This window comes from Microcaecilia unicolor, chromosome 10 (assembly GCF_901765095.1).
Source record: "Microcaecilia unicolor chromosome 10, aMicUni1.1, whole genome shotgun sequence".
NCBI lineage: Eukaryota > Metazoa > Chordata > Amphibia > Gymnophiona > Siphonopidae > Microcaecilia > Microcaecilia unicolor.
The window spans coordinates 218012251-218560307 of NC_044040.1; the positions used below are offsets into that span (position 1 = coordinate 218012251).

The 548057-nt window shown below is 43.8% G+C and overlaps 8 protein-coding genes across 19 annotated transcripts; 3 read left to right on the forward strand and 5 right to left on the reverse strand.

The window, feature by feature from the left end:
• Nucleotides 1-10670: 10670 nt before the first annotated feature.
• Nucleotides 10671-199321, reverse strand: PSMD1 (proteasome 26S subunit, non-ATPase 1). The gene is made up of 25 exons (XM_030215782.1): nt 199116-199321; nt 192740-192783; nt 190462-190535; nt 190195-190364; nt 185920-186125; nt 182009-182152; nt 181606-181838; nt 180774-180834; nt 179838-179966; nt 175692-175780; nt 174120-174198; nt 173767-173940; nt 170845-170956; nt 167757-167953; nt 167296-167391; nt 161876-161940; nt 78341-78455; nt 63906-64022; nt 31042-31144; nt 26342-26511; nt 19581-19673; nt 17479-17571; nt 16805-16951; nt 12938-13122; nt 10671-10863 (listed from the first exon to the last, which is right to left on the reverse strand). The coding sequence occupies exons 1-24, from the start codon at nt 199129-199131 to the stop codon at nt 12976-12978; spliced, it is 2874 nt and encodes a 957-aa protein (XP_030071642.1). The 5' UTR covers nt 199132-199321; the 3' UTR covers nt 10671-10863; nt 12938-12975.
• HTR2B (5-hydroxytryptamine receptor 2B) lies at nt 98385-131429 on the forward strand. Its single transcript, XM_030215783.1, has 4 exons — nt 98385-98783; nt 99688-100338; nt 121509-121709; nt 130271-131429. The coding sequence occupies exons 2-4, from the start codon at nt 100035-100037 to the stop codon at nt 131161-131163; spliced, it is 1398 nt and encodes a 465-aa protein (XP_030071643.1). The 5' UTR covers nt 98385-98783; nt 99688-100034; the 3' UTR covers nt 131164-131429.
• Nucleotides 199322-207354: 8033 nt separating the features above from the next.
• C10H2orf72 (chromosome 10 C2orf72 homolog) lies at nt 207355-234881 on the reverse strand. 4 transcript variants are annotated; one of them, XM_030215878.1, is made up of 3 exons: nt 234243-234881; nt 210591-210701; nt 207355-207894 (listed from the first exon to the last, which is right to left on the reverse strand). In XM_030215878.1, exons 1-3 carry the CDS (start codon nt 234865-234867, stop codon nt 207737-207739), a joined length of 894 nt encoding a protein of 297 aa, XP_030071738.1. In that variant the 5' UTR covers nt 234868-234881; the 3' UTR covers nt 207355-207736. The 4 variants fall into 4 exon arrangements, with proteins under 4 accessions (XP_030071738.1, XP_030071737.1, XP_030071736.1 ...); XM_030215877.1 differs by having other exon boundaries at nt 210591-210704; XM_030215876.1 differs by having other exon boundaries at nt 210591-210707.
• An 8028-nt stretch (nt 234882-242909) lies between these two features.
• RPL35A (ribosomal protein L35a) lies at nt 242910-250176 on the reverse strand. The gene is made up of 5 exons (XM_030215880.1): nt 250106-250176; nt 244938-244979; nt 244497-244649; nt 243602-243746; nt 242910-242971 (listed from the first exon to the last, which is right to left on the reverse strand). The coding sequence occupies exons 2-5, from the start codon at nt 244946-244948 to the stop codon at nt 242948-242950; spliced, it is 333 nt and encodes a 110-aa protein (XP_030071740.1). The 5' UTR covers nt 244949-244979; nt 250106-250176; the 3' UTR covers nt 242910-242947.
• Nucleotides 250177-250373: 197 nt separating this feature from the next.
• IQCG (IQ motif containing G) lies at nt 250374-273304 on the forward strand. Of its 4 annotated transcripts, none has more exons than XM_030215871.1 (10): nt 250374-250485; nt 253714-253871; nt 260687-260934; nt 262658-262786; nt 265216-265297; nt 268858-269019; nt 269950-270024; nt 270510-270641; nt 270832-270933; nt 273132-273304. In XM_030215871.1, exons 1-10 carry the CDS (start codon nt 250404-250406, stop codon nt 273249-273251), a joined length of 1290 nt encoding a protein of 429 aa, XP_030071731.1. In that variant the 5' UTR covers nt 250374-250403; the 3' UTR covers nt 273252-273304. The 4 variants fall into 4 exon arrangements, with proteins under 4 accessions (XP_030071731.1, XP_030071732.1, XP_030071733.1 ...); XM_030215872.1 differs by having other exon boundaries at nt 250456-250493; XM_030215873.1 differs by having other exon boundaries at nt 250461-250481.
• LRCH3 (leucine rich repeats and calponin homology domain containing 3) lies at nt 262674-411502 on the reverse strand. Of its 6 annotated transcripts, XM_030215870.1 has the most exons (22): nt 411256-411502; nt 385563-385707; nt 381797-381923; nt 374300-374405; nt 370778-370914; nt 370595-370704; nt 368969-369062; nt 366366-366486; nt 363138-363277; nt 361712-361788; nt 360429-360515; nt 352888-352939; nt 347594-347743; nt 344876-344923; nt 340744-340797; nt 331545-331625; nt 318518-318566; nt 316024-316134; nt 310557-310636; nt 300433-300570; nt 297168-297245; nt 290489-292956 (listed from the first exon to the last, which is right to left on the reverse strand). In XM_030215870.1, exons 1-22 carry the CDS (start codon nt 411500-411502, stop codon nt 292837-292839), a joined length of 2352 nt encoding a protein of 783 aa, XP_030071730.1. In that variant the 3' UTR covers nt 290489-292836. The 6 variants fall into 6 exon arrangements, with proteins under 6 accessions (XP_030071727.1, XP_030071730.1, XP_030071725.1 ...); XM_030215867.1 differs by lacking the exons at nt 290489-292956; nt 331545-331625 and adding an exon at nt 262674-262734; XM_030215865.1 differs by lacking the exon at nt 331545-331625.
• A 30526-nt stretch (nt 411503-442028) lies between these two features.
• FYTTD1 (forty-two-three domain containing 1) lies at nt 442029-502929 on the reverse strand. Its single transcript, XM_030216300.1, has 9 exons — nt 502759-502929; nt 486372-486503; nt 470882-471027; nt 469184-469290; nt 460987-461083; nt 459838-459902; nt 459081-459155; nt 447503-447626; nt 442029-444536 (listed from the first exon to the last, which is right to left on the reverse strand). The coding sequence occupies exons 1-9, from the start codon at nt 502832-502834 to the stop codon at nt 444441-444443; spliced, it is 918 nt and encodes a 305-aa protein (XP_030072160.1). The 5' UTR covers nt 502835-502929; the 3' UTR covers nt 442029-444440.
• A 13516-nt stretch (nt 502930-516445) lies between these two features.
• LOC115478693 (cytochrome P450 2J5-like) lies at nt 516446-545938 on the forward strand. Its single transcript, XM_030216214.1, has 9 exons — nt 516446-517101; nt 522444-522606; nt 522927-523076; nt 524859-525019; nt 527825-527998; nt 535444-535585; nt 539116-539303; nt 545321-545462; nt 545544-545938. The coding sequence occupies exons 1-9, from the start codon at nt 516931-516933 to the stop codon at nt 545720-545722; spliced, it is 1470 nt and encodes a 489-aa protein (XP_030072074.1). The 5' UTR covers nt 516446-516930; the 3' UTR covers nt 545723-545938.
• Nucleotides 545939-548057: the final 2119 nt, after the last annotated feature.

Below are 548057 nucleotides of genomic sequence, written 5' to 3' on the forward strand. Positions count from 1 at the left end.
GTAGTAGTAGTGAACTAGATTAGGAACTGGTTGACAGACAGACGCCAGAGGGCGGTGGTTAATGGAATTCGCTCGGATGAGGGAAAGGTGAGTAGTGGAGTGCCTCAGGGATCGGTGCTGGGGCCGATTCTGTTCAATATATTTGTGAGTGACATTGCCGAAGGGTTAGAAGGTAAAGTTTGCCTTTTTGCAGATGATACTAAGATTTGTAACAGAGTGGACACCCGGGAGGGAGTGGAAAACATGAAAAAGGATCTGCAGAAGCTAGAAGAATGGTCTAAGGTTTAGCAATTAAAATTCAATGCGAAGAAATGCAAAGTGATGCACTTAGGGAGTAGAAATCCACGGGAGACGTATGTGTTAGGCGGTGAGAGTCTGATATGTATGGACAAGGAGAGGGATCTTGGGGTGATAGTATCTGAGGATCTGTAGGCGACAAAACAATGTGACAAGGCGGTGACCGTAGCTAGAAGGTTGCTAGGCTCTATAGAGAGGTGTGACCAGCAGAAGAAAGGAGGTGTTGATGCCCCTGTATAAGTCATTGGTGAGGCCCCACCTGGAGTACTGTGTTCAGTTTTGGAGGCTGTATCTTGCTAAGGATATAAAAACAATTGAAGCGCTGCAAAGAAAAGCTACAAGAATGGTATGGGATTTGCGTTACAAGACGTATGAGGAGAGACTTGCTGACCTGAACATGTATACCCTGGAGGAAAGGAGAAACAGGGGTGATATGATACAGACGTTCAAATATTTGAAAGGTATTAATCCGCAAACGAACCCTTTCCATAGATGGGAAGGCGGTAGAACTAGAGGACATGAAATGAGATTGAAGGGGGGCAGACGCAAGAAAAATGTCAGGAAGTATTTTTTCATGGAGAAGAGTGGTGGATAGTTGGAATGCCCTCCCGCAGGAGGTGGTGATTAAAATGGTAACGGAATTCAAAAATGCGTGGGATAAACATAAATGAATCCTGTTCAGAAGGAAAGCATCCGCAGAAGCTTAATGGAGATTGGGTGGCAGAGGCGGGGCTAGTGCTGGGCAGACTTGTACGGTCTGTGCCCTGAAAATGACAGATCAGGTATACACAAAGTAGCACATGAGTTTATCTTGTTGGGCAGACTGGATGGACTGTGCAGGTCTTTCTCTACCGTCATCTACTATGTTACTATGCATCAAACAGTTTGTAAAATGCAGTTCGCACAACCATAAGTATATAAGTATTGCCATACTGGGACAGACCAAAGATCCATCAAGTCCAGCATCCTGTTTCCAACAGTGGCCAATCCAGGTTACAAGTACCTGGCAAGATCCCAAAAAAGTACAAAACATTTTATACTGCTTATCCCAGAAATAGTGGATTTTCCCCAAGTCCAATTTAATAATGGTCTATGGACTTTTGCTTTAGGAAGCTGTCCAAATCTTTTTAAAACTCTGCTAAGCTAACTGCCTTTACCACATTCTCTGGCAACGAATTCCAGAGTTTAATTATACGTTGAGTGAAGTCAAATTTTCTCTGATTCGTTTTAAATTTGCTACTTTGTAGCTTCATCGCATGCCCCCTAGTCCTACTATTTTTTTGAAAGCATAGACGCTTCACGTCTACCCATTCAACTACACTCATTATTTTATAGACCTCTTTTCATATCTCCCCTCAGTAGCCTTTTTTCCAAGCTGAAGAGCCCTAGCCACTTTAGCCTTTCCTCATAGGGAAGTCGTTCCATCCCCTTTATCATTTTCGTAGCCCTTCTCTGCACCTTTTCTAATTCCAATATATCTTTTTTGAGATGCGGGGACCAGAATTGAACACAATATTTGAGGTGCGGTCGCACCATGGAGCGATACAAAGGCATTATAACGTCCTCATTTTTATTTTCTATTCCTTTCCTTATAATACCTAACATTCTATTTGCTTTCTTAGCTGCCGCAGCACACTCAGCAGAAGGTTTCAACGTATCATCAACGATGACACCTAGCTCCCTTTCTTGGTCGGTGACTCCTAACGTGGAACCTTGCATGACATAACTGTAATTAGGGTTCCTCCTCTGAGTGTTTAGCTGAAACTGGGTGTCCAGCTGAAGACCCAAATCCTGAACCAATTACAGCAGAGGAAGAACCAGGCAAATTGTACTCCTTCTAAAGCTTGGGGGCCATTTCTACCCATTACTTTAAAAAATCCTAGGGTGTGGGCCCTAGGGTCTGAAAGTGAATTGGTGATTATGTGTGTGTGTGTGTAGGGAGGGGGTTTGGGGGGGTGCTAAGCTGAAGAGTCAACTAAGATGTCTAATACCCTTGCACCAAGGTAACCATTCATATTCCAGCCTTGATCCCCCTCACTTCTTTTCATGATGTAGGAAAGATGGTTAAACATGTTAACTATTTCCACTGCTCCTTTCCTGTCTATCCCCCAGCCCAACTCACACATGCCAATCGCATCTAGAAACTGCAGACGTTTTTGCAGAAATCCCTTCAGCTCACAGCTGCCAAAAGTTGTATTTTTTTAAAGTAATTTTTGTTACCCTACACCACCAAAGGACTAGACATAAAAAAAAAGAAACCCACAGAGGAAGCACAGCTGCCAAAGAGAGGAAGGCACACGCTTCAGCAAAGACCCAGCAAGGAGGGGGGGAGGGGGGAGAGAGAGTCTGTGTGGAAATCTGGTCACCATCTGGTGGGAGCAGGCTGATTCTGAACCATGGAGCGGCACTGTGTCCTTGGGCAAAACATGCACTTCAAGGTAGGAAACTCTGTATCGCAAGCACCACCCAAAGAACACAGGATTCACATGGTACCAGAAGATTCGAGGGTGGCCAGCTTAACAACGATTTTTAAAAGAGGTTCCAGAGGTGATCTGGGAAATTATAGACCGGTGAGCCCAACGTTGGTGCCAGGCAAAATGGTAGACACTATTATAAAGACCAAAATTGCAGAGCATATTCAAAAGCATGGATTAATGAGACCAAGCCAACATGGATTTAGTGAAGGGAAATCTTGCCTCACTAATCTATTTTATTTCTTTGAAGGGGTGAACAAACATGGATAAAGGTGAGCCAGTCAATATTGTGTATCTGAATTTTCAAAAGGCATCTGACAAAGTACCTCGTGAAAGACTCCAGAGGAAACTGGTGAGTCATGGGATAGAAGGTAGTGTACTATTGTAGATTATAAACTGATTGAAAGAAAACAGAGAGTAGGTTTAAATGGTCAGTATTCTCAATGGAGAAGGGTAGATAGTGAGGTTCCTCAGGAGTCTGTGCTGGGACCACTGTTTAACATATTTATGTTTGAATCATGTTTATTAATGGCAATGCAACCCAAAAAATGTACAAAACTTGATAGATGCAATTTGCCAAAGTATAACAGACTGTTTTCCCCCTAGAACTTCCCATCCCCCCCCCCCCCCAAATGCTCTGCGTGTCAAACTACCACTATGAGGGGACCATCTGTTATTAGATGTTTAAGATGGTGCTTTGTGGGGTCAATGTCTTCCAAAACACCTCCAATGTACCCTGAAAATGTCAACTAGCGGCATGCTCAAAGTCTCGAATTTGCATACGATCCATACACAGTTGTGTAATCATTATAGTTCTCCAATGCTGCAGAGATGGGCCCTGTGTCCAGCCAGTATGTAAGAATAGTTCTTAATGCACACAAAACTGCTGTGCATGCAAAACTAATAAGTCCTGTAGGATAAGTAGATCCTTGTAGTGGGACTCAAAATAATATTAATAAGGGAGTTCTTGGAAGCCTACAGCTCCAAAGTTGACGGATATACTGCAAAAGACGAGTCCAAAATTTCTTTACCACCGGGCATAGCCAGAACATGTGCCCCAGCGTCACACCCCCGGCTTGGCACTTGGGACATAGCCCATCTAAAGTCATACGTGTGCAATAGGCCCTTTGAGGAAATACATATAAACAAAGTGCAAATCTGTAAAAAGTTTCCTGATGGGAGATATTGATGCTATATTTTCCGATGCCCAGAACAAAGGCCTGTAACTGTTACAATGTGATTCCTGTAGATCTAGAGTCCATAGCTGAGTATAGTCTAACTCTTCTGTTGTATCTTACAGGAACTTATGGTGAAAGGTTAAAGGAACTTTCAATTGTGCACCCAGTGAGTGCCTCAGCCAGCGGCTCTTGCATGTCCTCTGTAAGATCAGTCCAATTTAAAGACAGCACATGACACAGCTGGAAATATGCAAAATAGATCTTTGATGGGATAGAAATTTCCCATTGGAGTTCCAAAAAGGACTTCATTGCTCCCTCCTCTGTAAGGACTTGTAATAAGTATCTTATTCCGTGTTGTTCCCAGGATGTAAAAACACCAGGGCCTGTGCCCAGTGGAACTGGTGTAAAGGCAAGATTATCCCTTATAGAGAGAAAAGGAGTAGCTGCCACTGAGAATCTGTGTCTACGGCACAGCCAATGCCAACTTGTTTGCTGACCTTTAACACAGGATAATCTCTCAACATCCCAGGAGGCAGGAAATCGTTGGTATGAAGCACAGTGCTAAAGTGAATATTAGACACAATCTGGGTTTCAAGGGCCGTGACAGAAAACGTGGAGGTGTTACGAAACCAGTCATTAATATGACGCATGCCACTGGCCACATTCAGGTGTCTGAGACTACGTAATCCCATACCTCCCAAGGATCTTGGCTTCTGTGGCACCCCTATCGGTAATCAAGGCCTTTTGCCTCACCATAGAAATTTTTGTACAGCTCAATTCAATATACCTTCATCTTTTTTGGTAAGATATACAAGCAACATCTGAAACATATATAGCCATTTGGGTGCATATTGAAAAGATGTATCCTTCCCCATAATGATACAGGAAGAGTTCCCCAAGTTTGCAGTTTCCCCAGTGTGTCCTCTATTTTAGGACATATGTTCAATGCATATAAAGATGATAAATTAACAGGGATATTGACTCCTAGGTTAACTCAGGGGCCCAGGTAAATGGAAAGTCACCCTTCAACTCCATCTCTATCGAGGGCAAAAGGGGAAGTGCCACCAATTTTTGCAAGTTCAGTGTAAATCCCCAAGTCTGCGCCAAAGTCAGCTATGACTTCCAACAAGGAGCGCACTGATTCTGCTGGTTGGGTGTTAATACTACCATGAGATCGTCTGCATATGCTAAAGTTTATTTTTTGGCCGAAAAGGGAAGCTCCCATTATTGTCTTAGACCCATAACACGAATTAGAGGTTCTAGGGCCAAGACAAATAATAAGGGTGACGGTGCATCCGTGACGCATACCCCTAAAAATAGGAAAAGGGGGAGTGTGCCCTCCATTCACCATAAGTCTCACCATTGGCTCATGATATAGCGCATAGACTGCCCACCTTATCAAAGGCTTTTTCCGCGTCTATAGTAAGAGCCAGAGCTGGAAGTCCCTTATTCCGACAGTAACACAACACTAACAGTGATGTCCTGACATTGACAACTGAGTGACAATCTTTTACGAACGCCACCTGGGCCTCTCCTACCAAATGAGGTGTCCCCAACCACAAGAATTTTAAGTTGCCTCATCCAACCCTGTCCCACTTTACCCTCCTCAAATAGTTGAGTCACCAACTGCTTGTAGCTAAACTGTTTAATTTTCATAGTATTTTCCCCAAATTTTTTCAGGATCAACAAGGTCTTCTTGTGCATAGTTTAGAAAATCACTGTGATAAGGTCAAAGAAAAGGGTTCCCTCTGACAACTCTCCCATGTAGATCATTGTTATGTAAACAACGGATGCCAACAGCTATTACAGTGGGAGCTAAACCTTTCAGCAGGCTGTCTGCAGTACTCTGTGGGTTCTGTTTTGCGCAGATCTGAACATTTTCAGCCAACACTAGCAGAGATTTTTCTTGGTCTTCCAACTGTGCTTTGACTTCAGCAGTTCCATGTAATTTCCATTTCATAACAACATTTCTGAAAGTTGGAAACTTGTACATTTTGTTGTTAACCTTTCCCTGCATTGTAACAGTGAATTATCTTAATTTTCAAATACTCAAGACAGCTGCTTAGAGAAGCCCCTGACTGTTTAAAGTAGACAATTATCACAAGCTGAGGTTAGAAGGGTTGGGGGCATTCCTTCAACTATGGAATTGTCTTCAAACAAGCAGCCACTAAAACATTTGGATCTATTAAGTTCAAAGGAAAAAATAGTAGTAAGAATTAACTGGAAAGGTCTCCAGACTGAACATGGCAAGTGCAAAAAAAATTTTTTTTTTAATTTTCAATGTGTTAAAATAAGCATATGTGGGACAAGTTCACAAATCCCTCATTAGAATCTCCCTTTTCCTTTGTAAATTGAAATGAACTATTCTGCCTGGCAATGGCCATATTTGATTTGGTAAGAACAGTGTCTCTTACTGAGGTTACTGTATACATTAATTTCCACTGATCATCCTGTACAGCAACTCATCATGGCTCAATTTGCTTGCTCCTGTGGTGCTCAAAAATAAGTCTGATGCTATGGGGGAGAAGGCAAGATACACATAAGATATTTCCAATCTGTTAATGACCTGCCAGTGGGAAACGCCTCATGAATGGGACATTGTTCAGTTCTTGCTGGGGCACTAAATCAGCGCTCTTTGTCTTCCTATGAATTAATCATTGTCCTTCCCGGAGTCAGAAGCAGACGGCTGAATATTTCTTATCATCGCAATTAATTGAAAAGAGAACTCCATCAAAGACTCTCCCCAAGGGTTATCAAAGTCCTTCAAACAAGTAGCTGATTAGTCATGGATGTGAGCTTATGAGGCAGACAGGAGAAGAACTCCACCAAGCCTGCAGCAGGGAGGTCTCTAAACATTTTGTGTATCCAGGAAATTCCAAAGGTAACCACTGTCCAAGAGTCAAGTAGTGCAAAGGGCTTAAGGGTCAAGACAACTTTAATAAGCTCCGCAAAATGTGCAATTAACCTCCTACACAATGGGATGCTGTAACAGTGGAAAGAATCAATGTGCATCTGGAGAGAGAGGAGTGAGGTGTCTTTTTTTAGAATATAATTAGCTCAGATGCAAGAACTGTCTGAAAATGTGCCCAAGGCTGATCTGTGCATTACCTGCATCAAACACCGGATATCCAATGTAGCCTCCAGTAGTATTTTCAGTCTTATTCACCATCCCTTTCCTAATAATTCCTGGCATCATGTTTGTTTTTCAGCGTATTATCTACAATGACACCGAGATCTTTTTCTTGAGTGCTGAACCCCAAGTTGGACTCTAGCATCAGGTAACTATGATTTGGATTATTCTTTCCAATGTGCATCACCTTGCATTTGTCCACATTAAATTTCACCTTCCATTTGGATGCCCAGTCTTCCAATTTCCTAAGGTCTCCCTGTAATATTTCACAGTCTGCACATGTTTTAACAACCTTGAATATTTTTGTATCATCTGCAAATTTAATCACCTCGCTCGTCATTCTGATTTCCATATCATTTATTTTTTTTAATTTTTATTGCATTTGTATCCCACATTTTCCCACCTATTTGCGGGCTCAGTGTGGCTTACAATACACATTGTAAATAATGGAAATACGATTTGTTACAATTCAGTTATGGATTACATTGTGAGAATTTAAGCGAAGGCAGAGTCAAGTTATCGTTAGGGAATAGGACAAGGAATGGAACAATGGAAAGAGACATTTATAAATATGTTAAATAGCACTGGTCCCAATACAGATCCCTGCGGCACTCCACTTTTCACCCTCCTCCATTGAGAGAAATTACCATTTAACCCTACCCTCTGTTTTCTGTCCAATAACCAATTCCTAATCCACATCAGAATAGATCAATTTATCAGACTGTGATATGAAGTAGGCTAGTTTACCTTCTGATAAGTTTATTACTCAAAAAATGTGATGGAGGTATGTGATGCACATTGATAGGACTAAGTGATGTTAACAGTGTGTGGGTGTACTGCAGGGACACAAGAAAGAAAACTTCCATGCAAATTCTGTGCAGAAGACATGAGCGAAAAGCAGGCAGAAAAACACAGGCATTACTTTCAAAATTCTGCAGGTCTGTAGGTATAAATCCTTCATAGTAAGAAACCAGGGACAGAGAATGACTGTGAGGTCCTTCCAAGCTGCTCAGTTTTCTTCCAGGTACAATGCCTCCAGATTATTTCCTTATGTCTTCACAATTATTAAACCTTCATTTGAAGATTTTCTACAAGTAAATGCTGGACTGAATAAAAATGCAAGTTGCTTGGTCTTTGAAACACAGGGAACTGCTGCCCCACAGACTAGGAGTCCATCATGGAGAATAACCAGGTTCCAACATGCTATAATAATCAATCACACTGCAGCTCATGCACAGAGCACCACAGGCAACTGCTGGATAAAAGGTTTAACTCAGGTAGGCTGTAGAAAGGTTGATGTTCATAACTCACTGAAGACTGAAAATCTTTTACAAACCTTGTCCTTTGGACATATGTCCTCCTCATCTACTGAAGGAAGTTCCTTTGGAAATATGAGACTTGCTTACTGGGTTTGTAAATCTCTTTATAAGATGGTCATTATCCAGATAACCTAGCTAACATCATTTTGACTCCATTACCGAAATCTTTAGGTACATATTCGACAGTTGTTGAAAATTAATCGACCAGTGGCCAGTATTCTTTGGATGGCCGACCTGATGGAAATTTTGGTAAATGAACAACTACAATCCTTTCTAGAATCCTTTAACGCCTTACATTATACTCAACATGATTTCAGATCTAGACATAGTACTGAAACATTAGGTTCTCACTCAGTGGCGTTCCTAGGGGGGGCGGTGGGTGCGGTCCGCCCTGGGTGCCGCGCACGCCTGTCCTCCGTTGTTCCGTGCTTCTTCTCTGCCCCGGAAAAGGTTACTTCCTGTTCCGGGACAGAGAAGAAGCATCGAACAACAGAGGACAGGCGCGTGCGGCACCCCCCCCCCCCCCCGGTGGCGTGCACCCAGGGGGCGGGGCACATTGGCGATCCGCCCGGGTGCCAGCCCCCCTAGGAACGCCACTGTTCTCACTTCAAAAGTGAAATCTATTCTGAGAGGAACAGATCATTTTGCTCCAGTTTGATATTTCTGCAGCGTTTGTTGCAATCAATCACTCTTTGCTGTTGTTAAGACTTGAGGTCCCTTTCACTAAACTGCGCTAGTGATTCCTGGCCCGGCAATGCCAACAAAACCTATTCACTTTGAATGGGCTTTGTCGGCCCTGCAGCGCAGGAATTGCTAACATAGTTTGGTAAAAAGAGGCCCTTAGTGAAGTTTAGTAGGAAAGGATTCTAAATGTCATCTTGATGGAACCAGGGTTGTGGAGTGCCACAGGGGTCACCACTCTCACTACCTATCTTAGCACTTTGGGCAAATTATTTTCAGAGTTAAGTGTTACAGTTTTGTCTTAAGCAGATGATATTTTTCTGCGGAGTCCAGCTTTATGAAGATACTTTAAATTCTTTAAAATATATTTTGCTTTTAGATAAAACACTTTTTAAAATCAAACAAACTAAAAACAAATATTTTATGGTTTGGGGACTTTGAAAATATTCCGAAAAAAAGAGCTTGTACTATTTTCTAGTGGGAATTTAAAAATAGAGGAGCATTCTAGACTCTAATTTGTCCTTTGAGAGACAAACTAATGCATTAAGAAAAAAAATCTTTTTTTTAGACTAAGATAGCTTCGAGCTATATGATGTTCACGAAATTCACAAAGCTTTAGACTTATAACTAGACTATTGCATTTCATTATATTGCAACATAAAAAGTTGCAGTTGTTACAAAGTACCACTGCCAGATTAATATTTAGTAAATGCAACTTTGAGAGCACTGTTCTGCTTCTGATAGACCTTACACTGGATACCTGGCTTGTTCAGTTTTTAAATCAATTTATGGCCAAAATTCAGGTGGAATTGTCTCCTTACAGATGTAATTCTTGTTTTCTGTGAACTTTACAAATAGGATACCCTTCACTTCGAAATGTCTGATTAAAGTCTGATCATGATCATTCGTTCCCATTTCAAGGTGTAAGAATCTGGAATAGTAAGATAAATTCCATCCTATGTGTTTGAAAACTAATGTGATTGTTTATGAATTTGCTATTGATTATACATCCCTCCAGTGGCGTAGCCACAGGTGGGCCTGGTTAGGGCTCAGGCCCATCCAACAGTAGCACATGGTAATGAAAATGCTGCTCTCCACAATACTGGCACCTTCGCATGCTCAGTTTTCAGCACATGCCTGCTGCAGACTGCCAAGGTGGAGACTGGAGAGAAGCATTTTCCCACCAGCTAAGATATGTTTTTGATGTGAGGGTGGGGGAGAGAACATTTGGTGCCCATCCACTTCTTGCCTAGGCCTACCCAAAATCTGCTGTCTGGCTACGCCCCTGCATCCCTCAGATGTTGAGGTTCTTTTCCGAGTGGTAACCACTACAAATCCTATTTGAATGTGGACGGTACACAAAACAAGACAGAACAGAATAATATAACCCATATTTCCTGGCACAAGAAGGAATATGCCATTGACTTGGACTCTTTTGATTCACTGTCCCTTTAAAGCAGATATTATTTAGATAGTAAGCTCTCTAAAAACAGGAACTGTACTATATATGCATTTGCTGTAAAGCTCCCTAGCTGATCACACTAGTGAAATAAGAAAGGAAAGGAAGATCCCTTCACAGAACACAAACAAACAGGTTCATTCTGCAACCGCTTGGTTCATAGATTTATTTGAAAAGGGAATAATAAAAGATTACACCAGCTACAGTAACGTTGCTCTTGAAGAGACACAGGAAGAGTCTTCTCCACTGCAGACCGCAGGTGGAGCCATAGCACACGTTCTACAGCAGGACAAAATGGCAAATTCCATGTACAGGACATATGCACCTGAGTAAACAAAATAAACAAACAAACAGCACTTTTCATTCAATGCCAATCCCAAACATTTCTACAGCAAAACATGGTGTTAATTCTTCCACACCTCCATTCCTGCCAAAAAAAAAAAAAGGCTATCACAGTGTTTCCCAAGTCAGTCCTGGAAAAAGTAAAAGGGAAAAGGGAGCACAGGAGTCTGAGACAGAACAAATATAAAGGGAAAAGCAGAGAGGGAATGATGTGTAAGAGACTTGTGTATAACAGTGATTCCAGGCTTCTTGCAGTTGGGTTATAAGGATATCTGCAGTAAAATATGCATAAAACAAATCTGCACACAGTGGAGACAGTGCATGTAGATAACCTCTTGTACTTCCATTGTGAATATCCTGAAAACCAGACCAGGTTTGGAAAGCACTGCTCTAGAAAGAAGGGTAAGAAGAAAGTGAGCGTGCAAGACTGTGCTGTAGAACAAAACAGGGACAGAGAAAAGTGTGTATTTGAGATTGTTCTAAAAAATGTATACAAAAGGATGGGCAAATCTGCATTATATAGGTCATAAATATGTTCAGAACAATAATACGCAGTTGAAAGATGAGTTTAGAATAAAGGTGTGCTTTCATGTCACTGTTAGAACAAAAAGAGCAGAGCAAATAGGAGAAGCAGAACAAAATTTGTTTTACTGTTTTGGGATCGTGCCAGGTACTTGGACCTGGATTGGCCACTGTTGGAACAGAATACTGGGCTTGATGGACCTTTGGTCTGGGCCAGTATGGCAATGCTTCTGTTCTCTTACGAATACCCTCTTGCCAGTCAGGTTTTCATTTTCAGGATATCCACAATGAATATGCATGAATTTGATTTGCATACACACTGCCTCCATTGTATGCAAATCTCTTTCATGCATATTCATTGCAGATAGCATGGGGGTAATTCCAGGACCGGCTTGGGAAACGCCAGGCTATCAGAACCCAAGTTTCAAGTGGAAGTCAAAGGACAGCACTTGTTCTCATACTGCTCCGCTCCACAACTGCCAGTTCCTGTGTGATGTCCATGGCTCAGGATGTAAACCACCTCCTTTAGAATGTGTCACATTTCCTCTAGTACTAGAGTTGTACCAAATAACATATTTTACTATTTGGATGAATATGAATAATGAAAAATATTATTTGGTTGAATACGAACAATGGGCATTGAGCTTTAACATAACAAACAATAAAAGAGACAACATGAAATCAAAGATCAAGTGTTTATTTCAGTAGGATTTACCACAGTACAGCCCCAGATTAGTCGTATTCAAATTTAAATCACTATTGGGCCGAATATGAATAATGTATCCAGGGCCAAATCGAACCAAATACAAATGTTCGGTACGGTCCTATCTAGTCCTGCTCTGCAGTGTCAGCGCCTCTAGCTGTGTAGCATCTCCCCTAATACAACCATGCAGTGTCAACGTCTCCCCTAGTACTGCTCTGAAATACAAGCACTAGAAGGAAAGAATATACTCTTCCACCAGTCACCATGATCTTGTTTGTTAAAGGTGCTGTTTGAATTATGTACCCATGTATTTTTTCACGGAGAGAGTGGTGGATGCTTGGAATGCCCTCCCGCGGGAGGTGGTGGAAATGAAAACGGTAACAGAATTCAAGCGCGCTTGGGATAAACATAAAGGAATCCTGTTCAGAAGGAATGGATCCTAAGGAGCTTAGCCGAGATTGGGTGGCAGAGCCGGTGGCGGGAGGCGTGGATAGTGCTGGGCAGACTTATACGGTCTGTGCCAGAGCCGGTGGCAGGAGGCGGGGATAGTGCTGGGCAGACTTATATGGTCTGTGCCAGAACCGGTGGTGGGAGGCGGGGCTGGTGGTTGGGAGGCGGGGACAGTGCTGGGCAGACTTATACGGTCTGTGCCCTGAAGAGGACAGATACAAATCAAGGTAGGGTATACACAAAAAGTAGCACATATGAGTTTATCTTGTTGGGCAGACTGGATGGACCATGCAGGTCTTTTTCTGCCGTCATCTACTATGTTACTATGCTTACAATGTTTTGTGCAGTTCTCGTATGAACAAAATGTTTGTAGGATGCTTACCCGAGGTGGTGCTCCAGGACCGTATGAATCTCTGTATTCTAATCATCCATGTACTCAAAGGGCTCTGGGGGTTCTGGTTCTTGCTCTTCTTCCTCAATCTTTGGCCCATGTGCAGCCACTGGTTCCACCAACTGCTCCTCTTCCTCGCTTGTGTCCTTCAGAATGATGACACCCCCGATGGAGAGCTGTAAATGAGGGAAGGAATTCAGCAAGTGTTTTCATTACAGAAACCTCTAAATGCTCTGATATCTGGAGGTACCATTAGGTGCTCCAAGATTCTCCTTGCACATCAAGTAAGGTGCAGATTACTCCGATATACTATTGAGTGACTATACTTAGATTTTAGCAATGCCTTTGACACGGTTCTGCATAGGTGACTCTGCGAAAAGGGGATATTAGCAGTGGTGGTCCAGCCCTTTAATGTTTTTGTGAGCTCGAGTCATTACATGTCAAGATATAGTGGCATAAGAGAAAATATGGTGGTTAGCATAGTTAGGTTTAAAAAAAATGTTTAAACAAATTCCTTGAAGAAAAGTCCATAAATCCTTAAAGTAGACCTGGAGAAAGCCAGAGCTTATCCTGGTGGGTAAGCAGCACGGAACCTTGTTACTTTTTGGAATCCGGCCTGATGGACCTTTGGTCTGACCCAGTATGGCGATTCTTACTTTCTTACGATTGCCTTGCTTGTCCACCAGCTCCCAGAACTCAAGCCACCCTAGGACAGGTCCACTCTCTGAAACAGCCCTGCACATGCTTCTCTTCATCCCTCCGCCCCCATCTGAAGCTGCAGTTTCATCTTGTCTAACTACTACTGAAGGCTTTTTTTCCTACTTTATAATCAAGTCTCTCTTATATTTTATGAAAGGTTCTTAATCTTATTTTTCAGCAAATAGTTTGTGATTAAATTAAACTCATTTTGAAAAATGCTCCTGGGATGATCAGCTTTAAACCCCCGTATGCACATCTAAGTCCGCTTTTATTTTACTACCAACAATTGAATTTGAAATCAATTACATGTTTGTAAGAGAGAAATTTGTTTGAAAGATTTCTGTCTCTCTCTATCTCTCCCTCACAAACTATTGCTCCATTCACCGATGGTTGTACAGTTCACGGAGACACACGCAAGTGGTTTTGGTGGCATATGCACATGCCAGGGAGTGGACTTGGTGGAGGTATTCATCAGGTCGTAAGCAGTGTTCATGTGTGCTATGACTGGATGTGGGAGGTCAGGGTGATGGCAGCATTTTCACATTCCTGGGGAGGGAAATGGATGGTGGCAGCATTTACACATTCCTGGGAGAGGGGATGGTGGCATCGTTTGCACGTTTTTGGGAGAAGGGAGGGTAACTACAGTGGCAGAATTTGCACATTCCTGGGGGATTCTGATAGCATTTTTGCAGTCCTGGGGGGGAGGGGGAGACAGAAGGTACCTGCAGCCAGCACTGGCACATTCTGTGTGTGTGTGTGGGGGGTGGGGATGACAGCACCTCTACATTCATTTGGGGGAACAGTGGCAGCATGTGTGTGTGTCATGGGTAAATGTGATAGAGCTAACATCATTCCTACATTCTTTGGCTGGGTGGGTGTGATGGTGGTGATACCACTCAATCAGCAGTGGATGTGGGGGTGGTGTTCTTTATGCGGTGCAAACGGCTATAGTGACGATGTGAACTTGCACTGCAGGTGGATGCAGTGGTGTGCACTGTGATAGCAGAGGCTGTCCCAGCACACCTCCTTCGAACAGTGCTCTTCAGTCTTTGTGGTGTCCCTTGACCTTTCCTCTGTATTTGATTTAGTAAACTATTCTCTTCTTCTGCAAAGTCTGGGCATTGCTAGGTCCGTCCTTGTCTGGTTTGTCCTATTTTACAGATCATATATTCCAAGTCAAATTTCCCCCAGGGCTCCATCCTTACTCCAACTCTATTCAATATTTTTATTTTTTGTTATATTTGTACCCCGCGCTTTCCCACTCATGGCAGGCTCAATGCAGCTTACATGGGGCAATGGAGGGTTAAGTGACTTGCCCAGAGTCACAAGGAGCTGCCTGTGCCTGAAGTGGGAATCAAACTCAGTTCCTCAGTTCCCCAGGACCAGAGTCCACCACCCTAACCACTAGGCCACTCCTCCACTGTTGCTACTATTTGAGATTCTACATGGAATGTTGCTATTCCACTAGCAACATTCCATGTAGAAGTCGGCCCTTGCAGATCACCAATGTGGCCGCGCAGGCTTCTGCTTCTGTGAGTCTGACATCCTGCACATACGTGCAGGATGTCAGACTCACAGAAACAGAAGCCTGCGCATCCTTCTACATGGAATGTTGCTAGTGGAATAGCAACATTCCATGTAGAATCTCCAATAGTAGCAACATTCCATGTAGAATCTCCAATAGTAGCAACATTCCATCTAGAATCTCCAATAGTAGCAACATTCCATGTAGAATCTCTAATAGTAGCAACATTCCATGTAGAATCTCCAATAGTAGCAACATTCCATGTAGAATCTCCAATAGTATCTATTTTATTTTTGTTACATTTGTACCCCGCGCTTTCCCACTCATGGCAGGCTCAATGCGGCTTACATGGGGCAATGGAGGGTTAAGTGACTTGCCCAGAGTCACAAGGAGCTGCCTGTGCCTGAAGTGGGAATCCAACTCAGTTCCCCAGGACCAAAGTCCACTAGGCCACTCCTCCACTCCTTCATGGCACCTCTTCTGACAATCATCCAGTCTCAGGGCTACGTCCCTATTGCTATGCAGATTCTTCATGCTTTGCCACCCTCTTCCATTTAGCCTCTGAACTGTCTCCACTTAGTCTCATTCTGGCTTATGGCTAACCAACTATTTCTCAATGTCTATTACTTTCTTAACCCACCTTCACCCATTAGTTCTAGACCCATTCTCAGAGTGATCCAATCAAGATCTTGGAGGGGTTACTTTTGACAGTAAGCTGACATTTAGTTTTCATGGTAACTTGGTTATTAAATCATTCTTTTCTCTTCCCCTTATACTAAGGCCGGCAACTGGATCCAGATTCGCAGGACAGGGTTGATCTAATCCTGGGTTTACCCTGTTGCATGCAGGGACTTTTAATTCTGATTTCCCCGTTGCATTTCCTAAGAAAAACAAGGCAAGTCCCAGCATGCACTCTGTAAAGCCAAGACTGGATCAACCCTGTCCTGCGAATCTGGATCCAGTTGGCAGCCTTACCTTATACGTTCCCTGGTTCTACCTCTTGCTGTTACTTGTTTGGATTATTGCAATGTTCTTTATGCTGGTCTGCCTCTTTCAGCTTTAAACCGCTTACAGCTCTCATTTAATCCACAGCTATAAACTCATTCATAAATCCCATCGTTTCGATCAAGTCTCACCACTATAAGAAACACTGGCCTGCCCATTACTTAAATGTCACCTAACCTCTACTCCAACCACATCTCCAACTTATTAATTCCTTACACACCCTCACTTTCCCTCTGATCTTCATGACAGACATTGCTCCACCGAAACTCCACAAGTGACACAGTCTTATACTACACAAGCCCTCAGCTCTGGACCTCACTCCCACTGGACTCAGACTTGAGACATCTTATCCCAAGTTTAAACACTCTGTCAAACCTGGTTATTCAAGCAAACCTTTGGACTTCACACCTCTAGCCTTCTTTTCAATGCCCTCCAGGCCTTCTAACCCTATCTGAAACTCTCTTTCTTCCACCCTTATTCTCCTGCTACCTCTCCTAAGTTGTTTCATTTTGTAAACCGCCCAATGGCGTAGTTTATGACTGGCAATGTATTAAACCTTGGAAAATTAATACAAGGAGCTGCATAACCGCAAATTAATCCAATGGCTTAAAGAGGACAGATATGCTCACGGTTTTGAAGGGGCGGTAGCGACAGCTCTCTGGCATGCTCAGTACTTTCAGCTGGGCAGGCATGACACGTGCTGGATTCTCTAGCAGCTGGAAGTTAGGCTCAGGCTCTTTCTTCTTTTCCTTTTCATCCTTTTTCTCTGTCTCATCCTAAGAAAAAGGGGGGAGAGAGAGAAACAGAGAAGTAAAACAGGCCATTTATTGGGGGGGAACATGGCAGCAAACAGGGACAGAATTTAAATTGTGAGTCCACTAAGGACAGATAAAGTACCTGCATATAACGTGCATAGCGCTCCATACCTCTAGTAGCGCTATAAAAACGATTAGTAGTAGAATGAAAATGACAGCAGACGTGCCATTCTGCATGGCCCATCTGTAATAATGTGCTCTGTACTTTCAGCTGTCCTCTGCTCTTTACTCACACTGGGATAATTTTATAAAGCATGTTTAACGTGAAAAATAACTGCTATAAAACTGTGTGGGATATACATACACCAAAAGACTTCCTACTTTTCTGCAATCTCTGTGCAGATGTTCCTGGGGATGTGCGTTGGGCAGAGATGCAAAGTATGCATACATGACATGCTGACAATTACACAATCTTCAGAGCTACTGGGGATCAATTGGTTTTTTTTTTTAAATCCTCCCCCCTCCTTCCTAGGGCCATTTCTACTCACCACTTCCATTTTCTCCTCCTCTTTCTTCTCTTTCTCCTTTTCCTTCTCCTTCTTCTTAGCTTTGGCAGTAATGGACAGCACAGCTGTGGAAACCTAACATTACCAGACACTACCATTAACTCCTGCCTGGAAAAGCTTTCCAAAAACAAACAAAATATATCATTCCAACTTTAGACTGACAGGTGTAAAATCTATTTCATTATGTTTGAGGTGAAGACACATTTGTCTTGGCTAGACGGTAAGTGTTATGGTACAGGGAACTCTCTTCTGTGTCTGAACAGCACAGTGTATGCCTGGGAGCATTTTAGAAATGATAGTACTAAAACATTTTCCAACAACAGAATCTTTCACAAATGTTTCCAAACAAGTCATGTAACTCTGAAGAGACTGTGCTGCTCTCTGGACAAGGAGGAAATGTAGAAGATTTCTCAGTTCCTGTCTGATAACGACAGGAGTGTGAACAGTCTATCCATGGAAGGGATATTACCTCTCCCTGCCTCCAAATAATGGTTCCCATTTCCTGCTTCAACAGTCATAAACAAAGCACCAATCCTGCAATCTGCCCCTGATCTGATTGTCTGCTGTAATCAAATCCTGTTCCTATTAAATCTTAAGTGGCTGATTAGCGTGACATAACAAGGGCTCCCAGGCTGACCTCGGACACACCGAAAGCAGTCAGGAAGAAAGCTCCATGAGGCCCACACTGGCACCAGCTCACTGACCAGGTGCCACTAACCAGCAGGGCAGTATGGAAGAAATCACGAAAAGCTCTCTAAGAACTGAGTACAGTGCTCAGTGATGGTCTCTCACTTACAGGAGCTGTTCCAGGCACTCTCTGGAGTAGCAAAGACCCAAAAGATGCGATATTACATGTGGGTCTCAGATACTCCTGGTAGCAGTGAAAATGACAAAATCATTTCTAGAACAAAACCAGAAAGCTTTGCCATATGTAGCACACACCGACTCTGTATGCAATCCTAAGCTTCCCTGGAGAATGCAGAGCTGCGACAGCAATGTCACATGGCATCTGAGCAAAAATAGTCAACCTTACCCCCCCCCCCCCCCTTGCCATTAATTAGTGTGGTAGATGTGTGTGCTTCAAAAACCCTCAGAATGGGGACAAGATAGGTATGGAAGGGGTCAAGTCAAAGTGAAATTTAACACATCACACCCACCATCACCTTTAAAATGGCTAGAAAAAGACACAAGGAAAGGTTCAAAGGGCTTTTCTATACACAAAATTCCCCAGACAGTTTAACCACCCGTTAAAACTTTCTGTAAAATTATTCAATTGATTCTCATACTTGAGTGTGAAGTCTGGAGTCTAGCCTGGGTGAAAGAAATCTGGATATCAATCCTGCATCTCAAGTTCTGCCCACATACATTCTCTACATCCCCCCACAATGGAATTAAGATGCAACTTCAGCTAGCATGTTATAGGAATCCATGGCCTGCACATGTATGTCTTGGGCAGGTGGCTGTGTATATAAGGAGGGTGAGGAGTATGACCTTATGATGTAGCCACTTCTTCACCACTACCATCCACACTCCCCACCAAGCTGCTGCCTTCCCTCATTTCCCTCTTAATTCCTCTCCCCATCCCCAATTCTCCTACTCAGTTTTCTCCCAGCACATTCACCCCATGCTCTCTTTTCCATGCATTTGAAAAGTGATGTATCAAGTGAATAAACTGAATTAAATTCTCCCTGCCTCCTAGGTCCACTGGCAGCCAACAGTGACAGAAGCTAAGGGCTCCACTGCCTACAAAGCCATGGTACCTTTTGGGTATTTATTGGTAGGGCTTGGGCATTTCTGCCAGCATTTTTCTCCCCCCCCCCCCCCCCCCCCCTTGGCACTTCCTTCCTGCTTAGTAAGGCCCTGTTCCCTGCTGGCTCTTCATTTTCTCCCATGCAAGGTGCATTCCTGGTCTCACAAAGACCCAGACAACTTCCCAGCTTACATTACCCAAAGGCCATCCCTGATGGCACCCCTTACTCCATACTACGGACAAAGAAGCACTGACATGGCCGTGACATCCCTCATCCTATGTTGTCCCCAGAGCTCTGCTCCACACAGTACCCATTCATTACACCGATACATACCTTTTCCTTTTCCTTCTCCTTGGGGACTTCGAGGGGTGCCGGGTATGCAAAGGTGGAGGGCTTGCAGTTGGACCTGTATTGCACTTTTGGCATCTGCAAAGGAAAATGTATAAAACAGACAATTGTGGTGTGTTCCAAAGCAGGACCCCTTTATTCCTGGCAGTTCAGAATTTTAGTATGTCTGTTGTGCTCTGTCAGTATAATATTGCTAAACATCCAAGATCCTTCCACTCAACATGGACATTGTGAAGGACACACTGAGTGATGCCAGCCTGCATCTTCTTGTTTCAAAGTTCTTTATCTGCTAGCTTTCTCATCTGCAGAGAAGCATGGAGCAGCTGAGGCTAGCCTGGTATTTCCACACGAAGTGCACCTTACAGGGTGTCAGAAGGATGCTGGAAAGAACAAACATGATACAATGAAAGAACAAAACTCATCTGGTGCGTAAACCCAAGATGAAGATTTAGAAAAATCAACTGAAAAAAGTGGGTTTTACTTTTGGCACAGAAACCAGTAAGGGATCTCTGGAATGTTGGGGGTATGAGCAGGGAAAGCACATGACAAGACATGAAAAGTGTGAGATTTTAAAAATGAGGGAGCTTCGTTAGACATAGTGAAGAGACAGTGGTGAGGTTAGACTGTGAAGGCACATGGGAGGAGGGATCATTTTATGGCATGACAGTTGAGTAGTCTAGCAAGTTTGAATAAACCATAACCAATAGACCATAATTGAACCAATGCAATCTCTAACAACTGTTAAATGTAAGTCACATTGAACCGAAACTCGGTTTTCGATAATTGTGGGATACAACAAGAACAGCAGCTATTTTATAAACAGAGAGTGATGACAGATAAAGACCATATGCGCACAGATGGAGGAAATGTTTCCAACGTCCGGGTGGGTGCCCACCTAGGCAATAGTGATTACACAATATGGTTTGATGTAAGAGCGAAAGCGGCGCACAGACGCACAAAACTCAAAGTACTGGATTTCAGATGTGCTGATTTTGGTAAAATGGGGGAATACCTGAAGGAGGAGCTGACAGCAGGGATAGGAACTGGAGAAGTGGAAGCGCAGTGGTCCAAGCTGAAAGGTGCTAGAAATATGGCAACTGATTTTTACGCAAGGAAAGTAAACAAAAACGAGAAACAGGAAGTCTATATGGTTCTCCAAATAGGCTGAAAAATTAAGGGCAAAAGAAGCTGCGTTCAAGAAATACAGAATGCAACAAGAGGATCATAGAAAAGATTACCAAATTAAACTCAAAGAAACAAAGAGGAAAATACGGCTAGCAAAGCACATGTGGAAGAAAAAATGGCTAAAGATGTAAAGAAAGGTGACAAAACCTTTTTCAGATATATTGGGGAAAGGAGAAAAGCTAGGAATGGAACTGGAAGACTGAAAGATGCTGAGAATAGTTATGTGGAAAGTGATGAGGATAAAGTGAACATGCTAAATAAATACTTCTCTTCAGTGTTCACAGAAGAAAATCCTGTAGAAGGACCATGGTTGGCTGCTGAGGGTATATCTGGGAATGGAGTGGATACTGCACCGTCACAGAAGAAAGCGTTTATATTATAAACAACTTAAAAATCTAAAAGTGGACAAAGCTATGGGGCTGGACGGGATACATCCCAGGAGCTCACAGAAATCTTGACAGGACCTCTTAAGGATTTATTTAATAGATTTAATAGATCTTTAGAGATGGGAGAGGTTCTGCAGGATTGGAGACGAGTTGGTGTGGTCCCTCTTCACAAAAGCGAGGACAGGGAAGAAGTGGGAAACTACAGGCTTGGGAAAATAATGGAGTCGCTGCTGAAGGAAAAGACAGTTAACTTTCTAGAATCCAAAGGGTTACAGGATCTGAGGCAACATGGCTTTACCAAAGGAAAATCCTGCCAAACGAGTCTGATTGATTTCTTTGACTTGGTGACCAAAGAACTGGATGAAGGACGTGCACTAGATGTAATCTGCTTGGATTTCAGCAAAGCCTTTGATACGATTCCTCACAGGGCTGAACTTAGAATCCAAAGTGGTGAATTGGACTGAAAACTAGTTGACCAACAGGAAGCAGAGGGTGGTGGTAAATGGAATCCACTCGGAGGAAAAGAAGATGAATAGTGGAGTGCTTCAGGGGTCGGTGCCGGGGCAGATTCTATTTAATATATTTGTGAGAGACATTGCTGAAGGGCAAGAAGGAAAAGTTTGCCTTTTTGCAGATGACACAAAGATAGCCAAAAGAGTGGATACCCTGGAGGGAGTAGAAACCATGAGAAGAAAATCAGAAGAATGGTCAAAGGTCTGGCAGTTAAAATTGAACACCCAAGAAGTGCAGAGTGATTCACTTGGGGTGCAGAAATCCAAAGGAGATGTACCAGATAGGAGGAGGAGAGAGACTGATAAGAACAACTCAGGAGAAGGGCCTTGGGGTGATGGTGTCTGAGGATCTCAAGGTGACAAAACCATGCGACAAGGCGTTGGTCACGGCCAGAAGGATACTACGCTGCATAGAGAGCAGTATAACCAGCAGACAAAAGGAGACTGATGCCCCTGTACAAGTCATTGGTGAGGCCCCATTTGGAGTACTGTATTCAGTTTTGGAGGCCGTATTTTGCTAAGGATGTAAAAAGAAGTGGTTCAGAGGAAAGCAAGACGTACGACGAGACGCCTGAGGACTTGAACATGTATACCCTGGAGGAAAGGAGAGACCGGGGAGATACGCTACAGACATTCAAATATTTGAAAGGTATTAATTTACAAACAAACCTTCGGGAAGGTGGGAGAACTAGAGGACATGAACTGAGGTTTTAGGGGGGCCTACTCACTAATAGTATCAGGAAGTACTTCTTCATGGAGAGGGTGGAAGATACCTGGAATAACCTCCCACGGAGATGTATAGAATTCTTATAGAAGGCATAGAACCAAACAAACTTAGCGGTGATTAGATGTCAACACTAGTAATTGGGAAGCAAAGCCAGTGCTGGGCAAACTTATACGGTCTGTGCCCTGATCGTAGTTGGACAGATTCAGCTTCAGTAACTGGAGAACAAAGCCAGTTCTGGGCAGACTTCTACAGTCTGTGTCATGAAAATGGCAAGGTCAAATCAAGATCAAGTACGCATATGTAGTATCGCATCTTACCTTATACTATTAGTTTATCTTGTTGGGCAGACTGAATGGACCACAGAGGTCTCTATCTGCCATTATCTACTATGTGGTCTATCCAGTCTGCCCATCTTTGCCACCTGCTATCCCTTCCTCACCCTTAGAAATCCTATGTACTTGTCCCAAGCTTTCTTAAATTCAGATAGTTTGTCCCCACTTGGGGCAACAGAGGGTTAAATAAGTTGCCCACAGTCACAAGAAGTTGCAGTGGGAAATCGAGCCTGGTTCCCCAGGTTCTCAGGCCACTGCACTAACCATTAGGCTACTCGGGGAAGACAACCATGGTATCATTACCACCACCTCCATCCTGTATTATCTGCCATGTTAGATCAGTTAATGCACATTAATGATATCTTTTCTTGAGACTGAGCGATGATTTATTCAGCTACTATCGACCATTATCTTCCTGCTGAACTAAAAAGATAAATTTGAATGTATATCCATCTACACATGACCCTTTCTGTTTGTCTCATCTTTCCTTGGTATCAATGAGCCCTTTACTTTGTAGAAATGTGACATTTTCCCGTTGCATATACACAGTGCACTTCTAATCCTCATCTCACTCCTGGAATAGGGATGATGCCCACTGGGCGTCACTGGATAGTCTGTTTTGGACCAACATAAAATACATCTGAAGGCAAAAGGTCCCAATTTAGTTTAATATAATGCTTGATATACTGCCTTAAAAATATATCTCAGCAAATTATAATTAATAACTAAAACAGTAGGTAGAAAAAGGAGAAAAGAAATGAACAAGTTGTCCAGGGCAAAGTCAAGACCCCACAGGCCAGGGAAAAATAATACATCTTTAGGCCCACTTTAAAACAAGGTAAGGACTTTTCAACGAACAAATATTTATGGAGAGAATTCGACTGCAGTGGCGCCAAGACATAAAAAGTGGAAGTGTGTATAGACTCATGAGGAGCCTTTGAACGGGATGGAACAGATTTAAACTTGATTCTATATGGAGTCAGTGAGCTTTCTGAAGAAATGGAGATACATGATCAGTAAACTTAAGATTAAACAGTGGGTGTATGGCTATATTTATACACTTTGAAATTTCCCAAGATCATAATTTAGTAGACTGTTATAAAGGATGTTACAGTAGTCCAGATATGATGAAATAAAAGTATGAACCAATAGAGGGAAAAAACTACAAAAATAAAAGGAAAAACTGAAATACGTGCCACAAGGAGAAGAGCATGACATCTCAACTCTGTGAAAAACGAAGACTGAGGGACCCAAGTTTGAGTGTCGCGCGGTGGGACACTGCTAGAAATATCTACAACTCGCTAATCAGCATCCACACCGGGTTCCATCGGATGACATCACCCACGTGTGAGAATACAATGGTCTGCTTGTCCTCGGAGAATACATTTTCCCTTCTGATACCACAACTATAAAAGCATGTATATCCCATGTTTGAAATACAGGACTGAACTCCAGAAATACTGAATAATACATATGCTACCTGTCTATAGAGGCTCCCATTTTAACCTCTGAAGAGTCATTCTGGCTTCTGATATGTCACAGCCTCTCCTGTAAAACCATTTTTCTCTCTGCCTTGCTCCTGTCTACTAAGCACTTCTGCCTGCCTATTATTACTCATCCTGGTCCTTCCCTGTTAACTATGCAAGTCTTGGCTTTCCATGATCCTGCCACTTACAACTGCACATCTGATTTCTCATGCTCCTGCCTGTTACTCACTGCCGCATGTCAAGCTTTCCTAGCTCCTGTGTATTACTTGCTTGTACGTGACCTGCTTTGCTTGCTCCTGCTCTTCCTATAACTTACCGCGTCGTCCTCTTTTCCTACCTTTCCTACTCCTGCTCTGCCTGTTGCTTCTGCACATCCTGCTTTCCCTGCTCCTGCCTCTTATTTGCTGCTGTACATCCAAGCTTTATAATGTAATGTAATATGACTTTTGTACTCCAGCAACTCCCAATGTAAACAGTTCAAAATGGATAACTAAAACATATTTTTTGAATAAGTTTTTAGATTTTTCTGAAAGGAATAATAAGAAGTGGAAGGTCTTAGAACTAGACGTAAAGATAACCACAATTGAACAACAGCCTGATAACAAATCGAGCTCTCTAGAAGATTTTTATAACGAATTTGAGAAAATGATGGAAAAAAAAAAATCAAAAGATACAGCCCTCTGGCTCTTGAGAGTGAGGTTAGAAGGAAAATAAAACAAACCAAGAGAATATTCAAGGGTAGAACCATCAAACAATTTAAATTAGGGCTGCACTGAATATTCGTATTCAATTCGATTTGGCCCAGAATACATTACTCGTATTCGGGTAAATAGTGATTTAAATTAGAGTAAGAATAATCCAGGGCTCTACTGGGTTAAATCCTACTGAAATAAACACTTGATCACTGATTTCACGTTGCTTCTTTTATTATTTGTTATATTAAAGCGCAATGTCTATTATTCGTATTCGGTATTCCATGTTCAGCCGAATAATGTTTTTCATTATTTGCATTCGTCTAAATAGTGAAATATGCTATTCAGTACAGCTCTAATTTAAATACTATGCTGCTCTCCATGCTTTGTTATACTATGTTATGGAACGCTAAATTCCAATTCAAATTCCAAGCAGGGTACAATAAGAATAACCCTGTAGTCCAGGGGGAAAACACCACATTTGCACATACATAATAACCTAAGGGCTAAATTGGTACACATGTATTAGTACTCATTCGTAAAGTATGCAATGGTAAGCTATTCCAGATTTTTACACCTTGATATAAGAAAGAAGATTCCAAACACAATTTTCTATGCATTTTCCTAACAGATGGATAATTACGTTTTAAATATCATTATTTCCTAGCTGTACAGAAAGTTCTAGATAATTAACCAATCGTTTTGCGCTATCTCCGTAAAGCGACATATTAAATAAGCTATCTTATATTTTATTTGTGAGTTTACCCTAAGCCAATGCAAATTATGCAATAATGGAGTAGCCTTCTGATATTCACCCAGTCCAAATATTAATCCCTCTGCTGCACTTTGTAAAAATTGCAATTTATTAATTAATTTACATGAGACACCACTATATAAGGAATTACAATAGTCTAAATATGCCACGTTTCTGAAACTGTTGCCTCTTCACACCCTGTTTCTGCTCTTTGGACATATTACATGCTGCAACTGAGAATGTCTCTTGAGCAAGAGAGAATAATTTAATTTAAAGGGAAGCACATGACAAAGGTCAGCATATTTTTGTTATACAGCAGGTTCCAGCTGCATGGAGACAATGCTGGAGTTCTGGGGTGAAAATGGATGCTGTAAAGGTAATTGATGATTTACCAGCATGGAAGCGTATTTAAAACGCAGGACAGCCCTGTATATCATTATTCAGTCCTTTTACTGTATCCCATGAGTGCAGAGTCTGAGGACTCCTCATCCACTACACACTGGCTCTTTCCAGTCCTTCCTGGCAGATGTGCTGAACCCATTGATGCCTGCTGTTTGCACTCTCAGACACTCCTGAGCACCAGGGACAGGAAAAGCCAATTATTCCTCAGTCTTCTTGGAGCTGCCTCTAAGCCTCCCTTATTGCTTCCTCCTTGCCCCAGTAGAACATACCTTCAGATCCTGATTGAGGCCAATGACGCAGGTGGGAGTGAAAGCTAGTGATAGGAAGTGTGAGAGGGGGAACCAGAACCAAAACTGGGTGAAGACCAGAACCCCCACCACCGAGGGCATGTGAGTGTGTCCGGTCCTCGACTGCAATGAGATTGTCACGTTGTGACCACCTGTGAAGGGAAGAGATAAAGATTACAGCTATACAGAGAAAGCTTGGTTTCATAAGAAGTTTTGGTTTATATTACAAAGTATTGCAGAAGTGAAGCTGGTTATCTTTAAGCAGATGTTCAGGCAACTCATGTGGTTGTATTGTTATTTATTCTACAGTGCTTTGATATGTTGTTTTTTTTCCACATGATTTAGTACTCTATATGTTTTTAAATTTAATTAAGCCAGACCACTGAATTTGTAGGCCAAAGAATTAACCAGATAAGTGAGATGATAGGATAGCTACAATGCTTTGTTTAAAAAAAAAAAATCTTCGCACCCCTGTACATTTTTCATATTCTCCTGTTCAATAAAATACAATTCAAAATGTGTCAAAACAGGAATTTGTTTTACTGATCTACATGAGAGGGAAACAGAAGAGCAAACCTCGACCCTCTTCCCTGGCCGTCTCTGCTCCATGTTTGGTTCACTGATCTATATAACGTATCCTAAATCAGAGCTTCCCTGATTGTGGATCGGAACCCCAAATGGGGTCACAAAACTTAAGTTTGGGGTCACGATCTAGGTGGGCTCTCTACAGGTGCATTATTCTGCACCTAACACAGCAACATAGTAGGTGACGGCAGAAAAAGACCTGTACGGTCCATCCAGTCTGCCCAACAAGATAAACTCATATGTGCTACTTTATATGTATACCTGACCTTGATTTGTATCTACCATTTTCAGGGAACAGACCATAGAAGTCTGCCCAGTACTAGGCCCCGCCTCCCAACCACCAGCGCTGCCACCCAATCTCCGCTAAGCTTCTGAAGATCCATTCCTTCATGTTTATCCCACGCATTTTTTTTAATTCCGTTACCATTTTCATCTCCACCACCTCCCATGGGAGGGCATTCCAAACATCCACCACTCTCTCCGTGAAAAAATATTTGCAAGGAAAAAAAAAAAACTGAACCACCAGTACACTCTAGGCCTCAGTTGCGGGAAAGCTTCCCAATGAATCCGTGTGGCCCAAGCCACATCTAGGAACAGTTGAACCTTATGTCCATAAAGTAGCATTTTTGTTCTTAAAATAAGGGTTCTAGGTCAGTTCCCACCTGGATAATTCCAACCCACCAATTGCCCTATAGACAATTGACACCCAATTTCCCCCCTAACCAACCCCCCCGCCCTTCATTGATAACATTTATGTCATATATACTTTTTACACAGTGTAAAACCATAAAAAAGTGATCTATTTAACTAGTGGAGGAGTGGCCTAGTGGTTAGGGTGGTGGACTTTGGTCCTGGGGAACTGAGTTCGATTCCCAGCACAGGCAGCTCTTTGTGACTCTGGGCAAGTTACTTAACACCCTCCATTGCCTGCCGCATTGAGCCTGCCATGAGTGGGAAAGCGCGGGGTACAAATGTAATAAAATAAATAAATAAAATAAATTGAAAACACATATCCAAATCCTTTATTAAACAAATGAAAAAGTAGTCAAACAACACAAATAAAAATAACCTCCCTCCACTTTACCCCCAGTACCATCACCCTCTCAGATAACTAGACAAAAGACAAAAAAATCCAACAGTAGCATTATGCCACACTAACCCCCCCCCCCCCCCCCGCAACCAAAAATAAAATAACTGTTAGATGTTGCCTCTCTGCCCACAACCTATTATAAATGAGTACCTACACACATTTCAACATTAACACAGTTTCTCCTATTACTTTCTTAAACCTGGAGGTGCCAATTCCCACCTGGTGAATTCACACCCACTAATATTCCCCTAAGCATGTTCCAATATCTCCCCTCCCGGGAATACACCACTGGATATACCTTTTCAATTGCGATGAAGCCCTCGGGCCTCAAATGCCAGTGGAAGCCATACTCAAAGACCGCCCGATCCAAGCCCAGCACTGCACAATGAAAAGCCTGCAGGAGGGAAACTAGAAAACAAACTAAAAACCAGCCACGGAAGTGCCAGTAAGATGCTAAAGCACTGCAGAACCAAAGACTACCGGGGGTGGGGGGGTGGGGGGGAATTGCACAGGTGAGAATTGACACCTTTGGATGGGAAATTGTCAGAGGGAAATTAGCCTAGATGGGAATTATCATGAGAGCAACTGTCCAGGTGGCTAATCGCCTGATACCCCTTAATCCCAAATGCTGAAATATGAGTAATAGGAACTTGAGTTGCCATAGTCTTAATCTGTTTAGACAAGTCCTCTGAAGTTCCCCAAATTTCTCAGCGGTCTCTGGAAAAATCACACAATTGGGGAACAGAAGTTTTAAGCATGCTCTCTGTCCTGGTCACTGCTTGCCAAATACCTTGTATGGAAATCTCTCCAGAGGAGTCCAGCATCTTCCAAAGGAGATAAAACCACACATCTTGGAACTGGTAATACTGAAGGCAGAGAGCATGACATGGAAGAGTGTCCCAACTCTCCTCGAATATCAACAGAAGTCGAGGAGTAAGCTTCTCTCTCCACTAAAGGAAAACAGGTTGATGGTACAGGAGGTGGCGGAGTCTGCCACTGGAGAATACATTACTCATGCAAACCTAGAGTCAGTTCCTTAAGAAGAATAAAGTGTTTATCCTGTGGGCTACTCTTTGAATTGGAAGGCACTGAAATTGATTTCCCTTTATTCTTCCTCTTCCCCATCTTAAATAAGGAAACCGGTAAAGTCCTCGTATTTTTAATGTTCCCCTCGAGCTCCTGTGGTGCTCTGACGGGGCTCTAAAGGGGCCAAAATTGCCCCATTGGGCAAGTGTCTGATATACTTTTAAAGGGACAAACCAACCACTGCTAGATGACATCACTGGGGGATCCTGAGATGTTCCAGCAACCTGCAGTCCTCCTGCTCTTCTGAGGTTACAAGACCCTTTTTGGCACCAAGAACACTCATTCCTGCACTTTCCCTCCAGTTCATTGGTCCCCTGGGTACTTTTAAAGGGATAAACTGCTCGTTGCTAGATAATGTCAGTGACATGGTTCTGAGATGTTCCAAGCAATCTAGACTCCTCCTGCTCTTCTGGGGTTACAGAACACTTTTCAGCACCAGGTATACTTAAATCCAGCATTTCACCTCCCAACATATTTTACACATTCAACGTAAAAGAATAATTATAAAATATTCACAAAGTAATTAAGAATAAGAAACCAAAACATCTTGATTGCACAAGTCTTTTTAGAGAACAAAATGTTAAAAAATGTACATAGGTGTGAAGACTTTTGCAAGATATTTATATGGTCCGATTTGACTGCATAAAGTTAACCGGATTGCTCTGAATATTGACACTATTCAGTTAACTTTTGGATATGCCCCCAGAACACCTCCAGGCATACCTCAATATAATCACATAACATCTGATTAGCAGCCAAAATTTTCATATGGAATGACTTAAGCAGTTATCTCTAAATTTAACTGCATAAATCATTTTTAGTACCACCTCAACGTTTCTAGAGCAGGAGTGCCCAAACTCATCTCCAAAGACTACAATCCACTCAAGTTTTCAGGATTACCATAATGAATACGCATAAGATCATTCTGCATTCAAAGGCAAAGGCAATAAAAAAGATTTAACCCCACCTCCCCAGGGCGGCACGGAGTAGGCGCAGGCAAATGTAGGCTGTGGGAGGTGAGGTAAGTGGGGCAAGCATGGCTTGTGGCACCCTCCTGCCATGCTTACCTCGTTTGCCAGAGCCAGCTCGCCAAGCAGAACAACCGGCTTGCAAGATCTTAAAAAATTTAACAACCGGCTCTTGCGAGCCGGCTCCAGCACACCACCGGGCAGACGTCAAGTAATTGACTCTAACATGCCAAGCCACAAAGAAGAAAACTTACTTTAATAAATAACAAATGACTTAGGAAAAAATACTGCAATCAGATGACTGAGCCAATGAAGTAAGCTGTAGTGCCGTGTACGTGGAAGTGACTGCACATTAGACCCTGCTTCCTTTTTTTTTTTTTGAGAAAAGATGCTTTATTGGGTGCATATCTGAAAGCACTGGGAATCTGTACGAGCGTCATCTAAGAAACAATTACATGTTTGAAAAGTACCCCAGGAACCTGGAGCCCCACCACACCCCAAGGTTTCAGAAAATGGCGCCTTCATTTTCCTTATTCAGAAAGTGTAGTAGTACACAGTAACTGAGCCACAGCTGGTGGGACCCATCTCAGTAATTCTGGCAAAGAACCAGGAACCGAGTCCATACAGTAACATCGGGATCCCTGTTGTTGTCGCATGCAAATGATTGGTCCCCCTGGGTTTTGTATAACTAAGTTCTTTTCTTCGACGTGGTGGCAGGGGAGGGGGGAGGACCCTGCTTCCGTCTAATGTAAAGGTAGAAATCCTTATTTCTACAGTTATGCAGGGTGGTTCTGACAATCAGACTCTTTGACCTGTTACTGGAAAAGGTGTGAGCTAAAAATCCACATCCCTTGGGCATGCAGCAACTCCTGAACCCTTCCTCTCTGTAGGGTCCATATCCCAATGCTGAGAAGAAAAAAGCAGCCCTCTCCCTGTAAAAAGCGTGTCATTACCTGCATCCAGAATGCCTTGGGCCAGGATAGCGCCAAATTTGGCCATAACATCATCGTGTTTATCAGTAATGACTTTTGAATACAGCTGTCGGAATTGGCTGACCTGTTGGAAAGGAAGGGAAGAGGTTAAAGCTTTAAATTATCAACATAATTTGTGCAGCAGAAACCAAAACACACGTAAAGCAGAGGCACATACTGGACATTCCCTACTCTTGGGAGCTCACAATCTAGTTTATGGTTTATTAGGTACTAGTTGTGATCAACAGACAAAACACAGCTAAAACAAATGAGAGTGAGCTAGGGCAGCAAAGCAGATGGTAAAATGCAAGAATTTAATTGAGGAAAATAGCCAAACAAGAGCCTGGGTTCTGTATAATGTTAATAATCAGCCTAGGCAGAAAGCATCAACCCTGAATCCATTTCTGTCTCCTGGTTGGCTGTATATCTGCCATGCCACCTCCACAGCACCTACTAAAATTCCCTGACTCTTCCTGGAAACAGCAAGGGTTCATCTGCCATCCAGTCCCCTGCTCTGCTGAGAGGAAGGAACTAATTTTCCTGACACAGGCAGAACAAGAGGTCTTGATTAAGTCCAGGCAATCAAGAAACTAGGTTTACTAAACCTAAAGACACATTAACATAACAACTTTATTACTCAGCACTGTATAACATAGGGGAAATTTTCAAGAGTGTTTTACCAACGCAAGTCATCTTTAAAAAATGTTCACCCGATATGCAGATAAACTTATGTGCAAATGACCTGTTTACCCGAACTAAGCAGCCACATTCCTAGGGGAGGAGGTGGGAAGGAATTAGAATTTATGAATACACTTTTAAAAATATGTGCACATGAAGTTAATCCAGAGTACGTGTACATATTCCTGTTCAGAAGGAATGGATCCTAAGGAGCTTAGCCGAGATTGGGTGGCAGAGCCGGTGGTGGGAGGCGGGGATAGTGCTGGGCAGACTTATATGGTCTGTGCCAGAGCCAGTGGTAGGAGGCCGGACTGGTGGTTGGGAGGCGGGGATAGTACTAGGCAGACTTATATGGTCTGTGCCAGAACTGGTGGTGGGAAGCGGGGGGCTGGTGGTTGGGGAGGCGGGGATAGTGCTGGGCAGACTTACACAGTCTGTGCCCTGAAAAGGACAGGTACAAATCAAGGTAAGATATACACAAAAAGTAGCACATATGAGTTTATCTTGTTGGGCAGACTGGATGGATCATGCAGGTCTTTTTCTGTCGTCATCTACTATGCTACCATATGTTACTATATAGGCACATATTAAAGGTGAAAATAAACGTACTGTACTTTTAAAAATTCAGCGAGACTTATAGTTTTTACACGTGTACAGTTTGAAAATTACCACTATAGGTAAATGATTCATGAACAGGGCCTCAGTGACAGAGAATGGACCACCAATAAGTACAGAACATCGGAAGCAGATACTGCCTTTCAAAGCTCAGTAGTTTTAAAAGATCTAATCATAGCAAGATAGCTCTGCACAGTTAAGACTTTAAATTTTTAATTCTAGAGGGGCAGAATCACAACAAACACTCACTGAATAATCCTAGTAAAGGAATTTCACACAGCACCTCCAAAATGCTCTTTGTACTGGGGTCTGTACTGCTGAGACACACCAGACCTGGAAGTTTGTATTTTAAATTCCTTCACAGGCCACACAAGTCTGAACCACGACTGCTGCTTATCTACTGAAAGGTTATAGGGCCAAAGGCAGCAAACTAGAAAGAGAGAAGGCAGGGTTTGCATAAAATATATTTGACAAGAAAGCCAAAACTACACTGAAATCTAGACAGTTGCTGTTGTGGGGGAGTGATAAACCACAGGATGGAAAGCAGGTTGAAAGTGCCCAAATCCTCTAAGTTAACCTCCCCTGTGCTGTGGGCACTGTGTGAGAATTATCCCAGCAGTACATAAGAACATAAGGGTTAATATTCTGGGACAGACCGAAGGTCCATCAAGCCCAGTACCCTGTTTCCACCAGTGTCCAATCCAGGTCACAAGTACCTGGCAGGATCCCAAAAGAGAAAAAAAAATTATGCTGCTTATCATAGAAATAAGCAGTGGATTTTCCCAAGTCCATCTTAATAATGGCTTATAGACTTTTCTTTTAGGAAATTATCCAAACCTTTTTAAAACCCTGCTAAGCTAACTGCTTTTACCATGTTGTTCGCTGGCAACAAATGCCAGAGTTTAATTAAATGTTGAGTGAAGTAATATGTTCTCCAAATTTGTTTTACCTCTTAGAAGCTTGATTGCGTGCCCCCTAGTCCTAGTATTTTTGGAAAGAGTAAATACTCCACTCAGTATTTTATAGACCTCTATCATATCTCCCCTCAGCTGTCTCTTCTACAAGAGCCCTAGCCTCTTGAACCTTTCCTCATAGGGAAGTTGTCCCACCCCCTTTATCATTTTCATCGCCATTTTCTGTACCTTTTCTAATTCTGATATATCTTTTTTGAGATGTAGTGACCAGAATTGCACACAGTATTCAAGGTGCAGTCACAACATGGAATGATACAAGGGCATTATAATATTCTCAGTTTTGTTTTCTATTCTTTTCTTAATAATACCTAACATTCTATTTGCTTTCTTAGCCACCACTACACACTGAGAAGAGGGTTTCAACCTATACGATGACATCTAGATCCTTTTCTCGGCCCCAGCTCCTAATGTGGAACCTTGCACAATGTAGCTATATTTTAGGTTCTTCTTTCCCACATGCATCACTTCGCACTTTAATCATCAGATTTATTGAAAATTTTGTGTTGTATTTATCACTGTTAATATCATATACACAGAGAATACTTTTTGCCACCAAATACTAGTTTAGACGTTCATATTGTCTACTTACTGTTGAATATTACAATTTAATGGAATATGTTTTGATTTGTTTTACATAGACTCCTGACGCAGGCCTGACCGGCCGAAACACAGCTGTGTCGAGTCCTATTCTCCCTATTTTTTATGGTTAATAAATATTTTTAAGTTTTTACATTTTAAGTGTCGTCTATTATTTTATATATTCAATTTTCATTTTTGTTAGTCATCTTCGCTGTTTTGTCGATTGTTATCTTGCGAAGATTGGTTTCTTCTGTTTTCTTTTGCATCACTTTGCACTTGCTCACATTAAACGTCATCTGCCATTTGGATGCCCAGTCTCCTAGTCTTGTAAGGTCCTCTTGTAATTATTCACAATCCTCTTTGAATTTAACAAGTTTCTTAATCCACAACAGAACACTACCTCCTATTCCATGACTCTCCAGTTTCCTCTGGAGTCTTTCATGAGGTACTTTTGAAAATCCAGTATCATACAATATTGACCGGCACACCTTTTTCCACATGTTTACTCACCCCTTCAAAGAAATGTAGTAGATTAGTGATGATTTGGATGCCAGATGATCACGCATTATATCACCATATCCCATTTGGGTTCCATTACCAACTGCTGGAAGAATTCTTCCTGTAGAGAACTCAGGATCTACCTACTTCCAGACACTGCCACAACAGGTATGTCCCAATCAATATGTCTTGAACAGTTAGTGAAAGAGAGACAGAACATAAAGCTGAGATGTTCGCTCCTGTTTTTGGAAATACCGGTGCTGTTATTTTGTTTAGTGTATGGACATATATTTATATTTTTTTGACAACTTTTTTCAGTCAACGGCTATCATGTTATTTTGTAGATACAGATTCCTAGTGAACATTTTTACAATTTTTGCTTGATAAAAAATATAGGCTGTTAATGATATTACTCTTTATTTTTTATTTTTGCCTTTTGTATAAATGCCGATTGCATATTCACGTATTGTGATGATATATGGAAATATATGAATAAAGAAATAATAAAAAAAATATATAAAATATATGTTTGATATAAAAAAACAAATTAAATTAACGGAAACAAAAATTACGAGTATGAACCCATTAGTGCCCAACATTCCCATACGGGATTTTCTTATGGGAACATTGGGCACTAAAGGGTTAATGATGTATAGAGCTTTTAAGTGAGCCAAATCTTCGGCTAAACTCACGTTTTTTTAGTTTGTTGTCTGGATAAGACATTCTGATATGATCATACAGTTCCCTGGGCAACTGATTGATATATATAATTTTTTTTTTTATTTTTATTTTTTTTCTGTATTGTGGGATTTTGTGACTTTTGGCACAATGAAATCACCTATTAGTATTTCCTGTTTCATAGCTAAAGTATATTGCCAATGACTTCAACTAAACCTCTGTCCACTTCTGACTGAGATTGAGAACTGTACATCACACCAATGTAAACATTTGTTCCATTTTGTCTTTCCAGATTAACTCACAGTTCCTCCTCCTTTTCCCTTATTATCTTTAACATAAAAACGCAAATCTTCCTTGCTTTCTTCTTACCCTGATCTTCCTTAAGAGAAAATAACTTGATATAACTATACAACATAGGCATTTCTATACCGCAATAGCCAAAAGCATTTAGTTCAGTGCAGATTTACAAAAGTGTACTAACCAGCCATTTCTGGGAATTACAAATATTAATGTGAATAGTTAACAATTATCAGAAAAGATACGTTTTTAGCTCATGGCGAAAAAGCACATAATTTGCTTCAGAACAAAAGAAGGCAATGTGTGTCAAAACTTTACAGCCTGATAGGAAAATGTAGATGAAAATGGCACTTGTATATTATATATTTCATGTTTCAACTTTTATTGATGATCATTTATTGATGATCCCATAGCTTATACATAGCCTTGAAATGTAACAATTAACAAATCAATGAACACAACATTCTTTCGCGAATTTAACAATAACTTGTGTCACCAATATTTTGTTTTTGTTCCTTTTTCTCCCCTCATTCCCACAAACTGCAGTCTCTGTACCCTAAGTGTTTGAGTTACCCATCTATTAAAAATATAAAATACAAATAAACTAGTATTTTAATAGATGGGTAACTCAAACACCACGTCTCTGTGACTACAACTAAATCCAAATCAGCCTCTTCCAGCCTCTAGATCCAGAATCTTATTTCTATGGGCATTAGTACACACAGATTTCCAGATGCCGCCCATTTGAAACTTCAGATTTTCTCCTAAAATATAGGAATGAGGTGGGCACAAATCTTTTTACATCAATTTTGATAACAGTGCTCTTATTTGCTTCTTTTGAAGTCAGAAGTACAAGGCAAATGTGATTACCTTTGAGTTACCGATTTCCTTGAAATGTTTCCTTTTGTGTATTATTGCAAAAACTGAGGGGGCAAGGTTCACAGGAAAGAAATGGCAAAGACTTTTAGAGCAGAAGCAGGCTTCTACTATTAAAATATGCTTTCAACACTTAACACTATATGAAAGATCACTAGCTCTGCCTCCAACTCGCAGCCTCAGATTCTTTTGTGTGGATTATGAATAATCCAACATGACAGCTTTTGAAAGAACAGAAACATTGTCAGCCACGTGATTATGATCTGGAATTCATACAGTAATCAAATGAGGAGGGGGAAGCAGAGCCTGGGTGAGGCAGGCAGAGAACAGCAGAACTGCTAATGTTCACACTGGCGCCTACAGTCTGCCATCGCATTACAGTGGTACACCAGGAAGGTCGAGAGCTTCCCCAGAAAGAAAGGAAGTTATTGATGGTCCATGGTCCATACAGGGCCCAGGAACCTCTGCTATTTCAAAAAAAAAGATAATAATCAGAGACACTTTTGGATGTGTAGTTGCCAACTGGCACTCAAAATTCTTCAGTTACACAAAGCTAGGGATTGGAGTCTTTCACCTCTGCTGTAAATAACCAGAATTGCCATCAAGTTCCTCTTAAGGGCTAGACTGGTCATCTTTCCCACTGTATGTTAAATGGCAGCATTTCCAGCATCAAATACCAAAGCCAGAGCTCAAGTGGAGAAGCAGATGGGAGGAGGGCCGGCAGCAGGATGTATCTGACACAATTCTAATTCAAGCAGATTCTCCCTAATGTTTTCACTCTGTCTGGGTCCAAGAACAAGGGGGCACTTGACTAGATTATTGGGTAGCAAGTTTAAGAGGAAGAAAAGGGAGGGAGGGCTTCTTCACACAGCACTGTTACTTCATACAATTCATTGCTGCAGGAAATTATGGAGATATTAGACAATTTCATGTAAGGCGGTGCGATGACAGGTTATATAACATAATCACCAAGGATGTTACCCTGGGTTCAGGGCATCCTATTCCATGATCATTAAAAATTGGAAGGGAAGTCACAGAGATGCACTACTATATTCTAAAAGATGTTCTCAGACACATCAGATAACAGTCTTTCTGTGGGTCTGCTCCCACTATCTGTCCCTCCCTGAAAGGTCGGTCATTAGATAGCACTCAGTTGCTAATTACAGGCCCATCTAACTTTTCAAAGTTGACCAAATGTGCTGTTTATTCTCCACTGCTCCAAGATGCAGTCCCCCAAAGTACTGTACCCCCGTCAGGTGGATTTTAGGCCAGGTATTGCATCCCCATTGAACGATATACACTCAGCAATGCTGTCTTCCTGGTCTCCTTAGACCAAACAGTGACATTTGATCTAGTCTGTTTTATAGGGACAAATGGCTTGCTTCCTATGTCTTGAACCAGATTTCAATAGTCTCCTTGCCATTCTCTAATTCCACAACTCAGATACTGACCTGTGGGTTTCCTCGGGGCTCATTTCTGAAGTCCTCATACTATTTTGATCCAGACATCCACTGTGACTGCATATTTTTATACAGATAATATTCCGTTACTCTCCATTCAAGACCCATATAGCCTGGGTGTCTGTGTTCTTCAATCCTGCCTGAATTTATTCAACAGGTGGCTGCAGTCCCATCATCTACTTCTCAATCCTTCTAGAACTGTTGCATCCTGGATCATACATTGACAGCTGTATCCTACTGTTATTTCTACGCTTTGTGGTTTTCCCTTAACCTTGGTTGACTCCTTTAGGTGCCTTGGTGTCACTCTTGACATTAAACTCTTTCTTGTCTCATATCTTGAGTAATATTGAAAACATAGTAACATAGTAGATGACGGCAGAAAAAGACCTGCATGGTCCATCCAGTCTGCCCAAGACAAACTCATATGTGTATACCTTACCTTGAATTTGTACCTGTCCTTTTCAGGGCACAGACCATATAAGTCTGCCCAGCAGTATTTCCCGCCTCCCAACCACCAGTCCTGCCTCCCATCACCGGCTCTGGTACAGACCGTATAAGTCTGCCCTCCCCTATCCTTGCTTCCCAACCACCACCCCCTCTTCCCCGCCCCCACAAGTAACTATTTACTTGTGACTTTAATTTCTTTATTTATATCATGTTACATAAAAAAAATCAACTTTTACCTTAATTCTTTATGGTTCTCATGCATTCCATCCATTCATTACTCTCACACCTGATCCTCACTCTAATTACATTCAACCTCTCTTTTTCTATGACATCCACTTTACCCTAGGGGACAGTTCGATACAAAACTTCCAATTTTCCTATTACACAGAGTTTCTTGTACTGTCCACTTCTTTGTTGAGGCCGTGTCGGGTCATCCTATATAATAAAAAGCACCTCCAACATTCTGAAGCTGACTCCGTGGCACTGTAGGGTTCATAAGTCTGTAGTTCAGCGTTTCATTGGTTCTCACTGTCAACGAAGAACCAATCAGACAGAACAGAACTTGGAGGAGGGAAGTGGAGTGGACTGAATCTCTAACAAACAATCATATACAGGGAGGTACGAACATCAGTGGAGGCAAGAAGGGAAGACAAACATTTAATCACTTTGTCACTCACACACATCACACACACACACACACACTCTCAATCAATCAATCACTCTGTGTATCTCTCTCTTACACTGTCTGTAAAACACACTGTCACTCTCAGTCTCTCACATGGGCAACTGTATGTTGCATTCTCACGAGTAATGAGCTCTTCTGATGTGATTGTTAAACTGATTGATGGCCTGAACAAGGAAACCTTTTACCACATTGTAACACAATTTACACAAAAAATATTGTATATAAAGAAATCTTACACATGTAAACAACAATTATATTCAGAATACAACCGTGGAAACATTAATGGCAGGAACTCATTACACTGCTAGTGCCCGTTTCATTGCATTAAGAAACGGGCTTTTTTAACTAGTTTATCAATAAAATACTCCTGTTGTCTCAGTCTTGAAGGCCCAGTGTTGCTCTTTTTTGTTTGTGTACTTTCTATGTATACTGGTTACCCTCTCTGTTTGGCTTGCAGCAAGCTTATGGCAACATTCTGGGTAGTCAAGGTCCTCTAGTAGCGATATTAGTTGAGGTGATGGTAGAGACAGGTTTGATGGGTGCCAGGAGAGACTGGGGAACCAGGGTTAAGGAAGAGAAGGAGTCAGACTCCCAAGATAGGACCTTCTGGAGGCAGAAACTTCTGGAGGCAGAAACTTCATCATCTCTGTCTAGTAATGAGGGTTCCGGGGAGCACAAGTTGGGGATAATATAAGAAGGAAGGTGGCAACAATGAAGGTTCCTTGGCCATGAATCCAGATAGTGGCTGAGGGATGAGATTTTTGGATGCGGTGGTCTTAGAATCCCCTGGTTGGTGAGCCGGGGTGCCTTCATTAGTGTTGTATGTGCTGTGTTATAAACAGATTGGATAAGTTCAAAAGTAAAAATGGGTCGAGGGTGTGGTGGCAGAAGTAAAAATGGTTTGATATAGCAGTGGCTGTATGGAAAGCATAAACAGATGCTTCACATCTACCCGTTCAACTCCACTTATTATTTTATAGACCTCTATCATATCTCCCCTCAGCCACCTTTTCTCCAAGCTGAAGAGCCCTAGCCGCTTTAGCCTTTCCTCATAGGGAAGTCGTCCCATCCCCTTTATCATTTTTGTTGCCCTTCTCTGCACCTTTTCTAATTCCACTATATCTTTTTTGAGATGCGGCGACCAGAATTGAACACAATATTCGAGGTGCAGTCGCACCATGGACTGATATTATTTCCTAATAATATCTAACATTTTATTTGCTTTCTTAGCCGCAGCAGCAGCACACTGAGCAGAAGGTTTCAATGTATCATCAACGACGACACCTAGATCCCTTTCTTGGTCTGTGACTCCTAACATGGAACCTTGCATGACATAGCTATAATTCAGGTTCCTCTTTCCCACATGCATCACTTTACACTTGCTCACATTAAACATCATCTGCCATTTAGACGCCCAGTCTCCCAGTCTCGTGAGGTCCTCTTGTAATTTTTCACAATCCTCCCACGATTTAACGACTTTGAATAACTTTGTGTCATCAGCAAATTTAATTACCTCACTAATTACTCCTATCTCTAGGTCATTTATAAATATGTTAAAAAGCAGCTCAGACCCCTGGGGAACCCCACTAACTACCCTTCTCCATTGAGATGAAGGTGCCAAGATGGGTCCTCTTACTGGTGATGCTATTTCTGGTACTTGGTTTGGGGGGGGGGGCGGAATTTGCTGCTTCTGGTGGAGCAATCCAGGGAGGGAGACAGGCTGTAGGTCCATTTTTTGTTCTTAGGCTTATGCTGTAGCTGTTTCCGTGCCAGTGGGAGTTCCTGGATCTCTGTCAATGCTTGGTGTGGCGAGGAGAGCTTTGATAGTGGTGCTTCAGCTTCTTTTCAGCACTGTGTATATATGTGTGTGTGGGCATTTTTTTTCACATGCAGCATCTGTTGCTTGAGAGGTTTTTCCAGCATGAATGATGCTATAGGAGGTTCCCTGATGCCATGTTGACTGGCGTTGTAAGGTGCAAGGTGAGGTCTCTGGTGCCATGACAACTGTCCAATGTGGTACTATGAAGACCAGAGCAGAGAGATGCCAAAGGTGAAGCCAGAAATATACAGGTCTAAGCTTTGCTGGGTTCAGTTGAGGGTGCCTGCCAATATCGGGGGAGATACTGAGGTAGTGGTATGGGCAGAGGGTATAAGACTGGTGCCAGGGCCCATGGAAAACCCAGGTAGAAAAGGCAGAATTAGGCCAAGGATGGAGGGCGAGGAGATCCTGGAGCAAGGATTAAGGCCTTATAAGTTACATCTCTATGAAGGTACTCCTGGATTGGCCGCTGTCATGGACAAGATGCTGGGCTCGATGGACCCTTGGTCTTTTCCCAGTATGGCATTACTTATGTACTTATGATTGTCATACTTGGGGGGGTGGGGGGTGGAAGAGGGGGACATCCTGGTGCAGTGGGAGCAGGTCTCAACCTGGTGGGAGGGCCCTAGGCAGCAGACATAAGAATCCATGCTGTTCATTTTTTTGTTGCAGTGAGAGTAATTTTTGAATCCTGGTTTGCCAGTGATAGTGGGTCCATGTTGAGGGAGTTAAGAGAAAGAGTAAAAATGAGGAGAGCCGAGAGAATCTGTTCATCCGGCAAGCCAGATGGAAAGAGACTGGGGCAGAAATGGATAAGCACTGTGATATGGTATGGTTAGCACATGCTTAGAAGGGTGCCCCCTTTTCAAGCCTGAGCTGTAGGACAGCTTATTCAGTCCATGGTGCTATCTGAAGACACCACACCAGTGTGTGGCTGACTCATCCTGCTTCTCCATGGAGAACCTGTGGCTGCTGGTGTTCTTTTTGCACAAAAAATGCATTTAGTCCTCGGCATTTCTCTCAGGTTTCTGGGAAGGCTCTTGTGCAATTAGCTGGGTCTTTTCCAGATGAAGAGGAAAGTTTATGCTGCGAATCACTAACCCTACTCAGCATGCCAATGAGTTCATCACACCTCAGAGTAAAACAGGCCAACACTCCATGCCACAGAGTGTAAAATCAGGCAGTTTTAAAGTAAATACAATTAAAATTCAGGTTATGATTACAAAAAACAGCTAGCAGATGCTGTATGCAGCTGGATTATTCAGCTAATTTCAAAAGGAACCAAATCAATTTTGGCATATTTTCTGTTAAGCTCATGGATAAAATGCTCTCAACAGAACAAAGAAGTGACAGTTGCCAAATTTCATAGGCCAATCTGAATAGTGTCAGGGATAAAGGGAAGATACAGCCCAGACAAACATATTAAGGACAGAAACTAATTCCAGTGTAGTCAACAGTTTGCTCCCAACAGAAAAAGATAAGATAGGAGGCAATTTATATGGAACCCAAAAGGCAAATACAGAACAAATATGGCTAAAAACTGCAGCGATCTCACCACCTTCTCTAAGGAAAGTTCTTGTCGAACAAGTTTCATATTACACAGTAAATTCTTCGACAAACAGCAAAAATGAAGAGCTCTGAACTTAATATGACTCCATTATCAAGTGACAGCTAAGTTTATAACATATCCATATCTCAAGGTCAAGAACACTCCATAGAGAAGTGCAAAGATTTGGATGAAGATAGGTCCTATCAATACTTTTATGAGGCTGAGTCTTCATGATGCTGGGCCTGCAAAGATTAAGCTGTCAGAATAAACCAAACTTGTTAAAAATAGCAACTGTCTGAAGTTTTCACATCTTCATCATTACTCCACAGAAAAAGCTCTTTAGCACCGTCCTCATCAGCTTCTACTCATAAGGAAAACTGTGACCACACTGTAAATGAAATAACTTTTTAAGTCGCAGTCTGTTAAAATTCAAAACTAGCTGAATTTTGGTAGACTGTATCTTCATGTTCTTTGTTGCTGGCAGAAGCAAAGTGATGCAGCAAATATGGGTTTTAAAGTTACTAAGCGTCTACGAATTTGAGCAGAGAAAATCCCACACCAAGCCCCGTATCTCATTTCGTTTTCCTGTTCATTTAATAGTCATGTGTAGACTGCATTCCCAGGAACAGATACTAGGCCTACCCAAAGCAGTGAACATATTATTACTGAAATACAGAATAAAAACAAAAACACCTCCCTGCTCTAGGAAAAAATCCCAAGCTTTTAACCTTGACCACTATAAAGTCTAGAAGCTTGACCAAAGGTCCATCAAGCCCAGCATCCTGTTTCCAACAGTGGCCAATCCAGGTCACAAATACCCGGCAAAATCCCCAAAAAGTACAAAACATTTTATACTGCTTATCCCAGAAATAGTGGAATTTCCCCGTCCATTTAATAATGGTCTATGGACTTTTCCTTTAGGAAGCCATCCAAACCTTTTTTAAACTCCGCTAAGTTAACCGCCTTTACCACATTCTCTGACAACGAATTCCAGAGTTTAACTACATGTTGAGTGAAGAAAAATGTTCTCCAATTAGTTTTAAATTTACTACATTGTAGCTTCATCGCATGCCCCCTAGTCTTAGTATTTTTGGAAAGCGTAAACAGATGCTTCACATCTACCCGTTCAACTCCACTCGTTATTTTACAGACCTCTTTCATATCTCCTCTTAGCCGTCTTTTCTCCAAGCTGAAGAGTCCTAGCCGCTTTAGCCTTTCTTCATAGGGAAGTCGTCCCATCCCCTTTATCATTTTCGTCACACTTCTCTGCGCCTTTTCTAATTCCACTATATCTTTTTTGAGATGCGGCAACCAGAATTGAACACAATATTCGAGGTGCGGTCGCACCATGGATTGATACAAAGGTATTATAACATCCTCATTTTTGTTTTCCATTCCTTTCCTAATAATACCTAACATTCTATTTGATTTCTTAGCCGCAGCAGCACACTGAGCAGAAGGTTTCAATGTATCATCAACGACGACACCTAGATCCCTTTCTTGGTCTGTGACTCCTAACGTGGAATTCGGGAGTGGCCTAGTGGTTAGGGTGGTGGACTTTGGTCCTGGGGAACTGAGGAACTGAGTTTGATTCCCGGCACAGGCAGCTCCTTGTGACTCTGGGCAAGTCACTTAACCCTCCATTGCCTGCCGCATTGAGCCTGCCATGAGTGGGAAAGCGCGGGGTACAAATGTAACAAAAATAAAACCTTGCATGACATAGCTATAATTCAGGTTCCTCTTTCCCACATGCATCACTCTGCACTTGTTCACACTAACTTGTTCACATTAAACGTCATCTGCTATTTAGACGCCCAGTCTTGTAAGGTCCTCTTGTAATTTTTCACAATCCTCCCGCGATTTAACGACTTTGAATATCGTTTATTTACTAGACCGTCACTTATTACTTGTTCTCCTCTTCTCTCTCTTTCCCTTCCATCTCTCTTCACTTCTCCTATCCCTTTCCCTTATTATATATTTAATTTAGTATTAGACATTGTCTTCAAATATGTCTCGAAAAAAATTAGTTTTTAAGATTTTGCGGAAATGGGCATAGGAGTTTTCAAGCCTAAGTTCTTTAGGAAGGCAGTTCCAGAGGGTAGGGGCTAAGAAGAAGAATGCAGATGTTCGCGTTGATTCCCATCTGGCTTTAGATGGGGATGGAATTCCATCCCAGTCTGTTGTCTGTCAATGACCGCAGTGTCCATGCTGGTGTATAGGGAATAATAAGATTAGATAAATACGATGGACAGTGAATAAAATGCCTTATGTGCCAATGTCTGACCTGATAGACTTACCACCCAGGAATGCTAAAAAATCATCCCGCACATTCCTCAATCTTCACTTCCACAACTGCAGAGGTCTAAAATACAAACTAATGCATGCGTCAACCTTTTCCTACTTGAGCACACAATTCTGGAACGCGCTGCCGCGCAACTTGAAGACAATCCATGAACTAACCAACTTCCGCAAACTACTGAAGACCCATCTCTTTGACAAGGCGTACCACAAAGATCAACAAATGTGAACCATTACACAAATATCCAGAACTGCTTAAAGAAATTCGACTCACGAAATTAGTTCGTTACTCTACTATCCTGCTTAACTATTATCAGTTACCCAAGATCTTTTAGCAATACTAAATGTATATTGCTCGTTATTCTACTACCTTGCCTTACTATTATCATGTTACCCTTATGCAACACTAAATGTATATTTTCTTTAGATTATCTATTACTATTATCATGTTACCCAAGATCCTTAAGCAATACTAAATGTATATTTTCTTATAGATTTCCACTATTCATAATGTAATGTAAGCCACATTGAGCCTGCAAAGAGGTGGGAAAATGTGGGGTACAAATGCAATAAAATAAATAAACAAATAAATAAATAAAAATAAATGTAACTTTGTGTCATCAGCAAATTTAATGACCTCACTAGTTACACCCATCTCTAGGTCATTTATAAATATGTTAAAAAGCAGCGGTCCCAGCACAGACCCCTAGGGAACCCCACTAACTACCCTTTTCCATTGAGAATACTGACCATTTAACCCTACTCTCTGTTTTCTATCTTTTAACCAGTTTTTAATCCACAATAGAACACTACCTCCTATCCCATGACTCTCCAATTTACTCTGGAGTCTTTCATGAGGTACTTTGTCAAACGCTTTCTGAAAATCCAGATACACAATATCAACCTGCTCACCTTTATCCACATGTTTGTTCACCCCTTCAAAGAAACATAGTAGATTGGTGAGGCAAGATTTCCCTTCACTAAATCCATGCTTATATATTTAAGGCAAATAACTCCAAAGACTGCATATAGAATATGTACCATGCCAATCTCAAACCCTGAGGCAACATGATTAGTATCTGTAGGTCCATCTTTCTTCCTGTGCACAGTATTTACTCCTGGAGATCAAATGATGAAAGAAAACATCTTTAGAAAGACACAATAAATTTGGTGTAAACGTAGCGTTTCTTGCACTATATTACATTAGGCTTATATACCACTTTATCCAAATGGCTCCAAGCGATTTACAAAAAAAAAAAAAAATAAATGCCAAAGACAATTTTCCCACAGCAGACCCTTGGAAAATTACAAATATAGTTTTTTATTTATTTACTGCAGTTCTTTCAAAGTGGCTTATATGGAACTAAGAAATACAATTTTGGTCATTGTTCTTTGAACCTTTTCTAATTCCGCTATATCTTTTTTGAGATACGGCGACCAGAATTGAACACAATACTCAAGGTGCGGATGCACCATTGAGCGATACAAAGGCATTATAGTATTTTTGGCCTTATTCACCATCCCTTTCCTAATAATTCCTAGCATCCTGTTTGCTTTTTTGACCGCCGCCGCACCCTAAGCAGAAGATTTCAGTGTATTATCTACGATACCCAGATCTTTTTCTTGAGCGTTGACCCCCAAGGTGGACCCTAGCATCAGGTAACTATGATTCAGATTATTCTTTCCAATGTGCATCACCTTTCATTTGTCGGCCCAGTTTTCCAATTTCCTAAGGTCTTCCTGCAATACTTCACAGTCCGCATATTTTTTTTAACAATCTTGAATAGTTTTGTATCATCTGCAAATTTGATCACCTCACTCGTTGTTCCGATTTCCATATAATTTATAAATATGTTAAACAGTACCGGTCCCAGTATAGATCCCTGCGGCACTCCACTGTTCACCCTCCTCCATTGAGAGAAATGACCATTTAACCCTACCCTCTGTTTTCTGTCCAATAACCAATTCCTAATCTACACCAGAACCTTGCCTCTTATCCCATGACTCTTTAATTTTCTCAGGAGTCTCTCATGAGGAACTTTATCAAAAGCTTTCTGAAAATCTAGATACACTACATCAAAGAGCTCACGTTTATTCACACCTTCAAAGAAATTAAGCAAATTGGTGAGGCAAACCACGTTTGTCTATTGTTCTGTAATTATTTTTCTTTATAATAATTTCCACTATCTTGCCCGGCACCTTACCGGTCTATAATTTCCCGGATCACCCCTAGAACCTTTTTTAAAAAAATCGGTGTCACATTGGCCACCCTCCAATCTTCAGCAGATCAATAATTGTGTGTATGAGTTGCTTCTTCCATTAAAGGCTTGGGAGAAAAGCCAAGTTTTCACCTGCTTCCTGAAGTAGAGATAAATTGCATTGGGCAATGCCTTTCAGGGGCTGCATTCCAGAGGTGGGGGCTACTTCACAAAAGACTCACTGGCTGGTACCATATTATGTGATTTCCTTTGAAGGTGTGGTTAGGGATACTCCTTGGAAGGCTCTTAGAGATCTCAGAGGTGAATAGAGGGAGATCCTGTTCTTCAAGAACTCTGGCCCATTTCTATGAAGGGCCTTGAAGATCAGAAAGAGTTTTAAATTTAGCCTTGTATTGCACTGGTAGCCAATGAAGGTTTTATAGAAATGATGTGATGTGATCCCATCACTTAACAACCTTCTATCAATGCTGCTGCAGCATTCTGAATCAACAGGAGCTGGTGCAAACCCTTTGTAGTCAGACCAGTGTAGAGTGCATTACAGTAATATAATCTTGAAGTTATGGCACGAACCGCTGTGACAAGTCTTGCCTTCTCAATGTAAGGAAAGAGGCAGTGTAGGTGTTGCAAATGATAGAACCAGCTCCTGAAGGTTGCTTGGATTTGGGGGATCTGTGTAAGTAAAATGCTTTAAATCTCCTTCAGATGTATACTTGATAACTAGCCATATCTAGAAATGATTTGATTAGCTGTTATTTCTTTTGGTAATTACAAGGCATTTGTTCTATTAATGTGTTTCACATCCCGTTCCACTTTCTGGGACCTAGCTGAAACCAAGGCTTTACCCCAGATTTCTTAGTCAACAAATTAATAGCAACAAAATCACAAAGCTCTGCTGTTAAGATTTTCTCTGCAGTTAAAGACTTGAAGGGTTGAGTTAAGTTAAAGATGTGAAGGGGGAAGAGATAGGAGAAGAAAGGCAGAGCACTAGCTGCTCACTCTCTTACTGCAATATCAACACCATAATAGACAGAAGACGGAGGGATTATGATGGTGACACATCCAGACATGAGCGAGCGTCCTCTCAGCAGTAACATAGCTTTTAAAGACCAATCAGCCCATTCAATCTGTCCAATTATTCCAGTTTGCACTGCTAAGGTTAATTCGAACACAATTACTTACGGGATTATTGCTCCTCGTTCAGGCCAGTTGTTTGGTTGTAATTAGCCAGATACTATGGTGAATGGTTAGGAGATAAGTCCTTTCATTAAATAAACATTTACAAATTTCAGAACAAACAACACACTTAACACAAATACGGGCAAGAGAACAACTAATACCTGACCCAAACTGCTGCTCAACAGGTGTAACCACCAAAAATCATTCATTAGGTATTAGGAAAAGCTTGTGTAAAAAGAATTTTGTAAAGCCTTAAAAACCTAATAAGCTCAGCCTGCATCTTAACTGGTTGGGTAAGGTGTTCATCTATCTTCCATCTTGAGCAGAAAAGTATATAAAATCCCCCATTTAATTCATACCCAGTATGTTCTCCCAAGCCTATTCACTAGCTACCCATACCACCATGATTGTTGTCTTAACATCTGTATAGCCTGCCAAAAGCATGCCTTTCTGGAAGAACTTCCATATATTACTGAACTTGAGACTGCCAGACTGCCCTAGCTGCAAATTTATTCTAGTATAAAGACTTGATTTTAAAGGACAACATTAGCCCTTTATCTCCAATTTAGCTAACAAAAAAACACATCTTTAAAATTTCTGTTTGATCTGGGAAATGGTGGTAGGGACAAAGCAGGATAGCATCAAACCAGCCCAACCAGTCATGTCCTGGGAAGAACAAACTATTTCTCTGTTCTTAGATCCCAGGAGGAACTGTAGCAGCATATTTCCATGCACTGTATAATGACCATCAATCTCAAAGTCAGCAGCACAACCAAATGTCATTTGCAAGAGCTCTTGGAGGAAAATAAATGTAATTTTGCTACAATAATCTCTAACTTCCAACTAATCAGAAATAATTTACCAGTCTGATAGAGCTTGCCTAACTCATTTAATCAGTAGCACTGGAAAATATGTCTTCCTGCTACAAAACCAGCCATGCTACGCTTAGTCATAACAGAATTAGCTTCAGCTGTTAAAGGGGACATTGCCATAAAAAGGACTACCTCAGACAGTCCTTCCAGGTTTCCAAAAAATCCAGTTTCGCTTCAAACTACAGTATTGCCACTTTGGTATTAACCTCACAGAGGTGGCCACATGGTTGAAAATACCCATATTCCCAGCTCAGCAGTGTGTCACAATTTTGAAATCCTGCTGATTGCAAATCAAACACTACAAAGAGTTGACTAACAAGTTAAAGACATAACATTCACTTATTCACTTTCGGTTTCTTGGCCTCTCTACAAATCACAGTGGGTGGGTGGGGGGGGGGGGGGGGGGAAGTTTGGTTTGTGCAGTCTACATCAGGTACAAATCTCACTCCTAAAACAGGGTTTGACAGATTCATGATTTCTACTCTGTGGCATCTTGTGACTGTATTCACGACTCCTTTACTTTTCTACTTTCTTCACCCATGATGAGCTGATTTCCAGTTCCAACCTTGGTCACCACAATTACACAGATAAAGTAAACTATAATTAATATGAACTTCTTTCATTTCTTTTGAGACATTGGCCCCCTTTTACTAAGAAACTAGAGCATGTTAATGACCAAAATTAATGAACAGTAACGCAAAGCATCTGTGTTAAATGTTGAGGGTGTGCCAAGCATCATCCCATGCTCAAAGACATACACTTAGTATGCGCTCACTCCAGGAAACTATTGACCAGTGTATATAACAGAGGCCATGGCAAGGTGCAAACCACCTATATTTCTAGGTTTTATTTTAATATAGCTATTTTGCATTTCTTAAGCTGGGTGCAGATTTGGACTTGCAAAGACAGCTAGAAATGTATTTTTTTTCTGGTAACTACCCTTTTTGAGGCTGTAGAAATTTGTGGTTTGACATTTGGCCTATGCTAACTTGTGATAAATTGCTGGTCAGCAACTAAGAGACAGAGACTCCTATGGCTAAGGACACCAGATAAACAATCAAAAGGAGAAGTAAGTGGGTGAGGGTGAAATTGTAGCTTCAGCAAGAGGGTTGGGGGGGGGGGGGGGCGACTAGAATGGTGATTATGCATAAGAAAGACATAGGTCAAACCATTATCTAATGAAAACTTATGCTTATATGACAGGCCTTAAACTGTCCGTGCAATGAGGGAATTATAGAAATTGGAAGATGGCAGAAAGTGCTGGAACAGGATTCACCATAAAAGCAAACAGAATATTCTGGAAAGATGCATATTTATTAAGTAAGAGGGGTAATTAAGATAACGAAGAAAGAAAGAAAATGTATATAAGAGGAAATAGAACTGAAGATGAGGAGCCTCAGTCTACACTAGTAGGAGGACATATTGACAGCTCTCAGGAAAAGCTCTATTTGCTACATATTATTTTATTTATTTATTTATTTATTAATTATTAGGATTTATTTACTACTTTTTTGAAGGAATTCACTCAAGGCGGTGTACAGTTAGAATATTATACTCTATTGGGATTTTTATTTTCTTTAATATCTGAATAATTGCTTATTGGCTTCTTTGAATAAAGCGAATGCTACATACCTGTAGAAGGTATTCTCCGAGGACAGCAGGCTGATTGTTCTCACTGATGGGTGACGTCCTCGGCAGCCCCTCCAATCGGAATCTTCCTAGCAAAGTCCTTTGCTAGCTCTCGATGCGCGGCCGTCTTCCCGCCCGAAACCGGCTCGAGCCGGCCAGTCCAGTATGTAGCAAGACAATACAGTTCAAGGGAAGACACAACTCCAAAGGGGAGGCGGGCGGGTTTGTGAGAACAATCAGCCTGCTGTCCTCGGAGAATACCTTCTACAGGTATGTAGCATTCGCTTTCTCCAAGGACAAGCAGGCTGCTTGTTCTCACTGATGGGGTATCCCTAGCCCCCAGGCTCACTCAAAACAACAACCATGGTCAATTGGACCTCGCAACGGCGAGGACATAACTGAGATTGACCTAAAAAATTTACCAACTAACTGAGTGCAGCCTGGAACAGAACAAACAGGGCCCTCGGGGGGTGGAGTTGGATCCTAAAGCCCAAACAGGTTCTGAAGAACTGACTGCCCGAACTGACTGTCGCGTCGGGTATCCTGCTGTAGGCAGTAATGAGATGTGAATGTGTGGACAGATGACCACGTCGCAGCTTTGCAAATTTCTTCAATGGAGGCTGACTTCAAGTGGGCTACCGACGCAGCCATGGCTCTAACATTATGAGCTGTGACATGACCCTCAAGAGCCAGCCCCGCCTGGGCGTAAGTGAAGGAAATGCAATCTGCTAGCCAATTGGATATGGTGCGTTTCCCTACAGCCACTCCCCTCCTATTGGGATCAAAAGAAACAAACAATTGGGCGGACTGTCTGTGGGGCTGTGTCCGCTCCAGATAGAAGGCCAATGCTCTCTTGCAGTCCAATGTGTGCAGCTGACGTTCAGCAGGGCAGGAATGAGGACGGGGAAAGAATGTTGGCAAGACAATTGACTGGTTCAGATGAAACTCCGACACGACCTTTGGCAAGAACTTAGGGTGAGTGCGGAGGACTACTCTGTTATGATGAAATTTGGTGTAAGGGGCCTGGGCTACCAGGGCCTGAAGCTCACTGACCCTACGAGCTGAAGTAACTGCCACCAAGAAAATGACCTTCCAGGTCAAGTACTTCAGATGGCAGGAATTCAGTGGCTCAAAAGGAGGTTTCATCAGCTGGGTGAGAACGACATTGAGATCCCATGACACTGTAGGAGGCTTGACAGGGGGCTTTGACAAAAGCAAACCTCTCATGAAGCGAACAACTAAAGGCTGTCCGAGATCGGCTTACCTTCCACATGGTAATGGTATGCACTGATTGCGCTAAGGTGAACTCTTACAGAGTTGGTCTTGAGACCAGACTCAGACAAGTGCAGAAGGTATTCAAGCAGGGTCTGTGTAGGACAAGAGCGAGGAGCTAGGGCCTTGCTGTCACACCAGACGGCAAACCTCCTCCACAGAAAGAAGTAACTCCTCTTGGTGGAATCTTTCCTGGAAGCAAGCAAGACGCGGGAGACACCCTCTGACAGACCCAAAGAGGTAAAGTCTACGCTCTCAACATCCAGGCCGTGAGAGCCAGGGACCGGAGGCTGGGATGCAGAAGAGCCCCTTCGTTCTGCGTGATGAGGGTCGGAAAACACTCCAATCTCCACGGTTCTTCGGAGGATAACTCCAGAAGAAGAGGGAACCAGATCTGACGCGGCCAAAAAGGAGCAATCAGAATCATGGTGCCTCGGTCTTGTTTGAGTTTCAACAAAGTCTTCCCCACCAGAGGAATGGGAGGATAAGCATACAGCAGGCCTTCCCCCCAATCCAGGAGGAAGGCATCCGATGCCAGTCTGCCGGGGGCCTGAAGCCTGGAACAGAACTGAGGGACTTTGTGGTTCACTCGAGATGCGAAGAGATCCACCAAGGGGGTGCCCCACGCTTGGAAGATCTGGCGCACCACTATGGAGTTGAGCGACCACTCGTGAGGTTGCATAATCCTGCTCAATCTGTCGGCCAGACTGTTGTTTACGCCTGCCAGATATGTGGCTTGGAGCACCATGCCGAGACGGCGAGCCCAGAGCCACATGCTGACGGCTTCCTGACACAGGGGGCGAGATCCGGTGCCCCCCTGCTTGTTGACATAGTACATGGCAACCTGGTTGTCTGTCTGAATTTGGATAATTTGATGGGACAGCCGATCTCTGAAAGCCTTCAGAGCGTTCCAGATCGCTCGCAACTCCAGGAGATTGATCTGTAGACCGCGTTCCTGGAGGGACCAGCGTCCTTGGGTGTGAAGCCCATCGACATGAGCTCCCCATCCCAGGAGAGACGCATCCGTTGTCAGCACTTTTTGTGGCTGAGGAATTTGGAAAGGACGTCCCAGAGTCAAATTGGACCAGATTGTCCACCAATACAGGGATTCGAGAAAACTCGTGGACAGGTGGATCACGTCTTCTAGACCCCCAGCAGCCTGAGACCACTGGGAGGCTAGGGTCCATTGAGCAGATCTCATGTGAAGACGGGCCATGGGAGTCACATGGACTGTGGAGGCAATGTGGCCCAGCAATCTCAACATCTGCCGAGCTGTGATCTGCTGGGACGCTCGCACCCGCGAGACGAGGGACAACAAGTTGTTGGCCCTCGCCTCTGGGAGATAGGCGCGAGCCGTCCGAGAATCCAGCAGAGCTCCTATGAATTCGAGCTTCTGCACTGGGAGAAGATGGGACTTTGGATAATTTATCACAAACCCCAGTAGCTCCAGGAGGCGAATAGTCATCTGCATGGACTGCAGGGCTCCTGCCTCGGATGTGTTCTTCACTAGCCAATCGTCGAGATATGGGAACACATGCACCCCCAGCCTGCGAAGTGCCGCTGCTACTACAGCTAGGCACTTTGTGAACACCCTGGGCGCAGAGGCGAGCCCAAAGGGTAGCACACAGTACTGGAAGTGGCGTGTGCCCAACTGAAATCGCAGATACTGTCTGTGAGCTGGCAGTATCGGGATGTGTGTGTAGGCATCCTTCAAGTCCAGAGAGCATAGCCAATCGTTTTGCTGAATCATGGGGAGAAGGGTGCCCAGGGAAAGCATCCTGAACTTTTCTTTTACGAGATATTTGTTCAGGGCCCTTAGGTCTAGGATGGGACGCATCCCCCCTGTTTTCTTTTCCACAAGGAAGTACCTGGAATAGAATCCCAGCCCTTCTTGCCCGGATGGCACGGGCTCGACCGCATTGGCGCTGAGAAGGGCGGAGAGTTCCTCTGCAAGTACCTGCTTGTGCTGGAAGCTGTAAGACTGAGCTCCCGGTGGACAATTTGGAGGTTTGGAGGCCAAATTGAGGGTGTATCCTTGCCGGACTATTTGCAGAACCCACTGATCGGAGGTTATGAGAGGCCACCTTTGGTGAAAAGCTTTCAACCTCCCTCCGACTGGCAGGTCGCCCGACACTGACACTTGGATGTCGGCTATGCTCTGCTGGAGCCAGTCAAAAGCTCGCCCCTTGCTTTTGCTGGGGAGCCGCGGGGCCTTGCTGAGGCGCACGCTGCTGACGAGAGCGAGCGCGCTGGGGCTTAGCTTGGGCCGCAGGCTGTCGGGAAGGAGGATTGTACCTACGCTTACCAGAAGTATAGGGAACAGTCTTCCTTCCCCCGAAAAATCGTCTACCTGTAGAGGTAGAAGCTGAAGGCTGCCGGCGGGAGAACTTGTCGAATGCGGTGTCCCGCTGGTGGAGAGACTCTACCACCTGCTCGACTTTTTCTCCAAAAATGTTGTCCGCACGGCAAGGCGAGTCCGCAATCCGCTGCTGGATTCTATTCTCCAGGTCGGCGGCACGCAGCCATGAGAGTCTGCGCATCACCACACCTTGAGCAGCGGCCCTGGACGCAACATCAAAAGTGTCATAAACTCCTCTGGCCAGGAATTTTCTGCACGCCTTCAGCTGCCTGACCACCTCCTGAAAAGGCTTGGCTTGCTCAGGGGGAAGAGCATCAACCAAGCCCGCCAACTGTCACACATTATTCCGCATGTGTATGCTCGTGTAGAGCTGGTAAGACTGAATTTTGGCCACGAGCATAGAGGAATGGTAGGCCTTCCTCCCAAAGGAGTCTAAGGTTCTAGAGTCTTTGCCCGGGGGCGCCGAAGCATGCTCCCTAGAACTCTTAGCCTTCTTTAGGGCCAGATCCACAACTCCAGAGTCGTGAGGCAACTGAGTGCGCATCAGCTCTGGGTCCCCATGGATCCGGTACTGGGACTCGATCTTCTTGGGGATGTGGGGATTAGTTAAAGGCTTGGTCCAGTTCGCCAGCAATGTCTTTTTGAGGACATGGTGCAGGGGAACAGTGGACGCTTCCTTAGGTGGAGAAGGATAGTCCAGGAGCTCAAACATTTCAGCCCTGGGCTCGTCCTCCACAACCACCGGGAAGGGGATGGCCGTAGACATCTCCCGGACAAAGGAAGCAAAAGACAGACTCTCGGGAGGAGAAAGCTGTCTTTCAGGAGAGGGAGTGGGATCAGAAGGAAGACCCTCAGACTCCTCGTCAGAGAAATATCTGGGGTCTTCTTCTTCCTCCCACGAGGCCTCACCCTCGGTGTCAGACACAAGTTCACGGACCTGCGTCTGCAACCATGCCCGGCTCGACTCCGTGGAGCCACGTCCATGATGGGGGCGTCGAGAGGTAGACTCCCTCGCCCGCATCGGCGAAGCTCCCTCCGCCGACGTAGTCGGGGAGCCCTCCTGGGAGGTGGCCGCAGGAGGCGCAAGCACCGCCGGTACCGGAGGGGTAGGGCGCAACAGCTCTCCCAGAATCTCTGGGAGAACGGCCCGGAGGCTCTCGTTCAGAGCGGCTGCAGAGAAAGGCATGGAGGTCGATGCAGGCGTCGACGTCAGAACCTGTTCCGGGCGTGGAGGCTGTTCCGGGCTGTCCAGAGTGGAGCGCATCGACACCTCCTGAACAGAGGGTGAGCGGTCCTCTCGGTGCCGATGCCTGCTGGGTGCCGACTCCCTCGGCGACCCAGAGCTCTCGGTGCCGACGCGGGGAGGGGACCGGTGTCGATGCTTCTTCAACTTCTTCCGAAGCATGTCACCGGAGCTCCCCGGCACCGACGAGGAGGACGTAGAATCCAGCCGTCGCTTCCTCGGGGCCGAGGCCGAAGGAGGTCGGTCTCGGGGGGGCTGTACCGCAGGAGCCCTCAGGGTAGGAGGAGACCCACCCGAGGGCTCACCGCCACCAGCAGGGGAATGGACAGCCCTCACCTGCACTCCACTCGATGCACCACCGTCCGACGACATCAGGAGACGAGGTCCCGGTACCACCGACGTCGATGCAGCTATCCGATGTCTCGGCGCCGATGCAGAGGGCCGATGCCTCGATGCACTCGATGCACTGGCAGCCAAGGAAGAAGGTCTGGACGCTGATGACGCCGATGCACACGATGACCCCGGTGCCGATGCCGACGAAGAGCCCGAGAACAAAACGTTCCACTGGGCCAATCTCGCTACTTGAGTCCGCCTTTGTAAGAGGGAACACAGACTACAGTTCTGGGGACGGTGCTCGGCCCCCAGACACTGAAGACACGAAGAGTGCCTATCAGTGAGCGAGATTACCCGGGCGCACTGGGTGCACTTCTTGAAGCCGCTGGAAGGCTTCGATGTCATGGGCGGAAAAATCACGCCGGCGAAGTCAAAATCCGAAATGACGAATTTGGAGCACCAAAACTTTAAGGGAGAAAAATCTCGACCGAGGCCGAAAAGAGGCCTACCCCGACAACGAAAGAAAACTTACCGGGGCAAAAACTGGAAATACGGGAAGGGGCAAACGAAACCCAAGGGGGTTTCCGGAGCACTTTCCGAACGAAAAGAACTTTTCCGAAGAAAAAACACGTCGATTAGATAACGGACGCGCGAGGTCGACTCTCCGGGGCTCAACACGGCAAAAAACACAGCCGTACCGAGTGCGGACGAAAGAAGACTGGCCGGCTCGAGCCGGTTTCGGGCGGGAAGACGGCCGCGCATGCGCGGTGCGCGCGGGCGCGCGAGAGCTAGCAAAGGACTTTGCTAGGAAGATTCCGATTGGAGGGGCTGCCGAGGACATCACCCATCAGTGAGAACAAGCAGCCTGCTTGTCCTCGGAGAAACATTTATTAAGTCTAATACTTACTTAGTAGCCAGAGTTTTTCTTGCCTAGGGTTCTGCCTTGGGGAGAAAAGATTTACTCGAGGGTCCACCTTCCAGAAGACCTCTAGAAGGCTACCCCTGTCTCTGAGGCAAGAGCAGGAGTGCACCAGCTGATTGAAACTGCAGAAAGATTTTCCACACAATGCATAATTATGCTGTGGAATCTGTTGCCAGAAGATGTGGTCAAGGCAACCAACACACAGTATTTCAGAAAAGGACAGGACAAGATCGTGCAGGAAAAGTCCATAAAAACAATTATTAGCCAGGAAGGCTTGGGACAGCCACTGTCAATCCCTGAAAATCTGCCAGGTAGTTGTGACCTAGATTGGCCACTGTTGGGAGATTTGACCGGAACTCAGTCTAAGAAAGGCTTTTCTTACTTTCTTAAGTGCATTGCAGATACAGTAGATGCATTAACTGCTGCACATTGTCTTTGTGCTAATGGTTCACATTCAGAACCATCTGCACATTCAATGTAAGGCAGTCCTCGCCCATTCCCCTTGTCAGTTAACGCAGGAATTAGATCATACAATACCAAATCATAGAGTGCATCAGCAGTGAATGTGGAAATTAGCAAGCAAAGGAAAAGGGGCTCACTGCCTAAGACAGTGTTTTTCATTACAAGGCCCAGAAGCCAGTGGCAGCCACCACCAACTAAGTATGGCCCCTGACACTTTTCCCAGTACACAATCGTCCTCCACATTTTTCTCAGACTTGGCGTCGGCATACCATCATAACAGTTAACTGTACCACACATAGTAACATTTTTCTCAGACTTGGCGTCAGCATACCATCATAACAGTTAACTGTACCACACATAGTAACATAGTAGATGACGGCAGAAAAAGACCTGCACAGTCAATCCAGTCTGCCCAACAAGACAAATATATGCGTAAACCTTACCTTGATTTGTACCTGCCTTATTCAGGGCACAGACCGTACAAGTCTGCCCAGCAGTACTTCCCGTCTCCCAACCACCAGTCCCGCCTCCCATCGCTGGCTCTGGCACAGACCGTATAAGTCTGGCCTCCACTATCCTCGCCTCCCAACCACCAACCCCTCTTCCCCCACCTGCTCCACCACCCAATTTCAGCTAAAGGATCCATTCCTACTGCACAGGATTCCTTTATGCATAGGAATGGATGGCGGAGCAGGTGGGGGAAGAGGGGTTGGTGGTTGGGAGGCGAGGATAGTGGAGGGCAGACTTACACTGCTCTTAGCACTAAAAGCTGCCCAAAAAACACCATGCAGTTCAAACCTACTGCAATTTATTTGATGCTGGAAATAAACAGAATCCGTGTTCAAAAGGTTACACCACAAACAAGCCTCCAGAGAAAGTCCTTGGGGGGGAGGGGGTTAAAAAAACTGTAGGGTTGGAGAAGAGCCAGCTCGAAGGGATGGGAGTGGTCACAGAATGTCTGCTGTTTTGTCCAGGGATAGTCTTGCCTCTCACACTGAAGCTGTTTCGACAAACCAGCTCCCTCTTTAAAAATAGCAAAGATCTCTGGTATAATATAAAGTTGCCAGTAGCCTGGCTAGCAGGATATGCAGACTCAGACCAAGACTTCACAGAGCCCAGAATTCTGGTTCTGACACTGGCCAATCTGGACATCTGTTTCAATGCACGAAGTTACGATGGATGCGAGCAGTGCTGGGCAGGTAGTCAGGCACTGCCTCGGGTATGAGAGTGAAAATGAATGGTTCAAGATATAGAAAGGTTTTTAGCTGAAGTAGCAAATGGAAAAATAGCGTTAAAACACGAGAGAGGTGATGTTAAGGAAGCTTCCTCTTATTCAAGGTACAAACCATCTCAGAAACATTAGGGAATAAGATATTGAGGAGGAACCAGGGAACTGTTTTGCTTATGGAAAGAAGAATCTGCATTTTTGTCTCTTCTTCACTAAACTATGCCTACAAGAAGTTCCATCCAGAACTCAAAGACCCAACTTCTAGGAGGTGTACCTATACATATCCATGCAACATTACAAACAAGGTTCAAACACCATTAATGGTTGCATTTATCATACAATGTAAATTACTAAACAACTGTTAAATATTTATCAAACAATTGAAATCTTTATTAAATATCTTAAATATAATCAAATTTTACAACACACAATGTCATAAATGTACCACATTCATACACTCGCATTCACCCAACATATAATATACATAAAATATACTACATAAAACAATCCAGCACTATCCTCACTGTATGAATCAGCCTCTCCTATACCGTGTTATACACACTAACTCTCAACTCAATGTCCAGTAAGATGGTATCTATTCATCCGTGTATTCAGTAGTAAACCTTCCCATAGTCTTTAAGTCCATGCAGACTCACGATAAATCACCAATCTTTAATGATGAGCACTCACACGGTGCTGTCATAGTTCAATCAATGAGATGGCTGTAAACTTTTATGATAGTCGAACTCAAACCCAGGATCACGTTCTCAGGACTTTGCCTGACATGTTTGTTCAACTTTAATCAACTGTTCAACATGCCTCAGAAGAACCCGACACAATCATGTTTCGCTAAATAAATCGTCTTCAAGGGTCTTTCAATCAGCTACAGCAAGCAGCCGGTGGAAACGTCAAAAAGACGCCCACACATGCGCACTTATCAATAAATCACTCCTGTTGTCTCAGTCTTGAAGGCCCAGTGTTGCTTTTTTTTTTTTTTTGTCTGTATACTTTCTATGTATGCTGTTTACCCTCTCTGTTCGGTCTGTACAATAGACTAATGAAAATCTAAAAAAGTGGCTAGGGGCATTTATGTTGTACAAAGAAAAAAGAAAATTAAGGTGAACCAAAAAACAAACAAACAACCTTATAAAAATAGAACTTTTCTATGTCTTCTTTTTTTTTTTACTTTTATTACCTAAATATATGCAAATGTATGCTCTCTTATGGTTCCCAGTTAGAATTAAAAGTACATAAGTATTGCCACACTGGGACAGACCAAAGGTCCATCAAGCCCAGCAACCTGTTTCCAACAGTGGCCAATCTAGGTCACAAATACCTGGCAAAATCCCCAAAAAGTTCAATACATTTTATGCTGCTTATCCCCAAGTCAATTTAATAATGGTCTATGGACTTTTCCTTTAGGAAGCCGTCTAGACCTTTTTTAAACCCTGCTAAGCTAACTGCCTTTATCACATTCTCTGGCATATGTGGTAAAGGCACATATGAGTTTATCTTGTTGGGCAGACTGGATGGACCATGCAGGTCTTTTTCTGCCGTCATCTACTATGTTACTATGAATTCCAGAGTTTAATTACACGTTGAGTGAACAAGCATTTTCTCTGATTCGTATTAAATTTACTACTTTGTAGCTTCATTGCATGCCCCCTATTCCTATTATTATTTTAAAGAGTAAACGAACTATTCACGTCTACCCGTTCCACTCCACTCATTATTTTATAGACCTCTAGCATATCTCCCCCTCTGCAGTCTCTTCTCGAAGCTGAAGAGCCCTAGCCGATTCAGCCTTTCCTCATAGGGAAGTCATCCCATCCCCTTTAGCATTTTCATCGCCCTTCTCTGTACCTTTTCTAATTCCACTGTATCTTTTTTGAGATGCAGTGACCAGAACACAGTATTCGAGGTACAGTCGCACCATGAACTGATACAAAGGCATTATAACGTCCTCACTTTTGTTTTCCATTCCTTTCCTAATAATACCTAACATTCTATTTGCTTTCTTAGCCGCCGCCGCACAGTGAGCAGAGGGTTTCAACTTATCATCAACGACGCCAAGATCCCTTTCTTGGTCGGTAACTCCTAACGTGGAACCTTGCATTACATAGCTACAGTTTGGGTTCCTCTTTCCCACATGCATCACTTTGCACTTGTTCACATTAAAAGTCATCTGCCATTTAGACGCCCAGTCCCCCAGTCTCGTGAGGTCCTCTTGTAAGTTTTCACAATCCTCTCGCGATTTAACAACTTTAAATAACTTTGTGTTGTCAGCAAATTTAATTACCTCACTAGTTACTCCCATCTCTAGGTCATTTATAAATATGTTAAAAAGCAGCGGTCCTAGCACGGAGCCCCGGGGAACCCCACTAACTACCCTTCTCCACTGACCATTTAACCCTACTCTCTGTTTTCTATCATTTAACCAGTTTTTAATCCACAATAGAACACTACCTCCTATCCCATGACTCTCCAATTTCTTCTGGAGTCTTGAGGTACTTTGTCCAACGCCTTTTGAAAATCCAGATACACAATATCAACTGGCTCGCCTTTATCCACATGTTTGTTCACCCCTTCAAAGAAATGTAATGGATTGGTGAGGCAAGATTTCCCTTCACTAAATCCATGTTGGCTTTCTCTCATTAATCTATGCTTTTGAATATACTCTGTAATGTTGTTGTTTATAATGCAATATCTTTCTGAATATGCAACATGTTGAATTTAAGTGTCTACACCTTTATAATCAGTTACTTCATTGACCAAGGAAAGCGCCAACACCCAGTGTAAGAACAAAATCTTAAGTATTTTGTTTGATTAAACAAAAGAGATGCTCAGGCTCAAAATGGACGATCAAAACAGCTGTCATTAATTTCATATCCACAGGAGAGTTCTCATCAGTGTATTAGTAACTATTGTGCGGACGCGTTAAAGATCTACATTGGCATCTTAAGCAAAAGACTTGAAGAGTCTAAAATGGCTCTTTACAATGTTTCCCAGCCCAAGTAGAAACCTAGACTGTGAAATTTATATAGTATACCTGAATGCACATTCCCCATCCCACAGAAATCTCATCAGCCACAAGGGCATGAACCACACATCCAGACTGACTTATCCATGGAGTTCTGACCCAACATGGCACATGTCACACCCTAGGGGTCAGATATTGAGCAACAACTAAAAGATTATTTTTGTGTTGCTAAATGAGAGACACATTAAATTCACAACACAATGTTCAACTGAGAAGATAAACTTTTTTGATGTAGATGTCTGTCAACAAGGCTCCACATTTAAAACTAAGATTTATTCTAAACCCACAGACCGTAACACACCACTACAATTACTCATCCTTCACTGTTAAAATGTAATTTACCTTTTCTCAGTTTTTAAGATTTTGACAAATTTGATCTGATTTAGAGGACTTCAAATCTCAATCAAAAACATTATGGAACAAATTGCTCAACAGAGATCAACCTAAACAAGAATTGAAGCAGACTTATTCAATCAGCGACAACATCTATTACAAAAGAAGAGAACGTCTTCCGTGGATCAGGATGTATGCCAAACTTATGTAACAAAATTTACCAATGGTTCTACAGAAATAGCATGGATTAGAAATCACTGGCCAGTGATACAAACACACAGTTTCTTCAACAGTCATAATTTATGAACAGCCTATTCTAACGGACAAAATTTAAGGAAATTATTGAGTTTTCCATGTGTCTGCTGTCTCACCTATCACCCACTACAAATGTGGCTATTCTAAAACTTGTCAGGTGACAGTCGAGGTCAAATTTAATAATCCTGAAGATGGTCGAACCTACAAAGTAAAACATTACACGGACTACAGTAGTACCTATATTAGTATATATATTGCATTGTCCATGTCCAAAACTTTATGTAGGAAAAGCTACTAGAGCTTTGAAGATGAACATAAATGGACATCGTTCGTGTCATGCTCATAAAACACAAGCAGCGCCTATGGTGACACATTGGATAACTTTTAACCACACATTTGAAGAACTACAATGTTTAGTCACTGATCTAGTGAAGGAAAACATAAAAGTAGGAAAGAGGGGTAATAAAATTGATTCAACTGAAACAGAAGCAGATTTTCAGACTGCAGAGTTTGGAACCTCAAGGATTAAATGTCTCAATTATGTGGAAAGCCTTTTTTTTTTTTGTTTAAATCAACCATGATTCAGAGATTTTGTAAATAACTATGATTCAGACAGCAGTTCTTTAAACAATCTTTCGATGACTGGCCAGCATTGGATGACTTCTTTTTTGGGGGACTGGTTAATCTTTGGTGGCATCTTATTTAAATATAGACGCCATTTTGAAAAAAATAAATGCTGGCTGGAAGTGTTGTTTGCTCCTGCATCGGGTGGTAAGCCATAATTTCAATAGCCTAAAGAACAGAGAATTTGTCCAGTACTCATTTTCTATTTTGTTTTTTTGCAGCATAAACACTCTATGGTTTTGGATAACGCTGATCTAGCAGCTCCTGAAGAAGCCAAAGTGGGTGAAACGGTTCAGAGTGAAAAGAAGCCGGTTCAAAAGTTAAGTTGTGTATTATTTGCAACTACTTTTTAAATAGCAAAGCTGCAGGAAAAAATATAGGAAAAAACAATGGAAAAAAAATAAGAGTAACAAATTTGAAGGACTCTAGTAAAAATGAGGAAAAAGCATGAAATAAGAAAAAATGAGGAATAAATAATAGGAAGGAGGAGGTTTTTGGACTAGTGATTTTAATTAAAGTTTGGAAAAACATTTTGCACAAAATAAGCATCCTTTCCCTCTTTGAAATTAAAATTAAAAGCAAAGTGATTACTAGTATATTTGTGGTGATGCCCTAGGGGTGTATATTCATAAGGTGCATTCGGTTACCTTTAAATTTACAATTTTCAACAATTTTTATTAATAATCCAGCATGTTAGACATAACCCACCAACTCAATACAGAACATGCCACCTCAAACAAGGTAATGTAATTCGTTTTCAAATATTTAACATTTTTTCCACCTTCCCACCTCCCGTGTGGGGTAGTCATGCCCTTTACATTGAACAATTATATACATGTAAGCCAATCAAATTTGGTAGATAGCTTCAAAAGTATTTTAACACTAATATTTTTATCTACACGTGATCCCACTCTATCAATTAGAATCTCCCCCTTCCTCTACGGCAATACTCTTCCCATCAAGTCCCCAGGTAGTCTGGTTTCTTATGACCCCCCCAAGACAATCAATGGGAAGGCAACGCACACCGGGTTACCTTTAAATTTAAAGTGGAAGCAAATTGCTTTTGAGTGTGTGAATACCTATAAAATTATACATGCACAATTGATTTTCATGCTTAAAGTTCATGCACATACAGTGCATGTGCAAAGAACAAAGGTGAAACAAAATGCCACCAAACTGAGAAAAATTAGTTTAAAATCTGGCACAACTCAAACTTTTTTGGGGGTTGTGAACACCTCTACTGTGCCCTACCAGTCATGCCATTTGCAATGTTTCCATTTCATCTGATCTCCCTTTTAATACTATTCCATGTTCCTATGAGGAATAGATTTCCAGGCAGAACCTCAGACCTTCAATAAATCAACTGTTTTCTCTTGGGGCAAGAGATCTCATGGCTTACGTGGCTCAACCTCTATCAATAACTTACCTTTGGACATGTAATCTCTGTCTGCTGGATCATGATCAGGGCTGAGGAGATTAGAGCTCCCTGACGCACATAATTCACTGGATCATTTGTCATTGGTTCCAACAAGTTAATAGCTTCCTAGAAAAAAAACAAGCAAGCATTAACTTCATTAGCTGCTGGGCAGCTTAATATTAGGTCATTAGATGACTACATTCTGACCGTGATCACAGCTCCTTGTCGACTGCACTGACAGTGAAAGGGAGAAGCAGGAGGAAGATGCAACTGCGTATGCCCAACCTTGCATAGCTAGTACAATCCATCAAGTCAAGGGATTAAACTATCAATATGTAACCGCTTATTTGAATCTAGTCTCCAAGACCGATGCCAGTATATATCCAACTTAGAGCTGTGGTCTATGTTTTGGGCAATGTTATAATGTTTGTGCTATAAGAGGCCTCTCTTCTGCCCCCACTGTGGACACTGAACAGTCAGAGATACAATATCACTGGGCTGCAGTTTAATCATTTACTTTGAAGGCTAATGGTGATTCTTCAGGGTGTGGCATAAGTATTCCATTTTCCTCAAATGGAAAAGAGCAGCAATTTTTATATGACCTGCTTAAACTATTTACAGTTGGCTACATACAGACTTCACTGCTTCCAGTAAAATCCATAATGTTCTGTTCTGCCCTCCCCCCCCCCCCAAAAAAAACAAAAAAACATCCCAGACACTTTACATACACTCTTATGTACATTTAAATCCTTAGTATCACTTCCAAACATGACCCAAAAGTGCATTACACCAGACTGTCAAACGGTTGAATTATCTTTTAATCTATTTATTCTCTGCCCTCTTGTTCTACCAAGTCCCTCCATCCTAAATTGCTTCTTGCATACATTTGTGTGGGGCCCTCACAAGCATATGATGCTATTACTTTGTGTTTCTGCATAATCCGAGGGATATATGTTGCTTTCCTCTGAAATCCTGTCACCTTGCTCATAACGAAGTTCATATGAGGCCTTCACAAATCCCCCTCCCCCCCCCCCCCCCCCCCCCACTGCTAATCACCCTATGCAGGCACATGAGGACCTCAAAGCTTTGCTCTTACCATGTGTGTTTGGTTTTCATTCTCTCTGTGTCTTACTATTTATACAAAATGCCTGATTAAACTTTCTTCAGTGTGACAGAAAGCTTAACTTCATTTCTGGCCTCGGTGCCGAAACATTCTCAGAGCCTTCCAAGTGCCCAACTAACTCCCCGGCAGACGGCTTTCAATATAAACAGAGGCTTCAAGGTTTTATTTAAGAAATAAAAATAATTAAAATATGGAACTTCAGCTAGCCAGCTTCAATTAGCTATATCCTAGAGATTGTTTGGAAATAAAACAGACCATTTCAAAATGATGAAGAGAAAATTTCCATTAAATGACCATGTCAGATACAGTGTCTTACAGAACTTTCATTTTGCAGTGCCACAAGAGATTTACATAATAATCTGGAAGAAAGAAATCAGTTTCTAATTGAAGTAACCTTACAAAATGTGACTTTTTATGAACGATTTAGCTCCACCTTATTTGAAAGATCTTGCACGGTTTTGCTCTCCAGTTTGCACCCTTTATAATCCCCAAGAGAGTCAGTTATTTATTCCAGATCTTTCTGGCATTTAAAGTTTATGGTCCTAAACTCCAGAATGCAGTTGCACAGGATATCATTAAAATCATCTAGACTACCTGAACACTGCAGCGTAGCCAATCTTTAAAATGTTCCAGGGTGATCTGGGAAACTATGCCATCAGTGAATTAGTACAGTACAAGCAATAACGCCACATCACATACATAATGGCAACATGAAGAATACACACCCTATCAACGAACAAAATTAAACATAGTCAGTCATAGTTTAAAGTCAGAGTCAACACGGATTTAACCAAGGGAAGTCTTGCCTGACCAAGCTGCTACATTTTTTTAAGGTAAATAAACATGTCGAGAAAGGTGATCCAGTTGATGTGGAGGGGCATAATCGAACGACAACGTCTATCTCCATGGGCGTTTATCTCCGAGAATGGGTCCATGAAGGGGCGGACCGAACCGTAGTTTCGGAAAAAATAGACGTCCATGTTTTATTCGACAATTTGTGAGCTGGGCGTTTTTGTTTTTCAGTGATAATGGAAAATGAAAGCGCCCAGCTCAAAAACAAATAAATCCAAGGCATTTGTTCGTGGGAGGGGCCAGGATTCGTAGTGCACTGGTCCCCCTCACATGCCAGGACACCAACCGGGCACCCTAGGGGGCACTTTTACAAAAAAAAAAAAAGGTAAAACAGCTCCCAGGTGCATAGCACCCTTCCCTTGTGTGTTGAGCCCCCCAAATCCCCCTCAAAACCCACTGCCCACAAGTCTACACCATTACTATAGCCCTAAGGGGTGAAGGGGGGCACCTACATGTGGGTACAGTGGGTTTGGGGGGGTTGGACGACAAAGCATTAAGCAGCACAATTGTAACAGGTGGGGGGGATGGGCCTGGGTCTACCTGCCTGACGTCCACTGCACCCCCTAATAACTGCTCCAGTGACCTGCATACTGCTGCCAGGGAGGTGGGTATGACATTTGAGGGTGAACATAAAAAGTTGTGAAACGGCATATGTTTGTGGTGGGAGGGGGTTTGTGACCACTGGGGGAGTCAGGGGAGGTCATCCCCGACTCCCTCCAGTGGTCATCTTGTCATTTAGGGCACTTTTTGGGGCCCTATTCATGGAAAAACAGGGTCCAGGAAAAGTGCCCTAAATTCTCGCTAAAAACGCATATTTTTTTTCCATTATCGGCGAAAGGCGCCTATCTCTGATCGGCCGATAACCACGCCCCAGTTCCGCCTTCACCACGCCTTTGACACGCCCCCATCAACTTTGTCCGCATCCGCGACGGAGTGCAGTTGAAAACGTCCAAATTCGACTTTCGATTATACCGCTTTATTCGTTTTTGTGAGATAAACGTCTATCTCCCGATTTGGGTCGCAATATAGGCGTTTTTCTTTTTCAATTATAAGCTGGATAGTGTCAAACACATTCTGAAATCCAGATACAAAGTCCCTCATGAGAGTCATGGGATAGGAGCAGTGAAAGTGGTTAAGGAAAACAGAGAAGTGCTGAATCATTCATTTTCTCACTGAAGAAAACTGAATAGTGACATACCCCAGGAATCTGTACTGGGACTGGTATGTTTTAACACATTTATAAATGGAAATGGGAAAAAGTTGAAAGGTAACCAAATTTGCAGATGACAAAATTATTCAAAGCAGTTAAATCACATGTGGATTTAGAGAAACTGCAGAACCACTTTGCAAGACACAGCATCCAGGTAGCTGATGAAATCTAATGTGGACAAGTAAGTACTGCACAAAGGAAAGAATAAATCAAACTTTATACAGTCCTGACTCCAAATTAGGAGCCACCAACCACAAAAAAGGATCTTGGTGTAATCATGGACATTACGTTGAAATTCTTGGCTCAGTGTGCATTGGCGGCAGCCACAAAACAAAAAAGAATGTTTGGAATTACAAGAATTACATAACATCAGGAAATGCTAGGAAGGTAAAGTTCCTAGATGAAATAAATGACTGCTTCGTGGAGCTGCTGGTTCAGGAACTGACAACAGGGGAAGCTGTTTAGATTTGGTCCTTAGTGGAATGCAGGACTTGGTGTGTGAGGTAATGCTGTTGGGGCTGCTTGACAATAGTGATCATAACATATCTGAGTTCACAACTGAAGTGAAGACACTAAGGAAATCTACTACGTCAGCAGTTCATTTCTGAAAGGGCAGCTTTGACAAAATGAGGAGAATGGTAAAAAATGCTGGGTTATTGAACAACTACAGCCCTCCATACGCAGAGGAGATTTTAGATGCTTTTTGCTTCGTACAGAGCAGAAGTGGATATTTTTACTGTATTCCTATGAACCTGCAAGTGTGGAGTGGAAGAAGTTTTACTGATTTGTTAAATGATCACCTGTGAAATGGTTATTGATTGGTGAAAAAAAAAAATCAGGTGATTTTTTTTTTTTTTTTCAAATTCCTTATAACACCACATCACTTGTCAGGAGGCCATTTTGAATTACGTTTTTGGCAGCATTATGAGTTTGTGAAGAGTATTTTTGTTAAACTGTCTTTCTGGCTAAGCTATACAACACTTCATTAAGGATTTTTTTTGGTTTTTGGATTTGCAGTGATTTCCCTGGTGTAGCAAGAGTGAAACAGGGCTTCTGTTGGGAATCTACTGCTATTTATTGACAGTGTGTTTTGGAGCAACGCCAGGGTTTTGAGAAATCTTGGATACCTGGAAGGAGAAGAAACTGTCGACTGAGGTGACTATTTCAAGCATCCCCAGAAGTGCTTCTTTAACAAGTATTTTTGTGTTTAAACTATGAGAAACTGTTTGAAATTTTTGAAAAACTGTTTCTTTTTCAAAAAAGGACATTGAAAATGAAAATGAAATGAAAAATTAAATAAGGCAAGTTGGGAATTGTTTTGGGACATAGGGATGCTACTGGAGTTTTTCTAACCACTGATGTGTTCCTTGAGCAAGCATTCGTATCAATTTGGAGCTTCTTTTTCAAGGTTAACCAAAGTCTCTTCCCCAATACTCTCCCATTTCCAGTCTGTTGTTTTCTTGGTATTTCTGAATATGTTTTGGTAGTTGTAATTTAGAACATTCAACTGGAGAGATGCCAGTGCCAGAAATGGTATTTAATGCTGATGAGTCAGAGAAACTAAAACAAATCTCTGTAAATCTCTGTAAATCTGGAAGATGTAATGGGGCAATCTGACAAATTGAAGAGTAGCAAATTGCCTGGACCGGATGGTATACATCCCAGAGTACTGATAGAATTGAAAAATGAACATATAGAGCTATTGTTAGTAATATGCAATTTATCTTTAAAATCAGGCATGGTATGAGAAGACTGGAGGGTGGCCAATGTAACACCAATTTTTAAAAAGAGTTCCAGAGGTGATCCGGGAAATTATAGATTGTGAGCCTGATGTTGGTGCTGGGCAAAATGGTAGAGACTAAAGAACAAAATTACAGAGCATATACATAAGCATGGATTAATGAGACAAAGCCAACGTGGATTTAGTGAAGGGAAATCTTGCCATCTACTACATTTCTTTGAAGGGGTGAATAAACATGTAGATAATGGTGAGCCGGTCGATACTGTGTATCTGGATTTTCAAAAGGCATTTGACAAAGTAGCTCATGAAAAACTCCAGAGAAAATTGGAGAGACATAGGATAGGAGGTAGTATTCTATTGTGGATTAAAAACTGGTTAAAAGATAGACAACAGAGAGTAGGGTTAAATGGTCAGTATTCTCATTGGAGAAGGGTAGATAGTGGGGCTCTCCAGGGGTTTGTGCTAGGACCGCTACTTTTTTTTTTTTTTTTTCTTTTTCCAATAATTTTTATTGATAAACGACAGAATAAACATTACTTCCTTAATTCAAAGTGGACATTTGAATATTTCCTTTTTGATATACAATTCTTATATTTCTCTCACTTTAAACATTCTCTTTTGTCCATCATCTATAAATCTGTAAATAAACATTGACAAACTTTAATTTTAATTTTAATTTTCCATTTCTCCCCCCCCCCCACCCCCACCCCCCCCCCACCCTCCCATCAAGCGCCTATTACTAACTCACTTGGGTCATTGCTCTGATATGTGTCCAAAGTTCATCTTGCCTGTTATAAATTCCCAAACGTTTATCAGTTAATTTCTCCATCTCCTCAATTAGGGAAAGTTTTAGAATCCAGTCCTGCTCTGTTGGTGCCACTTGCTGTTTCCACAGCCGAGCAATAACACTCTTTGCAGCTGTCAAGCTCATCCTCTTCAGACGTCTTTGCCATTTGACTCCTCGTCTGTTCCCCAGGCCCAGCAGGCACCATTGAGGCTCACACAAAAAGTTCTTGCCTGTATGGGCAGTTATCTTTGCAGTTATAGATTGCCAATACATTTGTAATTTCCCGCAGGACCACCAGATATGCAAAAAAGTTCCCACATCCGTTAAACATCTCCAACAATACTGGGAAGCCCCTGGAAACATCATATGTAGTCTATATGGGGTAAAATACCATCTCGAGAGTACCTTGAAGGCATTTTCTTTCAATAACACACATGTTGATGCCTTGTTGACCTCCAGGATAATGGCCTTCCATTCATGAACTGTCAATTCCTTTTCCAAATCTCTTTCCCATCTAGTCATATACAAACATTTTTCAAAACTCCCTCCCCTTATAAATTTATACAACCGGGATATGACTCCCTTCATTGTTCCCAGTGAGCCCCACATATTTTCTAGTACTTCATAGTCCTCCGGATCATTTCTTAACCATCCTTGTGTGTAAATGTAATGTTGGACCTGTAAGTAGAAGAATCTGTCCCTATCCAAAACCCCATAGTCTTCCTTGAGTTCTGTGAACAATCTCATTTTCCCATCCTCCAATACATCTCGAAACCTCAATATGCCCCTCTCAGCCCACCTCTTTGCTACCGGATTTCCCCACCCCACTCTAAAAGTGGGTTCCCCCCGAATATAAGCGTATGTAGATGTTTTCCTAGTTTTCCAGAAGCGTGTCCTAAGGGAACCCCATAGTGTCAACAAGTGCCCAACAAACGGATTGGTAGTAAGCCTGCCAATAGTAGGGTAGGCTGAAGATGCCCATATTACTGACTGCAGATTATGTTGCTGCACCATCTCCTGGTCCATGTGTGCCACCACTGACCATTTCTCCTGACCCCACATGGATATAAGTTTCAATTGTGCTGCCCAGTAATACCATTCAAGGTTTGGAACCCCTCTCCCACCTAACTCTGTCGCTCGCCAGAGCAGCTTCCTACTAAGCCTGGGAGCCTTGCCCCCCCAAACAAACTTCACTATAGCTTGCTGTAGGGATCTCAGCTCCTTTCCAGGGATTGCTACCGGTAATGTTTGAAACAAAAACAAAAGTCTGGGCAATACATTCATCCTAACCGATGCTATCCTTCCCCACCATGACAGCCACTTTCCCGTCCAGCCCTCCATGTCTTTACGTATTTGCCGGAATAACGGTATATAATTTAGCTGATATATCTGAGAAATCTGAGCAGGTATTTGGACTCCTAAATATTTAATATTATCCCTCCTTAATTTAAAAGGAAAGTTTCGAGAAATCTCCTCCATCCTAGGTTGTGCTATAGACACCCCAATCATTTCAGACTTATCATGGTTTATCTTAAAGCCCGAAAGCCTACCAAACTCCTCCAGCTCTGCCATCAATATGGGAAGATGCAGTCCCGGGTTGTTTACAAAAAATAATACATCATCAGCAAATAATGCCAATTTATGTTCAAAGCCACCTATCATTATTCCTGGAATGTCAACCGATTCACGCACCCTCTGAGCTAAGGGCTCAATCGAGAGAGCGAACAGCAACGGTGACAGCGGACACCCCTGTCTGGTACCCCGTTCAATCTGGAAAACAGATGTATATCCCCCATTTACTTTAATTCTTGCCACAGGTTTCTCGTATAATCGTTTTATCCATCCTATCAACCCCTGGCCAAACCCCAGATGTTCCAGAACTTCCCATAAATAAGGCCAGTCCACCCTGTCAAACGCTTTATCGGCGTCCGTACTCAAAAGGGCCACTGGAATCCCCCTCTGTTGGGCTGCCCACATAACATGTAAGGTGCGTCTAATATTATCCGCCACCTGCCGCCCCATGACAAACCCAGATTGATCAGTATGAATCAGAGAAGGCAGGACCTTTCCTAACCTATCAGCTACTACTTTAGATAAGATCTTAACATCTAGATTTATTAACGAGATGGGGCGATAGGAGGCACACACCGCCGGATCTTTTCCTGGTTTCAAAAGCAAGGATATCCCCGCTTCATGCATACTCCCCGGCAATGATTGGCCAGCCAAGCATGCATTCCCAACCCTCAGCAACAAGGGCCCCACCTCCCCCACAAATGTCTTATAAAACCTAGCAGAATACCCATCCAGGCCGGGCGCCTTTCCTCCTTGGAGACCCTTAATCACCCTTTGGATCTCTTCAAGACGAAATGGGGCCTCTAAATGTTTACGTTCCAAACTTGATAACCTTGGGAGATGCAGCTTTCCTAAACCCCTCCTGATTTCTTCCCCCCCTACCCCCCTCTCACTGCTGTATAACTTCTGATAGAATTTTTCAAACTGATCCCTTATTTCTCCATCTCTATAGTACATCTTATCGCCCGCCCCTTTTATTTTTGTTATTGTGTGGCTCCTTTGTCTATGCCTCAAAAGATGAGCCAACATCCGTCCAGATTTATTTCCGAATTCATAAAACTTCTGTTGGAGTTTCGTATGCAAAAACTCCACGTGTTCTACCTGCAATTTCTCTAGTCCTGCTCTACACTGTCTTAATTCTTCCAGGACTATCCCAGAACGTCCCTCCTGGTGACAACATTCTAATTTCGCTAATCGTGCCCGTAGGTCCAACTCCCTCTTTTCCCGTTGCCTCTTTTTCCGTGCTCCCCATTTAATGAAGTGACCCCTCACCACAGCCTTTAGGGCATCCCACAATGTGCCATCCAAAACCTCGCCAGTGTCATTCACCAACATATAATTCTGAATGACCTGGCGAATGTCATCCCGCACCCTACTATCCCCAAGAATCAATTCATTTAATCTCCAAAAGAGTTGGCGCCTTTCCTCTGTCAAACCCTTGAGCTCAAGCTCTACGGGGGCATGGTCAGAAGTAGAGATGGACCCTATATGTGAATCAACCACCTGATCCCACAACTGGCGGCTACACCATACCATATCAATTCTTGTGTAAGTATTCTGAGAATGAGAAAAGAAGGTATAGGACCGCTGGCTTGGGTGTCTCAGCCTCCATACATCCACTAAATCTAAATCAGAGACAAGTGATTTTAACTGTGTACAGTGTGCTGAGGACTTATCAATCAGCCCCTTTGAATGATCCATTGATGTCATGCTGGTATTAAAGTCCCCACCCAGGATCATCCCCCCTTTCTGGAACTGGAAGAGCTCCTTACCTATCCGAGTAAAAAATTCTCCTTGTCCCGAGTTGGGGGCATATATATTTACTATGGTCACCTCCTTACCATACAGCTGACCCCTAATCGCCAGGCACCTTCCCAAAGTATCCCTATATACTTCTTCTATAACTAGTGGGATGTGTCTACGGATGTAAATCACTAATCCTCCCACCTTGCCCCCTCTAGCATCACAGTGTGAGATACAGTCACTATACCCCCTATGTTTAAGTAGGTGTACATCCCTCTTTTGAATGTGTGTTTCCTGCAATAATATAATATCCCATTTAAGTTTCTGCAATTCCCTATGTATCAAATTTCTCTTCTGTGGAGAGTTCATACCATTAACATTCCATGACCCAATGTGTAGACCCTTGATCCCCTTCCCTCCCCCCCCTCTCCCCCCCTGCTGGGCTGAGCCAGTAGCCGCCAGCCAATAGTAATGAGGAAATCACTCCCCGCCGGAGCTCATCACCCTCTTCCCCACAACAACATTTCCCAGACCCCTCCCCCCATATTTCACAAATTGTTTAACTCCCAGAACCTGTTCAAACAATAAATAGACATCCTATAACAACTCCAGTACAATCCCCACAACTGCAGACCCTATTTTCTTTAACAATACCCCATGAAACCCATGAGGTAGCTGAAATCCTGTATATCTCTTGCGTCCATTCAGGGTACTTTAATCTCTGTTGATAGCTGTGAAGTATCCTCTCTTCGTGGGCGCACTCTGTGCCAAGATGACTCTTTTTTTATCTTTGCTGACATACTTGATCTCCCCTCCGAAGCTGCCGGAGGCAGGTTTGTATATCCCAGCTCTGTGAGAACCTTCCAAGCCTCTCCCAGCGTAACCACTCGTCTGGTGATACCTTCCGCTGTAAACTGGAGGCCAAATGGGAAGATACATCTATATCTGAAATTAGACTGCTGGAGATATGTAGTCAAGTCTTTAAATTCTCTACGCCTCTGAAGAGTTCCCAGCGCTAAGTCTTGAAACACCAAAATTTTGTTATTATCCCAGAGTAACTCACCCTGGGATCTGGCTTTCTTCCATATCTTGTCTTTGATAGTATAGTCTTTGAAGCATACAACAATGTCCCTAGGTTGCTGGTCTCTCCTGGGCCCCAGACTTCGATGTACCCGATCAAATCTTATTTCAGATTCCTCCATATTGGTCAGCCCCTCATTATTTATGTCCAATATTCTGGCACAAATTTCACGAATCACCTGTGCACAGTCTTTGTTCTGGTCTGTTTCTGGGACCCCTTTAAATCTCAAATTATTCCTTCTGGAGCGATTTTCCAGATCCTCCACCTCTAATTGCAATTTTGCTTTTTCAGCTTGCACGATCGTGAGAGCAGTGCGCAGGTCCTCCATTTCTCCCTCCACGTGCTCCAGCCCTTCTTCCACCTGCTCCACCCTTCCTCCAATCTCTCTCACCTCTTTTTGGATGTCTGTGACCGCCTCCCGGATAGTTTTCCGGACCGCCGACATTTCAGCCTTTAAGGCTTTAAACCACCTCGCTACCTCCTGTTTAGTCAGCTCGGTATCACTTTCCAGATGATCCGCTGGGTCCTCCGTTTCGGAGCCAGAATCCGCGGCGGCCATTTTGTTTTTAACTTTCTGCTGGGAGCGGCTCGTGTTCGCCGCCTCGTTTTTCTGTGTCGCGGCGAACTTGAATTTTTCCAGCCGTTTTCGTGTCGCCATTACTTCTCTGTATCTTTCGCCTCAAAACCGCCGATCTCGGGGGTTAGGGAACCAGGAAATAGCGCAAGTTTCTTCGCTGCCCCGACGGAGCTCTGGATTCAGGCTTCCATCCCCGACGGTGACGTCACTTCCTCTCTCAGGACCGCTACTTTTTAACATATTTATAAATGATCTAGACATGGGTGTAACTACGTCTAGCTCCATCCCTAGCCGCCTTCAAATCCGGGCTAAAGGCCTACCTGTTTGATGCTGCTTTTGACTCCTAACTTGTCACTTGCTCGTAACCTTTATCTTGTCTTCCTCTCTTCAATAGTCCCTTTCCCTATGTGTCCTTCTGTTTGTCCTACCCTTATCCTTATTGGTCCTGTCTGTCTGTCCTGATTTAGATTGTAAGCTCTTTTGAGCAGGGACTGTCTTTTCTTCATGTTCAATTGTAAAGCGCTGCATACGACTGGTAGCGCTATAGAAATGATTTATAGTAGTAGTAGTAACTAGTGAGGTAATTAAATTTGCTGGAGAAACACAGTTATTCAAAGTTGTTAAACTACAAGAGGATTGTGAAAAATTGCAAGAGGACCCAACGGCAGATGACGTTTCACGTTAAGTGCAAAGTGATGCATGTGGGAAAGGGGAACCCAAATTATAACTACATGATGCAAGGTTCCACATTAGGAGTCACCCCCCAGGAAAAGGATCTAGATGTCATCGTTGTTGATATGTTGAAACTGTCTACTCAGTGTGCAGGCGCAGCTAAGAAATAGGAAAGGAATGGAAAACAAAAATGAGAATCTTATAATGCTTCTGAATCGCTCCATGGTGCGATCACACATCAAATAGTGTGTGTAATTCTGGTCACCGCATCTCAAAAAAAATATAGCGAAATTAGAAAAGGTACAAAGGTGACGAAAATGATAAAAGGGCTGGGATGACTTCCCTAGGAGGAAAGGCTAAAGCATCTAGGGCTCTTCAGCTTGGAGAAGAGAAAGCAGAGGGGAGATGTGATAGAGGTCTATAAAATACTGAGCAGACTGGAACAGGAAGATGTGAATCGCTTGTTTACTCTTTCCAATAATACTAAGAATAGGGGGCATATAATGAAGCTACTAAGTAGTAAATTTAAAACAAACCAGAGAAAATATTTCTTCACTCAAAGTGTAATTAAACGCTGGAATTCGTTGCCAGAGAAAAAGCTGTTAGCTTAGCAGGGCTTAAAAAAGGTTTGGCTAATTTCCTAAAATAAAAGTTCATAAGCCATTATTAAGATGGATTTGGGGAAAACCCGCTGCTTATTTCTAGGATAAGCAGCATAAAATTTGTTTTAATGTTCTGGGATCTTGCCAGGTACTTGTGACTTGGATTGGCCACTGTTGGAAACAGGATACTGGGCTTGATGGACCTTTGGCCTGTCCCAATATGGCAACCGTTATGTTACGTACCTCCACACTTAGATGGGGAGCCCATGTATTGAACATCAAATCACAAGGGAGATGGATGCGCCAAGAGCAGGCTTTGCACATCAATGAGCAATTTTTTCTGCCCTTTGCACCTTCAAACCTTGGCTCAAGTACAAAACTGCCCTCGTACCTATAAACAATCAAGTTGTCTTGTTTTATGTCAGCAAACAAGGAGGTTGGATCCCTGTGCCTCTGCCTGAAACCTGGCCACCATGATCCCCACCTCAATAATGGTAACCTACCTGTTGAAGGATCACAACATTGTGTACTCTCAGTTGAAAGCTCAATCCCCATGAATAGATTCTCAATTCTTTGGTTGCTTCTACCATCTTCCAGTGTTGGGGTCAGCCAGACATGGACCTATTTCACTGAAGGAAAATGCAAAATGTCCAGACCCTTGCACTCTCCTCCATGACATGTTTCAGCTATCCTGGAGCTGAAGTTCGTGCTATGCTTTTCCTCCATTTCCATTAATTGCCCAAGTTCTCCCGAAGATTGGTGCAAGTCATCTTCAATGCCACTTGCTGGCACACCATAGATTTGGTTCTCATGCCTCCTCTCTCTTCCGATCGATAAACCAATTCTTTTGGTGCACCAACCTGCCCTGCTAACTCAGCATCAAAGGAAGTTCCTGCACCCCAGCCTACAGAGTCTCTCGACAGCATGGACTTTCATAAGCTGGATTCCTGCTCTTTACGAAGTTCAGAACACACTCCTTTTATGCAAGAAAGACTTCTATTCTGAGATCCTATCAATGTAAATAGACTCATTTGTCACACTGGGCGCCCTCCTGCCACCTCAACCCTACAATCTGCCTAGTGCCATATGTCCTTTCACACCTTCTCTACCTATCAGATTTTGTACTGAAAATGTCATCAGTGCAGTTCCACCTCTCAGGTATTGTAGCCTACCATGACCCACTGGATGGCGGAGCCCTATTCACGCACCTCTGGGCCTCCCCCCCCCCCAGTCTCCTGCTTCATGAGGGCCTTACTGAATGTTAGACCCTCCACTCAAGATCCACTGCAGGTGTGGGATATTAACACTGTTTGGCTTGGCTAATGAGCACAATATTTGAGTCCGTGGACCAGTCTTCCCTCAAACACCTTACCTGGAAAACGTTTCCTCCTCGCTATCACCTTTGCCAGAAAAGGTTGTGAACTCCATCTTAGTTAGATAACTAAGATCGAGTTCACAGCCTGCCCTACACCTAGTTCTTCCCAAATCAGGTGAGCTTATGATCTTCTTTTCTCCAAAGTTGTTTCTAAGTTCCATCTCAACCAATCTATCACACTCCCAATCTTTTTACCACCACCTCATACATCATCAGTAAAGAAAACCCTACACACATTGGATTGCAAATGGCCCTCCTCCGCTACCTGCAAGAGACTGTGACTTTATGGCAGACTTCACAGCTTCTAGTCATGTTCAAACCCAAACAACCCAGGTTTACCTGCAGTGAAGTACATAAATCTGCCTGGATGTCAGACTGTACTGCATTCTGCTATCAGCAAGCTGAGACGTCCCTGCAAAACAAGGTGGGTGTCCACCATCTCAGAGCCACAGCAACCTTAAACATACTTCCCTGTTATAGCAACCTGGTCCTTCCTCACACCTTCAACCACTACAACTTAGACTACAACTCATCTACTAATACTGCATTTGGTCAAGCTGTTATCATTAACAGTGTCCATCCACCCTAGAACCATCATTCTCCCGAGCTGCACAAACGCAATCCACAACAGTCACCCTCAGCTTAGTGCATTTCCACTGCAGAGAAAGCAGAGTTGCTTACTTATAACAGGAGCTCTACATAGACACAGAAACATAGAAAACGATGGCAGATAAAGACCCTACAGTCTATCAAGTCCAGTCAGCATTTATTTAAACCACGGCCTCTATCCGGGTACTCAGCAACCTGCCAGGAGTTATCCAGGTATCACCGCTAGCTACCTGATTAACTCAGGACAGCTGTGCCCAGTTAATTCCTGGTTCTGCCCTGACTCCGCCCCCAGACTGTCCTGGATTTTAGCAGAAGTATTCAGTAGCTGAATACCCTGTGTGGACCTAGTCAGTGCTAACTACCCAGGTAGGAGCTCTTTCTACCTACTTAACTAGCACTGGATATTAATCCCTCAGTTATTTCTCACCTTACTCCCTTTGTCACTAGAGGAATTTGCCCACCTGTACTGCCATGGCTGCATACATCATTTCCATTCTCACCTTATTCCCTGTGCCAGCACAGCAGATCCCAAGGGCCATAGCAGCTCCGTAGCGCACATGAGGGTTGTAGCTCTCCGAGAGCAGGGAAACTACACTCGGACACTGTTCTGGGGTCCTGCAAAGGAGAAAAACAATGTTCTTGTTACACTAAATTCTATTTTGTCACTGTTCTCAACAATGCTGTGTTACTTGAACTTCTAGCATTTCTGAATCCCTTTCTCCAATTCACTCATTTGTCAACTGATGGTCCATTTCTTGGCCCAGAAATTCAACAGATCAAGTGGTTTAACAAAACAGGGTAAATCCGTCTCTTGAAAATCAGCAGTGAATTACATTTTAATTTATTTATATGTCACATTTATAAAATAAAACAACCTAACAAAAACACGACGATACAAATCATCAACACAGCATAAAATACATAAAACATATAATAGACCACATTGCATCAAATATCCACATGAAACAACCATGTAACTCAACCTTATCCAACTTCTTAGAGCAATAGAGAGAGGGGGCTCTCATTCTCAGATATAACACACAGTGGGCCTGATTTTCGAAAGAGATCGCCGGCCATCTTCTGACACAAATCAGGAGATGGCCGGTGATCTCCTGAAGTCGGCCAAATCGGTATAATCGAAAGCCAATTTTGGCCGGCTTCAACTGCGTTCCGTCGCGGGGCCGGCGAAAGTTCAAGGGGGCGTCGGCATGATAGCGGGGACGGGACGGGGGCGTGCGTTGAGATGGCTGGATTCGCCCAATAATGGAAAAAAGAAAGTCGGCCTTCACGAGAATTTGGTCTGCTTTATTTGGACCCTTTTTTTCAGGTCCAAGTCCCAAAAAAGTGCCCAAACTGACCAGATGACCACCGGAGGGAATCGGGGATCACCTCCCCTGACTCCCCCAGTGGTCACTAACCCCCTCCCTCCCTCAAAAAAACAACTTTAAAAACTTTTTTTTGCCAGCCTCAAATGTCATACCCAGCTCCCTGACAGCAGTATGCAGGTCCTGGAGCAGTTTTTGGTGGGTGCAGTGCACTTCAGGCAGGTGGACCCAGGCCCCCCCCCCCCCCCACCTGTTACACTTGTGGTGGTAAATGGGAGCCCTCCAACCCCCTCCCCCAAACCCACTGTACCCACATGTAGGTACCCCCCCTTCACCCATAAGGGCTATGGTAATGGTGTAGAGTTGTAGGAAGTGGGTTTGGGGGGGGCTCAGCACCCAAGGTAAGGGAGCTATGCACCTGGGAGCTATTTTAATTTTTTTTTTTAATTTTTAGAAGTGCCCCCTAGGGTGCCCGGTTGGTGTCCTGGCATGTGAAGGGGAACAGTGCACTACGAATCCTGGCCCCTCCCATGACCAACTGCCTTGGATTTGGTCAGGTTTGAGATTGCTGGCTTCGGTTTTCATTATGGGCAAAAACCGAGGCCGACCATCTCAAACTCGGTCATCTCTGACATTTGGGCGGCCCCAACCGTATTATCAAAAAAAAAGATGGCCGGCCATCTTTTTTGAAAATACGGTTGGCTCTACCCCTTCGCGGTGCCGTACTTGGAGATGGCTGGCGCTGTTCGATTGTGTCACATTCACATCAACAATCTTGTAATTCCTCCACAATCTGAATGCTACGAAGAACTATTGGGTTTATACATATTTGTGAGCAACATTGCTGAAGGGTTAGAAGGAAAAGTTTGCCTTTTTGCTGATGACACCATGATTTGTAACAGAGTGGACTCCCTGGAGGGAGTGGACAACATGAGAAGAGATCTACAAAAATTGGAAGAATGGTTGAATGCTTGGCAGTTAAATTTAATGCGAAGAACTGCAAAGTGATGCACTTGGTATATAGAAATCCGGAAGATCAGTATGTGCTAGGGGTGAGAGACTTCACACACAGATCAGGAGAGAAACTTTGGAAGGGATAATGTCTCAGGATCTCAAGGTGGAGAAACAATGTGACAAGGTGGTGGCTGTTGCCCAAGAATGAAAGGCTGCATAGAGATGCATAACCAGCAGAAGAAAGGCGGTGTTGATGCCCCTCTACAAGTCACTGGTGAGGGCTCCACATGGAGTAATGTGTCCAGTTTTAGGAGGCTGTATCTCTTCAAGGACATAAAGACTTAAAGTGGTTCAGAGGAAGGTGACGTTTGTTCAACAAGACTTATGAGAAGAGACTGGAGGACTTGAATATGTATACACTAGAGAAAAGCAGAGAGGGAGAGAGGTGATATGATACAGACTTAAGTACTTGAAAGGTATTAATACAGAAAAAGAAAACCTCTTCCAGAAACATAGGGGTGGTGGAACTAGAGGACATGAATGGAGTTTGCAGGGAGGCAGGCTTAGGAGTAACACCAGGAAACACTCTTTCACACAGAGGTTAGTGGACGCCTGGAACGCCATTCCAAGACAGGTGGTAGAGTCAAAAATAGTAACTAAAAAAAATGAATGGGGTAGACAAAGGGAATGCCTAAATAGAAAGAGAATGGAAATGCAACATGGCTATTGAGGTGATCTTGGATATGAGTAGTGGAGAAGATTAGCCAGATCCAGCATGGGGGAACTGAGGCCAATACCGGACAGACTTCTATGGTCTGTGTCCCGCAATTGGCGAAACTTTGGCAACTACATCACGTGCTGCAAGTGAGGACACTGTGCAGCTCAGGGGGAAGGGACTGGTACATAAATAAAACATATTATGCAACAAATAAAATACATGAGAAGCATATTTAAATAAACAAGCTTTACAAAAATTTTCAAAAACAAGCAGATCCAAATAGCAACAAACCTTTTAGCAGATAGAAAAAAAATGAACACTTCCAAGCTGACATCTTTTAAGTCGTCTTTCTCATTTACAGACAACGTGTCTGATAGCAGAAGTTTCATCACTACTGACCAATATATAAGGCAATCTTTTATCAATTTGACATTTCTCTTTATAAGATTCACAAACTTTTCCCAGTGAATATTCAGTTTGTGGATTATCCCCCCTCCCCAACAACCCCAAAAAGCAGCCCCCCTCCAAGATCCCCATAAGGACAGCGACCCCTTCTGAAGGCCCACCTGTTCAGCTTAAGTGACTTGGTGGTCCAAGGGGAGGGGTGTAGATCAGGACAGAGTAAACCTGAACAGCTCCTGCCTATGCTGGTTCTGGGTTCCAACTCAGTGTACAGGTGGGTGGGTGGGTGGGTGAGGTGCTCTTTGGGCGGTGTTGGGGAGGGCAGGTAAGCTCTTGAGGGAGGGGAGATGAAAAAACTGATCAGGTCTCTGCGTGGAAGTTGTCTGGATGGCAGCTAAAATTCAGTGCCGCTGCCTGGATAGCTAACGGGCAACGACAGGACTGCTTTTTTCACCCAGACTCTGTCCCTGGACTGCCTCAGCTCTACCCAGATACTGCTGATACCTTTTTGATGCTGCTTTTAACTCTTAACCCTTATTCACTTGTTCAGAACCCTTGTTTTATCATCCTCACTTTAATATTCCCTTATCTCTTGTTTGTCCTGTTTGTCTGTCCTAATTAGATTGTAAGCTCTGTCGAGCAGGGACTGTCTTCATGTTCAAGTGTACAGCGCTGCGTACGTCTAGTATTGCTTTAGAAATGATAAGTAGTAGTAGTAGTAGTATACCAGCAGTGCTACCCGGTTAAGTGTCGCCAAATATGAGCAGATACCTAGGCAAAAATAACTTCCCAGTTAAATTGCTCTGAATATCTCCCCCCCCCCCCCTTCATTTACAATGACAAGCAAGTAGCAGGCGAGTGCATCACACTTCTATCTGTTCTTTACAGACAGGAGGCATATTACAGTTGATTACAGATTTCTAATGCTTTTTAATGTTTATCTTTACGGACACAGTCCTGCCAGAGGCCCAAGTTGACTGCACAATTCACAACCACCTAAGCACAGCAACATGATCCACTCTCCCCAACAGGAGCGCATACTCCTTGGAAGAAGAGATGAATGGAAAGCAATTTACATCCATGAAATATAATTAAAAGCATAAGATGGATAGCCAGACACTTTCAGGAAAAACTAATCAGGGCTAAGAGTGCACAGATAATAAAAAGGAGACCTAGGCAGCTCTCACATTTCAGTTTACCTAAAGCCATATACAGCCTAGAAGGCTCCAGGGGCCACAGTTATTACCTCAAAAATGCCCTTTTTCCATGGGAGATTGAGTGGTCTCGAGCTAGACACACACACATACAGAGCAGAGCACCACTGAGAAAGGAACAACAGTGGGGGTTTTTAGTAGCACTCTTTTTTTCTACAATGACGTAATCAGCCCTGTGACATCAATGCAACAGCAGAACAGAGCAAAGGGATTTGTTATTGCTTTTTTTACATTTCTAATAGAATTTTACTTTCACAGTATTGGCAGCGAAGGTGTGAGGCGAAAAGTAGTAAAATGTATTTGGAGAAAAGAAAAATCAGCCAGCTAGATCATGTAAAATGAGTTTATCTTGTTGGGCAGACTGGATGGACCGCTCAGGTCTTTATCTGCCGTCATTTACTATGTTACATGCTAAACATAGTAACATAGTAGATGACGGCAGAAAAAGACTACTACTACTACTATTTAGCATTTCTATAGCGCTACAAGGCGTACGCAGCGCTGCACGGTCCATCCAGTCTGCCCAACAAGACAAACTCATATGTGCTAGTTTTTGTGTATATCTTACCTTGATTTGTAACTGTCATTTTTAGGGCACAGCCCGTACAAGTCTGCCCAGCACTATCCCCGCCTCCCAACCACCGGCTCTGGCACAGACCGTATAAGTCTGCCCAGCACTATCCCCGCCTCCCAACCACCGGCTCTGGCACAGACCGTATAAGTCTGCCCAGCACTACCCCCGCCTCCCAACCACCAGCCCCACCTCCCACCACCGGCTCTGGCACAGACCGTATAAGTCTGCCCAGCACTATCCCCGTCTCCCACCACCGGCTTTGGCACAGACCGTATAAGTCTGCCCAGCACTATCCCCGCCTCCCAACCACTGGCTCTGGCACAGACCGTATAAGTCTGCCCAGCACTATCCCCGCCTCCCAACCACCAGCCCCACCTCCCACCACCGGCTCTGGCACAGACCGTATAAGTCTGCCCAGCACTATCCCCGTCTCCCACCACCGGCTTTGGCACAGACCATATAAGTCTGGCCAGCACTATCCCCGCCTCCCAACCACCAGCCCCGCCTCCCACCACCAGCTCTGGCACAGACCGTATGTCTGCCCAGCACTATCCCCGCCTCCCAACCACCGGCTCTGGCACAGACCGTATAAGTCTGCCCAGCACTACCCCCGCCTCCCAACCACCGGCTCTGGCACAGACCGTATAAGTCTGCCCAGCACTACCCCCGCCTCCCAACCACCAGCCCCACCTCCCACCACCGGCTCTGGCACAGACCGTATAAGTCTGCCCAGCACTATCCCCGTCTCCCACCACCGGCTTTGGCACAGACCGTATAAGTCTGCCCAGCACTATCCCCGCCTCCCAACCACTGGCTCTGGCACAGACTGTATAAGTCTGCCCAGCACTATCCCCGCCTCCCAACCACCGGCTCTGGCACAGACCATATAAGTCTGCCCAGCACTACCCCCGCCTCCCAACCACCAGCCCCACCTCCCACCACCAGCTCTGGCACAGACCGTATAAGTCTGCCCAGCACTATCCCCGTCTCCCACCACCGGCTTTGGCAGAGACCATATAAGTCTGGCCAGCACTATCCCCGCCTCCCAACCACCAGCCCCGCCTCCCACCAAGCTCTGCCACACAATCCCGGCTAAGCTCCTGAGGATCCATTTCTTCTGAACAGGATTCCTTTATGTTTATCCCACACGTTTGAATTCCGTTACCGTTTTCCTCTCCACCACCTCCCGCGGGAGGGCATTCCAAGCATCCACCACTCTCTCCGTGAAAAAATACTTCCTGACATTTTTTTTGAGTCTGCCCCCCTTCAATCTCATTTCATGCCCTCTAGTTCTGCCGCCTTCCCATCTCCGGAAAAGGTTCGTTTGCGGATTAATACCTTTCAAATATTTGAACGTCTGTATCATATCACCCCTGTTTCTCCTTTCCTCCAGGGTATACATGTTCAGGTCAGCAAGTCTCTCCTCATACAGGAATCCAATTTCTTACTATACCCATAATTTGGAAACTAGAAGATGCTCATTCTCAATAGCTGCCCCACTTGATTGGAATAAATTGCCCAGGCAACATAGAGGGGCATAATCGAACGGGGCCGGCCATCTATATGGGCGGCCATCTCTAAGGCCGGCCCCGCAAAGCGGCATACCCGACCGTATTATCGAAACAAGATGGCTGGCCATCTTTTGTTTCAATATCTTGGTTGGGGCCGGCCAAATCTCAACATTTGGGCCGGCATTAAAGATGGCCAGTGTTAGAGATGGCCGCCATTGGTTTCCCGCCGATAATGGAAACTAATGGCGGCCATCTCAAACCCGGCCAAATCCAAGCCATTTGGTCGTGGGAGAAGCCAGCATTTATAGTGCAGTGGTCCCCCTCGCATGCCAGGACACCAACCAGGCACCCTAGGGGGCACTGCAGTGGACTTCACAAATTGCTCCCAGGTGCACAGCTCCCTTACCGTGTGCTGAGCCCCCCAAACCCACTCCCTACAACTGTACAACACTACTATAGCCCTTATGGGTGAAAGGGGGCACCTACATGTGTGTACAGTGGGTTTCGGGTGGGTTTTGGAGGGCTCACATTTATCACCACAAGTGTAACAGGTGGGGGGGGATGGTCCTTGGTCCGCCTGCCTGGTCCGCCTGCCTGAAGTCCACTGCAGTACCCACTAAAAACTGCTCCAGGGACCTGCATAGTGCTGTGATGGAGCTGGGTATGACATTTGAGGCTTGCATAGAGGCTGGCACAAAAATGTTTATAATTTTTTTTCCATTATCGGCCGAAGCCGGCCATCTCGTAACCACCCCCCCATCCCGCCTTCAGTACACTGCCGAAACGTGCCCTTGAACTTTCGCCGGCTCTGCGATGGAAAGCAGTTGAAGCCGGCCAAAATCGGCTTTCGATTATACTGATTTGGCCGGGTTTATGAGATGGCCGGCCTTCTCGTTCGAAAATAAGCAGGTTGGTTGTCCAATCTGCTTGCAGCGCACACATGCCAGAAATAGATTATTTCTATTGCTGGGCCTACTATTTGGGATTCTCCGCCAGTAGATATCAGATTACAACCCGATTCATTCAAGTTTTCATAAAACATATGTCTTTTTCTTTACAAATGCATTCTAAGGAAAGACTATTCATCTTATGCTAAAGGCCACATTTGATAATTAGCGTCTATACTATGTAACACAGTGTTTAGTCCACTTCTCCTACCCACCCCTTCTCTAATTTCCACTGCTCTGAATCATCTAAATTTGTTTCTTGAAACAAGCTATATGATCCTTATGTTTCTACAACGCCTGCAAAATCTTATTTTTATGTGCGAGATTATGGCCAAGACATTCCAAGAAATACACTGAAAGTAAGAGATATTCACTGCAGTTTCAGACATGCTTAACCAACTTGCAACATTTGCTATTATTAAGACAGTCAAGATGCCCAGCCTCCATCTTGGCTAACACAATTAGCACCTGAACAGGACACCAAAACAGAGACGTTGCTGATGTACTCAAAAACCCTATCACTGTCATAATACAAACCATAAAGGCATAACATTCAATCCTTCCCACATACACATCTTGCCACAAAGATGTTAGCCCCACCCTCCACTTAAGCACAGAAATCCTAAGGTGCTGCATTTTGCCCTTATTTGTCAGCCTGACCCCTAGTGATAATACTGCAAAAACCTACCACTGGGGTCAGAGTGGCCATTATGAACGAAGAGCCTGATCAGGCAGGGGTCTATGAGAATTACTCCTGTCCAGCACTAAACCACAAGGGTTATCAGCAGTAAGCATGGGGGGGGGGGGGTATTTAAAGGAAGTCTATCGGAAGAAGCATGGTTTGCTAATGGCAGGGATTTCAGGACACACATGGGAGGGCATGCTAATCAGAGGAGTGAGAAAATAATCCAGGGGAGATATGCTTGAGAACCTGCACCAGGGATTGGGTGCCAAGCTAAGACCGTGCACTTAACACAGTTACTGACTGTGCAGTCTGGGTCTATTCAATCTCCACTCATACTTTGTCCAGATCCCACTACACAATGCACTAAACAGTTTTACCGAGCTGGCTATTTTAGCATGCAGTAACTAATGGTAAGTGTGAACTAAAACACAAGCTAACTGCTTTGTGCACTTAAGTAAAGAGGCCCCTAAGTGGACAAAGCCATGGGGACAGATGAAATATATCCCAGGATATTGAGGGAGCTCAGAGAGGTTGACTCTTGGAGACTGGAGAAGTTTCATAGGACTGGAGAGGGCAGATGTTGTTCCACTTGTCAAGAAGAAGTTTGAAAATACAGGCTGGTAAGTCTTACTTGGCAGATATAAAATTAATGGAGATGCTGCTAAAGGAAAGTTAATGAATTTTATAGAACCCAGTGGCTTACAAGATCCAAGGTAACAAGGTTTTATCAATGAAAGAACATGCCAAACAAATTTGATTGACTGATCTACAAAATATTAGAAGAATGAGCTTTAATGTCAAGGGTGCAGAAATCCAAAGGACTTCTAAAATTATCGGGGATATTTCATACAATGAGCACATAAAAACTGCAATACTGGGTCAAACCAAAGGTGTATCAAGACCAGTACCTTGTTTCCAACACCAATAATCTAGGTCAAAAGTACCTGACAGGATCCCAAAAATCACGCTAATCCCTAGGGCAGTGTTTATCAATCATTTAGTTGTGTGACCCCATGATTGCAGCAAATAAAACTGTGACCCCCTCTCCCCCAAGTGATGCAGACTGAAGCTGCACATATGCAGAGACCAACCACGTTAGTGACCCCCAATGTGGATTTTGTGACCCACTTAGGTTTCAAACCACAGTTTGAGAAGCTCTGCCCTAAAGACAAAGAAGATTTCCTCGTCCACCTTAACAGTTAAGGGACTTTTCCTCCAGGAACCTTTCTGAACCTTTTCTAAACTCAGCTATACTAAAAGGTTTGAATTCCAGAGCTTAGCTAGAAGTGGATTAACCAAAGGATCTCATGTGCAGGACATGCCATCCATGGAGCCATCACAAAAAGTATACGAAAAGCAACCAGCAAACAGACCATCAAGAAACTCCAAACGGCACAGAATACCGCAGCCAGACTCATATTTGGAAAAACAAAATATGAAAGTGCAAAACCCCTAAGAAAGAACCTACACTAACGTACCACGTTCAAGATATGCACGATTGTTCACAAAATCATTCATGGAGATGCCCCGACCTACATGCTAGATCTCGTTGACCTTTCACCCAGAAATGCTAACAGATCTGCCCACACCTTTCTCAATCTTTACTTCCCCAGCTGTAAAAGGGTTAAATACAAACAAACACATACGTCCAGCTTCTCCTACAAGTGTACGAAGATGTGGAATGCACTATCAACTCACGTGAAAACGATTAATGAACTAAATAACTTCCGCAGAGCCCTGAAAACCTCTCTCTTCGACAAAGCCTATTGCGAGAACCCATAATGACTAGAACACAACCCTTACAACCCTCACACTCCTTTATCCAGAATGTCTCATTATATAACTGCATACCCAGATCTTCTGTCTTCTTTTATACTTTGTAACACCAATTGTATTTCCTCCCTGTTATGGCAATGCCATAACAGATCTTTGTAAGCCACACTGAGCCTGCAAACAGGTGGGAAAATGTGGGATACAAGTACAATAAATAATAAGATCCATCCCAGGAACACAAGCTGGAGCTTTATGCTGGATATTATTGTCAGGTAAAAGCACTATATAAAGAAAAGAGACTGTATTTGTGGTCTAAGGAAGCATGACATTTATTTTGATGATTATTTGTATATTTTATTTGACATATTATTGCTGTATTTCATAAACAAGTTTATGCTTGTTTAAATATTGAAATAAATAAAATAAAATTAAAAAAATAAATAAAAGAAAAGAGACACAGATTGCCCTTCAGAACTTATGGATAAAAACAACACTCAGGTCCTCTTATTTAAAAAAAAAAAGGTCACAACTCCTAATTTAAGCTCCTGAAACTGTACCCTATTTTCGGCTGAAATTTTAACTAAATTTAGAATCCTAAAGGTATGCTCACAAATTAAGGCCTGCTGTTCATTTACATACATTTGACAGCCTAATTTAGGTGCCTTGTGCTGAAAATCAGTGCTAAGCTCCTATCTGCTCTATTGCCACACACATTTTAGGCTTCAAAATGTAGGTTAAAAGAAATTTTAAGCATAAATGTAGCCTCCCAACCTAATAATCTTTCAAAGAGGAAATCTTAGAGCCTAACTCACAAAGAATCCCTTTTACTAAGCTGCATTAGGCACTAACACAGCTTAAAATTGTGTCCTGCAGTAACTGCCAAATGTGTGCACACTAAAAAGATTTTTGAGGTGGGGGGGGGGGGCAGAGAGTGAGCATTCAGGTGCTACACACATCTACGTTAGCGCAGGAATACCGCATGAGCCCTCAATGTTTACAAAATGGGTGGTGGTAAGTGATCATAATGTAATTTGCAAAAATGGCCACATGGCCATTAATACAAAGAGTTTACGCTCCTAACTCTGGAATCATTGTACTAAGCTGCAATAAAAAGTCGCCTTAGCGCAGGGGAAAGACCTGCATAAGAGCGAATTAAGGTCATTTTTCACTGCAGCTTAATAAAAAGACCCCAAAGTTAGGAGCATAGACCATTAAAAAATTTGCCTCTCAGGTTCTATAGTATTGAAGTCTTGTAGTCAAGCTTCAGTTTTACAAAACAAAAAATTAATAGTTTTGCCCCTAAATTAATGATAATAACCTTTTCAGAACAGACGAAGAACACAGATCACCACGGAAAAAACTTCCCAATGCTGTCAGCCTGTGAAACAAGAAATTCCTATTTATCTCATCCTGCTACTACTGCCTTGCCAAAACATGTGTAAAAAAAGACATTAGACCTCGGCAGGCACACTCCTAGCAAAACAGTTAGAATAAACCAAGAGGGGAAGAGACACATAAATGTCAGCAGGGCTGAGACATTCGGCTGATGAGTGTTAAAGAACGCCAGCCAATACTTAGCTGAAGTGCACCAGTCCTCCAACAGGGCTCAAACCTGAGCCACAGGAATGCAAATCCTTCACATGTGGTTATCCAATTCTTTCACAGAGAGTCAACAAGTCAATGTGAGGGGGTTTCTGAGCCTGGGAACAAGTGACCTACAAAACTTGTGTGTTTCTAATTTGTAGAAGGACATTTTTCTCCAAACTGCTTCACTCTTCATTTAGGAGGACAATGAAATTATATCTAGGACTCCGTCAGAGATTCAAGGTCAGGGAATAGACACAACGATGACGTCAATATGCAAGTGTCAGACAGTTGGGCTATGATGTAGATTTGATACGTATCTGAAGGGCAACTTAACCTATAAAGGTTTTTTCTAACCACACAGTAAAAAAACTTCATACTTACGCAGAGACTTGCTGTCCACACTTTTCAATGTTTCAGAGTCAGAAAAATACTCAACTGTTAAAGTGGCAAAGAAACAGGTCCAGCTTAACCTATGGACCAGGTGAGGCTCTGGTCCAGGGCGCGAAGCTCATGACATCACCAGCCCATAGGTTAAGCTTAGCTTTTACTAGGGCTGCACGTCAATCGCAGTTAACGCTGCAATTAATGTGTTATTAATAGCGATTTAAAAATTTAATCATGATTCATAATTTGCCTTCTGCCTGCCTGCCTCCCTCCCCACACATAGTCCAGCATCTGCCCCCCCCCCCCCCCCCTCAGACCACAGTTCTCTCTTCCCTCCCCTTCCCAACCGGTTTTACCTTATTACATTTTCAGTAAAATCTTCGGCCCTGCAGGGAACACCAATTGCTTTTATATTGAGAAAAAAATGGAAAGTTAAGCAAATTTAAAGAGAAATTGCAAAAGAAGGGGGCAGACACTGGAAAGAAAGGGGAGAGAGAGAGGGAAGACGCTGGATGGAGACAGAGAGAGAGAGAGAGAGAGAGAGAGAGAGAGGGAAGACGCTGGATGGAGAGGGGAGAGAGAGAGGGAAGATGCTGGATGGAGAGGGGAGAGAGAGAGAGAGGGAAGACGCTGGATGGAGAGGGGAGACGCTGGATGGAGAGGGGAGAGAGAGAGAGGGAAGACGCTGGATGGAGAGGGGAGACAGAGAGAGAGAGAGAGAGAGGGAAGACGCTGGATGGAGAGGGGAGACAGAAGGAAGACGCTGGATGGAAAGGGGAGAGAAGGGGCAGACGCTGGACTGAAAGGTGAAAGAGAGAGGAGGCAGATGCTGGATGGAAAGGGGGACAGAGAGGGGGGAAGCAGAGAAAAAGGGCGCATGCTGGACGGAAGAGGGGAGAGAGAAGGCAGATGCAGGATGGGGGAGAAAAAGAGGGTACATGCAGGATGGAAAGGGGGAGAAAAAGCAAAGATACTTACCTATAAGCAGGTGTTCTCAGAGGACAGCAGGCCGCTTATTCTCAGATGTGGGTGATGTCTTTTGACAGAGCCCCAATTTGGATGCTGAATCACTAAAAATAAAGAAAAGTCTAGCAGCATCCCACTGTGCATGCACTGGTGCCTTCCCGCCCGACGCTAGAGCATGGGTCCCTCAATCAGGTGAAAATCATAAAAAGTACAACAAAAAACAACTCCTAGGGGAGGTGGAAGGGTATGTGAGAATAAGTGGACTGCTGTCTTCGGAGAATACCAGCTACAGGTAAGTATCTTTGCCTTCTCCGCGGCCAAGCAGGCCGCATTATTCCCATATGTGGGAATCCCTAGCTACCAGGATCACTGAAAACAAGAAAGCTAGGATAATAAGAGTCTTGAAACATCAAGACTAAAGCTTCAATCAACCTGAAACTATATACATACTAGCTATAGGTGCAGCATGGAACAGAACAAAACAGGGCCTAGGAGGGTGGAGTTGGATTCTGGCAACCGAACAAATTCTACAGAACTGCCTGTCCGATCCGACTGTTGTATTGAGTGTCCTGATCCAAACAGTAGTGTGATGTGAATGTGTGGACTGAAGACCATATTGCAGCCTTGCAAATCTCCTATATGGAGGCTGATCTCCGATGGGCTACCGTCGTAGCCATGGCTCTGACATTGTGAGCCGTGACATGAGCCTCAAGAGTCAGCCCAGCCTAGGCATAAGCAAAAGAGATGCAGTCTGCTAGCCAATTTGAAAGTGTGTATTTGCTGATGGCCACCCCCAACCTGTTGGACGTCAAAAGAAACGAAAAGCTGGGTGGACTGCCTAAGGGTTTTAATCTGCTCCAGACAGAAGGCTCGCTTGTAGTCTGAAGCATGTAGTACCAGGATGGGCATGAGGTCCGGGAAAAAATGTTGGAAGAACAATTAGCTGGTTAAGATAAAACTCTGACATGACCTTAGGAAGGAATTTGGGGTGCGTGTGGAGGACTACTACTCTGTTGTGAAAGGACGCCTGCTGCAAAGTTTCTTTCCCTACCTTCACCTGAAAACAAAAACCACACCAGTCAATAGCCCCAAAACATAAAACCGCAGATTCACATCTATCCATTCAACTCGACTCAGTATTTTGCAGACCTATATCTTATCTCCCCTTAGCCGTCTCTTCTCCAAGCTGAAGAGCCCTAGTCACTTTAGCCTATCCATAGAGAAGACGTCCCAACCCCGCTATCATTTTCATCGCTCTTCTCTGTAACTTTTTTAATTCTGCTATATCTTTTTTGAGATGCACTGACCAGAATTGCAAGATGCAGTCACACCATGGATCGATACAAAAGCATTAAAACATTCTCATTTTTGTTTTCCATTCCTTTCCTAATAACTCCTAACATTCTATTTGCTTTTCCTGGGTGATGACTCCTAATGTGGAACCTTGCATCATGTAGCTATAGTTTGGGCTCCTCTTTCCCATATGCATCACTTTGCAATTGTTCACATTAAACGTCATCATTTGGATGCTCTCAGTCTCCCAGCCTTGTCACAATCCTCTTGCGATTTAACAACTATCAGCAAATTTAATTCTCTCACTAGTTATTCCCATCTCTAGGTCATTTATAAATATGTTAGAAAGCAGCGGACCCAATCCAGACCCCTGTGGAACCTCACTATCTACCCTTCTCCATTGAGAATACTGACCATTTAACCCTACCATCTATTTTCTATCATAACCAGTTTTTAATCAATAGGACATTCCCTCCTGTCCCATGACTTTCTGATTTCCTCAGGAGTCTTTCATAAGGTACTTTGTGGTTAACAAGCAATTATTCAATTTCTTTTTTATTTAATAGTTTACATTTCACTCAGAATGGTTTTAGACCTATGCATAGCACTGAGACATTACCTCTTCCTTTGATTTCTGAAGTTAGAAACAGCTTAGGGAAAGAGAAACAGATTATACTTTTATAATTTGATATATCGGCAGCTTTTGACACCATAGATCATTCTTTGATGGTGTTCAGGCTTAGTAAACTGGGAATGTCAGTGGCAGTAACTAAATGGTTTGAAGAATTCCTAAGGAAACAAAAATATTGTATATAAAAGAAAAAGTGTCATCCTTCTGGCAACTGGGTTGCGGAGTGTCTCAGGGTTCGCCATTTTCACCACTATTTAATGTGTATCTTAGTCCTTTGGGAAAAATGTTATCAAATATATGTATTTATATTTTATTCTAATACAGATGATATCTTTCTATGTCCTGAGTCAGACTCATTCAAAGATACATTGCAAAGGCTAAAATATAATATCTCCTTGGTAAATGCTTGGACACGGTAACATTTTCTAAAGCTAAATCAATCAAAAATCTAAATATTTATGGTTTGGAAACTATGATATAATTCCAGAAAAGGAACTAATATTAGCATCAGCGGAATCATTGAAAACTAAAAAAGAATCAAACGTTCTGGGAATCTTGTTATATTCCAAGTTGATATTTGAAGTTCAGATTAACAGTTGGATAAAAAAAAAGTTCTTTATTAAGTTACGTCAACTCAGAGCCATTCGATCCTCCTCGAGTTCACAAAGTTTTTAGAGTCGCAACCCAGCCAATACTTCTCCTGCAATTGTTGTTGTAATTCTTTATAGAGAATGGTGTCCTTTAAGCTGCAGAGAAAGCGTCCGTTTTTTTTCAGAATACAGCAGCTAGGTTGATTTTTAAATCATGTAAATTTAATAAGAGTTTCTCCCCTTCTGGAAAATCTTCATTGGCTTCCAATTAACTGACGCTGAGAGTTTAAAATTGCTTGTTTGATTTTTAAATCTCTCCATGGTTTAAATTCTTAGGGATCAGTTTGAACTCTCAATTTACCTGATAACTGGTTTTCTTCTTGAGCTTCACAGAAACTAAAATTGAATTTTCCTACTTTTAAAAATGTTCATTATAAAACGCATATTGAGCACCCCTGCCCATACCAAGGGGCAAAGATATGGAACAACCTTCTGATTCAAATTGGACAATTTCCTTATCATTTTTGTAAAGCTTTAAATACGTATTTTTATTTGGTTTAACCACATATATGATTTTATTAATAGAATTTTAAAGTTGTACTTTCCTCTGTTGTCTGAGGATGCTCTTGCTGTGATCCGCTTTGATTCATAATGAGTATAAGACTTTATATTATAGTATAGAACTTCTTTAATACTAATTTGCTTTGTAACATGACTGAGTTGCTTGTGTATATTGGTTCAATTGCAATAAATATAAAATAAGATACAAAATTCTTGGGCTACCCTCACGTGGTCATCTTTTCCTCAGAACAAGATATGATCAGAGCACAGAGAAAGATGGAACTTATCGTGGTTATGTTTCCTGCTGTAGTTATGGCAACTCAACTTTGCAAAAAAGAACTTCTAGATTTGAAAGCCGTCACTCTAGAAGTGGGGGCATCTTTCTCAGATTTCCTTGTAGATGATTACTACTTATAAGAATGTCAAATACATCTTTTTTTTTATTCTATTCAGCTTTACAAGTTTCTTCTGAATAAAGTAGTTTCAATTGATGGTGAGGTCTGATTTTGTTAGGGCCTGAGGTGTATTATTTGTCTTGATTTTCCTGAGATTTAAATTCTTTGTATTTTCCCCCACTTTTCGCTCCCTAAATTGCAAAAAAAAAAAAAAAAAAAAAAGAGAGAAAAAAATGAAAAGAAAACTGGATGGCTTAGGAATCCTTAACCTGGTTTTGTATTATAAAGCTGTCTGGGCTAAAGGTGTTATTAGGGTTTAGTTAGCCATATTAGACTATCTTACCTTACGTGGTTGCCTCCTAGGTTTAAGGCCTGGCAGAGGATTTGGGATTCCATACATTAAATGTCAGAGTTTCAGCTTTCTAGGCATACTCCTGTAATTGATAACTCCCTCTTTAAACCTGCTGCTGTTTACTAAGGTATGCTAACATATTTAGCGTGCGCTAAAAGTTAGAAACACCCATATATCCTTATGGGTGTCTCTAGCGCAAGTGTGTGCTAAAATCGCTAGCGTAGCTTAGTAAACAGAGCCCTATAAGGGTCATGCTCCTAAAATTTACACTCCTACATTTAGGAGCAGAATTTACGAGCAGAATTTATGTTCCTATATACATTTAGGAGCATAACTTTTACAGAATAAGGCCCTAAAGGCCTAATTTTAGCCATTCATAAATATCTTAAAGGTCTAGGAAAATCACATCAGGGTAGGTGGGAAGAAGAGTTGGGTGTACACTGAAGGTCAGGACTGGGCCAGAATGCAGGCAGCCCAAGCGAAGAGAATAATGACAAAATTATGTATCAGTAGCATCTTACTTACTCCAGCTTCACTTAACCAATGGCTCTCTGAAGTGGTGGCCTCTTGCTGGAGAATGTGTGAAGAGTGGGGAGGAGCATAATGGGTCCTATCTAATGATCATGACCAAAAGGCAAAAGCATACAGGAGAACTATAGAATTCAAAATTCAAGTTTGGACTGGATGGCCAGTTCCTTGAAATCCTGGTTGGCACCTGGCTAGACCTTACCTCAGACACTCTTTAAATGCAGGCCAAGCTAGTGTTGGCAAGTGCCTGCAAAAATGTGGGTATCCTTTCATATCATTAAGTGGCTGGTGAAGCTGTGGTACTCGTTATGATATAGAACAGAAGTTTGCAGAATGTAATAAAGCCATTCATAAACCGGGGGAAATTTGGAGCTTTTTGACTTACTTATGCTCCATTGATACGGATATGGACTCGTCTGATTTTAGCTTTTACTTTGTATTATATTTTACTGCCCCCCCCCCCCCCCCCCACCTGCTAAGGGTTTTGTCGTCTTTTTTTTTTTCTTTTTGGTTGGAAAATTGGAAAAAGCAGTAGTATAGTAAGGGAGGTTTGCTAGCTTCTTAGTTGCATGATTTGGATTAGCTGCTGGGGACAACTGTATGCAGCAAGATTTTATTTGCAACACCCATGTCAAACACTGCTCACTTGCCTGTACCTTTATCCCCGCCTCTTTAATTCCCCCTGCCTCTTAGTTGTTCTGTCTGTTACCTGTCTTATTAGATTGTAAGCTCTTTTGAGCAGGGACTGTCTTTATGTGTATGGTGTACAGCGCTACGTATGCTTGGTAGCGCTATATAAGTGTTAAGTAGTAGTAGTAACTTGTTTTGCTATGCTGTATTGATGCACTTGATTCAATAAAAGACTTACAAAAAATAAAAGCATTACCACAAAGAACTGAGGCACACATAGAGACAGGCAAGAACATGCAGATAACCACCATGTACTGGGAAAGCACTGGGATCATGACCATAAGAGAATTGTGGAAAATGAAGAGGTTATGATCACCTGAGACATTCCGATCATGACTGATAAAAAGCTGGATGCCATAAAAATGGATTTAGTAGTAAAAGAGAAAAACACCAGAACGGCATTGATTATAGAGGTGTCAGTCCCAAGCAATTACCTGGTGAATCGCGTGGAGAGAGGAAAGATGCTCAAGTACCAAGAAATGAAGTCCAAAACTAAGAAAATGTGACAAAGATACAGAAATATTTCCCAGCTTTTTGGGTGCCACAGCCTTGATTAAAAAGATCTTCCAAGCGAAGCTGGATACATTGCCTGTACATATTACATCTTATGAACGCAAGTACACAATGCATTCTTCTACCATGTATGTACGCACTTGATTGCAAAATCATGTGCATATCTAAAGTCCGGAAATGGCAATAGCCATAACGGCAAATGTAAGCCACATTGAGCCTGCAAATAGGTGGGAAAATGTGGGATACAAATGCTACAAAATAAATAAATAAATAAATGAACGCCAGAAAGAAGTTCTTTGGCACAATGCAAGTATTATGGCGAGCGATAGCAGTAAATTTGAGAGTCTGAGATCTCACTCCACATATCCTGGCTATGCGCAAAACTAACCCATTTGGAGAAATTGCATCCCAATAAAAAAATCCAGAAACTACTGAAAAGTATGAAGAGATACTAAGACGCTTTTGCCTTGTGTTCTGTGGATGATGTACGGAGAGGTAGCAAGCTAACCAGGGCAAGAAAAACACAAAACAAACAAACATGGATTCTCACAGTGGTCTGGAAGCAATTTACAAGCTGAGGTGGTGGTGCTCACGTACCTGAAATTAGAGGGCATCACAGTTGCTATTATGTTTATATTCTTGATTACCTCTTACCTACCGTACTAAGCACTGCACAGCAAACACAAGAAATAAAGCCAACATTAAACATCACGACAGAAATAAGACAACATAATAAAATGTGAACAGTATCAACCTCAAAACACTGATCACAGAGAGAGGATGGTTAAGCAACCAGCTTGTTTCTGAAGAGCTGTAAATTAATTTCTAATCTAAGCTCTATGGGCAAGGAGCTCCAAACCTAAGGGCAGGTCATTTGAAAGACCGAGCTCAAACTGCAGCTCGCCTGGAACATGTACTTGTACTGGGCTCTAGAGATGTGCCCTGCCACGCTTCAGCTGAACTGGAGAAAACAAGCAGGACAAAAAATGGCAGATGCAAATAAATGTCCCAACAGTGTTTTAGCAATGTACCTTCCTCAGCACAATAATTTGCTGTCCTAAGAGGAGAACGCACAGGGTTGGCCAAGCACCTTAGCTGCCCAAGTATAAGACTGTGCCATGTAACAAAGAAACCAAGCTACGAAAAGCAGCTCGCAGTTTCTTCACTTTACGCCTGCAAGCTCACGTTTCCTTCTGGCCACATTATATACACAAACAAGTTACTCCATTTATACTCAAAGAATCAGCCAGCTAACCTACAGAGAAACTTGAAACTCCTTTTTGTTTAACTGACCTAGTCATTTTATTTATTGCTACAAAGAGGACAGACCTGGATTTTAGCCATGTTATAGGGCTGAATCTAACACAGCAACAAACAGATGTTCTGCAAAGAACCCATAGCCCTCACTCACTTCTACAAGGAGGGTAAAGGATCTGAACGTCCTGGACATCATTCTGGTTTTGAAAAATGTATGGATTCTTAGCTTACCTTTCCAAATGACACTCAAGGTGGCTTGCAGTATTTCTGTAAAAATTCAGGTACAGTAATCCATTTCCCAGAGGGCTTAGAGCAAAGTGGACATTTGTGATTTTGGGTAATCTACTTTACCTTCCACATTCTCAAGGAGCGCCAGTGGGGAGGGGAGGGAGTGTGACAAAAAAAAATCAAAGTTTAACTTAAAGGGAGAAAGCTACTACTTTTCCAAAGAATGGCATACAAATTCACAAGGCGGAGTAAAGTTCTACTCTAGATCTATATAACAGAACCAGGGATGCTTGGGAGGGAGTGTGCGACAGGGAGGCTGTAATGGAAGTCTTTAGCAGCAAAGGATACCAAAGGAAATAACCTTGCTGGCTTTCCTCCAGCTCTAAGACACCCATTTGTTTCTTTGTGCTAGATGCACTGGAATGAGTCAGTGTGTGAGGAAGGGGAACAGTCCTGCAGCTCAGCGCACAGCGATCACACTGCAAGGACTGAAAACTCATCCAGTCACACAGGGACAACAGTGACGGACTGCTTACAGAGAAAAAGACCATTATAAAAAGCTGGCAATTAAACCTTCTAAAACTAGAAATAAAAAATTAACAGAAGGGGGAAAAAAACAGAAGAAAAATGTACTATGAAAGTTAAGGAAGCCTAGATCTGTAGACATCCAACTACAGGACAGCATGGAAGAAAATACTAAAAGCAGTTGGTTTATAAACACGTTGCTGCTTGAAGCCTGAATCATGATGGAAGAGAGACTCAAAATCAGAGTAAAACTTCTCCCAAGGCTAAGTAAGTCCAATTTCCTTCGCCTTCAAACAGAAAACTCCTGGACTTGGGCGGAATCTGCAGACATATAACCAAGGTAAGGTATTTTGTTATAAAGCTGATCCCCACACTCAGGGGAATAAGAGCTTGGGGGATGGGGATGGGACTTTCCTTTCTGTGATTTCAATCAAAGTGGATTAGATATTATATTCAGGTACTTATTTTGTGCCTGAGGTAATGGAGGGATAAGTGACTTGCCCGAGTCACAAGGATCTGCAGTGAGAACTGGACCCATTGCACTAAACATTAGGCTACTCTTCCCCCATACTTGTACAGCTTTATATAGATACTGACTATACTACCTCCCAACAAGGCTAGGGAAGCAAACACTTTTTCATGAAGCATCTACTTTTCTAAAGCATTTCATCAGCTTATGCAGCCGCTCATCCTGGTACCATATGAATCCCGGAGTTTCCTGGGGCAGCTCCCAGCTGCAGGGCCAACAGACATTAAATTTAAAGACAAAATCACTCATTTGCTATCAGACAAAGCACACAAGGGAGAAAATGAAATTTATGAGGCAAGTCCCTCCAAACTTGCGATTAGCACGCTCCTTACGGAACTGGTCTCAAGACATGCATTCCCCGATTGGTCCCTCTTAAAGATGTCCAGGCTCAGTGGGATTTGTTGGCTGCTTTACAGATGCTTTATCTTAATCTGTCCTGTTTTTTTATATAGTTCCTATTAATCATATAACACAATGGCAAATCCTCTGAAAATGTCCTTTAGAGCTTTCATAAACCTAGAAGTACAACTCCCAAGGAAATTTGAATGCCAAATACTAGCCCAGATTAGGTATACTGATACAAAAACACCACTGTTTTACGTGTTTATAGGGGAGGGGGAGAAAATGAGTGTAGGAGGTGTTCCTACACTGAAAAGTAGACCTTCACTTTCTTAAATCAAAAAATGTGATGCAATAAGCATATTTCCATTTGTAGAGAGAAGCTGTTGGCACACAGATCCACTATCAGAGAGAACAAGATACCATACCGTGAACTTCCAAAGCTGTCGGATTCTATCAGCAAATCCCTCCGATACCCAAGCCTCCTCCTCAGAGAATGACCAAGGGACTCCTGCAGCCACAGTGCTTTCGTGGGTAAGCACTATATTGAGCCAGAGAGTCACAAAATAATAGCAAGGATACATGTGGATATGGAAAAGTTTGGCAGGGAACTAGCACTTCACCACAGCCGATGATTTGTTTATCTACTGACCATGCTATTGGGCAGTGTTTGGAATTACACAGCAACCAAGAGAAGTGAAGAGAACCTACATCAAACATACTATGTCTCAGCACAGCAATTTGTCAGAATCTGTCATGCACAGCACCACAATGCCAAGTCACTTGCCCGAAGCTAATGTGTCTCCAGGTGCAGATGAGCCCAACGCAGCTGAGAAAAAATGGGCAGCACTGCTGATTCTGATGGTGATAATCCCCACCATTGGAGGCAACATCCTGGTTATCCTGGCAGTATCCCTGGAGAAAAAGCTACAGAACGCTACCAACTACTTCTTGATGTCACTGGCAGTGGCTGACCTTCTGGTGGGACTTTTCGTGATGCCCATTGCACTCCTCACCGTCCTCTTCAGTAAGTAATAGCCTGCACCTGACTTTACTCTTATAGAGTTTGACGCTTCCAATTCATTGTCATTACTCATAGCATTTTCCTGTTTCTGTGAAAAAGAGTTCACTTTAACATAACTGCTTTCAAAAATCTTCCTGGGTTATAGGAGGCCTGAACGATCACAACCCAAAAGAGAACCATGACATTTGATTGTAGAATGGCTGTTGCCGGAGTGAACGTATAATGGATGTTGCCCAAGTGAACAACAGTCCCTTGTACCCCAGAAACAATGATAGCAACCCCTTGTAAACACTAGCCACATACTCTTATTATGTACGACTGTTGTATGACTTTCAGCATGGACACACAAATGATGATAGGCTGTTCTCTGTTTACACATGGCCCACCCAATCACATTAGAATATTTGGATCTTTTGAAAGCTTAAGAATTTAACACATACTTTTGCTCTGGAGAACAATTCAATAGAAGGCCACAGAAAGGGCTGGCCTATTCACTAGGGGGACTAGCCATCAGCCTAGGATGGCGGAATTCAGGGATGGCAGAACAGCACTGGCATAGTTGGCAAGACAGCAGCAGAGAAATAAACTACTGTCAGCTTAGCCACAGGCCTTTGAGTGCCTGTGCACGTTCAAGGCCTACTGCTCCAGACCCCTCCAACGGGAAGCCTATGTTAGATGGAGCGGGACCAGTAGGCCAGGAGCATGCATGTAATGCTGAAAAGCCTGCCACTGTGCTGATTTTCCTTTGAGGGCAGACTTGTCGTCTGGCAGAGAATGGAGGTAGGCAGCAGCAGAAGCTGTGGCATGGAAAAGGAAGAGGGGAGATGTACTGGATACTTTTGGGGGGGAGGGGATGTGCTGGATAACTGTTGGGGAGGGTAAAAAAAAGGGGGGAGATGCTGAACTACCCGGGAGGGGGGGATGCAGGGGTGTGGCTGAAGGTTCGCCTAGGGTGTCCGATACCCTTGGGTCAGCCGTGTCCACAGTACGCACTTTTTTAAAGCAGTGTATCACCAAAGCACTACAGCTGAAACCTCACTCTTCCCTGATGGCCAGTGCAGATTTCATTCAAACATGTATGTTCACAATGAAAAGTATTTTCTCCTACATATCTGCTGTCACCTTGTACCCATTATATATTTATCTGGAACACAGATTCACCAATACATGCAATAATGGCCAAATTTCTCTGCCCAGCAGCTGTGTCCTTATCAAAAGTAGATCTAGATAACCTCGAGTAAATCTTTGAGTAGTTTTTAGTTCTTATCACCGGTACCGTAGTAAAGAGGTCAGGAGAAAAAAACTGAGATGTTTTACAGGAGTCACAACTTCCAATATTTTTTTTTTTGTTACATTTGTACCCCACACTTTCCCACTCATGGCAGGCTCAATGCGGCTTACATGGGGCAATGGAGGGTTAAGTGACTTGCCCAGAGTCACAAGGAGCTGCCTGTGCCTGAAGTGGGAATCGAACTCAGTTCCTCAGGACCAAAGTCCACCACCCTAACCACTAGGCCACTCCTCCACTGTTGCTACTATTTGAGATTCTACATGGAATGTTGCTATTCCAACATTCCATGTAGAAGTCGGCCCTTGCAGATCACCAATGTGGCCGCGCAGGCTTCTGCTTCTGTGAGTCTGACGTCCTGCACGTAAACAGAAGCCTGCACAGCCTTCTACATGGAATGTTGCTAGTGGAATAGCAACATTCCATGTAGAATCTCCAATAGTAGCAACAGTCCATGTAGAATCTCCAATAGTATCTATTTTATTTTTGTTACATTTGTACCCTGCGCTTTCCCACTCATGGCAGGCTCAATGCGGCTTACATGGGGCAATGGAGGGCTAAGTGACTTGCCCAGAATCACAAGGAGCTGCCTGTGCCGGGAATCGAACTCAGTTCCTCAGGACCAAAGTCCACCACCCTAACCACTAGGCCACTCCTCCATACCTCGCATGTCCCTTCATCAGAAGATAAAATCTGATCAACTGTGCCATATTATTCAGAAGTATAAGAAGTGCCCCCCCAGACCTGCCCAACCCTTCTTCACAGCTCCTCCATCATGTACCACTGTTACGGATCTTCCATGGCTCTTTGTGTCTATGACTCTCAGAATCTCGAGAATATTCTGTTATTAGCAACTAGCCCACAGCTCCTGGTCCAGCCCACTAGACAAGTTTCTGTTAGTCTGGTCTTTAGTCTTCCAGTCAAGCTGCCCAGACTAACAGAAGAAAATACTTTCCTTTGAAAACAGTTCAGAAATCTGCATTTTGGCAGCAAATGTGTTATACTTATTACCAGCCTAGGAACGTGTTGGAATTTTTTAAATGAAGTAAAACTTTATAAAAACAAATAAAGACTGCAGAAGAAGATTAACATCAAAACCACATCATACAGTGACCTGCCCATGTAACCTGGGATGGAAAGCACTTAATATAAAAGTGAAAAGTGTGAGAGGAAGGGGTTTCCAGGTGCCTCTGTGCTCTACAGTAGAGGGGAGACCTACAGCAGACATCTGACAACCTCGAGAATCTCATTTTATCCAACAGTACTGCAGAGACTACCTAGCAGCCCCTTGATATTATTCCAACAACCAAAGGATTATGTAATTGAAGAGAAGCTGTAGTAACCAAGGATAAAGTATTTCAGGAATCTTTATTGACCACCAATAGTAATATCTTACACATTGAGCAAGAATGTAAAAGAAGGAAACTGTACAAACAAGATAAGAACACAGTAATGGCTGCTCATACTAAATTAATTTACAAGCCAATACATTCCCTTTTGTTGCTTCTCAATAGAAACTCATCCTTCATCCCCTCAGTGTCCATCTCAGGACAGATCTCCTGTCTCCTTCCAGCTTAACTTTTAACAAATGAATTTCAAGATGCTCTGGATAAAAATGCAGCTTTCTGAGCAGAATTTTATTTATCTCCAAATAGCAAACCTCCCAACTCTCAGAAAAAAAAAAAAGCACATTACAGAAATGTTCCCGGCAGCTGAGGAGTGAAAAGGAAAGAGATGCTACTAAAACGGGGAATTTTACAGCAAAGTTGATATTGTGGGCCAAGGAAAGGAGCTCTACAGAGCTGCCAGTCACATGAGGCACCTGAGAGCAGTGCAGGAGATCAGTAACAGGGACAATGTCTATCACCTGAGATCTCTGCACGGGCGCAACCAAAGCAGCTCCTAGTCACGCCTACACTGTGACAGACTTCACACATATCAACTCCTAGTACACCAGTACTAACAGTGGTGGAGAATATGAAAGCACTCTGGTGGCACATTAACCAAGGGGAAACTAGGCGAAGCTATCCATCAGGACTCCGAAACGACAAGAACCACAGACACCTACAGAAACTCTCTCGTCACATTTTGTACATTTTTCCTTATTATCTCTGTATAAGTAGTACTTAAATGCTATTGGCCATATATTTTTGGTTGTAAGAGGAGGTTTATAAAATAATGTAAAAAGAGTTAAAAACAAAATCTGCTCTCTATGTCCTTGAGATATGTGAAAGTAATGTTATGAACAAGCAGGTACCTATTTTAGAAAGGCACCTTTCTAAAATACTAGGGATAGGCATAAATGTTACTGCATAAGTACACATGGACTTTAAAAAGAATGCATATAAATTGCAACTGAACGTACTCCAAAAATACTAGGACTAGGGGGCATGCGATAAAACTACAGTGTAGTAAATTTAAAACAAATCGGAGAAAAGTTTTCTTCACCCAACACGTAATTAAACTCGAATTCGTTGCCGGAGAACGTGGTGAAGGCGGTTAGCTTAGCAGAGTTTAAAAAGGGATTAGACGGTTTCTTAAAGAACAAGTCCATAAACCACTACTAAATGGACTTGGGAAAAATCCACAATTCCAGGAATAACATGTATAGAATGTTTGTACGTTTGGGAAGCTTGCCAGGTGCCCTTGGCCTGGATTGGCCCCTGTCGTGGACAGGATGCTGGGCTCGATGGACCCTTGGTCTTTTCCCAGTGTGGCATTACTTATGTACTTATGTACAATCTGTCATTCCTCTCTACAGGGTCCTATTACTAAACCATGTAGGTATGTCATCCTATCTCTAAGACTAAGGAGGCTAGGGCTTTTCAGATTGGGGAAGAGATGGCTGAGGGGAGACATGATAGAGGTATATAAAATAATGAGTGGAGTGGAACAGGTGGATATGAAGTGTCTGTTCATGCTTTCCAAAAATACTAGGACTAGGGGGCATGCGATGAAACTACAGTGTAGTAAATTTAAAACAAATCAGAGAAAAGTTTTCTTCACCCAACGCATAATTAAACTCTGGAATTTGTTGCCGGAGAACGTGGTGAAGGCGGTTAGCTTAGCAGAGTTTAAAAAGGGGTTAGACGGTTTCCTAAAGGACAAGTCCATAAACCACTACTAAATGGACTTGGGAAAAATCCACAATTCCAGGAATAACATGTATAGAATGTTTGTACGTTTGGGAAGCTTACCAGGTGCCCTTGGCCTGGATTGGCCGCTGTCGTGGACAGGATGCTGGGCTCGATGGACCCTTGGTCTTTTCCTAGTGTGTCATTACTTATGTACTTAAGTATGTGCCTTCCTGGCACAGTGTGTACTTTTACAACACACTTGCATCATGCATATACCTACAAAAGTTCAACGCACTTTAACAAAAGAAAACTAGAGTACCCAGGAAATGTTATGTGATATTAGATGTTGTTAATTAAGATTTATTCAATACAAATTATTTTTCATCATAAACCACTTTAATTTTAGGTGATATATGAAATTTTAATGAACATCAATTTCTAAAATGTAATATGATTTTAAGGATTTTTGGACCAACTTATGAGACAATTATTGAACTGCTATTAGTAACAGTAGCTGCCTGATATGAGAAAGACAAAATTAATCCTCTTATATTGTACCCCTTTGGGATTCAGAAAGTGACTATCTAGAGATCAACCGTTTCTACCTGGAAGAATTATTAAATTATGCATATACTGAGGCGCAAGAAAAGTCCTCTTCTGATCTTACATCCTGGCATTTATTGAACCACATTTCGAACAGCTAAAATTCAAAACTCATGCCTCATGTACATTTGTGAGCAAGTACACAGATTCTGAAATTATTCAGCCTCCCACATCTCTCGTCCCCTAACCTCTTACCCTATACAAAAAAAAATTCAGCTTTTATTTATTTATTGCACTTGTATCCCACATTTTTCCACCTATTTGCAGGCTCAATGTGGCTTACAGAGTTTGGTTATGACATAATCATTCCATGATATCAGATACAATTAGTAATGTACAAAGATTAGGTGAGGGAAGAGAGAAGGAAGCTGTTAGGCAGGATATAAGGTGGACTGTAATAATTGGGTGAGTTGGTGAGGTAGTTTTGTAAGGCTATGGGTTCTCTTTGTAGGCCTTGTTGAATAGATGTGTCTTCAGAGATTTGCGGAAGTTAGTTATTTCGTCGATAGCTTTCAGGGCTGTAGGTAATGCATTCCACAATTGCGTGCTCATGTAAGAGAAGGTGGTGGCGTGTATCAGCTTATATTTTAATCCTTTACAGCTGGGGAAGTGCAGATTGAGAAATTTGCGGGATGATCTTATGGCATTTCTGGGAGGCAAGTCCACAAGGTTTAGCATGTAGATTGGGGCAAACAGCTTACCTAATGTAAATGAGGAGGACTGCAATTCAGTACCGTCCACGAGTGCCCAAGGGAAGCCCTGGACAAGTCTTTACTATCCTGATATTTCCAAGCACTTGGACATGCTGGAGATGAACCATAGAAACTGTGCCTGCAACCTGTCTTCTGTACATGTGTTTGTTAGACTAGGAGAGTACTGGCACTTTTACGTAAGAATACGCTGTAGTAAAAGGGTTTAGAAGACGCCGGCTCCCAACCCTCTTCTTTTTGGGACTTTAACTCTAGCGGGTTATAAATAACGTTTTATTATTATTAATATCACAGCACCCACCACAGCCTTACGCCGCTACTTCTGTCAGAACAGAAGCTCTTCAGATTTCCTACTAATGCCAAAAAAAAATGAGCTGAAAATTGGCTTCACTGCTTAGATAAGTCTCCTAAATGTTTTCCTCTCACAATCAGGCTAGAGTGTAAAGCCGTGAAGTCCCGAGTCCCTGCTAACTTCTCGGATCGCTTCTCGCTGGCACATTTCACTCTTGGCACACATTTTTAAACTCAAACCTTCAATACTTCCCTTTCTTGAGCTGGAAGAAGGATTAGGACAGCCAACAACCCTCCCTGTTCCTCACCTCCTGAGGTAAATCACAAAGATTGATTTTACTGTCAGACTTTTCTGCTGAATCAAAATAGTGGAAACAAAGCTGGAGAAAAGGAAAATAAAAATTCTGCTAATAAAAGTATTCATTGCATAGGAACTGTGGCAATGTTAACAGATTCCTACAACATTTGATATAAAAAGAGAATGAACTACACTAAACAAGACAACATTGAGGATTTAAAAGGACAAGAGAACAGGGACTGTTGATTACTATCCCCAAAACAATGAAACTAGAGACCCAAGTTCCAAGTCCCTGTGGCCAAAACTCTTCTAGGAAATATCCTGGCAGAGTGAACACAGGCTCACTATACAATATTATTCATTCAGAGGTCACGTTTGCCTGAGATGATGCTGAATTCGAACTCATCCCCATTACGAACTTTATAGCTCACCTCCATACATCGGAACACAGGAGCGATCTTTTCAGAATGTCAGGGGATAGAATCCCCCCAGGACGACAGGGAAGACAGTTGGGGTTAGAGAAGGGAGCAGAATGTGACCACGCCTTATGGGTCCCAGATCAAAGCTAACCTGGAATTGCATTTCTACTCTTGTGTGAGCAGTATTACTGGAAGCATAGTCAAAAGAAGGGAGAGAACCCGGCAGTGCTCTGTGTTGGTAAAGTGGTGGGTTTTTGAACAGCAGCAGCTCCGAGAAGCCCTCAGCAAAGTAAGACCCAGCCCCCTTCCTCACCCGACATAGCCTTTTAATTAAACTACAAGAACATACACAGTTTGTGTTCAGTCTAAAGGCATCCAAAAGAATCGCCTCCGTGAACCCAGATTAACTGTTAAAACAGTGATTTGTGAACAGAGGATCAGCAGCTCTCAAAGAAAAAATGCATTTGATCACATCATAACACCATCACATGATTTGGCACCAGTGGCATAGCTAAGATTGAATGGGCCCTGGGCAGAAAAATTGAGGTGGGCCCCATATAACACCATCGCTCCCCTAAGTGGTGGGGAAGGGGGGGGGGGAAGAGACGCACATTTCCCAAATCTGACATTACAGTTAATAGATTAAGAAGATACTTTTTTTTTCTACTTTTGTTGTCTGTTTTTTCTATTTTTTTCTTAACTCTCTTCATGTCCACCATCCATCTTTCCTGTGTATCCCTATCAATCCTATCTAGCATCTCTCTTCTGTGTCCCTGTCCCTCTCCTCATGTTCAGCATCTCTCCTGTGTCCCTATCCCCCTCCCCTTGTATCCCGTATTTCCCCTCTGTGTCCCTGTCCCTATGCTTCCTCCGCAGCCAGAATCTCTTCTGTGTCCCTGCTTCTCTTCTTTTCCTTTCCTCCTGCAAACCTCACCCTCTGTGGTATGGCATCTCTCTCTACCTCCCTCCTTTGGTCATTGGTCCAGCATCTCTACCCCTCTCTCGCTTCCCTTCCCTCCTCTCCCCCCCCCCCCCCCCGTCCAGTATATACCCCCACACTTCAGCCCCAGGTCTCACAACATAAGTACATAAGTGTTGCCATACTGGGACAGACTGAAGGCCCATCAAGCCCAGAATCCTGTTTCCAACAGTGGCCAATCCAGGTTACAAGTACCTGAAAGTAAAATACATTTTATGTTGCTTATCCTAGAAATAAGCACTGGATTTTCCCCAAGTCCATCTTAATAATGGCTTATGGACTTTTTTTTTTTTTTTTAGAAAGATATCCAAACCCTTTTTAAACAATGCTAAGCTAACTGCTTTTACCACATTCTCTGGTAATTAATTATACTTTGAGTGAAGAAATATTTCCTCCAATTTGTTTTAAATTTACTAATTTGTAGCTTCATTGCATACCCTCTAGTCCTAATATTTTTGGAAAGAGTAAACAAGTGATTTATATCTACCCGTTCCACTCCACTCATTAATTTATAGACCTCTATCATATCTCCCCTCAGCCGTCTTTTCTCAAAGCTGAACAGCCCTAGGCACTTCAGCCTATCCTCATAGGGAAGACGTCCCATCCCCTTTATCATTTTTGTCACCCTTCTCTGTACCTTTTCTAATTCCACTATATCTTTTTTGAGATAGAGACCAGAATTGCACACAGTATTCGAGGTGCAGTCGTATCATGGAAAGGCATTATAACATATTCGTTGTTATTTTCCATCCCTTTCCTAATCATACCTATCATTCTATTTGTTTTCTTAGCTGTTCCGCACACTGAGCAGAGGGGTTCAACGTATCATCAATGATGATGCCTAGATCCTTTCCTGGTCGGTGACTCCTAATGTGGAACCTAGCATTACATAACTAAAGTTCGGGTTCCTCTTTCCCACATGCTCACATTAAACACCATCTGCCAATTGGATGGCCAGTCGCTCAGTCTCATAAGGTCCTCTTGTAATTTTTCACAATACTCTTGCAATTTAACAACTTTGAATAACTTTGTGGTGTCAGCAAATTTACACTAGTTACTCCTTTCTCTACATCATTTATAAATATATTAAAAAGCAGTGGTCCCAGCACAGACGCCTGGAGAACACCACTATCTACCCTTCTCCATTGAGAATACTGACCATTTAACCCTACTCTCTGTTTTCTATCTTTTAACCAGATTTTAATCCACAATAGAATACTACCCTCCTATTCCATGACTCTCCAATTTCCTCTGGAGTCTTTCATGAGGTACTCTCACTCTTCCAACTGTATCCCCCCCCCCCCCCCCCCCCCCCGCTATGCATTCTCTCTATCTCTGCTCCCCTAGCATCTCTCCTGCCCTCCATTCCCTCCCCCCCTCCAGTCTCTCTGGCTTCTCCCCAGTGATGCGGTGGGTGGCTGGCAGTGGCAGCCCTGAAAGCTGGTTACTTCAGGCAGGTAGGGCCTTTCCTCTGCCACATCCTGCCCACAAGTTGCATCAGAGAAGTAGTATGCAGCAGAGGAAAAGCCCCACCACCGGACAGAGGCAGCCGGGTTTCAGGACTGCCTCTGCTGACCACCTACTGAGCACCAAGGAGAAGCCAGAAAGAAAGTGGCAGGATGAAGCAATGCTGGGCTGGTTGTAGGGGAGGAGAGGAAGGTAGGGATGCTGGACCTACGGATGGGAGCAGCTTCAGGTGGCCTCTACCATTGGGAGGCCTTGGGTATTTTGCCAGGCTCGCTCAAATAGTAGCTATGCCTCTGATACTCACCAGCAAAGAATGGCACTCAGGATTCACCAGGAGGGTTGCTTGTGGGTACGGCAGGGCAGGATTGAGGAAGAGCTCCATGTGGGTTTCTCGGTCCTCGGTGCAGCAGGGCAGAGCTCTGTGTGGGAATTTGAATCCTGGGTGTGGCGGGGCAGAGCCCCATGTGGATTTCTTGGTCCTGGGTGCGGCAGGGCAGAGCTCCGTGTTGGGGATCTCGGTCCTGGGTGTGGCGGGGCAGGAGTGAGGTAGAGGTTTGTGTGGGGATCTCAGTACTGGGTGCAGCAGGGCAGGAGTGAGCTGCACAGGCAAAGCTGGATGCAAGGATTCTAAAAACTGAACTACAATATTAAACTCAGACTTACCCAACTAATCATTCTCAATACCTTCTGATTTTCAACAATCTTCTTCCAATTTTGTTTGTATGATTACTAATGAAACTGTTGGTTTCTGCTGCTCTGACTACTCACCCAGGAACCTGACTTACTCACAGTTCTCTAACTAAAGATTAACGGTTGTTTCTATCTGATGTAATAAAAAAAGCAACGTAACATGGAGCCCATCCAGACACTGTAAAGATGACAGTTCAAATTCAACTACGTGCCATCTTGCAGAAAGCTACTGTGTTGTCTCCTCATAACACAGACTCAGCTGCTACACTTCCTTGTCTGGTAAAGCACCTTATATAACACAACAGAAGATAATGACATATCAAGACCATTTGTCTCACCCAGTCTGGCAAGTTGCCCTTACCTCAGCTAGAGTGGTATAGGCATCTCTCAGCTGTCTCACGAATGTCACTACCTGCAGGAGATTGCCCATAATCCCTAAATGCAGCCCCTGCTAGTTCTCTTCAATTACATCAAAGAGGGTTGCCACTCTTTCATGCTGGTTGATCCTACCTCCTTTTCTTGGAATCATGGTGCACCATTATCACTGCTTTGACGTTGCACTTTTCAGGCCCTCTACTGTACCAATTCCTCCCATGTTTTACTCACTACCACTGACCTATGTGCCTGTCTTGAATATACTATCATGACAGAAAGTCCAAGAGATGGCACCTCTGGTAATGGCTATTCCAGGCATCGGAACTGCCAAGTCACCCAGTCCCAGAAGGGAGACTATCTGGCCAGTCCTGATTTTGAACGGACATCCAAATTGGTGCAGTATTTGTTGCTCCCTAGTCTACCAATTCAGATCAATGATGCAGATCCTATAATGCTTCAGGATAGGGGTGTCCGAAATCCAGAACTGGCTTTAAATCTTCTTCCAGGATTAAGGTAATTTGGCAGCTTTGAGGCACCCACCATCCTCAATGAAGTATTTTCTCTGCCTCTCCTTTCCACTTCATATCATGAATCCTTGTGCTTCACGTTCCCTTTTTTTAATATAGAAAATGCCTCCCTCTGAAGTACTCTAATTATCTGAATATTTCTTCATATCCTTTCTTTCCATTCTTTTTTCCACTGAGTACCCCGAGTTTTGTTAGCCTTTGCCTGTGTAGGGTTTGCATTTCAGGTCTTGTATCATTTTTGTACCTCTTTCATCCTCTCAACATCCTTAGGAAAGTTCAGCTCCAGAGTAATAACCTGTATAAGAGAATACTGCCTCCCTTTTTCTACTGGCGTCACCGCTCCTTATACACACATATACTGGCTAGATTTTAAGCCCCAAGGAGTAGGCTGGGTTGTGTCTGTTCAGTGTTGTGTAAAATGGTAATACTTGCTACTCTGACTAGCAACCTTCAGATCACCTGAGATGATTATTCTTGGGTCTCTTTCTTGTTCTTCAAACTCAGGTGTCTCCACGCCACAGCCCACGGAGCTTTGTTTCCCAGCATGCCATACTTTTCCTGACTCAGGCTCAAGGAGGTTTATTCCATGTGCAACAGTACTAGAAGCGAACAGCTGTTGGGGTTGCAGGCTCCATTCCCCTCAGCACCTGTCCCCTAACTGATAAGGGTCAAAAACATTTTTGTACTGAAGCACAGCTTCCAAACTGGGGATTGTTCTTTTCAGGTCCCCTTTCATTCTTCTCCCTAAACCCACCTGGCTGACTATGCACCCTGTTACAGATTTGCCAGTCATTGGCAAGCAAACAAATTATTCCATCACCTTCTTTTGCAATGTCTCTAACAAAGCTTTAGAAAAGAAGCCACTCCAGCATTGAACTTTGACATATGCCCTGGTGCTCATTTTACCAGTCTCCACTCACCACCGCTCTTTGCTTAACCACTTGTCCACCCAGCAATTTTCTGCCCTACTCCATATTGACTATTTTCATTAACAAGTTTTATATGTACAACAGTATCAGAAGGGAACAGGCTATATTCAGTGCTCTCCCATCTACTACTTCATCACCACAATAAAAAGCTCAGTGAAGCTTGACAAGATGGCGTCTTTGATATACTTATTTTTAAAACTGAAGACAAACATCTCCTGAAAAACATGCAAGAATGCAGAAATAAGCCAAACAGACACAGAAATGAACAAAGCCATTGCAGTGCAGAACTCCTTCAGCTTTAATCTGGTTCACCAAAAATCCAAATATGAACTAACACTACTCAAACCCAATCTCCCTGCTGCTTCCTCAACAACTTTCATGTAGGCATCTTCCCTGGAGCTACATAAAAGCATAGTCATGTAGGCAGAGAAAGAAGCACAACTCTTTTCCATAATGGTAACATTAAGTAGCTCCGAAGACCATCATTAAACATTTTTATTCAATTATTTCTACACAAGGAACACAATGCGTGTGAGAGATGTTCTCATCCTCCTTAGAGGTCATACTATCAAGGCAATACGTGGATGTGAAACAATCACATCTCTGAAATAGACCTGGAACATTTACTCATTCAAGCATGAAAGATGCAGGTACTCTCAGGCAATTAAAGGAGCATACTGTTTATTTGTGATAGAGATGAGTGGTCCTATCACTGCTCCGAAACCAGCAAAAGTGGACCATTAAATTCCTGCAGACTTTTCACAAATAATGTGCAGATGATTGAAGGCAACTTCATTAATAGAATTCATGTATATTTTGTAGAATAGAATGAGACTGAGCTCCTTTATCCTGGAACTGAACTCAACAAAACAGAGCTTCAAAATAAGTAAATCACATTATTCGTAACAAGAGTTCTAAACACTACCACAGTTCTGAAGATCACCTTTATTGGATTACAGCAAATTTACATAAGAAAAGAAACCACATTTCTGCAAATGTTGCATTCCCACTATTTCAAGAGTTCCTTTTAGGCTCTGTGATCTGAATTCCCTGGATTAAGGGCAGGGATTAGCCCATCAATCCTGAATTGCTAGTTTATGCTTTTCTCTGCTCAGTGCTCAATCAAATGGAGAGGTTCCAAGAGCTTGGGTAACCATACTATAAACTATAACCTGGGGAAGGCAGAGGCTGTGTTCACATCGGGTTCCTACAATTCAGGTTAAATAATACAGTAACTGTTTATTTACTGCTAAAATGTTTATATACTTCTGCTCAGTCTATGTTGGGGTACCAGTCCCGAGTTTTATTTTGAGTTTTCTTTCCTTCACTTAGTTAATTTCATTGTTTTGATTGGATAAAAGCAACCTCTCTCTTTGCTTATGATCTGAACTGGATCTACAACAAAAAAGCCTCCAGTGTTCTGCATCAATTGATCATCAAAAGACGTCAGGATCAGAAACAGCAAAATGATGAAACCATAATTACAATCTGTGAGTTGAAATTCATATCTTTAACTTGTATTATCTCTAAATTTCTGATATCCTGCTGAATTTCCCTCTGCATGAAAACTTCTAAATAATTTCACAGGAGTGAAATATAGTCATTTATGTCTCTAGTGAGCAGAAGTGCCTTGTTAGATATTTAACATTGGACTTTAAAAACTATTTTACATTGTTTCAAGATTTAAAAGCATAAAATATGGATAGAATAACAATTCTACAGGGCTGACTTACTATATATCTTCTAGAGAATCTCAACTTCCTAGGTAGCAGATACTTTATTGCTACCAAAGACAAACTGGCTTTTGTTATACTGAATAGCTAGAGAGCTCTGTAATCTTACCTACTTTAAACAAGAATGAGTTTGGCCTAGTAAACCAAAGATCTTCATACCTCCCAACAATCCAGGGAAGAAGAATCCCCCACCCTCTTAGAAGACACAAACGTAAGAGGCAAAACACTTATCTAGCTATACCTCCAAGAATCAAGTAACCCCTAAAACTACAACCACAACTAACAGACCAGTACTTGGAAACTTGAGCCTAAATGCCAGATTAGACAACAAAATATTTCCTATGGTCTATGATGTCATCAGTCAATACCACCTAGACATCTTGAGAATAAGCAAGAGAAGTACCATTGCCTGAACTATGCCCCAGAGGATTAACTATCCTGAACCAACCAAGACAAGGGAGGCAAGGTGGAGGGGGTAGCAGTTCTGATGAAAGACTGTGCAGTCTTCATCCCCCACCTGTCTGACTTAGAATGCCTCCCAATCCAGCCAGGAGATAAGGAACCAATCTGGCTGCTTGTGGTCTACAAAGCACCTCGCAACACATCATCTGTGCAAGAACTGCCGAATCTAGCAACATAACTATGAGCTACCTATTACTGATCATAGGAGACTAACGAAACTCCAGACACCACCACTGCTGCCTTACTTGATACGATGGCAGCTCTAGGATTCACAGGTGATCAAATCTTCAACCCATGAAAAGGGCCATATGCTAGACTTAGTATTCTGCAAAGGGATCAACATCTTTGAACACAAGGCTGGTGGCATTGAGATAACACCCCTATCATGGGCTGATTATTTTTAAATCACATTTTCTATTAAGGTCTACATAAAACAGATAGGCCCCACCAAAGTTTGTAATTCTTTTCTATCTTTACATTTTACAAATAAGGTGGGAAAATGTGGGATACAAATGTAACAAATAAAAAATAAATAAATACATTTTTAATGATTGTAAACTGCTCAAATGATAAAAACTTAAGACACGGTATATCAAGATGATAGTGTCAGTACAGGTTGATATCTGGAAAGCACACAAGTGATGGTATTAGAAAAAATAGCCCCTGTAAAGAAGGTCCTATGTGCTAGGGTATCAACTCAAAAGAAAATGGTGAATATCTCACCCAGATGAAGACAGGCTCAAACGTAAGAAACAAATGGAAATGTACCAACAGGCCTTAACAACAACCAAAAAAAACAGTATTTCTCTCAACACACTGAGCAAGCTGCAAATTCAACCAAGCATCTAATGTAATAAAAACAGTAAACAGCCTTCCCAGTCACAATTAACCAGCAATGATTTTACCACATACTTTGTCAACAAAATTAAAGGTCTCCATCAGGACCTACAGACAGTCACATCAAAGCTCCCACGAGCTAATGAGAACATTTCTTCTTCCCCACCATGCACAGCCATCTGGTACTCATTCAACCAGGTCACAGAGGAAGCTCTTGAAAAAGTCCTGAAAGGTCTATGACCTACAACCTGCCCTCTTGACCCCCTACTCTGCAAAGACAGTACAAGCAGCATAGGCCTCACTGAAGGGGCAACTAAAATTATTAATTCCTCTTGTGTAAGGGCAGCTGTCAACACCACTAAAAAGCTGTGGTATGTCCCCTACTGAAAAGAGCTCACTTGATCAGGATAAGCTCAAAAACTACCGACCAGTCTCGAACATTCCTTTCCTGGCAAAACCTTTTACAGAAAATATAAATGTATTTATTTTAGATCGTTTAAACCCTGCTTTTTGCCACGTAAAGCAGCCCCAGAGCGGCTACATTCAACTGAACGACTGGCTAACAAAGTAATTGACTAGACCCATGTCAATCTGGCTTCAGACCTGGGTATAAAACAGAGACAATTCTAGTCTCCCTTCTTGATGTTCTGCACAGAAACTATGACTAGGGATCCTGCCTCGATACTAGTATTGCTGGATTTTTCAGCAGCCTTCAATACTGTGGATCATAATATCATGCTTACAAGGCTGGCAGAAACAGGTATCAGTGACACAGTATTTACCTGGTTCAAATCCTATCTGTAAGATGGACAACAATCAGTTCTGTTCAGCAACAGTACATCATTACCTTGGGCACTGAACTGTGGAGTGCCACAGGGATCCACACTGTCTCCCATTTTATTTAATATGTACCTCAAGCCTCTGGCTGAGCTGCTTCAGTCAATGGACACAAAATTCTACATCTATGCAGATGATGTACAACAACAACTATTCATACCCATTGAACCAGATCTACACACACCTCTGAGTAAACTCACTGCCTGTCTAACCGCAACTTAGGAATAGGCAAACAGCAAACTCTGCCTGAACCCAAGCAAAACAGAGTTTCTTTGGGAACTTAACACAAGCAGACAAATACCTGACTTCAAAATACCTTTTGGGAAGTATGAACTCCCCCTAAAATGAAAGGTCAGGAATCTTGGATACTGCTACATCACTCACTCTGATCCCACAAATTCAAACAACCTCCATCACCTGCGGCAGCTACGAAATCTCTCTCTCTATATACATATATATATTGAAAAGATGAGTTTGACCACAGTGGTCCATGCCATAACATCACAACTAGACTACTGCAATGCCCTGTACACTGGTCAAACCAAAAAGAGTCTGAATCAGCTCCAACTAATTCAGACTGCTGCAGCATGACTGACAGAAGGCTGCAAGAGCATTACATCAGTAAACTGGCTACCAGTACCTTACAGGGCTTTAAACTCTGTTTGATTTTCACAGTCCTCAAACAAAATGGGCCAGAGGACTTAAAGAATACGTTAGCCCTTTCATACCTCTAAGGTCCTCTCAAGGAGCATCACTATCTGTACTCTCACCAAAAGAAAAAATATACAATGCGATACCCGCCAGTAAACCTTCTCAGTAGTTCCCACTCTATGGAATTTACTCCCAGAGGGGCTATGTCTAACTCGAGATTACTTCTACTTCAGGAAGCAGATGAAAGCCTGGCTCTTCTCCCAAGCCTTTGATATATAGGGTGACCGACTATACACCCATTCTGCACCTGGACAAGTTTGCTACACACACTATCTTAGACCAGTTCCTTATATCTTGCTTAACTGTACACAAAGAACTTGCCTTGAGTTTAGCTATCCATCTATTTATCCCAAATGACTTGACCCCACCTATATATCTGCACTTTGCACTTCGGCTACATAGTAACCGTATTTTAGAAAAGCATTAGCATCATATTTATGTTATTTGAATGTTCTAATGTGTGCTTATTAGGTGTTTCATTAGTATTATGCCGGCATGATATTATATCTCTTATTTGAATTTCAGTGGTGTTAAATGTGTATATTTTCGATACTGTTTCATGGTAGTAAACGTTCGGGTTTACTGCAACCTAACACCTCCCCACCAATTGACCTTTTCTTCTTGAACCTCCTTATAACATCCTCCCCAAAGTTTAGACTTCAATTGTAAACTGCTGCAAATCCTAATCGGAACAACTGTCAGTATATAAGAATTAGATTAGTCCTTTTATTAGGTTTCAATTTGCTGTTTTCAAATTTACCTCATGTATTTATGTTTATAATTGGTCATTTTACTATTGTTATGCTGTTAACAAAATTGTAAGTTTTATGTTCAACTGTACCTGATGTACACCACCTTGGGTGAATCTCATCATAAAGGCAGTTATAAAATTCCAATAAATAAAATAAACCAAGTGATTCCCCAACAGGAAAGTATTAAAGGCTGAAGCATACTCTTCAGTGATGTTTTGAAATTTCATTTGCCAGAATGAAACCTCCTAACATCAGATTTTAGTTAAGAGCTGAACTCTACTGATGAAACGAGCATTATCAAACCGACAGAAACGGATAAATTCTAAGAAACAGATGTGTCCCTAATGAGAAATGCAACACCCTCTTCATAAAAACTGGAATGTTGCACACTTTCTATCAGGTCTTGTGTTCTGGCCAAGAAGAGGGCTCTGTTCTTCAAGCACCAACAGCATGGAATCATACTGGACTCGTCAATCACTCGAATTGTGCCCCCAGGGCCAGCGTTGTTTAAAACTACTCTTATTCCAGAGAATGATTTAATTTAGCACAGCCGTGAAAGTCAGTCTGGACAAGAAAGAAGAGTTGTGCTGCTCCATAACTTGGCACAGACTGAAATAATAAACTCTCTCTACTTCTCTGACATGCATAAAGTATACAGCTACATACATCCAGTTTGACTGAAGTAGTCCCAAAAGTAAAAAGTTAGTTCAATAAAGAGGTTTCACCTACAGCTTATCTGCTAACCTTCAGTTCTACTCGTCCAGGAGAAACTGAAGTCAGCAGCCCGAGAGGAGCCAGGGTCTTCAACTGATTATGTGCATTAACAGCCTAGGATGAGAAGAGCGTGGAAGGGCAGGAAAAGCTTAAAATAAAGTGCCTCCAAATGGCAATTGTGGGAAAAGGGACTGGCTCCCTCCAAAAATGAATGATCCATTCTCCATCATGGAGACATCAATAAAGACAGCTGAAATATACTGCCAGGTATTACGATACCAACATTTCTCAATAAACCAGCTTCTCCTGTTTATCTTGCATTTCATTACATGGACAAAACCTTTCTGAAAGCTCATTCAGGCTCCCGATAGGGAGAAGACACGTGAGAAAGTTCATTTAGGAGAATCATCCTCCCTCATTTGTTTGTGGTCCACAAATATGTGGCAAATTACTTGGAACCACCTAACTCCTCCCTCCACTGAATAGGAGGTCTCTGACTTCACCTTGAAGTCTCTCCAGCACTACCTTGGAAGGTAAAACATGACCAGTCCATTTCCAAACCAGCAGTACATGCTTTCTAATTCAACATCTACTTCTACTGCTTGTGCTAGAAAAACTCCTCAACATCGTGCTGCTAGTTCACAGCTACTCTTACTAAACAAAGGGAAAAAAAACAACACAAAACAAAGAAACCCTCAAGCAAAATGTATAAAGAGAGGCCTTAGGCATTCTCTGTTATATCACACATTACTCTAGAAAGTAAGGACCATGCAGGCACTAGCACAGCCAAAACAGACTAGAATCCAGAGGCAGGCACACTTGGCAATGCTGTCTTTTCACATTAATACTCTCCCCATGTTATCTTGGCAAAATTGTGGCCCATTTTTTGTGCCTTAAAAGTGTCAGTCTATGCAGTTTTTATAGTCTCATGATGTTCCCTGGAACTGGATAAAAGCACTTTCATGGCTCAAATGTCACTATTTAATGAAGCTTTTTTGCAGACTCAGTAGATATGAAGGTTTAAGAAAACCTCACAAAAAGGTACTGCACGAGAAACTCCAAGGCCGTTGCAAAAGTCTGCATACCTTATTAGTGCAAGGCTTATTGCAACTTCACTGCTTACCTTTATGGTCTTAAACAATATTCAGCAGTTACCTCACTCTTCCCACATATGGCCATAAAGTAACGGCCCCAAAGGAAAAAAAAAATAGCAGTCTGTTTCTGCAGGCAGAAGGAAATGGAAGGCGAACTACGAGAACTAAAAATGAGTCACTGAATGCAATGTGTGATCATCAGGGTATTATCCAGATACACATTTCCAATGAAATTCCAGACCCAAGAAAAGAATATTACAAGAACAAATTTTTCCTTCCTTTTCATCCACCAGACCAGTCAAGAAGGAAACGGGATGTACCAAAGCACCCCTTACCCTGCAGGATCCAGTGAGCCCTGCTCCAAAAACATCATATTGCCTAGCAAGGACATCCTACCAATAATATTTAGCAAAAGAGTGCAAGAAAGACCATATCAAAGCCTTACAGATGTCTACTGGAAGAGACTACCTAAAATTCTGCCTATGATTCAGCCAAACTCCTAGTCAAATACATCCTAATCGCTTCAGGAGGTACTTCCTTATGCCATTGCACTATGGTTGATTTCATCATTGCTTCACCTTTCCTTGGCCCCTCCAAACACCACAATCAATCAATCTATTTGATAAAAGAAAATCATTGGTAATTTCCACACAACAGATGAAGGCCCTGCACATATCCAGCATGGTAAGGACCAAAACCCTGTCTCCATAATCATCTCTCTGGAAGAAGGGCAGCAAGATAACATGATTTAAGTGAAAAACGAAAACTACCTTCAAGAGAAAGGAAGGAACTGTCTGAAGTGTAACACCCGCCTTTGAAAATTGTAAGAAAGACTCTCGATAGAACACTGCTTGCAGCTCTGGTATCTATCTTGCCAAAAATATAGCTACCAGAACCAACACCTTCAAAGATAAATCTTTTAGTGCTACCTCCCATAGCGGTTCCAAGGGCAGAGCACTTACAGTCTGAAGGCCTAGATTCAAATTCTATTCCAGAACAGCGAAACACAGTGGAAGATAAAAATGCACTACTCTTTTTAGGAAACAAACCAGATCAGAATGTGCAGGTAAGGAGGCTCCTTCCAGTCAACCTTGAAAACAGGCTAGAGCTGCAACCTGGACCTTCAAGGAGCCACGAGACCTCTTTCTGAGACATAGCAGCAGGAAAGCCAAAATGTGAACCACAGAAGAATGAAATGGAGCAAGACCTCTCTCACGGCACCAGGCCTCAAAAACTCTCCAAATTCTTTCATAAGCTACAGAGCTCATCTTTTTAGGCAACAGAGTTGTAAATGACCTCTTCCGAGTCTCAGGCTATTCCTTTCAAAGGTCATGCCATAGGACAGAAGCGAGACAGGTCATCCATCAGAATCTAACCTTGGGTGAAAGTCCACTGCCTATATACCAGAAAAGCTTTTGTAGGTCTTTGGGGGCCTTCAAGGATGGGACCTCCAAGCAAACCTACCTCTTGCATCAGACCCTCTAATGCTGACAGTTACTTTTACTGAAACAGGTGTACTAGAGATGTTCATACGAGTTCTAAGCAGATTTCTCTGAATTTTCATGTCTTTGTGTGCATATTGTCTAAATCTGACTAGAATATTCACATCAGTGTATTCCTTTAATCACTACCACAAGCAGGAATTTTTTTTAGCATGTAAGTTAAATGTCTTGGATCTTTCAAAATGTATTGCTAAATAAAAATAACTAAAATGTCCATCTTATTAGTGTACTAATCCTTTCCAGTTTACCACTGCATATTGTAGGCATATCTTAAACTGAATGATCTTCATGTTACCAAACACCAATAGCTTGTTAAGATGATCAATTTATTTATGAAAGTTTGGAAAGGTTTCATTATAGTTCACACTGTTGACTTATTAAGTATTTGGAGGATCCTTGCCAGGGAATATATAGGCCAGCGAAAGTGGCCAAATTAGACCCCTAACAGAAAGACCAATTGTGGTGTTCTAACTTAATTGAAAAATGGCATTTTGAAATGAAGAAAACTGACACCTTATTTAATCCTAGTCACACAATAGCAAGATTGCAAATCCCCAACCAACATCTACCCCTCATTAGTTATTTGCAATACAGAGACAAAAAAACTGTAATTCAGAATGATTTGCTTGGTTGACTCTCTTAGAACAGCTATGTGAGATCCCACAGCGTTCCCAACAACTTAATCAAATTTAAAAACCTGTAAGCGATGGCCTGTCCAATCTCTGTCGTAAAGATAGCAAATCCATTTTCCCTCTTGAAAGTGTTATAATTTAACATGTTCTAGAGAGTTATGAATTTCAAAAGTAGGGAAGAGAAGGAGCTGGGATGGGTATAGAAGAACCCCTGTGAATAACTTCCCACTTTGTTTTCTCTTTCAGATAGCGAGTGGCCTCTTCCCAATTGTCTCTGCTCTATCTGGTTATTTCTCGACATACTCTTTTCTACAGCTTCCATCATGCACCTTTGTGCAATTTCCTTGGATCGCTATGTTGCCATAAAGAAACCAATCCAAGCCAGCCAATTCAACTCCAGAGCCAAAACCATAGTCAAAATTGCTGTAGTATGGCTCATCTCAATAGGTAAGTTAAATTACCAGTGCTAAAGAAACCAATGAATCCTAAAACATCTCATCATTCTATAATTCTAAATAACACGATGAATGGACAGCAAACCACAAAGTAAAACATGTCTGCCAAAGAGAGGATAACCTTCCCAACTTTTTTCCCCTCCATCTTCAATTTGCACGTGCTTGCTCTCAGGAGATTTGGTTTGCATTGTAGTTGAAGTGTGCAAACACTTAACGATTAGTTGTTTCTCAATTCAAATGCTTGTTATTCTTATAGTGATTTAGTGTATTCCGACTACATACAATTGTTCCTGCCCTTAGATAAAAAACTGGGCAATGGAAAGAGAGGCTAAACTTATGTTGACTCCAGGCTAATGAGGAATGGGTGCTACTAAACATGGAGATTTGAGGATTTTACCTAAGACAGAGCAAATGATACCTTGGGTTAATTTTGTAGAAACACTGGATGCGATACTAGGGTTTGGGATTTAGGTTGGAAGCATATTATGGCTGTAATTAGAGGGACATTTTCTACATTAAAATCCATCAATTAATTGATGTCATTTTTGGAGGCTTCCCAAAAGAAAAAAAGCAGATAAAAAAAAAGACAAAAAGTAGAATAAGAGAGTAACAGAAGAAGTGGTTTATTACAAGGTTACCCGATGTGGCCACGTTTCGCCCTCAGGCTGCGTCAGGGGTACAAAAAACTAATAGGGGTAAAAAGCAAAGTGAACCCCTAAAAGTAGTCATACAACCACCTTACATAAGTGCTTCCCAAGCTTACTCAGCAGACTTCGCAATGCTATGCTGACTGACCAGAAAGCTGCACCTCAGTTACTATTAGGAGGTATTAGACAGGAAAATGCTCATGCTCTATTACAGTAATTACACTGGCTTCCAGTGGGGGAAAGATGTTTAATTCTAACTAATGACACAAAATTTCAAGGCGTTACACACTCACAGGCCAATTTATTTGAACGACAGATTGGTGTCTTATGCCCCTCATTGATCTTTGAAATCAAAGCAAGGAAACTTGCTTTTTGTTCCTAAGCTACTTAAAATTAAAAAGGCTTCCAGTGTTATGAGTCCAGTGAAGTGGAATGGGTTGCCTCTTGCAATGAGGAGAGTAATTTACTGTCCTTTTGTAAGAGTTTGATTATGCCTGCTCTTCCCAGTGAACTGCTGATCTCTTGTTTATTTTATAGTTTTTGATGATGTATTTATTGATTTAGCTTATTTGTACTATATTTGTTTACATTGTGTTGGGATTGGAGGGAGGTTGCTGAGATTTTTAGTCTTTTTATTCTTGGTTTTCTAATTATGTTGTTTACGACTTTGTAACTCATTTTGAATGAATCCATTCAGTAAGATGGTATAAAAAAAACCTGTTAAATGAATAAATGAGATTTATTTACATACAAATTTATATGCAGAAATCTGTCCTATCCTTCAAAGCGCTGCAAAATCTATATTTGTAATTTTAGAAGGCCTACATATAAGATCTTACATAGGTTGGCATTTGTGTATATGAGTAAATTTGGGGTAGAGGTGGAACGGAGGTTATTTGTTGGCCTGCTGTCCTAACTTGACTAGATTGTTACATGGGTACCAGCAGTGAACATCAGTGATGCTAGATAACTTCTGGTGGCCACTCAGTTCTGAATATCTCAGTATCAAAAAGCATTGGCCACCGCAAGCTAAATATTACCCCTAAAATTTCAAAGGCACTGAAATACGAATTTATTTCACTGATCTATTCGAAATAATCTATACTTGCAATGTGAAATAATTAAAGAAACACTCAAATAATAATTATGAGTAAGAAACCTAAAGTCTTTATTGCATACATCTTCATATCCTTCAACCCCAATTAGAACCAAACATTTCTTTAACAATGCCCAAAATTCAGCCCACTTGAATCCAACAGTAGATGAACTGATCTGAATGCTTCTGAAGAAGAATCGAGCCATTTCAGTTGTATGATGTCAATTTGAAGCAAAGGTCTAATTATGCTGAACACAAAGCTTGTCAAAAGAACACTGGGGTAAATATATAGATTACGGGAAGGCTAAGACATGTTCAACTATTTGACTAACTCTTGTGGCGCTCTTGAGTATATCATCCTAGTGCATTAACAGATTGGTACCAAGACACTGTGTTATGATTCTGTTGGTATTTCTGCAAGTCAGACAGGGGAATGCTTGGGACCACTCCTGATTGGTCCATCAGGGGCTGGGCTGATGTCAGTCTGATCTACTTAAGCTCACCTGGAGGACGTAATGGGGCAGTTCAGCAAACTGAAGAGTAGCAAATCTCCTGGACCGGATGGTATTCATCCTAGAGTACTGATAGAACTGAAAAATGAGCTTGCGGAGCTACTGATAGTGATATGCAACTTATCCTTAAAATCGAGCGTGGTACCGGAAGATTGGAGGGTGGCCAATGTAACACCGATTTTTTAAAAAGGCTCCAGGGGAGATCCGGGAAATTATAGACCGGTGAGTCTGACGTCGGTGCCGGGGAAAATGGTAGAGGCTATTATTAAAAACAAAATTACAGAGCACATCCGAGGACATGGATTACTGAGACCGAGTCAGCACGGCTTTTGTGTGGGGAAATCTTGCCTGACCAATTTACTTCAATTCTTTGAAGGAGTAAACAAACATGTGGACAAAGGGGAGCCAATTGATATTGTGTATCTGGATTTTTAAAAGGCGTTTGACAAGGTACCTCATGAAAGGCTACGGAGGAAATTGGAGGGTCATGGGATAGGAGGAAATGTCCTATTGTGGATTAAAAACTGGTTAAAGGATAGGAAACAGAGAGTGGGGTTAAATGGGCAGTATTCATAATGGAGAAGAGTTGTTAGTGGGGTTCCTCAGGGGTCTGTGCTAGGACCGCTGCTTTTTAATATATTTATAAATGATTTCGAGATGGGAGTAACTAGCGAGGTAATTAAATTTGCTGATGACACAAAGTTATTCAAAGTTGTTAAATCGCGACAGGATTGTGAAAAATTACAAGAGGACCTTACGAGACTGGGAGGCCAAATGGCAGATGACGTTTAATGTGAGCAAGTGCAAGGTGATGCATGTGGGAAAAAAGAACCCGAATTATAGCTACGTCATGCAAGGTTCCACGTTAGGAGTTACGGACCAAGAAAGGGATCTGGGTGTCGTCGTCGATAATACACTGAAATCTTCTGCTCAGTGTGCTGCTGCGGCTAAGAAAGCGAATAGAATGTTGGGTATTATTAGGAAAGGTATGGAAAACAGGTGCGAGGATGTTATAATGCCGTTGTATCGCTCCATGGTGCGACCACACCTTGAGTATTGTGTTCAATTCTGGTCGCCGCATCTCAAGAAAGATATAGTAGAATTGGAAAAGGTGCAGAGAAGGGCGACTAAAATGATAACGGGGATGGGACGACTTCCCTATGAAGAAAGACTAAGGAGGCTAGGGCTATTCAGCTTGGAGAAGAGACGGCTGAGGGGAGACATGATAGAGGTATAAAAAATAATGAGTGGAGTGGAACAGGTGGATGTGAAGCGTCTGTTCACGCTTTCCAAAAATACTAGGACTAGGGGGCATGTGATGAAACTACAGTGTAGTAAATTTAAAACAAATCTGAAAAAACATTTCTTCACCCAACGTATAATTAAACTCTGGAATTTGTTGCCGGAGAAAGTGGTGAAGGCGGTTAGCTTAGCAGAGTTTAAAAAGGGGTTGGACGGTTTCGTAAAGGACAAGTCCATAAACCGCTACTAAATGGACTTGGGAAAAATCCACAATTCCAGGAATAACATGTATAGAATGTTTGTACGTTTGGGAAGCTTGCCAGGTGCCCTTGGCCTGGATTGGCCGCTGTCGTGGACAGGATGCTGGGCTCGATGGACCCTTGGTCTTTTCCCAGTATGGCATTACTTATGTACCCCTCCCGTCAACCCCTGCTTTGGCGTTTTCTCCGATGCCGCTGAAGCTCTGTCTGTGCTTGTGTGTTCTTCTATGCTGGCTTGCAGTTTTCTATTGCTCTGTCTCTGCTTGCATGTGTCTGATTACCTTTATCACTACACCTGGGTTTCTCTCTTTGGCTCTGGTGCCTGTGTGGTGAGTCCCTCCTCGTTCTGTTCCAGTCTGTTTGTTTTGCTTCTGCTTGGCAGGTCCTACCCTTTGTTTCTCTCAGTGGGAGTTGTTTGTTTGTTTTTTCATTGTACTCCCAATTACCAGTTGTCTACAGTGTTCCTTGCCTCTAGTTACTGTCTGTATGCTGACTGTGGTTTAACCCTTTTTCTGCAGAGCTTCTCTGCTTCTGGCAGTTCTGTTTACTGCAGTTCCCAGCGTGACTCGTTCAGTCCTTTCTTTGTTGTATTACCTCCTGTATTACAGAGCCCTGTCCCTTTCTGTGCTGGTGTGTGTGTTAGGCTCTGCACTCCGTTTTGTATACTTTTCCCTTCCCTGTTTGCTAAGGGTCTCTGCCTACAGTACCTTACGACAATCCCTCACTTTGTGTGTGGTGGGCTATGGCTTGACGGGTTTCTATGTATGCTTCCCTTCCTCCTTGATTACCAGCACCGAAGGGTTTGCTGGTGCTCCAGTCCCCGTGGGAGATCCCTCATTTAATCTCTTTCTCCCCTCCCTAAGTATGACTCAGTTCCAGTTAGGCTGTGAGGCCTGCCTGATTGCCCATCTTCCATTTTCTGTGGTTCAAGTTGGTTGCTGCGTGTGTGTGTGTACAGGGCTTGGTAGCTGGGGTAGTGTAGTGCCTGCTCGGCCCGCCCTCGGCCTTGGCCTAACCCCTACACTAGGCCTCGGCCAGGGACCAAGGGCTCACAACCAGACTAACACACTGCCTCAATCAAGCCATTTCTCCAAGGTCAGGGGTTAAGGAAGCTGCTGAGAAAACTCACTAAGAGACCTAAGATTACTTTAGAATAACAGTTTTCTGGCTGACACTAGAGAAAATATTGACTGTTCAATAATTTAAAGATTACTCCACAAATATAGTCTGTATGGGAGGAAGATGAGGAAGAAGCCACTGCTGAAGAAAGGCCATGTAATGCACCATGTAGAGTTTAAAAAGAAACAAGGAAATGTTTCATACATGTGGGAGAAGGTTCTGTTTGAGATCTAAGTGTATCTTTCTTGGTCTAAAAGTCCTAAGTATAGCATAACACAAACACAGTACATCACCCTGCTAACACCATGCCCACCTTAAAGTATGGTGGTGGTGGAGGTGGCACTGTGTTGTGGGGCTGCATTTCTGCAGCAGGGACACAGATACTTCTGAAGATCAAGGTTCAAATGGACAGAGTAAAATACAAGCAGATCCTGGAAGAAACCTGGGACTAGGAAGCATATTTACCCTTCGGGAAGACAATGATCTTAAGCATAAAGCAAAACCAACAGAGTGACTCAGCAAAAAGAAAATCAATGTTCTCAAGTGGCTCAGTCTAAAGCCCAGACCTAAATTCAAGAGAAAACCTTTGGTAAGACCTGAAGATTGAAGTCCAGTCAACATGAAATAGACTGAACTATTCTACAACGTTGGTAGGCATTTGTCCTAGACCACTCATGGCTCTTATCGTTACAGAAAGCACTTCCACCAAATATAAAGTCAAGAGATGCAAAGACTTATGTGATCAAGACAGTTTAGTTTCTTATCCTTCATTAACTTTCTGGATATTTCTACAACTGTTCTTTCACAATGAAAGTGTAGGTCTGTGAAATAAACTATTTCAATGTATTTTAAATTAATGAGTAAGAGCAAAATGTGGAAAAAAGCAGGTGTGAAGACTTTCACAAAGCACCAAACATAAATATACATGAAACAAAGTTCAAAAATTTAAAACTCCAATTATACAATTTACAGGATTGTTCAAGAAGTATCCTGGGATTATTTATTATCAATATCTCTGTGGGACCTAAGCATCTGAAAATTAGGGGGGGGGGGGGGAGGCAAATGAAGAAGGCTGAAAGTCCACCTAGAGTGCCCAATACTCGTGCCAACCCTGCTTTCAAGGCCACAGCATGCCTACGTTAACAAACATTTTTGGGCACATCAACCTCCACAGTGCAAGCAATGCAGACATGGTGAGGACTCATGGAAAAGTTGGGGTAAGAGACTGAACGGAGGGAATGGGAGATTTTGCATGAAGTGTGTATGCTGCACAAAGTGGGGTCTGGCTGGTTGTGCCATGTATTTTTGTCCATCAATTCTCAGTCTTGCACATTTAAGAGCCACTGCTAGTATCGTTTATTGATTGAGATGAATAATTTAAAATGTATCTGAAAATACTTCAACCAAGAAAACTTTAGGCTGTTAGTACAAGCTTTAGTTCTGGCAAAACTTGATTATTGTAACATCATAGACCTTGGCTGTACAAAACATTTACTGAGAAAACTTAGAACTACTGAAAATACAGCAATTCATCTTACATGTGGTTTAGGCAAATTTGATAGAGTGCCTTGCTATATGAAGTTCTACCGATTTCCGGTGGACGCACAAATTCTTTCTAAAATGTATTTTGTTTTTAAGATCTTGAAGGGCTTAGTTCAACTTTATATGTGTTTGATGATCAATGATCTGACCTCCAAATGCGATACTTGGAATAGTTTAAGACTGTCTTTTCCATATTATAAAAGATCTTATCACAATTTGATTATTGCAATGTGTTATATTAAGGCTGCACTATACTAGTAAGAAAAAGATTGTACTCAGTTTAAAATGTAGCTGCAAAATTGATCTTCTCCAAGTCTAAATTTGAGAAAGTTACCCCACTGTATATTACACACGGCATTGGCTTCCAGTGGATTTTCAAACTTTGCACAATGAATGGAAGTTTATCAGAATATTTAAATCAAATTTAGGAATAGGAGACTAGCTGGCAATTTGTTGGATGCCATTTCCTTCCCCAAAAGGTATCAAATTCAGGTCATTACATGCATTGACTTTACCTTATCTATCCGCAAAATGTTGAAATGATTTACCAGTTCAGATGATCATGACTCATTATGGAGCATTCCACAAACTGTAGAAATCATATTTAATTTGAAAGAGATGTTTTACAAAATGTACAATAATTAATGATTGCCAGTACTTAGTTTATCAGATGATATTTAAGCTTCTTCTCTTTTTGTTGTAAATTTCACTACGTACTTCTTTTCTTGATTTAAGTTGCATTGAACTCTATGGGAATATCGTTGACTAATAAGAAATAAAGTAAAGTAAGAGGAATTTTACAGCCTTATTCTCTTATCAGGGCACAAAAATTTAGAATTTTGCCAATTTCTGTAATTTCTTTATGTGCGGTTCCGTAAATCTCTTAAAGCAGGTTTACTTAGAAAATATGTGCTTTCAAGATAGACTAATTATAGTCCCTTTTACTATCAGCTTTTATTAAGGTTTTGTAGTTTAATCTACTCAGACACTAGAGATTAGGCTAACTGGAATTTGTTTAGAATTTAGTTTAATCAGTATTAAATATCTCTGACTGTATTTCTCAATAAGTTCCCAATTTTTTGAACTGGTTATATTCTTAAATGTAATCTACTCTGAACCTATCTTAAGGTGTTCAGGGGAATATAACTCTATGGTAATGTAATACAAATTCTGAGAACAGAGCATTAGGCAGTTACTAACTTTCCTATGGCAAACCGATTCAGAAACACTGGTTTATATTATTACAAAACTTGGTGGGGGCGGGGGAGACATTGGAGCAGCATTAAATATTGTAACCTGTATGATAATCTATCCAGGATAGTAGAAAATCAAGGAGGTAGACAACAAAAACAGACAGACAAAAACTAATACCCTACAAGCAGCAGAATTTCTACAGCTGAAACACATCCTTAGCAGAAAACTGGGCAGACTGGATGGAACTGTAGGTCTTTAACTGTGTTACCAATTGTCAGTGCATATTTTCTAGCGAAAAAGGTGCCGGTACTCAAATGCCAGGCCACTCTTCAGGGGGTGGGGTGATCACTAAGGGACCCACCCCACAATAGCCAGGCCCCCTGCAACCAGTCACAGAATCTATGACAAGGCAGAATTGGTGTGTAGAGCTTGAGCACTTTCATTAAAACTTGGAGACCATGGGTCAATTTTAGCAGACAATGGAAAAGGTGCCGGTACTCAGTACCCCCAAGTACCCCTGCAAAAAAAGCCCTGCCAATTGTACATTACTGGGGGTGGGGGGAGGTTCTACCGGGAGCACCAGTAGTCCGACTAGGACTCAGAAGTCATAAAGGTCATCCCCTTCACTTTCACAGAACAAAAGCAGTTTCCATTTGAGCAGTTGCTGCAGTCTTTCCTCTCACAAAAGGAACAGATAACTGGGCAGGAACGCGAGCTGATATGAAGGACAAGAAATGCTACGATGTAATCCTTGGTTTGAATCAGGCGGTCTCAATGACGCTTTTTGAGCTGTAGCTCCCACAGACCCTAACTGCTAGAGTATGTTTCAAAACTATGGGAGTGCAATATTTTTAGTTAAATGATTAATGCAGGTCTTCACCTGTTGCAAGCTCTACTTATAAATATAGTGACTGATCTTTCTTTGCTCTACTCTTTCCTAGGTATTGCCATTCCAATCCCTATCCAAGGCATCAGGGATGAATCTAACATATTTGAGAACAACAATAAGACATGCATAGTGAGGCCTGAGAGGTTTAAAGACTTCATCACATATGGATCTTTGACTGCCTTTTTCATCCCCTTTGGGATCATGGTTGTAATTTATTTCTTAACCATTCAGGCGCTGCGCAAGAAGGCCTATCTCATCAAGAACAAACCACCTCAACGTCTGAACTGGTCCACTGTGTCCACTGTTTTCCAGCGAGATATGACACCCTGTTCATCACCGGAGAAAGTGGCCATGCTGGATGGTTCCAGGAAGGAAAAAATCCTGGTCAGCTCACAAGAGGAGACGCCAATCCGCAGACTGTCTACTTTTGGGAAGAAGTCCATGCAAACAATCACTAATGAACAAAGGGCCTCCAAGGTCTTGGGGATTGTTTTTTTCCTTTTTGTACTAATGTGGTGCCCATTCTTCATCACCAATGTAACCTCTGTACTGTGCGAGTCTTGTGACAAGAAAGTGATCCAGATGCTTATGGAGATATTTGTTTGGGTGGGTTATGTTTCTTCTGGGGTGAACCCTTTGGTCTACACTCTTTTCAATAAGACCTTCCGGGAAGCATTCAGCCGGTACATCACCTGCAACTATCGGACCATAAAACCAGTGAAGGCTTTCTGCAGGTGCTCCAGTAAGATTTCCTTCAGGAACTCCATGGCAGAAAATTCTAAACTGATTATGAAACATGGAATGAGGAATGGGATTAGCCCGGTTATGTACCAGAGTCCTCTAAGGCTCCGTAACTCACAAATCCAGTCATCTGTAATTTTACTAGACACGTTACTGCTCACAGAAAATGAGGTTGATAAAACAGAACAGGTCAGCTATGTATAAACAATGGAAAGTTGGATTTACAAAAATGAATAACATTCATGATGCACAGAAGATTTATGTGACACATGGCAATATACGTTCTTTAATTATTTATATATATATATATATATAGAAAAAGAAATGTTACAGAGTTTATATTCATCTCTTCAGTGCTCTGATAGAATCTTCCAGGTCCCTAAAATAAAATAATGTGCCTAATCCAAATGGGTTTTTTGGTTTGTTTTTTTTGCAGCTGTAAATAATACATTTGAACATACCGTACTTTTGAAACAGAAGGGGCTCCAATAAAAGAACCTAAGGCAATTGTCATCTGGTTTTCTCCATTTTTGACCAAAACATAGCAAAACCCAGCAAGATTATCTTCTAGTCAGTCTGGTGAAAGCTAGGAAATAAACTTTCACATCCAATGGAGGGGGGAAGGTAATTTTAGCACATACGTGGTAAAACAAGTACATGAAATGTCTTTTATAAATTAAGTTGGGTGCTAAAAGTATATGCACTTGAAAACACACAGACCTTTACTGTAGGTACTGCTGGGGGCTTGGTCTGGACATGTTCATTATGCAATTCGCTAATCTGAATGAGTAACTGAATACTCTAGCAGCAGACACCAATGCTGCTCTCAGGTACATGACAGCAGATAAAGAACAGCATTATCCAGCAAGTCTGCCTGGAAAGGCTGCTCCGTGTAGGTTACTCTGCCCCTTTGCCCTTACGTTTGTACCTGCTGATCCGTGCAGGTTGCCCTCCCCCTTTGCTGTTAGGGTTGTACCTGCTGTTCCATGCAAGTCGACCCCCCCACCCCAAAGCGCTCTCTGTTATGTTTTACTTTTGAGTGAAAATGATCTGTACTTTTATTCCATCCTCTTCTCATATAGGAATCTTCTGTGTAAATCCCTCACCTCTTTAAATACGGACAATCCCACTTTCAATCCCACCACTTCAAGTGAAAGAGCATTCTAGGCAACTACCACCCTCTCCATTAAACTCTTTCCCGATGTTTTTCAGTTTTAATTCTACATCTCTACATTGCTGGAAAAGACTTTCTGTTCATTTATATCTTTCAAATACTTCAATCTCTGCATCATCTCTTCCCTATCCCTCCTCTCCTCTATAGTATACATATTCACGCCTTCGTCTCTTCTCACACTTCTTCACGCAGAGACTCCATACCACTTTGGTCGCTTTCCACTAAACTGATTCAAGTCTCTTTATGTCCTTAGAAAGATATAGCCTTCAAAACTGAACACAGTACTCCAAATGCGGTCTCAATAACTTGTACAGGAGCATTATCACCTTCATTCTGCTGGCTATGCCCCTCTCCATGCAACCTAGCATCCTTCTGGCCTTGGCAAGTGCCTTATCACATTGTTCCGTAGAGAGAACGACCACAAGATGTAGAGGAACAGTCTATCCCTATGACCATAACACACAGAAAAAAGAGTTGGGCGGGTTGGCTCTTCCAAAGGAAACAAGGGAGATGTCACGTCTGTGCTCACCTCGCCCTCTGGTGGCCAGAACCGGTGGCTGCTATGAACTGCCATAGACTGTCTTGCCGTTCCTACCTGGTCCAGACTTTAGCCCACTCCAGTCTGGATCTTCCAGGCTGCCAGATTTGTCTGTCTTCTTTGGCCCTGCACAGCACTCGTAGCTGCCTGGTGATTGCTGCAGCTGAAGCCTCAGCTGCTGCAGGGCTTATTAGCCATTCTGAAATCTCTCTGCTTGCCTTTGCATTGCGTCTAAGGCCCTGGTATGTTGGTGCTTGTTGCACTTCTGCTAGTCCAGTTGTTTACCTGAGATTCTTGCCTGTTTCTAGTTAGTCTGTGTTTAGTTTAGTTTAGGTTTTACTTGCTTTCCTTGCCTGGTTTCTTGTTTGTAATTCTGTGTTTAGTTTCTGTTTGTCTGTGTTCTGGCTTTGGGGCTGCTTGCAGCTCTTAGTTCTGTGTCTTGTTAGTCAGTGTTTGTTCCCTATTTAGTAGCTGTTCTGCAGCTTTCTGTTCTGCCCTTTAGCTTTCCCTTCCTTGCCCAGTCTCCTGCGTTGCTGCCCATGTTCCTCCCTTTCCCCTCTGACCCTCAGTCCCTGTGCTGCCTTGCTGTTATCCAGTCCTGCCCTGTCCAGCAAGTCCTGCCGGCCACCTGAAGCCCAGAGCTCAACTCTTGGTGAAAAGTGGCCAAGTGCAGGTGAAGCCTAACTGCTTGCCTGAGACTTGCCCTGTTTCTAGCGTGGGGTGGTTTTGCCTGCAACTGCCGCTCCTCGGCAGTGGCCCAAGGGCTCACAACCTAGTTTCCAGTTTTGAGAACGTGACAGGAGACTGGATAAATTTTATGCGTGATCTCTTATTGAAAATACACCACCAAAAGACTCGAAACAGCGGCTGTGTTTCAGCGCATGGGCGCCTGCCTCAGAAGTCTGAAAGTACGATGCATGCAAATATAAACTGTACAATCCAATCTTGCACGCACAGAAACAGACGATGCTGCAAAACAACACTATGCTCAGACTCAGATGCCAATCTTCCCTGCCTGCCAGTTTAGGGAAGGGGAAAGAGATCAGCTGCGAGTCTGAGCTTCTGCACCACTCGGGCACAAGAAGCGCACGATTTATTATCTCTATACAATTGCGACAAACAATTTATCAAATGGATGACCCTATTTGATATAACAGATTCCTGATGGAGGCCTAGCCGCCGAAACACAGCTGTCGAGTCTTGATCATCTTTTAATAAAAACTGATTTATTAACTGGAATGTTATCCACTCATTCCTGAGTCATCTTCGATGTTTTGCTGCAAACAGACTCAGATGCTGACAATATCAGGATCAGGTGCTGAAATATACAGACGTACCTCAAGCCCGGGGCCAAGGCACAGAGGAGTAGCCTAGTGGTTAGTGCAGTGGACTTTGATCCTGGGGAATGTATTGGGCAATCAAGCCATTGTGACATCACTGATGAGGTTGGCTCTTATTGGTGGAATGAGTGGAGGAGTAGCCTAGTGGTTAGTGCAGTGGACTTTGATCCTGGGGAATGTATTGGGCAATCAAGCCATTGTGACATCACTGATGAGGTTGGCTCTTATTGGTGGAATGAGTGGAGGAGTAGCCTAGTGGTTAGTGCAGTGGACTTTGATCCTGGGGAATGTATTGGGCAATCAAGCCATTGTGACATCACTGATGAGGTTGGCTCTTATTGGTGGAATGAGTGGAGGAGTAGCCTAGTGGTTAGTGCAGTGGACTTTGATCCTAGGGATCTGAGTTCGATTCCCACTGCAGCTTCTTGTGACTCTGGGCAAGTCACTTAACCCTCCATTGCCCCTGGTACAAAATAAGTACCTGAATATATGTAAATCGCTTTGAATGTAGTTGCAAAAACCTCAGAAAGGCAGTATATCAAGTCCCATTTCCCTTTCCCCCTTTCCCTTATGACATCACAATATCAGAAGTGAGCCAAGCCATTGTGACATCACTGATGAGGTTGGTTCTTATTGGTGGAATGAGTGGAGGAGTAGCCTAGTGGTTAGTGCAGTGGACTTTGATCCTGGGGAACTGTATTGGGCAATCAATCCATTGTGACATCACTGATGAGGTTGGCTCTTATTGGTGGAATGAGTGGAGGAGTAGCCTAGTGGTTAGTGCAGTGGACTTTGATCCTGGGGATCTGAGTTCGATTCCCACTGCAGCTTCTTGTGACTCTGGGCAAGTCACTTAACCCTCCATTGCCCCTGGTACAAAATAAGTACCTGAATATATGTAAATCGCTTTGAATGTAGTTGCAAAAACCTCAGAAAGGCAGTATATCAAGTCCCATTTCCCTTTCCCCCTTTCCCTTATGACATCACAATATCAGAAGTGAGCCAAGCCATTGTGACATCACTGATGAGGTTGGTTCTTATTGGTGGAATGAGTGGAGGAGTAGCCTAGTGGTTAGTGCAGTGGACTTTGATCCTGGGGAACTGTATTGGGCAATCAATCCATTGTGACATCACTGATGAGGTTGGCTCTTATTGGTGGAATGAGTGGAGGAGTAGCCTAGTGGTTAGTGCAGTGGACTTTGATCCTGGGGATCTGAGTTCGATTCCCACTGCAGCTTCTTGTGACTCTGGGCAAGTCACTTAACCCTCCATTGCCCCTGGTACAAAATAAGTACCTGAATATATGTAAATCGCTTTGAATGTAGTTGCAAAAATCTCAGAAAGGCGGTATACCAAGTCCCATTTCACTTTCCCTCCTGGCAGACGAGAATAGCAGGGGAGGAACCTGGCCATATGTTTACACCCTAGGGTACACAGTGGCCCCTGCAGACCACAACCCTTAGAAATTTAAAAAAAAAAAAATAAAGATAAAGGGAGAGAACTGGCGAAAAATGAAACTCTGGGGGGGGGGGGGTGTTCTTTGGTCCTGAGAAAATTTAAGAGAACTAAAGGCCAAAAGTCACACCGCAGGGAATCACCCTTCTACCAGACTGACTGCACAAGCTACTCGACCACCATCTGCTGGAGAATGAGAACAAATTGGCTGGCTATGAGGTGGTACAAGGCTATTATACACGTTTCAGAAACTGTGTTCTATGTTTCCATCTGCTGGTAGGCGAGTATAACGTATAACCAATGCGTCAGCAGCTGGACCAGTCTGGAGGGCTGACAAGAAATATGTAATTTATCTTTAAAATCTAGCATGGCATCATAAGATTGGAGGGTGGCCAATGTAACCCCAATTTTTTAAAAAAGGTTCCAGAGGTTATCTGGGAAGTTATAGACCAGTGAGCCTGAAGTTGGTGCTGGGCAAAATGGTAGCGACTATTATAAAGAAAAAAAATTACAGATCATATACATAAGCATGGATTAATGAGACAAAGCCAACATGGATTTAGTCAAGGGAAATCTTGCCTCACCAATCTACATTTCTATGAAGGGGTGAATAAACATCTGGATAAAGGTAAGCCGGTTGATACTGTGTGTCTGCATTTTTAAAAGGCATTTGACAAAGTATCTTATGAAAGACACCTGAGGAGAGAAGAGGCAATGTCCTATTGTGCATTAAAAACCGGTTAAAGAAAGAAAACAGTGAGTAGGATTAAATGGTCAGTATTCACTATTGAGAGGGTTTCCCAGGGGCCTATGCTGGGAGCTCTGCATTTTAACATATTTATAAATGATCTAGAGATGGGAATAACTAGTGAGATAATTACAGTCGCTGATAACACAGTTGTTCAAAGTTGTTAAATTACAAGTGGATTGTGAAAAATTGCAAGAGAACCTTACGAGACTGGGAGACCGAGCATCCAAATGATGATGTTTAATGTGAACAAGTGCAAAGTGATGCATGTGGGAAAGAAGAACTCAAACTATGGCTACATGATGCAAGGTTCCATATTAGGAGTCATCACCAAGGGAAAGCAAATAGAATGTAAGGAATTATTAAAAAAGGAATGGAAAACAAAGAATGTTATAATGCCTTTGTATTGCTCCATGGTGCGACAGCACCTCAAATACTGTGTGTGATTCTGCTCACCACATCTCAAAAAAGATATAGCAGAATTAGAAAAGAGAAGGGCGACAAAAATGATAAAGGGATGGGACGACTTTCTTACGAGGAAAGGCTAAAGCAGCTAGGGCTCTTCAGCTTGGAGAAGAGATGGCTGAGGGAAGATATAAGAGGTCTATAAAATACTGAGTGGATTGTTAGTTTACTTTTCCCAAAAATACTAGGACTAGGGGGCACACAATGAAGTTACTAAGCAGCACATTTAAAACAAACCAGAGAAAATATTTCTTCACTCAACGTGTAATTAAACTCTGGCATTGCCAGAGAATGTGGTAAAAGCAGTTAGCCTAGCGGGGTTTAAAAAAGGTCTGGCTAATTCCTAAAAGAACTTGGGAAAATCCACTACTTACTTCTAGGATAAGCAGCATCAAATCTATTATACTGCTTTGGGATCTAGTCAAGTACTTGTGACCTGGAAACAAGATACTGGGCTTGATGGACCTTCAGTCTGTCCCAGTATGGCAATGCAGGAGTCTTCAGAATTTGCTCTTCAGGCAAGCTGTGCAAAGGGAAGTAGAACAGTGCTAGCAATACCGATTTCTGATGGTGATAAGCACAAGACTGCCCCCTCGTTCCTTTTTCTCATGCCTACCCCCCCCCCCCCAAAAAAAAAAAAAAAGAAATACACAAACACCAGTATCCTGCTTCCAGCAGTGGCCAATCCAGGTCACAAGTACCTAGGAGAAACCCAATTGGTAGCACCATTCCATGCTACCAATCCCAGGGCAAGCAGTGGCTTCTCCTATGTCCACATCAATAACAGACTATGGACTTTTCCTCCAGGAACTTGCCCAAACCTTTTTTAAACCCAGATATGCTGTCATTACAACATTCTTCAGCAACAAGTTACAGAGCTTAACTTATGAGTGTAAACATATTTCCTCATACTTGTTTTAAAAGAATTCCCATGCAATTTCATTGAGTGTTCCCTGGTCTTTGTACTTTTTGAATGAGTGAAAAAAATCAATTCACCTGCACCCGCTCCAACCACTTAGGATTTTGTAGACCTCAATCATATCCCCCCTCAGCGGTCTCTTTTCCAAGCTGAAGAGCCTTAACCTCTTTAGTCTTTCCTCATACGAGAGGAATTCCATCCCCTTTATCATTTTGGTCACTTTTCTTTGAATCTTTTCTAATTCCGCTATATCTTTTTTGAGATACGGCGACCAAAATTGAACACAATACTCAAGGTGAGGTCGCACCATGGAGGGATAGAGAGGCATTATAATACTTTTGGTCTTATTTTGCATCCCTCTCCTAATAGTTCCTAGCATCCTGTTTGCTTTTTTGCCCACCGTCACAAAATGGCCAGCAGATTTCTGCATATTCTCTACAATGACAACTAGGTCTTTTTCTCGAGTACTAGATCCTAAAGTGGACCCTAGCATCAGGTAACTATGATTTGGATTATTCTTCCCAATGTGCATCACTTTGCATTTGTCTACATTAAATTTCATCTGCCATTTGGATGCCCAGTCTTTCAGTTTCCTAAGGTCTTCCTGCAATTTTTCACAACCTGCATGCATTTTGACTACTTTGAATAGTTTTGTGTCCTCTGCAAATTTAATTCACCTCATTCGTCATTCCGATTTCCAGATCATTTATAAATATGTTAAATAGCATCGGTTCCAGTACAGAACCCTGCGGCACTCCACTATTCACCCTCCACCATTGAGAAAAATGGCAATTTAATGCTACCCTCTGTTTTTCTGTCCAATAACTACTACTACTTATCATTTCTAAAGCGCTACTAGACATACAATTCTTAATCCACTGCCTCCTATCCCATGACTCTTTAATTTTCATAGGAGTCTCTCATGAGGAACTTTCTGAAAATCTAGATACACTACATCAACCGGTTCATCTTTACTGACGTGCTTATTCACACCTTCAAAGAAATGAAGCAAATTGGTGATGCAAGACCTCCCTTGGCTGAATCCATGCTGACTCCAATTAAACCATGATTGTCTACGTGTTCTGTAATTTTATTCTTTATAATAGTTTCCAGTGCCAGACAAAATAGTGAAGTCAGGCTTATTGGTCTGTAATTTCCCGAACCACCCCTGGAACCCTTTTTAAAAATCAGTGTCACATTGGCCACCCTCCAGTCTTCAGGTACTATGGACGATTTTAACAACAGGTTACAGATCACTAGCAGATCAGAAATTTCAAGTTCGAGATATTTCAATACTCTGGCATGTATATCATCCAGTCCAGGCGATTTATCACTCCTTAACTTGTCAATTTGGCTCAATACACCTTCCAAGTTCACTGAGATTTCTTTCAGTTCCTCCACATCTTCAATCCCTAAAAACCATTTCTGGTATAGGTAGATCTCTTACATCTTCTTGCGTAAAGACAGAAGCAAAGAATTCATTCAATCTGTCCGCTATGGCCTTTGTCCTCTCCGAGTGCTCCATTTTCTCCTTCCTGATATAACGGTACCAAAGATTCACTCGCAGGCTTCCTGCTTCTGAAATACCTGAAAAAAGTGCGATTATGAGTTTGTCTCTGCAGCAAGTTTTTCTTCATATTCTCTTCTAGTCTTCTTTATCAATGCTTTGCATCTGGCTTGAAAGTGCTAATGCTGCTTCTTATTTTCTTCATTCGGATCCTTTTTCCATTTTTTGAAGAATATTTATTTTGGCTCTAATAGCCTCTTTCACCTCGCCTTTTAACCATAGTGGCTGTCGTTTGTTCTTTTTCCCACCTTTTGTTAATATGTGGAATATCTAGTCTGGGCTTCCACAATGGTATTTTTAAACAACGTCCATGCCTTATTTAAAGTCCTAGCTTTTGTGGCTGATCCTTTCAGCTTCTTTCTAACCATTTTCCTCATTTTGTCATAATCGCCCTTTCGAAAACTAAAAGCTGCTACAGTAGATTTCCTTAGTAAAACTTCACTCCAAATATCACCCCAAATTTGATCATGTTATGATCACTGTTTTCCAACGGATCCAACACCGTTACTTCTCGTACTATGCCCCGCATTCCACTAAGGATTAGATCCAAAATAGCTCCCCCTCTCGTTGGTTCCTGGACCAGTTGCCCTAAACAGCAGTCATTTATTATATCTAGAAATTTTTCCTCCTTAGTACTCCCTGATGTAACCTTTATCTAGTCAATATTAGGATAATTGAAATCACCCATTATGTTGCCCAATTTGCCAGCTTTCCTAATTTCTGTGAACATTTGTCCCTCTGTCTATTCGTTTTGCCCTAGCAGACAGTAGTACAGCCCTATCAGTATACTCCTCTTCACACCTGGAATTTCTATCCATAAAGATTGCATGCTGCTATCTGTTTCATGTTGAACATTTAATTTGTTTGACTCAATTCCCTCTTTAACATAAAGAAGAACCTCCCCTCCAATTTGATCCACTATTGCAATAGAATTTGTACCATTGATTGTCCTCCTTCCACCAGGTCTCTCAAATGCCTATTATATCTACTTCTTCATTTAGTGCTATATATTCTCATCTTATTTTTAAAGCCTTCTAGCATTGTATATAGACACTTCAAAATGTCTTTTTTTTTTCCTTGCAACTACAGGCTGCTTTGAAGTTAATGCGGATAATCTGCATCCTTTACTCTGTTCTCCCACTGAACACTCCTGGCTTTCTTTCACCATTATTGAAACCTCTCTATAGGGATTCCCTAAAGATCCTGTTTCAATAGTAGCCTTTAAGGATACTCCACACCAAACCATGTGCTCCTGGGCAACTGTCAACTCCCCCCCCCCCCCCCCAATTTTAGTTTAAAAGCTGCTCTATCTACTTCTTAAATGTTAGCGCCAGCAGCCTGGTTCCATCCTGATTAAGGTGGAGCACCATCCTTTCGGAACATGTTCCTCCTTCCTCAGAATGTTGCCCAGTTCCTAACAAATCTAAATCCCTCATCCTTGCACCATCATCTCAACCAAGCATTAAGACTTTGGAGCTCTGCCCGTCCTATGTGTGGAACAGGGAACATTTCTGAAAATGCAACCCTGGAGGATCTGGATTTCAGTTTTCTACCTAAGAGCCTAAATTAGGCTTCCTGAATCTCTCGCTCACATTTTCCTATGTCATTGGTACCCACAAGTACCAAGACAGCCAGCAACTCCACACCACTACCTAAAATTTAGGCGACGCTGAGGTCCTCCACCTTCACAACAGGCAGGCAAGTGTCCAGGAGATCCTCACTTCCACCAGCCACCAGTTATCTATATGCCTAATAATTGAATCACCAACAACAGCAGCCATCCTAACCCTTCCCTCCTGGGCAGATGCTCCTGGAGACAAATTGAAAATCAAACATATAAACGGCGAGTGACCGACTCACTCGCAAATGCGCAGTAGAGACTTCCCTCTCTGTCCAGCCCCCGCGTCAATACGTGATGAGGGCGGGACAGAGAGGGAAACTGCGCCGCCAAGATTGATACCGCTCCCCCCCCCCCACCCGCCCACCCGAGGTCGCCGCTACCGTTACCCCCCCCCCACACACACACACACACCCGGCCCGAGCCCTCTCTCCGCTACTAAACTTACACATCCATTTGCCGGAACGCAGCACGCACATCAGCTGAGCTGCCGTCGGCCTTCCTTCCCTGCCTGTGTCCCGCCCTCGCTGACGTTACGTCACAGGAGGGCGGGACACAGGCAGAGAAGAAAGGGCCGACGGCAGCTCAGCTGATATGCGTGCTGCGTTCCGGCGAATGGATGCGTAAGTTTAGTAGCGGAGAGAGAGAGGGCCCCGGCCGGGTGGAGGGATGGCGGCGACTCCGGGGGGGGGGGGGGGAACGGTAGCGGTGGCGACCTCACGGGGAGGGAGGGAGTGGGAAGGAAGAAAAACCCCAATACCAGCCCGTTTTTACGGGCTCAACGGCTAGTAATGTTATAAGAGGGTGTGTGCTTTAAACAATAGAGTATGCACCCTTTGATGATATTTTAATAACTATCAAAGATGTAGCCACATATGCATGTAAAGCATGCACAGGGTGAAGTCTGGACAATGTGAGCAGAGCATGCAAGTATACACGTAGATTCTAAAATATAATTTATGTGCATACTTGACAAATATTGGTTTAAATGTCTGCACCTTCCACTTATGCTTGTATTTTATAAAGATGCCAGGAGCCTACTTGTCTTTATACATTAGTCTTCCCATAGGCTCCTTATAAGGTGTTTTCACCAGGGTAATTTTATAACAAATACCCTAGGATTGGAGGTCAAGAGGGTGCCTATTTTTAGCTTATGTATCTTTAACTGTCCCAAAAAAAACAAAATGCAAAAAGTGCCACTAAAATATAGACTGCTCCACTCAAAATGCACCTCTGAACAGGTCTATACTCAGGTTGCAAAAAAAAGAAAAGAAAAAACCATGAATTCTTGTCACTGAACATACTTTGACATGTACATAAAAATGCGTTTATACAAATTACCCCATTAGATTCTAGGAATGACATTTAAAAATCAGACCGTCATGAAGGAAGGAGCTCATCCCTCAGTCCAACTGAGCTGGAGGCCCAAACAATACGAAATTGCCGAGTCAAAAAGAAAAACGCAAAGGGAATATTTCTGATTTTGTTTTGTTCTAACAGATGACAGAAATATTTTGAAACATCCAGCAATATTACATTGCTGCTTTCTGAGAATGCTTTCTACATTTTCCCCTCCCCATGACAGCAGGAGAATGTATGTCTGCCCACTCTTTGGGTAAACATTTATATTACAGTGTTACCACGAAACAAACAGGCTCCAGTTTACTAGCTGCCCTATCACAGCTGGCGTTTCCTGTAAACCAGTAAAGACTATTCTGTGCATGGCACCGAGGCTATGCAGAAGAGGGATGGAGCAGTCACACCCAGCATTATCCTGTCAGGTATAGGTATGCAGGAAGGTGTGATAGCTGAGAACTCACTGGTCACTCCAGAATGAAGTGTCTGGTGTACAGAACATACAGGAAACAGAGATTCAGGTCTGAGTGCTGCTGAAGGTGATGGGTGTTCTTGTTATACCACTGAAAAGGAAAAAAAATCCAACTAGCCAATTTGTACTACAGCTCAGGAGTTTCAAAAGGATGCAGATTCAGCTAATATTATGACATATACATGTGTGTGTTCTGTTCTCTGTAACATTCATTTAAAAACCTCATCTACAGCAGGAGTGGAAGGGAGGAGAGAAACAGAATATAGCCAGGAATTGGGGCAGCTGTGATAGGTCTGACCAAGTAGTACCACTAGAGGCCAGGAATCAGCAGACAGCAGCTGTGACTATTGCTTAAAAAAAAAAAAAAATCCCCAACTTCCGAATGGACAAGGATTATTAACTAGCTTCCATAGTGTACAACACTTTCCCCGTAGTTTTAAACTGAAACTTTCTCTAGGAGGTAGAAACTTAACATCCAAGAGTATTAAAAAGGATAGTAGCAAGGCTCAAATTGTCCTGAAAGAAAGTTATTTTCTATTCTTTGCCTGCTGGAGAGGTAGCACTGCTACTGACCTGAATTAGGTGTTTTAAGGTGTGAGGAAATAAAATATTTGCAAAGGTTACTACGGCTAATCTGTTACTAGGTTAGCTTCAAAAGGTTTGTTTGAAGCAGTCTCCTTAGAATCCAAACTACATAGAGAGGAAAGGTCCCGCTTAACTTTCTTTCTGAGAAGTTCTGAGAGAAGAGGACATTTCTCTGGTTAAGTGACATTATTTTGCTCTGTGCTTGGTAACTTAAAGACTGGGTTTAAAAGAGGAATTGTAGGTTATTGATAAACACAGTTAGAATTTTTTTTTTTTTAAAGCTAACTTTATTCGCTAGTCTCCATACCCTTTCCCCCATAGTTTTAAAACTTGAATTTTCTGCCACATTAACAGATAGATTCTAGAAGGCAAAGCAGGGCCTAGTTCAGTCCTCATTCCACGCACACACCCCTAGCTCAAGTCTTCATTTATAGTCATTACATTTAATTCGTTTCTGAGAAGCAAACACTAAATAAATTACATATTACACCGTATAATCTTAAGGCTCCTTATATTAATCTGATATCCCTAAATACTTTAAGAAGTTTTAATTAAACTCCATAATACTAAGATGCAGACAGTAGTCCAGCAACAAGAGAAGTGCTATCCAGTCTTTTGCACTGAGTGTAGAGAAGTCTCACCTCCAGTCTGGCAGCCCTTGTGCTGCCTTGGAGGTCTTCTAAATGGAGAGCATCATCCTGGTGCAGCTGAAAGCTAGCCAGGACCAACCCACCAGGGGATGCACTATCCTCTCGCACCGAGGATGTCTCTCCAGGAGCTTATGCCCAGGAGGAAAGGGTTAGGATGGCTTTTGTAGTTGGAGATTCAATTATTAGGCATGTAGATAGCTAGATAGCTAGTGGACGTGAAGGTCACCTGGAGGCTTATTTTCAAAGCACTTAGCCTCCCAAAGTTCCATAGAAACCTATGGAACTTAGCCTCCCAAAGTGCTTTGAAAATAAGCCTCATTGTCACTTGCCTGCCTGGTGCAAAGGTGGCGAACCTCATGCATCACCTAGATAGGATTTTAAATAGTGCTGGGGAGGAGCCTGCTGGCACTGATATCTCTCCCAAATCTTCCTCAGTCGAAGACCGAAGCAAAGAATTATCTTAGACAATCAGATCTTTTTCCTATGTGATTATATTAATATGTTTGGTTATTATTCCTCCAAATTAAATCTTGGACCCTAATAATGGGGACTTGAGTAACTGATATGCTTTTCTCATTTTCCTTTAACAAAATATGAATATTGTATTACTTTTCTGTACAAGTTTGATTATGCTTGGTTGAAGATGTAAAATCTTATAAATTAAAAAGAAATGGAAGTTACACTTACTACGGAAAGGATATTCTCTACAAGTTTATGTTCAGACTCTTGTGGAAAGCTTCCAGCTCAATCTCACATCCACGGGTCAGGTGCTCCTAGGGATACTACAAAGGCGGCATTTACAGCAGGGCCAATCAAGCCACTAGGCAGACTAGGTGCCCACCCAAGATGGAAGAATTTGAAGACCTCGGTGGTGCTGTTCTGGTGAGAATGATAGCTTTTCCCCTATTGGACCTGCAACTGTCTCCCCCTCCCCCGGCGCTGGCCTTGAGCTTAAAGAGAGTGCTGCACTGGCTAAGCACAGGCCTGGCTCAAGCACTGGTTTCTCCTGCCCACCTCCCAGACAGACTTCCTGCTGAAGGGAGCAGGACATGACAACCCTTCAGCACTAGCCTATACTTATGGGGTCTGAAGAAGTAGGTGGTGAGGGAGGTGAAATGCTAAACATAGAGTTGGGGTAGAGAAGTAAAGGGGAAGTGGAGATGCTGGCCAGGAGGGGAGCTGAGAAGTAGAGAAGGGAAGGGGAGATGTTGGTCACAGAGAGAGGGAAGTAGAGGGGAAGAGGAGGCGCTGGCTACCTAGGGAGCCATAGGAAGGGAAAAGGAGATGTTAAACTTAGGGGATGGGGTGGGGGGTTAATAGGGACTTGAGCCATATCTGGGGGCAGCGGCGCACGGCTGAATGTTTAGCATGTACAATATGCTTGGCCCAGCCCTGGTTTATAGTTACCTGAGGGGGGGGGGGGGGGGGGGAGGGACTAAAAAATAAATAAATAAATAAAAATCACAGGGAGTTGTGATCATTGCTGAAGAATGACACCTAGTGGCAAAATTCAGGGCCCATGATTGCAGGGTTCTGGAGGAAGCCCTGGTGAATGGACCCTTCCTGAGGCCTTTCGCTGCAAAAACTGGAGCCATGTGAATTAAGGGGGGGATTTAAAATAAGGGAAAAATCCCCTTGTAGATGCAAAGCAAGGCTCATGGTACAAGACCGCCAGCCCCAGTCCAGCTGAGTTAGGAGTTCAAGGAACTGTAGGAAACATACTAGTAGGTCAAAACAATAGTTAAACACATTTGTGGTGTTGAATTTTTTCTCTCAGTGTAGATAACAAATGGTATGATATGATATATATATTTTACACAGAATGATTTACAAAGCTATGATCTCAAATCCTTCTATTAACATTAAAAGGTCGGCCTTTTTTGGATGAAAATGCCCTCTTAGCGTACTTGGCACACATGAATGTTTAAGATGCATGTTTTTCTTTTTTTCACTTAGGGCTTAGATATCGCTTTGTCATTCTTAGATTTTGAGAGAGTTGATAAAGTGGAATCTTTGCAGCAGTGACCTTTAGAGAGCTTGTGTTCTTCAGAAAAGGTCAACTCCACTATAGAAGAATGAGAAGACTGCAAATGTGTCACCAGTCCTCTGTTACTGCACAGGGAAAATGGAACAGAAAGCTTATGCTCTCTCTCTCTCCCATACAAACATTACCAGACACTGGAAAAATTGCAATCCATGTCAGTACAGCAGCACAGAAATTATTTCCAACTGAGCTTAGTGTTAGATCTTTGCTATATGAGAGCGGAAGGACAAAAGAACTTCAAAACTGCACTGGCTCCCAATCAAAGAACATGCCGCTTTTAAAATCTGCAACCTGGTTCATAAAATTATCTACGGCAAAGCCCTGGGATACATGACAGACCTCATAGACCTGCCAGCCAGAAACACAACAAGATCAGCATGAACATACCTAAATCTTCATTACGCAAACAGCAAAGGACTCAAATACAAATCAACATATGCATCCAGCTTTTCCTATTTAAGCGCACAACTATGGAACGCACTTCCAAAAATAGTACAAACAATGTCTGACCACCTAAAATTCCGGAAAGAACTAAAACCACACCTGTTCAGAAAGGCATATCCCACCGTCCCAACATAAAAGCCTGAGTACCTGCAATACAACAAAACCAAAGATCGGAATGGACACACCCCAACTTCCCTCTTCCTTCCTAAATTCCCCATTATACCTACCTTACATGAACCTTATTCTACCACAATAACACCTTGTATTTGTACGCCACTACGGTACTATGTAAGCCACATTGAGTCTGCAAATAGGTGGGAAAATGTGGGATACAAATGTAACAAATAAATAAACCTAACAGGATGTGAAAGATATAGAGCAGTCCTGGGTAGGACGTGCTTTACACCAGGATGTGTGAACCCTATAGAAACTAAATTCTAAATTCCACAGCTTTTCTGATTTTGCCATCCCCACCTCCTCCTGTCATTAGCCCAAAGACAGGATGGAAGAAAGGAAGGAGATATGACAGAGACATTTAAATACTTATGTAGCATACTCTTTCAATTGAAAGAAAGCTCTGGAAAGGCAGGACGTAGGCGAAAGGGGACAGACTCAGAAGTAACCTAAGGAAATACTTTTTCATGGAAACAGCAGTGAATTTGTGGAACAGCCTCCCGGTGGAAGTGGTGGAGATAAAAATCTTATCTGAATTCAAGAGACCTTGGGACAGGTACATAGGATCTCTAAGGAAGTGACAGAATAGATGGCATGGCTGGGCAGACTAGATGGGCCATATGTAGAATTACCAGATGGTGAAAAGTTTTCCTGCCCAACCTGTACCCAAAAGCAGCTCAAAAATCAAAAATAGCTATGTAAAGAGTTTGGGGGGGGGGGGGGGGACGTTTGTAGTTACTTGCTTTTATATGCTAGCTCTGCCTCCTCCTCCATAATCCAATCCATGTTGTCACTCACTGCTCTGCTCACCGTCAGAGTTGCCAGATGTATGGAAATTCCCCAAAAGTTGCTCAAAATAGTCCAACACCCAAAACAGCTATCTAAGGAGCAGGGGAGAGGGGTGTCGGGGTCCCCCTTGGAGCTGCCCGAGCTCACCAACAAACAACATGAGGTGAGGAGCGGGGAACAACTGGAACAGCAACCCCCCCCCCAAAAAAAAAAAGCTACCACCTTGCAGGGGTAGGGGGAACCGGTACAACAAAATAAACGCAAAAAAGCAACCCGTGACTGTAGAAAACTGCCCGCGAGTTTAAAAGAGCTGCCGAATTTCACGTGAAAACCGCAGAGTTGGCAACGCTGCTTGTTTCCTCACTCTCCAGTGGTACTGAGAACTGCGGGTTACAACTTTTTGGATGGCTGCGCACCCATGCCGTATGGTACCGGCTCTGTCCCTAGTGCTCACCCTATTGGTCAAACTTGGAATCGGAATGAGGCACTAGAAACAGAGTCAGTATCAACCGGCTTGAGCACGGCCGCCAACAGTCACAACCCACGACTGTTGAAAAGTGTCCATATGGTCTTTATCTGCCTATATTTCTCTACGTTTTGATGGTGAGGACACATCTGGCTGTGCTGAGACAGAGACTGCGGGAATTTTGCACTGCTGAAAGCATCATTTCCACCACAGGCATTTCACATATAGTTTCCTTGAATAAGGGACACAATGCTGAAAACAGATCCACCACGTTTAACTAAAGAATGAAATACATTCATCAAAAAAGCAATTCATAGGATTTGGCATGTCCTTAACACTCGACAAAATCATTCACACAAAAGTTTGAAGTCCAAATGTGTGCTGAGAGAGGGGCTTGAAAAGGAGGCTCCAGGATCCCAATCATGGAGCAGGGATAGATGCCTGCCTGCAGCACCCAGGGTGGAGGTGCTGAAGGAAGACAAGCAACAGACATGTTCTCCCAAACAATTCCAGTCACTTTGGCTTCTTTTAAATTCTATATGTTTAAAGGTCAAAGAAACAGCATCCCAAGCTGGAAATGTGTCTTATGTGACACATTCCCAGTGTTTCTGCCCTGTCCACTATATCAGAGCCAATCGGTGAGGCAATGTATAGGGTGCAATTTTAATGCCCCCATCAGTTGCACTGCCCGCATATAGACAACTACATCCTTGCTCAAAGAGCTTAAGTTATGAAAATCAGCTCAGGAAGAGACATGCTTACCTACCATTAAGTTAACTCTGGCTTCCCTGAAGGTGCAGGTGGTGGCTTTGGCCTGTTTCCACAACATGGTCCAGGGTAAATCCTTGGCCTCTTTGCTGGGTGTGGTGCATTTTCTTAGAGAAGCGAAACTTACGCAACTGCCTCCACGACCTTTTGTTCTTCTGTGGGACCTGACCCTTGTACTGGTGACCTCCCCTTTTGTAACACTGGCAGCTTCTACACTTAAGGATTGGACGCTAAAGAGTTTTCTTTAAGTCATGATATTCTCAGTGCATAGGATCTTTGCAGAGTGGTGGCATGGTCATCCTTGCATTCAACTGATGTGCAGGCAACATGGGATGCAGCCTTTGGAGCAGAAGTGTTGACATCCGGTGCAAGGGGGTCTCACCCTTAGGGTTATTGCATTGGTACTTCTCAAGCATCTTGACTGGTCTGGAGGGCTCCTAAGGAAGGATAACTTAGATCTTGCCTGCTAATTTTCTTTCCTTTAAGATCCTCCAGACTGGTCAAGAGCCCACCCTGAGATTAGAACGCAGCAGAGATGCGGACTTGAACATGCCAGTGGTAGAGTTGCTGGGATTTGTTTGGTATGGTGCTAGTGTCTTGGGGGGGGGGGGGGGGGGGGGGGGGTTTGCAGAAGAATGAAGTAACTTGTCAATTGTTTTGGACTTAAGCTCTTTCAGTCAATTCTGGTAGTTGTTCAGGAAACAATGCCAAATTTAAAAAAAATCTGATGGTGCAGTGGAACGGTATAGAGAGATATCAGGAAGCGGCAAATGGAAGGGTGTTTGGGCCTACTTTCATCTGCTTTTTCACCGTGAAGCTCTCAGCCAGGCAAAATACAGACTGGCTGGGAACTGCACAGTGTTCTTATACAATTCTGAACACAGGTACAAATCAAAGTAGGGTATACACAAAAATTAGCACATATGAGTTATCTTGTTGGGCAGACTGGATGGACCGTGCAGGTCTTTTTCTGCCGTCATCTACTATGTTACTATGTTAATTCTCAGAGTCGGTGTTCTCGGTCTCCATCTGCTGCCAGACATGCACAACCCAAGCAACCTGACCAGTCTGGAAGGCTTAAAAGGAAAGAAAATTAGCAACGTTTTGCTGCCAGCTCATACATGGGCAAATATTTTTCACTGGTTAAACAATCTGTAGTAGTGTCATATCTGTGGGGAGATAATGCTTGCAATAGACACAGGCCACAGATTTCTGGTGTCATCTGCCTCTATCAGATATCTGGGTAATTTTCTTTGGCTCCTTTGGATCTCCAGCTTAGTCAGAACAAGGGCTGTGACCTGGTGCAAAGTTTTTTCATTCACAGCTACCTGGGAATATTCTACCCTTATTCACACCCCCTCCCAAATGCCCAGCCATCGGGAGCCTAGGTCTGGTCACCAGGTGTCGCTGCTGATAAAAGGCTGAGATTCCCCTCTACCTTCCTCCATCTGAGAAGACCTGACCTGAAAGTCTGGCCACCAGGTGTCACTGCTGAGCAATGACAGGTTCCCCTCACTTTCAGATTATGCCTCCACCTAAGGGTCTGGCTCCCAGGTATCACAGATGAGCAATGGCTGTGATTCCCCTCCACCTTCAGAAGACCTGACCTGAAGTTAAACCTATCTCCTGTACATGGCAGCAGGCAGCACTGCCACTTAGCAACTGGGCCATCCCTGCCCAGCTTTCTTCTTCTCCTTCTGACATGCCTGCCTGAGACAACAGCAGGGAAGCTGGGAAGATTCACTGCTCTATTTCTTCTTCCTTAGCTAATAGAAGATGACAAAACTGCTAGGAGCTTTGACTTAATTTTAATCCAACATTTATATACTACTTAACCACAAGCTCAAAGCGGATCACATTATCAAAAAAAAAATAATAAAAATACACAGCTCCATCGTACGTCATAAATTCCACCACTAGAGTTCACTTTAAGCTATGGTGGGAAATCTTAATCTAAGCTTGATTTTAAGATTAGTAAAATATGAAGATTAAGAAACAAATGGGGCTAAGGGAAAAATCATGCATACAGCTGAACTGGATATAACTTTTGGTGTGTAAGAGATAGTAAGCCTCTCTCCACAAAAAGGCCTCCCTGTTCATCAAAAGAAGGGAAACTTTGGGCAACGTGAGAAACACAGGACTCAAAAGGCACAAGAGCTTCAGCAGGATGACATGTGCCTTAAAATACTTTTTGTAATTTTTTTTTTGTGTGTCTATTTCAACTGCAGTGCATCCCTGGGGGGTCATAAGTCAAAGGCCACTGAAACCACAGAAAGAGAAAAACTCCAAAACCACCATGGAACTAAAAAAAAAACCTCTTTTGAATGCTCAGTCAACTAAATCCCAAGCAGAAGCAATTATAAAGTGTATGAGTGGATTCTCTAGACTAACATTCTTCACTGGAGAATGGTAAAAATTGTCCAAAGGTGGTGCTGTATGAAAATTTCCAAACCATACAGGTCCCTTTAGACAGCAGCCCAGCACGTAAAAGCAGCCCAGATGTATTTTGTGGGTGTCTGAGGTCAGAAAGCAAACTGAGCACTGAACCTGCCTGGAAGAATCTCAGCAACTATGTAAGGAGCGTGTGGAATTTTCCTACTATATACACAGACACGCTTGGGTCAATTTATCAACAGCAAAAGGGAGCCCAAGGTCTGGGACCAGCACACACATCTACAGCAACACCTGCTGGTGACTCCTTGAAATAAGCACACGGTTCCACTTAAAAGCATCACATTTCGCCAGGTCACATGAGCAGGCACAGAAAAATACTGTGAAAAGATCGACCACAGACAATACAAATGCAAAGTCACACACAGAATATGTATGTCACGGTGTCTCTGGAAGCTGTTTTTTGGCACAATTTCTTGCCTGCCTAACACAGTGCATCCTTTTTCATTCATAACATTTTTTTTTTAATCTGCCAGTTAATCTTTATCGGTTTTCATTAACTGGTTATCACAACCGGTTTGCTATTTTAATCAGCTTTCAATACAGATTTTAGACGGCTTCTATTACATATTTATTCATGATCCCTTCTCTCTCAGCTCTGGTCCCGCCCTCATTTCCTGTTTCTGCAATGGCGGGACCAGAGCTCAGAGAGAAGGGAAGGCTGAAGCGCCGAGCCTGCTTGCCTTTCACTGCTCCCGCCAGGACCCTGAGGTAAGATAACTTTTAAATTCTGGGCGGCACGCAGGAAGGCGAGGGTGAAGGACTGTTGAGGGCGGGCTGGATGGGAACTTCCGGCAGGTCAAATAATGGGGGTGCTCGAGCACTCACAGCACCCACGGAGTCAGCGCCTAGGTGATACATTGTTTTATACAATCCGCTTTAACTTATATTCACTGTATTTATGTTTTATATACTTTTTATGTATGGTTTGACATTCTATTTTATTTTCTGTACACAGTGTTTTTTGTGACCCCTGAGGCAAGTGGCTGTGTCCACTGAAAAATGGACCCGTGTCAAAAACCAGAGGCCCCAGGCTTTTTTAAGCACTTCAGTTTCTTTGCATATTCCCTTACACTTCCTCAAAATCCTTAACCAAAATTGTTAAACCTGCTGTACAGAGAGATGGGTCAAGCAGTGAAAGAACCATCTAATATAATAAAACGCACCGTGAACGTTCTGAAGACAACGTTCTGTGAAGCCGGAAGCTTGAAGCCGGAAGCCTAAGTTCTCTCAGGACAACGTTCTGTGAAGCCGGAAGCTTGAAGCCGGAAGTCTGAAGCCTTGAAGCCTGAAGCCTGAAGCCTTGAAGCCATCTGACGTCACTCCCAGGCTGAGGCTGAAGGGTTCGGGGATTCGTGGTGTGAAGCCTTCAAGCCAGCCAGCCGTCTCTGCCCCGCCCTCGCGACAAAACAAACAAATCCGGAAGCGAAACGTCAGGGAAGGAGGCGGCACTCCCGACGTCTAGCCTTCCCTTCGCTGTGTTCCGCCTTCAAAACAAGGCGGAACACAGCGAAGGGAAAGCTAGACGTCGGGAGCGCCGCCTCCTTCCCTGACGCTTCGCTGCACGAACCGCCACGGAGGTAAAGTTAAAAAGAATTAAAAAAAAAAAAAAGGGATGCATGGATGCGAAGGGGTGGGGGGGCATGGATGCGAGGCATGGATGCGAAGGAGGGGGCATGGATGCGAGGGGGGGGCATGGATGCGAAGGGGTGGGGGGGCATGGATGCGAAGGGGGGGGAAAGAAGAGGGCGGGCCAGGCTGGGACATGGGAGAGAGCGTAGCATGGATGCGAGGGGGGGGGGGGGTCATGGAAGGGCGAGAGGGGACTTGCTGGAAAAGGATGAATGGAGGCGGCAGGGGACAGAGGAGCATGGATTACAGAGCAGGCCTCAGGCAGAGAGGGGAAATGCTGGATAGGGATGAATGGAGGGGGCAGGTGACAGATGAGCATGGATGGGCATGGATTGGAAGGGCAGGACTCAGGGAGAGGGGAATTGCTGGATAGGGATGAATGGAGGGGACAGATGGGCATGGATGGATATGGATTGCAGGGCAGGCCTCAGGCAGAGAGGGGAAATGCTGGATAGGGAAAATGGAGGGGCCAGGTGACAGATGAGCATGGATGGGCATGGATTGGAAGGGCAGGACTCAGGGAGAGGGGAATTGCTGGATAGGGATGAATGGAGGGGACAGATGGGCATGGATGGATATGGATTACAGAGCAGGCCTCAGGCAGAGAGGGGAAATGCTGGATAGGGAAAAATGGAGGGGCCAGGTGACAGAGGAGCATGGATGGGCATGGATTGGAAGGGCAGGACTCAGGGAGAGGGGAATTGCTGGATAGGGATGAATGGAGGGGACAGATGGGCATGGATGGATATGGATTGCAGGGCAGGCCTCAGGCAGAGAGGGGAAATGCTGGATAGGGAAAAATGGAGGGGCCAGGTGACAGAGGAGCATGGATGGGCATGGATTGGAAGGGCAGGACTCAGGGAGAGGGGAATTGCTGGATAGGGATGAATGGAGGGGACAGATGGGCATGGATGGATATGGATTGCAGGGCAGGCCTCAGGCAGAGAGGGGAAATGCTGGATAGGGAAAAATGGAGGGGCCAGGTGACAGATGAGCATGGATGGGCATGGATTGGAAGGGCAGGACTCAGGGAGAGGGGAATTGCTGGATAGGGATGAATGGAGGGGACAGATGGGCATGGATGGATATGGATTACAGAGCAGGCCTCAGGCAGAGAGGGGAAATGCTGGATAGGGAAAAATGGAGGGGCCAGGTGACAGAGGAGCATGGATGGGCATGGATTGGAAGGGCAGGACTCAGGGAGAGGGGAATTGCTGCATAGGGATGAATGGAGGGGACAGATGGGCATGGATGGATATGGATTGCAGGGCAGGCCTCAAGCAGAGAGGGGAAATGCTGGATAGGGATGAATGGAGGGGGCAGGTGACAGACAAATATGGATGGCCATGGATTGGGAGAGCAGGGCTCACGGACAGAGGGGAATTGCTGGAAAAGGATGAATGGAGGGGGCAGGGGACAGATGGCCATGGATTGGGAGGGCACGGCTCACACTCTCTCTCTCATATACAATGTCTTTCTCACTCTCACACACTCTGTCTCACACTGTATCACATTCACTCTCTATGTGCCACACAGTCACTCACACACTCGCTTGGTCTCATACACTCACTCAAACAGAGAATCTGTGTCTCACACACACTCTCTCTCTCTCCCACACACACACACTCTCACTCACACTGTGTCTCACATACACACTTGCACACACTCTCATTCTCACACACACACTCTCTCACAAACACACTCACACCCAGACTCACGCTCTCTCTCACACAATCACACTTTCACTCCGACTCTCAAACAGTCACTCTCACATACACTCTCCCAAACATACACACTCCGAGGAAAACCTTGCTAGCGCCCGTTTCATTTGTGTCAGAAAGGTGAAATTAGGCCTTACCTGCTAATTTTCTTTCCTCTAGACCCTCCAGACCGGTCAAGACGCTTGGGTTATGCATGCCTACCAGCAGAGGGAGACTGAGAACACTAACTTCAAACTGAGTACATATAACCTGTGCTAGCCCTCTATCTCCAGTATACACTTAGCAAAGCAGAGAAACAAATCCCTGGAACAGTAACTCTGAAACTAATAAAACCCCTGTACCTGGAAAACTAACAGTTAAACTCCAACAGTGTGCTTAAACAGATGAAACGCCCAGACGTCCCACTCTGCAGAATATTAGAGTCAAAGAAAGTTCTCCGACCATACTGAATATAACATGAACAGACATAGCAGAACACGGCTCAAAATACTTCTGATAATTGACACGGCTGAAAAATACTTCTGATAAGAGACAGGGCGGGCTCTTGACCGGTCTGGAGGGTCTAGAGGAAAGAAAATTAGCAGGTAAGGCCTAATTTCACCTTCCTCAGCAACCCTCCAGACCGGTCAAGACGCTTGGGAAGTACCAAAGCAGTAGACACATTAAGGGTGGGACCCACGAAAAGCAGAAGACAACACAGCCGCTCCAAACCGAGCATCCTCTTTTGCCTGCACATCAATCCTATAATGCTTTACAAAAGAATGAATGGACGACCACGCCGCCGCCTTACAAATGTCCTGCGGAGGAATAAAACTACTTTCCGCCCAAGAAGCGGCTACCCCCCGAGTAGAGTGTGCCTTCAGTACCGAGGGGACTGCCCGACGCTTCAACAAATACGCCGAGGCAATAGTCTCCTTCAACCATCTAGCCAGAGTAGCCTTGGAAGCCGCTTCCCCCTTTCTGGGACCTCCAAACAAAATGAACAAACGATCCGACGCTCGGAAGTCCTGCGTTCTGCTCAAATATGCCCGCAAGATGCGTCGAACATCCAACTTAGCCAGACGACGTTGAGAGAGATCACCAGACCTATCCCCCAACACTGGTAACGAGATCACCTGATTTACATGAAAGGAGGATACCACCTTAGGAACAAACGAAGGAACTGTCCGCAAAGTCACTTTCTCCTTAGCCAAGGAGAGAAAAGGCTCTCTACAAGACAAAGCCTGTAGCTCCGAAATTCTACGCGCCGACGTAATGGCCACCAGAAACACTGTCTTTAAAGTAAGGTCTTTACACGAGATGGAAGCCAACGGTTCAAACGGAGGGCCTACCAGAGCCTCCAAAACCAAATTCAAATCCCAAGGCGGAACCGTCGGCCGACGAGGCGGACGAAGCAACTTGACAGCTTTCAAGAACCGGCCCACGTCCGGCGAAGCCGCCAAGGAAAACCCCTGAATCTTTCCCCGGAAACAAGACAACGCTGAAACCTGTACTTTCAGGGAGGAGAGCGAGAGCCCCCTGTCAAGACCGTCCTGCAGGAACTCCAAAACTTCCGCGACCGAAACACGTAGAGGAACATAATCCCGCTCTTGACACCAGTTCTCAAAAATGCGCCACACCCGCACATAAGCCAAAGAAGTAGACCTCTTACGAGAGCGCAACATGGTATCAATTACCCTGGCCGAAAAACCTTTCTTCCTTAATCTGAGCCTCTCAAGAGCCAGGCCGTAAGCGAGAATGGAGCAGGGTCGGCCATCTCGATCGGCCCCTGAACCAATCTCACCCTGGGCCCCAACGGAATCGGAGCCTGCACTAATAACCGAACCAGGTCTCCGTACCACGGACGTCGAGGCCAATTGGGCGCAATCAGAACCACTAGACCTGCATGGCGCCCGATCCGCTGCACCACGCGGCCCACCAGCGGCCACGGCGGAAATACATAGAGCAACTGTTGAGTCGGCCACGGGAGCACTAACGCGTCGATGCCCTCGGCCCGAGGATCCCTTCGACGACTGAAGAAGCGAGCGACCTGAGCATTGTCGGCCGATGCCATGAGATCCAGCACCGGCCGACCCCATTCCAACACCAGACGATTGAACACTGAGGGATGGAGGGACCACTCCCCGGGGTCTAACGTGTGCCTGCTTAGAAAATCCGCGCTCACGTTGTCCACCCCTGCCACGTGTCCCGCCGAGAGACCCTGAAGATGAGCTTCTGCCCACAACATTAACTCCGCTGCCTCCACAGCTAACGCTTGGCTCTTCGTTCCCCCCTGCCGATTTACATATGCGACGGCCGTGGCATTGTCGGAAAGAACCCTGACTGCCTTGCCTTCTAACAGGCTGTGAAAGGACCGAAGAGCCAACCGAATTGCTCGAGTCTCCAGGCGATTGATGGACCAAGATGCTTCCTCCAACGTCCAACGTCCCTGGGCTACCTGACCCAGGCAATGCGCTCCCCAGCCCGAGAGACTCGCATCCGTGGTCAGCACCGTCCAATTGGGAGCGTCCAGCGACATGCCCTTCGCTAGATTCGGCGAGTGGAGCCACCAGCGAAGGCTGCGACGGGCAACCCCCGACAGAGGGAAACTCTCCTCCAGGTCCTGAGACTGAGGGGACCAACGAGACAACAAGGCTCTCTGTAAGTCTCTCATATGGGCCCTGGCCCAAGGAACCACCTCTATTGTTGCTGCCATCAGCCCCAACACCTGAAGATACGCCCGAGCCGAAGGCGCCCTCTGCGCTCGGAGTAGACGGATCTGTCCCTGCAGCTTGGAAATGCGAGGAGCTGTCAAAAACACCCGGCCCTTCTTCGTGTCGAAGTGAACTCCCAGATACTCCAGGGACTGGGAAGGCACCAGGTGACACTTTGCCAGATTGACCACCCAACCGAGCGACTGCAAGAAGGTCACCACACGGCCGGTGGCCTCCTCGCTCTCTGACCTTGATTTGGCCCGAATCAACCAGTCGTCCAGATACGGATGAACCAAAATGCCCTGCAAGCGCAGCGCCGCCGCCACCACCACCATCACCTTGGAGAAGGTGCGAGGCGCAGTCGCCAGACCGAAAGGAAGCGCACAAAACTGAAAATGTCTCCCTAAGACCACAAAGCGAAGAAAACGCTGGTGCGCCTCTAGAATGGGAATGTGTAAGTAAGCCTCTGTCAGGTCTAGAGACGTCAGAAACTCTCCTTCTTGCACCGCTACAATAACTGAGCGCAATGTCTCCATCCGAAAGGAGGGAACCTTTAGAGCAGCATTGACCTTCTTGAGGTCTAAAATGGGCCGGAAGGCACCCTCTTCTTTCTTGGGCACCACGAAGTAAATGGAGTAACAGCCCGTACCTCTTTCTAAACTGGGGACAGGTACCACCGCCCCTAAACCGATTAGACGCGACAGAGTGGTCCGTACTGCTCTTGCCTTGTATCTTGAATGACAGGGAGACACGAGAAAGAAATCGGAGAAGGGACTGTCGAATTCTAGGGCGTACCCGTCTCGCACTATCTGTAGGACCCACTGGTCTGACGTAATCTGGACCCACCTCTGGTAAAACAAGCGCAAGCGAGCCCCCACGCGAACCAGAGGCTGGGTCCCCAAACCATCATTGAGACACACGGGACGTACCGGACGCTCCCGAAGCGAAGCCTCGCCCCCCGCGACGGCCACCTCGAAAGGGCTGGGTTCTCTGGAAAAACCGACCCCTAGTCCCCCCAGAAGACCTACCGGGCCGATAACGTCTAGCCTCCTGAAAACGCCCCCGCCCTGCTGGCCCCTTAGACACCTTGGGACGAAGCTCAGGAAGCCGAGGGGCCTTAGCATCACCAAGACCCCTCACCAACTTATCCAATTCCTCCCCGAAGAGCAGAGAGCCCCTAAAAGGGAGGGAACAAAGTTTAGTCTTGGAGGCGGCATCGGCCACCCAGCCCCGCAACCACAGGGCCCGCCTAGCTGCCACCGCAAAGGTCATGTTCTTAGCAGAGGCCCTCAACAAATCGTACAGCGCATCCGCCAAGAACGACGACCCCATCTCCAACTTGGCCAGCTCTTGAACAAGAGAAGCCCTATCAGCCTGCGGGCTATCCAGGAGCCTCTCCGCCCAGCGAAAACAGGCCCGAGCCACCAGACCTCCACAAACAGACGCTTGTAGCGCCAAGGCAGACAGATCAAAACTCCGCTTTAGAAAGGTCTCCAATTTCCTATCCTGAGGGTCCCGCAACGCGGCCCCCCCATCCACTGGAATAGCCGTAGCCTTAGTCACTGCCGTCACCACGGCATCCACCGTCGGGGGCCTGAGAGACTCTCTGTCCTCCTGAGGAATAGGATAGAGCTTGGTCATAGCCCGAGCCACCTTACACTGAGCCTCCGGCGAATGCCACTCCTGCGTGATCATGTCTCTCAAGTCCGCATTCATAGGGAAAGAACGAGAGACCCGCCTGATCCCTTTAACCAAAGGATCCACCTGCTTCCCATCCCCAATGGGAGCCGCCGCAGGATCAAACCTTAAAGTGGCGGACACCTGCTCAATGAGGTCAGATAATTCATCCCTGTGAAAACTCCTAACCACAGAGGGGTCTTCCCCAGGCAAAGACAGGTCCCCATCCTGCCCTGCAACCGACCCCTCCTCCTCTTCCAGTGGGCTAAAATCACCCTCAGAATCCGGAGGGGAAAAGACCTCTACATCTTCAGAGCACTCCACTCGAGGTCTTTTAGCGGTAGCCCCCCCCAATCTTGGACTAAGGGACTCCGCACCCGATGGGCCCGCCTTCCAAGCCTGAAACAGACTCCACACAAACTCTGGAGGGAACCCCATGCTGCCCGAGGCCTCCCCCCCAGCGGTACTCGAAATCGGGAGAGGCTGCGGCCCCACGACCGCCTCAGCGCTCAAAAGGCCCGAATCCAAGATGGCGGCGGTTCCCGCCAAAATCGGGACCACCGCTGAAGCGCCCACCTGAGCCGGCCCACTCTCCTGCGATCCCGCAGAAGGAACTTCCGCAGCTAGCACCGGTGGCGCGAGTGATGGGGCCTTGGGCTCCCCACAAAACCGGCAGGGACCGCCAGCCGCGTCAACCCCCCGACGCGCGCACAGCCGGCAACGAATTAACTTCCCTGACATACTCGCGCCTAAACAAAAAACAGCTGATTGCAACTGGCGAAGTTAAAAGAAAGAAAAGCCAACACTCACGGCGCTTGCTTATTGACTCAGCTCTCCCAGACCGGCTGAACAACTCCGGAGACACCGGAGTGCAGCTCCTGCAGTTCTCCACACGAGGAGTTTTTTTTTTTTTTTTTTTCAATATACTTTATTTGAGCCCTGCTGCTAAGATCTGAAAGGCACTCAAGGCTGCAGGATTAACACTGCAGCCGAGGCACAACGCTGGCCAAAACGGGAGAGCCAGTCGGGGGAGGGACCCGGCCACCCGGGTGTGACACCCCAGAGGGGACAATGGTAGGCCCCACCGGACCTACCAACCCCTTGCACACTATAGCGTTCCAGGCACAGGGATTACTGTACACCAACTTATCCCTAGAAAATCAGGAAAATTAAACTAGTCTCACAAAATCCTACCAGACCGGACAAGCTGCACAGGCTGCATGTCTACCCTCTGCTGAGACTGAGAAAATACTGGAGATAGAGGGCTAGCACAGGTTATATGTACTCAGTTTGAAGTTAGTGTTCTCAGTCTCCCTCTGCTGGTAGGCATGCATAACCCAAGCGTCTTGACCGGTCTGGAGGGTTGCTGAGGAACGGGCCTTTTTTACTAGTTTGCAATAAGATCCTGCCTCAAACATGGGGATTTTGCAAAAAGTAGGGTTAAGTAGGTCCTGACCTCAAAATCAGGGGAAAACAGCAGAATCGCTTTATCAAGTGTGTTACCATCTGCTTATGATCTTATCTATCGTCAGGGGTAAAGTTTGTGGCAAATCCTGGTTTTTAACTTACATCCCAAATCAGTATGTTATTTGCAGTGTTACAGGCCCCATCAGTCTGAGGTTGTGAAAAATCCACGTCAGGCCTAATATCTCACTCCAGGAACTAGGTTACCTGGCAGCTCCGCAGTAACTCTCAGATCCCCTCCTGCATGACCTCATCTGTGGCTACGACACTGGCCCCAGCCACAACGTGACATCAAGCCTGTTATGCCCTTCTGAACCCTGGTGCCTGGTAGGCACTATATCACCCTGCCTCTGCCTTCAAATCTCCAACTTCCACTTCTGGGCTCCTCCATTACCCTTTTGTGGCATCTTATTCTGTAATTCTTGGGATAATGAAAGAGTCTTTGAGCAGGACAGCTGGGATTTGTGATGTTCGCCAGATTGCTGTGCAGCAGCAGCTTCACACCCTTGTGAATTCTGTGCAAGAGAAAGCGGCCCCTCTAATTCTAGCTAATTTGTCCTCAAGTCAATAAACCTCCACTTTCAGAAAATGAAATGAAGTCGATATTTAAAGGCTCTTATCTGGTTAGCAGGTGCTGGAACCTGCATAAGTGCTGGCCTGTGGAATATTCAGCGGTACTGACCAGATAGTGGTGCTGAACATTTCCTGATCTCCTCAACACTGTTTTGATACTGCCAAGGTAGTGTGGGGGCAGCGCTTGGAAGGAGCTGAAGGTTATCCAGTTAGTGAGATTATTCAGTCCGCTAACCGGAAAACTATCCCAATAAAGTTAGGACAGCAAAAAGGTTGGCCTAACTTTATCCGGTTAGCTCTCTCTTCTGATTATGGGTTGCTGAAAAATGAAAGCCCCCATTCCCTCCGCACACTCACAGTACTGCTGCCCCAGAGCCTTCCTGGCATTTCCACTTAATATATCAAAGATTAATACCATATATTGGCAAGGAACTTGCTGAATACCACCAATGCAAGTTTCTCTTGGTAACTAAGTCCAAAATTACCTTTATCTCAACCTATAGTTTTAAAAAAAAGAGGAAAAAAACACTTCAGAAGCTCAGACTACCGTCAAAGACAAACTTTCTGCTGAGCACGCTTCCTCAGTCTCAAAAAAAAAAAAACCTTCCAATAATTACTTTATTTTCATGTTCATATTTTTTCAAAATTTAAATTACATCAATATTTCCAAGCTGAAGGTTGTCACTGGTTCACTCAACGGGGCACCACTGTTTCACATAAAGCTTCCTCAGGAGGGAATGTGTCCTCTCTATGCAGCTTTCTCTCCTAGATTAGTTACCAACAGAAACTTGCATTGGTGGCACTTAATATACCAGTAAGACAGAACAGCATACCTTTATCATGAGACCACAGTACTAAAATGCAACTTCTTTCTATAGCAATCATTCTTCTTTCCAACCTCATTATAGGCCTCAAAGGTCTTCACATTAGCCACTGGCACTGGGAGATTTGGCCTGATTTTGAGTATTGACTAAGCCCACCCTCAGAGACCACAGCGAGTCAGAGCTGCAATCTGCTAGGAAACAATAACCCATCTCCAGGAGCACAAAGTCATTCAGACCATGACTGGCAAATAAGTGTGCGCTGCTGGATCCACCAGGTGCTAAAAATGTATTCTGCATGCCCTATGCTACCTGAATAAAATGAAGCCCAGCGACTCCACGGCAGCTCGCCTGACATCATCGTTGACATCACTCACCTAAAAGAAAGAAAGACAAGAGTAACCATAAGACAGTCTGAGACATCCAGGGAAACTTCCCAGCCATAAACTGCACGAGCCTTATGCTACCTTTCTCCTAGCGTCTGTCCACTTACTCTGCCATATCATGAAAGAACAGCGACAGTAGCATAGCAGGTGATGCAAAAACCAAGCAATCACAGTCAACAGCTCAACTAGAAAGTTTATCCCGAGAGCTGTGCGCACTTTAACTTCACCTCTCCCATAATGGTTCACAAAGTCTCTTTCAGCAAGTCACTGCATAGCCGCACCATGCACTACACGCAGGCTGCCATGATTCTGACGTCTTTTGCAGCAAAACAGCCGCACCTGCTTGACAGAGTAATGCACCAGGTTTTCCTGCAGGAAAGGTGTAGCCTTGCAAAGCTCATTCCAGGGAAGGGGCACCTTCTCCCCCCCCCCCCCCCCCCCCCTCCTCCTACATGCCTATGGCTTGCTGTGCCTGGCTCAGGTTACAAGAACAGTCTGTTCCTAACATACAGTAAAAACCACAGGGATGCAAAGCATTCCAATGCCTGACATCATTAGTGTAAAAGGTGCATAAGATTGGCAGATTAGAGCAAAGTTTGGGAGACCAGCAACAGAGAACACCTCATGGCCAGGAACAGATGGGTTGAGAAGTTCAGACAAGTACAGAAGAAGAAAGGTCAATGAAAGTAGCACACATAATCAGCAGAGGGATCCAGGAAACCAACATGAGCAATTAAATAAAAGTCTTGCTGTTATATTACACAGTCATCTGCTACAATCAGTCCTAAGCAGGGCCTACACTGCCTCCTTCTGACTGACTGGTTATTCCCACAGTACATGTTTCTTCTTCTTCTTCTTCTTAGCTCCTGCATAGTCAACTCAGCTGAGGAAAATCAAACTGCATTCTTTCTTTTTAACACACCCATGAATAAGAACCCTGTCTCCTACTGTCTGACCGAGGGGGGGGGGGGAGGAGGAACCTCTTATTCCTTCAGCGTCACTTTCCAAGCTGACCTCACACATCTCTACCATTTGCATGAATTCCTGAAGCAAATCATGTCTACAGGGAAACGGTTCCCTTCTTAGGTACCAAAGCTAGGGTGGGATGGTGGGGGGCTTAAAACTGTAGTAAAATTAGAAACATAACTTGCAAAACCACATGGATATCCAGAATAAAATAAAAAAGAAATCACCCCATCTACTCCTATATATGTTAGCAAGGATAGGGCAGGAGAGAGCTGAAGCAGGGACAGTGATGCTGTCAGCTGAGATAACAGCGTCTAACAGGGAGCAGAGGGGAACTCAGGACGGATTCCATGACTGTCCTGAATACACACTGTAAGCATTACTTCCTACCAGGGAACAGCGGGGGACTGATTATGACTGTCCAGAATATACAGTGTGAGTATTCCTTCTTAATAGGAAGCAGAAAGGGACTAAGGACAGTTACTATGACTGTCCTGAATATACAGGATTACTTCCTAGCAGGGAGCAGAGGGTGACTCAGGATGGATGTATGACTGTCTTGAATACACAGTGTAAGCACTGCATCCTATCCACACTATTTTATAATGGATTTTTGTTACCCTTTGGTTTGCTGGAAGACTAAAGATTTGCTGTGATAGAATACCACTGAAGCCAAAGGAGGTTATGTCCAGAGGCACTGGGACCACTTTACCTGGTCTGTAACCCAACAAACTCCAAGCTTCCTCACTCCCCTTATCAGCCTTACATGCTCTGGCTACAGAGGGCTCTCAGGGCACATAAGAACATAAGCGTTGCTATACTGGGACAGACTGAAGGCCCATCAAGCCCAGTATCCTGTTTCCAAATGTGGCCAATCCAGGTCACGAGTACCTGACAAGATCCCAAAACAGAATACATTTTAAGCTGCTTATCCTAGAAATAAGCAATGGATTTTCCCAAGTCCATCTTAATAATGGCTTATGCACTTTTCTTTTAGGAAGATATCCAAACATTTTTTAAACCACACTAAGCTAACTGCTTTTACCACATTCTCTAGCAACGAATTCCAGAGTTTAATTACACTGAGTGAAGAAATATTTTCTCCGATTTATTTTAAATTTACTACTTTATAGCATCATTGCATGCCCCCTAGTCCTAGTATTTTTGAAAAGAGTATACAAGCAATTCACGCCTACCCATACCACTCCATTCATTATTTTATATACCTCTATCATACCTCCCCTCCAAGCTGAAGAGCCCTAGGCGCTTCAGCCTTTCCTCATTGGGAAGTCGTCCTATCCCCTTTATAATTTTTGTTACCCTTCTCTGTACCTTTTCAGTTTCCACTATATCTTTGTTTGAGATATGGTGACCAGAATTGAACACAATATTTGAGGTGTGGTCATACCATGAAGTAATACAAAGGCATTATGACATCCTCATTTTTGTTTTCCATTTCTTTCCAAATAATACCTAACATTCTATTTGCTTTCTTTGCCGCCGCTGCACACTGAGCAGAGGGTTTCAATGTGCTCTCGACGATGACACCTAGATTCTTTCCCTGGTCGGTGACTCTTAATATGGAACCTTGCATCACGTAGCTATAGTTCAGGTTCCTCTTTCCCACATGCATCACTTTGCACTTGCTCACATGAAACGTCATCTACCATTTGGATGCCCAGTCTCCCAGTCTCATAAGGTCCTCTTGAAATTTTTCACAATTCTTTTGCGATTTAACAACTTTGACTAACTTTGTGTTGTCGGCAAATTTAACTGCCTCACTAGTTACTCATATATCTAGATCATTTATGAATATAGTAAAAAGCATCAGTCCCAGCAAAGACCCCTATGGAACCCCCACTATCTACCCTTTTCCATTGATAATACTGACCATTTAACCCTACTCTCTGTTTTCTATCTTTTAACCAATTTTTAATCCACAATAAAACACTACCTCCTATCCAATGACTTTCCAATTTCTCTGGAGTCTATCATGAGGTACTTTGTCAAATGCCTTTTGAAAATCCAGATACATATTATCGACCGGCTCACCTTCATCCATATGATTGTTCACCCCTTCAAGGAAATGTAGTAGATTGGCGAGGCAAGATTTCTCTTCACTAAATCCATGTTGGCTTTATCTCATTAATCCACGCTTACGTATATGCTCTGTAGATTTGTTCTTTATAATAGCATCTACCATTTTGCCGACGTCAGGCTCACCAGTCTGTAATTTCCTGGATCACCTCTGGAACCCTTTTTTTTTTTTTTAATCTGCATTACATTGACCACCTTCCAATCTTCAAGTACCATACATGAGTTTAAAGATAAATTACGTATTACTAACAATAGTTCTGCAAGTTCATTTTTCAATTCAATCAATACTCAGATGTATACCATCCGGTCCAGGCGATTTGTTACTCTTCAATTTATCAAATAGTCCTATTATATCTTCCAGGTTCACAGAGATTTGATTCAGTCTCTGACTCGTTAGTACTGAATACCATTTCTGGCACCGGTATCTCTCCCACAGCTTCCTCTGTGAAGACCAAATCAAATAATTAAATCTCTCTGCTATGGCCTTGTCTTCCCTAAGCCCCCTTTACCCCTCGCTCATCCAGCAGTCCAACTGATTCCCTTGCCGGCTTCTTGCTTTTAATATACCTAAAAGATTTTACTATGTGTTTTTTAGCCTCCAACGCAATCTTCTTTTCAAAGTCTCTCTTTGCCTTCCTTATCAGCACTTTGCATTTGACTTGTCATTCCTTAAGCTGTTTCCTATTATTTTCAGTTGGATCCTTCTTCCATATTCTGAAGGATTTTCTTTTAGCTCCAATAGCTTCCTTCACCTCACTTTGTAACCATGGCAGCTGTAGTTTGGTCTTCCTGCCTCCTTTTTTAATACATGGAATATATTTGGCTTGGGCTTCCAGGATGGTATTTTTGAACAACATCCACACATGATGTACATTTTTGACCTTTGCAGCGGCTCTAAGTTTTTATTTCACCGTTCTTATTTTATCATAATCTCCTGTTTGAAAGTTAAATGCTAACATATTGGATTTCCTGTGTGTACTTACTCCAGAGCTTATATCAAATCTGATCATATTATGATCACCATTATCAAATGGCCTCAACACAATTACCTCCGGCACCAGATCATGTGCTTAAACAAGGACTAAGTCTAGAATTGTTCCTCCTTTTTGGCTCCAGTACCAGCTGCTCCATAAAGCAGTCCTTGATTTCATCAAGCAATTTTACCTCTCTAGCATGCCCTGATGTTGCATTTACCCAATTGTGGGGTGACTGAAATCACCCATTATTATTATATTCCCCAGTTTCTTTGCCTCCCTAATTTCTGATAACATCTATCTGTTCATCCTGGCCAGGTGGACAATAGTACACTCCTATCATTATCCTTTTCCCCTTTACATATGAAATTTCAATACATAGGGATTCCAAGATGTGTTTCGTGTTCTGCAGAAATTTTAGTCTATTCGATTCAAGGCCCTCCTTAACATATAATGCTACCCCCTCCACCAATTCGATCTACCCTATCACTGCAATATAATTTGTATCCTAGTATGACAGTGTCCCACTGGTTATCCTCCTTCGCCAGTCTCTGAGATGCCCGTTATATTTCTTTTTTCATTTAGTGCAACATATTCTAGCTCTCCCATCTTATTTCTTAGGCTTCTGGCATTCCCATATACACATTTCAAACTATGTTTGTTGTTCCTATTTACATCTTGCTCAGCAGTTGACAAAGATAATGTGCAATCTGTCTTCTTTTATTTTTGTCTACTATGGTCTCTATTGCCACCTCCTATCGGGATGCCCTATCTCCCCTTTTTTGGGAATATTTTTGAAAGATACCATGTTCCGAACCATGAACTTCTGAGCGACTGTCGGCCTTCCCCCAGTTTCTAGTTTAAAAGCTGCTCTATCTCCTTTTTAAATGCCGATGCCAGCAGCCTGCTCCCACCCTGGTTAAGGTGGAGCCCATCCTTTCGGAATTAGCTCCCCCTTCCCCAGAATGTTTTGCCCAGTTCCTTACAAATCTAGAACCCTCCTCCCTGCACCATCGCCTCATCTACAGATTGAGACTTCGGAGCTCTGCCTGTCTTTTGGGCCCTGACCATGGAACAGGGCGCACTTCTGGACTTCAGCTTTCTACCTAGGAGCCTAAATTTGGTTTCCAGAACCTCTTCCCCACATTTTCCTATGTCAGTGCTATCTACATATACCAAGACAGCCGGTTCCTCTCCTGCACTATCTAAAACCCTATCTAGGTGAGGCATGAGGTTTTCCACCTTCGCACATGGCAATCCTCACAGGTTAGCAGCAATTTCTAATCCCAGAAGCATCCATAATACTCACAGCCACATGCAGAAGACGGCGGATTGCCTTGTTGTTGCCTGATCCACAGTAAGCCATTGCTACGGTGTACATTCCTGATCGGCGCAGGATGGGGTCCTGGATGAGAAACAGTTAACAGCTCTTCAATTCTAAATTAAGGTCTAGAAGCATCATTTCTCTCTTGTACATAAAATACATACAAGAAACAGTCCCTGCACCATAAAGCTTACAAATCTACAGGCTAACCCCCCCCCCCCCCCCCAAGCTCAGACGCCTAGAACACTTTGCCTAAAAACGTAATGAACATTTAAAGCAGATATAGATGGGATGATGGCAGCTGCTCTGTGCTATGAAACAAGACACTTGGATCCTAGACTGGCTCAGTCTTGCGGTTGCAGAGAAAGAACAGTTGTACCTCTCACAGCCACAGGACAGCACTGCATTAGTAGGAACATGGGAGCGACAGATGCAAATCCACTGACCTTGTCCCTGCAGAGAGACTCTATAAGTGCGTCTGCCTCCTCCATCCTGCCGTACATCACCAGAGCAATGCCAACAGCAAGACCCCGCAAGATCTTCTCGTGTTGCGTCTCCTGCGCGTACCCCACCATGTCCTCAATGGCTTGGGCATTCTTCGATCCCAACATGACCAGACCAAGAGCCAGACCAGCTGCCTCTCCTGCATGACAGAAAGCAAACTTCTGTTTAAATGGAAAACAACAGTGCAGTGGTACAGTTAATTTCCTGAACCCAGCTCTACAGGACTTACATTCAAGTACAAGAAGTATTTCCCTACTCTGGAAGGTTTGAGTTTGCAACAGAGGGAAGGGAAAGGGGAAGCAATTTCGGATTTAGCTCACGGTGAGTGGCATTCAGGTACACTATGAGGCTCATTTTCAAAGCACTTAGCCTCCCAAAGTGCTTTGAAAATATGCCTATATGTATTCTACCTGTATCACTGGGACAAGGTCATAAGGAGCATCAGCGAGAGTAGTGGGATTTGAACCCTAGCTTCCTGGTTCTCAGACTGCTGCTCTAAGTATGCTTCTTACTCAACGAAGATTTCCAGAGGGGGAGCATACGCGGAGGTTCGAGCTGAGTTGATGCTGTGACTGCTGCTCATGGAGTCGTTCCCTAATGAGGACACAAAAGGGCAAAGCATGTACCTTTCCCACACAGGAGGGTGCTGGTGACCTCCCCGGACAGTGGACCCTCAATCAATTTGCGGTTCCCAAGATGGCGGTCGATGCTGAAGGAGCAAACTATGTTGGAGCCTTAGTGCGTGCTAATGGGGATGATTTTTCCTTCAGCCATGAAGCGCATAGTACTCCTCAGATACCCAGAAGTGCCGGGTCTGCAGCTTTCAGCATTCTGTTATGATTTTGGGTTATCAAATTTTTATATTTCCTGATTTTTCCAGACCTACACAAGTTAGGCGCAAGGCTTTTGTAGCCTTCAGGGCCCATGTGCTGGCTTTGGGGGCTTCTTTTTTCTTAGTGCTGGGGAGGAGCTGTCTTGGTACATGTAGGTACCAATGGTATAGGAAAATGTGGGAGGGAGGTTCTGGAAGCCAAAAGTTTCCCTGTAAATATTGTATTAACTTTAAAGATTCTAATTATGTTTTCTTTGACCCTAAACATTTAAAGAGGTTTTTTTTTGGAAAGCAAAAAGGCTTCTTCAGACTGCCTCGTCCCAGTGAAATACTGTTTAGGAAATTTCTCCTCCTATTTATTTTGGTCTCCCTTGTGAAATTTCCTTAAATTATTATTCCTATAGTCTTCTCCTGTTTTCTTCATGCAGGGGTTGGTTCTCTCTCTCTCCTCCCCCCTCCCTACGACAATATTGCAATTGTTTTAGACCCCCTGGTTTCTTTTTTTTTCTATTTTTCCTGACTGTGCAATATTGTCTTTCTTGATCAAGTTCTGCTTGACCTATTGTATTTGAAGACTTATAAATAAATACTAACAAAAAAACAAACAAAAAAAGATTTCCAGAAGCTGAATCGGAGGGGGCATTATGGTTAGGCTCCATGACATGTACCCCACAAACAAACTGTTTCAAATAAGGGAGAAGAACTACATAAGAACAGCCATACTGGGTCAGACCAATGGTGCATCTAGCCCAGTATCCTGCTTCCAGCAGTGGCCAACCCAGGTCACAATTACCTGGCAGAAACCCAATAGCTAGCAATATTCCATGCTACCAATCCCAGAGCAAGCAGTGACTTCCTTCATGTCCATTCTCAAGAAGACTATGGACTTTTCCTCCAGGAACTTGTCCAAACCTTCTTTTAAACCCAGATACGCTAACCGCCATTAACACATCTTCCTGCAACAAGTTCTAAAGCTTAACTATTCTTTGAATGAAAAAATATTTCCTCCTAGTATTTCCATGCAATTTCATTGAGTGTCCCCTAGTCTTTGTACTTTTTGAACAAGTGAAAAATCAATTCTCCTTCACCCGTTCCACAACACTCAGGATTTTGCCTTTCCTCATATGGAAGAAGTTCCATTCCCTCTATCATTTTGGTCGCTCTTATTTGAACATTTTCTAATTCCGCTATATCTTTTTTGAGATACGGCAACCAGAATTGAACACAATACTCAAGGTGAGGTTGCACCATACAGCGATACAGAGGTATTATGATATTTTTGGTCTTATTTTGCATCCTTCTCCTAGTAATTTCTAGCATCGTTTGCTTTTTTGGCCACCACCACGCACTGGGTAGAAGATTTCAAAGTATTGTCTACAATGACACTAGGTCTTCTTGAGTGCTAGCTCCTAAAGTGGACCCTAGCATCAGCCCAGCTCAACGAACAGCAGAGGAACAGAGCCTCACATTTTTTTTTTTAATGGTAAAACATGGCATTCATAAAACTAAGACTAGTAGCCAGAGCCCTCCTGCTCCACTAAGCTTCCTGTTCATTTGAAAGCAGAGCTAGGAGCATGGTACCTTCAACTTTCATTCACAGCTACCAACTAGTTTGGCTGTGGCCTTTTATAGGGTAATTCTGAAGCCATTTCAGAGGATAAATCTGTGCTTCAGTGAAGGCAGTGGGTTTTATAAAGTTGCCCACCCTCTGTGTGGGGAAGGGTGTGCATCTGATACCGTTCCACATTTGCTTTTACCTGCTTAAGGGTAAGGCTTGGGGGGGGGAGGGGGTTTGAAATCACACTCACACAATTCCCACTAATTAACATCCTGCATTAATTTTCTAAGTGACAGAATGCAGGAATATTTCACCAGTGCAGGCAGTAATAAAAGTTCCTCCTTATCTTACTATAGCCATCTGACTTCATTCACCGCGGAATTACCTAGTATTTAATCTCACTGCTCTTTCCCAGTCAGGGGTACTTGGGCTTGAGTTTGGACTCATCCCCTGTCATCTAGCCTAAATTGCTTTGCTCATTTTACCTCTGAAAAGCTGTCATGAATTCCAGGTACCAGAACTGAGCTATTGGTACAAGGTACCAATCTCAATTGCTCTCTCCCCTCCCCACCCCAAATCATCCTGGAGTAGCTCCTGTTTGGATGAAAGTGTTAGTTATGATGAGAAAATCATTGCTTGCCTGTGACAGCATCATCCTGGTACAGGTTGGTTTTCAGCAGGTCATACACGTCTTGACGGGCAGTGCCCATTGCCGCCAGACCCAGACCCAGGCAGCCCCCATGACGCACAATCTGCAGAGGGACAGAAAAGATACAGTGCCATACTTGAGAACTGGTCCTACTCGAGGGCAAGTGTTGCTGACATTTTTATTCCCAAGTTCAAATATCAGATGAATCAGCTCCACTCTGGGAGAGCCGAATGCAGTGCTTCTGCTATGATGATTAGGGATGTGCATTTTTGTTCCATTTTATTTCCTAACGCAGGCCTTGACACATTTTCTGTGAATTTAGGAGTCTGCAGAAAAAAAAAAACAGAGGCACCCCCTCCCCAACGGCCATTCTCTCCACTGAAGTGAGGAGTGGGGGAGGAGATTTCTGAGGCTTCTGCACCTGCTTTAATGCAGGCTTTGACAATTTGTTTTTGGATTTACAAAGCAGGAACCAGTGGCTGAGACTTTTCCCAACCCCCACCGCCAGTGTCTCCACTGAAAAGAGGAGCAGGAGGTAATTTCTTCTGACATCTACTGCAGCTCCTTTAGGGATAGATTTACTACGACTCTTATCCCATTCCTTGCTCAACAGAAAGGAGAAATGAGACCTTACCTGCTAATTTGCTTTCCTTAAATCCCTCCGGACCGGCCTGCTGGAAGGCGTGCACAACCCATCAGTCCAATCCTGGGCCGGTCCGGAGGGATGCTAAGGAAAGAGAACTTAGTAAATCAGGCCCTTAATGTATCCATAAACACCACTGGCAAAAATACAAAGCCAACAGCATCCTCCTCACCCATTCTTGAGTTTCCTCTATTTCTACTACTTTCTCTTTTAGCTTATTCTTCCCTTAAAACTGTCTACCTCTCAGCCCTTAACCTTCACCCCAGCTAGCCAGTCAATGTCCCTCCCTCACAGTCAAGCAGGCCTGCCCGAGTCTCCCACCTTCAGTTTGCAAGACCATCACCCACCTTCCCCAGCCTTCATCTTGTCAGTCTCTCCCCTCCTAGTCCCCATTACCAACAGCTGCTCCCATAAAGAGGACCTTCCTGCTCTGTGAATCTCATTATTCTATGTACGTCTGAGCCATGAGGTGCAGAAACACTTGAGCTGGTCTTGTGAGACTTGAGACCAGGATTAAATTCAATGCTGCAACATTAACATATAAGGTTCAGCACAGTAGTCTTCCTGCTCATCTCTCCTCTGTGGTGATTCCCTACACCCCCCCCCCCCTTCGTACTTTACATTCATTGCATGACAAGTTGGTTCTCCCTCACCCCTCTCAAGCCTGACTAGAGTCGACAAGATCGAGTGCCTTTTGTTTCACCTGCATTATGGAATTCGTTACCACAACATCTTTGCCTTGATACTTCATATTCTTCATTTAAAACACTCTAAAGCCATACTTTTTTCAGCAGGCCTATAGCACATGACTAGGTTTATTTTTGCAATGGGGAATGGGGGGTTGTAAAATGTTTGTTACGAATGTTTTATCTTGGTTTGAATTCTAGCTAATTTGTCTGTGGTAGGTCTTTCCTATCTACTTATTGGTGTTCCTTTCTGATTTCCTGTTTTATTATTATTTTATGTAAACCGCTTTAATTTGCACAAAAACAGTATATTAAATTTTAATAAACAATCACACTAAGACATTACATGACACTATGAGTTTTTGCTTCTGTGGAAAGTTTCTCTTCATATTCTTTTTTAGCTTTTTTTATCATCAGTGCTTTACATCTAACTGGTCAGTGTTTATGTTGCTTATTTGTTTCATTTGGAGCCTTGCTCTTTTAGCTCTAATAGCTAAATGTCACCTTTTAGCCATGCTGGCTGTCGTTCATTCCACCTTTATTAATACGTGGAATACATCTGATCTGGGCTTCCAAGATGGTATTTTTAAACAATGTCCATTACCTGATTTAAAGTCCTAACCTTTGCAGCTGACCCTTTTTGCTTTTTTAAACATTTTTCTTTTCAGTTTATCATAGTCACCCTTTTGAAAATTAAACACTGCTACAGTAGATTTCCTTATTGACTTCCACATATTAGCTCAAATTTCATACTAATCCCTGCATTCCACTAAGGACTAGATGTAAAATAGCTCCATCTTGTCGGCTCCTAGAATTTTACTTCCCTCTCTGATGTGACATTTATCCAATCAATAATGTGGCAATTGAAATCACCCATTATTATACTGTTGCCCAATTTGCAAGCTTTCCTAATTTTTGTAAACATTTCTTCATCTGTCTGTTCATTCTATCCTTGTGGACAGCAGTACAACCCTACCAGAATACTCCTTCCCTTCACACATGGAATTTCAATCCCATAAGGATTCCACACTGCTGTTTGACTCAATCATATAACCCAACACCCCCTCTCCAACTTGATTCACTCTATCATTGCAATATAATTTGTACGCTGATAACACAGTGTCCCATTGATTGTCCTCCTTCCACTAGGTTTCAGAAATTTCAATTCATATTTTCTGTTCATATTTGAGGTATGCTATAACTGTCCTTGGCCTCTAGAGGGCACTGGAGTACACGGCATTAGGGATGTGCATTCATTTCCCATGTCATTTTTAATCCAAAGTTTTGAGGCTTTTTTCCTGTTCAATTAATAGTGTTCACTGTCTATTCTATTTGAACAAAAGGGCTCATTATCGCAAAACAGTGCACCCTTTTGCTTAAATAGTGCATACTACCGCAAAAGAGTGTGTACTGACAACACTGCTCTGAAACGGAACAAATATTAGAAAATGAAAAATCTAAAACAGAAGAGAACAAAATGAAAACGTTTGCCCTGCACACCCCTACTCAGCACTAGATAGAGAGAAAAGTAGAGAGCAAGAGCCTCCTGGGGAAAGAAGTTGCAAAGGAGGTCTTAGTGCTTACATCATTGCTGGCATTCTTTAACTGGTTAAGCAGGTAGTCGATGATGTCTCCACCATGATTGGCATGAATGAGGCCTAAAGCGTACAGCCCTCCTCCCTCCTGGTAGGCTGAGCCAGGAGACGTATCCTTGGGCAGGTATGTGGCCATCAGCTGTAGTGCTTCCTTCTCGTGGCCCTGAAAGTTCATTGAGAGACAGTGTTCAGGTACCAACAGAAATTACAGCTGATGCTTCCCAGTCTCATGCTGCTGTTATAGACAGCAAATTCTCAGCAATCAAATCCCCGATTCTCTAAAGCTTCAGAGACGTGCTTCTTTCTTCTCCGTTACCTACAAGGCTGAAAGAATTACTCTACCTTGTGTATGACACCTAGGCTGGCTGTGGCTGTAAACTTGGCCCAGTTAGTGGCTCTTGCCAGCCATTCCAAATTATCTCTGCAAGAAAAAAAGAATCCGTGACAGTATCAAGTAGAACGACACACATCATTGTGCTACCAAGTCACCATAACAATTCCTAGAGCAGCACAGCACTAACTGCTGCCAGACAGCAGTACTGAAGCATCACAGACTCAACGTTTCCAAGGCAGCTTCTCATTTATCCATGCTACAGGCAGTTCATCCTTGGAGCTCAGAATCTTCTCACCCACCCCCATCCTCACTCTGTGCAACCCAGAGGTTCAACAGCAAAGACACCAAATGATCCTGTAATACCACACTTAACTAGTTCAAGGCTCTAAAAAGCTGAATTTGTAACAGGCTGTTTCGGGCTGAATTACTGCATTATCCTCAGTGCAAAATACCCTACTAAATACATATAGAAGTGTCTAAGCCAGTCCCTGTAGCTAAATCAGCGTTTTACCTACAGAACGGACTGTTCACCCTGTGCTTTGCTCCCCACCTGCAGGCACTGAAGTTATCCTCAGGGGAGGGGGGCATCAGGGATTAAAATCTGTACAAGCGGATACTTTTTCCTTAGACAATTATCAAACTAGAAATATGTGCATACTTTCACTTTGAAAGTTGGTACAGGGTCCACAAGTGGAAAGTACCCACAGACTATACAAAAAGCACCCCCCTTCTTGAACAGATTTCTCCACTTGTGTTCTGGGTGGGGTAAGTCAGATAGCCAGTGCCTTACAAGAATGAACAAACATCAAAACCAGGCCTGTTACTCCATGATGCACTTACCAGTTTCAGCATCCTCCTGTTTATTCTACTCTGCCTGACTAAGCTAGTTGAATTTTACCTAGAAAAGAATGAAGAGTTCCTTTTCCTATTGCTCACATATTGGGATGAGGGCAGAGCTTGCCCAGAACTTGATGTGTTATTTTTCAGGTTGTGTGTCAGCGAGTGAAGGCTCCATACAAGAAACAACTTGCTTTGGTACAAACAATTCCCTTTTAAATGGTGTGCACAAGAAAGAATCCTTGTTTTTTGGGGTCCATTTGGTGTAAAACATGTGCATGGCTGCTTTTATTCTCATACTTTAGACTAATTCTCAACAGGAACCCTCCCTTCTCTGAAAATACTTGTAACATATATGCACTAAGAATGGCCACAGACTTTGCATCAGCTCTTTCTATAAGCTGATTTCCACTGGAAGACAGTGTGCTAATTTTGACTGTTTCATTCTCCCAAACTTACATGCCTTGGAAACATTTCTTTTTAACCTGGCTCAGTGAAAGCCCACATGTACTTTTACCACACTGAGGGCTGGGAATGATCAGAGAGTTATTTTACCCTCTGTAAAAAGCTTTTGAAAACTGCTCTGTATTGCAAATCATCTCAAAACATTTTTGGGATGATTTGCAAATGCATTTTTTGAGCCGCCAGTAATGTTATCAAGTTAAACACATATACAATAAGAGCTCTCCATTCTCCCCCCAAAAACACATACTCTAAGGAGGTCAAAGCAGAGCTCCACTTACCGAAGGAACTGGTCACTGGTTGTTCCACAGTGCATAAACGAGTTTGCTATGACTGTTGCCGTGTGACACACTGAATTCCGAACAGCATCCTGGAAAGAAATGAAACGTATGTCTGTGAAAAGGAAACACACCCGTACAGGAGACAGAAGAAATAAGGAGTAGCCATACTGGGACAATCTAGCCCAACAGTGGCCAAGCCAGGTCACAAGTACCTGGTAGAAACCCAAATCGGGGCAACATTCCACGCTACCTTCCCCGTGTCTGTCCCAGGTACAATACTTAGATTGAGCACCCTCTAGGGACAGAGAAAGTACTTGCATATAATATATGTAAACCGCTTTGGTTGTACCCAAATGTATATCAAATTCATGACCCTTTACCCTTTAAACTCAATTGTTTGACTAGACCTAAATTGGCACTGAATTATTCACAATTTGTGGCCTTTAAATTCTTTAAAAGTTGCCAAAAATTGTACGTGCAATTTAATTGAACGAGCCAATTACTGCAAATTGGCTTAACGAGCAATTGCCACTGATTTAATTTAAATTTACATGCGTAAATTTAGGTGTGGGACCCAGGCAAGTAATAAAAAAAAAAAAAGGGGACAGAAATGGGAGTCATGGGCAGAGCGAGGGCGCTCCTAACATTTACACACATTGCTATAGAATAAGGGGGATACATGCCTAATTTTCACATCATTTTAGTTGGTGCAAATGGCTGCACCTAGAGGCATAAGCGCTATTCTAGAAACTGCGCCCAACTTATAGAATAGTGCTTTTATCAGGCACCACACATAGAATCTAGCCCCCCACTGCATTAGTGAGGTATAGAATAGGGGCAAAAAGATGGCACCTAAATACTACAGCGCACAACTGCAAAGGGGACATATATGAGCAGGGTATAAGTGGGTCAGGGCTACGATGATTACTTTAGTGCACACTGGCAGTTACATGCACAACTTCCACATTTAGGTGCCAGCAGCTACGCCTGTTCTACCCCAGGAGTTAAGTGGTCACATCTACATTTAGTATTCTAACAGATCTGGTGTGCGATTACAAAATACTGGCTTGGTGCTCACTTTTTAACTGCCCCCATTTTACAATGTCAACAGAATACACATTAAAATACCTTAGACAGAACAGGGTGTAAGCGGAGATGTCACTTTTAATTCTAACTCCTGTTACTCTGACACCACAGTGCTTCATGTACCATTCAAGCACTAAACAGGTGAAAGTGAGCAGTTCCAATGAACCAAGGCAAAAAAGGAATAAGAGAATCCAAGAATTTTATTCAAAATCAGCCGATCCAAAAGAGACCCGTGTTTCAGCCAAGATTTCTTCCTCAGGGGTCGTAATAGTTCAGTTGAACAAATATCAGAGTCAATGAAAGGAAAAAACATGGGAGCAATGGAGCGATATGTGCTGTGTGGCTTGCCACACAGTCAACTCTCCTCCGAGAGCCAAGCCATGCAGCCAATTAGCGCCAAAGGCCACTTTCACCCATTTTCCGCTTGCTTGACTTTTTGTGAACCCTGCGAGGACCTCCCCCCACCCATCATTTGGATTACTTTATGTACCATAAACATTTCTTGCCAAATTTTGATGCATGCAATGCTCTGGAAGATCGGTGGCATCTGCGTATACTGATTTGCACAAAAATGTTCAATACAATATAAACCCTGTATAATGCATCCCCATATAACGTGGGATCACATATAATTAAAAAAAAAAAAAGTCAAATTGTGTGTTTAGCATATTATACTGTAGATCCATAGCGAATTAATTTAAAATGCAAACACAGACACCCCTCCCCCAAATCTGCTTTACATTGGGCCTACAGTGTATTTACATTTCTGTTCAATTTACAAACAAATTTGAACTATTAGGGAAGAAAACAAATAACTACAGCCTTCTGACTATGCTGTGCACCTCTGCCTCAGACACCCCAACAAATGTCCTTTCTTCATTTGAGCAGGTCACTCTGAAAGACGGCTGTACTAATAGCCAGCTTGTCTGGACTTTTATTTACATCTATATGAACTGCAAGACAAATCATGATGCGTCTACAGAACACTGAAAATATTTAAATGGCATTTCTTACTGGCAATTTTATAAAGGGAACCTTTTACATACAAATGTCTCTGCTAAGTTTCTTTCAAGGAGAATTAGTTTGAAAAACAATCTGAAGGGTCCCTTGGTGTGTAAATAGTTTAATAAATGATAAGTTTATGAGCTGAAACACCTAATTACCATTTGTTGTAAAACTGTGGCTAAAAATGAAGGAAAATCTGGGACTTGCTAAACAGAAGATATATACATACTACTACTTATCATTTCTGTAGCACTACTAAATGTATGCAGCACTGTACACTGGACATAAAGAAACAGTCCTGCTCAACTGAGCTTACAATCTAACTAGGACAGACAAACAAGGCAAATAAGAGATAAAGGAATTACTAAGGTGGGAAAGATAAAACATGGGTACTAGTACATAAGTACATAAGTACATAAGTAGTGCCATACTGGGAAAGACCAAAGGTCCATCTAGCCCAGCATCCTGTCACCGACAGTGGCCAATCCAGGTCAAGGGCACCTGGCACGCTCCCCAAACGTAAAAACATTCCAGACAAGTTATACCTAAAAATGCGGAATTTTTCCAAGTCCATTTAATAGCGGTCTATGGACTTGTCCTATAGGAATCTATCTAACCCCTTTTTAAACTCCGTCAAGCTAACCGCCCGTACCACGTTCTCCGGCAACGAATTCCAGATTAGGAGTTAAAAGCAGAATTAAAAAGGTGGGCTTTTAGCCTAGATTTGAAGACGGCCAGAGATGCAGCTTGACATACCGGCTAAGGGAGTCTATTCTAGGCGTATGGTGCAGCAAGATAAAAGGAACGGAGTTTGGAGTTAACGGTGGAGAAGAAGGGTGCAGATAAGAGAGATTTACCCAGTGAACAGAGTTCCCGGGGAGGAGTGTAGGGAGAAATAAGAGTGTAGAGGTACTGAGGAGCTGCAGAGTGAATGCACTTATAGGTCAATAAGAGGAGTTTGAACTGTATGCGGAAACGGACAGGGAGCCAATGAAGTGACTTGAGGAGAGGGCTAATATGAGCGTAGCGACAGTGGCAGAATATAAGTCGTGCAGCAGAATTTGAACAGATTGACGAGGAGAGAGATGGCTAAGTGGGAGACCTGTGAGAAGCAAGCTGAAATAGTCTAGTGAGAGGTTTGGATAAGGGTGTGCATAAGGATTCTGGTAGTGTGCTCAGAAAGGAAAAGGATGAATTTTGGTAATAAAGAGAAAGAAACGACAGGTTTTAGCAGTCTGTTGAATATGTGCAGAGAAAGAGAGAGAGAGAGAAGTCGAAGATGACCCAAAGTTACAAGCTGATGAGATGGGGAGGATGAGAGTGTTATCCACAAAGATAAAGAATGCAGGAAGAGGAGAGGTTGGTTTAGGGGGAAAAGATAAGAAGCTCAGTCTTGGTCATGTTTAGTTTCAGATGGTGGTGAGACATCCAGGCAGCAATGTCAGACAGGAAGGCTGATACTTTGGCTTGGATTCCTGCTGACATTTCTGATGTGGAGAGGTAGATCTGGGGGTCATCAGCATAAAGGTGATACTGAAAACCATGGGATGGATATACAAGATATAGAGGATTAAGTGACTTGCCCAAGATCACAAGGAGCAGCAGTGGTATTTGAACCAGGCACCTCTGGACGTCAAGACAAGTGCTCTAACCACTAGGCCACTCCTCCACTCTAGAGTTAGTGCACAGAGGTAGTGGGGGTAAGTGGACCGGTGCCTGTACGATAACAGCAGCAGCAGCCCGGTTTATTTCTACTCACAATACATGAAGCTGACTGAACAGAAAAAAACTTTTGCGCACTTTTAGCAGCTGAGAAAGTAGAAGATACAGAGAGTGTTCTTGAAGGCTTCCTTTACACTGAATTAACAAGGGATGTGGGTCATGTATGTACTCTGAGCCTGTCACTCACTACTGCCCAATAATAAAAGCTTCTACCAGAAGTCAGTATCCTGCTAAAAGCCATCCAGTGAGGTGTGGCAAAGCCGAGGCTAGGACTCGCCTGACTGAGGACCACTACAATCCCCAAGCTGGGACCCAGAGGGAAGTGGCACCCACCTTTGTGTTCTTCAGAATCATCAGGTCCGTGTTGTTATTTCGTATCAAAAACTGCAGATGCAACTCAATAGCCATTTCACCACTTAAAATTTTAATCATTTTTGAAATCTGGTCTTTTGGTTCCTGAGTCTGCAAAAAAAAAAAAAAAAAAAAAAAAAAAAGAGGCACTCAGACGGGCACTCCGGCGGGAGACTGGTCCCTGAAATAAATCCCACCTCCCAAAGCTACCGCCAGTCGTACTGCACTTTGAAACATTATGTAAGATTGTTAGTTGGGTTGGGGTTTTTTAAAATATTTTTTATTCAAAGATTTTCTTATACATCAGAGATATTAATCCTAACAACTCTTTAAAGTGTAGGTGTTAAGTAATTTAACAATAGGAACATATAAAATTTTATTACTGTGTTAAGTTAAATAAGCACATAAACATGTAACATGGTAAGAGCTGGGTGAACGATCTATGGGCTCTGAGGGGAAAGGAGACAGCAGTAACAGTACCAGGCAGTTGGTGCTACCCACTCGCAGAGCCAACATATGAACGTGTGACAGATAAACAAAAATGTGGGTCCCTGAATGTCTTTTACCACGTTCCAAGGCTAACCCCTTCCAACCACATTCCAAGCAGAATACTCTCCTCTAGCTCTCATGGTCTGTCCATAGCTGGCTGGGCTGAGATCACCAGATCTACTATACTTGACTGTAACTCGCCTTGAGCTACCAGTGAAAAGGGGTGATCTAACACTGAATAGGTAGATGGTGGCTCTAGCCCTCAAAGCTGGCGGATGCATGAGTCAGATGCCTAAGACAGCACTCCGAGCTGATTGGGAAGGGGGGGGGGGGGCAAGGATTGAACACTTGTGGCTGCCAGAGATGCCCACGTGTGAAGAGACAACCGGGGGGGGGGGGGGGGGGGGGGGAACCCCCAACTATACTCACTGCATCTGTAGATTTCCCAGCAGATGGGCTTCCCGACTTTTCTTCAGCTTCCACCGTTTCACTACACCAGAACAAAAACAAAGTGTAGATAATACACTGCATACACCCACTGACGTCCCTCCTCTGCAAGCACCGACAGGGACCCCAGGTCCTTGGGAGCAAGAGGGAGGTCTTTTCTTTACACCAGCAGTTTCTCTCGCTCCTCTACACTCCGTTTGCTTGGAACAAGAGCTGAGCTCTGGCAACAACAGTCTTCATTACCAACCACCCAGGGACTCTCTGTTTTATTTTATATCCCCAACCCATCTCAACATATTGCAGTTATGGTCCTGGGTCCTTCCAGAACCCTGCAATCGTGGGTCCTGAATACAGAAACTTAAGCGCCACTCTTAAGCAGTAACCATGACTTCCTGTCCCTAATCCATACAGTGGGGGTGACAGGGTGCTCTGAACACTACCTCTGTAGCTTCCCCATTCCTGAGCAATATGGAGAGAAAAGTCAGAAATGGAGATCAGATCACGGTATGGGGCCAGCAGTATGTCAGGTGTTGCTTTGGATTTACAAACAGTAATCTTTTCCCGTTCCACAGATTTCAAGTTTTAAAAGTCAGAGGCTGTAGACAAAACAAGTCATTCTCCCTCTTCTAAAGTTTCACACAACCAATTCTCCCTTTCACTGCTATACCTCCCCTCACCACAACACTTCATATGCTCAATCCCTACTTAGACTGGCTTTACAAGGTTATCTGTAAGAGGCACTGAAAGGTTTATCTATGGCGATGGCCTCCTTTCCAAGAGACTAAACCATTTCAGTTAGATGAATTCTGCTCACCTGTCTCTATCCACTCCAGAGACAGGGACAGTGCCAGTGTTGGTGGAACCAGGCACAGAGGCAATGGGTGTGCCCACAGTGCGTAGGTTTTGGATGACGGCGGATAGGAACTGCTGGCTTGCACTTTCATATAAGTCAAAGCAGATCTGATATGCCGTGAGGAGGCTGTCTTCCTTAACCAACTTCTCCAGAATGTCACTCACTGCCTGGGGGTCATCCAGGAAAATCAGGCACTGGGAAAAGGAGAAGAGACAGAAAAACTTGAATAGAAGGAAAAAGTATGCCACAGATGTATCTGAACTCTCACAGAAATATGTGGAACAAAGCTGCATTTCTGAGCTAGCTGCACTCGATGCAGGGATGGAATGATCAAACGAGCAGCGGCAACCATGCTGTGGCCTACCTGGCAGACATTGATGAAGTCCGGTTTCTCCAAGTTCATGTAGATTTTTACCAGCACTCTCAGCACATTGTTACGGAACTGCTTGTTTTGCATCAGAGACATGCAGACCTTCAGGCTATATGCCAGCATTCCCGGGACATCATTCTGCAACACAAACACAAACAACTCCAGCACGTTCCAACCAAGAGTTACTGCCAAAAAAAAAAAAAAAACACAAACAGCCCTCACCTTGATTACTGTACAAAGTGATACAGTAACATGCCGCCTGCAATAGCACAACCAAAGGAAAAATTAGGCCTTGCCTTTTAATTTTCTTTCCTTTAGACCTACCAGAACCTGTGGTTTGTGCTGAAACAACAGATTGAGACAAAGACTTGTGAGCTTGCCCTATAAGGCCACCGTGTAGCCTTCTATTTTCAGTATTTTGAATGACAAATTGTTCTTCCTTTTTCTTGAGTCCTAAGAACAATACCAGCCGTTTCAAACCTATTTATAACAACCAGCAGAAACAGGACTCTTTAGTAAACACAAAACAGAAACAAGACATAGAGAAGTGCAAAACCCCTGCAGCACTCAAGACCGCCTCTGGTAGGACTTAAGAAAATTAACAGGTAAGACCTAATTTCTCCTTCTTTGTCACCTTTACCAGACCAATCCAGAACCTATAGAATGTAGCAAAGCACTAGTAGCACTATAAAAATGATTAGTTATAGTGGTAGTAAAGCAGTCCTTAAAGTGGATGGGAGTCTGAAATCCCTGCCAGAGTATCTCGAGCCATAGCGGACTATTGTCAAACCTGTGATGCGTGCAAAAGAGTGGGTAAGGCCCAAGACCACCCCCGAGCTCCCCTGAAACCTTTTGAGAGAATAGCTGTGGATACTGTGGGGCCTCTATAGCTGTCCCTAGGCGAACTGGGAAAAAGATATATATTGACAGTGGTGGACTTTGCTACCAGATATCCTGAAGCAGTAACCTTCTCCTCCATAGAATCAGAGAAAATTGCCACTGCCCTGCTAGAAGTATTTTCCCGGGTAGGATACCTGCAAGAAATACCTTCACTGGCTCCCTATCCATTTTCGCATCCTGTTCAAACTTCTTCTACTAACCTATAAATGTATTCACTCTGCTGCTCCCCAGTATCTCTCCACATTCGTCCTTCCCTACACCGCACCTGGAGTATTGTGTTCAGTACTGGTCTCCGTATCTCAAAAAAGATATAGTAGAATTGGAAAAGGTACAGCGAAGGGCGACGAAAATGATAGTGGGGATGGGACGACTTTCCTATGAAGAGAGGCTGAGAAGGCTAGGGCTTTTCAGCTTGGAGAAGAGACGGCTGAGGGGAGATATGATAGAAGTGTATAAAATAATGAGTGGAATGGATCGGGTGGATGTGAAGCGACTGTTCACGCTATCCAAAAATACTAGGACTAGAGGGCATGAGTTGAAGCTACAGTGTGGTAAATTTAAAACGAATCGGAGAAAATTTTTCTTCACCCAACGTGTAATTAGACTCTGGAATTCATTGCCGGAGAACGTGGTACGGGCGGTTAGCTTGACGGAGTTTAAAAAGGGGTTAGATAGATTCCTAAAGGACAAGTCCATAGACCGCTATTAAATGGACTAGAAAAATTCCTCATTTTTAGGTATAACTTGTCTGGAATGTTTTTACGTTTGGGGAGCGTGCCAGGTGCCCTTGACCTGGATTGGCCACTGTCGGTGACAGGATGCTGGGCTAGATGGACCTTTGGTCTATCCCAGTATGGCACTACTTATGTACTTATGTACTTATGTACACCCCTTCCCGTGCACTCCGCTCCATGGATAAATCCTTCTTATCTGTTCCCTTCTCCACTACTGCCAACTCCAGACTTCGCGCCTTCTGTCTCGCTGCACCCTACGCCTGGAATAAACTTCCTGAGCCCCTACGTCTTGCCCCATCCTTGGCCACCTTTAAATCTAGACTGAAAGCCCACCTCTTTAACATTGCTTTTGACTCGTAACCACTTGTAACCACTCACCTCCACCTACCCTCCTCTCCTCCTTCCTGTACACATTAATTGATTTGATTTGCTTACTTTATTTATTTTTTGTCTATTAGATTGTAAGCTCATTGAACAGGGACTGTCTTTCTTCTATGTTTGTGCAGCGCTGCGTATGCCTTGTAGCGCTATAGAAATGCTAAATAGTAGTAGTAGTAGCAAATACCCTCAGACCAAGGGATACAGTTCATGTCTGAGCTGATCCAGAATCTGATGGCACACTGTGGAGTAGAATCTGTACGTACCACATCATATCACCCTGAAACTAATGGGTTGGTGGAGAGATTTAATGGTACATTAAAGCACATATTGAAGACTTTCGTAGAAACAGGAGACTGAGAAAAATACTTATCCTACCTACTGTTTGCTTACAGAGAAATGCCTCAGGGTTCTCCCCATTTGAATTGCTTTAGTTTTGTACTGGTTTAAGTTTCTAGTTTGCACTAATTTCTATTTTGTCAAGCAAACTTCTAATAAAAATATTTGAACTTTAAAAAAAAACACAAACAAACCTCTGCTCCTTGAACCCTGTGTGCACTCTTTAACAGAAAGGCTTTATGTATCAGCAATATAGACTCAGTAAAAATGGCATCCCCGCTCCCCGAGATTCCCCAGTCAAAAGGAGCTATCAAAGGATTTGCAAAAGCCTCTGAAGCTTCCAAAATCCTTCTCTGGGAGTCCATACCCAAAGCCTGGTAGCCAGACTCCTGACGCTGAAGCCACTTCTCAGGAAAAGTGCACCAAAATGGCTACCCATCCATGGATTCTGCCTGAGAGCCATAGGGCTGTACTACCGGAGATAAAAGATCATCATCTTGCCCATCACATGGCTCCCCCTACCCCCACCATGCCCAGCAGCAGTAGAGGGCCTCTGTGACAAGAGGCAAACTCTCCAGCAGTGCCTCAGCTCGCCCCCACATCAAGGAAGTTTAACACACTTCACCAGGGCCGCCATTCTTCTGTGTCAGAGTTTCTTCAGGCGCCAGACCACTCCAGCAATTGAGCCTGCTAAAAATGACTGTCTCCTCGATAGCACAGGTTGGCTGTCTACCCAAACTCCCATGGGGCTGGCCAGTTTAGAGATGACCCCTTCCACCCCTTCAAAACCTGCCATCTGAATGGAATGGCTGACTTGGGTATCATCACACATAGTATGAGTTAGTACAGCAAACAAATACAAGATTCATCTCCTGCTTGTTTTATTATTCTTCTTTCCTTTTTTTTGGGGACAAAAATTAAGAATTCAATAATAAAAGGACATAACTCAGACTTCTCTGAGATATCCCTTCTGCACCATTAAAAACAAACAAAAAAAAAAGACTCTCTAATGTGGAGCTGAAGTATCCCCCTGCTCAACAACTGCATCCCAGTTCTCCAAATGGCCCAGGAGATGGTGCACATAACCAGTCTAGAAGTTGCACAGTATGTGTCACCATATGCTGGAGACAGAGAAATACTTAAGATCTAAGGCTGCGCCCTTACAGGGCAGAACTCACAAGTCTTTGTTCTCTGACTCCATCTGCTGGTTGACAAGCACAAACCACAGGATCTGGACTGGTCCACTAAGGACACCAAGAAATATAGCATTAGTGTCTCCAGATTACCAGTCTCAAACACACACAACACACACATTCATCACTTCCCAGTGTGACAGAGTTGCAGGGCTTTGAGAAGATACCTCAGGCATAAAAAGCATTCCCCTTTTATCTAGACCTAGGACACATCTGTATTTACAATCTGAACAGGCTATGAAAACTCAAACCATAGTGGTTTATCTAGAAAAAGAGGAAACCAAAACCTGAAATGTAAAACCACATTAAGAGGCACTGACTGGTCCACTGCAGAACCGCCCTTGCCATCTTTGACACTTACTGATTCCAAGATTGTTTTCTCAAAGACATCAAGCCGGCGAGTCTCCAGCGCGATGCCAATGGCCTGTTTGTACTTATGGTCATCCAAGCAGCGCTGAAACATCTTGTCCACAATGCCTTCCAGCCGCTGGTCCACAGCTTTGCGCTCACCCTCAGGAAGATCGGCATTCTCCACACACTGCTTTGTGTAGTGATCAATGCACTTTGCTAAAATAAAATGACATTAAGACAGCCTTAGCACAAGAAAAACTTTCCCATAACTGGAAGGTCAGGTAGGACTGTAAGTAGCTTCATCTTTCAGCTGCATGTAGACCCAGCAAGAATGGTGAACTATGTTTACTTATCCAGATCATACGCTGCCAACTGTGCAACTGAACCATTTCGCATCTGGTAGAATACACAGACAAAGGACAGACACTGTGGGAGTGCCTATAAAGAAGGTACCTACATTTAGGTGCCAGGTATGCACATATGTTAAATATGCACCTATACACTGTTCTATAAATCTGCAAATATCATCGATAGTTTGACAGTTGGTGTACACATCAGTGGAGTCTGGGAAGAGTGCAAAGTTATGCACGCCATCGTTGAAACTTAACCATACACACTTATGCCAGCTCCACGGCTAGTGTAAGTGCCTGCACCTAAGTTATATCTGCATCTAACTTGTTACACTAGTATTTTATAAAAGGAAGTACCTACTTACCATTAGGTGTCCAGTGGGGGGGGGGGGGGGGGGGGGGATTCTAGAACTAGGCACCTGGCAGGTGCCTACTTCCTTTTACGGAATACTAGCATAACCATGAAAAGGAAACATTTGGTTTTACTTGCTAATTTTCTTTCCTTTAGTCTCATCAGACCAGTTTAAAACCTGTGGGATATGCCTATCTACCAGTGGATAGAGACAGAGAAAAACAAAAACTGCTGTATGGGGAACAAGATGGCTGCCGCTGCATAGAGCTGTTTCAGCAGCGTTTCAACTTACCTGGGCAAAGAGATTTTCTTTCTTTAAAATGCCGCATACTAAGAGAAAAGGGGTGGTAAAGAGGGATCCCTTACCCTCTGCGACCTCAACACCAACCCAGATAAGTTTGGATCGTTTTTTGTCATCATTCTCCCAAGTTCCAAGGGAAGGCAATACCGTAGTGGAATATACCGGGGAAGCGGTTTTTCCACCGGCTGACGAAACCTCCCTCTCTCCACCATCACAGTTGCTCCCTCCGTGTCCAGCGGCATTAGCAGCCCTTGGGGCGACCCCGTTCACCACCGGAAGTGTGGTGGGAGAATCGCCAGTTGAGGGACTTGAGCTGCAATATTCGCCACTGAGCCCTAAGAGGAACATCTCGGGAGAAAAACCGGAGGTAAATTTAAATCAGATTTGGACTATGCTGAGTGGAATGAACGAAACCCTGTTAAAAACGTCTGGGGAAGTTCATGTTATGAATGGAAAAATTGAGGAGTTGAAATCCTCGATAGAGCAAGTTAAAATAGAAACTTCAACAAAGATAATGAAAATTCAAAAGGATGTGGATTTATTACATGAATTTAAGAATGCAGCAGTAAAAGACAGCGGTGATATCCGTCGTAGAATAGAACAGATTGAGAACCATAATCGAAGATTGAATCTACGATTGCTTAATTTCCCAAGACTCCCAGGAAACTCCCCTTCTGATCTTTTTAGAAGATACCTAAATGAAATCTTAAAATTTCCCCTTGAAAATTTACCGCCAGTAAACAAAATTTACTACATTGGGAATCCTATGGAGAAGATTGGGGGAAAACTGAATTTGCCACAAACAAAATCTAGATATATCTGCTCTATTAGAACAATCTTTAGAAAATTGCACAGAAAGAATGACCCTCATTGTTTCTCTAGTATTTGAGCAAGATTTGAATGCGATAATGAGAAATTACTTCAAAAATTCCACTACTCTTTTTGGTGGAGAAAGGATATGGATATACCCGGACGTTACAAAGCAAACCCAGCAAAAAAGGAAACTTTTTCTGGCAATGAAAGAAAGGACATTGGAGATAGGGGGTTCCTTTTTTCTTGCCTATCCTTGTAAATGTAATGTAAAATTGGGTTTAAATAAGTATGTTTTCTATTCACCAGACCAGTTAAAATCTTTTTTGGATCTAAAGCAACTTAAATAACATCAGAATAAGTAAATATGTTTGGGAGTATGCAGCGAATATTTCCCTGAATATTCTTTTTGTTAATTTAAAGACTTCCCTATTCTTTTGTTCCTCCAACCCCTGTATTGTGGTCTGAGGAAGCCTATTGTTCATTTTCCTTTTGTTTTATATTAATTATCCTCATAAATTCAAGGCTGTATTTCATAAACAAGTTTATTCTTGTAAATATATTGAAATTATAAATAAATAAATAAATAAATAAATAAAAATAAATAAATAAAAAAAACTGCTGTATACTTTACCCAATAAGGGTACCGTGCAGCCTTTTCTGAGTGACAAAAGCAATGGACCAATGTATTTGATATGCTGCCTATACACTGGAAATCAAAGCAGTTTACAAGTACTCATGTCAACGTATTGTCGTTAAACAATTTTGAAAAGTTAAACCTTTGGAGAAAATTAAACAGAGGAAAAAGTGTAATAACCAATACAAAAAGAGCAAGATTACAGTAAATTAGAGCCATCTAATAACTAGTGATATACTAGGGAGGGCCACTAGACTGGTCTGGAGGGACTATAAGAACAGAAAATTAGCGGGTAAGACTTAATTTCTCCTTCCTTACATAATAGCCATACTGATCGGACCAATAGTCCATCTAGCCTAGTATCCTGCTTCCAGCACTAGCCAAGCAAGGTCACAAGTGCCTGGCAGAAACCCAAACAGCAGCATTACATGCAATATTCCAAACCCATGGCAAGAACTGGCTTCCCCATGTCTCTCTCAATAGCGATCTATGGACTTTTCCTCCAGGACAAATAAGAGATAAGGGAATAACAAAGGTAGGAATGATAAAATACGGGGTACTTAACAAGTGAGTAAGGGTTAGGAGTTAAAAGCAGCATCAAAAAGGTGGGTACTTATCCAATATTTGAAGACAACCAGCGATGGAGCTTGACGTACTGGCTCAGGGATTCTATTCCAGACATATGGTGCAGCACGATAAATGGAACGGAGTCGAGTTGGCAGTGGAGGAGAAGGGTACAGATAAGAGAGATTTACCCAGTGAACGGAGTTCCCGGGGAGAAGCATAGGGAGAGATAAGAGTGGAGTGGTACTGAGGAGTTGCAGAGTGAATGCACTTGTAAGTCAATAAGAGGAGTTTGAACTGTATGCAGAAACGGATAGGGAGCCAGTGAAGTGACTTGAGGAGAGGGCTAATATGAGTATAACGACACTGGTGGAATATTAGTCGTGCAGCAGAATTTTGAACAGATTGAAGAGGAGAGAGATGGCTGAGTGGGAGACCTGTGAGAAGCAAGTTGCAATAGTCTAAGCGAGAGGTGATAAGAGTGTGGATGAGGGTTCTGGTAGTGTGCTCAGAATGGAAAGGGCGAATTTTGGTGATATTATACAGAAAGAAACAACAGGTTTTAGCAGTCTGCTGAATATGTGCAGAGAAGGAGAGAGAGGAGTCAAAGATGACCTCAAGGTTACGAGCTGATCAGACAGGGAGGATGAGAGTGTTATCCACAGAAATAGAGAATTTGGGGGGGGGGGGGGGAAGAGGAGAGGTTGGTTTAGGGGGAAAGATGAGGTTTTGATCATTTTAACGTCTTAATCATGATTGCCATAACACCACCCCTCCTATAACAATCCTGTAAAAAAAAATCATACTTGAATATTATATTTTAAAATATTAAATAACTTGTGTATCAGGAATTTGCGTAAGTTATTCCACATGCATTATTATATAGACAATAAAAGGAATATCTGATGGTGCTTTTAGTTACTGTAGCATCAGGGGTCTATCACTGACTATAGCAGCTCTTTGCTGCCTCTCAGAAGTGGCCACCACAGGCAACGACCAAGATAGCCTAATGGTTAAGCTGGACCTAACTAGGGCAAGGTCTGGACTTATATACCTATTTTATAAAATACATACAAATTAAACCAATACATCTGTGAATACCAAGCAGCAGGTGTAAATATGTGCTAATACTTTGGGGGGGGGGGTAATTTTCAAAGGGAAAATCTGCATACACATTCCCTTTTAAAACTGGAATGAACAATTCCTGATACACAAGTTAGGCAGCCTTTTAATACCAACTGTTCATCAACCAATGGTGCATATCACAGTACCTATAATAGTCTCCACGTATTCAGAATTATCATTAACATTGAAGAGGTCACCAGCCCCCAGAGCATAGTTCAGGGACTCCTCAAAGGCTCCAAGGTGATAAAATACTTTGGATGCCACCAGCGCAGCAAACTGACGACTTCTGAAACCTTCATCCTCGTACAGCACTTCACTGCAAAGGAGAGAGAGAGAGAGAGAGAACACCAGTTCAGCTTATTAGAGTGAATATTTCAACGGAGCCAAATCTAGGAAGCCAAATACACACTTACATTTTATCCACAGACTCAGAAATTTCTGCCCAGAAGTCATTCACAACAGAATTCAGCTTGTGAAGAGCAAATTCCTATAGAAGATGGAAAGGACATTTAGCCATGAGGAAAGTATAAAACAGAAGCATTGGATCTAAAACAGATAACGTAAGCTGAAATTCTGAAGAAAGCTTGTCAAAGATCAAAAACAATACATTGGTTTTCTGAGGACGTTAAATACAAGAAGTTATGAAAGACAACTAAGAGGTACTGGGGAGGACAGGAATATAAGAGAAACTAAACAATTTACTCCTTTGGTTCAAGAAACCATTCTTTGTAAACAATGGCTAAGTGAATTAAATCGTTATGAATCTGAAAGAGATGCTAAAACTAACTGCTAAAATGAACAGCAGCAAATTTCTCGGACAGGATGGCATTCAACCCAGCGTTCTACAGGATCTGAACGTGAAACTGTAAACTAGGTACTGGTAATCTGTAGTTTATCATTAAAATTTGCCACTGTACCCAAGAACAGGAGAATAGACAAAATAATGCCAGTTTCTAAAAAGGGCCCCCAAAAGCCAGCAAGTCTAATGACACCAACATGGTGGAAACAGGATGACTGTGCATCATTTTCATAGGGAACGTCAACATGGATTTAGCAAGGGGAAGGTATGTCTTACATAGCACTGAAAATTATACTAGATTAGTAACATGCAGATAAGGGCAAACTGGATTTAAAGTTTTTGAAAAAAATCCCTCACGAGAGACTCTCTCAGGAAATCAAACGGTCATGGATAAAAAGCTTCTCAACTTTTTTCAGCCCATTAAAACAATATGACACACCAACCTCTCCAGGACATGAAGTGAACTCATAAGGCTAAAGGAAGAAGGAGATGCTGTGTACAGCACAAAGTGGGGCCTGTCTGTGCCCTCCATACTGCTCATTAATTCCTACACCCCAGGGCTCATGTTGTAACTAAGAAGAGGTGGTATTCACAACTGCATGTGTGCACAGAGAGGAACAGTGCTGGTCTCCTGCTTCTCTGAGGTGACGAGAGCACAGCCCAGATGCTGGTTCAGATCTGAGCATCAGAAGGTCTTGAACCCAGAGTAATGTGACAGTAGGTTGTTTAAGAGGCCAAGGCCTGACCACTCTTCCCCGTAACACTTGCTTTTTCTGTGCTTGTGCTGCTTGCTTTACCCTCTTCCCATGGCAAAGGGGAGCAGAAGCAAGACTGGGGAAATGGGAAGAGCTAAGAAGGGATATGTGAGCTGACGAGGACAGACAAGGGGAGAGAGAAAATAAGAATGGGGAGGTGATAAACAGGTTGAGAAAAATCAAAGTTTTCATGCAAGTGTTTAAAAATGGTTCACTCTTAACTACTACATTAATTGTGGATGTTCCTAACAGCAAGGATACAGGAACAGTGGTTAGGTCACTCTTTTACATCTATGTGAACTCTTTCTTCCTTATGCTCCCCAGCTTTCCACTTCTCCTCCCTTACCCATATACTTCACTTCTCCAGTTTCAGAAGATTCTGAATATCCTTAACTGTAGGGATAGTGGAACAGTGGTCAGGTCACTCTTTCACTTCTGTTGCTGTTATTCGACATCTGAACTCCGCTTCTCCCTCATTCTCTCCTCCTCACTTACCCCCTACACCTTTCCGATCTTCGCAATTCCCATTCCATTACCCTTCACCTCACACCAGCCTTCAAAATGAAGCCTCACGTTATTTGCTGCCCCTCCTCCTGTCCTGCCCCTTTGCGAGACAGATAAAAGCAAGTGGGCTGCTAACAGTGCATGTACTTCGCCCTGCAAAGAGGGGGCCAATTACTGTCGTTTTTACCCATGTAACTACTTAGCTAATTGAGAAGGGTGGGGGGAGGGTGGACTTGCAATTTTCAGCCATTATACATTTAAATTAGGCCTTCCAAATATTAGGCCTAAACTAAAGGGACAAACATGGCGGTCGCTGCACTGCTGACTATATGTATTAATGAATGCTGTGGCTGATGGTCAAATTAGTATGGTGTGCTTGGCGTATGAGGGGGATTTTCAGCAGTTGCAGTGCTTGTGTTAGGACGTTCCTAGTGGTTGGGAGGCGGGGCTAGTGCTGGACAGACTTCTACGGTCTGTGCCCTAAAAATGGCAGATACAAATCACGGTCAGGTATACACAAAAAGTATCACATATGAGTTTATCTTTTTGGGCAGACTGGATGGACCGTGCAGGTCTTTCTCTGCCGTCATCTACTATGTTACTATGCCCATATTAAGATTACGATTAACCTACCTTCAGTTGTGGCTCCTCTTCATCCAGAAGGGAAATAATTCCAGCTACAGAATCAAAGAAACGCATTCAGTGCCCCTCACAGCAACATTTCATTTTATTTCTAAACTTATAAACTACAATAACAATCAGCTCAACATAGCATTCAGAAATAAAACACATAGCCAGTAAGCAAAGCAAACGTACATAAAATATCCGATAATGTTAATAAGCAGAAGCCAGATGGTGGGGGAAGAGGGTTGACACCAGACATTCTAAACTTGTTAAAAAAAAACCTCAAAAGAGGAGTGAAGTGAATTAAAACCCAATACAAATAAGCAAAAACTTCACTAATTATGTACACAGTATCTTAAACCAACATATGCAGTTAATTTGACTAAACAACACTGTACTTAAAAAGCCAAAAAACAAGAGCTCTTACAAAGGGGGGAAGGAGAAGGAAGAGGACCAATTCGGGGTTAAATAGTTCTATAACCTTCTCCCCCCCCCCCCCCCCCCCCCCCGTGCGAGTCCCAATACCCCCGACTCCTGATGAGATATGTCCAGCCTCAGCATCTGGGTCGCTTTGGGGACATTGTGTCAGCACAGCCTCCCAAACAGTGGCCCAATGCTGCCCAATGCTTTCCACAGTGGAAGCATCTGCCACCATTTCCCAAAGTGAAACCAGCACTCACCCCGCTGACAGCCAGCAAAGAACTCCTCATCTGTTCCAGTTACTGCTAAAGACAGAAAGGCTTAACAAGCATTCTAGCTGCCAAACTCTCAGACCCCTTACAGCTTTGCTTAAAGCTGTCCTGTGACCAAATTAGTAAGTGCTGTTGTTTTATTTTTAAGAGAAACAGCCCAACCCCCTCCTTTTTTTTTTTTTACTGAGAGGAAGGGAGCAGAGATCAGACAGCAGAAATCTGTGCTGGGGCACGAGGTGGGGAAGGGACCTGGCACCACCAGGTGTACCCCCTAAAGCCAGCACCACCCATTCTGGCACCCCCAAGCTCAACAGAACCAGGTACATAAGTACATAAGTAGTGCCATACTGGGAAAGACCAAAGGTCCATCTAGCCCAGCATCCTGTCACCGACAGTGGCCAATCCAGGTCAAGGGCACCTGGCATGCTCCCCAAACGTAAAAACATTCCAGACAAGTTATACCTAAAAATGCGGAATTTTTCCAAGTCCATTTAATAGCGGTCTATGGACTTGTCCTTTAGGAATCTATCTAACCCCTTTTTAAACTCCGTCAAGCTAACCGCCCGTACCACGTTCTCCGGCAACGAATTCCAGAGTCTAATTACACGTTGGGTGAAGAAAAATTTTCTCCGATTCGTTTTAAATTTACCACACTGTAGCTTCAACTCATGCCCTCTAGTCCTAGTATTTTTGGATAGCGTGAACAGTCGCTTCACATCCACCCGATCCATTCCACTCATTATTTTATACACTTCTATCATATCTCCCCTCAGCCGTCTCTTCTCCAAGCTAAAAAGCCCTAGCCTTCTCAGCCTCTCTTCATAGGAAAGTCGTCCCATCCCCACTATCATTTTCGTCGCCCTTCGCTGTACCTTTTCCAATTCTACTATATCTTTTTTGAGATACGGAGACCAGTACTGAACACAATACTCCAGGTGCGGTCGCACCATGGAGCGATACAACGGCATTATAACATCCGCACACCTGGACTCCATACCCTTCCTAATAACACCCAACATTCTATTCGCTTTCCTAGCCGCAGCAGCACACTGAGCAGAAGGTTTCAGCGTATCATCGACGACGACACCCAGATCCCTTTCTTGATCCGTAACTCCTAACGCGGAACCTTGCAAGACGTAGCTATAATTCGGGTTCCTCTTACCCACATGCATCACTTTGCACTTGTCAACATTGAACTTCATCTGCCACTTGCACGCCCAATCTCCCAGTCTCGCAAGGTCCTCCTGTAATCGTTCACATTCCTCCTGCGACTTGACGACCCTGAATAATTTTGTGTCATCGGCGAATTTAATTACCTCACTAGTTATTCCCATCTCTAGGTCATTTATAAATACATTAAAAAGCAACGGACCCAGCACAGACCCCTGCGGGACCCCACTAACTACCCTCCTCCACTGAGAATACTGGCCACGCAATCCTACTCTCTGCTTCCTATCCAGAACCATATGAGCTGCCAAAGATGTATCCAGGAGCTTGTGGAGAACCGTCCACCGCGTGCTGAACTCTGTCTTACAGGACGGTATTGCTCCTGGATCTTTAGTATAACTATCTCCACCTGCTGGTAGATGGTCACAACCCACAAGTATCTGGATTCACCTGCCGCTGACAAAAAAGAATCACTGTTATCAAAACATTGTATTCCAGTCTAGAACATGCAGAGACTGGAATAAGAATGTTTTGTAACAGTAGCTCACAGAGGCAACACTGGAGGATTTTAAGCCTCCATTAGGTGAAGAAAGTGAAAAATATAAAGAGATAAGCACATTATTATTATTGGACTAAGAAACAAACTCTTTCATAACTATGCATGGACAGTGTGCTATGATGAAAACACCACTTGCCTCTATGAGTTTGTAAACACATTGAGCGCAACGATTTGTTTCTAAACACATATTTACACAAAAACTATGTTCAGTATTGTTTTAATTCCCCCCCTCTTGGACCTCTTTCTGACTCCAGATCACACGGGGGGCTAAAGATACCTATGTCACATAACAGGTTCTGTATGATTTCTCCAACCTCCATTGCCACCCAATCACAAGGAGGTCTGCTCTGGGTTTGCATTAGGGGCTGTAATCGAATTCTGATTCCCATAACTACTGCTTTCTGTGTTCCTGGATCTAGGTATACTCTGGGCCATTTATGTTCCCAGATAATGCCTAATAAAAATCTGTCTAAGTTTCTCCAGAGACTGAGTGTATGTGATGTGCCTTGTAAGCTAAATGTAAGGTAAAGAGAAGATAGAATAAAGACAGAGATAGGTTTAAATAGATAGATACATTTTATTTCTTACCCAAAGACAAGTCTTCAAGTTGGTACAAATACAGACATCAGACTTTAATCAGGTACATTCAGCAGACAGATTCTGGGTACAACCGGACAGAGCCCTGCCGTCTGACAGAAGCGTTGGGGAGGATTCCAAAGCTATGGCAAATTGTCCCCTCTTTTATACACAAACCTCTCCATAGAAGTCAATGGTGAGATACCTAGCTCTCAATTTCTGAGATGATACTTTCCCACGCAGTCTTATCAGCATGTTTTGGGAAGCGTTGAGATAACAGTTCCACATCTCTCTGTGTCGCAATACTTTTCACACCATCTTAAGAACTCTGTATAACCTCTGTAGCCTTCTATACAAAACTAATAGACTCCATTTTGTTCATCTGATTTAAAGTGACAGTTGTACCAGTTTGTGTTAGGACTCATTGTTCAGACCTGCTTTTTACAGATTCTGAAATATTAAATCATGTACCTGTTATTTGGCCTAGTCAGTACTTCTTCAGTTATTTTAGCTGTTAAAGGTATGTAAATTGACCCATCACTATTCCAGTGGATGGATCCCAAGCGGGGACGCATATTAACTTACAGGAAAAGCAAGTCCTTGCGCAGCCAGTCATAGATTTTTAAACCTAGCTGGTATTTTTACAGCCTGAGTCCTAAAATCTGGCCTTCCCACCCTTCCGGTGGATCCAGTGAGGGTCTCTTGCTGTACTATAATTATACAGTATATATGTCTTCTCTCTTTTTTTAATTAACTTAATTTGCTTAACCTTTCTAGTATTTACAAATTATTACAAAGGTTAAAGAGTTTAGGGCTCTTCAGCTTGGAGAAGAGACAGGTGAGAGCAAATATGATAGAGGTCTATAAAATACTGAGTGGAACGGAACAGGTAAACATACTTTTTGAAAGAGTAAATAACCAATGTGCAAAGACTAGAGGAGTAAGAATTGACGTTACTAGGTAACTCAATGCATAACTAAGCTCTGGAATTCACTGTTGGGGGATGTGGTAAAAGATCTTAGGGGGTTGTTTACTAAAGCCTAGCTTATCTGCAGCAGGGCCCATAGGAATAAAATGGGCCCTACTACAGATAACTTGAGCTAAGCTTTATTTATTTTAGATTTTGCTCACACCTTTTTCAGTAGTAGCTCAAGGTGAGTTACATTCAGGTACTCTGGATATTTCTCTGGCCCAGGAGGACTCACAATCTAAGTTTGTACCTGAGGCAATGGAGGGTTAAGTGATGCCCATGATCACAAGGAGCAGCAGTGGGATTTGAACTGGCCACCTCTGGATTGCAAGACCGATGCTCTAACCACTAGGCCACTCCTTCACTAAACAGTGGGGTTAGTGCAACTGGGGTTAAGAGAGAGTTTGGACAAGTTCTTGGAGAAAAGGTCCATAAGGAGAAATTAGGTCTTACCTGCTATTTTACTTTCCTTTAGCCGCTCCTCCAGACCATGCCCTTTGAGTGGGTATATGTCCTCCTATCAGCAAATGGGGGATAGTGAGACAAACTGTGAAGTGAATATACTTGGTTTTCTGGAGCCCTCTATCCCTCGGTATTTCTATTGACCAAGCAACCGAAAAGAACAAAGGTACAAGGGGACAATAGATCCCCCTAAATAGCCCCATGGGGAACCGGAACAACCAGGAACTACCTGAACGTCCTGTGGCACAAAACTCACTGCCAAGTTAGTCTGGTTGGCTTATGCCTCTCTTGGATCATCCTCTGTTTTTTTTGGTGGGGGGGTTGAGCCGAGACCCCTAGAAGCTAGATGGCTTCCACCTCCTGCTATATTTCCAGCGGTGAAATCCCATACCATGACACACCACAAAACAGTCAACACAAAGTAAGGAGGGAACAGGCATGGTCTACAGCGACTAAAGGAAAGTAAATTAGCAGGTAAGACCTCCTTCCTCAGCATTAGCTCCAGACCATGCCCTATGAGTGAGAAGTACCAGAGCAATACTTGCATGAGGGCGGGACACAGCCAATCCTTGCTTCAGAACCACCGCCCAAAAAGCAGTCTCTCCCCGAGCTTGGGAATTAAAACACTAGTGCTTGACGAAAGAATGCAGGGACAACCAGGTTAACTGCCCTGCAAATGTCTGCAACTGGAATCAATGTGTGCTCTGCCCACGAGGGCACCTGCGCCCAGGTAGAATGCACTCTTGCCCCTGAGAAAATAGGCAGAGATCGCCACCTTCAAGGCGGCCTCCCCCTGTGGTGACCCGCAAAGAGAAGGAAAAAACGATCAGTCCCTCTAAACTCTACCATCCTGTGCAAATAAAAGCGAAAAGCCCGACGAATGATTACCCGATAGACATTATCACCAGCCTCCTGCCGTGAAAACACCTGAACAGAGATGGTCTAGCTAACATGAAATGGCAAGACCACCTTCGGTAAGAAGGACAGAATGCAGAACAACAGGCTCCTTGAGAAACAGGAGAAAAGGCTCTCCCGGCATGACACAGCCTGAAGTTCCGAGACTCTCCGCGCCGATGTAATGGCAACCAAAAAGGCCACCTTGAGGGAAAGATCCTTCAGGGTCGCCATCTGCAAAGGCTCAGAGAGAGCACTAATGCGGCCAGCATCAAATTCAGGTTCCAAGGTGGCACAATACACTTCACCACAGGACGCAAACATTACATTACACATTAAACGACGAACTCCCTGCAAAAAGCAGGAACAACCCTGGATTGGCCCCCAAAAGACCACAAGGGCCACCAAGTGGACCTTCAACAACAAGAGGGCCAACCCTTTCTGCAAATCATCCTGGAGGAACTGCAAGATTTCCACAACAGAGGACCACCGAGGTACCGAACTATGAGCCAAACACCAGATTTTTTTTTTTTTTTAACAAAAACAAGCATCTCAATCTGTACCTTTTTTTTTTTTTTTTTTTTTATCTCAAACAAGCTAAAAAAATTTAAAAAACAATCCAGAGTCCACAGCACATGCCTACTGTCTACTGAGGAGACTGAAATACTGAGAGATACAGGGCTCCACACCACCAAGTGTATCCACTTCACAGTTTATCTCAGTCTCCCTGTCTGCTGGTAGGGCGGTAGTAGGGCATGGTCTGGAGCGGACACTATTATTATTTACAATAGTTATTAAAGTAGACTTGGAGAAAGCAATTACTTTTGATCCGTGGGGGTAAGTAGCACATGATACATCTACCTTGTAAGATCCCTGTTGGAAACAGGATGCTGGATAAACTAAGATTCCAAATTTTTATGCCTGTGTGCAGAAAACCACCTTGGGTGAATCTGTTCATAAAGGTGGTTAATAAGTCCCAATAAATAAGTAAAATAAAATGGGAGGTCCCGGCCCTGACTCAGCTAATCCCGCAGCGCTCCCAGCTTCCACCTCTGTCTTCCTCACCTGCTGAGGTAATCATAGCGGGGTCTGTCCGTCGCTCTTTCTTTATTTATTTGTCTGTCTGTCTGTCAGGAAAACCCCCGCCGCTTCTTCTGTTCGCGGTTGTCGCCTCTACAGCGGCAGCTCCGCGATTCTTCCCTCTGTGCCGGTGCCGCTCAACTCTACCTCACGAACAGGCTGCGTTCCGAGCCTCGCTCTGAGTCACGCACGCCAACCTCTACCCAATCACAAGACAGGACGACGGCCGAACGCAAGAAGCCAAGACCCGGCCAATCACAGAACGGAAGACGATGGCTTTGCGTTTCAAGCCTCGCTCTAGGATCAAAGGCGGCAAAGGCTCGTTTTGCTCAGGGGCTGCTGAGAGAGAGCGAGGCTTGAAACGCAGTGACTCAGAAATTTCCCTGCGTTTATCCGGAAGCGGAAGTAAGGAAAGAGGAGGAGGAGGCTGGCTGCCTGCCTGCCTGCCTGCCTGCCACACGACACACACCACATGTACTTGTTTCTTCCTCGGCGATGGGTAATGTGGGCTGCAGCGCTAGGAAAAGGCAGCCGTCCGTCACTCTTTATCTGAACCCTGAGGCAAGCGTTCATTTACCAGAACATTTACTCTATCTGGTTTTATTGTTTCAATAAACAGCTTCTGGCCTACTGCGCTTTTTCTTGTGACATACCTCTGTGCTGATTTCTCCCGCGATCCTGTTGTTTTACCCTGTTTTGTTTCATAGGAATTAACAAATAGTGCAAATTATTACCAATGAACCAACATGCTTTAAAGGCCTGTAATTTGCAGCTCATAGCTTGATACTACATCTAGAACTGTAATTTGCTTTCCTACTGCATCTAGAACTATAATTTGCTCTCTTAAATCTTAAAGCAATAATATTCTGATGTGATAACCGAAGCCTCTAATGCACTAAATACACAAATTAATTCACAAACTAACACTGATATGAACTCCAGTAAAATACTCCTATCTACTGCCTCACCCTAATCCAACATGCACTCATAATCCCTAGTACAGACAACATTAATCCCACAATTCACAAACTACTCACACAACCCATACACAACATGCTTATCCAAAAAACCACGAAAAACCTACTATCCACGGGCACCATCAATAGAAAAGAAAAAAAGAACAAGCCTACATATCAACAAGATAGACAGCTGATAGAAATTACCACTACCCCGAACCCAAACGAACACCACCAACTAATTCAAATAGGCTACATTAATGCCAGATCAGCAGTTAATAAAACCACAACAATAACTGACTGGATCACTGCTGACCATCTTGATTTATTACTTATTAACGAAACTTGGATATGACTCCAAAGATCCAATAATCCTAGAGCTCTGTCCTCCAGGATACAAAATTACCCACTGGACAAGAGAAGGAAAAAGAGGAGGAGGCATAGCAATAATCTATAAATCTCAACTCACAGTCACAACAACAGCAACATCTATGCTTCCCCAACTTGAAATAGCCTCAGTCAGAATTAACCACCCCAACTTACGTGATCACCTAAACCTAATCCTATTTTACAGACCCCCGAGCAACTGGCAAGATTCACAAACACACTTTATGGATTTCATATCGAATACTTGCGTTTCTAGCCAGGACCTTCTCATAGCAGGAGACATCAATCTTCACCTTGAAGATACCAACTCATGCAATGTACGTGAGTACAAGGACTTCCTCCAATTATGGGAGCTTCACTGGCCAAATATGCAACCCACCCATAACAAAGAACACACACTAGATGATATCACCTACAAATTTTCATTGGAACTTAACCTCACACTTATAGATACAAAATGGACAGCTACGCCATGGTCCGATCACTACAAAGCAAACCTTTCCCTCCGTTGGAGAACAAAAAAGGCACAACAGAAACCAGAGCAAAAAACCTATACTACGAGAGGCAAAATAGACCCACTAACATTCTGGCAACAATTCTACACCGACGAATGGACAACACCTACAGACTCGCCCCAATTTCTCCAAGAATGGGACAACAGATGCAGAACAGTACTAGACAACATAGCTCCACTTCAAACCAGAACCTCACATAGAAAAAAACTCAATACCATGGTTTAATGAAAAATTGAAAGAACCAAAAATACAGGTCAGAAGATTAGAAAGAGCATGGAGCAAGAAAAAAGATGAACACACACTCAAAGACTGGAAACAGCTACAAACAAAATACAAATACACCATCAGACAAACGAAAAGAAGGTACTACAAAACCATAATAGGACCAAACTACAAGGATACACACAAACTCTTCTCACTCGTAAACAAACTCCTAAATACTACACAGGTTACTTCTAATAATACAGACATCCCATCCGCAACCAATCTTGCGAACTACTTCAATGAAAAAATTATAAAGCTCCGACGCATGATACCTACCAATATCACCGAATACACAAGCATCCTTGAATGTCTAGACCCAAAACCTGGGGAATGCCCAGCAGATCGAACATGGACCAACTTTGACACGATATCGTTGGATGAAATCTCACAATGGCTTGGAAAATACGCTAAGTCACAATGCAAACTAGACATTTGCCCTACTAGCCTAATAAGATCCGCCCCCAAACAATTCAGAAAATACCTCATGAAGCATATAAACTACAGGCTTCAAAATGGTCTCTTTCCCACGAATAAAGGAAATATCCTACTCACTCCACTACCAAAAGATGCTAAAAAAAGTACAGTGGACCTAACCAATTATCGCCCAGTAGCATCTATTCCGCTCATAACCAAACTCATGGAGGGAACAGTGACGAAACAACTCAATGAATAACTAAACAAACACTCAATCCTGCATGAGTCTCAATCTGGATTTCGGTCAAATCACAGCACCGAAACTACTAGTGTCCACGATGAACTCATTCAAACAAGCAATAGCAACTGGCCACAACATACTCCTCCTACAATTCGACATGTCCAGCGCCTTTGATATGGTTAATCATGGTATACTATTACACATACTAGAATACTTCGGAGTAGGAAGTACAGTTCTCAAATGGCTCAAAGGATTCCTGACCACAAGATCATACCAAATAACAACGAACGCGGACATATCTCCCCCATGGATACCTGAATGCTGAGTTCCCCAAGGATCCCCCCTCTCACCAACTCTCTTCAACCTAATGATGATACCTTTAGCCAGACTTCTAGCCAATCAGAATCTCAACCCCTACATATACGCAGACGATGTCACGATCTACATCCCGTTCAAACATGATCTAAACGAAATCACCAACGAAATCAACCAAAGCCTCCAAATCATGCACTCCTGGGCAGATACATTCCAGCTAAAACTCAACGCAGAAAAAACACAATGTCTTGTACTCACTTCTCAACACAACACAAACAATTACTCCACCATAACTACACCATACTGTTCTCTCCCTGTCTCACAAAATCTGAAAATTCTTGGAGTTACCATTGATCGAAACCTCACACTCAATACCCACATGAAGAATACAACGAAAAAGATGTTCTACTCCATGTGGAAATTCAAAAGAGTAAAACCTTTCTTCCCGAGATACATCTTCCATTCCCTGGTACAGTCAATGGTAATAAGTCATCTGGACTACTGCAACATACTGTATGCAGGCTGCAAAGAACAAACTATCAAAAAACTCCAAACAGCCCAGAATACCGCAGCCAGACTCATATTTGGAAAAGCTAAATATGAAAGTGCAAAACCCCTAAGAGAGAAACCTCACTGGCTCCCACTCAAGGAACGCATTGCGTTCAAGATGTGCACGATTGTACACAAGATCATTCACGCAGGCGCTCCAATCTACATGCTAAACCTCGTGGACCTGCTTCCCAGAAACGCCATAAGATCAGCCCGCAAATTTCGTAATCTGCACTTCCCCAGCTGTAAAGGACTAAAATACAAGCTGACACACGCCACCTTCTCTTATGTGAGCACGCAGTTGTGGAATGCACTACCTACAGCCCTGAAAACCATTGACGAAATAACTAACTTTCACAAATCTCTGAAGACACATCTCTTCAACAAGGCCTACAAAGAGAACCCATAACTTTACAAACTACCTCTCCAACCCACCCAGTTATTAAAGTCCACCTTCTATGTTATCCTGCCCTACACCTTCCTTCTCGCTTCCCTTACCTAATCTTTGCACATTACTAATTGTATCTAATATCCTGGTATGACTATGTCATAACAAAACTCTGTAAGCCACATTGAGCCTGCAAATAGGTGGGAAAATGTGGGATACAAATGCAATAAATAAAAATGCACATCCCTGCTCTGAATAGCTAAACTGTAAACAGGAGGAAGATCTTCATGACAATTCCTCCACAAGCTAAACACCTTTCTCCCTTTTTCCCAGTCTCTTCCAAATTAGGATTTGTTCAGGTCCAAAGGGTAATCCTTGTATTTGCTCAGCACAGCCTGATAGGGATGCCCACTATTGATTGATGGCTGTTTCCGGGCAATAGTCCAAGGCCACCCCTTCTTTTCACTGTTTGGCTTTCACAACCAGCAGAAGATGAAAAGAATGATATGAAAGGGGTGGAGAATGTATGTCTGTCTGTCTAGAGGCAAAGTAACTCTCTAAAAATTGGTATGAGGGGAAACAGGTAAAAACGATAAGGTTGAAAATGAACCAAATCAGACTGGGGGTTCCAGAGAAATATGTTGCCCCAAAAATTACCCAATGCATTTCTGTGGGACAAAGAGTTCCAGCCTCTGCTTCTGAGTGATTTGCTCCTGGTCCAGTTGAGCTTTGTGATGGCTTGAGTCTGCAAAGTCATATCTGGAGATCTTCAGATCCCTGTCACCTGTGGAGCTCTCCTTTTCCAGCCCAACAACCTTAAATAAGATAAAGGAGAAAAAAAGAGGTTTGCTGGAGAGTGATTCTCTGTTCCGATCTCTCTAGCAAACCTTTTTCTGTCTCCTTTATTTTCTTTCTTAAGTTTGCTGTGCTGGGAAAAGATGAGCCTTTCTCATCTGTGGTGAGACTGTGAGCTTGGAGGGAGCAGCCGACAGTGGTAAGTCTGACTAAAGCTTGACTCGGAACTGCTTGGAGGGCTGCAAGTTCTACAGATTACTTGCATGGCCCATGAAATACTGAGATATTTTCCTCCACCTTTTTTGTCTTTACTATAGTGAGCAAGTTTACACACCTGTGGTTTGGGGTTGATTAATAGGTTTGTTTAGTCTACAGGTTTTCCCCTGTATGTTTTTTTATATGTATATATACACATACATTCACACCTTTATTTCTACTTGAAGAATCAGACAGTTTTCATTTTGGTTGCTATGTATATTGCCAAGTAACATCTGTTGCCTTGGACAGATGTAGATTAAGCCATTACAATGTTGCACATATTTTGTGCTCAGAACTCATGGGCTGATGATCAGAAGCAAATGCAGGCGCGAGAGGCTGTCAGCGCCATATTAACGCCCACATTTCCTCCTGCCCTATCATGGGCTCTGGCTGCAAGTAGCATGCAAATGTATGCTAAACAGGGCATTTACTATTCCTCCCCAATGCTCAGCGGGCAGTGTGCCAAACATTGGCGCTGCTTCAATGGCAAACCCTACGCCAGCTTGGAGGTGGCATTAGGGTTTGCCAAGCATTGGAGAGTAATGGGGAGCCCTATCCAGCCTGCATTTGCATGCTTGGAGGTGTGGTGGCCCTCCAGCCCCCTAACCCTCCTGAACAAGTAAAGGTTCCCTGGTAGTCCAGCGGCCTTCTTTCCCACCCCCCCTCCTACACACCCCTGGACACAGAAGGGGGGGGGGGGCTGGAGGTCTTGTGAACCTCTAGCTGCCCTAACATCCCTGACACACACACAAAAAAAACTCCCTGGTGGCCCAGTGGGCAACCCTTCCCTCCATACACCCCCCTCCTGCCCTGGTAGTCTAGGATCCCCCAAACTCCCCCCCCCCCCCCAAAGGGGTAGAGCTGGAAACTAATAAAGGGTGAACAAGAGCTAAAGCTCCTTAGGATGATTCAGAGATTCCTACACCTTTTTGTAATAACAATTTTGCTCATTCAACTTGATCAAAGAGGAATCTTTTGCTTAGTGGAGGAGTAGCCTAGTGGTTAGTGCAGTGGACTTTGGTCCTGGGGAACTGGGTTCAATTCCCACTGTAGCTCCTTGTGACTCTGGGCGAGTCACTTAACCCTCCATTGCCCCAGGTACAAATAAGTACCTGTGTATACTATGTAAACCGCTTTGAATGTAGTTGCAAAAACCATTCCCTTTCCCTATATCCCCACTACTCCACACTCTCTCTCCAATTGGCAAAGCTCACACCTAAGTGTCCTCAGAGCAGAAGAAAACCACGTAAAAAAAACTTTTTCATGAGGAAGCTTTTGACGGTAGAAGTGAAGGTCCTGTAGGTGATGGTGGAGGGTCAGAGCACCCCCAATATTGAGCAAACTCTTTCGTGTGTGTCCAGGGAGGGGCAATTTCCATTGTGTTTAGTACTCCCAATCATTTAGAAAAGTTGGCTCCCATGACAGAAGAGAAATGAACCCCCCACCAAAAAAAATGCCACAATGGATTTCTGTGGAAGAAGCAGTTCCAGCAGCTACGGATAAACATACACCAGAGCTTCTCAAACTGTGCTTTGCCACTGTGAATCCCCAGTTTGAGGTCATGACCTGGGTGGACACTGAAAGGGACATGATTAGTCCATGTTGCCTGGGGTTTGGTCTCTTTTGGCGGGGTACCCAAGCCTGATGGTGTAAGCTAGACAGCTGGGACAGCTGCGCTTACGGTTGAGATCCCTTGCTGCACGGCGGGGAGCTCTGTTTACGATTGGTCAGTCTTGCTGTGACGGCGGACTGGGTTGGCTACTAAGCCGCAAGCTGATTGGCTTGGGTATACCTGGGGGTTTCTGTTTATAAAGTTGTTTGGATTTAAAATAAAGCTGCGGCCAAGTTGTGCCATGTTTAGAAATTACCATGTGTCTCGAGTTATTATTATACAATGTAACGAATACCCTAGGCCCGAGGGGTCTCGGTTGCCTATGTTAAAGACAGACGGGCACAGCCACAAACAAACACACACCACCACCTCCAACTCCTTCCCCCCCTCCCCCCAACACACAAACACATGCTTTTACTTGCAGATGGGTTAGAAAGAGTGGAAAGAATTAAATGAACCATGCTCAGCATGCTTTTCCTGCTTGTTTTTTTAAATATAAAAACTCAATAGACTGTCCATCTGGGCCATGTCTCTTCTCCTAGCCAGGGGATTATTATACCAGTTATTATTATACAATGTAACGAATACCCTAGGCCCGAGGGGTCTCGGTTGCCTATGTTAAAGACAGACGGGCACAGCCACAAACAAACACACACCACCACCTCCAACTCCTTCCCCCCCTCCCCCCAACACACAAACACATGCTTTTACTTGCAGATGGGTTAGAAAGAGTGGAAAGAATTAAATGAACCATGCTCAGCATGCTTTTCCTGCTTGTTTTTTTAAATATAAAAACTCAATAGACTGTCCATCTGGGCCATGTCTCTTCTCCTAGCCAGGGGATAACAGTGAGGTGGCCTGAAGAATCCATTGGAAGTGGGGATCCTGAGTCTTTTACAGCAGGAATCTGTGGCTACAAAGACAAGATCTCCCTAACTAGTCTTACATTATCCCAGCCCAATACAGTAAACCCCCCCCCCTCCCAAACCTCAAGGTATGTTACCACCAGCAGTATAAAGTGCAGCATCCCACCTTGACCAATCTCAGGGTATGTTAGCCTCAGAAATATAAACTGCATCAGCCCCTCCCCCCCCCCCCCAGGCTCAGGGTTCTACTATCACCATCAATAGAAACTACAACTGCCCCCATCCTCAAGGGGCAGCAGCACCCCCTCCCAGCCTCAGGGTTATGCTATCTTCAGCAACAGAAAGTACAACCCCCCCCCCATCAGAGTTATACTATCTCCAGTAATATAAAGCGTAGAACCCCCCCCCCCCGCCTCAATGTGCACCATTCCCTTCAATAAAGAAGTAAATACGTCCAAATAATTCCCAGCAGTATAAAGTGCACCCCCCCCACTGCAGCAGCCCCTCCCTATCCTCAGGATTGAGCAATATATACAGTATAGTCGCCCTCCCATTTCAGGGTTTATTTCCAACCCCCCCCCCCCCCCCCCAATCTTAGGGTTTGTTACCCCTGGTAGTACTCAGTACAGTCTCCAGAGAAATTCAATCACTCTGAGGACCAGGATAGTGGAAAACAAAGTTTAAAATATTTATTATTTTTTTAAATTAAATAGATCAGCAAAAATATTATTTGAACATTTAATACAGTCCCTTATTTTTAACATTAAAGAAAGCTATAAAATATATATTTACATTTCAAGATGTTATCTTTCAAAGAATATGTAGGTGCAGGTTAGAACCCTTCATGTTAAGATACAGTAGTCACAGGATACGGTTTGGTTCAGAGTTAGCAGTGAGTCTGCTGTGGGACGACACACACAGCAAGAAACCCTTCTGTATATGTGGAGCTCAGGCAGTAGGAAGTGGGCTGGATCTGAGATCACAGGCTTCCGGGAGCTGGAGAAAGGACTCTGGCATCTCCGCAATTTGTCCTGCTGTTCATCTCCTCAGAGAGGCTCTTTTGGCTTCTCAGTGTCAAGCTCTCCTCCTTGAACCACTTCCTGACCTGCTGCGCTGGTGTTGCTCTTTCCACAGGCCCCACTGAGTGGTTCACGGAGGACAGGGCAGGTCAGAGCGATGCCCTCCTGAAGGTTTTCTGTGCTCCCTGTAAAACAGAAGAATCATGTGAATGGAAGAGAACCTGAACAAAGAATCCAGGGAGCAGACTCATTTCCTAGAGAACTTAGTAATGACATACATTTTGAGCAAAGACCCTGTTCACTCAAGGTTTACTCCAGTTTTGATTGTAAGGGGAAAATGTGTTAAAGCATTACATTAGATATATTAAATGGTATGAATCCTCACTGTGCACCTGCCAGACACCCAGGTTCCAATGTTTCAGGTCTAACAGCATTTTAGAAACAATTAGGACAAAAATGAAGCTATTTCTCCACATTGCATTCCATGTTTTGTACCTATGAGAGCAGTCTGCCCATGTTGAGTAGATAATGCACATGAATTCCCCACGTACACCTCAACACCCTGATATCGGAACCCTTTACCCGCCTCTGTCCTTCATCTCTGTCCCGAGCAGACTGAAAACCGGTCACAGTGCTGACCTCCACCACTTCTGCTGTCTTCAATGTTGCTTTTTGCAAAACCAATCCTTAAGCCAGTGTCAAAGCCCCCTTCTTTTTCTTTGTAATAATCTCTCCTGCCTCCCCAAGCTGTCTGGTGGAGATGTTAACTTGGCTGCCTCAGCATTTCTGATAATCCAGTACTGTTGTAGCTCTGCTGTTTAGGGCTTTATTTCAATGCTTGATTTCCACTTTGTTGCTCCTCATTATCCTCTGTGTTTAATAGAAACATGACGGCCAAATGGCCCATCCAGTCTGCCCTTCCTCAGTAACCACTAACTCCTCCCTTCCTAAGGGAACCTATGTGCCTGTCCCATGCTGTTTTTAAATTCTGACACAGTCTTTGTCTTCAGGACCTCCACTGTGAGGCCATTCCACGCATCCACCACCCTAATCCTTGCTGTTTTGGTTTTTGGGGGGCTTTTTTCATTTCCATTACCCCTTTGTCTTCATCACCTCCTCCAGCAAGGCATTCAAGGCATCCACCACCCTCCCTGTCCATTAAAAAATACTTCCTGAAGTTGTTCCTTCATCTTGTTAACTTGACTTTTCGTCCTTTAGATTGTAAGCTCGTTTGAGCAGGGACTGTCCTTCTTTGTTAAACTGTACAGTGCTGCGTAACCCTAGTAGCGCTCTAGAAATGTTAAGTAGTAGTAGTAGTTATCAGCCCTTAGTTCTGAAGTTTATTTTCCTTGGACACAGATCTGTTTCTGCATGATTAATACCATTCTGGTACTTACTGTATGTCTCTGCCGTATCCCTCCTTTTCCTCCCCTCTTTTTGTGCAGATCATGTAACAGGTTAACTGCTTTTCTCTGGACCTTTGCAAGATGCAGCCTCCAGAACTGAACGTAAGCTGTACAGAGGCTGCATCTCTTCCTTTTTTTTTCTGCTAATTTTGTCAGCATCCCTTTGCCTCTAGCCACTGCTTTACTACGTTAAATCAGAAATCAATACCCGAGGTCTCTCTCCTGCTCGGTACATTATCAGCTTTGCACTCTCCACCGTGTACTGCAACCTCAGATTTCTGCATGTTTTATTATTACAAGCTGTCCTGGATTAAAGCTGACAAGAGATAGTACTTGTAGTTTGGTTTCATCTCCTTTATGCAACGTATACAGTGATGGCCAGAGACAACACTGTTCTCCTTTACTCAACGCACACAGCAACATGGGTCACAGAGAATAGGCCAGGTATATGGCCAACAGCCTCACTAGTGTTGATGAGTTTAAAGTTCAGTGGTGGAGTGTGGTTGGTGGGGGGAAGGAGGGGAGAGTGGCCAGGTGTCAGATTAAAGATGGAATCTTATTGGTAAAGCCCAAAGAGGAAGTTAATAAATGCTGAGCACCATCGGCTGAATATCAACCCCCTTAATTTTTATGGTTTGATGACTAACTGTACACCATCTTGAATGAGCTTATTCCATGGAAAGGGTATACAACCATTACTAAATAAATAAGTGCCAAGAAGAAAAAAAGCTGCCCATCTAGTACTCTGGTCCAAGTGTCCAGAAGAAAGGGGTACAGAGAAGATACTCAAGAATCTGGAGTCACAGCTACAAGATAAGTCTTTGAGGAGTCAGCACTGGTCCAAAGGTAAGCGAAGGTGTCCTAGAAGAGCCTACAAATTAGGATAAAGAAGCCCTATTCTATTTGCCACTTTGTAATGTTGAAAACTGAAACTGAAGACAGTTACACTAGCAACTCTTTCTATTTGGAGACATTTCCCTAGTGAAAACTTCTTTTGAAAGACCAGATATTATGTGCAGTGTCACCTTCCAACTAAGTCCTGATTAACACCCTGGGCCCTGAAGGTAAATCATTCCCCCTGTCAAGATCCATGCAAGGGTTTGAAGGTGACCAGTAGTGGAACTTGGACCTGGTACTAAGTGGTGCCCCCTAGGGGTAGGAGGAGCACTACATACAGAAACTGGAAATTAAATTGAACGGCTAGTAATGAACCTTGGACTGGAGGAGTGGCCTAGTGGTTAGGGTGGTGGACTTTGGCCCTGGGCAACTGTGGAACTGAGTTTGATTCTCACTTCAGGCACAGGCAGCTCCTTGTGACTCTGGGCAAGTCACTTAACCCTCCATTGCCCCAGGCACAAATAAGTACCTGTATATGTAAACTGCATTGAGCCTGCCATGAGTGGGAAAGTGCGGGGTACAAATGTAACAAAAAAAAAAAAAAAAAAAAACCACCATGAGGACTACTTTTCCATTACCTTTACTAACATGGTTGGCAGCTTTGACTTGGTGGTTTTTCCTTCTCTTTCTCTGTCTCCAAGGAAAGCACTGAAGGATTGTAGGTGTTCTTGCGTCGTCTTCTTCTTCTTCTGCTCCTCAGCACCAGAAACAAAAATAGAACAGTTTCAGTAACATGGAAACCCAGAAAGCACTCTTGGGGACAGTCATAGTGCTGACATTGGTCAAGCCATGTCTCCTAGCCACAGGACTCTGTTTAAGAAGGTGCTAATGGACCCTTGACTGGGGAGATCATACCACATACACATAACAGAAATGGAATCCAGATTAGATGCCCAGATCTCATCTCTTCACTACATCAGTCTCCCTCATGGGAGTCTCTACAGGTGCCATTAGGAAAACAGTGCTGATAAACTGTTACCAAGTACAGAGCCCATGAAAAGTCCTGCACCACACCCTGCTCCAGGCCAACAAGGGTCTTACTCATCCAACACTTAAAGACCCAACAGCATGTTAGCATTGTACCTGGCACAACCACATCACCACCCCCCCCCCCCCCCCCCACACACCTCATTCTCTACTCCCATGACACAATTGCATCAGCCCTTGTGGGACCTTGGCATAACCACCTCAGTCATCCCTCTCTCTTCCCTGCCCGATTCCCTCCACCTGGCAGGAATCAGCGAATAGCAGCTTTCCTCTGCAGGAGGGGTCACAGATTTCATGAGACTACAGGACCCCGCGTGGCTCCAATTGCAGAGAGAGGCAGCAGCTGCAGGTGAAAAGTACTACTCACCAATAAATCCTACTAACTGGAGGACAATGGATTTGTGCAGGTGGATGAAGGCACTAACTCACCCCTACTCTTCTTTCTGCAGGAAACTGACTTCCCAGAGTACAAGTTTGACAGGGCCCCAGGTAGGTGCATAGTTTGCCTATGTCTTAATCCTGCCCTGCCAATGGTAGATGACAACCATAGAACCCATCCAGTCTTCTGATTTTTATGCATGATATAATGTCTTAAACCCCAGTTAACCTTCCGCCTTCCTCTCACTTCCATGCAAGGTAGGATTCACTGGACTTCTCCTGGGCTTTCTCAGATTCTGTGCCTGTTGCTGCCTTTAACACCTCCCCAGGAGTCCATCCCATTTTATTTATTTGTTACATTTGTACCCCACATTTTCCCACCTGTTTGCACCTTTCCTGTGAATAAAGTTTAACTGATCTAAGTTGTCCTATAGCAGTCACACACCCACACACACACTCTCCCGTAAAGCCCTTCAGGAGGATCCTTCTTCTGCCCCTTCAGTCCCAGGTGGCCTCACTGTCCTAGTAAGTTTCTCTCTATGGCAGTGGTGTTCACTGATGGTCCTTGAGGGCCACTGACAGGCTGTGTTTCAGGATATCCCTAATGAATGTGTAGGAGATGGATTTGCTTACAATGGGAGTTGTATGAATTCTAATATATTGCAGTTCTTGAAAACTTGACTAATTTGTGGCCCTCAAGGACTGGAATACCATTGGTCTATGGCAGGTCTTCCCAAACCTGCTCTGATCCTACCGCCAGATGGGTTCTCAGGATATCCACAATGAGTATGCATCAGATACATTTGCATATAAGGAACAAAGAAAAGCTATGCTAAGTCAGCTCAAGCTCCATCGAGTCCAACATCCTGTCTTTAACAGTGGCCAGTTCGATTCACAAGAACCCAGCAGACCCCAAAAGGAAGATCTATCTGATTTCCAGGGATGAACAATGACTGTCCTATGTCTACCTGGCTACTCAGTTTTTGTGGGCAACTTCCAGGAACTTGTCCGTATTAAGTATGCGCGGATCATATCACATTCAAAGCATGTTATGGGGGAGGGGTAGAATCATAAAGTTGATATTAGTTAATAAATGATTCTAGTTAGACGTGGAGGAGAGTAAGACATTCTTAGGGATGAAAGTAGTGTCACAACTGTCATGGAGTCCAGAGTAGTGAGCCCTTGGGCCACTGCCAGTGACCGGCAGCAGCAGGTGAACCACCCAAACAGGAAGCGAGGCTGAACACAGACAGGCTGGTACAATCAGGACCGGAACTACTACTACTACTAAACATTTCTAAAGCGCTACTAGGGTTACGCAGCGCTGTACAATTTAACATAGAGGGACTGTCCCTGCTCAAAGAGCTTACAATCTGGAACAACCGGATTCTGGAACGGGCTTGGCTGGAACAGGATTCAGAATTCTCAAACAGGCTTGGCTGGAATGGAAGCTGAAAGCAGACAGGGTTGGAACAAACAGTGGAGGAACTGAAGCTGAAGACAAACAGGGCAGACACAAGCAGGATTAGAACTGAAGCTGAAGTCTTGCAGGGCTGGCACAAGCAGGGTTGGATTAGAAGTTGAAGACTGGCAAGACAAGAACTATCAGGGCTGGAACTGCAACAAACACACACAGACGAAAACTCATCTGAAGACCTCTGTTGTAAAGGCAAGCCTGAAAGTTCCCAGGTGCTTAATAAAGGCAATTACAGATGAGATCACAAGTAAGGGTGAGGCTCGGCAGCAAAAACACCAGAGCACGACTTGGTTGCAAGAGCACCAAAGCGAGGCTTGGCAGCAGGAGCCCCAAAGCAAGTCTGGAATGCTGGAACATCAGAATAAGACTGGAATGAACTCTGGTATATGTTTGGGAAACAGGAAGAAGAAGTCCACAGCAGCCATAGGGCCTGGTCACCGGGAGGCGAGATGAGTGTAGGCATGGGATACAGTCACAACCGTGGCAGTACCTCCCCCTCAAGGCTCCCCTGGTCCCCACGTGAGGTCTGGGCTTCCAGGGATATCTTCGGTGGAACCTGCTGGTGAGTTTAGGTGTATGAACAGGAACCACAGAACTGGAAGTTGATAGCAAGTCTATAGGTTGAAGACAAGGCTGGATCTTGTCAACAGAGTTGGATCTTGCAAACAGCGCTAGAGTAGTACTACAAGCCATGGACTGCCGTGGGCTGTCCTTGAGACCATAAGCTACCTTGATAACAGGAATGTCCTGAACCCTATAACCCGGGTCCTATTCTTCAAGCATGGTATGAGATAACAAGTCTTGAGGAGTCTTCTTATAACCTCCGTTGGAGGGAATCTTAGTCTTGGATGTAGTGAAGGTTTCAACCTGGAGCTGACTGGTCTGGGGAGAAACACAAGCGGTGGCCAGAACAACCGCCGAGGCATCAGAGTCCTAGGACTGTGAGTCACTAATATCAGTCCAAGCGTCAGAGTGTAGGTATTGCTGTTTGCCGACCATACTGTAAGCATTGGGGATGAGACAAAGTTTTCTGCAAGAATCGCTCCAGTCCGTGATCTCACCTCTTCCCCAATCTAGGGTCGGATGGTGTCTCTGTAGCCAAGGTAGACCCAGTACAATGGGTTGCACTGCTGTCTGGAGGACATATAGGGCGATGTCTTCCTTGTGGTCGCCAATACACAAGCGCACTGGAACCGTTTGTGTGCCTACATATCCTTGAATGCGGCCATAGACTGAAAAGAGCGGAATGGTCTTAGGTAACTCTTGTGTCTGAATGTTAAATTGATGGACCAGGGATTCATCTATGAAGTTTCCACCAGCCCCGGAATCCAGAAAAACTTCAGTATGCTCCTTTCTTTGACCTAGATCAAACACTGCTGGAATTAGAAATTGAGTACGAAGAAAAACAGAAGATAAGCCTACTATGATGCCTGTGGTCAGACCCTGATCCAAGGACCCAGGTTTATTTGGGCACCTGCCTGTATAGTGTCCAGTATCACCGCAATACAGACAAAGGTTGAGGGTCCGACACCTCTGTTGCTCTTGCATCGAGAGTGGAGTATCACCCAATTGCATGGGCTCTACAGGTTAGAGGCCTCCCTAGGACTAAGATCCTGTGACACATACCAATAACTCAGTGTCTTAATGCCTATCTTTTCTGAGGAGCGCCGTTGTCGGCTACGCTCCTGAAATCGAATATCTATCATATTGCAGAGCCCAATCAGGTCGTCTAATCTGGTTGGAAGCTCATGTCCGGCCAACTCATCCTTAATTTGGGGTGCCAAACCCCGCCACAGGGTCGTGACCAGACTCTCGTTGTTCCAAGTCAATTCAGAAGGCAGAGTGCGGATCCTAATAGCATAGTCGCCCAGAGTCTGCGTTCCCTGCTTTAATCTCAGGAGCGCAGAAGTTGCAGATGTAACCTTCCCAGGTTCTTCAAAGACTTATTTAAACTGTTCCAGGAAACTATGGAGATCTTGAAGCACCGGGTCATCCCTTCCCCAGAGAGGAGAGGCCCATGCTACAGCTTGACCGGACAGCAGAGAAATAATATAAGCTACCAGGGTTCTATTGGAGGGAAAGTCTTGGGACTGAAGCTCAAAAATTATTTTACACTGGTTGAGAAAACCTCTGTAGTCTTTGGGATTACCGTCATATCTCGGTGGTGCCTTAAGACGGATACCTGACATTACAGGAGCTATTGCCAGTACTGGGAACGAGCTCAGAGGAACCTAAGCTTGAGAAGCTGCTGATTTCAGGTAGCAGTCCTGGAATGCCTCCAGAAATTGCAAAATCTGCATGGGGGATCCTGTACAGCTTGCTACCAGCACATCTTCTAAGAAGACATCTTCTATTGCAGGAGGGACTGTGGAAGACAGGAGAGCTAGACTGAATCCTGAGATTGTTGATGACTTCTTATTCATCCACAGATTAAAAAATTATAACAGTGCTTCACAGGGCATATTTCTCCCCTCTAGGGCATATAGAACGGGTTGTATTTTGTACCGTGGACATTTTAACAGAGTGGATTAGGATTCCTTGGGGTAGTAGAAGTCAGATGTTGTTGGGGTTGGAAGGGTAGAGGGTGGTGGTGGTGGTGGAAGGGTTTATTATATCTGCTCATTGTTATTGTTTTCTAGTTGTAATTTAAACACAACAGTTGCACAGCATATTGTTCCTTTTTATATTTTAATAAAAAGATTTAAATATAAAATCATAATTGTTCAATACTTCTGCAGATGAGCCCAGGCGGTTGGAATGGGGCAAGGACGGAGACAGGGCCTGTGGGGACGGGGATGGAGACAGACGGGGATGGGGAGGGGACAAATGTTATCCCCGTGTCATTCTCTAGCTGAAAGCAATGGTATTGTGGTATGTTCCAAGATTGCATCATATAACTGCCTATATGAGGCTGCCAAGATGGCAAGTTGCCGACTGCTCGGTTCATGATGCCAGTATTTAATCATGAAGTGGAACATGTGCAGAGTGCCAGATTCAACTCTGGCCACCGTTCTTGGGCAGACTGGATGGATTGTGCAGGTCTTTATCTGCCGATATTTACTAGGTTACTATGAATCCCACTGTTAATCACATTGACCACATCCCCAGGAACAGATTCCACAGATTAATTACGAGCTGAATAGAAAAAAAAATTACTACAATTTGTTTTCAGTCTGGGAGCCAGATACAAATCCTCCTGCTGTTCCTTGTGATCTTTGGAAAATCACTTAACCCTCCATTGCCTCAGCTGCAAAATTAGATTGTGAGCCTGCCGGGGACAGAGAAATACCTGCAGAGAAACTGAATGAATTCTTTGCTTTGGTCTTTTAAGGAAGAAGATGTAAGAGATTTGCCTGTACTGGAAATGGTTTTCAAGGGTGATGATATGGAGGAACTGAAAGAAATCTCAGTGAACCTGGAAGATGTACTGAGCCAAAATGGCAAATTAAAGAGTAGTAAATCACCTGGTCTGGATGGCATACATCCAAGAGTACTCAAGGAACTCAAGTATGAAATTGCTGATCTGTTAGTAATATGTAGTCTGTCGTTAAAATCGCACATAGTATCTGAAGATTGGAAGGTGGCCAATGTGACGTGGATTTTTACAAAGGGTTCCAGGGGTGATCCGGGAAATTACAGACTAGTAAGTCCCTGACATCAGTGCTGGACAAAATAGTGGAAACTATTATAAAGAATAACATTACGGAACACATAGAAAAACATGGTTTAATGGGACAGTCAGCATGGGTTCAGCAGAGGGAAGTCTTGCCTCACCAATTTGCTTCATTTCATTGAAGGCATGAATAAACACGCGGATAAAGGTGAGCCGGTTGATGTAGTGTATCTAGATTTTCAGAAAGCTTTTGATAAAGTTCCTCATGACAGACTCCTGAGAAAATTAAAGAGTCATGGGATAGGAGGCAATGTTCTGGTGTGGATTAGTAATTGGTTAACGGACAGAAAGCAGAGGGTAGGGTTAAATAGACATTTCTCTCAATGGAGGAGGGTGAACAGTGGAGTGCTGCAGGGATCAGTACTGGGACCGGTGCTATTTAACATATTTATAAATGATATGGAAATCAGAACAACAAGTGAGGTGATTAAATTTGCAGATGACAGAAAACTATTAAAAGTTGTTAAAACACATGCAGACTATGAAATATTGCAGGAAGACTGGGCATCCAAATGGAAGGTGAAATTTAATGTGGATAAATGCAAGGTGATGAACATTGGAAAGAATAATCTAAATCATAGTTGCCTGATGCTAGGGTCCACTTTGGGGATCAGCAACCAAGAAAACGATCTAGGTGTCATTGTAGTTAATACGCTGAAATCTTCTGCTCAATGTGCAGCAGTGGCCAAAAAAGCAAACAGGATGCTAGGAATTATTAGGAAAGGGATGGTGAATAAGACCGAAAATATTGTAATGCCTCTGTATTGCTCCATGGTGCGACTTCACCTTGACTATTGTGTTCAGTTCTGGTCATCATATCTCAAAAAAGATATAGTGGAATCAGTGGCATACCTAGGGTATTTGACACACAGGGCTGATCATTTTTTAACACCCCCCCCCCCCCCCCCCTCTCCAAAATCCAGTACTAGGCATACCGAGAATACAAAACACTCAGGACCTACAGAGCAATTCTATCATAGCATATAAGCAGTCATTTCTATGCATCACACAAGGGTGTACCTAGGAAAAGGAAGAATCTTAAATATTGTAGTGAGCACTAGTACATCAATTCACCTATTGTAAAAATAAACCAGCCAGAATAGTACAGATCGTCGATCCTGCACAGTCAATGCCAACAGAAAGCTGTCTTTTTCACAAACACAGATACACTGTAATCCACTATAGAATAAGTAACCACAAACTAAAAATAGAAATATTTAGGCAAAAATTAAACTGAACCCCCAAGAAGCCAGATTCTGCATACAATGGAACACCACAGAAACAGAAAATGTCCCCTAGTACTGTGCAAAATATAAAGACAGCAGATGTAAATTTGAAAAAACTAACAAATACCAATCACCACTTTACAAATTAACAAATAGAAATAAAACAAATATAGAAAATAAGATAATACCATTTTATTGGACTAATACGTTTAGCTTTCTGTTACAATATCCTGCCCTGACCCGAGGAAGGGGGTTTTGGTCTCTGAACGTTAGTCAAAATGTATTAAAATTAGTCCAATAAAAAGATTACCTTATTTTCAATTTCTATTTATAAACATTTATTAGCACAGCTACAATACCACTTTATTCTAAAGCAAACAAAAACAAAATAAAAGTATTTATTTACCGTTTGTCTCCTCTTGTTTCTGCTTTCCTCATTTTCTCTTCACTCTTTCCCTTCCATCCAGCATCTCTCTCTCCCTGCCTCTTCCATCCACTGTCTGCCCTCTCTCCCTTCCATCCACCATCTGCCCGTTTGCCCTCTCTCTCTCTCTCTCCCTTCCAACCACTGTCTACTCTCTCTCTCTCCCTTCCATCCAGGGTTTGCCCCCCCCCCCCCCATTTCGCTCTCTCTGTCTCATTCTCTCTCTGCTCCTATCCACCATTTGCCATTTCTCTCCCTTCCATCCAGGATTTACCCTCTCTTTCTGCCCCTTCCATCCACCATCCATCCAGGGTCTGCCCTCCCTCTCTCTCCCATCCAGGATCTGTCCTTTCTCTCTGCCCCCTCCTTTCAGACCCCAGTTCCAGCCACAGCCCACTTCTCCCATCTGCCCTCCTTTTCAGCCCCCAATTCCAGCCCCTTTATCCCACCAGACCCAGCCCTTTTCTCCCACCAGTCATGTTTCAGCCCCAGACACTTTCTCCCCATCCCCTTTTCAGCCCCCCCCCCCCGGTAACCAGTTTCAGCCCCTGCCCACTTTTCAGCCCCCAGTCCCAGTCCCCTTATCCCTACTTTGTCAGCCCCCAGTTCCAGTCCCTTTCATCCACCTGCCCTGCATTACAGCCCCCCTTTTCAGACCCTGCCTCATTTTCCCATCTGCCCCCTTTTCAGCCCCCAGTTCCAGCCCCCTTCTCCCATCTGAGTCCTCCCTTTTCAGCCCCCCCCCCCAAGTTATAGCCCTACCCCCTATTTTTGCTGTTAGGTTGAGCTGCCGCCCCCAGTCCCCACCTGCCCACCCTCAGCTTCCTTGACAGCCCCCTTCTCATTTCTGCCACCCGGCACCCTGCATTTTTTTAAATCTTTGAATTGGCAGCTCAGCACCAGCGCGCAGTGTCCGTGAAAGAAGGTCACCTCGGGTCTTTCCTCACTGTGTCTCGCCCTCCTCTGATATAACGTCCCATTTCCGCAAGAGCCAGACACAGTGAGGGAAGGCCTGAGGCAACCTGCTTCTTTCAAAGACACTGTGTTGCCGATTCAAAGATTAGATTTTAAAAGTTCAGGTTGCCAGATGACAGAAACAAGGAGGGGGCTGTTGAGGGAGCTGAGGATGGGCAGGTGGAGACTAGGGACTGCGGAAGAGAGGCAACAGCAGTAGCCTGAATAGAGGGACTGGAGCAGTGGGAGTGGAGCAACCCCTTTTTATTTGCACCTGGGGTGGACCGCCCCCACCGCCCGCCCTTGGTACGCCATTGAGTGGAATTTGAAAAGGTTAAAAGAAGAGTCACCAAAATGATAAAGGGGATGGAACTCTTCCCATATGAGGAAAGACTAAAGAGGTTAGGGTCTTCAGCCTGGAAAAGAGACGGAAGAAGTCTACAAAATCCTGAGTGTTGTAGAAGTAAATCTAACTTTTTACTTGTTCCAAAAGTACAGACTAAGGAACACTTGAGGAAGTTACATGGAAATACTTTTAAAACAACTAGGAGGAAATATCTTTTCACTCAACATAGACCATGTTTCGCTTTGCATCTGTATCAAGGCAGACCCACTGCTTAGAACGGCACCAGCTTCTCCGGGACAAATGCAGATTGAGAAATGCTGGTGCCGTTCTAAGCAGGGGGTCTGCCTTGATACAGATGCAAAGCATGGTCTATGTCAGACAGAAACTCCCAGCTGATTGAGATAATACCTCTAAGATAGCATCTTTATTGATGTTTTAACATTTATTAGTGCTACTGATTTCACATAATATATAATACTAGTAAAAAAGGCCCGTTTCTGACACAAATGAAACGGGCGCTAGCAAGGTTTTCCTTGGAGTGTGTATGTTTGGGAGAGTGTATGTGAGAGTGAGTGTTTGAGAGTCAGAGTGAAAGTGTGATTGCTCTGCAATCCATATCCATCCATGCCCATCTGTCCCCTCCATTCATCCCTATCCAGCAATTCCCCTCTCCCTGAGTCCTGCCCTTCCAATCCATGCCCATCCATGCTCATCTGTCACCTGCCCCCTCCATTCATCCATTTCCAGTAATTTCCCTCTCTCCCTGAGTCCTGCCCTCCCAATCCATGCCCATCCATGCTCCTCTGTCCCCTGCCCCCTCCATTCATCCATTTCCAGTAATTCCCCTCTCTCCCTGTGCCCTGCCCTCCTAATCCATACCCATCCATGCTCCTCTGTCCCCTGCCGCCTCCATTCATCCTTTTCCAGCAAGTCCCCTCTCGCCCTTCCATGACCCCCCCCCTCGCATCCATGCTACTCTCTCTCCCATGTCCCAGCCTGGCCCGCCCTCTTCTCCCCCCCCCTCTTCGCATCCATGCCCCCCCCTTCGCATCCATGCCCCCCCACCCCTTCGCATCCATGCATCCCTTTTTTTTTTTTTTTTTTTTATTCTTTTTAACTTTACCTCCGTGGCGGTTCGTGCAGCGAAGCGTCAGGGAAGGAGGCGGCGCTCCCGACGTCTAGCTTTCCCTTCGCTGTGTTCCGCCTTGTTTTGAAGGCGGAACACAGCGAAGGGAAGGCTAGACGTCGGGAGCGCCGCCTCCTTCCCTGACGCTTCGCTTCCGGATTTGTTTGTTTAGACGCGAGGGCGGGGCAGAGACGGCTGGATGGCTTCACACCACGAACACCACGAACGCCACGAACTCCACGAACTCCACAAACCCTACAGCCAGGGACTCAGGGAGTGACGTCAGATGGCTTCAGAACATTGTCCTCATTAGAACGTTCACGGTGCGTTTTATTATATTAGATAAAGGGTCTTTACAAAATACATTTTCTAAAAATTACAAAAAATTGTTGCACCATGTACTGATGAGGAGGTGGGTGCTTAAGTCTTGCTGGTATCTAATATAATAAAACGCACCGTGAACGTTCTAATGAGGACAACGTTCTGAAGCCATCTGACGTCACTCCCTGAGTCCCTGGCTGTAGGGTTCGTGGAGTTCGTGGTGTTCGTGGTGTGAAGCCATCCAGCCGTCTCTGCCCCGCCCTCGCGTCTAAACAAACAAATCCGGAAGCGAAGTGTCAGGGAAGGAGGCGGCGCTCCCGACGTCTAGCCTTCCCTTCGCTGTGTTCCGCCTTCAAAACAAGGCGGAACACAGCGAAGGGAAAGCTAGACGTCGGGAGCGCCGCCTCCTTCCCTGACGCTTCGCTGCACGAACCGCCACGGAGGTAAAGTTAAAAAGAATAAAAAAAAAAAAAGGGATGCATGGATGCGAAGGGGTGGGGGGGCATGGATGCGAAGGGGGGGGCATGGATGCGAAGGGGGGGGGGAGAAGAGGGCGGGCCAGGCTGGGACATGGGAGAGAGAGTAGCATGGATGCGAGGGGGGGGTCATGGAAGGGCGAGAGGGGACTTGCTGGAAAAGGATGAATGGAGGCGGCAGGGGACAGAGGAGCATGGATGGGTATGGATTAGGAGGGCAGGGCACAGGGAGAGAGGGGAATTACTGGAAATGGATGAATGGAGGGGGCAGGGGACAGAGGAGCATGGATGGGCATGGATTGGGAGGGCAGGACTCAGGGAGAGAGGGAAATTGCTGGATAGGGAAAAATGGAGGGGCCAGGTGACAGATGAGCATGGATGGGCATGGATTGGAAGGGCAGGACTTAGGGAGAGGGGAATTGCTGGATAGGGATGAATGGAGGGGACAGATGGGCATGGATGGATATGGATTGCAGAGCAATCACACTTTCACTCTGACTCTCAAACACTCACTCTCACATACACTCTCCCAAACATACACACTCCAAGGAAAACCTTGCTAGCGCCCGTTTCATTTGTGTCAGAAACGGGCCTTTTTTACTAGTAGAGTATGAACCAGTAAGGGGCACCGCTGAGGCTTGTGGTTAATTTATTGTATGGTGGAGGCTGGATTGTGTTGATATTATAGAAAGCTTCCATAAAGTCACGTGTCTTGTAAGCAGGATATAATACAATCATAAAAAATAAAAGCAAGGAAAAGAACTGCAATTATCTAACAACCAAGACCAAACATTCTTAAAAGTAAACACCCAACTAGTCCCCGAGGGAGAAAGCTCCAAAAGCAATGCTAAGGTCAATGATCTTTCAGCATCTGATTAATTGCTTTAAAGAACCCCATGGGACTTTGAGGAAAGGGGGAGTAGGAGGAGTAGGTTGTTGAACAACACTAGTAGGCGACGTAGGTTAGGAACAATCTCTTTATTTAAATATACACTCGACTCAACACAGCCGTGTTTCGGCGCTACAGACGCCTTCTTCAGGAGTCTTGTGATATATAAATATACGAATATTAAGCTCAAAGAGAATTAAAGCAAGGCTTCTGCTACAATTGTAATCCACTGCCGATGCAGGAAAAAAAGCTCAGCGTATTCAATTGCACTTCTGTGAAGTCGTATATTTAAATAAAGAGGTTGTTCCTAATCTACGTCGCCTACTAGTGTTGTTCAAGAGCCTACTCCTCCTACTCCCCCTTTCCTCAGATTCTACTTTTCATAGGAATTTGTGTACCTCCACCCTTGTGGTGGTTTGGCTTGCTTGCCCCATGGGACTTTGTCAACTCTTTCTAAAACACATTATTTGCTCTTGGAAATGAAAGAGGAATGGGGGGAGGGGGAACAGACCTGGACAACCATTACTAAAATGGGCAACCTTGCTCTGCTACTTTCTAGCAATTGCTACAGGACAGTATAGGAAACAATTTCTCCAAATGGGTTCCTCAGTCCTAAGACAGTAGAGCCATGTGAGAAACATCATGTTCTGCTCCAAGAGAGAATAAGAATATTGCTTGGAAGCTCTATTTCTGCTCCACATACCTCGCATAAATTGTGGATCTACCCTGATATCAGCCAGTCATCCAAGCAAGAACGAAATCATTCCTTCAGCACAGTCTGGTTGATATTGGAGCCACTTTGTTTCTAAGATTCCCTTGTAAATGTAGGATTCACTATCAAGGGAGCATGTTTATTTTCTGTGATCCCTCACATCTGGAATCTCTTCTAATGGACAGCAAAATAATCGTTTATTTAAACTTTTCCTGTGTTTGATGGAGGAAGGGAGTTGTTGAGATATTGATGACATGGAGGCTCATTTTCAAAGCACATAGACATGCTTTGAAAATTAACACCTTAGTCTAATTAATGCATTGCAGTTTTGAATTTATGGTTTTCTAATATGTGATGGGGGTGGGGAGGTGTTCAGGTATTGTTGACTTGGTCTAATTAATGTATTGCTGTTTTGTAATTTATGGGTTCCTTTTGTTGCTTTTCTGTGGTAAGAGAATATTATCTATAAATACATTGGTTACCAATGATCAACTTGCAACTCTTCTCCAGCATGTACAGTGGATCGAGGAACCAACTCGACCATCCCCAGGGCAGCAAAAAGGGTCAAACAGAAGGCTGCACAAAAAAAGCATCACCTCAAAAAAGAGGGCGCAGCGACAGCCGGTAAGGCTGACCATAGAAGTAGCAACAATTCATGAGTAATAGGGTGGTGAACATCTGGAACAGTAGGACCTACCCAACCTCAGCCCTTAAACACTTCTTTTACCAAAAACCCACCAATAGGGTTCCACACACCTCTTGCCTTGGCAAAAAAATGCAAAACCGGTGATGCGTTGTTCTACCACTGCACCTTTACAATAACCCCACCCCTTGACGGAAACAATATAATTCTCTAAGCATGAAACCAGTGAGTCTTCCGAGCACCTCCCTTGCTGTCGCAGGAATATGTTCACCTTTTTGCAACCTACTATATACAACCGCCACATGGCTGGTGCTACAGAACTTCTCAGTAGTCTCCAAACTTTGTTGCCCCCCCCCCCCCAGCTGCCATACATGAATTGGAAAAGGCGTACCCTCCTGATCCACCCTAGGTACCAGTTCATAAAACCACTGAAATTAAAAATGGGATAAGTCATCAGCTATAGCATTACGTATGCCTGGCACATGGTGAGCTCAGAAACAAATATTGAACTGTAAATAGCAGAGCATGAAGTGTTGCATCAAGGAATTAATTTTAGGACAGTGAGCTGCCTATTGATAACTTCAATTACCTCCTGGTTGTCACACCAGAAAAGGACGTTACGATCTCACAACCTGTTGCGCCACAGCTCATAAGCAACTATGAGGGGAAAGAGTTCGAAATGTGATTTTTTGGTCAAACCACCCAACATCCACTTGGGTGGCCATGGCATAGCATACCATGAGCCCTGACAAAATATACCAAAGCTGACACCCCCGCCACATCAGAAAAAAAGCTCCCAGTCCATGTTGGACATTTCAAGTGGCTGTATAGGCTATGTTATTTAAAAATCTCCTAAAAACAGGGCCCACGTATCTAGGTCACAATGAGTGCCTGCAGAAAAACAAATAAAATGGTGTGGCTTGTATACTTTTGCTGTAGCTACTGCCTCAAAAACGCCCATCCCATGGGAATAACATGAGAAGCAAAATTCAGACTCCCTATCAAGGACTACAACATGCGCAACTGAGTCTTCTTTGCCAGGCGAACCCAAGATATCAAAGCAAGAAGTTCAGAAACTTTTTCATGGGGAATCCTAGTCACCATATGGACCACATCTATCTCAATCCCCAAGAACTACACTCAGGCCTTCAGTTTTCCCTCCCAAAAGCGGGAATCCAAAATCCTGCACTACCTGGCAAAAACTGGACGTCACACGACTGCAGTCATCAGAATCCGATAGACCAACACAAAGAAAGTCAGTAGGGTAATGAATTATAGAGGATAACCCTGCTCTTTGCCCAATTACCCAGCAACAAACGTGCTAAAGCATTCAAAACAGGTGCAAGACATGGAACATCCCATGGGCATACATTTGTCAGAGTAAAAGCCCTCACGAAACTGGAAGCCCAAAAAGAGGAAAAAATTCCAGGCGAAGCGGCAACATCCATCTTAGCCAATAAGGCACCCAAACCATATCTGTGCATGAGTGCAAGGGCATGATTGAAAGAAGTATATTGCACTGCACAACATGCCATCATTGGCAGATATGCCTGGGAGATAGGACAAATTATGGATAAGCCGGAACTTGCCTGGTTCCTTCTTGGGAATCATAGCTAAAGGAAAGAGACTGTTAGGTTTTCAAGGCAGAAACCCCACACCAGAGACAAAGCAGAACTCTGACAGAAACAGCTAGACTTCACCTGCACTTGACCGCCCTTCCCCAGGAGTTGAGGCCCTGGGTGCAGGTGGCTGGCAGGACTTACTGGACAGGGCAGGGACTGGATACCAACTAGGCTGAACAGGGACTGAGGGTCAGAGGGGAAAGGAAACTACATGGGAAGCAAGACAGACTACTGGGCTAGGACTCACAGACAGACTAGGCAGGAAATGGACAGGCTTGAGAGCAAGGACTAAAAGCTGCAAAGCAACCACTAAGAAAGGAATCACAGACAGGTAAGAGACAGAACTGAAAGCTGCCAGCCAGCCACTAAACAAGAAACACAGACCACCAAGAACTAGACAAATAAATAGAAACAAGACTGGGAAACAAGCAATACAATACAAGATAAACTACACAAAGATTAGGCTAGAAACAGGCAAGACTCTCAGACAATAAACTGGACTAGGCAGAAGTGCACGGAGCACACCAGCATACCAGGGACCTTAGGCGATGCAAAGGCAAACACAGAAATTTCCAGATGATTAATAAAGCCCATCAGCTGCTGAAGCTCAGCTGCAGGAATCACAAGGCAGCTACGGGTGCTGTTCAGGCACAAACAAGAAAAGCAAGTCTGGCAGCCCGGAAGGTCTGGACCGGATTAGGCTGAAATCTGGAACATGCGTCAGTCCATAGCAGCCACCGGTTCTGGCCACCAGAGGGCGAGGTGAGCACCGACAAGGAAACGGTCACCATCGTGACAGAGACACATAATGGGAAATGGGGGAGACCCAGAGGGTCCTGCAATCCATCCTAAAGCAAGCCCCTTGCCAAGTTTAGCTATCATCACCTCAGTCATCTTAGCCAATGCATTGAGTTGCGCATGGGCCGGGACTAAATGGAGTAGATGTAAGGAATCCTGAAACCCCTCCAATAAAATAATCCTGCTGCCTCATCCAGATACTTCAGCAACCAAGGTTGCATGACAGTGATGCGGACAGACGTGTGGGCCTGAATGAATGCATCACTGCTTTCCGGCCTGCGAAGCAGAGGCAGGCTGCTTTCTGGGACACTTACTAAGGGGGTGTGAGGCTCCACACCCAACACACCTATGGCAGAATTTACAATCCGTGAAGGGGCAGCCTGCTTTGTTAAACCTCCAGCACAATTCTGTTGTAGAGGGGCCACCAATGGCCCTCCAGTCTGACTGCAGCACGAAAGGAGCGATTCCCATCCAAGTCAGAGGCCCCCAATGCCTTCATGGGAATAGCTGCACTAGGGACTTTCTGCATATGGGTTAACCAAACAAATAATATCCTGGTTATCCAACGACATCTGGAGCTTTTCCTCCATCTGGTTTCTAAACTCCTTGTCATAATTCAGCCAGCACCATCCCCCGTAACACTGATAAGCATCGAGGATGGTAACAGCGTACCGCAGCAGCAGGCCACAGTGCGCTGGGTTGTCATGTCCCCACACACTAGCTAAATGCAGGAAGGAACGCATCCAATTGATCACGTTACTAGAGACTGACTTACCCTTAGAGGCTGAGTCCGATTTGGATTTCCTCTTCCTCTTAAGCCTGTCCTGCATCACTTTAAAAATATCAATGCAAACCCATCATTTTATTTTTGGGAACAGATTCCCAAAGCTCTGTCATGGCTACAAGGGCAGGGATCGTCTATCAGCCAGTGTATAGACTACTGGATCCACCCTCTGGTCTCAGGAAGTGTGGGGCCAGAAAGACGAAGTCTGAGAAGTAGAGCTGGTAGAGAAAGACGAGGGCTACTGATGCTTCCCTCCCTTCCCCTTTCTAGGCCTCACTGATTTTCCTTAGAATGCTTTAAAGATTTAGCCTTCATGCCGTGAGCGAAAGCCAAGGTGTTCGCACCCCCTTGTATCTGACACAAACACAGCAATCTCACCCAACATCGCAGACACAGGAGTGGCCCTGTGGTCCACAGATGGAACAGCAGCAGAAGCCTGATCACCTTGCCTGGCATGCCTGTGTGGTAGCTCCACAGCAGCCTCTGAGGCAGAAGTTACCGGAGCCTCCTCTGCATATAAGGGCTGTGAAGTGACAGAAGACGCAGGGGCAGTATCCCATGCCCTGCCAGGATGTCCATATCTGTACCCTCTGCCCCATCCTCATGACCAATAACCTCCTCCCCCCCCCCCACCACCCACCAGGAAGATAATCTCAGGAATCCTAGTCTCAGACCCAAAGAGGTGTAGGAGGCTCCCACTAGGCTGAGCACACTTGTCCCTATACAAAGATGAGTAAGAGGGAACATCCTGATCATCTGCTCTATCTTCCTCATCCCAGGTCTGGCCCCAAAAGACCCCTCTGTATCTTGAAACCCTGCCTTACTCTCCAAGCAGGACACATTCCACCTTCACATCTCTGGTCAGCAGGCCACTACAACAGCCTGGGAGGGAACCGCCCCAGCCACAAAACGGGTGACTGGAAGCTCCTCTCCCATACCAGATGCAGCAGAGGAGGCAGAAGCTGTGAAATTGTGATGAGGGCCCGAAATCAGAGCACCCTTCATCTTTGTAGCTTTTTTCATTGAGGGAGCAGCGTCTGCAAAAGCAGCTCAAGTCACTTCTTTAGAGACTAAAGGGGGGGGGGGGTAGGGCCAAACCAGCATTTAGCATCAAAGAAGACCTGTCAGCTGCACTACCCAACCTGGGGACTCACAGGATTCACCTGCCATTACAGACTTAAATATCACCCCCGCAGCTCCTCACCACCTGAAGGAAAGAAGGACCCCATTAGCAATCCACTGTTGACCAGCATGCCCCAAAGTTCCAGACTAACTCCCCTATTCAACTCGGGCCTAGATGAGCAAGGCCTCACCCGAAGCCCGCCATGGTTGCCCAGGCCAGCATCAGATGAAACTCATTCTCTTCCCCCCTCCCCATTATATATCGGGCTGCGGATAAGCTGGTCACCCTTACTGAGGTCTGTTATGGTCTTAGCCTTTCTAATTGCTGTTTTTACTCCCTAGTAACGTAAAGACAATTTCAAAGCCATTTACATGAGTAAATAATGATTCATTTGTGTAAACTGGCAAGTCTGAAAACTACCCTTCCTATGCTGAAAACATGTGTGGAGTGTGTGTTTTGGGAGGGATCAGATTGCATTTTGAAGTCTTCAAGTCATAGGAAATTTCACAGGAAGAGTTTAGACAGGGCTGTTGCAAGGGATGGACATAAGCAACCACTCTGGGTTTCAGGCTGCAATTTCAAATCAACCTGGTGAGTCTGCAGGCATGTTCCCAAAAGGGAAGTGGGATACTTCCTTTTGAAATGTGGTTCAAAGTTCAGGTGTAAGAATGTATCTGTGGACTTTGTCCTAAAGTTGATAGTATGAAAAGTGTTCCTGCCCTCAGTGATCCAGCCTACTTTTTTTTTTTGTTACATTTGTACCCTACGCTTTCCCACTTGTGGCAGGCTCAATGCGGCTTACATGGGGCAATGGAGGGTTAAGTGACTTGCCCAGAGTCACAAGGAGCTGCCTGTGCCTGAAGTGGGAATTTAACTCAGTTCCCCAGGACCAAAGTCCACCACCCTAACCACTAGGCCACTCCTCCACTCTGTCACACTTAGTCACAGACCTCTTGTCTTTGATGATTTTACTATTAAGATTTTCTTCTTTGGCACTTCTCAAATTATTTTTTTCCTAATGAATGTTGCAATTTGTCAGTGTTTATGTTTATATTGACCGAGGGTTTTCAGTATGCCCTTCAAGGAACAACAGAGTGGTTTGCATTAAATACATAAAAATATAGTAAAGTAGTTAGAATGAAAATTGGGTTTTACCTTCTTATTTTCATCAGAATATCCTGCTTTGCATCTTTTTATCTTTTATAACTTCTTTCATAGCTCTATTTAGCTATTTTGGTAGAAATTCAGTTTTCTTTCAACCTTTCTTAACTTGTAGTACACAATTTATCTGGGCCTCCAAGATGGTAGGTTTGAACAATTTCAATGCCTTCATGCAAACGTAACATACAGAGCCGGTGGTGGGAGGCGGGGCTGGTGGTTGGGAGGTGAGGATATTGCTGGGCAGACTTATACGGTCTGTCCCAGAGCCGATGGTTGGGAGGCAGGGATAGTGCTGGACAGACTTATATGGTCTGTGCCCTGAAAATGACAGGTACAAATCAAGGTAAGGTATACACAAGAAGTAGCACATATGAGTTTATCTTGTTGGGCAGACTGGATGGACCATGCAGGTCTTTTTCTGCCATCATCTACTATGTTACTATGTTTGTAGTACACAATTTATCTGGGCCTCCAAGATGGTAGGTTTGAACAATTTCAATGCCTTCATGCAAGCGTAACATACATCAGCTCATTTTAAAGTAAAATAGCAAAGATCAAATTGCCCGATCTGGCTGCCTCATTGAGATTCTTGTATTATGTGATTAACAGGATTGTATTGTTATTAATCATTTATTTGATATTTGTGAATTTATTGTAATGTATTTAATTATATGCTGCTCTGGACCAGCAGTTTATAAAATGCTTTATAAATAATCATCCCAATACCAACTTCTCTGTGCCTTTCTTCTCTTTTATCTGACCTTTCAACCCTTTACTCACAACTACCCTCTCCATCCACTCCATGCCTGCCCAAAATCTGTCACGATGACGACTTCTAGAGAGGCCTTCTTATCTTCAGCTTTGATTCTTAACAATCAGCAACTTGATTCAACAACCTGATCTCCCTCCACTTCTTACTACACCCTGCCATCAAAATTTCTCAGGTTGTGCAAAACAACCTGTGTTTTAACAATCGTCACTTCATGGAGGCAATTGCAGACTGCATGGGAGCCAATGCACCTGTATCAGCATTGTTTAATGCCCTACACTGAGAACCATGCGATATTCTTCCAGCAGCTACGCATGTGGCCACCATAGAGGACCAGACAGGAGTCAAAACTTGTGGGCCAGTGCTTCCTGTCCAATATGAGCAGGTCAGACCTGTTGGCTGTGGCTTCTGGACTGGCCAGGGAGATGCTCAGTTAAGCTGATGCAGCAGGGATGCAGATTCTACGAAAGAGACAGGGAGGAGAGGAAGGATTATGGAGAAGAGGGAAGAGGAAGGTGGGCAAGAAGCTAGGGGTTGAAGACACCAGATGAGAGAAGGGGTAAAAAGCAGGAAGCAAATTGTGTGTAGGAAGGAGAAAGCGAGAGTGGCAGGGCAGGAATGCAAGGGAAAAGAGAAAGGAAGGACTGTTGGATATAAAGAGCAGTGTTGTTTAGTTTCTAAGGGCTCCTTTTCCTAAGCCGCTTAGGTGCCTACACGCGCCCGATGCGTGCCAAAATGGAGTTACCGCCCGACTACTGCATGGCTCTTGCGGTAATTTCATTTTTGGTGCACATCCGATACATGCGCCTGAAAAATATTTTTTATTTTCTGGCGTGAGTAGCGGATGTGCGCAAAGTGGCATTTGGCATGCGTAGGTCATTACCGCCCAAGTTCTTTACCGATAAGTCTAAGGACCCAAAATGGACGCGCAGCAATTTTGATTTTGCCACATGTCCATTTTGGGGGGAAAAAAGGAGGGCTTTTTTTACAGGTGCACTGAAAATGATTCTGAGCACGCCCAAAACCCGCGCCTACACTACTGCAAGCCATTTTTCAGAAACACCTTTGTAAAAGAACCCTAAGTAAATGTAGCTAGTTACAATACTTAAGTAAATGTTTTGTCATTTTTACTTGTAAAGAAGTACAGGATAACATTTGTTACTCTTACCGAAGTAGCAATTTTGCCAAATTACTTTTACTCAGTTACATCTGACGCTTGAGTTAAAAGTAAAAGCAGATGCAAGATGTAAATGATGATTCCTTGGTAACAGTGGCGTAGGAAGGGGTGGGTGGGAGGGGCGTTCCGCCCCAGGTGCACGCGCTCGGGGGGTGCCGGCCCCGCTGGTTCCCTGCTCCGTCTGCCCCGGAACAGGTTACTTCCTGTTCCGGGGCAGAGAGAGCAGGGAACCAGCGAGGCCGACGCAGCTCCGAGTGATGTGCACTCGGGGAGGATCGGCCCTCCCGCAGGTAAGAATGCGGTCTGGGGGGTTTTACGCTCCGGGGGGGGGGGGTTCGCTCCGGAGGGGGGGGTGCGCTGCAGAGGGGGGGTCATGCCGTGCTGCACCCGGGGGGGGGGAGTGCGCAGCGGCGACCCGCCCCAGGTGTCATTAGCCCTCGCTTCGGCACTGCTTGGTAAATCAAATGAAAGAGCAAAACCTGGAACAGGATTTTACTATTGCAAACCTCATCTTAAGTTTTGCTGTTCAGTAGCCTATGAGTTGCCTGTCTTTGTTGAATTGGTTACTGGTCTCCCTCCACTAGTCCGTTCCCCTCTCTCTCCTTCCCCTCATTCCCTTTCCTCCTTTCCTGAAGTTACTATTGAGGAAACTACACTTCTCCTTTCTTCCTCAAAATGTACCACCTGTTCCTCTGATCCCATTCCCACCCACCTTCTTAATGCCATCTCTCCTACTCTTATTCCTTTTATCTGTCACATTCTCAACCTCTCACTTTCCACTGCGACTGTCCCTGCTTCCTTTAAACATGCTGTGGTCACACCTCTCCTTAAGAAGCCTTCACTTGACCCTACTTGTCCCTCTAATTACCGACCCATCTCCCTCCTTCCTTTTCTCTCCAAATTACTTGAGCGTGCTGTTCACCGCCGCTGCCTTGATTTTCTCTCCTCACATGCTATTCTTGACCCATTACAATCTGGTTTTCGCCCTCTCCACTCAACTGAAACTGCGCTTACTAAAGTCTCCAATGACCTATTACTGGCTAAATCCAGAGGTCAATATTCCATCCTCATTCTTCTTGATCTTTCCGCTGCTTTTGACACTGTCGATCACAGCATACTTCTCGATACCCTGTCCTCACTTGGATTCCAGGGCTCTGTCCTTTCCTGGTTCTTTTCCTACCTCTCCCTCCGCACCTTTAGTGTTCACTCTGGTGGATCCTCTTCTACTTCTATCCCTCTGCCTGTCGGTGTACCTCAGGGTTCTGTTCTTGGTCCCCTCCTCTTTTCTATCTACACTTCTTCCCTTGGTTCATTAATCTCATCCCATGGCTTTTCCTACCACCTCTATGCTGATGACTCCCAAATCTACCTTTCTACCCCTGATATCTCACCTTGCATCCAAACCAAAGTTTCAGCGTGCTTGTCTGACATTGCTGCCTGGATGTCTCAACGCCACCTGAAATTAAATATGACCAAAACCGAGCTTCTCATTTTCCCCCCCAAACCCACCTCCCCGCTCCCCCCGTTTTCTATTTCTGTTGATGGCTCTCTCATTCTCCCTGTCTCCTCAGCTCGAAACCTTGGGGTCATCTTTGACTCTTCTCTCTCCTTCTCTGCTCATATCCAGCAGACTGCCAAGACCTGTCGTTTCTTTCTTTACAACATCCGTAAAATCCGCCCCTTTCTTTCCGAGCACTCTACCAAAACCCTCATCCACACCCTTGTCACCTCTCGTTTAGACTACTGCAATCTGCTTCTTGCTGGCCTCCCACTTAGTCACCTCTCCCCTCTCCAGTCGGTTCAAAACTCTGCTGCCCGTCTCATCTTCCGCCAGGGTCGCTTTACTCATACTACCCCTCTCCTCAAGACCCTTCACTGGCTCCCTATCCGTTTTCGCATCCTGTTCAAACTTCTTCTACTAACCTATAAATGTATTCACTCTGCTGCTCCCCAGTATCTCTCCACACTCGTCCTTCCCTACACCCCTTCCCGTGCACTCCGCTCCATGGATAAATCCTTCTTATCTGTTCCCTTCTCCACTACTGCCAACTCCAGACTTCGCGCCTTCTATCTCGCTGCACCCTACGCCTGGAATAAACTTCCTGAGCCCCTACGTCTTGCCCCATCCTTGGCCACCTTTAAATCTAGACTGAAAACCCACCTCTTTAACATTGCTTTTGACTCGTAACCACTTGTAACCACTCGCCTCCACCTACCCTCCTCTCTTCCTTCCCGTTCACATTAATTTGATTTGATTTGCTTACTTTATTTATTTTTTGTCTATTAGATTGTAAGCTCTTTGAGCAGGGACTGTCTTTCTTCTATGTTTGTACAGCGCTGCGTATGCCTTGTAGCGCTATAGAAATGCTAAATAGTAGTAGTAGTAGTAGTAGTAGTCAGGTCACTTTGAAGTGGAGATTAAACTGAAGCTGGTTCTAATTCTTGGTTACTCTGTAACTTTGTAAGTCTATTTGCTTTGGAAATGAGCACCTTAATGTTCTTGCATCAGTTCTTGAAGATAATCAAACAGAGTTTGCTGTCAGACTAAAAAATGTTAGAACAACAGAAGACAATGATTCCAATGTTGTGAAAACCTTCTCTGCATGATGACAATAACGAGGATGAAGCTGCAAGTGAAGAATTAGACAGCAACTGCTTCTAATGCAGATACTAATGACAATAAGGATAATCAAGTATTGGTTTCAGAGATTCCCTTGTTCAAAACCTGCAGATCCAGTCAGAAGACATCAGTAACTGATTTGAAGGACCTTTTCATCAGAATGAACAACCCACTTTTGGCTTAGTAGCAATTCCTGAACACCTTTTCAGCTGTGCTGGAATAATGAGTCACAACGGCACTGGACCAGTGCCAGTCATTTTCAAAATGTAGTTTTACTAAAAGCAAAGTGGACGGAAAAGTAGAGCAATAAAGTTGGGCTCAAAACATGCCCAATAGTTGCATTCACTGTAACTGCAGTACTTTTACTCCAAGGCAATAACTTTTTTCACTGAAGTATTAAATATACATTTATTTTGAACAACACTGGTGGAGGGCATGTGTGGCAACTGCCCCCGACCCCACCATGTCTTATGCTGCTGCCTGTGGGGGGGGGGGGGCAGGAAGTGAATGAGTTTCCCAACCGCCCCTCCCCCTCTCCCGGTACCTGCTCGGGACTCCCGGGCTGCACACAGCGCCCGGCAGGCGGCTCTCTTCAGCTCCAGCGCCGTGCGGGGCTCCCCGGGCCGGTAGACGGCCGCCTGGATCCGCTGCTCCTCGCCGAAGACGCTGGTCAGGAGCTCGAGCAGGGCCGGTAGCAGCTCCCCGTCCTCCTCCTCCTCCTCTCCCAGCACCAGCGCCCCCACCAGCGCCGCAGGGGCGCCCCCGACCCCTCCCCGCAGCCTCCGACCCCGCACATCCTGCAGCAGCGCCCGCAACTCTGGCCGCCCCCGCCGCACTGACTCGGACCGACAGAGCAGAAAGAGGAGCCCAAACCCCCCGGATCCGTCCCCCCCGCTGCCGCCACCTCCACCCCCCTCCCCGAAGAGCTCCCGCACGAAGCACCGCAGCAACTCCCGGCTCGGCCCCCGCTCCCAGAGCTCCCCCACCAGCAGCACCCGCTCCCGACCACCGATCAGAGCCAGAGCCCGCAGGAACTCCCGATCACTGTCCGAGCCCTGACCCCCATCCTCCTCGTCCCTGCGGTGCCCAGGGATCACCCCCGACCCCCTCTCCTCATCCTCATTTTCCCTGTGCTCTGCCGACCTTCGACCCCCTTCCTCCCGGTACATGCTCTTCGGCTGGACTGACTCCCGTCGTGTCACCAACTCTGCGCCACTAGCGTTCCCTCCCCACCCTCCACCTCCGTCCCTCCCCTTTCTAGCGCTCGGATTAACCAGAGCCTCACCCCTCTCTTCTTCTTTTACTGCTTCTGATCCCCCCCCTTTTTGCTGCGGGGGGGGGGGGGGGGCAGAGCGCCACAACTCGCTGTAAAACTTGTCTAATGATCAGCGACCAATTGGGTTCAAATCCCACTCTGCCCTTTGTGACCCTCTGCAAATCACTTAACCCTTTGCTACAAATGCTGGGAGCAGCAGGAATGTTACCTAATCTAAAACCCTGTCTGTGCCAATGCACTTTACCTACCAGGGTCACCCTTAAAGCCACATCCTCATCTCTGCATTAACACTAGTACCTTTATCTAAAAATGTTAATTTTTCAAGGCACAAAAAGCCAGTGTCACACAGCAGTGCCATAACCCCTCTGCCAAAGATTGCACTGGCTCCCAATCAAAGAACACATTGCCTTCAAAATCTGTACCCTGGTCCACAAGATTATCTATGGAGAAGCACCGGGATACATGACAGACTTGATCGACTTACCAACTAGAAAGACATCCAAATCAACACGAACATTCCTAAACCTGCACTACCCAAGCTGCAAAGGACTTAAATACAAATCAACTTACGCATCCAGCTTCTCCTACATAAGCACACAACTATGGAACGCATTGCCAAAAGCCTTGAAATCGACGTACGACCACCTAAACTTCCGGAAATCACTAAAAGCTAACCTGTTCAAAAAGGCATACCCTACCGATCCAACTTAAATGCCTGATCCCTGCAACACAGCAAAACTAAAGTACGTAATGGACAAAACGCAACTCTTCCGATGTACGATTCCCTAATGTGGATATGCCACATGAACTTCATCTTACCACAACATCACTTTGTATTTGTTCTCACCAGAGTCTGCAAACGCCTCTCCGGTACTATATAAGCCACATTGAGCCTACAAATAGGTGGGAAAATGTGGGATACAAATGTAACAAATGCATAAATAAATAAATATTCTGAGACCTCATTCACCACCCAAAGTCTGGCAGAGCTGAAAGGAAACTCACAGACAAGTCTTGCTCACACCTGATTCACTTTTCATAAAAGCCACTTTAGGCATTTTCACTAACACACACAAAAAAAAAAAGAAGTTTTGTAAATATTAAGAAACACTCAGGGGTCGATGATGGCAACATTTGCATTAGACCAGTTGGAGCCAGTCTAAAGCAAATGTTATGTAGCATCTAATGCACAAAGGGTTTTTACAAGGCTGTAATCTTGTGCAGCAGCAGCAGCTACCAAGAATCCCATGCAAAGAGCTTGTTAGTATTATAATAAGCATTATATGCAATGCACAGAAAGGATTACCTACATTTAACGTTAGATTTTACAGTGGGTCAGGAGCTGTCGGAGGAGCCCTCTTCATCCATGCTGGCAACTCCGGGGCTGACCCCCTGTCCCCTTCTCCTTTCAGCCTCTGCCTCCCAATTCCCTGGCCTGGTGCTGGGAGCCCTCCCCTCCTTCTGGCACTTTGCTGACTTCTGTTTACCTTCAGCTTCATGCACCTGAGCCCTTGCTGTTGTCCTAACTGGTTATGCAGGTCCCCCCCCCCCCCCCATCACCACAGGCAGCCAGGGGACCTCCAAAGTTTTGTTTGTGAGTGCAGGTGCTCTCTCTCTTTCCCCCCTCTCCACCCCCATGCCCTGGAAACAACTCCTGTTCTGTGCGTGTGCTAGGTGCTTCCAGGGGCGGATGCACAAAGGTCTCCATTAAATTTCTGTGCATCTCATTTGCATGCCACCCTGTCTGTGCATTGGTTATTAGCAGACCTCGGTCACACATGAAAACACACAGACCCTCACCAAACACAGTGAGCAGAGACAAGGAACAGAAAGATGCAGACAAAAACTGAACTGCAAAGTCCAATAAGCCAGACCCAGCCTGCAATGCAATTCCAGAGAAACGGAAACAGACATTTTTTTTGTTATTGCATTGTGAAAAACATCAGAGATGCACAATTATGGTGTAATTAATGCTTATTATACCACTCTTAATACAACATACAACAGAGCAGTGTACAAAAAAACCCAAACAAACCTGAACTGGAAAAATCTTCACATTTCCCAAAACTAACAGCAAAAATCAAAGACACCTCCCAACAGAATGAGCAGGAAAAACTCTGTATAATCCCGGGGGAAAGAGGAGACACAGCAACTGGAGCAGCAAGCCACCAGGTAAGAAATGTGACCTAACTCAGCATCAGAAGCTGGGAATTGTCATTATTGTTTCCTTAGTACCTGTCACTATTATGATTCAGAAATTATCTCCAGTTTATTAAAAAAAAAAAAGCTCTAAGAGGGCAATTCTATAATCCGTATTTCTGCACAGATGCGGCTCTGTACACACAATATCTGCCTAATGCTAGCAGGCGTTCAATTACTATTCTGCAAACATCCAATTGTCTTATATAGGAAGGAGGGCGGAATGTGGGCAGGGCATGGGCGGGGCTCCCACCTATCTGGACAACTCACAGAATACTGTAAGTTAACTTATCCCCGATGCTTCCTTCAAGCATTATGCTGACATATTTATTTGTATTTTGTTTATTCTATTTCATGGTACTCCTTACAAAATTCAGCCGCTAGGATACTTCTTGGTGTTTCAAGATTTGAGCATATAATTCCAATTTTGAAATAGCTTCATTGGTTACCTATGTAGTATCAGGTGCAGCATAATGGTAAAATTCCATAGTATTTTAGTCAAGTTTTTACATTGTCTTCATCAGGAAGGTCTTCAAGATCCAATTTTTCAAAATGCTTGAGTTTACATTTGGTGTCTTCAGTACGTTATATTTTCACTAGGGTCTCAGCTTTTTCTACAGTAGGCAGATTGATGTGGAATGCATTGTCAGGTCAACTTGGCTTAACTACTGGTCCCAGCAATTCAAGAAACTGTTGAAAACACAGTATTTTGTTCAAACTTTTTTTGCTGTGTAGTACAGGAATGATGATAGCAGCATTGTGACTTATGGAAATTCATGGAAGCCACCTCGTTATTAGGTGGGTTAGAAATTTGTTGTTACATTTGTACCCCACATTTTCCCACCTATTTGCAGGCTCAAAGTGGCTTACATAATACCGTAAAGGCGTTTGCCAGTCGGTTGATAACAAATACAAGGTTGTATTGTGGTCGAATGAGGTGTGTGTCATTTATTTCTTATTTTAAAATAAATAAAATATTAGGTTTCAATTTGCTATTTTCACATTTCTCTTGATTGTGTGTTTTATATTTGGTCATTTTACTATTGCAACTTTTATGTTAAACTGTAGCTGCTGAGCAGTTAATACATACTACTACTACTACTACTTGACATTTCTAGAGCGCTACTAGGGTTACGCAGCTCTGTACAGTTTAACAAAGAAGGACAGTCCCTGCTCGAAGGAGCTTACAATCTAAAGGACGAAATATCAAGTTAGGGCAGTCTAGATTTCCTGAATAGAGGTAAAGTGGTTAGGTGCCGAAGGCGACATTGAAGAGGTGGGCTTTGAGTAAGGATTTGAAGATGGGCAGGGAGGGGGCCTGGCATTCCAAAAAATAAAATAAACCACTCTCGTTAATTAAAATAACAGCCAGGAACAAATCAAACAGAGATACACAGGGGACCTATAAATAAGAAAACCTAGAGGCTTTCAAACTTGCTTATTACTACGCAGCATTTTACAGTGAGCTGAGTCTAGTTACCAAGTGAAAATATCAGGTAAGCAATTACACCAAAACCATGTAGAAAATACATTTGAAGCATCCCAGCAACATTGTTTCTCCTCAGCCATTTTTTGGATCGTCTCGCTGCATAATCCAGTTGCGCTTCAGCCAGATATTCTCCTTAAGGATTTTTTGGGTACACTGCGCAATTCATGGTTCCTTCAATAATTGTGTAAGTTTGAGGCAGCAAAGCATCCCTACACCTTCACCACCACATTCAACTGGTGGTATGATGATTCTCACTGTGGAATGCTGTATTTGCTTTATGCTAGACATAATGGGGACCTGTGATGTGCAGAATTCCACTTTTGATTAATTTATGCATAGAACATTATTGCAAAAGGCTTAGGGATCATCCAAGTTTTTTTGCAAGTGTGAAACAAGCTTTGATGTTACTTTTGAACAGCAGCAGTCAGGGCCACCGAGAAACAAAGCTGGGTCCGGGGCACACAATCTTCAGGACCCCAACCCCCCTCCCGTAGCAGCAAAGGAGAGTGTATGATCTGCCAGCTACAGGTCCTTCTTCCTGCCACGTCCAGCCTCCTGTGAAGTAACTTCCTGTTTCCACGTAGGCAGGATGTAGCAGGAAGAAGGACCAGTGACCAGGTCTGGGGAATCTTGCCCCCCCCCCCCCTTGGCTCTGGCAGCAGTTTCCACCTTGCTACTGTCCCTCAAATCCCATTTTTGCCCTATTTCTTATTGTGACACCAAGCACATAGACAGTAGCTGCGGCTAGAAAGGTCAGCAGTGTAGTGGATGTTCTTCTGGTAAGTTTTGTGACAGGCTTGCCACTCCAGGGAAGATTTACCACTGTTCCAAATCTTCTCCAGTTGGAGATAATGGCTCTTAATGTAGCTTTAGAAATGGCTTTTGTAACCCTTTCCAAAAAACTTTTCTCATCAAATTTCCTTTGATCATGGCTACTACTACATTTTCATGTTAAGGTTCGATACATAGTGAGGATTAGATTCAACAGGGCTGATTGCAATCAAGGCAGGGTGTGTTCAATCAGCTGAATTTAATTATCACTTAACAGGGGTGATGGGTGATATGGCTGATGGATAACTTTCTTTTAATTTAGAACCTACCAGCATATATACAGTGTAAAGCCGAGTACAACCATCCCATCCAGACAAACACTTGAAACCAACTCATATAATGAATACTGGACAGTTTCCATAAACTTTTCATATCCCCCCCCCCCAATCATCCCCAAATCAATACAGCTCACTCGCTCTATAGCGCCAGCAAGAGAATACAATCAGGGTCACACAGGTGGTTTCTTCAAGGCAACCCCTATGATACAAAACGCACAAGAGTGCCAATACCTCATTGGATAACTGCTTCTTAAATAGATAAATTGAAAACTGTTGTGTGTTTACTTGGCTTCCCTTTGTCTAATATTTATTTATTTATGTATTGCATTTGTATCCCACATTCCCCCACCTATTTGCAGGCTCAATGTGGCTTACATAGATTTGTTAACATTTGTCATTTCATGATATCAGATACAGTTAGTAATGTGTAGCGATCAAGGAAGGGAAGAGATTAATGTTTACAGATCAGAGACCACTCAGAGTGATACAGATATATATGCAATAATAAGGGAAGTCAGGAAGGGTTTTGGGGGTAAATACTTTTTCACATCACTAATTTTCCTCTGCCTCAGCTCCACCTGTGGTCAGAGAGAATATGTAGAGGATATACAGAAGTTCTGCCCCATTAAGAATACCCCCTCCTAAGGCACTCAGTGCCATTGAACTGGGCAGGAGTCTCACCTGACCAATTAAATAATAAGAATTTTTGGTCCATTGCATTTTACTGTTGCTTTTTCATAGTTGGCTCTTACTGGAAAAGGAATTTGCCTGATATTTATTGCATTTGTGTCCCACATTTTCCCACCTATTTGCAGGCTCAACATGGCTTACAAAAACCTGTCATGGCATCACCGTTCCAGGGTAGCAGATACAATTGGTGTTACAAGAAGATCAGGGCTAAGAAAAAAAGATCTATACAGACAGTTATAGAAAGATGATATCAGAATAGGGTGAAGTGGTGCAGTGTTATGATAAGTTATGGATTCCCATTGTAGGCCTTCTTGAAGAGATAGGTTTTCAGAGATTTGTGAGTTAGTTATTTCGTTAATCGTTTTCAGGTCAGTTGGTAGCGCATTCCATAGCTGTGTTCTCATGTAGGAGAAGCTAGTCGCATGTGTTAGCTTGTATTTTACTCCTTTACAGTTGGGGAAGTGTAGAATAAGGAATTTGCAGGCTTTTCTTTTAGCATTTCTGGGAAGCAGGTCCACAAGGCCTAGCATGTAGCTCATGGCATCTCCGTGGATGATTTTGTGAACCACCGTGCAGATTTTCATGATTGTGGATTGGTCTTCATTTAAATTGTTTATGAAAATTACTATGTATACAATTTTTTTTTGTTTGCAAGTTTTGATTTTCTTAAAAAAATTCTTTCAAAATTATTTCCCAGGTAATGTATCAAAACTTGTAAATTCTCTTCTCTCAAGGCCTGGGTAATCATAAGCAAGTTTTGCTTTTATCAGTGCATTACTTTGTTCCATGCCCATGGATGGGAAGGTTATATTTTTAAATAAATGTACAGTCTTCTGAGGTGGGAGGAGTGGCCTAGTGGTTAGGGTGGTGGACTCTGGTCCTGGGGAAGTGAGTTTGATTCCCATTTCAGGCACAGGCAGCTCCTTGTGACTCTGGGCAAGTCACTTAACCCTCCATTGCCCCATGTAAGCCACATTGAGCCTGCCATGAGTGGGAAAGCACGGGGTACAAATGTAACAAACAAACAACAACAAATCCTAAAGAAAGCTTTAATGTCATCCCTTTATTACAGGACATCTATTTCCTGCCTACTGCACTCCTTTTAGTGTTCCCCAAAAACACGTAACTCATAGCTTTGATTGTCCTGCAACAGGGGTAGCACTGAAGCTTTAAGCAGGCTGCTGGGCTGGATTTGAACTGAACATTACACTAAGGATCTGGTGGTGTCTGTCTACTGTATACCACCCTGGGTGAATCTCTTCAAAAAGGTGGTTAATAAATTCCAAAAAAATAAACAGGCCCACTGTGGCTGGTTATTAAGACCACCCTCCAATCATGGCTTATTTACTGTAACTCTGGAATTAGTAAATGCACAGCCACCCAATTTTCAGTGTGAGCGAAGGGGTAGAATCTGCAGCAAGGATTTGGAATCAGAAATGGAGCAGCAGAGAAGAGGGCTGGGCTAGAAGGAAGATTAAAGATGGGGAAAGAGAAATTCTGGAATCTTGGAATGTGGATGAGGCAAAATAGGTTTTCAAATCATGGGGAAAACAGATAGTTTGTCCACCACTATCCAGTCCTGCTCCATCCCATCCAACATCATGAAAAGGGATAAGGGCACGAAAAAGCAAGGGCAGAGCATTACAGTAAATGGCCCAGTGTGTTCACTTTTTCACAATCCCTCCAGCCCCTCCCCGCCCCCATTTCATGCACAAGCCAAACCCCATCATGTATCATCTTTCGCCTCCTGTGCTGATTGAGTGACAGGGAAGGAGGAGATGAGTGTTGGTACATAGGGACCTATCCTCCTGTGCAACAGTCAGCCTTGAGTGGTAGAGGAAGATCAGACGTGACATTTCACACCACACTGCTTCTGTTCTGCTGCTCAGTCAGCTCCAGAGACAGGAAATAGTCTGTGAGAGGGGCATGACCACCACCAGCTCCTCAACTCGGTGTCCCACTGGAGCCAGCTGATTGTACAGGAAGGGCTGGGCTGAGTTCCCTTCCATAGCAGCATTACTTATATGTATAGAGAGGCCACATGTACAGATTGCAAAAGAGAGTGATAAGCAGATTGTAGATGTGTAAGCAGGACTATGAATTTTCAGTTATAACCAACCCCTACCCCCCCCCCCCCCAAGCAAAAACACTCCCAATTGGAGATTAGGGGCTTCTGGTTATGACTGAGTCATCCTTTCCTTAACTCTGAGGACAGCACCCAGCAGCTGCTGTAGAGGAGGATCTGAGCTGACATATAACACACTCCACTTAAGGACCCACTATAGTAACTCTTCGTAAAAGGGCCACAGATGTAACAAAATGCTGCACTCTGGCTACCCAAATGGCTAGTGTCAGAAGGAACCAAAAGATGACTTGCACCTTCTGTCTCCATGTCAGTCTGTCTATCAAGAGGAGGTTGAAAAGTCATGGTTCAAAGAAGCCAAGCCATAACAAATTGGAACTTTTATTTTATTTTCAGTGATGAGTTAAATCCTTGATGGGTACAGCATCTGGGAAAAAAAAAACACCACACCATCAGGTCAGAAGAGTGGCAGATGGGAAGTATTACATTCAGCACTTGAAAGAGTCATAAAGCAGTGTGAAAAGACTCTGGTCACCAGTAATACACACCAGCAGCATCACTGAATAAAGGCCCACCTGTACAGGGTACATGAACACTGCCCTCAAGCCCTAGGCACAGCTAGTATGGACACCCATCCGCATCAGTTCCAGCTGCTAAAGTGTCCGGTAAGAGCTAGGATTAAAACCCAGAGTTTGGCACCCCCAACGTTTATTTCAGCAAGTAGCTCTCAGACCAGTGCCTGTGGCTAATTCCTATACTCTTTCCTTCTCTCAAGGCCTACAGTGCTGTAGAGGGACTGTGTGTAGTTAAAACTAAATGTCCCACATCACATGCTGGAAATACTGGTCTAAATGACTCTGCATGAGCATTTGCAGAATCCCCACCTCCCAGATGGGTAAATAGAGGGGGGGGTGGGGGGGGGGGGGGGGGGAACTCGAGGGCCTTCTCTCAGTCTGAGCAGGCTCTGAAGGTGAGGAAACACCGTGCAGTTTTCAGACATGCACAAGCTCTCTCATAAGCTGGAATGAATGCCCACACACTCAGGTGTGACCCTTACCACACGGATTCTGTGGCCAATTGCTTTGGCAGGCAGATTGCTTCGGAATTTGGCCCGTACCATACCACTGTTGCCATGGGAACGAGTTATCTTCCCCCAGATCACACGTGTTCTGTTGGGTTTGCCACCAGGAGTTACAGTGTTACTGCAGAGAGAAGAGGAAAGCAGACGTGCTAAGACAGCGATTTATTGGGAAAAAGCAAGCTGTGACACAATTTCTTAGGACACATTCAATGTACAGGAAATCAAACTGTTACCAACACCAGAGACAAGTTAAGTAGTCTCACATTTTACAAACACACTACAGGGCCTGGCCTGTATCACAAAAGGGATAGGGGATGGGATTTGATATACCGCCTTTATGTGGTAAGATTCTGGCCTCCATAGGCAGGGCTGGAAAGAGTGAATGCAGAGCAGGCATGCCACATCCCTAAATCAAAGGGCAGCAGGCCCCTCTTGAATTAGTATCCTAGGTGATTATCTGTGCTAAAAGCTGGACCAGACCACAAGGCATAATGCAATCTGCCACTCGTTGCTAAACACATCACAGAAAGAAGGGAGAACCATGTAAAGATTAAAAAAACTAATCCAATTGTGACTTAGGTAAGTACAGAAGGTCTTTGAATCATTAAGTGGAGAGCACAAGGCCCTGAAGCACACAAAAAAAGCCTCCAGTCTGCCAGATACCATCCAATTATCCCAACTGACTCTGTACCAAACATGCTGTTCCTATCATTTATCTGCTCTTGGTCTCTCAGCTATATGACACATAAAAGGCTGCTTGTTATTCAATGAAGAGGTGTGCAAAAGTAAACTTTGAATCTGACCAGAGGAACGTCCTAACACAAGCACTGAAACTGCTGAAAATCCCCCTCATTCGCCAAGTACAACTCACTTCTTAGCCTTGTACACATAGGCACATTTCTTGCCCAGGTAGAAGTCTGTTTCATTACGGGCATAGACCCCTTCAATTTTCAGCAAAGCAGTATGCTCCCGCTGGTTCCGGAGTCCACGCTTGTAGCCAGCAAAAATGGCCTTGGACCAGAGTCTAGGAAACAAATACATAAAATTAAATCCCCAACATTAGTACACACATCTTCACTGATAAAACAGATAAAAAATAAAAAAAACAAACGTCAAACTGCTTTTTCAGAGACTATACTAGTAATTATGTAGCTTATAAACTGCTTTCTGAACATCCAGTAAAAAAGTACAATTACATTTATTAGAGACAACCCAAATGAGAGACGTGGCTCCAAAAGCATCAGGAAACAGCCCCTATTGCCCAAACCACCTTTATGTATGATTCATATTAACACAAATTCATATTCCATACCTTCCAGACATTTTGGTGTGCTACTGTCTGATGCAGACGAGCCTGAAATAAAAAAAAACAAATGACGTTACTAAGAGACACTCAGAAAAGCACAATCAACCTCACCAATTACCGCCCAGTAGCATCTATCCCACTAATAACCAAACTCATGGAGGGCATAGTGACGAAACAACTCACTGAATACCTAAATAAACACTCAATTCTACACAAGACTCAATCAGGATTTCGGTCAAATCATAGTACCGAAACTGTTCTAGTGTCTGCAATGAACTCATTCAAACAAGCAATTGCAACTGGCAACAACATACTCCTCCTACAATTCGACATGTCCAGTACCTTCAACATGTTCAATCATGAAATACTATTACATATACTAGAATACTTTGGAGTAGGAGGTGCAGTTCTCAAATGGTTCAGACGATTCCTGATCTCAAGGTCATACCAAGTTACAACGAACGCTGACATATCAGCCCCACAGATACCTGAATGCGGAGTCCCCCAAGGATCCCCCCTCTCACCAACCCTCTTCAACCTAATGATGATACCTTTAGCCAAATTACTAGCCAATCAAAACCTCAACCCTTACATATATGCAGACGATGTCACGATTTACACCCCGTTCAAACATGACCTAAATGAAATCACCAACGAGATCAACCAAAGCCTCCAAATCATGCACTCCTGGGCGGATGCATTCCAGCTAAAACTGAACGAAAAAAAACCCCACAATGTCTTGTACTCACCTCACAACACAAACAACTTCACCAACATAACCACACCATATTGTTCTCTTCCCGTCTCACAAAATCTGAAAATTCTCGGGGTTACCATTGATCGAAACCTCACACTCGATACCCACGTGAAGAATACAATGAAAAAGATGTTCCACACCATGTGGAAACTCAAAAGAATAAAACCTTACTTCCCGAGACACATCTTCCGCACCCTGGTACAGTCAATGGTACTAAGTCACCTAGACTACTGCAACGCACTCTATGCTGGCTGCAAAGAACAGAATATCAAAAAACTCCAAACAGCCCAAAACACAGCCGCCAGACTCATAATTGGAAAAATAAAATATGAAAGGGCCAAACCCCTTAGAGAGAAACTTCACTGGCTCCCAATTAAGGAACGCATTGCGTTCAAGATTTACACGATAGTACACAAAATCATCCACACAGATGCCCCAACCTACATGCTAAACCTCATGGACCTACCTCCCAGAAATGCCAAAAGATCATCCCGCAAATTCCTTAATCTGCACTTCCCCAGCTGTAAAGGACTAAAATACAAGCTGATACATGCAACGACCTTCTCTTATATGAGCACGCAGTTATGGAATGCAATACCTGCAGCCTTACATAGTAACATAGTACATGACAGCAGAAAAAAAGACCTGCACGGTCCATCCAGTCTACCCAACAAGACAACCCATGTGAGCTACTTTTTGTGTATACCCTACTTTGACCTGTATCTATGCTCTTCAGGGCACAGACCGTACAAGTCTGCCCAGCACCATCCCCGCCTCCCAGCCACCGGCTCTGGCACAGACCGTATAAGTCTGCCCAGCACTATCCCTGCCTCCCACCACCGGCTCTGGCACTAATTCTCTTATATTAGCACGCAGTTATGGAATGCAATACCTGCAGCCTTGAAAACTCTTGACGAAATAACCAACTTTCGTAAATCTGTGAAGACATATCTCTTCAATAAGGCCTACAAAGAGAACCCATAGCCATACCAAACCACCCCAGCCTGACTATACCTCCCACACTCATCCAACTTAATCTGCTTAATTCTTTTCCTTCTCCTTGACTCTACCTTTTTACATCACTAATTGTATCTGATATCCTGAAATTACAATGCCATAACAGGACTCTGTAAGCCACATTGAGCCTGCAAATAGGTGGGAAAATGTGGGATACAAATGCAATACATAAATAAATAAAAGAGTCAGTCACTGTAGAACCAGCAATACTAGGGCACACTATGTTTTCAGACACTTAATGCACATCTTTACAGCTTCTATAGATTGTTAAATAATAAAAATCACATCAAATCTTGCTCCATATTATGTAACCACATTTATATGCCAAGTAATTGAAAACATTAGGTCAATTCAACCTATACAAGTACATATAAAGAACAATCTTACGGAAAGTGAGAACAATCACTGCTACCTCTTTTCCATTGTTAATTAATCCTCCCATCAATCCTCACTCCTAAACTTGTCAAGTGATCTTTAAACTCACCATCAACCTCCATAGTAAGTTTGTGCTTTGAAAATCAGCCCCATGTCCCTGATAAACACACTGACCTTCTGCCAAAAACAAGGCAAACCAACATGGCGGTCCTCCCAATCTTTGCATTAGCTACTAATCCTCAATAGTATCAAATGCATCATTTAAATCTGAAAGGATCAATACTGTAATCTGTTACTATATCCCTGCCAAAAAGCCTTGACCACCATGAAACTAATAAGGTTCCTATCAATCTCACATTGTTCCTTCAAGTGCTGCAAAACTATCCCCTCAATAATATTTCCAAAGAAAGGTATGTTTGACACTTATTTCTTATTTTAGTTAATGGGGGAACTCTCCCCTCTTGCAATTACACTTTCCACAGGGGCATCTTGGATAAAATGGTGTGGTAGACATGATAGTCCATTTTTAAAGGCAATAAATAGAAATAAAACAAAACAGCAAAAGAAAAAGATGATCTGTTTTTATGGGACTAACAATACATTTTTTAGTTTTGACTAGCTTTTGAGAGCCTTTGAAAACTTGTCAAACACATACTGTCAGTAAAATATGCTTTTTGGTACAGCAAAACACCCCCACTCACCCTCTCACACACACTCCTTCAGCAACTCACCCTCACTCACCCATTCTAACACACCTCTCAGCAGAAAATCCCCACTCAAACCCTCTTCACCAGTACACCCCCATTCACACTCATTCATTCTCACCCCTCAGCAGTAGACCCCCACTCACACATTCTCACCCCCTCAGTACCACACTCTCATTCATACCAAAATTCAAGAATTGCTACCAGGTGAAACTAAAGAGATGCAAGGTACTAATGCCACTGTAAATTATCTGGCTGAATTTCTAAATTCACTGCATTGACCAGGAACGCCACATCAATTACACTCATGCTGGTACAAAATCTAAATGCTCGAAATGTAATGGCACACGTTTAGCTCTTAAAAGTCTGAAGCCACAATCTTGACAGGTTGTGCCAAAGGACAGCACGTTTTTATATCTAAAATTTCTCTTATTCCATCTATCAGTTCAAAAGACTGCAGTTTCCAGTTCAACCAGCCTTTGCAAGTCGATAAATAAGGCTCAAGGTCAAAGGTAAAAAAAAGTCACAAGTGTCAACTTACAAAATGTTTTTCACATGGTCAATTATATGTCACCTGTTCACGAGTTAACTCAAACAAGTCTTTATACATACATGCTTCAAATCGAAACAGAAAAAAATGTCTATCAAAATGTGCTTGAATGACAACTTTTATCTACTCCTGTGTGTTCTATTTCTTGTTTGTACAAATAAAGAATTTATACAGCATTATTAAACACAAATAAACCTTGCTTTTCTCAATTACAAAGTACTAACCCATCGCTGAGCAACGCCAGCAGGGGCAGCTAATACAGAATATTACAAATCATAAAAAATTGGACAGCTGATGTTCCTAAGAGCATCTAACTTTAATTTCCCCAGATATTTCTCATATGGTATTAGAGAGGTATGGTAGCCGTGTTAGTCCACTTTTAAAGGTAATCAATAAAACATGGAAAAGAAAATAAGATGATACCTTTTTTATTGGACATAACTTAATACATTTCTTGATTAGCTTTCGAAGGTTGCCCTTCTTTGTCAGATCAGAAATAAGCAAATGTTGGTAGATATGTGAAACATCCAAGCATTTACAGTCTAACAGGGGGAGGGGGGGGGGGGAAGGTAGGAGGTATGCATGGGAACATCAAAACATTTCATATGGTATTGACATTTTTGTTTTCTTTTTCATTTGATGAGTGAGATTTTCCATTAGATATATTTCTGGGAACTTGCTCAACCATTCTTCAATAGAAGGTGAAGAGCTACTTTTCCATCTTTCGGCTACTGCACATCTTGTTGCCATTAAGCAATTTGGGGGGGGGGGGGGGGTTGAAATATCAAGGTACATTGAAGTGGAAGTAGGGTATTAGTAATGGATAAAATATACTTTTGCATTTTTTAGCAGTTCCACCACATGTGATCAAAGTTTCTCACATTTCGTCAAGAAATGCATCTATTATTATTAGCATTTGTATAGCGCTGAACACCTGACACAAAGAGACAGTCCCTGCTCAAAAGAGCTTACAATCTAAATAATACAGACAAACAAGACAGTTACGGCTGAGGGAATCAATAGAAATCAAACAAAATAAAACATGGAAAAGAAAATAAGATGATACCTTTTTTATTGGACATAACAATATATTTCTTGATTAGCTTTCGAAGGTTGCCCTTATTCCTCAGATGGGAAATAAGCAAATGTGCTAGCTGACAGTGTATATAAGTGAAAACATTCAAGCATTACTATGACAGTCTGACAGGGTGGGAGGAGGGGGGTGGGTAGGAAGTATGCATGGGGACATCAAAGCATATCATTGATATTCTAACAGGGTGGGTGTGGATAGGTGAGGGGAGGGTGAGGGAAGCAATGGGTGAGAAGGGAGGAAGGGACAAGGGGAGGGCAATTGTGGTTAGGAGCTAAAAGCAGCAGTGAAAAGGTGGGTTTGTTTTCAGCATAGATTTGAAAACAGGTAGAGATGGAGCTAGACGTATTTAAACAAATCCGACCCTGAGCAGATAATTAAAACCCTGTCCCCACAGTCCTAAACGACCCCCCCCCCCCCCCCCAAGGAGAAAGCAAGCGGGCAGGACCAGCCAGACTCTTACAGGGAACGAAGCCAGGCCCACCCCAGGCCGTTTCCCAGTCAGCACCGGGCCGGCGCCACACAATCCCTCCACTATCAACGCCATCCTACGGGCTGCGCCCCCGAGAGCCCCCCGGATACCCAGGGCACCTGTGGCCCTTGAAAGCCCGGAGGCTCTTTCCTACTTCCCACCGTGTTCTCGCCTTCATTTCGCCACAAACAGCGCTCTGCGTTACTCACCCTCACCGACAGGACATCCAAGATGGAGGAAAAGGAAGAACGCGGGGCATGCTGGGAGCCTAAAGGACCTGCGTTGAGCTGTCCCCGGCGCTGCCTGACAAAAGAGAAAGCGGAGCTAAGCCGCCTTCAGCTCACTTACTCTGATTTTTCTGCTCGCTAAGGTTATATAAAGCTGCCTAAACGTAATTCGTCTTCAGCTACAGGTGAAAAAGGCGTCAGTCAAATCCTAAAAAATAAGTAAACAATTGAGCTTCCGAACTCAAGGACCTTCGGCGGGAGGCGGAGCCACCAGGACCTGATGGACGTTACCTACGTTGTTACCTTGGAAACGGGAAGTAAACGGAACACTGTGGACTGCAGAGGGCAGAGGAGAGGAGTGAGTGAGAGAGTGAGTGGGTGGGTGAGTGAGGGAGGGAGGGGGCGGCTGCTGATATTGCCCTGGGCACATATAGGACAAGAGGTGACAGCAGCAGCCTCAAAACAGAGGGGTCAGCACTGTACTTATCACTTCTATAGCGCTACAAGGCATGCGCAGCGCTGTACATCATACATAAAAAGACAGTCCCTGCTCAAAGAGCTTACAATCTAAATAGGACAGAACAACTAAGAGGTAAGGCAATTAAAGAGGTGGGGATAAAAGGGTACAGGGCAAGTGAGTAGTGGTTAGAATCAAAAGCAGCGTTAAAGAGGTGGGCTTTCAGCCTGGATTTGAAAACGGCCAAAGACGGGGCTAGACGTATAGGCTCGGGAAGTCTATTCCAGGCATGAGGTGCAGCGAGATAAAAGAAATGGAGTCTGGAATTAGCAATAGAGGAGAAGGGGACAGACACTACTACTACTACTACTACTTAACATTTCTAAAGCGCTACTAGGGTTACGCAGCGCTGTACAATTTAACATAAAAGGACAGGCCCTGCTCAAAGAGCTTACAATCTAAATAGGACAAGCAAACAGACAGAACAACTAAGAGGTAAGGCAATTAAAGAGGTGGGGATAAAAGGGTACAGGGCAAGTGAGTAGTGGTTAGAATCAAAAGCAGCGTTAAAGAGGTGGGCTTTCAGCCTGGATTTGAAAACGGCCAAAGACGGGGCTAGACGTATAGGCTCGGGAAGTCTATTCCAGGCATGAGGTGCAGCGAGATAAAAGAAATGGAGTCTGGAATTAGCAATAGAGGAGAAGGGGACAGACACTACTACTACTACTACTACTTAACATTTCTAAAGCGCTACTAGGGTTACGCAGCGCTGTACAATTTAACATAAAAGGACAGGCCCTGCTCAAAGAGCTTACAATCTAAATAGGACAAGCAAACAGACAGAACAACTAAGAGGTAAGGCAATTAAAGAGGTGGGGATAAAAGGGTACAGGGCAAGTGAGTAGTGGTTAGAATCAAAAGCAGCGTTAAAGAGGTGGGCTTTTAGCCTGGATTTGTAGAGGAGTGTGGTAGCCGTGTTAGTCCACTCTTAAGGTTACTCTGATTTTTCTGCTCGCTAAGGTTATATAAAGCTGCCTGTGCAGAAGGAATGGATCCTCAGAAGCTTAGCTGAAATTGGGTGGCGGAGCAGTTGGGGGGAAGAGGGGGTGGTGGTTGGGAGGCGAGGATAGGGGAGGGCAGACTTATACGGTCTGTACCAGAGCCGCTGATGGGAGGCGGGACTGGTGGTTGGGAGGCGGGAAATACTGCTGGGCAGACTTATATGGTCTGTGCCCTGAAAGGACAGGTACAAATTCAAGGTAAGGTATACACATATGAGTTTGTCTTGGGCAGACTAGATGGACCATGCAGGTCTTTTTCTGCCGTCATCTACTATGTTACTATCAATAGAAATCAAACAAAATAAAACATGGAAAAGAAAAGGTATCATCTTATTTTCTTTTCCATGTTTTATTTTGTTTGATTTCTATTGATAGCCTGGATTTGAAAATGGCCAAAGACAGGGCTAGACGTACAGGCTCGGGAAGTCTATTCCAGGTGTGGGGAGCAGCGAGATAAAAGGAACGGAGTCTGGAATTAGCACTAGAGGAGAAGGGGACAGACAAGAGAGATTTATCCACAGAACGGAGTACACGAGGGGGGGGGGGGGTAGGGAGAGACAAGAGTGGAGAGGTACTTGGGAGTGGTAGAGTGAATGTGCCTTGCAAGTTGCCGCCCCCCATAACTTCAGGCTCCTTTAACCTCAGAAACTCACAGCACCTATGGCACAGGAAACAAGACGGCCTCCAAGTGGAGGTTAGGAGTTTTTGAGGTTCAGGGGAGTTGGGGGTGTTTCTAATCCCCACAGTAGTGTATCATAATTAGATGTAGAAGCTAACATACCACAAGTGGGGGTGGGGTTTAAGTGTATTAATATTTCATCATACACCATCTCAAAATGAAGTGATGAATATGAGTTTCTGTAATCCAAAAATACTAAACTTAAAGTTGAAAACTGGTACTTATGGTGAGGGATTCGGTGTCCTTGTTTTGCTAGGGTCCTACCCTACGGGAACCTTGCACTGGTGCTGACTCCAGACAATGACACCCTTTTTCACAAAGTTCCCCAAGTAGCCACTGGTCTTGTCCAAGCCTAAAACTGGCACTGGAGTGAAGGAAAAAAAGGAGGGAGGGGAAGGTGGAAAGGAAAGAATGATTGCATCGGAAAGGGGACAGCAACAGGAGGAGGAAAAGGAAGGAGGGACAGAATGAAAAAGAGAGAAGGAAGGCAGGAAAGAGGGAAAGCAAGAGCATCACCATACTGGGACAGACTGAAGGTTCATCAAGCCCTGTATCCTGTTTCTAACAGTGGCCAAACCAGGTCACAACTATGTGTCAGAATCCCCACTCCCCCCACCCCCAACAAAAAAAACAAACAAACAAACAAACAAACAGATTTTATGTTGTTTAGCCTAGCAATAAACAGTGGATTTTCCCATCTTAATAAGGGCTTATGGATTTTTCTTTTAGGAAATTATCCAAACCTTTCTAAAACCTTGCTAAGCTAACTGCTTTTACCACATTATGTGGCAATGAATTCCAGAGTTATTTACACATTGAGTGAACAAATATGTTCTCTGATTTGTTTTAAATTTGCTTAGTAGCTTCCTTGTATTTTTGAAGAGTAATCAAGCGATTCATGTCTACCCGTTCCACTCTCAGTATTTTATAGACGTGGAGGGGCACGTCTTACCAGGAAAGCAATAATAACACAGTAAAGAGGATACGAGCAAAGGACAGAACAAAGAATGGGAGGGAAAAATGAGAGAGGGAAGGTGGCAAAAGGCAGAGGAAAATGGGATATAGGCAGGAGTCAGAGGAAGGAAGGAATGAGGTAAAAAAAAGATGGGGAAAGTAGATGAGAGTGAGAAGGAAAGAAAAGAGTAAGAGAGGGATATAAATAGGGAGGGAGGGAGAGGGAAGGATATAGGCAGAAGGAGGAAGGGAAGAGAGGGGGAGGAAAGGATGGAAGGGGGACAGAAGATGAGTAGGGAAGCACAGTAAAGAAGCAAGATTGATAGAGTATTATATAATACAATAATGTTAATAACATGCACTTTTTTGCATTGGAGTGGTGAGCAAGTTATAAAAATTCATAGTAGAAATCCTTTTCTTGTCTGATGTTCCCTGGCAGCCTGGAGAGAAGTCAGAATGATGAGCCAAGCGATGGAAGGTCTTTCGCTGCTAGATGTTTTGCGGATTAACACCGTCCTGGAGGACAGCTTGGACCAGCTCTCCATTCTGGGATACATCATGCCGGTGTCTTACCAAGACAGGTTGGATGCTAGCAATGTACGCTCCTTTATATGAAAGACAGAAGTACTTTCCAAAACACAGAGAGACGTATTTTCAAAGCACTTAGACTTACAAAGTTACATAGAGGCTCATTTTCAAAGCATTTAGACATATAACGAACTATAGTACTATGGTACTTTGTATGTGTAAGTGCTTTGAAAATGAGCCCCATAGCAACTTAACTTCTGGCTAAATGCATCACATCCCACTTTGCAAAGGCAGATACAGAGGGCAGAATAATTCCTTTTATTTCAACGCTGTACAATGTATCTAAAACTTGTAGATGCAGTGGTTGAAGGCCATGTAGGGCATGGTAGAGGTGGGATTCAAATGCACTGTGCATCTTTGAGGAGGAAATTGCTTAAATTCTGTAGTTTTTTGTGTATTGCTAATTTAAATTTGTAAGCCACATATACAGTCAGAGACTCCAGACAGGTACAGTACATAAAGAGAGTGATTTTCTGAAGCTTTATCCACGTGTAAAGCCCCTATTAAATGAGAAAACTGATTCTATATAACTACATGACTTCAAACATGCATGTAAAGTAGGAACACAGAAAGGGTACACATGCATTGACATAATCTGTAAGAGCACAGTGTGGGAGGAGTGAGGCAGAGTGGTCATGTATGTGTATATATGCATAGAGTACACACAGAAATTTACGCCTTAGAGAGGTGTAGAGCCCAATACTAGTGTAATAGGAAGCTCAACCAGGAGAAGACAGGGCCTGTGAATGTTCAGTGACTCACAGGTATCATATTGGCTTCCACTACTGGGCATAGCTCACTGTGGAGGTCCAGAAGGAGGTGGAACAGCCCTGTTTGTTACCCCCATCAACTGATGATTTGACCCTATTTGGAGTCCCAATCCAGAGTCTGAGAACTACTGCTCTATCATAGATCCCCTCCTCTGCCTTTCTTCCAAAGGATACATATTGAGATGTCTAGGTCTGCCCCTATAAGCTTTAGGATGAAGACCACTAACCATTTTAATAACCACCATTGTGTTCCTTCAGAATTGTACACAGTACTCCTAATGAGATCTCACCAGAGATTTATAGAGAAGAACTATTGTCTCCTTTTTCTTGCTGGCCATGCCTCTCTCTGTACACCCAAGCATCCTTATGGTTTTTACCATTGCCTTTTCTACCTACTTGGCCACCTTAATGTCATCAGATACCTCCACCTCCAGGTTCTACTCCTCTTTCATGCATAAAAGTACTTCACCCCCTATACTGTATCACTCCCGTTGAGTATTAGTTGCTAAATTTTGGACCATTCTTCAAGTTTTGCTTCCAGAGTGTCTACCCTATTGCATATTTTGGTATCATCCACAAAAAGGAACACAACTGGTAATACTCTTATACTTAAAGTCAACTCCAACTACTGCTGCCTTTTATTGCCTCACTCAACTAGGGCCTATATCAAGGATGGAAGGGGGATGGGATTTGAGATACTGCCTTTCTGTGGTTACAATCAAAACAGTTTACATATTATATACAGGTACTTATTTTGTATCCGGGGCAATGGAGGATTAAGTGACTTGCCTAGAGTCACAAGGAGTTGCAGTGGGAACTGAACTCAGTTCCCCAGAGTCTCAGGCCACTGCGCTAACCATTAGGCTACTCCTCCACTCATTTTGGGTTCTGTAACTTGATGAGAGATTGTATGTGTGTGCTCAGTGCAAAGAGCTCCTAGTGCTCAGAGAATGAGTCCGTTCTCTAGGGGCTAGAGTAGAAGACTTGGAGGAGCTGAGGGAGACAAAGAGGTACATAGAGGAGACCTACAGGAACATTGTAGAAGTCCCACCACCAGTCTGGCAGCCTCCGTGCTGCCTTGGAGGAGGGAGGTCTCCTAAAAGGAGAGCATCACCCTGGTGAAGCTGGAAGTAATCCTTTAGCTAAGACCAGCCCACCAGGAGATGTAATATCCTCTTGCATTGAGGATGTGTCTCCAGGAGCTTCTACCCAGGAGGGAAGGTTTAGTTGTAGTTGGTGATTTGATTATTAGGCATGTAGATAGCTGGGTGGCTGCTGGACATGAGGATCACCTACCTGGTCACTTGCCTGCCTGGTACGAAGGTGGTGAACCTCATGCATCACCTAGATTGGATTTTAGATAGTGCTGGGGAGGAGCTGTCTGTCTTGGAACTTGTGGGAGGGAGGTTCTGGAAGCCAAATTTAGGCTCCTAGTTAGAAAGCAGAAATCCAGATCCTCCAGGGTAGCATTTTCAGAAATGCTCCCCGTTTCACACACAGGACCCAAGAAAGAAAGGGAAATGGGAATTGATATATACCGCCTTTCTGTGTTTTTTTGCAACTACATTCAAAGCGGTTTACATAGTATATACAGGTACTTATTTGTACCTGGGGCAATGGAGGGTTAAGTGACTTGCCCATAGTCACAAGGAACTGCAGAGACAGGCAAAGCTCCGAAGTCTCAATACGTGGTTGAGATGATGGTGCACCAATGAGGGATTTAGATTTGTTAGGAACTGGGCAACATCTGGGGAAGGGGGAGCCTTTTCTGAAAGGATAGACTCTACCTTAACCAAGATAGAACCAGTTTGCTGGCACTAACATTTAAAAAGGAGATAGAGCAGCTTTTAAACTAAAATAGGGGGGCAAGCAGACAGTTACTCAGGAGCACATGGTTCAGTGTGGAGTATGCTTGAAGGATACTATTGAAATAGGATCTTTAGGGAGTCCTAATAGAGAGGTTTCAATAACTGTGAAAGAAAGCCAGGAGTGTTCAATGAGAGAACAGAGTAAAGGATGCAAATTATCCTCATTAACTTCAAAGCAGCCTATGGAAGGAAAAAAAGACATTTTGAAGTGTCTATGTACAATGCTAGAAGGCCTTTAGGAGAATTGGAGTATATAGCACTAAATAAAGAGGTAGATATAATAGGCATTTGAGAGACCTGGTGGAAGGAGGACAATCAATGGGACACTGTGTTAGCAGGGTACAAATTATTTCACAATGATAGAGTGGATCATATTGGAGGGGAGTTGTGCTATATGTTAAAGAGGGAAATAAACATTCTACATGAAACAGATAGCAGCGTGGAATCCTTATGGATAGAAATTCCAGGTGTGAAGGGAAGGGAGTAAACATGGAGACAGGAATGCGGTAGAACTAGAGGACATGAATTGAGGTTGAAGGGGGGCAGACTCAAGAGTAATGTCAGGAAGTATTTTTTCATGGAGAGGGTGGTGGATATGTGGAACGCCCTCCCTCGGGAGGTGGTGGAGATGGAAACGGTAATGGAATTCAAACATGCGTGAGATAAAGACAAAGGAATCCTGTTTAGAAGGAATGGATCCACGGAATCTTAGCAGAGATTGGGTGGCAACACCGGTAATTGGGAAGCAAAACCAGTGCTGGGCAGACTTCTACGGTCTACGCCCCGATTTTGACTGACTAGATATGGATGGGCTGGAGTATAAATTTTAAGTGGCTTTGACGTTAGCTTCAGAACTCTTAGTACAGGAACTGTGCTGGGCAGACTTCTACGGTCTGTGCCCTGAGAAAGGAAAGGACAAATCAAACTTGGGTATAAAGTATCACATACCATGTAAAATGAGTTTATCTTGTTGGGCAGACTGGATGGATCGTACAGGTCTTTATCTGCCGTCATTTACTGTGTTACTATGAATTATGTTAACTTAAATGATTGGTTGGTTATTTACATGGTTACGATATTCCGCGAAACTCAGCAATATTAATCTAGGTGGATTCCAAATTACAATAAGATTCAAACACCAGGCCTTTTTTTGTGCTGGTATGTGCTGGTTTCCCCGCTCAACCCCCGCTTCTCTCCCATGGCCACAGCTGCGTTTTCCAATGAGCAGCAGCAGTGGGCAAAGTATATACAATCAAACATATAAACGGCGAGTGACCGTACTCACTCGCAAATGCGCAGTAGAGACTTCCCTCTCTGCCCCGCCCCCCCTTCAATATGTGATGATGGGGGTGGGACAGAGAGGGAAGTCTCTACTGGCATGCTGCAGACGTCGGAACCGCTCCCCCTCCCCCGGAGTCGCCGCCGCCCCTCCATCTGGCCCGAGCACTGTGAACTTACATCAGCAGCACGCAGCAGCAGGCACATCAGCAAAGCTGCCGTCGGGCTTCCTTCTCTGCCTTTGTCCCGCCCTCGCTGACGTTACGTCACACGAGGGCGGGACACAGGCAGAGAAGGAAGCCCGCCCCGACGGCAGCTTTGCTGATGTGTCTGCTGCTGCGTGCTGATGTAAGTTTACAGTGCTGCTTGGGCCGGGTGGAGGGGCGGCGGCAGCGACTCCGGGGGGGGGGGGGCTCAGAAACCCCCCTCCCATTCCAAAAGTAGCCCGTTTTCATGGGCTCAACGGCTAGTCAAAGAAGAAGAAGGTAAGTGAAAGTGAAGTATCATTTATTTATTTAGATTTTTGCTCACACCTTTTTCAGTAGTAGCTCAAGGTGAGTTACATTCAGGTACTCTGGCTATTTCTCTGTCCCAGGAGGGCTCACAATCTAAGTTTGTACTTGAGGCAATGGAGGGTTAAGTGACTTGCCCAAGATCACAAGGAGCAGCAGTGGGATTTGAACTGGCCACCTCTGGATTGCAAGACTGGTGCTCTAACCACTAGGCCACTCCTCCACTCCAAAATATGCCTCAAAAAGCATATTTTTAGTGTGGCTTATTTTCACACTGTTGTTCCACGATCTACTCGTACTTGTTCAACATATATTCATTTTATTTCACTCATAACAATATTTTTACTTCACACTAAATTATTCACATGCAAGGTTCATATCGCCTCACTTTTACTCTTTTAGACCAACAACGTTCTTATTTTAAAGACACACCATTGAAAATATTTGCGTTTGACATATATTTTTACTAAGGTTAGTTCATTTATCCACAATTTCACCTTCACGACTCTTGATGATGTTTTTTCACCTTAACATTTGTTTTATTCATTTATTTGTCTCTCTTAACGTTCGTTTCAGATGACACTCTTTTATCTTACCTGCCTTAAGCAATCAAAAAGATGTCACAGCTTTTGTTTTTCACTATATACTTCACTTTTACTTACCTTCTTCTTCTTTTATTCATTGTCTATACACCATATTTATTACCTTAACACCACTATTGAATGTTTTCATCATATATCTATTATATAATTTGCTTTATATATTTTTTTTACATTATAATTATATGTTCACATTTGTGATTCATTGACATCTGTGCAGACTCCTGAAGCAGGCACATGTGTGCCAAAACATGGTACCATGTTGAGGCATCATTTAATAAAAGCATTTTATTATTATTATTATTATTTATTGCATTTGTATCCCACATTCCCCCACCTATTTGCAGGCTCAATGTGGCTTACATAGATTTGATAGCATTGTCATAGTTGGATATCAGATACAGTTAGTACTGTGTATCGCTTAAGGAAGGGAGAGGGAAGAAGGAAGATAGGTGATAAGGTAGTTTTACAGGGTGTGCGTTCATAATTGGGTGGACTTAGTGAGGTTATAGGTTTTCGTTGTAGGCTTTGTTGAAGAAGAATGTTTTCAGAGATTTTCGAAACATAGCTGTTTCTTTGATTGCTTTCAGGTCTGTAGGTAGTGCATTCCATATCTGCGTGCTCTTGTAAGAGAAGGTAGTGGTGTGCATCAGCTTGTATTTAAGTCCTTTGCAGCTGGGGTAGTGCAGGTTGAGAAATTTGCGGGATGATCTTGTGGCGTTTCTGGGAGGTAGGTCCACGAGGTTGAGCATATAGATTGGGGCGTCTGCATGAATGATTTTGTGTACAATCGTGCAGATCTTGAACACAATGCGCTCCTTAAGTGGAAGCCAGTGAAGTTTCTCTCTTATGGGTTTTCCAAATATGAGTCTGGCAGCTGTATTCTGGGCAGTTTGGAGTTTTTTGTTTGTCTGTTCTTTGCACCCGACATATAGTGCGTTGCAGTAGTCCAGATGGCTTATTACTACCATTGATTGTACCAGGGTACGGAAGATGTATCTTGGGAAGAAAGGTTTTACTCTCAAGTTTCCACATGGTGTAGAACATCTGTATATCAAGAGTCCTTGGTTTGTTTTGAAGAGCCCAGTCCTGTTCCCACCTCTCTTCTGGTTGTGATTCTGATGTGGGACTTTAGTGTTCTTTCCACTGTTGAGGTTTTGTCCGATTCTGTTCACTTAGAGCAGAACTTTCCAAACTGTGGGTCATGACTCCAAATGGAGTTGCAAAGCCTACAGTCGGGGTTGTGACCTGGGCGGGTGCTATATGAGATGTCATTGTCTTGTGCTTGTTGGGGATCATGCACTTTTGGTGGCTATTTGAACTGGGGTTGTGGCCATTGAAAGATTGTGAGCACTGATTTAGGGATTTGCTGAAACACACAACTTGACTAGAGCTCATTAGCTGGCAGTAGTAGCCCAGGACTTGGGATATGAGAGCACAAACTTCACATTCCTAGCCCTAGCTGGTCCAAGAGGAGGGAACCTGAGCCAAGGCTGACATGAACCATTGCAGCAGCCCTGACTAACCGTTACAGGTTCTGTGTCAGCAGAGAGGAGGAGCAGCCACATGGTTGGAGCAGTGGGCCAAGAACCAGGGAAGGCAGAGTTCAAATGTTTCTCTTTTTGATCTTGGGTAAATCACTCAATTATCCATTGTCTCTGATACAAACAGATTGTAAGCTCTTTAGGGGCAGAAAGATACCTACTATACTTGAATGTAACTTACCTTGGGCTTTTAATTAAAAGGGTGTGAGCTAAATCCAAAATCCTCTTCTAATACAGATTCTCTATTGTCCAGGTTGTTGGATGTGAAATCAACAAAATACTGAAAAATCAGAAGCAGCTAGAATCAAAGTTTGAAAAGCTGATGTCATCCAGGGCTGAGATCCGGTCATCAGTACCAGTAGATTCTGAGAAGCTCACAGAACTGGAACAGCAGCTGCACGAGACAAGTGGTGACCTGAGAAGGGCCAATTACCTCTTCAGCAAGACAGCAAAACAGAGCCCTCTGACATCGGATAACCTGAAAAAGGTTCAGGCCGACAGGTGAGGATAGAGTGATCAGGACAGACCCCCTTCCCCAGTACAATTTGTAAAGACAAACCTGCGGAATGAAGTTCACACAACAAAAAGGCTTGGAAGACAAATAACAAGTAAAACAGAAAGCACACAAACTAGAATAAAGAGTAACTTCCATTAAGGGCTTTAATTCAGTGAACCATTTTCCAATTATCAGTATAGATTGATTAGTTTTGCCATTTTCCTGCTATGCCGTTCCTGACTTTATTTATAACCTATGGACTGCCTTTATGTGAACAAAGCAGTGGCTTAATCCCAGTATACATGAGAGAGGTTTCCTGTGTTTCTCTCACTCCAGTGAATTATGTCTCTCATCTTCTTAGGTCTGGCTTAATCCAAGTATATATGGGAGAGGTGGAAAACAACAAAGCAGATCAATAGTAAATGTAAACGAGGTTTATTAATAAAATAGCATATAGAGTATACTGCCCGACACAGGCCGTGTTTCGCCCAGCAGGGCTGCGTCAGGGGCTACTCAATGATCCTTACTATAAATACCATATAATGAATGTTTGTTCCAGTAAATAATAATGCTCAGAGTACAAAAAAAACCCCAGCATAAACCATATTAAACAGAGGGCAACCGGATAATTTTCTTTTCTTTAGTCAGTGACATCACTCTGGAATCCTTGGAAGAGTTTGGCTCTGTGCTTCCTTTTCAGTTCATAGCAGGGACCAAGGTCTCTCTATTGTTGGAGCTGGTTTATTCACAAGGAGTCTTCAAAATGGAGAGCGTCTCAGCTATACTTTATTGGTCAGACCCGACATGGTCTGCGTTTCAGCAACAAATGCCAGTGTCAGGGGTTTTGAATCCCCTGTTGCAAATGTCACCACACCCCACTGGCTTTTTACTATCACCATTCTCCTGCAATTCTAAACAATGTCAATGATAAAATACTTCTCCCCCCCCAAACAATCTTTTGTTGGTCTAGCTGTCTGCGTTTCTTTTCTGGCCATTATTATTATTCATTTAATTGTGTTGTATAGAGGAGGGGGCTGTTAAATAATGATCCGTCCTGGGTGTCATATATGCCACTGGAGTAGTTAAAGCTTGTAAAAAAACAGCTAACAAGTATCTGAATTTCTATTGAAATGACTCTTTCTTGTATAAAGGAAAGGTGAGCTCTTATATCTCAGTAAGTAGCAATGGGCAAATATTTCTAAGATCTTCCAACCCCTGAAGCAGAAGAATTTGAAACATGTCGGGAAGTGGGAAGTCGTCACTTTTATGTGGTCCATCTGAAATTGTAAATATATTGAAGAAGAAAAAAAAAAGAACATGTACTTGGTAGATAGTCTCAGATACTCCCCGTAATCATACGGTCTAAGTATGCCAGATACACAGTACAGATAACGATGAGGATTTTAAATTATCTAGATAGGCTTTTGTATATGATTAAAAAGGAGCATTTATTAATTTAGTGAAAGGTAAAGAATTTTGCATCATCAGCAAATTAAGCTCCTTAACCCCCCCCCCCCCACCCCCAAGTTTCTGCTAAGTCTATTTTTGTCAGTATTGAAGTGTCTGATCATTTTCATTTCAGATGTCTCTTTTTTTTTTTTTTCCTGAATTTCCCTTTTATTTTTTTCAATCATAAGGTTACTGATGCAGTGTTCTGGTCCAAATAAGGAGAAGCCTTTGGTTGGGACTAAAATTCTTATATGTATCACTTGCTGTGGTTCCTGACAGGCAGTTTGTGACAGAGGTGATTGCTGAGACGGTGCAGGATCTGAAGACATCAGGAACCTTTCAGAGCCTCCTCAAAGCTGTGGAAGGGGAAAAGGAGCAGAGAGAAAATGTTCATGCCACTATTGCCAGGTGAGAAACCACATTATCCCTTTGGCCATCTTGACAAAAGAGCTAAAGCTGCTTTTTGTCTGATGACACAAGCCAGCAACAGGATTAATCGAAGACACAGAGATAAAAACACTTACTGAATAACTTCTCCGGTCAATATGCCAAGTGACTTAACCAGCCAGAAATGGCTCCTGGCTGGTTTACAAGTTCAGGGCTATCTAGTAATTTTCAGCAGCACTTAATGAAAATGTCCAGTTAGTGCCTCACTGAAAACTGGCAATGTGGTGGTGGTGGTGGGGGCGTTCTGGGCTTGAGTCATTGTAAAAATAGGGCCGTATAAAAGGTGCCCCATAGCCAATTAAGTGCTCTGCTTTAGCCGGCTCAAAGCCTGGACATGGCCCGGCTTTGAATTTCTGGGTATAAGGCTGGCAGAGGTCAGCAAATCACTGAGCATCACCAGTTGAATATCAGACCTCCTGTTTTCTAAAAATTGCCAAGCACACAGGAGCATTCTAGGAACTCTCCAATGCAGTTCCCTAAAGACCCTACTAGGTGGCACTGTTGTTGCATACCTTCCTTCAGTTGGTGTTGCCACACTTCAAGGTTTCTACTGCTGGATTTGGTGGCATTTTTAAGACGATTGATAGTTTATTAAAATGAATACGACACAAGCAATTTTTATATTTTGAAAATAAACTATGATTCAAGCTTTCCCAGAAAGGCAGAATTTTAAATGAGTAACGGTCCAGATTGTAGTTAGTTAGTCAGTTAGATTATTGTAATGACCTACTTTGAGGAAGACCTGCCAAACTGATTTATAAACTTCAGTTGATACAAAATATGTCAACAAGGACAATACTAGGTAGATCAAGAAAAAACAGGCTTATTCTGTAATTGCATACATTGCATGAGGTTTAGGTGTATCATAGGCCTCTTTACAGATCTGGAACTGTAAACTGGTATGTGCCAGGATGTGAAATTTGATCATTGTAGGTGATATCCTTAAGGGTGCCTTCACTTTGTGAGAACAGCATCTATGACTCAGGAAGAGGAGGTTTAGGTGATGACTCCCACACTTCCAGTAGAGCTCACCCTGTAAAAGAGCTACTTAACCTTTCGGGAAAAAATCAAAGAGCTGGTTGTTTGTATCGTTGTAGCAGGAAAGTCAGTAGGATGAAGCTTAAATTGCGGATCAGAAAATAATCTGGCCTTTAGAAAAGTTTGAAGACCTGCTGTTTCCATTTCTGTAATATGACAGTTATTGGTACGAGTCTTTAATGTTTAGTTCAGGGTTACTGGGGCAAGATGTATAAATTTTTGTTTGGAGTGTGGTTGGGATTTATGGTATTTTCAGTTGATGAAATGTTTGAAGTTTATGTTTGTATTTTTGATTGTTGTTCTGTATTATTTTGTACACTCCTTCAGGTGGCAGTATAAGTCTTAAAAAGCTGCAGTAAATGAACCTGAGCTCAGCATGCTGGCAAGTACCAGAGCAATGAGGCACCAGATGCTAACCAGGCTGTGGTATTTTAAATAAATTGCACATGGGCTAAAAGTTTTGCAGGAACACAAAGGAAAAGGGAGTTGCAATAATTATGACCAGTTGCCAGCTTAGGCTGGTATAACAGGTTTTAAGGTGGTGGGGACTGAATGAAAGGAATACTAGGCGCAATCTGGATGTGCTTTCCAAGGATTCAAAAACACAAAGGGCCACTGGTGTTCTGCCTTAGACAAACTGGAGAGTCCAGGGCTATAACTTTCATCTGTGTTAACAGTAAGCTTATGATTCTTTATTCAGTTTGACACCTGACAGACACCCATTAACAATCTCCATAAAGCCACAGAAAACTGCCAGATTGACATTTGTTTTCACTATAGTTGGGAGACATATTTTGGCTTAATTTTCCCTGTGAATATGTGATTAAAATTCAGTCAGTTAAATATGTTTTCTTTGAATCGGCTATTGTCCTTTTTGGGCTCTAAGCCGACCTCTATTCCCCCCCCCCCCCCCTCCCTTTGCTTTGGCACTTTATTACATCTACTCCATAACCTCTTCTTAGTTTGATATATAAGGAGGTGGTAGTTGGAGTTGTATTAGCTATATTTTGTTCCTTTATGTGACTTCTTATTCCTTATTAATGAGATTTTGTGTCTTTCTGTTCAAGAGTTTTTTTGTAAAATTTCAAAATGACTTATAAATAAAAGTAAAAAAAAAAAAAAAAGATTATCCTTAGATTAGTTAAAACTGCCTGAGCAGTTTGTTCAAGAGTCACTACACGATTCTCACGTTCCACCAATTTAGATGAAGCTTCTACAGAGAATTTAGACAACAATCACAAATTTTCTTGCAATGTTTTTTGTCCATCTGAGTGAACTGTGCACTGGGTAATGGATAAAAGTTTACTGGACTTTCCTGTTTCTCCATGATGTTGTCTTTGATTTTTCTTTAGGGAGGAGGAAGGGCGAAAGCAGATAAAGTTTCTGCAGAAACAGCTGCAGGATGTCAAGAGAGAAAAGGAAGTGGAAATTCAGGTAAGGACAACTGCAGAACGGGGAATGATCTCCGGTGGGCAGGAGTCAAGCTCATGTTCAGTCCATTCATCGACATTGTTACTGCAGAAGGAAAGTGAAGGTGGCATCATTAGACCATTGTGCTGGAAAGAGGAATTATTTGGACCCAATGCAGATAAAAATCAGATTATAATGTATATACCTCAGGAACGCTGCCTTTCTCTGAAGACAAGCAGGATAAAACATGACCTGATGTCACTGTTGGAGCCCAACGCAGGAAATTCTAGAGAGGTTTTTTAAAAGCTTTCAAGTAGGCTCACCATACACATGCACCATTTCTTTCTACAGAGCTGATTGGACACACAGCATCAGAGCTCATGTCAGATGTTTGTTCAAGAAGTTTTTTCATGTCCTGTCATTGTCATGAGGTGATTTGTTTCCGTTAATTGGAAAGGGGATGGGATTTGATATACTGCCTTTCTGTGCTTACAATCAAAGCAGTTTACATATTAGTGCCTTTAGTCCTGGGTTTTTTATATTTTTTCATGTATTGCTGTATACAGGTCTCAGGCTCCTGGTCAGGATAGTTTTTTCATCTTCAAGTTGTTCAATTTTGCAAATGGTATTTTTCCAGGTGACATGTTCAAGAAGAAACCCCCCAGTTGCTTTAAGAATGCAAGAGGACCTCATCCATAACAGATAATCATAATGCCTGAGGTTCAACTGTGATCCCTCTCATTGTAAATTGTGTTCACAGATGTCCAAGAGAGGGATTCATGGCCATGAGAAGCATCATGAACAACTTTTTACGTAAATAAGTCTGGTCCATCAACTTAGTCTTTGAAAACATCATTCTAGTCCCACCCACAGAAGAGGAAGGATTCAACCTTTTCATCTGTGCTCAGTCAGCAATTTTGAATGCCAGGTGGAGACTGGTACACATCAGTATTGCACCTCGACGGAGCACAGTTCTGAGAACACCAGTGTCCTTGAAGTGCCCCTGATATGAGGTCTCCAAGAATCTAAGACCCCATTTCCTCAGGTGACAACTACTGCACTCCCCCATGCCTGTCAATGGCAGTTTTTGAGGAGCAGCTCATGAAGGAATTCAAGATGACGATGGAACATGTCTTTGCTTGATGCAATGCTGTGGCTTTGACATTGTCAGTGTTGAGACAGAGAGACATCTAGCCAATCCTTGAGGTCCATGCACTGCCTGCAGGGGAGATACCCAAGGCCACAACCTGGTTCTGATGTCAATAGGTCAAGATATGTAGAGACCCAGGCTTCTTCTCTGTGAGCATTTTCTGGGTCAGATTATGAGTGCTCCTGGGATTCTGACTAGGAACTGGAGGTACTCTGTCTATCCAGGTTGCCATTGGATCCTTCTCCACCAGAATAGCACTCATTCAGTGATTTTGTGAGGAAAGTGGTCATGCCATTTCATTTAAGTGAGAGACAGAGGAGACAGAAACATTGGATATCCCCTAATTTCTCGAACCCCTCCCCCCTGTTCACAAAACCTTTAGAATGAGAATGTGGGAGACCCCTCCTTCTGTATCTTCTAAACACAAGAAGGACAACTCGATGTACAGAGTCCAGAAGAATCCAGGATTCAAGAAGCAATCACCAGTTCACGGTGGTAGACTCTGCCCTCAAAGGGGCCATAAGTTCTAAGACTCATTTCTGAGTCCCCCCCAGGGGAGAATAGCACAGATATTAGAGTCTTTTAGGAGGAAGGGTTTTTTTTTGTTCAGAACGTTATGCTCACATCCTGCATAGTTTCTTACCAGTTCTTTATAGCCATGTAGCTCTTTGAGCAGGGACTGTCTTTCTTCTATGTTTGTGCAGCGCTGCATACGCCTTGTAGCGCTATAGAAATGCTAAATAGTAGTAGTAGTAATGTATCACCACCTTCAAAGAATTCAAGAGAGAACTTAAAACACTACTGGGGTCCTTTTACTAAGGTGTGCTGAAAAATGGGCCATGGTAGTGTAGGTGCGTGTTTTGGGCGTACACAGAATCATTTTTCAGCGCACCTGGAAAAAATGCCTTTTTTAAAACGTATCCTGAAAATTGATGTGCAGCTAAATGAAAATTACCACGCGTCCATTTTGGGTCTGAGACCTTACCACCAGCCATTGACCTACCAGTAAAGTCTCACACGGTAACCAGGTGATAATGACCTGCACATGTCCGATACATGTGTCCGAAAATGGACGTGCGCCCAAAATGAAGTTACCGCAAGAGCCACGCAGTAGCCGGGTGGTAACTCCATTTTGTTGTGCGTTGGGTGCGCATAGACGCTTATGTGCCTTAGTAAAAGGACTGTACTGTTTTTACATGCCTACAGCTGGGGAGAAACACGAGTGTCTGTCACTAAACATTCAATGTAAGATACATGGAACTGTTTCAATACATTCCTGTGATTTTTCAACAATGTTAATATACTGAATTATGTACACTGGATTATGTCCTGTTTTATTATGAATGTTCTTATTGTAATCCGTTTAGAATATAAGTTTTATAATAAAAAAGTACTTGTGAGAGATATTAATTGTGTGCAGTATGGTGAAATTTGCTGACATTCTGTCTCAGCAGAAAGCTGACAAAATCCGTTTTTTTCTATACCTGTTGTTTCTGGATGTGGCAGTTATGGGGGACTTAGTTCATAAATTGTTTAGAAGGTATAATAATGAAAGCTTTCTTATTCTGGTGCCTATCACAACTGTAAGATTTAAGAAATCTCCTGTTTCAGGTAAATGTGCCCTGTTAAAAGCTCGATCAGTCTGGAGCAAGACTTATTGATATTTGATCTCCTTAGTGATTGTAATTTACGTATTTTATGTATTTCTCAGTCCTGGCTTCTTCCTGATGAAACTGTCTCCACAGCTCCTTTATGTCCTCCTGGTTTTTATCTTTACTCTTAATCATGTAATGGTGGTGTGTTGTTAATTGCTAGAGACTCTTTTATATTTCGTAAGCAAAATGTCCCTGAACTAGAAGGTACTGAACTCTTTTTTTTTTAATGTTGTTTTATGTTACTGTGCCCCCCCCCTCCCCTCCCCTCCATTTTACCGTATTGGTTATTTTTTCTTCCATTTGCATCATTGCTTTCCTGACTACTCTACCAGGTTCTCTTAGCTTTTCCAGATATCGCCTGTCCTCCCCTTTCTGCGAACTCTTGTAGTTTATAAAGGCTAACCTCTTTCGCCTTATCTTTTCAGCTCCTACTTTTGAGGATCAAAGCAGCCTCCTTTCCTCTTACTTTTATTTACTTTCCTTACAAAAAGGTTTGTTGCCCTTACAATAGTTCCTTTCAGTTTTGTCCACTGTTTTCCAACCTCTTCTAGATGTTTCCATCCAGACAGCAATTCCTTCAGGTAATCCCCCATCTGAATAAAGTTAGTTTTTTTCAAGTTTAGAACCTTAACTTCTGAATAAACGCCCTGAAAACCTATCTTAATATTAAACCAACAATATTTTCACCTGCCCCATGCCGTCCTGGTTATCTGTGGTGCATTCTGTGAGTCTGGATATGCTTTTGTAACCAGTTGCATACTTGGCGGTTTTAATTTCAGCATCGTAACGAACTGATTGCTCATCTGAAGGACCAGCTTCAAGAAATGAAGGCAAAAACCAGCATGGAGGGCAAGTATACGAAGACAGACATGGATCTGCAGGTATATCAGACACAGAAGAAGTGCAACTACGCAGAGTCAGAACTAGAACAAAACATCCTGGTAAGCATCAGACACAACTATCTGCTTTCTCCATGTCTATCTCAGGACTTTTATATAGATTTGCATTCTGGGACTTGGCACACTCATGTGCTTGCAACTAAGGTTCAATGGAAATTAGTTGTACAAGTTTGCATTTGGGATGCAGAAGTCCAAGAAAACAGTACATAATACAGGGTGAGATACTGATGTGCGTCAAAACAAGACAGAGCTCAGAGTGACGTATCTTAACACCTCAATAGCCACAAAGACCAGAAGTCATGGTAAGAGGCTCCAGAACGGTACCTGCAGGAGAGAACATCAGAAAATATTTTTTTTCACAGAAAGAGTGGTGGCCATATGGAATGGCCTTCCAGGAGAGATGGTGAAGGCAGAAACAGTAACAGCAGTCAGTAGAGCCTGAGATAAGTCCGAAGTGTAGGGGAAAAACAGTACAATATCAGATTTTTTTCATTGTCCAAATACTACAGCAGACAAAAGCCATAAGGCTTTTGTCTGCTGTAGTATTTGGACAATGAAAAAAATCTGTCTGTACATAGTAGCTCATATCTGCTCATTTAGGGCCCTTTTTACTAAGCCATGCTATGGGCATGCTAGCGTTTTTAGCACGCTGATTAGTGCGCACTAAATGCTAAAGACACCCATAGGAATATATGGGTGTCTCTAGCATTTAGCATGTGCTAATTTTTAGCACACACTAAAAAAGCTAGAGCACCTTAGTGGCTCGAATCTCCAGCTTCGAAACTGATGAGGTTGGCCAACCTGATCTCAGATGGGAGCTAGAACTCAAAGAGCAGAGACATCAAGCTTTAAGAAAGTGTACCTGATTTGAGAGATAAGGGATGTTGACTCTCTATTCACACACTATAGAAGAAAGATTCCAGGAAAGGGGTGGTTTGCTCCATCATGCTCATTTCTGTTCTGTGTCATCAGAGGCTAAAGCTCAAAATGGATGAAGAGGTTCGTGTGCACATGGAGATCGAGAACTTCCTCAGACGCCAGCAGAGGGTGGGTGATGTTGTCTTCCAGTTTATAAGGTGATGGGGCGGGGGGGTTAAAGAAGTGCTTTCAGGAAGCCTTAGGCTTGGCAGAGGAATTAGCTGGTTTTAGCAAGGGCTGTCATTAATAGGGCGAGAAGGGAGGGACATGGTATTGATATTTTTATTTAAATAATTTGGGTTTTATTGTAATATGGCACATGCTAATTTGGGGTAACACAAGGATCAAAAATTGGAAATAAGAATACATCCACCAACTCCTAGTAGGCTAAACAGCTTCTTGTATTTCTACTTCCTATATATCTTGGAATACGGTAAGTCTCTGAGACTGTTGGGGAAGACGAAGGGAAAGCAGGGTCGTTATCCTCCTAATCCTCATCTTCTAAGCATTTGATCTTTTCTCCAGCACAGTGACTGGATGCTTTTGGTGTCAGTGATCCTTGCTCATTGGCTTGTCCTTTGAGAACATGATGCAAATCACTTTCTTGCCTGCAGGAGCTTGAAGAGAAGCTGGAACACTGGATGGAGAAGTATGATAAGGACACAGAAGCGAAGCAGCAGGAGCTGAATGACCTGAAATCAGCTCAGTTCAGTGATCAGCAGCGGCTACAGGGACTTGCTAAGCAGGTAAGCGTATATCTGAAGTTGGGTCAGATTTACACCACAGTATGATGCTATCAAATAGGAGTTTATTCTTGATTTTAATATTCTAGTTCCCATGTGTCACTATGAGTAGAGCGGTACAGAAGTAGATGCAGTGAGGGCTGCATGGTCACTGAGAACATGGTACTGATCGGTGTCTTCTTACTGTACACAGTACAGGGATTACGAGCGTGCAGTCATTCAAGACCGTATTCAGAAACAGGAGGAGAAGCAGAGGCGTCGGCAGGACAAACTGGAGTTAAAGAGCGTAGTGAAGGTAAAAACTGTTAAAACTATGTGCCCAGCTGTGAGGATGTACCCAACTCTGTGTCCACTAGTTGGCGCCCAAAATATTCTCCCTCTTTATCTCTTCTGGGAAGAACAGTAATAGATTGTGCAGAAGTTATGCCACATCAAATTGAGGTGACAATAGGGAACAGGCGGAACGGTCTGTCTTTGCCATTTAAGGCTAAGGTTAGAACTAGGAACATGTCCAATTTATTGAATATCGAGGGAAATGTGGAATGGGTTCCTATCCCTTGTTAGATCTTTGGGGAATAAGTCGCAGCTTGTAAGAGACTGGTTAGAGGATAATCAACCAGGTTGCTTGCAGTGGCTATCCTTGGTCGGCTGCCACCCGGGGCGGATCGCCGCTGCGCACCCCTCCACCAGGTGCAGCGGCGTCCCCCCCCTGGGTGCAGCATAACACTCCGGCGTATCACCGAAGCTCCCCCCCCCCCCCCCGGGTGCATTCTTACCTGCTGGGAGCAGTCGCGTGGCTGTCGGCTCTGCTGGTTCCATGCTCCCTGTGCCCCGGAACAGGAAGTAACCTGTTCCAGGGCAGAGGGAGCAGGGAACCAGCAGAGCCGACAGCCACGCGGCTGCTCCCTGCACCCCTCCAGCAGCTTGCACCCGGGGCAAACCGCCCCCACCCTCGGTACGCCACCGGTTGCTTGTTTCTTAGAGAAACCTGGCTAATAGAAGATGACCCTGTTATCAAGGATGTTTGACCTTTAGGATATAAATGTGTTTCTCTTTCTAGGAAAGGGAAGAAGGGAGGTGGAGTACGACATGTAAGATCGAGTAATAAATGGTTTAACTCAGAATTGTTGGAGATTAAAAAAAAGATGTTGTAGACTAGAGAAAAAATGGTTAAAATATAAAACCCAAGAAAATAGAAATAGATGGAGAGAAGTATGTGTTTATAAACTTCCTCTACAAAACTGAAGCCAGAACTGTGATTTCCTGTTAACCACTGACAAATCCTGGAGGATGCATTCCTTATCAGCAAAGAAAACTTTCAGTTGCAAAATCCTCAGAAACTTTTTCTAGTTCAATTCTTATTTGAAACAAATCTAATTGTTGTGTAGGAACAAATGACAGCCCTTTAGATAATAACTGACATTCTCCCACAGAGTGAACAACATGACATATTCACTACTACTGATTCATTTACTGTTGTCGTGAGCGTGTGGTTGGTCGATCCTTGGATGATATGATCATTGTTATCTTGTTAAGAAGCTGTTTTGTTTGCATATGTTGTAATTTGTTGGCTGAATCGGCTATCTCATGAATAAAATGTTGAAACATAAGATTGAGGAGGTAGAGATGCTCTGACTGTTCTGGATAGTCACTACTGCGTTTTCCTCTCTGCTGTCTGCCCCCTCTCCCTCTTTTCTGTGACATTGGATTATGCATTAGACTTGATGAATAATAACATTATAAACATTCTGAAAATTGAATACTGTGGGAAGGTTTTTTTTTAGCTGATGGAGAGTAGATCTATGTGATCACATTTAGCTCTGTAAACCTTTGGGTTTGTAGCTCTTTGAGGGTTTTATTTGGAACAAAAGTCTCTTTTTTTTTTTGTTAGTGGATCACTAGTTTTGTAATATTCTCTATACTGAAGTTTTGATACCACACCCGCTGTTTTGATATACCAATGAGCCCAGCCCAGCCCCCCCTCCTCGGTGGTTTGTTGAATCTAAACCTCACTATACAGTAAAATATTACCGAGAATGAAGTAACCACCGCAGAGCTTCTACAAGAACATTATACCACGATCAGAGGCAATTCCACAGCCTTCATGTCTTTTGTTCACTTCTTTTCACTTGGGTTTAATAGCTAATTACATGGAATTTAAATGAGGCATTCGCTCTGGCACAGAACTCATACAGGAAATGAAGGAGCTTTGAGAAAAAAAAAAAAGAAAAGCCAGGGTTTGAACTGTCCTGAAATGGGTTAAACATGTATCATTTACTACTAATAGTAACACTGCATCATCCTGTGAATTAGGGAAAGTCACTTAACCCTCCATTGCCCCAGGTACAAAATAAGTACCTGTATGTAATATGTAAACAGCTTTGATTGTAAACAGAAAGGCAGTAGCTCAAATCCCATCCCCCTTCTTTCCCCTAATAAATGTATCTGATTTGTTTCTAATTTCTGCTCAAAAATTCTCTTCAATTATTTTAGATCCAGGCCTGGTGGAAAGGAACAATGGTTCGGAAAGAACTAGGATCCTTCAAACTCCCCAAGAAGGGCAAAATCACTCCACAGAAAGGCAAAAAAGCAGCTGGCAAAAAGAAAAAGTGAGTGCTGCCTTGTTCGCACATGAGGGCATGATCAGAGCTTTTCAAGATGGTTCTGTACAGAGCATTTCACTTTTTATAGTAAATTTGTTTTTAAAGCCTTAAATTGATCTGAATGTTTTTGTAGTACCTACTACCCCCCTCCCCCACAACAGAATCACATAAATTCAGAAGTCCCATACAGCAGTATAGGTATAGTAACATAGCTGATGATGGCAGATAAAGACTCTTTTCAAAAAATACTAGGCATAGGGGGCATGCAAAGAAGTTACAAAATAGTAAATTTAAAACAAATAGAAAATATTGCTTCAATCAATATGTAATTAAACTCTGGAATTCATTGCTAGAGAATGTAATAAAAGCAGTTTGCTTAGCAGGGTTTAAAAAAGGTTTGGCTAGCTTCCTAAAAAAAGAAGTCCCCTTGGGGAAAATCCACTTATCTCTAGGATAAGCAACATAAAATGTATTGTACTGTTTTAAGTACTTGTAACCTGGATTGGCCAACCTTGGAAACAGGATGCTGGGCTTGATGGACCTTCGGTCTGTCCCAGTATGGCAATATTTATATTCTTACCTGTACAGTTTTATTCGTCTGCCCAACAAGACAAATTCAAAGTATAAGGTATGATACGTATATTTGGTCTTGATTTGTCCTTGGCATTTTCATGGCACAAACTGTAGAAGTCTGTCCATCAGTGGCCTTGTTCTGTAATTACAGAAGCTGAATCTGTCCAGTCACAATCAGGGCACAGACAGTAGAAGTCTGTCCAGCACTGGCTTTGCTTCCTAATTACTGGTGTTTGGTTCCACGCCTTCTATACAGCAATCTTCAGTATTTTTCAGATAGGGGTCACTTTAGCAGAAATACTTCATGTGATAACCAGGACAATAGGGGAGAGATTCAAGTGTACAGCGATGCGTATGTCTAGTAGCGCTATAGAAATGATTAGTAGTAGTAAGTAGCAGAAGGGGATTCACTTGAAGTGATGTGACCAGCTTGAGAAAATAACTTAGCCTAGCTGCTCAGGTGCACTCAGAGTAGCTGATTTAACAAAAGTCTTATCCCAACACTTCTTTTCTCGCCAGGACACTTCCTCCAGCTCAACTCAGTCACCTCTTAACCCTCAACCATTTCTCTCTGCAACTCCTTCCTTGTAAAAGGCAACTCTCCCCATCTCACAATGCCCATAGGCTTTGCTGCCATTACTGCCCCTGGAACAGATTGGTTTTCCTCCAGTACACTTTGAACTGCACTGTCCCAACACCTTCTCTGTTCTCAGTCCCACAAGAATGGTACAGCAATTTGGCACTGTGTGTTCGAGTTCCATTGTGCCCAAAACAGAACAGTTATCCCTGAGGTACTAGCAGAAAGCTGTCAGGGAAGATCATGGGTGTGTGGGAATAGGGCAAGAATGGTCAAGGAGCTACCTGTAATTGCCCTGTAAAAATCTGCACATCCTTATATGATTACTTACAGTCTGCTGTCTAAAAATCACAATTGCATTATAGTAAGAATTTGTTTCACTGATAAAAGGCATGCAACGCATAGCTCAAGGAATTCTTTCCAACCCTTCAGCACTTGTGTTTGTATATCTGACAATTTCCTATGTTTAATTTCTTTACAATATTTTCTGCTGAGTTTGAAAGAATCAAGAGTAGCTAAGAATAAGAAACCAAAAAGTCCTTACTGCATAAGTGTTCACACCATTTGTCACAGCAAACCCAGATCAGTTCCCGTTCCAAAAATTACCTTAGCAAGGCTAATAAGTTAAATAGAGCCCACCCGTGCCCGGTCTTATTAATATACTCCTGGAAGAAGAATCAAGCTGTTTCTGCTGTATGAAGTGAATTTGAACATGCCAAAAGAATGCTGGTATAAAATAATTCAAAGATACAGATTGGAGGGAGGCTATAAGAAAATGTCACTGTGTTTGAAATGGGGCACTGCAAAGTCTATCTCTGTAATGTGGAAAGAGTTTGGCACCACCAAGCACCGTCTTTATCAGACTATCCCCTCCAAAGTCTACTTGAAAAGAACCAAGGTCTCTGGCTTAGACTGGGATAAATGTTGATTTCTCAGCAATTTCAAGATTATTCCACAAACATGGCCTGTATGAAGACAAAAGCCATATATACCACTTAGCATCTACTAAGAAACAGTTAGAGGACGTTGTACACATGAAAGGTTTTGTGGTCTGATGTGGAGTTTTCTGGTTTCAATGCTAAGCAATATGTGTGGGTAAAACAACCACAGCAGACCCACCCTGTCACAATCAAAGCTATAGTAATGCATAGCGGTCACAGCATTACGTTGTGGGATGCTTTGCAGCAGCTGGGGATAGGGAGGATCATAGAAAAGATGATGGTTCAAAGTACAAGTAGATCTTAGAGGAAAACCTGCACCAGTCTGCTATACACAAAAACGAAGGATAAACACCAAGAACATCCCGCAAAGCTCACTTTTTCAGAGTGGCCTTTTGGCATCCCTCTAAGCAAACTTGACCAGCAGTGGTTTTTTCTTTTTGTTTGCTGTGCTGCGTTCGGCACCTAACCCTTACCGTTCAGTGAATCCAGACTGCCCCAATCGGACCGACCGTTCACTTGTCTATTAGATTGTAAGCTCTTTGAGCAGGGACTGTCTCTCTTTGTTAAATTGTACAGCGCTGCGTAACCCTAGTAGCACTCTAGAAATGTTAAGTAGTAGTTTATATATTATCTCTTTGATTTGCAAGTCCCCTTTACTTCATTTATGGATTATGTAAAGGCAGTATATCGAGTAAAGAAATAAACATACCACAAAAAAGAACAATGGTGAAGGAAGATGGACCAAAGAAAACCGGTGATTAACAATGCTGACTTTATTGCGACTCGTCGGCCATTTTTCTGTGGTCCATTTGCCTTGTCCACAGCCAAGGTAAAATTATGTATCATACCTGATAATTTTCTTTCCATTAATCATAGCTCATCAATCCATAGACTGGTGGGTTGTGTCCATCTACCAGCAGGTGGAGATAGAGAGCAATCCTTTTGCCTCCCTATATGTGGTCATGTGCTGCCGGAAACTCCTCAGTATGTCGATATCAAAGCTCCATCCGCAGGACTCAGCACTTAGAGAATTACACCCACGAAGGGACACTCTGCCCAGCTCACCACCGCCGAAACGGGGGAGGGGAATTAACCCAGCTCATCCCCACACAAGTGGGGGAGGGGAATCCGTCCAGCTCATCCCCGCGGAGCGGGGGAGGGACACCACACCCGCCGATGCGGGGGGATCTGGCTTATCCTGCGACCGCAACCGCGGGAGGAGCTGACTGACCCTAACACCGCCGAAGCGGGAGGGGTACAAAGCTGCCCTACAGCCGCACGAAGCGGGAGGGAGTGCCGGCAGAATTTAAGTCTCAATCCAGCCCCGTAAAACGGAGGGGAGAGGAATGCAGCAGCTCACTGTAACACAAACTCGTCTCAACTCTTGAAGAATCCAAGTGAAAAAACTTGAACACGAAGTCTTTCTGAAGTAACTGAAGACTAAACTTGAACCTGAAATGCAACCAGAATAAAAACAGTACAGATATCTGGGAGGGGCTATGGATTGATCAGCTATGATTAATGGAAAGAAAATTATCAGGTATGATACATAATTTTACCTTCCATATCATCAAGCTGATCAATCCATAGACTGGTGGGATGTACCGAAGCAGTACTCACCCAGGGCGGGACATTGAAATCCCTGACCTCAACACTGAAGCTCCAAACCGGGCCTCCGCCCGTGCAGCCACAGTCAAGCGGTAATGCTTGGAGAATGTATGAGCCGAAGCCCAAGTTGCCGCCTTGCATATCTCTTCCAAGGAGACGGACCCGGCCTCTGCCATCGAGGCCGCCTGAGCTCTAGTGGAGTGAGCCTTCAGCTGGATAGGCGGCACCTTCCCCGCGGCCACATAAGCCGCTGCAATGGCTTCCTTGACCCATCTTGCCACTGTAGGCTTAGCAGCCTGCAGACCCTTACGAGGACCTGCAAACAGGACAAACAGATGATCCGATTTCCGGAACTCATTGGTCACTTCCAAGTATCTGATGATGACTCGTCTCACATCCAGATATTTAAGAGCAGAGTACTCCTCTGGGTAGTCCTCCCTACGAAAGGAAGGGAGACAGAGCTGCTGATTCACATGGAAGCGAGAAACAATCTTGGGCAGGAAGGAAGGCACTGTGCGAATAGTCACTCCTGCCTCAGTGAACTGCAGAAAGGGCTCTCGACATGAGAGCGCCTGGAGCTCGGAAACTCTTCTGGCTGAAGTGATAGCCACCAAAAAGACTGCTTTCAACGTCAGGTCTTTCAGAGATGCCCTCGACAAGGGTTCAAAAGGCGGCTTCTGCAATGCTCTTAGCACCAGGTTGAGATTCCACGCAGGCACCACTGAGTGCAGAGGAGGGCGCAGGTGATTAACTCCCTTGAGAAAGCGCACCACATCTGGCTGCGAAGCCAGGGAAGCACCCTTCAGGCGGCCCCTGAAGCAAGCCAGAGCCGCTACCTGGACTTTAAGGGAACTGAGCGACAGGCCTTTCTCCAGACCTTCTTGCAGGAACGCCAACACTGAAGAAATTGGAGCAGTGAAAGGAGAAAGTGAGCCTGCTTCACACCACGCTGCAAAGATACGCCAAACCCTGGCGTAAGCAGTAGAAGTAAAGCGCTTCCTCGCTCTCAGCATAGTGGCGATGACCTTGTCTGAGAAGCCCTTCTTTCTCAGACGCTGCCGCTCAATAGCCAGGCCGTAAGACCAAAGGGGGAGGGATCCTCCATCACCACGGGACCCTGATGCAACAGGCCCTGCTCCACTGGCAGCCGCAGAGGATCGCCGACTGACAGCCTGATCAAGTCCGCATACCAGGGACGTCTGGGCCAATCCGGACCCACCAGGATTACCCTGCCGGGATGCTTTGCCACCCGGTCTAGCACCCTGCCCAACATGGGCCAGGGCGGGAACACATAGAGAAGCTCTTGTGTCGGCCACTGTTGGAGAAGAGCATCTACTCCCAGGGATCGAGGGTCCCGTCCTCTGCTGAAAAAGCGCGGCACTTGGCAATTGGCCGATGACGCCATCAGATCTAGGCTCGGCTGGCCCCAGCGCTTCGTGATGTCCAAGAACGCCTGAGCAGATAGCTGCCACTCTCCGGGCTCCAAGGTATGGCGACTGAGAAAGTCCGCCTTGACATTCATGACTCCGGCAATGTGGGCCGCTGAAAGCTGCTCCAGGTTCGCTTCCGCCCACTGGCATAGATTCATAGCCTCCTTGGCTAGAGGGGCGCTCTTGGTACCTCCCTGGCGGTTGACATAGGCCACAGCCGTGGCATTGTCCGACAGGACCCGTACTGGCTTCAACACCAGTACCGGGATGAACTCCAACAACACCAACCGAATGGCTCTGAGTTCCAGGAGGTTGATAGACCACTTGCCTCTGCAGGAGACCAGAGCCCCTGCGCTGTCCTTCCCAAGCAGTGGGCTCCCCAGCCCATCAAAGAGGCGTCTGTTGTGACGACAATCCACTCCGGGGTCACCAGAGGCATTCCTGCAGACAACTTGTCTGTCTGCGTCCACCAGCTCAGCGCCTTGCGCACTGCTGGGTCCAAGGGAAGGCGCACAGCATAATCCTCCGACATCGGAGTCCAGCGCAGCAGCAGAGATTGTTGTAGTGGTCTCATATGAGCCCTGGCCCAGGGCACTACTTCCATCGTGGCCGTCATAGAGCCCAACAGCTGCACGTAGTCCCAAGCCCGAATAGGAGAGGCTACTAGGAACTAGTCCACCTGAGCCTGAAGCTTGACAATCCGATTGTCTGGCAGGAACACTCTGCCCACTTGGGTGTCGAATCGAACTCCCAGATACTCCAGGGACTGAGTCGGGCGCAGCTGGCTTTACTCCCAGTTGATGATCCACCCCAGGGAGCTCAAAAGAGCAACCACCCGGTTCACAGCTTTGCCGCACTCTGCATAAGAGGGGGCTTGGATCAACCAGTCGTCCAGATAAGGATGGACTTGAACTCCTTCCTTCCTCAGGAAGGCCGCGATGACCACCATTACTTTGGAGAAGGTCCGCGGAGCAGTAGCCAACCCGAACGGGAGGGCTCTGAACTGGAAGTGTCGGCCCAGTACTGCAAAACGCAGAAAGCGTTGATGAGGAGGCCAGATGGGAATATGCAAGTACGCTTCCTTGATGTCCAAGGATGCCAGGAACTCTCCTGCCTTCACTGCCGCTATAACAGAGCGGAGGGTCTCCATGCGAAAGTGCCGAACTTTCAAGGCCCAATTGACCCCTTTGAGGTCGAGGATAGGCCGTACAGAACCTCCTTTCTTTGGTATCACAAAGTAAATGGAGTAACGTCCCTTGCCAAGCTGATTTTCTGGCACCGGAACGACCGCCCCCAGGCGGATCAGATTGTCCAAGGTCTGCTGCACTGCCACAGCTTGACCGGAGACTTGCAGGGAGAGAGTACAAACCCGTCTTTTAAGGGTCGGCAGAACTCTAGCTTATAGCCGTCTCTGATGACTTCCAGCATCCAAGCGTCTGAAGTTATTGTGGTCCACTCGCCCATAAACGAGGACAGCCGTCCTCCAATCTGCACTGAGGCGTGGACCAAGGCCCCGTCATTGGGTACGAGACCCTGGGGGAGAACCGGAGGGAGCACCTCCGGGACGGCGGTCTCTGCGAAAGGAATGCTGCTTGGGGGAGAAGTTCCTCTTGAAGGGAGAGGGGGCAGAGGAGCCCGACCTGCCCGGGCGGTACCGACGGGCTTCCTGAAACCGTCCTCTGGAGGTACCAGGGCGAGTACTAGCCCGAGCCCTGACCTCTGGTAACTTCTTGCCCTTAGACGTGCCGAGATCGGTCACGATTTTGTCCAGCTCGACCCCAAAGAGCAGCTTGCCTTTAAAAGGCAATCTATCCAGGCGGGATTTAGAGGCGTGGTCAGCAGACCAATGCTTCAGCCAAAGCCACCGCCGCGCAGAGATTGTCTGAGCCATGCCTTTAGCTGAGGCTCTCAAGACATCATACAGCAAGTCTGCCAAATAGGCTAAGCCCGATTCCAGGGCCGGCCAATCAGCCCTCAAGGAATGATCCGAGGGGAAAGCCCGCTGCACCATAGTCAGGCACGCCCTGGCCACATAGGAGCCGCAAACTGAGGCCTGCAAACTTAAAGCAGCCGCCTCAAAGGACGACCTTAAGGCCGCCTCCAATCTTCTGTCTTGGGCGTCCTTTAGGGCCGTGCCACCTTCCACCGGCAACGCCGTTTTCTTAGTCACCGCAGTGATTAAAGAATCCACGGTAGGCCACAGAAAGGCCTCACGTTCACTTACAGGCAAAGGATAGAGGCGGGACATAGCCCTAGCCACTTTAAGGCTCGCTTCCGGGACATCCCATTGAGCCGAAATTAAGGTGTGCATGGCATCATGCACGTGGAAGGTTCTAGGCGGGCGTTTCGTCCCCAGCATAATGGCAGAGCCAACAGGGGCTGAGGGAGAGACGTCTTCCGGAGAGGAAATCTTCAAAATGCCCATGGCCTGCACAAACAGGTTGGGCAAATCCTCTGAGCTAAAAAGTCGCGCTGCAGAGGGGTCATCCGCTCCATCCGAGCGGGGATCCGTCTCCTCCAAGGAATCCGCAAAGGACCGTTGGGAGAACTCAGATACGCTGCCCTCATCTACATCGGAGGAGACAAAGTCCTCCAAGGCCTGGGAATCAACCCGAGGGCGTTTACCTCCGGGGGCCTCAACCTCTTTACCTGACGAGGGAGCAGGGGCAGCGTTCTGCATAAGGAAGGCCTGATGCAGCAGCAAAATAAACTCGGGGGAGAAACCCCCCAGACTGTGCACTTCCGCAGCCTGGGCAACAGCCCTAGATGCACCCTCAACCGGCGCTTGCAAGAGCGGGGGAGAGACATGCTGCGCATCCAAGATGGCGTCCGGCGCGACACTCCGCGAAGGAGCCGCGCGGGAAAAACGGCGCTTAATTTTAGCCGCCTTTGTGCCGTCGCCCAAATTAAGGGCGTTCATGGCATTAATGTCTCCTACCTCAAGGGCGGCCCAAGAAGAAGCCGTCCGAGCCGCGTGGCCGGCCAAGATGGCGGAGGCGAGGAGCGGGGGATGGGCGTTTATGGCGGGAAAAACCGCCACACCGGAGGAAGGACCGGGACACTCATCGGTCACAAAACTGTCACCCAACAAGGGCGAATCAGACTTTAAGACCCCCGCATCCCCTCTAGAAGCGCCCAAGCGATCCGGGGAGCGACTCTTTACGCCCTCGCCCTCCGACGCCATATGCCACGTGGAGATAAATCGGGGAACCCCCTGCCCGCTATAAAAAGGTAAAAATTACCTGCTTTCCGCTCCGAGCTGTAACGACCTGGTGTCCCAGTGAGTAGCTGCAATGAACGTTTAAATAAACGTCGAAATAAACGCCTTTAAGGACGTTCAAAATTTTTTTTTTTTTAACGGAGCCAGCGGGAGGGGGGAGAAAAGGAGGGACCTGGCACCACCAGGTTTGCACTTGCTCAAAAGAGCCCTCAACCCCAGGCACTCAACAAAACCTAAAAATTAGGCTTGGAGGCCTAGCCAGAGCTGCTGCTGTGTGTGACCACCACCTGCTGAGATAGAGAACATACTGAGGAGTTTCCGGCAGCAAATGACCACCAGGGTTGCCAGGTGGAAAATTTTTTTCCAGCCTAAAGGAGCCCAAAATCCAGCCCAAAACCCGCCCAAACTCAAACCCCGCCCCCGCGTCATCACCCCGCCCCCGCCGTCATCAACCCCGCCCCCGCCGTCATCGGCCCCGCCTCCCCCGTCATCGGCCCCGCCTCCCCGTCACTAACCCCGCCTCCCACGTCACTAACCCCGCCTCCCACGTCACTAACCCCGCCCAGAAACGTCATTAACCCCGCCCACCGCGGCCGAAAAAAGCCGGCGAAAAAACCGCAAAAGCCGGCGAAAAAACCGCCCCGAAGCCAAAAAGGAGCCCAAAAAACCGCAACCCGCCGCGGGCAAAAATTTCCCGCGGCGGGTCGCGGAAAACCGCCCAATTGGGCGGTAAAACCGCCCACCTGGCAACACTGATGACCACATATAGGGAGGCAAAAGTTTGCTCTCTATCTCCACCTGCTGGTAGATGGACACAACCCACCAGTCTATGGATTGATCAGCTTGATGATATGGAACTCCTCCTCATTTTTTCCAGTCTGCCATACACCTGAGACTGTGGAGACGATTCACCTTTCAACAGAATAATGACCTAAAGCAAAAGCAACAATAAGGTGACTCAGCAAGGAGAAAGTGAATGTCCTCAAGCTCAGACCTGAATCCAATAGAAAATCTACGGCAAGGCTTGAAGACTGTGATCCCCAGCCAACTTAAGAAAGCCTCATCTATTCTGTCAAGAAAAATGGGCAAGAATTGCATCACCTTTGCTGTGCAAAGTTAGGAAACACTTGTTCTGAATGACTCCTGGCTGTTATTGTTGCAAAAGGGGCTCGAGTCAAGAGGTTTAAGGATTTATGGAATCAAGTCTTTTTGGTTTCTTATTGCTATTTTTCTATCATTTCTCTTAGGGCTTGAAGACCTTTATAAGGCACTGTAGGGTTGATGGGAGCCACCACTGGCTCCCAAACTTTAAAGTCACCATCACTGCATTAGAGCAGGGGTTCTCAACCCAGTCTTCGGGACACACCCGGTCAGTCAAGTTTTTAGGACATCCACAACGAACATGCATGACATATATGTACATGCCATACCTCCATTAATCTCATGCATATTCATTGTGGGTATGTAAAAGACCTGACTGGCTAGTTGTATGCCGAGCACTGGGTTGAGAAACCCTACATTAGAAGGAAGGAAGTCCAGCAGTGTTGCCCATCTCCCGTTGCCAGTCACATTTTCAGGACATCTGCAGTGAATATGTATGAGATTGATTTGCATACAAATCTCTTTCATGCATATTCATTATAGATATCCTGAAAACCTGACGGACAACACTTTAGCCCATGAGCACCTGAAGTATTTACTTGCTAGAACAGTGGTTCCCAGGTGGGTCCTGGAGTACCCCCTTGCCAAACATCCTGGGAGATCATTTACTCTTCATTCAGTGAAATATGGACCAAACAGAAAGGGCTGGGCTGACCTGTGATGACCTATACTTCAAAGACATCTGAATACACAGGACCCTCTGAGCTAGGCACAATACACACATCACAAGAGAGATAAAACACTTCATGTTAATTGAGACTGTGGCTTTATTTCAAATTACCCAGGTTTTCCTAATGTGCTGAACAACTGCTATACTTAGGCAATTTCAAATAAAGAACAAGATATATTGACATCTTTATATTTATATATAGTTTTCTTAAAAATTGTGGAATGTATTTACAGACATACAAAATTCAGAGTGGTTCTTTAAAAATGTTTGCTAATAATTACAGGTTTACAAGGTTCTTCTGAAATAACCTAGTCTGACTGCTTCTGTAGTACAATTTAAAACCACCAATATCTGTAGAGAATGGGTTATTAAATAATCCTTTTCTTTAAAAAGGTGTCCAGAAAAGCACTTCATATCCTGGTACAGTTTCTGCATCTGTGCAGGAAGTCATTGGGGGAGTCTTAGCTTCCGAACAACGTTGAGCTGAAAACAGGGCAAGCTGTGTGGCACTGCTTCATCATTCTTGCAAAAAGGGGAAATGCTAGGTCTCTCACGAAAGACAGCCTGGGCAAAATTAACAAAAAAGAGCCACTGAAAAAGGTCCTGAGAAATTACTGCCCAACAGCAATTTCAAATGTAAAAGTGGCAGCGCTAGGACCAGAGATTGAGATTTCAGATACCTAGAGATCATTGTGAGGGCTGGGTCCCTACCACTCTTTTAAACAAATACAGATCTGCTCCAGCAACCCACCCCCTAAATAAAGTACACATCACTAAAGTTATGTGCTGATGCATGCACTGAAATTCAGCAGATGTGAAAGTAGCACAACCAACTGCATAAGGAATCTTAACAATACACACTACATGTCACTGATGTCTTTACATTTCTGTTTTTTTTTTTTGGTTTTTTTTTTGGCAAAAACCAAAATGGATCTTAAAAATATCCAAAACTTTAAATATAAAAATGTTTGCAGCTATGCTAAGTTCAAAACAAAAGTATAATCTGGCCAATATTCAGCTATTGCAGTCTCTATTTTTATTAAACCCCAGAAAGTGGTGAAAAAAATCTGGACACCCCATGCCAGATCCTAATTACGTAGGTTGAGTGCTGACTGGCACCTGTTTTCCTCTTCTAGCTTTAGTGGGACAGTTATCGGTTAACTTCTGGCCAGTGGCGTTCCTAGAGGGGCTGACACCCGGGGCGGATCGCCGATGCACCCCGCCCCCCCCCGGGTGCAGCGCCCCCCCCCCCCGGCAAAAGACCCCCCCCCCCGGGTGCACGCCGCTTGGGGGGGGGGGGGGGGTGCCGCACCCCTGCCAGCTCTTCGTTTTCATGCTCCCTCTGCCCCGGAACAGGAAGTAACCTGTTCCGGGGCAAAGGGAGCATGAAAACGAGCTGACAGGCGCGCAGCACCCCCCCCCCCCCAGTGGTGTGCACCCGGGGCGGACCGCCTCCCCCGCCCCCCCCCCCTTGGTACGCCACTGCTTCTGGCTCCACTTTACACTCTGCTGCTTGTGTACTGTAGAAATGCTAAGTAGTAGTAGTAGTAGTAGTAGTACTGTCCTTGAGCAACCCAGAAAACTGCATCTGGATATTGGCCCAATTTTTCTTTTCTTTTACTTTTATTGCAGTTTCCATTTTATATTAGGGCCAGGCCGCATTTCAACGGCTGTTGGTATAAAAAGTGACAAATTAACATGTAAAGAAAGGAAAGCTGTTGATCTGCAACAGGCAGTTGCTGAGGACACTGTGTTTGTCCTCTCACATTGGGTGCCAACGTCTGAAGGAGCTTTAAGAGCTTTTTAGAGTACTGCTTGCATGGGGACATTTTAGTGCCTAGTATTAGGCGACATCAACGTCTAAGGATAGAAGGTGGGTTTTGTAAGGACTGGTAGGTAGCTTGATGCCGTTAGAGAACCCATTACAGATAAGCAACTTACTTTGTCTGAGAACAGAGTATATCCAGTCTTCACACATGAATCTCTAAGAGAATTGTGAACAATGAAGAAGTTGCGATCAGCTGGGACATTTCCATTCCAACTGATGTGATGCAAGAAAACTGGAAAATAGCATTATTAATAGTACCAAGTGATAACTCTGAACAACGATGGAGGGACAGAAAGCCATGTACCAAGAAATGCAGTCAGATTAATAAAATGTAGCAGAAATAAGAACAATTGTTTTGAGTGCCACTGGCTTCATCAAAGTCTACCTTAATAAGGTGTATTAAAGTGAGCCCTCAGCAGTAAGTTTGAAAGACTGATATCATAGTCAATATACCTGACTTAGTAGTGACCTCATTCCTATCACGATAAACGCAATACTAACCCACCTGGAGCCACTGCCCCCAAGAGAATTCTAAGACACAGGGTGCCTTTAAAATGGAAAAACATGTTTTTGTCAATAACAAGCCTTTTTTTCCCCCTTTTAACAAAGGCAGTGGTGTGCTGGAGCGGAGTATGGAAGAAAATGTATTTGTTACTTTTACAAGTATTTTCACTGCATATAGAATCTGGCTTTCTTGGAGGGTCTTCAGTTTTTTTTCTGTACGTTTTTTTGTGGCCCCCTATTTTGTATCAGTTGAGAGTTTGTCCATGTTCTGCATGTGCGACTGAGGTGAAGGATTCTGCTGGCATGTAATGTTCCAGTTTACCAATAACGGGTATATTGGTAGGTAGGGTGAGAAATAGTCTGACAGTAAATGTATCAGATTTAATGTCAATACATTTATTCTGAAAAGAATTAGCAGACTGGGATGAATAGCAAACATACCCCTTGTTTATTAAGTTGCACAGACTATGTGCCACATAGCTTAGTAAACAGGGGAGCATAGGCTGGCTACAGATACAAGACTGCAGTGAAAATCAATTGGCCATTTGGAATTTACAGTAAAGAATACTGCATGTTTTAATATTATTTGTAAACTGGTTGCTGCCTGTGCATATCATTTGTACCAATAGACTGTATAATACAGTTATTTACATATCTACGGGTGGGTTTTTAAATTTTTTTTTTTCGAGAGCCCATTGTTAAACATCTACCAGCACATCACTGAAGAAAGGTAACCTGACAATAATGAAAACAGGCCCTAGGTGGGATGCAGACAAAACAAATGTGATCCCAGGAGAGGGGCTGGTTCCATGTGCAAGATGTCATCTGCTTGAATCCCTCATGAAAGAACTGAAAGAGGTGGTGGCAAGGTTGAGAAGCATCTGTGAAAATGAGAAATGCGTTGATGAAATGCTTCATGAAGCATCAAAGATCTCCAGCAGTGGGGAAGACAAAGCTTTGCTGAAAAAGGACAAATTGAAAAACCGATATGCAGCCCTGGAAGTGGAGGTGGTGAGAGCATCCCAGAGAGAGAAGGAATCAGAGTTTGAAATTCCCAAACCTGCTGGATCAATGATCAAGAGGCAAAAGGTAGTGGTGGTTGGCGATTCTCTGCTGATCAGACATGATGTCATTGAGGTGTGCTGTCTTCCAAGTGCCAAAATTTAGATCTTACAGAGAACTTGCCAAGACTCATGGTAATGGTAAATTAGATTTCTATCCCGCTATTACCTCTTAGTTCTAAGCGGGTTACAACTATTTAAGGAGCCATAATAGTAAATTTAGGGATTAAGAATAAATTGTAAATCATACATATTTCTGAAACAGAAGGGTTTTCAAAATTTTCCTAAAAAGAATATAGGACTGAGAAGATTTAAACATAGGTGAATCTTGCTGCTTGAAATGCCAACCCTAATTCAAAGAAATGTCATCTCTTTTTACCTTTTGATGATGGAAAAGAATAACCTACAGTACCAGTACGTCTTGTTCTCAAAGCATAAATGAATATAGATAGTCTGGTGTCAAGCCATGTAAAAGTTTAAAGAGAAAACACGCTGATTTGAAACAGATTCTAGCTTCAATAGGTAACCAGTGTAATGAATAACTGGGAGTAATCCTATCATATTTAGACAATCCAAAAATCATTCAAACTGCTGTATTTTGTATCGTTTGCAGTCTGCTCATCAAACTTTTATTACATCCTAAATAAACCAGATTATAATAATCCAATTGAGAAAGTAAGAGAGACTGAACCAGTATTCTAAAATCTTGTTCGAAATAGTTTCGCACACATCTCAATTTTTTCATCAGGAAGCAACATTTCTTTGTCAATGAAGAGTCCTGTTTTTCCATGGTTAGAGAACTATCAATAAATACTCCTAACAATTTAATGACTTTAGAAAATTCAAAAGTAGCTTGGTTAATAGTGATGGATTTTGGAATATTTTCTGGATGCATGTCAAAAATAAATTGTTTTCTCAGTGTTCAATTTTAACTTATGATCAAACATCCAATTATTAATAACATGAATTGTTGAATTAGATTAGAATAAATTACAGAAATAGAATCAAAAGGTATCAAAACTGAGATGTCATCTGCATAAATATAGTGAACAAATATTTTTGTTATGTAACAAGAAACAAAGATCATAAAAAAAATATTGAAAAGCAGCGCGGATAGTGGAGAGCCTTGAGGGACTCCACAGAAGATAGGTCATCCTTTGTTTTGACTGTATAAGAGCGAATCAAAAAAGTCAAACCAATTCTACACTTTTCCAACAATTTCAATATTTTCTAGTAACTGCAGCAGAATTTCATGGTCTACCAATCAAATGCCGCCTAATGACTATTATCCAATGCTGCTCATTCATGCTGGCACAAATAATACTGCTAGGTACCCCTCTGAACATATCAAAAGTGACTTAATGGCTCTGGGAGAGAGGGTGAAGCAGAAAGGTGCACAGGTGGTTCTTGTCGATCCTCCCTGTTGAGGGTAAAGGCCTAGGCATGGAAGCTCGCATCCTGGAGATATGTGCCTGGCAGATGATGTTGTTAAGAGCATTTTGGCTTCCTGGACCATGAGATGCTTTTCCAAGGGCTGCTGAGCAGAGATGGTATCCATCCATCAAAGAAGTGAAGAAGTGTTTTCAGCAGCAGGCTGGCTAACCTACTGAAGAGGGCTTTAAACTAGAATCGTTGGGGCAGGGTGATCAAAGCCCCAGGTAAGTGAAGGATGGATTAATGAGACAAAGTCAACATGAATTTAGTGAATGGAAATCTTGCTTCACCAATCTACTACATTTCTTTGAAGGGGTGAACAAACATGTGGATAAAGGTGAGCCGGTTGATATTGTGTATCTGGAATTTCAGAAGGAATCTGACAAAGTACCTCATGAAAGACTCCAGAGGAAATTGGGGAGTCATGGGATAGGAGGTAGTGTTCTATTGTGGATTAAAAACTGGTTAAAAGATAGAAAACGAGAGTATGGTTAAACGGTCAGTATTCTCAATGGCGAAGGATAGTTAGTGGGGTTCCCCAGGGGTCTATGCTGGGACCGCTGCTTTTTAACATATTTATAAATGACCTACAGATGGGAGTAACTAGTGAGGTAATTAAATTTGCTGATGACACAAAGTTATTCAAAGTCGTTAAATCGCAGGAGGATTGTGAAAAATTACAAGAGGACCTTACGAGACTGGACTTCTAAATGGCAGAAGACATTTAATGTGAGCAAGTGCAATGTGATGCATGTAGGAAACAGGAACCTGAATTATAGCTACGTCTTGCAAGGTTCCACGTTAGGAGTCACAGACCAAGAAAGGGATCTAGGTGTTGTCGTTGATGATACGTTGAAACCTTCTGCTCAGTGTGCTGCTGCTGCGGCTAAGAAAGCAAATAGAGTGTTAGGTATTATTAGAAAAGGAATGGAAAACAAAAATGAGGACGCTATAATGCCTTTGTATCGCTCCATGGTGCGACTGCACCTCGAATATTGTGTTCAATTCTGGTTGCCGCATCTCAAAAAAGATATAGTGGAATTAGACAAGGTGCAGAGAAGACGACAAAAATGATAAAGGGGATGGGGCAACTTCCCTATGAGGAAAGGCTAAAACGGCTAGGGTTCTTCAGCTTGGAGAAAAGGCGGCTGAGGGGAGATATGATAGAGGTCTATAAAATAATGAGTGGAGTTGAACGGGTAGATGTGAAGCGTCTGTTTACGCTTTCCAAAAATACTAGGACCAGGGGGCATGTGATGAAGCTACAATGTAGTAAATTTAAAACAAATCGTAGACATTTTTTCTTCACTCAACGTGTAATTAAACTCTGGAATTCAGTGACAGAGAATGTGGTAAAGGCGGTTAGCTTAGCGGAGTTTTAAAAAGGTTTGGACGGCTTCCTAAAGGAAAAGTCCATAGACCATTATTAAATGGACTTGGGGAAAATCCACTACTTCTGGGATAAGCAGTATAAAATGTTTTGTACTTTTTTTGGATCTTGTCAGGTATTTGTGAGCAGGATTGGCCACTGTTGGAAAGAGGATGCTGGGCTTGATGGACCTTTGGTCTGTCCCAGTATGGCAATACTTATGTACTTATATAATCATAGGTTTATGTGAGTAAAAGTATTGCCACACAAGAAAAGAGGTGGAATTAAGAGACGGAGTGAAAGCATGCACAAAGATCGCATTTTCAAATCTCCACACTAAATCTCACACTCCTGTGGGGAAATTGTGAATAATTCTCCATGTGTACTGAATGCTACATTGACAGTCCAGAATTTGAAGAGATTAGCCTATGCAGGCAGAGGAGAGGGGGCACCCTAAGGTGTGCCTTGAAGCCAAAAGAAGAATCAAGGGTTAGAAGACTCCTCGGGAGGACAAAATGGTGGAAATCAAGCCAAAGCTAGTGAAGGAGAAACCTGGGAAGTCAGCCTTTGATTAAGGGAGAAAGCTGGAGGTCAGCCTAGGATGAAGGGAGGAGGAGGTAGTTGAGCTTTTTTTTTTTTTTTGGGGGGGGGAGGGCAGAAGAGAACTAGAAGGTTAAACATGAGCATGGAGGGAGGAGCAGAGCTGGGGAGGCCCCCTCCCTACCCACCTTCAAATCCTTGCTCAAAGCCCACCTCTTCAATGTCGCTTTCGGCACCTAATCACAACACCTCTACTCAGGAATCTAGACTACCCCAACTTGACATTTCGTCCTTTAGATTGTAAGCTCTTCTGAGCAGGGACCGTCCTTAGTGTTAATTTGTACAGCGCTGCATAACCCTAGTAGCGCTCTAGAAATGTTAAGTAGTAGTAGTAGGGAGGGGAGAGTAGCTGGTGGGGTGGGAAAAGAATGAGCTGAGCGATCAAACCAAAGGGGTGGGAGTCACAACACTGTGTATGAAGTGTAAGAATCAAGCCGACAGAGGGGAAAGCTGGGAGAAGACAGACTTTTAAGAAGTCCTCTATTGTACATTTGTATGAATTCTGCAACATACATTAAAGAAGTGTTCATGAGCACCAACTCAATTTTCAAAGGGAAGCTCCATAAGGAATTTCCCTTTGAAAATGAGCTAGTAGTTCATGAGTCTGCATGCATAGAGGTGCACAATGCTGATTCATGGCCCGTACCTTTATGTTATATATATATATATTGATGATCCAGTGCAGCGCTGGGGAAGAGGTGTGAGATAAACATGTTAGAAAATATGCATGAAACTTTATACAACAGTACATATTGACTTATAAAATATGGGCCGCATATGCACTCATGTGCTGTTAGAAAATGACCTTCCTTAACCCTAAATCATTAAAGCTAAAAGCAAAAGATTAGACAAATGATCCCCTTAGTGGGAGAAGTTTCCAGTCTCAGTTGCTGTTCAGCTAACCAGAATTGCACAATTCCAAAATTCTACCGAACATTTTGACAGGTTGGCTCCTTTTTTGTTCTGAAATACTTTATGCCGAGTGCTGTGATTGTATTCAGCAAATTTAAACGTTTTGATATTCTTTGCCCTAGTACCCAAGAGATCACTTAAAGGGCAAAATAAACCTGACTGTACCATTCTCCACACATTCCATAACCCTTCTAATTCCCTCTGTTACTCCACACAAACTCGCCACCATACCCTTTCTTCTCACCTTACATATAAAGTTAGAACAGCGGGCTAAGAATCGAGGAAGCCACTGTTGAAATCCCACTAATGCTTCTTATGACCTTGGGCAAGTCAATTCATCCTTCATTTTCTCATGTGCACGCTTAGGCTGTAAGCCGTTTGGGTAAGAGAAATAGCTTCTGAATCGTGAATTATACTTTGGCTGGTATTGTAGTTTCTCTGTTTTACTATGTTACTGTATTGTTACACTGGGTGATATTTTACAGTGTGTTGTAAATTGCTAGGGGGTTTTCTAAGAGAGGAATTGTGAATGTAAAATAAAAACTAAAAAAAAAAAAACCAAATGCAACAACCGACCAATTGCCTTCATTATGCCTTCCAATGCTCTCCCCTTCACTCTCACCCCCAAGCCAATGCACACTTCCTTAGAGCTCCTTCCTCTTCAGGCCAGGATTGATGTTTTATGCAAGGAACACCCTAGTGCTGTGCACTTCAAACCACAACACTCCAGCCACAGCTGCATAAGGAGAGTGAGCTGTCCAAGGTGGTGGAAGGAAGCTCAGTTCTGTGCCGGGGATAGGGAGAAGAGATACTTACACCTAGTTCTCTAGTCTTTCATTGCAATTCCATGAAAAGGGAAGGATTTGAAGAAGGGGGAGAACAAGGGCACTGGGTTCTGGTACATGCTTTGCTGAGGACATGCTGCCCCCCCCCCCCACCCCATACATTTCAAAAATTCCTATACAAACGTTATAGTGCCCCCAAATCTGAAATTCTCAAGTGCTTTTTCCATGAAGTGCATAGGTCCATAAGTGAACAACTACTTTGCCCAATATGTAGCACACCTGAGCCCCTCCCTCCCCCCATTTTAAGGGAGTCTGGCAAGTGATGAAATGACATTTTCCAGCGGTTTCAGTTTAAAAAGCATGACTTCTGATGGGAGACCCTGTACCACATCTCTCTTGCTTTTGTTTGAGCTGAAAGATCTGGCCCATCATTGACCACAGTTCTCTGGATTCTGCTGCATCTAATATTAACACTCTGGGGTCCAGCCAAGTACCAACAGGCGGTTCATACTGATTTCCAGCAATATTTGCCCATTATTGCTGTTTTGTACAACAGACATGTCATGTTCTTGCTCCTTCTATGCCTGTTTTGCTGCTTTCTAATCAAACAAGTTTAATATTTTGAATACACTCAAGATTACATGGAATCAATCCAGCAGTGACAGCCACTGCAGGACATCTCACACTGTACAGACCTGGCAGCTGAGCCTGTGACCAGGATAAGCACAGCGAAACGATCATCACAAGCAGAGAGGATCGTGTAGATCTGCCTTTGAATGCAAAGTCCTTGGGCTCCAAAGAAAAGTGGAGAAATAAAATGAACTATTTGCACTTGAGTCCCGGAGAAGTCTCTCCCCCTCCCTAGGCTGACATCGCCGCAGGTGCCTGGATGCACTGATGGTAGCTTGAAGCATCCTTACGCTCACACGGTGGTTAAGTGGTGGTGTTTTGGGGGTGCCAGCTCCAGAAGTGCCTGCACAGTTACTGCTACCTGTCCCAAACCCCTCTCTTCCAAAATGTGCAGAGGCAAACATAATCGCTCCTGGGTGGGGGTGAAACCAACAGAAAAACAAAGGCAGAAAATGAGGGATGGAAATTGAACTTAAAGCAAAAGATAAACACAAGCTAGAAAACTTAAAATGAAGAGGGAAACAGCAAACATAATGGAATATGATAACTTTTAACTGTAAGGTAATATTCCAGTGCAAGAAGCAGCAGCAAAGAGAGAGAGAGACTTTGTATTTTTTTTAGCTTCAAGGACATTTATTTACAAAAGAGACGAAAACTATGAAATAAGACAGGTACATGCCTGAGCTCTGATCTCACTTGGAAGAGGGGGTGAAGATCACTTCCTCTTAGCAAACAAGAGAGAGTCAAGTAATACCAATCAATGTAAGTCATCTTTTCCAGGATATAAAAGTTGCATCTTCAAGGCAACTGAACAGCCTTGTTTAAACTTTGGGTAGATGCTGAAACATCATTATTCAAAGATGACTAATTATGAAACCAAAGACTGTAGTCTCGGACGCTCCTGTTCCTAACACAGATTTCATTAGAATGACATGAAAAGGAAGATGGAGGAGGGCTGCAGGGGGAGAGCAGAATAATTCTCAGGTTCTGCTGCTCAAGATGTAAACAGGCTCCTAATGCATCTAGTACTCTGGGTCAGAACACATTAGGAAAGTATCAGCATCTTAGATTGTGTAACACTCACCCAAGACACACACAAAACGGTCATGATTAACAACCTGGCATGAAATAGTAAAATAGCAAACTTCTCCTTATTTACTGTAAATATAAGTCAGCAAATACTGTGAGGATGGAAGAAGTTGTCTCTCTACTGCACAAGCAACACTCCTGAGTAACACAACCAAGGCCTGGCTGTCCAGGGACATCAATCAACAACACAAGAAACAGGAAAGGAATTGAGAGGAGGGTCTTCACAGTGATACAGCAGTGAATACTGGGACAGAATTGTTAATAGATAAGAAATAAGAGCAGAAGGATTTGCTGTTAAGAAACTGTTCACTGCTCAAGGCTGCTTTACAGAATAACCCAGTAAAGTGAGTTGTACCAGATTGCCTGCTGTCTCGCACAGGGATGAAGGGAACACACCAGCAGCCTTTGCACCTCTAGCTCCTGCTTTGGGTTCTTGGGAAAAAGTAATATGGCGCAGGCAGAAGGATTGCTGCCCTTTTTGGGTGGGAACATGTAGAGAGGCTTAATTGCACCATCCCATTTTCTAATGTGAGGTCAATAATCTCAATATGCTGTAAATACTAGTCCTTTCTAACAGTGGGGGCAGGGCAGCCGTCAGGATCATTCTTAGTGTCTCCCTGCCTCTGAATACAGGAGGCCAAATTTTGCAGGCAACGTTTTTCAGGTTACTCATTTTGTGACATAAAACTGTCAAGCAGTACCCCTGGGATTTCATCATTTGGTGCTGTACAATGACTTCAGACTGCTGTAAACTGTTCATGAGGAACTCTACTGCCAGGGAACAGCAGCTGTGCACACACAAACTTCCATCTTCAGGGATGGATTGGAGTCCATGTTTTTCTGGAAGACGGGGCTCATATCCCACTGTGGCTTCCTTGTGATCTTGGGCAAGTCACTTAATTTTCCACTACCTCAGGCACCAACTCTTTGAGGACAGGGAAATAACTACTGTACCTGAATGCAACATACCTTGTGCTACTAAAAGGCATGGGCTAAATGCAAATACATTATATAGCCATGTGCCACTGAATGAGGCTGTATGAGCGCCACGGATTGGTAGAGTGGAAAAAGAAATGAGAAACTTCAGGTCTGGCGTATAGGGAAAGTAAAGACAAGCAGTTCACCTGAGTGGCACAAGAGAAGCTCCCTTGATAAAGATTACCTACAGTATTATTGAAAAAAAAAGCCAAAAACCTGGCCACCCTATCTAAAAAAAAAAAAAAAGATACAGCATAACTAGTACACAGAACGGCAACAAAAATAATAACGGGGATGGAACGGCTCCCTTAAAAGGCTAAATAGTTTAGGGTTCTTCAGCTTGGAGAAAAGATTTAGAAAATCACAACTGGTATGAACTGCTTCTGCTTCACAGGAAATGGTCATTTACCCAGTGAAACACTACTAGGACTAAGGGATACACCAGCAGACTTGTAGAAGAATTAAAAGCAATTCAAGAAAGCACTTCTGTCCATGTGCTCCATCTTTGAAAAGGTGGATTTCAGAAGTCCTATCATTCTGTTTCTTGCCCCCTCTGAATGACGTGTGTGCAGATGTCAGCTTATGCTAAAGGTGTGTAGTAAACCTGGTGCTAATCAGTAACAGTCAAGTCCACAACTTGTTGCAAACACTTAGGCAAAAAATATTCACTTTAAGGGGAAAAGGGTCCTCAGAACTTTCATGGATTTTACAACCGAGTATCACCACAGAACCATAAAAGTGCCGAGGTCCCTTTTCTCCTTAAAGTGAATACTTTTGCCTAGGTTTTTGCAACAACTTGTGGATTTGGTTATTTTTCATTTGTTGCTGCGTACTTGTGTTACATAGTAACATAGTAGATGACGGCAGAAAAAGACCTGCACGGTCCATCCAGTCTGCCCAACAACATAACTCATATGTGCTACTTTTTGTGTATACCCTACTTTGATTTGTACCTGTGCTCTTCAGGGCACAGACCGTATAAGTCTGCCCAGCACTATCCCCGCCTCCCAACCACCAGCCCCTCCTCCCAACCACCGGCTCTGGCACAGACATTAGTGGCAGACATTACCTGCTTGTACTAGGGAGAGAATTTGAAGCCACTGGCCTACTAAATCAGACAAGGGGAGGAAAATAAACACATATTTTCTTCTTGATAGAAAGATAAAATCCAGCTGTGGTCGATTGGCACAGGCCACATCAAAGAAACCCAGAGGTTAACCCAGCAGGAATAACAAAGAAAAACATAAAATTTACAAAGTGCCAAAATCAGGGCAGAAGCTTGAGGGTGTGTGGATGTGTTTGGAGGTTTGGCAGAAAAGAAAGAAGAACAATTTCTTTAGCAGCTCCAATAGAAGATGAATCCGCTGATCTAGACAGAGGAACTCTGGAGAGCTGCAGCCAGCGCCCGGCTCTACAGGGCACAAGTATGGAATGGCACAAAAGTTGCTCCCGGCCCATCTCCCTTTATTGGCGATGGTGAAGCAGGAGGGGAAAGGGGGCTGTGCCAGTCGCACAGGATGCAACTATGAATTGGTAGGGCTACAGTGCCTGAGCTGCAAAAGGCCTGCACCTTTTCAGGGTGTTCTGGATGTTTGTTTGGTGCCAAGCTTCATTACAGATGACCTATGTGCATGACTTAGGTAAACTGCTTGTCTTCAAAGAACAATTTTTAGACATCTCATTACGGACAAAGGTGAGCTCAGAGTAGTCTTGTGCATAGGACAATTTTTTACAGTCAGTCCTGTGTAAAGAAATTGTTGAGCTGATGCTGTGTCAAGTTGAAATCTCCTGTCCAGCTGAGTTATCAGGGCTCAGGCATGCTGTGAAGGAGATGCACGACCCTGAGGATTACAGAGTGATGGCTAGTGCTACTGTGCTGAACCCTGCTGGATATGATGCAGAACGAGGAAAACGATAACCTTGTTCCAGCAAGGGCCATCAAAGTTAACACAATAATCTGGGGAAATGATATAACCAGGGGGGTAAAACTGATGATTTAAAATACTGCCACTTCAAAATAAGCATTTGGTTGAAGGGAGACAATGGTTTTGCTTTAGAAATAGTTTGAAAGCAATGCAGCACACATGACACAGAGCTTCGTTACCCACACGAGTGGACTGTTAACAGGGTGCAGTCTGGTACTAGTCTAGAGGAAAAGGAACCAGTGATATAGCAAGTAGAGCATTACCATTACAAAGCAGTAAAACAGTGCAAATCCCAGTGGCTGGAAAGAAAGAGCAGAGCCTTCAGAAGCTGCTCTGACAGTAAGAAGCCTCTCAACAGTCCTGCTAACATGGAGGAGCTTTAGTGGCAGAATATCAGGAGAAGAACAAAGACTGTGCTGTCCAGAATGTAAGCAGGAAGGGAAAAGAGAAAAAAAAATCAGGGTGAGTCAGTCATGCAATCCACTCCACACGTCAAACGCATAAGTAACGGAACATTTCAAAGCATCCCAGGACCTCTCTGAGCGAACAGCAGGGGATAATCTCCAAGATGATGGTGACAAGGTTTCACTGTGTATAATTGTATGCTGAAGAGGTACAGGGACCCATTTACCTGAGGTACACCGATTTTTCTGCAAGCTTCCAGAAAATTCTCCACATTCCGCCTGCATTTTGCCATTGTTAGCTTGGGCTGTGGGGGTAGAGATTGTTAGTGATATGGTCTCAACATTTTGAATCAGTTGATGTATATACATTGGATAACGTAATTAAAAGCAGAACTTTCATTTGGAAGAGAGCTCCGCTTTTATACATAATCAGCACATCAAAGAAAAGGAAATCCTTAACAGGAAATGGCTCTATGGCTGTTTTCATTAATGTAATAAAATCATTGTCATGCAGTTCAGATATACACACAGTTTTAACAGCACATTATAAACTTGTCCTGTAGCATCCCTAAATATTCAAGCACTGCCAATACTCCTGCTCCAACAAGTGCTGAGATCCTCACACACAGTCCTGCTCTGTAGCAAAGCTTCCTATCTGTGGTATTTTCTAGAGATGGCAGGATCAATCAGACACACAAGCTGGTGACATCAACGGATGAGTTACCTGGTTCTGGATATGATGTAAAGGAAAAGCTCGTGGACATGCCAATGACATGAAGAAATCTCTAAAGGTGCAGAAAGTGCAACCTTCATCAAGCAGCACAGTCATACTCTTAAAACACTCTCCAGGCTCACTTCTGACCCAGCCTCCTCTCAAAAACGTAACTATCCTCCTCCCTCCCCACTCTTCCCAATCTAGACAGGGATCTCGCTTTCATCCCAGGGAAGCCAAAAGGCCCAACCAGCACCACAGCCAAAACCAAGGTCCGGATTCTGTTGCACCTCAACACTGACCCCTCTCCCTCACAGCTTGATGTTGAAAAGGTATCCGCAGCTTCTTTGAACTTGCTTGACACAATCACGTCTTGTTGGCTTGCAGAAGAGAATCCACTAGGTGGTCTTACAGACTTAAATGGAAGAGGTCTAAATCGGATGTGATGGATGGGCTCTAGATTTCTTTTCCTGTCACACAAAAACTACTCAAATAACTTCTACATTTGCCTAAGTCGGGTTTGAAAACTAACTTTTACTCCTTAGTGAAATTGGCACTTATCACCAGCATCAAGAAAAGGAACACATCTCTGAAAACTCTGATTGATTCATGCAAGGCTTGCTTCTATGAAAGTTTTTTGGTGGCAGTTACTTCGCCACATGGAGTGAGCTCCAGGCTCAAGTAACTGATCCGCCTTTGACAGGGTGGTTCTATGCACTTATCTAAGTTTCTTCCTAAGGTAGTGTCGAATTTCCATCTTAACCAGTCTACTGTCCTGCCTACATTCTTTCCCAGGCTTCATACCCACAAAGCTGAAATTTAACTGCACGTATTGGTTTAACAGAAAGCCTTGGTCTTATATTTGGTATGAACTAATGCCCTTAGAAAGTCCACTCAACTTTTTGTTAGTTTTGACCTAAATAGGTGGGGGCTGCTGCCAATAAATGCATTTCCTTTGCTGATGCCCAGGCAGCTTTGATGCTTAAGGGTTTGACGCCTAGACTACTGCAATTTGCATCTCGCTGGTCTCCTGCTCAGCCTTCTATCTCCTCTTCAATCTGTCCAAAACTCTGCTGCGCATCTTATATTCCACCAGAGTCGCTATACTCACGTTAGCCCTCTCCTCAAGTCGCTTCACTGGCTCCCTATCCGCTTCCGCATACAGTTCAAACTTCTCCTTTTGACCTACAAGTGCATCCACTCCGCAGCTCCTCAGTACCTTTCGCTCTCATCTCTCCCTACACTCCCCCCCCCCCCCCGTGAACTCAGTTCGCTGGGTAAATGTCTCCTGTCGTCCCCCTTCTCCCCCACTGCTAACTCCCGGCTCCGTTCCTTCTATCTCGCTGCTCCCTATGCCTGGAATAGACTCCCTGAGCCAGTACGTGAGGCTCAGTCTCTGGCTGTCTTCAAGTCTAGGCTTAAAGCCCACCTCTTTGCTACTGCTTTTGACTCCTAACCATGACTCTCTTACTCAACACCCTCATTTATCACCCCTACCACTGCAATTTCCCCACCCCTAGCTGTCTGTTCATCTGTCCAATTTAGATTGTAAGCTCTGTTGAGCAGGGACTGTCTTTTCATGTTAATTTGTACAGCGCTGCTTAAGTTTAGTAGCGCTATAGAAATGTTTAATAGTAGTAGTAGTAAGGGTCAGACCACAGTTCACGATGTCAGGGAATACGGTGGTGTTATAGTCCATCTGAAAGCAGATTCTATGGGGGGAAATGTAGAGTTGTGAACTGGACATGTGTTCATATTGTACACTCATGGCTCACTACTGTTTAGAAAATAATTTTGGATGACAAATGAGGACTTGTATCCTGCTGTCTACAGAAAACACCCACTACAGGTAACTTGATTTTTCCACCTAGGTATCACTTTGGGCTCACTCAGGAAAAAAAAAAAAAGATCAAAAACAAAAGTTCATAAATAATATTTTAGTGAATATTCACATGACCCTTAAGAGATACTGGCACCTGATTCATAGTTTAGAATTTTTAAGGAACAACAAATCACCATTCATTTACTAAAGGCAGAACAAGAAAATCATCCCGCACTTTCCTCAATCTTCATTTCCCCAATTGCAAAGGTCTAAAATACAAACTAATGCATGCGTCAACCTTTTCCTACTTGAGCACACAATTCTGGAACACGCTGCCGCGCAACTTAAAAACGATCTATGAACTAACTTCTGCAAACTACTGAAGACTCATCTCTTTAACAAGGCTTATAACAAAGACCAACAAATATGAACTCCTCTACATACATCCAGAATTGTCTTAGAACATTTGCTTGTTATACTAATATCAAACTTTATCACTATCCTTCTGTAATCCTAAATGCTTATTTCTTATAACCTCCACTATTCATGATGTATTGTAAGCCACATTAAGCCTGCAAAGAGGTGGGAAAATGTGGGATACAAATGCAATAAATAATAAAATATATTTTATTTCATAATCAGCTGAATTTGGTTTTGAGCCAGCAGTCTTACTTTTCCTTATTGTTTGGTGTGGTGCATTTGTCTCTGTGTTCTCGCCCTCACAGCTCCAAAAGCCTGGATAGTTTATGACAATATCCAGCGACTCCCAGAGAACAGCCTGCTATTCTACAGCAAGGGGATCAGTGCACTTCACTCCTGCCCCAACAGTACCTTCTAGCACAATCTGATTTCTTTGTTGGTCTAATTTAATCAGTATTAATTTATCTAATGAATATTTTTTGTAAAATAATATTACATGGCAACCATTATATAAAATGAAACAAGGAATTGTACTCACGACAGCAGGTGATGGGACATGAATACTGGGGACAGATCGAGGCCGCACGTGATTGGCTAAGTGACACAGAACCACGCCATCAGTGAGAGCTGCTCCAAGGTCATTGGGTAAAGACACTTTTAACCGCAACTCGATATTCTAGCCAAGAGAGTGAGAAAACGGGTCAAATACAGAAAAAGTGCAAAAGTGTAATGGGACTTCCTTAGAAAATCATTTTTCAATTTAACAAAACAAGCCTTTTCCTTCAAAATGCATTTGCTGCTAGGATTCCTTTTTATGCCAATTTGCAATCAACCTCTGCTGCTTAGGAAGTGACCTTTCTCTGTTTCAGAAGCAGGAAGAAAGTCAGTTTTAAGCAAAACTTCAAGTTATGGTGTATCCTCCACTGCTTCAGGTAGAAATTTAAGGTTACTTTACTTTAGGATGGCAGTAGCTTTTAAAGCATGAATAGAAATGAAGGGTATAATGTTTAAGCTCATCTTCCATTTCTCATGTGCTGGGTAAGAACACTACTGCCCATGTTTTTGTCCTTTCTGCTGGGATACTCTAGTATCAATCTCTCCTAATTGAAGGGTATACAAAAGCTTCACTTTTCCAGCAGCGACAATAGTCCTGTAATCTGAATGCTCCTAACCGTAGAGACATCAAAATCCTATGAAAAGTGAATACGTGCAGAAAGATGAATGCAGGATAAATAAAATATCACAGAAATACTTTAAGTGCAGCTAGTGAAGCACTAAAGGTCTGTCTTATTTCTTTAATTTTCTAGATGAGGTAGTGCAATTGCTGTGTTAGTTCACTTTAAGAGTTAATAATAAATACAACCAAAAAACAAAAAAAGATACTATTTTTATTGGACTGGCTTAATACATTTTTGACTGGCTTTTGAAGGCCAGAACCTTCTTTCCCTCGGGTCAGGACAGTATAAGCAAAAAATGACAATCACCACAATATACAACAAAAACAAAGGAAGTCTAAGACACCTTTACCTGGGTCTGAATACCAACTTACCTGTTAATTTATTTTCCTTGCATCCTACTAGACCAGTCCAGATGAATGGGTTTATGTCTCTCTGCCAGCAAAGGGTGGACATAGAGAACATACCTCATCATTATCTATAAGAGGCTGTGTTACTAGGAGACACCAGTAATTTGTCACATAGCCAGCAAGCGAAAAACACGAGAATTAAAAACATTACCCCCCCTCCCCTCTTCTTAAGAGACACCTCCCTGAGAAGGCTAAGGCAAACGCAGGAACAGTCAGCAGATATTTCCACCAACACAGAGGGAACGGAAACACAGACTAACACAAACACAACTCAGCCAATTAGAATATTCTTAGATGACAATACAGAAGATCAGTGACCAGCTTCCCCGAATGAGTTCTGGACTGGTCTAGCAGCACTCAAGGAAAGGAAACTAATCGGTACAGCTAAATTCTATAGTTTATTTTGACTTACTAGACTGCTCTAGCTGCTAGACTAATCCACACAAATGGGAAGTACCTAAAACATCATTAACAGTGAGGGTGGAAGGAAGCCTGGGCTGCCCTAAGAATTTCATCCCCAAAGGTAAACTTGTCTTTGGCGCAAACAACAAGCCTGTAATGCTTTGCAAACGAACGTAAAAAGGACCACTCTGGCGTGCTGGAGGTGATTCTGCTGAATCAGGCTTCCTGCCTTCTCTTACTGGTCACATACATCTCTTTAATGGTGGGTGCTGATTTCAGCTTATATTTGTTTCAGCATCTTCTCTATCAATCACCAGATGTTAGTCTCAGTATCTTGCACTACCCCTAGCTCACTCTTGTGTATCCTGGGGCGATGCGGATAGTTTCAGCAGCTGTCTGATTGCAAGAGCTCCAGCTACACACATCCAACCATCATTACTGGTAACCTGAAACCCCATTCTTTCTTAATCCTATTCCAATAATTGAAAAGTGGACTCAAAAGCAGGTGATGTAGTATATTAAAAAGTTCCCAACTGTCAACCTCCACTTCCTGGACCTTGTAGTCAAAAACTGAAAGGGGCCAAACTCTTCCTTTCAATTTGAACCCAATGTTTCTCCTGGCTGCTATCCCAATGGTCTTTCAAAGCTTTTAATATAGCCACCTTATATTACTGACATAAAGCGAATGCTACATACCTGTAGAAGGTATTCTCCGAGGACAGCAGGCTGATTGTTCTCACTGATGGGTTGACGTCCTCGGCAGCCCCCTCCATCGGAAAGTTTACTAGCAAAGGCCTTTGCTAGTCCTCGCGCGCCCATGCGCACTGCGCATGCGCAGCCGTCTTCCCGCCCGAAACCGGCTCGAGCCGGCCAGTCCAGTATGTAGCAAGACAATACACTCCAAGGGAAGACTCAACTCCAAAGGGGAGGCGGGCGGGTTGGTGAGAACAATCAGCCTGCTGTCCTCGGAGAATACCTTCTACAGGTATGTAGCATTCGCTTTCTCCGAGGACAAGCAGGCTGCTTGTTCTCACTGATGGGGTATCCCTAGCCCCCAGGCTCACTCAAAACAACAACCATGGTCAATTGGGCCTCGCAACGGCGAGGACATAACTGAGATTGACCTAAAAAATTTACCAACTAACTGAGAGTGTAGCCTGGAACAGAACAAACAGGGCCCTCGGGGGGTGGAGTTGGATCCTAAAGCCCAAACAGGTTCTGAAGAACTGACTGCCCGAACCGACTGTCGCGTCGGGTATCCTGCTGCAGGCAGTAATGAGATGTGAATGTGTGGACAGATGACCACGTCGCAGCTTTGCAAATTTCTTCAATGGAGGCTGACTTCAAGTGGGCTACCGACGCAGCCATGGCTCTAACATTATGAGCCGTGACATGACCCTCAAGAGCCAGCCCCGCCTGGGCGTAAGTGAAGGAAATGCAATCTGCTAGCCAATTGAATATGGTGCGTTTCCCTACAGCCACTCCCCTCCTATTGGGATCAAAAGAAACAAACAATTGGGCGGACTGTCTGTGGGGCTGTGTCCGCTCCAGATAGAAGGCCAATGCTCTCTTGCAGTCCAATGTGTGCAGCTGACGTTCAGCAGGGCAGGAATGAGGACGGGGAAAAAATGTTGGCAAGACAATTGACTGGTTCAGATGGAACTCCGACACGACCTTTGGCAGAAACTTAGGGTGAGTGCGGAGGACTACTCTGTTGTGATGAAATTTGGTGTAAGGAGCCTGGGCTACCAGGGCCTGAAGCTCACTGACTCTACGAGCCGAAGTAACTGCCACCAAGAAAATGACCTTCCAGGTCAAGTACTTCGGATGGCAGGAATTCAGTGGCTCAAAAGGAGGTTTCATCAGCTGGGTGAGAACGACATTGAGATCCCATGACACTGTAGGAGGCTTGACAGGGGGCTTTGACAAAAGCAAACCTCTCATGAAGCGAACAACTAAAGGCTGTCCTGAGATCGGCTTACCTTCCACTTGGTAATGGTATGCACTGATTGCACTAAGGTGAACCCTTACGGAGTTGGTCTTAAGACCAGACTCAGACAAGTGCAGAAGGTATTCAAGCAGGGTCTGTGTAGGACAAGAGCGAGGATCTAGGGCCTTGCTGTCACACCAGACGGCAAACCTCCTCCAATGAAAGAAGTAACTTCTCTTAGTGGAGTCTTTCCTGGAAGCAAGCAAGATGCGGGAGACACCCTCTGACAGACCCAAAGAGGCAAAGTCTACGCCCTCAACATCCAGGCCGTGAGAGCCAGAGACTGGAGGTTGGGATGCAGAAGAGCCCCTTCGTCCTGCGTGATGAGGGTCGGAAAACACTCCAATCTCCACGGTTCTTCGGAGGATAACTCCAGAAGAAGAGGGAACCAGATCTGACGCGGCCAAAAAGGAGCAATCAGAATCATGGTGCCTCGGTCTTGCTTGAGTTTCAACAAAGTCTTCCCCACCAGAGGGATGGGAGGATAAGCATACAGCAGGCCCTCCCCCCAATCCAGGAGGAAGGCATCCGATGCCAGTCTGCCGTGGGCCTGAAGCCTGGAACAGAACTGAGGGACTTTGTGGTTCACTCGAGATGCGAAGAGATCTACCAAGGGGGTGCCCCACACCTGGAAGATCTGTCGTACCACACGGGAATTGAGCGACCACTCGTGAGGTTGCATAATCCTGCTCAACTTGTCGGCCAGACTGTTGTTTACGCCTGCCAGATATGTGGCTTGGAGCACCATGCCGTGTCGGCGAGCCCAGAGCCACATGCTGACGGCTTCCTGACACAGGGGGCGAGATCCGGTGCCCCCCTGCTTGTTGACATAGTACATGGCAACCTGGTTGTCTGTCTGAATTTGGATAATTTGGTGGGACAGCCGATCTCTGAAAGCCTTCAGAGCGTTCCAGATCGCTCGTAACTCCAGAAGATTGATCTGCAGATCGCGTTCCTGGAGGGACCAGCTTCCTTGGGTGTGAAGCCCATCGACATGAGCTCCCCATCCCAGGAGGGACGCATCCGTGGTCAGCACTTTTTGTGGCTGAGGAATTTGGAAGGGACGTCCCAGAGTCAAATTGGAGCAAATCGTCCACCAATACAGGGATTTGAGAAAACTCGTGGACAGGTGGATCACGTCCTCTAGACCCCCAGCGGCCTGATACCACTGGGAGGCTAGGGTCCATTGAGCAGATCTCATGTGAAGGCGGGCCATGGGAGTCACATGGACTGTGGAGGCCATGTGGCCCAGCAATCTCAACATCTGCCGAGCCGTGATCTGCTGGGACGCTCGCACCCGCGAGACGAGGGACAACAAGTTGTTGGCTCTCGTCTCTGGGAGATAGGCGCGAGCCGTCCGAGAATCCAGCAGAGCTCCTATGAATTCGAGTCTCTGCATTTGAAGAAGATGGGACTTTGGATAATTTATCACAAACCCCAGTAGCTCCAGTAGGCGAATAGTCATCTGCATGGACTGCAGGGCTCCTGCCTCGGATGTGTTCTTCACCAGCCAATCGTCGAGATATGGGAACACGTGCACCCCCAGCCTGCGAAGTGCCGCTGCTACCACAGCTAGGCACTTTGTGAACACCCTGGGCGCAGAGGCGAGCCCAAAGGGTAGCACACAGTACTGGAAGTGGCGTGTGCCCAGCTGAAATCGCAGATACTGTCTGTGAGCTGGCAGTATCGGGATGTGAGTGTAGGCATCCAAGTCCAGAGAGCATAGCCAATCGTTTTGCTGAATCATGGGGAGAAGGGTGCCCAGGGAAAGCATCCTGAACTTTTCTTTTACGAGATATTTGTTCAGGGCCCTTAGGTCTAGGATGGGACGCATCCCCCCTGTTTTCTTTTCCACAAGGAAGTACCTGGAATAGAATCCCAGCCCTTCTTGCCCGGATGGCACGGGCTCGACTGCATTGGCGCTGAGAAGGGGCGGAGAGTTCCTCTGCAAGTACCTGCTTGTGCTGGAAGCTGTAAGACTGAGCTCCCGGTGGACAATTTGGAGGTTTTGATGCCAAATTGAGGGTGTATCCTTGCTGGACTATTTGCAGAACCCACTGATCGGAGGTTATGAGAGGCCACCTTTGGTGAAAAGCTTTCAACCTCCCCCCGACCGGCAGGTCGCCCGGCACTGACACTTGGATGTCGGCTATGCTCTGCTGGAGCCAGTCAAAAGCTCGCCCCTTGCTTTTGCTGGGGAGCCGCGGGGCCTTGCTGAGGCGCGCGCTGCTGACGAGAGCGAGCGCGCTGGGGCTTAGCCTGGGCCGCAGGCTGTCGGGAAGGAGGATTGTACCTACGCTTACCAGAAGCATAGGGAGCAGTCTTCCTTCCCCCGAAAAATCTTCTACCTGTAGAGGTAGAGGCTGAAGGCTGCCGGCGGGCGAATTTGTCGAATGCGGTGTCCCGCTGGTGGAGAGACTCTACCACCTGTTCAACTTTTTCACCAAAAATGTTGTCCGCACGGCAAGGCGAGTCCGCAATCCGCTGCTGGAGTCTATTCTCCAGGTCGGCGGCACGCAGCCATGAGAGCCTGCGCATCACCACACCTTGAGCAGCGGCCCTGGACGCAACATCAAAAGTGTCATAGACTCCTCTGGCCAGGAATTTTCTGCACGCCTTCAGCTGCCTGACCACCTCCTGAAAAGGCTTGGCTTGCTCAGGGGGAAGAGCATCAACCAAGCCCGCCAACTGCCGCACATTGTTCCGCATGTGTATGCTCGTGTAGAGCTGGTAAGACTGGATCTTGGACACGAGCATAGAGGAATGGTAGGCCTTCCTCCCAAAGGAGTCTAAGGTTCTAGCGTCCTTGCCCGGGGGCGCCGAAGCATGTTCCCTAGAACTCTTAGCCTTCTTTAGGGCCAGATCCACAACTCCAGAGTCGTGAGGCAACTGGGTGCGCATCAGCTCTGGGTCCCCATGGATCCGGTACTGGGACTCGATCTTCTTGGGGATGTGGGGATTAGTTAAAGGTTTTGTCCAGTTCGCAAGCAATGTCTTCTTTAGGACATGGTGCAAGGGAACAGTGGACGCTTCCTTAGGTGGAGAAGGATAGTCCAGGAGCTCAAACATTTCAGCCCTGGGCTCGTCCTCCACAACCACCGGGAAGGGGATGGCCGTAGACATCTCCCGGACAAAGGAAGCAAAAGACAGACTCTCGGGAGGAGAAAGCTGTCTCTCAGGAGAGGGAGTGGGATCAGAGGGAAGACCCTCAGACTCCTCGTCAGAGAAATATCTGGGATCTTCCTCTTCCTCCCACGAGGCCTCACCCTCGGTGTCAGACACAAGTTCACGAACCTGTGTCTGCAACCTCGCCCTGCTCGACTCGGTGGAACCCCGTCCACGGTGGGGGCGTCGAGAGGTAGACTCCCTCGCCCGCATCGGCGAAGCTCCCTCCGCCGACGTAGTCAGGGAGCCTTCCTGGGAGGTGGCCGCGGTCGGTACCCTCAACCTGGGCGATGGGCCAGCCGGCGCCACGCTCGACGGTACCGGCGGCGCAAGCACCGCCGGTACCGGAGGGGTAGGGCGCAACAGCTCTCCCAGAATCTCTGGGAGAACGGCCCGGAGGCTCTCGTTCAGAGTGGCTGCAGAAAAAGGCTGAGAGGTCGATGCAGGCGTCGACGTCAGAACCTGTTCCGGGCGAGGAGGCTGTTCCGGGCTGTCCAGAGTGGAGTGCATCGACACCTCTTGAACAGAGGGTGAGCGGTCCTCTCGGTGCCGATGCCTGCTGGGTGCCGAATCCCTCGGCGACCCAGAGCTCTCGGTGCCGACACGGGGAGGGGACCGGTGTCGATGCTTCTTCGACTTCTTCCGAAGCATGTCACCGGAGCTCCCCGGCACCGACGAGGAGGACGTAGAATCCATCCGTCGCTTCCTCGGGGCCGAGACCGAAGAGGGTCGATCCCGGGGGGGCTGTACCGCAGGAGCCCTCAGGGTAGGAGGAGACCCACCCGAAGGCTCACCGCCACCAGCAGGGGAATGGACAGCCCTCACCTGCACTCCTGACGATGCACCTCCGTCCGACGACATCAGCAGACGAAGTCTCGGTACCACCGACGTCGATGCAGTCGCCCGATGCCTCGGCGCCGATGCAGAGGTCCGATGCCTCGATGCAGTCGATGGAGCGGCAGCCAAGGAAGATGGTCCGGACGCTGACGACGTCGATGCACTCGATGCCTCCGGTGCCGATGTCGACGAAGAGCCCGAGAACAAAACGTTCCACTGGGCTAATCTCGCTACCTGAGTCCGCCTTTGTAACAGGGAACACAGACTGCAGTTCTGAGGGCGGTGCTGGGCCCCTAGACACTGAAGACACGCAGAGTGCCTATCAGTGAGCGAGATTACCCGGGCGCACTGGGTGCACTTCTTGAAGCCGCTGGAAGGCTTCGATGTCATGGGCGGAAAAATCACGCCAGCGAAATCAAAAGCCGAAATGGCGAAAATTGAAGCACCAAATTTAAGGGGAGAAAAAATCTCGACCGAGGCCAAACTAGGCCTACCCCGACAACGAAAGAAAACTTACGGGGCAAAAGCTGAGAAATTACGGGAAGGGCAGAAAACCCGAAAGGGTCTTCCGGAACACTTCCGGAGCGCTTCCCGAACTTTTTGTAACGAAAAAGAAGAAAAAACACGTCGAAAAGGACGCGCGAGGTCGACTCTCTGGGGCACGAACGGCGTAACACGACCGTACCGAGCGCGGACGAAAGAAGACTGGCCGGCTCGAGCCGGTTTCGGGCGGGAAGACGGCTGCGCATGCGCAGTGCGCATGGGCGCGCGAGGACTAGCAAAGGCCTTTGCTAGTAAACTTTCCGATGGAGGGGGCTGCCGAGGACGTCAACCCATCAGTGAGAACAAGCAGCCTGCTTGTCCTCGGAGAAACTGGGTAGCCCGCTCCTTTCTCCGCTGTCAATTTAGGTCATGTCAAATTGATCTTAGGACATTTCAGATAAAGATCCTCGACATCTTATCTGAAGAAGTCAAACGGAGGACCATCATTTTCACTACTGCAATCTTCCCCTGGCACCAGGCATCTAATTGTTTCGTAAGTAATTTCACCATTGGGGAATAGTTTAAAGAGGTCACAGAGCTTATCTGAAAGTCATATATCCAAGTATTGGAACCCTTGTGCAATTTTGGTTGGAATATCTGATCCCCTAAGATTAATTAACATAGCTTCTAATTTATCTTTATTCATTTTATAACCAGAATATTTTGCATAGGTATCAGTTTCTTCAATCAAAGAGGATAGGGAATCTTTAGGGTTCTGCACAAAAAACATGTTATCTGCATAAAGCAGTACTTTGTGTTCTTCCCCTCCAATCTGAATACGGGTATGGTGAAAAAAGTGAGAGGCTATGTAAGGAGAAAGCTTCTGACAACACCCCATAATTTTGCTATTAAGACGAGTATAGTGAAGCGACCCATTTCCCCCCAAAACTCTAAACAGAAATGGCCACTATACATTATCAAAGGCTTTTTCTGCATCAGCTGCTACTCACATTGCTTTTATATGTCTCCTTTGAATATAAATTAACCCTGCCGCCCTCTGGACATTGGTTGCTGATAACCTGCCTTTGACAAAACCCATCTGGGCATCCCAATAGCAGATGAAATTTAATGTAGACAAATGCAAAGTGATGCATGTTAGGAAGAACAATCCGAATCATAGTTATCTGATACTAGGGTCCACCTTAGGAGTCAGCACTCAAGAAAAAGACCTAGGTGTCATCGTAGACAATACACTGAACTTTTCTGCCCAGTGTGTGGCAGTGGCAGCCAAAAAAGCAAACTACGCTAGGAATAATTAGGAGAGGGATGCAAAACAAGACCAAAAATATTACAATGCTTCTGTATTGCTCCATGGCAGTACCTCACCTTGAGTTCAATTCTGGTCGCCGTATCTCAAATAAAATATAGTGGAATTAGAAAAGGTTCAAAGAGTGACCAAAAAGAGAAAGGATAGAACTGCTCCCATATGAGGAAAGGCTGAAGAGGTTAGGGCTCTTCAGCTTGGAAAACAGCTGAGTGGTGTGGAATAGGTGGAGGTGAATCGATTTTTCACTCCAGGGGAGACAAGTCTGGATACTGGTGCCCTGGGAGCCCTTGACCAGGGGAAATGGCCTCAAGCTGCTGCCCTGGAAGTAAATCTGAGGACTGCTTGATCTGCAGACCCAAAACAGGCCCAAGCAGCTCAGTACTGCTTCACCAGTATAATGTGTGCCAACATCTCCTAGAAACAGAGAATACTGGTGAGTCGCCTCTTACTGGCAGTGATGATGTCATTGCAAGGCTGTTGCTTTGGAGAAGACATGCTGTTATATCTTAGTGATGAATCCTGACTACACAGCATTTTGGTTTTCTTGCTCCTGACGCAGCCCTAGAGTAGGCCAAAACGTGGCCATGTTGGGCATTGGTTTGTTCAGCTTTTAAGTGCTGTAGTTAAGAATAAATGATATATTTTTCTTGAATTATCGGCTCATATCATTTGTGATGGGAGAAGCTGGGTAGTGAGTTTGTGTACCACGAGGATGGAATGAACATGAAAGTGTAGCACAAATAGAATGGTTGAGAAGCACTGACATAACATATATACTTCATTTATTTATAGGAAACGAACAGGTAACATTCACTAGGGGAAGGGCATTAATAATTAGAACTGAATGAGGATGTTGACATAAATAAACCAGACCTTTCGCAGCTGCTCTGTCAACTCCATGTCTTCCACCTCTTCCTCTTCCTGTTGCTTGCAGATCCGATGGGTTCTGCAGTCTATGGGGGTTACAAGAAGGCGCAAACATGAAGGATGGTTTTTCTGGATCATTCTGGATCAACTCTCCTCCAAGGAAATAGGTGGACTAGCAATTTGGGGGGATTTGAGCTTAAGTAGCACCAATCTGTGACCCTGATCATACATAATACAGGAGTAAATATAGAATAAAAGCAATCAAAAGAAAATGTAGACAATGCCTTTCTAATGATACAAACAACTTATTATTTGTAAAATTTATTGATACAACTATATAATTTGCCAATTGAACCCGTGTTGCGGGAACATAACCTAGTGTTAAATAATCATAAAACAAGACCATAATATATTTCTGACAGGAAGTGAGCTCATTTTGGAGACAGGTAGTTGGAGATGTAGGGGTTCAGAACACCAGTGAAGGTAACTGAGCACCTGAAACCAATGAGCAGTTTGATGGTTTAATTTGACTCATTTTCTGCTTAGCCAGTAAACTAAGACAGATTACAATGCCAGCAAAAAATAAGCTCAAAACAGTTTAATAAATAAAATCATCATAAAAAATATAAAGGATCAATAAGTACAATCCAACAATAGTACCAATAAAAACAAATCCATTGTAATAATACAAAACTAATATTCTGTTAACAGCTCAATATTCAGCTGGCAGCAGTCGGCACGTCTTGAAATGCCAACCATTGCTGGCTAAATCTGGCCATGATATTCAGTGTCTTTGGTACAGTGAGGAGTCCTCTCCAATTAGCTATCTAGCCACTAGCACTGAATATCGTCAGTGTCCCCATATAACTCCCAGCACCAACTGGCGAGTGCCATGTGGGTCAGAGCCAATATTCGGGGGCACCATCCAGTTATGTGTTGCTGAATATTGGCTCCTGAGCTGCCCATTGCAATTTAATGGGGCAGGAACTTCTCCTGCCCAGTTAAATCACTTTGAACAATCTACCCCCATGTTTTCAATTTCTGCCTAAAAGTCCAATAGTTTGACTCCAATTTCATATCCAGACAGAGAAGTCCAAACTGAAGTCCTTCCTTGGGTCAGTCCCTTTTGCCAAAAAAGAAGGCAAAAAGAATTAGGCAAAAGTAACCACAGATCTCTCAAAGGAACATATTTCTTATTGCAAGATGCTTAGAGTTGGGTGCCCTTCATTGGTTTCAAATCATTGAAGTTAAAAAAAAAAAATTCTCTCTTAGACTGGTAGCCAAAGCTAAGTTAGAAGTAAAGGGGTGGCCCTTTCCCACCATTTACTGTACTCATCATTTTGTGGCAGTATGAACACAGGAAGACCCAGACAGATTACAGTAACCAATATAATCTGAAACTACAGCCTCCATAATCTGTCTTAGATCTGACTGGGAAAGATAGGTTTTTTTTCTTGCCTGATCACACATTACTAAAAGCTTTTAATCTTTTTTTTTTTTTAATCACATTATTCTGAAACTCCGAGAAAAGGTTATCAGTCTATCCAAACTGAACTACATGACTGCAAAGATACTGCAAAACTGTAGAACCAAAACTATGACGTGATCTATCTTTTCTGCCTAACCATAGAATCATGTTCTTCTCAGGATTAATTTTTCAGGTGATTATCAAATAACCACCGAGCAACAAACTTAAAACAATCCTCCTTGCTCGAATAGCTTCCTGCAGCATGAAAATCTGCACATATAAAATGCTCTAGACTCATTTATAATAACCTTTCCCAGAGAAGACAGGAAAACATTAAACCAGTGGTTCCCAAACCTGGTCCTGCCCAAAACATGTCCAAGCCATGCCCCACTGCCATATGGGTCTATTGCAGTTTTAAACGTCCATACCTGCCTTTATAAAATTGGGATTTGGGCGCCCTCGCAATATGGATGTTTAAATGCTGGTTTTCAGACATCCAAAACCTGAATGGAGCTTCTAAAATAAGCACCTAACCAACCAGAATCCCAGTGTTAGTTATTCTAAAATCACTAGCACTGGAGAAGTGGCCTACTGGTTAGAGCACTGGTCTTGCAATCTAGAGGTGGTCGGTTCAAATCCCGCTGCTGCTCCTTGTGATCTTGGCCAAGTCACTTAACCTTCCATTGCCTGAGGTACAAACTTAGATTGTGAGCCCTCCTGGGACAGAGAAATATCCAAAGTACCTGAATGTAACTCACCTTGAGCTACTACTGAAAAAGGTGTGAGGAAAATCTAAATAAATAAATAAATAAATAAAAAGAGCTGCATTTCACTGGGACCTGCAGAAGTATATTCTGCACTTAAGAATAGAAAGAAGAATATTAATGCTTGCCAATGATGCCTCCTAATGAATATACATGACATAAATCTGCATATATTGGAAACCTAATATTCTACTAAGAAAAGTAGGTGGGGAACAGCCTTCATAGAATTCATGCTTAGTGTGCATCATCTCAACGCCTAACTGTGGGCAATCTATACAGAATTCCCCCCATAATGTGTATTTGACAGGTGAGCATGGTTTCTAATCAAACTGAGAGATGTTATGTATTTGTAATTATTTTGCACGATTTTTATCTATATATTTTAACTTGTATGTAGCATAATGCATGTTTACATTTTGTAATCTGAATGTACTATAATGTTTATTTGTACACTGCTTTGGACCCACGAAAGAATTAGTGGTTAGATTAGATGTACAGAGTCTGAGTGGAACATGGGTTAGACTGACAGTAGTACACATGACTTACACATCTATCTCTAGCATTTAGGTGTGAGCATTGCTCTATGAAAAGGCATACGTGCTTTTGCCTAAGTGCATGGTAATATTAGTATTCTATAAAGGAAAGAAGGCACTTACTTTCCTTACATAGATGCCCCGTAGGGCACTATGTTAGGTGCAAAGATGGCAGATAACGGTAGGTCATTGTTAAAAACTCATTTGCTTTCCCGACGAGTAGAACATGGAGTTGACCCAACAGTGGCATGCGGTCTCTTGTACTGTTGATTTTATGTTCAATTTTTGTGCCCCTTTTAGGGTTTTATTGTAAACCGTTTTGATTGTTTCTGAAAGGCAGTATATCAAGCACCAAACAGAACTGGAACTAGAGGACATGAATTGAGGTTGAAGGGGGCCAACTCAGGAATAATGTCAGGAAGTATTTTTTCACTAAGAGGGTGGTAGATATCTGAAATGCCCTCCCGCATGAGGAGGTGGTGGAGATGAAAATGGTAATGGGATTCAAAAATGTGTGGGATAAACATAAAGAAATAGAAGGAATGGATTCAAAGCAGCTTAGCAGAGGTTAGGTGGCAACACCAATAATTGGGAAGCAAAGCTAGTGTTAGGCAGACTTCTATGGTCTGTGCCCTGATCGTGGCTGAATAGATTTGGATGGGTTGGAGTGGAGTTTTAGAACAAGGACCATGCCTGGCAGACTTCTAAGGTCTATGCCCTGAAAATGGCAAGAACAAATCAAGATCAGGTAAACATACCTTATGTAATGAGTTTATCTTGTTGGACAGACTGCATGGACTATACAGGTCTTTTATCTGCTATCATCTACTATGTTACTATCCTGTTTTAGGAAACAAGCACCTCTTCTAGTTTTGCATTGCTACTTCTCTTTCTGTATTAGGTGTGTAGTTTCTGTGCTGGAGTCTCTCTCAGTCTGGATTGTTCTGTCTTCTCAACAAGAGGCGTAATGGAGCTGTTGTAATATGTAAAATGTTATCTTTCACGATAGGATTTATGATGTTCAGCCTTGGGAGTTAGGGCTGTAATTCAATAGTAAGTTTGCTATATAGTTTAGTTTTTTTGCAGGATTGTGAGTTACCATCGCTATCACCAATCCTCTTCAACCTAATGATGACCCCACTAGCCAAGTCCTTATCCAACCAAGGCCTTAACTCCTTCATCTATGCAGACGATGTCACAATTTACATTCCTTACAAATCTAAACTGACAGAAATCACTAACGAAATCAAGATCAGCTTGAACATCATGGACTCTGCTTAAAACTCACCTCTTCAAGGCTGCTTTCGGCACCTAACCTTTCGTGAAATATAGTATGCCCTATGAGACGGACTCTACACTTGTCTTTAGATTGTAAGCTCCTTGAGCAGGGACTGTCCTTCCATGTTAAATTGTACAGCGCTGCGTAACCCTAGTAGCGCTTTAGAAATGTTAAGTAGTAGTAGTAGTAGTAAATGCATTTCAAGTAAAACTCAACAAAGAAAAAACACACTGTCTTATCCTCGCATCCCAACACAGCGCAGACAACCCCACAATTATCAACACCCCAGATTACACCTTCCCTATCTCAGACAGCCTGAAAATCCTTGGCGTTACATTGGACCACAATCTAACACTAGACAGCCAAGTGATACAACAAAGAAAATGTTCCACTCAATGTGGAAACTCAAACGCGTGAAACAATTCTTCCCGAGGGAAACATTTTGCAACCTGATACAATCAATGGTACTAAGCCATTTAGACCACTGTAATGGAATATATGCGTGATGCAAAGAACAAACATTAAAGAAACTTCAGACCACTCAAAACACGGAAGCTAGACTTATCTTTGGAAAAACGTGATTTGAAAGCGCAAAACCACTCTGCGAAAAACCACACTGGCTCCCAATCAAAGAACGCATTGCTTTCAAAATCTGCACTCTGGTTCACAAAATTATCTACGGTGAAGCCCCGGGATACATGACAGACCTGATAGACCTACCAACTAGAAACACATCCGAATCAACATGAACGTACCTAAATCTGCACTACCCAAGCTGCAAAGGACTCAAATACAAATCAACTTATACATCCAGTGTCTCCTACATAAGCACACAACTGTGGAATGCATTACCAAAAGCCTTGAAAACTACGAACGACTACCTAAACTTCCAGAAAAAACTAAAATCTAACCTGTTTAAAAAGGCATACCCTACCAATCCAACATAAATACCTGATCTCTGCAACACAACAAAACTAAAGTACGTGAAGAACATAACACAACTCTTCCGTTGTACGATTCCCTAGTGTGGCTGTGCCACATGAACTTTATCTTACCACAACATCACTTTGTATTTGTTTAAACCGGAGTTAGCAAACGCCTCTCCAGTACTATGTAAGCCACATTGAGCCTACAAATAGGTGGGAAAATGTGGGATACAAATGTAATAAATAAATAAATACTTGTCTGGCAATGAAAGGAGTGCTGCTGCTGCATCACAATCGGAATTTTTTTTGGGGGGGGGGAGGGTGTTGTAGTAGATTGTTGTAAAAGGAAACATCTTGCTCAGCTGTTGGGGAATATGGGATGTGTGTTATAAAATTGAGAGGTGTGGGATTTAATCTCTCTCTAATGTAATCTGCAATGTAAAAAGAAACTGAACTTATTTCTCTTGGGTCGTCAGCAACGTTCTTCATGCTTTTCCTCCTACCTTTCTTTCCATCATCCCTTCCAACAGCTCGGAACAGGAAGCTCTCAGGTCGATGGGGGGATCCGCCGCTTGATGGAGCTACAAGACTAGAGTTTGGCAGGGAAAGGTGCACTGAAAATCACAGATGAAGGGAGTGGAAAAGAAGCAAAGAGAAAAATAAGTAGCAAACAATGGAAGGCACTTAACAATTCCAAACAGGATATCAGGAATGCAGTTCTCAAAGAATTAAATGGCAACAATGAAAAAAATGACAGGTATTATGGCAATGCATTAAATGAATGGCTATAACAAGGAAATACTTTACAAACATTCCTTATATTCAATCCCTCCAACTTCCTTCTTTTTCCGTGGGGCAGAGAGCGCCTTGCACTGTCTTCCTGTGCTTGCTTTGTGACATCCAGACATCAAGAATTTTTACTTCACAATTACCTGAAGAACACAGGCTGGAAACACAGCCAATACAAAGGCAGTGGGTGCCCTAGGTAAACATACTTCCCACAACTAACTTTCATGCTCTTAGCCTGCAGCCCCCACCCTCCAAGATTTTGATACTTGAACTCAGCAATCATGATAATCACACAAAAATCCTATACAAATTCAGGTTAAATTATGTGCTGATGGCTCTTTGAATCTGTATGGTTGTCAAGACCTATTGTTTTGCTTAGGTTGCAGCTGTTGCCCTAGGCAACTGGCTAGTCTTGCCTAATGGTTGAGCCGGCCCTGACTAGACATCAAGCAGTGTCCGTCCTGCCTTGTCTAACAGTGCCAGAGAAAGACAGCTCTTACTGCACTAGTCTATATACTATACAGAAATGATGTGCCCCAGGAAAGGAAGGACAGCACACAGTCATGCATGCAACAAGTCACCTTCCTGGGACCTGATTTAGTCCCAGATTGAAAGTGAGCACAGTACCACAGAGCCTGGACTGACTTTCAGTACATTAGGGAATTAACAGTCTTTACTGAAAGGTGAATTTCACATCTCTTTGATTATTTTACCTTATAAGCCATATGTAGAATAATTTTAGTGCTTCTGTGCCCAGCTGCCTTACACACTGGGGGGCCTGATGCACAAAGCTTACCGGGATGGGAATGTTTGCTTTAGACTGGTTGTAGCCAGTCAAAAGCAAACGTTATTTAGCCAGTAATGCACAAAGGGGTTTTCCGTGGCTCTAACGTGCCATGCCATTAGCAGCCACTGATAAAGTATTCTAATGAGCATCCAGGTAATGCACAGCTCCAGAGCGCCTAGCTCTAACAAATACATTTTACAGCTGCTCTGGAGCTGTCAGAGAGGAGTGAAGCATAAGCAGACAACTGCAAATGCTGTCTTGCTTGTGCTCCCTACCTCCTCTCGTGCAAGCAATTCTCTGGTGGTCCAGTGGACCCCCGACCTCCCCATGCCTCCCGACTGCCCCCCCCCCCAACAAAATTCCCCCAGCAAATGACCCTGGTGGTTTAGTAACCTCCCCTTCTCCTCCACTATACCTTAAAAAAGTTGGGCAAGAGCAACACCTCCTAAATCCTGCCCAGCCGCTTTCAAAATGGCAGCACCCAGCCCCTGTTAAATAGTAGTAGTAGTACAGTCCACTGGACCACTAGGGAATTTTGTTGGGAGAGGGGGAGTCAGGAGGCATGACGAGGTCTGGAGTCCACTGGACCACTAGAGAATTGCTTGCAAGGTGGGGGGGTCACGAAGGCATGAGGTAGGGAGCACAAGCAGGCAACCTTTGCAGCTGCTTGCTTGTGCTTCCCTCCTCTTCAATAGTTCCAGAGCAGCTGTAAAATTTGCTCATTAGAGCTAGGCACTCTGGAGCTGTGCATCACCTGGACGGGGTCACTAGTTCACCAGGGTCATTTGCTGGGGTGTGGGAAGGGGACGGTCCAACAGCAACTGATGTACAAAGGGGGATCAGTGCATCTCATCTGCATGTGATCCCCTTTGTGCACTGGTCACTGTTTGCGACTCGGTAAATTTTACCGATGCAGCCATATTTTATGGCTACCTTTGTGCAATGGGCCCTCGGTTACGGTTATAGCGAAGGGCAGTGACGTACCTAGCTTGCTTGCCACCTAGGGCGGGTCACCGCTGTGTCCCCCCCTGAGACGAGTCACACCCCCACCCCTGAAGCGCATCATCCCCCACTCCTCCTCTTAGCAAAGGGGTGCATGGAGCACTTGCATGGTTGTTGGCTCCGCCGGTCCCCTAGCCCTTAACAGGAAGTAACATCAGAGGAGGCAGGGGACCGGAGGAGCAGATAACCACGTGACTGCACCTGGGACGTCCCTCCCTTGGTACGCTACTGGCAAAGGACTGTGTAAGGGAACTGTCCTCAGCTTCAAGAAAAGGATGCAGCTAGTGTGTAGGTTTTCAGTATAGCAAAGTCCCACTTGACATGTAATAGCACAAGAAAGCAACAGGCTCCCCCCCCCCAAAAAAAAAAAAAATTGTAGTGCTCTTCCTACCACCAGTTTTTCTTTCCCCATCCCTTACCTGTTTGCAAAGTGGGTGAAGCTGGTGACATGGCAAGTCGGTCATCATTCTGCAGATAAACAGATAAAAGGGTACAGGATTTGTACAAATCAAGAGATGTGAGCAGCAGTGCAAGTGTAACTGGCAGTTTTTATAGTTTGTTTCAATTTGCTAGAGTGAAAATTTTGATAAATATAATACAGGGAAGGGAGCTCTGAGGACATAGGTCTGCTGGGGGTCGTGGGGAAGGCCAGAGAGACTACGTCCATGTAGTACATGATGGAGTCCTGATGAAATAATTGACAGCATAATGGATATCACCAGTGTAATACTCTTACTTTGAAGGGCCAAGTCTTCTTAATGGAATCCATAGGAAATGAATTAAGTATAAAGTTTAATTTGTTAACCTGATATAATGTCTTTTATCTGTTTACCAAAGTGGTTTACAATAAAAACAGTAGCAAGCCAGAGAGGGCAAGGAAATGACAAATATAATTAATCAAACATGAGAGAGGAAGACAAGGCACAGTGATATTAAAAAAAAAAACTACTTCCAAGTATACCCTAATGGAACTCACTCTGCACCAACATTAAAAAAAAGTCAGTGAAATAGACAACTTTTAACTGCATAAAAAAATAATTAAAAGGGGAAGCAGGTATCATGAACCCAGGCGATGTCTTCTAACAGGAGTCTTGGGTTTGCTTTCTACTTTGCTGAAACACTCTTTCCTTCTCTTGTCAGACAATTAAAGTGATTCTGGTATAGATGAGATGACTCCCTTTTGGATACCTGAAGGGATCCCTGCCTAAACCACTGCAATAAAGACACCGCAGAGAGGGAAGGCCGAGCAACCAGCCACATGGTGCGACCGCGCGGAGTGGTGGAACAGAGAAGCGCCGCGCACAAAACGGAGACAATCGTTGACCACCGCCCTTCGACTCAGGCAGCCGGTCACCAATGCAGCCCTCTCGACAGCGCCCTAGATCTACACATCTAACTGTGAGTAAAACCAGGCTTTTCTAACCAATCAACCCGCTCACCACTCCATAGAGCATCAAAGCCACCCAGGCCGCATAGCCAACATCCTATGAATAAGGACCAACAACACAACCATAAAACCTGATCACCTAACAGCCCAAAAGCGAACTAACACCAAAATGAAGACTGCCAAATTGCTCCTAACAATTTACTCCTTATCCTTAATTCACCACACACTAACCACCACACACTAACCACCCCTCTCACAGATACCAACTACATACCAACAATACACAACCTCTACAGACTACATAGATAAAATACATCTCACCAAAACAACAACAACCAAAACAATGGAAGAACTACTATACGCGGACAAAATTAATACAAAGAAAGGATACAATAAACCCACACTACAAGAGAATAGACAGCTAACAAAAATCAACACAACTTCGAACCTAACTGACGCTTACCAAACAATTCAAGTGGGATACATAAACGCCAGATCAATAGTCAATAAAACAACAGACTGGATCACAGCAGATAATCTCGACCTACTATTCATCAGCGAAACCTGGATCCACGATCATAATGACCCCATAATTTTAGATCTATGCCCTCCAGGCTACAAAATCACTCATTGGACAAGAAAAGAAAAAAGAGGAGTAGGCATAGCACTAATCCATAGATCGCACTTCACTGTAGCAACAACAGCTGAGTCCATAACACCCCAACTTGAAATCGCCTCCGTTTGAATCCACCATACAACCATGCTGGACCACCTAAACGCTGTCCTGTTTTATAGACCACCAGGTAACTGGTATGAATGCCAACCACACTTCATGGATTTCATATCAAACACCTGTGTATCTAACTCCAATCTACTTATAATAGGGGACATAAAACTACACCTAGAAGACCCTAACTTAACCAATGCACACGAACGCAAGGATTTCCTCCAACTATGGGACCTTAACTGGCCAAATATGCAAATAACCCATGTCAAAGGACACACACTCGACCTCAACACACACAAACTGTCCTCAGACCTAAACCTAATACTAACAGATACAAAATGGACAGACAAACCATGGTCAGACCACCAGCTATTCGTTTGGTGTCCTGTACGGACATCACCTTCTAACCTCATTTACATCCAAGGTTGTATGCCAGTTCTATTATTGCTAAAGGGTAATAACAGGAAGCCTGATTTTAGGGCCTGACCCCAGGGTTTAATGTGCGTTCACTCTAATTATCTGATAAGAACCTTTGTCTTTTATTTTTCTGAGTTATCTTGCATATAAGTTTTGCACTGTTTCACTTGCTTGCAAATAAATAGCCCTTACATTATAATAACTGGCTCGTTTACTTGCTTGTCAGTTCCCGGAGCAACAGAACTTGAGATTCTTATAATTTGTGGGATAGAGTTTTAGAAATCCTGATAATAGCTACCAATACACAATTTGCTCTTCCCACTTTTACAATGCATATAAAAGCACTATACTGTATCCAGCTCCGATTACAGGTCGGTCACAAGACATACTTTATACTTATAGGAATAAATACCAGATCTATCCAGAGGATGAAGCAGAGAGGAGGAAAAGAAAAGACATCAACAAGACAGTTTCTAATAAAACATGCAAGCAGAAATCTTTTCCTGAGTAACTAGGGCTGCAAATTCTACTGTTTGTGACCCTAAGGAAAGTAACAATTCCTGCAGAATGAGACAGTTATGTAGGAAGGATACAATCAGTCAAACATAGATGAAGCCATTACATGACAGCACTAGTCTGGATCTGTTTTAGTGATATTCAATTTTATTTCACAATATTTATATCTACATATGGGAAGCTTTCAAATAAATTAAAAAGCAAAATTTTGTTCTTCACCTTTTAAGGCACTGGGATGAAAAAGGGTGTGGGGTGGGAGAAGGGTGAAGAGAGAAAGGAGATACTGGACCGGGGGGGGGGGGGCTCCAGAGACCTTACCACTGGCCCTGATTTGTTCTTTCTTCACATACTCTTGAAAACAAGCAAAGCACCAATGAGTGTGCTCTGGCTCAACTGCTCTCTCGAAGTGGGGGGGGGGGGGGGGGGGGGGGGAGGCCTCTACAGCGGACTGCATGAAGCTGTCTGGTGTATGGAAGGAGCCAAAGAAAAAAAGAAGGGGTTCACACCTTCCACAAATCCAACAAGGAAAACAAATGAAGAGTGGAAGAAAATCCAAGAAACCTGTCAGAACTCACGGAATGACAACTCCAAATAGACTTTATTAGGACCCTACACGGTCCGTGTTTCGGCTATAAAGCCTTCATCAGGGGTCTAAAAACATAACATACAAATAGAATGAGAATAATATATATGTTGAAAATTAAAAATTGAAATCATGTTAAACACAACATGCAGAATATTGTCTCAAGTAAAAGCATAACACATAACATAGGAAACAATGTCTCAAACAAAATAAAAACTGATATTTAAAAACCGATGTTTAAAAACACAGAAAATATAACATTAGCCATGTAAAATGTCCATATGCCGTCTAATGAATTTAATTTAAAACATCTTTAAATTGTATACATACACTATGGCATTTGGATGAACATTAGTTTTTAAATACCAGTTTTTATTTTGTTTGAGACATTGTTTCCTATGTTATGTGTAATATGCTTTTACTTGATTTCAATTTTTAATTTTCAACATATATATTATTCTCATTCTATTTGTATGTTATGTTTTTAGACCCCTGATGAAGGCTTTATAGCCAAAACACAGACCGAACACACACTCAAAGAACGGAAACAGCTACAAAGAAAATACAAATACAACATCAGACAAACCAAAAGAACGTACTACAAAACTATAATAGGACCAATACAAGGATACGCACAAACACTTTTCACTTGTAAACAATCTCCTAAACACCACACAGGTCACCTCAAATAGCATAGACACTCCATCGGCAACCAACCTAGCGAACTATTTCAAGGAAAAAATCATAAAGCTCCAACGCATGATACCAAGCAACACCATTGAGTACACAAGTATACTTGAATGCTTAGACCCAAAACCTGGGGAATATCCAGCCGATCGATCATGGACCAATTTTGACTTGATTTCAGCAGATGAACTCACACACTGGCTCAGAAAATATGCCAAATCTCAATGCAAACTTGACATTTGCCCTACTAGCCTAATAAGAGCCGCCCCCAAACAATTCAAAACAGACCTCACGAACCAAGTAAACTACAGACTCCTAAATGGTCTCTTCCCCATGGATAAAGGAAATATCCTTCTCACTCCGCTGCCAAAAGATGCTAAGAAAAGCACAATGGACCTAACCAACTACCGACCAGTTGCCTCTATCCCGCTCATAACAAAACTGATGGAAGGCATAGTGACGAAACAACTCATGGAATACCTAACCAAACACTCAATTCTACATGATTCTCAATCAGGATTTCGATCAAATCATAGCACTGAAACTGTACTAGTGTCTGCAAAGAATTCATTCAAAAAAACAATTGCAACCAGCAAGAACATACTCATATTACAATTCGACATGTCCAGCGCTTTCGACATGGTGGATCATGGAATATTACTAAACCTATTAGAATACTTCGGAATCGGAGGTCCAGTTCTCAAATGGTTCGAAGGATTCCTCACCACCAGATCCTACCAAGTAACAACGAATACTGACAGATCACCACCTTGGATACCGGAATGTGGAGTTCCTCAAGGATCCCCCCCCCTTTTCACCAACTATTCTCAACCTAATGATGATACCACTAGCCAAGCTACTAGCCAATCAAAACCTTAACCCCTACATATATGTTGATGATGTCACGATCTACATCCCGTTCAAAAGTGACTTAAACGAAATAACCAACGAGATCAACAAGCGCCTCCAAATCATGCACTCTTGGGCGGACTCATTCCAGTTAAAACTTAACGCAGAAAAAACTCAATGTCTAGTTCTCACTTCCCAATATAACTCAAACAAATACCCTACCGTAACCACACCATACTGCACACTTCCTATTTCAGAAAATCTGAAAATTCTCGGAGTCACTTTTGATCGAAACCTCACAGTCGATACCCATGTGAAGAATACAACGAAAAAAATGTTCTACTCGATGTGGGCTAGGAACCGATCTGACGAAGAAGGGCAACCTTCGAAAGCTAATCAAGAAATGTATTAAGTTATGTCCAATAAAAAAGGTATCATCTTATTTTCTTTTCCATGTTTTATTTTGTTTGATTTCTATTGATAACCTTAAGAGTGGACTAACACGGCTACCACACTCCTCTACTCGATGTGGAAACTCAAAAGAATAAAACCTTTTTTCCCCAAGGAACATCTTCCGCTCACTAGTACAGTCATTAGTGATAAGTCACTTGGACTACTGTAACACCCTGTACGCAGGCTGTAAAGAACAGACCATTAAAAAAACCAAACAGCCCAGAACACCGCAGCCAGACTCATTTTTGGAAAAAACTAAATACGAAAGTGCGAAGCCCCTAAGAGAGAAACTGCACTGGCTCCCGCTCAAGGAACGAATTGAGATCAAGATCTGCCTAACCGTTCACAAAATCATCCACGCAGATGCCCCACTCTATATGTTAAACCTAGTGGACTTACCGCCCAGAAACGCCAAAAGATCGGCCCACAAATTCCTCAATCTGAACTTCCCCAGCTGTAAAGGAATTAAATACAAACAGTCATATGCCACTACTTTTGCGTACAAAAGCACACAGATATGGAACGCATTACCCATGACCCTGAAAACCATGGACAATCTAACCAACTTTCGCAAATCGGTGAAGACACATCTCTTCAACAAAGCCTACTAAAGACATCCTTAATGAAACAAATCATTCCTTAAACCACTCAGGTTCATCAAAAACACCTCTCACATGACCTTACCCAACACCTTCCCATCTAAATCCTCATCTACCTTCAGCCTACTATCGATTGTATTTAAGATCATGTAATGACTACATCATAACAACACTCTGTAAGCCACATTGAGCCTGCAAAAAGGTGGGAAAATGTGGGGTACAAATGCAATAAATAAATAAATAAAAATTTTAATTTTCAACATATATATTATTCTCATTCTATTTGTATGTTATGTTTTTAGACCCCTGATGAAGGCTTTATAGCCAAAACACAGACCGTGTAGGGTCCTAATAAAGTCTATTTGGGGTTCTCATTCCGTGAGTTCTGAATGGTTTCTTGGATTGGATTTTCTTCCACTCTGCATTTGTTTTCCCCGTATGGAAGGAGCCACCACATCTGCCACATAAGATCAGACTCATGCCAAGCTGAAGGTGCAGGCAAGACTATCCAGACATCTCCTTGTTGGCTGCACCTGTGGTATGAATCAGACAGATCCCTCTGCTTCTGGCAGCAAGCCTCTCCTGGCAGTTTTGGGAAACATGGACAAACCTTTCATCATTCGAGATCTCCCCTCTACGGAAAGAACTCTTCAAGAATGGTGGATAGGACTTTGTGATCCCCTGTGGACCCACTTCCTACGCAGCCATCAATGCAGACTCCCAACTGTGCAGGTAGCACTGATTGCAACCAGTGTAAACTTTTCAAAACTGGAGCGATATGAATAGACTGGGACAGCCCAACAAAACCTACACCACACTGCATGCTGAACTATCTGCAATGCACAAAAGCGGACACCTAAATACAGAGATTTGCAGTGGTCAAAGTAAGATATAATAAGCTAGTGAATCACTGTTCTAAAATTATCAGAAGTCAGAAAACTCCTAAGCTCCCCTCGTTAATTTTAACTGATAAATGAGATTTAAAAAACACAGTGAAGAATCCAACAAGACCAAGATATCGTACTTTCCTGATGAACAGCCTTCAGTAAGCAGCACATCTGATTCTGCTCTTCACCCACTACACAATTCTTGTGTTAGTAACCTGGACAGGTAAGTGGTAAAGATCTATAGATCAGTTTCCTCAAACCAGAATCCTGCTTTGTTTATACATCCTACCCTCCATGTCCAACAAATGTGAAAAAGCTACCTCCCTTTTTATTTTCTAAACTTGTGATTACTCAACATTCAGAATACCACCTCTGCCTTCTCTGAAGTCATTTATGTGTAGCCGATTATATCCTGCTTGTCCATAAAAAATGTGAAATTATTTACCTGTTACAGTTGAAGCCATGTTGCCCCAGCTATACAAGACTGAGAAGGTACAACTGACACACAGGTGGATGAACAGATCTGGACTGTCACATAAAGATATTACCTAGATGTGGTTGATCTATCTTGCTGTGTATACACAACTTCTGTGGCAGCCAGGTAACTTCATTTTTTCCCCTAACCAGAAGCCGATTTGTATCCAGTTCTAGCACCAACTGCAGAAATCTTAGTAAATCATATTTAACTGTACAAGTGGTGTGACAAGATTTCCATATGTATAATTGGCAAAAGGTACAACATGCAGTGGCAGTTTGAGCCTATCAGTAAAGGAGGATACCCCAACACAACTTAGAACTAGACCCAACGGAGTTTAAGACACTTGACACCTCATAAATTGATAATACTAAAGTCTTTAGAGGTCCTCCTTCAGATAAAGTGGTGTGCAAGCAAGGTTTTGTCCTTCTGGCACTCTGTGGGCATGCTCTTTAAAGCAACATTTCATGTCAGAAGCCTGGAAGCTGGTTTGTTGCACAACACATCCTGTGCACATAAACCTTCTCCTCATACATGAGAGATGTCCTCTGTATTTTGTGGCACAGCTTAGGGACATTCACGGCAGTCACAACCACATGAGGAGAACAGCAGCAGCAGCTCATGGGGCAGAAGGCCCAGTAGGGGAGGACCAGACAGTCTGCACCCACATGCTCCCATAAACAGAGAAGAAAAGGACATTTGTCTACTTCCTACTATACACCCACAGACCAGCCATGATAAAATGATGTAAAGAACTCTTATTGTCTGAACACCAAATCAAGGAGGTCACCCTTGTACCTTGTAGTTATACTCAGAAAAACAAAACCAGATCCACAAAAGTGCAAATCAAACAGTAAGCTACATTTTTGGCCTTCTTTACAAGCAGTATGTGTGAAGACTACAAAAGCTACCTGGATAGTTATGAAGACAGAGGCCCAATAGTAACTGTTTCTCAGTGAAGAGAAAAAAAACGAGGCAGTGAAAGAGATAAGAAAGAAGCATCAGACTGAAGAGGAACTTCTGAGAATGTAGCTGATGCAAACATGTTACATTTCTGCAGCAAATGAGAAACAGTCATCTGTACCCATAAAGGACCCATCAGGTTAATATTGAGGGTACTAGGACTTATCCTACCACCAACGCAACAGGGACCCAATAGCAGGACTCAGCCCAAATGGAGTGAAAATCTACATAATGTGTCATTTAGAACAAAAAGCAAAGAAATTCTGTTGCAGCTCTTGGAATCTACTTGATGGGATATTATTTCTAAAGCAGCTCCGTACATTAAACATGTAGGAGACTGTCCCTGCTCAACAGAGCTTGCAATCTGTTCAAGACAAACACAGCAAATAAGGGATTAGGGAATTACTTATTGTGAGAATGATTAAAACAGACATGGGTACTGAACAAGTGAAGAGGAGTCTGGAGTTCAAAGGCAGGGCTCTCTGTGATACAGGGGCTGTTTTCATGTTGTCATTATTTCAGAAGATAAATTAATCTAAAAAAGACTTCTTGCCCCGTACAAGGTGCTTACAGCTACCTTTCCTGCAAACACTTTGGACTGTATGCCATTACTATTACTGCTGGCCACCGACATGTCTTTTTTCTTGTGTATTTTTTTTAATTAATTGTACACCACCGTGATCTTTTTGGTATAACAAATTTAATAAATTGTAAGTGTATATGGGGTTAACAGAGCTAGTTCCAATTTGTTATGGCTTGGCTTCTTTGAACCATGACTTTTCAACCTCCTCTTGATAGACTGACATGGAGACAGAAGGTGCAAATCAACTTTTGCTTCCTTCTGACACTAGCCATTTTTTTGGGTAGCCAGAGTGCAGCATTTTCTTAGATCTGTGGCCCTTTTAAGAAGAGTTACTGTAGTGGGTCCTTAAGTGGAGTGTGTTATATGTCAGCTCAGATCCTCCTCTACAGCAGCTGCTGGGTGCTGTCCTCAGAGTTAAGGAAAGGATGATTCAGTCATAACCACACCCCCCTAATTTCCAAGTGGGAGTGTTTTTGCTTTGGGGGGGGGGGGGTAGGGGTTGGTTATAACTGCCATTGGGTGGCAGAGCCAGTGGTGGGAGGGGGGGGGGGCTGGTTGGGAGGCAGGGATAGTGCTGGGCAGACTTATACGGTCTGAATTTATCTTGTTGGACAGACTGGATGGACCGTGCAGGTCTTTTTCTGCCGTCATCTACTATGTTACTATCACCCCAGCTCACTTACACACAAACGTTGTGAAAATATAGTATAAAATCTGACAATATACTGTGAACAAAGGGGAAGAACAGCATCTTGAAGTTTTCTGTTAAAAAAGCAACCTTTAATATTACTAACATTAAACAGATGGCTTGTGTTTAACCTGAAAATGCTAGCAGTTATTCATTCTGTAGATATGAACAAGCAGAAGAAAAATACCTCGAGCCAATATTTAATAATTAGATATCAAAATCACAGCAGCAATCACATGCCTGTTCATTTCTGTAAAGCATTCATACAACATAGAACACGGCTTAAATGTTAGATTACAGGAGAAAAGATATGGCCAGTTTACTGCACCATACAAGCCAGAGTTTTCTTTCACTTCCTGAACTGCAGCCCTTTTTCAGGCACATCGTGCTGCACTGTACTTTCAGGGGCAATCTTACCTGTTTTGCTCCATATTACCAAATGCTTAAAAAGTACCAAAAGTTTCAAGCACTTGCTACTCGAGTTTATTTTCTTCATTTGGGTCCTTTTTCCGTTCTTTGAAGGGCATTCTTTTGGCTCTAATAGAAACACTAATATGAGGCAAGAAACTAACACAGACTACACCTCCCAAACTGCAAAAAAATTATCTACAAAACTGTCCACTCTGCAGACTTCACTTACCTAGGAACCAAACGGTGGAACTCCTTACCACCCAAAATAAGAAATATGCAGGAATATACTAGATTCTGCAAAATCCTCAAATCATTCCTATTCAAACAAACTCTCACAAAGAACGATCATATCTCAAACAATTATTACCTGAATTGGTTATTACTCTATTTACCATTAACTTTCTCTTTACTTCATGCAGGGGCGTAGCTACGGGTGGACCCAATTTCAGTCCAGGCCCGCCCAGCGCCAGCTCCCATTGCCGGCCACTGCTGCTTTTCCTGATGAGCAGCAGTGGCCGGCGCTACAAAAAGAAGAAGCGCTCAGCTGACTGAGCTGAGCGCCAACGCTTCGCTAAGGACGAGAAAAAAATGTTTTAAAAAAAATGCGGCACTGCAGGCAGCCTCGCAGCATTGGCTGCTGGCTCTGCAGGCTCCTCCCGTCTCTTACATCACTGCCCCTGTAGCGCCGGCCACTGCTGCTCATCAGGAAAAGCAGCAGTGGCCGGCAATGGGAGCTGGGGCTGGTGGGCCTGAATGGGAGAGGGAAAATGGATGGCAGGATGGGGAGAAAGAGGAAAAATGGAAGGATGGGGAGAGAAAGAGGGAAAATGGAAGGATGGGGAGAGAAAGAGGGGAAACGGAAGGATGGGGAGAGAAAGAGGGAAAACAGATGGGAGGATGGCAGAGAAAGAGGGAAAACAGATGGGAGGATGGCAGAGAAAGAGGGAAAATGGAAGGATGGGGAGAGAAAGAGGGAAGATGCTGGATGGAAGGGTAGGGAGAAAGAGGTGACACTGGATGGAAGGATGCAGAAAGAAAGAGGGGAGACTATTGGAAGGATGGGGAGAGAGAGGGGAGACACTGGAAGGATGGGGAGAGAAAGAGGAGAGGCTGCATGGAAAGGGGGAGTAGTGAAAGATTGGAGAATAAGAGGAAGGGGCATGGGGAGAACAAGGGTGAGAAAAAGATGAAAAGCCATAAGTAGATGAAGGAAATTAAAGAATGGATAGTAAGAATGAATTAAATCTGGACACAGAGAGAGGCAGAAAAATATTGAAGAAAGCAAAGAAAAAGGAGAGAAAAATGACAAATGGCCAGGAAACCCTGGCAGAAAGAGTTAAGCGAAAACGAAGGAAAGCAGAATCTAGAGACAGGGAGCAACACAATGAGAAAAAGTAAATGGCCATACAACAAAGGTAAAGAAAATAATTTTATTTTTAATTTAGGGTAAAGTAATATGGTGTTAATAAAGTTTCAGAGACCAATACTTCCTTCCTTAGGTCAGGAGAGGATACCGTAACAGCATTATACTGACCTGAGGCAGGAGGTTTTGGCCTCTGAAAGCTCACTGAAAAGGATTAGGCTATTAAATAAATTGTCTGAAATCTGATGCACTGAAAAGCAGCACTTTACCCTGTGTGACAAATGAATCTGAGTGTGACTACATTTTGCTGGGGGGGGGGGGGGGGGGGGGGGTAGAGAGAAAATTTTGTGCCCACCCACTTTGGGTTCAGGCCCACCCAAAATTGGCAGTCTGGCTACGCCACTGACTTCATGTACAATTTCTCATTCATACTAGATTTTCTAAATGTTAAACATCCATAGCTATCCCAGTATGTTTATGATACTATATTGTACAATTGGATTCTTAATAACAATTACTTTCTTATGATTATTCTTTGTTATGTATCCTATACTGTTCATTGTAAGCCACACTGAACTCAAACTTGTTTGGGATAATGTGGGATATAACTGTCATAAATAAAGAAACAAACAGCCTCTTTCATTTTACCTTTTAACCATGCTGGCTGTCATCTGCTCTTCTTTCCACCTTTGTACATATATGGAATACATCTGGTTTGGACTTCCAACATGGTATTCTTAAACAACGTCCATGCCTGATTTCCCTTTGCAGCCGATCCTTTTAGCTTCTTTTTAATCATATTCCTCATTTTATCCTAGTCACCCTTTTGAAAATTAAATGCTGCTACAGCAGATTTCCTTAATAACGTCACTCCAGATATTAGCTCAAATTTGATCATGTTATGATCACCGTTTCCCAGTGAACCCAAAAGCATTACCTCTCGTACTATGCCCTGCATTCCACTAAGGACTAGATCTAAAACAGCCCCCCCCCCTCTTGTCGGTTCCTGAACCAGTTGCTCCAAGAAGCAGTCATTTATTATGTCTAAGAATTTTTTACCTCCCTAACACTCCCTGATGTAACATTTATCCAGTCAATTTAGGGCCAGATATTCAAAAGGAATTATTCAGATCAGCAGCTATTATCCGGATAATTCTTTTAACCAGCATGCTCTTGAGTATGTGTGGAGTGGCAAGTTATCTGGAGAAGAGCGATATTCAGCCTGTTATCCAAACAAGAGGCAGCAAAATCCAGATAGTGATACTGAATATTCGGATTACCTTTAAATGCTGACCATGGTGTTTAAATATTGACCTGTTCATTTTTAAGATGTTGTTATTTTTATTTATGAAATTGCATTTCTATTTGTTGTAGCTTAGTTTGGACAATCTTATGAGATTAGAAAGGTGGGTATTATGGTTAATTTAGTGTTTCCTCTTCCTAAATGTGGTCCAAGGATGGTCTGCTTGTGTGGCTGTGCTGAAGAATAAACACAGGTAATTTTAGACAAAAACCCCCCAAAACAAAAAAAAACAACAACTTTTGAGTAGGGTCAAAAACTTCATCCAGAGAAATCAAAGGGGAGAAAGGGTTAAGGCAAAAAGCCTGAAAGAAAAAACAAAGAAACAAAAACAGAGAAAGCCGCAGGGCAATGGCAGTGTTGGAGCTACCACTCATGAGAAGTGAAAGGCGTTTCAAACCTTTAGCTCTTGAAGAACTGTATTTATTCTGTTCCGAGAATGCTGATGCAACCCATGACTGCAGTGAACTGCTCATCATTAGAAAGATATTAAAGGCCAGAAAATCATGCACTGAATGACAGACACAGAAAAACAGCCATTGTGAACATGCTCTTCACCTGTTGCTCGCTCTTCGGCTTCCTTTTAATGGTGTTGGTCTTACTGTCAACCTCAAAAACAAAAGTAGACTCAAAGCCATTCTGTTGAGGACAGCAGAAAAGGAAAAAGGAAAGACATGAAAGAAAGGAGAAATGAAATGAAACACAAAACAACCTGGAAAATGGGAAAAGCAGCAGAAGTAGTAGAAGAAAAAAAAAAAAAAGGGGGGGGGGGGGCTAAGAAACCGTTCTCCAGTCCTGATTACATATTTCAGCCTCAAAGCAAAGGCCAAATAAAACTGTCTGACAAGGTCAAGCTATGATACCACAAAGTTGCTTAAAGAGACATTCTGTGTTCATCCAACTTCTAGAATCCTTTATATGACAACCAAGTCAGCTGCCCCAGACTAGCTAAAAGGTCAGTTATCAATCAGTACAGTGGAAATGTTTATGTTGGCAGAGTGTGAGCAGGATCTTCCTGTGTCATTTATGGATTACTAGAGAGAAGTAAACTAAACATTAAACTCTGTGTGTCTTTGCAACTTGAATTTTCCATCCTCTACCTCTTGCACATTTTACAGGAAGTGAGATTAAACAAAAAACTAAACAGAAGGTGAGACTGTGGAAAACAAATGACCACAAATGCTCACAGCCTAAGCAACAAAGTTCATGATCTGCAAGCCCTGATGTTAGAGGCAGACTTAGACATTGTTGCTATCATGAAGACATGAATGGGATGCAAACATACCAGGCAACAATCTATTTAGGAAGGACAGAGATGGTTGTAAAGGTAGCGGAGCAGCTCTGTACATGAGAAATGATATGACAGCGACTGAAATGCCAGGGGCCTGGGGAAAGAAAGAAGCGATATGGATCACCTTGAAAAGAGATGATGGAACCTCTGTCCACATTGGTGTTATCTACAGACCTCCAACACAATCAGAGGAACTAGATAAAGATCTGGTTACATATATCCAAGAAGTTGGGAAAGAAAAGAGAAGTGCTGTTGCTGGGAGACTTCAACCTGCCAGATGCGGATTGGAAAGTTCCATCTGAGGAACTGGAAAGAAGTAGAGAGATCATGGATGCCTTACAAAGTGCTCTGCTCAGACAAATGGTGACAGAACCCACGAGGAGGAGTGACACTGGATCTGGTGCTCACAAATGGGGAAAGTGTGTCTAATGTCCGAGGGTACCCACTTGGGCAGCAGTGATCATTAAACAGTTTGGTTAGCTATAACAGCTAAAGTGGAGGGCGGTCACTCAAAACTCAAAATCCTGGATTTCAAATATGCTGATTTTAGTAAATTGAGGGAATACCGAAAGAAAGTGTTAATGAGCTGGGAGATCATATGAGAAGTGGAAAGACAGTGGTCCAAGGCTGAAAGAAGCCATAAATATGGCTACTAACCTTTATGTAAAAAGAGTAAATAAAAGCAAGAGAACAAGGAAACCGATATGCAAGTGGCTGAGAAAATAAAGGCTAAAGTGGGCATTCATGAAATAAAAACTCAAGATAAGGAACACAGAAAGGAATACCGGATGAAACTAAAAGCTGCCAAGACAGAGATATATCTGGCAAAAGCACAAACGGAAGAATAAATGGCTAGAAATATAAGGAGGGGTGATAAGAATTTTTTTCAGGTATATTAGTGAAAGGAGACTAAAAATGGAATTGTGAGACTGAAAGATGCTGTGAACCATTATGTGGAGAATGAGAAGGAAAAAGCAAACAAGCTAAACAAATACTTCTGTTCTGTATTCATGGAAGAAAATCCTGGAGAAGGACCACAATTCACTGGCAAAGGTACATATGACAACGGAATGGATATAGCACCATTCACAGAAGAAAGTGTTTATGAACAACTTGAAGAATTGAAGGTGGACAAAGCCATGGGACCGGACGGGATCCATCCCAGGATATTGAGGGAGCTCAGAGAAGTTTTTTGGTCTGTTTATGAATAAGAGAGTTTAAAGCCACCAATGCTGCTGACATGTTCTCTCTACTGCCCTGAGTAGGATTAGAGATATAGGCTTTCTTAGCTGCCCGATAGGCCTTTTCCAGGTGTAGTATGCCCACCGCCAAACGTTTAGCCCGGGCGCACATAAAAGCTATTATTTCTCCCCGAATTACTGCTTTAGAGGCTTCCCAAAATATTATAGAGGACTCACAAGACTCTGCGTTTGTGTCTTCATAAAATTTCCATCGTTCTCTGATATGTTCCAAGAAAATCTTATCCTGGAACAGATAGGAAGGAAATCGCCAAAACCAAGAAGTTGGCCCCCCGAGGTCGAGTTCCAAATCTACCCAAATCAGGGAATGATCAGATATCTCCATTGGCCCTATAAAAGCTTGGCTAAGTCTGAAGAACCATGTCTGGGAAAGGAGAATATAGTCTATACGCGACCAAGATTGGTGGGCTGATTGATGAGTGTAATCTCATGTAGCGGGGTGTAGAAGATGCCATGGGTCCACCAATTGTAGGGTTTTGCACAGTGCTGGAAGCCCCTTTCCTCCTCCCACAGCCGGGCATGCCCGGGGGAGACAATCTATCTAGAGTAGGGTCCAACACCTGGTTAAAATCACCCGCCCATACCCAAAGGGCATCTGCATACTGAAGTCCCAATGCTGCGAGCGACTGAAAAAAACTAGGACAATAAGTATTAGGGCCATAAACCACACACACATAAAATTTTTGCCCTTGGTAATTAAGTTGAATCATGAAGAAATAGCAGCACGGTTATGGATCAAGGGGTGGTGTTAAAGGTGAAGGCTGACCAAACTGACAGACAAGACTGTAGTTAGAACGATAACGAATGTGATTGTTGGGCAGACTGGATGAACCACTCAGGTCTTTATTTGCTGTCACTTACTATGTTATTATGAGACTACTGCCCATATAAAGAAAGGGAATACTTTGTTAGAAGAGCTGCATAGCAGTGATTGTTTCATAACAGGTTTTCAGCAGCACTGGGGAAAATTGAACAGCACATTTTATGTGATACAGTATGCCAAATATTCTTCTACGAACCTACTACATCTTTCTCCTTTTAATTTCATATTTTATTTTCCATATTCTTTGCTTTATTTTCTTGTTGCAGTATCTTTTTATCTCATGTTCCTCACTTTATTTTGTCTAGTCTCTTTTCAGACTGACACTATTTGCCCTTTCAGAATAGAAATCAAACTTTTACAATTTGGGATTATTTTTTTACATTATTGTGGTGGACTGCTTTGTTATATTTATTCTGACTCCAATCATTGGACCCACTACCTTACAATCTAAACTAATTAACCATGGATCAATCATGGACCAGACAACTCTGTCAAGGGTCTGTCTAAGTATGTACATTTCCCCAGTCAGATCCAGAAGTCTTGTCATTTTATTCTGGTTAATCTTTTGGTACCTGTGTCAGCAAAACCATTAGTCGGTGGTATCAGCCACAGCAGTTTTATCCAGCCACTAATCTAAGGGACAAGGGCACAGGGGAGGAGACAGACCCCCACCAGCATCCACTTGTTTCTCTGCAGAGGAAGGGCTAAGGGCACACAACACTTCCTACCGGGGGAGAATACAATATTTTCTGTAGGCTAATGGACTGTGATGGGGGAAGGAAGACCATGTCCTTTATTTACAGGGAAGATACTAGCACATGTCTTGTCTTTATTAAGTGGTTTTTAAATGCATTAAGGCTCAATTTTAAAAGGGTTTCTGTCCTTCTTCAAAAACAGAACAGAGAGACGTTAATGGATTATTATCTGTACTAAGGCATTTCCAATATTGAGTTCCTTGGGGCACAGCACCATCTGTGTTTATATGTCATCCCTGAGAAACATACTCTAGTAGCCCTGAGCAGGGTTTCCTATCATTTCTGGACAGCATCACCAAACCGCAAGGAGTCAAAGCTTCATACTCCACGTAGGCAAACTAAGAAAGCACAAGAGAAACTATGCCCAATGTATTCTGCACAGCATGTGCTATTTCAGCGTTAAGCCTCAGTTCCCATTTCTGACACATGATGGGACAATACACTGCTATTACAATGACAAGACTGGCATCCAGGATGTGCCGGGGTGAGTTTTAGAATTGCTGCTTGTACTGACAGACTGCATACAGTGGTTGACAGCTGAAATGCGGCTTCCTGCTTCCCAGTTAGGTTACTTGAAAGAAGCAGGAGGGCAGATGTCTTCTTAATATTGTAAACTGTCTTGAGCTTTTTGGTATAGAAGGTACGTAAAAACTTTGTATTAGTATTAGAAAAGTAGGCTTGTAGAAGGTATGGCATAGGGAAAAAGGAAAATAGTCAGAGGCTGGAGAGAATTGGTGGTTGCAATGGTTAGAATGGGATAGCAATATGAGATGTGGAAATGGAAGAGTTGAGTGGACTGGAGACCAAGAAAATAATTTGAAGGCTGGAAAAATAAAATGATTGGGTGACAGCTGAAATATGTGAGAAGAGATGCCAATGAATAGAGGTTAACCCAGAATAGATTAAAACTAATGTGGAAGAAACTGAATTAATGTATGTTGTGATAGATTCAACAATGAAATTACCAGATACTGTCTTGTTGTTGGAGTGCTTGTTAAAATTTCTATGCAGGTGTGAAATTTAGGAGTTTTAATAAACTCAGGTCTGTCTTTTAGGCCACAAGCATTAATCCGCAATACATATTTTAGATTGCAGATGTTGAAGTCATGTTACCCTGTATTCATTTTGCAAGAGTTTTACAGGCAATGGTGTTGAGTGGCCTGGACTATTGTAATGTTATATATATTTGGGATTGCCAATCTCTTGTATTCAGGCTCTACCCTGGATAAAGGCGGATAAGAAATAATAAAGTCTAATTCTAATGACAAAAACAAGAGGGAAAGGAGGAGAAAGACAGAACTGGGACTTCTGTTGATACCAGCAGTAGAATGTTTCCACTATTGCTGCTAAAACAAATGTCCTTTAAGACAATTCAGAGCTTTATTCTTCTTAGGCTCTACTCCTGATTTTAAGTAAACTGGACTATTTAAACACATGTGCATTGCAATTCCCATTTTCAATGGCCCATTTATTCACTCCCAAAATGTTCTTTCCTTCTTTTCACACCTCTAGGAACAGCACAAAAATCAAACCATGCATTTCTTAGAGGAACAATGCTATCTTTGCCACTTCTCTCAAGCTTTTCAAAATCACTTACCAACTCTGAAAAGTGGTAAAGTCTGTTATCCCCACCCCCCCTGCCCCTACACACATGGTTTGGCAGAGCGTGGTCCATCCATTTGAAAGTGATGAGGAGGTTGGGAAGACACACATAAAAACAAAACCCACAACACATACAGTCAGTACCATCTGGTAAGTCTCTGTTCATCTTGAACTGAGGCTAATGAGAGAGCAAACACATTTATGGAGAAGCCCAACTGCAAAGTGATAATGTAAAGTACAAGAATGGTCGATTTTTCCCAACCATTTCACATAAGGGGAATCCAGCTACTGTTCCATGCATTACATACCATTATTGCATATCTCGGCCCCTCCTTTCCTTTAATGGGTACTGTATATAACCTGTAAGGCTGTCTGTGACTCTCAGAACAAGACAGACCCGGGCTAGGCAGAGGGCTCATCGTGCACTTTGGGAGACACCTCTCAGCGCTACATGTGGCCATGATATTCACAAGGCCTTTTACATTAGTGCTGAGCCGTTGCTGTGTGCCCTGGAGAATGCAGGAAGCAGGTGTACATAGTAAGAATCTGGAGCATGCAGTCCATGCAGTAACACACTCTACAGAGAGCACTGTGCTATAACACTGTGCCTCTCACCAGTTCTACTACTGCACTAATGTCATACAATAAAGCATAAAACATGATAAACTCTGCTTGGGTTCTAAAGTCAGGAAAGCTGCAAGTTTATACGTTTACAATACCCATCACACTACCTTTGAAGGCATTTTGCTGTTATTGTCCTACAGTAATGTTCTGTGGTATTAAAGTGAAACCCTTTTGTAATGAATTTTCCAGAGCTCTAAAACCTCCCAATATATTTCACTGAAGTAAAGCTCTGCTTTAGTGAAGAAATATTATTGGTTAGCAAATGAAAATGGAAAGCATTTTTGTCAAACATTAATTCCTCCAAGATGTCAGATATTCACATTTCCCAAAGCTGACACATTCCAATTAATAAATTCAGAATAAAATAGGACAGCTTGACAAGTGGGGCGATGTCATCCAGTGAAGCATTGGCCGGAGAAACAGAACCACAGCTCTAAGAGCTAAGTAGCCTAGTGGTTAGTGCAATGGACTGTGAACCTGGGGAAATTGCTTCAATTCCCACTGCAGCTGCTTGAGACTCTGGGCAAGTCACTCAACCCTCCACTGTCCCTGGTTCACTATTTATTGTAAGCCCACCTGGGACGGAAAAAGTACCTGCACATAATAAATGTAAACTGCTTTGATTGTACCACATAAAGGTGGTATATCAAATTCCATTACCTTTAAAGAGGTATTTGGCACAGGTAAGGATCAAGTTGTTTCTTTCTATTTGACATACCGCTCCAAGTGGTGTACAATATAAATCAATACATAGGATAGAATGAGAAAATGAGAAACAGAAATCCGATTATCATACAGGTATTCTGCTGCCGTGCCACTGCATACCGCGTCCCTGCTCCAACAACCTGAAGGCTATAAGTAGGGGAGAGAACATCAGTTAGGATTCGGAGGGTGCATGGAAAAAAAAGTCTTTAGGAGAGCTTTAAACTTCTGATGGAGGATCCTCCTAGTTTTATCACATGGGGCCACGTCTAATTCAAAGCTTTACATGAAACTGGAGAATAACTCTTCGGGCAGGTGGGTGGGTTTTGTCAGGATGAATATCTTGCTGAACTCATAGTTCCTTTCGGAATCCCTCACCAAACAGTAATGGAATGTCAAAGTGTGGACAGAGGTCTATGTTGCAGCCTTCCAGATCTCTTTCACTGAGGCTGACTTCAGGAGGACCACCGACTATAAGCCTTCACATGCCCTTCAAAGGTTAAACTGATCTGTGCATAAGTGAAAAACATGCAATCTGCTAGTCCAATTAGATACAGCAATCCTAGGTTAATAGCAGATTTAAAAACAAAACAAAACCCAAAAGCAGAGTGGACTTTCTAATGGCTCTAATCCACTTTGAACAGAGACTAAGAATCTTTTGCAATCCAAAGTGTGAAAGGCACTGAAAACCTGACTGACTGGGATGTCTTAAGTGAAAAATCCTCCCTATACAGAATTTTATGACAAATGGGTGGTTTTGCACATAAGTCCTAAGTTCTTGGTAAGGCGGTGTTGGATTTCAGCGCTGCGTACACTTTGTAGCGCTCTAGAAATGTTAAATAGTAGTAGTAATTTCCATCTCAATCAAGTCACTTGTCTATCCACCATATCCACAAAGGTACCCCAATGAATATCCATAAGAGATTTGCATGCACTGCCTCCACTGCATGCAAATCTCTTTCATGAATATTCATTGTAGATATCCTGAAAACCTGACTGGCTGGGATGCCTCCAGGACCAGATCTGGGAACCAATGCACTATGGGCTAGAGCTCAGACTGTTGAAGTGACCACCTAAGTAAGACTTTCCAGGCCAGGTTCATCAGCTTATATGAGTCTTCATGGTTCAAAGAGAGCTTTCATCAGCTAAGTTAGAACTACACTGATGTCCCAAGTCACAGAGAGACGCTTGATGAAAAACGCCAACTGAAGCAACCCCAGCATGAAATGAAAAACTGGGTTTAACATCTACATTGTGCGGATATGCACACATTTCACCAAGATGAACTGCCACTATAGATGGTTTATAAACCTGACAGAGGAATGAAGGTGGTACTCTAGCAGTTTTTAGTTGGGACAGGAAAAAGTCATCTAGGACCCTTCCATCACAACAAAGAGCAAATCTAATTCATTTAAAACCATAAAACCTTCTAATGGAGTGTCTTATATAAGCAGAAAGGATGTGAGAGATGTTATCAGACAGATTCAAGACTTAATACTACCCTATAGTTTCGATGTTGGAAGCTCCACAATTCTACATGGCTAGGGTTGCAGAAAAGGATTACCGGATTGTTTTTCTGAAATACAACTCTTGTACAAGAGAAAACAAGACATGTTTTAGCCAACAGGGAACTACTGGTCTCTTCTAGTTTTAGTCTTTGTTAATAAATGAACTGCAGGAAATGCAAGTGGACATCTTTCCTGGAGTTTAGGAGGAAGGAATCTACTACTAGTTTATTTTGGTTCCCTATCCTGAAACAGAACTGAACAGCTTCCTATTTAGATAAGACACAACGAGATCATGGATGTTCCCCCACTTACAGAATATTATATGCTACCTCTCTCCAGGGACCACATGTAGTTGAAGGACTCAACTCAACTTGTCCACTAGGATGTTGTACTTTTTCACTGGGTATGCGACTCTACAGATCATCTCAAGCAAGATGGACAGTCTCTAAACGCAGGAGATACTAGCTTGTTCCTCCTTACTTATTCATATAGAACTGAATTACCTGAATATTTGTCTGGATTTATATATTTTTTTTGCACAAAGACAGAAAGAAAGAAAGAACCACCATACTACAGATGCAAAACACATCTGGCCTCTGGGAACACAAAAAAAGAAACAAGGTGGCCCAATGCAAAGCTAGCGTAGAAGAATTTGCAGATGCCTGGTGCAATGCTCTAGAACACTCTTACTGCTATATTCATGTTTCTCCAGCCATGATTTCAACAGATAACACCACCCCACTCTTGATTTGATGACCACGTAACCTGTTTGTCTTTAGAGAAAAGAACTATATATGCAAAAGCATAAATAACTAAACCAAAATAACTATAAAAATTTGACAAGTTTAATGATTTTTTATTCTCTGTTGCATTCAAAGTTTCTCTCGTGTTTCCAAAATGATACAGAAAATTATTAATTTATTTGGATGGGGGAGTCATTATAAAAGGGTTCACCTGTCTACAAAGGACCCTGTTGAGGGAAGATCCATTTCAACTTTTGCCAAATGGAAGAAATCACTTATTGACCAGGATCTAGCAAGTATAATTATACAATAGACATTTTCCCCAAATAAAATTTATCATGATTTTGGCTATTTACACAAACTAATCAGAAATATTCTACTCTGAGTGAGACAGTCATGCTACATCTATGCTCTACATCAAGAAACAGGCCATTGCGTGCAGGCTCTTACCACTAGTAAGGCACTATCATCAGTGTGCTGGGACCGCCAGAATGGAAAGGGACACTGGGGAGGGGGAAAGAGATGGAGCAATGTAAGATACACACAAACATGGAGATAATGCCAAATGGTAAAGACAATGGGGAAAAGACACCACCATATAAAAAGAGGAACAGGAGAGAAAATCATCATGAAATGTCATGGCCAGTATGAAAATTGTAAAGCAAAGTACTTGTATCAAAAGTCATCTAAAGATTCTATGCATGGATAACAGCAAAACAGATGCTCAGATCGGATTGTTCTACCAAAAATATTCTTTCGTGTTATTATAATCAATGTGAATGGATATCAGAAAGTAAAATTACATTGCTGGTAAAAATCAAAGGTGAGCTAAACATAATACAAGAAGTGGTCCCACTTAATTCTAATAACTGAGATAAGACGACTTACAATAATTTTGTATACAAATAATGTGGCAAAATAGGGCTTGAGCTGTTAATTTAGATGCAATGATAAGTCGTCGTAGTAGCAGTAGATGCTCCCTCTTTTCTCTCTTCCAGGCTGGTTAATTGTGCTTTTTGGTTGCTAATGTGAAGGAAGCCCTGAAGCTAAGAGCAGTAAAACTGAAACATGCAAGGGGAAAGGGGGTTCCTTTTAACATTTACTCCCTCATTCTATACAGGGCATGCACAGTTATATGCACAATTGCACATGTAGTTACAGAATACTTCCATGTGTAACTTTAAATATTTCATTGGCGATAAGGCGTCAATAATTGACTTTCAATATCATTACTTTGCAGTTATGCACATAAGCGAGTTACGAGCCAATTCATCTGCCGAGGGTGTGAACATATGGGCAGGGAATGGGCATGACAGCTATTTTAGCGCACACTTTACAGAATGCTTCCCTTATGTGCATCTAATTTTAGGCACATTTTATTGCTCTTTTGGTAACACAGATTTGCCATTATAGAATACTAGACTACTGCTAATATTTTTGGTGCTTATTTTCTAGAGCCCTGAACAGAATCTATGGACTTAAGACACACAATGAAATATACACAGTGCCTTGTAAAAACCTTCACACCCTTGTGCATTTTTTTACAATCTGCTGTCTAAAAAATACAATTTAAAACGCATTAAAAGAGGAGTTTCGAAATTTGGGTGCAGTGTTATAGAATACCGGGGGGTTAAGCATCCAACTTGTGCGCCAGGATTTACACCAGGTTTCAGCAGGCATAAGTTGGGGCATGGGAATCAGCAAGAAGTGCTATTCCACAGAAGGTGCAGTTTTTCCCAGCTCCTAAATTTAAGTGCCACTTTATCAGCATTTCTCCCTGTCTGGCCTACATTGTTATTGTTCTCTACTCCTCCTGTTAGCCCACTGGTCAGACTTTCCATAGTCAGCCAATAGGCTGCAGGGGGAGGCAGGAACAGTAGCTTAGAAGACACAGCCTTCCTTACTGCTTTTCCCTGAAATTTGAAGTTTTCAGCTCTGATATTCTCTCAGTACCCAAGTGGAAGAATGCACTTATACTGGCTTTAGTAGGGTTTCCCAACTCCAAAATAAGGCCCAGACACACAAAGGTAGAAAAATATGTTTTATTTTGAATTTATTAACTGGAATATGTTAGCTTTGGGAAATGTGCATTGGAGATGTTTATATATTGTGTTTTACTTGAATAGATGTTCTGGTGTTTTAGGGTCCAGTGTAATATCTGTAGTGCTGCCCTCCTGGACTATGTGGCATAAGGAAGAAACAAGCAGCTGCATCAGACCAGTTCCTTCTCCTCTGCTGACCTGAGCACAACTGCTTATTTGAGCTGTGTGGCAGTATGGAGTCTGTGTGGTTCAAGTAAGCATTGGGCCTAGGCTGGTAGAGGAAGAGGAAATGTTCTGATGTGCAGCTTCTTCTCATGCCACATGATCTGGGAGACATGGTAAGGTGCGGGGGCAAGGAGACAAGGAATACCGAAAGGTAGGTGTTGGGGGATGAGAGAAAGAACTAGGCAGCTGGGGGAAGGGAAGGGGTTCAAGCTAAGTCGGGCTGAGAAAAAAATGGAGAGGGCAGAACCTGAAGAGTGATTATTACTGGGGAAGGAAGAAGCTGGGGGAATGGTCAGGCCTTATGACTGGGGAAATTCTGCACAAAAAATTACAAATAATGCAGAATTTTTAAATATTGCACACAGACCCCCATTCACAATCTGTTTTCACTTTGAATGGGCTGTCGGCATTGTCACGTAGCTTAGTAAAGGGGGGGGTGGGGGGGAGAATTTCCCAAAATGTTTATGCAGAAATTTTTTTTGCGCTGAATTCCCCCAAGAGTAATAAGTACAGTTCTTGCTATTTGTATCATTACATTACTGTTGTATGACTTGTTTGCTAAATGTATGTTAAGTTTGAATTTCATTCAGGTTTATTCATTCACACTGGATGGAAGGGCACATGGGCCTTAGCCCGACGGCAAATGCACCTCCGTTTCACCTATTCTGGGGTTCTGCTGCGTTCACTCTCTCTTTTTTTTTTTTTGTTTTCTATTTCATTTTATGTCTACATATTTGTTTCTAGTTTGCAGTATATTACTATTATTCATTTTCACTAAGTGATGGCCTTTGTTTTCCTTGTATAAAAGAGATCACGGATTCTGTTGATATATAGGTTCCATATAGGCATGTGAAGCAGTCTATCTTTTCCAGCTGGAAAAGAGCCTCCGAACCTCCTCTCCTTAATAAAACACACTCCACCCCCAACCACCACCACTACATCCCTAGCTAGGCTGTGGCAACCACCAGCAGCAGAGGGCTCAACCCTGGTAGAATGGACTGGACATTTTTCTTTTGTGTGTGGTTTGATGCCATCAGGCTGTTTGACTTTGGCTTTATGTGCATATCCTATATAATAATTTCCACCTCCAACGTTCCATCGCTGTCTGGCTGCCTGGGTTCATAACATCTTATCACGTCAGCCAGCCTCCAGCGTTCCATTCCCCCTCACTGCCCGCCCTCGCGTCAAAACGTAATGACGTCAGAGGGCGGAACAGTGAGAGGGAAGGGAACGCTGGAGGCGAGCTGACGTCAGGATGTTACCAACAGAACAGAAGCCAGCTAGGCAGCCAGAAAATGATGAGGTACAAAGGAAGAGAGAATCGCGGCACATCGAGGGGAGGGCAGGGCAGAGCAGAATCGATGGACATGGATGGGATGGGAGGAGAGAAGAGAACTGCGGGACACGGATGGGAGGGCAGGGAAGAGGACAATCGCTGGACATGGAGGGGATGGGAGGGAAGAATCGCTGGACATGGAGGGGATGGGATGGGAGGGAAGAATCGCTGGACATGGAGGGGAGCGATGGGAAGAATCGCTGGACATGGAGGGGAAGGACGGGAAGAATCGCTGGACATGGAGGGGAGGGCAAGGGAGAGACAACAAAATCGCTTACAAGAGAGTCTTTCTAGGGCCTGTTTCATTAATGAGGAAACGGGCTGGGTTCCACTATAAATATGACATGTATTTTCATGATTTCATAATAAACTTAATTGCTTGTTTTCTACGACTCCCAATCCCCTTAATCCCCGACTGTAGTTTTGAGGAGGAGCTGAAGTGGTGGGGCACCACCTCAGGTTGCAGATTGCCTTGGGCCGCCCCTGGGTACTGCCACCATTGCCGTGCCTGAGTTTGTGCCATAGGCTACTTATCCAGGAAAATGGCACTGCCCCTAGTCTGCAGTAGCAATACGAAAAAGAAAATTCAGTGGGAAATCTGTGAAGCCTTGTGCCTGAGAGGTCTTGCAACATCTTAACACCTCCTCTGCAGGGCTTCCTGGTGGATATCAAGGGTAACACTGAGGTCTTATGTGGTAAATAAGTTTGCAACTCTCTAGGAATTTTTTCCCTGTTTTGTATCTCCCTGCCCCCAGAAGACTTAGCTTGGTCACTGCAGTGACAGACCTGGGCTGGGAACCTGGAAATATTGTGCCCTGAAAATACTGACCAAGGACATCATGACTCTCCCTGACAGGTACTGTGAATGCTGCTTTCACCGCCAAACAGGAAGTGATGCATGAACTTCCGCATTAAAGTGCACAGGTTACAAGCCTTGTACAGTGCATAAGGACTCCACGACCGCTCTTCCCCTCCTTACCTCGATGTCCAAAGGAGACTGCTTCTGGGGACTCTGTGCTGTCTTTTGCTGCAAAAGAAAAAATAATTAGAATGAAGGGCAGCTGGTTCATAGTTATAGAATAAGCACAACCCATGAAAACAAGCAGCTTAGAAAAGAGTATCAAGACTTGTGTGTTGTTTTTTAAAAAAACTTTATATGAACACAGTCCTTTATACATGTCAGCATTAGTGCATTTGAAGAGAGGCCATTGCTCTACTAGACTGAGTCATAACAATAAGCTCAAATTTTTTTACAGGCGGAAACTGTAATAAACAACGATCCTTCGATCTTAATGAGCCAGATGGTGTTCCTACATAAATAGTTCAATTAAATAATCTGGAATAAAGCCATAAAACAGTTTATGGATAAAGATACAGCGTTTAAATTTGCTTTGTGCCTCAATAGGAAGCCAATGCAACGATCTCAAGAAAGGAGTGACATGATCAAACTTATGTCATCCACAAATCTGCTTTGCAGCCACATTCTGCAAAATCTGTAAATGTCTCAAGGCTAAATAAGAACACCCAATGTAAAGTGTATTATAATAATCTAGTTGAGAGAGCACCAACGCCTGAACTACTACCTGAAAATCTGATGTATTCTTCAGATATTTAATACGTTGGAGCTGTCTCAACCTAAAAAAAAACCCCACTTTTTTAACCAGCTGTAAAATCTGATATTCCATAGTCAAATTGGATTTAAATAAATTCCCAATATTCTTAATGAAGTTTCCAGAAAAAAGTTTGAAACTCAAATATTCAAAACTGAAGTTGATAAAACCTTAGTTGAGGGAGTAAAGCATAAAATTTTGGTCTTAGCTATATTCAATTTAAGCTTAAAACTTAAGGCCCAGAGTTCCACAGTATCCAAACTAAGATAGAAATTTCATTACTACTATCTTCAATCAATTTTTTTTTTTTTACGGAATTAGAATTATGTCATCTGCATACAAATAGATTGTATTTTTTGAAAAATAAAAAAAATGTACCCAATGTTGTCATCAAAACATTAAACAAAATGGGGGATGGGGAGAACCCTGTGGAACCTCCACTATAGACCTCCTATATGACTGACATCATTTGTTCTTTGGAAACCCTTTAAATTCTATCTTCGAAGAAGCTCTTAAACCACTGAATCACATTTCCTGTAATTTCTAGGTCTCCCAAAACATCCAATAAATCATCACGATTCACTAAAAAATGCAGATGCCAAGTCAAACTGCATACAGCGAAGATACATACCTGTAGCAGGTATTCTCCGAGGACCAGGGGCGTAGCCAGACTTGCGTGGGAGGGGGGGTCCACAGCTGGAGGGGAGGGGGCACATTTTAGCCCCCCCCCTCCCATCTCTGCCGACCCCCCCTCCCGCCGCAAACCCTCCCCCGCCGCCGCTACCTTCCGTTTTGCTGGCGGGGGACCCCACTCCCCGCCAGCCGACGTCCTCTCCCGTAGAACGCAGCGGCACTGTCTGGCAGAGAAAAGTCTTCTTCTTCCTTACATGCTGACGTCCTGCACGTTGTACATGCAGGACGTCAGACTCAGAGAACAGTTCTGTTCTCTGAGTCTGACGACGTCAGCATGCAAGGAAGAAGACTTTTCTCTGCCAGTACCGCTGCGTTCTACGGGAGAGGATGTCGGCTGGCGGGGAGTGGGGACCCCCGCCAGCAAAACAGAAGGTAGGCGGGGGCGGGTTCGCCAGGAGGGGTCCCCCCACTGAAATCTACGGGGGCCCAGGCCCCCTCAGGCCCCACGTAGCTACACCACTGCCGAGGACAGCAGGCTGATTGTTCTCACATGCAGGTCCACGTCCGCTTCGGCCCGGGAACCGGCACTTTGCAAGCAAAATATAAAAAAAAGTTTTGCCCGTCACGTGAACGCGTTCCTCAGTTATTTTTTTCTCCACATTGAGGTGCGGTCGAGTTTTTTCTCCGTTCCTCTCAGGCCCGGGAAAGAGTCTGATCCGTTTTGTGGCTATTTAAAAGGTATGCAGAAGAGGGGGGATGTTTGCTTGCAAAATGCCAGTTCCCAGGCCGACGCGGACGTCGACCCACATGTGAGAACAAGCAGCCTGTTTGTCCTCGGAGAAAATAACTCGATAGCCTTGGGATAGCAGAGCTCTAGCCTGTGCCAATAATAAATTCAGCAATGTTTCTGTCATGACAGTCTGCACATTGCTATACTTTGGGCAGAGATCCTGGAAGGCACATCAAAAGTGTCGTAAGCACCTCTGGCCCAGAACTTACGACACAGCCTGCTCCAGATAGAGAGTGTCTGCCAACTCTAGCAACTTGTGCACAGAGTCCCGCAAGTACACGTTTGTGAAGAGCTGGTAGGATTGAATATGGGAAATGAGCATAGAGGCCTAAAACATTTTATGCCCCAAAGAATGCAAGGTTCTAGCTTCCCTGCCCGGGGGCACCGAAGCATAGTCTCTAGAACACTTGTTTGTCCCAATCTGTGGCCCACTTCACTGTTTTGCTACACTTCTGGTTTTGTGTTGCTGTTTTTCCCTCCCGTCTGCTTTGTTTTTCTCTAAAAACCTGAGCAAAACGCTGACAGATATCGGAGAAGACCAACTGAATAAAAACAATCCTAAAATTAAAGGCAAAATAAATTCAATATCTATGCTCCTTTTGACCTTTTAAAGGCAGAAAGAATTAGTGCCCAGTGTTTTTTCCAATACTGTTGGAAGAAGTACCTTCACAAAGTCAAGCACTGCTTCTCTTTGAATCTGCTTTGTCCTCATCCTCTCTTCTTCATACTGTAGAACAGCAAGCTGGGCTTCCCTGCGGGTCTGTTCCACCAACTGCTCTTTGTGCCGCTGTGTGTCCATATCTAAATGTGGAAGCTGTAGAGCACAGAGGTAGATACTTAGCAAACCTGACAGATTTAATAGGTCAAATCAACATCTAAAGAGCAGCATTTCATCTGGACCAAAAGGGATACATCCCAGAGTACAGAAAGGGGGAAAGTGAATGGAACTTGATATACCGCCTTTCTATGGTTTCTGCAACTACATTCAAGTGGTTTATATAGTATATACAGGTACTTATTTGTATCCGGAGCAATGGAGGGTTAAGTGACTTGCCCAGAGTCACAAGGAGCTGCAGTGAGAATTGAACTCAGTTCCCCAGGATCAAACTCCACTGCACTAACCACCAGGCTACTCCTCCACACAGAAAAAAAAATGCAAAAATGAAACTGAAGATCTACCATTAGTAATCTGTAACCTACCATTAAAATCAACTTCAGGTTTCCAGGGATGACCCAGAAAGCTATAGATCAGTCAGCCTGACGTCAGTGCCAGGCAAAATGGTAGAAACTACAGTATTATACTACTACTACTACTATTTAGCATTTCTATAGCGCTACAAGGCGTACGCAGCGCTGCACAAACATAGAAGAAAGACAGTCCCTGCTCAAAGAGCTTACAATCTAATAGACAAAAAATAAATAAAGTAAGCAAATCAAATCAATTAATGTGAACGGGAAGGAAGAGAGGAGAGTAGGTGGAGGCGAGTGGTTACAAGTGGTTACGAGTCAAAAGCAATGTTAAAGAGGTGGGCTTTCAGTCTAGATTTAAAGGTGGCAAGGATGGGGCAAGACGTAGGGGCTCAGGAAGTTTATTCCAGGCGTAGGGTGCAGCGAGACAGAAGGCGCGAAGTCTGGAGTTGGCAGTAGTGGAGAAGGGAACAGATAAGAAGGATTTATCCATGGAGCGGAGTGCACGGGAAGGGGTGTAGGGAAGGACGAGTGTGGAGAGATACTGGGGAGCAGCAGAGTGAATACATTTATAGGTTAGTAGAAGAAGTTTGAACAGGATGCGAAAACGGATAGGGAGCCAGTGAAGGGTCTTGAGGAGAGGGGTAGTATGAGTAAAGCGACCCTGGCGGAAGATGAGACGGGCAGCAGAGTTTTGAACCGACTGGAGAGGGGAGAGGTGACTAAGTGGGAGGCCAGCAAGAAGCAGATTGCAGTAGTCTAAATGAGAGGTGACAAGGGTGTGGATGAGGGTTTTGGTAGAGTGCTCGGAAAGAAAGGGGCGGATATTACGGATGTTGTAAAGAAAGAAACGACAGGTCTTGGCGGTCTGCTGGATATGAGCAGAGAAGGAGAGAGAAGAGTCAAAGATGACCCCAAGGTTTCGAGCTGAGGAGACAGGGGAATGAGAGAGCCATCAACAGAAATAGAAAATGGGGGGAGCGGGGAGGTGGGTTTGGGGGGGAAAATGAGAAGCTCGGTTTTGGTCATATTTAATTTCAGGTGGCGTTGAGACATCCAGGCAGCAATGTCAGACAAGCACGCTGAAACTTTGGTTTGGATGCAAGGTGAGATATCAGGGGTAGAAAGGTAGATTTGGGAGTCATCAGCATAGAGATGGTAGGAAAAGCCATGGGATGAGATTAATGAACCAAGGGAAGAAGTGTAGATTATAGACAACAAAATCCGTGAACATAGAGATGTGGTTTAATGGGACTGTGGGGCATACGACCTAGACCACCATTTTATGTGCAGCACAGAACCAATCTAAGATGGATACTGATGCTGTACGTTATGGGCTTAACACAACAGATTTCCATTCAGCCTGTTTCTATATGAAATCTTCTGCCCAGTGTGTGGCGATGGTGGCCAAAAAAGCAAACAGGATACTAGGAATTATTAGGGAAATGGATGCAAAATAAGACCAAGAATATTATAATGCCTCTGTATCGCTCCACGGTGCAACCTCACCTTGAGTATTGCATTCAATTCTGATCACTGTATCTCAAAAAAAGATATAGCAGAATTAGGGATGGAACTCCTCTCATATGAGGAAAGGCTAAAGAGGTTAGGGCTCTTCAGCTTGGAAAAGAGAAGGATGAGGGGAAATACGATTAAGGTCTACAAAATCCAGAGTAGTGTAGAATGGGTAAAAGTGAATCGATTTTTCACACTTTCAAAAAGTACAAAGACCAGGGGACAATGAAAAACCATAACCACAGCAGAAAGACAAGACTTCACAGTAATTTCAGGTTAATATTCAATTTTTCACTGGTGTTTAGTTTTGTTTTTTTAGCTTTCAGGTTTACTGTAGATTGTTTTATCTTTTTTTCTTCAACTTAGTTTTAATTCAGTGTATTTACTATTGCAGTAAACTCTACTGAAAATAACAAGTATCAGTGAATTCAAACACAGAAACAGAAAAATGAAGGCAGATAAAGACCATAGCCCTCCCCCCCCCCCCCCCAATCCCAATATTTTTGTCTGGAGATGCCACTGCTCACCAGAGATTTATACAGAATCACTCTCACCTCCTTTTTCAAACTGGCCATTCCTCTCCTTATGCACCCAAACATCCTTCTAGCTTTCGTTGTCATCTTTTCTGTTTGGCCACCTTAAGATCATCAGATATGATCAACCCCAAGTCTTGCTCCTCTTTTGTGCACAAAAGTACTTCACCACCTATACTGTACTACCCTCTTGGGTTTTTACAGCCCAAATGCATGACCCTGCATTTCTTAGCTGCCAAATTCTGGACCAATCTTCACTAGATACCTCCTCATGTTATCCACATCATCAATGTCTCTACCTATTTCATATTTTGATATCATCCTCAAAAGGAAAACCATAGGCAACCCTTCTAAAGTATAACTTACAAAAATGTTAAAACATAAAATGGCAGATAAAGGCCATCCAGTCAGCTCATCCACATCTACTAGCTCTTCCTCCCCTTAAGAGATTTTGCATGCCTGTCCCATGCTTTCTTAAATTCAGATACTGTCCTTGATTCCACCACCTCCACCAGGAGGTCATTCCATGCATCCATCACCCTTTCTACAATGAAGCATTTTCTTACATTACTTCTGAGCCTATGCCCTCTAAACTTCATCTTATGCTCTCATATTCCAGAGCTTCCTTTCAGTTGAAACAGACCTGCCTCCTATGTATTTATGGCGTAGAGGTATTTAAATATCTCGATCGTATCACCTCTCTCTCGTCTTTTTTCATCAAAAGTATACATTTTAAGGTCTATGAGTCTGACACTATCCCCTGGATTCTACACAGCATCCCTAGAGATCCGCATTGATTCTAAAACGTATGCAACTTAATTGGCTTAACAAGCTAAGTGCTTACAACAGCACTTAAACATGTGCACTGACACTAATTAGAATTTAGGCACACAACTCGCTAAGCATATTCCGCAACCAAGTGTGCCAAACTTCTAGCATGCGCAGGCAAAAATAGGCGTGGTTATGGGCATTTCGTGGGCGTGGGCGTTCTGAAATTTACATGCATAATTATAGAATATGGCCCAGTGGACAAAAATCCGTATGCTGGAATATATGCCACATTTTTGTTGGTGTAGATGGATGTGCATAGATTTAGGCGCTGAGATATCAATTAAGCGTATTCTATAATCAGTGCCTAAATCTAGGTGCCGATTATAGAATACGCTTAATAGGCAACTGAATTCAGCACCGTAATACTGAATCTCTTCCTATATGCTTTATGATGAAGACCACTGACCATTTTAGTAGCCGCCCTCTTGACCGACTCCATCATGTTTATATCTTTTTGAAGGTGCGTCATAACTGTACACAGTACTCTGGATGGGACCTTACCAGAAATTTATACAGAGGCCCTATCACCTCCTTTTTCCTGCTTGCCATTCCTCTGCCTATGCACCCAAGCATCCTTCTGGCTTTGGTCATCACCTTTTTAAATCTGTTTGGCCACCATAAGATCATCACAAACTATCACCCCCAAGTCCTACTCTTTTCGAGCACAGAAGTACTTCCTCCCCTAAATGATACTGCAAGTGCATAACCCTGCCTTTTTTACATTAAGTTTTAGCTGATCATTCTTCTAGCTTTGCTAGATCTCGCCTCATGCTATCCACACCATTAGGGGTGTCTACTCTATTACAGAGTTTTGTATCATCCATAAAGAGACAAATTTTACCTGTTTCAATATCACTCACGAAGATGTTAAAATGAGCCAGGCCAAGGACCACCGATAACATCCTTTTCCTCAGCGTGAATTCCTTTTACCACCACCCTTCGTCTTCTTCCACTTAACCAGTTTCTAACCCAGTCACTTTTCGGTCCAGACTGAGGGCACTCAGTTGATTTATCAGTTGCCTATGTGGAACCATGTCAAAGGCTTTCCTAAAATCTAAGTACACCATATCTAGCATTCCCCCTAAATCCCACTATCTGGTCACCCAGTCAAAGGAGTTAATCAGATCAGTTAGATAAGACCTTCCTTTAATAAAACCAAGCTGTCTCAGGTCCTGCAATCCCTAGACCAAGAACCAATCCTTATAGAACAACACTAGTAATGTCCCTTTCTTCAGAGTGACCTCCATTTACTACTGCTCTTTGTTGCTTTCCACTCAACAGTTGGTCACTTTAGGGCCCATGCGGAGGGCATTCAGTTTATTTATAATTTATTCATTTTCAGCAAGAAAAAGAAAAGGCTTCGAGTTGACCCTCATTATATTGGATACAAAGTGATATATACCATGCATAACTTCTGATTAAATATGGTTTATACCACTTTGTATCCAATATTGTCAACTTATGTAAAACTAAAGCTGACTAGTTTTTACTTTAACCGCCTTTCCATAAAATTTTAAGGCAGTGAACCATAACAACACAATAAGACAAAATAAACAGAGCACAACAACAAAATTATAAAAAGGTCATTTCAATAAATAAGAAAATAAAATGAAAAACATTACTCAAGGATTTAAAAAGGTGATAAAGGGTCCTGACCAATTATAAAAGGGTTTAAAAGGAAAGTCAGGAAATCTCTCTCTACTAGGCCTGCCTTTCCGTTGAGAATCTCTGCTCTCTCTCTCTTGCATCAATTTGTCTCAAAACCATCATCCTGAAAGTGGCAAGGTGCTTGCAGAGAAGAGTCACATAACCCATATGGGTGATTCTGTTGCATCTGCTTGTGATAATATCTTTAGTCAGTCAGTCTAACAAGAAAATATGAATAAATTACCTGATTTGGATTGTGAGCCAGACATAGTAGGTATGATGTATCAACAGGCGTTCTAAGAAACAGAAACACATACACATTAAACAGAAGATCATCGCACAAGGCAGGCTTTAAAAACTAGTGCAGAATTAGCACTTTATAGAACAACATTTTTTAATTGTTCTACCCACACATAAGGCCTTATCTAAAATCATGGTGGAATATATCTTTTTTTTTTTGTTTCTTCAGAACTTTACATTCTTTAAACAACCACCTGCTCAGTATGAATCTATCCATCAATTTACCTTTTATTATCTAGCTGCAAATCTGTGACATGCTTTGCCCCGTTATTTCAGGATAGAAAGCTCAGTTAAGCAAAGTTTAAGGTGGAACTAAAAGCTTTCTTTTCTGAGCAGGTCTTCAGTGAGGTGTTGGATTAGCAATATTTTTAAAAATATCTTATCACTATTATGTAAATATGTTGCAGTTAGTTTTTATTTATTGCATTGATGTAATGGTTTTATCATGATTTTATTGTTTTTTTTTTTATTGTAAGTGTAGACTACTTTGATGTACTGTCGGGAGGCAGGTTAGCAAATGTAACATTAACAAAGCAAACTGCCATTTCCCATCTCAAAGGATGAGCATGAAATGTTATACGCTTTTACTATTTTATATAGAAACATGACCAACAGTCACAATATAAGAGTTTAAAAATTGCTAATAGCAAAGTCCAATGACCAAGTGTTGGGCACTACTAGTAATGCAAGTTCAATTCCTGTACACAGTTACTGCTCAGGACACAAAACACACCTTGGAATCCCTATGGATAGAAATTCCATGTGTAAAGGGGAAGAGGATAGTGATAGGAGTGTTGTACTACCGTCCACCTGGCCAAGATGAACAGACAGATGCAGAAAGGTTATCAGAAATTAGGGAGGTTAACAAATTGGAGAACACAATAATAATCGGTGAGTTCAATTACTCTGATATTGACTGAAACGTATTTCCTCCTATTTGTTTTAACAGTATTTCCAAGTGACTTCATTAAGTGTCCCCTAGTCTTTGTACTTTAGTAAAAAAAAAAAATCAATTCATTTTTAACTGTTCTACACCACTCAGGATTTTATACACCTCTATCATGTCCCCCCACAGGTGTCTCTTTTCCAGGCTGAAGACTACTACTACTACTATTTAACATTTCTAAAGCGCTACTAGGGTTACGCAGCACTGTACAATTTAACATAGAAGGACAGTCCCTGCTCAAAGAGCTTACAATCTAATGGACAAATGTACAGTCAGTCAAATTGGGGCAGTCTAGATTTCCTGAAAGGTATAAAGGTTAGGTGCCGAAAGCAACATTGAAGAGGTAGGCTTTGAGCAAGGATTTGAAGATGGGTAGGGAGGGGGCTTGGCGTAGGGGCTCAGGAACCTCTTTAGCCTTTCCTCATATGGGAGGAGTTCCATTCCCTCTATCATTTTGGTCGCTCTTCTTTGAACCTTTTCTAATTCCACTATATCTTTTTTGAGATACAGCAACCAGAACTGAATGCAATACTCAAGATGTTTTATTTGATTTTACCTTTGGTCATCTTTCACCACACAGCACCTTTTCATCTTGCGACGCTGTCGTTTTTAATTTACAACGCAAACCCTTTTACTTTGCAAATTCATTGGCAAGTAATTTGGTTCACCTATTTTCCACCCCGTTAGCTTTACTGCTACATAAATATATGGATAAATAGATAAATATGTTAAAATGAAGGTCCCCTGATTTTGGACATCTGTTTCAGTTTATTTTTTCCCTCCTGTACATCGTTTAGAAGTATCACTTCTTTAGGAATATGTTATCATCAGTGTCTCTTTGGGTATAATACAGTTTATGGTTTCATTTGATTTTTGTTTGTTTGTTAATATTGATAACAGGTTTCTAACCTTTTGATGACTTTTTGGATATACGGATTGAATTACATATCCCTAGGTATGTCTCTCTCATGTTTATTTCTTATTACTTTATTCGTATATATCTTAAGATATTTTACATTATTATTTCTATATATTTAAACATTTCTTTTCCTATTACTTGATCAACACATATCTTGAGATTTTTCATATATTTATATATGTAATTTTATACAAATGTATTTTCTTTATATACAATTTTTTAAAATGTCTACGTATTTTGTATGCACATTTATTCTCAATGCATGTTTTTTAAAAAATCTATAGACCCCTGATGCAGACCGATTAGGCCGAAACACGAATTGTGCCGGGTCGTCACCAATGTTTTTAGAAGAATTTTGAATAACCGTTGATTTGAACACCATCTGTGAGAAGTTTCGTTACTCTATTCCTTCCACTTGGTGCCCTTTTCCCAGTAGAGTATTTTGCCTTCTGTTTGTGACTGTCCCCCCTTTGGAGCCGGCACCACCACCTCTAGATGAGATGACAAGATGTTTCCCGAATCACCCCCGCCTTGTGACGAGAGTGACATGGAGATTCTAGAAACAAATCTGAAAGCGGACACTCGAACTCCAGTGCATAACCGTTTCGAACCACTTTGAGGACCCACTGATCTGACGTAATCTGGGTGCACCTCTGGTAAAAGTCCCGTAACGAGTGCCCACTTGCACCCACCACACCGGTCTGAGGGCCCGCAAACCTGAGTCTTGACCTCCACAATGGCCACCCAAAAAGGGCTGAGTCCGCTGAAATAAAAACGACCCCTGGAGGCTCCCCAGACCTGCCTGGTCTCCCAAAAACAGCTATGTGCTGACAAACCATGGCCATCCATCTTAGGCTTATCTTCCGGAAACCGATGAACTTTAGCATCTCTGAGACCCCACACCAACTTATCCAACTCCTCACCAAAAAGCATGGAGCCTCAAAAAGGAAGAGAACACAACTTGGACTTGGAAGCCATATCCACAGCCCAACCCTGAAGCCAGAGCGCCCAACGGGTAGCCACCACCACGGACATAATCATAAAGCGCATAGGTTAAAACGAGAAGCTCATCTCCGTTTTTGCCACTTCCTGAACCAGAACTGACCTAACACAGAATCGTCCAACACTTTCTCTGCCCAGAGAAAGGAAGATTGAGCCACCAGCAATGTTCCCTCATAGTTGCTCGTACATTTCAGGAGCGTCGCTCACAGATTTTACATGGTTGCTCACAAAAATGGTTTTTGTGTATATACAGAAATGCTTTGCTAATAGTGGCGCTCAAAAATTGTTGTTTTTTAAAACTTGTTGCTCACATGAAAAAAAAATGTGCACTCACCACGCCACTCCTTAGAGGAAACACTGGCCACCAGACCACCACAAATGGACTCCTGCAGTGCCAACACTGATAAATCAAAAGTATGCTTAAGAAGAGTTTCCATCTTCCTATCTTGGGGGTCACGAAGGGCTCGCCACCATCCACTGGGATGGTAGTCTTTTTAGTTACTGCTGTCACCACCGCGTCCACAATGGGAGGCTTCAGAGATTTCCTATCATCCACAGGAATCAGATTAAGTTTAGCCATGGTACTAGATACCTTATGTCATGGAACACCTGGCACCCAACCTGGGGCTAACCCTGCAGCCCACCTGGAGGGGTCTATACCCAGCACTGCTCTGGTCCACCTGCACCTGCTGCTTGTGCTCTATACTAGCACCCTCCTCCCCACCAACTGGGTCTCACCTGCCTCTGGGCAAGTCTCCCACTCGCACGTTATTCCCCGGTGAGTTTTAGGTTACTGGGGCCACATTCTCAGGGGTCCCACAGTTCCTAGAAAGCACCCAGACAGACCTAAACCACAAACCACCAGGATTCTTAGTCAGTCCAAGACAACAGAGCCAATAAGCTAATTACAGTTTATTGTCATAAAATTAAAACAGTGAAAAAGTAACAGGTAATAACAGGTAACTGAAAAAGAATCAATATTAAAACTGTCTAAACACTTTGTCCTTATCTGTATAATGCCTGGGAATTTTCAGGAAATTAACTGCTCACAAAAGCCTTGAACAGGGTCTCAGGACAGAAATGTTTACCCCTGTGCTCCCTTACTGAGACTAAAGATTACCTCATAGCTTAGGAGGAAAAAACTGTCACTTCTGTAACCAAAAAAAAAAAAAAAAGACAGTCACCATCTGCTGGCCAAACAAAGGAATTGCACTAGGGAACAAATATGTCATACATTCACTTAAGAAGTCACAGACATAAATCCCCTGTTTTGTCACACCTTACAAGGTGCATCCAGAGAATTCCACTTAGCCAGAATCATGTCCCGAAGATTGTTATTCATAGGAAAAGACTGGGGTGGATGGCAGATCCCCTTTACCAGAGGATCCACCTGCTTAGCATCACCTGCAGGTGTCTCAGCAAGCTCAAATTTAAGAGCTGAAGACATCTGGTCAATATGTTTAGCCAACCATCCCGATAAAAAATTCTCACCACAGAAGGATCCTCCCCAGGCATCAAGGGCCACCAGGTCCTCAACATCCAATTCATTGAGGCCCTCATCTGAGAACTGGAGTGAGGCCTCCTCCACATCCTCATTTCAGTCTACCCGAGGCTTTTTTGCCAATGCAGGGGAACCTCCTAACCTGGAAGCAGCCCCGTGAACCAGGCCACCAGCTTTCCAGGCCTGGAATAAGGACCAGATGAACTCCGGGGGAACCCCATCCCACCCCCCAACGAGCACTCACCTGCCAAAGCACCTGCCAAAGCTACAGTGGCCCTGAAGCACTAGAGGAATCCAAGATGGTGGCAGTTCCCACTGAAACAGAGCCCACTGCTGTAGAGCCTGCTTGCTCCAAAGATGCAGCCCCTACATTCTCGGAACTGCCCTTCTCTGGAGCCAAATCCTGCACCGCAGACGCTGAACACTTCGGCTCCCCACAGTGCTATTTACTGCGCCCAAGGCACCTCTACACCACACCTCACACACCAGTGGCAGAACAACTTGGAAGCACACGTGACCGCGGGGCCCTGAACTGGAAGGAACCAACAGCGGGGAGGCTCAACCAGTCAAAGACTGGCACGCGGACACACTGGCCCTATAAACAAGTACTCTGCCCCCACATAGTGAAAATTGGCAGCCAGCACTCCGCACCTTTAGTGTTCACTATGGTGGATCCTCTTCTACTTCTATCCCTCTGCCTGTCGGCGTACCTCAGGGTTTTGTTCTTGGTCCCCTCCTCTTTTCTATCTACACTTCGTCCCTTGGTTCATTAATCTCATCCCATGGCTTTTCCTACCATCTCTATTCTGATGACTCCCAAATCTACCTTTCTACCCCTGATATCTCACCTTGCATCCAAACCAAAGTTTCAGCGTGCTTGTCTGACATTGCTGTCTGGATGTCTCAACGCCACCTGAAATTAAATATGACCAAAACCGAGCTTCTCATTTCCCCCCCAAACCCACCTCCCCGCTCCCCCCGTTTTCTATTTCTGTTGATGGCTCTCTCATTCTCCCTGTCTCCTCAGCTCGAAACCTTGGGGTCATCTTTGACTCTTCTCTCTCCTTCTCTGCTCATATCCAGCAGATTGCCAAGACTTGTCGTTTCTTTCTTTACAACATCCGTAAAATCCGCCCCTTTCTTTCCGAGCACTCTACCAAAACCCTCATCCACACCCTTGTCACCTCTCGTTTAGACTACTGCAATCTGCTTCTTGCTGGCCTCCCACTTAGTCACCTCTCCCCTTTCCAGTCGGTTCAAAACTCTGCTGCCCGTCTCGTCTTCCGCCAGGGTTGCTTTACTCATACTACCCCTCTCCTCAAGACCCTTCACTGGCTCCCTATCCGTTTTCGCATCCTGTTCAAACTTCTTCTACTAACCTATAAATGTACTCACTCTGCTGCTCCCCAGTATCTCTCCACACTCGTCCTTCCCTACACCCCTTCCCGTGCACTCCGCTCCATGGATAAATCCTTCTTATCTGTTCCCTTCTCCACTACTGCCAACTCCAGACTTCGCGCCTTCTGTCTCGCTGCACCCTACGCCTGGAATAAACTTCCTGAGCCCCTACGTCTTGCCCCATCCTTGTCCACCTTTAAATCTAGACTGAAAGCCCACCTCTTTAACATTGCTTTTGACTCGTAACCACTCGCCTCCACCTACCCTCCTCTCTTCCTTCCCGTTCACATTAATTGATTTGATTTGCTTACTTTATTGTCTATTAGATTGTAAGCTCTTTGAGCAGGGACTGTCTTTCTTCTATGTTTGTACAGCGCTGCGTACGCCTTGTAGCGCTATAGAAATGCTAAATAGTAGTAGTAGTAGTTTGCTGCTGCTGTTTTTTTTTATCTTGTAAAAAGTTGTTGCAGGCTGTTTAAGTACTCTCAAGGCTCCCATGCCACACGGCAGCCAAGGCACACCGCTCCAACTGGAGGACAGAGGAGGGAGAGGGACCTGGCCACCTGGATATAGCATCCCAAGGGGAAGACATGGCCCCATCAGACCCACACCCCCAAAAAGCACACAGAGGTATAGAAGGTACAGGGATCTAAACCGTCTCTCTCTTTTTTTTTTTTTTTGTTTTTTTTGAAACCCTCTCAATAAGAGAAGGAAAGAATACAAAAATCCAAAGAACCCAAAAGTTAACCTATGGGTCAACCAGAAAGGTCAGACTGTACAAGCTGCACGTTTAACCTTTGCTGGGACACTGGCTGAGATCTGCACAGGATAGATATACAATGGTCAAAGGCAGGTATTCAGTCTCCCTCTGGTGGTAGCCGTACATAACACAAGTATCTTGACTGGTGTAGGGCTGCTGAGGAAATGAGATTTATCTGTTGAAAACAGAAAGACTGGATGCTTGATGAGGTTCTCCTAGGACTTGAAGGATATACCAACAAACCTGGTCACCAATTTGGATCATATCTCTCATATGGCTCACAGCTACCTGTTAAACTTGTAACTCAGGGCACTGGGAGTTGGGAATAGGGGTTAGAGGGGGATACAACTAGATAATTGCTTTGTGTATCAGAGTACCATGTCACCGTGAAGGAACTATGTGAATGATCCTGGTTGTTAAGAGTTCTGGATGTTATTGTGAATGATTGATTATGTACATATGGTTTGATACATAGAAACATCATGGCAGATAAAGGTCATATGACCCATCCAGTCTGCCCATCCTCTGTAACCCCTAATTCTTCCTGTTCCTAAGCGATCCCACATGCTTATCCCATGCCTTTTTAAATTCTGGAACAGTCCTCGACTCCACCACCTCCACCGGGAGGCCATTCCACGCCTCCACCACCCTTTCTGCGAAATACTACTTCCTTAGGTTACTCCTAAGCCTATTCCCTCTTAACTTTGTCATATGCCCCCTCATTCCAGAGCTCTCCATTTGAAAAAGGCTCTCTTCCTGTACATAAATGTCCTTGAGATATTTAAACGTTTCTATCATGTCTCCTCTCTCCCTCACTAAAAACAAATATAAATAACCAAAAAGTAAAGAGGAAACCCCTGATGTGGAACTACCCTCACATTTAGAATGGAATAGAAAAAAGGGATTGAAAAATCCCTCTATACTGCCGGACAAACAATTCAAAGATGCATGGGCCTTACCTGTCTGTGTGGCTTCTTGATACCTGCTGCTTGTCTCGGTCTGGTAAGGAGTTCAATGTCTCTGGTCTCCGGAACTCATCTAAATATCTAAAAGCAAGCAGAAAGGGGGCGACATGTCATCCTCACCAAAATTACACTTCTTAAAAGAACAACAATGTAGCTGGATAGCTATTACTTTTTTTTGTTATAACCAGTGATTTAAGGCCCAAGCCATTAGGACTACAGCAGTCTTTTCCTTCAGCAGTGATAGTGACAAGAAGTTGATGGTTTTATGTGTTCAAAACACTTTTATAACAAATGCAATTTTTTCCCATATAGTAAAATTAACAAAAAAAGAAAGCTTATGAAAATATTCAGTCAAAAACAGTGCAGTCAGATTATCCAAGGTTATACGCACAGCTGTCAATACACCTTGGCACCCCCTGCAATACCAGCGTTCAGATCTACACAGAACGTGACAATGCACCTCACTCAAGACCATTAACATTTGTTCTTCCATTAGCCTTAAGCCAACAATTCTTCTGGTTCCAGTATAGTCCACAGTACTGTATAAAAGGAGTCTAATGCACTTCCGTGAATGCAGAGTATTAGTAAGACATTTATTTAAAATTTAGGAAGCTACTCAAGATTGACCAGTTTGATATTGCCATTGGCACACTGGCCTTAATTAGTATTGTTTTATTGTACATTTGGATGGTTGTGTTATCTTTTGCTCCTATTTCAAATGTTGCTCTGGTAGCTGCAAAAAATGTAATTGCTGGGCTATAAATTTTACAAATGGACACGGTTTCTAAAAATATAGAGACTGTGTTGTCAATGGCATCAAGGATTTCACAGATAGCATCTACCCTGCATGAGGGAACAGCCTAGGCAGAAAAGTGAGGGAGTAGGTAAGAACGAACAATGGAGAAAAACAGGAGGAATTGGAAGGAACCAATCAACTAACAGTTAACAGATGTGGCCATGGATGCCCTACGGTTGAGATATATTATTGAGGTCATGACCTTAATTTCACCCCTTAGACAATCACCAGACTGATGTGAATGGAACTAGTAACCCTTTCCCCGACCACCGGAAATTCAATTTTATTTTGATATACCACATATTATAATTTATATCTATGCAATTTACAATATGCAGTTTAAAAGGAGGGATTCAACATAAAAGACACAAGACCAAGGTGGACAAAGAAGACCATAAGTAGGTTAGCTCTCATTTACTGTCATTTCTCATTTTCATTTGTGCTGAATTTTAGCATATTCTAGAAAAAATATACCATTTACCTGTTTTGATGTGTATATTGTCGTGTTTCATCTGTTCTATGAAGCTCTCTGAAAGGTGTTTGTTTTGCAGGTGAATTCTATGCAAATGAAACAGCACAAGACACTGTTAGTATATCATGCACTACGTAACCAGGACTCAAAAATGTGCAATTAGAATAACAGTTTCTGAAGAGCTCACTATCATTTATAATGCATAGTAAGCTTTACTCTGTGTACTCACAGTACTGTTTAATATAAAAATCATTTCTGAAATGGTCAACTGTAACAGAATACTGAATGAGACAGAGCCACACTTGACATCTGACCCGATACGGCTATTCTTATGTTCTTACGTTAATCCTATATCCAGTCAAAATCCCATTCCAGCTTTGGATCAAGATGTTGCCTGTGGCTTTGGAACCCTCTGATATCTTAGATTACAGCAAAATCCCTCTTGTTGATATTACAGATGATGGGGTAAAGAATAACACCTCAAAGGATCAAAATGTCTCCTTGGATTCCCACTCATGCAGCTGCACAATGTAATGAAAGCCCTTTCCATGTGGAAATAAATTTCAGAAAATGATTCCTAATGTCACTATTGAAAATTGACCTCAAAGTAAACGTCATTATTTAAATAAAAAATCAGTGTTTGAGAGAAGAGGGGTGGGGGGCTCCACTGGGCGGCTACGACGATTCTTGGATGTTTGGGGGCCATATATTCACAGTCTGTCTCCTAAGGGGCGCAGTTTAGTGGTGAACTCGCTTTAGACATATACTGAACTCAGACCATCCTCTATGATAATAAATTGGAAATCTGAATATCTCTCAACAAGGGGTGGGGGGTAGAGGGGGGGGGGGAGGGGGGGATACTAGTGTTTGATTTACAGTTCAGCACCCTTTTTGGGTCTGGTCATATTCTGTCCCTCACGAGCATTTTAAGAATGGTAGATTTTGATGTGGAATGTGGAAGGGGGGAACATATAACTTTTCAAATTATACTCTGTTAGAAGGCTGACAGGGAGGAAGGGAAATGTTTTATCAAAACATCAAAGATAATCGTTACTTGTATAATATCAGTAAAAGTTGCTGAAACACGAATATAAAGTATAATTGTGGGAGGGGGGATAAAATGTTGAAAGTATGATGACTGTAAGCAGAGAGGTGTATCTGTTATGTTGCCACCGCAAATGTTGCAATGTTGTCTTGATATTAATGTGTGAAGGTGGATTTACATTCTGGTTTAATTTGTTGTCTTTTGACTCATCAATAAAAACCGTTGAAACATAAATAAAAAATCAGATGTACACAAGAATGTAAAACTTTCACATCTACAAATGACTTTCCTTGTCTGATGCTCACAGTAGTAGAGGAAAAGAAGGAAAAGTCCAGGAAAAGGTAAAACAGGATCTCTTACTGCTTCAGCTAAAGTGCAGAAACACCTGACCTCGTGAGAGATGCGGCGTTGTTCAATGTACGCCATAAATTCAGAGCTCAGGCTCTCGCCCTTCGACTGCCTTGTGTCCTCTTCCTCCTCTTCCGTGGTGCAGCTATCAATGTAGTCAATCTGATCCAGATCATGTTCCACTAGAAAGACAGGAAAATCTTTTTAAAAAGAACAAGAACTACGCAATCAGCCGTCAGTATTTTAAATCAGCTCCTACACATACAGAAACTGCCAATAAAGAAATGCTGCTGGTTCCATTCAACATTAAACAGAGGCTTCCCTCAACGACATCTACGCTCTATACTGATGCTATGCCAAGCTCTAAAATGCAACCTAAAATACTAAACTAGACTCTAAAGCACTATTTATATAAAACCCTAACAGAGACTTAAATGGCTACACTATTGTCTAAACTGACCTTGCTAAATAAGAGTAATTTAACAAAAAAACAAAAAAAAGAGAGAGATTGTACCTGGGGCAATGGAGAATGGCCAGTATCACAAGGAGCTGCAGTGGGAACTGAACCCAGTTCCCTAGGTTCTCATTAAATTGCTGCTCTTAATGATAAATTATCTCAAATCTCCACAGGGTTACATTCCCATAAATCCTGGAAATTCCCGTGGTCTTTTGATCTCTCATCTTCCCATTGAACCACCTAAGAGACCTATTCTTATATCCAGGATTCCTATATCTTTTCAACCAACTATAAAAATTCTGGGGGTCATATCTGAACAATGTCTAAGTTTTCAAGCCTATCATATCCTAGATCATCAAAAGCTGCTTATTCAAGCTTAAAATATTCTACTCAGTCTGACACTTATTTACTAAATCAGTGCTCCAAATACTTGCTCATTCACTTATTATTACAAGATCGGATTACAGCAATAGTCTCTTAGATGAAATTTGTGCAACTTTTATCTGATGGCTTCAATGTGTTCAAAACATGGCAATTAAAGTAATAACAGGTTCAAGGCAAATTTGAGCTTGTCAACCCATTTTTACGTGAAGAACATTGGCTTCCAGTATCCCATACAATAACCTATAAAATCCTGACAATAGTGAACATCATCCATCACTTTGGATCGCCATCCTCTCTTTTTCATATGCTCATTCCATACCACCTGTCTACCTCTCTGGACCACCTAGAATTCTCCAGTCCTCCCACGCGAACTTATTAGCTGTTCCATCATTCTGACAATTCTGATGTGACTTTGACTGTACCAGGATATTTAATGTTATCTGTTCAACTTTGTGGAACACCCTACCCCATTCATCTTAGGATGGAAAAATCCTTAGCTAACTTCAAGGACATTCTAAAAGCTTTTTTATTTAGTGATGCTTTTTCCCTTAATTAGCCCTTTCTGGAGTAGACTGAACATCAACAATGAAGGTTCTGACTTTCCAGTCTCTAATCTCCAATTTTACATAGTAACATAGTAGATGACGGCAGAAAAAGACCTGCACGGTCCATCCAGTCTGCCCAACAAGATACTCATATTTGCTGCTTTTTGTGTATACCCTACTTTGATTTGTACCTGTGCTCTTCAGGGCACAGACCGTATAAGTCTGCCCCGCACTATCCCCGCCTCCCAACCACCAGCCCCACCTCCCAACCACCGGCTCTGGCACAGGCACAGACCGTATAAGTCTGCCCAGCACTATCCTCGCCTCCCCAGCCCTGCCTCCCAACCCCGGCTCTGGCACAGTCTGTACAAGTCTGTCCAGCACTATCCCCGCCTCCCAACCATCAGTCCCGCTTCCCACCACCGGCTCTGGCACAGACCGTATAAGTCTGCCCAGCACTATCCTCACCTCCCCACCACCAGCCCTGCCTCCCAACCACTGGCTCTGGCACAGACTGTACAAGTCTGTCCAGCACTATCCCCGCCTCCCAACCACCAGTCCCGCTTCCCACCACCGGCTCTGGTACAGACCATATAAGTCTGCCCAGCCCTATCCCCGCCTCCCAACCACCAGCCCCGCCTCCCGATCTTGACTAAGCTCCTGAGGATCCATTCCTTCGGCACAGGATTCCTTTATGCTTATCCCACGCATGTTTGAATTCCGTTACCGTTTTCATTTCAATTTTATTAATTGGCCTTTGGCTCTGGTTTATTAATTTTAGTTTTTATATTAGTTGTAGGTTCCCTTCTTCTTTCTCTTTTCTTTGAGATCCCTTTCCTATATTACAATGGAGTTCCTTTCCTTTTTACTCTTGAGGAGTAAACTTTGTACACCGCTTAGAAAGTGCTACTTATAGACAAGTCTATCAAGCTCTTATTGAACCTCAAACTTGAGTGATGGACTACAGAAAACCGGGCAGAAGACCCAAACAGATGTCTTTTTGAGTTGATCCCAAGGTAGGAGGATAAAAAGAAAGAGCATTGGCACGTAGACATGAGACCTTCAGTGGGGTACTGGAAAGAGATTTGCCAAGAATTATAGAAATATGACAAAATTATTTGTGACTTAAATATAAAGGGGAAACTATTTTTCAAGACTTGGGCCCCTGTGAGCGATGTTGGTTTATCTCCAAATTGTAGGGAAGAAGATTAGTCTCCACAGGAGAAGGGGGAACAGAATTTTATTTTATTTTGTATTAAAAATAACTCTATCATCAGAAAAGCTGAGAGAAAAAGGGGATTAAACGTATGGTAATTTTAAACTGTTTCAGTACTCTGTTGTGAATTGGTTAATGGATATGAGATATGTGTTCCTAGAGGAATTGCAATTTGTGTTTATTTGATCTGTGTGTGAAAGTAAAAAAAAAATAAAGCTTTTCCTTTCTGATTTAGATTACTAGTCGTCCAATGGTTATGAAATTTTAGTTTAACCACCACTGCAGCCTGGGCACCATAGTGGGTCTCTATGATTAGATAAAACCAACAGCTGGAAGAAGATCGTACTCATTCTATCTGCTCTTGATGGGATTCAAAGATCCTTTAATTTCTAGTCTAGAAAAATAGAAAGCGTGGCATTAACTTACTTCAAAATTTGTTCGTGAATACTGGGGTATGATCATTTTACTACCATACATACACATTTTGGGGACATTATGCATTTTAGTAATTCAGACTTGTTATAACATTTCTAGCCACCTGATGGAAACTTCAATTCACAGAAAAATTGTACATTTATAATCCTCTCTATCGTTTTCTGCCCAATTACATTTTCCACCCACCATTTCTCTACAGAACGTTAGTCTTGCTGGTTAGTGGGAGGTAGTACCTGCACCATTGGTAATGAGTACATTGCTTCTGTTCTCCTGGTACTGGCTCTCTCTACGCAGCCGTTGCTCTTTAGTCACCTCAGCCACTCGCAAGGGAAGGTCTGAGAACTCGTCTGTTGGCTTTAGAAAGAATAAAATACAAACATTTAACTTCTAATGCCATGTAAAGCAAATATCTTACCAGTAATGAGGATTCCCCACAGCAATGCTCGCCTATCTTTCTGTGACTGCAACCCCCCCCCCCCCCCAACGGCGCCTGGGTGATAGGAAGTGAAATGAATTGCTTTTCAGCATTCATATTGTGAGTATTAGAGATTTAAGCTGAGATGAAGTAGATAACCTCAATGTTGTCTCAGGAGGGACAGGCAAGTTCCTAGATGGATGCCGGCAATGTCAGCTATAACAACCAGATTTGGCAGGGTAAGCAAGGGCTATTAAAAGTAAGCATGCCAAGTCCTTGATCCTTTGAAAGCTCTTGGATACAAGTGGAATAAGTGCAAGGCATATAGCAGACCCTGATCCCAAGGTAAGGAGAGAAAGTGTCAAATGTTAACATGTACACAGTTAATCTTCTGTAGCAAAATGAGCATTTTGCATTCTGCTGGAATGTCAAAAATAAACAATGAGGTCTATGTTGGGAACTCTTCACTTTTTCTAACAGATTGAGAGAAGTCCTAGTTCTGAGACCATTTGTGAGGAATTCAGTCTAAAAACTCAGCTAACAGAGTTTTCTGTGAGAACAGGATATATGCAGGCCACACTAGAGCTCTGCTCTTCTAGAGACCAGAATAATTTAAAAAGCTTTCCTGGGTCATATGGGCTCTTCTGTTTGTATAATTCTTTCTGCCGTCAAGGCTTTTTCATCTACTTGGATTGAGTGGTCATGTTTTTTTCTGTTCTTCTCCACCTTAAATAACCCCCCCCCCCCCCCCCAAAAAAAAAAAAAAAAAAAAAAACCCCACCAGTTCTCTATGACCAATAGGGAATTAACAGAAAAATCCCGTAAGACCTCCTGATTCACTGAAAAGCCACCAGAACCACCAAAAGTACTGATTCAACAGGTTTATCCACCTGCAGGCACAGCTGGTGAGACACAGTACAAAAGCTGCCAAAAATGCATAAGCCAAGACTGCTCAGTCATGCTAGCCCTGGGACTATCCCGCACAAGCATTGCAGCGATAATGATTTTCTACCTGCCATATAACAGTGATCCCAGTTCTGCTTTGCTGAGACATGGTCCTAATACAATTGCTACTGCAACCCACAATGCCAGTTCCCCCGGAAGAGCATTGCGCATACAGTTGCTCCTGTGAGCCATGGCACATTCACACGGAAAACCAGTTTGTATGTTTTACATCAACAAAGAAGGGTGGATACCGGCTCCAACAAGCTATGCCAGGAACCAGCCAAAAAAAAAATGGAGCCCAGCAATTTTCGTGAATGCCTTCTGTCAGACTGCCTCTCTGCTGGGTGACCAAAACCTGTCTGAACTTTTCTCCTTAGCACCACTGTATCACACCTATCTTATGGTGACTTTGAACCATCTTGGCACCTTTGATACATGCTAGAACTGTGATGCTGCCAATTACTACCAGGTTCCTGGTGGTAACCCGTATAATGTGCATTATGGTAATGATGGGTTTGTGGATACTGACCTTTTTCAATTTTTGCTCCTGCTTATAAAAGCAAAATGAATCTGTTTTATCACAGCTGGGTTACAAAGGTCACTGCATGTGTGAATTAATCTCTACCCTTGCTCAAGTAGATCTGTGTCATTTTCCAGTTTCAACAAGTGGACAATGATGCCCCAGAAAATTTGTATTTGTGACTTGTACAAGTTCTTGAGGTCATAGCAAGTGTCCGGACTGTGTGACGGACTTACACATATCATACACACCTTGTAGCCACCCAAAACCTTTTTTCTGTCACACAGATCAGGTATATTCAAAAATCTGGTTTCTCCCAAGACATTTTCAAGATCAAGGATGCAAACATACAGTATGTTTATTTTAAAGAAAAGAAACTGTACAGAGAAATAGGCGAGAGCACCAACACAGCCAGTTAGGAGAAAGACACAAGAAAACTGAGGCCCACGCATGCACAGAAACCGTTTCTAGTTCTGAGCACTGAGACAGTTATTCTAGCTTGGCACCATCAGATGACGACATCCACTTGTGTGGCTGATTAATGCTGCTTCTCACAGAAAAATAAGAAGTTTGCTTTGCTCTGTGTAGGATGGGCACTGGAGCATTTAGGCCTCTTGTCACATGAAGCAACTGACACACACAAACCATCTGATCCAGCTTTTGCAGGACAGCTGGTGACTGCACTCAGCTGAAATAACCTCCAGCACGACTATGCATTCACAATCCTGAACTGCACAGAGGACACAATTAATATGGATAAATGGAGTGCTTTATCTTTGGCTTAACAGCTTTTAGTACAGAAGCACCCAGCTCTTCATGTCCCATATCTTAGATGGGCTTATTATACAAATGGACTTTTGGTTTTTATGGGTATCAAACTGGTGATGTTACCACTGCTTTAAACCATCATGTAACACCAAAATTTCCTACAAAGTATTTTTTTCTCAGCAACATACCTCATTACCTGACCATCTTTTGTCCCCACTGTCCACACTGTTAAACCCGGAATCTAGTGCTCCATAGGTCCGGCTAGAATACAACTCCTCATGGCTGAAAAGAAGATTAGTGTTAATATGTGCATGAATCATCTGGATTATACGAATAGAGGAGGAGGAGAAGGTATGTCGGGACGAGTCTTGTACTGGAACTGATGATTGTTTCATCCAGCTTTGCCACTGAACAAAACTTGACAGAAGATAATGACTATTCGCCCTCAAGTTCCTACTTGAGAATACAAGGATCACTAAGACTCCTGAGGCAGGCCTTCTGGCCGAAACACAGGTGTCTGTGTCGAGTCATTCAATAAAGTGGTTCTTTAAATTTAACTCCCATTTCTCCTGGAGTCATTGGTCCATTTCCCACTCTTCTTCTGTACTACATGAATCATCTCAATCATGTATACATCAGCCGCCAACTAAAGCTAGCTGGATTTGGCAAATCAGTGTCAATAAAACTTAGGGCTGCACATCAATTAAAAGTTTTCATCACGTTTTATGGACAGAAAATATGGATCTACCCAGATGTTGCGAAGGCAACTCAGGATAGAAGGAAACAATTTTTGGATTTAAGAAATGATATTAGAGCTTTGGGTGCATCGTTTTTGCTAGCTTACCCCTGTAAGTGTAGGATTAACTTTCAGGGGAATAAATATGTTTTCTCCGACCCTTTACAGCTACGATCTTTCCTAGAAATGAAAAAAATCCAGGCACCTGTTTTGTAATAACATCATTTATCAACTAATAGTATATGTGGGTTTAAAGGCAAGCCGAATTATACCAAAAATTTTCTTTTTGATTCAAATGTCTCCTCATGTTTCTTAACGTCTCTCACCAATAGAGGTCTAAGGAAGAATGTATTTCTATCATTTTAGGTAGATATATGCAATATAATGTTACATGAGATTGTTGCTTTCTGTTTTTCCTGTGCAAGTTAATGTACTTGTAATTTAAAATCAATAAATAAATAAATTAATAATAAAAGTTTTCATCACAAGGTTAATCGCATAAACTAGTTTTATTTTCTAGTAACTGCATTGAGATGTTAAAATTTCTTTATCTATATAATAGAGTGTGTGCTATCTTTATCCTATTCCAAATACTGTCACAGCCTTCTATTGCCTTTCCTATTTGCCTAAAATAACCAGTACTGTATGTTAGTTTTCCCAGTCTTTTGCATACTAAAATTTACAAGACACCAACATCAACGACATCCCCTTTCTTTCTTCCCTTCCCCCCTCAGCCATCCATCTTTACCTCTCACCATCCAGTATTACCCCTGTCTCTCTCTCCTCCCACCATTCAGTATCACCCCACCCCTGTCATATAAGAAAAAAAAGGTCACACAGTCCTTTCTGAGACCTGTATTACCCTATGGTTTTACAGGGAATAAAGTTTCATACTGGCATTTTTGCTGTTCTCAGGGATTAGAAGAGATGGAAGTCTTTGTGCTGATCTGTGAATTAGATGGCAGTGAAATGTCATGACAATCTAATTTGTACTAACTCATGGGACAGAAGTCTAGCTACAACTATTTGAACCTACATTTAGAACAGAATAATTATTGGCTGGTTCAAACAAACTTACCAGGATCCAAAGCCCATAGGTCTGCGATCATAGTCAGGCAGGTCTGGGGTAATCTTGCATGCTTCAAGGTTCAAGTATTTAAATATGTGTATTTTTCCTTTTATGCAAATCTGCAAATAAACTTAAAGATTAATTACTATATTTAATGTATTAATCTGCAGCTGTTTGTGCAACATTACTCACCTGGGCAGGTGGTGATTGCAGAGGGTTGTTATCTAAGATGATGGTCTGAAGATGGCGCAGATTCCGATAACAAACAGGAATTGTTGTGATTTTATTGCAAGAGAAGTCTAACCGAACCAGGGGCAACTCTGAAAGTTCTGTAAACCAGACCAATTTCAAATACAAGATTGTCACTGTGCACTCTTGGTAGGGATAACATATAAAATCCAAATAATTGTTATTAATCAAATGTACTTATAGCTTGCTCTTCTAAGAAAAATGCACAGAACAAGGAAGGTTAAATATGTCAGCATTACTGCAGCCACGACTAACATAATTCCACATAAAAATGCATTACATAAAATAAGTATAAGATCAGCACGAAAATGTTAAATTACATCTCTCTACCAGTAACCAGACTGACCAGCAAAGTCCATATATCTCTATAAGTACAACTTTCTACAATACTACCAATTTGCTTATAAATCCTACCCACAAACTTCATTTGGATAAAAGTTTATAGGAATTAACTCTCAAATAATCTTCAATATACTTAAGAAAAAATTAAACCATTAATCCTTCAAGTTTACATAAAATTAATTTTATATATTTCCATATAATTAAAGGTGAGCTAATATTTAAACGGAGTTGCCAATTATCACATTGTACTCTGTCCCTTTATCACTGTCATTTACCCTGAAATCAAAGTCAAGACAACCATCAACCTAGCAGTAATTTTATGAAAGTATACAACATTATAACAAAACCCCCACAAAAGATACAGACACTCCGAATATACCTCTCTACCACTGGAAAATATCCTACTCATTCAGAGTCGGCAAATGTCCCACTTATTCAAAAGAATTTTGCCCCAATGTGCTTCAAAATAACAAAAAATAAAAAATAAAGAAGTATCTTATCTAGACTGCAGATGTTTTCATCCAGTGAGTCGATAATTAATTAGTAGGTACATAAGTAGTGCCATACTGGGAAAGACCAAAGGTCCATCTAGCCCAGCATCCTGTCACCGACAGTGGCCAATCCAGGTCAAGGGCACCTGGCACGCTCCCCAAACGTAAAAACATTCCAGACAAGTTATACCTAAAAATGCGGAATTTTTCCAAGTCCATTTAATAGCGGTCTATGGACTTGTCCTTTAGGAATCTATCTAACCCCTTTTTAAACTCCGTCAAGCTAACCGCCCGTACCACGTTCTCCGGCAACGAATTCCAGAGTCTAATTACACGTTGGGTGAAGAAAAATTTTCTCCGATTCGTTTTAAATTTACCACACTGTAGCTTCAACTCATGCCCTCTAGTCCTAGTATTTTTGGATAGCGTGAACAGTCGCTTCACATCCACCCGATCCATTCCACTCATTATTTTATACACTTCTATCATATCTCCCCTCAGCCGTCTCTTCTCCAAGCTAAAAAGCCCTAGCCTTCTCAGCCTCTCTTCATAGGAAAGTCGTCCCATCCCCACTATCATTTTCGTCGCCCTTCGCTGTACCTTTTCCAATTCTACTATATCTTTTTTGAGATACGGAGACCAGTACTGAACACAATACTCCAGGTGCGGTCGCACCATGGAGCGATACAACGGCATTATAACATCCGCACACCTGGACTCCATACCCTTCCTAATAACACCCAACATTCTATTCGCTTTCCTAGCCGCAGCAGCACACTGAGCAGAAGGTTTCAGCGTATCATCGACGACGACACCCAGATCCCTTTCTTGATCCGTAACTCCTAACGCGGAACCTTGCAAGACGTAGCTATAATTCGGGTTCCTCTTACCCACATGCATCACTTTGCACTTGTCAACATTGAACTTCATCTGCCACTTGCACGCCCATTCTCCCAGTCTCGCAAGGTCCTCCTGTAATCGTTCACATTCCTCCTGCGACTTGACGACCCTGAATAATTTTGTGTCATCGGCGAATTTAATTACCTCACTAGTTATTCCCATCTCTAGGTCATTTATAAATACATTAAAAAGCAACGGACCCAGCACAGACCCCTGCGGGACCCCACTAACTACCCTCCTCCACTGAGAATACTGGCCACGCAATCCTACTCTCTGCTTCCTATCTTTCAACCAGTTCTTAATCCATAATAATACCCTACCTCCGATTCCATGACTCTGCAATTTCTTCAGGAGTCTTTCGTGCGGCACTTTGTCAAACGCCTTCTGAAAATCCAGATATACAATATCAACCGGCTCCCCATTGTCCACATGTTTGCTTACCCCCTCAAAAAAATGCATTAGATTGGTGAGGCAAGACTTCCCTTCACTAAATCCGTGCTGACTTTGTCTCATCAGTCCATGTTTTTGTATATGCTCTGCAATTTTATTCTTAATAATAGCCTCCACCATCTTGCCCGGCACCGACGTCAGACTCACCGGTCTATAATTTCCCGGATCTCCTCTGGAACCCTTCTTAAAAATCGGAGTAACATTGGCTACCCTCCAGTCTTCCGGTACTACACTCGATTTTAGGGACAGATTGCATATTTCTAACAGTAGCTCCGCAAGTTCATTTTTTAGTTCTATTAATACTCTGGGATGAATACCATCAGGTCCCGGTGATTTACTACTCTTCAGCTTGCTGAACTGACCCATTACATCCTCCAAGGTTACAGAGAATTCGTTTAGTTTCTCCAACTCCCCCGCTTCAAATATTCTTTCCGGCACCGGTGTCCCCCCCAAATCCTCCTCGGTGAAGACCGAAGCAAAGAATCCTCCTCGGTGAAGTCCTTTCTTCTTCCTTAGTAATCATACATTATCCCTCCAATCTTGCCTATTGTTTCAGTTAAAAAAACCTCATGGCCGGGGGGGGGGGGGGGGGGGGGGGGGGCTGGAGATGGGCACTTCACACAATTCTAAAGAACCCCAATCGATCAAGACCAGAGACTTTTTCTTAGAATTTTTTTTTAACCATCACCGATAACTTAAATACCTTCCCCATTAAAAAAAAAACCAAAACTGCTCATGCTATTGTTATCTGTGACCTCTCTTAACTCAAAACACACTCACTAATAGGAAAAAAACAATGGTCACAACAAAAACAATTTTGTGTCAGAAAAAATTAATAATGGAGAAGGGGATCCTCAGATGTGGAGCAAAGGCTAAGAACCCGATAAGACAAATTCTTCCAATGCCAATCACTTGATCCAAACATACAGAGAAATACAGTGCTACATATATCTTTATTAAAAGATTAGATGAGAATTTTACTTTTTGACATACAGTGATCCACATATGTTTATTAGAGGATTACAAGAGGACTATTTTGGTAGAAGGAGAATGTCTTTTACTTTATCAGGTCCTTATAATCTGCTCATACTTTGAGAGGTTCGGAGCGGACTACAGACTAAAGAGAATTCAACAAGATTGCATTGGGAAGACAAGTTTCATAGCAGATTATAGAGTGGGTTAGAAGGTAGATAAGTCAGTCTAATACATAGAAGCAGTGAAAGGCCAACCCCTAAATAACATCAAAATTGCTATCCATTATTCAGGCAGCTGTGAACATTACCTTCAGGTAAACACACTAAGTGATTCCGTCGGACATTAAGGTCCCGTAGGGATTCCAAGTTGCCAATCTGAGGAGGTATTGTTTGAATTTCATTACAGCTGACATCCTGTAGGAGGGAAAAATTAATTGTGAATGAGTCATTCTTAAATTGTTCCGATTGCATGTGTATATCAAATCTTCAATTAAACTAACCTAAACTAGTGTGTCTTTGCGGGCAATTAGATACTCAAATTCTAGATTAAGGCAATTGTAAAACCAGCAGGAAAGAGGTGTGCTGTACATCTTGAATTGCTTCCCCTCTGATGTCCACAATTCCTCTTCTGTAAAACCTATTTCTCTCATCTTACCTTTACTTAAAGTCCAGCTTTCTCTCCAACAGTAGCACTGTTGTATTTTGTAAACAGCAGGATTTAGTAAGTACATAAGCACTGCCACGCTGGGAAAAGACCAAAGGTCCATCAAGCCCAGCACTCTGTCTCCGACAGCAGCCAATCCAGGCCCCAAGAACCTGGCAAAAACCCAAAATTTAATAACGATCAACGGACTTTTCCTTCAGGAATCTGTCCAGACCCCCTTTAAACTCAGCAAGGCCAGCTGCCGTCACTACCTTCTCCGGCAATGAGTTCCAGAGTCTAACCACACGCTGAGTAAAGAAAAACGTTCTCCAATTTGTTTTAAACCTGCCACATTCTAAAACAAATTGGAGAAAGTATTATCAGGCTCCAGGACTAACCACTTTCCCAGTGCTCAGAACTTAGTATAAAACTGAACACTTATGGCTTTTCTCATGCACAGTAGTCTCCCAGCCCCTGAAATCGTTTCATAGCTCTTGAATTAATGTAACTGTGTGCCCGATCAGATTGTTACAGGCCAGCAACTGTCTTTTCCACACTCAAGCACACCAATGGGTAACTCTCAAGCTCAGGTTTAGGAGCAACCCACACATATCACAAAGGTGTGGTGACTAGCGATTCCCTTCTGAGGGAACCAGACATGATGTCCCAGAAAGTGTGCTGTCTGTCTGGTGCCAACAAAACATTATGGAAAATTTGCAGAGACTCATCAAGCCTAATGACTATTATATGATGCTACTTGTGCATCTTGGCACAAATGATATTGCAAGATACCCTTCTGAATGTATTAAAAGTGACTTCACGGCTCTGGGAGAGAGGGTAAAGCAGATAAGTACGCAGGTGGTGGTCTCATTGATTCTCCTGTTGAGGGAAGGGCCAAAGCAGAGATGCCTGTATCACTGAGATGAATGTAGACTGTGCGGATGGTGTCCAAGAGCATTTACATCTTCCTGGTCCATGGGATAATTTTCCAAGGGCTTCTGAGCAGAGATGGTGTCCACCAATCAAAGAAGGAGCAAAGTGTCTTCAGCAGCAGACTGGCAAACCTACTGAAGAGGTTTTAAACCAGAATTGAGGCCCCCAGTTATGTAAAACAAACTCCACTATAGAAATGGAAAAGAGCAACATCTAGAGAGTTGTGTACAGTAAGCGCAACACCACTTTGTGAAAAACTTCACTGGCTCCCAATCAAGGAACGAATAAACTTCAAAGCCCACACAATGATCCACAAGATCCTCAATGGCGAATCTCCAAGCTACATGTCCAACCTGATCGATCTTCCAGCCAGGAACTGGACCAGAACATCTAGAACATATCTCAATCTTCATCTTCCTAACTGCAAAGGCCTCAAATACAAAACCTACTACGCATCCAACTTCTCTGTCATGGGCAGCCAACTCTGGAACTCCATACCTCGACACATCCGAAAAACCACAGAACACCTACCCTTCCGAAAACTGCTGATGACTTACCTCTTCAAACAAGCCTACCCAAAAGACCCGTCCTAATTCTCAAACATAATTCCACACATAATTCCACATCATTAATATTACCCACACTCCAATCCCTTCCCCACATCTCTTATTATTGTCCTACTCTATGTAATTATGTCATCTACTACTACTACTACTATTTAACATTTCTAGAGCGCTACAAAGTGTACGCAGCGCTGTACAAACACAGAAGAAAGACAGTCCCTGCTCAAAGAGCTTACAATCTAATAGACAAAAAGTAAAGCATTTAAATTTAAAATATTTAAGCAGTCAAGCACAAGAGAACAGTCACAGAAGGACAGAAGATGTTGAAGGGTGGTCAGTGTGATTAGGTGTAACTCTGGTTGGAGTAGTGGGAGAAGGTGATAGAAGAATAGAAATGGGTGAGGTAAAGTAATGAGTGGGTTGATAGGGAGGTTATATAAGACATGTCACTCTAGGGGTGGGTGGGTAGAGGGGTAGGGTGGGTAGGATTAAGTCTAAAGCAGGAGAAGGTATTCTCTGCAGCCTATCTGTGAGATGGAAAATGCTCTCTGAAGCTGCTGCTATAAGTTGTTAGTTTTCTCTCCCTGAAAGAGATCCAAGCCACACCCACGAAGTTCAAACTGTCAGTGGGGAGGGTGAGGGGAGGAAATGGCAGTGCTTGATGAAAAAGAGAGCTCAGTTTGATAGGAGATATACTATAGGATGTCATTCTGAGGCCAGGCTAAGTCTAAAGCAGGAGAAGGTATTCTCTGCAGCCTATCTGTGAGATGGAAAATGCTCTCTGAAGCTGCTGCTATAAGTTGTTAGTTTTCTCTCCCTGAAAGAGATCCAAGCCACACCCACGAAGTTCAAACTGTCAGTGGGGACGGTGAGGGGAGGAAATGGCAGTGCTTGATGAAAAAGAGAGCTCAGTTTGATAGGAGATATACTATAGGATGTCATTCTGAGGCCAGGCTAAGTCTAAAGCAGGAGAAGGTATTCTCTGCAGCCTATCTGTGAGATGGAAAATGCTCTCTGAAGCTGCTGCTATAAGTTGTTAGTTTTCTCTCCCTGAAAGAGATCCAAGCCACACCCACGAAGTTCAAACTGTCAGTGGGGACGGTGAGGGGAGGAAATGGCAGTGCTTGATGAAAAAGAGAGCTCAGTTTGATAGGAGATATACTATAGGATGTCATTCTGAGGCCAGGCTAAGTCTAAAGCAGGAGAAGGTATTCTCTGCAGCCTGACACTTTGTTCCATCTCTGTGATACTTTGTACCATACTTTGTATCATCTCTGTGATACTTTGTACCATACTTTGTAAGCTGCACTGAACCCACTCTATGTAATTATGTCATCTCTGTGATACATTGTTTCCATACCTGTATTATCTCTGTGATACTTTGTACCATACTTTGTATTATCTCTGTGATACTTTGTACCACACTTTGTATCATCTGTGATACTTTGTACCATACTTTGTATCATCTCTGCAACACTTTGTTCCATACTTTGTATCATCTCTGTGATACTTTGTACCATACTTTGTATCATCTCTGCAACACTTTGTTCCATACTTTGTATCATCTCTGTGATACTTTGTACCACACTTTGTATCATCTCTGTGATACTTTGTACCATACTTTGTAAGCCGCACTGAACCCACTCTATGTAATTATGTCCTCTGTGATACATTGTTTCCATACCTGTATTATCTCCATGATACTTGTACCATACTTTGTAAGCCGCACTGAACCTGCTATCGAGCGGGAAAGAGCGGGGTATAAATGCCACAAATAAATAAATAAATAATGTCTGCAGTACGTAATCTTAGGGTTCTGGATATAGAGCCTGTGATAGAAGAGGATGACTCGATTTAGTGGCAATCACATAGATATGGTTCACAGCAAACCAGAAGTGGGACGTAGTTATAATGGAGTATAAAAGGGCGACAAAAACTGGTGTTCTTGGTTTTGAATGAAACCGAATCAGCAGGCAAAATGTGCAGCTCAGTTTTGACTCAAACCAAAACAGCACTTCCCACCCACCCCATTCCAGCATAGAGAGAGAGAGAGCAGGAACTCTCGGGACGCCTCCCCCAACTCCCTCGGCAGAGACAGCAAGTTCCCCCAGTTGCTCCTGCCCACGCTGGTTCCAATTTCAACATGGCTGCCAGGTCCTCTCTCAGCAGCAATGGGAAGTCTCGGAAGCCATTTTGACTGATGAACCAACAGAGGCAGGAATGACTGAGGATCCTTCTGCCAGAAGAGGCCACTAGACCACCGGGGCATTTAAAAGTAGGCCTGGGGAGGATGGAGGAGTGGTGGTTGGGGTGGCTGGCCTAGTCCGGTAGGACTCCCTCTCTGGTAGTGCTTGTAGTGGGAGGGGGCAGGCAGAGTGAGCGTGGCGGGGGGGGGGGGGGGGGGGTGTCAGTTTCAGCCAAAAACGCACTGGCATTTTCTGTCAAACCTAAAAGAATGACTGAACCTGGATTTTGGGCTGGTTTCCACGCCAAATTGGAAACCGAAACTCTGCTGGTCTCTACTGGGGTATAATCTATTCAAAAAAGACAAGTTAGGAAGAAAAGAGGAGTGGTATTATGTTAAAGGTAAAATTACAAGTGACAATTGCAAGGTCACGTGACACCATGCTCAGGAGCAGTCGCTGTTAGTGGGAGCTCCCGGGACTGACCGCTCTAACTCCCCTTGAGTATTGCATTTCCCAGCTTTAATTAGTGCCTGTCACTTAGAGAAGTGCTTTGGATTCAGCTTGCAGAGTTTGGCTGGGGAAATCTGCTTCATGGCATCAAAGGGACTGTGCAAGGAGAAAGACCACCTTAAGCCTGCGGATGCCAAGATGGCGGATGCCCACAGCCCACCGTCACATTCGGTAAGCTCAGCGTGGACCGCTGAAATTGTAGCAGAGCTCAAAACTGCTATGACGTCTATTGTAACTTCCCGCGGACCTTGAAAAGAGATCAAGGTGCAACAATTTGCACCTCATTGGTTTACCTGAGACTATACTGGAGGCTGATTTGCGGGGCTTCTTGGAGACCTGTCTGGGCTCTTCCTTAGCAACTGCAGTCACAAAGGCTCACTCAGTATTGAATAGGCCCATCACCAAGGCCCTAGACGTGATGCTGGTTGGAGACTCAGAGAGGTGATTTTTCATTTATTGAATTTCTGCAACAAACAAGAGATCCTACGGGCTCTGTGGTTGGGTAAAGCACTGATGTACGAGGGCAGTCACATCCTGTGTTTCCAAGACTATTCAGCTGATGTGATGGCACAGCAGAAGGAATTTAGCCCCTCTGCAAGGTGCTATTTGAACAAATGATTAGATTCACACTGTTTTATCTACCGCAGTTGTGGGTTGAGTATGAAGGCACCACACACTTTCTGGACTCTGAACAAGCGGCAAAGGGTCTTTTGGCTTAGACTGTGGGGCCTCAAAACAACTCTTGACTTTCTGGTCCTTGCCTATTGACTGTAGCACTAATCTGTGTTGGCTGCTTGCAGGCTTTTGGGGTTTATTGACGAGTGGTGAGAGCACTGAGATGCCCTTGTGTCGGAACATGTGTATGGAAAACAGCATTACCTGAAGATGGCGCAGTAGTAGGAACCATCTTTCCTTCCTGCATGATGCCCTTACCATATCAATAGTGAAACACTATTTGCAATGTTGCTACAGCACCATGTCGGTATGGAACCCATCCTTTTCTTTTTGTCCCCTCTCTGGAACCTTATGGTGGATGTATATGTGCCACAGATGCCACTATGGACCTAGTGCAGACAGCTCTACTGTGCTGTTTCTGGTCTGTGTATATTTCTATATATACGTTATATGTATATTAAACATTTTTGTTGTTGTTGTTTCTCTCTATTTGTTTCCAGGGACTCCATTTCTGGTTGGATGGACACTTGTTTGAAGGCTTTAGATCCTGTTACGTATTTGACTGTTAAGCATTTCTACATGAACTTGCTTTATGATCTCTATAGATGCTACCCCCACCTAGGTGGTGGGTGTCTTTTTTTTATTTTTTTGGTTTCTTTAAGGTTTTACACAGTTGTTCACTTTTCCAAGGGGGAATGTATACTTCTTTAGGTTGCTGGCACAAGTGGAAAGGGCTAGGGAACTTTGATTAGGAGGGAGGGGACTGAGTAGTTTGGAAAGAGTTTAGTGACCTTTTTGGAGGAGGGACCTTGCAGCACCAACTTCCCTCAGGATGCAAACAGTTTTTACATTACACACTTTTATTTGCTTTGAAGACTATCCTGACGGTTTGGATGGGCCCTTTAGGATCTTCGTTACAACAACGGTGAACCCTCATGATAGCCCAGATGAGACTGGATTGCCTAGAAGTGAAGGATTTTATTATGAATACTGGAAATCAATTCCAAAATATATGGGAGAATTTTTGGCAAACTTTGACATCTGGAGCCAGATGTTTCTTGCTGAATACACAAGGGTACTTTCTTAACTATTTTACTAGTGGAAATGTGGAGTTATCAGCAGCAGAGGTAGGGGCTTAGGGGGATATATACTGTTTATTACGTTGTAGTTGGCTGCTGAATTTTTCAGAAAAGAAACTTGGTTCAGTACTGTATTGTACTTATTTTGCTGCCAATAAAAATGATTTAAATATAAATCAATTTTTCCTTTAAACCCACCTTGCTACTGCATTGGAGCTCTCTATAGAATACAAGATGGAACACTGAGCTAAAAGTGGAATCTAATGATTGTAAAATTGTACAGCCATCCATCACGTGCAAGGAACAACCAGTAAAAAAGGATTCTATCATCTACAATCAGGGATGGATCAAGCATCTGCTGAATGAAAGGATGAGATGGCACCCCCACAGCACCCAAAAGATCAGCCCGACCTTGCCAATGTTCTAGCTATACTTGTCCAAGTATATTTGTTCATAGCACTTTTGTGTGAGGTATAGTTAGCTGAACAAAGAGGAGATTTTTCAAAACCTTAGTTTTACGGTTTTACCCACATAAATCTTCTGAACATTGACCTATATTCATTTAATAGCACAGAGACAAAACTATATATAAACAAAATTATCAAAGGCATAAAACTTATTTTGGGAAAGCTTTACAGAAATGGCAGAGACCCTCTTTTTGTGGTAGCACCTCTGTCACAGTAGCTTTCCCCAAGCCCTTTATTCCCACCAACCCTGTCTTCTCTCTAGAAGTCCCCACCTTCAGCTCCTCTCTCTAACTTCTTCTCAGTCCTAGTAGACTCCTCTCTCACTCTACCCTCTCAGCAATCCCCTCTATAGTATCCATCTCTCTTCCTTCCTTCCAGCCCTATCCATTTCCCTGACTCCCCCCTCCATCTTCCTTTATCCTCTCTGCCTCCTCCTCCTTATTAATTAGCTGCACTGGCAGAAAACAGCCACAGGGTTCTGGTGAGGCTCACAGTTTCTATACTCACTAATTCCATAAACTACATTGATTTATGATTTTCAAATTAGCAGAATATAAGTCACGTAAAAATAAAATATGCGGATTCTCTCTTTGACACTATTATTTTTTATCCACTCCCTCATGTGCTCACTAAAGATCTCTGGGGAAAGAACTCCTTAGTACCTGTTTGTAAACTGTTGTTAATCACCCTCATTTACACTACTATAAAATGCCAAAGTAACTGAATCAAATCCTGCATTACGTACTTACCAGCTCTGTTAGCTGCCGAAGTTGTCCAATTTCCTCCGGTAAGGAGATCAACTTATTGTTACTAGCAATCAAAATCTTCAACGGCAAACTGCACATGTGAACAGGCAATGTGGAAAGCTGGTTCCGACTGCATGGGGTAAAGACAAAATCAGCAAAGAGTAAAACTGAGGAATCCATTCAAAAGCAATGACATAGTCAAGATGTTTATCAATCAAAGAAGAGGGAACAATTGCAAAGCTAATGTTCCTCAATAAATCATAAAATATCAAAAACAGGAACAAAAGAAACGGTGATGTGGAAAGCATCAAAGGGAAAAAGAGGAAAAAAGGAACCGGAGGCATCAGAAATTAATCAGGTATCAGGCTATTAGGTCTCTTCAGACCTTTAAGCCTCCAGAATGACATTGATTATTTGCCTGACTGGAACCAAAACTTCTATACATACTGCAAATTTTATTTATTTGTTTAATCCTTCAATTCTTAAAATGTTTTCAATAACTTTTATAGTAAACACTAAAGAATGAAATATAAATCTGACCTTTACTGAGTATAAAGTGGTGTCAAACTTTTCAACCCACCAACCAAAGGGAAACAAGTAAATAGTGACTACTTATCCCTGCATTTGCAGTTTCAGCGCCGACCCAAAACTGTTTCTACTGCCCAACGCTGATATCTCTACAGACCTGCTTCCGGGGACTGCAGAATGTCGCAATAATTACGGCCGGCATACCGGCTCGATACAATTGCAATGAACAGGCTCAAGATGTTTATCTGTTACCTGTAACAGGTGTTCTGTGTGGACAGCAGGATTAATCAGGTACACAAGGAAAGAGGATGGGATTTGATAAACCACCTTTCTTGTGGTTACAATCAAAGCAGTTTACATACTAATTAATACAGGTACTTATTTTGTACCTGGGGCAATGGAGGATTAAGTGACTTGCCCACTGCACTGGGAATCATAGGCTCAAATGAGACATGAATTCATGACCCCTGTGACATGCCATCATTTGACAACACTAGTGGAAAGTTCTAAGAATGAATGGCCCTTCCCAAGCACAGTGATCCCCTCAACTAGTCTAAAACTTATGATCGTGTTTTAGGGGAGCGGGTGGGACTGTGTACCTAATCAACCCATCAATAAGCAGGATAATCAAGCACACGAGGTGGCTGTCGAGCTCAGGGTTGTACCAGTTTCTTATATAAATGTTTCAGTATCAAGAAGCAACACCTTCACATGATGATCAAAAAGTTAAGACTGCTTGGTACTGCTTAACAGAATGCACAGTCTCCAGTCAAAACTGGTCCAGGCATTACTGTGAAGTGACGTTTTGGAGTAAGGACCAAGAAGTTGCTTTACAGATGTTCTCTGGCAAAGCAGGTTTCAAGAGTGTTAAGGTAGCTGCAGAGACTCTGACCCGATGAGGCTCGACTGTACCCGTTAAGGGGATACCAGTCTGACTATAACAAAACTGAATACAGACGTTGGCCAATTAATAAGTGTATGTTTTACACTGGAGTGTCACACTGAGCTTTAAAATTGCATTAGTTTACTTTCTGTAGTTTGTCAAGAAATAACAACAAAAATAAAAGCTTAACTATCAGGCCAGGCACTTCAGAACAAAATCTTATCAAGTCATAAGGAACAGGATTTTAAAAATGGAAAAAATATATTGAAAAAGTAGCAAGTAGATAAACCAGGTCTCCTCTTTGTGAGACCTAGTTAAAGGAAAACCAATCCGAAGTCATATGTGATATAACAGTACTAAACTTTGTTTAATTCTTTTATGTAATATACACTGCACTCCTTTCAAGGTTTTCATTTTGAATAATTGCTAGCAGAGCACATAAATCTATCAAAGTTGCCCCCCTCACCATGCCCGTATGTTAAAGGTTCAGATATCATGAAGTTCAGGGGGAACAAATGTTAGCCACATCAACCAATTCCCAGACAGGATACGCAAGGAGAAATGATGTCTTACCTGATTTTCTTTAGTCAGTGACACTTTTCTGAACGAATGGATTTCTATCCCCTCATACCAGCAGATGGAAGTAGAGACAATTGAATTCTACCAGTGACACCACTGTTTAAGCTGTGGTGCTCCCTGGAACAAGCCAGTATGCATCTGCCCAAGCAGCAAAAAGTCTCTTTTTGTAACACACCCAACCCTATCAACCACTGCAACTGCAATGATAAGAAAGTGAGCAAAAAACAGCAGAGTGTGGCACTCGCTATCCTGCATATGCCAGAGAATAGCTATATCACAGGAACTCCGTATGGCTGCCAATCAGAATTATAATTGGATTTCTTCCCCCCAAAGAACTGAAAGGGAACACAAAGCATACCCAGAACCCTGGGCCAAGGTCTTCTAAGGGCAGGATTTTCAGAACACTATCGCTGACTAAAGAAAAGAAAATTATCAAGTAAGACAATTTCTCCACTGTTCTCAACGGATGGGATGTACTGAAGCAGATCTATTTGGTGGGGAAAGAAAAGGTTCCCCGAATGACAGCTCTGCCAAAGTCTGAATGGGCTCTGGCAGACATATCCAATCTGTAGTGCTTAGCAAAGGAATGCAGCGACAACCAAGTTGCCACCCTGCAGCTCTCCTTGGGGGCACACTGCCCAGGCCTCGCCCAGGAAGCAGCCTGGACCCTAGTAGAATGGGCCTTGAGCCCCCGAGGCACTGGACAATTTCTGCTGACGTAAGCGGCTTCAATAGCCACCTTAATCCACCTTGCAATGGAAGCCTTCGAGGCTGCCTGGCTCTTCTGAGGGCACGGAAATATACAAAGAGGTGGTCCAAGAGATGAAACTCATTTGTCTCCTTGAGGTACCTCAGCAACATACTACAGATGTCCAGCTTGGAAGTTTCCGATTCTCTGGCGACAATCCCTGTGCCACAAAGGAGGGCAAACAAACCTCCTGATTCACATGGAACGGAGACACCTCCTTCAGAAGAAAGGATGGAACAGTGTGCAATGACATGGAATCCTCCGAGAAAGAGAGAGAGGGATCTCGACACAACAGAGCCTGCAATTCTGAGACCCTTCTAGCAGAGGTGATAGCCACCAAAAACACCGTCTTGAGGGTAAGATCCTTGATGGAAGCCAAGCACAGAGGCTCGAATGGAATATCAGACAGTGTCCAGAGGACCAGACTGAGATCTTAAGAAGGAAAGGAAAGATGAAGAGGGGGATGCAGATGCCTCTCATCTTCCCTAGAAAGCCAGACAACGCAGCCACCTGGACCCTCAGGGGGCTGAAGGCCAGCCCCTGTTCCAGACCATGCTGCAGTAAAAATATATCATGAACCTGAGCCCGCCAAGGAGAAAGGGATTGCTCCCAGCACCAGGTTTCAAACACATAACAGACCCTGACAAAACCTTTGCCATGGCTGCCACAGCACCTGTGGAATTGTCTTACCAATTAAGGATCCGCCCTACCAGGCTAGAGAATTGACTTAGCTATGACCAGTCTCATTTAGGCATGGTTGTTGTGACAGCTCACTTTCAACCTGGGCCTGCTGCAACAGCTGCCTTATGGACTGGGCTAAACACTAAGTTTTAAGTATCTGAGCAACCTGGCACTTAGGATTTGCCACCCCTGGTCATATTACTTGCACAAATTTTCAAAAGAGGGTTATTTAAGAAATTGCTGTACAAACACCAAGCTAAGCTAACAAGGAATCTTATTATGTTTCCAGATTAGTCTACAGCACTCTGATATTAAACCGTAACACAAAGGTGAAGTCTAGACACATTTACCTGATATTTAGAAATGTTAAGGCTTGTAGGTTCAAAACTGCTTCTGGAATGCAGCGCATACAGTTTTGGTACAAGTTGAGAATCTCCAGAGAAATGTAGTGACAGACCTCCATAGGAATCTCTGTTAGCCGGTTCCGTGACAAATCTGAAAGAGAAAATCAAGTTCACTCAAAAATCAGCACAGCTAGTTACTGGCATGGCGAGCATACAGTTCCGCGTCAAGAGGGACAAGATGAGCCTTCAGTAAATCTGGACAAAGACTTCAAGCACACAATGGAAAAAAATTCAGGACTAGATCAGTCTACCCTAGTGCAGGGATACTCAATGTTGGTCCTTGAGGGCCACAACCCAACCGGGTTTTCAGGATTTCCCCCAATGAAAATGCATGAAATCTATTTGCATGCGTAGCCTCCACTGTAAGCAAACTGATCTCATGCATATTCACATGCATGTTTTTATGTTCAAATTCTCAAACTAGGGGACACTCAAGGAAATTACATGGAAATACTTTAAAAACAAATAGGAGGAAATATTTTTCACCCAAAGAATAATTAAGCTCTTGTCGGAGGATGTAGTAACAGCTGTTAGTGTATTTGGGTTTAAAAAAATGTTTGGACAAGTTCCTGGAGAAAAAGACCATAGTCAGCTATTGAAACAGACATGGGGATGCTATTGCTTGCCCTGGGATTGGTAGCATGGAATGTTGCCACTATTTGGGTTTCTGCCAGGTACATGTAGCCTGGCTTGGCAGAGGATAGAAATAGGATACTGGGCTAGATGGACCATTGGTCTGACCCAGTATGGCTGTTCTTTTGTTATGTTCTTATACTCATGATATTTTAGACCATATACATAGGAATTTATAGGTGATTAATATTCATAGTAGCTATCTGAAAAACACTGTGATGAAAATTCTTGTTTTGCTCTGTCTAAACCTAAAATGATCTGCACAATGCCAGCCACAAAGACCAAGTATGCCAGATTTTGCTTCCCTTGAAAAGCTCTGAGGGAATGAGAAAGTCTAATCTAGCACACAGGCTCTTTGCCTGGAGGATTTCCTGACAGAAACATACTGATAAATCAGAATTCTTCCTGTGGGCTTATACACTGCTCTCTCAACTACTGTCCTCACAGAAGAGGTATTATTGTCTCTGTCAGGATGAGTATATATGATCTATTCTTTCTCCTCTTTTGTTTAATATTTATCTAAGTCCTCTAGCAACTCTCATTCAAGAATTCTGTCTCTCTTTTCATACAAATGCTGATGACATTCTACTGCTTGATAAGGTTAGTCCCACCAATCTTGATCTACAATCTCTTCAATGTTGTCTACCTACAATTGCCCAGTTGCTCACTGACCATTGTCTTGTGAAAAATCCTGAAAAGACTGTTGGTTGTCTGGTCACCTGTCAACACCTACTGTCCCACTCCTGCTATTTGATACACCAATTTCACTGGTAGTTAGTTTTCATTATTTAAGGGTGGTTCTTAATTCTGCTCTTTCTTTTGAACCACAAGTTGCTGCACTATGTAAATTTCAATTCTTTCTCTTGCACCAATTGAGGTCAGTTCGCCCGTTTTTTGATCACAATCATTTTCACTCTAATTCTCTCTCTTCATGACATGCTTGGATACTGTAATATCCTTTACTTAGGTATTTCCACCTCATTACTCAAAAGGTTACAGACATTACAAACTACAGCCACCCGTCTCCTTTGTCACTTACAGAAATTTGATCACATCTGCTTTCAAAGATCATCTTGCCAGGTCTTTTACTGTGTTCATTTAAAAATTTTGTTTCTGGCTTTTAAATCTTTCTGTCAAGGTACACCTCCATATCTTTCTTTGTGGACCATATTCCTCACCTGAGGTGTTATGTTCTATTAATGACCATCGTATGGTTTTGCCAGGGCCATAATTAGCTCAATTAGAAAGGACGCGTCATAGTGCTTTTTCCTTTGCAGCACCATATTTGTGGAACCTCATGCCATTAGTGGTCTGCAGTGAACCCAATTTAAAGAAAATTTAACGCAATTCTGAAGTCATGGTTGTTTGAACAGGCATATCCTAATGGGTAAGGCAGATCTCTTGGACACTGGGGTCTGGAAGAGAGTGTGTGTTTGACAATTTATTGAATTTTATTTTAATTGTGTTGATCTCGTATGTTTTACTTTCCTATTGAATTATTATAGTTATTTTCTTTGCTTTTAATTTTTGCCTGTAAACCACTCTGTTCCGTCAGTTAAAGCGGTATATCGAGTTATGAATAAATCAAATCAATCTCATTTGTAAACTCATTTTCTGCTTTGTGGGTGATCCACTCCAGCTTGGTACATCCATTCAACCTTTTTTTATGTGAGCACGCAACTCTGGAACGCATTGCCACGGAACCTAAAAGCGACCTATGAACTGACCAATTTCCGCAAACAACTGAAGACACATCTCTTCGACAAGATATACCATAAAAACCAAAACTTGTGAAATCCCCACACATATCTAGCAATGTAAGAATACCTTATGTCATATTATCTTGTTTTCCATTACCATGCTACCCAAACTACTTCTGTAACACCATATGTCAATTCTCCTCTCATTTCCACTATCCATGATTTATTGTAAGCCACATTGAGCCTGCAAAGAGGTGGGATAATGTGGGATACAAATGCAATAAATAAATAAATTCCATGTTAGAGAGCAGCTGCATATGAATGTAGCGTATGTGATCTATGTGTTGCCATATGACTGAGCTCCCAACTCTGCCACTACCAGGTATCAAAGGGTATACACAAACGGCACAATTTACAACAGCAATTGCTGAAACCAGGTCTGAAATTAAGCAAATCAGTCCAGGGATGCTAGCACAGTAACAAACCAGCAGAAAAAGAGACATGGTGTAACAGAGAGGAATGTCAGGGCCTGATTTTATTAAGGTTTGTCTCCCATTTTTTCACAATGGGAAAGCATGACTCGGGCCCCTTACAAGAAAAAGAAAATTAATAGAATATAGACTTCTCTAGGCAGCTTTAAAGCAAGCAGCTGATGAATAAATAAGAAAGTAAAAGGTAGAAGCCCTTGAATTTGAGTACACTAACAAGGGCTCAAGGAAGTGGGTGGAGGTGATACGAGACTTAACCTACATATGTCTGTACCTGTTATAGGAGGGTTACAACTAGAGCAGATTTTCAGAATATGCAGGAATTAGACCTGTATGCATGCTATCCCTATTGTACACAATCTCTTATGTATACTCATAACAGGTATCCTGAAAACCTGACCTATTTCTAACCCTCAAGAACTCAGCTTCTGCATCTCTGTTCTAGAACAACCAGGTGAGAATGGTCTGGTTTAAACAATGAAACAGCAACAGTTTAATAAGTTTCTATGTAAGCACCTTAACCATAACTTTGAAGCAAGATTTCAGATGTTTTGAAGGGCAATTTGTTTTCTGCTACCCCCCCCCCCCCCCCACACACACACACTATGCTGCTCTCCTCTCTTTTTTCCATGATCAGCAGGCACATCTGTGGTTTATATCGAATTCACTTCATCTGTGACAAGGAAACCATCCCAGTCACATCCTGAACACATTTCCCATCATGAACAGATGTGTGTTACAAAAAAAGTCAGCTTGTTACAGTGTTCTCCACAACAGCACACTCAGTGCAAAAAGTAAAACTGTTCTTGCTTTACAAATTTTAAGCTAAAATCTGGAGTTGACAGATATGTATAGTGACTGAAAAATGTGTGCATGGCAAGTAAAAGCTGCCACTATAATGAACAGCGTCAAGTCGCGAAACCAAAAGTCTTCAACAGAGGAGCAGGCAGAGGACTGTGTCTGAATCTCAGCGGCTGCGACAGTAAAAAAAAAAAAAAAAAAGGGTTGAGTGGAATTAATTTCTAATTGTTTTCAGTCTCCTTGATACCAGAGCAATAAAAGTCAGACAGACACCTTTTATAGAAAAAGAAGATATCTTTCAGTGCATTTTACAGATTCTTACAATGGACTTGCACAGCAGCAACAGTTATAAAAAGGATCAAGTTAACACTTGGAAAGAATGTGTTCAGCAGCTGCATTTCCCAAGAGAATGGCTAGAAGAGGTGCCATAAAATTTTGTCTCAAGGCCTCAGAACTCACATGTTGCACCATGGACAACTGGTTTCCAGCTGGGGAAGTGGTTAATAAGAATAGTTCAAAAAAAGCAAAGAGGCTTACCTGTAACAGATGTTCTCCAAGGACAGCAGGATACAAGTTCTGACAAATAAGATGAACGCATGCAGTGAAGCCTAAGAAACTTCTAGAACACTCAACAGAACATATGCATGGCATGCTAAGTCACTGATGCCACGCACCACCTTAATTCTGTGTAAAGTTATTAAAGGAGATGCAGCTCCTTAAGAGAGGCCCTTTTGCATCCAAACTGCAGAAAGCTTAATCACCTTTGAAGACATGTAAACTCATGAAAAATATTGAAAAGGGACAAGGATTTTGCTCATGCTTTCTCTACATTCAGGTACAATCTAAGGCTATACTTGAAACAATGGAGGATTAAATGACTTGTAGAAAGTCATAAGGAAGAGCAGAGGGATTTGATCTGGGCTTTCCTGATTCTTAGTCCACTGCTCTAACCATTAGGCCACTCTTCCACGTTATTACTGGTTAAAGTGAAATTATGCACCACCTTAGTACCATCAGTATGCAGAAACACCTTATTATGGAAAACCTTTGTATAGGGGAGTGGTTCCCAAACCTGGTCCTGCAGGCACCCAAGCCAGTCAGGTTTTCAGGATATCCACAATGAATACTTCATGCATTGCCTCCACTGCAATATGAGGAGGTGGGGAAGAGGTTGAGTGTAGGACACTGGTAATGAGGCTGTTTATGATTATATTATTACTAGGTGCTTTATTCTTTCCAATCCAATGAAAATTGTAAGAATTATCTAAAAGGGGTAGAAAACGTCTGTCCACCTGGAGGCAAAGTAAGTTTCCAAAAATATAACACATTGAGACGAAACTTGGCATGTGGGAAAAACTGGTAAAAAGATAGACTGAAAAATGGGCCAAATCAAAAATAAAAGATCCCCCCCCCCCTAAAATAGCACCTATGGGAGAAGGAGTTCAAGTTTATGAAGCACAGAAACTTCCAGTGAAAACATAGAGAATTCATTCTTTCAACTACCTCTCTCTGTTCTCTCCTTTCAACTCCCAAAACCCTCAAAAACACCTCCAATAACTATCCTATCCTCTCACAATCTGCTTCATCCCCAAGAACTACCCCACTAATATGCAAAATACCCCTCTAAATGCCTCATCACCAAACTCTACCGTCACAACTGCCCCACCAGCTTGTAAAATGTTTCCATCCACAAGAACTACTCCCCCCAATACCCAGCAAACTGTCCCACCTCAAACACTAACTCGTCACTACTGTCTCACCATCCCGCAAATTGCTTCATTCTTGAACACTGTCTACATAATTGTCCCACTACCTCCCACATTTTGCAGAATTTCCAAACTTGTTGTGCAGATTTCCTCTAGGACTAAACTCTACAAAGACCTTAGAAGGAATATGATGACAGGACACATGCAGCAATATGTACAATAGCTCAGGGCTTTGGCATCCCCTCCCCTTTTGAGTAATTCCAGTTTGGGTTTTCCTTCCCACCAAAGTCCCCTTCTGCTTTTCTACTAGGGTATGTGTGTGGTGAGGGGAGGCACAATCAGTCTTACTCACCACACTCACTACATTCAATTTAAGATGATTCTCTCGCAAAGGTACAACATCCAAAAACAATCTTCTACAGAACTGTCTATATTAAACAAAAATTGAATATCAGCATAAACCCTGAACGGTAAATTAGCCTGCCATGAGTGGGAAAGCGCGGGGTACAAACGTAATTATGTTTAAATCATTTTTATTGATGAAAAAAAAATATTCAGGAAATACAACTGTGAAATTGAAACAACACAACATGAAATCATCAACCAATTTGTAGTGTCCCCTTGCCCTCCTTCCCCCCCTACAAACGTAATTTTAAAAAATTTTTTCAGGCAATTAAGCGAGTGACATCGTGGGAGAATGTGATGCAGTCCTATGTGAGGGGAAGAGGGGTATTGTATAACTGATAAATTTTGATTTACTTTGCTTAGGGTTGTACTGAGGGCTATACAAGCATTGCGGTCACGCAGGATGCAAGAGAGGCAGGGTTCCAAAATTGCTCCCCATCTATTGTTTCCTATTCTTGACTGCAGTGTGGTGGGTGGGACAGGACGCCTGGGTGCAATTTCAGCTCAGTATGTGCTCTTGGACAGCTGCACTGAATTTTAGTATTAGCTACATTTGTTCTGATGGATGGTTTGGGGTTTATGTGGGGATGTGGGATGTGAGACATGTTTGTGCGGTGGATATGGGGAAGGATTTGGGACAGTGAGTGTGCAGACATACTATTTAAGTTTTATTAAGAAAATCTCACACAACAGTTACATAGCTGTCCAGATGCAGTGCGATTGGGACAAGGCTTAAGATATAATACAAATCATAGCAAACGTGATTTACTATATAAAACAAAAAAAGCTTTAGTCAAGCAGAAAATGTGTAAGAGATACATGAAGCACAGGACTTCTCTGAAGGTAAAAGGCAGATCTGAAAATGACATTACTGGTAAGAAACGCGTTTTTCAATGTCATGTTTCCATTTCTTCCTCCGATAATATATAGGAACATATCTCGTTCCTATCTTACAATATGCTAAGGACAGAATACAGTTTGCATAAAAGATGCTGTACAAAAGCAGATTCCTTTCCTTTTCTGGCTTTCCTCACACACAATGTTACTATCTCACATTCCAGGAGATGTGTGTCACACAGAGCTGCTAACCAATAGGTGTGCAATGATACAATTAATAATTGAGTCTTAAATACTAACACCTCAAAAGCATCAGACCAAAACAAGTATTTACTGAAAAAACACCAGAAACCCACAACGTCCCTCAATCCTGCCAGCTTGAATGCTTCGCTCAGTATTTGGCCTTTTCCATGCTAACGGCTCATAAGTAACATAGTAGATGACAGCAGAAAAAGACCTGCACGGTCCATCCAGTCTGCCCAACAAGATAACTCATATGTGCTACTTTGTGTGTATACCTTACCTTGATTTGTACCTGTGCTCTTCAGGGCACAGACCGTATAAGTCTGCCCAGCACTATCCCCGCCTCCCAACCACCAGCCCCGCCTCCCAACCACTGGCTCTGGCACAGACCGTATAAGTCTTCCCAGCACTATCCCCGCCTCCCTACCACCAGCCCCGCCTCCCGATCTTGACTAAGCTCCTGAGGATCCATTCCTTCGGCACAGGATTCCTTTATGCTTATCCCATGCATGTTTGAATTCCGTTACCGTTTTCATTTCCACCACCTCCCGCGGGATGGCATTCCAATCTCCGTGAAAAAATACTTCCTGACATTTTTCTTGAGTCTGCCCCCCTTCCATCTCATTTCATGTCCTCTTGTTCTACCATCTTCCCATCTCCGGATTTTCCCTATTATATTACGGCATATGTCAGGCTGAATGTGTTCTGATTTTTAAATAAAACATTAATATTAGTCAAGGGCAACCTGAGTAAACACACAACACAGTTTTTACATTATGTCATTTACTTATCCAATATCCATATTTCCCATGTTAAAAACTGCCTCTAAACGTATTGCTGTTAAAAAGTGGTGCAACCAAACACATCCTTATTTTATATTAGACACATCAATGTTGAAAAATAGCCCACTCTCTTCTTTTATTTACATGGATTTCATAAACCACCAACTGCACTGAAAATGCCACTATGCAGTTTAGAATATGCATGTAATAAAAGCCTGAAACAGGATTAAGAGAATCAGCAGAAAAAGAAATGAAGGGGGAGGGGGGGAAGACTTCTGCATAACTGCTTTAATTCAGACACACATATGTCACATCGAACTGCTCATTTCAGGTCTTGCCACAGCATCTCTATTGGGTTCAAGTCAGGACTTTGACTAGGCCAACCCAAAACTTCAATTTTGTTTCTCCACAGTCATTCAGATGCAGGCTTGATTTTTGTGTTTTCGATCATTATTCTTGCCGCATAACATAATCACACTTGAACTTCAGCTCACAGACAGATGACCGGACATGCTCCTTTTTTTTTTTGGAAACAGTGAGGAATTCATGGTTCCTTTAATAATGGCAAGTCCTGAGGCAACAAAGCAACCCCACATTATCACCACTAGGTTTGACGGTTCTCACTGTGGAAAGCAGTATTTGCTATGCACCAGAATATAATGGGAACTGTGTGTTGTCCGAAGAGTTCCACTTCTGATAAATTATTATCCTAAAAGGATTAGGGAGTTTTTGCAAAATGTGAAACAAGCAATGATGCTACCCTTGAATAGCAGCAGTTTCTGCCTTGCTACTCTCCCACGAATACTAGTTTTGTCTTAGTGTGGAGTCATGAACACTGATCTTAGCAGAGGCTAGAGAGGCCTGCAGTTCTTTGGACGATGTTCTGGGATGTTTTGTGATTTTGCAGATGAGTTGTTGGTGTGCTCTTGGCGAAACTTTGGCAGGCCAGGCACTCCTAGGAAGATTCACCAATGTTCCAAGTCTTCTCAATTTGGAGATAATGGCTTTCACTGTGGTATCGGAGGAGTCCCAGAGCTATGGCTTTGTAACCCTTTCCAGACTGATATATTTCAACAACTCTTTTTCTCATCACTTCTGGTATTTCCTTTGATCATGGCACAGCATGCTTGTAGAAACTTTGTGGTGACTACCTCACTCTCATTGTAAGGTTCAATGATTTATAGTAGTAGTTTAAATTCAACAGGGCCGGCTGCAATCACGTCTGGCTAAATTAAATGCTATCAATTAGTTGCCTAACTAAGGGGGGACAGTTACTTTTTATATAATACTAGTAAAAAAAGCCCCGTTTCTGACACAAATGAAACGGGCGCTAGCAAGGTTTGCCTCAGAGTGTGTATGTCAGAGTGACTGTGTGTGAGAGAGAGTCTGAGTGCAAGTGTGTCTGTGAGAGAGAGAGTGTGTGTGTGTGTGAGAATGAGAGTGTGTGCAAGTGCATATGTGAGACTCAGTGTGAGAGTGTGTGTGTTTCACACACAGTGTGTGCGAGAGAGAGTGTGTGTGAGACAGACTCTCTGTGAGACTGAGTGTATGAGACCAAGAGAGAGTGTGTGAGTGACTGTGTGACACAGAGAGAGTGAATGTGATACAGTGTGAGACAGAGTGTGTGAGAGACAGTGTGTGAGAGTGAGAGAAAGACATTGTGAGAGAGAAAGTGTATGTGTGAGAGAGATACCTCCCCCCCTCTCTGGTGTCAGCCCCCCCCTCTCTCTCTGGTGTCTGAGCGTTACTGTGCAGGACGCTGAGCTCTGGCTGTGCTTCAAGGAACTGACCAATCCTATTTAATAGAATACACCTCCAACATTCTGAAGCCGAGAAACCTCGTGTGGTTGGTCACTTCTGCTTGTGACAAACCCGGAAGTACGTGATGTCAATTCAGGAGATGGATACAGAGAGCAGGAATGCCTCAGCCATGCAGTCAGCTTCAGAATGTTGGAGGTGCCTTTTATTCTATAGGATGTAAACTACTTAAGTTGTATTGCAGAAAGGCAGTATGTCAAACACATGACTCTCACCCTTTCACATGAATGATCTGAGTGTTGGATAACTTCATTCCTTAAATAAATTAAGTATTAATTTAAACACTGAGTTATTTTTTTAATCAGGTTTCCTTTGTCTACTATGATATTTTGTTTAAAGATCAGAAACCACTGCGTGTGACATATATGCAATAACAGGTGAAATCAAGGGGGAGGGCACCAATGAACTTTATCGTTAAAATATTCAATAGACAGACCCAGACACCCAAAAGACAGGACTTAACAAGGATCTGGGTTTTCTAACCCATTATAAACCATAAAGTTGTATTTTTCTGTTTATTACCCTCCTCTCACCTACCAACACCCATCCTGTTAGAATATCAATGAAATGCTTTGATGTCCCCATGCATACCCCCACCCTCCCACTCTGTCAGACTGTCAAAGTAATGCTTTGATGTTTCTCTTATATATACTATCTGCTACCACATTTGCTTATTTCCGATCTGACGAAGAAGGGCAACCTTCGAAAGCTAATCAAGAAATGTATTAAGTTATGTCCAATAAAAAAGGTATCATCTTATGTTCTTTTCCATGTTTTATTTTGTTTGATTTCTATAGATTCTACATGGAATGTTGCTATTCCACTCGCAACATTCCATGTAGAAGTCGGCCCTTGTAGATCACCAATGTGGCCGCGCAGGCTTCTACATGGAATGTTGCTAGTGGAATAGCAACATTCCATGTAGAATCTCCAATAGCAGCAACATTCCATGTAGAATCTCCAATAGTAGCAACATTCCATGTAGAATCTCCAATAGTATCTATTTTACTGTCATAGTAATGCTTGAATGTTTTCACTTATATACACTGTCAGCTAGCACATTTGCTTATTTCCCATCTGAGGAAGAAGGGCAACCTTCGAAAGCTAATCAAGAAACGTATTAAGTTATGTCCAATAAAAAAGGTATCATCTTATTTTCTTTTCCATGTTTTATTTTGTTTGATTTCTATAGATTCTACATGGAATGTTGCTATTCCACTAGCAACATTCCATGTAGAAGTCGGCCCTTGTAGATTACCAATGTGGCCGCGCAGGCTTCTGCTTCTGTGAGTCTGACGTCCTGCACGTACGTGCAGGACGTCAGACTCACAGAAACAGAAGCCTGCGCAGCCTAGTGGAATAGCAACATTCCATGTAGAATCTCCAATAGTGGCAACATTCCATGTAGAATCTCCAATAGTGGCAACATTCCATGTAGAATCTCCAATAGTAGCAACATTCCATGTAGAATCTCCAATAGTAGCAACATTCCATGTAGAATCTCCAATGGTATCTATTTTACTGTCATAGTAATGCTTGAATGTTTTCACTTATATACACTGTCAGCTAGCACATTTGCTTATTTCCGATCTGAGGAAGAAGGGCAACCTTCGAAAGCTAATCAAGAAATGTATTAAGTTATGTCCAATAAAAAAGGTATCATCTTATTTTCTTTTCCATGTTTTATTTTGTTTGATTTCTATTGATAACAAATAAAAGGATATAAATCAGTGGTTCCCAAACTGTAGGTCACAACCTGGGATAAAATCAAAGCACTTGAGCCTAGATGCTTTTCTGTCACATGTGTGGAAAAAGCAGAGCACAGAGACAGTTTATTTCTGGGGGATTCTGTACAACTATGCAGGCACCAGTGGCTCTCCTCCCCCCCCCCCCCCAGCAGAGACGGTTAACGGCTGTGCATCAGGCCACATCCTCCCCTTCTACCATCCTAGGCCTGACTGAATTGTGTGGGCTTCCCTACAGCCCTATAGTACAAATGAATAGTCAGGCCTAGGATGGAAGAGAAGGGGGACATTTCCCCGATGTGCAGCTGTGATCCGGGAAGGGAGGAATGACCAGCAGATTGAGGCAGGGAGGGGGGTGGGGGAACAGCTGAAGCAAGCTGAAGAAGAGTTTCCAAGGGAGTAGGGGTCACTGGAGCAAAGTGGGTATGGGGGTTGCTGGAAAATCTGGGTCTAGTATTCCATGGGGGTTGAAGCTGCTGGGGGGGGGGGGGGGGGCGGGGGAGAGGGCTTAAAGATACAGGGGTGAATCTGGGGATGCAAGATAAGGGGAGAGGATGTCAATTTTAGGGGTGGAGGGAATAGATGAACAAAAAGGGGGAATCTGATAGGTGAAAGAAAAAGAGAGGGGAATAGAACAGTGTGTCTGTGGGGAGATATTTGGGGTAAAGAGAAGTTATAAGCCTGCAGGAAAGAAAAACTTATAGTAACATAGTAGATGACGGCAGAAAAAGACCTGCACGGTCCATCCAGTCTGCCCAACAAGATAACTCATATTTGCTGCTTTTTGTGTATACCCTACTTTGATTTGTACCTGTGCTCTTCAGGGCACAGACCGTATAAGTCTGCCCAGCACTATCCCCGCCTCCCAACCACCGGCTCTGGCACAGACTGTACAAGTCTGCCCAGCACTTTCCCCGCCTCCCAACCACCAGCCCCGCCTCCCACCACTGGCTCTGGCACAAACCGTATAAGTCTGCCCAGCACTATCCCCGCCTCCCACCCCAACCACCGGCTCTGGCACAGACTGTACAAGTCTGCCCAGCACTATCCCCGCCTCCCAACCACCAGCCTCTCCTCCCAACCACCGGCTCTGGCACAGACTGTACAAGTCTGCCCAGCACTATCCCCGCCTCCCACCACCAGCCCCGCCTCCCACCACTGGCTCTGGCACAAACCATATAAGTCTGCCCAGCACTATCCCCGCCTCCCTACCACCAGCCCCGCCTCCCGATCTTGACTAAGCTCCTGAGGATCCATTCCTTCGGCACAGGATTCCTTTATGCTTATCCCAAGCATGTTTGAATTCCGTTACCGTTTTCATTTCCACCACCTCCCGCGGGAGGGCATTCCAAGCATCCACTACTCTCTTCGTGAAAAAATACTTCCTGACATTTTTCTTCAGTCTGCCCCCCTTCGATTTCATTTCATGTCCTCTCGTTCTACCACCTTCCCATCTCCGGAAAAGGTTCATTTGCGGATTAATACCTTTCAAATATTTGAACGTCTGTATCATATCACCCCTGTTTCTCCTTTCCTCCAGAGTATACATGTTTAGTTCAGCAAGTCTCTCCTCATACGTCCTGTAACGCAAATCCCATACCATTCTGAGAACAAAAAGGAACAATTGCAATACTACATGAGTGAAAACAAGCCTGGTGAGAGGGGGGTGGGAAAAAGTGGACGAGAGAAATGGAAAGGGAATGAGCCTGTGGATGTGAGAGAAAGAAGATGAGCCAGGGGGTCCGGGGCAGGTTGAGTTTGCAGGGTGAATTAGAAAGAATGCACAGGAAGGAAAGGGAAGATGAAGAAAAGAGGCAGAAAAAAAAAAGGGGAGTATGACAGAATGCAAGATGCGCCCTTAAGGGGTGAATATTACAGAACTATTTTATTTCTCTGTCTCCATCTGCTGGTCGATGGACACAACACCCACAGGTTCTGCTGAGATTAAATGAAATTAGTAGTTGAGATGTTTTCTATTGTTGAGGCTCCCACAGGAGCTTCATGACCACCGCTGTGGGAGGGGAGAGTTGTTTGGCATAGTCATCAATACAAGAATGGGGAAATGCTTAGAATAGTGGAGCCCAGAGTGTGAACAGGGAGCAAGAAAGCCTTTCATTAATAAGTACACAAGACAGTCACCCATCAGAAGAGGACAGACAGACTTCAGAAATACCAAGCAAAGTCTCCCAAACTCATTATGGACTACAAAAATCTAATATAGTAACATAGTAGATGACGGCAGAAAAAGGATGGCGACCTGAAGGGAGCACATCGAAGCAGCTCCTGAATACAAATATAAGTACTTTATTTCCCTTTCAAAAGGATCCTCAGGAGCTTAACCGAGATTGGATAGCAGAGTCGGTAGTGGGAGGCGGGGCTGGAGGTTGGGAGGCGGGGATAGTGTGGGGCAGACGTATACGGTCTGTGCCAGAGCCAGTGGTGGGAGGCGGGACTGGAGGTTGGGAGGCAGGGATAGCGCTGGGCAGACTTATACGGTCTGTGCCAGAGCCGGTGGTGGGAGGCGGGGATAGTGCTGTCTGTTACTCAGAGACCAGATGATATAGCAGAAGACAGAGGAATGATGATGAGGCCATTGGAGGACATCCTTCTCTAACCTCAACTACTGTTCTTTCCAGCTGTGGAAGAGATTGAAACACCTATCCTTCTGGTTTCTTATGCTCTCCACACCGACTCTGATAGGATGTTAAGGATCTACAGCGCTTTGCAAAACTCTGCAGAATGTAAAAAATGTACAAAAATATGAAATCTAAACAACAGTTTAAATACATTAAAAAGTTTGTTTCAGGATGGCGACCTGAAGGGAGCACATCGAAGCAGCTCCTGAATTCAAATATAAGTACTTTATTTCCCTTTCAAACAAATTTATACCGCGAGATGCCTAAACAGAGAGGTAGGCAAAGACTAGGTCCTGCGGTAGCCGCCTCTCCTCTGGTTGCGACGATGGACCGCTTCGTTGTGTCAGGACGGCAATTGGGCTGTGAAGCTTCGCAGTTGGATGAGACGGAGAAAGGAACGTCTCCACAACTTGATGCAAACATCTCTTTCAGTCCAGAATTGAGAGCTCCGCCGCCAGTGCCTGCAGTCGAGCAGGAAGTCTTGGTACAGGGTCTCACACCCTCCGAGATGGGGGTAGTGATCCCTGCAGCAGGGCCAGACTCCAGCAATCGATTACAGAGTGCCCCGAAGGGGAAAAGTGGTGACCTGCATGGCGATGGCGTTTTGGAAGAAAAATCTGCCGAGAAAGAGGAGGCTACTTCTGTGGGTACTGAGACTATTTCCTTAATACTGAGTAAGTCATCTTTATCTTCTAAACCTTCAACTATTACATTGGAAACAATTTGGGATGCCCTTTTGACATTGGAAACATCTTTCTCCTCAAAACTGGTGTTATTAACTCAGAATGTTCAAACCCCTAAGGAAACCATTTCTAAAATGGAGAAACAAATTAAAAACGTTGAAGAAAAATTTGAGAAAAGTGCTAAGGATATAAAAACATTGCAACAGGTTCAAACAAGTATCATAAAGGAAAATAAATGGTTGCAAAGGAAAACTGAAAATTTAGAAAACCAAGAGGTCAAAGACTTTAAGTGTTATAAATTTTCCAAAGCAAGAAATGGTTGCACCGTTGTTGACTTTCAAAAAATATATGTTTGAAGTTTTACAAATTCCAGAGCAGGCTTGTCCACCAATTTCAAACATTTATTACCTACAACCAAACTTAGGTGTGCCCATGCCACTTTTCTCTCCTGACCGCCTGCTGCTGCTGCTGCTTTCCCAGGCTCCAGCCCTGCGTTTAATCTGCGTCTTCATCGCCCGCCATGACTTTCGCCGTTAATCTTTGCCTCCCTGGCTTTTCCCTTCTCATCTTCTTCTATCTCCCTTTCTTGTTCTCCCGCTCTATCTAAAATGAAATGTAACTGTTATATATTTATTTAATTGGTTCTTTGTAAGCCGCTTTGGGGCTGCAACACTGTGGCAAAAGGCGGGGTATAAATGTACTAAAATAAATAAATAATCTATAACAGCATTTTGGCACACAGATGCCATTATAGAATTGGTGCCCAGGGCTCTCAATGGAAGAAGGTGAACTGTGGAGTGCCTCAAGGATCTGTACTGGCATTGATGCTATTTAATATATTTATAAATGATCTAAAAATGGGGACAGGTGAGGTGGCACCCAGTCATAATAGCCCTGACAAAATAGCCCCGACAAAAAAGCCCTAACAAAACAGCCTTCTAACAAACTTTTCACACCCAAACAAAATAGCCCTTGCAAAATGGCCCCTCCCACAAAACAACCCTTGACAAAATAGCCCCCTAAGAAAACATAACATCACAAAAATATAATAAACTACAACTGAAATCTTCACTGATAAAGACTCCTACCAGCATTCAATTGCATAAAGCATATATAAATAAACAAAATTCTATAGCTACAAACTGGTATTCATGATCTGCTCTGCTATTTAAAGAAATTATTCTTCCATCAACATGCACCCCAATACTGTCATCATTTTCACAGTCTTACGAACCTTATCCTGTTTGGGAAGGTAAGATTATTAGGAAAAAAAATGCAGTGCCATATTCTGGGCAGCCTGATCGGGCCTTTTGTCATGCGGCTAACTTGTCAAGGGTTATATTGTGGGCAGGCCGTTATGCCAGGGACTATTATGTCGGGAGCTTTTTTGTCAGAGCTATTTTGACCAGGTACCAGGTGAGGTGATTAAATGCACAGATGACACAAAACTATTCAAAGTTGTAAAATCACATGCAGACTGTGAAAAATTGCAGGAAGACCATAGGAAGTTGGAAGATTAGGCATCCAAATGGCAGATGAAATTTAATGTGGACAAATGCAAACTGATGCACACTGGGAAGAATCCAAATCAGTTACTTGATCACATCTCCACCGAGAACATACTAGTAAGTACAGCTGGTAGACTACAGATATACAGAGGTAAAGGGTAAGAAGCCATGGTGATATCTGTAGACATCTCAACAGCATTGTGGATATCCTGAAAACCTGACTGGCTGGGGCTCCCCCAGAACAGATTTTGGAACCACTGCCCTCAGCTATCACATCAATCACTGTTTACACATAAGGGTCTATGGCTTGCAGGCCCAGTGCTAACCTGGTTCAAATCTTTCATCCAAAAACCACAGTATCTCTGGGAGTTACATCATCAAACTCATGCTCTCTGGTGGAGTGTGTCAGATCTATACAATCACCTATCCTATTTAACTTTTACAGGCCTAACTCCTACTCAGTTAAACTTAGTAAAGATTATGAAACCACTTACTTATATGCTGTTGACCCAGATACTGATAAATCAATTGCCAACTTAAACAAATATCTGAATGAGAACTCTGGCTGCTGATCTTAGTAAAAGAGTAGTCCAGTGGTTAGAGCAATGGGCTGAGAATCAGGAAAGCCATGGTTCATATCCTGACACTTAGTTTCAGACCCTAGATGCATATGTGTGTGTACACATACATCTACGAGCAGCAACGTGAGAAAGTGAAGTCTGGGTTCAAATTCTGTTTCTCCCATTATTGCTCTTTGTGACAATGGGCAACTCACTTCACTTTCCACTATCCCGAGTAAATCTGAAAAACTACATTTCAACTAAACGCACAAAAAAAAAACCCCAGAAGTAATATAGAAGAATAAAATGATCTATGCCACTTGGATTCCAAGGCAAAGGATCAGCCATTTAAACTTATTTATTTGGATTTATTTACCGCCTTTTTGAAAGAATTCACTCAAGGCGGTGTACAGTAAGAATAAATCAAACATAAGCAATCAACAATTACAGCAGTAAAAAATATTCAAACAACAAAGTATGGCACAGTATACTACTTACAATGTCAATACAATATGTAATAGAACATTTTAAAAGACAGCATATAAGCAAAGATGGAACATATAGATAGGTAAGAGAGTAAGAAGATAGAAAATAAGGTGATTAAAGAAAGTTGCACATGAAGACAGAAATATAGTGGAATTAGAAAAGGTACAGAGAAGGGCAACGAAAATGATAAAGGGAATGGGATGACTTCCCTATGAGGAAAGACTGAAGCGTCTAGGGCTCTTCAGCTTGGAGAAAAGACAGCTGATGAGAGATATGATAGAGGTCTATAAAATAATGAGTGGAACGGGTAGACGTAAATCGTTTATTTACTCTTTCCAAAAATACTAGAACTAGGGGGCATGCGATGAAGCTACAAAGTAGTAAATTTAATACAAATCGGAGAAAAGTTTTCTTCACTCAACATGTAATTAAACTCTGGAATTCGTCGCCACACAATGTGGTAAAGGTGGTTAGCTTAGCAGGGTTTAAAAAAGATCTGGATGGCTTCCTAAAGGAAAAGTCCGTAGTGGAGGAGTGGCCTAGTGGTTAGGGTGGTGGACTTTGGTCCTGGGGAACTGAGGAACGGAGTTCAATTCCCACTTCAGGCACAGGCAGCTCCTTGTGACTCTGGGCAAGTCACTTAACCCTCCATTGCCCCATGTAAGCCGCATTGAGCCTGCCATGAGTGGGAAAGCGCGGGGTACAAATGTAACAACAAATTATTAAATTGACTTGGGGAAAATCCACTGCTATTTCTGGGATAAGCAGCATAAAAGGTATTGAACTTTTTCAGGATCTTGCCAGGTATTTGTCACCTAGATTGGCCGCTGTTGGAAACAGGATACTGGGCTTGATGGATTTTTGGTCTGTCCCAGTGTGGCAATACTTATGTACTTATGACACTGCTGCCTGGATGTCTCACCGCCATCTGTAACTAAACATGACCAAGACTGAGCTTCTTATCTTTTCCCCATAAACCAGCCTCTCCTCTTCCCCCATTCTCTATTTCTGTGGATAACACTCTCATCCTCCCTGTCTCATCAGCTCGTAACCTTGGGGTCATCTTTGACTCCTCTCTCTCCTTCTCTGCACATATTCAGCAGACTGCTAAAACCTGCCATTTCTTTCTCTATAATATCACCAAAATTTGCCCTTTCCTTTCTGAGCACACTACCAGAACCCTTATCCACACTCTTATCATATCTCGCTTAGACTGTTGCAACTTGCTTCTCACAGGTCTCCCACTTAGCCATCTCTCTCCTCTTCAATCTGCTCAAAATTCTGCTGCATGACTTCTATTCCACCAGTGTCGCTATGCTCATATTAGCCCTCTCCTCAAGTCACTTCACTGGCTCCCTCTCCGTTTCCACATACAATTCAAACTCCTCTTATTGACTTACAAGTGCTTTTACTCTGAACCTCCTCAGTACCTCTCATCTCTCCCTACACTCCTCACCAGGAACTCCATTCACTAGGTAAATCTCTCTTATCTGCACCCTTCTCCTTCACCGCTAACTCCACCCTGTTCCTTTTATCTTGCTGCACCTTATACCTGGAATAGACTCCCTCAGCTGGTAAGTCAAGCTCTATCTCTGGCCGTCTTCAAATCTAGGCTAAAAGCCCACCTTTTTGATGCTGCTTTTACCTCCTAACCCTTACTCATTTGTTCCGTATCCGTATTTTATCATTCCCACCTTAGTTATTCCCTTATCTCTTATTTGTCCTGTTTGTCCTAATTAGATTGTAAGCTCTGTCGAGCAGGGACTGTCTCGTCATGTTCAAGTGTAAAGCGCTGCGTAAGTCTAGTAGCGCTATAGAAATGATAAGTAGTAGTAACCTCACTAAAAATACCCAAGCGGCCCAAGCAGATCTCTTCCATATCCCTCACTCTCCTCCTGCTCCTCACTGGAACCCTTAAAGCGCGCCTTCAGTCATGAGAAGAACAATGTCCACACGCTCCAGCCTCCACATCACCAACTCACCCCATGTAGTGCATCAGAATGCACTTAGCAAGGTTAGTCTGCTGAATATGGCAATGATTTCCTTATTTGGTAGGCTGACCCCAATGTACTAATGCAGGGTCAGGTGCTGCCATTTTCCAAAGTGGCAGCACAAAGGCAGATGCAAATGGACATCGATCCTGCCTCCCCTACTGAAGCTGCATGCAGGGGCAGGTTTCTGTGAGGAGGGTACTGGGTGGTACAATTGGACCCTTGCGGCAATTTTCGTAGGGTTGAGAAAGGGAGGGGAGGGGGCCTACAGACCAACAACATCTTTAGATGGAGGGGGGGGGGCTCAAGAGCCATGAGGGGTATTTTGTAGGATCAGAGGAAGGAGGTCTAGAGTGTTCAGGGGTGTGGGAAGATTTGAGGATTCTGGAAACCAGGGTCACTTTGGACAGCAAGACTCATAGATCATCCGAGCTGACGTGCTGCACTTCACCTTAATGATCCATTTACTTTTGCACTGCATCTTTATACCAGTATGAAGCCGGTCTAAATTCAGAAACAAGAGTTCAAAAAAAAAAAAAAAAACCCAAACAAACCCTAAAACCAAAATTGTACAACACTTTATTACAGGTTTTTTTTTTAAATCCAATATTTTATGCAACTATTGGCATGTCACTGCATACAGCTGGTCCAACCAACAGGCAAGTAAGACTAGGTGACCATCTAGGGCAGCAGCTTAAGTGGACAGGTGAAGACACAGCAAACAGCAGCAAAGGGAATAAAAACAGATGTCAACAGCCATACAAACTCAAAGAACCATCAATAAGTACTTTTACCTGCAGGAAGGACAGGCAATTAGCTGGGTAAAAGATTTTTGGAAATTGCACTGAGTTACATGCACATACACAAAACAAGGCCCTGCACCATAATCTTAGTGTCAGGTAAGACAACATGTTCCTAATTATCTGCTGTGCGTTTACTAGAAAGAATACACACAGTGCACTCCATTTAAGTGCATGTCAGATAAGCGCATGCTCTGTTTAACTGCATGCCTGCTTCAGTCCTGTTTTTGGCGCCATCAATTTCTATGAGGACAAACTTCGGTTTAATGCACCACTGATAAGTGCAAGATTCGCTTTTATGCATGGTTTAAGACCGCTCCTCTGCAGGAGAGACTCCGCATAAGCGCACGGATGGAATATGGAAGCATAATGGCATGTGACAAAAGGGCGGTAAATTTGAAATCTCGTTGGTTAACTGCCACAGGCAGAATAAGCGAAAGAATGTTGTTAGAGTGTACACTGGAGGAGTCGTTGTCGCGCAACTGTAAGACTTTAATACTGGCTGAACAAACAAAGTCAAGCATCTATTGCTAAAGAATATGGTGTCAATCCCAGTCAAATTTCATTTATCTTGAAGAAAAAAGATTTGATTCTGGAAGACTGGCAAAACAATACAAATCCACACAGGAAACGAAAACGGACGGGAAAAGCTGAGGATGTAGAAGATGCTCTTCTTCGGTGGTTTTCTCAAGTCAGGAGCAGACAGTTTCCTGTCAGTGGTCCACTGCTTATGGAGAAAGCTAATCAGCTAGCTGAGTCTTGGACTAACTGAATTCAAAGCCACTGTTGGATGGTTGGAAACATGGAAGTAGAGGAACAACATAAAATTCAAGAAACAGCATGGTGAAAAACAAGACGCTGATGACTTTGTTGCTGGAAATTGGGTTGTTTCAGTTCTTCCTACCATTTTGAAGGAGTTTGCACCTCGTGACATTTTCAATGCTGATGAAAACGGTCTCTACTGGCGAGCGATTCCTGATGGAACACTTGCATTCAAACAAGCCGAAACTCCTTTGCTGCAATATGGATGGGAGTGAGAAGTTGGAACCACTCGTCATTGGAAACAGCAAACAGCCCCGTTGCTTCAAGAATGTTAAGCGACTTCCTGTGTCATACGAGGCTAACGCAAATTCATGGATGACTGGGGAAACTTGGAAGCAGTGGCTAAAGAAGTTAGACACTAGAATGCGGGCACAAAAACGATAGATTTTGTTGCTTTGTGATAACTGTGCTGCACACAGTGTTGACGTTAGGCTAATGTCAAGGTGGTCTTCTTGTCACCAAACACTACCTCTCTGATCCAACCTATGGATCAGGGTATAATAGCCAATTTCTAACAACATTATCGGGCTCTTGTGCTACGTCGTCTGATGAGCGTTATGGATGACCAGACTGGCAAGGATAAATGTGCTGTTGAACTGGCTCGTGGATTCCCTACATATGCAAAAAGAAGCCTGGAATCATGTTACACAGGCAACCATTGTGAACTACTACAAGCGGGCAAGCTTTGTTAAGGATGTGGAGAAGGACGAAACAGATGCAGCTGTTGCAAACGTGTCAGATGAACAGGCTATTGACATCCCAGACGGTGTTACTGAAGAGGAGTTTCATCACTACGTAGCTGTTGATTACGATCTACAACCGCATAAACAAACGGGTTCACACTTTCCACAAGACTGGAACCAACGAAAAACAGGGTGGAAAGGAACAAAGTCCAAGAGATCAGTCCAAAACACCAGGATAAGATGCTCCAAAACTTTATTTGGACCCTACAAACAGCTGAAGACAGCACTGATGTCGAGATATGCGCCTACATGCAGGCAATGGCTGATGATAAAACAGATGATGAAAATGAGCAGCGAGGCACATGCTGACAAAATTCAACAACCTCATGTCACTTTTGCAAGAGTGCTGGAGAGTCTCAACACGTGTGCAGCGCTGCGTATGCCTTGTAGCGCTATAGAAATGCTAAATAGTAGTAGTAGGCCACTGGATGTCAGTGCTATGACAGTTTTTACCGTCTGGCAGATGCAGTCCATGGAACTCACAGACACAAGAGTGTACAGAGGAGTATGACTGATTACTTCAAGTAAGCCTAATATCAGTTAACGGAGACTGTATACTGTATGTATAATAAACAGTATTGTACATACGTTTATCAGATGTCAAGCTTCTTTGGGTCACAATGGTTAAGTGCATGCTCCGGTTAACTGCATGTATTTCTTTGGTCCCAGACCCTTGCACTTAAGTGGGCTGCACTGTGTGTATATATGCATGTATGTACTAGGGGAGGAAGGAAGCCTGAAGGTTCGCCCACAGGAGGACCCAATACCCTTGACCCAGCCCTGTCACTACATTACTGCTTACCACACTAGTCTGTCAATAGAAATCAAACAAAATAAAACATGGAAAAGAAAATAAGATGATACCTTTTTTATTGGACATAATTTAATACATTTCTTGATTAGCTTTCGAAGGTCGCCCTTCTTCCTCAGATCGGAAATAAGCAAATGTGGTAGCAGATAGTATATATGAGTGAGACATCCAAGCATTACTTTGACAGTCTGATGGGGTGGGTAGGAGGTATGAAGGGCAACCTTGGAAAGCTAATCAAGAAATGTATTAAGTTATGTCCAATAAAAAAAGGTATCATCTTATTTTCTTTTGCATGTTTTATTTCGTTTGATTTCTATTGATAACCTTAAGAGTGGACTAACACGGCTGCCACACATCTCCACACTAGTCTGTAATGCAGATTTTCTCACACTAAACTTTCCTCCTGAATCAGAAGAAAATCAAGCCTAGCTTGCTGCATTAGCCCCACAATAAAGATCTGCAGTCTGCTCAACAGCAACTTATGTACTAAAAGTGAGTATACAGTGGGGGAAATAAGTATTTGATCCCTTGCTGATTTTGTAAGTTTGCCCACTGACAAAGACATGAGCAGCCCATAATTGAAGGGTAGGTTATTGGTAACAGTGAGAGATAGCACATCACAAATTAAATCCGGAAAATCACATTGTGGAAAGTATATGAATTTATTTGCATTCTGCAGAGGGAAATAAGTATTTGATCCCTCTGGCAAACAAGACCTAATACTTGGTGGCAAAACCCTTGTTGGCAAGCACAGCGGTCAGACGTCTTCTGTAGTTGATGATGAGGTTTGCACACATGTCAGGAGGAATTTTGGTCCACTCCTCTTTGCAGATCATCTCTAAATCATTAAGAGTTCTGGGCTGTCGCTTGGCAACTCGCAGCTTCAGCTCCCTCCATAAGTTTTCAATGGGATTAAGGTCTGGTGACTGGCTAGGCCACTCCATGACCCTAATGTGCTTCTTCCTGAGCCACTCCTTTGTTGCCTTGGCTGTATGTTTTGGGTCATTGTCGTGCTGGAAGACCCAGCCACGACCCATTTTTAAGGCCCTGGCGGAGGGAAGGAGGTTGTCACTCAGAATTGTACGGTACATGGCCCCATCCATTCTCCCATTGATGCGGTGAAGTAGTCCTGTGCCCTTAGCAGAGAAACACCCCCAAAACATAACATTTCCACCTCCATGCTTGACAGTGGGGACGGTGTTCTTTGGGTCATAGGCAGCATTTCTCTTCCTCCAAACACGGCGAGTTGAGTTCATGCCAAAGAGCTCAATTTTTGTCTCATCTGACCACAGCACCTTCTCCCAATCACTCTCGGCATCATCCAGGTGTTCACTGGCAAACTTCAGACGGGCCGTCACATGTGCCTTCCGGAGCAGGGGGACCTTGCGGGCACTGCAGGATTGCAATCCGTTATGTCGTAATGTGTTACCAATGGTTTTCGTGGTGACAGTGGTCCCAGCTGCCTTGAGATCATTGACAAGTTCCCCCCTTGTAGTTGTAGGCTGATTTCTAACCTTCCTCATGATCAAGGATACCCCAAGAGGTGAGATTTTGCGTGGAGCCCCAGATCTTTGTCGATTGACAGTCATTTTGTACTTCTTCCATTTTCTTACTATGGCACCAACAGTTGTCTCCTTCTCGCCCAGCGTCTTACTGATGGTTTTGTAGCCCATTCCAGCCTTGTGCAGGTGTATGATCTTGTCCCTGACATCCTTAGACAGCTCCTTGCTCTTGGCCATTTTGTAGAGGTTAGAGTCTGACTGATTCACTGAGTCTGTGGACAGGTGTCTTTCATACAGGTGACCATTGCCGACAGCTGTCTGTCATGCAGGTAACGAGTTGATTTGGAGCATCTACCTGGTCTGTAGGGGCCAGATCTCTTACTGGTTGGTGGGGGATCAAATACTTATTTCCCTCTGCAGAATGCAAATAAGTTCATATACTTTCCACAATGTGATTTTCCGGATTTAATTTGTGATGTGCTATCTCTCACTGTTACCAATAACCTACCCTTCAATTATGGGCTGCTCATGTCTTTGTCAGTGGGCAAACTTACAAAATCAGCAAGGGATCAAATACTTATTTCCCCCACTGTATAAACAAATCCCTACATAGAAGGCAGAAGCCGAGGTCCTCCCTCCCCCCTTTCACAACAGCAGAGTCTCAGGCTGGTCCTGGAGGGAAAGGCCACTGCCTCTCACCCTGCCCTGCCCCCTCTCCTCCTCCTCCACCACCACCACCGGCCCTCACTCGACCACTCCTCCTCCTCCTCCACCACCGGCCCTCACTCGACCACTCCTCCTCCTCCTCCACCACCACCGGCCCTCACTCGACCACTCCTCCTCCTCCTCCTCCACCACCACCGGCCCTCACTCGACCACTCCTCCACCACCGGCCCTCACTCGACCACTCCTCCTCCTCCTCCACCTCCACCACCACCGGCCCTCACTCGACCACTCCTCCTCCTCCTCCTCCACCACCACCGGCCCTCACTCGACCACTCCTCCTCCTCCTCCGTCCTCACCGGCCCTCACTCGACCCCTCCTCCTTCTCCTCCTCCTCCAGCGGCCCTCACTCGACCACTCCTCCTCCTCCTCCTCCACCACCACCGGCCCTCACTCGACCACTCCTCCTCCACTACCGGCCCTCACGACCACTCCTCCTCCACCACCACCGGCCCTCACTCGACCACTCCTCCTCCACCACCGGCCCTCACTTGACCCCTCCTCCTCCACCACCACCACCGGCCCTCGACCACTCCTCCTCCTCCACCACCGGCCCTCACTCGACCACTCCTCCTCCTTCACCACCGGCCCTCACTCGACCACTCCACCTCCTCCACCACCGGCCCTCACTCGACCACTCCACCTCCTCCACCACCGGCCCTCACTCGACCACTCCTCCTCCTCCACCACCGGCCCTCACTCGACCACTCCTCCTCCTCCACCACCGGCCCTCACTCGACCACTCCTCCTCCTCCACCACCGGCCCTCACTCGACCACTCCTCCTCCTCCTCCACCGGCCCTCACTCGACCACTCCTCCTCCTCCTCCACCACCGGCCCTCACTCGACCACTCCTCCTCCTCCTCCACCGGCCCTCACTCGACCACTCCTCCTCCTCCTCCTCCACCACCACCGGCCCTCACTCGACCACTCCTCCTCCTCCTCCTCCTCCACCACCACCGGCCCTCACTCGACCACTCCTCCTCCTCCACCACCGGCCCTCACTCGACCACTCCTCCACCACCGGCCCTCACTCGACCACTCCTCCTCCTCCTCCACCACCGGCCCTCACTCGACCACTCCTCCTCCTCCACCACCACCGGCCCTCACTCGACCACTCCTCCTCCTCCACCACCGGCCCTCACTCGACCACTCCTCCTCCTCCTCCTCCTCCTCCACCACCGGCCCTCACTCGACCCCTCCTCCTCCGTCCTCACCGGCCTGCGTGGTGTCCGTCAGGTCCTGGTTGGCAGCGCTCCGGGGAAAATCCTTCAGTTTCCTGCCGCTCAGGTTCAACACTCCGGTCACCGCCGCCTCTTCCAGCGCTCGCTCCAGAGAACGGTTCCACGCGGCGGGTCCCAGTCCCGGAGCCGGTCCCGCCCCGACTGCGGCCTGAGAAACGCCCGACAACACGGAGCTCGACCCGCCCGAGCCCTCCACCGACAGCAACACCACGGCCGCCATTCCGGTCCTCACTCGAAGCGTCTGCGCAGGCGCGTAGGGCAGCGGGGCGCAGGAAAACACTGCGCAGGCGCCAAAACGCCCAGCTACCGGCAAACACACAGCGCAGACGCGGAATGAGACGGCACGAGCCTATCTAGCCCATTCAACCAAGCTTGGTCACAGGAGCCGGCGTAAGCCTATGATCGAGCCCAGCATGTGGGATGAAGCCAGTAGGCGGAGCTTGTCGCCCTATCTATTTATTGTTTTCGGTGTACCAAGATGGCGGCGACGGGATTGGAGGAATAATTAAAACCTCATTGGGTGGAGACCTCTCTCAGTATGCTCTTGCCCTTCAATAGCCTCTTTCGTTGCGTTCCAAGCCTCACTAGCGTCGCCATCTACTTGTTTCTGCTGTGTTTTGGGACTGCCAAGTCAAGGAAGTTTAATGAGGCAGTGGGCAGAGCTTGCCACCATATTGGTCAGAACAAAACAATAGTATTCACTCAAGGTGGTGTACAGCAAGAATAAGGCAGAAGTATGATTTGAGTGTACTACATTACAATGTTAACAATACACAATAAAACTTTTGCTTTCAAATCATTTTTATTATTATATACAGAAGAACAATGCAGCAAAATATATCAACAAAACAGCTGTTATATTTTACTAACTGTAGCCTGCACTATGGTATTACAACTAGTGAGAAAATGTGGGGTATAAATGTGTTAAATAAATAAATAAAACCAAAGGTTCATCATATACAAAGGAACCAACAACGTTCAGCATAAGAGAAAGGTTAACCAGAGACAAAAATAAAAAGTAAGATGCCCATACCATCTCAATCCACTAAATCCAAAACTAGTTTGTACTACTGGTACTTAATATATAATGAAAGGATGTACATATTACATTTAAGGTCTAAATCATCTATACAGTCTATTTTAAGGGACTAAAGGGAAGCCCAAAGGTGATTATATTTCCTTGGCTTGCATTTCTGAAGCCAACTATTAAAAACAATAGCAAACTTGTGAGTTTATTGTCTTATTAAACCTCTCTGCATTCTCTCTGTTACAAGGGAATGGAGGGGAATGTAAGGTGAGTTGGGGGAGTTTTGACGGGGAAGGGTTATATTCAACATAGTAGATGATGGCAGAGAAAGACCTGTACGGTCCATCCAGTCTGCCCAATAAGATAAACTCATATGTGCTACTTTATGTGTATACCTGACCTTGATTTGCATCTGCCATTTTCAGGGCACAGACCGTAGAAGTCTGCCCAGCACTAGCCCTGCCTCTCAACCACTAGCCCCGCCTCCCACCACCGGCTCTGCCACCCAATCTCAGCTAAGCTTCTGAGGATCCATTCCTTCTGAACAGGATTCCTCTATGTTTATCCCATGCATGTTTGAACTCCGTTACCGTTTTCATCTCCACCCCCCCCCCCCCCCCCGCGGGAGGGCATTCCAAGCATCCACCACTCTCTCCGTGAAAAAATACTTCCTTACATTTTTCTTGAGTCTGCCCCCCTTCAATCTCATTTCTACTACTACTACTACTACTATTTAGCATTTCTATAGCGCTACAAAGCATACGCAGCGCTGCACAAACATAGAAGAAAGACAGTCCCTGCTCAAAGAGCTTACAATCTAATAGACAAAAAATAAAGTAAGCAAATCAAATCAATTAATGTGTACAGGAAGGAGGAGAGGAGGGTAGCCGCATTGAGCCTGCCATGAGTGGGAAAGCGCGGGGTACAAATGTAACAAAAATAAAATAAATAAAATAGGTGGAGGCGAGTGGTTACGAGTCAAAAGCAATGATAAAAAGGTGGGCTTTCAGTCTAGATTTAAAGGTGGCCAAGGATGGGGCAAGACATCTTCCAGTTCTACCGCCTTCCCATCTATGGAAAAGGTTCATTTACGGACCTTTCAAATATTTGAACGTCTGTATCATATCACCCCTGTTTCTCCTTTCCTCCAGGGTATACATGTTCAGGTCAGCAAGTCTCTCCTCATACGTCTTGTAACGCAAATCCCATACCATAGTGAAACAGGTGGGAAATCAGGAGACGAAAGGCAAATTTTGGTTCCAAACAAGGCAACTTTATTGCTAGCAAGTGAACAGTACCGAGTAGTCTCGGGACACTGTGTGTCGCGAATCACCTGACACTTACAATTATACTTCCCTACTGGGCCTGCGCACTAGGCCCCTTACACATCACATTTGGCATGCGCAGTAAACAATTGTAGTTCTTACAGTACAAAATTGTAGTCCCAGTACGTACACACGTCATAACAGCGAAATGATACTGGCAAGAAAAACGAAACTTAGCAGCTTATTCTTCACACACACACAATGCTCCTTTCTAGCACAGGAGATAAGGTTCGGCTCAGGAATGCAGGGGGTGTCAGCACCCTCCAAGGTCGCGTTGCTACATGCAAGCTGGTCTTGTATAGGCCTTGCAAACTACTGTTACAAGCTATAAGTCTAATAATACTGCATTCTGTCCTTACATTAGTAAACAGCAAAACTTCTTTCGTTAGTAAACAGTAAAACTGGATAAGGCACAAATGTCCAGTGCAGTAATAAAGTATGGCTAAACAGCCAAAAGCAGAGGTAGAGTGCATAAGTATAAGTCCATCAGTAGGCACAAAACATGAGGTTGTTCTGTTGTTCAGTAGTATTCGGGTAGTACTCATAGTATTCGAGTAGTATCCGGCGTTCCACTCCTTCATTCCCCCCTTTTGATACTTGAACATCCATTCTGGTGGAGAGTATCACCTCCATGGACCCTGAAAGGGAAAGAAAGGACAAGAATAGTTAGCGAAGGAGGCATCAAGCGAGCCCTAAGCCCTTGCGCAGCCGTCGGTTGCTTCGCCGGGGTTGAGACGGAGGGTCCCTAGAGGAATCCCCCCCCTTTGTAGCCGGTCTTTTGCTGGCACAAGGGTAATGGCCCATTAAGTGACTCAGGGGGTTCAAAGTGCACATCAGCCACAAGGTGCTTCATCGTAAGCTTCATCAGACTGAGGAATGGGGGAGTACATCTGGAGAGCCATAAGTTGGGCAGCAGCCCGGCGGTCGGCGATGCCCTCCATGGTGGAGCGGAGACACCTGGAAACAAAGGGAAGAGATAAAGGAATTAGTAAACAGGACAACAAGAACAGGCCACCCATGACGAGGAGGCCTTGCAGGCTCCCGGAGGTTGGCAACCAGCTGGTTAGGGAGGAAGTCCAGTCCCACGCGCTGTTCCAGGTCTGGACGGGGACGTGGGCTAATTTGACCATCCGGTCAGTTATCTCTTTGATGACATGGCTCTGGTCATCAATCTGTAAGCAGCAATTACTGAGGTTAAACTTGCCACACACCCCGCCCTCCTGGGCTAGGAGGTGGTCAAGAGCCAAGCGATTTTGGTAAACTGCGGTAATGAGCTTAGTGTTTTGTCGGGCTAGGATATTGAGGGCAAAGGCCGAATCGTTAGTAAGGATTTCGAGCACGGCCTGTAGGCGAATAATGCGATTCAGCATATAGATAGGGGTGCGGTACCCGTATGTACCATCTTCAGCCCATGTGGCCGGTCCATAGTAATGAATGATGCGTTCTGGCGGCCACTCGTTGTCTTTCCAGTCTCCAATTTGGACTTTGGGCTTGGTGTTTAGAAAGGACCGTTTACGTCTGGCAGGGTTATCTGGCCCCTTTTCCACGTATAGGGGGATACCCAAAGTTTCGCCAGCTCGCAGGGGCAGAAGGACAAAGCTAGGTCGAACAGTGCCCAAGAGACAGGTACCGTACCAGCGGGCCGGGAGCTGTTCGTAGGCCCTGCGCCCGCAGATATAGTAGTAGCCCCCCGGGGCTACCCACTTGAGGGAGGCGTTTCCTCCGTATGTCCATGTTGTGTTCAAGGTGGGTTCTGTCCAGATAGGTTCCGGGGCGGGCAGGTTATCCGTTTGCCACCAGGTCGTCCGGCTTCCATTATACTGAAGAACCCCCGTGCAAGCAGAATCTCCCACTGGTACAGAGTACCGCTTCGATGGCGCTCGACTAGCGCAGAGGGTGCCTATGATATTTGTTCTCAAGGCCCATTCGTATGGCTTCGGCCGTTGGGGAAAGGTAATGTTAGTGGTGTTGAGTGCATCCCATGTTTGCTGTCGAATCTCTCTCGCTTCCCAGGGCCATTGTTCACCCATGTCAGTGCCTCCACAGACAAAACAGTTGGCAATTCCCAGGGAGAGGGCAATGTTCTCGGCCAAGTTAAGGAACATATTCCGGGCTTCTGGGGAGATGGGGAACTTAGTCTCGGTCTGTTCAGCACGAGCAATTTCATCGAATACTTCTTGGTAGCCGACGACAGTAGTCTGGTGGTGCGTAGGAGGCTTTGTTTCGAGGCTCTGATATATGGTAATATATGTCAAGGGATCCATTCCTCCACCGTCAATGCCAAGGCCCCACGTCCCTCTCCAAGGCATGTCGTGTCCTCGAATGGGCCAGTCTAGGGACACATAGTTACCAGAACCTCGACGAAACTCGCCCAGGCCGGTGCATCCGGCATATCCTCCTCCCGTATAAGCACATACTCGGTCCCAGCCCGAGGCTCGAGTGTCACCGGCACATGGGAGCCAAACCCACGGGGAGCAGCATCTCATATCTGGACTGAAGGGGCAGACATACTTGTGGTCGTTCACATATGCCTTACGCCAACTCTGGCTACCACATTTGCGGGACCACGGGTGTTTGTCCATGGCGACACAGACGTCGAAGGTTAGGGTTGCTACAGTTTGGATGCCACCGACGAGGATGCGAGTGGAGTTTATGTAATACAGAATGCCATCTCCCTCGACTCCCGGAGGCCCGGCCACATACGCAGGGAGTCCTACGCTGAGGGTGACATTGTAGTATCTTGGCTTGGTAGGGCTATGGCAGATAGTGAGATTGCCTTGGAGACATCTGTGGAACTGTTGGAGGCCATTCGGGGTAATGAGGGCACACGTCGGTAGAAGCTTGCAATCGCCTTCTGGGGGTTGCGTCTGGTGGATGAGGGTGGTAACCAGGTGATATCCTCCCTCTATACGATGGCGCACCAGGCGCAAACATTCAGTGCAATTCTTGCTCAGGGTGGTAGGATAGCTCGGGACTGCGCACAGGAGAAGGAAGATGCTCAGCATTATAGATTTGGTAGGAGGTATCCGAGCTTTTGCAGCAAGAAGATAATGAGGCCCACGATGAAGGCTGCAATAAACAGGGAGCCAAAAACGCAGTGGGTCCAGAAGCTGAGTTCCTGTTGCTGGGCAGGCATGAATCTGGTGGTTCACGTCTTTCTGAGAGTCAGCCGTAATGGAGCGTCAGGATGTTGATGCGCAGTCCAACGCTTCGGGGTGCTGCTAGTGGGAGCAGCAGGTTTCAGTCGGGTCCAATGTATCCACACTGGGTTTCCTGCAATTTTAACAGCGGTTGGGGTCGTTAGGAGAACAAGGGAGGGTCCTTTCCATTTGGGTTTCAGACAGTCGGAGTCATCCCACTCTTTTACCCATACCTCATCTCCTACCCTGAACCGATGGGTGGGACTGGTGAGAACCAAGGGAGCTACTCTTTCAGTGTATTGCTGGATGTCTTGCACTACCTCATGTAATGCTTTCATCTGTTTCACTAGGGAACTCTCACCCTGTATCTGCAAAGAGTCGGGAAAAGAAGGTAGTGGTGGTGGCCTAGCATACATCATCTCGTAAGGAGTAAGGCCGGTAGCCTTGGGGGTACACCTAAGATGCAGCAAGGCCAGTGGAAGCAGATCGGGCCATTTAGCTTTTGTTTCTTGGCACAGCTTGGCTAGCTGGTTCTTCAGGGATCGGTTAGCCCTCTCCACTACTCCACTGCTTTGGGGTCTCCAGGCACAATGCAACTTCCAATCGAGGCCCAGTCTGGTGCTGAGCTGTTGTGTTACTTCGCTGGCGAAGGCGGGCCCGTTGTCAGAATTTATTTGCTTGGGGAGACCGTATCTGGGTAAGATTTGATGAAGTAGTAGGGAGGTGACTTCTTTAGCTATCTCCGTTCTGGTAGGCTGGGCTTCAATCCATCCGGTGTAGGTACATACGACGACGAGGATAGCTTTATAGCCCCGGGCCGGGGGCATGTGTGTGAAGTCAATCTGGCAGACTTGGAAGGGGCTTGTGCCTCGGAGGACATGTCCTGGCATAGGAGCGGGCCCCGTTCGAGGGTTGTTCCGGGCACAAGTTGCGCATCGGCTGGAAGCATTTTTGGTCCACAGGGACAGTTTGTTGATGTAGTAGGTCTTCTCGAGTAGGCGCCCCAGAGCGTCCCTGCCCAGGTGGGTGCGGTCATGAGCCTCCTTGGCCACCGTCCAGGCCAAGGCTTCGGGTATCCATATGCGCCCATCCTGTAGTATCCACCAACCGTTGCGTGATTCTAGGCCCTCTTGTCGGGCCCATTCCGTTTCCTGGGGGGTGTAGATGGGGATCTCTGCAGGGAGGTGAACAACGAGTACAGGGTCAGAAGAATGAGTAGAGTGAGGGAGCTGACTTGCCCTTTTTGCAGCATCATCCGCCCGTTGGTTACCGCGGGCAATGGGATCCGTCCGGCCTGTGTGGGCCCTGCAGTGCATCACAGCCACCTTCTTCGGTTTCCATACTGACTCGAGTAATTGGCAGATCTCAGTGGCATTTGCAAGTCCTTTCCCCTCAGCAGTCAGAAATCCCCTTTCCTTGTACAAGGCTCCGTGCACCTGAAGGGTGAGGAAGGCGTATTTGGAGTCGGTGTAGATGTTAACAACTTTCCCTTCAGCCCACAAGAGGGCTTTTGTGAGGGCAATTAGCTCTGCTTTCTGGGCTGATGTTCCGGGCGGCAGGGCCATAGCCTCGATCACGTGGTCTTCAGACACGACAGCATAGCCAGCTCTTCGAATTCCCTCTATCACCTGGCTGCTTCCATCGGTAAAAAGGGTGATGCCCCCTTGCCAGGGTTGGTCCTTCAGGTCAGGTCTGCTCGAATGCACAGTGGCCATTACCTCTTCACAGTCGTGGAGTGGTGGTTCAGGGGCCGGAAGGAGGGTGGCGGGATTAAGGTTAGTTGTGTCCAGGATCCGCACCTCCGGATTTTCGCACAGGAGGGCTTGGTATTTAACCAATCGGGAGTTGGTCATCCATCTAGGTCCGTGGCTCTCGAGTAGGCCGCGGATGGCGTGGGGTGTGGTCACAAAGAGGGTCTGGCCGAAGGTGAGCTTATTGGCCTCGTGTATCAGCAGACAGGCCGCCGCAATGCTTCGGAGGCAGCCCGGCCATCCTCGTGCCACGTTGTCCATGCTCTTGGAGAGGTATGCTACAGGGCGTTGCCAGGTGCCGATCAGTTGGGTAAGGACTCCAAGTGCCAGTCCCTTCTTTTCGTCGATGAACAAGTGGAACGGCTTAGTCACATCTGGCAGTCCGAGCGCTGGTGGGGCCACAAGGGCCTCCTTGAGGTCCTGAAGGGCTTTCAGTTCGGGTTTCTCCCACTGGAGGTTTTGGCCCTCGAGTTCAGGTCCTTTTAGCTTGGCGTACAGATCATGGGTCAGAACAGCGAAGTTGATGATCCATATCCGGCAATATCCAGCGGCTCCGAGGAGTGCTCGCAATTCCTTCTTATTTGCAGGAGTGGGTTGGTTGCGGATAGCTTGGGTTCGGGGGGTACCGAGCCTCCGGGTTCCTTCTCGGAGGCGGAAACCCAGGTATTCGACTTCGATCTCGCATATCTGGGCCTTCTTGCGACTGGCCCGGTACCCCTGGGCTTCCAGGGTTTTCAAGAGGTAAAGGGTAGCTTCTGCACAGTCCGTGTACGTTTCACGGGCCACCAACAGGTCATCCACGTATTGGACGACCGGCCCATACTCGTCCTGATACGTCTTCAGGTCCTGAGCGAGTTGGTCGCCGAAGAGGGTGGGGGAGTTCTTGAATCCCTGGGGGAGTCGTGTCCAGGTAAACTGCTGCTTGTTACCAGTCTGTAAGTCTTCCCACGTGAAGGCAAACAACTTCTGGCTGTCGGCAGCAAGGGGGATGGAGAAGAAGGCGTCCTTCAAATCAATGACACTGTACCACTTGGTCTGGGATGGCACTTGGGCTAGGATGGAGTATGGGTTTGGTACGAGGGCAACTATGTCGGCTACCTGGTTGTTGACTTTCCTCAGGTCCTGGACGGGTCTGTACTCGGAAGTTCCTGGCTTCTTAACGGGCAACAATGGGGTGTTCCATGCGGATCTGATTGGTTTAAGGACTCCCTGTTGAAGGAGTTTCTGTAGATGTGTGTGCATACTATGCCGGGCTGCATAGGGGATATGGTATTGTCCTTGGTTGACAACTTGAGCATTTGGTTTGAGCTCAATCCAGATGGGGATAGCGTTAACGGCCAGTCCTCCGGGGTTTACTTCTGCCCATACATCGGGCACTTCGTCCATTATGGCTCGCCTCTGCTGGGCAAAAGGGGATTTCTGGTCGTAACGGCAGTCGCCAGGCCCTACAGTCGGGGAAGCATGTAGTCTCCACTCTTCTCTCACTGGACAGATAAGTGTTACTGGCCGATCTTCAAAACGAACTTCCACTTCACCCGTGGTCTTGAACTTCAAGGTGGCCTGGAGCTTACAAAGTAGGTCTCGACCAATCAAGGGGACGGGGCATCCAGGAATGTGTATGAACTGATGAGACACCATCGTCCCTCCGATCTGGACTTGGCGCTCCTTGAGGAGGGGGGCTGCAAGGGATTTCCCGGAGGCTCCCACAATTGGTATAGTCTCTTTCGTGGCTGGGGCTATAGCAGTGGTGATAACAGAACGTTGGGCCCCTGTGTCTAGTAAGGCCTTCATAGACTCTGTCCCCACTCGAATTTCCACCAGAGGGTCAGTGGGGACTCTGCCCTCCCGGTCTCTTCATGCGGTACTGTCTCGGGTAGCCTCCATAGCCATCTGCCATTCCCTCCGGTCATCCCGTCCCCTATCTCTTCGACCCCGGCTCCGGCCTTGTCTGGGGGCCCCTGCACGGTTGTCCGTCTCCTCCTCTCTGGGCCGGTCCCATGGTTCTTCTTCTCTCGGGTGGTCCCGTATCTCCTCTGGGCAGTCAGCCCACCAGTGCCCTTCTTTTCTACAATTCGCACACTGGTTACGTCCTATGGGGGACCGCGTCCCTCTTGTTCTCCTGCCTCTCCCCTTTGGTCTAGACCTCATTCGTTCCTCCAGCACCGTGGCCAACACATCTGCTTTCTCCCGCATCCGCCTGGTTGATTCCTTTCGGGCTTCCGTCTTCTCTTCCTGATCGCGATATCCGAACACGCGATCAGCTATAGCTTTCAGTTGGCTGAGGCTCATCCCTTCGAACCCCTCCGTCCTCTGTAGCTTCCTTCGTATATCCGGTGCTGACTGGCTAACAAACTCATAACCACGGTTGGGAGGTTCCTGGGGTCTTCGGGGTTTATTGGGCTGTGCCTTCTGAATGCTTCCATAAGTCGTTCAAGAAAGTCCCCTGGACTCTCGTCCTTTTGTTGGACTACACTGTGAATTTTTCCCATATTGGTGACCTTCTGCTTCCCCTTCTTTAAGGCGGCCAGGTACGCCTGCTGGTATCGGTGGATAGAGGTTTGGCCTTCAGCGGTTCGATAGTCCCACACAGGGGCAGCCATGGGCGCCTCCGTCTCTATTAGGTTCTGCAAGTTGGCATGGGTAGGGTTCGCATCCCGGACAGCTTGCTCCATATTCTGTTGCAAAAGGCGGCGTTCTTCGGTGGTCAGGATGTGGGCGCTCAACTGCCTAAGGTCTCCCCAAGTCGGATTATAACTGTATATAATGCCTTCCACCAGCTCCACCAACTGCTCGGGTTTCTGGTCGTAGGACGGCCCATGCAGTTTCCAGTTATACAAGTCGGCACTTGAGAAGGGAACGTGGCTATAAACTGTCGATTCAATGGGCTGGCCCCCCCCTTCCGCCGGGTTAGGGGTATAGGTGGTAGATTGTCGAACTGGGAATAAGTTAGTGGCTCCCTCTTTCCTGCTCGAAGGAAGGGCACTGCGTGGACTCGATTGGGGGAACCGAGTAATGTTCTTCACAACTCGTTTACTCTTCCGTATGGTTGCGGGGCCAGGTGACTCAGGTGATTCAGGTGAGTCCGGACGGGACGTCGCTCCGGCATCCGACTCTGACCCGGAAGCCTCAGCGTTATCCGGGCCCTCCTCCAGGCTCGCGATGTCGGGGTATATCGGGGCATACGGCGGTGGCGCGATGTCGTCTTCGTATGCTTCCGCCGTAGCAAGTATCGGGGCCTTCGGGAGCTTCTTTTCGGGCAAACCCTGAACTTTCCCTAGGGTTTTCTTTGGGGGTTTCATTCTAGGAAGTGTGTTGGTCGTACTGGGCGTGGCTCCTACCTTACCAATGGTAGCAGGGGGCGTGGTCTCAGTGGCTTCAGCGCTAGGGGCGGTGGGCCGTATGGGGGCGGTCCCTGCGGCCTTCTGAACGGCAGCGGTTGCCGAGCTTTGGAGAGCGAAGGCATGGGTCGGCAGGGTTCTGAGCTTAGTTTTCCGGCCCTTCCTCTGCTTTACCAACATGAGGGCGGCCTTTTCTACCTTCCGTTGGGCCCAAGCCGGCGGGTCCCGGACTACATCCAACCACGCTTCTATGTATGGAATGTCCTCGGGACAGCCTGGGTTTCCCTCAACTATAACAATATTCATGACCGCCGCCACTTTCTCATACTCGAATGACCCTTCCGGGGGCCACTCGGCAATTCCTAGCCCTGGCCACATAAATTGACATCTCTGTATCATCCCGGCCCTGCTACATTTATCTAGGTCGAACACTTCGCTAAAGTGTTCCGTCATTAAATCTAACGGTGAAGACCCACCCCCGCCCATCCTAACCTGAGTGCCAAAGGACAGGTGACGGACAAAGAGGGAAAGGGGCGGTGGAGGAGTAAGGGGTCTCGTTCCACCAGACACAAAAGGGTCAACACTCGGCCTGACCAGGACGCGGTCGCCCGGCCTGGAACTGCAAGCCCAGTCACACACTTTCATACGCCACAAGAAACCCTCCCATTCGCCGCTCGGTTTCGTCGTCGAAGCCTAGTGAGTTTCGGGACCTAGTCGTATACCAATAGTCCGTATTAGTCACTGGCTAAAAGAGGGTGATCACGCCTCTTCTTCGGTCCTTACTGGGCCGGTCACTACGTAGAGTATACTCGCCTGTCCGCCGGGGTCGCAGGCCGCGCCGTCATGCGCTTCTCCCTGAAATAGAAAAGGTGCCTTGTCGGAGCCACACAGCCCCCTCTACAGTCAGGCAGAGTTGATCGGCCCTCCTCCGGGAGATGGACGCTGAAATCAGCGGTGGCCACTCACCACCTCCTCGGGTGGGAATCGATGACCCGATCCGACTGCAGTGGGGGAGGGGAAGAATATAATCCGATTCCCCTTTCTACTTCTGTCCCATCTGGGTCGCCAATGAAACAGGTGGGAAATCAGGAGACGAAAGGCAAATTTTGGTTCCAAACAAGGCAACTTTATTGCTAGCAAGTGAACAGTACCGAGTAGTCTCGGGACACTGTGTGTCGCGAATCACCTGACACTTACAATTATACTTCCCTACTGGGCCTGCGCACTAGGCCCCTTACACATCACATTTGGCATGCGCAGTAAACAATTGTAGTTCTTACAGTACAAAATTGTAGTCCCAGTACGTACACACGTCATAACAGCGAAATGATACTGGCAAGAAAAACGAAACTTAGCAGCTTATTCTTCACACACACACAATGCTCCTTTCTAGCACAGGAGATAAGGTTCGGCTCAGGAATGCAGGGGGTGTCAGCACCCTCCAAGGTCGCGTTGCTACATGCAAGCTGGTCTTGTATAGGCCTTGCAAACTACTGTTACAAGCTATAAGTCTAATAATACTGCATTCTGTCCTTACATTAGTAAACAGCAAAACTTCTTTCGTTAGTAAACAGTAAAACTGGATAAGGCACAAATGTCCAGTGCAGTAATAAAGTATGGCTAAACAGCCAAAAGCAGAGGTAGAGTGCATAAGTATAAGTCCATCAGTAGGCACAAAACATGAGGTTGTTCTGTTGTTCAGTAGTATTCGGGTAGTACTCATAGTATTCGAGTAGTATCCGGCGTTCCACTCCTTCAATAGGATTACCAACTAGATCCAGGTTCTCCTGAGAGGGTTGCTCCAGTCCTGGGCCTACCCCATTGCTTGCAGGGATTTGTGATTCTGATTTCCACATTGAATTCCCTAAGAAAAGCAAGAATACAAGTCCCTGCATACATTGAGGTAAACCCACAACTGATCAATTTTGTCAGGCACAGCTGAATCTAGTTGGAAATTCTGCTTCAAAATGTATTTGTCAGTGCCTCCAGAGCTTGCTTTGTTATTTGCAATGCCGTATTGTGGATTTCAGTGCTGCAGTATGGACTAGGTTCCAGAGCTGGCAAGAGGTTCAGCCTCCTGAGCGGCAGTGTTGCCAGATTGAACCGCCCAAAATTTCTCACCCCGCCTCCGCCGTCATCAACCACGCCCTGTCACAAACCATGCCTCCCGCGGGGCGAAAAACTGCAAAAAAAAACCTGCAGACGGCGATAAAAAAAAACCCACCCGGCCAAATAAAAGCTGCCCAAAAAACCGCAACCCGCAGCGGGCAAAAATTTCCCGCAGCGGGTCGCGGAAAACCGCCCATCTGGCAACCTTGCTGAGTGGGAGAGTTACGGCTAGCCCATAGGTCTGCCCCGCCCCAACCCACCCATAGCTCCACCCAACCTGCCCTGAACTGCCCAGAACCACCCACAGTTCTGCCCTGGCACAACCTCCCTTTCCAGTGACAGCAGGAGATACCTTGTAAAACATAATTTCCTGCTGTTGCGAGACCTGCGGCAGCAGGAGCTGATGTTTAATGAAGGCATTTCCTGTTGTCCCTGGAAACGGAGCTGTTCAGCGGGAGATCCCAGCACGCTGGCATAAGTGCGGAAGATGACTCACAAAAGCAGAAGTCCTGGCAGGTCTGAGGTCTATATATGGTGCCTGAAAACTAGGCACTGAAAATATTTCCATCTAGGCATAATCTGTAAACTGCATCAAGATTTAGGCGTGGTTTATAGAATACATCTAACAGGCATTCCTGCACCTAATTCTAGGCATGTCCATTTTCACCAAGTAAAACTTGGTATAAATACCAGCAGCTAAAATTAGGCACGGAGCGGGTATATTCTATAACCCTGCGCGTAGATTTTCAGAATGCCCATGCCCTGCCCATTCCATACCCATGGCCACACCCCCTTTTGGCAGCACGCATTGGAATTTGCACACACCACTTTACAGAATACACCTAGGAAGTTGTGCACATAACTTCTAATTAATGCCAATTGCTGTCAATATACGCCTGCTTAAGTGGCAATTATCAGCACAGATTGGCTTGGTAAGGTCTTTTTTTTTTTTACAAAGACGCATTAGTGATTCCCGCTCGCCAAATGAACGGAAGCTCATAGGAATTGAATGGCCTTCCTCTCATTTGCTGCACTGAGAATCAGTAGTGCAGCTTTGTAAAAGAGGCCCTAAGTAATTAAATTGCACGCACAATTCCAGAATATTACCAGATTTAGGCACGCAGTTTCAGTTGCACTGTATAGAATCCAGGGTGTCTACCTTTATTTTTGCTTATGATGGCAATAAAGGTATTTCTATATTAAAAAAACAATTGCAAACATAACTGCCTCTGTGTTTTTTTCTTTTTAATTTCATAGCTTTTTTATTTGGAAACTTTCTATGTGTAAATATATATTATCAACACCATAAACTATAGGGTTCAAATTACAAAAATAATTCTCCCCACAAAGCTCCACTTTTGTTGGAAAATATAATAACTTCTATACAAAATATGTGTACATGAAGGTGATCAGAGTCTCCAACTCGATTCAGTTAAAAGCTGGAATCTTTCAACTATCAGTCATATTTTCAGCTTATTAACTGTATGATCTAAGATGTCAGTGTTTCAGTTCAAGCTCAGAACACAAAATATATCACTTAGCTTTAAAATATAGATAGAGATCTTGATTGAACAGGAGTGCAACCGGTTCTTGCCAAATCAGGTGGAGCGGACTGTGTTGTTCCAATACCACTCCAATCGAGTTTGCAGGATTTGAATATTTTCATGGAGTGTTATTGGCACAACACATTCCGCTCCACCTGATCCGGCAAGAACTTGTTGCAGTCCTGTTCAATCAAGGTCTCTATATTTTAAAGCTAAGTAATATACTTTGTGTTCTGTGCTTGAATTCTCCATAGAATTACAGCTTAGATTTACATCACGAAATAAAATTGAAAAAATCACTAAACCAGGATTTAACAGGATTGGAGGAGTGGCCTAGTGGTTAGGGTGGTGGACTTTGGTCCTGGGGAACTGAGGAACTGAGTTTGATTCCCACTTCAGGCACAGGCAGCTCCTTGTGACTCTAGGCAAGTCACTTAACCCTCCATTGCCCCATGTAAGCCGCATTGAGCCTGCCATGAGTGGGAAAGCGCAGGGTACAAATGTAACAAAAATAAAATAGATATTATTGGAGATTCTACTTGGAATGTTGCTACTATTGGAGATTCTACATGGAATGTTGCTATTCCACTAGCAACATTCCATGTAGAAGGCTGCGCAGGCTTCTGTTTCAGAAGCCTGCACGGCCACATTGGTGATCTGCAAGGGCCGACTTTTACATGGAATGTTGCTAGTGGAATAGCAACATTCCATGTAGAATCTCAAATAGTAGCAACAGTGGAGGAGTGGCCTAGTGGTTAGGGTGGTGGACTTTGGTCCTGGGGAACTGAGGAACTGAGTTGGATTCCCACTTCAGGCACAGGCAGCTCCTTGTGATTCTGGGCAAGTCACTTAACCCTCCATTGCCCCATGTAAGCCGCATTGAGCCTGCCATGAGTGGGAAAATGCGGGGTACAAATGTAATAAAAAAAAAATTATTGTAGCTGGTAGAAATAGCAGTTATAAACTCGCTGTCTTTTGTGCTCATTTTTCTACACTGTTCTATACAATATAGTAATACATGGCCAAATCTCAGTGAGGATATTCTGTTTCCTGTAACTGTTGTTGTAATCTGCCTTGGAAAGCCTAATGTTACTATGACGGAATATATTGAAATGAAATGGAAGTAAAATTAAATGGAATCACATCTTCAGCTCGGTTTATATTTTAGATGCACAAATGAATTTTTTCTGTTTTGAGCATTTTTCAAGAACAGGTGGTTTATAAGTCAACGTAATAAAAATAAAATATTTTAATGCAGATCTCTCATTTATTTAAACATAACTAAATGGGCCATAATGCAGTTCATTGGTTTTCTGATATTTTGTTCTTGTGATAACTTAGGTTTCACCTTTGGGTTTAAAAAGCAATACCATGTGCATGTAAGGTCTACTACTACTAATAGCATTTATATAGCGCTACCAGATGCACGCAGCGCTGAACATTTGACATAGACAGAGATAAACAAAACCATCAAAGTTTTAAGCAAATGCCCCAAATTTGTAACACTTCATAGCAATAATGAAAGTGATGGAATAGTCACATAGCAGGCAGCCAACAGGTTTATTTTCCACTGAAAATAATTAACTTTGTATAATCTTGGCAACTAATAGTGTGCTGCTCACATTTACATCTAAACAGACTAAGTAGAAATAAATATATGCAACAGAATTGGCACATTTAGACTGACTCTGAACTTCTGCATGAATGTAGCGCTTTATAGCCCATTTAAGGGCTCTTTTACAACACTGAGGTACAGCTACCGTGGTGTCGACATGTGCCAATCAAGCACTACCGCTCGGCTACCACAGGAGTCTGGCGGTAGAGCCTGCCCCCTCCATGCCACTTCCAGCTACTGTTTTAAAACATTTTCAGCACTGTGGGCTGCCCGGTTACCACTGGGTTAACGCAGGAGTCCTTATTGCCTCCTAAATAGGTGGCAAGTAAGGGCTCCCCAGGAAATGGCCACATAGCAAGTGGTGAATTTGCCGCACAGCCGTTCCTTTAATACAGAGCCGGTGGGGGGAGGCGGGGGCTAGTGCTGGGCAGACTTCTATGGTCTGTGCCCTGACAATGGCAGATACAAATCAAGGTAAGGTATACACAAAAAGTAGCACATATGAGTTTATCTTGTGGGCAGACTGGATGGACCATGCAGGTCTTTTTCTGCCATCATCTACTATGTTACATAACAAAACACCTTTTACCTGCTATGGTAAAAGGGGGCCTCGGCGTGCAGCAAGCCCATGCCCTGAGGCCACTGTGGGTCCCCTTTTACCGCAGCATGGTAAAAGGTCCCTTAGTTATGTTTCAACACAGGAGAGATCTGCATGAAACCAAAGCAGACCATTTCTCCTCCTATGTAGATTTCTTTGAGGTGGACTGCCATCGTTGCTCTGATATAGAGGAAGGGGATGAAGAGCATTTTCGACACAGACGGGATTGAAGTGTGCCGCTGCCAGGTGCAGGGAGAGGAGAGTGAGGAGGAGCTTCACCTGTTGCATGACAGCCCTGGCTGCTCAGGCCGTGCAAAAGAGTTGAACGACCTGCAGAATGGGGAGGCTGCACAGCCCTCAGAGTGCGAGAGCCTTTATGGATACCAGGAGTAGCGAGGAGCTAGGCTCTCCAGGTCACCTGTCTGAGCAGTGGAGGAAAAGCAGGTAGTGCAGCCACTTGTGAACAGAATGGTTGAACATCCCTTCTACAGCCTGATCTGTTACTGAATGGCTCTGAAATGTCATCTGACTTTCTAGTTATTACTGTTCTGTTTCTGTAGCACAGAGAGCTGCTTAAACTCAGCACTGGGTGGGCAAGCTGCTGCTGTTTTTTTCCACCTGAAAACCAGAGGTCATACTGCATAAGGTCATCTTTAACAGTGTCCGGTTATTCACCAAGCAGTGTCTGCCCACCCCAGCTCTATGCATTGTATTCCACTTTGTCCTAAAATCTGTCTTTCTCCAAACCCCAGCCCTCTTTTGTACATTCCATGTGTGTAGGAGGGGTTATCCTGTACTCTTCCTGGATTTGGGCTTCAGCTGAATCTTCACATTAGACTACTGGTTTTACAGCTTCATGTGCCCTCCTACAATATAGGCTATGTCTTTCTCCTGACTTTAACAAAACAGTGGTCTAAGTCTTTCTCCTTTTAACACCACACACTTTCCTAATATTGCAGTGTATTGGTATAGTCCTTCATTAGCTTCTGTTGAATCATGTTGAATGATGATGGCATGGACTTCTATCTCGTGGCCATTTGGGGGTACCTGTGAAATTGAGCAGTTGTCGAGCCTGGTTTCTAGTAAGCAAGCATGAAAGTCACAATAAAAATCTAACATTATTGGCATTAGTCCAGTCGCAGCAGAAGGTGAGGGAGTGAATTGGAATGGTAACTGAATTATTTTTTCTTTTATGCCCTGTACCTCTGGAGAAATATGAACTGCATATAGATGTCAGAGAAGGGCTACCCTGTATTCACACCGGAGCCTGCAAATGCCTCTCCGGTACTATATAAGCCACATTGAGCCTACAAATAGGTGGGGAAATGTGGGATACAAATGTAATAAATAAATAAATGTTAATTTTTATTATTTTGACTTATAAAACCACCTGTCCCTGAAACACGCTCAAAACAGAAAAATCCATTTATCTAAAATGTAAGCCTCTACAAAAGAGATGAAGTGAAGATGGGTATTATTATGGATTAAGAACTGGTTGAAAGATAGGAAGCAGAGAGTAGGATTGCGTGGCCAGTATTCTCAGTGGAGGAGGGTAGTTAGTGGGGTCCCGCAGGGGTCTGGGGCTGGTCCGTTGCTTTTTAATGTATTTATAATGACCTAGAGATGGGAATAACTAGTGAGGTAATTAAATTCGCCGATGACACAAAATTATTCAGGGTCGTCAAGTCGCAGGAGGAATGTGAACGATTACAGGAGGACCTTTGCGAGACTGGGAGAATGGGCGTGCAAGTGGGCAGGATGAAGTTCAATGTTGACAAGTGCAAAGTTGATGCATGTGGGGTAAGAGGAACCCGAATTATAGCTACGTCTTGCAAGGTTCCGCGTTAGGAGTGTACGGATCAGAAAGGGATCTGGGTGTCGTCGTCGATGATACGCTGAAACCTTCTGCTCAGTGTGCTGCTGCGGCTAGGAAAGCGAATAGAATGTTGGTGTTATTAGGAAGGGTATGGCGTCCAGGTGTGCGGATGTTATAATGCCGTTGTATCGCTCCATGGTGCGACCGCACCTGAGTATTGTGTCAGTAATGGTCTCCGTATCTCAAAAAAGATATAGTAGAATGGAAAAGTACAGCGAAGGGCGACGAAAATGATAGTGGGGATGGGACGACTTTCCTATGAAGAGAGGCTGAGAAGGCTAGGGCTTTTCAGCTTGGAGAAGAGACGGCTGAGGGGAGATATGATAGAAGTGTATAAAATAATGAGTGGAATGGATCGGGTGGATGTGAAGCGACTGTTCACGCTATCCAAAAATACTAGGACTAGAGGGCATGAGTTGAAGCTACAGTGTGGTAAATTTAAAAACGAATCGGAGAAAATTTTTCTTCACCCAACGTGTAATTAGACTCTGGAATTCGTTGCCGAGAACGTGGTACGGGCGGTTAGCTTGACGGAGTTTAAAAAGGGGTTAGATAGATTCCTAAAGGACAAGTCCATAGACCGCTATTAAATGGACTTGGAAAAATTCCGCATTTTTAGGTATAACTTGTCTGGAATGTTTTTACGTTTGGGGAGCGTGCCAGGTGCCCTTGACCTGGATTGGCCACTGTCGGTGACAGGATGCTGGGCTAGATGGACCTTTGGTCTTTCCCAGTATGGCACTACTTATGTACTTATGTACTTATGATTCCAGGTACCCCAATGAAGGAGAGTTTAATTTACTCGCATTTAATTTCAATATATTACATCTTAATAACATCAGCTTTCCAACAGTTAAGATGAAACCCAGCAGAAACAGGATATCATCGCTGAGATTTGGCCATGGAATTACTGTATTGTATAGAATAGTGCAGAAAAATGAGCACAAAATACAGAGCATTACTGCTGTTTCTACCACAACAATAATTTTAATGTTGTTTTAAATGATTTTTGAAGTTATTTCATGATATATATCTACATATGGGAAGCTTTCAAATAAATAAAAATGCTGTCAAATAAAAAAAAAAACCCACACCCATAGGCAATCATAAGTGTTTGCTATTGTTTTTATATAGAAATATCTTATTGTCATCAGAAGCAAAATAAAGATATACAGGGTTAGATTCTATATATGGTGCCTGAAATGGTGCAGGAAAAAAAATACACCTAGGCATATTCTGTAAAGTACACCTAAATTTTATAGGTTTAAATTTCCACGTGGTATATAGAAACGCTGAGCAAATCTCCGACGTGACCAAATTTTGGTCGTGACATTTAGGCCACATTTTACTTGATGTAAATTACCGATACCTAAATTAGGCGTAGATCGGGTGGTATTCTATAATATGCACATATATTTTAGAAATGCACATGCTCCACTCATAGCCACGCCCACTTTCAACTATGCAACTTAGAATTTAAGCTACATTATACTACGCCCTTTCTCTGCCTCGCCTCACCCCATGCTTGGAATAAACTCCCGAGCCCATTCGCCAGGCCCCCTCCCTGCCCATCTTCAAATCCTGCTCAAAGCCCGCCTCTTCAATGTCGCCTTCAGCACCTAACCATCATACCATACCATACCATATTCAGGAAATCTAGACTGCCCCAACTTGACATTTCATCCTTTAGATTGTAAGCTCCTTTGGCAGGGACTGTCCTTCTTTGTTAAACTGTACAGCGCTGCGTAACCCTAGTAGCACACTCTAGAAATGTTAAGTAGTAGTAGTAGAATATACTTAGTGAGTTGTGTGCATAAATCTCAACAGCAACCCCCATGCCAACCAAGTGAAGACATACAACGTTTGAAATTGGTGAGGAGTGTCAGAGGGAGAAACATAAAATCGAGTGATCTGCCTCACTCAGGGAACATGCTGACAAAGTCACCCCAGGGGCTCATATCAGTGTCAGCATCGAAATGTTGGGCCCCAGACATCACAACAAGGAAGCACGCCAAAAGGCCAAGCCCTACCTTCAGATACACCGCATATACCAATCCATAAACTGACCAAGGAATGGAATGTAGGGGGTGATAAGAGTGGAGAGCTGCCTTCTTAAGGAGGGCAGATTATGACTCCAAAAGTTAATTGAGAATGTAAGACTATCAATACTGAGGTAGACTGATGGTCCATCGAGCCCAGCAGTGGTTAATCCAGGTCACAAGTACCTGGCAGAATCCCAAATAGTAGCAAGATTCCATGCTACTAATCTCAGCAGTGGCTTCCCCCATTTCTATGTTAGGACAGCCAATAATCTTGCACTGCACTAAGTTCCACTGTGGGCAGGGCTAATATTCAGTGACAGAGTCTGGTTAAGTGCCACAAAATATTGGTGGCTGGTCCACTCAGCGTGGCTTAAGTGGGCAAGACCACAATCTGTTTTCTCCTTGGTACTGAGAATCCTAATGAATAGTAATTTTATGATGTATTTCTCCTTCTTGATCTCCAGAGCTCTTTTCTGACTTCTGAAACCAGTGTACGAGTGTAAAACCTCATGACCTCTTGTTCAGTAAGTCCTATCCTCAGGCTTTAGTTTCAGTGAGATTGGGCAGTTCCCCAGTCATGATCTTGCCCATTTGAGGAATGGGGAATGAGGTTCCCCTTGAAAAAGCCAGGAGGGCGAAACAGGCTCCTGTTGGGGTGTGCTCGTCTTGATGGCATTCAGATGTTACAAGAAATTCTAGCAAAATTTGCTCAAGTAATTTGTCAGCTAGCAGCACATTAGAACAATAGACATATAATAATTAAAAAAGTAAAAAAGAAAAAATTGACGTGAAGATAATCAGTGTGATGCTAGTTGAGATCAAGGGTAGGATGGTAGGCATGAGTCTATGATTAAAAACGTTAGCAGTTCGACAATTCATAATCAACTGTGACTTGAATATGAGACCTTGCCTTTAACGTCCACCCATGTGTTTCTCCCATAGCACTCTACTGGTGTGAAGTGGTTGTTAGCCTAGAAATAAGCAGTAGATTTTCCCAAGTCCGTCTTAATTATGGCTTATAAACTTTAAACCCTGTTAAACTAACTGCTTTTATCACATTTTCTGGCAACAAATTCCAGAGTTTGATTAAACACTTAGTGAAGAAATATTTTCTCTGATTTGTTTTAAATGTACTACTTAGTAGCTTCATTGTGTGCCCCCTAGTCCTAGTATTTTTGGAAAGGGTAAACAAGCGATACATTTCTACCTGATCCACTCCATTCAATATTTTATAGGCCTCTATCATATTTCCAGTTAGCCATCTCTTCTTCAAGCTGAACAGCCTTACCACGTTAGCGTTCCTCATCAGGAAGGCATCCCCATCCCCTTCATCATTTCATCGCCCTTCTCTGTACCTTTTCTAATTCCTCTATATCCTTTTTGAGATGTGTTGAACCAGAATGGCACACAGCATTCAAGGTGCAGTTGTACTATGGAGCAATACAAAGGCATTACAACATCCCCATTTTTGTTTTCCATTCCTTTCCTAATAATACCATTCTATTTGCCTTCTTAGCCACTACTGAACACTGATGATAACTTGATCCTTTTCCTGGGCAGTGACTCCTAATGTGGAACCTTGCATCACGTACCTGTAGTTTGGGTTCCTCTTTCCCACATGCATCACTTTGCATTTGCTCACATTAAACGTCATCTGCCATTTGGATGCCTAGTCTCGTAAGGTCCTCTTGCAAATTTTCACTATCTTCTTGTGATTTAAGAACTTTGAATAACTTTGTGTCATTTGCATGCACTGCCTCCTTGGTATGCAAATCTCTTGCATATTCATTTTGGATATCCTAGACTGGAGTGAGAACACTGCATAACAGTATCTGTTTAAAGGAGGCAATTCCCAATTAGCCAGATGCAGAGAAATCCCTTTGCAGATCAGGCCCTCAGTTCCAACCCTTCTCCCAATGTCCCCTCTTCAAAAGGAAGCTGCTAGTCTCACTGACAGCATGGTGGGACTATGGCAAAGGAAGAAAAAAACATAATGTTTAATAGACGCTTGATATGCTGCTAACATGGTTTACATATTAAAAGTACCTCTGTTTCCATATGTTACTGGCGAAAAGGCCCGCTAGACGGAGAGACTTCATTTTAGGGTACTTTAGTATGTGACAGCTGCACAGACAGTATCTTCTGCACTGAACTCAGCCTTTTAATTACAGTAGCATATGGTGCTCTGGAAGCTGTCTTGGATCTCTCCCAAAACACATCTTGGACCCACCCCAAGATTATAAATAAAAACAGCCCATCTTCTACAGTTACTGAATTTTACAACTGGATCATTACAAAACAATTAGCAATTCATTCTCTCAAGGCAGCTTTGCCATTGCCAAGTTCTGGAGAAAGCGTGCCCTCACAACTTTAAACCATGCCGAAGGAATCCCTCTGTTAACAGCATTCCTACACTTCCATATCACTCTCACTGGACAGCCCAGTTCTGGTACTGCAAGAACTTGTGGACTGGAGAGATTGCCCATCTCACAGGGACAGCAGGAATACAGTTTAGAGCAGGCTGAAATTTCATGAGCTGACAGCTGAGCTCCTAAATCAGGATTATGCTGTGCCATTCATTACCCATGTCGTCAGCACCAGCCAAGTACAACAATGGTAGAGATGTCACGGTTGGAAAATCTGAAAAACATTCCACAAAACATTACTAAATTTCAATTAAAAAAAAAGGTGTTATCAAGAACTAATCCGCTATCTGAATAATCTATATTACTGATGGAGGAAAGGATTCAGATGCTCAACTTTCAATGGTATAATTTCCAATACAGATTCCGGGCGAGCTTCCTCATTAGTCTTAAAAACCTCGCATGGTTGTAAAAGATTTAGTAAATTTTTTTATTTCATTCTTTTTTCCCCCTTTTCTTTCTTTCTATATTAACTTGTATCATTTATCAGGAACATGACAAATTGAGGACACTTATCTTAGTACGGTATGGTTTGTTGCGGTTTGCTCTACAGAGTGCCTCCGTTTCACTTATCACTTTCTCAGGAGTCAAACCACCACTCTTCCATGTTACAAAGAGGAATGGTGGTTTGACTCCTGAGGAAACGGCTACCACACTCCTCTACTTAAAAACTAATGAGGAAGCTCGCCCAGCGTCTGTATTGGAAATTATACCGTTAGAGAGCTGAGCATCTGAAGTTTTTTCCTCCATCAGTAATATAGATTATTCATATAGGGGATTGGTCTACTTGCTTGATATAGTGATTTAGAGTTTTCTCACTAGCAAGTTGGAGCCGAGTAGTAAGTAAAAAAAAAAAAAAAAAGGCTAAGAAATTCAGATATCTGAACCTCTCTCATAGATACAGTGTTCCAAACTGAGCCTGCTCACCACAGCAGCATTCAAGCGGTCTAGAAAGGAAGTTGTAAAAACATATTTCTATATGGGTTGCCAACTAGATCCGGATCTAGTTGACTGGGTTAAAATTGGTTAAATGGAAGGAGACAGAGGGTAGTGGTAAATTGAGCTTGCTCCGAGGAAAGGGATGTTTTCAGTGGTGTACCACAGGGATCGGTCCTCGGGCCGGCTCTTATGAACATATTTGTGAGTGATATTGCAGAATGTCTGTCTGGTAAGGTCTGTCTCTTTGCAGATGATACCAAACTCTGTAATAGTACGACACCCCGGAAGCTTGAATGGTCCAATAATTGGTAAGATTTAATGCTAAGAAATGCAGGGTCATAAACTTGGGTTACAAGAATCCAAGGGAACAGTACAATACTCCATTCATTCAACTACATTCTCTTACTATGGGTATTCAAGGTTCAGTTATTTCTGCTATGCTCTTTAATATCTACTTGAGGCCATTGGCTCATATTGACTAATTTGTTGTAATCATTAGGAATATCTTTCCACATTTATGCAGATATAGTTTTTCTTCCCATTCTCTGTGAGTGTGCACAATATTAGTCTAAGAATGCAGAATGTGTTTGAGTTCAACTGTGGTTAAAAAAAATAATTGTTTTGAAGCTCAACATGAATAAAACAGAATTGTTATTTGTGAGTGCTGACCCTTCTATTTCCTGAGTTCGTTCTTTTGTCAGGAGCTCCTGTGAAGGTATCGTCTCAGCTGCGGACTCTGGGTGTACTGTTTAACTCGGCTCTTTCTTTCAGGCCACAGATTCAGCATCTGATTTGAACATTTTTTTAAATTGCATCTTTTTAAGTACGCTGCGTCATCTGCTTCCTACAGTTGATTTTGTGAGAGTTGTGGAAGCCATGGTGTTATCTAGTATCGACTATTGTAACATCATATATCTTGGATTGTCTGCAAGTGTACCCCAATCACTGCAAATTGTACAGAATTCAGCAATACGATTGGGCTAGCTGCCAATAACATTCAGGGTGAAATTTAAGTTGTTGATGTTGATTCATCATGTCTTATATCATGATACTACTGTGTATTTGAAGAATGCCATTAAGCGTTATGTTCCATCAAGACAACTGCAGTCTATGAATGCTGGAAATATAATTGTAACTGCTATGAATCTGTTTTGTTGTCATGAGGAGAGGGACCTTTTCGATTGCTGGGCCTTTTGAATGGAATCACATGCTAGTTGCACTAAAACATGAAACTCATTTACTGACATTAAAGCACAAGTTACACTGCCGTTTGATGTGCCTGGCTTTTTTTGCTTCTACAGTTTATTGAACTTTTTTCAATTTGTGAGTTTTGTTGTTAGTCAATTTTACTTTGTGTAGTAGGTTTTTGTGATTGTATTTTGTACCTCACCCTGGATATGGGTGGGTTATAAATAAATAATAACATTTAATATAATCCAATATAGGGGGTGAAGTGCTTCTATGTACTAAAGAGCGGGATTTGGGGGTGATTGTATCTGATGACCTTAAGGTATCCAAACAGGTAGAAAAAATGACTGTCAAAGCCAGAAAGATGCTTGGGTGCATAAGATAAGATGACCAGCAGAAAAAAAAAAAAAAGAGGTAATAGTGCCCTTGTATAAGTCTCTAGTGAGGCCCCATTTAGAGTACTGTGTGCAGTTCTGGAGACTGCACTTAACGGAAAGATAAACAGGATGGAGTTGGTCTAGAGGGCAGCTACTAAATTAGTAGGCAGTCTCGGTCATAAAACATATAGGGACAAGCTTATGAACCTCAATACGTATATGGTGGGAGAGAGGGGATATGATACAGGTGTTTAAATACCTCAGTGGCATCGTCTTTTTAAAATGAAGGAAAACTCTAGAATGAGAGGGCATAGGAAGAGGTTAAGAGAAAATATGCTAAGGAGGAATCTAAGAAAATACTCCTTTATGGAAAGGGTGGTGGATGCATGGAATGGCCTCCCGGTGGTCATGGAGAACACGACTACTACTACTACTATTTAGCATTTCTATAGCGCTACAAGGCGTACGTAGCGCTGCACAAACATAGAAGAAAGACACTCCCTGCTCAAAGAGCTTACAATCTAATAGACAAAAAATAAAGTAAGCAAATCAAATCAATGTGTACAGGAAGGAGGAGAGGAGGGTAGGTGGAGGCGAGTGGTTACAAGTGGTTACGAGTCAAAAGCAATGTTAAAGAGGTGAATTTAAGAAAGCACGGGACAGGCATGTCTGAATTTAAGCATGGGACAGGCATGTGGGATCCAATAGGAAAAGGAAGAGTTAGTGGATACTAGGGATAAGCAGACTGGATGGGCCATTTGGCCCTTATCTGCCTTCATGTTTCTAGATTCATCCGACAAGGTTGATCCAGTCTGGGTTTACCCCAATGAATGCAGGGGCTTGCTTTTCTTAGGGAATCCAATGGAGAAATTAGAACAAGTCCCTGCATGCAATGGGGTAAGCCCAGGACTGAATTAACCCTGTCATACAAATCTGGATCTAGTTGGCAACCCTATACACACAAAAGCATTCATAACCCAATCTAAAGCTGACAATCAGTCTGGAGGTGTACATCCATTTTCAGTAGTAGCATAAGTTACTACTACTAGACGTACACAGCCCCCTGTACACTGAACATGAAGAGACAGTCCCTGCTCAACAGAGCTTACAATCTAATTAAGACAAACAGAACAAATAAGGGAATTACTAAGGTGGGAACGAGTGAGTAAGGGTTAGGAGGTAAAAGCAGCATCAAAAAGGTGGGCTTTTAGCTTAGATTCAAAGAACATCTGAAATGGAGCTTGACATACCAGCTCAGGAAGTCTATTTCAGGCATATGGTGCAGCAAGATAAAAGGAACAGAGTCCGGAGTTAGAGGTGGAGGAGACGGGTGCAGATAAGAGAGTTCCCGGGGAGGAGTGTAGGGAGAGATAAGAATGGAGGCGTACTGAGGAGCTCCTCACAGTGTAAGCTTTTAGATGAGGCAATAGAGAGTTTTCTTCTTTCTGCGAGCATGAGGGACACAAGTTTTTTTTCTTGATTTGCTTAAGTGCACAAATAAAGAAAATGGGACAGGACAAGGCGCTGACGAGGTGCTACAGTTATGAACAGTAAAACATTGGACTGCACATTTATGCACAAAATACCAGTCTAGCACATATGCTTATGTACATGCAACTTCAGGGCCAATATTTTTTTTCCCCCAAATACCGACAAAATATTTATGTATCAGCACATATGCAGGAATGATATTCTAAGAACGTAAGTATCACCATCCTGGGACAGACCAAAGGCCCATCAAGCCCAGTATCCTGTTTCTAACAGTGGCCAATCCAGATCCAAGTACCTTACAATATCCCAAAAGAGTAATGCAGACTTTATACTGCTTATCACAGGAATAAGTAGTGGATTTTCCCCAAGTCCATCTTACTTTTAACATATTCTTTGAAATAATTGACACGTTTATGAAGAATTTGATTACTTGTTTGCATTAATACATTTATATAGAGCTCCTAATGAACAAAGATTTCTCTGAAAATTACAGTATTTTGTTTGTTCCTGTATTTGTGGCCCAAAAGATAATGTTGAGTCAACAATAACTCTTGATACTGAATTTCAGACACAATAAGAATGATATCATCTACAATCACTTCAGAAGGTAAATCGGTATCAAATCAGACAATATTTTTCATGTTCAATTTAAATCTGTTTGCTTGCACCCAGGAATGAATCATTCTTAAACACATACTTAAATGTTGGATGATGTCAAGTGAATTCTCCACAGGAAAAAAAAGAACTATTGTTTGCATAAAGTTTGAAACATACATCCAGGCAGGATAACAAACAGCAAACTGGTTTTAAAAAGTACAACTGCCAAGATTGAGCCTTGTGGAACTCCTGTCGACATACACTTTAATGATTACTAATCAGAGCCCTGACATACCAAAAATAAAAAGAGGCAAACCAATCTTTACCCTCAATCCCCACAGATCCTCCAGAAATTCCTTTGCAGGGGAACTTGCATGATAGCCTGGAAATCCACTCGCCGGCTGGCACATCTGCTGTGCTGAGGCTCAGGGCCTTAGATACCTTTTAAAGAAATTCAAGATAAGTGTATTCCACCTGTTCCCTGCTTGTCTGGGCAACAGGGGGTGGAGATGGGTCTTCCTTAGGTGCGATATCATCCTCTGAATTTGACCAGGCTTCTGGGAGACCAAGTGCAGCAACGTGAGGTGGTCAGAAAAGTGATGGACACAAGGTCTATTCCAACTCTGGGTGTGTAGCTGGGGGTGGGACATTAGATTTTGCGAGATGGAAGGCAGAAATGGTTCCACAGGGGTTTGCATGCCTTACAGGAAGGAGGTACTGGTCTGCATGAACCTGTGTAACAGCTGCAGGAGGGCATTTGCAGGAGGCGAGACTCAGGCAGTGGGAGACACAGGGGCATCAAGGCAGAAATCTTTGGGGGAGAGGCCCCAGGGGAGGAGGGGAATGGGTCTGGCCGGGAGGAACGCTTTGTCCCCGTGCAGAAGGGGAAAACATACCCCTGGTGCGGATGGGTGATCTTACCTTTTTCATGGTGCCTGCTGGCCCGTTCAGTTTTTTTGTTTGGTGTGCGGGGGGAGCTGTATGCTGGTACAGTCTGTGCTGGTATTTGTTGCACTTCCATCTCTGTGTGGCCGTCAGGAAGGGACCGTTGTAACCTGTGCTGCATCTCCCTAAGGCCCACTACCTTTGACTATGCCAGAGTTCTGTTCTTGGTCCCCTCCTCTTTTCTATCTACACTTCTTCCCTTGGTTCATTATTCTCATCCCATGACTTTTCCTACCATCTCTATGCTGATGACTCCCAAATCTACCTTTCTACCCGATATCTCACCTTGCATACAAACCAAAGTTTCAGCGTGCTTGTCTGACATTGCTGTCTGGATGTCTCAACGCCACCTGAAATTAAATATGACCAAAACCGAGCTTCTCATTTCCGCCCCCCCCCCCCCAAACCCACCTCCCCGCTCCCCCCGTTTTCTATTTCTGTTGATGGCTCTCTCATTCTCCCTGTCTCCTCAGCTCGAAACCTTGGGGGTCATCTTTGACTCTTCTGTCTCCTTCTCTGCTCATATCCAGCAGATTGCCAAGACCTGTCGTTTCTCTCTTTACAACATCCGTAAAATCCGCCCCTTTCTTTCCGAGCACTCTACCAAAACCCTCATCCACACCCTTGTCACCTCTCGTTTAGACTACTGCAATCTGCTTCTTGCTGGCCTCCCACTTAGTCACTTCTCCCCTCTCCAGTCGGTTCAAAACTCTGCTGCCCATCTCGTCTTCCGCCAGGGTCGCTTTACTCATACTACCCCTTCTCCTCAAGACCCTTCACTGGCTCCCTATCCGTTTTCGCATCCTGTTCAAACTTCTTCTACTAACCTATAAATGTACTCACTCTGCTGCTCCCCAGTATCTCTCCACACTCGTCCTTCCCTACACCCCTTCCCGTGCACTCCGCTCCATGGATAAATCCTTCTTATCTGTTCCCTTCTCCACTACTGCCAACTCCAGACTTCGCGCCTTCTGACTCGCTGCACCCTACGCCTGGAATAAACTTCCTGAGCCCCTATGTCTTGCCCCATCCTTGGCCACCTTTAAATCTAGACTAAAAGCCTACCTCTTTAACATTGCTTTTGACTCGTAACCACTTGTAACCCACTCGCCTCCACCTACCCTCCTCTCTTCCTTCCCATTCACATTAATTGATTTGATTACTTTATTTTTTGTCTATTAGATTGTAAGCTCTTTGAGCAGGGACTGTCTTTCTTCTATGTTTGTGCAGCGCTGCGTACGCCTTGTAGCGCTATAGAAATGCTAAATAGTAGTAGTAGTAGTCTCTTGTAACCAGAGCTAATATTGTGATGTCATAATGCCTCAGGCCACCAATAAGAGCCAACCTCATCAGTGATGTCACAATGGCTTGATTGTCCTATATTTGGCTCACTTTTATTACATAGCTCTTTGAGCAGGGACTGTCTTTCTTCTATGTTTGTGCAGCGCTGCGTTCGCCTTGTTGCGCTATAGAAATGCTAAATAGTAGTAGTAGTAGGAGTGGGGATGCAGCAATGGTCCACAGATTTGCGGTCATGCCCACTCTTTGAAGAGCCGAGCTGGCATCTGGGTGAACAGGAGGGTCTTGTGAACTTGTGGTTTTCCAGGTCACCTCCCCCAGTGATGCCAAAACCAGGCTCTGAGAGGGGGGCAGGAGCAACCACTGCTGGTGCAGGCATGGAATGTGTTGCCATGTGGTCAGGGTGCAGAAAGTACCAGCACTGAGGCAGCAGTTGGCAAGCCTGGCTTTCCTCTTGGACATGGATGCTGATCTGTCAAATTTTTAATGAGAGGACAAGGGGACAGTTGTGTCTGACTAGGAGCGGTTGAAGAAAAACTAAAGAGTGCACCTGAATGTGGGAACTCCTGCCTAGCCAAAAGGCTTACTATAGCTAGGGGAGAGCTCCGACACAGGATCATCTGAGGACCTCCACCAAGAAGTGTATCTGCATCTCTCCTGCTTGTCACCAGAGAACCACATGAGAACTTTTCTAGAAAGACTGATACACGCCAGTTTACACTGTACCTAAATTGCCTGAAAATGGAAACTGGCAGACCAAAGACTAACATAATCAAATGGGGCAACCCTAACACATGTGTACAAACATGTGAAGGTAAAGACCATGGATCATATTGCCAACAGTTTAGGAAGATTTACCTAAAAGAACATATTAATGCAGCAGTGGGAAAAGCCATTGCATGTGCATTATCCTAGAAGAAGGACAGAGTAAGACCAGAAAAATTATATATTTGATTGAAACTGCAACCTGAAGGACCTCCTTAATAATTTACATACCCAGAAATTTTCCACTCTTGGATTTAACTTATCCAAATGACAGCATAAACTGTCCAAGAACAGCACAATTACATCTGTTAATACTTACCAAAATGCTGCCTAGAGATGTAAGAAACAGACACAAACTCAGCCTAAGAAAACAGTAACATTTTTATTTAAAAAGTCACTTCTTGAACAGCTTACGATTCAAATTATTAACTTCCAAAACATTCACTGTAAAGAATCTTTGTGTAAATTGCAAACTTTCCCTGACAGATGTTGTGCCTCAACTGCTGTGGAAGGCACTGAACACCACACAAGGAGCTTTCCAGGCTAGCAACAGGATGACGGTGACACTACACTGGCTATTTCACCACTGAACGTTTCCTTCTCATTTTATTTCCAGCTCAATCAGAACCAGGGCTGGGATCCTGGAGATATGGAGCCATCATTCAGAATTACTTAAGGAATTTTTGCCTCTCTTAATAAGCCAAACTTTCATCGTTCCTAATCTGGCTACTACAGCAACAGTGCTGAGACCAGAAGCCATGCACGAGAGATTCTTGTGAAACTCTGCATCATGTGTAGCCCTTGATAGTCCAGCCTCCCTCCCTGCAGGGCTGTGAATGCTGCCTCTGCTGCATTACTAATCAGGGACTTTACTCATGATGGTGATCATCGCTGCCACTCAGCTAAGGGGTCAGCCCAACACTAAACACTTTTTAACAAATTTACTGCTATGTGGCATGAAATGGGGAAATAAGCTTCCAGTGCTTATTCATTTAGACTTGCTACTGCCAATAAGGATGCAGGTCACATTAAACAGAATTATTTTGAAGTCAACATGATTAGGGATGTGCAAAGTGTATCGGGGTGGGGAGGGAGAAAGGAAAGTTAATATGGGAGCTGTCTAAATCTCTCTCAAATATGTCTCCCCAAGAAAGATGCAAGATGATAATTCTGACAATTTCACCAAAACACTGCCACAAAGGCAAGCTCTGGCATCACTGTCTGAGACATTTGGATCCATAACGTGGCACTAGCTCAGCTTTAATGGGAGTAAAACAGACACAAAAACATTCAAGGTTCAACCTTCAACGCACACATTCCTTGGAACTGTTAGCTGCAAAAAAGGCTCCAATGGAAATGCAGCTTCTACCTCGATCCTTCCCCCAGTGTTCACTACTAGGTCACACTGGGATCCCTATGGTGGGCTGGTGCACCAAAGGACTGGACTTCGACTGCTTCAGGCAGGTATCGGATTTTTTTGTCCATTAAGACATTCAAATCATCATCAATTGCCAATTGTAAAGAGCCAGAAAAAAACAAAAGGTTATAAAAATGACCTATTAGTGCAGGGGTTAATTAGTATAAAGGGACTTATTTTGGGTCAGCCCTGAAACTCCTTGGTCTGGACATGTCATGGAAGTTGTGCACAGGAAAGATAGTGACTGGCCAGACAGAAGTACTGATGACATCTCAGTAAAGGCTCTATAGCTGCCCAGTTGAGCCATGCCATCTGTGGGATGGGGTTAAAAATGCAGGAAAATAAAGGAGAGGGGATTAAAAGTACAGAAAAAAAACAAACACTCACTTTGCTGTGCTCTGTTCTGAACATTCATCCTATTCTGCCAATATAGCCAGCAGGTCTAAAACGTATTTCTGATGCTAAACCCTACCGTGTACAACTCTACAACCCTGCTATAAAAAAAACAGATTTTGTTTGGGATATACAAAAGTCCACAATCCTCCAATCTGTAACGATAAACAGCAGAAATCAGGTAAACTCTCGCACATAAAGGAACAGAATTTTTTTTTTAGCTCCTCTGGCAGGTGACTTTAGAGCTCAGGATGCTACTGAGCGGCAAAGCTCAGCCTGTCCTGAAGACCCTTATTGCAAACCGCCACGCTAAGAACCAGAACTTCCTCCTTATGAGTCTAACATGGAATATCCCAAGGTATAAACACACGTGACTCACGTGGTCATTAGCTAATAATAAAAACACAAAGGGTCAAGATGGACCAGAAAGGATAAGAAACTTTTATGCCCTTCAATAAAGAAACATTTGTTTTCAACTGTCAGATCTCCAACTAATATAAAAAAAAATATTTGTTCTGCCCATTTTGCTGTTGGCAGACTTCAGCTGAATTAACTGTTTGAGATATACAATTCTTTCAGTCATCATAACAAGTATGAACACTATCATCTGGTTAGCCAGCTACTGGTGTAAATCAAACCTTATCTTTAATTGCCCAGAATAGCAGAATGCTACTATGCCGTTTCCCCTTTTATTGGAGGGTAGGGGGGTGGGAGAGCAAGAGAAAAAAGATAACTATTCAAAAGTATAAACAATAAAAATATCTTTTTCTAAGGTTGCATCAAATAAAAAAAGGGATCCGTTTCCTGTCTGGTCAATTTCTGAAAGGCAATTTTTTTGGTTCATTGTTATTCCAAAAGTTAAAAAAAAAAAAAAAAACACTCCACAACTCGAACAAAAATACCCCCAAAACAGTCGAGTCCATTTATACAAAACAAAAAGCAAATTCTGGGTGCAGAATCTATCCCACTGTGACAAATCTGTTGCCTTTTTCTGACATCAGGGCAGTCCTTTGTTCCTTCAGGATCCTAAAGCGCTCATTCAAAGTTATTCCCGTCTGCAAATCAAAAACAAAGACTAAATTCACTCTGCAAGCAGTCCAAAAATCATCATCTCCTTCATACAAACAACTTAATCCAGCGGTTCCCAAATTGTGCACGGCAGTGGACTCTCAGGGGTGCAGTGGCAAATCATGACCTCCCTCCTACTACTACCTGAACCGAGATGGCGACCCCCAGCCACCCACAATCCAGTATCGGTTTCTACTTTTCCCTCCCACAGGTCCGCAATCTGCCGCTTCCTCCTTCTTCCCCTGCCGCTGCAGAGCTTACAGCTTACGTTTTTGGACCGATCGCAATTCACACAGGCACTGTGGGGACTTCCCTTTGCCGCATCCGGCCTTGCAACAAGAAGTTGCATCAGAGACAGAGCTGAATGTGGCAGAGGGAAGTGTCCGCAGCACATGTATGAATCGTGGACGGCCCGAAAACATAAGCTGCAAGCACTGCAGTGGCAGCGGGGGAAAGAGAAGGAAGTGATAGTGATCCTGGTCCTGTGGGAAGGTAGCAAGCGAACGATGCTGGATTTGGGGAAGGCAGAGATGTGCTGGACTATCTGGGAGGAGAGGGGCTGCAGGGAATGGTGTGCTGACTTTCTGGGAGGAGGGGGCTGCAGGGAAAGGAGAGGTGTGCAGGACTTATGGGAGGAGAGATGTTCTGCAGTGAGAGGAGGGGGCTGCAGGGAAAGGGAGACCTATGTGGCTGGGGGGTGCTGCAAAAAATTGCTCGGACACTAAGGGTGCCATGAACCAAAAAAAAAAAAAAAAGTTTGGGAACCACTGACTTAATCCTTTGCACTAGTTAATTTTTTTGTTTACAGGAACATATTAAATGTCTAATTTTTCTCAAATCTAGACAAGCAGGAAGATGAAAAAGCAAACATTCAAATATGGGTTTTATAATCTTGTAACAAGAAATAGCTCCTGGGATGGTCCAGGGCTGGCTTAATGGGTTGTGGCGCCCTATGCCAGCTTTTGCTTTTGATCTCAATCTGAATGAAGTGGGGGGGGGGGGGTGGCATCTTAGTATGAACCATGCAGATGTCAGGGTGCATACCAAGAGTGGCCCCACACCATAAAGTAACTGTGTTGTCTGATACTACTACTACTACTTAACATTTCTAGAGCACTACTAGGGTTACGCAGCGCTGTACAAATTAACAATGAAGGACGGTCCCTGCTCAAAGGAGCTTACAATCTAAAGGACAAAATGTCAAGTTGGGGTGTCTAGATTTCCTGAGTAGAGGTGTAGTGGTTAGGTGCCGAAGGCGACATTGGAGAGGTGGGCTTTGAGTAATAATTTGAAGATGGGCAGGGAGGGGGCCTGGCGTATGGGCTCAGGGAGTTTGTTCCAAGCATGGGGTGAAGCGAGGCAGAAAGGGCGGAGCCTGGAGTTGGCGGTGGTGGAGAAAGGTACTGAAAGGAGGGATTTGTCTTGAGAGCGGAGGTTACGGGTAGGGACGTAAGGGGAGATGAGGGTAGAGAGGTAAGGAGGGGCTGCAGATCGAGTGCATTTGTAGGTTAGTAGGAGAAGCTTGAATTGTATGCGGTATCTGATTGGAAGCCAGTGAAGTGACTTGAGGAGAGGGGTGATATGAGTATATCGGTCAAGGCGGAAGATAAGACGTGCAGCAGAGTTCTGAACGGACTGAAGGGGGGATAGATGGCAAAGTGGGAGGCCGGTGAGGAGTAGGTTGCAGCAGTTGAGAGGTAATGAGAGAGTGGATGAGAGTTTGGGTGGTGTGCTCAGAGAGGAAGGGGTGAATTTTGCTAATGTTATAGAGGAAGAAGCGACAGGTCTTGGCTATCTGCTGGATATGCGCAGAGAGTTGGGTTGTTCCTGTTTCTCTCTAACACTTCCTCTTGTTGTTTTTCTCCTAAGTACTTTTCCAGGCTCTCATTTCTATTTCCATGTTATGTTTCTTCCCTGCCTCCCCTACATCCGACACTGATCCTTTTGTTTCACCTCCTCTACCTATAACTAGGTTTCTTTCCTCCATGTCCCTTCTCACCTTTCACTTACTTGCCATTACCTACTTTTACTTCCCCAGTCTTTCCATTCCCCCACCTCTCTCATTCAATCCCCAGCCTCACCTTTCACCCATTTTCTAGACCATTTCCATCCTTTGCACATTCCTTCCCAACCTCATTTATCCTTCCTCTACCTTTCAACCTCTTACAGCCACCTCCTTGTCAGTAACATAGTAAACGACGGCAGATATGGTCCATCCAGTCTGCCCAACAAGATAAACTCATTTTACATGGTATGTGACACTTTATACCAGTTTGATTTGTCCTTGCCCTTCTCAGGCACAGCAGTCAACCCCTTCCCACCTCCAGTCCCTTTCTTACATCTTACCCCCATGCCCTCTTTTTACCTCTCCCATTTGTATTCTTCAAAGACTAGCCCCCTGTCCACAGCCCCTCAAACCATCCCCATTGTTTTTTTTAATCCCTGGTCAATTTCTTAGTCCTCACTCAGAATCCATCTCAAGCCCCAGGTCCCCACTTACATTTCCAATACTCAGCCACCGTGTCTTCCGTTGGTCTCCTACCCAATTCCTAATATCTCCACTTAAGTCTTAGACCCTGCTCTCCTGCAGCCCTATACCTTCAGATCTGTCCTCCTGTAGATGACCTTGCTACTTGCCTTCTCAGGGGATCTGTCCTCCTTTCCTAGCATCAGCCCCCTGCCGTCCCCCTAGAAATATGAAGTGCCTAGTCTCACCTTTCAAATCTGTAGGGCAGCTCAGTGCAGAGGAGCAGTACAGCTGTGGGAAGGAACATGCTCCTGCCACTGTGAAAGGGCAATTTGGCCAGGTAGGCTTTTGATGCCCCTGAGCTTGTGCCTCACCAGCTCACCCCTTAAAGCCAGCCCCGGGAAGATCCATACTAATGAATTCTATATCTTGTAGCAGCAGACATGGCACTCAGCGTAAAATGAGAATGACAAACCCAAGAATCACCTGTTTTCCCACACTGTTGATATCAAACTGCAGAGGTACTCCTTTTGGAATCCTTGGTTCTGACGAATCCTTTTTCATCAGGAACGAGGGAAGAGGAGGATGGTTTAATCTGGACCTCGCTGGTCTGCAATGACACATAAGACTGATTCTATCGCAACAGGCTGCGGTGGGGAAGCAAGAGGAACACTAGCAATACCCACTGGAACAAAGAATACAGGGATTCTGTCAGCAAGTCGTGATTGCTTGAAAGTCACAGCCACGCTACTGCTGCACCAAAGTCAATTATAATGTTCACTTAACACATAAATTCAATTAGCCCTGGAGATCTGGACATCAGGCCAACATCAGAAGGGATAATCTTCAAAATGATCTACAGCCTGTTAGTTAAGCCGCCAAGCTAAATCATAGAATGTGAAAATTGCTCCCCATTGAGTAGCCAAATGTAGCTACTAGCTTCAAAATTTCTCAAGTGGGACAGCATTTTCAAATACACACATGGACTTTCTACAGCCTAAACTGAGCTTTAAGTACTACGGGAGCAACATACACAAACACCAGCTTTAGGAGATTTCCAAAGAGAAATTACCCAAGCAGTTGAAAATCTGCCTAAAATTACACAGATTAAAGTCTGGAACCTTGCTGCTTAGGCATTGCTCCTTGCATTATCCTGTGAGAGTCTCTCCTTCGTGAACTCTTCTGATAAAATGCAGCAGAGAATTCAGACAAAACATGATGAATAATGCCTGCTTTCTAAGTACCACGTTACATGCCTTGGATGTTAAAAGTAGAAGAATAAGACACATGCACATATGGGGGGGGGGGGGGGGGGTCAAGCTTTTCTCGCATGTAACGTGGAAACAAATACTTGTAAAACTGTGTCTGGTACATGTGTAAAGATACCCCCAAAAACGGCACCTACTTTTATATGATCTGCACCACATTTTCCCAGGAACGTGGTTTAGGTGATTCAGGGGCAGAGCTGTAATCTGCACAAGTATTAGATTGCATGTAACTGTGTGTACAGGTGCGTTTAGACACTCACACCTTTCTTTGGAGCAGGCTTAAATTTACACAAGAGCATTTGTGTATCCACTGCCATCTCCAGCAACTTTGCTAGGATTGGAAAGCCTGCAGTGGGTGGTGGTAGATCTCAGCTTCCGCCTTTTACAGGAGGGGACACTATTCAGTCTACTTTGGAAGGAAAACAGCCATACTAATAAGTCATTACACTATGGTCATTTTGCTCCCAAATTAGAACAAATAGTATGAGGAAAAAGAACTAAACATAACCTTTAATGAAAATCTGTGAGAACTTCGTAAGCCAAGAAGAGTTGTACTGAATAGGTGTCAGAGTGTTTCCTAAGTTGGTCCTGTTATATTAGGGGTTGTTCTGGGGTTCTCTGCTTGGGTAGGGGGAAGGGAGGATTAGAAATAATGGCCATTATCCTTTCAAAGATGACCTGGGGTCATAAGAGTGCAGACGCCGGGTCATCTCAGTTATTTTTTTAAGATGATGAGTTAAGGTAGGGTTGGGGGAGGGGGCTAAACCTGAAAAAAAACGTTAAAACTTGAATGGGAAAATAGGGTTGTGGGGAAGGATGGTTCTGGGAGGTTTCTCATAAAATGGGATCGTGTGTTACCCAGTTTTTTGCTGTAAGATGTTTTTGCTTATTATTCTCTTTTGCTTGCTCATTGTCATGTAACTGCTCGATGTCTTTGTCTAGACTTGTTTTTCAGTTGTTAGATGTTGGGTTCTTTAATCCTGAATAAAAACTGATAAACCTTAAAACTGGGAGAACTTTGTTATATAATCCTCAAGTCTGGGGATGGTCACGTGATGGTCTGAGGAAGAGAGTCGCGTCTTTCTTCTCTCCGGGGTTTCCCTCCTTTAGCCCCAGTAAAAACGAGTGAAATCTGAATGAAATCATCCTGAAACGGAAGGAAAACTATTGGCTATCGATGGATCCCTTTATTACTAAAGAAACTCGGGCATCCGCGCTGAAATCGGGGGAAAAAAAGCGCCGAGAAATTGCGTGGAACAGGAGAAGCCAAGATGGCGCCTGACCCGACGGCGGATTCCCCTCCGAGATTTCACCCGTCACAGGTACAACAAATTACAGATGCAGTGAAAGCGGCATTACAGCCTGAACTTACCAAACTATCAGAACAAATGGCGGGTGTAGAGCTGCTGCTCGGAGAAACGACTAGAAGAACGGGGGAACTCGAAGTGCGTGTCTGAGTTGGAGGACTCGAATAGAGAAAGTGAATCCACAGTGCAAGATCTACAGACCATGTTGCGCACACAAGCTAAACACCTAGATGACTTAGAAAATAGATCTCGGAGATCTAACCTCCGATTGATCGGAATTCCAGAGTCGGTGTCAGATCGAGCCCTTCCGACCCAGCTTGAGAACTGGTTGAAATCAGAGTTCGCGCTTTCAGATAGCGCAGGCCCACTTTGCCTAGAAAGAGCGCATCGCCTGGGAAGAAAGGTGGCAGGAGGTAACAGACCACGTGTGGTTATAATCAAAGTACATAACTTCATACATAAGGAAGAAATCTTGAGAGGAGCCCGTTCTAAATGGGATACACTGTCATTTGACGGAGCAGCAATAAAAATTTTTCAAGACTATTCTGCGGCCCTGCAAGAGCGCCGGAAGGCGTTTGGGCCAGTATGCCGTCAGCTGGCATCGAAAAATCAACGATTTATGTTATTGTACCCGGCTCAGCTCAAAGTGCTGGAAGTAGGCGGCTGGAAAATGTACCATTCGCCGGAAGAGGCTCAGGGCCTGCTAAGGGAGAACCCTCCTTCCCCTGCGGGACAGAATGGCTGATGAGAATTAAGGAAGACGGGCCGAAGTGGAACCCGAGGATAAACAATAGTTGCGCACTGACAATTGGTAAATGGACCATTTAATTAGCACGTGTTAAGTTGCACTGTACACTGATCCAGTTTGTTTGGGGATTGATATATATTGGGCACAACTTGTATTGAATGGAAGAATGGATGATAAAGAAGCGAATGCTGGGGGGGGGAGGGGGTCCCCTACCATCCATAGACCAGCTCTCTTTTAGTAGATGTTGCGAAAGAGGAGGGCATGGGCAGATGGGGGGAGGGGGGGAGCTATGGGAGGGTGGGGGGAGGGCAAGGAAGGGAGAAAGAAGGGGGAGGGGGGGTTGACGTATATAAGTGTGATAATAGACAGGGAATGGTCATAGGGCTACAGATTAAGGAAGAGGGGAGCTTAGGTGAAGCTGGGCACCTAGGTTACCCACATGTCACTAAGTACTTTACTCGAAGAACACATTATGTAGCAGACATATGGGTGCCCGGACACGGTTCATAACTTGGAATGTAGGGGGCATTACATCCCCAATTAAGAGGACAAAGATTTTACAGGCTCTAAAAAGACATAGGGCAGATGTAGCCTGCATTCAGGAAACAAGGTTGTCTCAGGAGGAACTGAAGAAATTGAAACGAACTTGGGTAGGAGAGATATATGGGGCAGAGGCCAAAGGCAGGAGAAGCGGGGTGGCAATTCTAATACGAAGGGGGGCGGTGGCTAAGGCACACTTAGTGGGCAGCGATCCGGAGGGGAGATATGTGGTGGTACGTCTTTGGCTACAACACGTTGAATACTTGGTAGTAGCGATATATGCCCCCAATCAGCAGGGGAGACCCTTTTATGACCATTTGATCCAGGTATGTCAGCCCCATAGCTCATTACCTCTGCTTGTAATGGGCGATTTCAATTTAGTTGCAGATCCCACTCTAGATAGCTCCTCCTCTGGGGGGGGGGTCCGGAGGGGGCCAGAATCACGAATTTTAACTCAATTTATGCAGGCCCTTCAGGTGGTGGACTCTTGGCGGGTTTTACACCCGGGGGAGAGAGACTATACGCACCTTTCGAGGGCACATGGGACTCTCTCTCGATTAGATTACATATTGGTAGACCGAAGGATATTTTCCCATGTGAGTGCAGTAGAGATCGGCCCGGAAGAAATATCGGATCACTCAATGGTCTGGCTAGATTTGGAAGGCCGAGATCTAGGAACAAGGGGAAGAGGGTGGAGATTTCCTACATACCTAGCCAATGACCCGGCCTTTAAACTGTATTTGTCAAAGAGCTGGGAAGAATATGTTAGATTCAACGGGAGGCATAAGGACAACCCTACTTTATTTTGGCAAGCAGCGAAAGCTGTCATGCGGGGTGCTGTGATTGCCTTTACGGTGAAACATGAACGGAAGATAACAAAGGCGATTTTTAATTTGGAACGTAACCTGGGGAAGGCTAAGCGTAGGTTCGCTGCGGCCCCAACAAATTACAATCGGGAACAGATGAAAATAGCCCAAATAGCCTTAAATTCCCTACTACTTGAAAGAGCCTCCAAAGTATTAGTAGCAACAAAATTCCGTTTCCAAAGATTCGGCAATAAAACTGGAACAATGTTAGCAAGGGTGGTTAACTCCTGGGATGGGCCTAGAGTGGTAGTGGCGGTTAAAGACGGGGCAGGTCATATTCAACATGGAAAAGAAGGAGTGCAACAGGTGTTCTATAAGTTCTTTAGGGATTTGTATACGAAACTCCCCTCCCCATCTTGGGTAACTATTACTAATTATTTGAAAAAAGCTGATATGCCAGTGTTATCGGCATTGGAAGCGGAGAAACTCTGCAGCCCCATCACGGGAGAGGAACTGCAGGGCATTATTCAGTCTCTCCCTTCAAACTCAGCTCCAGGCCCAGATGGGTTCCCTAGTGAATTTTATAAGATCTTAGGCCCGCACTTGGTGGGCCCCCTGCATTCATATTTTGAAGAGGTGGTGGCCGAGGGGCAATTTCCAGCCTACGCTAATGAGGCCTTAATCACATTGTTGCTTAAGCCAGGAAAACCCGAGAACCAAGCCGGCTCCTATAGACCGATTTCATTAATTAACGTGGATGTAAAAATACTTGCAAAACTGCTAGCTAATAGATTGCAGGAGAGCCTACCCAAGCTTATTGGTCAAGAACAAGTGGGGTTTATTCGAAATAGGCACGCAGGAACCAATGTACGGCGATTACTGTTAGCCTTGGCCCAGACTCAGCAGGCGGGATTTGAAACAATGCTGGTTAGCCTGGACGCTGAAAAAGCGTTTGATAAGGTAGGATGGGATTATATGTTTGAAGTACTACAGTTTGTAGGTGTGAAAGGCTGGGCATTAGGGGCCATCAGATCTCTTTATTCTAATCCCAAAGCAGCTGTGCTGATTAATGGAGAAAAAACTAAACAAATTGATATAGAAAGAGGAACCAGACAAGGATGCCCCCTGTCCCCTCTCCTGTTCATTATTGCTATAGAACCACTGATAAGAAACATTCAGCGAAGGGAAGGGGTGGCAGGGGTGACGGTGGGAGGAGAACGGGTTAAGACACTTGCTTTTGCAGATGATTTGTTAATTGTTTCTACAGATCCAAGGGTAGCTTTACCAACTCTTTTAAAAGAGATAGACAGCTTTGGAGACATATCAGGGTTTCAAATTAATCGGGAAAAATCCCAAGTGATGAGATTGCAAGACCATGGAGATGGCTCTCCCCCTAATGATTTCTCATTGCAGAAGGCTGGGTCAGAGATGAAGTATTTGGGAGTATTAATCCCTCGGACATTAAGCTGTCTATATGAGGTGAACATTCGGAAATTAATGCGGGATACTGCTAGAAAACTAGAGCAGTGGCGGGGTCTACCTATTTCCCTTTTGGGACGAATCGCGCTTTATAATATGATGGTTATACCATGCTGGTCATACATGTTCCAAACATTACCCCTACACTTCACTAATGAGGATGAAAGGAGATTGAATGGATTGCTAAGGAAATTTCTATGGCGAGGGAAGAAACCTAGATTTCCTCTAGACAAACTATATGTCCCCAAAGACTATGGAGGGCTAGGTTTACAAAGTGTACGGCACTTGGCGATTGCAAGTGCCATGAGACATGTAACAGACTGGTTTCGCAAATCTGGGGATTTCTCAGCCACAACTATGGAACTGAACTTATTTGCACCAATCCATTTTAGTAGCTGTCTTCATGGGAGTGGGGGAGCCTCTCCACTCTTGACGATAGCCAACATCCTGCCCCAGGCGCAGAAAGCATGGAACTGGATATGCAGACTACACCACTTCTCACCAAAAATCACTCCATTACTACCATTATGTGGGAACCCTGAATTTCCCCCAGGAATGCTATATAACATCTTTAAACAATGGAAAGAGCGTGACTTCATCTACTTGCAACAGCTCCTAACTAAAGAAGGGAAACTACAATCGTTTCAGGAATTGCAAAAAAGAGGCCTACTCCACCCCAAAGACTATTTTCACTACTGGCAGTTAAAACATTATACAAGGAGCCTGTCATGGGAATTGCTGGCGGAGGATGTTCAGGAGGAGTTATCAGAGGCGTTTACTTTGGGATCTCAAGTAAGAGTCCCATTAAGATTCCACCTAAGACACATTAAAGACACAATTTCTGAACCGGATTTCGGCAAATATGCAGAGGCTTGGAGCAAGGACCTATCGATAGAGGTGTCACCGGGTTTACTTAAGGAACATGTGTTATCGCTGCACAGAGTGTCCATCTTGGCGGACCATTGGGATTTACAATACCGCTTTGCCTTCCGGATGCACATGCCACCTAGACGAGCATTCTACGCGGGGGCCTCTCCAGATGGGAGGTGCCCCAAGTGCCAGGCTGAAGGGGCGACATTGGGCCACATGTTCTGGGCTTGCCCAGAAATTCATAACTTTTGGGAGGCCCTGCTGGCAGGAGTTTCAGCTCTATGGAAAGCGCGATGGTCCGGCTCGCCGCTTTTGTTATTTGGAAAACCCTGCTTAATTAACCCAAAGCCGAAAGGTTTTACCAGCTTTGCAGAACGAGTTACTTTGCTTGCCAAGAAGTCCATTCTTGCAGAGTGGTTATCCCCGAAAGGTCCATCTCTTCAGAGCTGGCGAATGCGGATGGTACAATGTATACGAACTGAACGTATGATGATAAAAGAAGGGGACATAAAGGAGTTTAAAAGTTTTTGTATAAGATGGGGCCCGTTTTTGGATTCCTTGGCTCCCAAAGCGAAAAGCTCCCTCTTAAATATGTGACTGATAGACTAACCTTGACTGTGGCCTATTGACCCATAACTAATGTCTGATGGGAAAGGGAGGGTTGAGGGGTGGGAATAAAAGGTTATAGGGAGGTCCTTGGGGGGGAAACACCAGAGGGCCATCAGAACACAGGCTCTTTGGGCTACTCCCTCTTGGTAGCTGCATTGTTATAGAATTGGAGGGTTTGGGGAGAAAAAAAAAAAAAAGGGGAGAAAACTTTATTGGATGACAATGCTTTTAGGAACTAATGTGGTATAAATTATATGCTTATTGTGCTTCATATGCAATGTTTCCTAGTGAGTTATATATGTTTTTTTCAGTATCTTGGATGTTCATCAATAAAAATTATTGAAATATAATCCTCAAGTCTAGCTTTATGTTTCTTACATTACCGAATATAGACTCCTCTTAAGTGTTATAGAAAAGTGGTTTCTCAACCGATAATTTATGCTGTTCTTATCATAAAGGTCTTGGTTCTCTCTTACGTTTACTTTATGAATGACAGAAACATTTTCTGGACAGATGTACAAGGAAAATATCAATAATTTTGTCTAATACAAGAAAATGTATCAGCTACCCTTATAATTTGGAAATCACTTAGTTTTATCCTCATACTTATCTGATACAGATAAACGTTTGCTAGAAGTTTTATTTTAAAAAATGAATTAAGGTGTGTAGGAGAGGATCAAGCAGAAAGATGATGAAATGACAAAACTGATAAGTAAATTTGCTAAGGGAAATCTATGCCTAGGTGTCTGGTTACCAGTATTGTTCAAAGTACTAAGTCAAAGTACTTAAGTAAAAGTAAAAATAAATGTTAAGTACAATGAAGAACACAATAAAAATTTACTTGAGTTAAAAAGTTATTGCCTAATATAATAAGCTGAATAAAAAGTAAAAGTACTGCAAGTACAATGAATGCAATTGTTAACATTTTTATTCCAACTTTATTGCTCTACAATTCAACCACTTTGCTTTTATTAACACTAAATTTTTGAAAATGACTCACTCATGCGAGAGTGCTTGTGAGTCATTAATCCAGCACAGCAAATGTCAGGAAGTATTTCTTCACGGACAGAGTGGTGGATATGTGGAATGCCCTCCCGCGGGAGGTGGTGGAGATGAAAACGGTAACGGAATTCAAACATGCGTGGGATAAACATAAAGGAATCCTGCTCAGAAGGAAGGGATCCCCAGAAGCTTAGCCAAGATTGGGAGGCAGAGCCGGTGCTGGAAGGCGGGGCTGGGTGGTTGGGAGGCGGGGCTAGTGCTGGGCAGACTTATACGGTCTGTGCCAGAGCCGGTGGTGGGAGGCGGGGATAGTGCTGGGCAGACTTATACGGTCTGTGCCAGAGCCGGTGGTTGGGAGGCGGGGCTGGTGGTTGGGAGGCGGGGATAGTGCTGGGCAGACTTATACGATCTGTGCCCTGAAGAGCATAGGTACAAATCAAAGTAGGGTATACACAAAAAGTAGCACACATGAGTTGTCTTGTGGGCAGACTGGATGGACCGTGCAGATCTTTTTTTCTGCCGTCATCTACTATGTTACAGCTAAAAAGGTGTTCAACAACCACCCCTGCAGAAAATGGACTATTCAGTCTGATAAAAAGTTCTTCAAATCGGGCCAGGCTGTAACGTTGCTGATGTCAGTCTGCAGGTTTTGATCAAGGGAATCTCTGAAACACTTGACTTCCATATAGCAAAAAACACCATCATCATTATTGTCATTATCATCTGAATTAGTAGTAGTGCTATCTTAAGAACACACTGAGTCAGACCAAGGCTCCATCTAACAAACTGGGAAACACAATAATACTGGGTGATTTCAATTACCCCGTTATTGACTGGGTAAATGTAACATTAGGGCCTGCTAGGGAGGTAAAACCCTTTGATGAAATCAAGGACTGCTTTATGGAGCAACTGGTACTGGAACCAACAAGAGGGGGGAACTAGACCTGGTCCTTAAGGTTCAAGGTTATGTTTATTTGATGAATCGCCTAAGGCAATGCCATCGAAGTAGTTTACATATAATAAAAAATGCATCACACAGTACATTATGTCTTACAATTTTACAGTAAAAGCAAAATAAGCAGAAAACAATAAAAACAAAACAATAGAAGGAATAGAAAACAAGACCAAACAGACCACAAATAAGCAAACCTTAGTGGAGCACATGATGTGGTGCAGGAGGTAATGGTGCTGGGGCCACTTGATAACAGTGATCATAATATGATCAGATTTGATATCACCTCTGGAGTAAGTACACACAGGAAATCCAATACGTTAGCATTTAACTTTCAAAAAGGAGACTATGATAAAAATGAGAATAGTTAAAAATAAATACATTTAGAGGAAGAGCTGCAAAGTTCAAAAATGTACATCAAGCTTGGATGCCGTTCAAAAATACCATCCTGGAAGCCCAGACCAGATATATTCCATGTATATTCATCTCCACCACTTGGGAAGTGGTGGAGATGAAAACGGTAACAGAATTCAAAAATGCGTGGGAGAAACATAAAGGAATCCTGTTCAGAAGGAAGGGATCCTCAGAAGCTTAGCGGAGATTGGGTGGCAGAGCCGATGGTGGGAGGCGGGGCTAGTGCTGGGCAGATGTCTACGGTCTGTGCCCTGAAAATGGCAGATACAAATCAAGGTCAGGTATACACAAAGTAGCACATACGAGTTTATCTTGTTGGGCAGACTGGATGGACCGTGCAGGTCTTTCTCTGCCGTCATCTACTATATCACTATACTATAAAAGGAAGAAGGCAGGCCAAACATCCAGAATGGTTACAATAACCCAACAGGGTCTCCGAGACAGGACTGCACAGACCTAGCTACCATCTGCTGAGCAGACTGAGAAATACAGGGGGAGACAGGACTGCACCAAGGTTAATACAGTGACTTCAGCAAGATGGTGGAGGATGGGCACAGATAACAGTTCCCAAGGAGGAGCTACAGAATGAATGCACTTGTAGATCAGTAACAGATATTTAAGTGTATTCAGAAATAGATAGGGAGCCAATGAAGTGACTTGAGGAGTTATATGAGCACAGTGACGCTGGCAGAAGTGTGAAGCAGAATTCAGAACTAGTTGAAAGGGAGAGAGATGTTTCAGTGGTTCTCAAAAGCAGGTTGTATTCATTTTAGCAGGAGGCGATGTGTGCATAAGGGTTTTGGACATGAACTGAGGTTTCACCCCCCCCCCCCTCTGAGAAAGGGAAGGGGAAGCAGAGGCCAACTGTGATGCCCAAGGTTTGGGGGTGGGGTGGGGAAGGAGGACCCTTAGGCCAAGGGCTCACAGCAGACAGGCAGAGAGAACATTGCAACCCCCACTAAGGGTTCTTCTAAGCACTTTAAGAAAAAAAAAACCCCAACAATAACAAAACCAGTGTTCTCAAGATCGGTTGTTTCTGATGCCAAAAACCCAAAACATGACAGTTACAATAGGCCAACAGGTCCTCTGGGACAGGATTGTACAGACCTACCTACCATCTACTGAGGAGAGTGAGAAGTAGTGGGGGAGTCGGGGACCTCAGTAGCAGTTCTCAGTCTCCCCATCTGCTGGTAATAGGGCACATACCCACTGGTTGGGAATGGTCTGGAGCTTTTTCACAGACAGGATGGTGGATGCCTGGAATGCACTCCTGGTGGAGGTGGTGCAGACAAAAATAGTGATGGAATTCAAAAAGGGCACAGGATAAACACAGACGATGCCTGAATAGAAAGAGGATGATATCCAAACAAAACTTAAATGACCTCAAAGATGTTGATGGGCAGAAGTGGTACTTAGAAGGAAACCCCAGCTGTGAGGAACTAAACCCAGTGCTGGGCAAGACAGATCTTGAGTGGGTTCAACAGCAACTCCAGTAGTTGGGACATAAGAGCAGGGCCGGGCAGATTTCTATGGCACAGAAAGATCAGGATCGAGTATTGTATATTTTACACCACATTCATTGTTGGTTTCATCATGAACTGAAAATAAATCTGACTGGATTGGACCATTCATGTCTTTATCTGCTGTTATCTACTATGTGTTCAGAAAGGGACAAATTTTGGCAAGAGAAACACAGGATAGCTGATAGTCTGTTGGATACATGTACAGAAACAAAGGTGTCAAACATGACCCCAAGGCCCAAGCCTGTGCATGCACACACAACATAAACATGAACCTCATAACTCTGTCCTGGCTTCACCCACACCTATGCTCATCTCATGCGAGTGTTTGAGCTGTGGGTCAGTAGTACATACGTTTACACATCTGTACCCCAGGAACACTTATTTCGGTGGATAAAAATGCTTTATAATATTACTCCCAAAATTCATCATAGTTAAGCACTGCATATCGGTAATATCCAATCGCAAAGGAAACAGAAAATGTTCTATCGGGCCCTCCTGATAATCACTGGGAGAACAGAAAGAGCAGCGGTCGCTGTCTTTACTTACATCGGTGTAAGAATGGCTGCCGGGTTCTCTATGGATACAGTCAGAATGCCGCCACTTGTGGAGGATGTCCGCCATCTAGTATGAAAAGAAAGCTTACTGTTAGCAGGAGCCACTTACCCAGAGATGTCCTGCTTTTTATTAAAACAACCATCTTAATGAGAAGTAGCACACAGTCTGTAGCTTATGAACTTAACACTCACAACCACCTCTTGCAGACAGCAGGACACTCAGGAATTAAGAAGTTACAAAGGTGTTTTGCTCAGTACTGCATTAGCTTGTGGTAGCCAGAAGTTGCAGAACTTTCTGTGAAAAATCATATCTGCACAAAAATCTATTTCATGGACAACGTGTGTGTTGCGGATTTCATAACTGAGCTTCCAGCAAATTTTCCAAGCCTGCAAAGTTATACATCACAGTAATTTACAAAACCTCCATTGCAAACATGTCAATTTTATGCTAACATACACAGCTACTGACGGCTTCAACACAACACCACCCGATCATCCCCCCAAACAAACCTACGTAGGATTTACTCAGGACATCAATTCAAACATCGGAGACCTAACTAAAGTGCCTAGCACACCCCATTCTTTCTGTAACTTCAGGTACATCATGCTGTAACTGTCCATCAGTGCCCCGATTCAAACACAGGTCATAAACCAGCATTCCTTTCGCCACATTAGAGAAAATGCATTTTCAGCTTTGATGGCTTTGTGCTATGGCATCCCGTATGCAGTTAGCGATGCTGGCCACTTACAGTCTACTTCTCTTTATTGCCGGCTCCTCTTCCAGCTGGTGCTCTGTTTCTAACTGGGCCTGGACCTGAAAGCATGAAATCAGATTAAAACAGAGAAGACAATGCACTCAAGAAAACCCAGATTTCCCAGGATTCCACAACACAGACAACTTGAAGGAAGGAGCAGACTTTTTACAACATACAAGTAAATCCTCTTATAGGGTGATTTCTTCATGAAAAACGAAGCAGTATCCAGAGACGGTGGTTTCTTATCTATCAACATACAGAGAAAACCACCTGTAACATGTGTTCTCTGTGGGCAGAAAGGATGCAAGTCTCCACATCTGCTGATATCTGACAGAGCCCACTGAGCTCCTTTCACTATTAAACAAATTAGAATTTTATATTTTATAGAATTCATGAGTTAGTATTCTTAAGGTGTGTGATTACTTAATAGAATTGACTACTTTCAGATATTTACCCTAAATAAGATAGGGATATCCTGAAAATCTGACCCGTTTGTGGCCTTTGAGAAATAAATTTGTACACCGCTGTTCTACAGTAAAGATCCGTGCCATCGTCTCCCGAGTTTAGAGAACCTTAGAAAAAACACCAGACATGGGGCTGCCTGACTACACCCTACATCCTGGCATTCTGAGAGTTGTGGCAAAACAAAGAGCTCCCGTATTTAACAGAACACTTTCCAACTTAGCAGTTTAACATGCACTACTGTTCAAGCACATATGCTATGAGTAACCAGGTCCCACCGCATTAAATGGCATTAGCATGTGTTAATGCGATAGTGCACATTAGTAACCCTAGCTCTAAGTGGGTTGTGCCTTTGATAGGGAACTTTTTTTTTAATAATTAAAGGATCAAATCCAACGCTTGTACAGAGTCTCACTGCTCTCCAGAACGTGAAACTTTTCCGCGTAATGGATATCAACAAATCCATACCTCATCTTTCTCAATCGTCCTCCCTCAGCAACCTATCCTGCCCACACAGTTTCAGACCCTCTTCACAGTCTACCACAGTTCAAAGAGGCCCAAAAGAAATTATTCACAAGCCTCTAAAATTTGGGAGTGATTAATCAAGTGAATAAAGACACAAAACAAGCCTTTTGCAGGGACAGATGTAGGAAACAGCAGAAGAGAACAGTAAACCCTCACCTTCAGGCCTCGCCTAAAGAGGAAAGTTGCTTGACGGGTTTCTCTTTGATGGTTTAGGAAAAAGTCATTATCATCTGTATTTCCTGGTATGCTGTTACTGTAGCAAAGAAAAAAAAACCATTTCAATAAGAACTTGTTCATTTGTTCATATATCAGGCATTTGTGAACTACATTAATCCTGTGCCCATTACAATTAATTTGAGCCAACAGCGCTGAACCCACAACTGACCAAAGAATGCTTTAATCAAGTTCAAATCTGCACAAAAGGAAAAAAAATCTACCAGTACTAGTATATATTTCTATAGAACTACGGGACATACATAGTGCTGTAGAGTCAAAGGCTACTTATCCCCTTTTTGGGACTTGCATACTTGTATTTCAGCCAATTACTTGCTTTAATAAACTAACCCTTGAAGGCGAGAAGAGATTTATCAGAGCAAGAAGAGCTATTGATGGAACCTTGTGCAACTCTGACACAATGAGAGCTGGACCCCATAGCTAATCTGTGCAGCAACAGGCAACGAACTTATTTAGTGAGGTAACCAAGCTTTTTCAAATAACAACAAAAATAAAATTACAAACATACAGAGTCTGTATCTTGTGAACAAGAAAAGCACCAAATGTATTACTGATAGGCAGAAAAGATAACATCGATGTTTATATATTAGATGTTAGTTTAATGAGACACTGCTGTAATGTATTGCTCAAAAGGTGCCCATGTTTTTCTAAAGCTGGGAAGTTGGTGGGATTTGAATGCTGCAGGTTCTTCAAAATTTCTAATGGTACAAAGGTAGCTCCACCATTTATGAATATTTATTTGGGAATTGTTCTTCCACTGAAATATTATAAAGTGAGTGGCAAGAGCCATCATAGTGTTAAAGAGTCTGTGATGTATATCTTCAACTGAAGTTTAGGAGTTGATGAACGTAGCATTATCAAATCATATGACAGATCCTCTGCGAAGGTGAGAGGAAGGATTGCATTTATTGTCTCCCAAATTTGAGGCAAGTGTGAACGTGAGAATATACAAAAAGAAGATGTCACAAGTTTCCAGTAGAAGCAGAGCAAGAACAACATAGTGGAGGAAGCCCTGATCTGGTTATCTTAGATAGTTTAGAAGGTGTCCAAGTAAGCTCCGTGAAGGACAAAGAAGGATGATTGGGTTATACCTGCTGAAAGAGTAGGTTAACCGGATTTAGACCAAACGGTCAGTCAATTAATACCTCCAGGATGATAGTCCAGGTCTTTCCCAGCTTTGCTGAAGTTTAATGCAAGGGTTCATCAAAAAGGAGTCTTGTATGCATTTGTAAAATCTTGAGGCTTTATTACCCATTAAAATGGTGTGACAAAAAGTAGTAAGGTTAAGTTTACTATTCTCCAATCAACATTATGAGCAACTGCACTGGTAAGCCTTTTAAATTAGGGTACTTAAAGCAAAGCTACAGGGCAATGAGGAATCTACCAACATATTGGCAAATGAAATAAGTATCTTTAAACTGTACAGTCACTGCTACTAGCTTTTGGACTTCAAACTAGAGAGGGCAGAGGCATCAGAAATAATCCTGAAAAGTAGCTATCAGTCTCACCTGCTTTCAACAGCTACATTAAAACAAGGTAATGCCCCTCCACCCAACCAAGAGAGGTTCCATTCCCCTGGATCTAGCAAGCATCTGCTCAGAAAATCCATCTGGACGTTTTTGATGCCCACCACGTAAGCGGAAGAAAGATCTTGCAAATGACTCCACCCAGGCCAGAAGTAGGGCCATTTCGTCCACTAAGTGGTGACTCTTGGTCCCCCCCCCCTTGATGTAGACCACCGCCATGACATTGTCTGAAAGGACCCAAATGGCCTTGCCCCAAAGCAGATCCTGGAAAGAAAGACCAGCTAGATGAACTGCCCTCCTCTCCAGATGGTTAATCAATCACCGAGCCTCTTCTGACAACCAGTCACCCTGCGCCACAATACCCATCTTATTGACCACAGCTCTCCAGACCTGGAGACTGGCAGCCATTGTTCCAACCATCCAAGGAGGCGGATCCAAACTCCTGTCCCCTGAGAGGTGACAAGGCTGCAACCACTAAGAAAGGCCCTCCAAAGTAATTTGCACCTCCAGGGACCAAGTCTGTGCTGACTACCTCGAAAGACGGGCTTGCTGCAGAGGCTGCATATGTAGGACCTGGCCCACTGAACCACCTCCATGAACCCTAAAACTCAAGAGAGTCCCTGGCCTGCGAACAGTGGTATCTGAGCAACGCTCGAATGTGTGCCTGTAGCTTTGGAATCCAGCCATTGAAAAGAAACACAAACACCACTACGGAATCAAACTGGACTACCAAATGCTCTAAGCTCTGTGACTGACTCAGCCGACTCTTGGCTAGGTTGACTATCCAGCCTGAGGACTGCAACAGCTGGGCCACCTGAGCCATGGCCTCCTTGCTTTCCTGGAAGGACTTCGTCTGAATAAGCCAATCGTCCAGATGTGGATGAACCAAGATAAGTACACAAATGTTGCCATACTGGGGCAGATCGAAGGTCCATCCTGTTTTCAATAGTGGCCAATCCAGGTTACAAGTACCTGGCAAGATTCCTTCCTTCTGCAAAGCCACAGTCACCACATCACCCTTGAAAAGGTGCTATGGGCCGAGGCCTGACCAAAGGGGAGCAAACAAAACTGATGATGCCTCCCCAAATCTGTGAAGTGAAGGAACCTCTGATGCCCCTGCTGAACTGGAAGTGAAGGAACCTCTGATGCCCCTGCTGAACTGGAATATGAAGATAAGCTTCTGTCAAACCTAGGGAAGCAAGAAATTCCCCATGCCATATGGCAACAATAGTGCAGCACAGTTTCCATACAAGAGGAGGGCACCTTGAAGGCTTGATTCACTCTTTGAGATCCAGAATGGGATGAAAGGAACCTTCCTTCTTCAGAACCATGAAAGAGTGAAAAAAAGATCTCCAGACTCAGAAATAGAAGTGGCAATTGTATTAAATTATTCTCTCTTAGTCACTAAAATTGAATTATGATAATTAGTTTAATTCAGCTATAAACAATTCTCTATCCTCAGATGATAATGACTTCCACCAGGAACGCTCAAGATGCGTACATTTTTGCTTTTGAACATGGGTTGAGTGTTGTAAAAAATTTGATGCCATAGTAAACAGGACAAAATGTCAATAAAACCGGATACACTATGTTCTTGCACTGCAAGATCAATGTGAATATTAAAAATCACCTAATAAAATCGTTATCATCAGAAGAAATTCAAAGAGCACATAAAGACTCAATCAAAACTGAGTAATTAGTACTAAAACCAGGTGGACAATAAAAACAAAATTCTAAAAGCCGAACTAATAAGATGCAAAACATCACATTCAGGACTCAGATTAAACGACTTCACAGGAAAAAATTAATTCTCTTTAAAAATGACCAAAACTCTTCCCCCTCCTTTTTCCTATTCTCAGTTGGGAGACAACATGATAATTTGGTGGACATAATCGATTTAAAATAACTGAGTCCGCCTCAGATAACCAAGTCTCTGTAATACACAGAATATCAATTTTTGAGTCAAGAATTAAATCATAAATCAGCAAGACCTTAGTCCTCATGGAACGCATATTAACACAAGTCAATAAAAATATTCCTTTGTTTATGAAATGACCAGAAGCAGAACTAGGAATTGAAGCTAGTACTCTAGGCTATCATCGAATCTCGGCGGGCAAAGACAACACCATATCTTCCATGTCCAGTCACAACAGGAATTACAAACTCCTCCAGCTCCCTTCCTCGTCCTCCAAAGTCTGCACGAAGGAGCACTCCTTTGGTCAATGTGATCCTCCTCCAGTGTCTACCCTGGGTTCAAATAAGTCTCGACACTCACCAGCAATGTCTCCAGTCAGCAGAGACAAGTTGCAGTCAGCCCCAGGGTGCAGAACTGTTTCACATGCAGCAAACCAGTCCAGGGGTCAGGAACACGAGCTGCAAGTCCGTATCCATTTTAAGGTGCTATGCCTAGTATTTAAAACCTTAGAAGGCAACTGCCCGGAGAACTTGTCTCAGTTATTGAGATTATTAAATTCCAATGCACCCTCTAGGAGTTGTAACCAATTGCTTCTGGTTTATCCTACTATTAAGTCTGAGAGATTCAGGGCTTTATTTTCCCATTCTTTTTTGTTTTTGGAAGTTCGCTTATGGAATAATTTTCCTTCAGCATTACATCTGATGACATTACTATTCTTTTTGTAAAGAATTGAAAACTTCTGTTTGTAGAGTTTAGTAAGGCCCTACAGCCATAGAAGGTGCCGTGCTCTACATTCAGAGATGGTGCTGCACTGTATGTGCAGAGGAAGAGCTTCGCTATATATAGAGATGATACAAAGACATGCAATGACAGAGCTGCGCTCATCATCAAAAATGGAAGTGTGTCCCACAAAGGAGCTACGGGCACTAGGCACATACTGTTGTGTTCAGAATCAGGATTAGGGTTGCATTCTATACACACACATTCAAACATGGAGACTTTCCAAATGACAGAGAGGAAACCGGGAACAGTATCTCCTGAGAAGGAACCAAACTGAGACTGGGACCAGCAACCCATGAGTGGACCATGCTAGATGTGACCATCAGGTGTAGCATGAACCATGCTCCACAGCCAAATATAGAGCAGCAAAGAATGTGGAATGAAGGAGATGTGCTAGATGTAATCTACTTGCATTTCAGCAAAGCCTTTGATACGGTCCCCCCACAGAAGACTCCTGAATAAGTTGAGAGGGCTGAACTTAGGACCCAAAGTGGTGAACTGGATAGGAAACTGGTTGACCAACAAGCAGCAGAGGGTGGTGGTAAATGGAATCTGATCAGAAGAAATGAAGGTGAGTAGCAGAGTGCCTCAGGGGTCGGTGATGGGCCCATTCTGTTTTAGTTTAAATCATTTTTTATTGAAAAAAAAACAACACAGAATACAGTCAACCAGAAACCTTTAACATGTATATTGTGTTGATCTATCAGTGTAAACTGTGGTGATGGCTGAACATTCTTTTTACTTTTTACTTGCGGAGGAAAAAGCCTCTGTATGTCTGCGGTCAAAATTTAGAAAACTGCATGACTCACAGAAGACATTCTTCATCGGCTAAAAAAGATAATTACGAAAAATTGAGACATTATTCAGAAGCATCCTCTGTTTCAACATAGCATACGTTTAGCTTTTTCCTGGAGACAGAATCTGAAAGAGCTGCTCAGTCCAGCGCACTTGAAATCACAACACAAAATTATAACACCCCATGGACATGTAAGGGGTGCATGCACGTACGTGCAACATCACAGTAGAATGTGACAAATTTATCAATTTGGCGGATCAAAAAAGGTATTTCATTAAGTCAAACACTAATTGTTGCTCAAACATTGGTATATATATTGTAATGTCCTTGCAACAGAATATATGTTGGTAAAACTATGCAGAAATTGAACACTAGATTGTTAGAATTTAAGTCTTGTATTACTAGGTTACAAGCAGGATCCCCATTGGTAGCACACTCTAAGCTCACTAAACACGAGTTCGTTCAATTTTGGTGTTTTGATATAGATCAAGTTAACGTAAATATTGGGGGGGGGGGGGGGGGACAGCGAAACATCTCCTCTAGCTAGAACAACGATGGATATTTAAATTACATGCATTGGAACCTATTGGTCTGAATATGACCATACAGAGAGGGTAGTGGATGCTTGGAACACCCTCCCGCGGGAGGTGGTGGAGATGAAAATGGTAATGGAATTCAAACATGCGTGGGATATGCATAAAGGAATCCTGTGCAGAAGGAACGGATCCTCAGAAGCTTAGCCAAAATTGGGTGGCGGAGCAGGTGGGGGGAAGAGGGGTTGGTGGTTGGAAGGCGAGGATAGTGGAGGGCAGACTTATACGGTCTGTGCCAGAGCCCTTGATGGGAGGCGGGACTGGTGGTTGGGAGGCGGGAAGTACTGCTGATAAGGTTCACAAGATTAAACTTGAATTCTCAACAAGGTCACCTCCACCTCTCCTTCCCTTAGTCCATCCTCTCAACCCTCCAACCCCTGCCTCCTTTTCTTCCTTTTCTGAAATCACTGAAGAGGAAACTACACATCTTCTTTCCTCCTCTAAACTAACTACCTGTTCCTCTGATCCTATTCCCACCCATCTACTTAACACTATCCTATCTTCCCTTTTATCTGTCATATCCTCAATCTTTCACTTTCCACTGTGACTGTTCCTGATGCCTTCAAACATGCCGTAGTCACACCACTCCTTAAAAAACCTTCATTGGACCCTACCTATCCTTCCAACTATTGCCCCATCTCCCTCCTCCCTTTCCTATCCAAGATACTTGAACGTGTTCACTGCCGTTGCCTTGACTTTCTTTCATCTCAAGCTATTCTTGATCTACTTCAATCTGGCTTTTGCCCCCTTCATTCAACTGAAACAACACTTGCTAAAGTCTCCAATGACCTGTTCCTGGCCAGATCCAAAGGTCTCTATTCTATCCTCATCCTTCTCGATCTGCTCCTTGATAAGCTGTCCTCACTTGGATTTCAGGGGTCTGTTCTTTCCTGGTTTTCTTCTTATCTCTCCCAGTGTACTTTAGTGTATACTCTGGTGGATCCTCCTCTACTTCTATCCCACTGTCAGTTGGTGTACCTCAGAGATTTGTCCTGGGACCTCTTCATTTCTCCATCTATACTTCTTCCCTTGGTACTCTGATCTCATCCCATGGTTTTCAGTATCATCTTTACGCTGATGATTCCCAGATCTACCTCTCCATACCAGAAATCTCAGCAGGAATCCAGGCCAAAGTATCAGCCTGCCTGTCTGACATTGCTGCCTGGATGTCTCACCACCATCTGAAACTAAGCATGACCAAGACCGAGCTTATCTTTCCCCCTAAACCAACCTCTCCTCTTCCCCCATTCTCTATTTCTGTGGATAACACTCTCATCCTTACTGTCCCATCAGCTTGTAACCTTGGGGTCATCTTCGACTCCTCTCTCTCCTTCTCTGCACATATTATGCAGACTGCTAAAACCTGTCGTTTCTTTCTCTATAATATCGCCAAAATTTGCCCTTTCCTTTCTGAGCACACTACCAGAACCCTCATCCACACTCTTATCACCTCTCGCTTAGACTATTGCAACTTACTTCTCACAGGTCTCCCACTTAGCCATCTCTCTCCTCTTCAATCTGTTCAAAATTCTGCTGCAACGACTAATATTCCGCCAGTGTCGCTATGCTCATATTAGCCCTCTCCTCAAGTCACTTCACTGGCTCCCTATCCGTTTCCGCATACAGTTCAAACTCCTCTTATTGACTTATAAATGCATTCACTCTGCAGCTCCTCAGTACCTCTCCACTCATCTCTTCCTACACTCCTCCCCGGGAACTCTGTTCACTGGGTAAATCTCTTATCTGCACCCTTCTCCTCCACCGCTAACTTCAGACTCCGTTCCTTTTATCTTGCTGCACCATATGCCTGGAATAGACTTCCTGAGCTGGTACGTCAAGCTCCATCTCGGGCCATCTTCAAATCTAAGCTAAAAGCCCACCTTTTTGATGCTGCTTTTAACTCCTTACCCTTATTCACTTGTTCAGAACCCTTATTTTATCATCCTCACTTTTAATATTTTATATATTTATATATTTAATATTCCCTTATCTCTTATTTGTCCTGTTTGTCTGCCCTAATTAAATTGTAAGCTCTGTCGAGCAGGGACTGTCTTTTCATGTTCAAGTGTACAGCGCTGCGTACGTCTAGTAGCGCTATAGAAATTATAAGTAGTAGTAGTAGACCTGGCTATTGAGCTGGCTTTCATGGCTAAAGCTGAGGGCTGGGCTATGACTGCCCCAGTCCTTATACTGCTGATGTCACTGGAAACCTCAGGTCTCTGCTTCCATCTGCTGGTAGGGTGGCATAACCCATCAGTCTGGACTGGTCTAGCAGGATAAGAAGGAAAACTACATTTAAATTTATTTTCCCTTTCAGCACAGTCCATAGTAATTTAATCAAACAAACTTACTGTTGAAAAAACCTTGACTCCATTCAATTATTAAAGCAATAGCAGCCTTTGCTAGCTTCCATCCACCACCCTGGGGCTCCCTATAAGGTAAAAAGTCCAGCTTTGCCAAGAAAGGAGTCCAAAGCAGGTGATGAAATTCTGTTCCTGTGAGCTCTCACCTCCAAGGAAAAGGCCTTCTTAAACCCACAGAAGGTATCCTCTGGAACTCAGATGACCTCTGTAGGTTTCGTTCCCTTTTGAACATTGGACGCTGCCTCTGAATATTCTGTAGAATCATACATAAAACAAATGCATCACAGAGCATTACATTACATTCAATGTGGCTTACAGAAAAGAAGACTGGGACAATCCAGGAATTACATAGAATAGAACCATAATCATCCTATCCTAACACTATTAAACAAAGTAAAAATATATATAAAAATCAACCCTGTTTACCAGTTACAAGTAAGCAATCTCCTGATATTCTCTACATAGCAAAAAATGTAGAAAGAGAAAGGTTTTCACAGCCCCTCTAAATGGTCTATAATTTGTTAGTAGATGAATTGAAGACAGAAGAGCATGAAATTAGAACTACCATATCCCCTGCCACTAATCAGCGTGTTCCCTCGTTCTGAAAGTAGTTCTAACATAAACTCACGGATTCTATATAACGTGTGGCAGGTAGTGTGCGTTAAATTAGGTGCATGCCCATTTACGCACTCGCCATGAGTGACAAGCCAATTAGTCTTGATAACTGGCCAGTAACGACCAATTGTCACCACTAATTGGCAATGTGAATTTATGCGCGCTTCTTTTTTAAGCTAATTCTAAAAAGAGGCACATGTAAATTCCAACGTGTGTAGCTGAAAAGGGGTACATAAGTATTGCCATATTGGGACAGACCAAAGGTCCATCAAGCCCAGCATCCTGTTTCCAACAGTGGCCAATCCAGGTCACAAATACCTGGCAAGATCCCAAAAAAGTACAAAACGTTTTATGCCGCTTATCTCAGAAATAAAAAGTGGATTTTGCCCAAGTCCATTTTAATAATGGTCTATGGACTTTTCCTTTGGGAAGCCTTCCAAACCTTTTTTAAACTCAAAATGAAGTGCATTTATACAAATCAGGGTAAAGCGTGTACATTTAGGAGCAGGTATTTACACCAGATTTTCAGTGGTACACACGGCCGCACCAAACCGTAGGCACGTTCCCTCAGCCTATGTGTTAATCTATAAACCGTGCCTTAATGTAATGTAGACGTGGTTTATAGAATAGCGCTATGAGCTTTATTCCAACACGTCTACATTTTAGAAGCCATTTAGTGAATCTGGCTCACATTGTATAAATCTTGGTGGTATTTTCCAAAGGATAGCTTATAATTCAATAAGTTATTATTCTACTTTTGTCTAATGAAGCTTTTCTGTTTGGTCATCAAAGAGAACTGTACTACTTGGTTAAAGGGCTCAGGTGAACCCTAAAACAAGGGAGCAGTCTGCCAGTACTGCTGCTGATTTTAGGGAGATATAGAAACAGTGGACCCCGGAGAAATTTCGCTAAGGCAACTGTACTCAGTGGAGTAGAAGAACCAACTTCCCATTGCAAAGGCTTACTGCAAGCTCCAGAGTGCTCCAGCACCGAACTAGCCATTGCATTGCAGCAAACAAGCTGCCTCCTCAGCATGTACTCCAGGGATGGTATCTTTCTTAATAGGAATTTATAAGCTGAATATTCACATGAATGTCAAGATGTTGACCTTTAGAAATGTTTTTCAGATTCAGTTTTAAACTGTGCTAGTTTGGAGCAGAATCACACAGACGTCATGAACACTAAAGCAGAAGAACAACAACAACAACAAAAAAGTGTGGCCTTCCTACCCTCTCACTCAGTGGTGGCCGGTTCAAAGGGCTGATGCCTTTGTGCATAACTGATGCTTTTCTGGCTGCCAGGCCCGTAATAAGCCCATAGGGACGTCTTTTCCCCGTTATTCGCCCTCTGTAGCCCAAGCGATTCCTGCCGACACCTACAAGAGAAGAGTGAGACGAGAAGTGTGAACGACAGGTCACCACACCCATCTGCATCTGACAGACACTATTGGCACAGTTAATTCTCAAGCAGTCCTAACCAGAATCAATTAGAAATATATCATCAGCCTAAAATTATCTACAATCTCTACTTCTAGTTTTTCCTACATCAGTCCAGGCCCAAAAATGATATTAGATTGTAAGCTCTGTCGAGCAGGGACTGTCTCTCCATGTTCAAGTGTACAGCGCTGCGTACGTCTAGTAGCCCTATAGAAATGATAAGTAGTAGTAGTAGATATGGGGTTTGGACCAAAATCTGTATGAGAAAAGACTTGAGGAACTGAATATGTATACCCTAGAAGAAAAGGCAGGACAGGGGCGATAAGATTCAGGCGTTTAAATCTGAAAGGTATTAATATGCAAACAAATATTTTCTAGAGAAGGGGGCGATTGGGTGGCAGGGCCGGTGGCTGGGAGGCGGGACTAGTGCTGGGCAGACTTCTACGATCTGTGCCCTGAAAATGGTAGATAAAAATTAAGGTCAGGTATACATATAAAGTAGTGCATATGAGTTTATCTTGTTGGGTAGACTGGATGGACCGTACAGGTCTTTTTCTGCCGTCACCTACTAAGAAGCAGAACTAGAGGACATGAACTAAGGTTGCGGGGGAGGGGGGAGGCGTTGACTTTTTCCATGGAAAGGGTGAAGGATGCCTGGAATGCTTTCCCGTGGGAGGTGGTGCTTAGATGGTAACTCCAGTAATTGAAAATCAAGGCCAATGTCAGACAGACTTCTATGGTCTGTGGCTCCATTATGGCTAGACTTATCTAGGTGGGCTTGAGTGGGCTTTGATGGCAACGCCAGTACTATTAGAAGCAATATTCCCAGGTCTGCACTAAGGAATAATTGGCTGATACCCTCTTATGAAGTGAAGCGCTTACTCACGAAGCCTGTATATTCTTATGAATCCTATGCTGTAGAGAACAAGAGCAAGTAATTGTAGAAGGACCCACTGAGATGGCATCTTCTCTTTCCCTTTCCAAGCAGCTATATTACTTGATTACAAGGATCAGATAGCACACGTTAATCCAACTCCCACCACAGAGCAGAAGAGGAGGGATTTTTGGTTATGTCTACTCTGCTGAGCTTGGCCTGTGGCTGAACTTCAATGTACAGCATTAGATTAAAAAGGCCATGTGCAATGCAGCTGTTGCACATCTTCATGAAAATCAGCCCTTTGCAGAGATAACAATAAAAGGGGAGGCACCTCATTTCATTAAGATTTGTAATGCCACCATCACAGAAGTCTAAGTGGTTTATTAAAAAAAAAAAAAAAACAGTTTAAGACAATGACGCAAGTCATGATACAAACATTAAAAAAAAAGAATCGGAGGGACAACAGGACAAAGCAGCTGCCAGCCATGCACCAGGCATCCTACACCAAAGTAGATAGCCGATTACGACAATCTGTACCAAAAGCAAGCTAAAAAAAATCAATTCAAGATCGCTTTAAATTTTGGTATGGAGGATTCACTTCTTAACTCGCATGGCAAAGAGTTCTAGAATGTTGGCCCATGGGAAGAGAAGAATGGGCATCTAGTCAAGTGAAACCAAAATTCTAATCCAATGCTGATCTTTAATGAAGGAAACCATCACTCCTCTTAGCACCATGCAGCATTTTAAACCACAACATTCTGAAGTCTCTTGCTGGTAACCCAGGGGAAGTCAGCATATGAAATTATAATAATCTCATTAATTACAAACACATGAAGATATTCCAGAGAGCAAAACTGAGGTCAGAGCATAAAGGCCAAATTCTCTGAGAATGAAGCTACTTCCTACTGATCAAGGGGACCTGCAGTCACACAGTAAAGCAGATTGTCAAGAAGCATATCTAAAACATAAAATCTCTCAGGTTGATCTTACATCCAGCAAAAGCCTGTTCCATGAAAACCGGAGGATTAACTTTTAATCTAAGAGACTGTAACCAAGAAGCAAGTGCATCAAAATAAAGATTAATGGCAGGAACAATAGAGGGTTCTATAGGATCCTGGGTGAAACCCAATTGGATATCAGCCAGAACTCCGAGTTAGCCTCACCAGAGGCACAAAAAAAAACCAAAAACCCAAAACTGAAAAGTGTTGTAGCTATTACTGACTCCTGTGACAGTGCACCAGAACATCTGATTAAAGAGCACTGACTTCTTATCACTCCCCACATCAGCACCTACTTGTAATTCCTTCTTACTTACAGATATTACTTATTTCAGTGTCATGGCCCCTACTTTGTGGAATACCCTACCACTGGAACTTGAGGATTGTCTTTCCTCAAGACTTACTATTTTAGGCAGGCCTATCTAAGTGCCGCTAAGACCGATGTGTAAGAACCGAGGCAGCACTTGTCCTGATATAACTTCATCACCGGTGTTTTTGGAGACCTTTAGCATATCTTACCCTCCTTCTGTTATCTGAGTGGTTAATTTTTCCACTTTATTCCTGTACCCTTATACACTTAACTTTGTATTATAGGTTTTCTTGTGATTCTGTTTCCAGTTTCCTTTACCCAAATCAACCTACTTAGAATTGTACACTGCTTAGAAGTTTTTAAACTATTTGTGGTATAGCAAATAAAGTGAACTGTGAAAGCCACAGTTTAAAAGCACAGCAGAGGCAGCCTCCAGCCCAAGGTAAGATGAAATAACTCCTGTGCAAGACAAGATATAAAGCACAAACCTGCACACTGATGACCTAGAGCGGTGATGGCGAACCTATGGCACGCGTGCCAGAGAGGCCACGCGGAGCCCTCTCTGTTGGCATGCGCACCGCCAGTCGCCTCACCCGAGACTTTCAGCCCTCCCACCCACCCAGCGTCAAGCGTTCCTCCCTCCCTCCCACCCGGCACCAGCCCACCCAGCCTCCATCCCTCCCTCCGAACCCGAAGAAATTTAAAAGTCTTCCCTTGTCCAAGTAGGCGGCGTCAGCATCAGCAGTAGCAGCGAAAAGCGTGCTGCTGGTTCGGCGTGTCTTCAGCCTTCCATCTCTCAAGCTCTCTGGTCCTGCCCTCATTTCCTGTTAGGGCGGGACCAGAGAGCTTGAGAGACGGAAGGCTGAAAACGCGCCGAACCAGCAGCACGCTTTTCGCTGCTACTGTTGATGCTGACGCCGCCTATTCGGACAAGGGAAGACTTTTAAATTTCTTCGGGTTCGGAGGGAGGGAGGGATGGCGGGCTGGTGCCAGATGGGAGGGAGGGAGGAATGCCCTGGTGCTTGGGTGGGAGTGCTGGGTGGGTGGGTGGGAGGCCTGCCTGGTGCTTGGGTGGGTGGGAGAGAGGGCTGCCTGGTGCTTGGGTGGGTGTCCTGGTACTTGGGTGGGAGTGCTGGGTGGGTGGATGGCCTGGTGCCTGGTGCTGGGTGGGAGGGAGGGAGGCTTGGGTGCTTGGGTGGCCTGGTGCTTGGGTGGGTGCATGGCCTGGTGCTTGGGTGGGAGGGAGGGAGGCCTGGTGCTGGGTGGGTGGCCTGGTGCTTGGGTGGGAGTGCTGGGTGGGTGCATGGCCTGGTGCTTGGGTGGGAGGGAGGGAGGCCTGGTGCTGGGTGGCCTGGTGCTGGGTGGGAGGGAGGCTGGACATGGATGTAGGGCAAGAAATGAAGAAGAAAGGAGGAAAGTAAAGAAATAAATGGAAAGGAAGCCCTGGAAACAGAGTTAAGAGAACAGATAGAGAGCAGCAGAATCAGCGACTAGGACCAATATGGATAGAAAAACAAAATCACCAGACAACAAAGGTAGAAAAAATCATTTTATTTTCATTTTAGTGTTTGGAATATATCCAATTTGAGAATTTACATCTGCTGTTTTATTTTGCACTGGGTATACTGGAGCTGTAATAACTTACAGAAATGATTTATAATGAAAGAAAATCATGTTATTTTTTTCTCCTATACTAGTATAATATTTTCAATGATGTCTGTTTATATGCGCCATGGCTGGTGTAAGGGGGTGTGGCTATCATAGGGGTGGAGTCATATGTGGTGACCCCGCCCATAATGAGTACTGGCACTTCGCGATGAGTAATTAGATTTTGGGTTGCTGTTTGGGCACTCGGTCTCTGAAAGGTTCGCCATCACTGGCCTAGAGCCTCTCCAACATGAACAACAAGATTAAATGCTACAGTCATATCAAGTAAAAGAAACGGCACATCTTTAGCATAGTCCAGGGAAATCCACACTCCATTTACCAGAGACATTAAGCTATTTCAACCCTTTGACCTCTTCAAAATCCTGAATGCATAGGGTACAAGTAATTTTTGAAAGAAAAATACCTAATTGTTCTACTTTTCTATCACCTTGCCATCAATGGTAAATTGGAAATAGAGGGATAACTTGCTGGTTAAAGGGGGGATTAAGCCCAGTCTTCTTTTGGTCTGAATGTTATTTTTCTTTTTTAAACACTACAATAACATTGTTCAATAAACAGGTGCACTCCAGAAAACAACAAATAAATGCAAAGTCCACAACAAATAATACAAAACACACAGTAGTCGTATTTATCTGCAGAAGGCCAGAAATTACTCCCCTCCCCTCCCCCCAGCCCAAGCCCAGTCTTCTTTAATGCAGGCCGTATTCCTCTCTCCTTCCAAACCTGAGGAACAGAACCCTAGGCTAACTATATCCAGTAGCAGAGATAATGAATACTAATATCAAAATGACTGGGAAGTAGTTCAAATTGCCAGGTTAAAATTACCCACTGCGGTGAATTTTTGTCAAGGGTAAAGTAAGAGGCAAGATTAACCTCAGAGAAAGTACCTAAATGAAGTATAGTAGTATTTAAACCCTTGAAAGTCCCAGAAAGACTAGCCTGAGCTACAAGAATCCATAACTGCTTAAAGAAAGTTTCTCAAAGTGAGAGGCAAGATGTTTGTTGAAGTGTTTGGGTTAAAACTGAAGTAGAAACAAGCCTACATAACTGATATAATTGGATCTGAGTCCCCAAATCCAAGCGACAGCTGCTTCTACTATTTATGGCAAGTACACTGCAGAAAACTCTTATCCCAGGTGTGCATGCCATGATAACATCAAGACTGGATTACTGTAATGCACTCTATAATGGTTAGACTACAAAGGGTCTGCACCAGCTCCAAATGATTCAGAATGCTGCAGCAAGACTCACAGAACATTGCAAAAAACATGACCACATCACACCATTTTTGCAAAACGTTCACTGGCTACCAGTACAATACAGAGCTAAATTTAAAACTCTATGTCTGATCTTCAAGGCCCTGAAAGGAAATGGCCCCGAGTACTTGAAGACCAGGATCACCCTCTACACACATCCAAGGACACTAAGGTCCTCCCAAGGGTTATCCCTAACCTCACCCTCTCCAAAATACATTATAGGGATACCCTCAAGCGAGCCTTTTCCAGAGTAGCTCCTGAAAGGCTCCACTTAACACATGACTATCTCTACTTCAGGAAGCAGGTGAAAGCTTAGCTCTTCAACCAGGACTTTAATGGAAGAAGTAACTAACTTGTTAGTCTCACACACACACCAAGAGTGACACAGGCTGCACATTTGTTTACAATTGTCTTCTGATGGAGGTTGCAGTATTGATTTACATTTAGGAAGTGATTAACAATTAAGAAACGACTAGAAGCGGAAAGTTCTTTGACGGTTGGTTCCTTAGTTATAGAATTTTTTGAAGAGGTGGGTTTTCAGTTCTTTTCTGAACTGGAGATAGTTGGTGATGCTTCTTGTGATCCTTGTATCGAATTCCACCATTTGGAACCTAGGTAACTAAATCCAGCCAGATTTGTATATTATATGTTTCTGCAGTTGGGTAGGTGAACAAGTAGGTAGCTTAGAGTTTCTTGGGGATAGTTCGATCATATCTAGCATATACTCTGGGGTCATGCCAAACAGTATTTTGTATATGATGGTGTTAGCTTTGAAGACTAGTCTGGCCTTGATTGGCAGCCAATGCAGTGTTTCGAGCAATGGAGTGACTGTAGTGGAAGTGAATTTTAAAGTTTGTTTTCAACTCTACCTTGACCGACAAGTGCACTCGGGGTCTGTATTTTACCCCACCCAAAGTCTATGGCTTATGATTAGATTACTTATTTTGCTGCCAACCAAGGAGTTTACCCTGTTTTATTTGTTAAATATTGACTATCTTGTCTAAGCACAAAGGAATCATACAATTAAAAATAAATGACTGCATTCCTTATTTCCTGTTAGTTTTAATTTAAGTAATGCTATTCTAAGGGATTTATTATTCCATAAAAATCTAGACAAATGGATTTGGCTTCTCTATAGAGTTTGGGTGAAAAAGTCATAGGGATCATATGTAGAATATGGCACGATTTTTATTTTAAGAGTTTCATGACACTCCACAATGATAAAAATAATGATGACCATTGGCGTATCAGCTTTTATTACCAATTAAGTGGGAACACCTCATGTATTCAAATTTATTTTATAAACCGATATTTTAGTGAATTGAGAAATGGTATCTATAGTAGAATTAAATGTAGTGAAAGGTAAAATTATGTATAATCATACCTGATAATTTTCTTTCCATTAATCATAGCTGATCAATCCATAGACTGGTGGGTTGTGTCCATCTACCAGCAGGTGGAGATAGAGAGCAAACTTTTGCCTCCCTATATGTGGTCATGTGCTGCCGGAAACTCCTCAGTATGTCGATATCAAAGCTCCATCTGCAGGACTCAGCCCTTAGAGAATTACACCCACAAAGGGACACTCTGCCCAGCTCACCACCGCCGAAACGGGGGAGGGGAATTAACCCAGCTCATCCCCACACAAGTGGGGGAGGGGAATTAACCCAGCTCATCCCCACACAAGTGGGGGAGGGGAATCCGTCCAGCTCATCCCCGCGGAGCGGGGGAGGGACACCACACCCGCCGATGCGGGGGGATCTGGCTTATCCTGCAACCGCAACCGCGGGAGGAGCTGACTGACCCTAGCACCGCCGAAGCGGGAGGGGTACAAAACTGCCCTACAACCGCACGAAGCGGGAGGGAGTGCCGGCAGAATTTATGTCTCAATCCAGCCCCGTAAAACGGAGGGGAGAGGAATGCAGCAGCTCACTGTAACACAAACTCGTCTCAACTCTTGAAGAATCCAAGTGAAAAAACTTGAACCCGAAGTCTTCCTGAAGTAACTGAAGACTAAACTTGAACCTGAAATGCAACCAGAATAGAAACCATACAGATATCTGGGCGGGGCTATGGATTGATCAGCTATGATTAATGGAAAGAAAATTATCAGGTATGATTATACATAATTTTACCTTCCATATCATCAAGCTGATCAATCCATAGACTGGTGGGATGTACCGAAGCAGTACCCACCCAGGGCGGGACATAGAAATCCCTGAACTCAACACTGAAGCTCCACACCGGGCCTCCGCCCGTGCCGCCACAGTCAAGCGGTAATGCTTGGAGAATGTATGGGCCGATGCCCAAGTTGCCGCCTTGCATATCTCTTCCAAGGAGACGGACCCGGCCTCTGCCATCGAGGCCGCCTGAGCTCTAGTGGAGTGAGCCTTCAGCTGGATAGGCGGCCCTTCCCCGCGGCCACATAAGCCGCGGCAATGACTTCCTTGACCCATCTTGCCACTGGAGGCTTAGCAGCCTGCAGACCCTTACGAGGACCTGCCAACAGGACAAACAGATGATCCGATTTCCGGAAATCATTGGTCACTTCCAAGTATCTGATGATGACTCGTCTCACATCCAGATATTTAAGAGCAGAGTACTCCTCTGGGTAGTCCTCCCTACGAAAGGAAGGGAGACAGAGCTGCTGATTCACATGGAAGCGAGAAACAATCTTGGGCAGGAAGGAAGGCACTGTGCGAATAATCACTCCTGCCTCAGTGAACTGCAGAAAAGACTCTCGACATGAGAGTGCCTGGAGCTCGGAAACTCTTCTGGCTGAAGGATAGCCACCAAAAAGACTGCTTTCAACGTCAGGTCTTTCAGAGATGCCCTCAACAAGGGTTCAAAAGGCGGCTTCTGTAATGCTCTGAGCACCAGGTTAAAATTCCACGCAGGCACCATTGAGTGCAGAGGAGGGCGCAGGTGCTTAACTCCCTTGAGAAAACGCACCACATCTGGCTACGAAGCCAGGGAAGCACCCTTCAGGCGGTCCCTGAAGCAAGCCAGGGCCGCTACCTGGACTTAAAGGGAACTGAGCGACAGGCCTTTCTCCAGACCTTCTTGCAGGAATGCCAACACTGAAGAAATTGGAGCAGTGAATGAAGAAAATGAGCCTGCTTCGCCACGCTGCAAAGGTACGCCAAACCCTGGCGTAAACAGTAAAAGTAGAGCGCTTCCTCGCTCTCAGCATAGTGGCGATGACCTTGTCTGAGAAGACCTTCTTCCTCAGACGCTGCCGCTCAATAGCCAGGCCGTAAGCCCAAAGGGGGAGGGATCCTCCATCACCACGGGACCCTGATGTAACAGACCCTGCTCCACTGGCAGCCCCACCAGGATTATCCAGCCCGGATGCTTTGCCAATCGGTCTAGCACCCTGCCCAACATGGGCCAGGGCGGGAACACATAGAGAAGCTCTTGTGTTGGCCACTGTTAGAGGAGAGCATCGACTCCAAGAGATCGAGGGTCCCGTCCTCTGCTGAAAAAACGCGGCACTTGGCAACTGGCCGATGACGCCAATAGATCTAGGCTCGGCTGGCCCCAGCGCTTCGTGATATCCAAGAACGCCTGAGCCGATAACTGCCACTCTCCGGGATCCAAGGTATGGCGACTGAGAAAGTCCGCCTTGACATTCATGACTCCGGCAATGTGGGCTGCTGACAGCTGCTCCAGGCTCGCTACCGCCCACTGGCATAGATTCACGGCTGCCTTGGCTAGAGGGGCGCTCTTGGTACCTCCCTGGCGGTTGACATAGACCACAGCCGTGGCATTGTCCAACAGGGCCCGTACTGGCTTCAACGCCAGTACCGGGATGAACTCCAAAAACACCAACCGAATGGCTCTGAGTTCCAGGAGGTTGATAGACCACTTTGCCTCTGCAGGAGACCAGAGCCCCTGCGCTGTCCTTCCCAAGAAGAGGGCTCCCCAGCCCGACAAAGAGGCGTCCGTCGTGACGACAATCCACTCCGGGGTCACCAGAGGCATTCCTGCAGACAACTTGTCTGTCTGCGTCCACCAGCTCAGCGCCTTGCGCACTGCTGGGTCCAAGGGAAGGCGCACAGCATAATCCTCCGACATCGGAGTCCAGCGCAGCAGCAGAGATTGTCGAAGTGGTCTCATATGAGCCCTGGCCCAGGGCACTACATCCATCGTGGCCGACATAGAGTCCAACAGCTGCACATAGTCCCAAGTCCGAATAGGAGAGGCTACTAGGAACTAGTCCACCTGAGCCTGAAGCTTGACAATCCAATTGTCTGGCAGGAACACTCTGCCCACTTGGGTGTCGAATCGAACTCCCAGATGCTCCAGGGACTGAGTCGGGCGCAGCTGGCTTTTCTCCCAGTTGATGATCCACCTCAGGGAGCTCGAAAGAGCAACCACCCGGTTCACAGCTTTGCCGCACTCTGCATAAGAGGGGCTTGGATCAACCAGTCGTCCAGATAAGAATGGACTTGAACTCCTTCCTTCCACAGGAAGGCCGCGATGACCACCATTACTTTGGAGAAGGTCCGCGGAGCAGTAGCCAACCCGAACGGGAGGGCTCTGAACTGGAAGTGTCGACCAGTACTGCAAAACGCAAAAAGCGTTGATGAGGAGGCCAGATGGGAATATGCAAGTACGCGTCCTTGAAGTCCAAGGATGCCAGGAACTCTCCTGCCTTCACTGCCGCTATAACAGAGCGGAGGGTCTCCATGCGAAAGTGCCGAACTTTCAAGGCCCAATGGACCCCTTGAGGTCGAGGGTAGGCTGTACAGAACCTCCTTTCTTTGGAATCACAAAGAAAAAGGAGTAACGTCCCTTGCCAGGCTGATTCTCTGGCACCGGAACGACCGCCCCCAGGCGGAACAGATTGTCCAAGGTCTGCTGCACTGCCACAGCTTTGACCGGAGACTTGCAGGGAGAGAGTACAAACCCGTCTTTTAAGGGTCGGCAGAACTCTAGCTTGTAGCCGTCTCTGATGACTTCCAGCACTCAAGCGTCTGAAGTTATTGTGGTCCACTCGCCCATAAACGAGGACAGCCGTCCTCCAATCTGCACTGAGGCGTGGACCAAGGCCCCGTCATTGGGTACGAGACCCTGGGGGAGGACCGGAGAGAGCACCTCCGGGACGGCGGTCTCTGCGAAAGGAATGCTGCTTGGGGGAGAAGTTCCTCTTGAAGGAAGAGAGGGCAGAGGAGCCCGACCTGCCCGGGCGGTACTGACGGGCTTCCTGAGCCCGTCCTCTGGAGGTACCAGGGCGAGTACTAGCCCGAGCCCTGACCTCTGGTAACTTCTTGCCCTTAGACGTGCCGAGATCGGACACGATTTTGTGCAGCTCGACCCCAAAGAGCAGCTTGCCTTTAAAAAGGCAATCTAGCCAGGCGGGATTTAGAGGCATGGTCAGCAGACCAATGTTTCAGCCAAAGCCACCGCCGCGCAGAGATTGTCTGAGCCATGCCTTTAGCTGAGGCTCTCAAGACATCATACAGCAAGTCTGCCAAATAGGCTAAGCCCGATTCCAGGGCCGGCCAAACAGCCCTCAAGGAATGATCCGAGGGGGAAGCCCGCTGCACCATAGTCAGGCACGCCCTGGCCACATAGGAGCCGCAAACTGAGGCCTGCAAACTTAAAGCAGCCGCCTCAAAGGACGACCTTAAGGCCGCCTCCAATCCTCTGCCTTGGGCGTCCTTTAGGGCCGTGCCACCTTCCACTGGTAACGCCGTTTTCTTAGTCACCGCAGTGATTAAAGAATCCACGGTAGGCCACAGAAAGGCCTCACGTTCACCTTCAGGCAAAGGATAGCGGCGGGACATAGCCCTAGCCACTTTAAGGCTCGCTTCCGGGACATCCCATTGAGCCGACATTAAGGAGTGCATGGCATCATGCATGTGGAAGGTTCTAGGCGGGCGCTTCGTCCCCAGCATAATGGCAGAGCCAACAGGGGCTGAGGGAGAGACGTCCTCCGGAGAGGAAATCTTCAAAATGCCCATGGCCTGCACTAACAGGTTGGGCAAAACCTCTGAGCTAAAGAGCCGCTGCAGAGGGGTCATCCGCTCCATCCGAGCGGGGATCCGTCTCCTCCAAGGAATCCGCAAAGGACCGTTGGGAGACCTCAGACACGCTGCCCTCATCTACATCGGAGGAGACAAAGTCCTCCAAGGCCTGGGAATCAACCCGAGGGCGTTTACCTCTGGGAACCTCAACCTCTTTACCAGACGAGGGAGCAGGGGCAGCGTTTTGCATGAGGAAAGCCTGATGCAGCAGCAAAACAAACACGGGGGAGAAACCCCCCAGACTGTGCACTTCCGCAGCCTGGGCAACAGCCCTAGACGCACCCTCAACCGGCGCTCGCAAGAGCGGGGAAGAGACATGCTGCGCATCCAAAATGGCGTCCGGCGCGACACTCCGCGAAGGAGCCGCGCGGGAAGAACGGCGCTTAACTTTAGCCGCTTTTGTGCCGTCGCCCAAATTAAGGGCGTTCATGGCATTAATGTCTCCAACCTCAAGGGCGGCCCACGAAGAAGCCGTCCGAGCCGCGTGGCCGGCCAAGATGGCGGAGGCGAGGAGCGGGGGATGGGCGTTTATGGCGGGAAAAACCGCCACGCCGGAGGAAGGACCGGGACATTCATCGGTTACGAAACTGTCACCCAACAAGGGCGAATCAGGCTGTAAGACCCCCGCATCCCCTCTAGAAGCGCTCAAGCGATCCGGGGAGCGACCCTTTGCGCCCTCGCCCTCCGACGCCATATGCCACGAGGAGAAGAATCGGGGAACCCCCTGCCCGCTATAAAAAGGTAAAAATTACCTGCTGTCCGCTCCGAGCTGTAACGAACTGGTGTCCCAGTGAGTAGCTGCAATGAACGTTTAAATAAACGTCGAAATAAACGCCTTTAAGGACGTTTAAAAATTTTTTTTTTTTTTTTTAAACGGAGCCAGCGGGAGGGGGGAGAAAAGGAGGGACCTGGCACCACCAGGTTTGCACTTGCTCAAGAAGAGCCCTCAACCCCAGGCACTCAACAAAACCTAAAAATTAGGCTTGGAGGCCTAGCCAGAGCTGCTGCTGTGTGTGACCACCACCTGCTGAGATAGAGAACATACTGAGGAGTTTCCGGCAGCACATGACCACATATAGGGAGGCAAAAGTTTGCTCTCTATCTCCACCTGCTGGTAGATGGACACAACCCACCAGTCTATGGATTGATCAGCTTGATGATATGGAAACCATTGTTATCAGTGTAAATCCATTTACATTCCAAACCTTTTTGCCAAGAGAGTGAACCAAAATTTAACATCCAAACTTAAGTCCCATGGGACATTTAACTAAAAGAGTCCAATTCTGCAGAGAAGTGAGTAAGCAGGAAACATGTCTCCTTGAGTGTAGGAGTAGCCTGAGAACCAGGTTCTATTCCCACTACAGCTTCTTACGACTCTGGGAAAGTTACCTAATCCTCCACTGCCCCAGGTACAAAATAAGTTCCTGTATATAATATGTAAACCACTTTGATTGAACCACAGAAAGGTGATATATCAAATCCTGTGCCCTTTCCCTTTCAGACAACGTGAAGAGACCCACACACCAAACATTTTTTCCAAAGGAAAAAAGGGAGAAACTTTTTCTGAACAATCTGAAAACAGTAGATCTTGAAGAAGCAGACATAATGAGGAGTGGACAAGTGACTCACACCTAAGAATCAATACAAAAAGTAGATTCATGCATGGGAAGGGGGTCAGAAGTCCAAGAGATCAGTAAACAATGGGAAGTGGAAAAAGGACAGATCTCTGGCTGATCATATCCAAAGATCTGGTGGTTAGAGCAGCAGACTGAGAATTGGCCAGGGTTCAAATCTATTCGTACTTCCTGTGATTGTACTCGTCACTTAACCCTCTATTGTCTCAAGTACAACCTGTAAATCCTCTGGCCACAAAGAAAACACCTAAATCTAACTCACCTTGAGCTACTACTAAAAAGATGTGAAGTAACCTCAATGTATAAACATGTTTTTTTTGTACAAGAGTTAAAATGTCATACAAAAATGAAGGTGACGATATATTCGTACAGATCAAATGATGTTTTATTTTGACCACAAATTACAATAAAAATATAAATTAAAATAAGGGAATGCAAGGACTTAAAGGGAGATTTATAACCAATGCAGGAAAAAAAAAGCAAAAAGCAATACCTCTGGACAAGTCACTGCTAAAATCTCACCTGGGTTGGTTTGGAGGCCAGAACACCTGAAAGCCAAAAACTTTTCTATGTGCACTTGATGTGACAGGAAAAAACATGAGGACTGAAGCTTAATGTGCTTATTATACATCACCAACAGTAGAAACACAAGACCATCTGGCCTATCTAGTCTGCCCATCATTGCCCTCTACTATCCCTTCCACTCCCCTAGAGATCCTATGTACATGCCCCAAGTAAATTATGTTCAATAGTAATGCAGTAGAGTATCAACGGTTTGGCATTCAAGATAGACATATTTTAGAAAGATCATCTCATTTTAGGCAAAAATTGCACACAACACTTGCTTTCAGGTGACGATATAAACATATTTATTTGTTACATTTGTATCCCACATTTTCCCACCTATTTGCAGGCTCAATGTGGCTTACATAGTACCGTAAAGGCGATCGCCAATATAGGTATGAACAAATACAGAGTGATGTTGTAGTAGAGTATGGATCATGTGTTATAGACACGTTAGGGAATCATAAGGGGGAAGAGTTAAGTTGTGTCCAGTACAAGCTTTGGCTTTGTTGTGTTGTAGGGTTAAGGCATTTAAGTTGGATCTTTAGGGTATGTCTTTTCGAACAGGTAAGTTTTTAGTAATTTCCGGAATTTTAGGTGGTTGTTTGTTGTTTTCAAAATAGTGCAAAGTTTCACACTGCAAGTCATCTCATATGACTAAGGCGCTGTCTCTTTCTATATCTATATATACATACACCCCCCTCAAGAAAGAAAGAAACATTCAAATATCAGATATATACATAATAATCAGCAAACATTTTTCAACGGTAAAAGGGGGCCTGTAAAAGAAATGGCTGTATGGGAGTGAACCACTTACCATGCAGCCATTTCGGAGGGGGGGGGGGGGGGGGGGAGGAAAAGCACTTACCTTTATTAGTTGCCAGGGTGGGGGTATGAACTATTGCCAGGCTCCTGCACGCCAACCCTTTAATAAAAGGGCCTCTAAGTTTGTACCCGAGGCAACGGAGGGTTAACTGACTTGCCCAAGATAACAAGGAGCAGCACTGGGATTTGAGTTGGCCAACTCCGGATGTCATGACCAGAGTTCTAACCACTAGGCTACTCCTCCACTCATTAAATTATCCCCCAAATGACAGGGTAGGTAAGTCTGGACATCCTCACTTATGAATGAGAAAGTAGTATTAAATAAAGGGGTCTAGACTCAGGAGGAATATAAAAAATATAGTTCTGAACAGAACAGTCTCTCAATGGAACTAAAACAGCATGGGATAAACAGAGAAGATCCCCAGACAGGAGGATGAGAAAACCTCAGACTGGGGGAGGTTCAGGGACCTAGTGGACCTCCTCTGCCAATTTCCTGTGAAGGTAAAACACTTGTACGCAGAGTGTGAGTGAAGCTAAGTGATGCATGTCATGCTCATATATATATTCCACTGCCCACTCATTTATTTTTTTGAGAAATATAATTTACAATGTATATTTATTTTTGTTTGTGTATAAAGTGTTTGTATTGGATTCTATTCTGCTCTTACGTGCATTTTTATTGTGAATATGTAATTGTTAACCACTTTGGGTGAAGTGGGATATAAATTCTTTTAAATAAATAAAATAATTTGCACAGTCTATTTGCAGAAGGCACTGCAGGATGATGCTTAAATGAGATGCCTGCGACTGCCTCTAGTAAGAAAACGTATTAGTTCTGATGCTTGAATTGTACAACAGTTTTTCCAAAGATGAGGGTCGATATTGTTTTCAATTCTCCCCTAATTACTGCTGGATTTAACCCGAGGTCAGATGACTGGCACATGGTTACACACACAATGAATCAGATGAAACTTATCCCATTCTAGCGCATGTGTTGTGAATTCCTGCTGTACAATGATTTGCTGACTGTATCATCAAGTAATAGAGTAGGTGCCTGAAAACCTTGACGGATAAGTGATTCCAGTGAAAGGACAAACATTAACAGCCCTATGCATATACCTTTCTGCTGCTGGATTCCCCACCTGCTCCTGCCCATCCTGAACTGCCGAGCAAAGTACGGCCGCAAACCTCCGTTCTGCCGCAGTGCCTTTAGCTTCCTTTCCTCCTCCTTGTTCAGCTTGATTATATCATCTGTGAAAAGGATGCAATGAACAAAAATTATGGCACAATTTTACTACGGATGGAGAGAACAACAACAAAGGGAATGTCAAGAGCCACTGCCACGAAGCAACTGCAAAGTGAAGAAACAGATCCAGCCCACAAGGCTCAGGCACTTCTCACGTGTCCTGTTCGGCCAAGGCTTAAAACAAAATGGCAGCTGTTCCATATATTGCCCACAAAGATTCAGTTTTATCTTTAAAACATAGTAGATGACGGCAGAAAAAGACCTGCACGGTCCATCCAGTCTGCCCAACAAGATAACTCATATATGCTACTTTTTGTGTATACCCTACTTTGATTTGTACCTGTGCTCTTCAGGGCACAGCCCGTTTAAGTCTGCCCAGCACTATCCCTGCCTCCAAACCACCGGCTCTGGCACAGACCGTATAAGTCTGCCCAGCACTATCCCCGCCTCCCAACCCCGCCTCCAGCTCTGGCACAGATCTTATAAGTCTGCCCAGCATTATCCCTGCCTCCCACCACCGGTTACAATGACTATCCCATGGATTCTACAAAAGGCACCCTGATTAACGAGCCAACACCGATAATTAACATTAATTGGCACCAATTAGGGGCTGCACACCATTCTATAAGCATGAGCGCCCAAATCCCATAGCGTGCAAAGGGGGTGTGACCATGCACATTCTCAAAAGATGTGCAAAGTTGGGCATGGGAATCCCCGCTAGGTGCTCATCCCGGAGTGTCCTTTGTAGAATAGCTGCGAATGCTGATTTTTTTCCGGTGACCACTTTCTAAGCACCATTTACTAAATCTGGCCCTATGTGATTATGCTGCAACCAAAATTATAAAACACCTCTTCCATGATGGTGTCAAATATAACTGGTTGGTACTGTGGCAAATCACTGACTGCCCTATCTGTGACGCTGGAATTGCATCATGATGGAGTTTAACTTGCACAGGGTGGCAGGTGCAGCTCTGGACTAGATGGACCCTGCAGGTCTTTATCTACAGTCATATACTATGTTACTATGAAAATGAGCAACAGACTTCATTTGGGTTTCAGTCAGGTACTTGTGACCTGGACTGGCCACTGTCAGAAACAGGATACTGGGCTAGATGGAAGACCACTGGTCTGACCTTGTATGGCTATTCTTATGACTCAAGGAAATATGATTTAGAATAGTAGATACAATTTCAGCCTCAATTCTGGAGTACAACAATATGATGGATTGCTCTGGGCGATTATATGTGCTGGTGAATCCTCATTAAATTCACATGGCAGACTGCACTTTGGAAATGTCAGTTTTAGCTAAGTCACACATTTACGAGATACCACATACAACAGGTGATATAGAAACACAAACAGAACATGACACCAAATAAGACTGCGACAAACAAAGAAGTAAACTATCCTCCACAATGAGGAACCCAAAGAACAAAGTCACAGCGAAGGAGACAGTAAAGATGCTGCCAAAAAACACCTGCTGGACTAAATAAAGTTCAAAGACAATCTGGACTCGACACGAGTCGTGTCTCGGACACTCCGGCCTGCCTCAGGAGTCCCTAAAATAATACACAACATATACATGATAAAATATAAATTGTCAAAACTATAATATAACATATATATGAGAAAAGACAATATACTATAATGTAATACACATATAAGCGATCAGAACAAAACTAAACATGTAAATATGTGTCTATATATCCACATTAGTGACTAATAAATTAAAAAGTGAAAAATAAAACAAAACAAGGAGTGTATCCATCCATATTATGTAAATGAGCGTGAATACAGATCTAATAAAATTGTGCAGGAATAATCATCGATTTAAGTACAATAGATATGCTAAATACATATAAATTCTTACTAGAGTTTTACACTAATGACATTAACAAAGTGCATGGAACATGCAGAACACTCAAAGACTCTAGTGGAAAATACAAATAAAAATAAACATGGCATCTTACATTAATAAGGACAAATAAAAACCTGTAGAGATGATTCAGGAGTAGTAAATTATATATCTAAACCTATGTAAAAACATTAGTATATTTAAAACAAGAATCTTGTTGTATAGATCAAAAGAATACAACATTAATTCTTAACCTTAAAAAGTACAACATTGATTATTAAGACAAAGTATAAAAATCAAACATCAATGACTAATTTGAAGAGTGAAGTAAAAGAATTATACAGGCTTATATACAAGATAATACCTGTGTGTTGTTGCTATAATAATTGCTGAAAGATGCAACGGTCTTCTGGGAAAGTTCAGCTATCAATCTGAGACAAAAGGTTGAACTAAGAATAAAAATAAATATAAGTATAACCAACCCTTATATAACCGAAGATAACATCTGATATAGCGAATCAACCTCAGGAACCAGAAAACAACAAACGAACCCGTGCAATATTGGTGCTGTCAAAAAGAAAACTCGGAAGGTTCTTACAGCGAGTGAAAATAGTAGGGTTCCCATGATTCCAAGTAATAAAATAGGTTCATATGGGAAGTAGAACTAAGTAAAACTGAGTATAACGAGCCCTTGTTTAGTCAGAAAACCTTATAAAACCAGAAAACAGAAGAGAAGGAACATTGCACGTTATATATTAAACGTCCAGAATAGGGCTGTCGGAAAAGAGAACGGGGATGGTCCATACAACAAGTGATAAACACTAGGGTGAATAAAAATACAAATGGAAGGGTAGTGCATGCAGTAAACAGTAATCGCTAGGGTACTTATGGGAATATATCAAAGCTGTTAGACCGTATAAAAAATCGGAAGTCACCGTATTCATGTAGAGAATGAAATCAGTATGTGCCTGCAAACCGACATTAATAAATGTAAACGTTTCAACTAGTAAAGATGGTATCAGGGAGCGTTATGGCATTTAGTGCCAAGAACAAAATAAGACTGAGCAGTCACACCAGCTACTCAGTTTTATAAGCCTTCAATTTCCTCCCCCCCTCCCCCTGGATAGAAATGATACCAAGGTGAGGATAAATGATAATTATCAGACCATTACCTGATTAAATTCACTCTTGTGGGAATGGGTGCTGTAGATGGTAGAGACAGGTTTAAAAGGATTAGCATGAGAAACAGGATTTATTAGATTATCTGTAGATACTCACAAGTCAGTCATCCTCATATATAGCTCACATTCCTACCTTCCCCTGAATTACGTGACCATGTTATGACTCGCATATAAGTCACCCTATTCCCATTGATTCACAAGTCCAGCTTTTCTGTTCTTAACTTTTTCTTTGAATAACTTAATGACTTAATAAATTAACTAAGTTCTGTGAATTGACACTCTTCTTAGGTCTGAACAGAATGAGCCAAGAACGACATTACCAGAAAATGCCATAAAAATAATTCCGAGAGTCTGAATAATAGATGCATTCCACTAAAGAAACAATTGTAGGTGGTTTATGCATTGAAACATAGAAAAATGTAGGCAGATAAGAGACCATATGGCCTATTCAATCTGCCCATCCATGCTACCTACTCTCCCTATCACTCCCTTAGAGATCCTATCTACTTATCCCAAGCTCTCTTTAATTCAGATACTGTTTTCATCTCCACCACTTCCACCAGGAGACCATTCCACAAATTCACCAACCTTTCCACGAAGAAATATTTCTTCAGGCTACTTCTGAGTCTATCCCCTTTCATCTTCATCCTATGCCCCCTCGCTCCAGAGCTTCTTTTCAATTGAAAGACTCACCTTCTGTGCATTTATGCCACATAGGTATTTAAATGTCTCTATCATACCTCCTCTCTCCTACCTTCCTTCCAAAGTATACATATTGAGATATTTAAGTCTGTTCCCATACGCTTTATGACGAAGACCACTGATCATTTTAGGAGACACCCTCTGGAACGACTTCAACCTGTTTACACCTTTTTGAAGGTGTGGTCTCCAGAATTGTACTCAATATTCTAAATAAGGTCTCACCAGAGTCTTATACAGGAGCATCATCACTTCCTTTCTCCTACTGGCCATTCCTCTCCCTGTCCACCCAAGCATCCTTCTAGCTTTTGCGGTCGCCTTTTCTGTTTGGCCACCTTAATATCATTACATATGATCATACCCAAGTCCTTCACCCTTAAACTGTACTATTCCTTTAGATTTTTGCAGCCTAAATGCACAACCCTGCATTTTTAGCATTAAATCTTAGCTGCCAAATTTCAGACCATTCCTCTAGGTTCACTAAGCTCTTCCTCATGCTATCATGAGTGGATACCCTACTGCAGATTTTGGTATCATCCGCAAAGAGGCAAACCTTACCAGACAGCCCTTAAGCTATATCGTTTAAAAAGAACTGAACCTTGTGGCAAACCACTGGTAACATCCTTTTCCTTAGAATGAGTTCCATTTACCACTACCCTCTGTCACCTTCCACTCAAACCAATTCCTAACCCAGTCAGTTACTTTAGGGTCCAGACTCAATACCGAGGGCACTCAATCTATTTATTAGTTGTCTGAATGGAACTGTGTCAAAGGTTTTGCTAAAATCTAAATATACTACATCTAGCGCGCTCCCTTGATCCAATACTTTGGTCATCCAGTCAAAGAAATCAATCAGATCTGTCTGACAAGACCTGCCTCTAGTGAAACCACGTTGTCTTGGGACCTGTAATCTACTGGATTCCAAAAACTTTACCATTCTCTGTTTTAAAACTGTTTCCGTTAATTTACTTACTACAGAACTCAGACTTACCAGCCTGTCGTTCCCAACCTCTTCCTTACGTCTGCTTTTGTGGAGAGGGACAACATCTGCTCTTCTCCAGTCCTCTGGGACCACTCCTGACACTAGAGAAGCATTGAAAACGTCAGACATCAGAGTCGCTAGAACTTCCCTAAGTTCCTTCAGTACCATCCAGCCCCATCGCTTTGTCCGCCTTTAGTTTAGCCAGCCCCTTATGAACACAGTCATCTGAAAATCGTTCAGGGACTACCCACCACATCGTCTTCTGTGATCCCGTTCCAGGCCCTTCAGCAGGCACACAGAACAGAAACATTTGTTAAACAATTCCGCCTCATCTTTATCAGCTTCTACATATTCTTCCCTTTCTGCTGTTTTACAGTGAAAGTTGTGCAGGTTTAATTTCAGATCACCGTCTCATTTTGACTAACTTAAATAAGATGAACACGCATTTGTGTCTACGATTCAGCATCTTAAATCATTCTGGAAGATGAAAGTTTCAAAAACCTTTATTTATACAGCGCACAATCCCCTGGTGGACTTGAGCCTTAGATCACAGTGAGCCACACTGAAGATTGTGGGATCATATAGATATATCATAAAGGGGGACATTCTATAACTGTTTATTCCTATCTAGGCACCTAGAGGGTGCTCGACGGTGCCTCCTTCCTTTACAGAATACTAGTGTAGCTGGGCATATACATCTGCGTATAAGCTTAGGCACAAGTACTTACGCCAGCTGGAATGTACACCCATATTCTCGAGATATGCACCTAACTTAGCATTTTGTCAGTGGTGCATGCAACTTATGCCCTGCTTACTCCCCACCATGTACAATCCCACTTATGAACCCGCATACATATAAGCCCGTATTCTAATCATTTTTGCAAGTGGCACCTAATGTACACTGTACTTAAAAAAATAATAATAAAATAAACTATACGTTTGTTTGCTGTATAACTGACAAAACTACCAATTTCAATAAAATTTGGGAAAAATCATCCCGAACAAATGTGAAACACACTTACACCCATGCCAGCCACCTCAATAAAAAACTTTGCCACCACCTAGCGATTACCATCATGATACCCGCAGACGACATTTTGCTTTAAACAGTTACCATGGTTTTCAGTCAGGAAGATACGATCCTTATTAAAAATTTGTAACTGAAGAAAAGTTATGGCTCTCAAACCGATGCAACAGTTTCTAGAAAAGAGGTGAAGAGGGTAAGCCTAGAATATGTTTTGAAAAAGTTGCAAGAAATGGGCTCGACTGACCACCAGTCAAGTGGGGCCTGATCAGGTCACACTAAAGAAATCATCATCATGACAGTTGAAGAACCAGGTAATGAACTGATTCCTTTAGGGGATATGGCCAGCGTCAGTGTAGGCTTATTGCAATTTATTCAGTATGATATATCCCAAATATTATTGAAATTGGTCAATTTTTGACAGTTACTTAGAAAACAATCTTAGTATAGTTTTTTTTTTTTTTAACACAGTGTAGGTGTCCACATTATGAATTTCCCCCAAAATGGGTAACAACAACACACTAGATACCTGCTTAGTTCCTCCCTGCAGCCACCTCTTCTACCTGGGAAATACTAAACTAAATAGCTACGGCTCAGGACTACCAATTAGGAAGTTAGAAAAGCAATAAACTTCAGAGTCCTAAATTCTGAAGGTTTAGTGCAGTGTTTCCCAAGTCCGGTCCTGGAGTACCCCTTGCCAGTCAGGTTTTCAGGATGTCCATAATGAATATGCATGAAATATATTTGCATATAATGGAGGCAGTTGGTTACAAGGCATGCAGTTCACTGGTATAGGAAAATCAGTCTCTGGCTCTTCCGAGCTTTCCGTTCACCTGCAAATCCTCTGGTGTTTTTCCTCTTCTGGTGCTCTCCTTCCCACTGAACTTTCTTCAGTCCAAGCCTCTGGTATCTAAGCGTCAGATGATACCTGTGGACCAATCACATATGATGACCTAATGTCCAGCCAGCTGCATGGTCAAGAAGAGAGCCCTTGTTAAAGATGGTATGCAAACTCCCTGTCTGAGGCCATACTCCTCCAAAGTTCCCAGGAGATAACGGCTAGTTTGCAACAAAGAATATGTCCTTGGATGAATTAATCTTGCAAGGCTCAGCAGTAATTGGTCTTGGCAAGAAAGCCGGATTCTGATAGTTACAGATGTATTCAAGGCACAGGCTGTAGCATCCATATGGTTATAAGAATGGTCCAGGCTTTTATAGGCCCAGACCAGCCAAGATGAGATCTCAGGTAAATACCCCTACACACCTTCCCAGCCAGTCTTTTGTTATCCACATCAACATGTTATCCAAAAAACATCTGCTCTCCCTAAACTTTCAAAAATCCTTCTCTAAATTTTACATCGCTTCACTTTTGTTCACTATGGCTGAAAAGTGAAAACACAAAGTGGATTGGCCACTGTTGGAAGCAGGATACTGGGCTGGATGGCAGTTCTTATGTTCTGAAGTCAAAGAATCCACGTTTTAAACAATATCCCCAATTCTCAAAAAGTGTGTCTTATCAGGGGGCAAGATGGCCGTCACTGAGAGCAGACATGCACCTCACTGCTCTGTTTGAGCCGTTACTGCAACAGGGTCCTCCCCTATTCCCCCAACTACACCCACTGAACAACTTGTGATTAGAGGTGCCAGTTCGGGGCTCACTCCGCTCTGCTAACTGCAATGAGAAAAGGCAGCCTGGAATTTGAAACAATATTGAGCCCTGTGCATCATTGTCTGCCCACTGTTCCTGGTTGCAGAGCTACCACTATTGAGAAGTACGCTGAAGTTGCATCTGTCTCTGCAGCAGTTGGGGGAGGAATGCTGATACCATTTGATAGTCCCTGAGAACTCCTGAGACAGACTAGTTTGGGGGAAAATTTTCTTTCCAAGGGCCCTTCGAGGGGACTTGCTCCTTTGAACATACTAGAGTGAGAGCATGGTTGGAACTCAATGTTATTGAGAAGTCTGCCGTGAAACTACGCTATCTCTGGTGTGCCTAAACCAGCTTTGATCATGCTGGACTTGATTTGGGACGATATACAGGACCTTCAAGATAACTGTTAATAAGAGATTTGATGATCTTATTACTCTTCCCCTGAATTTCTTTAGTAACATGTCTTGTGGACCACGTAATGGAAATTCAGGCGCTTGAAAAGAATTGCTTGGATTTTACTGCTTTAACACAATCTTAGATTAAGGATAGCTAACTACTAAACTTGAAAATTCGGAGAATTAACAAAAAAGATTTAAGACTTCTTAACTTTCCATGAAGTTCCGTTATTTCAGCTAGAAGGATGTTTAAAGAAATTTTCACTTAAGTCTTACATTTTACTATAGACACATTTCCTCCAGTTGAGAGATTATATTACCTTCCAATTAAAAATGCACCAACTGTGGATGAAGTTGTGCAATTAGCACCTCAAGTTTCAGCAGACAGTCTGAATGTTTCTCAGATACTATACACTCAGATGTGGTTCCATCAAGATTAGTAGTTTTTGCATCAGATTGTGATTATGTATTAAAATCATATTTTTGAAACCATGAAGCTATATTTCTAAAATTAAAACCATCTATTTTCCCCTGATATTTCAAAAAGTACCCAGGCGAGATGGAAAGTTTTTGGTACAAAATCTTTTGCTGTTCAATGTGGAGCAAAGCTTGAACCTAAAGAGAAGATGCAGAAGAATTATTCCAGTTAATGTCAGACCCAAGGATAGGTTGGGCCCTTGGATTTACTTTCGATGTTATGCACTGTTAATTTGTTAACTGTATGTGAATATTATTACTATTGTACTTAGGTTTTTTTTCCTGATTTTAGTTTGTAGACTGCCAAGATGATATGCCGATTGGCAGTATAATAATATATTCCTGCTGTAATTTTTGGATTTATTTCACGTGGTATCTTTGCTTATTTATGGTTAAGATATTTCTTTCATTGTATTTGCAGTATTTAATGATTAAAGTTCCTTAATAATATACTATATATAGAGAGAGAGCGCACAAGCGCATGTATCAAATTCTCACCACGTGTGCCAAAAATCACCCTGGGCCCACCGCAGTAGAGGCCAGATCCTCTACTAGGGCTGATTCTAATGCCTCTATATCTGGACAGCAGTTCAAAGACAGAGTAAGAATTCTCCCTGCCCACAGGCATTGTGCCACCAATGCTCATAGCTCACTGTTTGCTGCCTCTGAATTCAAGCCCCTCTGACATCTCAGCTTTGGACTCCACCCATGCCACAGGGAAGGCCCCCTGCTCCTCTAGCATCGCCCCTTCATGCTAATGCTGCAGGTCCCACCCACCAGCAAGAGCAAAGGAAAGAGCTGTCTGTGGTACTGCCTCTACTGAAGCAGCCCATCTCTGCATCCATTAAACCCAAACCTCAACACTCATTAATGGGGTCCTACTTACTACTACTAATCATTTCTATAGTGCTACTAGACATATGCAGCGCTGTACACTGGACTTGAAGAGAGACATTCCATGCTCAACAGAGCTTACAATCTAATTAGGACAAATAAGGGATAGAAGTTAAAAGCAGCATCAAAAAGGTGGGCCTTTAGCCTAGATTTGAAGATGGCCAGAGATGGAGCTTGACGTACTGGCTCAGGAAGTCTACTACCCCATAGGAGCTCAATATCATCCTTGGGAGGATCACACAACCACAGTTCAAACTTCGGGTCCTCTGCTCAGCCTAAACTTCTTTTCTGGAAAACCTTTTTCAGATTGTGATTACTTCTGCTTACCGTATTAATGAGATATGAGCACTAGTGTCCTATCCATCATACACCCAAATTCTACCTCAAAGTTGTTCTCAGAGCTCATCCCAAATTCCTGTCCAAGGTGGTGCTGGACCTACAGTCCTTCCTACTTTTCTCTACCTTCTTATGCATCATGGCACCAGGCAATGCTGAATAACCTGGACTGCAAAAAAAATGGTTCCCCTTCAATACTCTGTCCTAACCAAAATCTCTTCATTGATCATTTCAGCTGTTCCTCTCCTTTGGAGTTCAACCAGCCAGGTGCTCCTGTGAGTAAGAGGATACTTTCCACACGGATCTCCATTTGTATCACTTGCTATCAGCAGAAGCAGATTCAGCTGTTCAACTCTGATGCTGATTTGGCCGCACAATCCTACAGAACGGGCTAGAAGACTAATGTTTTACTCCTCCTCTCAGATCTTCCTGTTTGAAATAACCTCATGTTACAATACCAACTGGTGCTGTCAGGTCTATGGACCAAGATGCACTAAGCAACTTACATAAGCTTTACACTCAAAATATGGAAAACACCTCTAGAAGTATGCATGAAAAACAGGATTGCTCTAGACCAGGTGTTCTCAACCCAGTCCTCAGGTCACATCTAACCAGTTACGTTTTCAGGATATCTACAATGAATTTGCATGAGATTGCCTCCATCTTAAGGACTAATGCATGCAAATTTCTCTCATGCATATTCATTATGGATATCCTGAAAACCTGACTAGCTGTTTATTTATATTTTGCTCACACCTTGTTTCAGTAATAGCTCAAGGTGAGTTACATATAGGTACATTGGCTGGGTGTGTTCTGAGAACTGGATTGAGAATCTCTGCTCTAGACTGTTAGCAGAAAATTTTTTTTTTCATTATTTGTCTGCTCTCAACTGCTGTAAACTACCTTCTTTCCCAAAGTTCACCTTTATTCTTGGTCATTCTCTCTCCTTTGATGTTCAGTGCACTTATATCATTCTTGTAACAAATAATTCCTCATCCTTTAGGTACGATTATTTGTCCTGTGTTCTTGCCTCATTCCTGTACTCAGTGTACTTATGCGAGTATGTATACATTTGATCTACTATGTAAATTTTCTGTCGTATTTATTTTATTTAAAACATTTCTAGCCTGACTATTCCTGGGTGAGTTACAATAAAACATACATGAAAAAAAAATCACTAAACAATACAAGCTCAGCTGTATAATATCATCAAAGTACAACACAATAAAAACACCAAGAAACAATGCTTGAATAAATGAGTTCTTAACTGTTTCTAAAAAGTAAAATCAGTCTAATATTTCTTAGCCAGTCAGGAAGTTTATTCCACAACACTGGGCACCTAATAGAAAAAGCAGCATTTCTTGTAACTGTATAATGTATTTGCAAGTTATCTGGAAAGCGAAGCTCTTTTCTCTCAGAATGCTACACCTGGGGGGTGGGGGGGAGAGAAGGGTGTAACTTGCTGAAAGTACCAAGGATGAGCACCGCTGCTGGATGACCTGAAATCAAACCATATAGGCCCCTGCCCAGCCAAGCTTGCCTGTGGCTATGCTACTACTGTCTTGTGCTTGCAACCTTGATTGTTAACTGTCAGAAAGAATACTGGGCACAGTGGACCATGGTCTAACCAAACATGGAATACTCTATACCTGGCATAGTCCCCTGTGTTTGCGCACAAACTACTTGCACATAATTTGGTTACAGCACAAAGTGCAACTTTTTTTTTTTTGTGTCCATATTAGGAAATCATGGCTTTCTGCAAGTAAGGATCCTCTGTGCTTATCCCATGCTCCTCACACTCTCTCTCTCTTTCTCCACCCATCCACTGGTCTTTCTGTGAAAAAAAACCCCCAAACATTCCCTCACATTGCTCCTCACTCTTCCTTCCTTGGAACCTATCATCACTACTTCTCCCATGACTTCCTTTCCCTAAGAACAGATTTGATCCCTGTGCATTAATATATTTCAGTATTCAGGTATTTAAATGTTTCTATTAATTCTCTCCTGTTTTTACTCTTCTCTAGGAGATATATATATTACACACACATACACATTTTTAAAGTTGCATCTTGTAGGGCTTCTGACAGACCTCTCACTGAATGGCTGAAAGTATAAATGCTCCCCTAAAAAGGTTTAGCACATTACAGTCAGATATAGGGGCACTGTAAAGCAATTTTCAAAATGTATCACATCTGGCATGATATATATCTAAAACTGAACTTGAAGGATATGGATTTTTGCATTGATTAAATAATTTGACTTCTCTCAAGTTTATACTCAGGAAATGTGAAACAGTCTGTTTATTATGTTTTTGAGTTATCTACTTGCACACCTAGAATATTCAGAAAATAAGGGCATATAAATATATAAAAAAAAAAGAATAGAAATTAAAGAAAAATTAGTTATCAAATATGAGGCAGGAAGCATACCAACAACAAATGCTGTAAATGTAAAAACTGACTTCCAAGTACATTAGCTTATTCCTTGGTTCCCAAACCATACGTTGGCAGTCACTAGACCAGGGGTTCTCAACCCAGTTTTTGGAACACATTTAAGCCAATTGGATATCCCTAATGAATATGCATGAAATACGTTTGCATACAATAAAGGCAGTACATGCAAACGTATCCTGAAAATCAGACTGCCTACGTATGTCCCGAGGACTGGGGTGAAACCCCCATGCATTAGACCCAAGATGAAGTGCCTGTGGGTCACTCCATCAGGTTGGTTTCTCTTAAACCCTGCTGGAGTGACCCAATGATGCTTCATCTTGTTGCAGGACTACAAGAACGAAACTATGTTACAGCAAGCGTATTAAAACACCTGGTGAATTTCTAGGACATCCTGAATCCTACAGGAACAGAATTTGATTTTATAGTCTGCCTAACATTTCCTAAGGAAATCACCATATCGCAATCAAAGTAAAAAGACAATAGAAATGTCTTTTTCTTTATTGGAACGACTGGTGCTGGAGAGTAAAATAGAACCAGCCCCTTGGTTATCAGGGCTCAACATGGCAACCGAGAACCACAGAAATGAATTCAGCAGTCTGCACCAGGAAAGACATTCCAAAATTCAAAACAGCAACTAGACACTAGCAACATCTATTCTATAGTTCCACCCAGTTCTTCAAATTATCTAAAGCTTCCATTCCGTCTACCAACCAAAAAAAAACCCCAAATACACTAGTGTAATAAATAAGCAAAGCTTTTGAGGAACAATAGGAAAACGACAATAAGGAAAGATGAGAAAAGATAAGGAATTAGAAAAAGGGCTACAGATTAGATCCAAAACAACATTGCAAGAGTAATGACTGGGGTTAATAATGGGGATAGGATAATTTCAGTTTTGAAGGGTCTTCACTAATTAGTGTTTTGTAAAAATCAAATTAATGTTAAAGGAGAGGAAATAGATTATTTGAAAGACAGTCATATCCTATGTTTTCTTTACAAGATTTTTATTTGATATCATCTGTGAAAGAGACATTCTTGGTGGCCACACAGGAAATGGATTTTAGTTGAGGCCTGAAATTTGGAAACAGCTGCCACCAATTATTAGGAATAAAAATCATGCTATCATGAGCTCCCCAAGAAAATAAAAAATGTGCACGTGTAAAAGTGCTTAATTTGACTGTTGTGTACTACTTCTAACTGGTTTTTAGTTTTCAGTGATTGATGTGTTTTCATTTACTGAATATTGTTTGTTTCAGTTGGAGTGTTTTAAAGACAGAGTATGGAATCATTTTAAGTAAATAACTAAATAAGGAGGGACAGGTCTGTAGGTCTGAAGTGGATGAGAAAAGAAGAGAAAACCGAAGCAGCAGCAGAGGTACAGTGAGTAGGGTAAGGGGTTGGGTAAAAACTGGATCTTCCAGATCCCTTGCTTTCCACCTTAAAAACACTGGTGGGTCTAGGGGTTTCAGGCTTTTAGAAAGATGAGACCTCTGGATCTGTGTATAGGATTACATTACTATCTGGGAGATCTTAACCAGAAAGGTTTCAGGGCAAGTGTCTCAACCAGCCCGCCACCAAGAGCAGCCATGGTTCCCTCCCTCCCTCGGCTCAATTCCAATCCCTTACTACTGTGTCTGTTTTAATTTCATTTCTATTTGTTTTTTTCTTCACAAACAGATAAAGGCCAGATTCTCTGGCATTTTTAAATGTTTTTTTTAAGCTCTTTCCCATGGTTAAGAGAGCAGGAGAGAGCACTGAACAGATGACAGTAAGGGATATAACATAGTAGATGACGGCAGAAAAAGACCTGCACGGTCCATCCAGTCTGCCCAACAAGATAACTCATATTTGCTGCTTTTTGTGTATACCCTACTTTGATTTGTACCTGTGCTCTTCAGGGCACAGACCGCACAAGTCTGCCCAGCACTATCCCCGCCTCCCAACCACCCGCCCCTCCTTCCAACCACCGGCTCCGGCACAGACCGCACAAGTCTGCCCAGCACCATCCCCACCTCCCAACCACCAGCCCCGCCTCCCAACCCCGGCACAGACCGTACATATCACCCCTCTCCTCAAGTCACTGCACTGGCTTCCGATTAGGTACGGCATACAGTTCAAGCTTCTCCTACTAACCTACAAATGCACTCGATCCGCAGCCCCTCCCTACCTCTCTATCCTCATCTCCCCCTACGTTCCTACCCGTAACCTCCGCTCCCAAGACAAATCCCTCCTCCACCACTGCCAACTCCAGGCTCCGCCCTTTCTGCCTTGCCTCACCCCATGCCTGGAACGGACTCCCTGAGCCCATTCGCCAGGCCCCCTCCATGCCCATCTTCAAATCCTTGCTCAAAGCCCACCTCTTCAATGTCGCCTTCGGCACCTAACCACTACACCTCTACTCAGGAAATCTAGACTGCCCCAACTTGACATTTCGTCCTTTAGATTGTAAGCTCCTATGAGCAGGGACTGTCCTTCTTTGTTAAACTGTACAGCGCGCCGCTGCGTAACCCTAGTAGCACTCTAGAAATACAGGTAGAAATAATATAGTAACACTCCAAGCAACCATATATAGAAATTTTAGAAACTATATGAGAAAAAAGAAAAATTTCTGAAATTAGAGTGTGTTTGTATAAGCATTGTAAAACCTTTCTTAGACCCCAATAAATAGTAGGGGGGAAAATGAATTAGAGAAGTAATACAAGTAGGTTATTAAGCTAAAGGTAAAGGCTGCATTCTCTCCAGGTTATACATTACTTCAGTTGTTTCAATTGTATAAATGATTTAAGTTGTTCCGGTGAAAAGAAAGTATATTTAGTTTAACTACACACTTGCATGGATATGCAAGAAAAAAGGAAGCACCTATAACCCTAGTAGCACTCTAGAAATGTTAAGTAGTAGTAGTAGGAAGGAGCCACCTGAAGCTGAACATGTCCAAGACCGAGCTCCTCGTCTTTCCTCCACTCTCTATCTCTGTTGATAACACCCTTATCCTCCCCGTCCCATCTGCCCGCAACCTCGGAGTCATCTTCGACTACTCCCTCTCCTTCTCTGCGCATATCCAACAGACTGCCAAGACCTGTCGTTTCTTCCTCTTCAACATCAGCAAAATTCGCCCTTTCCTCTCTGAGCAAACCACCAGAACTCTCGTCCACGCTCTCATTACCTCTCGCCTTGATTACTGCAACTTACTCCTCACCGGCCTCCCACTCGGCCACCTATCCCCCCTTCCATCCGTTCAGCATGCTGCTGCACGTCTTATATTCCGCCAAAACCGATATACTCATATCACCCCTCTCCTCAAATCACTTCATTGGCTTCCGATCAGATATCGCATACAATTCAAGCTCCTCCTCCTTACCTACAAATGCACTCAGTCTGCGGCTCCTCACTACCTCTCCACCCTCATCTCCCCCTATGTTCCCGCCCGCAACCTCCGCTCACAGGACAAAGCCCTTCTCTCTGTACCCTTCTCCACCACTGCCAACTCCAGGCTCCGCTCATTCTGCCTTGCCTCACCCCATGCCTGGAACAATCTTCCCTCACCCATACGCCATGCCCCCTCCCTACCCATCTTCAAATCTCTGCTTAAAACTCACCTTTTCAATGCTGCCTTCGGCGCCTAACCGCTCTAGAAATATGAAATGGCCCAATCTATCCACCCTATCAGATTAACTGCTCACTCGTCCTCCAATCTATCCACCCTATCAGATTATCTGTTCACTCATCCTCTAGATTGTTCACTTGTCTTTTAGATTGTAAGCTCTTTGAGCAGGGACCGTCCTTCTATGTTTAAATTGTACAGCGCTGCGTAACCCTAGTAGCGCTTTAGAAATGCTAGTTAGTAGTAGTAGTAGAGTTAAGTGAGCATTCAAGAGGATGACTGAAATGGAGATAAAGTGAGCAGGTAGAGAGTACAGTAGGAGGAATTAGGGTGTAGGGGGAAAACAGATATTACCAGAAAGAGACGTTGGGGGGGGGGAGGGGTAGAGAAATAGTGAAGGTGTAGATACCTGGGGGGGAGGGACAAGCCTGAAGGAATGAGCAGAGAAAGCCAGGGTAAATGTGGTTTTTAGGGGGGGGGGAGGGTGTAGAAGACAGGCTTAAAGGGGTGAACGAGTAGGAACCTAGTAAAAAGCGCAGGTCAGTGACTGGTTGGGTCACAATCACATAGGTATGAATGGAAAAAGCAGGGCCTAATAATGGCAGAATGAGGGGGGGGAGGGAGGGGGGGAGCGAGGCTTTCTCTGCTGTCCGTGTCCCCCCCCCCCCCCCCCCGATTCATTCCCGGTACGTTACACAAGCGCCTCCCTCACCCAGTGACATGTCGAGCTTATCGGGACTCTCCGAACCTCCTCCAGCCGCAGCAAACCCGAATCCGAAGCTGCTCATGACAGGGCCGGGCCGGGCCTGGCCAGGCCTGCGCTCCGGCTGCTCACGGGGAAGCGAGGCCGCCGCGGCGCGTGCGCACAACGTCACAAAGGCGCTGAGACTGACGCACCTCCGAACGCATTCATGACGTCATTAACAGAGGCCACGCACGCACGCACGCACGCTGCCGCCTCTTGTGCGCGCGCGTTGGGGGGGAGGAGTGGTTCCAACTGGAGACAGACGAAGTAGTGAACCTACTACCTTAGTCCGTCCAGTAGGCGGAGCTTGGCGCTGAATTGCTACTAGTTCACTCAAAACAATAGCAAAGATCATTCTAACTTGTCTGTTACTGTTTAGGAAATATGTAGACGTTCCTCTAAAGTTCATTTCCCCAATTTGTAAGCGTAAATGGCTTAAATTATTTATCTAAACACTCAGCAATCTCCATTTTACCATCTGCTCATGTTATCTTAAGTACATAAGTGTTGCCATACTGGGACAGACCGAAGGTCCATCAAGCCCAGCATCCTGTTTGCAACAGTGGCCAATCCAGGTCACAACATGTACCTGGCAAGATCCCCTAAAATACATTTTATGCTGCTTATCCCAGAAATAAGCAGAGGAGTTTCCACAAGTCCATTTTAACAATGGTGTATTGGACTTAAGTAGGAATCCATCCAAACCTTTTTTTTAAACCCCACTAAGCTAACTGCTTTTACTACATTCTCTGGCAACAAATTCCAGAGTTTAATTACACTTTGAGTGAAGGTTATCAATAGAAATCAAACAAAATAAAACATGGAAAAGAAAATAAGATGATACCTTTTTTATTGGACATAATATTATTTTATTTTTATTTTTGTTACATTTGTATCCCGCGCTTTCCCACTCATGGCAGGCTCAATGCGGCTTACATGGGGCAATGGAGGGTTAAGTGACTTGCCCAGAGGTGGTGGAAATGAAAACGGTAACGGAATTCAAACATGCGTGGGATAAGCATAAAGGAATCCTGTGCAGAAGGAATGGATCCTCAGGAGCTTAGTCAAGATCGGGAGGCGGGGCTGGTGGTTGGGAGGCGGGGCTAGTGCTGGGCAGAGTTATACGGTCTGTGCCAGAACCAGCGGTGGGAGGCAGGGATAGTGCTGGGCAAACTTATACGGTCTGTGCCAGAGCCGGTGGTGGGAGGCGGGGCTGGTGGTTGGGAGGCGGGGATAGTGCTGGGCAGATTTATACGGTCTGTGCCAGAGCCGGTGGTTGGGAGGCGGGGCTGGTGGTTGGGAGGCGGGGATAGTGCTGGGCAGACTTATACGGTCTGTGCCCTGAAGAACACAGGTATAAATCAAAGTAGGGTATGCACAAAAATTAGCACATATGAGTTATCTTGTTGGACAGACTGGATGGACCGTGCAGGTCTTTTTCTGCCGTCATCTACTATGTTACTATGCATGTGATTCCTGAATCTAATGATGATTTGGCTTTGATTGCTTACCAATAAAAAGACGAGGGCTGAAGTGTATCTCTGAACCAGTCCTGTAGAATCCAATTGCCACCAACACACCTAAGCACACAAACATACCCCAACTGCCACCAACATACACATACAGTGGGGGAAATAAGTATTTGATCCCTTGCTGATTTTGTAAGTTTGCCCACTGACAAAGACATGAGCAGCCCATAATTGAAGGGTAGGTTATTGGTAACAGTGAGAGATAGCACATCACAAATTAAATCCGGAAAATCACATTGTGGAAAGTGTATGAATTTATTTGCATTCTGCAGAGGGAAATAAGTATTTGATCCCTCTGGCAAACAAGACCTAATACTTGGTGGCAAAACCCTTGTTGGCAAGCACAGCGGTCAGACGTCTTCTGTAGTTGATGATGAGGTTTGCACACATGTCAGGAGGAATTTTGGTCCACTCCTCTTTGCAGATCATCTCTAAATCATTAAGAGTTCTGGGCTGTCGCTTGGCAACTCGCAGCTTCAGCTCCCTCCATAAGTTTTCAATGGGATTAAGGTCTGGTGACTGGCTAGGCCACTCCATGACCCTAATGTGCTTCTTCCTGAGCCACTCCTTTGTTGCCTTGGCTGTATGTTTTGGGTCATTGTCGTGCTGGAAGACCCAGCCACGACCCATTTTTAAGGCCCTGGCGGAGGGAAGGAGGTTGTCACTCAGAATTGTACGGTACATGGCCCCATCCATTCTCCCATTGATGCGGTGAAGTAGTCCTGTGCCCTTAGCAGAGAAACACCCCCAAAACATAACATTTCCACCTCCATGCTTGACAGTGGGGACGGTGTTCTTTGGGTCATAGGCAGCATTTCTCTTCCTCCAAACACGGCGAGTTTTTGTCTCATCTGACCACAGCACCTTCTCCCAATCACTCTCGGCATCATCCAGGTGTTCACTGGCAAACTTCAGACGGGCCGTCACATGTGCCTTCCGGAGCAGGGGGACCTTGCGGGCACTGCAGGATTGCAATCCGTTATGTCGTAATGTGTTACCAATGGTTTTCGTGGTGACAGTGGTCCCAGCTGCCTTGAGATCATTGACAAGTTCCCCCCTTGTAGTTGTAGGCTGATTTCTAACCTTCCTCATGATCAAGGATACCCCACGAGGTGAGATTTTGCGTGGAGCCCCAGATCTTTGTCGATTGACAGTCATTTTGTACTTCTTCCATTTTCTTACTATGGCACCAACAGTTGTCTCCTTCTCGCCCAGCGTCTTACTGATGGTTTTGTAGCCCATTCCAGCCTTGTGCAGGTGTATGATCTTGTCCCTGACATCCTTAGACAGCTCCTTGCTCTTGGCCATTTTGTAGAGGTTAGAGTCTGACTGATTCACTGAGTCTGTGGACAGGTGTCTTTCATACAGGTGACCATTGCCGACAGCTGTCTGTCATGCAGGTAACGAGTTGATTTGGAGCATCTACCTGGTCTGTAGGGGCCAGATCTCTTACTGGTTGGTGGGGGATCAAATACTTATTTCCCTCTGCAGAATGCAAATAAATTCTTATACTTTCCACAATGTGATTTTCCGGATTTAATTTGTGATGTGCTATCTCTCACTGTTACCAATAACCTACCCTTCAATTATGGGCTGCTCATGTCTTTGTCAGTGGGCAAACTTACAAAATCAGCAAGGGATCAAATACTTATTTCCCCCACTGTAAGCACAAATACACACACCAGTTGCCACCAATGCCTATGCATACACACATGCCAACTGCCAAAACACACACCTAAGTACAGACACACCCCAACTGCCAACACACACACCTAAGCACACACACAAACCAACTGGCACCAACACACAACTTAATACATATACTGTACATCCCAACTGCCACCAACACATACCTATGCATTTATATGCAGAAGGGTTGGAAAGAATGCCACAAGCCATGCTCTACAAATTTTTTTAAATTATTTATTTATAATTTTAAATTACAATAATCAAGGATTCCCTTGTACAGAAATACAGGTAGAAATAATATAGTAACACTCCAAGCAACCATATATAGAAATTTTAGAAACTATATGAGAAAAAAGAAAAATTTCTGAAATTAGAGTGTGTTTGTATAAGCATTGTAAAACCTTTCTTAGACCCCAATAAATAGTAGGGGGGGGAAATGAATTAGAGAAGTAATACAAGTAGGTTATTAAGCTAAAGGTAAAGGCTGCATTCTCTCCAGGTTATACATTACTTCAGTTGTTTCAATTCTATAAACGATTTAAGTTGTTCCGGTGAAAAGAAAGTATATTTAGTTTAACTACACACTTGCATGGATATGCAAGAAAAAAGGAAGCACCTATATCTATAGTCTTTTGTTTTAAAGCAAGAAATGCCTTCCTTTTTTGTTGTGTTGATTTAGTGACGTCCTGATATATACTACTACTACTACTTAACATTTGTAGAGCGCTACTAGGGTTATGCAGCGCTGTACAGTTTAATAAAGAAGGACTTTGGAACCACAAAATTGAGCTTTGGAATTTCTAAAGCTCTACATAAGTACATAAGTACATAAGTAGTGCCATACTGGGAAAGACCAAAGGTCCATCTAGCCCAGCATCCTGTCACCGACAGTGGCCAATCCAGGTCAAGGGCACCTGGCACGCTCCCCAAACGTAAAAACATTCCAGACAAGTTATACCTAAAAATGCGGAATTTTTCCAAGTCCATTTAATAGCGGTCTATGGACTTGTCCTTTAGGAATCTATCTAACCCCTTTTTAAACTCCGTCAAGCTAACCGCCCGTACCACGTTCTCCGGCAACGAATTCCAGAGTCTAATTACACGTTGGGTGAAGAAAATTTTTCTCCGATTCGTTTTAAATTTACCACACTGTAGCTTCAACTCATGCCCTCTAGTCCTAGTATTTTTGGATAGCGTGAACAGTCGCTTCACATCCACCCGATCCATTCCACTCATTATTTTATACACTTCTATCATATCTCCCCTCAGCCGTCTCTTCTCCAAGCTGAAAAGCCCTAGCCTTCTCAGCCTCTCTTCATAGGAAATTCGTCCCATCCCCACTATCATTTTCGTCGCCCTTCGCTGTACCTTTTCCAATTCTACTATATCTTTTTTGAGATACGGAGACCAGTACTGAACACAATACTCCAGGTGCGGTCGCACCATGGAGTGATACAACGGCATTATAACATCCGCACACCTGGACTCCATACCCTTCCTAATAACACCCAACATTCTATTCGCTTTCCTAGCCGCAGCAGCACACTGAGCAGAAGGTTTCAGCGTATCATCGACGACGACACCCAGATCCCTTTCTTGATCCGTAACTCCTAACGCGGAACCTTGCAAGACGTAGCTATAATTCGGGTTCCTCTTACCCACATGCATCACTTTGCACTTGTCAACATTGAACTTCATCTGCCACTTGCACGCCCATTCTCCCAGTCTCGCAAGGTCCTCCTGTAATCGTTCACATTCCTCCTGCGACTTGACGACCCTGAATAATTTTGTGTCATCGGCGAATTTAATTACCTCACTAGTTATTCCCATCTCTAGGTCATTTATAAATACATTAAAAAGCAACGGACCCAGCACAGACCCCTGCGGGACCCCACTAACTACCCTCCTCCACTGAGAATACTGGCCACGCAATCCTACTCTCTGCTTCCTATCTTTCAACCAGTTCTTAATCCATAATAATACCCTACCTCCGATTCCATGACTCTGCAATTTCTTCAGGAGTCTTTCGTGCGGCACTTTGTCAAACGCCTTCTGAAAATCCAGATATACAATATCAACCGGCTCCCCATTGTCCACATGTTTGCTTACCCCCTCAAAAAAATGCATTAGATTGGTGAGGCAAGACTTCCCCTTTTATTATTTGTTTTTACATGTTAAACTTTGTAAATTTATAATTCATTCACCTTACTCATAATCCCACTCTTTAGGGCAGTCTATCCTTGGCATTATTTTTTTTTTGTTACATATTTACCCTGTGCTTTCCCACTCTTGGCAGGCTCAATGCGGCTTACATGGGGCAATGGAGGGTTAAGTGACTTACCCAGAGTCACAAGGAGCTGCCTGTGCCTGAAGTGGGAATTGAACTCACTTTCTCAGGACCAAAGTCCACCACCCTAACCACTAGGCCACTCCTCCATCTGGAAAGCTGAAATTTAGCTATAGCTGTTAATTTCTTTTTCTTTAGTCTGGTTGTATCATCCTGACTAATGGGCTGTTATCCCCACCTACCAGCAGATGGAGGTAGAGAAACTGACTTTTCACAGAGACATCAGCAATATAAGAGGGTGGCTGGTACTCTGGAAAAACTCTCATATGCCTCTACCAAAACAGTGGAAGATCCCATAAACCATACCCATGCCCTATCAACTACTGCAGCTATCTATACATGAATTCAGAACCAGATGTTTGCTACTCTTTTTTTAAAACACTTCTGGAGAGAAAGTCAGAGATCCCAATGACATTCACAAAGGGCCTCTTTTATCAAAGCTCTGAATGGGCTCCGTCGGCATTGCCATGCAGGAACCACTAGCAAAGTTTGATAAAAGAAGGCCAAAATTGCTTTGAAAAAGGAAGTGCTATTGATAGGAGACTTCAGTCTCCCAGATGTTGATTGGGACGTCCCAGCTACAGCGTTTTCCTAACAGCAGGAAGATCTTGGAGTTTCTGCAAGTCAAGTGGTAAGTGAAGCCAAGTGGGAGGAGTTGATACTGAACTTGAGGTAGGGTTTTCTCAGCTGTTTGTAAGCATCAAGGACTGAGACTGGATACTCCTATTGTAGGAGTGACGACCGGATCTGGCCTGTATCGGTGCCGGTTTACGACTGATGGGACTACCTCAAGACCTGTGTGGATTTGGTCAAGGACTTTGGCTACTTTGTACCACATTCCAGACCAGAGCTTTTGCAGAACTTTTTATATTCTCTTGCACTGTGCCTTACCTACAAATTGTCAGCTCTTGCCTGTAATATGCTAAAAATGCTGGAATAACTGTTTGAGACAGAATGCAGGGCAGTAGATAATCGCTTGTAACTTTTAATAGCCAAGGCTTGTACACAAAGTCAGCTTGCACGTAGGCGCTACATGAATGAAGGATAGTCTGGGAGTGTTGCCACTCCCACCCTGCATCTCTGAGCCTTCCTTATCAGCTCTGTGAGAGAAGCATTGTGTGATTATGTGTGTTTGTGCTAAAACGGAGTGATAAGTTTCGTTTTCCTTGCCAGTTTCATTTCAGTGTTATGACGTGTGTATGTACTGTAAGAACTACAAGAACTACAAATGTTTACTGCGCATGACAGCTGTGATGTATAAGGGGCCAAATGCGCAGGCCCATAGGGGAGGTATAAATGTAAGTGTCAGCTGGGTTCTGACACACAGTATCCTGAGACTGAACTCAGTGCTGTACATTGCTAGCAATAAAGCTGCCTTGTTTTTGGAACCATTTGCCTCTTGTCTCCTGATTTACTTAGCCGAGGGTCCTGTTACACTATCATATGTAAATAGCTCAGACAATGAGAAAAAGAGTTGTCTTATCCAAGGTTCCAAGGGGTGTCACTGGATACTGTGCATTGTGTTAACCACTAGACTCTTTCTCCTTCAAGAGAAAAAGACATTGTCAACCAACATGTTGTAGATGACCTTCATATGGGACTAATCAAATACAAGTAATTACAGGTTGCATCATATCCATACTCATTTTACGCTAACCAGACCAACGAGCTATAGCCAGCAGAGATGTGCTTTTGTTGGACATAGAAACGGAACAACATAGGCAGATAAAGACCATATTGCCTATCCATTCTGCATCTACTGTCCCTTCCTCTCCCTTTGAGATCCTATGTACTTGTCCATAGTTTGTTTCAATTCAGATACCGTCTTCATCTCCACAGGGAGGCCATTCCACAAATTTACCACTCTTTCATGATGAAGTATTTCCTCAGGTTATAGCTGAGTCTGTCTGATTAACAAAATTTGCTGTTTAATTTTTATTTGTTTCATTTTCAGGCTAACCACTACCATGAAAATACCCCAAAATGCATCCAGGGCCTTCTCCCAGTCTCCCTCATGTCACCTAAGACTGGGCCGTTCTGCCTGTGCACCAGAGCAGGCATCATTAATAATTTCTGTCTTACAAAATGTCACTCATATGAAAGGTCAAATAAAGGCTTTCTAACATAAAGTGAAACATAATTTGCATGATTTAATATGCAAATATATGCCATGATGTGCAAATGTACTGCTGAATTGCCACAAAACGTTTGACACTAAGTTTACTTCTGTTCAGTGGCAGGAGCCTAAGGTCCATATTCCTCAATAGTAAGTCATAAAAATATTGTTAGACAGAAAAGAAGGATCTAACCTACAACTTTTATTTTGACATTTCTAAGTGGACTAATATGCTTTGTATAAAATAATTTATGCACATGTAATGAAAGTACAGTGGCATATGTCATCAAAGATCTGCAGTGAAAGTGACAAAAAAAGCAGAAGGGAAGAGTCAGTCTGTGCTAATTTGGTCTATGAGGAACTTGCCTGTTTGGTATAATTTTTGCTAATGTTATCCACGAGGAACCCGTCTGTTTGGTATTATTGCAAAACAAGATGTAGGGCACCGTGATTAATGCACCTTAACCACAGTACTGCTAAGTGCTTTCTGATTTTAATTCTTAGTATCTCAGTTGTCTTGCTATAGGTTGACTTACCTGATATCTGTTCTCTAGACTTTGATTACTTAGTTAAATTGTTCTGACTTTTATAAGAGGCATTAACTTTAGAACACAGTTCAAGGGTCCCAGCAAAGTCAAATGCCTTCCAGGATCCTCAGCTTCCGGGAGTACCAGGCAAATGCCGACTATAATCAGAGAAGAGACTATGGATTCTAGCACTGATGTTGTTACCCACCTGGAAACGAACGACCTAGTCCAGGGGTAGGCAACTCCGGTCCTCGAGAGCCGCAGGCAGGTCAGGTTTTCAGGATACCCACAATGAATATGCAGGAGATAGATTTGCATACCATGGAGGCAGTGCTTGCAAATCTATCTCCTGCATATTCATTGTGGATATCCTGAAAACCTGACCTGCCTGCGGCTCTCGAGGACCGGAGTTGCCTACCCCTGACCTAGTCAATAATACGTCACTTGTAACACAGAGAGATTTCTGGGAGCTGCAGGAGGGGTTAAAACCGTTGGTATAGACTGTAGCTCTTTCTGAAGCTCTACCTACTTACGGAAAGAGAGAGGAAAGATTACAAAATACTGAGAACTTCAATAGGTGGTTCAAAGCCTGGTGTCAGAACGAAGGTTTTAGGTGCATAGGAGTATATTGTAATGATGGGCTGCATCTCACTGTCCAAGGAAGGAAAAGACAAGCAATTCCACAAAAAGCAGCAAATGAAACAAGAGCAGGAGTGATCAAAACGATGAGACAGGAAGGTAAATTAAGTCTTTATTACAGGCATCCACAAGAAATAAACATTAAAAAAAAAGCTTTAGGCAGCCATTCAATGAAGGATGCTTCAGTGAATGGCTGTCTAAAGATGTTTTCATGTTTGTTTCTTGTGGATGCCTATAACAAAGACATCCTTCTACATCTCACTGTGGCAGGAAAAAAAGATTCCTTGTTGAGAAATTCAAACAGTATGTTTCTAGGCATTTACACTAGAAGGTGGGGTTGTGGGGACAAAAGTGGCCCTCCAGGAAAAGACACTATTTCCTACTTTGAACCTGACTTCCAAGTTCCAGACTCAGGCCAAGTCAGCTCATGCTAAGGCTTGCTGGCTCAGTAGGCCCAGACTATGACCATTGAAAGGAACACTGCTAACATAGCCAAGGCTGCAGGAGAGCAAAAAATCATTTCATCAACAACCTTTTTTACAGTAACCAGCTCTGCATGTTTTGGACCAATCTGCTCATGGCACCAATGGCCCTGTTATTTGGTCCTTCAAGTCATGACAAGGGAAATTCCCAGATTTGTCATTCTAAACAGCTCTCTAAACCCAAGGAAAGAGTATAAGAAACCCTTCCTCAAGCATAACGTCACCTTTGGGTGTTATCTTGAGCAATTCACATGGGAGCTGCCGTCCATGGATCAGATGACAGCCTGCCCTGGTCCCGTTCACCGACATGATGAACAGCATCTCGGGCTTGTAAAACGTGGCTCCTGCCCACCTGTTCCTGCTCACCTGCCTGCTTGGGTGAGAGAACCCACCTACTGACTGATCATTCCTGGGAGAGAGACCACCTGCCAGCCGCTTGCTGCAGTTCCTGTGCCCCGAGAGACTCTACAGCCTGCCTGCCTCCATCTACAACATCCTGAGCGAGAGAGAGCTGTCCGTGATCAAGTCAGGTCATATCTGTTTCTTCTCTTAAGTGCCTTGCAGTAGTTGGTGTCTTAACTGATTTCAGGACTAGGGCAAGTGCGTGTTTTCTACCCCTGTCTTTACACGTACATAAATACTCAGTACTTTTCCATCATTTTGGGTACATTAACATATGTTCATTGTCTCTGACTTACACTGTTTTACTGCTACCTGATGATAAGTCAGTTTTTATTTTGATATAACACCTGAGCCTTGTGTCTTTATCAGTACTTTGGGCTATAAGAATTCGGATCTGACCATAGTGGGACGTTTTGTTCTAATCAGAGTGCTACCATTCATATTTTTCCCATTTTTCATAAGACCCCTAATTGCATGTCCTCTACCTGAAGCTAGGTACAGGGGTCACATATGGAAGCAGGTCACTTCCAGTGGTCACCCCCCCCCCCAAAAAAAAGACAAGATGTGACAGTAGTAAAGAAAGCAACATAAACAACAATCTTACAATTCACTTTCTAGCAACACAGTCGACGGTGAGACTAAACAAAAAGTTTATAGAAGTAATAAGCTATGTAAAGTATTAGGGAAATTACACCATATAAGGTCTAGTTTAGTCCTAAGTGTTTAGATCAACTATGCAAGCCATGGCATTGTCACATATTGACAATTGTAATATCATTTACAGTGGATGTAAGGACGTAGTGACTGAAAAGCTTCAGTCAAACTCTGTTAAATACTAAAAAGCTTCAGTCAAACTCTGTTAAATACTAAAAAACTTCAGTCAAACTCTGTTAAATACTAAAATGCTTCAGTCAAACTCTGTTAACTACTAAAAAAACTTTAGTCAAACTCTGTTAACTACTAAAATGCTTCAGTCAAACTCTGTTAACTACTAAAAAGCTTCAGTCAAACTCTGTTAACTACTAAAATGCTTCAGTCAAACTCTGTTAAATACTAAAAAGCTTCAGTCAAACTCTGTTAACTACTAAAATGCTTCAGTCAAACTCTGTTAAATACTAAAAAACTTCAGTCAAACTCTGTTAAATACTAAAATGCTTCAGTCAAACTCTGTTAAATACTGAAAAGCTTCAGTCAAACTCTGTTAACTACTAAAATGCTTCAGTCAAACTCAAATACTAAAAAACTTCAGTCAAACTCTGTTAAATACTAAAATGCTTCAGTCAAACTCTGTTAAATACTAAAATGCTTCAGTCAAACTCTGTTAACTACTAAAATGCTTCAGTCAAACTCTGTTAAATACTGAAAAGCTTCAGTCAAACTCTGTTAACTACTAAAAAGCTTCAGTCAAACTCTGTTAAATATTATTATTATTATTATTAACATTTGTATAGCGCTACCAGACGCACCCAGCGCTGAACACCTGACACAGAGAGACAGTCCCTGCTCGATAGAGCTTACAATCTAAAAATACTACCACTCGACTAATTTTTAGGTCTTCTAAATTTGATAGAGTTACCTCATTGCTGATGCAATTGCATTGGTTGATTATGAAAGCGTGAGTTATTTTTAAACTTTGTTGTTTGGTATTGCTGATGGTGAAACACCCTCTTATATGGTCTGGTTTAATCAGATTGTCCACTGGGAATATTACTCTGGGATCTAGATATTTTTTAATATTATAATTTCCGAATCCTAGAAAGGTGGTCTATAAAACATTTTTTTCCAGTACATTTGCATATTTGGCAGCTACACATTGGAATGATTTACAAAATGATATTAGGAAACAAAGGAAGAGAAGAGAGATATACAGCTGGCAAAAGCAGAACAATAGTTAGAAATATAAGGAGGGGTGATGAGGGTATATTAGTGAAAGAAGAAAGACTAAAAATGGAACTGTAAGGCTGAAAGATGCTATGGACCACTATGTGAAGAGTGATGATTAAAAAGTGAATGTGCTAAACAAATACTTCTGTGTTTGCAAAAAAAAAAAAAAAAAAAGCCTGGAGAAGGACCATGATCGGCTAACAAAGGTATATATGAGAATGGAATAGATATTGTGCTGTTCATGGAAGAAAGTGTGGATGAGCAACTTGAAAAACTGAAGGTGGTTAAATGGGACCGGACAGGATCCATCCCAGGATATTGAGGGAGCTCAGAAAGGTTCTGGTGGGGCCTCTTTTTACAGTAACACAGTAAATGACTGCAGGTAAAGACCCTCATGGTCCATTCAGACTGCCCACCATGCTGAGTGGGGCTCCAGCCACCCATGCATAAACACTAGTTGTCAAGTCTCCACCATGCCAACCATATAGGCAGCCAAACAAGATGGAGTTTTGGTTATAACCATGCATCATCTTTGGCGATGGGAGAGGTTCCACGGGACTGGAGAAGAGCAGATGTGGTCCCTCTTCACAAAAGTGGTGACAGAGAAGAAATGAGAAGCTACAGGCCGTTAAGCCTCACTTCGGTCATTGGAAAAGTAATGGAAGCGCTGCTGAAGGAAAAGATAGTGAATTTCCTGGAATCCAATGCGTTACAAGATCCAAGGCAACATGGTTTTACCAAAGGAACATTGGGGGGAGGGAGGAAAGAGAGGAATGTGTTGCTCCCTTAGTCCACCTCGGGGTCCCCGGAGAGAGACCCTGTTGTTAAACATTTCCCAGCGCACCACTGTTCATAAGCTGAAAGAAGGAAAGCACAATCCAGGTTTAGGCTGGCAGAGAAAGTCTTCTGTTAGCAGCAACAGGAGAAAAACAGCATGTGGCCTGTGCATCAGCATTTACAGCCCTGCAGGAGCCCCACTGCTTCTTCCCCCGCAGGCCTCCTGCTAACAGCCAACTGAAAGACTGACGATGGAGAAAGAAGGAGGCCCTGGACTGTGGATCAGGAGGAATAGGTGTCTCCGGGCAGAGAGATTGGGGCAAGAGATGACTCAAGAAATAGAGATCAGGGGGGTGGAGGGTGGAGGGATATCAGAAGGAAAGAGGCTGAAGGACTGAAGAGTGCGGGGGGGGGGGGGGGTGAAGGCTACTGGGCCACAGCAGCATTCACCAACCCTGTCCTGTAGGAAGCTAAACCATCACAGTATTCCCTTAATATTAGAAAGTTGGGCATCCAAATTTGTACATACAGTTATAGAATGAGGTCCATTGCGCATGTAACTTAGGGGCCCTTTACAAAGGTGCGGGCGGGCTAACGTACAGGTAACGCACTCCCAATTGGCACTACCGCCGGGGTAATTCTGATTTTGGCACATGCCGAATCCCATGGTAGAAAATAATTTTCTATTTTCTACCATGGGGGGGGGGGGGGGGGGGGGGGGAGAGGAGGGAGTTCCCAGTGGTACCGGGCAGTGCATCCACACTGTCTCCACAGGAAGACAAAAGAGGAAGCTCAAGGATTGGAAATCAGGGAGAAAGAAGAGGAAAATCAAAGTGGAGACTGGGAGTGAAAGGGGGGAAAAGGAATTTCAAGGACTGGGAATCAGGGGGACAAAAGAGGAAGGTCAAGGCTGAAGACAGGGGAAGGATCAATCACACCGAAAAGAACCATGGGGAGAAAGGAGGAGGATGGAGAGAACCTAGGTAAAGGGAACCATTTCTAAATTTTTGCCTTGGGTTCTAACATATCTTACACTAGATGTGGATACATAAGGTCCATCACTGAGCTGATGTTGTCAACCAGAGTTATGACCAGCTACTAAAATCTCTTCCATGCTAGAAAAACTGGTTTCACTGGAAGCTCCTTCACAGTATGTCAGGTGTTAATCATGACTGTGCAAGCTATTTTAAACACTCAAACTCAACGCATTCTTGGTGTTGACAGAGAAACTCAACGCATTCTTGGTGTTGACAGGGAAGGAGAAAGTGAGAGTGATTCAGAGGAAGATACGTTTTTACATCTATTAGAACCCAGTGAGCTTGCTGTTGATTGCAGTTATTCCCAGAGCCACCCTGGATCTCCCTGGTTACAACACTGATCAGGAACAGGAGACCTTGGGCCACTGCTGACAGATCTCTTTTTGGATATTTAGGGTTCCAGAAAAAGCTAAAAACTTATCTGCATTGTAAATTTGGTTTATCAAGCCATGCTTAATATCTTTCGATTACTGATTTCATAGAACTGACATTCCTAGACAAATTGGTTTTAGCCTCTTCAAATTGTAATCCGTCTTGAACTGATAAAGGTATTGGCGCAATATAAGACTGGAATGTAACGTAATGTAATATCCTGACTTACACACACTGATTCAGTGTGGGAAACATTTTGGTCCACTGTTGACTCTTCTTGGTTATCCTGATCCGGTGTGGGAGACTTTGATCTACTGCTAACAGAGTGCGTTGGAGATATGCTGATGCTCACAGCGATGTTATTCACTTTCCTCCTGTCTCTCCTCATTCTAAAGTTCCTAAAGCTGCAATGGACCACCAGGAGACTTCCCCCCGGACCCACCCCCCTCCCCTTCATTGGAAACCTGTGGATGCTCAACTTCCAACTTCACCATGAGACCCTCATTCAGGTATTTATTTTTTGGTCTGTCTGGAACATTGTCTTGCTTCCTTTTTGTGTTTCTTTTGCTGTAGAATCCACCACATCTCCCCACCTACTTATTGGCTTGGTTGAGTAATGATCATTTGTGCTAGGGTGGGGTTATCTATGGTGGCTCTTATTCAGAATCTGATTGTTTTGTCTTTTATGCAACGTATTAAGTCACAACTGCTTACTGTGGTGAAAAGGACCTGAGACAGCCCCTTTGGGGTTGCTTTAAGGCACTTTAATGATAATCCGAGGAGCTGCTGAGCCCTCAAGTCTTCCTCTTTCTCAGGGTCACAGATATTGACGCTGTAATATTTCCAACTCCGACAATCTAAGGATGAGCTCTTGCAAGCCAGCAGTGCTGACCCTCATGAAGTCATTTCTAACTGTGCTGTTCAATTGATTATTATATTTATAAGCTGAAGAATGGAGCTATTGTAATACTTGTAAAATAAACAGAAAACAAGGCATGGAAACATCTTTTTGGCTTCTTCCTCTTCCTGTAGCCAGGGCTGAGGGTTGGTAGAACGCAACTTAAGATACAACAGCCATTCTATTAAGCTAGTGGAGTACTTTTCATGCCACTTAAGAGTTTTACTTTCCCACAGAAAATTAGCTGTGGAAGTAGCCAATTCAACAAACACAATGTTAGCACTATTAGGTCTACTTTACAGAAACAGATCAAGTGAGAAAAGAATATGAAGAGAAATAAGGCTTGTAAGGTCCAAGCAGGATTTAATTTGTAGAAAAAAAAAGGAAGTTTAACTCCACAGTGGGGAGAGAGTCAGGAGCAACAGAAGTAGGGGGCTGGATTAGGAAACAGAGAGACTGTTCTCTGCTCTGTTTCAGTCTCACCCCCTCCCCTTCTTTTCACTGCAAGCTGTCAAGGAGGGGCTGGAGCAGAGCAACTCCAGTTCCTCAGAAGTCCGGAAAGAAGTAGCACAGTGGGCATGACAGGGACACAAAGGGCGCATTGCGCAGGGTCTGTTTCCGGCTCAGGACACTCCTGCTCCATTCATCAGCACAGTTACACCAATCCCTTCACACCTGGGGGCCGCTCTGTGCTTATTTATTGATTTATTTGTGACATTTATATCCCATATTATCCCAAACAAGTTTGAGTTCAATGTGGCTTACAATAAACAGTATAGGATACATAACAGAGATTAATGCATAAGAAAGTAATTTTTGTAAGTACTGAATTATACAATATCATAGATGTACTGGGATAGCTATGGATATTCAACATTAATGAGAAATTGTACATGAAACATTGAGAAGGTTAATCGTAAATAAAGTAAGAATTAGTTGTTTGAGATATGGTTGTTCCTTGTAAGGGTTTGCCTGAAGAGGAACGGTTTAAGGATTTTGCGGAATTTGGCATATTCCTGTATATTGATCCCAGGGCTTTCTGGATTTCAGTCACAGTTTTGGCTGGGAAGCTGTTTCCTTGATAAAATACATTTCCTGTTGTCCCTCTTCCTTACATATAAGGATGAACTGGGCCTCCATCGCCTACTACAGCAGGTTCCTATGGAATGGTCGCCGAGCTCGGGTATCGGTGGCACAGACATATCTTCCAAGAAACAGGGGCGGTTTGGGGGCTCTTAGTATTAAATTAATCTCTGTGGCTGGATGTATGAGGCACCTGTCAGACTGGTTCAGAGGCACATCGTATTTTTCTTTCCCCGACACAGAATGCTTGATGTTGGGAGCCACACACTTTAGTTATTGGCTACATGCGAGACCGGGCCAAGCTCAAACACCAGCACACCTGACTTTCCTTTTTTCTTCTTTGAGGAAGACATGGAGGTGGATTTGCAAATATTATAAGGTCAATCAGCACTCCACTCCACTTTTGATGCTTTCTGGTAATGCGGACTTCCCGGTGGGAAGCTCATCGGCCGCTTTTGAGCGACTGAGGAGTAAGGGGACTATCTTCCTATTCCAAGTATTAACTCAAGAGGGTTCTTTGAAATCCTCTGCAGACCTGCAGGTCAATCAGGGTCTCTCCACACAAGATTTCCTATTTTCAGTTAAGACATTATATAATGTCTCTGCCGAGAGATTCTCTCACATTATGTGTATGGGAAAAGCTTGTAGAGATCTATGATCTGGAGGCCCAGTTGGCAGTACCCCTTAAATACTACCACACTAAACTGAGAGAGGATGTGCCAGCAGTGGCATATGGGTCTCTGGCGCAGAGATGGTCCTTAGAGTTGGGATGCCACATCCGAGACACACATTTGCAAACTTGTCTACTGAAATGCCATAAAGTTTTTGGAAGTGCAGATTTGTGGGAATTACAATACAAATTCATTATGGGCCTTTATATATCCCCACATAGAGTATTTAGAGCTACTATACGACCCAGTGACAACAGCCAAAAATGCTCTGGGGTGGGAGCCCATCTAGGGCATATGTTTTGGCACTGCCCTTCAGTACTAACTTTCTGGACCCAAGTATGTTCCCATGTCTCTCGGATGTGGAACACCCCATGGAGGCGAGCCCCCACACTGCTGTTTGATTTATTTATTATTCAAGGACCAGCCAGAGCAGGCCTGAAAGACTTTCTAAGACATGTAGTGATGATGGGGGAAAAATGATACTCAAGATATAGTTACAATCAGACAGTCCCTCTATCCAACTTTGGAGGTCACACATGGTTACCCTAAGTACTATGGACTGAAAGACAGTACTAGACCTTGCTTCACGTAAGGGAGATAGATTTCTGCAGTGCTGGTCCCCTTTTTGTGACACCTTGACTCCACTTTCTCGTATCAGAGTACTCAATGGCTAACTAGGCATAAGATATGTCTTACTTAGTGGAAAGGGGGGTGGGGGAGAAGGGGGGTGTTGGCGGGGAGGAGGGAACCTGAAAGGGAGATTTATTGTAAATCGGAGAATGGAGCAGGCCAGAACTTGGACTTTGAGAATCAATGTTGTTTGCACTGCTTAAAGCTGTCTGCTTGATGGTCCAACTTATGTATAAGGCATATAATACGGGAAGTAAGGGGGAGAGCTAGGGGGAAAGTCAAAAAGTAAGATGGCAAACTGTACCCTTGTAAATTTAGTATTTTTCTTTAATAACATAAATACATGGTAGATACTTGATTGTTTATACCTGCACCGTTTCCTTTTGTACAAATTTGTCATCAGTAAAACATATTTAAAAAAATATTTCCTGATGTTGCCCCCCCCCCTTAGAGCCTCACATCCTGAGCCTTCTTTCCTTTAGATAGTTCACTTCTTGTGGATTATTAATACCTTTGAAACATTTTAATGACTCTTCTATATTCCACTCCTTTCTGTAGGACAATTCTTCTCAATCTTTTTGTGACCATTACCCGAAGATCGTGGCCAAATAAAATTCAGTGAACCCCAGAGATGCAGAATAATGATGCGTCTATGGAGAGACCACCTAGGTTGTGACTCCAAACACAGGTTTTGTGACCCTATTTGGGGTTCTGACCCATAGTCTGGGAAGCTCTACTCTAGGATATCCAGTTTTAAGTCCTTAAGTCTCCTCTCATATGCCTTTTGGTGTAGACTGTACACCATTTTTGTAGCTTTGGTTCTGTGCATATTCTCTGGAAGATACCGGAGAACGTGGTACGGGCGGTTAGCTTGACGGAGTTTAAAAAGGGGTTAGATAGATTCCTAAAGGACAAGTCCATAGACCGCTATTAAATGGACTTGGAAAAATTCCGCATTTTTGGGTATAACTTGTCTGGAATGTTTTTACGTTTGGGGAGCGTGCCAGGTGCCCTTGACCTGGATTGGCCACTGTCGGTGACAGGATGCTGGGCTAGATGGACCTTTGGTCTTTCCCAGTATGGCACTACTTATGTACATATGTACTTATACCACCAGAGACTTGCAGTTATCAATCTATTATGGCTAAGAAAGAAAATATCAAACACATCACTCCAATATAGTGTCACACTGGGGATTCAGATCTGAAGGATAAAATATATTACATTTAAAAAAATAGCCTCAGTATAACAGGGAACCTGACTTTTATGCTCCACTGTAAATATTACCATCACAGGCTTCCACCACCTTCCGAAAAAAAACACAGAGAAAGTTTAATATATTTTATCCTTCAGATCTGAATCCCCAGTGTGTCACTATATTGGAGTGATGTGTTTGATAGTTTCTTTGTTATAACTACACACTCGTTGCAGATTGTTTATTTGTAAGAAAGAAAATAAGAATTCGAGCCCTGAGCTAAGCAGGACCAATCCTGACCTTCTGGCTGAAAATGAGAACCTGTAAAATATGGGGCTGGGAGGGGAGTTTATGCCTTTCACCTAAATCCATTGGGGATACAACAACCTTTGCCAAAGTAGAAAAATTAAATCTCCTATTGAAAGACTCTTACCTAAATCTCTGTAAAATTTGAAAGGAACAGTTTAATTCTCCCAGTCATTACCTTATCATAAATGCACTGTATTGTATAGAATTTAAATTTCATTCCACGGCTAAGAATGTCCTATCCTTAGCTTAAGAGCTCAGACCCGGCTCTTGCATCTGAGCCAACAGGTTACGAATATGAGTATTTCAGTGTGGGCTGCCAGATTTAGCCGTGTGTTTAATAACCCATGGAAGAAGTATTTTAATTAGCGAAGGTAGCCACTCCTCTTGCTGAAATGGAAAAGCTTGAGAGTTCCACCCTTCTAATACAGGAGTTTCTCACCAGTAAACTATGCAAGTGTACAATTAGCCCCAAACTGTAGGACACCTCTTTAGGACTGGAATGCAGTGATACAACCAACAATTTCTAGCCAGTCAGACAGGATTCCACCCGTGTCAGCTGCTATTTACCGATGGGCGGTATATCAAATACTGTATTACATAAATAAAGAAATACATTTCACAATGCTTGATGACATCAGAAAGCAACTATGTAAGTTTCACACAACCCACAACAGTGGCATTATGAGTTAATTCAACTTTCTCCTCTAATAAATAATGTGCATCGGTGGGACAAATGGATCATAGGGCTAGATCACGGGTGCTCCTTTTGATGACATCAGCTCTTTTGAATTTTCTGAATCATAGGACAGACTATGTACCTCTCTTAATCATTCAGTTGAGTTATTGAACATGTGGATGGATATAATGGTGGAAAGATGAGGCTAGCGCTGTATCATAGTATCCTAAATCACAGATTCCATATTGATAACCTCTGGCAATATGCATTATTTTTAATTAATTTCAAGATCTAAGAGAATTCTTGAGGTGTCTCATTGTGCAGTAATATCAATTTACCTGCCTACCATATACTCTGGGTCCCACTCCTTTCTTTCATTCTGTCTCCAGCTGGCAAAGAAATATGGGAACATCCTCACTGTATGGGCGGGAGAGACCCCCGTGATTGTGTTCAGTGGATGCAAGGCAGTCAGGAATGCGCTTATCTCCCACAGTCAGGAGTTTTCTGGACGGCCCATAACCCCTTTTGTGAAGGAGTTCACGCAGGGAAAAGGTATGTACAATTACCAGGGTGTGAAGCTGAGTTTCACACCTTTGTTTCCGAGACTGCAGGAAGGATGGCTTACTGGCAGTAGTACCATGTGCTGCCATGCGCAGGTCTTGAGTTCAATTTCCTGGCTCAACTTTTGCTTCCTGGGCTGGCTGGGGCTGGAGATTCACTGCTCCTGAATGGAAGGGGTCCTAGTGATTACACAAGAGGACACCTAATGGACAGATCTGCAGCTTGGTGCCCCTGGCAATGGCCGGCCTGAGTTGTAAATAAAGACTTTTGGAGTTTTCCTAACCCGGATGATGTAATGTTATTTCTCTCAGGAATTGTTGTGTCCAACGGTCGCAACTGGAGGCAGCAGAGGTACTTTGTGCAGATGTTCCTGCGGAAGATGGCAGCAAGGAACAAAGGCCTGGAATGGCAGATGCAGGAGGAGGCCCAGCAGCTGCTGGAGGATTTTACTTCCCAGAGAGGTAGACTATTGTGCAGAATCTCATTTCCCACTGTAGGGCCTCGTAATGAAGGTGATCAGTCAATACTCCAGGTCGTGTTCCACCATAATGCTTTTGCTGAATTAAGTTGGAACTGTGCAAATTTCTTTTTCTTTTCGCATAAATAATGCAACTGAATCTGTGGGAGGAGATTCCTTTGTGTTCTCTTTTTCCTTTTCTTGGCGTTCCTCTGTCTTTCTGGCCTTTAGGATAGAACGATGAGGTTCTGCCTATCTGATGAGGTTTTCCCGTAGCACCTAATATCCACTGCCTGTTCTTTACTGGTCTCCTCTCTGCTCCTCCTTGATTGTACCTTGTTTGTACTATTCTGTTTCCACTGGCTTGGGAACTTTGCCTTCCTCCTTTCCTAGCAGCAATGCTGGGCGTCTGCTCAAATGCAAAGAGGTTTATGTCATGTTGACACTGAGTCTCTCTGGCTGAGTAGTACAAGGGTCAAATGCAAGGTTTCCAGGACTGTTCAGCAATCTCCAGCCACAAAACACTCCTTACCTTTTAAAATACTACCAGGTTGTTTCCCACAACAGACAAGATTTTAGAAGAACTGAAGCCTTCTTCCAAATCTTGGGAACCTCTGTCCTCTAGTAATGGAAGAGTGGAAACACTCTTCCGAAAACTATACTTCAGACAGGGACAATAAACTCACCAGCTACAGCTAAAGTCTAACCAAATGCCAATAATGTATCATATTTGATCTGCAGTTATGATGCAGAGAAGGAGGCAAAAAGCTCCACACAAACACGTAAGGGTCACTTGCTGATATAGAAACTGGAATAAACCACTGCAGCAACCTCCAGTGGTGGGAATGGTACATTCCTCTAGCCTGCTCTCTTGGGTAAGGTTTCCGATGGGATCTTATGTGCATACATTTTACTTTGCAATATACCAGTGTGTTTTTTTTCCAGCGAAAAAAAGTGCCGGTACTCAAATGCGAGGCCACCCTTCAGGGGTGGGGTGATCACTGAGGGACCCACCCCACAATAGCCAGGCCCCCTGCAACCAGTCACAGAATCTATGACAAGGCAGAATTGGTGTGTAGAGCCTGAGCTTTTTTATTAAAACTTGGGGACCATGGGTCAATTTTAGCAGGCAATGGAAAAGGTGCCAGTACTCAAATGCGAGGCCACCCTTCAGGGGTGAGGTGATCACTGAGGGACCCACCCCACAATAGCCAGGCCCCCTGCAACCAGTCACAGAATCAATGCCAAGGCAGAATTGGTGTGTAGAGCCTGAGATCTTTCATTAAAACCTGGGGACCATGGGTCGATTTTAGCAGACAATGGAAAAGGTGCCGGTACTCAAATGCCAGACCACCCTTCAGGGGTGAGGTGATCACTGAGGGACCCACCCCACAATAGCCAGGCCCCCTGCAACCAGTCACAGAATCAATGCCAAGGCAGAATTGGTGTGTAGAGCCTGAGATCTTTCATTAAAACCTGGGGACCATGGGTCGATTTTAGCAGACAATGGAAAGGGTGCTGGTACTCAGTACCCCCAAGTACCCCTGCAAAAAAGCACTGCAATATACATAGTTTTCGCATTCCACCTGCTGATATAATGGGTACTACTTTGTGCTCATGTAACTTTAAGCAAATGTAAAAGCAGAGATTACCTAGTAGGAACTTTGTCTTTGAAAATTAACTTAAAATGACATAGCTGCCAAGCACCTGTGTATGTCACGCAGAATTGCCCTGGGTGACATTAAGTTATGTTTTAATTTGCTGGCTGATTCCTTCTGTGTTCCAGGAAAACCTCTGGACCCCTCTTTGCTTATTAGCCATGCAATCTGTAATGTCACTGCTTCCTTGATATTTGGCCATCGATTCCCTGTGGAAGACAGAGCCTTCCAGCAGCTGAAAAAAGCCACCAATTTTGTGATGGCCTTCAATGGCACCCACTGGGGCCGGGTAAGTGGTTTCCATCTTCTATCAGTTTGAAGTTCTTGGTATAATCAGAACGTACAGCATTCCCTCTTCCTGGCGCTGAGACTTGGCTGGAGTCGGCAGTGCCAGACAAGTTTCACAGATTTGTGAACTGACTTGCTCTTAGCTCAGAAAGGTTTTCAACCCTGCCAGCTAAATGATATTAACTGCTCTTAATAACCAAAATAACTGTTCTAAGTGGTGCAATACATGGATTTTTAATTTTTTGTTATTTTTATTTGCATTTACAATGAGCAAGCATAGAACATAAATGAGGTGTGATGCAAAGTAAGTTTAACAGGAAATATAGAAAGAAAAAAGCATAAAACATCAAATTAAAGCACTTTAGCTCCCTATAAGTTCACTAAAGAAAGGGAAGGAGATCCTTTAAGAAATTAAAGGTAATGCTACAAATTTACAATTCAATAAACCAAAAGACACAACAAGTAGAAAAAAGGAATCTAGACGTTTAACTTCCAAATTTCTATTATTTATGAACCAAACATGACATCTCTGCAATTGCCAACTGAAAAAATGTAGTAGAGAGACAATGACGGAGAGAAGGAGGACTAGAAAAAACCCAGCATCAGGGGTTAGAGGGAACCAAAAGCATCCTGGAAGAGGTGGGGTTGGTGCAAGATCTTAAATTTACGGAGGAAAGGTTCCAGCCTGATACGAGGGGGAAGGGAATTCCAAAGTTGAGGGCCAAAGTAACTAAAAGTGGTTTCTCTAATTAAATCCCCTGGACCATGGAAATTTGCAGCACTTATCCATCATCAAGAAAGCTTTAAGCTCTTTGGGATCATAAAACAAGTATCGACTATGGAGTAATTTAATCAAACATTTGCAGAAATGGAAATGTACGCCCAAGCTCATGCCCAGTGTTCAATGAGAAATATATCTATTATTGCATTTCAAAATGTCGGCACATTTCACCTGCTAATTTCCTGCGCTCGTAGAATAGCGCAGCCTGTGAGGGATACAAACACACAGCCCCTCCCCCTAATTCTAGAAAATAGGATGCCCAACTTTTCGCTTAGCGTACAAAGTTGAAAACTCATTTGAGAGAATAAGGTCTGCTGCACAACTTAATTTAATAATTAGCACTTAATTGGAGTTAACTGGTGGTAATTAGGACTTTTACCATTTGACGTTCTGCAACGCCACAGCAGAGCATCTACCCACGCAGAAGTATCTGCGCCATTTGTCAGCATCTTTTCTCTGTAATAGATCTGGTATTTACCATTGATTGGTACCCTTGGATTTTGTGACCTTTACAAGATCCCTGACGCAGGCAGTTTTGCCGAAACACGGACCGTGTCAGGTCTGAGTTGATGCCCCCATTCTTGAAGGCTCCTTATACTTTTTTGGTTTGTTGCTCTTTTGGGTGTGCTTCGAATTCCCTCTACCACAGCTCTTGACCAATTAGCAGATGGCATGCAATTGCCCTTAGCCGCTATTCAAGAAGTTGCATGTGCAATTTCTATCGCGCACAATTTCTAGGGAGGCGTGCACACGGGACAGGTATGGGCGGGTCAGAGGTGTGTGTCATACACCTAACTGCCAACCGTTAGGCATGAGTAATTATACCAGCCTTTGATGTGGAGTGAGTGCTGATGTCTAAAACTGCCGACTTAGGCTGTTAATTCTATGCTGTCAGTTCCGCAAAGAGCTATTATAGAATTCACGTTTAGTGCCTACAATTTGGTGCTTGTCACGAAATGCCTAGCCACCCACCTGGGGCTACCCCGTGGCCACTTAGAGGGTCTATCCTCTACAATAGCACCCTCCTCCTACCAGCTAGGTCACAACTGCCTCTGGGTGAGTCTCCCGCTCTCAAATTATCCCTAGTGAGTCCTAGGTTACTGGGGCCACACTCCCAATGGTCCCACAGGTACTAGAAAAGCACCCACAGACCCAACACACAAACCACCAGGATTCTTAGTCAGTCCAGATAAGCAGAGACAATAAACTAAAAATGTTTATTGTCATGAAAAATTAGAACAATGAACAGAAAAGTTGCAATCAGCAAAGCAGGTAACTGAAATATGGATCAATTATAACACTATCTAAACATTTGTATACTACCTAAATAGTACCTGAAGATCAGGACATATAGCTGCTCACAGATTATCAAATATAACTGTTCACAGGGCCTCAACAAAGAGAACTTTTTTTCTCTTCTCCCTGGCTAAGACGGGGGAAACAAGCCAGTATATCCTAAAAGAATTGAGCTCCTGGGCCAATCAGAGCCCAGAACAAGTTTTCAAAAGTATGCTGCATCTCATTTCCTATCTGTGTTAGACTAAAGAAAAACAGTCATTTCTCTGTAACAAACTTGCTCCTTGTGATCTTGGGCAAGTCACTTAACCCTCCATTGCCTCAGGTACAAACTTAGATTGTGAACCCTCCTGGGACAGAGAAATATCCACTGTACCTGAATGGAACTCACCTTGAGCTACTACTGAAAAAGGTGTAAGCAAAATCTAAATAAATAAATAAAACTTTAAACATAAACATGCACCACCTGCTGGCCAAACTAGGGAAATACACGTCAAGAAATAATACAGTTTACAGGCTTAAAACCCACTGTTTTGTCACAGCGCTCTTTCTTGAATCTACCACAGGGAGTGTAATAGGCAATGTAGTAGACCTTCCCTGGGATCGTATCTTTCAGAAATGCTGCAGTCCTATACTTCATACCAGTATAATGGGGTTTTGCTTCTTGACCTGCCTTAAACCTAGCAATGATGGTGAACTCATAGAGCTTCTCCCTATTTCATCTTTCAGCTCTATGATGCTTTTCCATGGCTGATGCGCAGAGTCCGAGGACCTCATCAGAAGGTGTTTAGCCATGTGGAATACGTACACAGTTTTGTAAAACAAGAGATAAGAAGCCATCAGAAAAACTTGACCGAGGAACCACAGGATCTCATTGACTTCTACCTGGCTAAGATCTCGGAAGTGAGTATCCCACTTAGTCTTATCACTTGCTAAGCCTCAAAGGAGAAAATGTTCACTGGGGTAGAACACAGCCCAAGAAGAGGGAAACAAGTGCCACCATCTCCAACCTGACCATTTCATCAAGGTGTAGTTTCCAAGGAAATCCCTAAACAATTTCAACAATAAGGCACGGATAAAAGTGTGAAGTGTTTGCTCTTTCTGAAAACGTCATATAACTGAGATATCAGAGGTTGAATTTTTTTCAGAGCCCATCCTAAGTGTAGAGTTAAAGACTGGACATACAATTAGTGTAAAAGCCTAAAGCTGGCTTTGCTGATGGCTTTAAACTGTGCATTTCTTTGGTGAAGGTTTTAATTTCCTGCAACTTCTGAGAGCGAAAAGTGCCCACAGTTAAATCTGTCCATCAAAAACTGATTTCTGCCCTGGGGGCTCAGGTAAGGATTGAGTAATGTTCAATCAGCATGGCCTATAAGAACATAAGAATTGCCATAGTCGATCAAAGTTCCATGTGGCTCAGCATCTTCTTTCCAACAGTGATGAATCCAGGTACTTTCTAATCCTTCTTGCTCCTCCCCAGGGATAAGCATTCATTTCCCTGAGTCTTCATGGTTAATAGTGATTTATGGACTTCTTTCACCCTTTTTAAAACCCAGCTAAGCTAACTACTTTCAGCACAGTCTCTGGCAGCAAATTCCACATTTTAACTGTGCACAAAGGGCCTCTTTTACTAAACCACACTAGCGATTCCTGCACAGTAAATGACAGGAAGTCCATTCAATGCCTATGCGCTTCCTCTCAATTGCTGCGCTGGGAATCACTAGCGCTGTTAAGTAAAAGAGGCCCTAAGTAAACTAATATTTTATCCAATTTATTATAAATGTGATACTTACCGCCTTATTTTCGAAAGAGAAAGACGCCCATATTTTGACCCAAATTGGGAGATGGGCGTCTTTCTCCCATGGGCACCCAAATCGGTATAATCAAAAGCCGATTTTGGGCGTCTTCAACTGCAATCTGTCGCGGAAACGGCCAAAGTTGATGGGGGCGTGTCAGAGGCGTGGTGAAGGCGGAACTGGGGCGTGTTCTCTCCTCGGCCAATAATCGAAAAAAGAAAGGCGTTTTTAGTGCGAATTTGGGTCACTTTTTTGGACCCTTTTTTTCACGAAGAAGTCCCAAAAAAGTGCCCTAAATGACCAGATGACCACAGGAGGGAATCGGGGATGACCACCCCTGACTCTCCCAGTGGTCACTAACCCCCTCCCACCAAAAAAAAACAACTTTAAAAACTTTTTTTTCCAGCCTGTATGCCAGCCTCATATGTCATACCCAGCTCCATCACAGCAGTATGCAGGTCCCTGAAGCAGTTGTTAGTGGGTGCAGTGGACTTCAGTCTGGTGGACCCATGCCCATCCCCCTACCTGTTACAATTGTGGTGGTAAATGGGAGCCCTCCAACCCCCCCCCCAAGACCCACTGTACCCACATCTAGGTGCCCCCCTTCAGCCATAATTGCTATGGTAATGGTGTAGAGTTGTGGGGAGTGGGTTTTGGGGGGCTCAGCACCCAAGGGAAGAGAGCTATGGACTTCAGAGGTAGTTAACCTTTTTTTTTACTTGTTACAAGTGCCCCCTAGGGTGCCCGGTTGGTGTCCTGGCATGTGAGGGGGACCAGTGCACTACAAATCCTGGCCCCTCCCACGACCCAATGCCTTGGATTTGTTCATTTTTGAGCTGGGCGCCTTCGGTTTCCATTATCGCTGAAAAACGATACCGCCCAGCTCAAATCCGCACAAATCAGATGCATTTGGGTGGCACAAGCCGTATTATCGAAAAAAAGATGGACACCCATTTTTTTCCCAAATACGGTTTGTCCCGCCCCTTCACGTACCCGTTCTCGGAGATAGCCCATGGAGATGGGCGTCCGCGTTCGATTATGCCCCTCCACGTCATTTCATGGGATGTCCCCTAGTCTTTATACCTTTTGAAAGAGTAAACAGCTGATTTACATTTACCGTTCCTCTCCTCAGCTCTCTCTTCATCAAGCTGAAAAGCTTCAACCTCTGTAGTCTTTCCTCACATTCATCCCCTCTATCATTTTGGTTGCCTTTCACAATTCTTTCTTGAGATGGGGCGACCAGAATTCCATACAGAACTCACAGTTCTGATATTCCCTGTTTTATTCTCCCTTTCTTTCCTAATAATTCCTAACATTCTATTTGGAAAGTAATGATATCATAATATCTCTGTTTAGACCACACTTTGAGCATTGTGTGCAATTGTGATACAGCACCTGATGAAAGAAAAAGAGCAAAATGTTGTAAGGTTAAGAATCCCTATAGGAACAGCCTCTTAGTTTTAGTTATATGTCTAAGCAGGACTGACACTGCAGACACACAGAATACACAGCTCAGACTGTCCTTAATAAGGTCTCAGGCCCAAAATGGACACGTGCAAATTTTAAATTTGCCACATGTCCATTTTCGGCCAAAAAGAGGCCTTTTTTGCAGGTGCGCTGAAAAAGGGACCTGCGCACGTCCAATACACACGTCTACACCAGCGCAAGCCATTCTTCAGCACACCTTAGTAAAAGGACCCCTAGTCAAAGAAATGAATCTTTACTAAGGACAGTCTGAGCTGTGCATTCTGTGTGTCTGCAGTGTCAGTCCTGCTTAAACCATATAACTATCACTAAGAGGCTGTTCCTATAGGGAGTCTTAACCTTACAATATTTTGCATAAATGCACAGGATGTGAATCTCGTTCAATAGAAAGGAAGCTCTGGAACCAGGAGCAATAGGATGAAGTTGAAAGGGGAAAGAAGGAGCATAGGATGAAGGTGAAAGCGGAAAGAAGGAGCATAGGATGAAGGGGAAAGGGGAAAAGGAGCATAGGATGAAGGGGAGAGGGGAGAGGGGAAAGAAGGAGCATAGGATGAAGGGGAGAGGGGAAAGAAGGAGCATAGGATGAAGGGGAGAGGGGAAAGAAGGAGCATAGGATGAAGGGGAAAGAAGGAGCATAGGGTGAAGGGGAGAGGGGAAAGAAGGAGCATAGGATGAAGGGGAAAGAAGGAGCATAGGGTGAAGGGGAGAGGGGAAAGAAGGAGCATAGGATGAAGGGGAAAGAAGGAGCATAGGGTGAAGGGGAAAGGGGAAAGAAGGAGCATAGGATGAAGGGGAAAGAAGGAGCATAGGATGAAGGGGAAAGGGGAAAGAAAGAGCATAGGATGAAGGGGAAAGGGGAAAGAAGGAGCACAGGATGAAGGGGAAAGAAGGAGCATAGGATGAAGGGGAAAGGGGAAAGAAAGAGCATAGGATGAAGGGGAAAGGGGAAAGAAGGAGCACAGGATGAAGGGGAAAGAAGGAGCATAGGATGAAGGGGAAAGGGGAAAGAAGGAGCATAGGATGAAGGGGAAAGAAGGAGCATAGGGTGAAGGGGAAAGGGGAAAGAAGGAGCATAGGATGAAGGGGAAAGAAGGAGCATAGGATGAAGGGGAAAGGGGAAAGAAAGAGCATAGGATGAAGGGGAAAGGGGAAAGAAGGAGCACAGGATGAAGGGGAAAGAAGGAGCATAGGATGAAGGGGAAAGGGGAAAGAAGGAGCATAGGATGAAGGGGAAAGAAGGAGCATAGGATGAAGGGGAAAGGGGAAAGAAGGAGCATAGGATGAAGGGGAAAGAAGGAGCATAGGATGAAGGGGAAAGAAGGAGCATAGGGTGAAGGGGAAGGGGAAAGAAGGAGCATAGGGTGAAGGGGAAAGGGGAAAGAAGGAGCATAGGATGAAGGGGAAGAAGGAGCATAGGATGAAGGGGAAAGGGGAAAGAAGGAGCATAGGATGAAGGGGAAAGAAGGAGCATAGGATGAAGGGGAAAGAAGGAGCATAGGGTGAAGGGGAAGGGGAAAGAAGGAGCATAGGGTGAAGGGGAAAGGGGAAAGAAGGAGCATAGGGTGAAGGGGAAAGGGGAAAGAAGGAGCATAGGGTGAAGGGGAAAGGGGAAAGAAGGAGCATAGGATGAAGGTGAAAGGGGAAAGAAGGAGCATAGGATGAAGGGGAAAGGGGAAAGAAGGAGCATAGGATGAAGGGGAGAGGGCAAAGAAGGAGCATAGGATGAAGGGGAAGAAGGAGCATAGGATGAAGGTGAAAGCGGAAAGAAGGAGCATAGGATGAAGGGGAAAGAAGGAGCATAGGATAAAGGGGAAAGAAGGAGCATAGGATGAAGGGGAAAGGGGAAAGAAGGAGCATAGGATAAAGGGGAAAGAAGGAGCATAGGATAAAGGGGAAAGGGGAAAGAAGGAGCATAGGATGAAGGGGAAAGAAGGAGCATAGGGTGAAGAGGAAAGGGGAAAGAAGGAGCATAGGGTGAAGGGGAAAGAAGGAGCATAGGGTGAAGGGAAAGAAGGAGCATAGGATAAAGGGGAAAGGGGAAAGAAGGAGCATAGGATGAAGGGGAAAGAAGGCGCATAGGATGAAGGGGAAAGAAGGAGCATAGGGTGAAGAGGAAAGGGGAAAGAAGGAGCATAGGGTGAAGGGGAAAGGGGAAAGAAGGAGCATAGGATGAAGGTGAAAGGGGAAAGAAGGAGCATAGGATGAAGGTGAAAGCGGAAAGAAGGAGCATAGGATGAAGGGGAAAGGGGAAAGAAGGAGCATAGGATGAAGGGGAGAGGGGAAAGAAGGAGCATAGGATGAAGGGGAAAGAAGGAGCATAGGATGAAGGTGAAAGCGGAAAGAAGGAGCATAGGATGAAGGGGAAAGAAGGAGCATAGGATAAAGGGGAAAGAAGGAGCATAGGATGAAGGGGAAAGGGGAAAGAAGGAGCATAGGATGAAGGGGAAAGGGGAAAGAAGGAGCATAGGATGAAGGGGAAAGAAGGAGCATAGGATAAAGGGGAAAGAAGGAGCATAGGATAAAGGGGAAAGGGGAAAGAAGGAGCATAGGATGAAGGGGAAAGAAGGAGCATAGGGTGAAGAGGAAAGGGGAAAGAAGGAGCATAGGATAAAGGGGAAAGAAGGAGCATAGGGTGAAGGGGAAAGAAGGAGCATAGGGTGAAGAGGAAAGGGGAAAGAAGGAGCATAGGGTGAAGGGGAAAGAAGGAGCATAGGGTGAAGGGGAAAGAAGGAGCATAGGATAAAGGGGAAAGGGGAAAGAAGGAGCATAGGATGAAGGGGAAAGAAGGCGCATAGGATGAAGGGGAAAGAAGGAGCATAGGGTGAAGAGGAAAGGGGAAAGAAGGAGCATAGGGTGAAGGGGAAAGGGGAAAGAAGGAGCATAGGATGAAGGTGAAAGGGGAAAGAAGGAGCATAGGATGAAGGTGAAAGCGGAAAGAAGGAGCATAGGATGAAGGGGAAAGGGGAAAGAAGGAGCATAGGATGAAGGGGAGAGGGGAAAGAAGGAGCATAGGATGAAGGGGAAAGAAGGAGCATAGGATGAAGGTGAAAGCGGAAAGAAGGAGCATAGGATGAAGGGGAAAGAAGGAGCATAGGATAAAGGGGAAAGAAGGAGCATAGGATGAAGGGGAAAGGGGAAAGAAGGAGCATAGGATGAAGGGGAAAGGGGAAAGAAGGAGCATAGGATGAAGGGGAAAGAAGGAGCATAGGATAAAGGGGAAAGAAGGAGCATAGGATAAAGGGGAAAGGGGAAAGAAGGAGCATAGGATGAAGGGGAAAGAAGGAGCATAGGGTGAAGAGGAAAGGGGAAAGAAGGAGCATAGGGTGAAGGGGAAAGAAGGAGCATAGGGTGAAGAGGAAAGGGGAAAGAAGGAGCATAGGGTGAAGGGGAAAGAAGGAGCATAGGGTGAAGGGGAAAGAAGGAGCATAGGATAAAGGGGAAAGAAGGAGCATAGGATAAAGGGGAAAGGGGAAAGAAGGAGCATAGGATGAAGGGGAAAGAAGGAGCATAGGGTGAAGAGGAAAGGGGAAAGAAGTAGCATAGGGTGAAGAGGAAAGGGGAAAGAAGGAGCATAGGGTGAAGGGGAAAGAAGGAGCATAGGATAAAGGGGAAAGGGGAAAGAAGGAGCATAGGATGAAGGGGAAAGAAGGAGCATAGGGTGAAGAGGAAAGGGGAAAGAAGGAGCATAGGGTGAAGGGGAAAGAAGGAGCATAGGGTGAAGGGGAAAGAAGGAGCATAGGATAAAGGGGAAAGAAGGAGCATAGGATAAAGGGGAAAGGGGAAAGAAGGAGCATAGGATGAAGGGGAAAGAAGGAGCATAGGGTGAAGAGGAAAGGGGAAAGAAGGAGCATAGGGTGAAGGGGAAAGAAGGAGCATAGGGTGAAGGGGAAAGGGGACAGACTCAGGAGTAATCTAGGGAAATACTTCTTTATGGAAAAGACTGTGACTGCGTGAAACAGTCTCTCAGTACAGGTGGTGGAGACGAGGCTTTGTCTGAATTAAGGAAAGGATGGTACAAGAACAGAGGATCACAGAATCATAGCACTTAGTAGTTGGTATGGATAGACAGACTGGATAGACCATATTGGTCTTTATTTGCCATCATTTTCTGTTTTCATTGGTTGGATCAGTGGGGATTGTCTACATAACCACGTTGACTTGGAACCTGCTTGCACGTGCTTTCTTTTCCTCCTTGAATGGAAGAGCGAAAACCAGCTGTGGTGCAGGAATCAGGCATGAGACAGAAACCAAGAGCAGAGCAGGAATTGAATAGGGAAAGACTTGCACAGGAGCAGCACAAGAAGAATCTGGTGTAGCAGATACAAGTTAGACCCATTAAAAACTATTGAGCCAGCACGGATGTGTCTGGACTTCCTTATATACCGTCACTGATAAGACACACCTCTTGCTGGTCCAGTGGGCTCCTCTGACCACAGGCTTCTCCTTCTGCTCCTCATGGATACATTCAGGAGCTCAGGTTGCAGCTGGCAGCCTCTGTATCTCAGCTGCAAGATTCTGCTCATGATTCCCAGGAAACCTTTACCGAGCCTCAGCCTGGTTTTAAACTTTCATCCTACAACAGTGTGGTATTTGTAGTCCGTGACTCTATCCACTGAAATTCATTTGTACAGTTATTTCCTGTGGAATTATATCCCCCCCCCCCCCACCAGACATTGCGAGAAAATAAATCTTTAGGTAAAGGAGCGCAAAAACATAAACCTGAAGATCTGAACTCTTCTGATAATCCTTGAATCTGGTCCATAATGCTGTCAGAGCTCGTATTCCCCTGTGTGAGTGACAGATGAACAGGGGGTCATGGTGCTGCAGGTGGGCTTCAGAATTTGAGTGACAGATAAACAGATTGGTTCATGGTGCTGGGGTGGGCTTTAGAGTGTGATTGACAGATGAACAGATTGGTTCATGGTGCTGGGGTGGGCTTCAGAGTTACGTTTTATCTTGATTAACATTCATTGGGCTTTGCTAGCCAGTTTTAATTTTTATATTCTATCTTCCATCCCCCCTCTGATTATTAGTATTTTCTTTCTTCCTTCTACCCACTGTTTCCAGACCAAAGACGATCCCAGTTCCACATTTGATGAAAGCAACATGATCCAAGTTGTGACTGATATTTTCATAGGAAGTTCTGATACCATCAGTACCACATTGCATTGGGCTGTTCTGTACATGGTGGCTTACCCAGCTATACAAGGTGAGTGAGGTGTGGTAGCCGTGTTAGTCCACTCTTAAAGGTTATCAATAGAAATCAAACAAAATAAAACATGGAAAAGAAAATAAGATGATACCTTTTTTATTGGACATAACTTAATACATTTCTTGATTAGCTTTCGAAGGTTGCCCTTCTTCGTCAGATCGGAAATAAGCAAATGTGTTAGCAGATAGTATATATAAGAGAAACATCAACATTACTTTGACAGTCTGACAGAGTGGGAGGGTGGGGGTATGCATGGGGACATCAAAGCATTTCATTGATATTCTAACAGGATGGGTGTTGGTACATATAAGTACATAAGTAATGCCATACTGGGAAAAGACCAAGGGTCCATCGAGCCCAGCATCCTGTCCACGACAGCGGCCAATCCAGGCCAAGGGCACCTGGCAAGCTTCCCAAATGTACAAACATTCTATACATGTTATTCCTGGAATTTTGGATTTTTCCAAGTCCGTTTAGTAGCGGTTTATGGACTTGTCCTTTAGGAATCCGTCCAACCCCTTTTTAAACTCTGCTAAGCTAACCGCCTTCACCACTTTCTCCGGCAACGAATTCCAGAGTTTAATTACACGTTGGGTGAAGAAAAATTTTCTCCGATTTGTTTTAAATTTACTACACTGTAGTTTCATCGCATGCCCCCTAGTCCTAGTATTTTTGGAAAGCGTGAACAGACGCTTCACATCCACCTGTTCCACTCCACTCATTATTTTATATACCTCTATCATGTCTCCCCTCAGCCGTCTCTTCTCCAAGCTGTATAGCCCTAGCCTCCTTAGTCTTTCTTTATAGGGAAGTCGTCCCATCCCTGCTATCATTTTAGTCGCCCTTCGCTGCACCTTTTCCAATTCTACTATATCTTTCTTGAGATGCGGCGACCAGAATTGAACACAATACTCAAGGTGCGGTTGCACCATGGAGCGATACAACGGCATTATAACATCCTCACACCTGTTTTCCATACCTTTCCTAATAATACCCAACATTCTATTCGCTTTCTTAGCCGCAGCAGCACACTGAGCAGAAGGTTTCAGTGTGTTATCGACGACGACACCCAGATCCATTTCTTGGTCCGTAACTCCTAACGTGGAACCTTGCATGACGTAGCCATAATTCGGGTTCTTTTTTCCCACATGCATCACCTTGCACTTGCTCACATTAAACATCATCTGCCATTTAGCCGCCCAGTCTCCCAGTCTCGTAAGGTCCTCTTGTAATTTTTCACAATCCTGTCGCGATTTAACGACTTTGAATAACTTTGTGTCATCAGCAAATTTAATTACCTCGCTAGTTACGCCCATCTCTAAATCATTTATAAATATATTAAAAAGCAGCGGTCCTAGCACGGACCCCTGAGGAACCCCACTAACTACCCTTCTCCATTGTGAATACTGCCCATTTAACCCCACTCTCTGTTTCCTATCCTTCAACCAGTTTTTAATCCACAATAGGACATTTCCTCCTATCCCATGACCCTCCAATTTCCTCTGTAGCCTTTCATGAGGTACCTTGTCAAACGCCTTTTGAAAATCCAGATACACAATATCAACCGACTCCCCTTTGTCCACATGTTTGTTCACTCCTTCAAAGAATTGAAGTAAATTGGTCAGGCAAGATTTCCCCACACAAAAGCCATGCTGACTCGGTCTCAGTAATCCATGTCCTCGGATGTGCTCTGTAATTTTGTTTTTAATAATAGCCTCTACCATTTTCCCCGGCACCGACGTCAGACTCACCGGTCTATAATTTCCCGGATCTCCCCTGGAGCCTTTTTAAAAAATGGGCGTTACATTGGCCACCTTCCAATCTTCCGGTACCACGCTCGATTTTAAGGATAAGTTGCATATCACTAGCAGTAGCTCCGCAAGCTCGTTTTTCAGTTCTATCAGTACTCTAGGATGAATACCATCCGGTCCAGGAGATTTGCTAGGTGAGAGGAGGGTAATAAACAGAGAAATAAACAGAGAAATACAGCTTTATGGTTTATAATGGGTTAGAAAACCCAGATCCTTATTCAGTCCTGTTTGTTGGGTGTCAAAATATTCAATCATTCTTATTTCATAGGTCTTACATTCCTGTATTGTTTTAAAATTACCTTTCAATATTCTTACTGTGAAATCACTGGTGCAGTGTTCTGGTCTTGTGAAGTGTTGGCCTACAGGGGTGGGGGCTTGACTGGCACCGGCTATTTTCATGTGGTGTCTGTGCAGATTGAATCTTGTCTTAAGCATTTGGCCTGTTTCTCCAATATAGCATCCTTCGTTACATTTTTTACACTGAATGATATATACCACATTGGAAGATGAGCATGTAAAATAGTCCTTTATGTTGAATATTTTTCCTTTGTGAATGACTGTGGGGTCTTGTGAAATGTTTTGGCATAGTTTGCAGCTGGCTGTGTTACAGGGAAACGTGCCCTTTTCTTTTTCCGTCTGTGTTGGAAGTTTACTTCTGATCAGCTTTAAAACACTATCTCTCTGTGTATTGTCTGTTTGACTTGGTTAGGACTATTCATTTATAGCTAGGGTTCTAAGCCCAGTCCTTTGCTGCCTTCCTGTGTGGTTTTCTTATCTTTTACTTGTGGTTTCTACCATGTGAGTCTAATGGGGTTGTCTCTCCCCCTCCAGTTTCTTTGTGCCTGTGTGTAGGGTCTTTTGACCCCTTGTTTGTGGCTCTGTTTTGTGCAGTGTGTGTGCACTGCTTGAGTAGTACTTGCTCAAGAGATTCTGTCTCTTTTCCCTTCCCTCTGGTATGATTTGGTTCCAGTTCGGCCGTGAAGCCCGTACGCTTGGACTCTGTACGAGTGGGTTCTGGATCGGCCATGAGGCCTGCCTAAGTGGTCTATCTCCCTTTTCTGGTGGTGCTTGTTGCTTGTCTTGAGTGTGCTCTGTCTATTTGTCATGTCTGGTATCCTGTTTGTATTCAGTGCCTGGTTTGCCTCTGCTCTGCGCCTCCCCAGAGGACTTGTCTGCTGCAGCCCAAGGGCTTACCATCCCAGGTTCCATGACAATGTGCATATGTTGCCAGTGGGTGACTCATGGACAGAGTTTGGGCATATGTGCATATGTTATAAACTGCTATAATGTATGTGTGTTCTGGCTAATATCAATGGTGCAGACATTTATATTATCTATAGGGCTGGTGGAAGTGATTGCACCTTAAATTAAAATTGGTCTTTGGGATTTAACATGTCACCAATAATTGTCCTTAGAAGGTGAAAAAAATGAAGGCATGACATTTCTTTCTAGAGACCCCTGGAATGCTTTTAACATACTTCCAGATACAGCTGATGGGATCTCAAAGCTCCCTCCAGCTCCCCTTAGTCTCTTCACTAAAGGTCTCTTTCCTTCATGTACAGCAAAGAAATAATTTGAGATTAGGCAAAGAGATGTCTTAGTAGTGTCTGAGTATTATATACTGTGCTCAGACATCCATACCAACAGCAGCAACATTCTCTCGGCCGCAAACCCATCCCTGCTTCTCCCATCTGTAACACAGGTGTCTTTTCTTAGAGAAAGTACAGAAGGAGCTGGATACTGTTCTTGGGCGTTCATGGAGAATCTTCTTTGAGGACCGAAAGAAGCTGCCATACACCAATGCTGTCATTCACGAGGTCCAACGCTTTGCCAATATGGCATCAGTGGGGCTTGCACGACAGTGCATACGAGACACAAGCATACAGGGGTTCCTCATTACTAAGGTAAGGAAAGACATCATTCATTGATACAAAAACCTTCTTCTCAGTCTTCAAATAGCCAGTAAAAAAATTAAGAGAGAAGTTTCTTTCTTTAAAGGAGTTAAGACACCTCCAGTGATGTTAAATCATTGTCATAATTGCCAGTTCCATATTGTCCTCGCAGAAATGGTTCTCAGACTGCAGTAGCACTCAAGCTCTAGGTAACAACATATATTCCATTTCCACTTCTTGGCCAAGTCATGTAGCCTGGTTCTGCTTTCAAATCTCTCCAGAGCAGGGTTGACCTGAGGTGGGTTTCTATTTCAAGCAGATGGCCTGGAAATTGGGGTTTTATGGTCACAGTGAGGCTGGCTTTGATTTCATTCTGTCATAAAGCTGGAGGATAGGGAGGACAGGGGCAAAGGTCACAAATGCACACATGGGGTGGGGGGGAGACATTGTTTCGTTCATCTAACAATTTAGAAAGAACCTACACCTAGTGCCGTATTCTTCAGTGCATACAAGTGCTACACTGTGTTGCTCTTGACATTCTCAGACCCTTAGGCTTGTGCTGTGAGCAGAATCCATAAGCTGCAGAAACAAGAGGTATTAATTCTTACTGAGTATAAATAACCTTCTATGCTTTCTGTTCTACAGGGAGCTGAAAGCGTGCTTTGCTTTATGATGTGCTGATATTATAGCTCCACCTATTTAAATCATACTCTAGCCCTTGTTTGTTTCTGTATTCTTTTGGCTCCCAGTGGGACTAACTACTACTACTACTACTTAACATTTCTAGAGCGCTACTAGGGTTACGCAGCGCTGTACAGTTTAACAAAGAAGGACAGTCCCTGCTGGAAGGAGCTTACAATCTAAAGGACGAAATGTCAAGTTGGGGCAGTCAGGATTTCCTGAGTAGAGGTATAGTGGTTAGGTGTCAAAGGCGACATTGAGGAGGTGGGCTTTGAGCAAGGATTTGAAGATGGGCAGGGAGGGGGGCTTGACGTATGGGCTCAGGGAGTTTATTCCAAGCATAGGGTGAGGCGAGGCAGAAAGGGCGGAGCCTGGAGTTGGCAGTGGTGGAGAAGGGTACTGAGAGGAGGGATTTGACTTGTGAGCGGAGGTTTCGGGTAGGAAAGTAAGGGGAGATGAGGGTAGAGAGATAGGGAGGGGCTGCAGATCGAGTGCATTTGAAGGTTAGTAGGAGAAGCTTGAACTGTATGCGGTACCTGATCGGAAGCCAGTGAAGTGACTTGAGTAGAGGGGTGATATGAGTATATCGGTCCAGGCGGAAGATAAGACGTGCATTAATAAACTTTAGAAACTTTAGGAACATTATAAAGGTGAGCCGCTTGATATGGAGGGGCATAATCGAATGGCACCGGCCAAATCGATGGCCGGCCACCTCAAACCCGGCGAAATGCAAGGCATTTGGTCGTGGGAGGAGCCAGCATTTGTAGTGCACTGGCCCCCCCCTGACATGCCAAGACACCAACTGGGCACCCTAAGGGGCACTTGGAAAAAAAATTAAAAAAAGAAAACAATTAGCTTCCAGGTGCATAGCACCCTTCCCTTGGGTGCTGAGCCCCCCAAATCCCCCCCCAAACCCACTGGCCACAACTCTACAGCATTACCATAGCCCTAAGGGCTGAGGGGGGGCACCTACATGTGGGTACAGTGAGTTTTGGGGTTTTTTGGAAGGCTCACATTTACTACCACAAGTGTAACAGGTAGGGGGGATGGGCCTGGGTCCACCTGCCTGAAGTGCACTGCACCCACTACAAACTGCTCCAGGGACCTGCATACTGCTGTGATGGAGCTGGGTATGACATTTGAGGTTGGCATACAGGCTGGCAAAAAATGTTTTAAAATTTTTTATGTGTGTGTGGGAGGGGGTTAGTGACCACTGGGGGAGTCAGGGGAGGTGATTCCCGATTCCCTCCAGTGGTCATCTGGTCAGTTCGGGCAGTTTTTGGGGACTTGGACCTGAAAAAAAAGGGTTCAAATAAAGCGGACCAAATTCTCATGAAGGCCAGCTTTCTTTTTTCCATTATTGGGCGAGGACGCCCATCTCTTAACCACACCCCCGTCCCGCCTTCGCTACCATGCCGACATGCCCCCTAGAACTTTCGCCAGCCTTGCGACGGAACGCAGTTGAAGCCGCCCAAAATGGACTTTTGATTATGCCGATTTGGCCGGATTCAGGAGATCACCGGCCATCTCCGATTTGTGTCGGAAGATGGGCGGCGATCTCTTTCAAAAATCAGCTGGATTGTGTATCTGGATTTTCAGAAGGTGTTTGACAAAGTACCTCATGAAAGACTCCAGAGGAAATTGGAGAGTCATCGGATAGGAGGTAGTGTTCTATTGTGGATTAAAAACTGGTTAAAAGATAGAAAACAGAGAGTAGGGTTAAATGGTCAGTATTCTCAATGGAGAAGGGTAGTTAGTGGGGTTCCCCAGGGGTCTGTGCTGGGACTGCTGCTTTTTAACATATTTATAAATGACCTAGAGATGGGAGTAACTAGTGAGGTAATTAAATTTCCTGATGACACAAAGTTATTCAAAGTCGTTAAATCGCGGGAGGATTGTGAACAATTACAAGAGGACCTTACAAGATTGGGAGACTGGGCGTCTAAATGGCAGATGACGTTTAATGTGAACAAGTGCAAAGTGATGCATATAGGAGAGAGGAACCCAAATTATAGTTATGTCATGCAAGGTTCCACGTTAGGAGTCACGGACCAAGAAAGGGATCTAGGTGTCATCGTTGATGATACGTTGAAACCTTCTGCTCAGTGTGCTGCGAAAGCAAATAGAATGTTAGGTATTATTAGGAAAGGAATGGAAAACAAAAATGAGGATGTTATAATGCCTTTGTATCGCTCCATGGTGTGACCACACCTCGAATATTGTGTTCAATTCTGGTCGCCGCATCTCAAAAAAGATATAGTGAAATTAGAAAAGGTGCAGAGAAGGGCGGCGAAAATGCTAAAGGGGATGGGACGACTTCCCTATGAGGAAAGGCTAAAGTGACTAGGGCTCTTCAGCTTGGAGAAAAGGCGGCTGAGGGAAATGTGATAGAGGTCTATAAAATAATGGAGTTGAATGGGTAGATGTGAAGCGTCTGTTTACGCTTTCCAAAAATACTAGGACTAGGGGGCATGCAATGAAGCTACAATGTAGTAAATTTAAAACAAATTAGAGAAAATTTTTCTTCACTCAACCTGTAATTGAGCTCTGGAATTCGTTGCCAGAGAATGTGGTAGGGGCGGTTAGCTTAGCGGAGTTTAAAAAAAGGTTTCCTAAAGGAAAAGTTCATAGACCATTATTAAATGGACTTGGGAAAATCCACTATTTCTGGGATAAGCAGTATAAAATGTTTTGTACTTTTTTTGGGATCTTGCCAGGTATTTGTGACCTGGATTGGTCACTGTTGGAAACAGGATGCTGTGGGATTTGAACTGGCCATCTCTGGATTGCAAGACCAGTGCTCTAACCACTAGGCCACTCCTCCACAAATGAACATGGTTTAATGGGACAGAGTCAGCATGATTTCAGCCAAGGGAAGTCTTGCCTCACCAATTTGCTTAATTTCTTTGAAGGTGTGAATAAACATACAGATTTAGCCGGTTTATCTAGTGTACCTGGATTTTCAGAAAGCTTTTGCAAAAGTTCCTCATGAGAGACTCCTGAGAAAATGAAAAAGTCATGGGATAGGCGGCAATGTCCTTCTGTGGATTAGGAATTGGTTATTAGACAGAAAACAGAGGATAGGGTTAAATGGTGTTGAGAATTGAGGGGTCCCGAGCCCCCCCAAGAAGGCTAGAGTGACCTTAATCTGACTCCATCTCTAAATAACACTAGTACTGGGGTAATCAAGGAGTTATTGCCTCTAAGGGAGACGTTAGGTCTAAGGAAAAGATACCAGCCTTATGACAAACTGGATTTAGATTACAAGTTATACAATGCATTTATACTTACAGCCTTTGATCATTAAGTGAAGCCCACAAATCATCATTTGGAATGAGGAGTTTATTTGCCAAGGTATAAGTCAAATCAGTGATTGACAACAGGCATGTACAATCAATTAATTATAGGAATATAATGAGTTGCAAACAGGTGTTAATTATTTGCTAATCTTTTATAATTTCTTTTACCAATTCGAGGTTTTACAAGGGAAAGCAATTAGGTAATTTGCCAATTCTGCTGGACACATTGGTTTCCCTTGGAGAGAGAGTGCCAACCCTTTTCTCTCTCTAACTCAAACCAGGAAATACCCGGATTTTTATAGGTGCCCTCAGGATATGGGTAATATGACAGTAGATATACCTGATTGGATCTATGCTAATGTCATGGTTGCCACTGATTGGCTCCTGCTAATGAGTAGCTTCTATCTTGCTACGCCTTTCCTTTCTCACACCAGCTGACCACAATCCTGCTCACAGGAAAGTCTCCCTCCTCTCTTGGACAGCTAGTTCCCTATTTTCTATGCACCTGGCATGACTCACTCATTGCTCAACTTGTTTTTCTAACTTACATTAGAGAAAATTCCACTTTGTAACAGATACGGGCTTCCATTTTGTGTTGAAATCCTCCATTTTGTTTCCATATCTATTTACCTAACTTTTAGGCCTCAATCCGGGCTATAAACTAGGCCATACTTTTCCAGTAAGCTCCCAGTTATGTCAGCCATCAGATTTCTGACTCAGCCAAGGTCTGTAATGGCCTGAGCTCTATGACTGAGCCCACCACCATTCCAGTGGGGGGGGGGGGGGGGGGGGGGGGGTCTCTGGCTGTACCATAATTATACAATGGCCATTTTTCTCAATGGAGGAGGGTGAATAGTGGAGTGCTGCAGGGATCTGTACTGGGATTGGTGCTATTTAACATGTTTATAAATGATCTGGAAACCGGAACAACGAGTGAGGTGATTTAAATTTGCAGATGACACAAAACTAGGCAAGGTTGTCTAACCATGTTATATACAGGTCTAGGGCAATGGAGGGTTAAATGGCTTCCCAGAATCACAGGTGGCTGTAGTGGGAGTTGAACCTGGTTCCCCAGGCCACTGCACTGGCCATTGGGCTACTCCTCCCCTCTATGAGGTGCCCCTTTTGGAACTGCCCTCCCTATATACTATATAGGGCTTGTGTGGTGGCCTCATAGTATTAATTTAAACAGAGGCATAATAAAAGTTAATGAAAACTATCAAAGCAGTGTACAAATAAATCAAGCTACCCCCAACCTCCTTCTTTCCAATAAAACATTAAGGATCCCTTCCCCTCATATCCATCCAACCATATCCTACAGATCCCACCTAACATACCCAAATGTTACCATCCCGTAAACATACCATATTATTCCCGAAATTTGAATTTACCTCACACTTAATCATTGGTGAGTTCACGGTGAATTGAATTTTATTTTATTTATTGCATTTGTATCCCACCTTTTCCCACCTATTTGTAGGTTCAAAGTGGCTTACAGAGTGTGGTTATGACATCATCATTCCGTGTTAATAGGTACATTTCTTATAGTTTGAATGCTGGTAAGAGAAAATAAGCATAGTCGTTTCATGATGACAAGTACCATTCTTGCTGTTTGAAGATTGGGTAGGGGAGGATAGACAGGAAGTGTTAGGTAAGTTAGAGGTGAGCTGTGGTAATTGTGTGTACTGTAGGTATTTTCCTGTCCCCAGAGGACTTAAAAAGTAATTCTGTGCCAGAGGGTTAAATGACTTGCTCAAGATGATAAGGGAAGGGTAATGTATTTGATACCCTGCTTTTCTAGGGTACAACCAAAGTGATTTATGTATTATATACAAGTACTGTAGGGAGATTTGAACCCCATTCTCTCTGGCTCTGCTGCTCCATTCCATACTGTAATGCATGTTGGGTGTGGGATTAGTTCACAGAGAGGTGTGAGTAAACCAAAATTACCATCTATTATTAGAAAGGGTGGATCCTGAGGTTTAATTTATTCATCAAATTCTGCATTCTCATTTCCATCATTAAATCTGAGGAAATCTTTCCTTGCAGGGCACAATCGTTCTTGCAAATGTATCCTCTGTCCTGTACGATCCCGAGCACTGGAAGACCCCTCGACAGTTCAACCCCAACCATTTCCTGGATGAGGAAGGGACCTTTATGAACAATAAGGCATTCCTACCATTCTCTGCAGGTAACGCAGTCAGATGGTGCTGTTCTAATCCCTTTACCTCTCTGACGAGAATATAACCCCGGTCTTGTATTCCTCTCGCAGGGCATCGTGTGTGTCTGGGAGAACAACAGGCACGGACAGAGCTGTTCATCTTCTTTACCAACCTGCTCCGGGCGTTCACATTCCAGCTGCCAGACGGAGTGACAGAAGTCAAAATGGATTCTATTTATGGGACTGTGGTACATCCACATCCGTATAAAATCTGTGCCATCCCACGCTAGACTGTAGTTCACCCCAGAGCACAAGATTTCACCATCTATAAGCTTTATGCCTTCTCACTGTCCTTTTTGCAGGACCAGAGTCTATTAGCATCCTGTCCAATAAGAGGCTTTTAGAACAAGTATGAGCACACCGAGCACACTTTTAACAGAATTCAAACATGCATGGGATAAACATAAAGGAATCTTGTTAAGAAGGAATGGATCCTCAGAAGCTTAGCGGAGATTGGGTGGCAGAGCCGGTGGTGGGAGGCGGGGCTAGTGCTGGGCAGACTTCTACGGTCTGTGCCCTGAAAATGGCAGATACAAATCAAGGTCAGGTATACACATAAAGTAGCACATATTATTATTATTATTATTTATTGCATTTGTATCCCTCATTTTCCCACCTTTTTGCGGGTTCAAAGTGGCTTACAATACATTATGAATAATGGAAATTACATTTTGTTCCAATTCGGTTATGGATTACATTGTGAAGAGTTATACAAAACAAATCAAATCAAATCAAAGTATCTTTAAGGAATATATCAATGGAAAAGAATATAGAAACATTGAAAGGAAAACAACGAAAAACTAGAGATTCTGAGGACAATATATAGCATATAAACAACGGATAGCCTATGGTATACATCATCTTTGGTTAAAGGTATGAGTGTGGTGTGATTTCAGGATTGAGAATTCTTAGGTGGATGTGTTGATGTATAACGGAGCAGTGAGTGTGGATCTTGTTTATCTTGTTGGGCAGACTGGATGGACCATGCAGGTCTTTTTCTGCCGTCATCTACTATGTTACTATCCAGCTCATTTTCGAAAGTGATCGCCGGCCATCTTCTGACATAAATCGGGAGATGGCCGGTGATCTCTCAAAAGTGGCGAAATCGGTATAATCGAAAGCTGCTTTTCTGACACCATCACCGCTTTCCCTTTGCTGAGCCGGCGAAAATTCAAAGGGGTGTGTCGGCGGCGTAGTGAAGGTGGGACATGGGTGGGCATGGGCATGGCTACCAAATGGCCGGCTTCAGCACATAATGGAAAAAACAAAAGCGGCGTTAATGAGTATTTCGCCGCTTTTACTTGGTCCTTTTATTTTCACGACCAAGCCTCAAAAATTTGCTCCAACTCACCAGATGACCACCGGAGGGAATGGGGGATGACCTCCCCGTACTCCCCCAGTGGTCACCAAACCCCTCCCACACTAAAAAAATTAAAATAAAAACCTTTTTGCCAGCCTGTATGCCAGCCTTAAATGTCATACCCAGCTCCCTGACAGCAGTATGCAGGTCCCTGGAACAGTTTTTGTTGGTTGCAGTGGACTTCAGGCAGGCAGACCCAGGCCCATCCCCCCCTCACCTGTTACACTTGTAGTGGTAAGTGTTGAGCCCTCCAAACCCCCCCAAAACCCACTCTACCCGAATGTAGGTGCCTCCCTTCACCCATAAGGGCTATGGTAGTGGTGTAGAGTTGTGGGGAGTGGGTTTTAGGGGGGATTTGGGGGGCTCAGCACCTGGGAGCTATTTGTATATATATTTTTTAATTTTTAGAAGTACCCCCTAGGGTGCCCGGTTGGTGTTCTGGCATGTCAGGGGGACCAGTGCACTATAAATGCTGGCTCCTCCCACGACCAAATGCCTTGGATTTAGCCAGGGTTGAGATGGCCGCTTTTAGTTTCCATTATCGCTGAAAAACAAAAGCTGCCATCTCAAACCCAGTGAACTCTGGCATTTGGCCAGTCCAAACAGTATTATCGAAAGAAAAGACGGCCGGCCATTTTTTTTCGATAATACGGTTCCGACCAGCTGTTTGCGGCACCGCCAAAATAGATCGCCGGCAATCTATTTCGCTGGCGCCGTTCGATTATTTCCCTCCACGTTACTTTTCTCTTGGGAATCTGTGCATGTTCTGGTAACATTGGCATGTCTTCCTTTGGTACGGCAGGGCAGCATTAGTTGTGACGTGAGATGCAATGCTACTGGTTTGCTTAAGAAACCTTCTGAACCAGCAAAAAATGGGCAAGGAAGCTACATTTTGAAAGACTTAGGGGGAATCTATACACGTAAGATCAGGCATTAGAGATACAATGACTGAGGCTTGAATTGATTTGATATACTGCAAAATTGTAGTTTTCATCTAAGTGGTGTATGTTCTTTAAAAATATCAACAGTTAAAAACAACAGATTAAAACACAATTACAATTTGCTGTTATTAAACAAAAGAACAAAATAAATACGCAGACACAACTCAGTTAACAAACAAAGCAACAGTTAATAGAGAAAGAAGACAAAATATTTTAAAAATGAGGTAAAGGGTGATGGATTTGGTATGTTGCCTTTCTGTGGGA

Bases quoted from the DNA above. Each gene is read 5' to 3' on its own strand.
- LOC115478693 (XM_030216214.1), top strand. From the start codon at position 516,931: ATGCTGATGCTCACAGCGATGTTATTCACTTTCCTCCTGTCTCTCCTC. The intron at 525,020-527,824 runs GTAAGTGGTTTC...TTCATCTTTCAG, and splicing joins ATGGCACCCACTGGGGCCGG to CTCTATGATGCTTTTCCATG. The intron at 535,586-539,115 runs GTGAGTGAGGTG...GTCTTTTCTTAG, and splicing joins GGCTTACCCAGCTATACAAG to AGAAAGTACAGAAGGAGCTG.
- RPL35A (XM_030215880.1), bottom strand. The intron at 243,747-244,496 runs GTGAGTTGTACT...TTCTCTCTGCAG, and splicing joins TATGTGTACAAGGCTAAGAA to TAACACTGTAACTCCTGGTG. The intron at 242,972-243,601 runs GTAAGGGTCACA...TTTTTTTCCCAG, and splicing joins TTGGCCACAGAATCCGTGTG to ATGCTGTACCCATCAAGGAT.
- IQCG (XM_030215871.1), top strand. From the start codon at position 250,404: ATGGACGTTACCTACGTTGTTACCTTGGAAACGGGAAGTAAACGGAAC. The intron at 250,486-253,713 runs GTGAGAGAGTGA...GTTCCCTGGCAG, and splicing joins AGGGCAGAGGAGAGGAGTGA to CCTGGAGAGAAGTCAGAATG. The intron at 265,298-268,857 runs GTAAGGACAACT...TTTTAATTTCAG, and splicing joins AAAAGGAAGTGGAAATTCAG to CATCGTAACGAACTGATTGC.
- LRCH3 (XM_030215870.1), bottom strand. From the start codon at position 411,502: ATGGCGGCCGTGGTGTTGCTGTCGGTGGAGGGCTCGGGCGGGTCGAGC. The intron at 360,516-361,711 runs GTAAATGGTATA...GCTTGCTTTTAG, and splicing joins CAATATACACATCAAAACAG to ATATTTAGATGAGTTCCGGA. The intron at 300,571-310,556 runs GTCTGGTTTATT...TCTCTTGGCTAG, and splicing joins TGACAGAGCAGCTGCGAAAG to AATATCGAGTTGCGGTTAAA.
- FYTTD1 (XM_030216300.1), bottom strand. From the start codon at position 502,834: ATGAGCAGCTTCGGATTCGGGTTTGCTGCGGCTGGAGGAGGTTCGGAG. The intron at 471,028-486,371 runs GTATATGCATAG...CTTCTCTTGTAG, and splicing joins GGGAATCCAGCAGCAGAAAG to GTGTCGGCAGGAATCGCTTG. The intron at 461,084-469,183 runs GTGAGAGCTCAC...TCTTTGCTACAG, and splicing joins AGAAGGCCTTTTCCTTGGAG to TAACAGCATACCAGGAAATA.
- HTR2B (XM_030215783.1), top strand. From the start codon at position 100,035: ATGTCTCAGCACAGCAATTTGTCAGAATCTGTCATGCACAGCACCACA. The intron at 100,339-121,508 runs GTAAGTAATAGC...TTTCTCTTTCAG, and splicing joins ACTCCTCACCGTCCTCTTCA to ATAGCGAGTGGCCTCTTCCC. The intron at 121,710-130,270 runs GTAAGTTAAATT...ACTCTTTCCTAG, and splicing joins AGTATGGCTCATCTCAATAG to GTATTGCCATTCCAATCCCT.
- PSMD1 (XM_030215782.1), bottom strand. The intron at 174,199-175,691 runs GTAAGTGGAGCT...TTTTTCTTGCAG, and splicing joins ACCAGTGACCAGTTCCTTCG to AGATAATTTGGAATGGCTGG. The intron at 17,572-19,580 runs GTATGTATCGGT...TGGTAATGTTAG, and splicing joins AGGAGAAGGAAAAGGAAAAG to GTTTCCACAGCTGTGCTGTC.
- C10H2orf72 (XM_030215876.1), bottom strand. From the start codon at position 234,867: ATGTACCGGGAGGAAGGGGGTCGAAGGTCGGCAGAGCACAGGGAAAAT. The intron at 210,708-234,242 runs GTACCGGGAGAG...TCTGGTGCTGAG, and splicing joins AGCCCGGGAGTCCCGAGCAG to GAGCAGAAGAAGAAGAAGAC. The intron at 207,895-210,590 runs GTAATGGAAAAG...TCTGTTTTACAG, and splicing joins TGCCAACCATGTTAGTAAAG to GGAGCACAGAAAACCTTCAG.